This window comes from Marmota monax, unplaced genomic scaffold (assembly GCF_021218885.2).
Source record: "Marmota monax isolate L192 unplaced genomic scaffold, Marmota_monax_Labrador192_F-V1.1 WCK01_AAM20220418_F8-fsc00059, whole genome shotgun sequence".
Taxonomy (NCBI): Eukaryota; Metazoa; Chordata; class Mammalia; order Rodentia; family Sciuridae; genus Marmota; species Marmota monax.
Genome location: NW_026693595.1, coordinates 8,245,108 through 8,821,823, shown reverse-complemented (window position 1 = coordinate 8,821,823; position 576,716 = coordinate 8,245,108). Strand labels below are relative to the sequence as shown.

Below are 576,716 nucleotides of genomic sequence, written 5' to 3'. Positions count from 1 at the left end.
TTTATCATTTACTACTCTTTTATCATTTATAAAATTTACAAAAATATGTTACAGAAAGTTAAAATTTATAAAAACTCACACAAACACAGACCATACATGGAGCCATTAGCAGTCCAGAGAACTGTAAACAAATGTAAAGAAGCAGTATTAAATCATAATTGCATGTAATTAACTATAGTATACACACAGTACTACTGCTGTTGCTATTGCAATGAGCACAAACATTGAGAGTGTCCACTGAAAACTCTTTGGGATGCTAATCACCTTGGTGTGAGCAGTTCAACTCTCCAATAAATTGCAAACTGCAGTAAAAAATGATCTCTCAGGTTCTCACGAATTTTTCCTCCATATATAATACATATTACATAAAGTATGTGGTGATTATATTATCAATAACAGTAAGGCAATTCACAGTCAAGTTGTTAGAGAGTCAAAAATTATATGGAGATTTTTGACTATATAGGGGTGGGTGCCCCTAATTCTGGGTTGTTCAAAGGTGAGCTGTACTTCACTTGTCTCCTCTGTGAAATATTCTTTAACATTTTCTCATCTAACATATTAATAGTAGACATGACTGCAAGTGTTTTTGCAGTTAAACAGCATCTGCCCTGGTTCTGAGCCATACCACCACCAGCTCATTTGTGTAATGCAACTTCGTGTAATATACTCAGTCATCTGCTGCAGCAACTGACTCATCTATAAAATGGAAACAAATACCTACTGTGCCTCTTTACATCAAGCTACAATAAGGAATAAACCTCCCAGAGGAAGTTGAAGCAAATGGATCTTGGGCATACTGCAGGTAGGACTCTGTTGATGAGTGTCCAGTGTAGGCCCAAGAAGGTAGAGGGCAGCAAGGAGGTAAGTCAGGAGGGAGTGAGGAAAACACCTAGGCGGGAGGTCACCAAGTCAAATCATATTTTGGGGACACATAAAATTGGGGTAGGCCCTGGAAATAATTTTCTTCTTTGTATGCTGATTCATTTCACTTTAAAAAAAATGGTTATATACCATATTTATAATTGAGGGTTCTTTTTGTTTTGTTTTGGGGCTGGGGGAAGAAGAGTCTATAACACTGATGTATTTTGCAGGGCTATAAAAGAAGGGATTGTGTCTTGAATATTATAAGGAAGTCATAGTGGCAAGGTGTGTGTGTGAGTGTGTGTGTGTGTGTGTGTGTGTGTGTGAGAGAGAGAGAGAGAGAGAGAGAGAGAGAGAGAGAGAGAGAGAGAGAGAATAAGGAAATCATGTGCACACATGAAGAAAAGTGAGTCTCCTCAGAGAAGAGGTAAGCTTTGGGACAGTTGGAGCCACCACCGCAGGAAGCCCTCAGAGACTCCAGATTTACTAATGGAAACTATGTTCCCTCACCCTAGCCCAAGGTCTTACTGCCACTAAGGATACTTTTTAAACGTAGATCATTTATTAATATTTCAAAACTTAGATCTGTGAATCACAATGTGGACGACTCACCTATAGTTGATGGTTCTGTGGTTTCCTTTGCCCAAATAGGGCTTTGAGACACCCTTGTTTGGAGAAAACTCAAACAGAAAAAGCAGAAGGGAGTGGCCCACATGTCCTGCTCTGTTTCTTTCTGTATCCCAAAGCTCCTAATTCAGAGTACATTAGTTGGTTTGCCACTAAGTCACAGCATTACAAAGCTTAGGAAGTGAATGGAAAATAATCCAGTTGCTGACTTCATCAGAAAACAAGTCAAAGAATTATTATCTAAATATAGAAAGAAAAAGTGACCTAATTTATTGCAATCTACAGTATGATAACCCCAAGCTCATAGCTTCTGGAAACAACTGTTTGAAAGGTAGAAACACATAGATTCATTTGCTTTAGTTATTTTAAAAAGTAAGTTAGGATTCAGGTTGCATTTGGCTGGCACCCTCTGTGAATAAATTTTCAGTGTTGCTGTTGGACACAACCTTCATTCAGGAAATTCGTGCTAAGAGTAATCTTTATTCATAATTATAGTCATTATATTATTGTGGCTATAAAATATTTATAGAGAATTCAAAAGGTGTGTGACATTCTACTAGGATTCTGAGTAGAGGGATTGGGTTTACAAACTTGTACCTGAAGACTTATTTTATTTAGAATATTTACTTATTTACCAAATATTTATTGAGGGCCTACTCTGCCTAAAGTGTTAGGTTAGGTTTTATAAAGGAAACAAAATGAATAATCCCAAGAAACTACTGGTTCTTTAGGGAAATAATGTGTGTGTGTGTGTGTGTGTATCTGTAATATAGCAGTTTGACTTTAGGGAGATAATATATATGTGTATAAATCACACATCTTTAACACTAACAGAGTTCGGTTTGAAAGAGGTATGAAATGTTGCAATTAAAACAAGAATCTAATTTTAATAATTGCTAACACTTATTGAGAACTTACTTTTTTTGGTACCAGGGATTGAACCTCCCAGGATGTCTAACCACTGAACCACATCCCCAGCCCTTTTTATTATTTGTTTAATTTTGAAACAGGGTTTTGCTAAGTTGCTTAGGGCTTTGCTAAGTCACTGATGCTGGCTTTGAACTCATGATCCTCCTGCTTCAGCCTCCTGATTCACTGAGCACCTTGGCACATGGCGCTATACCAAGAGCATCCCCTGAGCCAATTTCTCCTGTGAGGTACTCATGGATTAGAATCTACAGTTTGTAGTAAAGAAGACCAGAGCTACAAGTTTCCTCTCTTACTAGGTGGAAAAAAGGATTGGAATCTAGGTTTCTGGAGAGCATAGTCAGGACTCACGAGGAGGATCCAGTTCAGGATAGTGTGTGTATTAGGTAGCTGCTGTTGTTTTGGGTTTTTGTTTTAATTATGTCAGTGATGATAACTTTTACGGAGTAAAAGTTGTCACTAAAGCTTTCCCTTAGCAAAGAAACCTTGACCCAGTTGATCTTTTGGCCTTGACCCTTAACCTAGTAGTTTTCACACAACCCAGCCATTTTTTGAGACTCAGAGCCTTTTCATCAAACAAACTTTTAATGACAGATAAAAACAAAGATTCTCTGAGTGAAGTTGAAGGTGGCTGGGGGAGGGGGCAGTCTTCCCTGGGAGATGGGGTCCTCAAGAGAAGGAAAGCAGGCTGCCCCACATTCAACTGAGGATTATTCCAGCTGAAACCTAGTAAGGCACTCTGATGTCAATAAAACCTGTCTTGTCACTAAATGCAAGTTAACTCCCCCAACCCTCTGCCTTATGGCAAGACTGCATCTGGTTCAGCAGATTTATGGGCCTGGGCCTCAATGGAGTTCTAGAATTAGTCATGTCTAATGCTCCTTGATGTATTTAGTGTAGCTCCTTTAAATCATGAATTGTTTTAGAATGTTAAAAGATGGCATGCATGGGGCTGGGTTGTGGCTCTGTGGTAGGGTGCTTGCCTGGCGTGTGTGAGGCACTGGGTTTGATTCTCAGCACCACATACAAATAAACAAAAATAAAAGCCCATCAACAACTTAAAAAAAAAATAGATGGCATGCTTAACTGGTGGTCCTCAAAACCTTGTCAGGAAGCCTTGTAGGTAAGGTCAAAGGTTGAGCCAGCCAGTCTGGAGAAACCAAGTGAGAGGAACAATGGCTCCCTGCTCCTAGGATCTGGTTAGGTGGCAGCCTTCTCTTGAATGCTACATTCAAACGAGATCCGGTATGTATAACATAGTACTGAATTTGAACAAAGAAGGGCCAGTCATCTTTTCTCTTCCAGCCACGATTGTAGTCTGACAAAGCACACTGAGAGAAGGGGAAGAGAAAGAGGGGGCAAAAACTTATAGCGAAGGACAATGACTTGAGTTCAGGGAAACCCTATATGAAATTCTGCCTTGACCCTTAGAGCCAAGGCAATTATGTAAAGAATTTGTACAAGGTTTTATTGTCTACTGTCACCCCTATATTTCTCTAGGAAACACACAGAATTTGAAAGAGCTATTATTGTCTAAATAAATAAGTTCACTCAGTTCCTTTCACTTGCTGCCTCAGGTCATTCAAAAGGTCATTCACTTATCTAACACTTGCATGTATTCAATGTTTATTCAAAGTTTGTGTACTTTAGGAGAACTTATTTCTACATGCTGTTTGTCTTTTATGAATCTAAGGGACTTCTGTCTATTTAACTCGCAGTGTGTTGCCCACCTAATTTGCATTATTTTTATTGTGATTCTTATTATTTTGAAAAACTAGAAGTAATACTAATGTCCTACAATAGGGAATGTTCCAGATAACATGACAGCAATAGGGTAGAATGCTATACAGCCAATATAGATGCTAATTTTCTTTTTTTTTTTTAACTTTGGGCAAGGTCTCACTAAGTTGATGAGACTAGCTTTGAACTTACAATCCTCCCACATTAGCACCAAGCACTGTGGTAAACATTTGACATATAACCCTCACTATGCTAAAGGAGGCTTTTTTTTTTTTTTTTGGTGAGGGTGTACTAAGGATTCAGTTCACGGTTACTCAACTACTGAGTAACATCCCCAGCCCTTTTTTGTATTCTATTCAGAGACAGGGTCTCAATGAATTGCTTAGCACCTCACTTTTGCTGAAACTGGCTTGGAACTTGTGATCCTCCTGCTTCAGCCTCCAGAGCTACTGGGATTATAGGCATCGCCACCTGCTCCCGGTAAGGAGGCTCTTTTTTTGTCCTCTCATTTCACAGAGATGGAACTTGAAGCACAGAGAGGTTAAGTTATCTGCCCAAGGATGCAAATCTGGTAAGAAAGAAAATCAGAATATGAATTCAGAGCTATCCATAACAGTACACATGCCATCACTAAGCCATGCTGATTTCCTCTGGTCTTAGTTATTGAAATAAATTTTCAACCTATTCATGCTTTGCAAATTGAAAACTATCATCCCATGTAAGTAGTTTAGAATCTCCCCACAGTCATAGAATAAATAAACTAAACTGGAAGTCAGGATCCTGGAGTCCTTTATGGAAGAGATGATTATGACATTGGTAACTACTCCATCTTCCTTCCTCCTGCTCTCACCCCACTCCTCTCCAGCCAACCTGCCTTTATTGTGCTATTTAAAACTAGTGGTCTAGCCCTTCCCATACATCCATCTTCCTTCTCCTCTTCTCCCTATCGCACTTATCACCATCCATATCCTCATTTATTCAGTTAGTTTGCTTATATTTGTCTCCCTTGGTCACAAAGTCAAGATCCACAAAGAACAGGGATTCGGGGTCTCTTTTGTTCACTGATGGTCCCTACCACTCACATCAGTGTTTGGTACATAATACACACGCAACAAAAAATATTTGTTGAATAATCCCTAAAATAACCACAAGGTGCCTAAAGTATTTTGATATCAGAGTAACTCTATTGAAGAGTGAATTATTGATTTATTATCTAGCCATACCTCCTTAAAATTGATAATGAAGTTATCTAAAGATTTTTATCTGAATCGATGTTTCTGGAGAGAATTGTTTTCTTTTAATGAACATTTTACTTGTGATTCGATGTTTGTTTGTTTTTTTTTTAATTCAGAGGGGATATATTAAAAATGTTTAACAACAACAAAAATTCTGGAAATAGAAGATTCTTTTAACTTAGAAGAGAGAGAAATCAGGTAGGCTTGGTGTGTTTTCATTGCCCACATAATGGCCTGTCTCTCTGTACAGTGATCTTATAAAACCTGAGCAAATATTTACCTTTGACATCAGAAGAAGTCAGTTAAGCAAATGAAATTTCACAATGAATGAAATGAAAGACTTCCTTCTTTATTTATTCTGGATAGTATATTAATTTTTAGGATGGTTTTATTCACCCAGACATAGAGGTATTGTTTGATAGAAGGTCAGCATTCATTCAGCTTTTGCCCAGCTCTACCTACAACTATTAACTATAACGTTGGTCATTTCAGAGTTACCAATATACTAGTTGGCAGTGTAGTCAATGAAGGACTTGTTGACACTGAATTTCTTCTTCTACCCACTGATTAGATCAACTATATTATAATAGCTAATCATTAATAAGTACCAAAAAAGCATTAATAAACATCTGTTAAGACCTGGGCACCATATCTATATTATCTCAAATATGTCCACTACCTCCACAGGGTAAGTACTATAGTCACGGAGTCCAGTGAAGTTAAGCAATATTCTTATATCACACAGTCAGAGCTGAGACTCAAACCAAGAGTATCTCTCTGATTCCTCAATTGGGGCCAATTTCAAGGTCCACTCTCTGGCCCTAATCATCTGTCAAATCAGTTGCCTTATAAGGTTATACTGAAAGAAATTGTGGCAACCAAAAATTCTGTACTTATACTACAAAATTATCTGTTGTTTATCTGACATTCAAACATAACTAGATGTAATTTTATTTGCTACATCTGGCAATTATATGTGAAGAGACCTTGGAGACTGCTGGGTTCAGTGGTTCTTAGCCAGGAGTACTTGGTGAAATTGATCAGGATGGAATTTCCAAAATATAATCACAGGCTATTTCTATGCTGCCTGAGGATTCAGAGTCTGCCAGACCTGTGAATTTTTAAGTTTCACTTATTTATTCACAAAATATGTGTAGATTTACTGATTACTTACCTCATGCCAAGCATTTTTTTCTAGGCCTTGGTAGCACAGTAAGAAACAAAACAAAAATTCTACCTCTGGAGATCTTCCCAGGTGATTTCAAAATTTATCCCAGCTAAGTAACAATGGACCAAGCCTCTCACTTTAGTTTAGGGAAATTGAGGTCCAGAATAGTGCTATGCTGGCTAACAGTCACTGAGGGACTAATGTCAAGTCTCCAAGTCTGTTTTTTTTTTTTTTTTTAAGTTTCCAACTCTTATCTAACATCTTCATTTATTTTTTTTAAAAGAAAACTATATGCTGACTCTAAGTCCTCCATGTTCCACAATACTCCCCTTTTAATAATCATTGCTGTAGGCCCCGGGGACGGGCTGAACTTGTGGCTGGGCCTGGATCTGATCGAGGGACTAGAAGAGGGGTGCGCATGCGCAGGAGCAGCCCCCACCTCTTCCCCCCAGGAGGCACCGAAGGGCAGGGGGCCTGAAATATCTTTCTTGCTGGCCACTTGAGGAGTGAGTAGACCCCGAAGGTCTGGGAGAGGGGCTGGTCCCCACCCTGAGTCTCTGGGGTCCCTGCTGCCTGCCCTGGCAAAGACGGGAGGCGCCAATGTCGTTCCCCTGCCTCCTTCTCGCTGCCCTTTGGGGGTTTGGATTCAGGATTTGTTCCTAGTGTCCAAGACTATGACAAGAAACTAACAGAGGCAGATGCTTACCTACAAATCTTGATAGAACAACTAAAGCTTTTTGATGACAAGCTTCAAAACTGTAAAGATGATGAACAGAGAAAGAAAATTGAAACTCTCAAAGAAACAACAAATAGCATGGTAGAATCTATTAAACATGCATTATGTTGATGCAGATTGCTAAAAGTACTATTAATCCTGTAGATGCAATATATCAACCCAGTCCCTGGTAACCTGTAGTCAGCACAATGCCTTCCCAGACTGTCTTACCTCCAGAACCAGCTCAGTTGTGTAAGTCAAAGCAGCATCCGTCTTCCTTACCCATTGGATCTGTATTAGCTACCTTGGGACATCATCAGACTCCAACACCAAATAGTACAGGCAGTGGGCATTCACCACCTAGTAGCAGTCTAACTTCTCCAAGTCATGTCAACTTGTCTCCAAATACAGTCCCAGAGTTTTCTTACTCTAGCAGTGAAGATAAATTCTATGATGCTGATGAATTCCATCAGGGTGGCTCATCCCCAAAGCGCTTAATAGATTCTTTTGGTTCTGCCTCAGTCTTGACCCACAGCAGTTTGGGAAATATCCTAAAGTGCCCAGATACCACAGAATCACTGAATTCTTCCATGTCCAATGGTATAAGTGATGCTGACCTTTTTGATTCACATGATGATAGAGACGGTGACCGGGAGGCAGGTCAGTGGAGGAGCACAAGAGTGTTATTTATCATGCACCTCTTGTCACAGGTTAGGCTCGGAATGGATCTTACTAAGGTAGTTCTTCCAACATTTATTCTTGAAAGAAGATCTCTTTTAGAAATGTAGGCAGACTTTTTTGCACATCCGGACCTGTTTGTGAGCATTAGTGACCAGAAAGATCCCAGGGATCAAATGGTTCAGGTTGTGAAATGGTACCTCTCGGCCTTTCATGCAGGAAGGAAAGGATCGGTTGCCAAAAAGCCATACAACCCCATTTAGGGTGAGATCTTTCAGTGTCACTGGACATTGAATGTCTCTTCAAATGACACTGAAGAGAACAAACACAGAGCTAGTTTCAGAAGGACCAGTTCCCTGGGTTTACAAAAACAGTGTAACATTCATGGCTGAGCAGGTTTCCCATCATGCATCCATTTCAGCCTTTTATGCTGACTGTTTTAACAAGAAAATCCAATTCAGTGCTCATATCTGGACTAAATCAAAATTTCTTGGGATGTCCATTGGGGTGCACCACATAGGGCAAGGCTGTGTCTCATGTCTAGTATGAGACATCATTGCTCATCATTGGCTATGATGAGCATTACATTCTCACATTCCCCAATGGTTATGGAAGGTCTATCCTCACAGTGCCCTGGATGGAACTAGGAGGAGAATGCAATATTAATCGTTCCAAAACTAGTTATAGTGCAAATATCGTCTTCCACACTAAACCTTTCTATGGAGGCAAGAAACCCAGAATTACTGCTGAGATTTTTTCTCCAAATAACAAGAAGTCTTTTTGCTCAATTGAAGGGGAATGGAATGGGGTAGTGTATGCAAAATATACAACAGGGAAAAATACGGTCTTTGTAGATACCAAGAAGTTGCCTATAATCAAGAAGAAAGTGAGGAAGTTGGAAGATCACAATGAATATGAGTCCCGCTGCCTTTGGAAGGATATCACTTTCAATTTAAAAATCAGAGACATTGATGCAGCAACCGAAGCAAAGCACAGACTTGAAGAAAGACAAAGAGCAGAAGCCCAAGAAAGGAAGGAGAAGGAAATTCAGTGGGAGACAAGGTTATTCCATGAAGATGGAGAATGCTGGGTTTATGATGGACCATTACTGAAACGTCTTGGTGCTGTGAAGCATCAGGCTGGGAAACAAAAGTTTACACCTGATGACCAGGGTAAGTCGTCCAAATTAAGCAACAATCTTCCTTTGGGAGAACGTATCACTCCCTTCTTATTGCAGTGGTTCCTATCTCAGGGATACTGGACTTTCTGACACAGATGAACAATTAAATCTGGAAAAGCTTCCCTTTCTCTATGGCAGTTAAGATTTTGACTTCAGTCCTAAGAAAACAAGACGTCTGCTCCTGTTCCAGACCCCATGCTTTGAAAAGTTTCACACTCTGTACTCTTGTTCTGCTGTTAAGACACAACATACAGACTCTTATTTCTTCCTTCATGTAATCTCTTAGGTTCTATATATAGAAATATATACACACAAAAATATACCTGATGGCAGATTTTTCATAAATCTTCCATCTATTGTAAATATTGGTTCCTCAGAGTTGTTTTAGAATATAAGTGCAATGTATTAAAATCAAGTGTTAGGAAATTTCATGGTTTCACTTATGATAACTTTTATTTTGGAAATGCACTATTATTAAATTATATCTAAACCTGGGAAGAAATAATCATTACCGTAAAATCATAATCTGTGGTTTGCAAATTATGGACATAGGAGCTATGTTATTCTAATACTATTTAACTTAAAATGCTGAGATTACAGATGTTGACAGCAGCAATAGTGCATCCTAACCTCAAATGACAGTGGCAGTTGTCATTGTCACTTCCCTCTTACAAGACCATCACAATTTATGCTGTAGGTATGCAGCATTCTTCAAATGTATGGACTTATTCATTCTCCCCATAACTCTGTGAATGGTACAGGAAGGATGTTATTCTAACTGTCCCTTTGCCATCGAAGCAACTTGTAAGTGGAAAAAACAGGGCTCAAATCCAGATTTTTCTGTCTCCCAACTTGGAATAAATCTGAGGGTAAATGAAAATTTTGGTTTGTTTCCTTTTTCCCTCTTATAAGCACGAATGAACAACAAACTGTTGGACACAAAGGTGGAAAAAATCTGCTGTCAAAATCTAGTTTCCAGGGCTGGGATTGTGGCTCAGTGGTAGAGCGCTCGCCTAGCATGCACGAAGCACTGAGTTTGATCCTCAGCACCTAATAAATGTAAAATAAAGATATTGTGTCCATCTAAAACTAAAAAATAATTTAAAAAAATATACTTTCTATATCCATGGGTTTCTCATATGTGGATTCAACCAAGGATTGAAAATAATTACAGATGTACTGAACGTGTACAATACATATTCTTCCCATCATTATTCCCTGAATAGTACAGTATGACAACGATTTACAGAGCATTTGCATTGTATTAGCTATCAAGTAATCTACAGATAATTTAAAATACAGGAAAGATGATTCATATAGAAAATGCATGTAGGTTCTATGCACATATTACCTCATTTTATATAAAATTCTTGAACATCCTAAAATTTTGGTATTCTTGGTGGGAAAGGCTATTGGAACCAACCAATCCCTGTGACTGTTAAGGGACAATTATATGTATGACACCTTAATATCTTGCCTGATACAGAGACTTTCCCTCCTGATTCTAACCCCAAAGTAGGCACCATTACACCATTTCTTAGAGAATGAAATACAAATTTCACAAGTTTTTTTATTTTATTTTATTTTTTTGGTGTGTGGTACTGAGGGGTTGAACTTAGGGCCTCATTCACTGAGCTACATCCTCATTCCTTTTCTTTCTTTCTTTTTCTTTTTCTTTCTTTCTTTTTTCTTTTTTCTTTTTTTTTTTTTTTTTTTTTTTTTGAGACAAGATCCCAATAAGTTGCTGAGGCTGGCCTTCAATTTGAGTTCCTCCTGCCTCAGCCTCCTGAGTAATGGTGGGTTATGGGCATTTTCTTCACAAGAATTTTAAAGATAAAACTGGCTATGACCATACTCTTGTGGACAGCAGCCACCTTCTCCAGTGAAACATCTCTGGCAGAGGGTTTGGTCAGCCCTGCTCTAGACTACCTGCCTCAAATGAGGAATGAGCAGATGTGCCTGATCATTCGCCAGGTTCCACCACTGGTTTCTCCAATCCCCACTCCGACCCTCTGGCATGATCAGACTCTTGTTTTCCACAGTTGCTTGTCATTCTCTTTTGCACAATTGTTTATAGTGACCTGTTCATGACCCATAGAATTTGACCTTAGAACCTGGAACAAGTTGGATCCAAGTCACTTAAAAAAAACTTCTTTCAGTCGTAGATCAATACAATACCTTTTTATGTGATGCAGAGCTACAACCCCAGCCCTCCAAGTCACTCTTAAATCCTGGTGTAGACCCCCTACGTTAAATAAATAGGTTTGAGGTATTTGCAAGAGTGGCCTTCTCAGCTGGTTTCCTTGCCTTCAGTTCCCATCCCACCCCCAACCATTGTATATATCCATCAGCTGAATTATCTAAAGAACTACTTTCCCCATGTCATTCTATATAAAAGCAAAAACCTTCAGTGTCACTGCCTTAGAAACAACAGTACTTATTCTCCTGATAATCCCTGTTCAACCACACGGCTTAGGGAAGGATCAACTGAGAAAAATAACAAGAATGTAGGATGTTACATTCATGTAGTGTTTCAGAGTTTTGAAGCCCTTCACATGTTTCAGTTAATTTCAAGAAAATCCGAGAAGTCAGATTTATGTCACTTTTAGCACCTGTATGTTTTGTTTCAGTAAAGCAAGCTGTTCACTTACCTGTCCTACTTTTTCTTGTCAGTTAACTGATACGTAAAATTTCATATTAAATTATGATATTATTAATATAGTGCTTTATTATTGCACTATATTAAAGATCAGTTAATGTTTGTAGGGCAGTGCAGTCATCTAGTTTTTCATCATAAAAAGGCTTAAAAATAAGACTTGTTGTAATCAGATCTTACTTATACTATGTGTCGAAAAGGGCAGAACTAAGATGCTAGAAGCACAAATATTTAGGACTCTTTGAAATCATCCAGGTAAAAATTGTGTATGTAATTAAAGAGTCTTAGAATATTGAAAAGAGCTGGGGTTCCTATTTGCTTTTTAACTTTTATAATGAACAAAATAAGAGTTCAGGAAAAGAGAGTATCTCCGGATGAAAGACCAATGGAACTCCAGTTAGAAGCTAAGGTTTGGTTAATTTTTATTTATTGGAGGTGGCACAATGCACTGGTTGAGAGTGTTATACAAATTACCCTGGAGAAATTACTTAGCCTCTTTAGATCTGTTTTCTATTCTGTGAAAATAATAGTACCCATCCTGTAGGGCAGTTGTGATGCTAAAATGAGCTAATATTTGCAAAATACTTAGCATAGGATCTGGCACATAATGATTATTTTATAGGAGGTAATGGCAATGAGGATGATGGTGATAACTTAGGGTGAAATTCAGAGTTACATGAAACCAAGGACTTTTCCAGATTTTCTTGGATATCCTGAGTCACCAGTTTACCTCCGCAGGGCTGAATCTTCATTTGTAAATGGCCTCTATGGTCATAGAATAATTCTATAATTACAACAGCTCTGGAGATGGACCCTCCTGCTTAATATCTGATTAATAAAGGTTTCAATTCTAGTCCTTAGAATATGATCAATAAATTTTGGAGTCAGTGAGATTTTTTTCCACTGTGAGAGATGGAAAACCCAAGTCAAACTGTCTAAAGACAAAGGGTAACTTCTTGGCTCCTGTAGCTAAAAGGTCACATTCAGTCTGATCAGAACCTTACCTAGTAACCTCCAGACTCGGTTTCTCTCTCTCTTGGCTCTGTCTTCTACACTGTGCTTTATTCTTAGGTTCTATGTGATGTTCCACAGACCTCCAGGCTTCTGACATCCCTACTGCAAACAGGCTCTGCCAAAAGCAACACTCAAATCTCCCTCAACCACTCAGCTGAAGTCTCCATGACCACAAATGGGCATAAGAGATCTTTTTGAGATGATAAAAGTATTCTAAAACCAGACTGTTGTGAGGGTTGCTCCATAAATATATTTGAAATCATCGAATTGTTCACAGATAGTTTGACTTATGAATTTTTGAGTTTATAATGATGTTAAAGTGATACACATTCAGTAGAAACCATACTTTGAATGTGGACCTCTGATCTTTTCTGGGCTAGTGATAGGTGGTATGATATTCTCTGGTGATGCTGGGCAGAGACAGTGAACCATAGCTCCTCCTCTGCCCCAGGATCAGGAGTGGAAACAACCAATACTCTACAGTTTTGTGTTGCTAAGCTGTGATGCCCCGGTCCCTCCTATATACCCTGTGGGGTCCAGAGATATGAGCAGAAAACAGGGAATACATGTTTTCTCAGGTAACCCCTGTGTTTTGCCGGGGAAACTGTACTCTTTAATTTTATTATGGATCAAGGAGGCTTTTAGAGGTGGGACCAGGAACTGCATCATTATCATTCCATTGTTTTCATTAAGGTAATCCTCACATGATCCCCATGATGTATGTACTTCTATAATTCCCATTTTACAGGTGAGAAGACTAAGGTTCACACAGGTACCATAACTATTCTGCAGTAACATTCAGCCCCATGCTCTCACTCCTAGCTCCCAGTCTCACCTGTGTTCTGTCCTCCTGCACATTAGGATCATCTGGGGAGCTCTTGGAGCATTCTAAAGTCAGATTCAAATCCAAACCCATTATATCCAAATCTCTGTGGGGGTGGGGGTAGGTGAGGAAGCATTGGTTTTTGTTTTGCTCTTTTTAGTGGCCCAGGTGATTCACATGTTTTGAACATGCTGCACTATTTGAAGAGCCACTGACACAAATTGACACATCAAATGGGTGTTTTGTTTGAGAGGGGAAGCTTACATTCACTGACAGGCCAGCAGATAACTCTGGGCAGTTGCATACATATGTTTTTACACATCCATAGGAACAGTACAATAGCCAGGCATGGCGGTGCACGCCTGTAATCCCAGTGTTCAGGAGGTTGAGACAGGAGGATCTGGAGTTCAAAGCCAGCCTCAGCAAAAGTGAGGTGTTAAGGGCTGAGATTGTGGCTCAGAGGTAGAGCGCTCGCCTAGCATGCATGGGGCACTGGGTTCGATTCTCAGCACTGCATAAATATAAAATAAAGACATTGTGTCCACTTACAACTAAAAAATAAATATTAAAAAAAAGTGAGGCGTTAAAACTCAGTGAGACCCTGTCTCTAAATAAAATACAAAGTAGGGCTGGGGATGTGGCTCAGTGTTTGAGTGCCCTTGAGTTCAATCCTGAGTATCACTCCCACCCCCACACAAAAAAAGTACAATAACATGAAGCTGTATTCTGTAATGGTTAATGACTGTGATGGCTGCAGTCAGTTTCTGCAGACAGAGGACTTGGGCTTGAATCGGCACCCCTCTGCCAACTGTATGACTCTGAGTATATTATTTAACCCTCTGAGACTCAGTTTGTTCATCTCTAAAGAAGGGATAATAATGGACCCCAGTTTAGAGACTGTTTAAGGAGGCAAGTGTGGGCCTGCCTAGCTGGTTCAGCACTGATTCAAGCTGGTGTAGGCAATTAGTGGCAGTAAGCTATTGATGGCAATCAGTATACCATCAAAGTCAACCACATGTACTTTGAAGGACATATTCAAAATCATTTCTGATCCCTAAGTGTTCAGAATTACCCTCTTCACTTGAACATTGAATTCATTTGCCTTGATGGTTTAGCATCAAGGTTAACTGTCCTAGAGGAAGCCCAATTAACATGCTGATAAGTTTCCAAATAGGCAGAGAGTGAGGTGTGGACCAGGCAGGCATATGCAGGGGGAGCTCCAAGGGCTCTGACAGAAGGTGTAGCCCGTCTAGGGGAACTGGGGCCCTAAAAAAGCTTTTAGTTCCTAATTAAGGGAGTGTTCCATAGGCTGAGGAGGAGGCTCAGAACAGGTGACTGGAATCCAGTTTTAGGGTAAAGGGAAGAAATTGGGGGGTTCACAGGGAGCCAAGTCTGAGCCCCTCCTCCACCTTGGGGTTTTTGTATTATTATCATCTAAGAAAGCTACTCTCCACGGACTTGAACTTGAACATTCATCCTTTCAAGCCTTCCTCCTTCTACAATTCCTTCCAGAGCCATCTGGACAAAGCTTATTAATGCTTCCCCTGGCCTTCAGGCCTACTGCCTGTCATTGTTAGGTGCTTTCCTGTGAGCATAGGAAGAGAAATTTAGGGATACAGAGAGAACACTTAGCCCCTCAAAGAAAAATAATCATCAAACTATAGAACAAACAACTCATAAACAACTTGTGAGCCAGCCAAAGGGGCCTAAAGGACCAAAAAGAGCCTACGCCCATGAATTACTTGGTAACTTTTCAGTTCCCTATAAGTTTTCTGGAATACAGCAAAAGATAAAGAAGACCTTAATAGAAAGAGACCATTAACTTTCAAGGCTTGTGTCTGATGCTCTGACCCAATCACCCAATCATCAATTGCCAACAAAGTTGATGTGGACTGAAACCTACATACCAGACCAGACCCCAATGGGAAAATACAATTTTGTGTGGTATTTTCAATCCCTAGTGAAATGCAGCCCCTTTTGATCATACATAGTCCACCTAATTGTGTACCCTAAAAAAACTTTACTTCAAGCCGGGTGGGCATCTCACTCTTGAGATTGCCTGCATTCCGCTCTGAGAGTATATATCTTCATCTTTCACTTGCTAACAAAACTCTTCCTCTCTTTGTTAAAACCTGACTCAACCTTAAATTCTTTTCTGCTGTCTGGTCTAGAATGTTTGGAGTCTTTTTTTACCTCTGCAGAGACCTCCTTGGACCCTTATATGGTGATAAATCTTATTTAATTTCTTTTTTTCATCTTGCAGTTCTAGGGATTGAAACCAAGGCCTTATGCATACTAAGCAAATACCCCACCACTGAGCTACATCCCCAGACCTCAAAGTATTCTTGAATTCCTAGAGATGATATTTCATACTTCTGTTGAACTCTGCTTCCTCCTACCACAGAGGTTAAGGCAAGTGTTTGATCAATAGATAAAGGTGTATAATTTTTTTATGTCCAACATTACAGAACTCAGATGTCAAAAAGGCTGAAAGGTGCTGGAGATGTAGCTTAGTGGCAGAGCACTTGCCTCGCATGTGTGAGGCACTGGGTTTGATCTTTAGCACTGAATAAAAACAAACAAATAAAATAAAGACATTCTGTCTATCTACAACTAAAAAAAAAGTCCTCTTGATAAACAGGCCAGATCCTTTTTTTATATTTATTTTTTATTTGTAGTTGGATGCAATACCTTTATTTTATTTATTTTTATGTGGTGCTAAGGATTGAACCTGCCACAACCCCAGCCCCAGGCCAGATCTTTCCAGAGGTATTTTCTTTGGCCAGCTCAATGCTTTATACATATATATATATATATATATATATATATATATATATATATATATAGAGAGAGAGAGAGAGAGAGAGAGAGAGAGATAAATTTTGAATGCCTTTAGGAGTTGATGGAGGGGTGCCTGTCCACTACTCTGCAGTTCAGCTCGAGGCCTTATGGTTTCACACTCTTAATTTACCTGCCCAACTCCTGAGAGTATCTGAGTAAGTGAGTCTTAATTTGAGTTCAGCTCTCCCAGTTCCTGGGTCTTCCACCACAACATCTCTGTGCTTGATGAGGCAGAGAGCTCATGAGGAAGTCTGTCTCCTTGGTGGAAAACTAAAATAGCTCCTCCTGGATGAAAAATCACAATTTACAGTCACCTGCTACATACTAACTACTTTACATCCTTCTGATAGCTTCCTTTTTACTACTGAATACTCTTCTTGTGCATAAGCATTCCAGCATGAGGTTGATAGAAGCTTTTATTTTTTAATTTGTTGATTTATTTACTGGTACTCGGGATTGAACCTAGGGACACTTTGTCACTGAGATACATCTCCAGTCCTTATTATTTTTTTTTATTCTGAGAAAAGGTCTCGCTAAATTACTGATTACCCTTGAATTTGCAATCCTCTAGTATCAGCCTCCCAAATTGCTGGGATTAGAGGCATGCGTTACGTTACCGGGCCTAGCAATAGAAGACTTTTAGATGCCTTCTTGGAAGCATGCATGCAACTTGGAACAGCATTTGACTCCGGTCTTCTGAAAACATCCTTCTTGGCAAACATTCTCCTTCACTCTCACACAGTGAGAGCTGCACATATCCATTCAAACCTTTACACTGAAGTGTGAGATTTCTCAGACATCTTGGAAAAATCTTGCATCTGTTCAGCTCATCAGATTGTGGGTGACTTGAGCCATTCAGATGCACCAGCACTCCAGAAGGCTGCAATTGGGTATATGATAAATCTAAGTAGATCTTATCTCATATTGCACAATTAGGCTTAGACATTTTCACAGCTTTATGCTGCACAAAATTTAGCTCATGCCTGAATGCACAAGAATGCAACTCCAGCAATTATTTACCAGACGGAACGTGTTTCTTGTGTTTCTTTCTGTCTTAAGGGAACTCTGTCAAATTCTGGTTCTAGTATTGACGGAGTAGATTGCAAACCTGTTATAACCTGATGAGGGAAAAAAAGCCCATACCTTTTTGTTTTCAGGAAAAATAATCTCTATGTGAAGGATAATCTGGAGAACCAGGTACATAATAAATCACTGTTAGCACCAATTATACTCACTGGAGGCCCAGTTATTTTCTTGCAAGTAGAGACAGGAAAATACAGTACTGGCCCCGGCCAGGGGTCAGGAAGACTTCAGATCACGAGTCTGAGAAGAAAGAAGCTGCTCTCATGGAGGAAATAGAAGGCATTCGAATTTTTCTCTTATCCTTTAGCTATAGTTTTTTTTTTTTGAATCTGTTATTTATTTATTTATATTATAACTATTTTGTATATTTTTAAAAAGTGTGGTCTTTGGTAGTAGCCAGGAGCAGTGGTGCACGACTAATACCAGTGATTTGGAAGGCTGAGGTAGGAGGATCACAAGTTCCAGGCCAGGGCCCAAGAGTTTAGTGAGATCCTGACTTTATTTTTAAATATTATTTATTTATTTATTTATTTATTTATTTTTATGTAGTGCTGAGGATCAAACCCAGGACCTCGCACATGCTAGGTGAGTGCTCTACCACTGAGCCACAGTCCCAGCCCCTGTCTTTTTTTTGGTCCTGGGGATTGAACTCAGGCATCCCCAGACTTATTTTGTATTTATATAGAGATAGGGTCTCACTGAGTTGCTTAGTGCCTTGCAGTTGATGAAGCTGGCTTTGAACTTGTGATTCTCCTGTCTCAACCTCCCAAGCTTCTGGGATTACAGGCATGTGCCATAGTGCTTGGCTGAGATCCTATCTTTAAAAGAAAAAAAGGAAGGAGAAAGGAAAAAAAATCCCAAGTATGGTCCTTGCAATGTGTTCTAATCCATTGATCTTAATCAAGACACAGTTTTTTACCAGGCTTTTCAGTGCACACCTGTAATCCTAGGGACTGGGGAGGCTGAGGCAGGATTAGCTATATATGCTATATATTAGCTATATATGCTATATGTTTAGCTGTATATGCTAAACACAAACAAGTTCAAGGCCATCCTTAGCAACTTAGGGAGGCCCTAAGCAACTTAGGGAGACCCTGTATCAAAATTAAGAAAAGAAAAAGGTCTAGGGATATGGCTTAGTGCTTAAATACTCACCTTTGGGTTCAATCCCCAGTTTAAAAAAAGATACAGGTTTTCAAGTCAATGCCATTTAGCAGGTGAATCACCTTCAGTGAACCATTTAACTCTCTTACCCTCACCTTCCCCACTTGGAAAATGTGGCTAATGAAAATTACCTAATATGGATAAGCACCTGGCATCCAGGTAAACAATAAACATGAATTTCCTTCTCATGTAAGGAAAAAAAAATCCAAAGAAGTTGCTACACAAACAATTTTAAATAGCATAACTTTAAATTGCAAAATCATCAAGGAAAGAAAATTTCAGACCAATATCTCCAATGAACATAGATGCAAAAATTCTCAATAAAATTCTGGCAAATCTCATTAAAAAAAAGACAGTGCACCATGATCAAGTGTAGTTCATTCCAGAGATGCAAGTTTGGTTCAACATATGGAAATCAATAAATGTAGTTCATCACATAAATAGATTAAATATAAGAATCATATGATCATCTCAATAGATGCAGCAAAAGCATTTGACAAATATAATACCTCTTCATGTTCAAAATACTATAAAAACTAGGGATAATAAGAACATACCTCAACATTGTAAAAACTATATATGCTAAATCCAAGGCCAGCATCATTCTAAATGGAGAAAAATTGAAAGCATCTCCTCTAAAAACTGGAACAAGACAAGGATGCCCTCTTTTGACACTTCTATTCAATATTGTCCTTGAAACTAGCCAGAGCAATTAGGCAAAAGAAAGAGTTAAAGGGATATAATTAGGAAAAGAAAAATTCAAACTATAACTATTTGCAGATGACATGACTCTATATTTAGAAGATCCAAAAAATTCCACCAGAAAACTTCTCAAACTAATAATAAATGAATACAGCAAAGTAGCAGGATACAAAGTTAACACCCATAAATCAAATGTATTCATTTACATCAGTAATGAACCTACTGAAAGAGAAATTAGGAAAACTGCCCATTCACAATACCCTCAACAAAACAAAATCTTGGGAATCAATCTAACAAAAGAGAAGAAAAATCTCTACAATGAAAACTACAGAACACTAAAGAAAGAAATTGAAGAAGATCTTAGAAGGTGGAAAGGCCCCCCATGCTCCTGGATAGGCAGAATTAATATTGTCAAAATGGCCATATTACCAAAAGCGTTATACAGATTGAATGCAACTCCTATTAAAATCCCAATGACATTTTTCATAGAACTAAAAAAAGCAATCATAAAATTCATTTGGAAAAAAGAGACCCAGAATAGCCAAAGCAATTCTTAGCAAGAAGAATGAAACAGGAGGCATCACAATACCAGGACTTAAACAATACTACAGAGCCACAGTAAATAAAATTGGCATGGTATTGGCACCAAAACAGACATATATCTAGATGCTACAAGATAGAAGACACAAAGACAAACCCACATAAATACAGTTATCTCATACTAGACAACTGTGCCAAAAATATTCACTGGAGAAAAGATAGCCTTTTCAACAAATGGTGCTGGAAAAATTGGAAATCCACATATAACAAAATGAAATTAAACCCCTATCTCTCACCCCGCAAAAAACTCACCTCAAAGTGGATCAAAGTAGCACTAGAACAGAGACCCTGTGCCTAATCGAAGAGAAAGTAGGTCCACCATGTTGGCTTAGGAACTGACTTCCTTAACAAGCACAAGAACTAAAATCAAGAACCAATAAATGGGCCAGGCGCAGTGGCACACGCCTGTAATCTCAGTGGCTCAGGAGGCTGATGCAGGAGGATCAAAGTTCAAAGCCAGCCTCAGGAAAAAAGAAAGAAAGAAAGAAAGAAAGAAAGAAAGAAAGAAAGAAAGAAAGAAAGAAAGAAAGAAAGAAAGAAAGAAAGAAAGAAAGAAAGAAAGAAAGAAAGAAAGAAAGAAAGAAAGAAAGAAAGAAAGAAAGAAAGAAAGAAAGAAAGAAAGAAAGAAAGAAAGAAAGAAAGAAAGAAAGAAAGAAAGAAAGAAAGAAAGAAAGAAAGAAAGAAAGAAAGAAAGAAAGAAAGAAAGAAAGAAAGAAAGAAAGAAAGAAAGAAAGAAAGAAAGAAAGAAAGAAAAGAAATAAACAACAACAACAAAAAAGTGAGGCTCTAAGCAACTCACTGTCTCTAAATAAAATACAAAATAGGGCTGGGGATATGGCTTAGTGGTCTAATGCCCCTGAATTCAATCCCTGGTACAAAAAAAAAAAAAGAAAGAAAGAAAGAAAGAAAAATTCTGATGTGGAAAGAACACAAACGTGTTTGGTTTCTGTTAATATCATAAGCTATCTCAGTAGTTTTCCATTAAATCTCCCTTTCCCTTAAGCTACTTACTCATTTTATATTATCTGCTATTGCAAGAATTTTGATTAACAGCTTATGAATCTATTAACATTGATAATTAATAAGACCACGTGACAGCATGGAAAAGCGATTTTACAAATAACAAGACATAAAATTATGTGAATGATATGTGTCGTAGCTATTTAAAATAATTATGCACTTGCCAAATAAGTAGAAAAGAAATACCTTCAAAATGTAAGGAATGTTTACCATGGTAGAGTTATGGTGATTCTTTGTCTTTTTTCATATAATTGAGTAAGACATTTATCAAACTACATTCAGTTGTGCAAAGTCCATGTGGCTCATTTATTTTCTACACCTGACAAAATCTTTTTCATTAACTCTAGATCTGTCATTAATTATATCTGTCTTCTTGGATATGGAAAAAGTTCAGGGTTATTTATTTATTTTTTTAATTTTTGTTTGTTTGTTTGTTTTTGCTTTCTGATTGGTTCTAGGGATCAAACCCAGGACCTCATTCAAGCTAGGCAAATACTTTACCACTGAATTATATCCCCAGCCCTTGGTTTTCTTTTTTAAGTAAATAGCTAATCTTTTATTGTTTCTTGCCCTCCTTTCCAGATGGTTCCTTGGTATATTGGGGTGGCATGTGGGCAGCTTTATGGAAGCAGGAGACAGTGAGCTCTAGATTTGCATACCATTTTCCTTGTTCTATGATCATTTTTTAGCAATGTTTCCGACTTCTTGTCTGACTTGTACCGGTGACATCTGCACTTGGGGAACTGTAGTCTTTTCTGGCTCAATGGTCTTCCTTTGTGACTCCCCCCCACCCAGTTCCACTCTTGATTCTTGGTCAAAGAGATTCAAGGTATTCATGCAAGCCCTCTAATAACCATGTTGTGTTGCCTTTCTTTCTTTCTTTCTTTCTTTCTTTCTTTCTTTCTTTCTTTCTTTTCTCCTTCCTTCCTTCCTCCCTTCCTTCCTTCCTTGTTGGTACTAGGGATTGAACCCAGGGATGCTTTATCACTGAGCTACATCCCTAGTCCTTCTTTTTATTTTGAAGCAGAGTCTTGCTGATACAGGTGTGTACCACCACACCCAGCATCAAATGATCCTTTATTGAAATACTTCCCTAGCTGGGCATTTCACTACACCACAGCTGATGTCATCTATGAGGATGGGAACCTTCAACATTTTAGCCCACAGACTGGGCATTCCCCGGGATCTCTTTAATAGTTCCAGAGAGGACTCCGACAAAAGATCAGTACTGTATCTACTGATGGATGTTGGCAATCTTGTCAAAAGCAATAGTTCCATCATGCTTGATGTTTTTCTCCTTTGTTCTATCCATGATTCTTTGAGGGATTTGATAATCAGGGTGAAGGTAGAAGGTACCACCTTGATCTGAGCCTGTCTATTCTGAATGGTCAATTTCATTGTGATCCCTTGACACTCCCAATCCCTTGTTGCATGGCCATGTCTCCTTTGTTGGCTACAAACCCCAGGGGCCCATCTTGGGGTCCAAGAAAAGTATAGCATTGACTTCTCCACTGAGTGTACCTCATTATGACTGATTTGTTTGGGGTCAAACATGGGCAGCATTGCAGCCCTTACCAGGGCTGGATGAACCCAGATGCAGGAAAATCAAAGGAGGCTACATTTTTGCTTTTCTAAGACAAAGCTGAAGACCCATGCTGTTATTTTTATTCTCTTTCAGTGGTATGTATTGGCGGGTGCCCCTCATGTGGGACTTCCTTCATCAAGTTCCAAATGAGGATCAGGACACAAGCTCCTTCTCCTTTGCAGTTCTTTCAATTTATCTACCAGTCCTGATCTCAGCCCTGCAGGGAGAAGCCAGGACCACAAAATTCATTTCTCCTTCAAACCTTTTCTTCCACTGACATTCCTTTCTTTTGGAAAGGAAAAATGTCCCATCTTTGTGTGCAGCAGGAAAACCCTTCATGCCAAAACTTAGTTCTCTCTACCAATGACTTCAGAGGTTAGGTTCACTTGGTTCTGATCCTTGATATGCTAATGGAAGCTATAGGAATTTAGAAAATCCTTTTCTTTCTCTGCAACCTCTGACTTTCAAAGACTGTCTAAGAACTCAAATTTGGAAGTCAAAAGTTGGACCTACTAGTAGTTTCTTCTTCTTTTATTTTTTTTCTATTTGTATTCCTACCATAAAAATCTTAAACTTCCACGAGACATGAGATCCAAAAGAAAATTCATGAAGTATGAAAGAGAAGAATAAGTTTCAAATATATTATCTTTTTTACATGCCTTCAAACTTTCTATAATGTCCTTTACCTTATCCTATCACTCTAATTCCCTGTCAACCCTTGCTCAAATTGCAAAATGGAGTAATGACAATTGCTATTTATTAAATACTTGGTATCACAGAAATGGGCTTTTAAGCTCTACAATAACCTTGTAGATGTTCAACACCCCACTGGACAGTTAAGAAGCTGGAGCTTAGAAAAGATGACATATACAATGTAACAGGACTCATTTGGGAGGAAAAGCCTTTGCAAAACTTTGTACATTTATTACTTTTTTTCATTTTGGCTCAGAAACTAAACATTCTATTTAAATGCAAAAATTTAGGGCTGGAGTTGTAGCTCAGCGGTAGAGCACTTACTTCATACATGTGAGGCACTGGGTTCCATTCCCAGCACCACAAATAAATAAGCAAATAAAATAAAGGTCCATCAACAACTAAAAAAAAATGCTACAAATTTGGGACAGGGAATGTAGCTCAATGGTAAGAATGTTTGCTTAGTATGTGCAAGTCCCCAGCACTGCAAAACAAAGAAAATGTCACAGATTTAAAATAACCAAACAAAAATCCATTAAAAAAAGTAATGTTGATGCTTACAGAACAGTGAGCTCTCAATAAATGGAAAGTAAATTTGTTAGTGCCATTTGTTAACACCATTTCTGCTGATGGCCAGGGAGGTCAGTATCTTAGTATGCACAGAATGGAGTCCATCATGGCTCAACTCTTGCTATGCTTGGATGTTTTAACAGCTGAATAGGAAAGCAAGAGAAGGAAGGGCTATGGAAAAACAGGACCTGACTTAGATGGAAACATGGAGTTAGGCTTCCTCTTTTATTTTGAATGGGGATACAAGTGACCTGGGATCTTGCTCAGGCTTGACTAATACTGTGTGGAGGCCATGTGAAATCCTCTGTGGTTTAGTTTCCTTGTTTTTAAAATGATAAGTCTGTACATAATCAATGATTGCTGAGGTCTCTCCCAATGTGGAGGGATAGTATCCTCAGAAATAAGAAAGACCTGACGGCCCCATAGAGCTTCACTGTCACCCTGCTACCAAAGACTCTCTGTCTCTTGTCACCTTCTCATCTCCCCCTGCTCAACCCCAATTTAGGGGAGGAAGGAAGAAATGTAGGGACCCAGAAAGAAAAAGTGGGGATGGATAGTAAAAGAGTGGCAGATGTTGGGGAGAGTGGAAGGAACCCACAGAAATTACCCACACAAATGCTATTTTAGAGAAAGGACATGGGAAATGGCAGGGGGCATCAAAGAAAGAACACTTACCTTCTTTTATTCATCAAATGAATAGCAGCTGACATTTACAAGCCCCCAACCAGGTCTGGCACCTTGTTGAAAGTCACATTCATTATCTCATTCAGCTCTCACATCATCTCATTTTACAGGTAAGTGAGAAACTGAGACTTACAAAGCTAAATCAGTTTGCCCAACATCACTGATTAGTAATTAGGCAGGATGAAGACTTGAACCTCAGTCTCCGACTCTACAGTGTGTGCTCATAAATACTCATCTATACTGCTTTTAGGCAAAGGAGAGTCACTACTTCACTGAAGGCCAATTTAGCATTTACACTGGTCTCATGGCTGGCCCAGAAGGACATATTCACCACTAATGGCAGACAGACACTCAGGAAAGCTTGGTGAGGAAAAGTCAAAAACACCACATGATATAAATAGAGTCTTTTCGTGTTAGATGCCGACACATATGGACAGCTGTTTCACCTCCCTAATTAACTTTGGCTTAGGCTAATGTTGAAATTAACTCTTATTCCTTCTGAGTGCAAGATTGTAAGGCAGGCTCAAGATGGCTATAGTTAGGCTCCCTGGCTAAGCCTTCCTGGTGGGCTATGGTTTTAGCATGTGGCCAAAGTCATGAACACCCTGATTCAGCATATGTACTAAAGATCATAAACGTGTGCTTGTGAGCATGCACCCACTTACGTAACCTGTTGGCAGTGCACCTTCTTTGTCTGGCCTACACATAAGAAAGGCCTGTGGGGGTGGGGGTGGTTATAACCTGCTGCTGCTTCCAAATAAAGCATGTCTACCATCCCAATTGTGTCTTGCATCTTCTTTCACCTGCTAGAATCCCAAATCTGTTTCCCAGGTCTGAGCCTTGACCCAACAAATATCATCCCTGAACACATCCCCAGATGATCACCTGTGACTGAGGTTTATGAGGATAATATATACATAAATAAGTGATGACTACTGCTAGCTAACCACATCACATTTTCTCAGTGTGATCCCTATTAGAAGTTCAGAGTGGGGCCGGGGTTGTGGCCCAGTGGTAGAGTGCTTGCCTAGCATGCATGAGGCAATGGGTTTGACCCTCAGCACCACATAAATGTAAAATAAAGATATTGTGTCCACCTAAAACTAAAAAATAAATATTAAAAAAAAAGAAGTTCAGAGTTAGCCTCATTGTTGGACACCTCTAGGTCACCTGGCATTGTAGGAATCATGGTGGAAGATCAGAGAGCTGGGATGTAAAGATGACCATTTGGGGAATTTCACATGGTGGTCATTTCCCTGTCTAGCATTTCCATTGTGAGGAAACTTGGGAGGGTCTGCAGCAGATCCCTCTACAATAGTCTCCAAGGTACACACATCTTCCCTGGATCTTTCCCTCATTCAGTGTAGGAATATTCTATGGGTCTTGGGATCAGTCAGACTCAGATTCAAATTCTGCCTCTGCCACTTATTGACTGGGGAGTAGTGGGACCCATCCCCTAACCTTAGAACCACAGTGGCCTCTCCTGTAAAAGGAAATTACAGTCCTGTGTGTTGTGAGGATCAGGTGAGCTAGCAGACACAGAGCACCAGCACAGGTCCTGGAACATGGTTGACATTCACTCCCTGCAAACTCTCTTCCCTCCTGTTTCTGTTATTTACTGCAGTCTCCCAGTAAGGTGTGGTGGAGAAAATTCAAAACAATGAGTAATTAAAATAGAAAGTCTTTTTTGTATTGGATGCCATTACATAAAGACAGCTCCCTAATGAACTCTGGCTTGGTTAGTTTACTAACTCCCGCTTAGTTAATTAGTAAATAACTGTTTCCTACTATCCCAACCTTAATACCTTTAAGGACAGCACATTGACCATGAAGAGCTTTAGTGAACTTTGCTTGAGTAACAACCATTTATCTGTTCACAGTTCTGCAACCTGGGCTCAGCTGAGTGGTTCTTCTATTGGTCTCACCTGAGGTTGCTCATGCATTCAGCCCTGCTAACAGAAAACTCCAATGGGATTAGAAATCCAAGATGGCTTCCTCACATGTCTGGCACATTGGCTTGGATGACTGGAACAGCTAGTGTTGAACCACGACAGAAAGAAAAGTCCACCAACTCCACTTTTAAATCAAATTAAAGCAAGCTTGTATATGTGTACACTGGAGCTGGACAGGACTGTCTCTCCTGAAAACCCCAGGCTAGAGATTAGAACCCCAGCTTTCCAGGAACAACATTTTTTTGCACAAAAAGTTGCAAAGGGGGGTGTCTTGAGAACTTACAGCTCACAGGATTTTGATAAGCATAATACAAAGGCAGAAAGTAGGTTAATGATCTACATGGCATGATATTTCAAGGTAGGGAGTAAATTCAGATCCAAACATCAGAATTTATGAGGCACCACTGAGGTTTCAGAGAGGGTTGTTATCTGGTCAGGGATAGCCAGGCATGGGTGAGTTCAAGGCATGGGCAAGAATTCCAAACAAGTTTAGAAATCGCAGTAACTTATAGTAAAACAGAAATGAACTTTTCATGACTTTGTGACGATATGGCTCCCAATCTTAAGATGGAATTAGGCTGGATTCATCAGTAGGACCTGACCAGGAGTCTCTTTCTATGAGGTCTCCCCATCAGAGTGGCCAGCAAGATCAATTTTGAGTTGTGTGGCATGTGCAGTCATGTGGGGCCCCATGCTCAGAAGAGCCTCTGCTTGGTTTAATGCACTATTTTCAGTACCTTAAAATTCCTAATGTTGTTCAAACAAGGGACCCTCTATTTTCATTTACACTGAACTCCGAAAATTGTTTAGCCAGTCTTTCTGGCCAGATCTCTTTCCACAGTGGCTCAGAACTCAAGAGGGTAAAAACAGAAGCTAGCAGGCTTCTTAAGGTCTACTTTGGATGGGGCTGGGATGTGGCTCAAGTGCTAGTGCGCTCGCCTAGCATGTATGAGGCACTGGGTTCGATTCTCAGCACCACATAAAAATAAAATTGTGTCTAACTAAAAAATTAAAAAAAAAAGATCTAGCCTGGAAATGACACATATCACCTCACTGCATTCTATGAGCCTACCCAACTCATAAGGCCATCCCTGATCCATGGTGGGGGGAGGAGCAGGCAAGTTTTTGTGCCATTGTTTCACTTCCATTTCCAGAAAGCTACCAGAAATGAGGTGTGACTACACCTTGGGAAAGTAGGAAGAGAGCAACTTGGGGTCTTGTCTTTCTGGGGTCACAATGGCTTCTTTGGTCAGCCACCCATGGCTTGGAATGGAGGCCAGGGGAACTGTGAAAGAAGTGTAATATACCTGTGGGATATAACTGTGACCCTAGGAGAGACGGCGGCCTTCTTTTTAGTCATGTAGGGTGTATCTCACTGACTCTGATGGAAGTTGGGACTGGGAATGAGGGAGAAATTTATTCTCACTGATGGTCCCTAGGGAGTCAATCCCAGTCTTTGCTGGCTGGCTCACGTATCTTCATGTGCCATCAACACCCTCTTACCATGGACGTACAGAAAAAAATACATTATATTACTGAAACGTCAGCTAACCTCATAGAACAGCTGAGTGAAGAAGGACCAGAAATTGAACTCTATCTTAGCCTGGTTCAATCCCACTTCAGGGAAGATGGCAGATTTAGGCTCTGAGAAAGGAAGGATTCCTACCTGAAAGGAAAGTGAGAAAGCGAGAGATGAGAGACAGGCAAGCGAGAAATGAAGGATGGATACCAGGCAGAGATCCACAAAGCTGACAAATAAAGGCCATCTATCTCTCTATAGAGAGGATAGAGGCCCCAGATGTTCGGGTGCTTAGCTTTTGTGGGGTAGGGGTTTGGAGTTGTGGTTGTAGTGCTATGGGATAGGTTGGGGGTGCTTGCTTCAGGGATAGGTGGGTGGGAATAGCATGGGTTTGGCTGAGGTCAATGGCACCCTGGGGCTTTCCAGAGCAAAGGGGATGTGTCCTTCTTGGATTGGCTTAGGATTATGGTACCATGGGGGTAGATCACTAATGGGGATGGGGGGAGTTTGGGTAAGAGGAAGTATGGGAAAGCGAAATTTATCTCATAAGATTGTGGTTAACATTTAAGATGGCTGCTCAGATGTTAAATCAAGACCCTATACTACCTACCTGGGTAGCCCCTTCTCTAGTCCTCTCTCCTCAGTGTGCTCCTCCCCTTCCCTACACTTCCTTTTTACAGTTCCTTCTTTCATACCCTCAGTCTACAGCCCTTACCTCTAACTTATTTCTCAGGGACAATGCATTTTGGTGTTACATGACTCATCCCTTGCCAAACAATAATCCTGGCATTGCAACCAGAATTACATTGACTACACAGGGCTCTCTTCTAACAACACAGGGAGACCTGGTATCCATTTGAAGAACTTCCTGATCTTCAATTCTCTTCCCTGATAAAAAGAGGGATAGTTCCTGTCCTCTAGGAATTTCCAGTCAAGTAGACAAATGGATCCTACCCACAAAAAAAAAAAAAAAAAAAAAAAAAAAGAGCGTGAAATGTCAGTGGGTGATAGGATGGAAAGGGAATGAAGTTTCCAGAAGGAATGTTGAACGGGGCTCAGTCTGTGACTGGGTTCCAGGTTGGAGGCTGTAATGGAGAGTGGACCTTCTTCAAAGCTGAACCCACACAGGTATCTTCACTGGAGTGGGGGGTGTTCTCTGAGGGCAGAGCTGGGTCTTGTTTCTTCATCTTTTCAGGAAAGGCTTTTTGAGAGGAGGTTCTCCTCTTATCCTGTGGTGCCTTCAGTAGACTCCCCTTCTTTCCCAGTTCCTTTTACCCTTTCATTCCAAATATACATTTAGCTGCATTTTCTGCACTTTCCCAACTGGAAGGACAGCAGAACACCCTAGGACCATGCCCATTTGTCATGACTTTTACTTGATTCCTACTTGACTGCTCCTCACTTGAGCCTCCCTGAACCCCTTCCTTGAGGCTGTGAGGCATCTCCCTTTTCAATCCTCACCCATGCCAGTCCTGCCCCATGTCATGCGCCTTAACAACCCCAGGAGAACCCGATTTCTCTAAGCTCTGTTTAAACTGTAGTGCTTTCTGGGGAGTCCTTTGGTCAGTTCCCGGTGGGTCAGGGCCTTTGAGTTTCTTAATTGCTGGGTTCTGCGTTATCCTCCTTAGAAACTTTTTGCTTAATATGAATCCGGAGGCATCCACGTCCGCCTCTAAAGTTGGATCTGAGGGAGTGGAGCAGGGGAGGCTGCCGACAAACCCCAGGCTTCTGACCTAGCAGTGTCAGTTTAATTATTGCAAATCCGTCATGGCTGCCAAGTCCTCTCGTTCTTCCTTGTTATTAACTGGGAAAGTAGCTGGCCAGGGGCTTTGTTTCAAGTGGAAGTCTGTGTGCTTTGATTCCCTCAGGGGGCACGTCTAGGCTTGGAGGACACAGGTGGGCTGTTGCACGCCGTGTGTTTACCTTTCAGAGGAATGCACTGGAAACATGCTGCACATGAGCAGACAGGGAAGCCGGGTCAGGTGGGGTTTCCAGGCGCCACTGCATACCCTCTTGGTTCCGCTGATATCCTCTCTCCCTTCTACCCCGAGGTCTTTGCTGTTGCCCTTTGCCAGACATGTAAACTGGCACTGCAAGTGAAGTAGATGAGGGATTTATATTCTGGTAAGTCAGACCTCTGTCCTGCCTGCACCTTTGACCTGATTTTGATTAATGTTGCCAGCAGCAAAGGCAATGTGTGGGGGTGTTGTCTAAACTTTCTGGAAGTGTCAACTGTAAATACTGCTACATTACATGTTTGGCAGCACTTTTGAATTTCCAAAACATGACCCCTTGCATTAATTATTTCATCAGATTTCCTAAGTACGTTGGAAGAAGGAGGAGCAACTCTTATTCCTCTTTCACAGTGAAAAATTCCAAAGTTCAGAGCAGTACAGTGACTTGGCCACCATTGCGAGACTGTGAAGTGGAAGAATAGGAAACCAGGACTTCTGATCCTTAGTCTTTTGGCAGTCAAACAGACTTTTAAAATATTGCACTAATAACCCCAATAATCCTGTTGAATAACAGAACAATTTGTTCAACCATGTTGTGTGCTCTCTTTGCATAAAGGAACTAATGAGGAACAGAGGTGGGGGACCTGATTTCCCAGCTGTTTCTTTTAGAGCTTTGCAATGCCTGAAAATCATCCCTTTCTTGCTACCAGTGATTTACTGCCTTCCAATGTGTGAAAACCATTTAGCTGTCAAGGTAATGCAACAAAAACCCTCCTCAAACTAGGAATTGGGATGGATTCAGTAGTATTATTCCAGAGAGCAATTCTCCCCAGAGATACACTGCAGCATGAAGGACTCAGGAATTAGGAATGCAGACAACTGTCCAAATGGTTTTCAACCAAGGCTACGTTGCATTTCCTCCCAGTAATTTCATGACTGAAGACTTAGTGACTATCAGAGATTTAGTTTTTAATCAGGCTCTGGGAGTTTGGTTTTAAGATTATTAAAGATAGTTTAAGAGAAAGCAATAGAAAAAGGAGAAAAATCCTCTTAGTTCTTGCAATGCATTAATCATAAGTAAAGTCGAGTGAATCAAAAGGTACTCCTCTGAAACCATTTGATCCTGTTGTCTATCCTCCTTTGGGTGCTGCTTTTAGCCCAGAGCTACAGAAAGGGAATAGTCTGGCAGTAATCATCACCAATTAAAACCTTCATTCATTATTTTGGTTACTTATACACATTTATTCAGCACCTAGGGGGCTTGTCACTGGAAATACAGCACTGAGCAAAAGACACCATTCTGATGCTTGGCTTTCAAAACACAACAAATAATTTTATGCTGAAGCCATATTTAATGCTACTTCCCAGTTGCCTTCTCTCTCCTCCCACTACCTACCCCCCCATCACCTCCAGCTCTGTAGCTCTGATGTGTGATACTTTGAACCACTTTTGGCAAGTCACTCTGTTAGATGAATTCCTAACTACTACAGCAAAACACCCCACCCTCATCTGCTCCAGTCCCTACTCTTTTTTTTTTTTTCTATTGCTATTTCCTCCTAGGGATAGTCCTGCCAGTCCAGTGGTTGCAGACATTATGAAATTAGACTTTAATCGGGGTCTACACAGAAGGCCCTTCCAGATGCATCTGGTTTAAAGCAAGATACCCTGTAGTTTGCCCTTGTAGTTAACTCCTTTTTTCTTTCCTTCTGGTTCCTTCAGGAACTACTAGACCCCCTTCATTGGCCGCATGGGTTGAGTTGGTATTGACTACTTCTAGCTCAATAGAGGAAACTTGGTTAGCATGATCCACTCCAATCAGAATGGCCTCAAGCAGTTCCGTTGGGAATCCTGGGATGTAGGTGCTCTCTTATTTGTGAGGTTCAGTGATATGAGGTTGTGAGGCTCAGGACTGTCTTTGCCAAGATGGATGAGTCCAGAATTTCTAAGGACCACTAATGAAAGCCTTAAGGCAGTGCTAACCAAGAGAAAGCAGAGATGGAAAATGGACCCAAGACATGTGGTACGGGTCCTTAGGAAATCTGGGTCTGAATCAACACTATCTTTGAATTTCTCTTGGTGTACCCCCACTCCCAGTATTGGGAGTTAAACCCCGGGCCTTGCCTATGCTAGGCAAATGCTCTACAGCTGAGCTACATCCCCAGTCCTTTTTATGATTTTTTAAAAATTTGAGGCAAGGTTTCACTTAAGTTGCCCAGGCTGGCCTTGAGCGTGTTCAGCTTCTTGAGTCACTGGGATTATAGGTATGTGCCACTGCACCTGGCTCTCTGAATTCTTCTTAAGTGAGCTAATAAATACCACCCCCTTTAAAACATGCCAATTCAAGTTTGCTTTTCTGTTCCTTACAAAACAAAAGATTGTCCCGCTGAGACCAATCCTTAGGCTGGAGCTTCCCAAGTGGTGTGCCACAATGCTAGGTTGTAGATATCCCTCGATGCTGTTCGCATTAGCCCTGTGGTGTGGACAAGGGGCAGGCAGAGCTCCGGAGCTGGTCATCTCCACCAGCAAGAAGCCCTATTCATTTCCTGCAGTAAGACAACAAATTAAAATTTTGAATGTGCCCCATTATGATGATATTAAAATGTGTTAAAATTATTCTAGCGGGTGCAGTGGTGCATGCCTTTAATCCTAGCAGCTCAGGAGGTTGAGACAGGAGGACCACGAGTTCAAAGTCAGCCTTAGCAATGGTGAGGCAGTGCCAAGCAACTCAGTGAGACCTGTCTCTAAATAAAATACAAAATAGGGCTGGGGATGTGGCTCAGTGGTTGAGTGCCCCTGAGTTTAATCCATGGTACCCACTCCTCATTCAAAATGCAGACTAATTGCTTTCCTCCTGAATGTGGGCTGACCTTGGTGACTTCTAAAAAATAGAATATGGCAGACATGAGAGTATTCGACTTTTGAGGCTGGGTCATGAAAGATGTGATCACTTTTGCCTTCTTTCTGTTGATTCACACACCCTAGGTGAAATAAGCCGCCATGCCATGAGTATAGTCAAGACATCTAGGGAAAGATTCACATGGAGAACTAAGGCCTCTCAACATTCAGTACTAATTTACCAGTGATGTGAATGAGCCACCTTGGAATAGGATGCTCTAGCCTTGGTCAAGCCTGCAGGTGGGGGCAGCTTGACCAACATCTTGTCTGTGACCACATGCAGGGACCAGGTCAGACTGCTCCGCTAAGCTACTCTCAAATTCCTAATCCTCAAGGTCTGGGTAGGATATTTATCGCTTACTATTGTTTCAAGCTGATGAGTTTGGGGCTATTTATAATGGCTCAACAGATAATATTATACCGTGATGTGAAAAAGATTGGGAGGCATTGCCTTTAGACCTCAAAAGAATAGAATATTTATATTCTGAACATCCCTAGCATTCTGGGAATATATTTAGAACTCCTAGAGTTGAGTGTGTTTATAAAATGATGCAGATCAACACATTTGTATGACACATTTGAGATAACAAGGACTTAAAAATATAATCAAAGCAAAACAAGGGTTCTCTGTCTTTGAAAACATACCTGCAACCACAATTACCAACACCAGCTTTAAAAGTTGGCTTTCTTTTTAAAACTAATCTGTTGTCATGGAAAGCCCTTCTTTTTTGTATGGTGGGGGTATTGGGGATTGAACTCAGGGACATTCAACCACTGAGCGACAATCCCAGCCCTCTTTTATATTTTATTTAGAGACAGTGTCCCACTGAGTTGCTTAGTGCCTCATTTTTACTGAGGCTGACTTTGAACTCGAGATCCTCCTGCCTCAGCCTCCGGAGCTGCTGGGATTATAGGAGTGAACCACCATGCCCAGCAGAAAGCCCTTCTTATTTTCGTTTATTTTTATGTGGTGCTGAGGATCAAACCCAGTGCCTCACACATGCTAGGCAAGAACTCTGCCACTTTGCTATAGCTCCAGCCCGGAAAGCACTTCTTATAGAACAGAAATTATGGAGTTTAAGACAACACAAACAGGTATATGCTGTCTATTCATGTTTCATCTTCCTGAGATTCTTATGTGGTCGTGACACTTGCACCCAGGACCTTTCTGAAGGAGGGGAGGTATGGATCTAAGTGGAAAATTCTCTGATGAGCTTCCTAGAAAGGCCTTCCAGAGTAACCAAAAGGGCTCTTGTGGTGTATCAGATTTCTCTAATTTCCAGGAAACAAAAGGCTAAATTTGCTCTCTGCCTCAGAATGTTTAAAATATCTATTTTTAGAATCAGTGATCAGAGGACCAATGTCTGAGATCTTTGTTTAGGCCATAAGTGCAGGTATACCCATGCTTTATTTATCATTGTTGCTTAAAAAAATAAAGGACCTGAATTAAGACCTGGAGTTAGCCTAGAAAGAGAACAAACAGTCAAAGCCAACGTTGATGAGCTCAAGCTAAGCAACTGCCTAAATGTCTAAGTTTCCCTTCTAAGTCTGTACCCAGGGGTCTCAATTAGAATTCTGGTTGTTTTACGGAAATTTGCACTACTGTGGCTATTAATCTTTTTTTTTTTTTTTTTTCACTGATGATTGAACTCAGGGATGCTTGAGATAAGGTTTGGCTAAGTTGCCCAGATTGGCCTCAAACTAGCTATCCTCCTGCCTTGGCCTCCCAAATATCTGGAATTGTGTGTGCTACCACACTCAGCCTGGCTATCTATATTCTAGACCCACACATCAGAGCCATCAAGTTAGCAAAGTTGGAAGTTTCTAGAGCAGCACTATCCAGTATTATAGCTAGGAGCCACATGTAGCTAGTCCTAATTAAGATGTGCTATAAGGCTGAGCACCATGGTATACACCTGTAATCCCAACTACTTGGGAGGCTGAGGGAGGAGCATTTGGAGTTTGAGGCCAGCCTGGGGAACTTAGTGAGACCTTGTCTCAAAAAAAAAAAAAAAAGGTGGGGAGAGTATTCAGTTCCTTAGTGTTAGAGTGCTTCTGGGTTCCCTAGTACCACCAAAGGAAATAAAAAAGTGACTTAGGAAGATGTGCATTGAGTATAAAAAGCAGCAAATTTCTAAGTGTAGAAAAAGAATGTAAAATGAGTGTAAAAAATGTAAAATACCTCATTAATTTTTATAATGATGACATGTAAAAATTATATTTTGTATATATTGGGCTAAATAAAATATATTGATAAAATTACCTTTACTGGCTCCTTTTTATGATTTTTTAAAAAATGTGGCTACTAGAAAAATTAGTTATGTAGGTAGCTTGCATTATATTTCTATCAGGCAGAGGTCTTCTGGAAATTCACACTCATTCATTTAGTCCATCAACAAATAGTTATTGAGTGTGTTCTGTGTGTTGAGTGTGGGGCCAAGGGATAAGAACCTGCCATGAACACAGTTCCTGCACTTATAAAACAAGTGTACTCACCATAGACCAAAAGAGATTGAAAAAAACAGAACTAGACTCCTGGTATCTAAAAGCAGGGGATATTTAATCAGGAGTATCCTGGGCTATTAGTGCTACTGGAGTTAGAAGCCAGCCCTATATAACTTAGCACCTAACCCCTATCGTTTTAGGCAAAATAAGTGTTGATAATAATGGCCATCCTTGAGTCACTTAGAAAAGGTGACATGCTATAGGTTCTGTTCTAGTCTAGTTTTGTACTGTGGCTATCCACATGCATATATGATCTTCATCACTAAAATTAGAGACTTCAGAGGGCAGGTACAATGTTTTTCAACTTTGGTTTCACTCTTGTTTCCCATTCAGATAGTACTAAGTACCTATGGAATTGAAGTATGTCATGTGTGTTCATTTAAGAAGGCAATTAAATATATAATATAATTTAGAAAGAGTTCTGCTCCAAGTGCCTAAAAAATAAAACCTTGGCACTTAAACTACTAAACTTCATTTTTTTTTTTAATGTCCTCTTGGGCTGTGGTTGTAGCTCACTGGTAGAGTGTTTGCCTCACACATGTGAGGCCCTGGGTTCAATCCTCAGCACCACACAGAAATAAATAAATAAAAATAAAGATATTGTGTCCATCTACAACTAACAAAAATTTTAAAAAAATGTCCTCTTGGGCTGGGATGTAGTTCAGTTGTAGACAGCTTGCCTGATGTGTGAGGCCCTGTGCACAATTCCCAGTGCCAAAAAAAAAAAAGTCCTCTCTCAGAATATAAACTAATGCCCACCTAATAAGCAAAAAGTTCTGCAATATCCAAGCTAAATTCTCTCTCATGATCACCAAAATTAAAAAGTGCATTAGAGGTGCCATCTGGGTAATACTACTTGACCAAGTTCCCAATTATACATTTTTCTTCTTCCCTAAAGTTTCTTGGGTATTTTATAACATCTTAAATTGCCTAAGTAACAATACAAGTTGCAAAGGGAAACATTTTGCTTGCAATTCTCATTCCAGCTGTAGTAACAGTCAAGATCATCAGTCATATTAAAAATATATAATTTAATTCTCAAATAATAACTTTGTTCATCTTTCTCCTAAAGTACAGAGTCAAATGAATTCAATGATGAATATATTTTGTAGCAAAGAGCAAAATGTTCTGAACAAAAGCATAAATATTATCTTTTTAGAAAAAAATACACTTGGTCCCAGAGAGGGAAAAAAGCAAGCAAGCAAGAAGAAGCATAAGGGTTGGGGGTGGGGAAGCTAAATGTTATAGAATTGCTTCCATTTACGTGAAAGTGTTCTCAGCGATTCTTGGCTGAGGGCAGAGTACCATGTATCCTAAATCAGTGCTTTGAGTGTGTTCCTCCAAAAATGCATGTTTAAATTAACAGAAACAATGAAGCAAAAATAACTATACAATAATGAGTCTAGCATTACTGAATGTATAACAATTTCATGAATAATCTATTCCCAAATTTCTAATCATCATAATATGCAGATTTTGAGTAAGTCTCTACCTCATGGACTTATTGAAAATGTTCTGTGCTTCAATGAGTTCATCCTCCCTTCCCATGAAGAGGGGACTAGTGAAGTTCACTTAGAACAGGATGCTGGGAAACTTTTCCACTTTTTCTTGTGCAATTTGAGTTTCTCTTGTAGATTCAAATACAAGCGAGAGGAAATCACTTCTTGGTTAGACAGGGACTGACCACTCAGTCAGCAATGCTGCTTAAGCTTGCTTTTGTACATCGGGAAAATACACTTCAATAAATACAGTCAGCCTGATTACCCATCCTCTCACCCCACACAACCCCCTAGTATGGCCAGAGTCTAGTCAGAGTGCATTTGGGTGTCATTCTATGGTCTCTTGACTCCTGAAGTTTCCAGAGCACTGCCCGGCATGGAGTGTGCACCAGTCCTGAGTGGCAGCTGTCTGGTTCTAAGTACTAGCGAGCCTTCTCCAGGTCTCTGGGCCTCAGTTTCCATGGGTGAAGATGGCTTTTCTTAGCTGCCTTGTGACAACTGGGTTTCACATTTCCTGAAACTAGATCTGTGGAAAGAGTCCCTGAAATTAAGAAGTGGGGTAGAGGGGAGAACATAGAAAAAAAAGATAAATTAGCCTTTTAAGTGGAGGTAGAGGAAGGAAATCCCCCGCCAGAAAAGGACATGGATTCTGGGGAACTCGTAAATAAGTGAAGGTCCTGAGATCCCCTTCACACTGTGTGCTACCAAGGACACCAACACAGGCCGCACCCAGCCCTGGGAAGTCCACTGGTACAAGGTCAAAACGGAGGGTGACGGGCAGACAAGGGGAAGGTCCATGGCTCATGCTCTAGGCTGCTTTGATTCCAGGCCCCCCTCCCACCTTGGGAGGTTTGCAGCTCAACAAGAGCAGCAGAGCATGCTGGGGGGCTGCCCACCAAGCCTCTCTCGTCCCCCAGGAAAAGCCCTCCCCTTCCCGCTTCTTACCTCTTTTGACTCTCAACTCTGAATATGGGCTTGTAGAGTTCTGGGATCTTCCGCTCAATCATTGGCCTGAGGTTCTCTTTCAGCTTGTTATAGTTCTTTTTGAGTTCTTGCTGATACTCCCTCTGGTCTGCCGTGATGAGACGCTTGTTTTTCTCTACTGCCTCGCCACATCTGAGATGGAAATATCAGAGTGGGAGAAAAAAATGAGGTTTTATTTCATAAGAAATTTAGGGGTGATGTCAGTGTTGTACATTTCTTGAGTACCTCTAAGAGTGTTTGTAAACCTGGAGGCCTACCAGGATTCTGTGTGGAGCTCTTTAAAATGCAGATTTCTGGGCCCCACTTCAGACTTCATGAATCAGACGGTTTGAAGGATAACATCCAGGAAACTGTGTTTTGGGGAAGTTGCCCAGGGGTATCAAGGACTCCTGAGTCAGAACTGTGAACCTCTGCCTTGATATGTGGTAAAGGCTATGCAAGGAGTTTTATATACATTACAGGTTTAATTTTCTCTGAAGCTCAGAACATGTTAAGATGCCTGCCCAAGATGGCATTGTGAGGAACTGTGGGTAGAACCTGCTAGGCTTATTAAAAAAAACTCGGTGTGCTGGGTGTGGGGGCACATGCCTATAATCCCAGCAAGTGTGGAGGCTGAGGCAGGAGGATGGCAAGTTTGAGGCCAGCCTCAGCAACTTAGCCAGGCCCTCAGCTTCTTAGAGAGACTCTGTCTCAAAAAATAAAAAGGGCTTGGAATATAGCTCAGTGGTAAAGCACCCTGTGTTTTCAATCTCCAGTACCAAACATAAAATAAAATAAAAGAGAGTGAAAAAAAGAAAGAAGAATAGAAATTGAAATTATAGGCTTGCATCACATATGGGTATGAGTTATAAATTCCCATTCCTTCCTTATGAATGTTCCAAAGTGAGAAATTGTGGTACAAAACAAACAAACAAACCTGTGATTACTGAAATCCCTCAGCCTCTGAAACCTATGTGAAGTTACACTGGAGGAACACTTTCTCGATCAGGGTGCATGAGCTACCAATGGAAAGAGTGACTCCTGCCAAAGATGAGCTCATAATAGAAAATTATAATGAGGAAAATTATAATATGAGGAAACTAACCAGGATGGGAGAATGCACAGACATGGCAAAGAGAATTAGCCCAATAAGAATTAGAGATAATAGAAACCAGCGGCCACCATCTTGGAGAGCTGAAGTAACCACCGCCACTCTCCGACAGATTGCAACAATAAAACAGGTGCGTGTTACTCAGCTCATCTCCCATACAGTGGGGAATTCGCATAAAATCTCTCCTAGGCTCTCCGGGGGAGGGATTATCAGAGCAAGCCTGCATAAAGACGCAGGGAAAACTAGAGACACCCGACCTTCAACTCCCCCTCCCACGAGGGGGAAAAACGAAACCTGTATTGCCAGCGCGGGGGGAGGGGCAAGCGGAAAAAATCAAAACAATAGAGTGCGGGGGGGGGGGGGGGGGGGGGGGGGGGGGTTTCTCAGTAGCCACCCTCCACGCCCAACAAATGGCAGGCCCAGAGTACAGTTTGAACTGCCGAGAGGCATCAATCAGGGGAAATCTGGTCTAGCAGGAGAAACCAGGACTAGCAGAAGAAACCAGGGGACTAGAGGCCAGGCCCTCGCGACTGGGTGGCTGGAGTCCGCCCCCCGCCGGCGACCGACCATGCGACTGGGCAGCTAGAGATTGCCCGCCCACCAGCAACAGCCGGCCCATTGCCCCGTGACTGGGAAGCTGGGGACCGCCCGCCCACCTGCGACAGCCGGCCCATTGCCCCTGCGACTGGGCGGCTAGATATGCCCGCCCACCAGCGACAGCAGGCCTGTTGCCGCTGTGACTGGGCGGCTGGAGACTGCACGCCCACCGGCGACAGCCAGCCCGCTGCCCGTGCGACTAGGCGGCTGAAGACCGCACGCCCACCGGCGACCGATCATCCGCCGGCTGCCTGCACGACTGGGTGGCTGGAAACCGCCCGCCCGCTGGCGACCGACCCTGCGACTGGGCGGCTAGAGATCACCCGCCTGCCAGCGACAGCCCACCCGCTGTCCATGTGACTGGGTGGCTGGAGACCGCCTGCCAGCCGGCGACCAATCACCCACTGGCTGCTTGCGCAACTGGGCGGCTGGAGTCCGCCCGCCTGCTGGCGACCGATTGCCCACTGGCTGCCAGCGTGACTGGGCGGCTGGAGACCGCCCGGCCCCCGGCGTCCGGGAGCTGAAACAACCAGAGACAGTCCAGTCCCACCCCTCCATTTGGACACCCCATTAAGGAGCCTGGGGCCCACCATAGCAGGGAGGTGACGTCACTGGAGCTCGGCCGTCGGAATTCCTTCTCAGCGGAATCCACTTTAGCAAGCATAGTCTACCAACACAAAGGAGAGATAACAGAGATATAAAAAAACCAAAACAAATGTATAGAAGAGAGCAGAAACACAGCAAACAAATAGAACTGGAAAGTAGTGTGAACATCATGAAAAAACAAGGGAAAAAAGGAGTACAAACAATGCAGGACAACTTAAATCTACAGGAGGACCTAGAAGCATCAGAAACAGGGATAGGGAAAGAACTCAAGGCATACCTAACTCAGATGGAAAGGAATATTAGAGAAGACATGAGACAGCAAGTCCAAGCAATAAAAGTATATTTTGAAAATGAATTAAACAAACAAATTCAAATGGCAAAGAACGAGCTTTACCAGGAGATAGAGATCTTAAAAAAAAATCAAACAGTAATCCTAGAAATGCAGGAAACTATAAACCAAATTAAAAACTCAAACGAGAATATTACAAATAGACTAGATCAAGTAGAAGTCAGAACATCAGATAATGAAGACAAAGTTTATCAACTTGAAAAGAATATAGTCAACACAGAAAAGATGCTTAAATCCCACGAGCAATCTATTCAAGAGATATGGGATGTCATAAAAAAACCAAATCTGAGAGTAATAGGGATAGAAGAAGGCACAGAGAATCAAACCAAAGGAATGGACAACCTATTAACCGAAATAATTCTAGAAAACTTCCCAGAGATGAAAGATGGAATGGATTGCCAAATCCTGGAAGCCTACAGGACCCCAAACATTGAAAACCGTAATAGACCAACTCCAAGACATATAATTATGAAGATAGCCAACATACAGAACAAGGAGAGAATATTAAAAGCTACGAGAGAAAGGAGGCAGATTACATTCAGGGGTAAACCAATTAGGTTAACGACTGATTTTTCATCACAGACTTTGAAAGCGAGAAGATCCTGGAACGATGTATTTCAAACGCTGAAAAATAATGGATTCCAAAAAAGAATACTGTATCCAGCAAAATTAAGCTTCAGATTTGACAATGAAATTAAAATCTTTCACAATAAACAAAAGCTAAAAGAATTCGCAGCCAGAAAACCAGCACTGCAAAGCATTTTGAGCAAAATACTATAAGAAGAGGAACTGAAAGATAGTGCCCAAAACTAACAGCAGGAGGTATCTCAGTAAAGGGGGAGGAAAATAACCCAAAAGTAAAAACTAGCCAAACTAAAATAAATAAATAAATAAACATGACTGGAAGTACAAATCATATTTCAATTGTAACCTTAAATGTTAATGGCCTAAACTCACCAATCAAGAGACATAGGCTAGTAACCTGGATCAAAAAAATAAATCCAACAATACGCTGCCTTTAGGAGACTCATATGATAGGAAAAGATATACACAGGCTGAAGGTAAAAGGTTGGGAAAAATCATATCACTCACATGGTCCTCGGAAGCAAGCAGGAGTGGCCATACTCATAAAGAATAAAATCAACTTCAAACCTAAGTTAATCAAAAGGGATGAAGAAGGACACTATATACTGTTAAAAGGAACCATCCACCAATAAGACATAACAATTATCAATTTGTATGCACCAAACAATGGAGCTGCAACGTTCATAAAACAAACTCTCCTCAAGTTCAAGAGTCAAATAGACTACAACACAATAATTATGGGTGACTTCAACATACCGCTCTCACCATTAGACAGATCCTCTAGACAAAAGCTGAATAAAGAAACTATTGAAATCAATAGCACAATCAATAACCTAGACTTAACCGACATATATAGAATATATCAACCATCATCAAGTGGATACACGTTCTTCTCAGAAGCACATGGATCCTACTCAAAGATAGACCATATATTATGCCATAGGGCAACTCTTAGTAAATATAAAGGTGTGGAGATAATACCATGCACCATATCTGATCATAATGGAATGAAGCTGGAAATCAATGATAAAAGAAGGAAGGAAAAATCCTACATCACATGGAAAATGAACAATATGTTACTGAATGATCAATGGGTTACAGAAGACATAAATGAGGAGATAAAAAAAATTCTTAGAGACAAATGACAATACAGACACAACATACCGGAATCTATGGGACACAATGAAAGCAGTTTTAAGAGGGAAATTCATTTCTTGGAGTTCTTTCCTCAAAAAAAGAAAAAACCAACAAATAAATGAACTCATACTACACCTCAAAAACCTAGAAAAGGAAGAGCAAAATAACAGCAAATGTAGTAGAAGACAAGAAATAATTAAAATTAGAGCAGAAATCAACGAAATTGAAACAAAAAAAAACCATTGAAAAATTTGAAAAAACTAAAAGTTGGTTCTTTGAAAAAATAAATAAGATCGACAGGCCCTTAGCCATGCTAACGAAGAGAAGAAGAGAGAGAACTCAAATTACTAACATACGGGATGAAAAAGGCAATATCACAACAGACACTACAGAAATATAGAAGATAATTAGAAAGTATTTTGAAACCCTATATTCCAATAAAATAGAAGATAGTGAAGATATGGATAAATTTCTTAAGTCATACGATCTGCCCAGATTGAGTCAGGAAGACACACACAATTTAAACAGACCAATAACAGAGGAAGAAATTGAAGAAGCCATCAAAAGACTACCAACCAAAAAAAGCCCTGGACCGGATGGGTATACAGCAGAGTTTTACAAAACCTTCAAAGAAGAATTAATACCAATACTTTTCAAGCTATTTCAAGAAATAGAAAAAGAAGGAGCTCTTCCAAATTCATTCTATGAGGCCAACATCACCCTGATCCCGAAACCAGACAAAGACACTTCAAAGAAAGAAAACTACAGACCAATATCTCTAATGAACTTGGATGCAAAAATTCTCAATAAAATCCTGGCGAATCGAATACAAAAGCATATCAAAAAAATTGTGCACCATGATCAAGTAGGATTCATCCCTGGGATGCAAGGCTGGTTCAATATTCGGAAATCAATAAATACTATTCACCACATCAATAAACATAAAGACAAGAACCATATGATCATCTCGATAGATGCAGAAAAAGCATTTGACAAAGTACAGCACCCCTTTATGTTCAAAACACTAGAAAAACTAGGGATAACAGGAACTTACCTCAACATTGTAAAAGCTATATATGCTAAACCTCAGGCTAGCATCATCCTAAATGGAGAAAAACTGAAGGCATTCCCTCTAAAATCTGGAACAAGACAGGGATGCCCTCTCTCACCACTTCTATTCAATTTAGTTCTTGAAATACTAGCCAGAGCAATTAGACAGACAAAAGAAATTAAAGGCATAAAAATAGGAAAAGAAGAACTTAAATTATCGCTATTTGCGGGTGACATGATAATATATTTAACAGACCCAAAAGGGTCTACAAAGAAACTGCTAGAGTTAATAAATGAATTCAGCAAAGTGGCAGGATATAAAATCAACATGCATAAATCAAAGGCATTCCTGTATATCAGCAACAAAACTTCTGAAATGGAAATGAGGAAAACCACTCTATTCACAATATCCTCAAAGAAAATAAAATACTTGGGAATCAACCTAACAAAAGAGGTGAAAGATTTATTCAATGAAAACTACAGAATCCTAAAGAGAGAGATAGAAGAAGATCTTAGAAGATGGAAAAATGTACCCTGTTCCTGGATAGGAAGAACTGACATCATCAAAATGGCGATATTACCCAAAGTTCTTTACAGGTTCAATGCAATGCCAATTAAAATCCCAATGGCATTTCTTGTAGAAATAGATAAAGCAATCATGAAATTCATATGGAAAAACAAAAGACCCAGAATAGCAAAAGCAATTCTAAGCAGGAAGTGTTAATCTGGAGGTATAGCGATACCAGAGTTCAAACTGTATTACAGAGCAATAGTAACAAAAACAGCGTGGTACTGGTACCAAAACAGGCAGGTGGACCAATGGTACAGAATAGAGGACACAGAAACCAATCCACAAAAATTACAACTTTCTTATATTTGATAAAGGGGCTAAAAGCATGCAATGGAGGAAGGATAGCATCTTCAACAAATGGTGCTGGGAAAATTGGAAATCCATATGCAACAAAATGAAACTGAATCCCTTTCTCTCGCCATGCACAAAAGTTAACTCAAAATGGATCAAGGAGCTAGATATCAAATCAGAGACACGGCGTCTGATAGAAGAAAAAGTTGGCTAAGATCTACATACTGTGGGGTCGGGCTCCAAATTCCTTAATAGGACGCCCATAGCCCAAGAGTTAATAACAAGAATAAACAAATGGGACTTACTTAAACTAAAAAGTTTTTTCTCAGCAAGAGAAACAATAAGAGAGGTAAATAGAGAGCCTACATCCTGGGAACAAATTTTTACCCCGCACACTTCAGATAGAGCCCTAATATCCAGAATATACAAAGAACTCAAAAAATTAAACAATAAGATAACAAATAACCCAATCAACAAATGGGCCAAGGACCTGAACAGACACTTCTCAGAGGAGGACATACAATCAATCAACAAGTACATGAAAAAATGCTCACCATCTCTAGCAGTCAGAGAAATGCAAATCAAAACCACCCTAAGATACCATCTCACTCCAGTAAGATTGGCAGCCATTATGAAGTCAAACAACAACAAGTGTTGGCGAGGATGTGGGGAAAAGGGTACACTTGTACACTGCTGGTGGGACTGCAAATTGGTAAGGCCAATTTGGAAAGCAGTATGGAGATACCTGGGAAAGCTGGGAATGGATCCACCATTTGACCCAGCTATCGCCCTCCTCGGACTATTCCCTGAGGATCTTAAAAGAGCGTACTATAGGGATACTGCCACATCAATGATCATAGCGGCACAATTCACAATAACTAGACAGTGTAACCAACCTAGATGCCCTTCAATAGATGAATGGATAAAAAAAATGTGGCATCTATACACAATGGAATAATATGCAGCAATAAAAAATGACAAGATCATAGAATTTGCAGGGAAATGGATGGCATTAGAGCAGATTATGCTAAGCGAAGCTAGCCAATCCTTAAAAAACAAATGCCTAATGTGTTCTTTGATATAAAGAGAGCAACTAAGAACAGAACAGGGAGGAAGAGCACGAGGAAAAGATTAACATTAAACAAAGATGAGTGGGGGGAGAGAAAGGGAGAGAGAAGGGAAAGCATATGGAAATGGTAGGAGACCCTTAATGTTATACAAAATTACATATAAGAGGATGTGAGGGGAAAGGGGGGGGGAAACAAGGGAGAGAATTGAACAACAGCAGATGAGGTAGAGAGGGATGATGGGAGGGGAGGGGAGGGGGGATAGTAGGGGAAAGGAAAGGTAGCAGAATACAACAGTCACTAATATGGCATTATGTAAAAATGTGAGTGTGTAACTGATGTGATTCTGCAATTTGTATTTGGGGTAAAAATGGGAGTTCATAACCCACTTGAGTCAAATGTATGAAAGATGATATGTCATGAGCTTTGTAATGTTTTGAACAACCAATAAAAAAAAGAATTAGAGATAATAAAAGAATGTAAAAAAACTAGTTAGCATAAAGAAATAGTGAAAGGTACAAAATCCAAGACAAAAAAAAAAAAATCAACTAGCCAAACAACAAAAAGCCCAAAACAAAACGAAACAAAAATGAAAACCCACAGGAAACCTGAAAAAAAAAAAAAAAGAGAGACTAGGAAATTTTCAAGAGAACCAAATAGAACCCCTAGATATAAGAATGAATCTCTAGCTGGTCACAGTGGTGCACGCCTGTGATCCCAGCAGGTCAGGAGGCTGAGGCAGGAGGATCAAGAGTTCAAAGCCAGCCTCGGCAACTTAGTGAGGCTCTAAGCAACTTAGTAAGACCCTGTCTCTAAATAAAATATTAAAAGGGCTGGGGACGTGGCTCAGTGGTTAAGCGCCCGTGGGTATAATACCTGGTACAGAAAGAAAGAAAGAAAGAAAGAAAGAAAGAAAGAAAGAAAGAGGAAAAAAAGATAAAATAGATAAAACCCTCAATAAACAGGTTAAAAAACAGACTAGACAAAACTAGAGAACTAATGAAATATGTGACAGATCTACAGATGTCACCAGAGAGATAGTGAGACATGAAGATGTAATGGAGAGGCCAAACCCACATCTAATAGAATCTCCAATGGAAGGGAAAATGAGGGAGAGACAATATTCAAAGAGATAATGGAAGATGATTTCTAGAGTTAAAAACAGATGAAAATCTTCTAATGAACAAAACCAGATCTATGCCTGACCCCATCACAACAAAACCGCAGAGCATTAAAGACACAGAAAAATCTTTAAAACTCATCGTGGTTGTCTGACTTGTGGATTGTTAGACTTAGTTTCCACAGTCTCCCACACAGTATGCTACTTACCAAAAAAGAAAATCATGCAATTTGAATATGATAAAGTCGTCTTGTTTTATACTGTTCTATCCAAGGGGACTTATAAATCAATAATCCCTAAAGGGACAAAGTAATGGTTGTAACTGAACTGTCATGTAATAATTAGTAATAATTCTATTTTTTTCAAATGAATGAGGTTCAATATGATCAATATTGTGATCAATATGTTGTATTTTCCTAATAATGGTATTAGATTTGGCATGCCCCAATGCTGTTACCAGATATCCCTACAAACACCAAACAAAGTTTCAGGAGGACAGTCAAAGATGAAGAAGGTGGCACACAGCTATGAGGCAAGAGAAGGCTACCTGGCCCCTGGGAAAATTAAACCTATGACCACAGCTTCATCATGGAAATAGCCTGCTACACAAGAAGGAACTGATTTAACTGAAACCAAAAGAACTCCCTTAACTGGATTTTCACCTATCTTTTAAGTATGACATTAATTGAAGCAAATTGTAGGATACCAAAGAGTTATTTATCAAAGGTTTCAGGGAAGACCTGGGAGGGAGGTTATATAGCCTTTGAATCCTGAGAAATCCATATCACCCCTTATTATTTTTTTATTGCTCCTTAACTTACAGTTATGAGCTACCACCATGTGTGAAATAAAATCAGTCTCAGGATGACTTCAAGGCCAAGGTTAGCAACACTGGCAGACTCCAAGAGGTGGGATAAGGTCTGCAGAAGGTAACTGCGAATTTGAGGATGTCTACTCTAACAAGTTTGTCAGAATTAACCCTCTGTATTCTTTGTTTGTAGTAGTAACAGCAAGCTAACATATATGATTCCTACCCTGTGTGCTAGACTGGGTTCAATGTTTTATATGCAGACAGGACTAGGGTTGAAACCAACTCTACTCATTAGCAGCATGAACCACTGACATCTTCGATTTTATCAGGATGGAAAATGGGGATAGAATCTTATATAATCTCCTAGGATTATTGGAAGAGTTAAAGAAGATGTGAGGATAAGGTAGATTCGTGCTTCCATAGAGTGGCAGAGTGTCTTTTCTAAAAATGGCCACAGGAATATACTGTCTAGAACTTTTCCCATTTCCCGCTTCAAGAGGTGGGTGATCCTGTGTGGCTGCCTCTGTGTGCAGAATGTGGTGGAAGTGATGCTGTGTGACTGGAGGAAAAGGCAACGTGGCTTCCCTCCCTCCCTCCCTATCTAGACACATGCCACAGGATTGAGCCATCTTGTGAACAGTCCAATCACCTGCAATTGCCAACTCTGGAAAGGAGGATGGGAAGGTAGAGGGAGGAGGAGCGGCTGTTGGAGTACCTCAGCACGACACCACACAGGAGAGAGGAAGCCACCTGCCACTCAAGCCCCAGCCACTGACGGCAACTGAGACACTCAGAGCAAGAACCTCCCACTAAGCCCAGAGCCACACACAACAATTACAAGTTAGTGCTGTTGTTTTCAGCTGCTAAGCTTTGGGTACTCTGTCACATGGCAACAGAGAAACATGGTGTTTTGCAATATTAATAGCTAGATTTAAAATATTGATTTTATATAGTGATATTACTTTATATTTTAACAACTTTTATAATTTGTAAAAATGTATATTTGCTATATATTTTTTCTTTTTACCATTTGGGTCATATCCTCCAGGGTCTTTTACTAAAATTAAAATAGTTTCTATTATGTTATTTTAAATCCATAAACTAAAGAAGACTATGCACTAAATTTCCCTCTTAGAGAATAGCCATATCTCTTGGGAAATGCACACAGGATCATGAAACGATGGATGGTGCAAACAATTTTGTAAAAACAGTCTTATCTGTGACATTTTCATTAGGTTCACAGACTCCTGAGCTGTGCTGCTCTCACTTAGGGATGTCCATTGAAGACACTCTGTGCTCTTCCCTTCCTTGGTATGCTCCCTGAACACAGCATTTTCTTAAAATGAATGTGCTCAGGGTTTTCCAGCTGTCACAGTCCTACAGAAGTCAGGCTGGTGGGGACTGGAAAGGGAAGCAAGTTGGTCCTCCATAAGGTGGTTCCCAACTGTCTGGGGTCACCATACAAGGAGTCAGCTGTCTCCTACAGAGAGGGTGGTCACTGGCCCTCTCTTGCCCCCTTCTTCTTTAATGCTCCTTCAGCACAGCCCAGGCATCTGCCTCCATGTGGCAAAACATTGCTAGTTGCTTTCCTATTTCCCATTCCCTCTTTTGCTTAGTAACCAAACTCCAGGAAAAGTACCCATCTGCAAAGTTCTGTTTCCTAGCCTCCCTTTCAGGTAGGCATGGCTGATGAGATACAAGATGAAATCACTTGGAAAATTTTTAAAGAGCATTTAAAATTTTTTTGAAAAAATTTCATTTCTATGCCCGTATTAGTAGTCATGACGACGGCAGCCCTAGCAGCCCAATCATGACCATCAGAATGAGTGTGCTATTCCCAGGATAGCAGGACAAAAGAATGGAGAGACCCAGGGGCTCTGATGACTGTATAAGGCCATTACACAGCTCTGTGTTGATCTCTGGCCTTATTTTATGTGAGAGAAAAATAAGTTTCTTATTTAAGTCATTCTTACTTATATTGTGTTATTAGCAACTGAATGTAATTCCTAGAGGAAGAGCAAATCATCTTAGTTAAGAGGACAGACTCTGGAGCCAGAGTGTTCAACTTCCAATCTTGCTTTGCTTCCTACTGGCTTTGTGACATTAAAACAGTTATTTCACCTCTTGGTGTCTTAGTTTCTTCATCTGTGATGTGAAGATAATACTAGAATACCCCATAAAGTAATGTTGAGATTAAATGAGTTAAAACATATCAAATGCTTAGACAGGAACTGATGGACACATAGATAAAACCCAGAACGTTCAATGTTGTTTTTAGTATTTTTGCTATTACACCCAACCCGAACCCACTTGTGCAGTATGACCATGCTGGACTCGCATCCTCGCCAACAATGGAAATTTTATATTCCAGTTCCTCTAGTTTATGGTTGGGAAACTAAGGTGCAAAGGAGGTAAGTGCCCTGTTGAGTCTCACCTACCTGTGAGAACAACTGGGCAGGACATAAACCAAAGATCCCGATGCTCTCAGGCCAGTATGTCTCATCAGCCCCTCTGTATCCTAAGGTACATTAGAGAGGCAGATGTCATGGTAGACAATCTCTATATTTCTATCAGATTGAGTCTGTTTCCTATTCAAATTGATCAGTTCCCTGTATTAATTCATTTTATCCTGACACTAACTCTGGAAGATAGCTACTATTATTTTCATTTTACATTTGGGAAAACTGAGGTAAGTTTTCCAAAGTCACACAGCTGGTTAAATGGAATGGGTATCTGGGTCTAGGCAATCTAGCACAAGTGTCCATACTCTTAACCCCAACACCACACATGCTGTCTGGGAAAGACTATCATGTCCAGCTAAAATCCAGGGCTAGGGCCTTGGTATCAAGCTGAAGCGCCTTCCTCTAGAGCCTCGATTTGTAGTCTTTTGCCTTTCTTAGATTCTTCCTGGTAACTAGCAAATCTCCACTTGGGGCCTGGTGAGAAAAAGCTGCTGAAATGAGGGGAGAACCTCATGGAGATGGGAGAAGCTCAGCAGTGGCTCCCGCTCCTCCTGCAGCTGCAGTAATATGGGATCCAGAGCTTTTGGGTAAAGAAGCATTTTTTTTTTTTTTTAATTTCTTTGGAATCTTGAACCTGAACTCTCCATGGGGAAAGCTACAGTGGATGTGAGAGTCCCATGAGCACGGCCACCTCCACGGGTTCCATCTCAGTGGCTTTCTCCACCTGCCCCCTGCATTGCCTCTCCCCTATACCCTGACCTGTCCACCCCAGCTGTCAAGGGCAGCCTGGCCCAATGTGAGGCCCATTTAAATTCTCAGTTTAAATCCTGGTTCTGCCTTTTGCTTGCTGTGTAATGCTGGGCTAATCACAAATGCCTTTCTTTGCCTCATTTCCTTTATAAAATGGTCCACGGGGATGAAATGGTATCATTGTGTGAGCACCTAGCCAAGGAAATGCTCCTTCAGCACAGCCCGGAGTCAGTCCTTGGTGTGAAAGGGGTGCACAGCTCAAGGAAGTCACTCTTCCTGTATGACCCCCTCCCTGCAGATGGGGAAGCACATGACCAAAAGCCCACAATTGTGGGGGCAGGGAGTGGACCCCAGGGCAGACAGGGAGCAGCTGTGGCCTGATTTCCTGCTGTCCCCCTGGAGCCATCTGTACCTCTTCTGGATGAGCCAGCCCAGAGGCACCTGTATGGCTGCCTCCCCAGCACAGGTGCAGCAGCCCAGTGGCCCACTGTGGGAAGGGGGCTAGGTTAGGGCTATGGGCTTGGGAAGGTGACCCCATCCTGAAAGCAAGAGGGCAGGAGGACCAAAAGCATGTCCAAGGAGGAGAGGGGAGGTGGGATAGGAGAGGAGACGAGAGACACACTGCAGCCAAAATGGAGTTTTCTCTTTAGAGTTATTGCAGGTGGGATGAGAAAGGGGGAAGTGTCGTGTGTGTGTGTGTGTGTGTGTGTGTGTGCCATGCCCACAAGCACTTTAGCTATTCCACTTGGTTTTCAGTTTTTTACCTAGTATCTTTAACCCATTAATGCAGTCTCTGTGGCCCTGGGAAAATGACAAGTCACTTATATTTTCCCAGTTGACCTGCTTCTGAGCAACCTCTCATGATAAAGATTTACTTTCCCACTAAATACTCAGCTCTTTTTCCCTTTACTTTTTTTCTTCCACCCTCACTATGTGCACTTGGCTTTCCTTGCACTACTTGGGCAAATCCCTTCTTCTTTCTCTCACAGACCCTAATTCCAGTTTAAAACCATGGCCACAACACCCTGTTTTCTGACTCAATAACTGTACCTGTGCAGTAGAGCTCTCCTGGAGAGTATCTGAAACACTGTTCTTAAGGGCACCTGTACTGCTATCTTTGATTTAAATATTAAAATAAAATTTAGCCAGGTGCAGTGGGTCACACCTGTAATCTCAGTGGCTTGGGAGGCTGAGGCAGGAAGAGTCCAAGTTCAAAGCCAGACTCAGTGACTTAGCGAGGCCCTCAGTGAGACCTTAGTGAAACCCTGTCTCAAAATAAAAAAAAAATATAAAAAGGGCTGGGAATGTGACTCAGTGGTTAAGTCCCCCGGGATTTAATCCCTGGTACAATTTTAAAAAAAATTAAATCAATTAGTCTTTATAGGAAGGAAAAATCCAGATATGTAAGAAGAAAATTTAGAAAGAGTGCAGTGCCTAAAAGGGTCTGGGTGCTTTGGGGAGCTCAAAGGGGACAGAGCTTGGCAACTCTTGGCTTCTGAGGTGTTCTCTTTTACTTCAGGGAAAGGCAGTAGAGGACAGAGGTCCCACTTGGCAGCTGTGTGAAGGACAGCAGGCCTGGCTGGAGGAGTGCTGGCTGCAGCAGGTCAGCTGCCAGCCTTCTTTGTGGCTGTGTCTGGTTCCGCTACAGCTGAGTCAGAGAGGCCACTGCCAGGTGGCAGCAGAATGAGCCACGTGGACCTGGCAAGGTCATGTTTCCGCTATGAGTTCTGCATCAGTAGGCTCACTTTGGACTCCTCAGAACTCTGGGCTTATTGATCGGCAGCCCAGGTGTATGGGAAGCTGGAGCTCACTGAAGGGGAAGTCTGAGAGCAATTCAACCCCCACTTCCCACTCCTGTCACCTCCACTCTCTAAAGCAAAGTGGTGAGATGGCAACAAATGCACTTGACAAAACAGTTATTCTGCACGTTGAACAGCTATAACTTCCTGATTGGAGTTAGAAGCAATAAAGCAGGGGTGGGGGCAGAAGAGAAGGTTTTCACATCTACTGTTTTCTTTTTCTTCTTCTCCTTTTTTTAGTGCTAGGGATTGAACCCGGAACCTTGCACAGTTCTACCACAAATCCTCATCCAGCTCTTTAAAAATTTTATTACATTTTGAGATGGGGTCTTGCTAAGTTGCTTAGGGTCTCACTGAGTTGCTGAGACTGAACTTGTAACCCTCCTGCCTCCACTTTCTGAGTAGCTAGGATTATAGGTGTGCACTACCACACCTGACTTATCTACTACTTACTAAGGGTACAATCTACATAATACCACCGTTCACCTATTTTAAGTGTAGTGTTGGTGAGTTTTAGTGAATTTATACCACCTCACCTCCCACTTTTGATCTATATGAAATAAAGTGGAGGAAAAGTCACCTGGGTTGACACAGATGAAATGTGAGAGGGCTTGTGGTTCTGCCTGAAGCCCCATCCCAATTTTTTTTTTTTTTGCTTTGTAAACAATAGTTTTATACAAATATAAAGTTGTGCACCTTCCAAGCTATCACTCCAACAGACATTTATTCAACTAAAACAAAACATCTTTAAAAATATTTTAACAATGTACAAATACATTCACAACATAATCTGCTAATTAAAAGATTCCAACAAAGTTTCCAGTACCTACAACAGAATTTACAAATGCCTACAATAATTTGTAGATTGGTTTAGTTTACAGTTAACTATATTTCCTTGTTTAAGAAATATTATTAATACAAATGTATGATTTACAATATCCCCCTTATAGCAAGAGAAAATAGATTCATAAAATAAAATGTCGCTAGGCATTTATTACGCCAAGTATTTAAATGATTATTCTTACTATGACGTAAGAATAATATTAATTTAGTACTAAAAGATTTTATTAGTCCAAAGACCACCAAAGAGTTTCCAGGAAGTTCCAAAATAAAAATCTGACTATCCTTTCCATGAAATAAATAGAATAACAGCAATCCCTGGGTATCCCTTAAACATAAACTATAAAGATTCCATTTATTATTTAGGCCTTAAGTATAAAAATAAAAGAAAATCTTAGAAACTAGTTAACACTACCAGCCTGAATTTGGTTTTCACTTGTGCATGTCTAAGGTAAGCAATTTCAACATGAAGTATATATTTAAAATTAACATTTTTTTCTAACTTTTTAACTCATACACAAGCCAAGTGCTTATTCTTAATCATGGAATCAACTTATTTCTGAAAATAATCTACAGAAATAGCATGTAAACACACATACCTTTGAGATAAGACTAAGAATATCCTATATTCTATGGATCAAAATGCAAATATCTCTGTAATAAGTGTAAACCTAACACATTAATTTGGGATATACTGATACATTACTATATGCATACATATGTACACCATAAAATAAATTCTGACAATGTTTCTAGTGATATCATCATACTTCCCAGCCTCAACTACTAGAAAAAGAAAATAAAAACTAACATCATCAAAATGGCGATATTACCAAAAGTTCTCTATAGGTTTAATGCAATGCCAATCAAAATCCCAACGGCATTTCTTGTAGAAATAGAGAAAGCAATCATGAAATTCATATGGAAAAATAAAAGACCCAGAATAGCAAAAACAATGCTAAGCAAGAAGTGTGAATCAGGCGGTATAGCGATACCAGACTTCAAACTATACTACAGAGCAATAGTAACAAAAACAGCATGGTACTGGTACCAAAACAGGCGGGTGGACCAATGGTACAGAATAGAGGACACAGAAACCAATCCACAAAACTACAACTATCTTATATTTGATAAAGGGGCTAAAAGCATGCAATGGAGGAAGGATAGCATCTTCAACAAATGGTGCTGGGAAAACTGGAAATCCATATGCAACAAAATGAAACTGAATCCCTTTCTCTCGCCATGCACAAAAGTGAATTCAAAATGGATCAAGGAGCTTGATATCAAATCAGAGACACGCCGTCTGATAGAAGAAAAAGTTGGCTACGATCTACAGTTGGTGGGGTCGGGCTCCAAATTCCTCAATAGGACACCCATAGCACAAAAGTTAATAACTAGAATCAACAAATGGGACTTACTCAAACTAAAAAGTTTTTTTTCAGCAAAAGAAACAATAAGAGAGGTAAATAGGGAGCCTACACCCTGGGAACAAATCTTTACTCCTCACACTTCAGATAGAGCCCTAATATCCAGAGTATACAAAGAACTCAAAAAATTAGACAACAAGAGAACAAACAACCCAATCAACAAATGGGCCAAGGACCTGAACAGACACTTCTCAGAGGAGGACATACAGTCAATCAACAAGTACATGAAAAAATGCTCACCATCTCTAGCTGTCAGAGAAATGCAAATCAAAACCACCCTAAGATACCATCTCACTCCAGTAAGATTGGCAGCCATTATGAAGTCAAACAACAACAAGTGCTGGCGAGGATGTGGGGAAAAGGGTACACTTGTACATTGCTGGTGGGACTGCAGATTGGTGCAGCCAATTTGGAAAGCAGTATGGAGATTTCTTGGAAAGCTGGGAATGGAGCCACCATTTGACCCAGCTATTCCCCTTCTTGGTCTATTCCCTAAAGACCTAAAAAGAGCATGCTACAGGGACACTGCTACATCGATGTTCATAGCAGCACAGTTCACAATAGCAAGACTGTGGAACCATCCTAGATGCCCTTCAATAGACGAATGGATAAAAAAAATGTGGCATTTATACACAATGGAGTATTACTCTGCATTAAAAAATGACAAAATCATAGAATTTACAGGGAAATGGATGGCATTAGAGCAGATTATGCTAAGTGAAGCTAGCCAATCCCTAAAAAACAAATGCCAAATGTCTTCTTTGATATAAGGAGAGTAACTAAGAACAGAGTAGGGACGAAGAGCAGGAGAAGAAGATTAACATTTAACAGGGATGAGAGGTGGGAGGGAAAGGGAGAGAGAGAAGGGAAATTGCATGGTAATGGAAGGAGACCCTCAGGGTTATACAGTGGAGGAGGTAGAGAGAGAGGAGGGGAGGGGAGGGGAGAGGTGGGGAGGGGGGATGGTGGAGGATGGGAAAGGCAGCGGAGCACAACAGACACTAGTATGGCAATTTGTAAATCAATGGATGTGTAACTGATGTGATTCTGCAATCTGTGTATGGGGTGAAGGTGGGAGTTCATAACCCACTTGAATCAAAGTATGGAATATGATATGTCAAGAAATTTGTAATGTTTTGAACAACCCACAATAAAAAATTAAAAAAAAAAAAGAAACAGTTTTCATAGTAACTTTGTAAGTGAAAACAAAACAAACAAAAAAACAATGTTTCTCTATGCAACTGGACTGAGCTCTAAACAGTTCATAATCAAGAATCTCTTTGCCCATTCCCCAATATCACAGAGAACATAAGCTTTCTCTCTGTTCATTTCCAGTGTTTTGTTTTAAAAACTGCTTTCTAAGATACGAGATAGCCATGCTGGTTAAATTCTTCCGGCTGCCCGCTTTGCACCTGATGTAACCACACAGGTTGGCACTCTGTAGAACCACACCCATGATAACCACAGCCAACCACTTTACTCTGAAGGAGAAGAGAGCACTAAAGGCAAATATCACCCACAGCACTGGACAGGCAATTAGTCTTAACCAAGAGATTCTTGATTCAGCCTCTGAAACAGTTTTATTCTCCTGAGGAGATACCTTCCTGGACTCAAACACCCAATGATTCTTTCCATCATCATCAATATGATTCCACCACCGAAGGCCTACCATCAGTCTACTTGTGACATTCTTCATGCTCAAAAGTCACATAACAACAACAAGATAATCGTCACCATACAGGCAATAATGCTGCTGCTGAGCAATTCACAGAGAAGATAGACTATAATGGCACTGACTCAGAAGAACAAACGGAGAAATGATGCCACTGGATGTCGGATTTTGGATTTTCTTGGTCTATTAGTTGTCTCTTCTTCTGTGTCAAACAATGAAACATCTTTGTCATCATTGCTGTCCTGAGACAACATGGCGACCCTGCGCCAGCCCCACTTTGCCTTGTCCCATTTGTATTGGGACTTTGTCTCCCCACACATGTGGCTGGAAGCTGTGCTAAGTGTTTGCTGACATTGGTTGGAGGAGTAGCAGTTTGAGCACATTTACTTTTTTGAAGGGAAGATAAAAGAGGCCAATGACAACAGAGATGGCCTGAGGGGTTTAGGTCTGGGGGAGGGGGAAAATGTGAAAGGGATGTAATCAAGCAACTCTATAGCCTCTCTTACTCAGTCTCCTCCATCCAGCTATAGCATCAGCACCTGGGAATTGATTAGAAGTGCAGTCTCAGGCCCCAGCATTTTTTGCAGGCCATATGGGGAGAAAGATAACATCCTCCAAAACTAAATATATAACTTCATTAAAGGACCATTCCTAGAAAATCCCATTGTCTTTTGTGTCTCTTGCCTGAGACTAGTTTTTCTCAGCTCCATTTGTAGTAACTTTTCCTGGGGCTGGGAGCTAATTAGGAATGTGAGTTCAATAAGGATTTCTTAGATACACTTAACCAGGTGGAGTCCTGGAGATGATCACACCCACAAGATACTGGATTGAAGATATAGTGCAGAAAATCAATTTGAACTATAAGCAAAAAGAAAAATCACTTCTTCCCTAATAAGCTTCCCTTTACATTTAAACTGTACGCAAAGTCCTGTTTACTAATATTGTTGCCTCTCTGATCTTTGCTTCCTGTCCTGGCAGGCTTTCAAGAACATGCTGCTCTAGCAGGACTGAGAGGAGCCCAGAAGCACCGTCGGCATTCCTGACTCCAAGTCTTGCGGTCATGATGGTTCATTTGCCAGTAATGGCTTCCTCTTCCCCTACCCCTTTTCTTCCCAACAGATATTCAAGACAAGGTTTAAGTGGCGTTTTTCCACAAAGCCTGTTCTAATCACTCCATTCTGTAGTGGACCTGCCTTTTCTGATCTCTGTAGTCCTATATTTAGAACACTTAGCGTTCTTAGTGCAGGCTGCTTTGTGTTGTTATTCGACTGTGTGGAGGTGTGGACGATCATCAAGAACAGATGCTCCCTGCTCTTGTTCCCCTAACTAATATCATACCTGGGTCACAGAAAGGACTCATTAAGATTTCACAGGTCCCTTCAGAAGTCCAGAGAGCCCTTGGACCGCTGCAACCTTTGAAGGCCATATTTCCAACCTCAGCATCCTGATGAGTTTTCAATGAATTTAACAAACTTTAACTTTTGGCCTCCTTTCTCCCTCATCTGTCAAGTAAGCTTATTCCTATCCTTTATATGCTATAGTGTTAGTCAGCTTCTTGTTTCTGTGACAAAAATACTTGACAAGAACAATTTAGAGGAGGAAAAGTTTATTTTGAGCTCATAGTTTCCGAGGTTTAGTCTATGGTTGGCTGACCCCATTGTTCTGGGCCCAAGGTGAGGGACAACATCATGGTGGCCAGGAAGCAGAGAGAGCAAGAGAAAAAGGGCCACAGGGAAGATGAACCCTTCCAGGTCACATTCCAAGTGACCCACTTCCTCCAGCCATGTCCCACCTGCTTACAGTTATCACCCAGTTTGTCCATTCAAATTAAGATGGAGTGATAAGGTTATGGTTCCCCTAATCCAAGCATTTCTCCTTGAACATTCCTACATTAATACAGGAGCTCCTAGGGGACACTTCATATCCAAATCACAACTGCGGCTCTAAGATTCTAGATAAAAAGAAACATTGGCATACATTTTTCTGATGTCCTTTTCTCTTGTAGGTGAAATGCCATCACATCCTTCCTAGTAATTCTTTTAAGGTCTCAGAGATGCAATACACCTGTCTATATTTTAAGAGATTCTAAAACTGCCCAAAGACCTACTTCCTGTCCAGGCTGACCCAGCTGCTCTGGAAGCCAGTTCCACTGCAGAATTCAGAAGCAGAGATGAGGCCTGTGTGACAAGGGGAAGTGTCTTCAGGATGACACTTTTGCAAAATCCCAGCTTGAGAACCTTACCTTTACCTCTCCATTTGAGGCAGTATCGCTTTCTCGGTTTTTAAAAACAAGTTATTTATGATTTGGGAAATTACAAAAATTGTCAATGCTAAGAACTTCTGGGATGCTAATGCATCAGTGGGCTATCAGAACATTGGTGGAAATGTGGACTATTCAGATGCAGATCACCTGATTTGAACTCAGCCTCTGACTGGCTATGTGACTGTAAGTGAAATCACACCCCGTCTCTGAACCTCTGATTCCTCTTTTGTAAAATGAGGATGATGATGTACCTGTTTTACACTGTGACTGTGAGGCATACATGAGATTGTAGACATGAAGTGGCACTTCACAGTTTAAGTATAAATTACTTATTAGTAGTAGATGTAGTACTGCTCTACTGCAGTGGTTCTCAAACTTCAGTGCACATCAGCATCACTCAGCAGGACTTTTAAAATAAAATAAAATACTTAATTTTATTTATATATTTTTATGTGGTGATGAGGATTGGACCCAGTGCCTCACATGTGCTAGGCAAGCGCTCTACCACTGAACCACAACCCCAGTCCCCAGCAGAACTTTTAATGCAGAAATTGCTGGAACCCACCCCATGGGATTGGGTAGGTGAGAGGTGCCTGAGACTCCTTCTTTCCCTCCCTCCCTCCCTCCTTCCTTCCTTCCTTCCTTCCTTCCTTCCTTCCTTCCTTCCTTCCCTCCCTCCCTGCCTCCTTTTCTATATTTGCAGTGCTGGGGATTAAGCCCAGAGTCTTGTGCATGCTAGGTAAGTGTTCTACCATTAAGCTATACCTCCAGCACCATTTTATCTTTTTAGTAGGTTCTCAAGTGATACTAAAGATGCTGGTATGGGGAACACATTTAGAGAACCACTGCTGTACTGAAATTCCCACCCATTTCCATTCTTACCTCATTATGAATTCCTTAAAGCATAACCTCAACTTGTTGTGATGTCGATAGAGTTTTGGGTCAGCTGGAATTTCGGCCAAGAACACTTGGGCTACTTCCAGTGGTCCCTGATGGAAAAAAGTAAGAAAACAAAATTGATATTGGAAAGAAAATTACATTATTTGGAGAAAATGTTGGAGTGGCTTCTTAGTTTTAACATTTAATTTTGTAGTTGGTTTGACTAAAACAAAAAGTCAAGGAAGGTCTTGAGCTTCTCAGGTAACTCTGATTCCTTAGGAGGAATCCTAAGTTTTAGGAGAATACTCACAGGTATAAATAGGCTTTCCTTGATACATAAAGGTAAAGCAAATGCATCAAAAGTTATGTGCTTCCAGTTTTTCTAACAATTGCCTTATCTCTCTGCTCAGACCCACTTATCTGGTTACCCTAGTGTTGACATCATTTTGCACAAGTGCCAGCTAGAGTCGGAGAGCTGTACAGTATTCAGATAGTCTGTGGCTGTGGGTTTACCGAGGCTTCCATTTTCATCAAAGGATTGGCACTTACAAAAATAAAAATCTTCCTAATTATTTTCTGATCTTGGAAAGGCAACAGTCATTTCTCCTCTAGCTGATTCGGCTCTCCTGATGTTAAGTGGACTCAGAATTTTGCTAGTGAATCCTCAGATGGAAAATGTGTTCAGTGAATAAAGAGTCACGATGCGCCTTGAATTTTTGAGTGTGGAGGGTGGGACAAGTGAGCATCTAGAACTGACATTAAGGGGGCCCATTGATTAGAGAGTTCTAGGCTAATACCTCCCTCCATTTGAGACAGGCTTAGTCCCAAGCTGAGTTTAGGAATTAGAGTTCTAAGAAGTCTGAGAAGGTCTAGTCGGGTCTGAAGTGACCTAAGGAGCCTGATTCCTAGGAACTCCTTGCTGGCAAGGCCCTTGGCCTGTCAGTTCATCTGGTGACTGATCCAGGAGCTAGACTGTCTAAGCCTTTGCTCCTCTCTCCTACAGAGAGGCTTAGCTTAGTCTTAAGTCCTGAAACAACCTTGCCTACACTGGGCATGACTAAGCTCTCTTCAACAGGACCCCAGTCCTGGGTCATACTGCCAGGTCTGGCCCTGATGTGGCATTCCTTAAACCTGGTCTGCTTATCTCTAGGATTTCTTTTCTACCTTAAGTTGTTAAACAAAAAAGAGGCCTCCTAAAAGTCTTCTAAACCCCAGGAGTGTTCAGTTTAAATTTAGAAACATTGTTTGTACGTGGATCAGACTTATCAACCCCAAGGAGGGAGGTAGACATCACAACCAAAGCACTGAGAACTAGAGGAGCTGCCGCCAGCTCGCTTGTTACCTGATTTACAGTGGCTCCTACAGAGCCCTGAAGCACCATCTGAAGCATCTTCGCATCAGGGGGCTCCTGGTTAATGGCCACTGCTAACTGCAGGGTCTTCTTCTTCATGTCTTCAATGGCAACTTCCATTGGAGTCAAAACAAACTGAGCATAAGACACAAATGTGGGGAAGTTACTGTCTGATCTCACAAGCCATGAACAAACCTGGAGCTACATCAGAGAGGGCACCTGGATTTGAAGAAGCAGTGAAGACTTTCTGAGTAATCTTAATAGGTTTAAAAGAAGGAAGGACCTTACGTGTCCAGAGTACTTACCATGTTCCAGGAACTTTATATACATTTAAAATTTATTCTTTTAAACAATTTTCCCATTCTGTCCATTTTATACTCAAAGGGGGATTTATAGGCTTAAGTTCTATAAAACGACACAGGTAGTCAATAGCAAGGTCCTATTATGTCTGCATTCATATGTTCTTTCCATTCTGATCCTGAATGTGATGGGTTAAATCCTATCCCCCAAATTCATATGTTGAAGTCCTAACCTCCAGTAGCTCTGAATGTGACCCCATTTGGACAGAGGCCTTCAGTGAGGTAATCAAGTTATTTCTGTGCTATGCCTAGAATAATTTAGTGTTCAAAAGTGAAAACAAAAAGAAACACAGGAATGCCTTCCAAACCCACCTCCTGTTGACTGAGTCCCCAGGTCATGCCCTCTGTGCCCTCTGCGAATCCCCTTTGCTGACACGGTTGTCTTACTCAACATTGGCTGGTGGGCTCAGCCATTGCTGTGCTTGCCCAATGAAGTGGATATTCACAAGCCATCTACTGCTCACTGACTTGATGATGCCTGTTATACTTGTTATTTTAATGACCTAATCTAATTAAATAAAGCCTAAACTGATGAACTATGGGTGTGGATAGAAAAAGAGTTGTTTCTAAGAAAACTGAGCTGAGTGCTTGGGCAAGACAATATGAAAGTGAGCTGTTATAAAAATTCCTGTCATATTAGGTATGCTCAAGACAACTATAAAAGGCTAAGGGAAGAAATCATAAAAATATAGAAGCTTTCTACTCTCGTATTGTTGAACAAGAATCTTTAAGGCCTCATTCTTCTTTACAGAAAGCAAAACTGAAAATCATGGACAATGCGCTATGGGTGTGGTTTATACAAGAAAGACAATGCTGAATTGTGATCAGTGAACCCATAATCAGAGAAGGTTGTGTCACTATATAAAAAAAGATGACATGTATAGGTACATGTAGCTGTTTTAAAGAAAAATAAAATGCTCAAAGCATATAATTTTGAACAATTCTGTGGTTTAAGAACTTTCTTTTTTTCTTTTTTTTTTTTTTTAAACTGGGGATTAAACCCAAGGGTGCATAACTACTGAGCCACATTCCTAGCCCTTTTCATTTTAAGATAGGGTCTTGCTAAATTACATAGGGCCTCGCTAAGTTGCTGAGGCTGGCTTTGAACTAGCATTCCTCCTGCCTCAGCCTCCAGAGTTGATGGAGTTATAGGGCTGTGCTACCAAGCCCAGCATTGTGGATTTTTTTTTTTTTTTATCAGTCTTATTAAAACAGGTCAACAGTCTTCTGAACACAGAGGTCTTTTCTGCCAATATATAGATGAAGAAACTGAGGACAAGTAGCTTGTGCAAAGTCACAGGAAGAAGCGTGGACTAGAAGTCAGTTGGTTCACTTGTCTCATGGTCTCTTCCAATAACACACCACTAACTCCATGGGGCTGCTCACTCAGGTGCCTGTCTCTAATAATTCACAAAAAACTATGCCTAAATCATTTATGTGCTTTTAGGTATTCAAAAATTTTACATAAAATATTTAAAATTTAAATAATTTATCCCATGGGGATTGGTTCCAGGACACTCCTTCCCATACCAAAATCTGAGGATGCTCAAGCCCTTCACATAAAATGGTATAGTATGTGTACATACTTCCTGTACTTTAAACCATTTCTAGATGACTTATAGTACCTAACCCAGTGCAAATGCTATGTAAATAGAGTCAAAGCATATTGTTTAGGGAATAGTGAGGAGAAAAAAGTCTGTACGTGTTCAGTATAGATGCAATGATTCTCCCCCAGTATTTCAGTCTGTGGTTGGTTGACTGGATGGCTGTGGAGGATATGAAGGGACAACTGTATATATACTTTATTTAAGTATATATTTAAAATAGAAATAAATATTAAACATTGCAATTAAATATGTAAACGTATTTACACTAGAGATATAGCTCTAAAGTGTTGAATAGTTAATATAAAACAGGGCTATAAAACACATACATGCCTAAATGGGATTCCCTAGCATCTTGAGGGTATGGCTCAATCATATATTGTTGTTGTTGTTTTTTTGGGGGGAGGGGGGCTGGGGATTAAACTCAGGGGCACTAAACCACTCAGCCACACCCCCAGCCCTATTTTGTATTTTATTTAGAGACAAGGTCTCACTGAGTTGCTTAGTACCTCACTTTGAACTTGAGATCCTCCTGACTCAGCCTCCTGAGCTGCTGGGTCAATCACAGTATTTTAAGTGTGCCCCCCTCTTCATGTTCCACTCCAGCCTTCCTTGAGGGAGTGCTCAGCTGTGTGTGTCCTGGGGGGGGGGGTCACCCAGGCCCACTCCTTCATGGTGGCTGTTCCCCTCTGGGCACGTTACCTCCTCCTTCTGGATGACGCTGATCCTGGTCTTGATGTAGGGGAAGGCGTGCATGGTGGTCAGGACCGTGTTCCTCCGGTACTGCTCGTGCAGCTCTCCACGAGGCCGTCCCTCGAGGGTGAAGGGGGTGGTGTACATGAACCTCCGCAGGTTGAAATTCTTCTCAAAGTAGGTTACCCTGTCTTTCATCTCATACTCATCAAAGTAAGGCTCCACAAAAGTGATCTGTATGTAGGCCTGGAGGGAGAGGCAAGGGGAAGGAGGAGATGAGCCATTCTGCAAAGAGGATCCATGACACACTGAAGGGCGTGCTGGAACAGGGCGCGTGGAAGCTACTGGGGCTGAGCGCATCAAGGGAGCATTCAGAACCGGCAGCTCCTCCTTTCCACCCCAGGGAAAGAAAGGGCCATGAGGAAGAGGAGAGGAATGTGCCTGTGGGAAGAGTCTGCAACTCCAGCTGCTCTTTCCAAGCAGAGCAGACCGATCCAACAGAAGCCTCAGAATGGAGATTTGCAAACTGCTATTCCTAAGAGCCAAGCTTGATTTTCCAGAGTTACCATGACTGTAACATACTTAGAAAGTGTGCATGGTCAGACTAAGAAAACTAATAATACCAAGTGCTGGCAGGGACCGACAGCAGCTGAAACTTTCATGCACAGATGCGGGGATGCAGGATACACAGCCACCCGGCAAAACAGGTTAGCAACTTCTCATACAGTTAATGAACTGGCCTTCAGCCCTTGATCTCATTCCTACCTACATGGGTGTTCAAGAGAAATGAAAACTTAGGGCCACACAAAACCCTGTACAAAAATGTCGATAGTCACATTATTCATAAGACAAAAACTAGAAATAAACCAAACCAAAGGGATAAACAAACAGTGGCACAGGAAGAGAGCAGAATAGTATTCATCAGTAGGCAGGACTGAACCAGAACACTATGGATGCACCAGATGGGCCATGCTAAGTGAGAGAAGCCAGCCTCAAAGGGCTATGTGTGATTCCACATGGGTACTTTCTGGAAGAGACACTGGTACAGAGATGGAATACAGATGAGGGACTGTCAGGGCTGGAAACAGAAAATCACTACAAAGCAGCATGGGGAAATGTTTTGGAGTGATGTATCATGATTGTGGCTACACATATTGGTCAAAACTCAAAGAACTAAAACTAAAACATTGAATTTAACTGTATGTGCAACATTTAAACACACTCATGTGCATGAGTGCACACACACACAGTGAAAAAGGTGCTTATTAATTAAGAAGGTATCTTTATTTTTATTTTTTTGTGGTACTGGGGATTGAGCCCTCAGGTGCTCTACCACTGAGTTATATCCCCTGTCCTTTTTATTTTTTATTTTTGAGGCAGGGTCTCGCTAAGTTGCTGAGGCTAACCTCCCTCCAACTTGCCATCCTCCTGCCTCTGCTTCCTGAGTTGTTGGGATTACAGGTGTGCACCACTATGCAGCAGAAAGGCATCTTTAAGAAGTAAAGAAAGAAAGAAAAAGAATGGCAGTGGGCACAGATGCTTCAGGGGAGTGGATGGGTGGGGTCACTGACCTCAGACCGTGAATCACTATTTAGTATAATGAAATCTGGTTGTGATTCTAGGCTCTCATCCAAGCTCTCATAACCCACCTTGGGGATTTAAGAAGAGGGGAGACGTGGTCCTTGTGTTAGTGGTGAATCTTGAGGTCAGTGGTGATTCTGCATAGTTTACACTATGCACAGATTGCTCTGGGCCACTCAGCCAATCCAAGGGCTCCAGATATTTCTGTCTAAAGCTTAGTTCAACTCTTATCACAGTTACTATTTTCAAGTCTAGGCTAGGAATGTGTCTTAAACAAGCAAATATTCTAAAAAATGTAGAAGAAAAGCAAACTCTGAAATATGGCTAGTTCCTCCCTATTTGCATCATCTTCATAACATCCCAGAAGACAGAGCTGAGGGAGGAGTCTGGATGGTTCACCGGTCACAAACAGTGCTATCAGATGGTGAGTGCCCCCTGTCCCTGGCCCTTTGTAGCACCTGCATTGCGTTATTTCCAGCAGCCCAGAACATCATATGTGTCTTTGAAGTGGACTGGGCAGGCAGTTCTCCCCCTGTGGCAATATAAAGAATATGGTGGCTCTTTGTCCCTGTTTTCTCCACAGAGCTTCAAAAACCCTTGGAATTTCCTGAGTGACAGGAGTCTTTGTTATGCTAATAAGGTGACCAGCCCTGGGCTTATGAATAGCTTCAGGTGGTCACCAAAAAGACCAATCTTATGATCAGACTGCTGGAACTTTGGGCCCGCCTGAGCTCTGAGAAGGGGGAGGGGCTGGACAGTGTGTTTTATCACATGGCTACTGATTTATTCAAACACACCTATGTCATGAAACCCCAATAAAAACTGGCCACCTGGAGACTCAGTGGAACTTCCTGGCTGTCGAAGGCAGTGATGTGCTGGCAGAGTACTGTGCCTGGATTCTACTCAGCAAGGGCACAGAAACTATGTGCTCTATCCCAGACCTTCGCCTATGTGTGCCCTTCATTGTATGTCTGTAATCAGAAGAATGGTATTTCTTGAGTTCTGTGAGTCATTCTAGTGAATTATCTGACCTTAGAGGTGTCATGGGAACTCCTAAATTTGTAGCTAGTTAGAAATGTGGGCAAGGTGCTATGGCACACGCCTGTGATTCCAGCAGCCCGATAGTTTGCGACAGGAGGATCATGAGTTCAAAGCCAGCTTCAGCAAAAGCAAGGCACTAAGCAACTCAGGGAGACCCTGTCTCTAAATAAAATACAAAATAGGGCTGGGGATGTGGCTTGGTGGCTGAGTGCCTCTGAGTTCGATAGAGGACTGAGCTTGGGGAGTCTGATGCTAATTCTGGGTGGTAAGCATCAGAGTTGTATTGAGGTACACATAGATGGGGGTGAAATGGAGTAGCCTGGGATAAACATGGGAAAACTGAAGGTCAAGCCCTTCTTGTCATTTCTCCAACAGCACAGAGATCCTGCACTCGGCTGGAAGGAGTACCTGCAGGCTAAAGAATGATACCTCTAAATACAGTCAGGGGAATGACACTGGCCAAATTATATCATTACATTGCGGGCATGTGCAAATATGTAACAACAAATCCCACTGTTATGTACAATTACAATGACTGATAAAAGTATGGGAAAAAATAGCTGTCAGGCAGAAGTCTACATTTTTGAAACATGTTGTAAATTGAGAGTCTAAAGAGTTTATAGAAAGCCAGTAAAGAGCAGTGATGTGGGTTTGGACATGACAGACCCCATGTTGGAGTATTGGCTCTGTCACTTTGACACTCTTGGAAAATTGCCCAACATTTCTATTACCTCAGTTTTCATATCTGGAAACAGAAACAACAAAGCCTATTTTTAATTTTTTTTATTTAAAGAGAGAGGGGGGGAGAGAGAGAAAGAGAGAGAGAGAGAGAGAGAGAGAGAGAGAGAGAGAGAGAGAGAGAGAGAGAGAATTTTTAAATATTTATTTTTCAGTTTTTGGTGGACACAACATCTTTATTTTTTATTTTATGTGGTGCTGAGGATCGAACCCAGCACCCCGCGCATGCCAGGTGAGCACGTTACCGCTTGAGCCACATCCCCAGCCCCAACAAAGCCTATTTTTCAGGGCTGTTTGGGAATGAAATGAAAGGATGATAAAGGGTCTGATGCAGTGCCGGGAACACTGTAGGTGCTTTTTTTTTTTTCTTTCTGATACTGGGGATTGAACCCAGGTCCTCCCACATGCTAGAAAAGCACTCTATCATTGAGCTACATCCCCAGTTCCAGTTGAGGCTTGATAAATGAAAGCTCCTGTTGTGATTCGTGCCTTTGAGTATGTTTTCTTGAAGACCTAATAACCACATATGCAAATATGTGGTTGTGCACACCTGTAATTCCTGCTACTGGGGAGGCTGAGGCAGGAGGACTGCAAATTCAGGGCCCACCTGGCAACTGAATGAAACCCTGTGTCAAAATAAATATTTACAGAAAGGGCTTGGGATGTAGCTTTGGGGTAGGATGTTCCTTGGTTCAATCCCTAGTACTGGGGGCAGGAGCAGAGGCGGATTGGAGACCTAATAAATCTATAATGGAGCCCTAGACAAAAATGTTTGGTTGCCTTTAAATGACTGGTGAGGGGCTGGGATTGTGGCTCAGTGGTAGAGCACTCACCTAGCACAGATGGGACCCGGGTTCGATTCTCAGCACCACATTAAAAAAATAAAATAAAAAGGCATTGTGTTGTGTCCATCTACAAAAAAGATTCTCTCTGTCTCTCTCTCTCTCTCCTTTTAAAAAAAAAATGACTGGTGAATCAATTCAGACAGAGGGCAGTCATTTTGTATTCTTAGGGTAGCATAAGGGGACTCAGGAACCTGATGGTTCTTTTTGGCAAATTTTCTCCATACCTTGTTAGGATCCAACTTGGTTTTGTCCACTGGGGTAGAATCTTTTATCACTTCCACAAATTCTGCACCAAAACACTGACCATAAAACCCCTAGGTAAGAGGAAACAATAGTTTATAAAGGTAATTTTAACATAATGCAACTTTCTGTCTTCTCAGAAGTGGAGTAAGTTTGGAACAAGTGCAGTTTGTTCATTGATTATTCAGAGTCCCTCTGAGCTAATGAGCACAGTTCAGCATTTCCTGAGACATAAATAAAAATATGAGGAAGTCCAGCACCGTCAATTGATATATGATTCTCTACAAAGTGTACACTGTCTCGTATTCAGTGAGCGTCATCCTATTTCCTGAGGCATCTGCAGAAGTATGGCACAGTTTACCTCTTTTTGTATCTTGAGAACTTAGAGGTCACCAGGCTTCCCAAACCACTATGTGCAAGAAGACAACATATACACCTTTAATTCTAAGTCGGGGGAACAATATTAGGGAACCAATTGGCCTGAGTCAGTGACTACTTTTCCTTCTTATGAGCTTATTGTCTTTGGGCAAGACGCCCAACCACTCTAGGCCATGGCTTCTTTGAGTCAAGTAAGGATAAAAGTCCTTTTCTTATTTGGCAAGGATAATAGTTCAAGGAACAATTAGGTAACAAAAGTGTTTTAAGTTTTACAGACATAAAAGGGCATATATCCCAAGCAATAGCAAGAAAGAATAAGGAGTGACTCTTTGGTTAATAGTTGTCAGCACTTCAGGGGACCTTAGTCACTCAGCCCCAGAAGGTGCTATTTTGGAGGCACCCCTTGGGTTTCTTCCTGGGTTTTTGATAGTCTTCCTTTCAATAACTTTTTTTTTTTTTTTGATTTTTCTTCACACAGTTTCTTTTTTGTCCATCTTTTCAGCCTTTCCTGCCAGAACATGCTGCTTTTTTTGGTTACATTACCGACCAAGTATAGATGGCAGGTTGCAGCTACTGTCAAGAATGTCCTTATCAGAACAGCCTGTGCTGTCCAGCAACACCACAATGACAGCCACAACGTTTTGCAAGAGGGTGACTCAGAAGTATGACTGTATTGCTTAGAAGTTAAGATGGCAAACTTCACCCTAAAAAACCCTTTTACTCTGCATCTGTTAGTATATATCACTAACATTGGGAATGGGGCATAAGAAGATGTGACATTGACTGGATTTTATATAGACCTGAAAAGTAAACATTCATGATGTAAATTTATAAAATTTTAAAGACATGTACAGGATCTTAGGGGAAAACTATGCAAATCTTGCTTTACCTCATGATCTCAGCTAACCCTTCATATAATAAATACATAATAAATGTAATGTGGAAAATGTATGTATACCTCAATGCTGAATCCTGGCCTTTTTTTTTCCTTTTTGGTAGTGATTCACTCTAACTTGTTGTTGTGAAGTATACAATGGCAAGCACACAAAAGCACTTTTCTTACCTCTAGTCTATGTGAGATCTCAGGAAGCTTTGTAATTGCAGGTTCCTTGTAAACAAATTCCTGCTCATCCAAATCCCCAAATTTGGATCCATAGAAACCAACTCGGAAGTAAGTTCCAAACATTCTCTTGTGATCCTATTAAGCAAAATAAGAAAACCTCTCTCTAGTGATGTCATTCTTGAGGATCCACTGGGTTAAAAAGGTTTTTTATTATGTTACAAACATATCAATTCTACAGTTGATGTAAACAAAAATACCTCTACTAAGCAAAGTCAATGTTTATAGAATAAATTTTGGAAATAATAACGAAAGAAATCCCATGAAAGATTTCTTGGACTTTATTTTAAGTGAATTTAAAAGATTCTCACATTTCCTGGTTTTAAAGTAAGTCAAGCTGCCTTTCACACTGTGAAATCTGGACCTCTGTCAGTTTTGAGCCCTTTTCTGTTTGATGGGTGAGAACTGCAGTAATGTGCTCAAGGTCAATGAGTTTCTAGAGAGGAAGGAGGACTGACCACCGTCTCCAGGACAGGGTCATCTACCACTCAGTAACAGTACCCATTAGCAAAGACACCCAGCTACCTTGTTAATGATGTTGTCGAAGGCCTTCTGCAGCTTGTCATGAGTGGAGGTCAGCTTCCGGAAGTCTCGATGCGCTTCCAGAATAGGGATGACCAGCTTGTAGACCTCATTAACCGTCTCATACAAGCCTCCCTTAGAGAGACGAGAAGAGCATCAAAGAAAATTTAATACAATGGAAACTTAAGAGCAACCAGAGTTTATTATGCAAACAATGTGATGGAGAATGGATATACCTCTGCGCCCCAGTATTTTACACAGCAGGAATGCTGTCCCTGCATCTCAGCAATCAAAATGGCCCAGACACATTGCTAAGTGGTCCTATATGAAGATGTTAAAGAGAAGGGCTTTCTCAGACTAAAAGGAGAGAAGATTTGGCACCGAAAACTAAGAACATTCAGGAAGGCAGCATTTACGTATTTAAATAGCGTCAGAGGTCCTCTTTTAGACAGATGCTCATTGCATGCCCACCAGGATTCTAGCTAAAATTTCAAGAAAATAAGAGTATATTGGACCTTTTCTGAATCCTGAATGAGAAAGCACGAAAAAAAAAGAAGACAATGGTTAAAACAATAATTAATATACATAGAAGTTATAGGGAGAAAATTTGGAGGTGAAAAGCAGAAAATAAAGAATAATATAGGGAGAAAAATAAATTGGTTATTCTAAATATAGTGAAATATTAAATATTTACTTGGCTTACAATGTGGGGGAAGGAGATCATTAAAGCAAAAATGGATAAGAGGCTTTTCTCTTTGATCTGAATCCAGTGACGTCTTCTATATATATTTTTCTCTTATTTGGAGCATTCAGACCCTGATTAGGCTAATGCGGGGAGTGTCTGTGGTTTTGCTCCTGCATTTCTCTGAGCTGGTCCTGCCTGTAAGGCTCTTGAAGATGACTTGGTTGTTAGGAGGGAGGACACCATGGATTTCTGCCCTCTCCCTGCAGTGGCTCCTTCCCATCTTTTTCTCTCTGAGAGAGAATGTGAGGGAGTAAGAACATGCCTCGTCATTTATTGTGTAACCCTGGGCAAGCCATTTCACCTTTCTGTGGCTTAGTTTCCATCCCTATTAAATGGAAATAATACTGTGAAACTGCTGTCCAGCCAACACGCATGTAGTGAAAACCAGAACACAGCAGTGATGAAAGGCCTTCCCACCTCCCTTGGAGAGCTGATGCAATCTGTGCACATCAAAGTCCTCCCTGGGCCCTGCCCCTGTCCTGCATGCCCCTGGCATCTGTGGAGAGGGGCTCACTAGGCCGTTAAGGCTGGGCATTCCCGAGCTCAGCCCTGGGTTGCCCTCTGGACACTGACCGTGCTGAAGAGCTCTGCAGCCTGTTCCAGGAGGCCCACCAGGCCGCTCTCAGTGAAGTACCGGCCGGAGCACACCCCATCCTCATCGGGTGACAAGGTGTCATCGGAGACTGCAGACTCCTCCAGCACGTTGGAAGAAATATTCTGTAAGAAAACACAGTATGAGCCCAGAGAACATGGGACCAGTCGAATACTGGACCATAGGAATCCAGAAGGTAGGAATGCGGAAGCAGAAATCCAGGATCCTAGCCAGGCACCATGGTGCACACCTGTAATCCCAGTGGCTCAGGAGGCTGAGACAGGAGGATCAGGAATTCCAAGCCAGCCTCAGCAATGGTAAGGCAAAAAGCAGCTTAGTGGGACCCTGACTCCAAGTAAAATGCAAAATAGGGCTGGGGATGTGGCTCAGTGGTCTAGTGCCTCTGTGTTGTTCAATCCCTGGTACCAAAAATAAATAAATAAATAAATAAAAAATAATAAAGAACTCCAGGATCCTCACCAAGGCTGTGATTATGGCAGGTCTGATGCTCTACCCAGAAGAGTTCCTGGCTAACATTCATTTTGAAAGCATACATTGAGCAGCCAGTCTTCAAACCCCCACATTTCCTTTCTACTTTTAACCACCAGGAGATTTTTATATAAGGAACATTTCCCTTCGTATAACAACAATTGAGTTGAAACAACCCCTCATTAGCAAAAACGACCGTAAGGGACAAACAGCAAGGGTCTTGGTTTTTAAAAAGCAAAGGCCAACACTCAGTTAACTCGGCTCTTTGTCATATTAGCTCAATAAATCTCTGACTTCTGTGTTTTTCTCCTGAAGTCTTGACTTTCAGGTAAATAGCCAGTTGTGTTTATATTGATAAGATAACACTAACAAGCAATGGTTTCTTTATGGAAGTTTTTTCTTTGTTTTTAAGTGCTAAGGATTGAAACCAGGGTCTTGCACATTCTGGGCAAGTGATCTATGCCCGTGCTACATCACCAGCATTCCCCTTTATTTTTCTTTGAGACAGGGTCTCATTAAGTTGCTGAGCCTCAACTTGAAATTCTCCTGCCTAAGCCTCCCAAGTGGCTGGAATTATAGGCATGCACCACTGTACCAAGATTTTATGGAAGTTTTTACAGTAGTGCAGTAGTTAGTGTTTTTTCCCCTGAACATTTTTGTTCCTACACATTTTTTACTTATATAAATTATAGAAGTTAGAGCCTAGTGGTCAGGGATAGTATGACCTGAATGAGAAAACCAAGGTACAAATTTGGGGAAGTACTTATTCCCAGGGTCACGGAAGTGCTAATTCTGTACTTGTTTGGTCCTGAGAGTAAAGTACCTCTTTATATTCTGCACCTTGTGCTCCTTGCTTGCCTTACCCAAGCTATGATCTTGGCAATTACTTTAACTCTTGATAGGTTAAAAGTCTTTTTTTTTTTTCTCTCACAGCTATGGAAGAAAGGCACACAATGCATAAATGAAATAGAAAGCCTTCTTAGCTTAGGTATTGCAAACCAGTAGCACATATGCCACTCCTTCCTATTGCTGTGCATATGGCAGACATAACTAGTTAATTACAGCACTCTTTCCCCTCTGAACTTGGATATATTTTCAAAATTCTTTCAGCATACTGCTCCAGTCACCACTACCTATTAGATCAGAGATGGCTTGTAAAGTAAATGCTGTCTGCCAGTTCAACTTTAGCAACCAATGAAGAAATAGTTGTTATCCAATATCGTAATGCACTTTAATGAATATAGGTGGAGTTTCTCAAAATCTTTTGTTACCAGTCTTTCTTCCAAAGAAATTAAATGCTCAACTAACAGAGCCAGCGTCACTGGTCCGTACCTAAAACTATGAAGGGTTCTTCCAAAGAAAATTAGTATGCTTTAAGTTGTAGAATGAAGGCCTATTATGTTTCTGAACTGGAGATAACAGAAGATTCAACAAATTCAGTTGGAAGAATCTAATAACTCAGGAAACTAGTACTATTAGAATTGTATGCAATTTTCCACATGTAGAGAAATAGATATGAAGCTCAACAACTTATTAGTTTATTACCCAGAGGAAAAAGATTTGGGAAAGACTTTCCTGGCTTCTGGCTTAGGGATGTAAAACTTGTTGCAGAATCTGAGAATGTGTGCATATCTACATTTGTGAAATAAATGTTGCTCTCTAGGGCATAGAATTTCAATGATTTCAGTTTCTTGGAATTCAGTGACCTCGAAGTTATTTTTCCTTGCACAGACTTATCTCCAATTTACAAGTATTTTCCAAAGGCTCGATTTTATTGGAGCTGAACGAGGATAAAAACTGAAGCAAAGAGCATTTAAGAAATTAACAGTGGACATCTGATAACACTGCCCAGAATTCCTTCACTCTACAATGTAAAGCATCCTAATTTTCTTAGGAAGAACCCCTCATAGTTGTAGGTATGGACCAGTGACTCTGGCTCAGTTAGTTGGAACATTTGATTTCTTTGGCAATTATGATTGATTCAGAATGAGCACATGACCCCATCAGAATGAAAAGATACTCTGAGATTTTCTTTGAACAGGCTTCTGGACTTGAGCCTGGAGATGGAAACCTAAATCTTACTCAGTAAATGTGGGGAGCATGAAGCCCAACAGAGGCTAGGACAGGAAGAAGCGATGACTCTGGGATCTGATGATCTCTGAGGTCTCCAGTTCTAGTTGGTGAGTACTTCTCCGGGCTAGCCTCCCTCATGGGGGCTGGTAAGTTCCATTTGTACCTTAGGCACTGTGGGTTGTAAGTTCTGTCGCTTTTAAGCATCCATTTCTAAACTGACTGGTTATGTCTCATTTGAGAGAAATGACAATTCACCCATAAGCACGACATAATTTGACATCATTTTTGTATCTGAGAACACCTAGTCATTGTGTACTGTCCATCATGAAGACCCGTGTTTCACGGTTCCTCACCTTCCTTCTCACCTTCTGCACTCTTTCCCGACCCCAAGGTAGGACCCAGTCTAAAAGCTCACAGTGTTTTGTGTCTTTTTATAATAGTATTTATCATAATTATGATTAAGAATGGAATAATTAATTATATGATATCTTTCTGGCTAGAATGTAAAGGTCATGAAGACAGAAGAAATTCTCCATAAATTATGCTCTGAAAGCAGGAATGAAGGAGTAAAGCTATATGAAAAGATGGAGGTCTATGTTCCCATGTAGGGATAATGTGGAGTTTTTCTATTAGGTCTAGAAGACAATTCTGTCTCACCTTGGTATGTCTCATTAGAAGCCAATCAACTGAATTATAAGTAAAATAAGAATAAGAGAGCTTATTACATATGAAATTAAAAAATGAAATGAAATTAATACTTAATTTATTAAATATTAAATAAAATATAATAACAGGAATAAAATATAGTAAGAGGGGAATAATAAAATATAGTATATTAAATAAAACATAGTAAATTATAAGAAATAGTTTAGTAAACAAAATAAGAAAAGGGGATGATATAATTCATCTCTAACTGATAAGTCTGAAGATTTTCTGGAAAGTGAAATTGTAATACAAAGCTAGGCATGGTGGCACATACCTGTAATCCCAGCGGCTTGGGAGGCTGAGGCACAAGGATTGTGAGTTCAAAGTCAGCCTCAGCAACTCAGTGAGGCCCTAAGCAACTCAGCGAGACCCTGTCTCTAAATAAAATATAAAAAAAGGGTGGGGATGTGGCTCTGTGCTTAAGAGCTCCTGGGTTCAATCCCTGCTACCAAAAACAAACAAATAAACAAAAAAAAAAAAAAGAGAAGAAATTGTAATACTTATCCTTGGTAATATCAAGTGACCAAAATAAATTTGATGAAAGAAGGTGAACCTAAAAGAATTTTTATAACTTTCTGTTTTGCTTTTGTGTTATTCAAAATCAGATGTAATGTTTTTGTGCTTTGGGATGAGAAATAAATTACTGATTTTTATAACAAATATTTCTGAACTGAGAATAAAATTTATTTACTGAGAATAAAATAATAGAATACATATTTCTGTTATTGAGGACCATAAGGAAGGAGGGGTTAATAACATGAGGTGAAATCCAGTTTTGCAGGTGAACACTATACTAGAAATGAGAGGCTCCCAACTCTTTCAGCAATCATTTTAGTGACTTATTCTCTAAGCCTGGGAAAGCCACTTTGAATTGTCCTTTCTTTCTGGTTCACAAAGCATCACAATACCATGTTGAAGAACAATACTGAGAACAAAGCCTTTCATAAAATCTGTCATGGAAATTCAGACAAGAATAATACAAACACTATAAATGATTTTGGAAGTTTGGCTTGAAAAAAATTCTATTATTGTAGCTGTATTGTTCATGGTTTCAGGGATGGCCATCTCTACAGACTGTGTCTCTTAAAAAAAAGTACTAATAACACGATTTTGGTTTGTCTTTTTCTCTCTCTCTAGACTATTTTTTTTTAAAAGAAAGAGTGGGAGAGAGAGAGAGAGAGAGAGAGAGAGAGAGAGAATTTTTTTTAATATTTATTTTTTAGTTCTCGGCGGACACAACATCTTTGTTTGTATGTGGTGCTGAGGATCGAACCTGGGCCGCACGCATGCCAGGCGAGCGCACTACCACTTGAGCCACATCCCCAGCCCCTCTAGACTGTATTAAGCTTCGCAGGAAGAACAAAAATATTGTGCTTCTTACGATGTTACATACAAACAAGTGGCCACTGAGCCATCTTCTAGGTCTGGCAGACAATTTCCCCTTGTCAACTATGAGTAATTTTAGGTTATTCTCAGAAAACATGGATTCAGCCTTTTGTTTCCCTTTCCAGGTCAATTTCATTCTTTCTTGACTTTGGATCTGAGTGGGACCCTACAGAATTGGGGAATGGAATCAAAAGATTGGGCCATGAGGGAAAGAATTTCTTCAATGTTCAGAAGTACTTTCTTGCTTGTCATTATATGGTGCTACCTATAAGTCTTTGAGAAAGACTTTAAATGACCTTAGAAAAGTTGCTTTATCAATTCCTACAGCTGTGAAGTAGGAGTAATAGTTCAGAACACCTATTAAAGTGCCTGTTCCTCTAGGTACCATTATTGTAAACAACAATAAAAAAGATGGCAAAGCAATTGGAGAAGGCAAATGTGCACTGTTGACAACTGGGTTGGGCACTTCTTAGTGGCAAAGACTCTCCCATGCATTGTAGAATGTTCAGTGACACCCTCCCTTTTAGATGTCAGTAACACCCATCTTCCCAACTCCAGTTGTAATAACGAAAAATGCTTCTAGACATTGTTAGTGCAGGGGGTGTGGGCAGAATTGTCTCCTGGTTGAGTTAACTATTCTCGGGTAAAGCTGAACGTGTCCCCACCTGAAAGCTGACACTGCCCACGGGCAGGTAGCTGTGGTCCTCCAGCATGCTCAGGTACTCCGCTACTAAGGCAGCAGCGTGTACCAGGCACATGGCGGCCTCCGTGTAGCACTTTTTCTTGGTGTGTTTCTCTGCCATGTTCTGGAGCCAGGTCAGCCGCAGATCAGGAGATGTCTGGTAACTCTTGGCAATTCTGAAGACAGATTGAGTGACAGTTTCAAGGGTAGCAGGCTAATGACACTGTACAACAATTTTTTTTTCACCCTGATTTTCCCTTACATCTTGAAAACATAAGAGAAAAGTCAAATACTTTAATTCAACTGTTTTTGTTCCATGTCTAAGGTATGCTGGACCCCAAGAGCACTTAGTGAAAGCTTTATGAGAAAAAAAAAAGACTGTGAAAAATAATGTCCTTTGACATAAATCTCAAGCAATTATCTTCCTTTCCTTTTTCTCAAAAATAATGACAGAAGACAAAAGTATTGTGCCTCTTACGATGTTACATGCAAACAATTTTGCCTCTGTAAACCATTTCTGCAGAGCAAGGACTGGAAGTCAAAGTTTTAAACTATAGAGAGAATTTCTAAAGTAAAACTTATATGTGTGTCTGAATATAATTGCAACCAAATCATTTAGAAAAACAATTCAGATAACAGTTAGCAGAAGATAGTGTTATAGAGTGGGCAAATCACTTTAAACTAAGGTGATCTTTTTGAAAACATGTATATGAATCAAACCACTATAAATGTTTAATTTCTACTGATTATCATACACATTTTTGGATGTCATCCAAAATAATTCTGTTCATATTACCTATGGTAATTACATTAGTAAGAACTTCACAGTGACAAATATGGGATCCCCAGGTGATGCCCTTTAGATTTTATCAGAAAAGTTTACCTGTACATGAGATCCATAAGCATCTCAGGATCTTCCTGAAATTCCCTCATTTTCACTGTGTCATATAAGATGCTATTCAGATTGCAGAGAAGTTCTTCCACCTGCAAAAAATGTAAGCCCTCAAATAACCTTGGCTTTGTAGTTTGTGGAAAGGAGATAGGATTACATAGAAAGAATATGTGGGAGGCACAGAAACGCTTTGCTCAGAAAAAAGTGAATAATAAGCATGAAGGGGACTCTAGATGGATTCTTGGTTCTTCAGTTGTTTGCAAGTCCATGTGCTTCGTAGGCCCTGATGTGAGTTGGCTTTGGGATCTGTGAAACAGCCCTGGATCTTCATGCTACTTCCCACTGCAACAATTTTCTTTTAAATTTGTTTGAACTAGTTTTAGTTATTTGTAACCTGAAAGGTTCTAAGCTCTACTCTGTATCATCAGGGTTCTTTATACCAGCTAGGAGGCAGCTTGGGACCACAACTTGGGTTTCATGTTTCTGAAGCTTCCTGGATCTCTCCAAGGCTTCAGAGTTTTTAGAACCTCTGAGAACGACTTGTTCTTAGTTACAAAAGCCAACAGGGGAGACTGCATCACACAAAACCTGATAGACTGTGTCTTGATCCACAGACCCTGGCAAGTGGCTCAGCTGCAGAATATCATCTTATCCCTTCTGTCAACTTCCAGGGCTCCTAAAATTTCTTCCACCATACTCATTTCATTGAAGACCTCTATTGTACTGCCCATATTTTGCTTGGTCTTGTTGGTTAATATCTCTGCATGAATAAGATTAATTTACAGGAACATGGTGGAGAAGAAACAGGTGAGACAGGATTTGGTGCAGGGGAGAGGAGAGGAAAAAGATTCTGAGAATGAGGATGTAACATTACTGGAGAAGGCAGGAGAGCTCTGGGCAAATAGGGCTCTCACACTAAGGGAAGAAAGAAAACTTCACCCATTCATTCTTTCATTCATACATTCCCTCATTCACTCTAGTGGGAACCTATCCTACAGTAGGCTAGAAGCTGAAGTTAAAAGATAAAGGTGACATGCTTTATCTTTTTCTTTATTCCCTGAGCATTGCAACAGATTATTTGCCCTCACAAGTGTCTGTAGGACTAATCTTGTTGATAATCTCAAACTTGGTCCTTCCTCTCCTTCAAGTACTCGTGGGTCAAGCTGGTCCCTTTAGCATCCCTTAGGCACAATTCATTCTCACCCCTATTCATCATTGCCCTGTGAATCCTACCCCAGCATTTCCAGGTCACTAGGTTGTTCATTAACTAACCCCTCCTTTTCTCTAATCTCACACCACATGTAGTTTCTTGCCATACACTTAAGTATCAGTTGTTTTGTCTTTCCTCCTAATTGTTTTGAGACTGAGCTCTCTAGATAGACTCTTGGCATCCTGAGGTTGGGGACAGAAGTGAGGAAATATATATGTTTCTTAGATCACTGAGAGGATGTGATTATGGGACAGGCAATACATCCTTGCAAATTACATATATATAATACATACAAATTATATACATATAATCATATGGTTATGTGTGTGTGTGTGTGTGTGTGTGTGTGTATGTGTTTATAATCAGCTGATCCCAAATTCATGCTTGAGACAAGGTATGTTCATTGGTATACCTGGGTAGGAAAGGGAGTTGTCTGCATGGCTGTGTCCTCTTCTGAATAGGCCAAAATTGTCCTCAGGGATCTTCTCAGGTGCTCCTCATTAAAATCTGGTGCTTTGCCCACCAAAGATGCCAGAGACATAGTTACTTGCATCTTTACTCTGGCAAAGTTCTGCATTAAAAAAAAAAAAGAGGCACTCAGCTAGTCAATAATTGAAGGCAGTAGGGCCAGACACAAAACTCCCTGAGTTATCTTTCATCCCCGTCTTAATCATTTCCTTTTCTCTCAATGCAAGGTGAGCTACACTGTGCACAAGATTCACATTATCATTTAAATGGTCTGAAAGGACCTTGTGCTCACATAAATCTGTCAGGCTTCCTTTAAATTTTCATTGAGGATTGAGTTGCCTCCATACTGCAAGGCCAGAAGATTCCTATAAAGCTGGGTCACAGGATATATTCTTTTATACCAAGATCCTCTTCTTAGAATTTCATTTAAACTATAATGAGGAATAGAACTTCCAAGGCCAGAAATTACTGAGATTTTAGACCAAAGAAAGCAGCAAGTTTCTAATTCTCCTTTCCTTCCAGAACTGTAGGAAAATAAGGCTATGCCAAGAGACCCTGGGTAATGTCCTAAAGACTTTTAAATAGTTATCACTAATATCTCTCTGAAGACACTACTTTATTCCATGGGCCAATTTATCTTTGTGTGTGCATCTTTGGGGTAGTAGGGATTGAACCCAGAGTCTCACATGTGCTAGAAAGCTCTATACCACTGAGCTACAGCCTTACCCCTTTTTATTTTATTTTGAGACCAGACTGGCCTCAAACTTTTGATCCTCCTGCCTCAGCCTCCTGAGTCACAGGGATTATAGGCATATGCCACCATGTCTAGTTCCAATTTATCTTTTACAGAAATTCCAAACGAACACCCCTAAATCTGCACAAACTAAAGTAAAGGCTGAGTGTTCTTCAATAAAGTTGAGTTCCAAAGGCTTCTAGGCTTCAATTAAAACTCAGGTCTAGGGGCTGGGAATGTGACTCAGTGGTAGACTACTTGCCTCGAATTCACAAGGCTCTAGGTTTAATTCCCAGTACCACAGAATAACAATGAAACACAACCCAGTTCCAGATATTGCTGGTCATTTAAAATTCTCTTCCACAGCCCATTCAGGTACTAGCCAGAACTGTACTAATTCAGAATTCAGAAACAGGATTCATTCTTCTGAATTCTTATACTGTCTGTTGCATTTGTTCCCACAAATACCATTTTTATCTATGTATAAAAGACCTTCTGTGTCTTAGGGAGACATTATTGATGGGGACTGCTGCATTCACCAGTCCTGATAGCTGCCTTTAAATGCAAATTCAGGTGAAAGCTGCTATCCACCTTGGTACTGTATTGTTTCTTTCTTGCAGGACTGGGGTAAATGGCAACACTGCACACATTTCCCTTAGGTTTTTCTCTCTACTGATGCTTTGCATTGACTTTCTCTACTGATTCTGGGTCACTTGTCTGGTCTGAGTTCTTACACTGGTAGCTCCGAAACTGAACCTCATGAGGAGGTAGAGGGTGGCGCAAGCCTGGCTCCGTGTGGTGTCCATGCTGCTGCTGCAGTGGTGTAGCACACGCTGACACAGGTCCGCACACTGTTCCACCTCTTCCTCGAACAGCAAGTCTCCAAACTAGGAGAGACACAAGGCACCATCAGGCATCACTTGGCACTTGATAAGCTTTTTGGACCAGATGCCTACTGAAATATGCAAATGTCTGCTTGGACAAGCAAAAAGCCCAGAAGAGTTAATGCATTGCTCCATAAAGATAATGACCTATGTGAGTCAGAAGATGGGTTTAAGCAATGAAGTTGACTTAAGATTTAATTATGAACCACCCAACTAAGGTCAGGGCTTTGTTATTAAAGTTCATTGTTAACCTGGTTGAATTCACTGGTGAGATCATAGCTTTGAAGAAATGAATCATGAATTTCCTGGGTTCCCTGGAAACTACTGGTGACTAACAAAGAGAAATGATTCTAGTAGAGGATAGCAAAAGAATTCCTCTTTCTAAATTTAAAAGACCCTATGGAGAAGGCATACATGGAGATTTCCCACAAAGGAGAAAATTTAATCTGCATAGACTATACTACCCAAAGATAATATACATTCTCAGGTTCTCAGAAAATTAATTTAAACTTCTGGCATTTTATGATACGATATTTTGTAAGACTTAATGGGAGTCATGTATAGGATTTAATCTCATTATGATAAGGTATTAAAGGAAAAGGGTAAAATTACAAATTTGCTCCATTGATTTTTGCTCTTGTATCATAGACTTTTAGTGAGTGGCTATTTCAAGTTCTTTAGTTAGTCCCACGTTTCAAGTACTAGAGACGCTGTCCTCTCATGGTGACTTCTTCCATAGGAAGTGTATCTGCTTTCTTCCTAAGAAGAACTAAGACCTTCAATGCATGCCATTTAAGATACTCCGTGGGTTTTGGTCCACCTGAAGACAGAAGTGAAGCTAGATGAGAATCTTACCCTTAATTAAGAGTAAGAAAACAAGTGTCTCATGTTTACCTTGGCAATGAGGGCTCGCAGTGTCGCAAAGCAGTGAGTCAGGTAGGTGGTACTTTGATCACAGCTTAGGGAATTCACCAGGACCCTCAGAACGCCTCCCAGCAGGCTGTCTTTACAGTCCAGCGCTGAGCTTGCCTAGGGGCCGGAAGAACAGCATTACTGAATCCCTGATGTGCAGTGAGCTGAGGGCTGAAGACAGGAGAGGCTGCTGAACGTTATCTCGGGACCTGATGTTCCATTGCTCTCATTGGAAGGTCTTCAGGGTTTGGTGAGCCACCATCTATTGTCATTCTCTAACCATGAGAACTGAAGACTGATTTCCAAACTCCTAATTGATTTGGGACTTTTGCCCAATTCTGGCTTCCTAAATGAAGCACACCTCCCTCTATCCTGGGCCAAAGCTTTTGGAATGCTCTTTCTTTGTATACAAGGCCTAGCTTGCCTTGTGGGCTTCAAAACACAATGTGGGTTTCCCAGTACAACAGAGGTGTCAGTGATGTTTCTACATAGAAGCTTATTTATCAGCTACAGCAGAACTAAAAGTACCAAGGATAATAGTAACTAAGTTTCACCTTTCTTGGAAAATTACAAATACATTTTGAGGCCTGATGTTAGGTACAGAATGTTTAAGGTTGAGTCATATAAAGATACCATCAATGTGATGTCAAGCATTTATGTTATCAGAGATATCAAAGTCATTAAATATACTTGAGTCATTTGTGGATGCTCAAGTCCTTTATATAAAATGGTACAATATTTGCGTATAACCTACACATATTATTAAATCATCCCTAGATTACTTTAAATACTTAAAACAATGTAAATGCTACATAAATCCTTGTTATAACATGTGGTTTAGGGAAAAAATGATACGAAAGAAAAAAGGGACTGTACATGTTCAATATAGATGAAAATATTTTTGGGGGAGGGGTACCAGGAATTGATCTTAGGGGCACTCAACTACTGAGCCCATATCCCTAGCTCTATTTATTTATTTATTGTATTTTATTTAGAGACAGGGTCTCACTGAATTACTTAGTGCCTCATCCTTGCTGAGGCTGGCTTTGAACTCATGATTCTCCTGTCTCAGCCTCCAGAGCCACTGGGATTATAGGCATGAGCCACTGTGCCCAGCGTAGATGCAATTTTTTCCTTAATATTTTCAATCCATGGTTGGAGTTTCCATGTACACAGAACTGGCAGATATGGAGGGCTGACTGTACTTTTCTATAGCAGGAATGGCAAACTTATGGGATAAATGACTTTCCTTCAGTAATTTGAATCCAAAATAAACATCATTTACCCTACTTAGCAATATTTTTTAATCTAATCCAGTCATAAGAACAGCTCCTATATCAGACAGGGACCATCATTCAACTGGATTAGACCCATCAGGAAAAAAACAAAAACAAAAACCAGTTAACCACCCTGGGTCTAGATATTAAATCAGAATTTCACCATTTGAATTATAAATTTGGCATACTCTTGGGCCAATTTAACCATGGTCAGCTCATCAAACACATCTTTCCAAGTGAGCAGTAAGTCCAAGAAGCCAGAAGAATGTTTGGTATCTCTGGAGTTTATAAGGTGGATGTTATTGTAAGTAGTAACCTGTCAACTTCACTTTTTAAAAGGATCACTATTTGTTTCTTTCACAATTTTGAATAAAGATTTCCTTCTTAAATTCCAGTGAACACATTCATCTTAAGCAAATTAGGTCAAGCTGTTAGTTTTTCTCACCTGGATAATGTTTTCCTGCATGTCCAGGATGATTAGATTTGCTTCTGTAGCCAGATTGCCACTGATCAAGGCTTCTTGATCTAACTCTGCCTTTGTTCTAAGAAACAAAAAGAAGTTCAAATTAACACACAAATCAAAGCTGGCCAGGTTCTAGTAATGGTGATCTTTGCACCAAAGCATAAGGAAATCTTTGGAAGAGTCAACTTAGAAATGAAAACAAAAGCAGCTGGCCTCAAGTAACTAAGGTGTGCAGGCATTTTCTGAAATTCATGTGTGGTTAGAAAGATTCTGTATTTCACCATATAATTGTCATGGATTTTAGAACATTTTTTTTTTTTTTTGCAATAGGTGGGGTATAACTATGATGTGAAATTTTAAAAACAATTATGCTGGTTCCTTAGAAATCATTTATTACTAATGTGTCTTTGCTGCAAGATTAGGATGCACTGAATACTCGTGAATGTACATTAATGTAGTGGTGACGATTATGTGGTGAAATACTGTTATCGAGGTAAAGTTTCCAGGTCATTCTCATCCCTACTATTATTAATAATGATGACAACTATAAAAATAACAAGATGGGCAGAGAAGCAATCACTGGCTGCTATTAGCAATTAGGGGAGCCCATTAGATTATTGCCTAAAGCCTCAGGGCCATGCCTGTATTTCATGCATGAGAACTCTGGATCTGTGGTGGGGGAGGAGGAAGACCCTGCAATATGCAGGAGAGACTGGGTGTGGTGTGAATTTGGCAAACAGTGACGATGCTGGGTTAGAAAAGGGTGATGCTTTAGAACAGGGGCAGTTCAGTTTCTTAGCTTCCCAAAGACCATGTTGGGAAGCTAAGAGACTGAGTTGGGGTTGGTCAGCCAGGTATGGGACATTTTGTCTTTTTTTTTCCAATGGAAAGCAAAGACTGCATTCCCATGGGGCAGATCATCTAACTGATATCACTCACTAGGGAATGGGAAATTGCCAGGTGCTGCTCTTCTATTAGGTTTCATTTTAAGGAAATATGGACTAGTCCATGCATTCTCACAAAATTCAACTAAGATTGGAAAGGGATAAAGTAAGCCCCCACCCCCAACAGTTTTGCTTTCCATGGTTCAGTTATTCATGGTCAATTGCAGCCTAAAGAAATTAAATGAAAAAATCCGGAAGTACACAATTAATTAATTTAAATTGTATGCCAATGTGAATAGTATGCTGTCCCACTCTATTCTGCCAGGTGAATCACTGCTTTTTCCAGTATCTCCAATGCTGTACACTCTACCCACCCATCGGTTACTTATTAGCTGTCTTGCTTATCAGTTTCTCCATGCTTACATACAGAATTTGGTAACATCTGAAGTTTTAAGCACCCATTGGGATTCTTGGAATGTATCCCCTGTGGACAAGGGGGAGTACTATATTTTGTATCATCATCCACATTTAGTTTCCAGGGAAGGGAGGTGTGAAAAAATGACTTTTTTAAAGTGACACTAGTGGCCAAGATGTAATTTTGGAGCTGGGGCATCATGCTGTCTGCTCACATATCTTAAGACGACCAAGGCTACTACTTAGATGTTCTCCAGTATCCTTAACCCACTGGAGGACATACAGTTTATTACATACATCTGATGATCAGAGTAAACATTTCTGTGTAATTTAACTGTTTCCACAATTAGGAATAGGCTCTCAGGTCCCAAGTTGCTTCACATGCCTCACCCCATTCTCCAAGAGAAAGCATTTATGTACTATAAATGAAATTTAAAAGCTTTCTTTGTTGTTGTTAAATTACTGGTATCAAAAATACTGTCAATGTGTAATCAACACAAAACTTCCTAGTGAAATATAAAATATGGCATGTACTTTTATTACTTCTCATTTCAAAATAGCTACATGTGGCTGGTGGCTACTATAATGGACAGTGCAGATCTAGAGTATCCTTATCTGTTTTTTTAATTCTAATTTTTTATTGCAGTTAAACTATATAGAACAAAGTTTACTATTTTAATCATGTTAGAATGTGCTCAGTGGGATTAAGTAACTTCACATTGTTATGCAACCATCACCACCACTACTCTGGGGTTCAAAAAGCCTACCAGCTATTTCTTTAAAACCATGTTCTCAGACTTAGCTGCACAATAGAGTCATGTGGCAGTTTTACAAATACTGATTCCTGGGCTCCACCACTGCAGATTATGAATTAGGGTATCTTTGGGCACTTTGAAATTAGGAGCTTTAAAAGCCCCCTGGGTGATTCTAATGTGCAGCCCATGTTGAAAATTACTGCTCTAAAAGAAATAGAGTGAAAATAATTAAAAAGTGTTCTGGTGAATGAGACCAAAAAAAAAAAAAAAAAGATGAAAGAGACAACTCAAGTAATTACAAAAAGTTCCCAAAGAGCTGGGGTGAGAAGTTCTAATTTTTCTATGCTATAGCCACTGAGGTCTGCAGGTGTGCATCATTAGCTCTAATAATGAATAGCCCACCAGGTAGCTCAGGGCTAAGAACTAACCTAGACAGAACTGGCAGGCTCTGCATGCTAAGATTCAGCATTATGTTGTTATTGCAAAAAAAAAAGGGAGAGGTTTCCCAAATCATCCATTTATGTGGCCCAGGCAAAACAGACTTTGTTATTCTCTATTTTAAATCTCATAGACGACCTAACCAACTAAGCAATTCTGTACTTACTATACGCAGATTGTTGTTGTTGTACATTATCTAATCTAGAATGTATAGACTCTTAGAGCCAAGTATCTTACAAATCAGTTTAGGGAACTTGGAGCAAGAATAAAATACCCAAAGCAAATAGGCATTATTTTATGTTTTTTGGGGGTACCAGGGATTGAACTCAGGGGCATTCATCCACTGAGCCACATCCTCAGCCCTATTTTGTATTTTATTTACAGACAGGGTCTCACTAATTTGTTTAGTGTTTTGCTTTTGCTGAGGTTGGCTTTGAACTCTGATCCTCCTGTCTCAGCCTCCTGAGCCGCTGGGATTACAGGCATGCACCACCGTGCCCAGCAGACATTATTAATAAGATCAATGACTGGGTTTTCCAAAGTAACATCTGTAACAAATTTCTTTGATGTTCTAAAATAAATTTCACTCCCCAAAGTTCCATAAATGGGCCAGAATATTCTATAGTGACAGCAAAGATATGAACTCGTATTTATTTACAAAGCAATAGTGTTACTCAAGTCTTCCCATCTTTTTCTATGATGTGTGTGTCATATGCCAAGGGGATGTTCTGCTTATGCCTTGTCAAGTGTGTGTGTGGTCTTCAACAATTCAATGTTGTGCTCTGTGAGCTGTGGGATTCATTAGGCTATCTGTTGTAAGAGGCAGAGGAGATATGCACCATCTATTCAAATATATTTAATTTTGTCTCTCATTTGTCTAAGTTGTTGCATATAATTGCTGCACTGTCTTGTGCTCTACCTATATATCTCTCTCATTACAATCCAAACAGGATTTTTATTCTTTCATTTCTTTATACTTTTTTTCTGACTGTGATATATATCATAACACTGCAGGAAATCCAGCAAAGTATAAAAAGAAAATAATTGCCTATATTCCCAATACCCAAAGAAAACCACTAGAAATATTCTGATAAATTTCCTTCCAGTTTATTAAAAATGCATTTATTTATAATTAAAGATTTGAAATTATATCCTAAAACCAGATGTCTATCCTGCTTCTGTTCACTTAATTATTTTTCAGAGGCCATTTCCCCATGTCATTAAAATTGTCATTTTTATGGCAACCTAATATTTTGTTATATGTTTTCCTATGTTGTAGTGTTTAAAGTGTTTCTAATTTTTAAAAACAATTTCAAGTAATACTGACATGAATATCCCTGACTATACATCTTTGAACGCATTTCCAAATAGGGTTCAAAGGATTCAGTAGGGATTTGAAACTATATGGTATTGGGCACTTTGTCCCATGTTCTGTAATTCCCCACTCTCTATTAGTAGCTTTCATTAAGCTACCTGAGGTTGCTTAATATTAATTTTTTAAAATGCTTATCAATGTGATGCATGTTTAATAGCTGGCAATCACAACTCCTTTAAACCTTTGAACATCATGGGTCCCTGGGTGGAGAATATTTATACAGATGAAGATGCTTCATTTTCTTACCCATGGAAGGATGCAGTTGTTTCAGTAATACAAGTAGCCTGGGAAAAATGGTTTTGGACTTAAAATAAAGGTAGAACACAGTTGCTGAGTGACTCACTTATCTGACTTCTCATTAGCTTGCCGCCAATGTGTCTGCTCTTTCTTCCATCTCAAATTTTCATTTAGGCCTGGAAATCGGTCATTCCCTAGGAGTTAAGAAATGCATGATAGGAATTTGATTAGCATGAAACCCTTTAAGATAACCAGAAATTCCATAACAAGCTCAACTGAGAGGACTCAGAACCATTTCTCCAGTTAATTAGTCTGTGCAGGATGCTGAGAGGAGACAAAGCCACCGTGCCTATGTCTGGGTGGTCTGCTCTTTGATTCACAGGGTACAGGCTTAGCATCCCTGCCTTTCTGGGGTATCAAGGAGCATATTTTTCATATTTTTAAATATTTTCACTGAATTATTGGAGATAGCCGGTGTCAAATGAAGGTACCTTGTCACCACCAAAAATGCTGAGCTCCCTCCAAGCTCCCTGCTATTGAGTCCTGTTGAACAGAACGAGCTGTCTTTCTGTTGTATTGTGAGCACAGAGACTAAGACACAGAGCACGTGAACATTTCACTCTATTATTGTAGAGTGATGAGCTCCACCTTCTGAGGTCTTTCCTGGTATGGCAGGGTCCTTAGAGGACTCGAACACTCTGAAGCCCGTTTGGGAAATTGGTTCCATTCCAATAATGCCCTGAATGATTTGGGGGAGATGATCTTAGGCCCAGAAGGCTCTAATTTCTTGATCATGCTCCAGAGGGATTAGTTAAATATCCTCTAAAGAGGCCTCTGCCTGGAGGGAGACATGTCCCAACTCATCCATGATTCATATTCTTGGATGTGACCTTTATCCACCACCAAGTTTTCACTCAAACATGCCATCAGGGGCCATTTTGAGAATTCTTTGATCTGAGTAGCAGCTTTCCCTTAGAGGCACAGGGCTAATCTTATATACACCATGCATAGAATTCCAGGATCTTCTGCCTCTGCTGTTATTGCAAATGTCCCATGAGAGTGATTTCCAGAGGAACTTCCTTCCCACAAAGGATGCAGAGGGGTTAACAGAAAGCAGGGAAAGGCTTCCTCACATACCTGGAGTCCTGCGGCGCATCATCTCCCCTCTGGCCCCTTCGCCCCGGAGCAAAGCCTCTTCCAGTCTAGCCTTGACATCCCTCGACTTCTGCAGGACTTGGGTACTGACTTTGTCAGAACTCTGCTTTCCCTGGGCAGGATAGAAGCAGTTTGGTGAGGTATTTATTGATGGGAGAATCATCAAAACATAATACTCCAGTTAAGTTGGCCAACATGTACATGTAGCTTGACATGTAGTACAAGAGGCACCATTCTGGAGAGTCTTACAGCTGAAACCCTATTAACAGAAATGGGGCTTTCTGCAGAAGGTTGAGCTCTTTTCCCTTTAGAATGATCATATGTATAAATGCAAATAGGCTGTGGATTTGAATACAGAAACATGAAAAACTAACAATGCCACCATTGGCCTTGCAAAGGGGAAGAGTAACAAGACAGGATTGAACTTGGGAGATTAGTGCAGGTATAAATTTGAGATACCCTGCACTTACCTTATATTCAAAACAGGAGACACAGATGAAAAGCAGGTCTAAAATTCTGTTTAATTGCATTGATGGCAGGTCAGCAATCCACTTCCTAATGAGACTCTGATCAGCATTTTTCATGATCCAGAGGAAGCAAATCATGAGATTGCGGGTGGTGTCGGCGTTCAGCATATTATACTGCTTATAGGGCTGGGAGGAGGCAGGGGAAGAAGTCAAGTAACATAAAAACCAAAAGCTGAGGGATGATAATTTCTCAGAGATTTCTCAGAACATGGGGGCCATCTTTTCCTTGTCTGGGGATGCTTCCAGTAGCCCTGCCTTTCCTGGGCAGGAAAGCTGTGTTCTCTGGAGCTGGGCTGCTCACCAGGGGCACTGTTTGAGGCAGATTTCAGCCACATAATAGAAGAACATACTCTGTCTTAGGGAGTGATGTGGTCTATTGGTTAGCTCTGGACCATGGCTAAACTTTTCAGTGATACAAATGGGTTTTCTCTCTTTCTTTCTTTTTTTTAAAAATATATTTTTAGTTGTAGTTGGACACAATCCCTTTATCTTATTTACTTTTATGAGGTGCTGAAGATCAAACCCAGTGTCTTGCATGTGCTAGGTGAGCACTTTACTGCTGAACCACAACCTTAGCCCCCAAATGGGTTTTCTTGCTGCTAAGATCTTTGAATATTACTTCTTGAAGCCAGACAGATGTAAGGTTGGACTTACAGAAGAGAACTAGTTTGGCTAGGCACCATGAATAACTGTTTAAGATTTTAGCTTCTTTGTTACATAGTCTGAAATATAACATGAGAGTCATGAACTGCCTGATAAATTAATCAAATCCATAAATTAGTGGAGTCTTCTGTAATATGAATTTAACAGTAATTCCTTTTTGGCAGTGGGTGGGGTATGGATGCTCAAACCATTTGTTATTCTACTCTGGCCACAAGTGCTAAGCACACTTTCTGTTACTCATCAAGTCAACAACAATATGCAGCTGCACCCTTGGTTTTTGTGGCGTAACTAATATCCAGTGGAATGTAGTGGTGAAATTGCAATGAGGTATTTGTGAATTATGTGAAGGAAATGTTAGTTTTGGATGGAAATAGAGAGATGATGAAGTTACTTCAACTTGAATTACCCTTGGTGTGTTGACAAGAAGTAATGAAATCCTTAGATATAACTTCACAGGGAATATGTTCTAACAGGTGCACTTGGGGCTTCTGCGTTCCTTCCTTAGAGGCAAATGATATAAAAGGCAAAGGCTGCCTCGAGTGGGTACCTTTGATTAGAAGGATCTCAGAGAGGTGGAGGAGGTCAGAACACACAATATTTATCAGACTGTAAGATCAGTGATGTCAAATCTCAAACATTCTTTCCTTTTGTTTCTTACTAAGTGCTGGAGGAAGAGAAGAAAGTCATCTAGCAAAGAGGAGCTGGGCCAAAACCCTGTCTTCTCAGATACAGCCAGGTTGAATTCTCTACAGATATATATCTTACACTGAAATGCAGAAGTAAATTAAGATGGGGGACACAGTGCTGTTTTGACAAGTGTTAGAGCTCATCAACAAATAGTGATGAATCCCACCTCAGGTGACTAGAAGGCCCATTCCTGGAGTAGCACCTCCTTAAGCCACAGAGTTTGTGCAAAAGGACAGAGCCAAACAAATTTCATAGGTTCCGTGGGGACCAGGAAAGCTGAAGTCTTTTGCTTGAGAAGCATATATTCCAAGCTTCTGGCCACTTCAATCTTTTTTTGGAGGCGGACTCAGTACAACTAAGCACAGCCCAGGACACCAACATAAGGAAGCCTTGGTTTGATCTTTTTTGTAAAGATCTCCGAGTTCCCAAGTTCACCTCTTTCCAAGTTTCCTGAAACGTGAACTCAGCCATTGGGGCTGCCTAGATCTGAGCTGAAAGTCTCTCACTGTTGTAGGAAACCTTCTCTGATCTGTTTTCCTAGAGCCAACCTCACTGTAATTCCTTTCAGCACAGAGTAACCATCACTGCTAGCTGTAAGCTGGGCTCCCTCATCTGAAGAGGGGAGAAGACACAAGCAAAAATTAAGCCAGAGAAATATGCACTACATACCAAGGAAGATAGCATCGTTCCACTTGTCTTCAGATTAAAATGATTCCCTGCTATGGCCAGGGCGACGTTCTGGTTAATTGCACTGGGTCCATCTTGTTCTTCATCAGATCCACTGGTGCGGCTTTTCCCACTAACAGCTGCAGTCAAAATATCACAGGAGATGTCAAGCCAAAGTTGGCATTCCCTGTGATATCACCCAATGTCCAGTCAGTGACTGGGACCTTCCTAGTCACTAAAATCAGCAGTCATTTTAAACTTGATGTTTAAATTATTTATTATTTTATTAATAATGTTACCATATGTAGCAAAAAGCAGCCAAAATGTTGCTGAACACAAGATTAGGCTGGAAATGATTTTTTCAAATTGCAAAAATAAAAGCTTTCATAATAGCTTTCTGCAATATAATTTTTTAACTTATTTATTTTAAATCATTGAAAAGAATCTGTGATTATGTAATGAAGCAAGTATCTTATAATAGATCTCAAAGATCCAAAAGTACCAGAATAATGTTATTTTCATAAATTCAGCAATAATTCATTAAATTTCAAATGTTTGGAGTGAATGTTAACTTATTGCCCCTATATAATATAGACATATCCATATTTATACATAGGACTAGATATGCACAAACGAAAAGGGGCCAACCATTTAAAAGGCTGCTTTTTTTTTTAAAAGAGAGAGAGAGAGAGAGAATTTTATATATATATATATATATATATATATATTTTTTTTTTTTTTAAGTTTTTTCGGCAGACACAACATCTTTGTTTGTATGTGGTGCTGAGGATCAAACCCGGGCCACATGCATGCCAGGCGAGCATGTTACCGCTTGAGCCACATCCCCAGCCCTAAAAGGCTGCTTTTAAAGAATGCTACCAGTCACATACAGAGACCATTCCTTCAATTTTTGGAAAAGTATGTTAAAGCACCTGACATCAACTGGTTCACTAAAAACCAATTGGACCTGTCAACACCATAGCAATTTGGATCTTCAGTTTTTCAGAGAAAAATTAAGTGTAGACAACATTTCTTGTGCTAAAGTTCTAAAAGCAGACTCAAATTTTAGAAATAACAATTCACTGTTGTGTTTTAAGGCAACTGGGTTTTTAAACAAATAATGAAGTAAATAGCACATAGAAATTATGTAAGACCTGGTAACATTATCAAAACCAAAAAATTATGTTCTCTAATTCATACAAGGCATTACAGAAGTGATCTCCAAAGGCAATAGTTCTGTTATTATATATCATGCTTTGTGCTGTGTAGTTATAGAGTTCATCATACACTAGCAGATCAAGGAGTACATGAATGAATGGACAAGTACTTTCTGAACAAAACATACATATGGTTATGTGTCTTTTTTTTTTTTTAAACTAATAGGGACCTGGGTTAAGAAGATTTGGAGGCCACAGCTACGAAGCCTCACTCATACAAGAGTACCAGCACTAGAGCTAACAAGAGAGACTTATTCTGGGTGGGGAGTGGGCATTTGGCAGGGCCCCTCATCAGTCCAGGAAGGAAACACAAGGGGTCCTTACCTGTGAAGTCATAGAGCTGTGGCAAAGCATCCAAAATGATGCCAACCAAAGGTAGGTAAAGGGCAGCAATTTTGACCTTCATTTCAGGTTTGACACACCGTGGGTCCAGGTCATGTGAACTTAGCAGGCTGTGGATGGCACTGACAGCTTTCCTTTGCACTTTGCTGATTCTGTTGGCACAATGCGGAGAGCTACAGATTACAGCAAAGGAAAACTGAGAAACATGCTCTAAACAAACAAACAAAAAAAAGTGATCAAGAAACTCCTGAGCAATGAGGTGACAATGTGAAAACTAAGCAAAATAGGGTAGTTGTATCTAGAATCCAGTAGCAGACTGTTCTAATCCTGAATCTGTGGGTAGAAGTGTCTAGAACCCAGTGGCAGACTGTTCTAATCCTGAATCTATTGTTTATCATGATGTTTTCAAGTTTCTCATGTTGTAGCATGAGAACTTCATTTCTTTTTTTTAATATTTATTTTTTAGTTGTAGTTGGACACAATACCTTTATTTCACTTATTTATTTTTATGTGGTGCTGAGGATTGAAACCAGGGTCTCGCATATGCGAGGCGAGCGTTCTACCACTGAGCCACAACCCCAGCCCCAGAACTTCATTTCTTTTTAGTTTTGAAATAATGATGTTTGTTGTCAGGTATGGTGGTACACTTCTGGTGTCAAATCCAAGAAACTATTGACCAATCAATGTTTATGAAAATTACCACTATGATTTTATCTAAATATTTTATAGTTTAATTCTCACACTGAGGTCTTTGATCTATTAGATAAAAATTATTACCACTATTAATTTTTGTAATATAGTGTGAGGTAGACATTCAACTTCACTATTCTAAATGTGGATATCTAGTTGTCTCCGCAACATTTGTTAAAAACACTCTTCTCTGCCCCTTAATTGTTTTAAGCACTCTTTCAAAAATCAATTGACTATAAGCTCACATGCCTGCAATTCCAGCGACTCAGGGTGCTGAGACAGGAGGATCACAAGAGATCAACTTAGCAAGACCCTGTCTTAAAATAAAAACTAGAGCAGGGTGTGGTGGTGCATGCCTGTAATCCCAGTGGCTGGGGAGGCTAAAATAGGAGGATCGCGAGTTCAAAGCCAGTCTCAGCAAAAAGTGAGGTGCTAAGCAACTCAGAGAGACCCTGTCTCTAAATAAAATACAAAATACAGCTGGGGATGTGGCTCAGTGTTTGAGTGCCCCTGAGTTCAATCCCCGGTACAACCCCCCCTCAAAAAAAAAAAAAACAAAAAAACCCTATTGACTATAAATGTAAGGATTTATTTCTGGACTCAATTTGCCCTATGTCTACCTTTATTTCAAACTGCATAGTCTTGAGTACTTTTGCTTTGCAATAAGTTTTGATTATTGGGAAGTGTGAGTCTTCCAATTTTAAAATTCCTTTTAAAAGTTGTTTTGGCTATGCTGGGTTACTTGAAATTCCTCACAAATTTTAGGATCAGCTTATTAATTTCTGCAAAGAAGCCAGCTGAGATTTCGGGAGGAATGCACTGACTCTGTAGATGGACTTGGGGAACAGTGCCATCTGAACAATCTTAAGTTTTCCTATTCATAAATATGTGATATGCCTCCATTTTTAAAGATCTTTATTTATTTAACACTGTTTTGTCATTTTCAGTGTTCAAGTCTTGTACTTCTTTAGCTTGATTTATTCCTAAGTACTTTCTTCTTTTTGATGTTATTTTAAATGGAATTGTTTTCTTAATTTCATTTTCAGATTGTTTACTGTAAGTGTATAGAAATACAATTGATCTCTGTACATTGATCTTATACTCTGCAACCTTAGTGAACTCATTAGTTCTAATAGCTTTTTAGTGAATTCTTTTAGGATTTTCTATAAACAAGATTATGCTACCTGAGACTCAATAAAGAGTTTCACGTCTTCCTTTCTAATATCAATATTCCTTTCTAATACCAATGTCTTTTATTATACTTCCTTGCCTTTTTTTGCCCTGGATATAACTTCTAGCACAATGTTGAATAAAAATGACAAAGGTGGACATTTCTGTCTTGTTCCTGATCTTAGGAGAAAAGCATTCAGACTTTCACTGATAAATATCAGGCTAGCTGTGGGTTTTCCACAGAGGTCCTTAGTCAAGATGAGGAGGTTTTATTTGTTTGTTTGTTTTTATTTGTAAAGTGTCTGCCGAGTGTATTTATCAGGAAGGGATATGAGGTTTTATCAAATGCATTTTTTGCATCTATCAAAATAATTGTTTTTTTTGGGGGGGGGTTGTTGTTCTTTTCTTCTATTGATGTGATGCATTAGATCAATTGGCGTTCAGATGCTAAACTTATCTCCCACTCCTGGATAATTCCTAATTTTCCATGGTGTGAAATCTTTTTTCCTGTGATGTCTTTGCCTGGTTTTAGTTACAGGGTAATGTTGACTTCATAGGAAGGGCTGCAAAATGTTCCCTTCTCTTCTATTCTTTGGAAGAGTCTAAAAAGGGATTGGGGTTAATTCTTCTTTAAATATTTGGTAGAATTCTCTAGTAAAACTCCCTGGTTCTGGGCATTTTTTCCTAGGACATATTTATTTATTTATTTATTCACTAGCTAGCTCAAGCTCTACTTGTTGTAGATCTATCGGACTTTCTGTTTCTTCTTGGAGTCAGTTTTAGCAGTTTGTCTTTTTAGGATTTTGTACATTTAAACTAGGCTATCTGATTTTCTGATTCTTGTTGTATAATTCTTCAAAGTATTTTTTAAAATCCTTTTTATTTCTCTAAAATAGTGATATCTCTCTCTCTCTCTCTCTCTCTCTCTCTCTCTCTCTCTCTCTCTCTCTCCTTTATTCTCTCTTTTCTTTCTGTACTGGGGATTGAACCCTGGGGTGCCCTACCACTGAACTACATCCCCAACTCTTTTAAATTTTTATTTTGAGTTAGGGTTTCACAAAGTTGCTCAGCCTGGCCTTGAAAGTGTGATCCTTCTGCCTCAGCCTCCTCCGCGGTTGCTGGGGATTTCAGGTGTGTGCCATCTCCCCAGGTCCTTTCAGTCTCAATTTTAGTAATTTGAGTTTTTTACTTTTTTCTTGGTTAGCCTATCTAAACGTTTGTCAATTTTGATGATATTTTCAAATAATGAGCTTTTAGTTATGCTGATTTTTTCCTCTCGTTTTTCTCTTCTTTATTTCATTACTTTGGCTGTAATCTTGATTATTTTCTACTATCTGCTTGCTTTGGGTTTCATTTGCCCTTCTTTTCATAGTTTGGTATATATTCTTTTGACATTTTATTAAAACCATGTATAGATATTTACTTATTTAGGAATAGTAAAAACTAAAATTATAATAAAAAAGTAGGTTGTATTTATCCCCAAAGAAATGTGCTCTAATGTCCACCGAAAACCACACAGAAGAATGTTCAAATCAACTTTTCTCACAATAGCCCCAAGTGGATGCTTCTGTCTATAGTAGAAAAATTGTTGTATACTAATGTAAAGGAATACTAAAACAAAAAAGAACTCCTGATATATACAACCATACACTGAAGGCTACTACAGGTATAATGTTCAGTAAAAGAAGGTGAAGTTCAGAAAATACTAGTCTCTGGTAGAACAGATCAGATCAGAACAGTGGTTGTCTATAGGGACTAAAGCTGAGAGGGGGCAACAGGGAATTTCCTGGGGTGCTAGAAACACCCTATATCTCTGTCTGGCTGGTAGTTACCCAAGAGTGTTCATACGTGAAAGTTAATTACACTTCAGATTGCAGCCTTTTAATGCATATGAATTATACCCCAATAAACAGTAAATGAGATAAAAAACCTAGTATGTGGAAGCTAACCTTTGAAGTTCCGTTTTTAAAATACGCTTTTTAAAAATTTTTAAATATGCTATTTCAGAATCTAGGGTTAGATAGAAAATATTAAATGAATTTTCAAATGACTCAGATTCTTACAACCTGCCTTTGAGAAGCTGTTCTTGTTCTGACTACCATCTCAGTCTGTGGTCCTGGCAGTGGGCCGTGTTCTGAATAAGGCACTACAATTTGCTAGCTTAACACAAAGATGCTAAGCAATTTCCAAATGCTTGAAAAACACCACGGCATTAATGATGCATGGACACTTGTGGATACACCCAGGCCCAAGAATTCCAGGGAGACCCACTGAAAACAAGCTGAGGCTGCTTATAGGGATCCAATGACTGAGATGTGTCCCATCGGCTCTTGCCCCACAGGTGGGTAGGTCTATTAATTGTTTTGGCAGCAAAAGAAAACACTGATCAATAGGAAGTTTTGTAAAAGGAAAAAAAAATTTTCTGAGGTTTTAGCCCACCTGGTAGAGTCCTGACAGTATTTCTAATAACTTTCCAGGAGTGTAACAGACAACTCAGCAATCAGGGATTATTGTGTTGCCAAAGAGTGACACTGTTAATTAGTTTCTCTCTAGGGGTTGGAAAAGGTACTTGGTTTGTGTGTTTGAAGAATGTATCTACCTGATTAAGCATAATTACAAGATGGTCTCTGAACATACTCTACCCCGTTGCTAGTAATATCACAGCTTCAATTTTACAAGGAATCAAAAACAGATGTCAGAGCTATTTCCAACAAGACAGAATGGAGTATAACACCTAGTGCTAAAATAAATACAAAAGATTAGAAACCACTTAAAGGAATGTATCAAAGGACAATTAGGAAATTGGGCATGTTTGTATAGGAAAGCAATATCCTTTGTGTTCCAACTTTCTTCTCAGCACCTTATCAGCATATGTGTCAAGGTATTTTTTGTTGCTATAGTTAGAGGGTAAAAAATTCTAGTGAAAAATTGGGAGTAATTTAATTACAGTCAAACCAATATGGAATTGAAGCCATGGACCAATATCAAGGCCAGATACTGCCGTATACCTCCTGGGTGCTGAGACATAGAGGAGGTGAAAGAATGGTAAGTCCCGATCCTATGGCATCTTCCTTAGCCTGGCGAGGCCTGACCACGAGAAGCCTACTAGAGACAAAGGGCAACTGCCTTCTCAGAAGTTATTTCCTTTGTCAGCACTGAGCTAAGCAGCATCTTGCTGTTGCCTTTGAGTGCTCACACCTTTGTTAAAATGGCTTTGTTTAATGGTGCTGGGAAAACTGGAAATCCATATGCAACAAAATGAAACTGAATCCCTTTCTCTCGCCATGCACAAAAGTTAATTCAAAATGGATCAAGGAGCTTGATATCAAATCAGAGACACGCCGTCTGATAGAAGAAAAAGTTGGCTACGATCTACAGTCGGTGGGGTCGGGCTCCAAATTCCTCAATAGGACACCCATAGCACAAAAGTTAATAACTAGAATCAACAAATGGGACTTACTCAAACTAAAAAGTTTTTTCTCAGCAAAAGAAACAATAAGAGAGGTAAATAGAGAGCCTACATCCTGGGAACAAATCTTTACTCCTCACACTTCAGATAGAGCCCTAATATCCAGAGTATACAAAGAACTCAAAAAATTAGACAACAAGAGAACAAACAACCCAATCAACAAATGGGCCAAGGACCTGAACAGACACTTCTCAGAGGAGGACATACAATCAATCAACAAGTACATGAAAAAATGCTCACCATCTCTAGCTGTCAGAGAAATGCAAATCAAAACCACCCTAAGATACCATCTCACTCCAGTTAGATTGGCAGCCATTAGGAAGTCAAACAACAAGTGCTGGCGAGGATGTGGGGAAAAGGGTACACTTGTACATTGCTGGTGGGACTGCAAATTGGTGCAGCCAATTTGGAAAGCAGTATGGAGATTTCTTGGAAAGCTGGGAATGGAGCCACCATTTGACCCAGCTATTCCCCTTCTCGGTCTATTCCCTAAAGACCTAAAAAGAGCATGCTACAGGGACACTGCTACATCGATGTTCATAGCAGCACAATTCACAATAGCAAGACTGTGGAACCAACCTAGATGCCCTTCAATAGATGAATGGATAAAAAAAATGTGGCATTTATACACAATGGAGTATTACTCTGCATTAAAAAATGACAAAATCATAGAATTTACAGGGAAATGGATGGCATTAGAGCAGATTATGCTAAGTGAAGCTAGCCAATCCCTAAAAAACAAATGCCAAATATCTTCTTTGATATAAGGAGAGTAACTAAGAACAGAGTAGGGTCGAAGAGCATGAGAAGAAGATTAACATTAAACAGGGATGAGAGGTGGGAGGGAAAGGGAGAGAGAAGGGAAATTGCATGGAAATGGAAGGAGACCCTCAGAGTTATACAAAAGTACATACAAGAGGAAGTGAGGGGAAAGGGAAAAATAATACAAGGGGGACAAATGAATGTCAGTAGAGGGGGCAGAGAGAGAAGAGGGGAGGGGAGGGGAGGGGAGGGGGGATAGTAGAGGATAGGAAAGGCAGCAGAACACAACAGACACTAGTATGGCAATATGTAAATCAATGGATGTGTAACTGATGTGATTCTGCAATCTGTATATGGGGTAAAAATGGGAGCTCATAACCCACTTGAATCAAAGTGTGAAATATGATATATCAAGAACTATGTAATGTTTTGAACAGCCAACAATAAAAAATTTAAAAAAAAAATGGCTTTGTTTGGGCTGGGTGTGTAGCTCAGTGGTAGAGCACATGTTTAGCAGGCATAAGGCCCTGGGCTCAATCCCCAAACCCCCACCCAACTTCATTCGTTGGGAGCTCATTAAGCAGAGCTTCCTTGGTAAATTCCACTGAATGAATAAACAAGTGACTTTTAAAAAGTCACTTTGTTGCCGGGCGCCGTGGTGCACACCTGTGATCCCAGCCGGCGTGGGAGGCTGAGGCAGGAGGATGGCAAGTTTAAAGTCAGCCTCAGCAAAAGCGAGGGGCTAAGCAACTCTGTCTCTAAATAAAATACAAAATAGGGCTGGTCAAGTGCCTCTGAGTTCAATCCCCAGTACCAAAAAAAAGTCACTTTGTGGTTCTCCTCCCTGTCCATGCCTTTCTACATTCCCATGAGCGCCATTTTTTTTCAAAACAAGGATGCTGTTGAATGGTAGAGTTTTTCACTGAGGACAAGAAGTTGAACTGTTGGGGCTGGGGTTGTAGCTCAGTGGTAGAGCACTTGCGTAGCATGTGAGAGGCCCTGGGTTCGATCCTCTGCACCACACAAATAAATAAAATAAAGGTATTATATCCATCTACAACTATAAAAAATATTTTTTAAAAAAGAAGTTGAACTGTAAACTTTATTATGGAGTATGTTTTTTCCCCTTTTGCATTGTGTTCCATTTTAAATGTCAGAAACATACCCTTCCCCTTCAGCATCCAGTGCGGCAGCCAGTTCTGTAAAGAGGAGCCCAGTGAGAAAGTGCTGCTGGCGGTACTCTGGAGTCAGATCAAACATGCTGGCAATCTTCTGGTCCTGGAAACTGGAGCAGGAACTTGAGTTCTACAGAAAAGCAAATGACAATTTTATGAGTAATACAAACTGTAATTAGGGGCTGGGGTTGGCTCAGCGGTAGAACACTCGCCTAGCACGTACGAGGCCCTGGGTTCGATCCTCAGCACCACGTAAAAATAAATAAATAAATAAATAAATAAATATATATATATATATATATATATATATATATATATATATTTTAAAGAAAGAACTGTAATTAAAATAGCCATGGCTAGTATGTATGGAGCGCTTGCTCTGGCCTGGCCTCGTGAGCACTTCTGGTGAAAAGGTCTCACATGACAGGTGAGGAAACAGAGGTATAGCATGGTTACTTTGCTTTCCTGTTTCCACAGATGGAGGATTGCCAACTGGGAAAGATGAAGACGAAGCTCTCAGGGTCTATTGAAAAATGGACAATGCCCCTCCCCCCTTGAAATCCAAGCTGAGGATTAAAATTGCAGGATAAAATGTGTTTAGAGAAATGAGAACTGCATTCAGGCCTGTGGCTATGGCCTGTTTATTCAGCAACACTTCTGAAGATGGCTCAGGCACACTCTCTGAAGTTGAGGGGCCTGGAACCAGAAGAAGTGTCAGGCAGGAAAATGTCAGATTTACCAGTCCAAGACAATGCCTGTTTTGTGTTCTTATCCAGGGAGCCCAGTTACACTTCAGTAAGAGCATCTAAAGAGAACTCCTTCGAGCTCTGGCGAGCCTGGTCACTTCGGAAGTCAGAAATGTTGGGGGAGAGGACCAAGGGCAAGGTGAGCCTAAGGTAGTCTTGGGACCTAGCCTGCAGGGCAGCTGTAGCATAAAGAGGAGACATTTGAAATCGCTCCTTGTCAGTAAGATCTCTCCATTCACATTAATATGGTGGGTATCCAAGATACAGCATGCCATCTGCCATGGAGGACTCAGGTTTTGTTTTCAAATTTGTGTCAATATAAAGGAATATGCAGCCGAAAAAGAACCTAAGATTCAGAAATCTTGTCAGCTTCCCTGAGCTATTAGTTTGTTTTCTGTAAATGGAATGCGACTATAAAACAGCATTTCCTTAAGATTTTTCTAGAGGACATTAGTCCCTTCAGAAATCTATAGGGAACAATGCTTTCCACAGTCAAAATAACTTTGGGAATCACTGTGCATTACACATACTTCCTTGGACATCAACAATTTATACTAACATGCTAAAGGCTCTTGGATGGTCTACTGCCAAAGGAAAAAAAAAGAAAAAGAAAACAAAACAACAACAACACCTGGTTAACACAAGATTTCCCAAACTTATTTGACTTTGGAATCCTGTATATGCATAATGTAATAACCAGTTAAAATCAGACAAAGGAAGATTTGAGAATCTTCTGTAAGTTTCTTAATTTTCATAAGCTTATGGATTCCTTGCTATACTTAGCCTTATCAGGAACCCTTGAGCCTAGGAAGAAAACATATTATTTAGCTTATAAATTATTAGTTAAGATAGGACATCTTCAGAGTAGCACACCATCCATATCTGTATCAACTGATTTGGTTTGAATAACTTGATTTTATTTCTAATTAATAAGACCAACATTTGTAGAAAACACATGATTGAATTTAGTTAATTAAATGAAACAGCTTGAATAAATCCTTTAGCTGACTGCTTACCTGGGAAGATATGGAGGGACAAGGAGATGTTGGTGCAGTATCAGCATTCATAAAGAAGAGGTTCAGGTTGAGGTAGTGTTCGTGGCTACAGAGGATTCTCAGGAACTCCAGCCTCATGGAAATGAGCGTTGGAAGGTTATTAAGCTTGGCTGAGAGCTGGAAAGGAAAATGAAAAGAAGAATGAAGTATAAATGGAGTTGAGGGTGACAGACAGTAATATCTTTCCTCCACAGGTTAAGATAATCATTTAATAAAAATTAATCTTATATGGCAACAGATGGCAAATTCTGCATTACAGGAAGGCCCAATAAGTAAGTTTTTATTCATGACTTTCCCTTAATGATTCTAGCCTATAAGCTGCCCCAAATGAGGCGCCCGTCCCTGATCCCCACTTTGTCGACTTGGCAAGCCCATATTGAACCTAAGCTTGAGGTATGTCTCCGTGTAACAGAAGTAATTTTACTGAAAACCCCACTGTGTCTGAGACACTAAATGAAAGGAGTTGACTTTCCACAGGGCCATGTGAAATGAACGGAATATGACTGGGTGACCTTAAGGCCCCAAGTGTTCTCTTGTAGTTTCTGATTAAAAGCCCCATTGGAAAGTCATCAAACCAGCTCCTTAGAGGAAGGTGTCGAAGTACCTAGGAAAGTATCAACTAACTACAAAAAAAAAAAAAAAAAAATCAAGGAGTTTGCTCCAAAGTGGGAGAAAAGGAAATGGGGGAGAAAGAAAGAGAGCTATAAGGGGTCTTAGGGTAAACCTTTGCTTAAAAAGTAAATCATGAAACAAGCAATGAAAGTAGCCAATGGGGACAGTTTGGAAAACGCCTCCCTCCCTGCTGATGAGCTGAACAGCAGAAGCACCCACAATCAAGGGCAGCTCCCCATAGACAAAGCAGGGTGTGGAGGCTGATGGGCCTTGCACCCTCAGTATTTCATCATGAACACCCTCTTGCCCCAGCAGAGTCGCACAGGGCATCTCATCCTTGCAAATAGACAAGGATGGTCTTCATTCACTTTAAGGGCAATTTTCTGAGCTATGTAATTTAAATCTTCAGCCAGTTTAAGAGAAGTCAGCATGTTGTGGGGGCATTTTACCTATAGACTCAAGCCACAGATATTTTCTCAAAACAGATTAACGCCATTATAATATTTAAAAAAAATAAAACTTCTGTGTAAGGATAGTGTCTAGAATCTGTCTCCTTTCCATGAACACTCCTGCCTGACTTTGGACCAGTGAGGCCTCCAGCAAATGGAACTAATTAGAATTTGGTCACATCTTCTCACTTAAGGTCACTCAAAAAGAGCTGTTGGGTGATCAGAATTTGAAAGTACAAGTATTGTTTAGAAATGAGGAGGGGGGTGCAGTTCCTGACATGTTCTCTCCAGAGGTTGGGGGACCCACAGCGAAGTGTCAGTGACTTTCTTGAGGGATGCGTGTTAACCTAGTGGCACATTGTAAGAGACAAATAATTAAAGAAGCAGATTTATCTGTTGTTAACAACTATTAGTAAGAGACTGATAAGAGACTGATATTACATACTGGTAATATCAGTGACTTCTGAGGCAAGAGGATTGCAAGTTTGAGGCCAGCCTGGGAACTTACTAAGACCCTGTCTGAAAAAGAACGACTGGAAATGTAGCCTAGTGGTAGTGTACCATTGACTGTGACTGAGGGCAGTAACCTTTTGAGGTTACCGTGTGCCACAATGATGCTAGACAATATCTATGGATGTCACTAGCAGACAGAGCAACGAACCATAGTGTTAAAGCCTGATTAAGTCCAATTCAGCCTGACTTTTTTACCCTGAGGAAGCCTCAGTGAAGATTGGTGGTTCCAAATCACAGAAGCAGCAAATGGCACCGCTGGAATTAGAACACAGGTCTCTAGACCCCCAATCTAAGGCTCTTAGGAAGTTGAAACCAAAGAGGAAAAAGGCAGCTAAGATAAAATGGAAGAATTTGAAAGAGAAAGAGAGTGAAGAGAAAAGAAAGGATAGAGTAAAAAGAAATTAAAACATACATTTTTCAGGGTAGGTGGATGTCTACTGTGGATTGTATTTTTTCTTTTTGAAAGGAAAACCAACAACGCACATATAGCAATGTGTGCACAGGGCCTCCGGCTGTGTTCTAGGGTCTCTTTTCTAAACATCAGACTTCAAGTTTTGAAAACAGATTAACTTGTATTCAAAATTCATCCAGTGACCTAGAATTCTGAACACCTGAACAGGAGGACAGAGAGGAATGAAGGATTTCCTCTGTCATCAACTCTGGTGGATCTCATGGTCTGCCGCAGGGCAGGCGAAGCTCTGGGACTCTGACATTGCCTTAGTATTCTCTTCTATCATTCTGCTTCATTACTAGGATGTCCTTTAGAAAATCATGAGCTTTGTTTTGTTTGGAGAAGGATGTTATATAAACAAGCCAAAGATAGTCTCTCTAGACTGGCTCCTGAGTTTTCTATCCTGACTGACACCCAACATATAAGCTCACACCAAACTTGAATTTTTACATATTCCATTATGTGAAAAATAGATCTAACAAGAAGATTTTTAGCCTTTCAGCACCTGACTGCTTTGTAGATCCCAGGAAACCTCACTGGACAGCTGTTTCCTATTGATAAGGTAGAGCCTTGTAATTCCAAGGCACCAAGTGGCTACAGTCCTTTGGACCTCCTCTGACTCAGAGACCCCCCACCGTGCTGCAGAGCCACACCACCTAGATAGGCATGCCTCCTCACCCCACTCTCTCCCCTGGAAGTTTCCTACTCCTTGGAGTGGTTAGTTCCCCTTGTAAGCTCTTGTCCTGGGAAAGACCTTTTCTCTCATGCAACCCTGTCCACATGCCACCCAATGAAGCTTGAGTGCCACTGTTTCTTGTCATTGTATCTTTTTACTCAATCACCCCCCACCATCTCTTGAACTGCTACAAGGGAGAATTCTTTTATTTAAAAAATAAGGAAGTTGAAGATTCATGTAATTTGAAGGACTTAAAGTAACTAAGTTACTAACTGCAAAGATCCAGGTGGCAGGGGAAAGGGGAAAGGAATGATGGTGGAATGAATCTGACATAACTTTCCTATGTAGATGTATGAATATGCCACACTGAATCTCACCATTGTGTATATCCACAAGAAATTAATTTAAAAAATAACTATGGGTAAAGGCAGAAAGATCAGTAGAGGGAAGGGAGCAGGGAGTGGGCAGAGGGAAGGGGAAGGAGAGGTAATGGGGTTTGAATTAGAACAAGATGTACTCCATGCTTGTATAATTATGTCAAAATGGATTCTACTGTCATGTATAACTAAAAAGGACCAATTTAAAAAAAAAGCACCAAGTGGCAATGGTGGTGATGGTGGGGGTGATGATGTTTAGAGGTGATGTTGATGGATATGATGATGTTAGTTGAGGTGGTGATGGTGGACATGGTGATGCTGATGGACATGGTGATATTGGTGGAGGTGGTGATGGTGAAGATGGTGGGTATGCAGGAGATGACAATGGTGGCAATCGTGGTGATAGCAGCAATAATGGTGGTAGTGGTTGCTAGAGTAGGAATATGTTAAGAGATGAGTAGCAACGATAGCTATTATTAAATTACCATTGTTAGAGCATTTCACAGGAGACAATGAAAGAAGGAAGAATCACATTAAACATTGGGGGGAGAGGGCAGGGATATGGGGGTAGAAATGATAGTAGAATGAATTGAACATCATTACCCTACTTGCATATATGATTACACAATTTGTGTAACTCCACAACATGTACAACCAGAAAAATGAGAAGTTATACTCCATTCATGTATGATGTGTCAAAACGCATTCGACTATCATGTACAACTAATTAGAACAAATGAAAAATAATAAAAAAAATATATATATGGAAATCACTGAAAACAAAATTGAGAGATAACATTGAAAAACTGTATTTGGATTATAACATATTTGCATTGAGGCTCAGTGACATTCAATCTATATGATTTCATCAAAATGTCACAACAGCAATTTAATTAATTACCCTAACAGGTACAAAGAGACCTCCTACTTTGAACTAGGCCTGATTAAAGAAAAAAATGCAGTCATGTAATTTCTATTAAATATTAAATTGGAGAAATCAAATCATATCACTAACAAGTTTTGGTTGCCACAGAGGAACTTGCTGACTGGGTTGGAAACACTCCAAGTAAACTAGTGTGTTGGGAGGTGTTCATGGCATAGACTCGAGAAACGTTCCATATTGCCACACTCTCTAACGTGGCCATGAACATAACAAGCAGCACATCGGAGAGGGAAGGCATGAAATAGCTCCCAGAAACTCTCACCTGGTTGCAGTAATGTTTGATCAGGTTAAACACAAAGCCGCGGTCCATGAGTGAGAGAAGGTCGTACAAGAAGAAAGCCAGGCTGATGTTGATCTTTTCTGCCTGTTCATTTTCCTTAAAAACAAACATACAAATAATTTCATGTAAGCCCTGAACATCAGGTCCCTGGTTGGGAACACTGGGAGAGGCAAATCCTATTATATTAGCCATTGTCCCTCTGGTTGCATTGGGTAAACCAGATTAAGTATGAAAAATTGTAGCTAATATAACTTAGCTCTTATCTGATGCTATGACTATTGGGTTGACTCAGGTGATTTTTTTCCGTGCTGTTAATATTTTGGTGCATTTCCTTCTAGCCACCCTTTTCCCTACATGTGTATTTGTATATCTATAATTGAGCTCCTTCTCTGTTTACAAGGCTGTGATCTGACTTTTTTTTTTCCTCCCCAAGCCATCTGGAAATGTATCACTATCTTCAATGAGACACACATTCTTAATTTGTAAGGATTATTGCAGAAAATCCAGTCAGGATAAAAGAATCAGATTTTTAAAAGTATTCTTTTTAGTTGTTGATAGACCTTTATTTTATTTACTTATATGTGGTACTGAGAATCGAACCCAGTGCCTTACACATGCCAGGCAAGTGCGCTGCTGCTGAGCCACAACCCCAGCCCCAAGAATCAGTTTTTACCTAATTTTTTTTTTTCTTTTTGGTACTGGGGATTGAACTCAGGGGTACTTAACTACTGAGCCAGCTCTTTTTTGAATTTTATTTAGAGATAGGGTCTCACTGAGTTGCTTAGCGCCTCACTAAATTGCTAAGGCTGGCTTTGAACTCATGATCTTTCTGCCTCAGTTTCTTGAACCACTGGGATTACAGGCACATACCATCATGCCCAGAAACTTTTTTTTTTCCCAGTTAGGCAGCATTCCCAGCCCAAAAGAGGTTCTAGTCATACTTGGTAAAGTGAATTCTTATATAAATTGGGGCCAGTTTTTTTTTTCTTAATTTTCATTTTCATTTTTTAATCACTTCTCAGTAATAAATTAGAAATTTTACAGTACTTCAGAGTCATCAGGGATGCACCTTCTCATGTTTATGTTATTCATTCTTAGAATGATAAACCAATTTTCTCTGACACTATTGAAAATATAATTTGAAAATATTTTCCTCTTTTTTATGATTTACAGTTTGAAAATTCAGGCCAACCTGACCAATCACTGGGATGGATAGAGAACTAATAAACAGGTTCCCAGAACAACAGTAAGAAATCCTTGAGCTTTCCTGCCATTCCCCACATGGCCATTTCTCTTGAGTAGTTTATATGACTGTCTGAATACCTGGGTATATAATTTCTAGTCTGGACTTTTCTGCAAGCTGTGTGACTTAGAAAATGTGTCAATCCACTGTGCCTTATTTTTATGCCTACCAATATGGAGATACTATTGTTGTTCTAATAAAGTTTGCCATGAAATATAAGCAAATGAAATCTCCTGAGCACTTGATACCATACAAATTCTTAATTTGATATAGGCATTAATAATAAATATTGCTCCTTAACATTTTATAGTTACTTTTAAGTTTTTATTATATATTAAAGATTGAATTCAGGGGCACTTTACCACTGAGCTACAACTTCAGACCTTTTTATTTTTTTATTTTGAGGAAGGATCTTACTAAGTTGCTTAGGGCCTTGCTAACTTGCTAAGGTGGGCCTTGAACTTGTGATCTCCTTGCCTTCGCCTCCCAAGTTTCTGGGATTATAAGTATGTGCCACCACATCTGGTTCATTTTATATATTTTAGCTTTTATTTTGAAATGATTTCAAACTTATAGAAAAGGTACAAGAATAGTACAAAGAACTGTGTATCCTTTAACCAGATTCATTAATACTTGACATCTTATTCTGTCTACACTTATACAGTTTTTTCCCTGATCCATTTGAGACTTGGTTGCAAACATCATGCCCATTTACTCCACAATACTTCAGGGTATATTTCCTGAGCACAAGAGTGTTTTCTTCCATAGCTACATTGATGCAATGATTTAAATGACTGTGTATATTGTAATCTCCTTACAGTAATCCCCAGCCCCACCCCAGGGTCCAGTCCAGCATAACATGCTGCATTTAATGATAATGTACAGTTGCATTTTAACTACCATTTCAAAATGACCCTTACTTTTCTCTGCTTATGCAAGTAACATGTTTAAGGTAAACAATTTAGAAAGTTAAGAAACACAGTTACCTTCGGAGGTTTCACTAGCAGGGCTGCAATCTCCGAGGTGACCACATTAACAATAGTAGTTATGTCATCTTTGAAGCGGTCAGAAAACCAAGTCCTCCGAAAACTGTCCCGTTTGTCCAGGTTATGTACATACTGGGCCATGCTTTTCACCTACAGAGGGATGGGGGAAATGTCAACATGGAGACTGGTGACCTGCTGCTTGGAAAAATGTGCAAAAGGGGGAGTGACTTGAAGAAAAGCTTTTACACAATGGACTTTTTGACACTGTATCGGTGCCGGTGCTGCCCAGGCTGGCTCTGGACTACAGATGCTTCTGACAGGCGAATGGTTGCCATGGTGGCAGGAGGTAGGAAGGGTGTCCTCTTCTTGACCCCAAGACAGGGGCTCCCTTCTTGCTGCTGACAAAGTTAGGAGCTTCCTTCTTTAGCTCCAGTGTCATAGGACCTGCCTCCTCCGTAGCCTTCATCCTGGAAGGCAGGGTGTGTCTGGGCTCCCATGACCACATAGGCAGGACAATTACAGTGCATGTCACAGGACAGGCAAATCCTGAGATCTTTTCTGCTCCTGGAATCGTGGTAAGGAGAACAAGGGAGAAATGTCCCTCCTATCCCGAGTTTCAAGATGAAATGGGGAACACAGCTTTTCCAAAAACAATTTCATAGTTTACAATCAGGCTCCTTTGTGCTTCTATAAATTTAAGCCATGTTATGGGTTGAATGGAGTTTGTTGGCTAGGTAGAAACTTAACCTCTATTTAGAATATTGCTTCTGATGATAATTCTAGAATTACCTTTTGAGTTCTATAAGTCTAACTTATAGTTCTGTCTCTCTAGTCTGTGCATCAATTGGTGACTGGTGTTACACACGCTCAGTGCCTACCACAACTTAAAATCCAGACTTATTTTTTGGATTTCTTGAGGACAAGAGATTTCTGGGTCAATACACTCTCCTTTGACATCATCAAAGGTTGACTATCATCTTTGTTGGAAGTTGTTGAAGCCATTAGGAACAGTCTGATGGGAAAGACTGGGAGACCCTGTGGATGGGTGCTTATACTCTGAAGTCATTTTCATGAATTTGTCTGTGTTAGTTAAAGAGTCACTGCAAAAGGAACTGGCCCTAGAAGTTGAACTTCCCTTCCTGAGAACTGGATGGGAGAAACTTTATGCACAAACAGTAGATTTCTGTCTCTCAGAAAGCAGGATGCTTGATTTTTGCTAGCACTGAGACAAAGACAGAAGGCAAAAGAAGAAGGGAAAAACAGAGAGGTAGTCTTCATATATTGCATGTTTTCAGATAATGCTGAGACCAGTTTGGGGAAGAACTAAGCATATAAAATTGAGTGTAAGAATCAGGGTTTCTCCCCACCACAGGGGTCTGTTTGGTCTAGGACCCATAGACATGTCCATAGCCCAGGAAGCCCCACATATGTAGCTGGTGAGGGACTTGAATGATGGTGGGAACCGGATGCCATTTTTGTCTGATTAAAGCACCTCTCTCACTGCACTCCCAACCAAGGACCTAGGAAAACAAGGCCTTTTTGTTTGAGTGACCCCGATCCTGATTCCCTGCTGACTAACCCACCCCAGTACCAGGCTTTTAGAGCTCACTGCTGCATTTGGCTCCTTCCTGCTGAGTTTGGCCATCCTACAACCAAATAAATAATTCTCACAATACTGTGCTTCCAAATAATGGCCTATATCCAGGCTGTCAACACTTGCCAGCTACTGTGTCCCTGGTCTTCAGAGAAGAACACACAGCAGAAATACTAGTGGATGTGTGGCTCATTATTTGTAGGGTGAGGTGAAACAGCAAAGTCTTTTCTCTCATATTGGCCTCTGCAGCCCATTCAAAGTAGGGGTAGCTTTCAAGAACTCCTTAATGCAGGACTTCATGTCCTCAGTGAGTAAACTAGGTCACCCATTTACCTCTGGGTCTCCAAGGTCTGGCTCAGCAGTTCCCAGAAGCACAGGGGCTTATTCATTAGCCAAGTGTGAAATTCACCCAAGGGTTGTATTCAACAGCTCTCTTGACAAAGTGGTTGTTCATTAGTGCTTGGCCATCAACACAAACCGAAGGGTGTTAAACTGCCCAGGTTGTTGGCTAAGCCCAAGGAAGTTGTTGTTTCTTTCTCATCAAGATCCTTGGGTAAAAAACTGGGATTTTAGTAACTTCCCAGGCATTGGTCAGGTAATCCATAACAACACATGGAGGACTGGGTGCCCTGAGATTAATTTTCTTGCAAAGTCTTCTTTGGACACTAAGAGTTTCCATTTGCCTCTGTTACAGTCCTCAGCTAAATTTCTTACCTTAAATTTCTACCTCTGAATGCTGGGAAGATGTCCCTATGTATTGCATTATTTGGGCCCCCAACCCTTTCTTTGGCTGCTGGTTGGAGTTGGCAATGGGAGGTATTAGCAGGGGACCAGGGCGTGGAAGAACAGAGGGGTTTGGGTGGTTAGCCACTCCTTCTGCCCTAATCCCTGCCATAGTGTGGTTCTGGCGGTGGCAATATTTTCCTAAGGTTCCACTTCCTGTTGTATGGACCTTCTTCTCTGCCTCCAGCTTTCTCCAGGCCCCAGTTACATTGTTCCCTACTCTTCATGCTTTACAGCTAGGACAGATAAAGTCTTCCAGCAGCTGCTGCTCCCGTATGCCTCACCAATCCTTATTGACTCCTGTAACCATGTGTATTCCTCAGGCAGAGGCCTTTTGATAAATGCTTTTCAGTTAATCCTGTTGAGTCCTATTCAATTCTGTCCTGCTGGAACCCTGACAGGGTATAGCCTGCAGAGTCCTGTGTAACTGCTCCCTTGGTTGATCTCCAAGTTGACCAACCCCATTAGAGTGTTTAAACTTGCACTTTTGTTCCCAACTACTTCATCTGTTTAGCATCAGGGGCTCGCTGGAGGCAAGGAGGGCTATTTGCTTTACTTTTTGCTCTCTCTTTGAGGTCCACCAAGTCCTAGTAAATAGATGTGTAAGATCAAGAGCAGTTTTCAACTTTTCAATGGTTCTTAGCTCCCTGCAGTTAGGGGCAGTGAAGCAGTACTGCTGAAGCCTCTGGAGACTCTCTTTATGGCTACTATCCTTCCTCTAACCATGTCTGTATTTTGGGAATAGTAAAAACCCCTGCCTCAAAGGTTGCTTGAGGATTAAATGAGATAATGCTTCAAAATGCTTAAAACAGCACCTGGCACATTATATATATAGTAAGATGACTAGTATACTTTGGATGCTATTATTTTTTTCTTCCTCGGGATGTCAGCTGTTACTGGGGTTATATGAAGGAGATATCATTACACCTGAAGAGAATGCAAATTGGCCTTCAAAACAGAGCTCTAAGGTGCCTTGTGGAACCACTCAGGCTTAGCAATACTGAGTTCGTGATTACTAGGTATGAAATAACAATGTAGCTCTGCATTAAAGTCGACTGACTCCTAAAGGCAAAGGGTTTCCATGTTATCAATACATTAGCCTAAGAAGATGGTTTGTAAGGTTGGGCTTCCCAAAGGGGCAAAGTGGTAGAAGAAAGGAATCTGGACTTCAGAGTTGGAGAACTGAGGCTTTGTACCTCACTGGCAGAGCAGCTAGCAATTCCCTACTCAGCCTTGGTATGTGCTATGGGGATAACCACTACTCTCTCACCCAAATTTTATTTTTATTTATTTATTTATTTTGTGGTGCTAGGGATCAAACCCAGGGCCTCAAGCATGCTAGACAAGTACTCTAACACTGAGCTACACCCCCAGCCTTCTCACAGGGGTTTAATAAGGTTGCGAGGATGAGTTAAAGAGTCCCTAGAGCTGCTATTAGAATGCTTACATAGCAGAGCTTGAGATACACTGTCCAAGGGACTTGGTTACCCGGTCAAACAACTATAGTGCTTTGTAGCATGTAAGTATTAGATAATATCTAAAAATGGATTAGATATTATCCAATCAGGTGAAGCGTGCTTCAAGTGTAGGAGTAATACAACCATCTTTAAGTTGGAATGCTGTTTTGTTCGAGACTTTTTTCTATGAGACTCTCCAAGATATCAAATTTAGTTTTTGCTTCATGCTTTTTTTTTTTAACTGCAATTTTGACAGTCGAATTTGTATAAATTGTTTAGATGGATCATAACCCACGTGAATCCTCTTTATGGAGAAGCTTGATGGTGGGTGAGGTAGGTAAGTAAGAGCAGGATATACAGGTCCTAGAGTGTTGATTTTAATACTTCTCATGCCTCAAGAAAAAAGAGGGGAGTAGTTTGTGACCATCCATTTCTGCCAGAACTTACGTCCCACTGCTGGCAGTCTTGTCCCAGGACTTGTGAGCTGTAGCACTCACTTTAACCAGCTTAGCTTGGAGAATGCAAAATGCTTGTGCTGGCTGGGTACACATTTCAAAGACTTCAGTTTTATTTAGGACTTACAGAGCAGAGGTGATGTGAATCTGTGGATTGTAGGTGTGCTTAGAAGCCACTTGGTAGGACAGGCAACTGAACACCACTGACTCCTGATTTTATTTAGTAGTTCTAGAAAAAAGCTCAAGAATTTGCTTTATTTTAACCAAGCACCCCCAAGTGATCCTGTTGGCAGGGATCTGGGGTAGTGCTGGCGCAAGAGATAGGAGAATGAAGAAGACAGACCCCAATTCTAGAAATCTAGTAGGTGAGCCCAAAAAAAAAAGAAAAAAGAAGAAATTACAAATTGGGTTAGGTGATAAGTAGAGATAAATAGGGTGTTTAAAAGGAGAATGATAAAAAAGAAGAATTACATTACAATATAAGGTGGTCAGAAAAGGGCTACTGGAGGTGGTGACATTTATGCTGAAGCCTAAAGAAAACACAGTGTATGTTTGTTGGGGATCGGGCAGGGAGTGAAAGGTAGGAACTAGTGAGAGAACTTGAAACTTTGAGGCTGAAAAAGAACTTAATACCTTCCAAGAACTACAAGAGTAACCATGTGGCTGGATGAGGGGGGAATATGGAATGAGATGAAGTGAGAAATGGAGGAAAAGAGCAGAGTCATACAAGGGCTTTTTAGTCATGATAAGTATTTATGCTTTTTTTTTGCCAGTACATTGCAACTTGCTAAAGGGGTTTGAAGAGAGGAGTGACACTGTTTAATGGTGGCTCTCCTGTGTAGGATGGATGGGCTGAGGGCAAAAGTGGATAGAGGGGGGAGAAAGAGGAAGTTACTTCAAGAGGCACATGAACAAGGACAGTGGCTTGGCAGGTGGGGAACAGGATGAGATGCTATGGGTTAGAGGCAGATTTTCAAAGTAGAATCCATGCGATTCTATGGAAGATAGATGAAGAGGTGAGAGGAGTCATACTTTAAGGAATAACCCTAGGTTTTCAGTAGGAACAACTAGGTGAACAAGGTGTCAGTTCCTGATGTGGAAAGCATCACTGTCTTTCTGCCATGTTCTCTTCTTGCCCTGTAGAACATAGATATGAACATGCGAGACTCACCAGAAGTTCAAAGAAGAACCAAGCATACTTGAAGACAGTTTCTCTCACCATCCCAGTGCTGACCACCATCTGCAGGGCAAGCTCCTCGTGGAAATGCTGACAACAGTTGGGAAAACCAAGCTGTGATGACAGGACTCACCAACACCCCTCTTCTTTCCCAATTTAATAGCCTGTTAGTTCCTGAAGCATATATCCTAGATGTCCTAGGCCATAGGCAGTGAACAGCAAAGACAGTGCTGACATAACCCGAGGTGAGGTTGATACTGTGCAGGAGAGCTAGGTTTGAAGGAACAGACTCAGCATGTGAGTGAAACTGTGACCTACAGGGGAAGCACTCCAAGGTAGCAGTTGAAATTGGAGGCATGGAGTACAAAGAGATGAGTGGTTTGCCTGGGGCGAGTTTGACCATGTGCAAACCATTCCTCTCTTTGTATTCAATTTTCTCATCTATAAAATCAGCTGATAGGTAGCAACAGTTCTCAAATTTGGATATATAATAGCATCCCCTGGTGACTTTGATAAATAAAACACGCAGATGGCTGGACATCACTCTTGGAGATGCTAGGTCTGGGGCAGGGTCTGAGAATTTGCATTTCTACCAAGTTTCCAGGGGACACTGATGCTGCTGGTCCAGTCATAGTTTGGGGACCACCATCTAGAGGGTATGTAAACTCCCTTCCTGATTGGATAATTTTCCTTTGCATACTCCCATGATGGCTTTATGTAGGAAATGTGATTGGATGGGTTGATGAGAAGAGGGACATGGTGGTAGCTGGAACCTGCAAACTTGACATTCCTTCCCAGAGCCAGAAGCTTGGAACATCCCTCAGCTCCACTTTATGTCTTCACTTCCCTTCAAGCCCTGTCTGCTCCATAGCAAATGGAGCAGAATTTTACCTTTCCCATCTTTCCCATTCTTCAACTTCTCTGGATATTTAATAATATTCTTTTGTTTTTTATTTTTCATTGTGGATAGACACAATATCTTTATTTATTTTTATTGAGGCTCAAACTCAGTGCCTCACACAGACTAGGCAAGCACTCCACCACTGAGCCACAACTCCAGCCCCTTAATAATATTCTTGACAGTAGTTTCAATGGGGAAGCAGTTTAGGACTCAAGGTTGAACTACAAAATTCATCGTAGCTGACTTAGTCTTACACTGGAAAGTCCTGCATCTTGGAGACCCCATTAGTTCTGGGAAAACCCTAACTAAAGGCAAAAGCAGTATCTGGGAATTTTCTGTGGCTTCCATTCATCTTATACCTACAGAACCTAGAATAAATATAGATGAACTAGCTCATTTTTTTTTGTATTGTTTAGTGGTTTAGAAAGTTAAAACTATTTGAAGACCCTAATATCACATCCTGATGTGGAGTTAAGTTTTAAAATCAGCCTAAAGCAAAAATTGATTATATAAGATCACATTCAACAATCCTTTAAATTACCCATAGGATACAGTATGCATGCAAGCAATTTACTAATTCTTATGAATATTAAAATTTTGAGAGCTACTTAGCTAAACTAAAAGGAGACAAATGGAAAATTTCTGTGCGGACATTTGTGTGATCTAACTGATTCCATCCCCGTTTGGTTCAGCTCATCAGGTGGTCTCACTTTATTTTGCAAGTTAGTCAGAGTTTAATAATCTTCATACATGTGAACACATTTGTTTGCTGTTTAGGGTCTTAAGTGAGGCTCTGCCATCTGGGAGAGGTGTGGGGTTGAGTGGTAGGTCTAGCAGGTGGTCAACTGTGTGCGCAATATAACTTGGCCACACCTCGATCTTCCCATGGTGGGAAAGAGACTTTCCACCAACGTCAGAATTAGCCTCTGTAAAATAGGTCAGTTTGACTACCAGAGTCTTATGGCAGGAAGAGATTAGACAAGGATAAGCTGCTTCTTAAAGTAATTTATGAAGCTTGCTGCTTACTGGGCGGCATTATCACAAGAACACCTTGCTCTAGACATTAGATAAAATAACCAAGTCGCAAAACCCTGTTTGCTGAGCTATTAAGGAAACACATTGGCTAAACTTCCCCCTGCAATGAAACAATTCTCTTCTGGTCATTTCAGGTCAAAAGAAGGCAACTGCAAAACCAAACAGGACACGCTACAAGGAAGTCAGGGTGTAGGCAAATGTTTTTTTTTTTAAGAAGGGAGATGGTACTTGTAACCAGTCACTGAGAAGGGGCTATGACAGCTAATGCTAACGTTTAGGGTAGATGACAAATTTTTAGCCTAAGAACATCTTTCACTTTTCCTTTTATAATTAACTCCTGGTACCTCTCCCTAACATATAGGGCCTGGACTACTGCAAAGTTTTCAGCACTAGGTCCTACAGTGTCTCTGATTCATCTTTCCTCCAGTCCAAAGAAAGCTGTGCTGAGGCTCATTCCCTCCTTGCCTGTTTAACAAACTTTCCCCTGTGGCATTAGCTGTTGCAAGAGGCTTTCTTTGCAATTAGCATATTCACATTTTAATTAGAGTCTTGAAAGACACTATAGACCTTAAGAAGTTACCATAATGGTGAGACTCTTGGGTGCCTAGCTCAGGGGAAAACTTGTCAGAAGGCTGGCTTGACAGAAAGCTTTTGAACACACCCCACCCCCCACGCCTCTCTTAAACTACCCTGGCTTTGGCTATGATTAAGGAATTCTTTTGGTTTAAGAATTCTACATCTTGTAAAGTTTCTGAACTCAGAGATAAGGCTGATTATAGAGAATTATGAGGAAGCATTTCATATCACTTTAAATAGTATTGAAATAATTGTATTTAATTACTGCCATTCATTTTTGTCATGGATGAATTATCCCTAGCTCATCTTTCACTAAAAAAGCAGCTAATGCAATGAGTCTCAAAGTGTCATCCCTGTAATAGCATTAGCTGGGAACTTGTTAGAAATGCAAATTCTTTAGCCCTAGCTTGGATCTACTGAATCAGAAACTCAGGGGGTAGGATCTAGTAATCAGTTTTAAGAAGCATTCCAGGTAATTCTAATGCATGGTTAAGTTGGAGAATTGTTGTTCATGGACAGTTAGGTGATTAAAAAATGAAGGGTAAGGAATAAGGTTGTAAGTGTGAGTGTGTGTGTGTGTGTGTGTGTGTGTGTGGGTGTGTTGTATGTTAGTATGTTAGCTGGGCAGGGACAATACTGGAGAGTACTTTGATAGTGTCTATTTCCAATCATAATGCAGGGTCCAGACCAGTCCTTCCTTGTCCTGGAATTATCTCCAAATTGCTCAGTACCTTTTTGCTGGCTGGCCTTGGGGCTGCAGTTGAACCTGGAACATCATTATTGCCAGAGCAATAATAAGACATCCTGCTGCAGTTGCGATCAGCAATCTGAAACACACGAACAATGACTCAACAGTCAGCTAACTTACACTGACACCCTGGGTGAGTGAGCCTGGAAATCACCATCTCAAAATTCTCCTCCCTCCCTCCCTCTCCCTCCCTACCTTCCTTCCCTACTGGAGATTGAATCCAGAGGTGCTTAACCACTGAACCACACCCCTAGCCCTTCTTATTTTTATTTTGAGACAGGCAGGATCTCACTAAGTTGCTGAGGCTGGCCTTAAACTTGTGATCTTCTTGCCTCAGCCTCCCAAGTGGCAGGGATTACAGGTGTACACTACTCTACTAGGCTCAGAATTGATTTTTAAGACATTTCTTACTTTTTTCTACTTACAAAGGTAAAATACTTTGTCAAAACAAAGTAAAGAAGGTAAATTCACACCTAATTTCACTTGTTCCTAAGTTAATCACCATAATAATTTGGTGTTTAGCATCCTATAGCTAAAAACTAGTTAGAATCAGTTACTGAATAGTTCCTTTAACATTCTGTGACTTTATTGGGAAAACAGAAACAATGTGAGAACAGTGCCCCTCTGTGGTTTAGCATGGTACTGTACTTAGTCCCCTAAGCACTAATAAATTGCCAAAAACCACTTCTGAAAGGGTCATGCTTTATTCTTTTGGTTAGACAAAAATTTTTCTTTTGTTTGTTTTTAATTGATGCGTAATAAATATCCATATTTATGAGGCTCAGTATGAAGTTTCTACACGGGTATGGTAATCAAGTCAGGGTGTTTAGCATATTCACCACCTCATATATTTATCATTTCTGTGTGGTAAGAACTCTCAGAGGTCTGGGGTTGTGGCTCAGTAGTAGAGGGCTTGCCTAGCATGTGTGAGGCTCTGGGTTCAATTCTCAGCACCACATATAAACAAATAAATAAAGGTCCATCAATAACTAATAAAAATATATATATTTTTTAAAAAAGAGAACTCTCAGAATTCTCTCTTCTACCTATTTTGAAATATTCAATACAATGCTGTTAACCATGGCACTCTCTGAAACCCTAGAACTTCTGCTTTCTATTTGTAGCTTTGCAAATGCCTGTGTGTGTGTGTGTGTGTGTTTTACTAGGGATTGAACCCAGGGCTTTGTGCATGCAAGACAAGCACTCTACCAACTGAACTATGTTCCCAGCCCTGTAAATGCCTTTAAAAAATTTTTTAAACTAGAATTTGGAGAAATAACATAAAAGCAGCTGTTTAAGGCCCATTGTGTCGGTCAGATACTTAATGCTCGACTTGAGTGATTAACCTTCATTTCTTTTGAACTGATGGATTCCATTTTGAAAGATGTAGCAGCAAGACTGTCATTTAAAGATCTGCTCAGAATCAGTTAACAGTGGTAGGAGACTGTCAGAGCATTAGCTGGTTTAGCCACACAGAAACAGTGAATAACATGAATTTTATTTTCCAGCATTGGGTCTTGGTGCTGACATACCCTGCAGTGTGGTCCTATGCAAGTCACCTGCCCTTGGCCTCTGTCCTCCCCCTGCAGAGGTCTTAACCTCTGGCTGAACTTAAGAATCATTTATGGCTCTTTTAAAACATTGCACTCCCAGAGATTCTGATGATCAATAGGTTGAACCAATTTATTGATATTCTATCCTTTAGACTCACAAAATCAACCCAGGGATGTGCTGAAGTTGGTCCAGCAGTTTCTGAGAGGTGATTAATAAATTTTCGGATTTTTTTGAGCCAGTTGTGAAAGGACATTATTTAAAAATTAAATTATATAAGCTTACATTTAAATAAGTTATATTAAAAGCAAAGATAAATCTGTACAATGTGATATCCTGGATTTATCTTAGAATATACACATGACATTAACAGAAAACCTGATGAAGCTCGGTTTTAGTTAATAGTAATGTACCAGTGTTAATGTCTTAGTTTTTCACATGAACCATACCGTACAAGGCATTATACACATTAAAAGAAACAGGGTTTGCCATCTTCCCTACCTTTGAAGACATGATGTTCTTAACTTCCTCGTCAGCTGCAGAGTGTGTCCCTGCCAGGTCTGGGTTGCTGCTGCTCATCACCCGGGCCTGCAGCAGCTTTGAGTTCACAGCAGCAGCAGACGTGCGTCCATATGTGTGGTAGCGAGGGTCGGGGAGGGCAGTGGTGCCACCTGTGTCCCACCAGGCAGAGACATGTCAACAGAGGACCAGAGTCACTTACAGACCTTGAGAAGGAACTGAAGAGGGATAGGGCAGGTAGAGGAATGAAAACCTACCAGATCAAGCCTTGAACTTAGTCTCTTCATCAAAACTTGGGGGGTGGGCACTGTTTTTTAGGGAAGTAGATGGGATAGGAGGCAGGAGAAGTGGTGAGGATTGTGGTGAACTGGAGACACACACCTCATTTCCAGCCTCCTATTGCCAGCAGAAACAGAACCCAGGGTTGCCAGAACTTCTGATTTCTCAAGAGAAGTTCTAAATGTGGTTATTTTTTTTTTATTTATCAATATTTAAATGATGATAACTTTATAATTCCTGGAGTAAGGTTTTCTGAGATTCAAAAATCCATAGAGAATAAATAAATAAATAAAATCCAGAAATGTTTAAACAACAACAACAAAAAAATCCATAGAGTTGAGCTGAGCATGGTGGTGTACACCTGTCATCCCGGCAAATTGGGAGGCTGAGGCAGGAGATTATAAGTTCAAGGCCAGCCTGGGTGAAACTACAGATTTATGTGAAATGAGGCTGCATGGACTAATAAAGTACCACGTTTATTTAGGCATGGAATTTGGTAAACTTATGCTATTTATTATATCATGCCAAACCAAAGTTCTGATAGATTATTATCTATATAAATAATTAAGAAAATTAGCAAACTAGATTATCATTATTATTTTAAAAATTTAGTTTGGGGAAACGAGAAAAGGAATTTATTAATTAACTTTTTAGTAATGAAAAGTTTAAGAACCTCTGATACCACTGCCATTGGATAGACATTATTTTCTTTGTCATTATCCCAGGCTTCCAGACATTAGTCAACACTTCTCCATTTTTCAATCTTTATTTTCCCAGTATGTAAGTCATACTTGATCAAGCGTTTAATCCTTTTATTTTTTTTTTACTTAAAAAAATTTTTTAGTGCATTATAGTTATATGTATCAATGGGATTTATTTTTGACATATTCATAAGTGAATATGACATATTTTAAAAAAGAGATCCTCAGCTGAATCATAAATTAGAACTGGGTAAAGAGCACTGAAATATTATCAAATAAGCAAACAAAATAGGTACTTAGAGCCTAAAAAGGAAGGGAGGAAGAAAATCTAGAAAGAAACTTTCAATTTCAGGACTTATATAAATTTTGAATTCTAAAAAATAAGATTGAATTTATTTTGAATTACAAGGCAATGGGACCCTATTGGGCAACGCTACCTTGCTTGGTTGAGTCTCTGTGCAGCTCGGGCAGGCGGAAGACATAGTGCACATAGGAAGCCAGCAGGCAGTTCCTCCCGTGCTGGTCCTTGCTCAGGTCCTTGCTGTTGTGCAGACTGTTGGCGATGGCCACCACGGACTCAAAGGCAAACTGGGAGAAGTTGGCTGAGGAACCAAGCGAAACGTGAACCTGAGGTGAATGTTCTCCCAGCCAGCAGCCATGAGTCCTGACCACTGATCACCTTAGCCAGGCTGCGTGCGGGGTGAGCCTGGGCCAGGGGACCTCTAGCCCTGGCTCTGTTCACCACAGCCATTCACGTTCCCTCCTTTCACTTTCTTCTGTCAGCACAATGGATTTTTCAGGACCAAGACATGTCTGGGTGTCTTTCCTCTCTAAACCCTGCTGCAAGACTTGCAGGCTGGCATTGTCAATATTACCTGGGAAACACAGATTCTCAGGCCATACTAACCCTGCTGAATCAGAATCTGCATTTCAACCAGTTGCCCAAGGGATTTGAGAGCCTGCTATGATTTGAGATGCGCCATTGCATGATACAGATTCTTGTATAGATGGATCTAAATGTATGTATGTTTACGTCATTCCTCCTGGTGGGCCCAGACAAACTACTGGTTTACTGTATGTATGCTCTTGTTCTGGTGCTCCAAGCCTTCCATAGTTTGGCTGCAACCTACTTATCCAGCCTTGTGCCTGTTTCTGCTCAAATTCGGCTTCCCTTCCAGGCCACATTGCCCCATTGTGTGTCTGTTTCTCCTCTCCTCCCTGGCTTCTCTCAGGCTATTATCCTCACCTTCCTTGCTTTTGTCTACATGGATCTTTCAATGCTCTGCACAAATCCCATCTTCCTGAAGCCTCTGACATTGTGCAGTACAGGGCTTAAGTAAATCCAAATGACATGCTTCTCTGCAGCTTCTAGTGGTAACTTCAGCCTCTCTGTGAAGGCTGAAACCCTTTCCCAGATCAGATATGCTTCTCATACTTTCTTGTCCTCCCCCACTGTGCCTTCCATACTGCTAAACAGAGTAGGTGTTGTATAACTCTTGGAGATTAATTGCCTCAACTTTGATGATAAAGAAAACACTGTGTTGTTAAGAAAGCCAAAAATCTTAGAGGTAAAATAAATCCACCAGTTACCAGAAATGGATTTTTTTTTTTTTGGGGGGGGGGTACCAGGGATTGAACCCAGAGGAGCTTTATCACTGAGCCACATCCCCAGTGCCTCCCTTTTTCCCTTATCTTTTATTTAGAGATAGAGTCTTGCTGAGTTGCTTAGGGCCTCCCTAAATTGTTGAGGCTGGCTTTGAATTTGAGATCCTCCTGCCTCAGTCTCCTGAGCCAGTGGGATTACAGGCATGTGTTATTGCACCTGGCCGGAAAGGGAACTTGAAAGACTTCCTCTAATCACTCAATAAAGTTTATGAAAAAAGCTATAATATACATGCATTGAATATAAAAAAAATAGCACTGGACTTGGTCTCCCTTGAACTCACATCATCAGTGCAAAGGAAGCACACTGTTCCTGGATTTCTGGAAAACTAGGTTTTCTACAACCTACCTACCTTGGCCTGTTCTTGCCTGCCCATGCCTACCCTCACCGGCCCATGCCTCCTCCCAAGTCCCCCAGGCCTCTACCTGTCTGGCCAGCAATGACCATGGGCTGCACGGACAGCTGAAAGAGCTTGTCCAGCACCAGGTGCAGGAAGAGCACCAGGGGCTCCAGGCGGGAGGAGTTGAGGCAGATGATGCTGAGCTTCAGCTCGTGCTCCAGCGCGCTCTCGCTGATCTTGTGGTCCAGCACACGGATGGGGAAGGTCACTTGGCTCTCCAGGGAGTGGCAGAGGGTGAAGAACTTCTCCAGGTGGTTGTCCTAGGAGGACAGAAAGCAGAAGACCCAGAGGGGACTTATCCCACCAATGCTCACCCATGGATCCCTAAGGACAATCAGACAGCTCTGTACGGGTACAACCTCTCAGCCAGTGTTCCAGATCAGAAGTTCTGAGTCATTTCACAGCAAGGCAATGAACTTCTTTGTAGAACAGAATAGGACCTCTCAATAATTGCTAACTAAAGGAAAAACAGTCTAGGCTCTGATGTGTTCCGTAAGCAGAGGTTGTCATGGCAGGTAAACATACTGTCAAAGAGGTCTAAGCAGATACATAACTCAGTGACAGGCAAGGGAGGGGGGATGGAATTTTTTTGAAAAGCTGATAAAACAGCAGAAGCATGGAAGGAAAGGAGGTAACAGCAGAAAAGTTTTTCAGATCAAGTTTCCCCACAAAGTTTCTCAAGCAACTGAGCAGGTACTACCTTCCTTCGTTTAGGTACGACATTTTCCTAAGGTCTTCCACTTTAAAGGGAAAATGAAAACTGAATTGGCTTGTAAGTCCCCCACAAAGAACTCAAGGTTCTTTCTTTTTTTTTTTTTTTTTAAATCCATAGACAAAGACCTACTTTGGTCTTTTATTGGCCTGTTGTTTGAAAGTTTCTCTGTTGTACCCCACTCTTCAACACTAGCCTGCAGGGTCTGATTCAAAGTTGGCCTTGGTGTTTCTTACCTGTGTGTGAACAGAAGAAACAGCTTGCACTTCAATATTAAATACTCCCTTATGTCCTTCAGCCCACTTGATGGGAGGATTCTGCAGAGGGACTTTCTGTGTTAAAGAAGAAGAAGAAGAAAAGATTAGCAATCCAATCTCCTTTTCTGATTGCTGACAAGCAATGAAAAGCAACTTGAATGTTAATGTTGGGTCCTACAAATAGAAAGCTTCCCCCAAAACTACTGTAACTGGATTTGGAGTCAAGAGCTGTGGAATCAAGCCCAAGTTCAATTTTGCACTAAACTAGTTAATTTCATTTGACGTGTCAATCATTCTCTGGGCTTTAGTGTTCTCATGTTGCAAGCAGAGGGTTGCTCTGTACTCCCATCCAGCATTGATGATCATTGATTCTAGGAATTGAGATAAGTACTCTTCCCATGAATCAGGAGTGTCAGGACAGGTTGTAGAGTAATGCAATGAAAGTAAAAGACATGAAATTCTAATGCATTTTAATAATGAAAATAACTTCCCTTTTAATCAAAGTGTTTCTAAGTAGCAGTCCTGCTTGGCTCTAGCTTATTTGTAATGACTCTTTTATATCAGTTATTCATCAATATCTTTGCAGGTCTACTAGTAACTACTATATTGGACTGTGCAGGTCTGCAGGATATTAGAAAGCAATGGAGATGTATCTATAAAATAAAAAGCTTAAGTTGAGTAGAAAAAGGAACTAATGTTTACTCAGCATTAAGTTTATTGTTCAATAGGTAACACCACATTTCATGTTCACAACCCTATAGGTAGATATAGACTCAGCTTCATCTTTGAGATTCAGAGAGGGCAAGTAATTCACTCATGTCCACACAGCTAAAGTATGGCCCAATCCAGATTTTGGATCCAGATTTGTCTGTGTCCAAAACTCAGGTTTGTTCTATGCTTTAAAAGACAACTGGGAGTTAGAATATGATGAGAAGGTGATTTTGAGGGCTTCTACATGGTGCTCTGTGTCCAAATCACAAACAGAAACCAGAGAACATCTGTGAAACACTCAGGCTGACCCTTAGCTGGCTGTGAGGAGGGCAGTTTTAGTGTGAAGCCAGGCATGAGCCTGTGGTCAGGGCAAAAGATACCTCTCTTTCCAGGGGAAAAAGACAATAAGAGGAAGAAAACAGCCTGGAGAGAGGGGTGAGGAGCAAAGGAGTTGGGAAGACACTTGACTGTAAAGGTCAGATCTAAATTCAAAGCCTTGGGAAAATTTTTTTTAACTTAAAAACCCAAAGGAAAACATAAGAGTGAAAGGAGGGATCTCTAGAATAAAGGATCTTCAAAAGAAACACATCAACTGACAGCAATATGTGGACTCCATTTAGATCCTGAGGCAAACAAACAAGTGTAAGAAATAAATGACCTTAATAGGATGATGGGGAACCTGACCACTGACTGGCTATTGATGCCATCAGGGAGTTAGTGTCCATTTTTCAAAGTATGAAAATGATGTTGTGAAGGTTAAAAAAAAAAGCTCTTGTTTTCAAGGTACATATTTAAATATGTACAAGTGAAAGGATATCTGGAACTTGCTTCACAATAATACTCTGATGTAAATAATATACTGATATAAACCTAAACCAAAGGGACTGGGAAGCATGGGAACTGGAGTTGGAACTGGTGTGGCCCGGATGGAGAGTTTGTGGGGCTGCCTTTAAATGGGCTCACCCCAGGAAGAATGCATGGGTAAGGGGGTGCAGGAGGCAGGAAGGGGAAAAGCTTGATGATGCTGGGTTCTTTAGAGGAAGGAGTAAAAACTTCAGTGTCCACCTGGGGACCACGACCCACAGGAGAAGCTGACAGACTTGTCCTGGAAACCTTTTCTAAGGATCCTTTCTGGGAGCAGTTTTTATCAGTAGTGGGCTTCACTTGTCACCTCATCTAGAATGCATTATTCTGTGGATTCCTTTGTTGCAGATAACCCAAGGTAATGTTATGTAGGGCACAGGCTGCATCTACTCAACATTCTGATTTGGTGGCATCTAACTGAATGAGGTTTCTTTCACAGTCAGATATTTCTCCCATCCCATCAGAGCCATAAATTCTCAGAAAATACTGTGTGTTGAGAGATAAGCACTCCAGAAAACACAATGAGCATCCTCGGTCACATTTAAGGGAAGGGGAAGTGATCCAAGACCCTGATAGCCAAGAACTAGCTGATGGCCCCTTGTTGGTTACCTCTGCAGAATGCATGGAGTAGTTGGGAGGCAGTTTTTCCAAGGCAACTGGGAGACAGTAGGATCCAGTTTGAAGACGTTCATTTAGGAGAATTGGCAGCCACTGAAACAGATGATGCAAAAAATAAAGTGGTATTTATTACAGCATATAATTTGGGTAATTTATCTGGCTCCCAATAATCAAATGCAACTAAACAATGATTAGATATTGACCACGTCTCTTTTTGGCAGTCGTTTCTGTCCAGTTCTTTGCATTTTAAATTCCCTGAGAGTTCCTGAGATGGTCATATCAATGATTTACTGTCTTTAAAGCCCAAGTAGTAGCATTTTTCTTTATAACCAATGCTTGTGTGTGTTGAACATCAATGTTCATTTTACCTTTTATATTTTTAAAGGAATAAAAAAAGAAAAAGAGCTACTTCTATATGTGAAGCACATATATTAAATTTGGAAAGAACAGACATTACAATGCTTTTCTTTAAAAAATGAATATTCTTTCAGTATCTATCACCTAGTAACTTTCCATTTGTAAAATCCGTCATTTACTAAGTCAACTCATTTCAGCTTCTTCCTATAATCTGCTTTAGCACATTTTGCTACTTCTGACAGGAAAAAAGCAAGTGAATGGAATTTAGTTGTTTATCTTTGCAGGGATCTTGGCTGCCTAGCCCTGCAGTGTGAATTGGCAAGTTGGAAACAACTCACTGAGTATCCCAGGAGACTTTCTACGGAGGCTCCTTGCTTCTGCTGACAGCTGATATGATAGAAGGTGAACAGGAGGTGGTGATTTACTGTGAGCTTAGCAGGGAGCTTAATTTTCACTTCTTCATAAAAGTCAGGAGACCTGTTTCAAAAGCACATTATACACAAATAACTTTTAGCAAGAAGGATGACTTCTCTGACTATAAATTGCAATGCCAGGGGCCCTTTTGCTCTTGAGTTAGCCTGCATGGTGTGAAGGCTTTTCATTTGACATTATTCTGCTCATGAGTGAGATGTCCTTGAAACCACGCTTGTTACTGGATACACTTCACTTACATACAACTGCTCACAAATGAAAGGCTTTGTCAAGGAAAAAGAAATTCCCACATACAATGGAAAAACTCAACAATGTAATCTGAAAAGGGGGTAAGGTTCAGAGTCCTGCTGTGACCTCTTTTTTCATCTCTACCCCAAGACCAGGGCCTGGTATGAGGCTGCTCTCATTAAAGGACTGAGGAAAAATGGATGATGCAGGAGAGAAAAGGAAGTCGGTTTTAGTGAATTACGAAGCCCCAAGGGCTTCATGCACATTACCCCATTTAACCCTCATGTCAAGCCTGGCCAGTGTTTACAGGAAGCATGTAAATGGGCCTGGGTTGTCAGGCCAGGATCAAACCCAACTCTCCATCCTACTAAATGCAAATAACAGTTTAAAACTATTCCATGGTTCATTTTATTGACATAATTATGAGAGTTCTATTTCTGCTGTGGTCAACTTAAAAGCAGGCGGTAGGGCAGGAGAGGAGTCATGTACAGAAGATAAGATGACCAAGATTGGATTTTGCTTCTGATCACCTCTGGAATCGCAAAGCAAGCTAGAAAATGTATTTCTTTACTTAACACTATAGAATCTCTCTGCATCATACAAGGATTGGAGATTCAAAAAAAAGGTCAAAATCATATTAGATTTTTTAGCCATATTTTCTTCTTCCTGTCTTAGTTGATGGTGAAAAATTTGCATAGCCAACACAGAATTAAGGAAATAGTAAAAATGTCCTCTGTCCTTTAAGCCCTAAAATGTAAAAATTGTCGGCAAAAATCACTTGGAAAAGCCAGAAAAACTAGAAGACACTGAAACAGTCTTGCCATAAGTTTGGATTCTGAAATATACTTACTTATTATGGTATGTAATGGCTGTATACACTTCCTGCAGAAATTCAGGCCCATTGGACTTTCCAAAGATGACCTGTTCACCAATACAGAATGAACAAAATTAATAGTGACTTTTGGATTTATTCAAATCAAATACCAGGGGGCCAGTAAGATGCTGTAGTCTCATAATTTTATAAATTAAGGGTACAAGATCCTACAACTGGTCCAACCAAACGGGCAAAAGAACTGACTATGACTGGTGTGGTGGCCCATGCCTGAAATCCCAGTGACTCAGGAGGCTGAGGCAGGAGGATCAAGTTCAAAGCCAGCCTCAGCAACTTAGTGAGGTCCTAAGCAACTTAGAGAGATCCTAGTCCAGAGAAAGATATAGTAACTGTATTCTACGACTTATGAAAAACAGTTTAAATAACCACCCATCTCATTCAGTAACAGATAGTTAAAAAGTACAGATTCTGGCATTTTGACTTCTTTAGAGCACATTGTATTATATGTTTATTATTTGATTTATATTTTGCCTCAGGATGAAGAACCATCCCTAAAAGGTGTTGAAATGGTGTGTGTTTACTATTACTAGGCAGTACTTAATATTTATCTGTAGATGTGGTCTGTTTGGGTAGGTATGTAATGCAGTGCATATATGGAGACATTCAGAAAACATGGTGGATGTGTTGAATTCATCTCTCTTTCTTTTTCCTCTTTCTTTTTAAATCCATGGGGTCTCTAACACTAAGTTACATCCCCAGCCCTTTTTAAAATTTTGAGACAGGGTCTCACTAAATTTCTGAGGCTGGCCTCGAATTTGCGATCTTCCTTCCTCAGCCTCCCAAGTTGTTGGTATAACAGGTATGTGCCACTGTGCCCGGCCAAGCCCATCTATTGGTGTTGTACACTATCAGAGTGGCATGGTCCTGTGGGCAGCATGGAAATACATTGATATTTTTCACTCCTCAAAAATGATCCGCATGTCCAACACTTCATAACTCATTATGGAGTAAGGAAAGAGGTTTTCAATTTAGATTGAGGCTGTTTTCCTGTCATTTGTGGAACCATACTGGACTAGCTGGAAAGGCGCCTGGACACAGTGAGTACAGCTGCCCTGAAGACAATACTCTGTACATAGAGGAGCCCTGAATTCTGCCCTTGTGGACTCACAGGGGAAATACCTCCCACTCTGCTGTAGGGTCAATGTTACCCCCTCTTTACCGGCATAGCGTGGCTAGGGTCTTCTCCACACATAAACTGGATTTTTATTGTAATGTTCCGGGCAGATGCTAGTTTGTTAGCAAAATTCAGCCTCTGTGGGTAGACATAGAGGAGATTTCTGGAAAAGAAAAGATGAAGAACCAAAGCATAAGGTCTAGAGTTGATTTCAACCAAGTTCTTCATTGAGTACCTAGGCCATTGCTCAGAGAGTAATTATTTTAATGGAGTTTTTCCCTTTAGAAGTCAATTATTGTTGGAGAATGAAGTTTCTGTTGATTCTTCCTCATTAGCTGCAGCCATGTGATAAAAACCAACACTTTTCTCTGTTTTTCTATGTAGAAAGATGTGACTGCTGATGCTTAGCAAGTCTTAATGTCTTGGAATGTTGAAATCTGCAAGGAGGTGATTGTAGGTCTGATACACAGATAAGAAGGCAAAAAAGGTTCAGCTCATTTTAAACCCAATTCATGACCTGACTTCATTCCTTCTCTTTCTCTTTTTTTTTCTTTCTAATAATTATGTGGTAATTTCATTTCCTATTGGCATGGTACTCTGTATTAATTTAACTTTCCCTCTTGTTTAAGAGGACAGATCAAACTTCCAAGCCCAGTTTTTAGAACTTGAAAATATATTCATTCATTTGACAAGTATGTAATAGATACTAGGCTAAGCATAATTTGCATATATTTTTTCTATTTGCATTATTACTAGTATATTCCACTGAATGTAAGCTCCATGAGGATAGGAATTTTTTAATATTTTATTTTTTAGTTTTAGGTGGACACAATATCTTTATTTTAGTTTTATGTGGTGTTGAGGATCGAACCCAGTGCCTCATGCATGCTAGGTGAGCATTCTACCACTGAGCCACAACCCCAGTGTCAGGATAGGTATTTTTATTTTATGCTTTTTTTAGAATTTTTTTTTGTAATTATAGATAGATAGCATACCTTTATTTTATTTATTTTTGTATGCGGTGCTAAGGATCAAACCCAGTGCCTCACACACGCTAGGCAAGTACTCTGCCACTGAGCCCCAGCCCCAGCCCTTATCTGATGCTTTTCGATTCACTGATATATCTTCAGCAGCTAGACTAGTGCCTGGGATATAATAGGTGCTAAGTAAATATTTTGTGAATAAAGGAAAATTTGATGAAGAATAGTCCTGATTCAAAGAAACAGTAATAATATTAACATTTATGCAGGATTTATCCTGAATCAGTAATATTTTAAATAATAAATCAGGTAATATTTTAAATACTTAATATTTAGGGTTGGGGATGTAGCTCAGTGATAGAGTGCTTGCCTAGCATGGGGAGACCCTGGGTTCACCAGTACCAAAACAACAACAACAACAAAATGAAACAATCTCCACAGACCCAAATACTTCATATTCATTACTTTGTTTAAGTTTTCATAATTATCCTTTATGTAGGTACGAATATCATTGTCATCATACCCACATTATCATCCCCATGTTACAACTGAGGAAAAAATGAATAACATGTGTCAAACTATATGGCTAGGAAATGGCAGAGTCGGGATTTGAGCCCGGCAGCCCTGTGCTCTTAACCAAGCTATATTCCCCCTGCACAGCTCCGACTGAAATGCTAGGAATAGCTTTTCATGTCTACCTTCAATCTCTGGTCTCATTATTTGAGTGTCAACAGTAAAACAAAGACTGGTTCAATTGGTATCATGTCTTCTGGGAAATGTTTGTCTTCTTCGCTCTTGATCTGTCTCTCTTTTAACTTCCAGGCCATATCTGCTCCCCAGACAGATATATTCTTGCCCCAGGGGCTTCCAAGATACCAAAACCACCTTTGAGTGGATTGAATACTAGGAGAGGAGTGCCCAAGAAGGAAGTCCAGGTCACCAGGCATTCCATCAATGAACGCAGGGTCTCATAAGACTTTACAAGGATTTGCATATTAATAGACAACAGAGTCTCTCAACCTGGCCGCTATTGACTTTTTGGACTAGATAATTCTTTGTTGTAGGGGCTGCCCTCTGCATTGTAGGATGCTCAGCACCATCCCTAGTCCTCACCTACAGGGTCCTACTGAGATCTTGCCCTCCCTCAACTGTGGCAACCAGAAATGTCTTCAGATGTTATCATATATCCCCACGCAGTCAAAATCCCCCACGTCTGAGGATTATAGCTCTATACGTGTGAATTTCTATAGGACAGATCTACACAAATAAATAGCAGATTGCTTCCCTTTAATACATATAGTTAAATTAAATAACCAATGTCACCTATTGGATCCATATTCAAATGCAAAATATATTCCACTGGAAAAAATTAAAGTTAATAGTCAGGTGTGAGGCAGAAGATGAAAATTTAAATCTGTTTAACCAATGAGGTCTGGGGTAGGCAGGGAACGGAGAACTGAAAGCAAAGACAGGACCAAATGAGTAGGGTGAGTGGACATGCTTCTGATGGACAATGCAAACTGCCTTGAGGAAATCACTTAGTACTGGAGAGAGAGAGAGAGAGAGAGAGAGAGAGAGAGAGAGAGAGAGAGCACGCGCGAGCGAGCGCCTGCCACGTTTCAACACTAATGGTCATTGTGATAGCCCTGTGAAGCACTGGAGAGCTAGTTTATGCTCAAAATCCCTGTATTCTGGTTTGGTAAAAGGATATGAGAGAATATCTATTTTGAAATGGGATAGTCTTCAGAACTAAGTATATGCTAGGTGAGGAAGCCTAGAATCGGGAACCAGGCCTACCTTTTCTTTTCCTATTCCATAGTCTATCTTTATTTTCAGAGCAACTTTGAAATTTGTATTGCATACTATATTTCTTTTTTTTAATTTTTAGTTGTTGATGGACACAGTAAATTTATTTTATTTATTTTTATGTGGTGCTAAGGATCGAACCCAGTGCCTCACACGTGCCACTCAAGTGCTTTCCCACTGAGCCACAAGCACCCCTACACACTATATTTCATGGGTAACTTATCATTACTGAAAGCAATGACACTTATTTCACCAAGGGTCATCAAAACCTCACCTAGTCTCCTACCAGGTATTAATCTGATTCCATTAGACTGGTGGTCACTGAAAATTGCATATCAAACTTGCATTTCCCAATTAGTTCCAGGGACCCCTCAGTACTCTGCAAAGTGTTATCAAGTATATGGGGAAGAGGTAGGGAGTGGGGATCACACAACAGTGTGATCAAACACTACTGGGAAAGACTGGGGTGAATCAAGATAAAAGCTTCTTTTTAGAAGGACAGTTTCTTGTTTTTGTTGTTCTGGGGATGGAACCAGGGGTGCTCTACCACTGAGCTGCATCCTCAATCCTTTTTGTTTTTTTATTTTGAGACAAGGTCTCATTAAGTTGCCCAGGTTGGTTGAACTGCTGATCCTTTTGCTTCCCTGAGTTGCTGGGATTAGAGGTGTATACCACCTCCAAGTGTTTTGGCTTCAGAACTCAATTCATTTGTTTATTCTTTCACAAGTATAATATTCTTAGAAATGATCTGGGAAAACATTGAAATAAACTTATCTGGCTATGGAAGAACATCCCACATCAGGGAAGGAAAAACAATAATATAAAGATTCTCTACTCAAATATCTTGCTCAGTAATGAATGTCCCCAGATGTTCAAGAACAAAAACAATATTTGTAACTGTCAAGAACACACAGGAGCTGGGCATGGTGTGCACTCCTGTCGTCCCAGCTACTTGGGAAGCTGAAGCAAGAGGATCTTGAGTTCAAGGCCAGCTTTAGCAAGTTATTGAGACTCTTTCTCAAAAAAAAAAAAAAATGAGTACAAAGACAAATAAGTAGCAGTTCCTATTTTTATTTACCCCAGTGTCTCTAAATTGGGAGACCCACTGGAGGCAGAATGGGGTGACCATGCTGGGAACAGATTAGAGTTGCTATCTCTTGTGGCCTTTCTGGGCTCTTTGCACAATGGAGGAAACTGGCATATGCTTTCCCCCTTGATTTCTAGCCTTTGCTCCTGGCTCTTTCTAGTTTCCATCTTATCCTCTCATTGGACTCTTTTAACAGGTCCATTACTGGCTGCATTAACCACTTACATTCAAATGAAAAAAGAAGATAAAAACGAGACATCAATTTTTAACAAAGGGAAGTGAATTTAATTTAGATGGCAGAATACACAGAAAGCATCAAAAATCAGTTAAGTATCCATGGCCTACCCAGAAAAGTAGGTGACAGGCAATGACATGATACTCAGGCTTGAGTGCCAGCGGTTTTTTTTTTTTTTTAATGTACTGGGGATTGACCTCAGGGCACTCCACCACTGAGCCACGTCCCCCGCCCCATTTTGTATTTTATTAGAGACAGGGTCTCACTGAATTGCTTAGTGCCTTGCCGTTGCTGAGGCTGGCTTTGAACTCTCAATTCTCCTGCATCAGCCTCCCGAACTGCTGGGATTACAGGTGTGTGCCAAAGCACCTGGAGAGCCCCAACTTTTTAAGATGAGTAAACTGAGCCCTAGAGGTAAAGTGCCAGCTCACTCTGTGGGTTAGCCACAGCCAGCCACAGGATTCAGTGCAGCTGTACCACACGGTTAACTCAGCAGCACCCCCAGATCTTGCTCTGTCCATCTGAGGCAGCCCAACCTTGATGGTAGGAGACAGGAGGACCTCAGTTGCTATCAGGAGTGGATGTGGGGATAGTGATGGATGGCAGAAGACAGTTTACAGTTGGGGTGTGGGATGCATGTGGGGTACAGACCCCTCTCTGCCCATTGCTTGCTCTTCTTAATCTCCACTGATGCCACTCAAATAAGAGAGCTAATGTTTATCAGAGGACCTGTAGCATTCCTCCTTTGCCTTTTAGCTGTGTGGACTTGGGCAAGTTACTTAGCCTTTATGAAGCCCCAATGGGACTAATAATAGCACCAACCTATCGACTATGGAGGCACTAGCAGCAAGAACTTAACAAGGGACAGCTGTGATGATCATTTCCCCTGCAGAGCTGATAAGTTAGGTACACTCCACTGTGCCCACAGTGTCTGCACCCAAACCACCCTGAGACTGATGCAATGCTTTCTCAATTGACCATGACTTCTACCCTTGCCCCTTATAATCTACTCCTTTTATACTGGTGAAAAGTATCTTTCAAAATGTAAAACAGGCACTTAAAAGGGTTTCTTAAACTCAGTATTACAGGTCCTACATCATCCACCTCTTGGAAAATTCTTGGATCTCTCTCGTATCACTTTCACACACTGGCCTTTCTTCAAGGCCAAGGTCATTTCCAACTACTCCTACCCCAAGGTTTTCATACCTGCGGTTCCCAGAGCTCTCCCCAGGTTTCTAAATGACAGGCTGTTTCTCATCTCTTGGTTTTCAGCTCACAGGACACATCCTCACAGGTTTCTCCTACTGTTCTATTTAATTGGAGCTCCACCTTCTCTCTTCTGTCTTTCACAATTACATAATTATCCTATATACACATATAATTGTGAAAGCAGTATATGAAAGTACTGTGTACCCATTGGTTTTCAATCCTGAATAACTGAAAAGTACAAAAAAGTATAAAGAAGAAAATGGCCATCACTCAATATCCCCCTACACTGAGAAAAGTCACTGTTAAAACTTTAGCATATTGTCATTTAGTTGTTTCCTCTATACATTAAATCTCTTCCTCAAACTGTGTGTACAAAGCTTTATTTTACTTTTGTGTGATTTAACATTACTCAATTATGGTATTTTCTCCAATATGACTAAATAGTCTTTTTATTGTTTGGGTATGAGGTATTCCCCAGAATCTCCTGTGTAACATAGGGATATTCAAAGGTAAAATGATTGGGTGTGAGAACTGTAACCTAACTGGTCCATCCTAGTTGGAATGGACTAACTGGGTGTTAACTATATGCAGGTGGAGCATGGCTGGATGAAATGGGTCATGAAGTGCTATCTCACTTTGGGACCAAAGCAATGGAGCCAGCCATCTATGGCTTGAGACCTCTGTAACTGTGAGCCCCCAAATAAACATTCCCTTCTATAAGTTGTTCTTGTCAGGTATTTTGGTCACAGCAATGCAAAAGCTAACTAAAAACAAGCCAATAAAAGTTATTTTAACAGCTGCATTATATTCCATAATATGAATGTGTCATAATTTATACTACCTCCAAAAAAAAAGCATTTAGAGTTTTTCCTTTTTTTCAATAATAAAACTTTGATGAACACTTTACATGTTTTGCCCCTCTTCAATGCGGTATGCTTTTTAAAAATTTCTTTTCCAATGCAGCATACTTTTGAAATAATACTTCTAAATTCTGTTTTTGTTCAGTTTCTTAATCTTTGAGTTAATTGAAAAGACACCAATCAACCTTGCTTCAATGCTGTGGTTGGAGGAATAATGAGCCAAAGTTTGTAAAAATGCTTTGAAGTAGCTAGATGAAAGGGGCTGTGTAAATCACAACAGAAGTAGCTGTGTCAGACTGGATAATCAGGTTTGCTGTTATCACACTTGTCCTAGGCCCCATACAGCGGGACCCACGACCATGTCCTACACAACAGCCAACACAGTCAACAATTTTGCACATTGATTCAGAAGGGGCTGCTCACTCTTGTATTCAAACCTCAGCACAGGTAGTCTGCTTTGCCCATGCTGTGTGTACTTTCTGTGGAGCACACAGCTGGAAGGAAACTTCAAAAGAGTCTAGCCCCACATCTCTTTTTGCAAGTCAGGAAACTGTTTTCTCAGAAAAGTTGAATAACTTTGCCTAAAAATTTTTTGAGAAGATGCTTTTCCTGAAATGTAGAATACTAAGTAGCCACATATGGTGGTGCATGCCTGTAATTCCAGAGGCTCAGAAAGCTAAGACTGAAGGATCCAGAGTTCAAAGCCAGCCTCAGCAATGGTGAAGTACTGAGCAACTCAGTGAGATCCTGTCTTTAAATAAAATACGGGGGCTGAGGTTATGGCTCAGCAGTAGAGTGCTCACCTCGCACGTGCAAGGCCCTGGGTTCAATCCTCTGCACCACATAAAAATAAATAAATAAATAAAAATACAAATAGGGCTGGGAATGTGGCTCAGGGGTTGAGTTTCCCTGAATTCAATACCCAGTACCTTCCCACCTAAAAAAGAATGCTAAGTAATAGATTTTGTTAAACTGGTATCTTTTAAAATAATGAATGGAAGAGAATAATAACATTTTCCCTTGAGACGGAAGATGTGCTTGCATGGTATATAATCCACAGATAAGAGTAGTTATTAACAACCTGACAAACAGGCTCTTAATGTTTTATGTTTGATAAATGAAGTGTCACAGAAAAATCCTAAGAATAACATTATCTAAGGATTTGTGAGGTGTAGCCCATACCCTAAAGATGAATTGCTTGTTATGACAAAGTTATTTTGAAAGAGTGTTTAGTAACTACAGGTCTAGTCCATGCACAAGACAATTAGGATACTCTTATCTTTTCCCAAATGTGGCCCAAAATGGTTTTCTTCAGTCATATGCACTGTACATACAGAATGGGACAGTGAGTAGTCATCAGTAATCATCTCCTTTCCAGAATTCTTTAGATGGCTTCTTTTTGGTTAGAAACTGTTTTGGGAAACTCCCCCGACCCTTTTTTTCTCACACAGATTCAGCAAAACACCATTAACTTATTTTGTGTTTTTGACTGATTTGGCAGCATGTGGGGGATGGAACCCAGGTCCTCCCGGATGCTAGACAAGTGCTCTGCACTCAGCTGTACCTCCAGTCCTCAACTTATTTTTAAACTGCTGAAATGTAGCAGGTCTTGGGGATAACTGTGGAATTTGGTTTTACTTAAATTGTGGACCAAATCTGTCTGTTCTTACCACTTGGGGACCCTCTTTTATTTCCTTTGCTGAGAACATGTTAACCCAAACAGACTTTAAAATCATTCAAAGTCGGGCTGGGGTTGTGGTTCAGTGGTAGAGTGTTTGCCTAACACGTGTGAGGCCCTGGGTTCGAACCTCAGCACCACATAAAAATAAATAAATGAAGGTATTTTGTCCAACTACAACTAAAAAAAAAAGGAAAAAAAGAAAATGTCTCATGCTATTAAAAAAATCATTCAAAGTTACAATGCACAAAATATTAGTTTGGCTTATCCTAAGTTTAGCCTTGTTCAGTGCACAGAAGCAGAGAAAAACCTAGCCCAGTTCCTTATTCACAAGATGACAACCATGTGTTTTCCCAGGGACTTCTATGGCTTAGGGCAAGTGAACTATAGAAAAAAGCCACACAAGTCCCCAGTTTAAGCAACTGGATACTTTGGACTGCTCTACAGCTGAGCATCTAACATAGTCAGCCAGAAGGTGAGAAAGAGCAGAATGCCTTAAAAGGAAAGCTGAGCAGATCGACAGGAGGAATAAAGGCCTCTACCAGCAATAGCCAAGCTCCCAGCATCAGCTGGGTGCAGGGATGAGGCACAGGGAGAAATGGCTTTTACTCTCTATATAATGTTCAGTGCAAACTTGGAAAATAAAATTTTTATATCTGTCGGGGCTGTCAATATACAAACACTGAATATGCATGAAAGGTAAAGGTTAGAAGACTGTGGGGGGAAATAAAAGAGTGGATTTGATTTTGAAATGGAATTGGTGTCAATTTCTTCTTCTTATAATTTCAATGAATGGTTTGCAACAAAGTCATACTATTAAATACAAACTAGAAAAAGAAAAAAAATGTTGATTTTGAATACCAGTAGGACATGTAAATGGAAGCTGCTTTTATATCAGAAGAGATGGGTTTGTATGGGTTTGTATGTCATTAGTGGCCCTAACCAAATAAGACAATGGGTCCTTTGAAAACCTGTAAAATGCACCCTTCCCCAAGAGCTGAATGAATCGATTTCCTCACCTGTAATAAAATGGTTTGAGTCCAGTCTCAATGCAAGGATACCTGAGAACTACTTTGTAAACTGCAAAATATATAGATTTAGGTGTCTCATGAGGACTATGTAAAACAGCTGAGTAAATTTTAAAACACAACTTCAAACATTCTGCCAGACTGTGAGATATTAATGTATATAACTTAGAGAACTGACAATCTGCCCGGATTTCCCTCTCTATTTTTCAGTTTCTCTCAGTGTCTGCTGCTTTCTCTGTCTTTCATTTATGTGCATTTTCTCTATCTGTCTCTCTCCCTCAGTCTCCCCAGTCTCTGTGTCTTTCTGTTCACCAGCCCATCAGGTTACCATGCAGCATCCCAGAAAATGGTAAAATGCTCTTTAAAAAAATTATTTTTTAGTCTTAGGTGGACACAATATCTTTATTTTATATTTGTGTGGTGCTGAAGATGGAACCCAGTGCCTCATGTATGCTAGGCAAGCATTCTACCACTGAGCCACAACCCCAGCCCCTGAAATGCTCTTTAAAAAAAGAAAATTATTTTTTCGTTGTAGTTGGATACAATACCTTTATTTAATTATATTTTAATTATATTTATGTGGTGTGGTGTGGTGAGGATTGAACCCAGGGCCTTGCACGTGCTAGGCGAATGCTCTACTGCTGAGCCACAACCCCAGCCCCTGAAATACTCTTTTAAAGGGAGCATCTGGAAGTCTAGTTCCATTTGTCACTGAAGTTCATTTCTTACCAGTTAGTTAGCAAGTGGTAGATAATTTTCTACTCTGAGCTGGGTTTGGGTTGTTTGTGGGACTTTAACTCTCAGAATGACAAGCACAGAGCCTAGGATCTATGGACATCTTAGGATTCCATAAAAAGTCTGAGACCCCCGTGGGGTTATGATCTACAAAAATGTGAAAAAAACTCAAAATCAGAATTAATATTTAATTAAATGCTTATTTTATGTAAAATTTCATCAGCCAATGGTAAGACTACTGAATTTAACTTGCAGTTAAAAAAAATTCCCCCTAGTTTGTAGACTGATACAAAATTATATGTAAAGTACATTTAATAAATGAGGAAGTGGGTACATATTTAACATGTTTAAATATGTAGTCAGGTGCTTCCAACTTAGAGAAATCTTAAAAAAAAAAACCCTTAGATATGGATATTGGAATTGTAGGAGAGAGTAAAATACCATAAAAATTAGTTTTTCTATTTTATTAGTTTTCTTTTTGGTATTGGGGATTGAACTCAGGGACATTTAACTACTGAGTCACGTCCCCAGCCCATTTCATTTTTTATTTTGAGACAGGGTATCACCAAGTTGCTTAGGACCTTGCTAAGTTGCTGAGGCTGGCTTTGGACCTTGCCATCCTCCTGCCTCAACCTCTCCAGCCACAGGGATTACAGGCATGCACCTCTACGCCTGGCTTTATTAGTTTTCTTATAGCCTGAGACATTTGTGTTCGTTTAGTAGCAAATTACTAGTGATATGCACTGGATTAAAGAAGATGGGCTGGTAAATGGGCACCTGGCTCTCCTGATGCACCACCACTGCAACAGTCCTACACAGAAAAAGCTTTCTATTTTTCTCAGCCTAACAATTTTGGTAATTTCAAAGTGGTTTCTTTTTCTTTACTTGTGTTTTAAAACTCCCTCTCTTTTTTTTTTTTTTGCAAAGACAGAGTGAAGGAACTGATGAATTATTTGCTGCAGTGGAAATGCAGCAAAACCAAGTGCACCAACAAACAAGATGCTCTCAATGGAAAACCACTGAAAAAGGTCAGTGCCCTTTCTTCAGCAGTTTGTTGGCATCAGACTGATTCTATCAGAGTGAACCTCAAATGGCTACTAATAGCAGTAATATCTTAGAGTTATGTGATGTCTTTTACTTCAGTATTCAAAAGAAAGTTGCACATCTGTACATATATTTTTCAAAGTATTTGAAGGCAATCAGCTGAGGAGGTAATTTTAATTTAGCACACATATTTCACTGCCAGGAAAATCTATTTTAGATACTGTAATAAACATAGCCAACATTATTCTCACTATTTGCAGGCACTGTTTCTAAATATCTATGATAGATACCTGACCTTACTGGGTCCAAAAGAAGAAAAGGCACAGAGAAGCTACATAAGCTGCCCAAGTAACACAGATAGCAAATGGTACAGTGCAACTCAAATCCAGGTGCTCTGAGCTAGACCCACTGCTACTTCTAAGAACAATAGTAAACAGTGTCTTTGGTCAACAATCAGACTCACCACAAATTTATTCTAATGTGATCTTAAAATATTTACAGCGACTAAAAAAGTCCCCCTAACCAACTACAAGATTTTAAAAATAGATTTGAAATTGCATAGCACTAAGATAAGAGTGTTGTCCTCTCATGTTAGAGGTTTGGATGCTTTAAATTCATCAAGAGCAAATAAAAGTTAGAAATCTTAGAACTCAATGTATTACATATCCTGGAATTACTTAGGAAACTTACAAACCTAATGTGGCTACTTTTTTTTTTTTTTTTTTTTTGGTAAAAGTGGAAGCATGCTTTGTAAATATGTGCTTATAAGTGAGCTAAAACCCTGTTACTCAAAGGATGTTCTAGGGGTGCAGGGGCAGTAATTAACATGATCACCTCCACTCCAGGCCAGTTAAAAGTACAGCACAGACCTGCTGCATCAGAACCTGCATGGGTGATTCAGATGCATATTCAAGTTTGAGAAGCATTAATTCAAGAGAGCTGTTCTGTTTTTAATTTGGCAGACATAAATCTTATAGATCATTGTGAGTCTATCCTCCTCACTTCCTTGGCTCCTAGGAAGCTCAAAGTCAAATTTGCAGGTGACTTTTAGAGATACTCTTATATATTAAGATATATTTTGTGTAATAATATTATCCAGATTTTGACTGATTTCCTCTCCTTATTTTCACCCAGAAAATTTTCACACCTTGTTATACAATCTCTATAATCTGTCTCCATCGCTTTTTTAAAATAGGAAGGTTTGTAAATAAGTTCATAAAAATAGAACACCAGCCATGTCCTTTCCCATCATTCCATGACCACAGACTCATGCCATTTTTTGTGTTTATTCCCATTTCTGATGTTTCAGGTCAGATCAAAATGCAAACTCACAAAGGAATCAGTAAAAAATGAAAACGGGAAGAAAATCCCTGACATACAGGATGAAGAGAAAGGGCCATTTTCAGAATTCAGAGTGAGAAAAACAGAGTGTGAAATCTGTTCCAGGGCACAGTCAGTGGCAGGAGGCTGCCTGCACTGGGCCAGGAGATGGGATTGCTAGGAGGCACTGGGGTGTGAGTTCCAGCAGTAGTGTGCCCCCAAGTAACCTTGGGCTCCGTGGGCAAGGCTGCCATGTTCTGTATCAAGGCTGGTACTGTTCTCTGAACATCAGGGGCCTCTGCTCCACCCCGCCAAAGCAAATGCAGTTAAGAAGCCAGAGAGAAAACATCACCAAATTGTTTAGAAACTCAAGAAGTGACCCAATATTCTCTTTCTAAAATCTTTTATGTTAAAAAAATGCCCTCAAAACCAGAAGTCAAATGAGAGAAGACCAAAAACCAGCCAGCCTACTTCCTCTTATTATATTTCTTTAAATATTTTTTGGGGGTATTCATGCTTTCTCAATCAATGAACTGCATCTTGAATATCAGACATGGTGATTTTGTATAATATAAAACAACTATCATTACTACTAATAAACTGTCTTTTTGTTTTGTAGTGCTGGGGTCTGAACTCAATAGTTTGTCTTTGAACATTATTTGGACACTCACAGCTACTATGATATTTGCAGAGTAATTTTTCTATGACATCAATCCCCATCTCACCCCTTTTTAGGAGGTAGGTTAAAAATTCCTTTTAACTGAGCAATCAGAACTCACATTCCTTCTGCTATATAAAGCAGAATCTCAGGTCAGGTTTCTACTGAAAAGAATCACAAATATTCAAGCATTTGAAACCTACTGGGGGAAACCTGACTACTTTAATAAACAAAAAATAAATCTCCCTCTAACCCTGCTTGAAAATATTTTTTAAAAATACTGAACTACCTGAAATTTTACCAATTAAGGTACCCATGCCCCCCAATCTCCTTTTGAAACCCTGCTTAGCAGGTTTAAGGTATTAAGAAGTTTATGTATCATTTGCTCTCATTTTAGTAAGAATTAGTTTACTCAGCATTTTTTTCTTACAAAGAGGCTAGACAAACGGACTGAAAGGGTGAATGGAGAAAGATGAAAGAGGATGTGGTTGTTACCAGGAGGCATTGTTCTTAGTGAGATCTGGATGCTGGGGCTGGGAGGAGGGGGCAGGAGGAGCTGAAGAGAATTACAAAGAAAGGGAAGATGGAAAGGTACCCAAATCAATTTTTTTTTATTCTGCATTTTTTTTCCCTTAAATTTGAGACTAACAAAATATTCCAAAGGTTCACTGGGCAAATGTATCTCTTCAACTTCTGGCTATTCCCCATGGCACCTGTGATGTGGTTTAAAGGGTCTAAGTGATTTGGATAATCTTTATCTCATTTGTCCTTGCACTTTTTTTTTCCATACAAGAAGGGCTTAGAAATTTGTTCTACAGATTGAGCCCCCACTTGGTTTATTAGAACTCCATTTCAGTTACTTTTTGAGTGTCTACAAAAGAATGTATTTTTTTCCTAAATGGGGTGGGATGGTAACAACTTTAGCAGAATACATTTCAGACATCCTGCAAAATTTACCCTTCATAGGTAGTTTTCCTTTTGCTCAGTGTACTACACACACACACACACACACACACGGATCTTCAGATGCTTGGGGAGTGTGTGGTGGGGGATTAGACAGGAGTGGGGTGAACAAGGTGCTGGGGTGCTAGACAAAAAGAGAAATGACTCTATTCTTTAGTATATACAGTTCAGGGCTTCTCCCAGCCCCCAACTACTGAATATAAGAAAACATGGGAAATCTGCTTTAATTTAGGTATATATAAATAAAAATCCTCCCTACTTTGCAGGCTTATTTCTTTGGAGTGAGTCTTAGTAAGAGGGTGGGGGAAAGGACACTTCTTGATTTTGAAGATCTGTCAAAAACTGGTTATTTTTCTTTTGTTAGGAAGGGATTCCTTGCAGATGTGCTGGAAATACACTAGATTGGGGGGATGCGTTCCCTAGACAGCCTTCTTGTGGCAGCCACAGAGTTCACACAGCCAGCTCCCTTGCTTGCCCTCCACCCTCCGTGTTTCTTCCAATCCAGCTGGAGCTCTCTTCATTTTTGGTAGTGTTATGGCTTGGATGTGAGATGTCCCCTAAAAGCTCACGGGTGAGACAATGAAAGAAGCTTGAAAGAAGAAATGATTGGGTTATGAGAGTCTTAACCCAATCAGCGAATAAACCATCCAATGAGGATTAACTAAGTGGTAACTGAAGACAGGGTGTGGCTACGGAGGTGGCCGCTGGGGGTGTGGCTTTGGGGTTTATATTTTGTATCTAGTGAGTTAGAGTCTCTCTCTGCTTCTGGATCATCATGTGGGCCACTTGCCTCTGCCACACTCTTCCCCCACGATGTTCAGCCTCACCTTGAGCCCTGAGGAGTAGAGCCGGCTGCCTATGGACTGAGATCTCTGAAACCATGAACCCCCAAATAAACTTTCCTCCTCTACAATTGTTCCTGTTAGGTCTTTTAGTCACAGCAGAAAAAAAAAAAAGTTGACTAAAACAGCTTGGTTAAGAACTGCCCTAGCAGCTTCTAAGATAACTACCAGTCATCCTTGCCTCCTGGTGGTCCAGCCCTGGGTAATGCTCCTCCTGTGAATATGGATAAGACCTAGTGACTCGCATTGAATGAGGAGAATAGGATAAAAGTGATGGGATATGACTTTCGAGGTCAGATTACAAAAAGGCTCTGGCTTCCACATTGCTTGTCCTCTTGCTTGCGTGTTCTGATAAAGCCGGTTTCCATGTTGTGAGCTGCCCTTGGGAAAGACCAGTGTGGCAGAGTCTCAATGAAGTCTCTGTCTGATAGCTAGTGGGGGACTGAGGCCCTCAGTCCAACAACCCAGGAACAAGCAATTCTTCCTACAACCACACAAGTGAGCTTTGAAGTAGACCCTCCTGCAGGGAGCCCCTGAACTGACCACAGCCCTGGCTGACATCTGGACCACAGCTCTCTGAAGGGCCTGAGCAGGAGCACCCGGATAATTCACACAAGCTGAATCCTAACTGTTGTCCTAAGTGGCAAAGTTTTGGGGAGGCAGCAATGGGTAACTAATACAAGTGTGTATATTGCTTAAACTATACATTGGGTTATCCTCTGATACTTAATCATATGTTTCCTTGAAAAAATGGCTTTACCTTGTAATATTTCTGCCTTGAATTAGTCACAGAGTTATCCATGAGGAATAACTGTGGAACAGAATGCAATAGCTACCTATGGGAAAATATTCTTAATCTCAAAAGAACCTCCTTGGAGTCAACTCAATCTCCATGTAAGTTTAAAAAAACTTGAGAATTTCTAAAAATATAATTTTTTTTTTGGCTCTAGTTTCTGATTTTACTAACTAATGTGCCCTAAAGAGGCTATGACAGGTTACACTGAAGATAAGAATACTAAAAAGTACCTACTACTATCCTTCCCTCTCCTTTATACCCACAAAGTTTTAATGAAAATCTCCTGTAAATAAAAGCAAAACAAATACATTAGGTCTTTGAGAAAGACCTAAAATTCAGGTTTAAATACACTGTTTGGATACCAAAACTAAACTATGCTGTATGTCTTTTAAAAGGTCATCATACAACATTGTCAAATGGAGAAGTAATAGGAATTCACCTGAATGTTCCTTTAATGGACAGTGAGAGAACATTTTTTCCAGGCTTTGCAAATAGTTTCCTAAAATAAATCTGCTAACTGAAAAGAAACACATACACTTACCAGAAAACTTCCATTTTTTTTTTGGGGGGGGGGTTGTTAAAGCTGACTTTTTATTCTAATTTTGGGCAGATCCTTTAATAGTCTCCAGTCCATTCAAAGAAACGGCCAATGAGTACATCAACACTACTCACCAAGATGCTAGTTTTATCACTTCCAGTGTTTTTAATATTGCTATATGCCTTGGTTGAGGTTGGGGAAGAAAGTTTTGGAAATGAGAAACAGCAGATCTGTCAGGAAATAAATATTCCAGATGCCTCCAATTGCCCCTATAATCATATGCAGCTCTGGGAAGCTGGTGAGAGAGAAGGCTTGTGTGGACTTGGAGGTGGAACAACTTTGAAAGATCTCAAGATGGCTGCAGGATTAAGCTACAACTCAGACTGGTAGATGGGTGTGGTTTTGAGTCATTCTGGTGTCTTCTAGGAGACTGGGGTTTGCCCCCAGAGGCAGGCAGCCACTCCTCCTTGTCTATCAGTACCAAGCACAGTGCCTGGCACATCACAGGGGCTCACATGTGCTGGTGGATGCATCTACATGAGTCATAGATTTTCAAAAGGAAAATATTCCACTCTATTTGACCCTGAACAACAGAGGGTGAGGAAGGAGGTTGTTGTTCTCACTCTCCACACTCACACAGTGTTTCAAGTCCACAGTGGCTGTCCCTATGCCTAGATCATCATTAACAGCTGTGTGGACTTTACCTTTTCCTAACCTACAGAAAAACTTTTTTGGGGTTGCTGGCCTGGGATTCCAAGTCTCATGATAAGAGTTTGATTTAGTTGGAACTCAACTCTGAGAGAAGATATGAGAGATGGCCCTAAGGAAGTGTAGCCCTTTCTGGGCTCTAGGGGTCCCCAACCTCATCCCCAACCAAGAGTTCATGGTGGAGACATGCTCAGTTGTGACAATAATTTGTGGTCATGTTGCGTACCACAGCTCCTGTAAAAATCAGTGACCTCAAGGAGGCAGTAGGCCCTAAGGCTTATTGGCCATGATATCCAATTTTGTAGGCAGTGATTTTTCAAGTTTTCAGAGCTGGGTGTCTGGAGTTACCTAAACCGTGGTCCCATCCACCTGTGTGCCAGGACTGCCTTGGGGTTTATATTTAGCAATGTTAAATGTTACTCCTGGTGCTGCTTTCTTTCTCTACTTCCTTTTTCAAACTGTCACACCCAGAATCCACCAAACAAGTGTATGAACACTCAGTGGTGCTGGCACATCTATGGGATCATTTATTAAGTACATGCTAAATTTCTGAATAAATCCTGATTCTTGCAGAGTTCTTACTGACTTTGGGGAAAGTTCCACATGGGAGTCAGAACATGGGTTACAATAAAAAATGTAGGGTTTGCATGATGCTAGAGAGCCATCCAGAGATGACTGTTGTCATGACATCTTAACCAAAAAGCATTACGCCCATGTCCCTGGACATGAAGCAGAAAACTTCCCACTCACCATGAGTTTCCCTCCCCTTTCACTTTATCAGATCTATTCAGTGAGCATGGTTCTGCTTACTGGATAGATTCTACAAACTAATACAGCCTGTTTCATTTGCATAGAATATACCTCATCAAATGGACCATGCTTGAATACCTGATCCAAGGAAAGAAAATAGCAAAGACATCAATGAGATAATAAAAAAAAAAATTACATGATTTGGCAACAGGTAGTTACAATGGTAGCTTTGTGGCTTGGATACAACTGTAGGTAATTGTTTCTTCTTGGTGATCAGTGAGTGAAGGCACCCTCTGTGGGGCATCAGAGGAAACAGCAGGATCTCGTTTCCAGCAATGATTGGTGTTGAAGATGGTCACCAACTGCCTGTCCTCCTGACCTGCACAAGACCACAACTGCACTCTCAATTCAAGACTATAGAAAAACGTATGTTTCCAGGTGCAAAGTCAAAATAGAGATCACATCTAAACATTCTCACTTGAGAAAAGCTTTTCCTAGGCACCTACTCAGAATTTACTCTCAGTGAGTGATAGACCATGCAACACAAATCAAGGTGGCCACCCAGGCCCTATTAGGACCTTGCAGAAGAGATGGCTTATCAGGAAGCTTAAGAAATCAGGGATGTGGCTAGTGCCCTCTCATGGCCATGTGGCAACTAAACCCTTCCCAGAACAAAGCACCTGCAAACTAAGCTAGTTATCAACCCACCTCATCCCCTTCCACATGCCAATCCCAAAGAGCATTTCCTGAGTGAGCCCCAAAACACTGTTTCAGGTCCGGAAGGGAGAAACAGTATGAGCCTCTGCTATCATCCAAGGAGTTGACAGGCAGGATGGGTGTCTGCAGCATATATGCACATAACACAAATAACAACCACAAATAAAATGTGCACTGTAAAATATCTTGAATTTAGCAAAAGACTTTGATGTGTAAAGTCGTTATTACTCTTCTCCCAAAGCCCCTGAGGTCAGTATCACAAGGTTATCCCACTGTAGACATAAAGAAAATGAGTCTTGACCTCGTGGCTCTGATTCCGTATCTCCTTTGGCCTCCCATCAGGTTGAATAAAATAGTAGTTTTTCTACCACCTAGTTCTTCTCCAAGAAGGTTGCTCTTTATGTTCTGTCTAAACAGAATTTCACTGGCTTCCAAATAATTCAGGGAGAGGGGCTAGGGAGCATAAGTACCATCATTTTGCTTATCTACAAAACGAGGACAGACCACTAATGTGATGTGTGTTTTTAACAAAAGAGGAAGCAGCCATCAATCAAGTCTTCACCCCTGGGATGGCTGGTTATTAAAGTGAAAGAAAACCTGCTGGAGCAGAATAAGTCGTCTCCCTCCCCTCTATGTCTCCCCATTAAGACTATCTTGTGGATGTTATAGAAGAATTATAATCACATGTAAGTATCCTGGGAGGCATATACATTGGCAGCATCCAGCTCAACAGTCATGAAGTAAAAAGCATTGCAATCAGGGAATGTGAAGGTCAGGGGTGCAAAAAAGGCACAGGAGGATAGAACTTCAAGATCAAGATGAGCCAAGCTTGAGGAGCATGGGGAAGTTTCCAGACAGATGGGGCTAAGGGGGAGCCAAGTGCTCCCCAGACAATGATAGGAGTGAAGGGAAGGATGAGAAAACTCAAAAGAGTCCAATGAGGTGGTTGGGGACATTAATTGAAGAATAGTCCCATATCCCTACACAGGGAGGTAAAATCCTATAAGCCTGAGCTACAGAGAATAACTCAGAATTCCTTTATATTCACCTCCTCAAAATGTAAATAGTGACTTCATATGTGTCATCCTTGAGGACATCAACTGGTGCCTTGAGATAACAGAAATATAAATCTATTAATAACATGAAGAAGTGGATCTCCTGCCCACCTGTGAACTGATTGAAGGAATTTCAGAAAAGCAGCTGAACTAGTCTTCGAACTTGGATAAGAGAGAAAGGCTAGCTCAGGTCACCCTGGTTGAAAAAGGGGAAGGATTTTAAAAAAAAAGGAACCAACTGCTTAGTTTTTTAACTCTAACTACAAAAAAATGAAAAGTGGGCTTTGAGATTTTCCCAATGCTAAATTGCATAATTATTACTTTGGGCCTGGAAATCCCTTAGAAACCAATATATCATGAAGTTGAAATCCTCTAATTTTGTCCTAATTGAGTCATAATATTTATATTTCAACAAATAGTTGCATAGATCTCAGTTTCTACTTAAAGTTGTCAAACATAACAGTACGAAGCCCAGGAGATAGGACTGGGCCATTTTTGGAATCTGTATAACCTTTCAGGTGTTTTAAGCCAGTGGGCAAATTAAATCGATTTTTTTTTTAATTAGTAAAGATACATTAAATGTAAGCAATTAGTCATTTCTTTCTTTCTTTTTTTTTAAGAAAATTGTCTTATTTTGGGGCTGGTGTTCTGCTCAGTGGTAGAGAGCATGCTTGTTATATATGAGGCTTGGGGTTCAACCCTCAGCACCAGAAATAAAGCAAAAACAAGTAAAAATTATCTTATGCTGTCAAAACTCAGTCCTTCCAGCTACTCATTTATTTATTTTGTGCTGTGGTGTTTGCCTACACCTCCCACCCACATCCACTTTTTCCTCTCAGAAAACCCTGACACAGCATCTCATATTTCACCCCACTTCTGCTGAGAGGGGCTAAGGGCAGCCTGTCTGAGGCCTGAGACCATGGGACATCCATTAATGGAGAGCTGTTAAAACACCTCTGCTGCAGAGGAGTGTTTGAGTGCTGACCTTTGGGGGCCTCTGTGAAGAACACGGGAACGTTAGAACTAAGGGTGAAAAAGCCCAAAAGCATAGAGGGTCCCCTCTCCGTAAACAGCAACACTTCTTTGAAGGCTATTTCATCAGAAGAGAAAAAGCTGGCCAAAAGTTCAAGATAGACTTTGGCAACATATTGAAGCCCATTTTCAAAATCAGACAAACAAAAGCCACAAAAAACTAACAAAAGCACTAAAGTCAAGGAAAGAAGGCATCTTGAATTTGAGAGTGCTCCTTCTAGTCTGGACAAACCATTTGTCATCACAGTGAATCACAAGCCTAGAGTTGCCTTAATTTCATTACTTATCCACTGCCTCTGCCCCCACTGATCTTAACCCTTAGCCATGTGAAAACAGGATGCCTCATGAATTTTCCCACCAAATGCTATGTAAAGGATCCATGGAGAAAATGATGCTCATCCCTGCTTAATGGGCAGCAGGGTTTTCAGTTAAAATTGTCATGAATAGGCAGCAGCACTAACACACTGTGGATTCAGATGGAGTGGATATAAATAAGCAGACTGATAAGGGCTGTGAGTTGGGGACCAGCAAAATAAGTGTACACTGAACCTCCCTCTAACATATTTCACTATTACTCTGCCCCTGGATTCCAGCAAAATTCTTCACATCCTTTTAGTTTCGTATATGAGGCAGCCTTGGTGAATGTGTAAATATGTACACTGAAAAATTGCTCTCAAAGGAGATCTCACTGTCAGCACAATGGGATATATTTCTTGGTCCCCTTCCCCACTGCATCTTTCAAAAACAGAGGGAGCTGCACCGGCAAGGTAGAGGGAACTGTGACCACGCACAGAGCAGGCCCAGCGGCCTGCTGAGGGGCAGAGCCACCCACCACCCCCCGCCCCTGCCAGGTGCCAACCAACAGAGGCCCAGTGGCCCGCGGCGGGACAGAGCTTCCAATCACTCCTGCAAGGTAGGCGGGCCTGCGACCCACTGGCAGAAGAGGAGCAGCGGCCTGCTGAGAGGCAGAGCCGCCCCCTCCCCCTGCACCGGCAAGGTAGAGGGAACTGTGACCACGCACAGAGCAGGCCCAGCGGCCTGCTGAGGGGCAGAGCCACCGACCACCCCCCGCCCCTGCCAGGTGACCACCGACAGAAAAGGCCCAGTGGCCCGCGGCGGGACAGAGCTTCCAATCACTCCTGCAAGGTAGGCGGGCCTGCGACCCACTGGCAGAAGAGGAGCAGCGGCCTGCTGAGAGGCAGAGCCGCCCCCTCCCCCTGCACCGGCAAGGTAGAGGGAACTGTGACCACGCACAGAGCAGGCCCAGCGGCCTGCTGAGGGGCAGAGCCACCCCCCACCCCCTGCGCCTGCCAGGTAGGTGGAACTGTGACCACCGACAGAAAAGGCCGAGTGGCCCACGGCAGGACAGAGCTTCCAATCACTCCTGCAAGGTAGGCGGGCCTGCGACCCACTGGCAGAAGAGGAGCAGCGGCCTGCTGAGAGGCAGAGCCGCCCCCTCCCCCTGCACCGGCAAGGTAGAGGGAACTGTGACCACGCACAGAGCAGGCCCAGGGGCCTGCTGGGGGGCAGAGCCGCCCCCCACCCCCCGCGCCTGCCAGGTAGGTGGAACTGTGACCACCATCAGAACAGGCCATACCTGCAACCGAGAGACAGAACAGGCCCAGTGGCCTGAGGAAGGGTAGAGCCGCCCCCCCCACCCCCCGCACCTGCAAGGTAGGCGGACCTGCGACCCACTGGCAGTACAGCCCCAGAGGCCTGCAGAGGGGCAGTGCCGCTGCCGGCACCTGCAAAGTAGACAGAACTGTGACCACCCACAGAACAAGCCTAGCGGCCCGCAGAGGGACAGAGCCGCCGCCCGCGCCTGCGAGGGAGACTTTGCAACTATACAAGACCAATATAAATATATAGGGGGAAAATTCAATAACACAACAGTTTCACTAAGTAGAAAGGAACGCGAACAGTATGAAGAGACAAGGAAAGAAAGGACCACAAGCAATGCAGGTCAACTCAACGTTAGAAGAGGTAATAGCTGCAGCAGATGGAATGTCAGATAAAGAATTCAGGATATACATGCTTCAGATGATCTGGAGTCTCAAGGAAGACATCAGACAGCAAAATCAGACAATGAAAGATCACTTCAACAATGAATTACATAAACAAATCCAAGAAGCAAAAGACCAACTACACAGGGAAATAGAGGTTATAAAAAACAAACAAACAGAAATCCTAGAAATGCAGGAAGCAATAAGCCAACTTAAAAACTCAATTGAGAATACTACCAGCAGAGTAGAACACTTAGAAGACAGAACATCAGACAATGAAGATAAAGTATTTCAACTTGAAAAGAACATAGACAGCTCAGCAAGACTGTTAAGAAACCATGAGCAGAACATCCAAGAAATATGGGATAACATCAAGAGACCAAATTTAAGAGTCATTGGGATACAGGAAGGGACAGAGTTTCAAACCAAAGGATTGAGCAATCTATTCAATGAAATAATACGAGAAAACTTCCCAGACTTGAAGAATGAGACAGAACCCCAAATCCTAGAAGCCTACAGGACGCCGAATGTGCAAAATCATAAGAGACCCACACCTAGACACATTATAATGAAGATGCCCAACATACAGAATAAGGAGAGAATTTTAAAAGCTACAAGAGAAAGGAAGCAGATCACATTTAGGGGTAAGCCAATCAGGATAACAGCTGATCTTTCAACACAGACTCTGAAAGCTAGAAGATCCTGGAATAACATATTTCAAACACTGAAAGAAAATGGGTTCCAACCAAGAATTGTGTTTCCAGCGAAATTAAGCTTCAGGATGGAAGATGAAATTAAAACCTTCCACGATAAACAAAAGTTAAAAGAATTTGCAGCTAGAAAACCATCTCTTCAAAACATCCTTGGCAAAACATTACAGGAAGAGGAAATGGAAAATAACAATGAAAACCAACAGTGGGAGGTAGGACACTAAAGGGGGGAAAATAATCAAAGAGGAAAACAAACCATGTTTAGTAACATAAATAAACAAATATGGCTGGAAGAACAACCCATATCTCAATAATAACCCTAAATGTTAATGGCTTAAACTCACCAATCAAGAGACACAGGCTAGTAGAATGGGTCACAAAACAAGACCCAACAATATGCTGCCTACAGGAGACGCATTTGATAGGAAAAGACATACACAGGCTGAAGGTGAAAGGTTGGGAAAAATCATATCACTCATATGGACTTCGGAAACAAGCAGGAGTATCCATACTCATATCAAATAAAATAGATTTCAAGCCAAAGTTAATCAAAAGGGATAAAGAGGGATACTACATACTGCTCAAGGGAACCATACACCAACAAGACATAACAATCATAAATATATATGCCCCAAACAATGGTGCAGCTATGTTCATCAAACAAACTCTTCTCAAGTTCAAGAGTCTAATAGACCACCATACAATAATCATGGGAGACTTCAACACACCTCTATCACCACTGGACAGATCTTCCAAACAAAAGTTGAATAAGGAAACTATAGAACTCAATAACACAATTAATAACCTAGACTTAATTGACATATATAGAGTATACCACCCAACATCAAGCAGTTACACTTTTTTCTCAGCAGCACATGGATCCTTCTCAAAAATAGATCATATATTATGTCACAGGGAAACTCTTAGACAATATAAAGGAGTAGAGATAATACCATGCATCCTATCTGATCATAATGGAATGGAACTGAAAATCAACGATAAAAGAAGGAAGGGAAAAGAATACATCACTTGGAGAATGAACAATAGGTTACTGAATGATCAATGGGTTATAGAAGACATCAAGGAAGAAATTAAAAAATTCTTAGAGATTAATGAAAACACAGACACAACATATCGGAATCTATGGGACACATTGAAAGCAGTTCTAAGAGGAAAATTCATTGCTTGGAGTTCATTCCTTAAAAAAAGAAAAAACCAAGAAATAAATGATCTCATACTTCATCTCAAAATCCTAGAAAAAGAAGAGCAAAACAACAGCAAAAGAAGTAGAAGGCAAGAAATAATTAAAATCAGAGCTGAAATTAATGAAATCGAAACAAAAGAAACAATTGAAAAAATTGACAAAACTAAAAGTTGGTTCTTTGAAAAAATAAACAAAATCGACAGACCCTTAGCCATGCTAGCGAAGAGAAGAAGAGAGAGAACTCAAATTACTAACATACGGGATGAAAGAGGCAATATCACAACAGACACTTCAGAAATACAGAAGATAATCAAAAATTATTTTGAATCCTTATACTCCAATAAATTAGAAGATAGTGAAGGCATAGATAAATTTCTTAAGTCATATGATCTGCCCAGATTGAGTCAGGAGGATACAGACAACCTAAACAGACCAATATCAATTGAGGAAATAGAAGAAACCATCAAAAGACTACCAACTAAGAAAAGCCCAGGACCGGATGGGTATACAGCAGAGTTTTACAAAACCTTTAAAGAGGAACTAATACCAATACTTTTCAAGCTACTTCGGGAAATAGAAAAAGAGGGAGAACTTCCAAATTCATTCTACGAGGCCAACATCACCCTGATACCTAAACCAGACAAAGACACTTCAAAGAAAGAAAACTACAGACCAATATCTCTAATGAACCTAGATGCAAAAATCCTCAATAAAATTCTGGCCACTCGGATACAAAAACTTATCAAAAAAATTGTGCACCATGATCAAGTAGGATTCATCCCTGGGATGCAAGGCTGGTTCAATATACGGAAATCAATAAATGTTATTCACCACATCAATAGACTTAAAAATAAGAATCATATGATCATCTCGATAGATGCGGAAAAAGCATTTGACAAAGTACAGCATCCCTTTATGTTCAAAACTCTAGAAAAACTAGGGATAACAGGAACATACCTCAATATTGTAAAAGCAATCTATGCTAAGCCTCAGGCTAGCATTATTCTGAATGGAGAAAAATTGAAGGCATTCCCTCTAAAATCTGGAACAAGACAGGGATGCCCTCTCTCTCCACTTCTGTTCAACATAGTTCTCGAAACACTGGCCAGAGCAATTAGACAGACGAAAGAAATTAAAGGCATCGAAATAGGAAAAGAAGAACTTAAATTATCACTATTTGCAGATGACATGATTCTATACCTAGCAGACCCAAAAGGGTCTACAAAGAAACTATTAGAGCTAATAAATGAATTCAGCAAAGTGGCAGGATATAAAATCAACACGCATAAATCAAAGGCATTCCTGTATATCAGCGACAAATCCTCTGAAATGGAAATGAGGACAACCACTCCATTCACAATATCTTCAAAAAAAATAAAATACTTGGGAATCAACCTAACAAAAGAGGTGAAAGACTTATACAATGAAAACTACAGAACCCTAAAGAGAGAAATAGAAGAAGATCTTAGAAGATGGAAAAATATACCCTGTTCATGGATAGGCAGAACTAACATCATCAAAATGGCGATATTACCAAAAGTTCTCTACAGGTTTAATGCAATGCCAATCAAAATCCCAATGGCATTTCTTGTAGAAATAGAGAAAGCAATCATGAAATTCATATGGAAAAACAAAAGACCCAGAATAGCAAAAACAATGCTAAGCAGGAAGGGTGAATCAGGCGGTATAGCGATACCAGACTTCAAACTATACTACAGAGCAATAGTAACAAAAACAGCATGGTACTGGTACCAAAACAGGCGGGTGGACCAATGGTACAGAATAGAGGACACAGAAACCAATCCACAAAACTACAACTACCTTATATTTGATAAAGGGGCTAAAAGCATGCAATGGAGGAAGGATAGCATCTTCAACAAATGGTGCTGGGAAAACTGGAAATCCATATGCAACAAAATGAAACTGAATCCCTTTCTCTCGCCATGCACAAAAGTGAATTCAAAATGGATCAAGGAGCTTGATATCAAATCAGAGACACGCCGTCTGATAGAAGAAAAAGTTGGCTATGATCTACAGTCGGTGGGGTCGGGCTCCAAATTCCTCAATAGGACACCCATAGCACAAAAGTTAATAACTAGAATCAACAAATGGGACTTACTCAAACTAAAAAGTTTTTTCTCAGCAAAAGATACAATAAGAGAGGTAAATAGAGAGCCTACATCCTGGGAACAAATCTTTACTCCTCACACTTCAGATAGAGCCCTAATATCCAGAGTATACAAAGAACTCAAAAAATTAGACAATAAGAGAACAAACAACCCAATCAACAAATGGGCCAAGGACCTGAACAGACACTTCTCAGAGGAGGACATACAATCAATCAACAAGTACATGAAAAAATGCTCACCATCTCTAGCAGTCAGAGAAATGCAAATCAAAACCACCCTAAGATACCATCTCACTCCAGTTAGATTGGCAGCCATTATGAAGTCAAACAACAACAAGTGCTGGCGAGGATGTGGGGAAAAGGGTACACTTGTACATTGCTGGTGGGACTGCAAATTGGTGCAGCCAATTTGGAAAGCAGTATGGAGATTTCTTGGAAAGCTGGGAATGGAGCCACCATTTGACCCAGCTATTCCCCTTCTCGGTCTATTCCCTAAAGACCTAAAAAGAGCATGCTACAGGGACACTGCTACATCTATGTTCATAGCAGCACAATTCACAATAGCTAGACTGTGGAACCAACCTAGATGCCCTTCAATGGATGAATGGATAAAAAAAATGTGGCATTTATACACAATGGAGTATTACTCTGCATTAAAAAATGACAAAATCATAGAATTTACAGGGAAATGGATGGCATTAGAGCAGATTATGCTAAGTGAAGCTAGCCAATCCCTAAAAAACAAATGCCAAATGTCTTCTTTGATATAAGGAGAGTAACTAAGAACAGAGTAGGGTCGAAGAGCAGGAGAAGAAGATTAACATTAAACAGGGATGAGAGGTGGGAGGGAAAGGGAGAGAGAAGGGAAAATGCATGGAAATGGAAGGAGACCCTCAGAGTTATACAAAAGTACATACAAGAGGAAGTGAGGGGAAGGGGAAAAATAATATAAGGGGGACAAACGAATGTCAGTAGAGGGAGCAGAGAGAGAAGAGGGGAGGGGAGGGGAGGGGAGGGGAGGGGGGATAGTAGAGGATAGGAAAGGCAGCAGAATACAACAGACACTAGTATGGCAATATGTAAATCAATGGATGTGTAACTGATGTGATTCTGCAATCTGTATATGGGGTAAAAATGGGAGCTCATAACCCACTTGAATCAAATTGTGAAATATGATATATCAAGAACTATGTAATGTTTTGAACAGCCAACAATAAAAAATTAAAAAAAAAAAAACAGAGGGAAACTTAAATTGATTTTTTAATTAGTAAAGATACATGAAATCTAAGCAATTAGTCATTAAAAAATTAGTAATTTTTTTCAAAAACAGTGTTGGACTTACTAATGAAAGAAGGCAGAAGCTGCAGATGAGAATAAAATCTTTTGCAAAATATGAAAACTGCAATCTCTTGAAACACTGGAATACTTTTTTGTTTTTCTTGGTCTTTGGCTTCAAAGGCAAAAAGATGAAGTGCATTTTCTTCTTTAATAAATCACCACTCTGTTTTCTAATGAGAAAGGCAGGGAATTGTCTGAATCCAGAAAGTGAGCTAATTGTGCCCCCCAGTGGCTGAATGGTGTACTGAAGCCGTAGCTTTGCAAAGCCTCACCATAATAATCCTGGGTCATTGGCCCCCCCTCCTGAATTTTTTCATTCTTATAAAAAGAAGTGCTGAATTTTGAAGCAAGACATCATAAATATGGGGATTGTGTCCCTGTCTTATTACTGAGACCAAGTTGCTACTGGTACCAGGAATTCCCTTGTCTTTGTGTTCAGTCCTTGGCTAATTCAAATGGCTAGATTTGATCTGAGCAGTCATTGCTCTTCCTAAGTAAATGGCTTGATTATAAAATTTCTGATGGATAAGAGTTCTAAGACCAAGGATTGGGCTTCTGGATTGTCTTATACTTAAGGTAGAGTTCTTAAAACACTTCTTTAAAGAGTTAGGAATTTTTCCAATAAATAGGTGTGCCATAAGTTATTTCATTATAACATTTATAATAGCAAAAGAGCGGAAAGGTCTTAAGAGCCCATCAATACAGGACTTAAAAAAATCACAACTGTTCACATAATACAATTGAATGCAGCTATAAAAAAGTAGTTTCATGTATTCACATCAAAGTGCTCACACAATATAGTTTCAGTGAAGAAAACAAGATGCAGAACAGTGCGAAGATCATGACACATTTATATGGACAGGGAAAAGTGCATGAATGTATTGGCTTATATATGCATAGTCCATATATGAAAGGATGATTAAGAGATTGAAACAAAAAGGCTGTCTCCAATGGTCAAAGTTAGGCTTGAGGTATAAAAGGTTCACTGTTTCCACCTATTTGGGTCACTATTATTTCCACAGTGTCTATAACAGGGTCTGGCACAATACAGGCACTCAATAGTTGTAAAATAAATGAAAGTATAACATCAACCTCTTTCTCTCCATCTATATCCGGAAGCCCAATCCTTGGTTTTACTATGTTAATAAGCATTTGTTTGTGGAAAAGAAGTTTTTATAAACAAACCATTTATACACATATGTGGGTTTTTTCTAAAGAGGAGAATTGAATAGTTGGAAATCAGAAGTGGTAGAGAGAATTTTTACTCTGTGTACTTTTGCACCTTTCAAATCCTGAACTATTATAACAATAGGTTGTCTATTCCAGAATGAATAAAATTCAAAGAAACAATAAATAATGGATGCCATATACATATGATATATATTATATGTAATATATATATATATATGTATATATATATATATATATATAGTACTGGGGATTGAACCAAGGGGTGCTTAACTGCTGGGCCACATATCCCATACTTTTAAATATTTTATTTAGAAACAAGATCTCACTGAGTTGCTGAGGGTCTCACTAAGTTGCTGAGGCTAGCTTTGAACTTGCGATTCTTCTGCCTCAGCTTCCCGACCTGCTGAAATGGATTACAGGCATGTGCTATTGCGCCTGCAACCCAGGCATAATTTTGATGGTGATTTAAAGAGACAGGGCCAAAAATGTCATAAACTTCTAACCATTAATTAGCAATAACACTAGAGTGCTTATAGCATCTAATGAACATTATGCCATAAAACCACCATCCTCACATGGAGAAGTATGCTGCGGTGTTGTAGGTTCTCGATAGACAGATACTTGTTCTTTGCCAAATCCACCTCAGCTCATGTCCAGGTGTACATTGGAATTGCTTCTCAAACCAGGCAGGTGAAGCAACAGCTCCTCTCCAATGAGTTTCCATAGGTCTAAGTCACCTTTGGCTGTGGACCTTTGGATGATGCTATGCAGGACCTTTACCTCTTTCAGGGAGAATGAAAGCTTCTTTTTCACGCAGAAGGGGAAACTTTGATTTTTAACAAAGGAGAGTCTGAGATAACCAGAGTACCACCTCCTGAATGGGGGTCTTTAGGATAAGACTGAATACTGGAAGTCACAATCACCCTGTCTCCAGAATTGAGAAGATCTATTCTGGATATACAGTTAGCTGACCTTAAACTGGGAATCCATTTCCTTGGACAAAATAGAATCCCATTCAAGAATACTCCCTATACCCCGACTCCTGCCTAACCACTTCATCCAGAGTTGTTTTGGGTTCATTCCTTCCCTTAGGAATTTTATTCACTAATCATAACTGCCTGCCACTCATTCAAGATCAACTCTTACATCCATCCTACACCATTCTTTTTCACATGTAAACTATAAGTCTGGTAATGTTCCTTAAAATTCCACTGTGAAACAGGAGGCACCTCCCTGTTAGGCCAGAGCAGACCTCTCTGGTCTGAGAACGTTCAGTCATATGGGAGGAGGCCTGAAAACAGCTAATTATTCATCAAAGAAATCATGTTCTGACTGATACACCTGTTCCCAGCAAGCACAGTCCTCCACAGTGAGTCTGGTAATTGGATAAACAAGACCTCAGAGGCTCTCGAGGGCTGGGATGAGTGATGAAATGCACTTTATATGGCTTTCTTTAATGTAATCACCAGTTAAAGGGATGGCGAGGAGCTTAACAAGCTCATTACAACCTTGGTGCCTATGATCTCGCACATACCCCCGTGGCAGCCACAGGATAAAATGCCCTTGAAGGCCTCGCTGGGCCTTGGCCCCCACTCAGTCTTCATTCTGCTCCCACCAGAAGGCAGCTGGCACCTCTACTGCCAGCTGTTGGTCACACGGAAAATAAGCCAGAAGTTAGTGCAAATGTGTTTGTAAACGAACAACTGGTATTTAAAAAAATCTATGGGTAGAGACAGGAAGGCCAAACTCAGACTTGGATAGATCCTCTTTATCAACTTCATTTTTTGCAGCTACTTTCAGAATTGCTGTCTTTTTGTATGTGATTTCTCAAAGCCACTTGCCTGAGTCTGTCTCAGGAGACTAGTCTGACCCTATGCCTCAGCTCACGGTGAGGTGGGGGCGGTGGATATGTCCCTGCAGAGGACCAGAGTCCCTGATTCGGGGATTAGCAGTTTTGCCTTTGGGAGTTGATCTTTTCCTGTCAGAGCAGGCATTTGTTTTCTGAATGCCCAACTCTTGGGAGTCCTGGGCAGTCTGTAACTGAGCTGGAACCTCTCCTTAAGCAGCTTGGCGAGGGTAGAGGCAGGGGCAAGGGTCACACAGGATGCCACTTGAGTAGCGTTTTCTGCAGTACAACATGGTGACCTTGAAAGGAAGCACCTAAAGAAGTGGAAGGAAGGTGAAGCTGAGGGCTCAAAAGCAATTTCAGCTGATCCTGAGCCATTCTCCTCGAGGGTCCATGGCAGATGCTCCTTTAAGGGAGATAGAGGTAACCTAAGTTTACTTACATGGTGTTAAACAGAAACCTCATCAATGTTAGATTCCTGCCCTGTGTGACTCTGATCACCATTCCCACTGGAGGCCAGGCAATGTCTTCCATTACAACCATGTGACAGTCTACCCTCCACCCCTACCCCCGTCTAGGGAACTCAGTTTGTTAAAAGTATATTCTTTAATACTCAAATCCTAGCAGTCATTGGTTCAACAGATATATCTGTTTTCTATAAGCTCTGGTAGATCAACTTTTTATAAGTTGGACCATATTTCACATTCATGAGGTGACTCCTCTATAACATAGAACCATCCCTGAATTCGCTGGCTCTTAAATCTTCATTTTCACGTATTTGATTTCCTATGACCAGACTGAATGGTGCAAACATAGCAATGTTCACAGTGAACGTTGCCCTACATGCCAGGCCCTTAGCATCATGTCCAGAATTCCTCAGGCAAGTCAAATGAAAGCTTTTCTAACAGAATCAGGAATTTTTGAATAGTACTCTCAGCAGAGAGAAGACTTCAAGTCATACCTGTTCTCATAGGAGAATGAGTTTAGAGAGTAGATGCTTAAAAGAGACCTTTATTTGGGGGGTGGGAATAGAAAAGCCACAAAGTTTCAGGTTTTTTGAGTCATGGGGAGATGGTAAGGAATAAAAAGAAGGCAAAATGAACAGAAATAGGAAGGTGAGGTTTCCCAAGGCAAACTTTGTTAACAGACCACTTTTACCTGGGGAGAGGTGTAGGTGTAGGAAAGGGGAGTCTTAGTCTAGTCCTGGCTTTCTGTCAAAACCAACCTAATCAGGCCGGGTGTGGTGGCCATGCCTATAATCCCAGTGGCTCAGGAGGCTGAGGCAGGAGGATCATGAGTTCAAAGCCAGCCTCAGCAAGGGTGAGGCACTAAGCAACTTAGTGAGACCCTGTCTCTAACTAAAATACAAAATAGGGCTGGGGATGTAGCTCAATGGTTGAGTGCCCCTGAGTTCAATCCCGGGTACCAAAAAGCAAAACCCCAACCTAATCGCCCACTATCAAGCACAGGAGGACTGGAGAAGAAATTAAAAATTCAACAACATAAGAGGTTAGAACAAGATGATCTCTAAATTCCTTGAAGTTTTCACATAGCAAGATTCTCTTACGACATGAAGAAGAAAACCAAGTCCTTAAATAAGTTATAAAATATGGTGGCCTGGAAGCCAAGGGAAGGAGAGACTGCCAAACTTGAGGGAAGTATCTTCTATGACCCCAAGAATAAAGGGCTGGTTCCCAGTGCAGAGGCCTTGGCCTTTCTTCAGTGTTCAGAACAGCTCAAGAACATCACTGTGTGTTTGTGGGTCTGTTTCTCATGACACCACGTTGGTCTGCAGCACTCTGTCCAGATGTGTCCTCCTTAGCACTCCTACATTTCTGAGTCTTTCAGTGCACAAATGCATTCCAATCCTGCTGTGATGTAATTAAGGGATAATGTCTGCTGCAAGGAGCAAAGAGAGTTATAAATGACTCCCATGGGTGATTAAATGCTGAGGGGAAGCTGGATAACCGGTAGAATTCATTTGGTACAAGTTTATTCCAATGCTACAAGCATTATTTTCTAATTATAGGATAAGGTTTCTAAAAGACACAAACATAGCATCTACCAAGCAAACATTTGCAATCCATCATCTCCCTCTAGGGAGTGGGAATTGAAAGGATTGCATCCTAGGAATGCTTATCTATGAGGAGATCTTGGGGGCTGAATTGGCATTTAAAGAATGAGGATAGAAAACCAAGAGCTGTGTTAGGATGGATTAACTGGGGCACACACATGTGTAAGGAAGAGCTCTGATTCTATGTAAGGGTTATTTGTCTCTCTCACTGTGAGTTTTGATCCCAATGAACCACTCATCTACTCTTTCTGGGTCTCAATTCTGTGAATCAGGAAATGTGCAGGGGCGTTTGGATGAGGTGAGCTCTGAAGCTTTTTGCATCTGAGTCCCACATACGGAATACAAAGTGCAGATGAGGAACTGGGGAAATAGGAATTCTCTTACACTGATGGCAGGATAGCAAACAGGTGCAATTTTGGAAAAAAGCAGTATAAATAAATCCAAAAATGCATGCTAGTTGTGACTCAGCGATTTCACTTTTAGGCATATTCAAACTTTGAAACGTGCACAGACAAGGACAAAAACTCACTGACAGTGTTGGTGAGAGTCAAGCATTGGAAAAAACACAAATGTCTATCAAGAGTGAAATGGACAAATAAGACATGGCTTCTTCAAACAAAGGAATACCATTCAGCAGTTAAAAGGAGTGACATACTCTGAAATTCTAAAATGAAAGATGTTTAGGAGTTCCCACTGTTTGAATTCATGGCAATCCAACTAACTTAAAAGAAAGAAGACTAACTGAATGTAAGGCATTGAGTCAATAAAATTCATGAGTACATAGTAATAAAAAAGGGAGAAGAAAAAAATATTGTTAAGTAAAAAAAGTGCATGTGGAGTATGAGGTCATTATGTAAATTTTGAGAGAATATAAAAATAATATCCTTCACACCAGGTGAGGGGATACACACCTGTAATCCCAGCAACTCAGGAGGCTGAGGCAGGAAGATCACAAGTTCAAAGCCAGACTTAGCAATTTAGCAAGGTGCTAAGCAACTTAGTAAGACTCTGTCTCATAAAAGAGGGTTGGAGATGTGGCTCTGTGGTTAAGTACCCCTGGGTTCAATCCCCAGTGCCAGAAAACAAAACAAAACAAAAAACTAACAAAAACAATAAATAAAAACCCTTCAGTAGTCACAGATACATATGCGTGTGTGTGTGTGTGTGTGTGTGTGTAAAACCAGAGAAAATGGAAGAACACACAAGTGTTCATGATGCTAGTGAAGACTGGGAGGTATGGTAGAAGTCTGCAGTCAGATACTGGGGATAAAGATGCTTCATTTAATCACTATGATCTAATTTTATGTTCTATATAAAAAATTAAAAACTCATAAACAATAAAATGTCATTTCTGGATGGTGGAGAAAAGATGGAAAAACTTTTTTTTGTGTGTGTGTGTAATTCAAAAAAATCTTCTCAAAACAAACAATAAAAGTACATGAGCAGGGGCTGGGATTGTGGCTCAGCGGTAGGGCGCTCGCCTAGCACAGACGGTGCCCGGGTTCGATCCTCAGCACCACATAAATTTAAAAGGTATTGTGTTGTGTCCATCTACACCTAAAAAATAAATATTTATTTTTTTAAAAAAAGTACATGAGCAGCAATGCTTTTGGCAGATGTGTCTTGACAAGAGATCCTTCCCAGATCCCACATGAAGGATCGGGTGGCACCACATGTGACTCTCAGATCCCAAAGCAGCCTGGCCTTTAGGACCTCAGAGGCCAGTTCCTTGCTATCCAATATGGTAGTCACAACATGTTGCCACATAAATTTAAATTCAGACTAAATAAGATTAGATTTTTAGTTCTGACACTGCACTGACCACATTTCAAATACAGAACAGCCAAATACTGAATAGTTTAGCAGCTACTGTATCAACCAGCACACGTACAGAACATTTCTGTCATTGCTGTAAATTCTCTCGGGTAGAGCTGGCCTTGAGCTGAAGACCCATCTTTTAGACAAGTCAGACATTGAAGTCATACTGTTTTTTTCTTTTATGTCCTGTGCCCAGAAGAAAACCAAGTTATTGATTAGTAGAGCTATTTCATTTCTATAATCTAAATCTAAATTAGCCACTATAATCTAAATTGCACTTTAGAAACAGTTTCTTGTTAAGGAGAATTACATAAACCATTTTTAGAAAGAGATCTACCAATTATCTATAGTTACGTAACCATCACATTTTGCTTTCCCCAAGACCTAGCAAGTAGAAAGATATGTTGGAGGACGAGAAAAGCATTATCCAAACCCAACTCCGGAGGTGGGAGTCACGGTTTTCCAAGAGCCTGTGTTTCTTACCTGTACATGGTATGAGGGACATACACTTCTCGGATTGGAAATTCCAAAATCTCTTTGTGTGGACGTGTTCGGTTTTCAGGAAAGGGTTTCACAGGCAACATTTCAGGAGTCAGACAGCAGTTGATGATCTCTGGAGCTGGAGATATCTCCAGTTTGAGCAAGCCTAGAGAGAGTTCAGAAATTGTCATGTAAGAGGGATCTAGAAAGACCCAAACCTGCAGACCAACTCAGATTCTTAACTTCAAATACATGCACCCCACATTGTACTGTATTCCTTTTATGAATATAAGGGTAATTTGTGAGAGTGTGAGAGTTTTGGAGTTCCTAGATAATTTCCCATAGTTTGAGAAAAAGCATGTCATGCTTTTTGAGATGAGGTTTCTACAAAATAAAAGGCAAGAAATTGTGATTTGACAAAGAATAGATCAGAAGATATTTAATGTTCCTTCCATAACTATCACAGTATACTAATACACAGCTAAGTAACTTCCCTGTTTTGCTGGCAGTAACAATTGGTGGTTTTCAAACTGAGTTCCTTGGTACCCCAGGATGCTATAGAAATACCTTATGGAATACTGTGCTGACAATAAGGAAAGTGTCTTTACCTTCCCCCAAAGCAGTTCACATTTATTTTTTAAATACTAGGTTTCCTTATAATATTACATATGATAAAAGAGGCTCCTCTGTTCAAAAAATTATCTGAGAAACCAGATCTAGAATATATTAGTTACAGAATCAATTCTTTAATAAATAGAAAACATTAACAGAGTTGCCAAAAATGCAGACCAATTCAGATTCTTAATTGTGAATGCAAGCCTCCCACATCGCACGTGGCAGATGATTTTTATAAATCATAACATTGGACAAAGAATGAATCTAATCACAAGTAGTTTGGGGACAGTTTAAGAGGAAAAAGACAATCCATCCACACCTGGAATTGACTTGACTCTTCTCTGTAAGGATGAAGATCTCTTGTAGTCAGCTAGAAACTTGAATAAGTCTTCATCACTGAGGCGATCTCCCTCCTGCCGAGAGAGAAGGTGGGGTTAGTGGAGATGTGCTTTGGACTCCTGGACTCAGGATGTCTGACTGCTGGGGAAGATTTTTACCTTTAAGTTTTATTCTAACAGGTCTTTCATAGAAATTAGGATAACAGGCAACAGGAAATCAACCAGCCTTTTATCAGCCCTGCTGAGGATGGGGCTTCTACTGCATTCTAAGGAACCTATTTGACCCTTCTGAATCCCAGCCATGAGCTTCTCTCCACACCTTCAATCCATGGATGAGAGTTTTACTCCCTAGTTTACTTTCTTCTTCAGAGATATGAAGATGGAGGAGGTGTCTTTCCCTTTTTCATTCTTTTCACATTTACCTTAAAAAGTTTAAGCATAAGTGCTACCTACCCTCTATGTGCACACTCTGGGGCTGGCACTCTGCTAAAGGACACTCGTGTGCATGATGTCTAATCCTTACTACAACCCGTAGCTATGTCAGTCCCAAGGAGAACACTCAGAATTAATTGAGTCAAATACCTTGTCACCCAAGGTAATGCAATCAGGAAGGAGCGTATCCTGGATAGAAACCCTTTCAGTCCTTTTCTATTTATTTCTACACATGGACCCCCTCAGCATTCTTTCTGCATTTTGGTTTGTTAATATAATACTTTTAAATGCCCTATGAAAACCGCTTGAGCTGTGTAAGATTTTTCCAGAATAGTCAAACAGTCAAACAAAGTCTAAATCAAGTCACCCCGCTTCCCCAGAGCAAAATATAAATAACATAAAATTTATCATCATAAGCATTTCTAAGGCACAGTTCAGTTCAGTTGTGGTAAGTACATTTAAATTATCATGCAATCTCCAGACCCCTTTCATCTTGCAAAAAAAAAAAAAAAAAAAAACCAACCAAACAAACAAAAAACCACAAAATGAAACAAAACAAATAAAAACCCCTAGAACTCTATATTCCTCAAACAACCACGCCCTGTCCCCTTTTCTCAGTCTCTGGCAACCATCATTTTACCTTCTGTCTCTGCATTTGAGAACTCGGGGAAGGTTTTTATTTTTTAGATAGTCTTAATGTTTATTGAACTAACCAAGAGCATCATCTGGAATGGTCACTCTCTATAAGCAAGAAGGAGTCCTGGCAAGTTTGCACATGGAACAGAGATGAAGAGGACAGCTAAGCCAGGAGACCTGGACACCAGTGGGGAAATGACATGTTGGCCAGACTTTCTTCAAAGCCTATTAAATGAACTGACCAAGACAGTTCAAATAGGATAGTTTGTATGAACAGAAACAAATCCATCTCTCAATTGACATAGCTAGCAATCTGAGCATGTACCATAATCTAGATTTCACATCCCTTATGCCATAGAATTGTCCCAACCACTGAGTGAAGCAAGCACCATCATCTCTGTTCTGTACATAATGAAACTGAGGCTTGGTGAGGTTAACTGGTTGCTCTCTTAATCACTACCTGGACTCCTCCTTAGGGCACCAGCACTCATACCACTGCCTGGACAAATCCAGATCCCCTGTAACAAAGATACCTGCTTGAAAAAGCTGCTAATGGTCATGGGGGTGGTTTTGAAGTTGGATCCAACCCCATTTTCCTCCAAGGAGAGGGCTCGTTCAGAAAGCCTCCTAGATTGGGACAAATTCCTCCGATCACCTGTAGAGCTTCTCCCTTTAAAGCAAAACAACTGTCATTTGAAAGTGTACCTTTCTGTTTCAATACACAGCAGTCATTAACTCTCCCATATCGTAACATCTTAAGATAGGTTGAAAGCTGTTGAACATGGCCATTCTTGTTTTGAATACAATTTTCCCTCTGTGGGCCCCCACCTTTCTTAGTTTTCATGTTGGATGAGAATGGAGAGGCCATGAGCAGCCCCGGGCCCCTCTCACATGAGACTGGGTAGGCCAGATGCCACCAGCAAAAATCCAGAGCTGCAGCCAGAACAGGATCTCCTGGTAAGCTTTATTTAGTCAGGTCACAGTTTGCTTTTGTTTTATTTTTACATTTGCATTCCACTGGGAAAGGCAAGTACTTAAATATCCCTGAATGCATTTGGGACTGTGACCCAAACATGCTGGGGTCAGCCTGAGTACATTCTGGATCCAGCTTGCCTCTCTCATGTGGACTAGGCAAGAGAACTCAGTTTCTGTCTCCGTTGACCTTTGTGATGAGGATGAGACAGGGTCAAGACCCTGGAATTCTGTCTAGTTATCTCTCTCCTTTGTGAATTCAGTTGGAAATCAACTTGTGGCTTTTACAATGCAAAACTCAGGGGTTCTGTTGTATACAGTCAAATTACTTAGAATTCTAATAGTTCCAATTCTTGCCTTTGAATATTTTCTTATCTATTTCCAACTCTCTTGCTGAAGTACAGTTTCTTGCTAGCACTATCCATGTAAATTCCGTACAACACACTGCATCTTGGGTTGCCTTCTCAGGATCAACCTGGTAGTCAGGTTAATTTACCCTCGACCCTTGATCACTGAGGTCTCAACAAGCCCTGTGCTAAGTAAATACCTGATGGAGCCCTCTAAGCTCCCCATGTAACACTTTCAAATAAGGCTATCCTTTATACTTAAAAAAGGGTATACATAGAAGTTGGTGTTAAAAATTGTGGTGTGGGCTCAGAATGTAGTCAAATGAGGTTTATTATCAACAAATTAGAAATAAACCAGGAGTTAACTAGAATTTATGCAACAGTAACTACAGAAGAAAAGCATCAATAACAAATACCCTTTCTTCCACTCCCTGGTAAACAGCAGAGCTAAGGAATGCATAAAGAATCTGAAGGTAGACTTAAATATTTGCTGAATTCAAAGGCATTTAGGAAAACAGAAACCCTGCCACAGGTGGTGGGGGGCAGGGTGGCAGTGCCCACTTGAAAATTTTAAAATCACTTGGACAGCTCCATGTATAAACTGTAGGACATTAATTGTTCATCAAGGGGGAAGTGATGAAAAAGAGAGAAATTAATAAAGTGAATTGGAACAGTAACTAGATATTCTTTTAGCTTCCATTCTTTCATTGCACTTGGCAAAATAAACTGAAAAACTGGAAATTTTGCTGTGAAACCTGAGTTTTGCTTTTCAAAGCAAAGCCTTTGTAATAGTGGCTGTTTCTATATCCAGGATCCAAGCATGGTGTCTTTAACACACTATGGATGATTACTATATTTTTTGTTATTTTTAATAATTTTTATTGTTTGAGAGGGAGTGACTACTAAAAATTAATCTTTTGAAATGTTAAAAAAATCCAGAAAATTCCAACCAAAATTCTTAATGTGAGAGTATACCTAAGCTCCATAAATGTTCATGGCAATTGTTTTGAGGATCCCTATCCAATCAAACATATGCAGTTCAGGCAGGATAGTTTTACATTCTATTTATTTCTTTCCTCCTTCCTGTCTCTGACACTTTCCTGTTCTCTTAAGCCTCACTATTAAGCAGTTGACCTCACAATCAGTACACTGGGGATCCCTTCCCATCTTACAACAGATGAAAATCTTACCAACCATGGGCTCCACATCAGTTACCTCCCTATCAAGGGTGGAGACATTGAAGATGCTGGCTAAGTTCACAGGAGCCCAGGCAAAGGGCATCCGGTATTTCCCTAAACGTTGGCAGAAGGATTCAGCTTGAAGTTTCAGTTTTTCAATTTTATCTTTACTCTAGAGGAAAATGGAAAGAGATTAGCTGAAACAAACAGTATGGCACCAGCAGCAAGTCAACTACTTCTAACATGGATATCCCAGCCATCTGCAAACCCCGACTCCACTGACTAGAGAGTGAATCAGCAGAAAATACCTCAACTTGCACCAGAAGTCTAGCTGATCAGAAAACAATGATTATAGGAGGAGGTTAAAGTAGGCTATAAGTTAACTGTAACTTCCACTACAAAAGAAATGTCCAAGGATTAATATACTAGTGAACCCACAAGCGCTTCTTTCAGATCTAGTTGTATGACCTAGTTCTCATGAGAGAAAATTGGGATAAAAATTTAATCCATCATCTACCAAGATCCCCCCCAAAGATTTTTTTTTTTAAACAAAAGTTTCCTTGGAAAACTTCAACAAGAACTGTAAATATTGCCAACAACTTCTTCATTAAGTTTACAACACTTCCAGTGTGTTCTTTTCAAGTTCAGATTGAATGATAAATGGAAAAAAAAAAAAAGAAATGTTTTGAGTTCAATCAATTTTATTTCAAAGGTACTAGTCTGATTAGGGAAGTCTTATTCAAGAAAGGTGAGGTTTAAAAAATCATTTGGAGAACTTTTGTAAATTGGTGCTTAATGGCTTGGGACCTGTAATTTACTAATTAATTTATGATGCACAGTAGTCACAGCCAATTACCAATTATTGATACTGGAAAGGACAATGCCCCATGGTGTTGAGAAAGGTCAGGAGATCTCTGGTACTGTTTAGTTTTATGGGGTCTCCAGAGCCCTCCCAATCATCTGGATCAGAGCCTCAGAAACAAGATGATTGGATATGGTTTTTGCCCTGGCCAAATTTTACAGTCTTATGATGGTGCATGTCATTATTTGTGAGTTCAATAATTTATTACTTTTAAAGATTATCATCAATAATAGATTCTCTTTCTTCTTTTGTTTAAATACAATTTATTAATGTTTCATATGGGGACATATTATAGTCTAGACCACATGAACTATTTTGTGGAACACCTCTGTAAATATCTGCTAATTCTAAGATTTAATCATTTAGCAATAATCAAATCATCATACCTTTCCTCCATCACTTTCTTTGATAACCATGTAGGGTTCTGCACAGTCAGCAATCTCTCCCTGTTGAAGGACTTTTTCAACCTACCAATAAAAATAATATTAAGATAAGTGAGTGAATTATATCCACATAGCGGAATCTCTGCAGCCATCAAATCATGTTCAAGCTGGGCACAGTGGCACACGCCTGTAATCCCAGTGGCTCTGGAGGTTGAGGCAGGATTGTGAATTCAAAGCCAGACTCAGCAACTTAGTGAGGTTCCAAGCAACTCAGTGAGACCCTGTCTCTAAATAAAATATACAAAAATGTCTGGAGATGTGACTCAGTGGTTAAGTGTCCCTGAGTTAAATCCCTTGTACCAAAACCAAACCAAAACAAAACAAAAACCCCACAAAACTCCCCCCCAAAACCCCAAAACCAAAAACCAAAACCAAAACATGTTCAATGGCATAGGGTGCCCATAATATATGGTTTCTGATTTAAAAAAAATAGTGTGAAGTGTACCACACAGTTTTGTAAAAAAGTCGAGAAGACATGTTAAAAGGATGATAGTAGGAACACAGCAGATGTTAACAGTAGTTATCTTTGTATGGTGGGATCATGTGTGATTCTTATTTTCTTCCTATTGCTGATATGTAGTTTCTATTTTTAAACCATAAACGTGTATTATATCCATAATAAAAATGCAATAAAAGTTATTTTATAAAACAAAACCCATGAGACATATGTAGGAAGTGAAAAGCTCATTTTCTTTATTATGGCTAACAAAGTAAAAAAGAAATATGGTTTCCATAAAAGTCAAGTTGGGGACTATAACCTTCCACAAAATGAATAAATGAACAGAATAAATTATCTGTAATTGTGTCCCTTGTGTTTCCTATTAGGACTACTACTTTGGATTCAGCAGACTTGTAAAGAAAGTAAAAAACTGTAGATATGCAGCTTCTCAATTTGCTAGCTGGCTGGGAGATGAATGAATGCTATTACTGTCCAGCACCTTCCATTTTGTTTCAGGTGAAGGAACTAGTGGGAGGTGCCATAAATCTGGGCACTATGTTTAGGAAAAGGAAAAGGAGAAATTTGAAATTTCCTAATTCTCTGTGCAAAGAAAATTTAACTTTGATGTTGATAAGAAAAACAAATGGATTTAGACCCATTAACTTGAGTCATTAGTTGAGATATTTAGGTCAACATATTCCATAGACACATGATTTTAATAGGCACGTTCAGTTAGGCACAAAGTATTTAAACCAGCATACCCTACTGATGGAGAGAGCATTAATGGGGTTTCAAAGGAAGTGGCATGATGCTGCTCAATAGACACCTGTTTCAGGAAGCATTCCAAGCAGGGTCTCTCTTCCCATAGAAGAATGTAAAAACCCTTCTCATTGTCAAAGCTTGAAGAGAAGGTGGTCCCATGAGGGATGTACCATGTTGGAAACACAAATCATACTTGAGCTAGAAAATGACCTGTGTTCCTGTTCATCCAAATTCCTTCCTTCATTCAAAAAACATTTATGGTGATAGCTACTGGGAGATTAGTGGTGAACACAATAAATATGGTCCCTATTCTCTTGAAGCTCATAGACAGGAACTTGTACAATAAATGAGAAGGAAGCTAATCTTTTCCATGAAGTCAATGATTAACAACATGCTCTTTAAAATAAACTTTGAACATAAGATTATGAATATTTTAATCAGGATCCTGAAGCAAGGATGGGGAATGCCCTGGCTTTATTTGAAACCCATGGCAAAGGGATCACCAGAATCTGGAAGCAGAAAAGTCCAGATTCAACCAGAGCAGGAGGTACTATCCCTTGACACTACTGGGCAAGGGAGACTCCAAGTACTTCATGAGAAGGAACCGCAGGGTGATACAATGCCCATCATATGGTCCTTTATGATTGATGTGTAAAAGTGTGTGTCGTGAAATGCATGAGTCCTCACAACCATGGGAGCTAGGGCAAAGAAGCATATTAGAATAATGTGGGGCTGTTTTTTTACAGGATTGGAGATCAAACCCAGGGCCATATGCATGCTAGATTAGCACTCTCCCTCTGAGTCACAACCTCAGCCCCATCTGGGACTTTTAAAATAGAGAGGCTTCCTTCATCTCTGTTCAGTCTGATTTGTATATTTTAAAACAATTCTTAGAAAGCTTAAGGTTAATTTTTATACCTGAAATAACCTCCTAAAGTCATATCATATTCAATACTTGAACTAGGTGACTGTACCTAAAATATGGTTAAAATCCTGTTATTCATCTTGGGACTAAAAATACGATAGAAAGAAGCCCCTATTTATCAAATGATGCCTACCTGTATGAGCTAAGTATTACAACACCATTTACTACATATTTAGGAAGAAAGAAGCAATGATAAACGGTAAAGATAAATAGAAAGCAAACTAGGCATTGTCTTGCTATATATATTTAAATTTCACAATTATATCCAGATAATTTAAATTATGTTTGTTATTGCCAAATGAATATATTTATACATTTGAAAGTTTGGGAACACATTTCGTCGGTGATAGTAATCAATAGATTACTACCACAGTTATTTGGTAACCTACTATGGATCAATCAAAATAAAGTCATCTGTTAAGAAGCAGAGTTTGAAATACAATTTTACTCCATAAAACTGTTGTTGGTTTTATTGGTTTCTTAGATCAAGAGACAACTGTGAATTTGTAGGACAGCCACAGTGTAATTTAAGCTAAATGTTCTGAATCTCTAAGTAATACTGCAATGGAAAGGTCATGTATTAAAGTTTGACAACTATAAATGTGTCTTTTTAGCAACAGATTTTAACCATACTTTCCACAAACTTAATCAGGTTCCCTTCAAACTACAGATTATTCCCATCTTTCATAGTTTTTGTAAAATGGTGTCAAGAAAGTGACTTCTAAGTTATCTGAATTATTTGGAATCTATATTCTACTACCACGAGATCCTGGGCAAATCATTGGGATTATGGACATAAGATACTGAACTAAATAGAAAATGCTCCAAATGCAGAAGGCTGAATGTACACGAAATCAGACACCAGGATTTGCTGTTTTTATTTGTTTTACAGTCTTGGTGTAGAGTCAATAAGCCCAGTTGTTTGGCTTGAGGTTAGTTAAATACCCACTGCTGTTGAATTCTATCCAATTGTGTTGGTATGTGGCAAAAGTCTCTGGTTTTCTTACATCAGCCAAGAGTACAGCATAGAATGTAAGGTTCTAGCTGCAATAGCCCCACAGATTTTGACTCTCCATAGGCACAGTATGTGGGATGGTGATAGAAAGGGAGAGTGAAAGTTGAAAATCACAGTCCCTTACCTCAGTCTGTCAGAGACTGAACTTGGAAACATTTAGCTGAGGGTTTCTGAGAAAACATGAACATTGTGAGGAAACTACAAGAAAGATGTTGTTCCTTTCTCCCACAGCAGAGTTCACATTCTCTAGTTAGGAGGAAGGACAAGGCTTTAGTGTGAAGTTACAACTACTCACTGAGGTCACTGTGATCATTTCCACTTCGCAGATGTATCTCAGAAACTTTAGGTATTTGTCAGTTATGTATCTATATGACTGTAGGACTCCAAAAAACCCAAGACTTTCTAGTATTCAAAACAGAATTTATGGGATGGAAAGTAGCTCAGTTGGTAGATAACTTGCTTAGCATGTACAAGGCCCTGGGTTCAATCCCTAGTACTGTGAAAACAAAACAGCCAAACAGACTTTACTGATAAGGCAAAAGAAGCAAGTTGAGAAGGAAACAATTCAAATCCCATGAAGGACATGTAGACATATTCTGTCATTTCACCCCACACACAGGCTGGGAATAAAGCAATAATGGGAACATTAGCATGCGCAAATCACATTGTGCTTAACTACCTTGACTACCAGGTAGATGTCTGAGGATGGGTAGGTGACTGAGAAGACTGCAGATCTTGCCTGACTCGATGGGTCAACTGAGGGTGTATGAGCTCGCAGAAATCCTCTAAACTGGTCAGAGTTCAGGTCACAGTGGAAATTTTCTGAGATCTGTAAATAAGCAGCAGAGAGAAAAACAAGTTAGACCTGCTGGATTCCTTATCTAAACATGTTAAAACAGTGAAAAAGTCACAGAGGAATTTCACTAAAAAGGGAAGGGTAAGGGCTGGGGTTGTGGCTTTGTGGTAGAGTGCTTGCCTTGCACAGATGAGGCACTGGGTTCAATCCTCAGCACCACATAAAAAAATAAATAAACACAAAATTACAAGAGATCCACACCAAAACACATTATAATGAAAATGCCTAGCATACAGGATAAGGATAGAGTCTTAAAGGCCACAAGAGAGAGGAATCAGATCACATACAGGGGGAGACCAATTCATATCTCAGCAGATTTTTCAACCCAGTCCCTCAAAGTCAGGAGATCCCAGAACAGTATATACCAAACTCTGAAATAAAATGGATTCCAACCAAGAATTTTATATCCAGCAAAATTAAGCTTTGGATTTGATAATTAAATAAAAACCTTATATGATAAAAGTTCAAAATTTAAAATTAGAAAGCCTGAACTACAGAACATCCTTGATAAAATATTTCATGAAGAGGAACTGAAACACAACAATGAAAGTCAGCAAAAGGAGGTATTACACTAAAGGAAAAAACTAATCAAAGAAGAAACCAAGTCAAGTTAAATACCAAAAATAAACAAAAATGGCTAGGAATACAAATCATGTCTCAATAATAATCAATGTTAATGGCCGAAACTCACCAATCAAAAGACATAGACTAGAAGACTGGATTTAAAAAAGAAAGACCCAACAATATGCTGCCTTCAAAAGACTCATCTCATAGGAAAAGACATCCACAGACTGAAGATGAAAGATTGGAAAAAATCATACTACTCACATGAACTGTGGAAGCAAGCAGGGATTTCCATCCTCATATCAAATAAAGCAGACTTCAAGCCAAAGTTAATCAAAAGAGATAAAGAAAGATATTTCATACTGCTTAAGGGAACCATACATCAACAAGACGTAGCAATAATAAATATATATGACCCAAACAATGGGGCATCTATGTTCATCACACAATCTCTTCTCAAGTTCAAGAGCCAAATAGACCACAACACAATAATTCTGGGTGACTTTAACACACCTATTTCACCAATGAATAGAGCTTTCAAATAAAAACTGAACAAAGGAATTATGTAACTCAATAATACAATCAACAACTTAGACTTAACTGACATATATAGACTATTTCATCCTTCAATGAGAGAATATACTTTCTTCTCAGCAGCACATGGATCCTTCTCTAAAATAGACCATATATTATGCCACAAAGCAACTCTTAGCAAATATAAAAATAGAGATACTATTCTTCATTCTATCAGATCATAATGAAATGAAATTAGAAATCAATGATAAAATAAAAATTAAAAGCTACTCCAACACAAGAAGACTAAATAATATGCTACTGAATGAATAATGCATTGCAAAAGGCATCAAGGAGGAGATTAAAAAACTATTAGAGGTGATGAGAACACAGATACAACATATTGAAATCTCTGGGACACTATGAAGGCAGTACTAAGAGGAAAGTTCATTGCATGGAGTTCATTCCTTAAAAGAAGAAAAAGTCAACAAATAAATGACTTAACATTACATCTCAAAGCCCTAGAAAAAGAAGAATGAATCAACACCAAAATGAGTAGAAGACAGGAAATAATTAAAGTCAGAGCTGAAATCAATGAAATTGAAACAAAAAAAACACAATTGAATGAAAAGTTGGTTCTTTAAAAAAATAAATATAATTGACAGGCCCTTAGCCATGCTAATGAAGAGAAGGAGAGAGAAAACTCAAATTACTAACATACATGATGAAAAAGGAAATATAAAAAAATACTACAGAAATACAGAAGATAATTAGAAATTATTTTGAAAACCTGTACTACTATAAAATAAAAAATATCAAAGGCATCAACAAGTTTCTAGAGTCATGATTTGCCCAAATTGAATCAGGCTCCACTCAGATTTACCCAGTCAAGAACTCTAGGGGTAGGACTCTGCAAGTTGTTTGAACTGTCTTCCAGGTGATTTTGGCACACACTCAAGTGTAAGAATGACTGCTTTAAACTACTGAACTTGGAAGTTTACTTATGTTAGCAGTTACCCTTTCTTAATAAACATTTTAGTGACTATTAATATTTATTCATTTCCTTATATACATAGTACTTAAAAGTAAAGAAAGGCAGGAGCATCTTCCTCTGGCTTCCATTCATGATACGGTTATTTTGCTCCACAGTACAAAAACTTTCAAACTGAGAAAACATTACATGCATGTCCAAGTTTGTTAACTGATTTAAATTATGTTGTTTTACATATAACCCTGTGTGCTGACTCTATCTGAACAAGGTTATCATCTCCACCAGACCTTTTCCCTTTAAGATTCTTTAAAGAACACAAATGATTAATGTTCCCAGATAATTTCTTCAAAAATCATAAAGGCTAGAGATCACAAATCTAGATGCACCAAAGGTCATTTATTTTCCAAACTGATGTTCTGTTTTTTTTTTTTTTTTTTTTCCGGCCTGGAAGTGAGTTTTAAAAACAAAATCATGAACACTGTGCATGCTTCAGGGATGGGCTACTTATTTATTTATTTATTTATTTTTTACCTTTTTCCTTTCTTTAACATCATAGAGGGCAATGCTGGCAAACAGAGGCTCAATTTCAATCTCGAACCTATAAGAAAGAGAGAAAGAGAAAAAAAATCAAATAGTTTTAACCTAGATAATTTTTAATTTTCTAAAAGGGCCTGGATAGACAAACTGGCTAAAAATATAGTTTTCAGAAATACTTGGATAACTCCATTCATGTAAGGGCCACACTGGGATATTAACAGACAAATACAGGAGGTTCATGGACAATTCCTAATCATTTGATGTGGTAGATGGCACATTCTCCCAAGAAAATGCTTGTTAGTAGCATCCAAGAAAGAGTAGCCTGATTAGACCCTTAATCTGATCCAAAACAGCACTTCTTATCATAGTAGCTACCGTGTTTTAGAGTCTCTCTCTTAGGTGATGAGCTTGTTTCATTTTATTGCTCATATAGGAAGCTCCATGACTCAATTGTAAGGGATGCGGCTTTTCAGATAGTAATAAAGAAATGTTCAATTGCTTTTCCTTAGGTTTACTGGGGGGAAGTCAGAGGAAGATTGCATCATGACGCTGAAGAATGTCTGGCTCTTCCTAACTCTGGAGAGTTGTTGAGGGGAGGGGAGGGGAGGGGAGGGGATTTATCCCAGATGATAAACACTGAGGAGCCTGCCCCCTGAGAGAGAGAGAAATAGGAGCCCCTCATATTGATCCTGACTGCTAAAAATGGAGAGTTTAATGAAAACACATCATCAAAGCATAATCCTGACAAGTTAGAAGCATTCATGAAACACAGATGTTCATCTTCCAAGTTTCTCAGCTTAACAACCCATGAATTTAGACACCGTGCACTGACAGCATGGTTCACAACTGGATCACCACCTCAGAAGTCATGTGAATTGGGCCAGATTTTATTTCAAGGCATGTGTGAGACAATGGCCTTACCACTGGATAGATTTGTCCCAGCAGGACTTTTAGAAGAATCTTTGGGCAGAACGTAAACATAGACAAAAGGACGAGGTCATGCCTTTGGCAATGAGTCAGATCTGGACTCTGTTCCTGCTCCCACTACCTGTGAACACTGGGATGTTCATTGGGTCATATATATTTCCCAGATGCCTTTATTTAGTTGGAAAATGAGGAGAGGACATTTACCCTTCCCATTTTCCATATATTATTATATAAGAGAATGTGTGTGAATGTACTTTGAAAACAAGGTCTAGCAGTAGTATTATTCGCAATATCAAACTGTAGGAATAACCTAAGTGTCTACTAACAGAAGAATGGATAAACAACAAAATATAAATACACACACACGGACTGGGCGGCTAGAGATCGCCCACCCGCCGGCGACCGCGCGGCTAGACCCCGAGGTGCGGCCCAGCAGGTACGCACAGAGACTCTAGGAAGAGGTCTATAGCCAGGCCTTCATGAAGTAGCCAACCAGAGACAGTCCAGTCCCACCCCCCCCTTCGGACACCCCAGCAAGGAGCCTGGGGCCTGCCATAGCAGAGAGGTGACATCACTCAGCCGTTGGAATTCCTTCCCAGCGGAATCCACTTTAGCAGGCATAGTCTATCAACACAAAGGAGAGACAACAGAGATATACAAAACCAAAACAAATCTATAGGAGACAGCAGAAACACAGCAATCAAATAGAGCTGGAAAGTAACGTGAACAACATGAAAAAACAAGGGAAAAAAGGATTACAAACAATGCAGGACAACTTAAATCTACAGGAGGACCTAGAAGCATCAGAAACATGGATAGGGAAAGAACTCAAAGCATACCTAACTCAGATGGAACAGAATATTAGAGAAGACATGAGACAGCAAGTCCAAGCAATGAAAGTATATTTTGAAAACAAATTAAACAAACAAATTCAAATGGCAAAGAACGAGCTTTACCAGGAGATAGAGATCTTAAAAAAATATCAAACAGTAATCCTAGAAATGCAGGAAACTATAAACTAAATTAAAAACTCAAATGAGAATATTACAAATAGACTAGATCAAGTAGAAGTCAGAACATCAGATAATGAAGACAAAGTTTATCAACTTGAAAAGAATATAGTCAACACAGAAAAGATGCTTAAATCTCACGAGCAATCTATTCAAGAGATATGGGATGTTATAAAAAAACCAAATTTGAGAGTCATCGGGATAGAAGAAGGAATAGAGATTCAAACCAAAGGAATGGACAACCTATTAAATGAAATAATTCTAGAAAACTTCCCAGAGATGAAAGATGGAATGGATTGCCAAATCCTGGAAGCCTACAGGACCCCAAACATTCAAAACCGTAATAGACCAACTCCAAGACATATAATTATGAAGATAGCCAACATACAGAACAAGGAGAGAATATTAAAAGCTACGAGAGAAAGGAGGCAGATTACATTCAGGGGTAAACCAATTAGGTTAACGACTGATTTTTCATCACAGACTTTGAAAGTGAGAAGATCCTGGAACAATGTATTTCAAACACTGAAAAATAATGGATTCCAACCAAGAATACTGTATCCAGCAAAATTAAGCTTCAGATTTGACAATGAAATTAAAATCTTTCACGATAAACAAAAGCTAAAAGAATTCGCAGCCAGAAAACCAGCACTACAAAGCATTTTGAGCAAAATACTACAAGAAGAGGAACTGGAAAATAGCACCCAAAACTAACAGGGGGAGGTATCTCAGTAAAGGGGGAGGAAAATAACCAAAAAGTAAAAACTAGCCAAAATAAAATAAATAAATAAATAAACATGACTGGAAGTACAAACCATATTTCAATTGTAACCTTAAATGTTAATGGCCTAAATTCACCAATCAAGAGACATAGGCTAGTAACCTGGATCAAAAAAACAAATCCAACAATACGCTGCCTTCAGGAAACTCATATGATAGGAAAAGACATACACAGGCTGAAGGTAAAAGGTTGGGAAAAATCATACCACTCACATGGCCCTCGGAAGCAAGCAGGAGTGGCCATACTCATATCAAATAAAATCAACTTCAAACCTAAGTTAATCAAAAGGGATAAAGAAGGACACTATATACTGTTAAAAGGAACCATCCACCAACAAGACATAACAATTATCAATTTGTATGCACCAAACAATGGTGCTGCAACGTTCATAAAACAAACTCTCCTCAAGTTCAAGAGTCAAATAGACTACAACACAATAATTATGGGTGACTTCAACACACCGCTCTCGCCATTAGACAGATCCTCTAGACAAAAGCTGAATAAAGAAACTATAGAACTCAACAGCACAATCAATAACCTAGACTTAACCGACATATACAGAATATATCAACCATCATCAAGTGGATACACGTTTTTCTCAGCAGCACATGGATCCTACTCAAAGATAGACCATATATTATGCCATAGGGCAACTCTTAGTAAATATAAAGGTGTGGAGATAATACCATGCACCATATCTGATCATAATGGAATGAAACTGGAAATCAATGATAAAAGAAGGAAGGAAAAATCCTACATCACATGGAAAATGAACAATATGTTACTGAATGATCAATGGGTTACAGAAGACATAAAGGAGGAGATAAAAAAATTCTTAGAGACAAATGACAATATAGACACAACATACCAGAATCTATGGGACACAATGAAAGCAGTTTTAAGAGGGAAATTCATTTCCTGGAGTTCTTTCCTCAAAAAAAGAAAAAACCAACAAATAAATGAACTCACACTACACCTCTAAAACCTAGAAAAGGAAGAGCAAAATAACAGCAAATGTAGTAGAAGACAAGAAATAATTAAAATTAGAGCAGAAATCAACGAAATCGAAACAAAAAAAAACCATTGAAAAAATTGATAAAACTAAAAGTTGGTTCTTTGAAAAAATAAATAAGATCGACAGGCCCTTAGCCATGCTAACGAAGAGAAGAAGAGAGAGAACTCAAATTACTAACATACGGGATGAAAAAGGCAATATCACAACAGACACTACAGAAATACAGAAGATAATTAGAAAGTATTTTGAAACCCTATATTCCAATAAAATAGAAGATAGTGAAGATATCGATAAATTTTCCTAAGTCATACAATCTGCCCAGATTGAGTCAGGAAGACACACACACTTTAAACAGACCAATAACAAAGGAAGAAATTGAAGAAGCCATCAAAAGACTATCAACCAAGAAAAGCCCTGGACCGGATGGGTATACAGCAGAGTTTAACAAAACCTTCAAAGAAGAATTAATACCAATACTTTTCAAGCTATTTCAAGAAATAGAAAAAGAAGGAGCTCTTCCAAATTCATTCTATGAGGCCAACATCACCCTGATCCCGAAACCAGACAAAGACACTTCAAAGAAAGAAAACTACAGACCAATATCTCTAATGAACTTGGATGCAAAAATTCTCAATAAAATCCTGGCGAATCGAATACAAAAGCACATCAAAAAAATTGTGCACCATGATCAAGTAGGATGCATCCCTGGGATGCAAGGCTGGTTCCATATACGGAAATCAATAAATGCTATTCACCACATCAATAGACTTAAAGATAAGAACCATATGATCATCTCGATAGATGCAGATAAAGCATTCGACAAAGTACAGCATCCCTTTATGTTCAAAACACTAGAAAAACTAGGGATAACAGGAACTTACCTCAACATTGTAAAAGCTATATATGCTAAACCGCAGGCTAGCATCATCCTAAATGGAGAAAAACTGAAGGCATTCCCTCTAAAATCTGGAACAAGACAGGGATGTCCTCTATCACCACTTCTATTCAATTTAGTTCTTGAAATACTAGCCAGTGCAATTAGACAGACAAAAGAAATTAAAGGCATAAAAATAGGAAAAGAAGAACTTAAATTATCGCTATTTGCGGATGACATGATAATATATTTAACAGACTCAAAAGGGTCTACAAAGAAACTGCTAGAGTTAATAAATGAATTCAGCAAAGTGGCAGGATATAAAATCAACACCCATAAATCAAAGGCATTCCGGTATATCAGCAACAAAACTTCTGAAATGGAAATGAGGAAAACCACTCCATTCACAATATCCTCAAAGAAAATAAGATACTTGGGAATCAACCTAAAAAAAGAGGTGAAAGATTTATACAATGAAAACTACAGAACCCTAAAGAGAGAGATAGAAGAAGATCTTAGAAGATGGAAAAATATACCCTGTTCATGGATAGGCAGAACTAACATCATCAAAATGGCGATATTACCCAAAGTTCTCTACAGGTTTAATGCGATGCCAATCAAAATTCCAACGGCATATCTTGTAGAAATAGATAAATCAATCATGAAATTCATATGGAAAAACTAAAGACCCAGAATAGCAAAAGCAATTCTAAGCAGGAAGTGTTAATCTGGAGGTATAGCGATACCAGATTTCAAACTGTACTACAGAGCAATAGTAACAAAAACAGCATGGTACTGGTACCAAAACAGGCAGGTGGACCAATGGTACAGAATAGAGGACACAGAGACCAATCCACAAAATTACAACTTTCTTATATTTGATAAAGGGGCTAAAAGCATGCAATGGAGGAAGGATAGCATCTTTAACAAATGGTGCTGGGAAAATTGGAAATCCATATGCAACAAAATGAAACTGAATCCCTTTCTCTTGTCATGTACAAAAGTTAACTCAAAATGGATCAAGGAGCTAGATATCAAATCAGAGACACTGCGTCTGATAGAAGAAAAAGTTGGCTACGATCTACATACTGTGGGGTCGGGCTCCAAATTCCTTAATAGGACGCCCATAGCCCAAGAGTTAATAACAAGAATAAACAAATGGGACTTACTTAAACTAAAAAGTTTTTTCTCAGCAAGAGAAACAATAAGAGAGGTAAACAGAGAGCCTACATCCTGGGAACAAATTTTTACCCCGCACACTTCAGATAGAGCCCTAATATCCAGAATATACAAAGAACTCAAAAAATTAAACAATAAGATAACAAATAACCCAATCAACAAATGGGCCAAGAACCTGAACAGACACTTCTCAGAGGAGGACATACAATCAGTCAACAAGTACATGAAAAAATGCTCACCATCTCTAGCAGTCAGAGAAATGCAAATCAAAACCACCCTAAGATACCATCTCACTTCAGTAAGATTGGCAGCCATTAGGAAGTCAAACAACAACAAGTGCTGGCGAGGATGTGGGGAAAAGGGTACACTTGTACATTGCTGGTGGGACTGCAAATTAGTGAGGCCAATTTGGAAAGCAGTATGGAGATTCCTGGGAAAGCTGGGAATGGATCCACCATTTGACCCAGCTATCGCCCTTCTCTTACTATTCCCTGAGGATCTTAAAAGAGCGTACTATAGGGATACTGCCACATCAATGATCATAGCGGCACAATTCACAATAGCTAGACTGTGGAACCAACCTAGGTGCCCTTCAATAGATGAATGGATAAAAAAAATGTGGCATTTATAAACAATGGAGTATTATGCAGCACTAAAAAATGACAAAATCATGGAATTTGCAGGGAAATGGATGGCATTAGAGCAGATTATGCTAAGTGAAGCTAGCCAATCCTTAAAAAACAAATGCCAAATGTCTTCTTTGATATAAAGAGAGCAACTAAGAACAGAACAGGGAGGAAGAGCATGAGGAAAAGATTAACATTAAACAGAGACGAGTCGGGGGAGAGAAAGGGAGAGAGAAGGGAAATCATATGGAAATGGAAGGAGACCCTCGATGTTACACAAAATTACATATAAGAGGTTGTGAGGGGAAAGTGGGGGGAAACAAGGGAGAGAACTGAACAACAGCAGATGAGGTAGAGAGGGAAGATGGGAGGGGAGGGGAGGGGGGATAGTAGGGGATAGGAAAGGTAGCAGAATACAACAGTCACTAATACGCCATTATGTAAAAATGTAACCGATGTGATTCTGCAATTTGTATTTGGGGTAAAATGGGAGTTCATAACCCACTTGAGTCAAATGTATGAAAGATGATATATCATGAGCTTTGTAATGTTTTGAACAACCAATTAAAAAAATACACACACACACATATGAATGTTATTAACACACACATACAATAGAATATTACTCAGCCTTAAAAAAGATTATTCTGAAACATACTACTATAGGGATGAAACTTGAAGACATGTTAAATGAAATAAGCCCATCATGAAGAACAAGTGGCTGGCTGTATGATGCCATACTTAGTATAGTCATATTCAGAGACAGGAAGTAGAATGGTGGTGTTGGGGTGGCACGGAAGGAGGAATAGAAAGTTAGTATTTAATGGATACAAAGTTTTAATTCAGGAAAATGAAAAATTCCTGAAGATGGATGGTGGTGACAGCTGTACAACAGCATAAAGGGGCTTAATGCCACCGTACTGGACATGGTCAGTTAAGGTGTATGATGTTAGGTGGTCAGTTAAGTGTACGATGGTCAGTTAAGGTGTGTGATAGTAAAAGCAAATGTGACTCCATTTTGTTTTGTGACTCCATTCTGTAAAACAACCATGCCAAGTAGAAGGGTCATGACTGGGGCAAGATGTTCTTTTCCTTTTGCTATAGAAGCCTTCAAGAACACGGAACTACCTAAAGGGGCATTGTTTCTGTAACTAGGGTAACGGGGCTCTGTTTCTGTAACTGGGGTAATTGGGCTAACTGTGACTGGTTAGGCTGCCCACCGCCTGACTGCACTGTCCCGCTTCTGTAACCTGGCTTGCTTGCATTGGCTAGACCCCTGAATATCCCTTTTGCAGTTTTCAGGCTTATAAGGAGTGCCCTTGCTGATCAGGGGAACAGCTTTATGTTCTGATGAGTTGCCACCGGTGTGCTTCAATAAAGGCTTGATTCAATTATATGTGAGTGGTCTGGAAGTCAGTTTATGAAACCCCGGGACATTGCTTTAACTGTAACAGATGTATGATGGTTAAGATGGCAGATTTTATGCTATCTACATTGACCACACACACATAAAAATGGTGAGGATTTCTGTGATGATTCTTTTTCTAATTAGTTAATAGCTAATTGATTGGGGGCTTTGCTATGCCTAACACCCAGCTGTTGCCTGGTATGGTCAACCTGTATTGAATTCTGTGCTTCCTGACAGCCCAAGGATCTGGATATTGCTGTGCTGGGCTTAGATAAGTACTGAGTATTAAGTTCAGTGTGTTTCAGAGAAAAGAGAATGAACATTTATTAAACACTTAGAATTTTGATGGGATAATACTTTATCCACATCAACCACTTTATTCTTCACAATAGTTCAATGCAGATATTATCTACATTTTATACACAAGGAAAATGAAATTCAGAGAAATTAAGTACTTTGACAAAGCCTACAATGTTAGGAAGTGGCACAGCCAGACTGGGAAACTCTGTCTTTCTAATTATAAAACACAGTTGTTGTTGTTTTTTTCCCCCAAGCATAGCCTCCAGAAACAAGTACTTGAAGCAAACAAGGCAATTGTCAACATGCACGTTTTTGGGTCCCACCTGAGACCTACTGAACCAGAACATCTTGGGGGAGATGGTGATGGGAAGTCTCTCCAACTCTGCATTTAAAACCAGCTCCTGGGGCAAATTTAGTGCATGGTTGGTTTCCTTACCACACAGATTCCTGAGCAGAGGTTACTTTGCATAAGATGGCATTAAGTTTTAAATTAAAAGATTCCCCCCTAAATTACAAAAATGAAGAACACTTTGTTGTGACTCTTTTTTTTTCTTGCTACTACAAACATTTGAAAAATTGGCACCAGCTTAATTGTCTCCGCATCCTTGAGGTTTAATCTATTTCTCCAAAGCAAAACAGAGTCAGTTATAGATTTCAAAAACTTTGTAGATATTTCATAGCTGATAAAACCTGTAGTATTATAAATAGAATTTACCAGTGTCAGTGGGAAAATGTGTCATTAATATTACCATTCAATGTTTTTTCTATTCATATGTTCACATTCAAAGTTTATCTAAGAATTTCTTTTATTCAGTTTACTCAGGAAGTTGTGCCTAGGACCAGATCCTTGGTCCATTTCTCCTTTCACAGTTATATAAACAGTACAGATACTATTGAAGTCACTTGAGCAGGCCAAGAGCACTGGACAAAAAGCACCAATTCAACTTAATTTCACTAGAAATATACTTGACAAGTTTCATTAAGAGAAATGCAAGTGATTCCATTTGTTTTTTAATAACTCATGTCTGTCATAGCTCTATGGTAAAGCTCTTGTCTACCCTGCCTGAGGCCCTGGGTGGATCCCCAGCACTACAAAAACAAATGATAATGCACATCTATCTCAGTGGGCCATGTTTTCCCACCTATATGACTGCAGCTGCCATTTACTTATTGACAAGGTCTAGAAGACTTGGTGACAAGCATAATAGGGGAGCATTCTTCCAATCTCATGTGGCATAGGTACTGCATCTAAAAGTGGCTTGATTATGCATCCTGTGGGGATGGTTGACAACCTCCAACAATAGCACAGACTTCCTGAACAATGCAGGGGGGCACAGCCACTTCTAGTCAATTCTCCTGCTGATGGTTAGCTTGGAAGGACAAGCGTTGGCCTTTCTGTGCTCATTACTTGATACAGAGCCAGTTTATAGGCTGGTCGAGTCTGTGTATAAGACAAAAGGCCCTGGTTCTCCCCAGTAGAGCTGGCAAGATGGAGAGGGCTACAACAGCCTCAGCACCCGTTACTATTTGAGAAGCCATGCTAGCTCATATTCTGTGGCAACAGAGCTGAGGGAGGCTGCACATAGAGTTGTGGAAGGCTAGACCATCTACAAATAAGAACTCAAATGCACAGGGAAGTCCCAGTGTTCAAACATCAGATCTGAATTCAGAATCCAATTACCTAATTGCAAGTCAGATTACTTAAGGGGTCCACACATTGACTTTTTTTTTTTTTTTGGTACTGGGGATTGAAGTGGAGGGTGCATAACCAATGAGCCACATCTCTAGTCCTTTTGTTTCCTATTTAGAGGCAGGGTCTCATTAGGTTGCTTACAACCTCACTAAATTGCTGAGGCTAGATTCAAACTTGTGATCTTCCTCTTAGCCTCCTAGGTCACTGGGATTATTGGCATTGACTTTGTGAGATGGGTGATCCTAACAGAATATGAAAAAGTACTATGCTTATGTACTTTTGCCACATAAGAGCATTTACAATTTTTTGTTTGTTTGTTTTTGGTGGTGCTGGGAATCAAACTTGGCCTCATTCAACCTAAGCACAGGCTTATTATTGCGCTTCACCTTACACCTTCAGCACAGCTATTGCAACTTTAATTTTGTGTGAGTGGTACTGGGTATTGACCACTGAGCTACACCTTCAACCCTTTTTAATTAATTTATTTATTTTGAGAAAGGGTCTTACTAAGTTGTTGAGGGGCCTCAAAATTGTGATCCCCTTGCCTCAGCCTCCTGAGTAGCTGGGATTACAGGTAAGCACCACCATGCCTGACTTAAAATTAATATTTTCAAAAGGGTCTATGATTAGAAGAATTAAAAGAACTAATTCTCTAAAGCAGCAGTCTGCAAAGAGGAAGAAATTTATGCAAGCACTCGAAGGAGTACACAGGACAATTCATTCAAGTACAGGAAGAAAATATTAAAAAGAAATTCAGGGGCTGGGGATGTGGCTCAAGCGGTAGCACGCTCGCCTGGCATGCGTGCGGCCCGGGTTTGATCCTCAGCACCACATACAAAGATGTTGTGTCTGCCGAGAACTAAAATAAATAAATAAATAAATATTTAAAAAAAAAAAAAAAAAAAAAAAAAAAGAAATTCAGATATACTCACTTGATCCTTTAAATTTTCTCACTTATAATGCTTTATAATGTAAAAACTGTTTTTAATACAGAAGTACAAAATTAATACACATATATAGAGGATATAAAATTTTAAAAATAAAAGTACACAATGCAAAAATTAGAGATAACCGCTTTAAAATTGATATGGAGGTAATTGGCCCACCAGTTGAAACAGTCTTCAGATATACTTTGTTGGAATTATGTGGTATTTTAAAAAAAACGATAAACTATTTAAGAAGTTAGCAATTTATGCAGAAAAATCTCCATTTAGAGTTTTTAAGGCAGACAGTTGATCAAAGTGGTCCTATTTCCTCGGCAAGAGTTGGTTGCAGGTAGTAGTGGGGACCCCTCAACATAGTGTGCTATAGTCCCTATTGTCCCCTGGCACTGATATTGAGTTTCAGTTGCATTTTTCATTGCATTTACAAGTGGTAGGCTGGTAAATGTTTAACAGACAAGTTGCTGAAAAAATAAAAGGCTCTGCTTTATAGCATTTGCTGATTTCTATGTTTTAAGTACTTCCACCATGGCCAATTTCAAGCTACTAACATGACTTTCCTGGGCACAAAACTGGGAAGAGCTGTTGCTGTCAGCTCTTGTGAGTTAATACCAGCCAAGGCCACACACCACTGGCTCTCTGTGACTTTTCCTAGTGCAGGCCATTTCACTCAGTAACCTCCCCAGTAACACTGGGTAGCCACCTGTGCTTGCCTCCCCTATTGTAGAAGAATGAATTCCAAAGGCTTTTTAGAAACAGAATATAGGTCTAGCCAACACCAAGCTCTGCTCCTTCCACTATTCCTCAGCTACCTACTGTTAATGCATGTTGGGAGAAGCTGCCCGATTTAAGCTCTGAGGATACAGACGACGCTGGTATCTGAAAGGCAAGAGATATTAGCACAGAGGCTAGTGTGTTTGCTGGTACTTACTTCAGGGTCAGCAACTTGACCAATATTCTGTTGCCCAGATGTTCCTTAGGACATTCTGGTACCGGACGTATTTCCACAGCATCCTCCTATTATTAATCACATTGAACAGAATTCATTAGTGAATTTCCATGAGGATATCCAGCTGGAGTTACCCCAGGAGAGGAAAGACTGCCCCTCTCCACTTGTCAACTCACATTTGAGTTGTTTCTAATACTAGATTAATATTCTGCCTTTATGAGAGAGTCTGTTGTTCCAACCCCCACCCTCCAATGTCAGCATTTACAGCAAACGTTTTCTTCTTTCAGAAACCCAGGCATCCAAGACAAAGAGACTGTGGGAGGAAGGAAGGAAATGTGACTGTGCATGTGGCTTAGTAACATCCACCAGATGGCATTGCAAAATTTTAGACCTATTGTTGGCTTTTGTTTTCCTTTGCCTGCTCTAAATAAATACTCAAAACATTTCTCCTGTTAAGGGTTTTAACTAGTAAATATGTGAGTTTAAGCCTTGAGATCAGAATAGTTTCCTTATGGCTCTAAAACATCAATCCTATAACCTTCTCTCTCTCAGTTCATCTATTTCTTAAATAGGTGATAGAGACTTGGAGTTGAATGCACAGGTTATATAATACATAGCTAGCTAGTATTTTCTAACAGGAAAGCTTAGTAATGACATGTTAAGATCTACACCTGCCTCCCTTACCACAGGGAGACTAAAATGGTGACTTTAATAGTTTAATATGAACTATCCTAATTACCGCCATGTATTCAAACACAAATAGTGCAAATCCTTGAAAACTTGAATTCCCATTCTTGCAGTACATTATATCCAAAAGCTGAAACATGATCTGAAGCTATCAAGGGTCCAAAGAACAGGGTCATATTTAATTGTCTTTTGGGGGGCTTTAAATGCTGGGAGCTTCCAACCAAACATTCATAGCAATCAGTAAAGTCACCTTCCTGATAAATCTGTACCATTTGGTGAGATGACTGAAGAGGTCAATGGACCATCATGGGCACTTCTCTGGTCACAGGTGGCCATCTTGTTGGGGAGTGGCTGAGAGAAGAGGCCTGATGCCTGTGCTGAACTGGACTAATTCAGGCAACCTGGAACTTTTGGGATCAGAACAGATATATCTAAAGGCAAGATCCATCTGATAGAAAAACAATCTCAAGGTAGAGACGCTTGTAGATTTCTAAGGCTACCTTTGGTCTGAATTTTAACTTTTGGAACCCTTTTTGAAAAAGCTTTTCATTTGGAATTTTTAAAAAAAATTTTTTGGCACCAGGGATTGAACTCAGGGGCACTCAACCACTGAGCCACCTCCCCAGCCCTATTTTGTATTTTATTTAGAGACAGAGTCTGACTGTGTTGCTAAGCACCTCACTGTTGCTGAGGCTGGCTTTGAACTTGTGATCCTTCTGCCTCAGCCTCCTGAGCTGCTGGGCTTATAGGCATGTGCCACTGCACCTGGCTTGGAAAATTTTAAATATATACAAAAGTGAAGAGACTAATACAATGAATCATCATTTACCTCATATGTATTCAACACTAGGTAGCCTGGTTTCATCTATACTCCCCCACTCAATACTAGAAGAAAGTTCTCAAACATCACATGATTTCACCTGTCAGTATTTCAGTAAATATCTCTAAAAAGTAAGGACTTTTCAAAACATAACAGTAATACCATTATTACTCCTAAAAAATTAACAATAATTTCTTACTGCCACTAAATATTTTGTCAATTTAAAATTCTCCACCTCAATTTGTTAAATTACGATACCAACAAGGCTCATTTATAACATTTGGGTGGTATATTTCCCAAATTTCTTCTATATGAATTTCTTGAGCCTTCCCAGTTGTCTGAAATAGGAGTTAATTCACACACACACAAAGAAGAAGAAGAAGAAGAAGAAGAAGAAGAAGAAGAAAGAGGAAATAGGAAGCTTTAGTGAATACCTGTTGTTTTTAATTATGTTTTTAATTATTATGTTGGGAAATACATACAAATAAAGAGCGGATACAGGGGAGAAAATATGAGAGAGATGATATTCTTACAGGCTCAGTGAACCCTGAGGCCAACTCCACAGTTGCTGACCTTTGATCTTGTTATGTGAGTCGATGAGTATTTCTCCCCCCACACTTTTTAACCCCCAAATTGGGTTTTAGTTGGGAACCAAAAGAGTGTCACTTGTAACCAAAAGACTCCTTCCTAAGCAAACTCTTTTTCTGTTATTTGGAGTGTGGTGGTGTCTTCCTTAAAAATCCACCCATAAGATGCTTTTCCTAGGGACTGTGAATCAGGGACAGAACTCACATGGCAAAGTTTGGTGGCTGAATTCTACTTTGGCTTCTCCTACTGACTTAGTCAAAATTTGGATCTAATACTTCACCTCTTCTAACTTTTATTTCCAGGAAATAAAATAATGATGATATAGAATAATGTCATCAATGTGTTATTTTAAAAAATCAACATTTATAATCCTTTCAGATTAGGCAGAGACTCACCTCAATTCCACAGGACTTTCTTTGTAGAAAGTACAAATTACAAGTACAAAGGCAATTTCTGTAAGAACAGCTTCAAAATTTTAAAAGAGCTGGTACGGAGGCCATCAAGCATTTTAGCCCTAAAAATTTACAAATTTACCACCACTAATTATAAAGCATCCTGTTTACTCAAGAAAAGGTGGTAGGAACTCAGCTAGATTATAACTTTCAGTTGCATCTGAGTTTCTGGACCATCTTAATGATCGTAAAACAAAGTTCCTTTAAAGGCAATTTATGTTTCATGTTTTGGTCAGTTCAGACTGGGCATACCCCCATTAGTCCACCAGGGGGACTTGGATTAGCTAATGTCCTACTGTCCTTGTTCTCATCCTTTTGTTTTCTTTCTCTCTTCTGGTGTCCACTTTAGCTCTCTTTATTACATGTTAGCATCTCCACGGAAATGGGAAGAAAAAGAAAGAAGTAGAGGTCAAATCAATCAGATTTTCTATTTCTTGACAAATCTGGCAAAGAATTTTAATGTAGACAGAAACTAAAAAGTTGGAAGATATGATTTTTAAAATGCCATCTTTAAATTTCAGTTATATGTGCTAATATAATAGGTACCGTATACAGGCCCACAAACAAGCAAACCTGTGATGTGGAGGCAGCATGTGAGGTCCCTGTTTTATAATTTAGTTGACTTGCTGAATCTTTATTTTTTTTTAATTTTTTTTTTTTTTAGTTGTAGATGGTCATAATATATTTTATTTATACGTGGTGCTGAGGATCGAACTCAGTGCCTCACACATGCAAGGCAAGCACTCTACCACTGGGCTATAATCCCAGCCTGACTTGCTGAATCTTGAATAAATTGTTCAGCCTCTTTGATTCTCACTTTCTAATCTAAATGGAGATGATACTATTAAACATATTATTCCTATTAATGTACTTTTTGTTTTTTCACTTTTGCAATGCTGCGGATTGAACCTAGGGTCCCATGCATGCTAGAAAAATATTCTATCACTAAGTTACATCCTCAACCCATACGTACTTGCTTTTTAAGTTGATAATAATTGTGTATATTCATGTGAAGTTTGATTTATATATATATACTCTAGGAAGATTAAACCAAGTTAATTGCATATCAATTCCCTTACCAATTAGTCTTTTCTTTTTTTGAGAAATGTTTAAATTATTCTTTTGGCAATTTAAAGATACACAATATATTATCATTAAATGTGGTCACTATAGTGTAATAGATCACTAAAACTTAGTCCTCTAGTCTAACTGAAAGTTTACTCCTACCCACTGCCCACTGATTAGTACCTTTGTACTCTCTGTTTCTATGAAATAGACATTTTTTGATTCCACATATAAGTGAGGTATTTAACTTCATTTTAATTCTTTGAGAAAGGGTCTCACTATGGTGTCCAGGTTAGCCTCGAGTGACCTTCTGCCTCAGCCTCCTGAGTGGTTGGGACTATAGGTATGTTAATTTATTTTTCTAATCTGCCTCATTCAGAAGAGGATTTGAGGCTGCTGATAAAACTCCAAATAAAATAATTAGATGAGAAAACCAAGTGGTTAGAAAATAAGAACAAGAAAATAAAGGTGAAGTAACTTCAGGACTCCAATAACTAAGCTGTCATGGTTGGTAGAGGTGAACAGGAACTCTCAGTGAGGAACTCTTAATGACGAACTTGGAAGATGTGCACCCCACTGATCATGCACACTGTCTCAGGCTGCACAAATCTTTGCCTGAGGGCTTGAGGCCTATTCCCCCCTCCCTAGCTCCTTGAGGAGAGGTGCTGGATGGTCAATATCCTCAATAATATTTCCACATTACAGTGTTATACCTAATGACTGCTGTTTCCTGAACTGTCCTTTTTGCTGACCAATGGTAAGGACATCAAAAGGTGAGTCAGCAAACAATTCCCAGGGGGTGGGGGCATCACAGGGGGTGAGAATTAGGCTTCCTGATATTCTTGCTTGACCTGAAGACCAAATTTCAAATATTTAGAGCCATAGATATATGGCATATCTTTTTTTTTAATGCAAAAATCTCTTCAAATCTTACTTCTTGCAACTGAACTTTTAATAAAATTTGAATAGCAAAGATACAGCAGGAATCTATTCTGGAAAGACCCAACAGTGTAGACAAGCTGATATGCAGAAGGGAAGGCCAAAAGCCCTCTGTAATACAAAGAGCCCAAGCAGACACAAGGCTTGAATAATGGCCACTTTCATCCCTTCCAAAGTATCCCAGCAAGTGACTGCAGGCAAGGTCTAAATTATCCAGTTGTCACAGATCAGCTTCAATAAAGAAAGAGGTGGACAAACAAGATCCTAAAATTCCATATACTGGGCACATGGCTGTGATTATCTTAGCCCGAAATAATTTCAAAGCAGGTCTCTCTAGTTGTACACCAGGACCAATAAAAGAATGTTAAGGAAACACTAAAGAACATCAATATTAGGTAATATACACCCTTAAAAAACTGGATGGCTTGACTCTGAGTAGGGTTGCTCCATATAGACCTTTGAAATGTTTTGAGGACTAAATAAGTTAATGGCAGTAAACATGTTTTGTAAAGTGCTATGAAAATGCTAGTTATTATTATCAGAATCCCATCTGTATTATGATCAATAATTGGCTCTGCTGTGTTGCAGACTTGCCTAAGGGAAAACAAAACAAAACAAAACAAAAAACATCCCCAGGAATCATACCATCTCAACATCAGGTGCTGCTCTACAGTGATAATGAATGATAGAATTTTCCTAAGGACCCTGGGTCCTCAGTGAAATTGTACAGTTTGGAGACTGTCGCACTTACCTCGTCCACTGATGGGTACAGGGCAAAGAGCTCAGCCTGCCGATTGGTCCTGCGGGCCTCCTCGTTCTGCTTCTCAAAGTCCTCGGAACTCACATATTGCAGCAGGTTTTCTAGCCGCTGGTCAGGCTGCAGGCTGCGGAGGTCAAAGTCACAAGCAGTGAGGGGGCCTTTCCCAGACACATCACACAGCACGTTCACACGGCGGGGGCCTGTCTGCAAGAGAAGACGGTGGGCCTTAGTGAGAGAGAGTGGGCACCAATAGAACTAGACTCTGAATGTCTCAAGACGGCTTGAACTCGAGTCTCCAGAATCTCAGCCTCATGGAGTTTCTGGAACAAACCAAGAACTTGACATGAATGATGTCTTTGCTTCTAGACTGGACCCTCCTAAAATGCAAATTCATTCTTCCTATATGGAAACAGGTGGTGTCTCACCGGAGGTAAATAAACCAGGCATAAGCAAGGGGTTGAAAGATATGCTGGACTGCTATAAATTTTTGGCTTGTTCATAGAATTAGCAAAGAATAAATCATATGTGGCCAGGTGTTGTGGTGTGCCTATAATCCCAGTTACTTGGGAGGCTGAAGCAGGAGGATTATTTGAGACCAACCTGGGCAAAACACATAGCAAGATCTCCTCTAAAAAAAGAAAAAAAAGATGATTGAAATCAACAACATTTTATAAAACTACAGATGGATCAATGATAAAATCTCTAAATTTTATGGTAAAATGTTATTTTCAGTTCTACAAAATGAACATAGTGTGCTATAATTTCTCTATATTGAACATTTTTTGTAACATCCATCTACCTCATAAAATAATAAGTGCTACTCTACTAGATCATACATTTTATGTATGCTAATATGTTAGCAATAATCAAAATGCACACTTATTACTTTTATTATTATGTCTTAGAATTTACATGAGTTTGTAGAAAATGAATTTGATTTCACAAGTTTCTTCAAAAGGATCTCAACCTTTATATATGCCCAAAGTTTTTAAAATGCTCATACCCTTTAATTCAGAAATTTCACTTCTAAGAATTTATCCTAAGGATATAACTAGACAAATGTGCAGGATGTGAGGACACGAGAATCTCTGATCCACTGTTCGTAAAAGCAAAATAATGGAAACAAACTAAATGTTCCCCAAAAGAAGAAGCATTAAGACATTTCTGAGTTTCATAATATGGAATGTTATTATGCAGCCATTTAAAAAAACACAAAAACCATGTAGTCATTAGAAGTTAAAGATAATCATGGTCCAGCCATGGGTCACATAACAGCATTCTGGCCAACAAAGCATCACATATGTGACAGCAGTCTTTGGCCTAGTGAGGTTATAGCTGTTTTGGTCTATGTAAGTACCCTCCAGTGTTTGCACCAGGATGCATTTCTCAGAACAGATCCCCTGGTTATGTGACTCATGCTCTCATATTATTAGAGTAAAAAAGGAAGTCATACAATATTATGTGTAACATGATCTAACTTTGTGAAATACATGAGGAGTCACGTATATGTATTTAACTTAAATAAATTGTGGCCTCCCCATTCCATTCAAGTGTGTGGCCTCACCGTTCCATTTGATACAAAGGTTCAGCAGAATGAGACTGAGACAGAAAATGTTGCTCATTGTCTCACAGTCTGAGCATCTCTCCATAAAGAGTGCTATTCTAATTCTTCAAAACACGCAGCTCTTGGGCTGGGATTGTGGCTCAGCAGTAGAACGCTGACCTAGGTGGGTGGGACCCAGATTTGATCTCAGCACCACATAAAAATAAAGGCATTGTGTTGTATCCTTCTACACCTAAAAAAAAATGTTAAAAACCAAAAACAAACAAACAAACAAAAACCTACTTGGCTTTTAAACCCAGCCAGCTGACTCACTTGAGTGCTCTGACGGTATGCCATAAGAAAGAACATGCTTTATGTGTGCAGGTTCCACTGTCTCTCAGCTCCAGATTCACCCTTTTGTACTCGGCCCTATAATGCTGGACCTGGGATCTCAGCACAGGAAACTCTGCTTTGTCTGCTGCTCCCTTCAGATTATGTCAGGGCACAAGAGGGGGACTGGATGGCTGGAGGAGGGAGAAGGGAGTGAGTCCTGTCTTTCCCCTTTGCTTGCAGTTCCTCTCATGTTGTGATAGAGACAGTTGGTTCTGCCTTCCAGCTGGTTTTGGCCCTTCCAGAACCATCCTCAACTCAAATCCTTGGAGGTACCAGCACCAGCTGGACCACACCTCCTGGATGGATCACTGAGTCCAGACTCCATGAGGTCCTTCCTCCAAGATCCTGAGATAATACCTCCAGCTGGCCAGTGCTGCTTCTCGGAGATCTGAGTCCTTACTCTGAGGCCCATTTTCTGAGCTTCTAAGATTTTCTTTTTAATTTTTTTAAAAATTATTTGTTCTTTTTGATATACATGATAGAAGATGCATTTGGCCTATTATATATACATGGAGTATAACTTATTCTAATTAGGATCCTATTCTTGGGGTTATACATGATGGCATATTCAAATACAAGGCTAGGAAAGTTACATCCAGTTAATTCCACTGTCCTTTCTAATCCATCTCCTCTCCCTTCCCTTCATTCCCTTTTGTCTATTCCAATGGACTTTTCTTCTTCTCCTCCTCAACCTCCCTTGTTGTGGTTAGAATCCACAGATGAGCTTCTAGGTTTTGATAACTACAAGCTCTTCCTTAGATCTAAGTTCCTCAGACTATAGTCCTGGGACTGGCAGTATCAATTGGGAAATGCTCATTAGATAAAGCAAATCCTCAGGCCCCAGCCAGGCCTGAGCCAGGCCCTAGCCTAGTACTTTGCTTGAACAAGCCCTCCAGGGGATTCTGATGAAGATCAGGGTAGAGAACCACTGCCCTAGACCCCAGCTCAGGATGGTGTACTGTTGCCTGCAGTATAACCTCAACATTACCCTTTGAGTTCTCTCCGTCCTCCAAGACCCAGTACACACTTCCAAATGTTAAGTTTATTTTGTTGAAAAATGGAATGTAGCCTCTAACTAATACAAGGCACAATGTAGTTGTTTATCACATAGTCAAAATAACCAATGAAACTCCCCTAAGTCTCCCATAGAATATAGCATTCAGGTATTCATTCCATTCTTCTGTAAGCCTGCGTATTCAGCACTGGACTGATGGCTGGTCTCTGTGGAGCTCATATTAAGTAATTGGCTTGGCTTTAGGGACCATGTTGTTTGAAAAAATAGGTATTATTTTAAGGACTCTGGTCCTAAGCCTTGAAACATGCCTGTGTTATGAAGGATATTTGGAAGCTGAAAACTATACAAGTTACAAAGAAGTCCTGTGCAAATTTGTACAAATTACTTCTCCTCTGTTTATTTTTCTCACCAAAAAATAAATGGGTTGACTACAGCACCTATTTTTAGAAGATGAATTGTGGTATAATATGAATAACATAAAATTTATCACCCTAACCATTTTTCAGTACTGTTCAGTACATTCATATTGTAGCACAACCATTATCACCATACATCTCCATAACTCTTTTCATCTTGCAAAAATGAAACTCTGTACCCAATAAACAATAAGTCCCCATTCCTTCCTGTGCCACTGACAACCACATTCTGAATATCCATTCATCCACTGATGGACACTTGTATTGCTTCCACCTTTTGGCTATTGTGAATAATGATGCTGTAAACATGGGTGTACAGAGCACTGATTTTTAAACTGTAATCACTTTATAATAACATGATAATGACATCAATAATAAGAGTAACAAGCATTTGCTGGGCAATGAGCATATTTGGCATTGTTTTAAAACTTTTCACATATTAACTCAATGCTCAAAAGACCTCATGAGTTAGTTAGTAGTATCTTTCCAGGAGAGGAAATTGAAGCCCAGAGAGTTAAATTATCCTGCTGGAGGCTACACCTTAAAAAAATCATAGAATCAGTAAGAGAATCTGGCATGTCTGGCCTCAGTGTGAAGCTTTTCATCACACTGCCATCCTCCTTAGAAGCACCACCCAGTTTCTGCAGGAATTGCTACAGGGACGGGCTCAAGAGGTTCCCCTTCCTCAGTTAGAGTACCTCCACTGTTTTCTGTTTTAATCATGGACTTTCTGGGTTTTCATGTGCATCCCCATTTCTATAGCTATGAACAAGCTTGAAAACAATATATCACTGACTCAGATGGGGAGTTCCTCCTACTCACATATTCTGTGAGTCTTACTTTTATTCTGGTTTAAAAAGTTGTGCATGCCTTGGGCAGAACAGCCCCGTAACTGGGTAACCATGTTTGTTGATAGGAAATACCTGAGTGGCGGGTTCACTGTTCTCCAAGGTTTCTGACTCAAAGGTCTGTTTCTGAAGCGTCTTGTGAAAATCTTTGCGAGATCCCGTCTTTTTAAAGCTGCAAATCTCTGAACTTCCTTGGTTTCTTTTATGGTTGATATTATTGAATTTGGAGAGAGAGAGAGAGAGAGAGAGAGAGAGAGAGAGAGAGAGAGAGAGAGAGGGAGAAAGAGGCAAAGCCATTAGATCAAAAATAAAAGTAATGGCCTAAGTGTAGATATGGTGCTGAAAAAGCTTTCAAAGAGAGAACCAATTGTAATTCCTGGCGTCTAATTATGCACAGGCCCAAGACAAGGCTCCGTTGTAATGAGACACAAACTTGCCTCCTGGCTGGCTCATTATTAAAGGCGGAATGGCCTGGGAAAATGCCACTGCAGAGGTGCGGTCATTTCAGCTGTGGGGCACTTGGCTCCAAGCTGACACTAAACTATGACCCTAGTGTAAGAAGCTAGAAGAAATCTAGCAATGTGCAGAAGCTGCAGAGATCGTTTGAAGATAAAAATAGAGGAAACCATTTCATCTCCACATCAATGTTCTTAATGAATGAAAGAGGCAAGCCTTGGTCAAGAAAAAAATAGACATAAGTGATTGATCTGTTGAAATTCATGGTGGACATTCTCAAACGCCACTCTGAACTCCACCAAGATAGCGTTTAAGAAATGTGTAGTGTTCACAAAAAGGAGAGGGTTTAAAATAGAATTGTAGCACTGTCAGTAGAGAAATGAAACCATCCTGAAAAAGGCTACCCATGAATGTCGTCAATCATAATCACAGAAACCAATGGGTGTATTCCCCATTTTTTATGACTCACAGGCTTCTTGGAAAATATGCTACAAAGTGCATGCACGCACACCCATTTTGTTTGATTTTTACACTATTAGAAAAACCACTGAACAGGTTGTTAAAGGGACGAGCAACGAGGTTAGAATTTATCAGGCAAATCGAATGGCAGACAGATAAAGCAGGAAATGTAGGAGAGCTGCTAGCAATGATCCAAATACAGTTTATAACTCCCTGGGAGGGAGGGGTGTCGGAGGAAGGAGCAAGGCACTCAGCAGGTAGTTAATAAATTTTAGCTCACTGCATTAATTACAGAACTCGATGTCCCAGTGTCATCTGTAGGGAGAACAGGACTCTCTCCCTGGATTTCATTGTGCTTTGAAGACAAATAGTTTGTTTTGAGCAAAAGGAGATAGAAATAGTCTAGAACAGGGACAAGATAGCTGGTGACTAATTTAAGTCGGGGTTACTTCAATGGCCATCTTCAATGTTTCCTGAGCACTTCACCTGACAACCTGTATGGACAAGCTTGGGTGAAAAACAGGTCAAATTAGGGAACTGAGAACAAACAAACAAAAAAGCCAAGTAAGCAACTATGGTATACTCTAAATAAAGAAAGAAGGCCAAACATTTAATGGGAGGGGACGTGGGAAGAATGGAGAGAAGAATGGGCAAAGGGGAAGGAGACGAGGGGAGGGGGATTGAGGGCAAGAAAGATGGTAGGATGAGATGGACATCATTATCTTAGGTACACATATGACCGCATGTAAGGTGTGACTCTACACCCTGTGTGTACAACCAGAGAAATGAAAAGTTGTGCTCCATTTGTGTATATGAATCAAAATGCATTCTGCTGTCATAGCTAACTAATTAGAACAAATAAAAAACCCCAAACATTTAGAAAAAAAGATGTATCCAGAGTAATTCCTGATTTGGGATTCCTAAACCCCAGAAAAACAACAATTAAAATATAAATCATGTTGTTCAGAAACATCACTGAACAAAAAGTATTTTGGAGATCCTTTCAAACAATTCTCCAGAAGTAATAACTATTTGAAATATTTATGAAAACTACTTTGGTTCCAGTTGCTCTAAGTGTGCACAATAGCACTGGTAAAAAGCAGTAGAGATACATATGAGCAAATTTTATTTTATAAGATTTATTTTCTCCTAACAAAATTCTTTTGAGCAAAAGCTTCTAGTGGAATTTCACAAATCTGCTAGCTTCTTAAAAATTATTCTCACCCATGTGAACTTAGGTGGCAACATGTATGTGTATGTGCTGTCGAGGGTGTCGGGTATGTGCACGACTGCCTGGGTTTCCCTAAGGGTTCAAAGGAAAAAAAAGTGTGTGTGAGCTGGGGTAGGAGAGGGGGAGGATAATTCAACTCAAAGTAGTGGTAAATCTAAGTAAATAAGAAGTTGTGTCCCATGACTATACTACCCCAAATGATAGCTGATTATTTTTCCTGAACAATTCAATTTAAGGAGAAAAATGACCAAATAAATTAATGTTAATTCATTCTAAGATCAAAGCAAATGGTGAATTAAAATGCACATTTTCCACTTTGGTATTTGTCCTTTGCCTTTTTTAGGACCGGTCCACTCCAAAGGGTACTGAAGTCAGAGGTTCAGTATGACAGGCCCCTTAGAAAAAAACCCTGGGCCACACAGAGGGAACTCAAGGAGCAGCTGAGCTAAAGTCCCTTTGTGTGGTAACTGTAGCAACCAGAACAACACCTGCCTTAGCTTTAAAAAAATGTTTTTAACCTGTTGTTTATTTACTAATGAATCTCTCTCTCTCTCTCTCTCTCTCTCTCTCTCTCTCTCTCTCACACACACACACACACACACACACACACACACACACATTACAGAAGTGTTCCTGCCTCCATTGCCCTTGGGTCACATCTCTCTGCCTATTTCTTCAAAGGGTGAGAAATGGACATGAGATGAATTCTAGAATGTCTTCCCCAATTTTATGATTTTATGATAAAAAATTCATATCTCTATCTGAAAAAATTAACATTCAATTTTTCTTTTTCAAAGATACTTAATTTAGGGGAACACGAAGTGTATTCAACTTTTGTTCTTTAGCTACTTCATGTAAATAGATGCTTGCTTTCTTTTCTGTCTTCCATTGTATTACAGCATTACCTGGAGTTCTTACAGGGACCCCAAAGCCATTGACAAATAGCATTAAAAATTAACTACAGGAAAGTGTTAAAAGTTCATTTCAAAATATACTAGCTTTAACCTGATGTTTATGCAAGTCTGTAGGATTTTTGCTATGGAAAGTGTTAAGACTAGTGTCTCCCATGACAATATATTTGAAATCAATCAGAAAAAAATTTTCTCCTTTTTCTCATACTAGGATTTATCATCTCCTTCCTCATTTTAAAAATCTCAGAAAGTCACAAAACTCCCTTATGACAGCAAGGGTAACCCTGGCTAGGGAGGAGAGCATGAGGGTTGGCAGAATGTAGGATGACTCATTCCAGAAGTGCCAGCACAGAAGGAACCATCACTGGGCAGGTATTGAGACCGCTGGCTCAGTGCCCCTGGCTACAAGCACCCCAGCCATTACCCCACCCTGGCAACTAAGTCAATAAAGAGGGTTTCTGTTGAGCCTCTCTGCAGACAGGAGAAGGATGGGGAAGTAGACCAAATGGTAGGAAAAACTATTCTTGTGAAGTGAACACAAACTATTTTCCCCCAAAATAACTGCACGCCCTTTCTTTAAACACTAGTCTTACACATCCAGTGACAGTTGAAAGACCAAACATATTTGGTAGCATTTTATTTAGAGGCAGGGTGGTGCAGCATACAGGATCCAGGTTCTATAGTCAAAAGGACCTGGGTTCAGATGCTGGCTAAGAGACAGGCCTCAGGCAGTGACCTCATGTCTCTGAATTGCAGTTTCCTCCAGTGAGGAAAGAAGAAAACTTTTGCACACTTTGAGGGCCTGTTGTGAAGTTTAGAAAATAATGCAGGCTCCTCCTTTTCCTTCAATTTCCTTTCTTCTACTTCCCATATAATTTGGTGCAAAAAACCCCATAAAATCATCAATGTGTGTTTTCTAGGCCTGTATTTTGGGCCAAACTCACATTTGCTAGGATTCAGCTCTCTCAGCTGCCAGTCCCTCTCTCAGATGCAGCTGCAAAATGGTTCCTTCCTCTGTCCTCCACTTGTAGCCAAAGCAGGGAGAGATGGGGCTTCTTTCCCACGCAAGGATATTGTGTAGTGCACCTTTCAGTTTAGTCTGGCAGTATCTTTGATTTCTAAACTGTACGTACCCAGACACACTTCAGGCCATCTAAAAATGTGGGTTCCTTTAATTCCCCTATCCCTCCATTTTGCTTGTAGAGGGAATGCTCTAGCTGGTGCCTCCGGCTAAGACTGTGGTGCTGGGGATTTTTTCTTTATTTTATTCTATTCAATCTCCTGAGTCTCTGATCTTCTTTAAATATCCAGTATTAAATTCCAGTAAAGCACCCCCCCCCCTTTTTTTTTTGCTCACACGCCTTGCTGAGAAGCTGCCTATCTGCTTTCTTGGTTTCCTGCCCCATAAAGTCATCAGGACAATGCAGCTGTCTGTAGTCTGTGTTTGAGGGAAGGGAGCAGCTGAGCAAGTTTAGAATGGGCAGTTAAAGCTCAAAGAAGGGTGCAGAGGGCATCCATTTAGAAAAAAACTGCCTGGTATGGAGAATCAATCCAACTGGTATGAGGAGGACAACCATGTGGAAGGGAAGCCTGAAACTAGGTGTCAGAGCCCAGGTATGGTGACGAGGGTATCATGTGGAGGGTTGTCCTGGCACTAGCAAGCTGAAGAGAGTATCCATGCAGGAGGCGGAAGCCAGTGTAGGGTGTCAGAGACAGAGTGGGAGGATGAGAGCAGCTCTGTGGGAATGGGCAGAGGGCATGGGTGATGGCTAAATACAGGAGGATTAATCAACAAGTAAACATACTAAGGACAAAGGGAGACAGATTTTGTATGGAAAAGTGGCTATAAAATATGGAAAGAAGAAAAAATAGAATGAATAGAATAAAAAAAGAAAACTAGATGTTGGGTTGGAATTGCAAGTATTGACATGAACTCTTAGCTTTCTGCACACACAACTACACCCCACCCCACCCCCACACATTCCTTAAATCTGTTCACTGAGAGAACATAGGAGAAGCAACACCTTAATAACAATGAGCACACCAACACTTACATCTTGGCTCCTAAGTACCATTTCCCAATTACATAAATCAGAGTATCTTATAAATGACAGCTATCATTATTACCATCAAGGACAACACCATTAAACACAGCTGCAATGAATGTATTATAAGGCTATATATGCCTATTTCATGGATGTGTTGAATTTAAAGTCTCCTAACACCCATATTTTTGCGGAACCATGTTATTTTTATATGGGAAATGTACTTAGTTACTAAGAACAAGGGTAGAGTTCTGAAAAGAGCCCATTTTCAGATTTTAGCTGTACTATTCCCCTCTCCCCCCAAAATCAACACCTGAATGAGTCTGTAATCCTGCTTAAACTTGTTCAATTCCATCCCTTTCAGGCAGTCTTTGTTAAGCTCCTTTCTCAGATCTGCCACCACAATGATGGTTTAGAATATGATATGGGTATTTGCTTGCTCAAGCTTCATCAATATTTCCATTCAACCAATGTTTAATAAATATCTCCTGAGAATAAGGCACTGATGAGGAGGCAGAGAGCTATAAAGGAGTTCCTGTCCTTGACAAAGTTGTAGTCTAATAAGAAAGACCCCACATTTAGGGAGATAAAAACTTAGGTAATAAGAATTTAGTGTAGCAAAAGGCAAAACTTGCAAGAAAAATACAAATGACATGTACTGAAAAGTCACAGAGGGGAGTGATTACTTCTGGCCAGGCCAGCAGAAGCTTCAGGAAAACCTTAATCTTTGAACAGGGCTTCAGTGGGTTTGTGGGAACTAGAGTCTCCACTCAGCAGGTGGAGAGCGGCTCAGTGATACCCACAGCTGCCCCTGCTCTGTGTTAACACATAGGCTGATGAGGCTGGCTGGCTTTAAGAAAGCAGACAGCTAAGCACCTTGCCAGCCAGCATGTCATAATAAGCAATTATTGATCAGGGAGACATTTTTATGGTGTTTTGGGAGTAACTGAATTATACGCACTGATGTATTTGAATTTTAATTGTTTACCAGTTCACTGGGAGTAAAATATGGAGTAATAAAACAGATGATACCCCATTCCTTGATATCCCCATTCTCCTTGAGCCTGACCTTCCTACAGAATCGCCTTAATCACCCAGGATGAAAAACAAAAGTCTAAAGGGCTTTTATGATGCTGCCTGTAACTCTCAGGAAATGTCTCACTGTCTCTGGGAATAATACACCAAGAACAAATAGCATTTACACATGCTTACTTACTTTAGAGTTTGTCTCTTTACCAAGACATCAACAACATTTTGAAGTTAATCACCCCTTGATACATTTAGAGAGGACAGGGGAAAATCATATTCAAAATACTTAATATCACTCAAAGGATGCTATCAAACTTCGATCCACACAAACCATCAAAATATATGGAAATCAGATGAGATCAACACACAAACATGGCACTAAATGACTCATTAAACGAGTGGCCATTTTCAAAAACCATGGAGAGAAAAGTACTATCCTGTTTAGAGCAAAGACACCAAACTTGGAGCTGAAGACATGAAAGACAGGATAGTGTCTGATCATGGAATTTTCCAGTCTAGTGTGAAGTAGCATTTCTAGTATGAAAAAACAACTTTACCAAAAAGAGATCACGTATTTACACTGACGTATAGTTTAATATTTTTCCATTAAGTTAAAAAGAAGATGTAAAGCTTTCTTCTATCCTTTATGGGCAGCATTATTTGTCTGATTTAAATATCTCAATTATGAGTGGCAAATGCCCTACAGGACGATGAGGGTGGGAGGGAGCACTGAGGTCATTACTCTACTCCTCTGCCCCCAAAGTGGGATTCAAAACCATTATCATGGAAAGCAAGGATGTAAAAGCCTATCTCTGGATATTATTGAGAAGTGTAATATCAGCAAGGAGGTAATTGAGGAATAAAAGAGCTAACTAAATCAGTGCTTGACTGCCTGGTTCTGGATGACAAAGACATGTCTGTGGAAAGTAAAGTAGCTTCATTAAGTACAAATCTCCAGCGGAAGACAGGTCACCCCACCACAAATGTGCATGAAAATATATGGGCTAGCTTTTCACTTTTTCCTTTGATATGCTAGTGTAAGGGCTTTTCCTGATATTTAATAAATATCATAACTAGAAGCTACTATTTATTAAATTATTACTTTATGTTCATAAGAACTTCAGAATACCTCATTTCACTTGGAAGAAATACTTTAGAGAAATTGTGTCTACATAAATTCTAAAGTACAAATCTCGTATTTTCCAAATCTTGTCTTTATTCCATGAGTGTATAAATTATGGTATCTATAATGTGGAATCTACCCTGGATCATCAAATTAAAAGAAATAGTCCACAACATTGGGCTGTCCTCTTGTTTTTGACATAAAACATATTTCTCATTGGTCTGATTTTAATTTATTTGTCATTTGGGCAAGAATAATTAAGCCAAATTCCATAATACCATTTAATAACAGCACAAATAGCTAATAGCTGTTGAATTATTATTTTATGCTAAGAAATCTTCTAAGTACATTTTTTTTTTCTTTTGGAGTGCTGGGGATCAAACCCAGGGCCTTGTGCATGCGAGGCAAGCACTCTATCAACTGAGCTATATCCCCAGCCTCCCTTCTAAGTACTTTTAAATATTAACTCATTTATTGCAAACAACAAAACTTACAACTTTCTTCTTATATTTTTTTTAGCAGTCCTGGGGATTGAAACCAGGCTGAACACATGTCAGGCAGGAGCTCTACCACCGCACCATACCCTAGACCCTATAGTCAGTTATTATTCTAATTCCTGTCATCCTGATGAGGAAATTGAAGTACAATGAAATTAATTCTCCTCGGGTTACACAGCTAGTAAGTGGTGGACCAGGATTTGAATTAATTTACTCCCACTCCAGAGAAGCCATTATTCTCTAAAATAGTATCATAAACCATAACAAGTAATAGACCTTACATTTAAAGACTAATTACTTAAGGCCAGGCACTGTCTTAGATTTCTGTCCATTGTTTTGAGGTACAATTATAATTCATTCTTTTGAAAGTACAGTTCTGTGAGTTTTGACAGATGCCTCCAGTTATGTAACCACCACTGCCATCAAGACATTGAACAGTTCCAGAATCGCTCAAAATTCTCTCACACCTTCTTATACTCACTCCCTTTCCCCAATCCCAGACCCTGGCAACCACTGAACTGTTTTCTGTCCTATGATTTTGCCTTTTCCAGAATGCATTTTAGAATCATAAGAAACACCCATCCAGGGGATGCCCCTAGTCACCTACTTCCTCCAACTAGGTCCCACCTTCTAGGTTCTATAACCTCCCAATAGACCATTTGAATTATTAATTCATCTAGCTGATCAATCCACTGATGAGGTCAGAACCCTCAAGATCCAATTATTTCCTAAAATCCCCACTTCTAAACTTGCTGCATCGAGGACCAAGTCTTCTACATATAAGTCTTGGGGAGGCACTTCATATCCAAACTATAACAGAGTGAAGCTTCAGGTTGTCTGTGAGGGTATATTTAATTGAGAGTTTAGAATAATAGGGAAAAAAACTCAGTGACATGAAACAGTATTCAGAAAATAGGTAGTAATAGCTTTCAGTTTAAAATTATAACTAGAATAATACTGGAGTAATTTAAATTTTCTTTTAATCAATGACATCCAGCATTGGCAAGGATATAGAGGGAAAGGGTAGTTTCGCACATCAAGTTGGTAATGAAGTGAATTAGCACAACTTTTCTGGAGAAGAATCTGGCAGTACTTATTTGAATATATTAGGTGAACTGCTTCCATTTATGCTTTCAGATAATTTCACACACAGGTATAGGTGTAAATGCGCATATATGCTTTTTGTAGTATGATTTATCATGGAGAAAGGGGAGATAACTGCAATGCCCATTAGTAGAGAAATTATATAACTTATAATAGATTCCTTCATCCTTGGAGGAAATCAAGGCAGAATTTCAAAAGAAGGAGATAAATCTCTGACATAAAGTTATGTCAAAAATATTATTGGAGAGACCCTCAGGGTTATACAAAATTACATACAAGAAGAAGTGAGGGGAAAGGGGAAAATAATACAAGGGGGAGAAATGAATGACAGTAGAGAGGGTAGAGAGAGAAGAGGGGAGGGGAGGGGAGGGGAGGGGGGATAGTAGAGGATAGGAAAGGCAGCAGAATACAACAGACACTAGTATGGCAATATGTAAATCAATGGATGTGTAACTGATGTGATTCTGCAATCTGTATACGGGGTAAAAATGGGAGTTCATAACCCACTTGAATCAAAGTGTGAAATATGATATATCAAGAACTATGTAATGTTTTGAACAACCAACAATAAAAAAATTAAAAAATATATATTATTGGAAAAATATTAACATTTATAATCTACAAAAAGACCTATACGCATATTTATATAAAAATATAGAAAGCCGTATATCCTTCAATGAAAAGAGGATCTGGAAGGCTCACTGTGACCTTCAGGCAGTGAGGAGTGAGTGGAAGGGGAAGGGCAGGCAGCAGGCCAGGAGGGAGACAGGAGACCTCCACATTACCCATTTTCTTTCAAAATGAGCATGCGTTATTTGTCCCATAAAATAAAAGTTCAAAGGAGAGCTAATTAATGAATTACTAATTAACAACTAACTGGACAGCAGCCTCTATTGTATTCTTTCTGACTTCCCAGTGAACTACCCATGAAGACACAGAAGAAATGGGAACTCATCCAAACTAGTGAGAACTTCATGCCTAAATCTGGAAAGAACCTCTATAGATCAGATGGAGCTGGAAAGAGAAGGCTGTGCCACACTGTCTCTCCCCAAAGGAAAGTTCCCTGAAGGTGCTGCATTCCTTCCTTCCTACTGGCCCCTCAACAGTCAGTGTCTACACTAGCTACAAAGCTGGATTTTCTTTCCTCTGCAGTGGCTACCTGTGAAGGCACTCACACAAGTCAAAGTCTTCTTCTCTCTGCCCTGTGCCTTTTATCATCATCACAACCACAAAGAAACGCTCAGAAAAGTACTGAGATGAAAATGTGTACGGGCTGGGAGATGAAGGGTGTCCTGCGATAGTGTACTGGATTCTCCCCAAAGTAAAGTATTATGGACAAAGACGGAATGCTGCTGGTAGGAGAATGTGCCAGAAATTGTGGTTTTTATGTTCAGAGTGTCAGATTCTGAGAACCAGAGAATCAAATAGAGTAGAAAAAGATGCCTCCTCAATAAAATGCTAGCCAAAGTGAACCAGGAACTGAAAATACATTTTGGAGGTGCATGCTTCTACCTGTCGGCTTGCTGATTTCTGAGAACAGAATCGGCCAGTTACAAAACTGTGCAGAGAATGGGACCAACGGTGATCTCCATCCCCAGTATGTTGCCAAACACAAAACAGATATTGCTTTATGAGATACAAAGATTTAAGAACTTTAAGAAACAAATGTATAAACAATCATTGATTCTGCAGAAGAGATAAAAACAAATGAAGAAACTACCATGGGTAGTGGTCTGGATTAATGCTTTTATCCCCAAATCCTATAAAATAATAGGGTTATGAGTTAAATTTTAAATATAATGCCAAAAATAAAAATCATAAGGGAAAATATCAATATAGATTTAATTTCATAATTAATTCTAAATGTTAAGAGTTATAAGACAAAGGTATACCAGGAAAGAAGCTTTTAATATTTGATAGGCAAATGGTTGATATCTCTACAAATAAAAGTTCTTCTAAAGTTAGGTAAGACTAAATAGTTTATGTAAAGAGTTAAATAAATTTCATGAATAAGAAGAGCATAAATATGTGGGAAAAAAGGTGCTCAATCTAATAATGAAAGAAAATACAAATGAAGGACAAGCATTTTTACAAACAAAATTGGAAATATTAATAAATGATAATATTCAATGTTCTTGATGATTTATGCATATATTGTTAATAATCTTGGATCTATTATTCCCTAGACCCTAAATATATCTATACCTATGGGCACAGAAATTGTTGTTTAAGAGATTTATTTCAACAGGAAAAAGGAAATCACAAGTTTGTACAAAATTTTAGTAAGAAGGATGTTGCTGCATTTTAAGTATAAAAAATGAAAAACAGGGAATCATCTAAACCAATTAAAATTTATCAAATGAATTTTGGTATAAATATATTATCCAATCATTAGTGATCATGTTGAAGAAGAATATTTAATTAGTAAAGAGATAATTACCACTTACCATGAAAATTGAAAATGGATGCTATGAAACAGTATTCTAATCTGATTTAGTTTTTATATAACATATACTATAATGAAATGTGACTCAAAGGATAATCACAATTGTTAGAGGTAATCATCTATACATAATCAAATTGAGTTTTTTGGTTTTGTTTCCCTATAATTTCTAAAATTTCTTTAATGAGTATTATAAGAAGAGTTTCTTTTTTCTTTTACATTTGTGGGAAATAGAAAAAAATATTTCAAGGAGCTTGAATGGTCACGAGTAGAAAAAGTACAGTGTCTCAAATAGAAAATAAATCTGAAAACCAAATTTAGTAAAATGGACCTATTCTATTTACTGTTCCTTCTTAGATTTTTTTTAGAACTTTAATATCCAGAAAGTATCTCTAATTATAACATCTAAAAGAATGAGAACAACTTGTTCTGAAATTTTCTATTTATTACCAGCAAAGCATAATCTTATTGGACTGCCTGGAAAACTTACTTTTCCACTTGCATTAGAACACAGGATGGATTTGCTTCTAACTTTCTCTTCATTATTTTTTATAGGCCATGCTTTCTCTTCCTTGGCTGTTGGAAATAGTCCTCACACTGACATTACTTCAAAAACCATCAGCACAAATTCAATGGCATACTTCCAGGAGCTGGAAGAAGACCAACCCCCAAAGTCCTCCATCATTTATCTCACAGAACAGTAACTCACAGGTACAATAGAGATGAGGCCATCGAATTTCAAGCTTCCTATGTCTTGTCCAAGGTTTTGTGATCTGTCTCTAGCGGAGTGGGCCCCAATCTGTAGACAGCCCCCATCCTACTTACACACACACACACACACACACACACACACACAGATTGAGAATTTCAGGGTGTTTTGATGTTTCTCATGAGAGTGTGGTCCAGCTCAGCAGTATAGAAATAAAAAGTTCAGGACAATGTCACAAAACATTTGATTAATCCAGGAGAGAAAGACTCTTTTGACAGGAGAGTTAGCAAGTAATTTATGTCTGGATCACAAATTTTAATGGCACTTTTGAATCCAAGGTCAAGTTTTAATTCATTTATTTCCCCACCACCATGAATTCATCAGAATAGAAATAAAACCAGAAATCTTTTTTTTTAAATTTTTTTTAAAGACAAGGGTTGCTATATTGCCCAAGATGGCCTTAAACTCCTGACATGGGTGATCCTTCTACTTCACCTTCTTGAGTATATAAGACTACAGGGGGCCCACTACCACCCCTGGTTAAAAGGCTCTATTTTTTATGCTTAAAATGTAACTTTCTTGATAAGTGAGTAGATTAACAAACTGTGGTACATCCATACAATGGAAGATTTTTCAGCAATAAAAAGAAATGAACTATTAAGTCATGAAGAGATGTGGAGATGTCTGGGGGGTGTAGTTCAGTGGTAGGGTCCTTGCCTAGCATGTGCAAGACCCTGAGTTTGATCCCTCACACTGAGGAAGGAAGAAAGGAAATATGAAGGAATGAGATGAAATGACAGAGACAATAAGTAAGAGAGGTGATGACAAGAAGGGAGGAGCAATCAAAGGTAGAACACGAGGGATTTTTAGGGCAGTGAAGCCATTCTGTGTGATTTTGCAAGGGCACATTATGTGTCATTATACATTTATCAAAACCCATAGAATGTTCAGAAAAAAAAAAAAAAAAGAACCTTGGGGCCATAAATGTATGTAGCTCAGTAATAGTGCCCTTGCTTAGCACATGCAAATCCCTGGGTTCAGTCCCCAGCACTGCAAACAAACAAATGCAGCAACAACAACTAAACAGTAACGTAAACTATAGACTCCAAGTTAACAATAACACATCAACACTGGCTCAGAGGGCATAGCAAATGTATCACTGATACAAGATGTTAATAATAGGGGAAATTAAGTGGTGGGGGGATTAGAAGGGAGAATATGAGAACTCTCAGGACTTTCTGCTCAGTTTTCTTGTAAACCTAAAATTGTTCCAAAAAATCTATTCCTTTAGAAAAAATCAAGAAAAGGCTAACAATATAAAATTAACATTTATATAAAAAGAGGGAGAAAAGTAACTTACTTGCGGTTTACAATCAGCCATTCCCGAGTATATGTCTGAACACAATCCCTGACATGAGGGTCCAGTTCAACCCTAATTAGGTGGAAAATGAGACAAGAATATATACTGGATAAAACCAACAAAGCAATCTCTTATCATAGCCAAAGGCCACAACATGACTTCAAATTCATATCCATGAGAATGCTAAGGATGTTCTTGCCCATTCATTTTGAATGTCTGAAGTAATCCCGAGGCAATATTTTTATTTTAATGAGGCAAATATGTTGGCATTTTATATTTTTGGGGTTTCCTTTATTATAGAGAATTGGTATCTACACTCATCCCTGAAGGCGTTACAACACAAATGGGTAGAACTAGTGATAATCAAATACAAAACATGAAAAATAAGTATAAATACTGACTTCTAACATGGTAATTTTTTGCTTCTGTGTCCTTTTGTTCAAATTTGTGTATTCTCCTTTTAGAAGGCCAAGAGAGCTATCTTGGGCTTTGATAAGGTTGCAGATACCAACTTTAGTCTTGGATGATGCCTGTCATATGTGCTTAAAGTGTGCCTTGAGAAATACTCTACATGTGTTTCAAAGTCTTGAAATCAGAAATAACAGTAGTAGCAAAGCTTTCTATTGTTGTTGCAAAGGCATTAATACCAGATATAGATAAGTGTAAATTATACAGGTCATAATTTTCTCATTTGAAAAGAGAAGAGGCTGTAGTTTTGATCTCGAATGTCCCCCCAAGGCCCACACGTCAAGGTTGTAGCCTGCAGGTTGGCGTTATTGGGAAGCAGTGAAACTTTTAGGACATGGAGGTCTTAGGTCATAGGAGCTCTTAGGTCATTGGGGACATGTCCTCAAAGGGGATTGTGGGGTGCCAGTCTGTCCCTCTCTGTGCTTTGCACGTAGCTATGAGGTGAATGGGCCTCCTCTGCCACCTTCTCTTGCCATGATGTGCAGTTCCACCAAAGGACCAAAGCCACAGGGCCAATTGATCACAGACTGAAATCTCCCACACTCTGAGCCAAAATACACCTTTTTTCTTTTTAAGTTGATGTATCTCAGGTATATTAGTGGTACATATATATGTTTATTATGAAGTGCTGTCTAAGGTGGAGATAAGAACAGAACCCATGGACTTGCTGTCAGTATGAGATGAAATACTGCAGTTAGACAGTTGATTTCTGGGTCCTGATTGTCCAAATCCCAGCTTCAACCCTTACTAGTTCTGTGATCTTGGCCACTCAACCCTTTCCTGCCTCAGTTTCCTCACCTAAGAGTGGTGACATCAATACTAAGAGTGCCTCCTGTAGAGAATTGTGATGAAGACTAAATAAATTAATGTGCAAAGTGCCTAGAAGAGTGTTCAGCACATTGTAAGAAAAAATTACCACACTGTATGTGGTAATTCATACTTTATGTATGTTTATTATGGACTAGGTGCTGATGCATTCACTTTACATGTATTAATTCAGTTAATTCCTAATCGGCTCCACAAAGCAGGCACTACTTTTGTTCTCATTTTTCAGAAGAATGAGGTGACAGGCTCTCACTCCAAGTCACAGTGGTAATGGGGCCTCACTTGTAGAGTCCAGGCTGCAACCACCAAGCTATCAGAGCTCAACATATAGTTCTAGGTAGGCCTTCTCTTGCTTTGCTTATTCAGAAGACTTTGGAAAAAATTGAAATACTAGAGGTTGTTTTGACGACATTAGATAGATAACATGCTAGTTGTAAATTCTAGTGGCAAGGCAATATTATACTTAAAAAATCTGCCAGGGGCTGGGGCTGTAGTTCAGTGGTAGAGTGCTTGCCTAGCATGTGTGAAGCACTGGGTTCAATCCTCAATACCACATAAAAATAATAAATAAATAGAAGTATTGTGTCCATCTACAACTAAAAATAAAGAAAAATCCTTTAAAAATCATGGTAGGGAAAAGTTGCCTTGTCTATCATATTTTTAAATTTTTTTTTTATTTTTAGATGGACACAATATCTTTATTTTACTTGTTTACTTATTTTATGTGGTGCTGCAGATCGAACCCAGTGCCTCATGCATGTGAGGCAAGTGCTCAACCACTGAGCTACAACCCCAGCCCTTTTCTAGCATATTAAAAAAAAAAAAAAAAAAAAAAAACCTCCTTTTTCTAAATTTGTTGTAAGTATTTTAAACAGGTTGTTCCAAGATTCAGGCCAAATTTGGAAATAAGATAAAGTTTACACAAAGAAATAAAATTAAATGATTCTCTACCAAAGGTGAGGATAATATGCAATATTATATTAAAGCCACATCTGAATAATTGGACTAACAAAGGAGGAATGTTTCCCAAGGATGCTAATGCTCTTGGTTTACTGGGAAGTGAATATTCCCAAAACATTAGGGAATATTTGCAGAAAGTTTTGTCAAGGGGAAAACCTTGAAAACATTAGCTGCATAGATGGGCGGCTCTTCTGTCAGAATGAGAAATGTCTGAACAAGAAAGTGAGAAGTCCTAATATACCACATAATTGTCATCCAACCTTCTGTAACTGTGATTAAATAAAATGCAAATTAGAACTGAAATATCTCAGTCACGAGGGCAGGAACTGTGTTTCATTATCTCTTTTCTAGGACATTTTGAGGAAAATGTGAAGGTTGAAAGTGTCCAGGAGGATGTGAATTTGAATTTGAATTTTAAAAATGAATACAGATAAAAGTTCACCCTAAACCTCTAGAGACTGTGAAGTTCACTTTATGGAAGGAAGAGGAGTTTCATTTCAGTAGAATTCCACAGTTGTTTGATACCAAGGGCTATTTTCTATGCTTAGGAATTCAACCCCAAACAGTTGCTAACATATTCACTCTACTGTGCTTTCCCCATTAGTTTTCCCCTTGACAAAACTTTCTGCAAAGGAAGGGATTCTGCCTTATTCATTGTTTTATTCTGGTACCCAGCACTTAGTAGATGCTCAATAAATGTGGGTAGAACTTATATTTCTAAGTTTATCCAATCTCTTGTGTAGAAACAATTAAGATGCTTCTGAATGGAGGCATTTCAATGATTATTGTGACTTTTTACATGTGGAGACATTGATAACTAACTAGTCCAAGGTCACTGAGCTGGCCACAGTCAGTCCTGCTCCATATCCGCAATCTTAACCTTTCTGGAGCATTCCATTGTGTCCCACTGCATCCTCGGACTGGCTTAGTCCCCTCATAGCTCTTCAAAGCCTCTGGCTAAACCAATTAAAAACTTCTCTAAGTAGGTGATAGAAGCTTATTTCTTCCTGCACATTTTAATGGCTTGAGTAATTCTGATTATTTTTAAAAGAGGTTCAGAATTAGGGAACCTCCCTCCTTCCCAACAACAGTCACAACAATCACAATCCCATCTACATTTTAGGGGAACAATTTACCCTTCTTCCGGCAAAGAGGGCTGCAAAGTCCTACATTCCTTTGGTGTGAATGCCACGTCCAAGTCATCATCGGTGAAGTCTCCCAGCTCCTGGGCCAGCTCCACATCCAGGCTGTTCAGGTGGGTCATCAGAAGTCCTTCGAAGTCCACCGGCTCCACCGGGTCATAAAACTGAGGCTGGAGGGGTGAGGAAAAGAAAAAGAATGTTCCCGCACGGTTTCCTGGGGAAAGGACTGAGGCAGTGGAGGATGTTTGCCTCGCCCTCCTTTTCAACTTAGTGCTCTGCTCTTAGCCTAAAACGAAGTGACTCTTTGAAGGAGCTGTCAAACACAGCAGCAGTGATATGGAAAGGAAAAGAAATGCAGCAATGGAAAGTCAAGTCGTAACACGATGAGTAATTAAAATTACACCCCAAGGCAGAATTTTTCTCCGCTTAATTGCATCTTGATGAGGAATCCCGAGGAGATCCAAAATGAGATCACAAGACTTTGCAGAATTTTTATAATTTCTTCTGCAAAAGCTCTCTGAGGCCATGTTTTGTTTACCCAAATTCAGCGAGGTGGGGAAAGGAGGCAATTTTCCAGAAATTTAGGCAAATAGCCCTGCTTTGGCTAAATATTTAGGCACAGTGTTTCCTTTGGCCTGAGTTATCCTATATGTGGGTTTGCAAAAGCCAATGCTCATACATCATCACAGCCAACGGTAAGCCAGCCTTGGTGGCTGAACACCTCCTAGGCAGTGACTTCCAAGCACAGCTTGGCTGACTGGCGCTTGTCTGGAAGAAATTTTCACTGGACCGCAGCTATGTGAGCAATCTCAGGGCAACCTGCTGAGTTTTCTTGTGGCTAAACTTGCTCACTTTGCAAGAATTGTTTTTGGTTCTTCATTTTGGCCTTCCATAGTGGGAGAGGGAGGGAATAGAGGGGCCAGAGATGTAGATCAGAGGTAGGGCACTTGCCTAGCACATGTGAGGTCTGAGTTTAAAGCCCAACAGCACCAAAAAAAAAAAAAAGAAAGAAAGAAAGAAATGATTTGCTGGGAGAGAAGGTAACTTAAAAATAATATATTTTCTTTCATTGATAAAATTAAAGTTTGGCAATACTTTATCAGTCTTCCATTAAGCAAAGCATGTTTTTTTGTCCATGAAATCCAAAGACTTGGGAACCACTACCTGAAGGAAGTAAAAGAATCACTTACATCAAGTAAATTTGTATAACAACAATAATAATAATGGCAACTCTGTGGAGAGTTCATTTCTGGCTGACCATGTGGAGGCATGAGCCCGAAGGGGTGCTGTTTTCCTTGACCTCTACCTGCAATGGGCCAAAAAAGTAAATGCCTCGGATTCTTGACTTGTACTACTGTGATCTTGACTTGTACGGCCCTGATGCAATCCAAGGGCAGCTCTGAAGAAAAGCTAACAAAACCAGTTTTTCATCCTCTTAAAGCCCCACACCAGAAAGGGCTTCGGGTTGGAGAAAATGAACAAAGAGGCAAAAGGAAGTAAAAGGAGAGAATGTAAATGTGGTTGCCCCGTCCCCTCCCCATCCTTGCTGTCCCTGGTGAATGACTTATGTTGAGAGTGGGGATGAAGCTGTGATTGGGCAAAATGCACTCTACTTCCCATCTGGATGTGGAGGAGAAGGTGACAGGGTGAACCCTAGTAGTGGAGAGCAGCGCAAAACCCTAGCTCATTACAGATAGTATGAGAGGGGCAGACAAGTTTCCCGTGGTTCTGTGACCTGAGGTCAGCTGAGGAGAGGACTGCTGTCCTCACAAGGGGACCTTGAAAGGAAGCACCAGGGACCAGCAGGACTAAAGAGCTTATCACCAACCTCTGAGGGAACCAGGTGTGGACTGAGTTTGCAAAGGAGCACTGTTGAACTCTGCCAGAAGGAACAATGGGCATCATCTATGCACAGAACAAACCTGCCACACACTCCCACATAAGATTGACCCCCATCAAGAAGGTAGACTCTCATTTCCCTGTTGCCAATCAGCCACACAGAACAGAGTACTTAATGAGGGATTGAAATGAGATCTATGGGAAATTATGAAAATTACATTTTTTGAATATCTAAACTAATTATTGTAAAGTTTATGCCCTGATAATTATGGACTAATAATTATTGAGCACTACATGCCAAGAAATTGGAATAGGTCTTACAAACATCATCTCATTCAATCCTTACTAGAACCCGATGAAGCATGCAATCTTATTATCCTCATTTTACAGAGGATGAAATGAAGGGCTAGATATTTAACAACATGTCCTTGATGATATAGTTGGGAAGTATCAGTATAATTCCATCTGGAATTCAAGTCTAGGCAGTCTCATGTTCTTTTTTAAAAATTTTTTTAATATTTATTTTTTAGTTTTAGGTGGACACAATATCTTTATTTTACATTTATGTGGTGTTGAGGATCAAACCCAGTGCCTCATACATGCTAGGCAAGCACTCTACCACTGAGCCACAATCCCAGCCCCAGCCTTATGTTCTTAATCACTGTAATTTTGATAGTTTTCTTTTACAGGCCTTTGAGGGAATCTGTGTTTTCTGAGATAATTAAACAAGGCAATAATAAGTGTGTTTGGAAGTGAGTAAAAAAATTTACCCTCTACCCACAAATTCTGCTCTGAACCTCTCATGGGATTGACTGCTCAAAAAATAATAATAAATAATAGTAATAACAGTAAATAATAGTAAACAAATAAATAAATATAATAATTAATGTATTAATGACTCACAGGAAATATAAACTTTAAAATGAAGCATAGGAAATATAAACTTAAAAAAGGCAGGGAAAGAGAGCACCGTGGCTCATGCCTATAATCTCAGTGTCTAGGGAGGCTGAGGCAGGAGGATCACAAGTTGGCTTCAGCAACTTAATGAGAACCTGTTCCAAAACAAAAAACATGAAAAGGACTGGGGATGTAGCTCAGTGTTAAAGCCTCCCTAAGTTCAATCTCCTGTGCCCCCCCTCAAAAAAAGACTTTGAGCATGGTGACAAGAGCACTATATAATTAATAAATAGAAGCCTCATGAAGAAATAACACTTGTCATAGAGAAGAAAGTTCAGTTCCAGTCAAGGTATGATAATTGTAACATTCTTGAAAATCAGAGCTACAAATAATGGGGGGAAAAACAGGCCAATAGCAGCATTTGTGACCTACAGGACACATTGTCCAAGAACTAGGAGCAAAGGATGTCCAACTCCCTCCTTCAAGAATTATTTGCTGAGCATCTACTGAGTGTAAGTCACTGAGTTGGGCCTTAGGATGCAGAGAACAGGTGGCTGCTTCCAGGGAGCTGCATTCCAATCAACCACGCAATGATGACATTTCAATCTTCTTACGAATAAATAACACTACCTTTGGGGGAACTGATAAAGAGCACAGTATCATCGTTGAGCACTAATTGTGTGGCAATGTGCCAAGCACAATATACACAAGATAGTCATTAACTCTTGAGGTCTACTATATTCCAAGATGAAACAGACTAAACATCAACAGTAATGACAGAATTATCACTGACAGGACTTCCATCACCACATTACATGAGTTGGCATTTAGTAATTTATTTCCCCTACACTTTCCATACTGAAACCAACAAGGAAGAAATTGGTCATTCCAAATGTGATATGAATTAGACTTGCTATTGGCAAGTAGGTGGAGAACCCCACTACTCTCAAATAGATCTTTAAGCAGTTGTTCACCAGAAAAGATTTCTGCTCTCTGGACTAGCTGCTGTTTTAATCTCAAGAGTAGGTTTTATCATCAGGTGAGCAGTGTACACATATATGTGAATATAAATATACAAATATTGAAGAGAATTCAAGAATTCAAGAATCTCATTAGGATGTGCAGTGTGGGAATCAGGCAGGATAGCAAGTGGGAGACATTCTCAGATCAGTCCAAGGAAGAACTTGAGCTCTTAGAAGCATAAAGCCAAGCATAAAGTAAAACTGTTTTGTTTCCTCTGCTTTAAGCTATGTGTCTTCCTAGTCAACAGAAACCAAAGACTAGTTTAAATGCTGTGATCCAAAGCAATTTCAATAATGTTACTTTTATACCTTGAGTTATCATACTATGTGTACCATTTATTATATGTAGTATACAGATAGCAGGTTGATAGCTGGTTTAAATGACAAATCTGAAGAATAGTTAGCAAGTATTGAAAACAGGGAGGTTAAATGACTTGACCCAATCACACACATAGTCATGACGGACCTGACTGCTTTGTCACAGTGCTGGGGAGGCTTCACGTCCCTCTGGATGAGACTGGGGAAAAGGCTCCATGTCTCCAGTGGATGGGCCTTGGGTCCTCAAATGTGTTTACCCCCATGGAGGGTGGTCTTCATATCTACTTGGCTATTCACAATAGACAAGTCTTGCTAAAGTCACCAAAGCCTTCCATGCTACTGAATTCAATGGTCTTTGCACAGTCCTGGTTTATCAGCAGCATTGGACACAGCTGACTATGCCCTCCCTCTTGAAACACTTTCTTCATGGAGGGCAAGTCCCATGTGTTCCAGTCACTGCAAGTGCCACGTACCAGGAAACTCCTCAGTCGGGGCAAATTGAATGGCTGGTTACTACATGAAGGGTACCCACCTTTTCAGGGGGCACTGATGCAGTCCTAAAACATTGCTTCTTAATCTGCATTCACTCCCAGGTACACTCACAGACTCCCAAGGCTTTAAATATCATCTTTTAAAAAATTATTAATTTATATCTGCAGCTTCGACCTCTGCCCGGAAATCCAGGCTGACATTTCCAATTCCACCTCAATGTCACCATATGGTTATCTAATTGACCTCTCAAACATCATGAATTCAAAACTAACCCTTAATTTTTCTGACAACCTGCTCTTCCCACATCTTCAAGCCTCTGCATATCACCAAGTGGTAATTCCACTCCACTGGTTGCCTGTGCCAGTGACTTTGGAATTTATGTTGATTTTTCTCTTCCTCTTATACTCCACATAAAATTCATCAGGAAATCCTCTCCATGTTTCTTCTGAAATATATTCAGACTCCAACTACTTCTCACATTCTCTGCTCTCTCTATCCTGTTCCAAGCAGATCTGTTGCTTTCCTTTGTCACAGTAACTTATTCCTATCTTCCTTCTTCTCACTAGTCTTATTTCCAAACAGAGTGATCCTTATAAGAACTGTGTAAATGATCCTCATAAAAAGTCAAATGGTTCTGGGTCTGTTTCAATGCTTCCAGTGGCTTCCTGTCTTCATCGGAGGAGGAATCAACGATCTTCCGATCTTCTGTGATCTTTGAGGCCTCCAACCCAACCCTGCTCTATCTACAATCTCAGATCTCATCTCCTGCTACCGGCTCAGCTCAGGCCACACCCTGCTTCCTTGCTGTTTCTTTAGCATGCCCCACTCTTTGCCCTGGGGATTTTGCACGTGCCATTCCTTCTAACTGAAATACCCTTCCTTTGGAGATCTGCCAAATTCATTTCCAGTTCTGCCCCAGTATCTTCTTTCCATATGCAGCCATTCACAGACCACCAATCTAAACTAGCAACTCTACTGTGTCACCATTCCCTTTCTGTTTCATTCTTCAGAGCCCTTTTGGCTCCTGCACAGTGTATATTTACCTATTTGTTGATGCCCATCTCCCATTCTAAAATGTACGTTGCCCTTTTCTCTATTAACTATTGTATCCTCAGCTCCTAGAACAGCTTCTGCCACAAAATGAGAACCAACAAATATTTCTGGAATGAATAAATGAATGAAAAAGACATTCCCTCAGCTCTACCTACCATCTTTCAGTAAACAGAACTGAAGGAGGTAAGGTTTTTTGAGCTTCAGTGATTTCAAAGTATTAACAGTCCAAATTAATGTTTTTCTGCCTCCATTGATGCCATTGAAGATGCCAACATGCCATCATGGGCTTCAATTTATTTTTTAACAAGTCTGATTTGATTCCCTTATTTTACAATGACAACAATGAAATGCCTATCTGCATGCAAGATGCCTGCCACACTTTCATTTTATCTCCCACTGTGAATGTGCATGAGACCATATTCAGATCTTCCTTTTCCATCATGTCCTTCCAGTGCAATCAATGAAACTTAAGGACAGCACAAGTCCTTGAAAGATGAAGTAAAAGAACAATAGACTCAGAAGAATCAAAGAGGACCATGTTGATCAAGTGATTCGCCATTTATCATCCTTAGAAAAAGGTTGCTGTATTTCACAGAAGTCAATGCACAGAGCAAAACCAAATACTTGCAAGGTATGAAACTGTTTTTTTCAAATGTAAACATTAGATATACAAACACGTAACCATGGTATTTTGGTACATATCCAGGATGTGGCTTTTCTATCTTTTCATCCAGAGCCATTATAGTCATGCTGATTTATTCTATTTCAATACAAAACATTTCTATTCTTGTTTTTTAAAATAGCATATTTTTCTTCCATAAAAAAATGTAGCTTACAGTTATTAGCCACACACAGTGCCTCAGATCTTCCTTACTACTTTAAGGGATAGGTCCCAACCCTTCCTCCTCTTGGATATCTCACTCTCCTTTCTACTTCCAATAATCAGAAAATAGTTTTTGTATTTTACAGATTCATTTTATCAGGAGCATCAAATATAGAGCTGTTTGCTTTCATAAATAACTGGCAGCAGAGGGTCTCTGGTCAACCTCTGTTTGTTGCTGTGGCAAGAGAATGCCAATGTCAATGGGTGAGTTTGTATCTAGGGATGTTTATTATTGGTCAGAGCTGCTTTCTGGCCCTGGTCACAAAGGACTCAGTTAGACCAAGGGCAAGTTTATCATCATGTCTAAAAAAATAACTCTAAATGATGGATCTTCTTCATATTAAAAATGCCAAATTTTAAAATATTTTATCTACTTTGAAAATATATGTACATAAAATCATCACAGTTAATGCTTACAATAAGAGTTAAAAGCAAAAACCCAATAAAGTAGAAAGAAAAAACAACATCAAACATACAACCTTCCTCTCATTTATCAGATACGTAACAGAAGCCAGTATATTTCTATACAATATATCTACAGGGTTAGCAAGTGATCTTGCTTACCACACATCCTGCAATTCAGAGAATACTAAACAACAAAAGAAATGTTACCTTTCTGTATATTCTTTCCCTTATTTTTAAAATATTTCTACCTACTGAGAATCGTGTGTGTGTAAGAGGGGTACTGGGGATTAAAGCTCTACCACTGAGCGACATCTGCAGCCCTTTTTATTTTCTGAGACAAATTCTCACTCAGTTGCTTAGGACCTCTATAAGTTACTGAGGCTGTCCTTGAACTTGTGACCCTCCTGCCTCAGGCTCCCAAGTGGCTAGGATTATAGGTGTTCACCACCATGCCCAACCTGAGAATCTTTATTTTCAACCATGGATCCATGCCAAAGTCCCCAGGGAATGTTAAGACACTGATATTTTGTCCCCTCTCCCTAAAATTCTGATTTGATCATCCGGTGGCAGAGAAATCACTAAAGCTTCTAAAGGTCCAGGTTGTCTCAGCCTTCTCCATCAACCCTTTGCCTCCTCTCACATGGTGAATATTTCTCCTCTGAATGTCTTTGCAAATATTTCACATTTGAAGCCAGTATGGAATCTCTATATAACCTGTCCCCTGAACGAGATCAAAAAGCCCTTCAGAGCTGAAACCATTTCCTACATATCTCTTTTAATTCTTCCACAGTGCCTCTATAGTGCCAAATATATAAGACAGTAATATTAGTCACTATTTACTCAGAGTCTATATTGACCCTCTTGTAGGCAGCATTAGTATGCCAATTTTGCAAAAGAGGAATACAAAACCTTCAGAGAAGTTAAGTAACCTGTCTAAAATTATATAACAAATAAGTGGCAATAATCCTTCACTCCAGGACTGTCTTGACACCAAACTCTTCACTCTTGCAAAACTGCACCATACCATCAACAGACTTGTCATTGATTGAGTTTTAAATAACCTGACCTTTGATTAAATATTTTAAAAAACCAAACAACTATTTGTATCAGTATGGAGGCTGCTGAAACGGTGGTTAGATAAATAAAGGTAAGACCAACAAAGGTCCAATGTACTTGGTCTTGTTTATTCATTTGGCCAAAATAATACAATAAATAGTTTACAGCCTCTGGTTTAAGAACATTTTTTCTGAAGCTGCTGCAGGAGGAGTATTTCAATAATAAACCCCTCCTTTGCCTTGAAACAAATGAATTATGCTAAAATACTCCATTGTATTTCTATGAAAAAAATAGTTTTTAAGGTAAAAGGAAATCACCATGTAAGTTGATAATTTCTTCTGGGGAACCTTCACTCTAGAAGATGATTTGAGGAAAACTACAACCACGGTACTCTCACATTACAACACGATAGCAGGTAAACATTAGAAGATGGGCTCTCCTAAGCAGACCATTCAAAATATATATATATATATACATACACACATAGGGACTGTGCTAGACAGTTGGGAAAAGAGACTTATAAAACTTAATTGGAATAATCAGGAACAACATATTTCAATATATTTTAAGAAATATGCATGTATAAACAGAACCAGGATTAAATGATGACAACTATAGAAACACATGCTTCTTGAATAGTTTTACCATCTTGCTTATTTTTACTACTTTCTTAAGATCTCCTCTTAAAAAATAGGTAGCTAAGCCACGTGTGAAATTCCTAGCTACTGAAGTAATTATCAAAATTCACTTTTGTCCAAACTGTGTGATGCAGCAAACTATTAAAAGAATATGTGCAAATATTAAGCAATTTTTTCTTGTAACTTAACATTTTTTTGAAAGAATTCATTCTGCAAAAATTTAAGCCTGCAGCATAGAAGTTAACAGTGGCATGGAGACAAGGGGTTAAGGCTTGTTAAATAACTTCCTTAAAGTCTCTTAATAGTGATGTTCATACTATTTCCCAAGACAGCTACTACAGAAAGCCACAGACTCAATTTACAAAAAGGCAAAGCACCAAAGATCCCTACATTGTTTAAGATTTAAGAGTGTATTCACTTTTTCATTAAATTTTGCAGTTTGGAATACAACCCGACTCACAAATCTTTAAAATTGGGAAGGGGATTTTAATTAAATATACATTAGCACCAATTAAACCAAGAAGCACATGGAATTTAGGTACAAAGTTCACTTAACATGCACTTGGACAGTGTATGCTTGATGTGCATTTATTGTAATCTGCAATTTTGAAACAGAGCTGAAAAGTACAAATAAAAGGGGCAATTTAGCAAGCCACTGAGTTCCTAAATAGATTTTTTTTAAAGAAATGTCATAGTACCACTATTTCATTAATGACACAACACACAAATTACCCTTCTGAAATAACCACAAATCACTCCAATAAAACATACCTTTAAGGGACACACAGTTACACGGCGTGTAAATTGTTACAGGAGACAAAATGGCGGCTACAGGAAATGCAGTGGAAGGTTACAAAATTTCTAAGAGCAGAAGTGGTTTTGAAGTAATAAGTAGAAACAAAAAAATAACCTAACCTCCTCAAGATAACCACTAGAACCAGCCAGAAAGAGCTGCTATGCTCTGTGTGAGGAAGTGAACGTAGAGAGGGCTGGAGACCTCTCACAAAGGAAGTGAATGTCTAAATCTGGTTTTACGAACCATCTCATTTAAGTCAGACGTGTCTCACCTGGCACATATCTGGCTTTCAGTCCTCAAATAATATTTTATATATCTATATGTATATATCTATATACTCAACAATTGGTGTGAATATAAAAATGTAGGTCATCTTCAACTAGAAAGGGGGAATGTGTTTTAAAAATAAAGCTTTGTACATACTGTATGATTTTAATTGTATGAAATTCTAGATAGGGCAACATTAGAACCACAGAGGCAGATCAGTGGTTGCTTCAGTAGGGGCTCTGGGGGCTGGGGGCTGGGGTCTGAGAGAGGAGACTGAACGGGCATGATTTAAGTAGAGGTTAAATGACTATAAATTGCCCAAATTTATCAAATTTTTACACCTAGAATGGGCAATTTTTATTGTATGTAAATTATACTTCCAAGAAAATGATTTTATAAAACAAAGATTTTTTTACTTGGGCTGAAATTTTCAGATTTTTGAATAGATTTTTTTTTCCCCATCAAAAGCATCCTACTAATTATGGTTAAGTTTCCAGGTTAGCCCTTCTGCTCAAATACGAACTACCATTTGGGTGAAATTGAGTAGCCTGGAAGCCCTCTAAGTTGAGAGGGGTCAGAATCAGAGTCCCACTGGGTCCTATTTACCCTCTAAGCCCCGATTGGCTCAGGGAGAGAGGAATATTATGTCAAAAAGCAGACAGAGCTGGGCGCAGCGGCACATGCCTGTAATCCCAGGGCTTGGGAGGCTGAGGCAATAGCATCGCAGGTTCAAAGCCAACCTCAACAACTTAGTGAGCAGTTAGTAACTTAGCAAGGCTCTGTCTCAAAATAAAACACAAAAAGGGCTGGGGATGTGGCTCAGTGGTTAAGTGCCCCTGGATTCAATCCCTGGTACAAAAAAAAAGCAGGCAGCTTTATGAACTGGTGGATGGAGAATGTTATGTGGCAGTGAGAAGACCTAAAGCCAATCAGGAAGCAAACACATTGGCTGGACACTTCTACACTTGACCATTTGCTAAGTAAACCTGGAACCCATACTTACTAGTTGAAGAGAGGGGAAGCCAGATGTACTTATGCTCTGTCGATGGTACTGGCCAAGGTTTGGTGGGAGGGTAAACTGTTTCCTTATTTCTGCTGAAGAATACCTTGAATTAAAATAGAAAAATCTAAATGAAATGATCATTTTTTAAAAATCATAATAATTATAGGTGCAATCTCTGATATCATGTTATAAAATGTGTCTTGGCTGGGTAATAGTCAGAATTGTCTTAAATTACCCTTGGTCACTATTAAAGGACATTGTAGTTTTGTCTGATAATATAGACCCTTGAGAAGTTCTCAGGGGCCAGGATGCCTGCAATTATGGCTACTGCCCAGGACTGACTGCAAAAGGAAGAATTCAAGACCTAAGAGAAAGATACAGGGCATTTGATTCCTTCTCTCCTGCCATTCAGAGGGGTTAGCTCTATATGAGGATGTCTGATCTCTGACTAGAATCCTTTAAACCCTGATTTCCATTTTGGTCTAGACATTCTCATTCAAGCAGCTGAACCTGTTGGGTTGGTTGCTTGCTATACCAGAGAACCCAGAGAACTGTTATAGGAATCCTCCTACCTCCCTGCAAGCACTTTAGATGCGACTTGTAATTCCTAAGGACTGTATTTTTTCCAAACTGCTCCTATCCTTTGCATCACTCATATTGACATTGCTGACTCTTCAGCCAATGCCTCTGGTAGTCAGGAACCACAAATATGACAGAGTTGTTCTACATCATCTACCTAGACCAGCTGGCACAGACTACAGGCCAGTGAACCCTGTTTACAAACAGGTTGACTTCTGGGCACTTGTTTGTCAGTCATTTGTTTGGAACTAGGACCACATTGTCTTATGATATCATTATGTGGGTGGTTAGATTCTCAGGTTAGTTCACAAAAAGTACAATGAGGGCCAAAGCATACGATATTTATATCACTACTAAATATTACAAGAAACTAGCGCCGATTACTAAGGATCAAATGAGGCCATATATTTGAAACGCACTTGTGTATCCCAAACAGGCAGATATAAATTTTCAATATAATATTTACTGAGATATAAATAAAACTTATTATATTTCTCCATGATAATGTGTAGGGCATAATTTCTACGTACTTGCATGGTAAGGTTTCTGACATGGTCTGCTTGCTCCCAGTCTTGTGATAGGCTGAGAAAGGCAAGAAACCCAGATTCTGGCCCTACTTTTGGCATCCATTCTCCATCCACAAGAGCATCCCAATTTCCTTTCAAAATGCCCACTCATGTTGTGTGCTGCCCAGGTAAAAACACAAACAGAAAAGGGTGGTTACCTAACCCAAGGCAGGGCCATCATGCCTCCTTACCAGGGTTCTGAATGATGAATGGATGCGAGAACAGGAGAAAATGGGAGAATGTGGAGCATATGGTGATTTCTCACATTATGATGTCAAGGACTTTGAAACCCCAGAGGAGGTTACAGCAGCCAGCATGAACTGCACTCCTTAATTTCTCATAGCATATTTTTATTTAAGTTTCAAAGTGTATGTAAAAATACTAATATTAGGAGTAAGTACTCCATTAGCCATCAGGGTAATGCAAATCAAATCATAAAGACATGCCATTTCATGATCACCAGGATGGCTATAACAAAAAACATGGGCAATAACCAACTGGGGTACTTACACGTTGTCGGTGCAAATGTAAAAATGGCGCAAGTATTTTGGGAAAAAAATCTGGCAGTTCCTCAAAAAGTTAAACATACAGTTTCCATATATCCAATCAATTTCACTCCCAGGTTTATACCCAAGAGAAATGAAAATGTACTTCCACACAAAAACTTAAACATGAACATTCGTGGCAGCAGTACTCACATCAGCCCCAAAGTGGAAACAACAATAACATCCATCAACTGAGAAATGGATAAATTAAAAGTAATATTACAATGCAACTTAACAATGTAAAAATAAAAAAAGGAATGAAGTACTCATACACACCACAACACGGATAAACCCTGAAAACATTATCCTATGTGAAACAAGCTAAACCAAAAGGCCACATATTGTATGATTTCTTATATGAAATGCCAAGGATAGGAAAATCTATAGAGGTAGACAATAGATTAGTAATTGCATAGGGTTGGGGGCACTCTAGAGGAAAGGACAGTGACTTCTAATGGATATAAGATTTCTTTTTATACCAAAAATGCTCTAAAATTGACCACGGTGATGGATAAATAACTCCATGAACATATTAAAATCATTGAGCTGTACACATTAAATGGGTGAACTCTGCAGTGTGAATTATATCTCCATAAAGTAGATAGATATACGTTGCATGTGTGTATAAGTATTCCAGCAAGAAAGAGCAAAACATTGTCAAATCAAGTGTGTCAACTAGGAATGAAGGAAAATTTCAGATTTTGTCACTAAGTGCTTAATAGACTGATTCTAATTGTAAGCTGGATAGCTGCCAATTTTTAAAAAATCAGATCCGATGGCTGTCCAAAGCAAAAGTTCTGACTCTCATAAACATCGTATCTTGGGCTTGGCATCATCAGAACTCTAACCACCTCTGCAATCAATTTATTTACTTGAGAAGATAAACATACCTCACAGAGGGCCAAGATAACCAAGCAAAGGCCCCTGCCTGACCTTTTCTAACCTTCAAGATGACCTTTTCCACAGACAAGAACGACTTCTCCAGGGACTTCTGCCTCCAGGTTCTTCCCCAAGACCTCTCAAATAGAATGTTCCTGTTTCATGGCCACCCTAAACCCTTCCTTTAATAGACCAGAGTGGTCTGTCTAAAGTGGGACTGTCAGAAAATGTTCAGGAAAGCAAATGACACCGGAGAGGATCAATGAGGCAGGGGGAACAAATTCTTGCTTTCAATATGAAGCAAAACCTATTGTTTCACATGAAGGCTCCATCATTTTATATCTGTCATAAAATTAGAATACTTCTACTCTCTATTCCTTCTTATCTAGGGTCAACTGGCATTTCAGCTCCAATCTGTCACGTAAGAGTTTCCTAATTCAGTGTTACGAGATTGATCTTCTCTGACATTTCAGGTCTGACTCTACACTAAGCACTGATCCTATTTCCTACCCACACAGAATCAGTATTCAAAAAGGCAGTTAAGCCTGTCACTTTGAAACTGTCAAATACGGAGGCAAATCATCCTTATAATGAAAATAGTGAGTCATCCCACACACACACACAAAAAATTGTTTCATATCCCTTAAAGATCTTTTTTAAAAACAAGTTTTTAGTTGTCAATGAATCTTTATTTTATTTATTTATATGTGGTGCTGAAAATTGAATCCAGTGCTTCACACGTACTAGGCAAGCATCTTACCATCTAGCTACAAACCCAACCCCTCCCTTCAAGATCATGAAAATAAAATTTCTCTTGTGAGGTCCTCCACAGATATTAAACTAGCAGAAATAGGCTGGAATAATAAAATTACTCATTGGTCAAGTAGTAGAGAAACCAGCATGTCCCAGATCCCCAGAGGGGTTGTTTATTGGTTCAGTGTCTCTGGAAGGTAATACTGTAATATGCAAAAAGCTATAAAACTGCCATTACTTTTTTAAAAAAAATCTAACCAGCTCACTTTGGAGAATATATCCTCTGGAATTAATGCAAAGAAAAATATAATTTGAGCAGAAATGAACATAAGAACTCTATTTATATGATAGCAAATAACTGAAAACAACCCAAAATTCCAATGCTAGGGAGACCACTGACAGAGCAAATAATAGCGAGAAACACAAAATATACTATTTTTCCATATAAAATGACAAAAATATGAATTAGGTTGACCTATGGAGAATGCATATAAGATTAGTTACAGGTAAAAAAAATATGAGGAACAGAATACAAGCACATTACAATAAACAGATCTCCTGCACAAACTATGGAGTTATGTCCCAATAAACCCATCATAATTTGAGAATGTTGTAAGTCCAAAACACATTTAATTCATCTAACCTACTGAACACCACAGCTTGGTGACAGACCAAGTGTGTATCTATTAAAGTGTCTCACTTGTTCCCCTTCTGATCATGTGACTGGCTTTGAGCTGCAGCTCACTGCCCAGAAAGGAGAAAGCATCCTACTGCATTAGCCTGGGGGCGGGGGGGGGATCAAAATTTAAAATGGAAAGTATAGTTTCTATGGAACCTAACTGAAAAGTTACATGTGCATATTGAACATTTACCAAAATTGACCCCATGTTGAATCACAAACCAAGTCTCAAGAAATTCCTTCTTTTTACCATAGTAAAAAAAAAAAAAAAAATCACAGTCAGGGTCCCTCGGTATATAGAAATATACCAAAGGATCAGAATTCCTTTCAGTAGCCATATAAAGGGAGCTTATATTACTACCTCATGCAGTTCTTCCTCCTGTGAAATTGCTTAAGTTCAGAATTTGTTTAAAAATGCAATGATATAAAATAGCACACAGGCAGGGTATGTTACTTGGAATTTTGAAAAGTTATATAAATGTCAGTTATTAAGTTTACTAATATGGAACTTCAGTCTCAAAAGAACACGTAGCATCCCAGGGTCCAAATCAACACTGTTCACTCCTCCTTTGGTCCTAGTGAAGGGGAATATGCCTACACAGAAAAGAGCAGAGCAAGAGCAAGAGCTCACACAAAGAAGGGTTTATTTCCCTCTTCATTTGATTCTTAGACTGAATTTGACATGTCCAAGATAAACTTCATAATTCTAGATTTACACCATGATAATATTCCCTTAATGAGCTGAGATACCATAATTCTAAAACCTCAAAATAGTTTATAAATATTATCTTCACAAAGTTTACTGGAAGGGTGCCTTGGGGTTTGTTTAACATGTCAATATCCATAATGGGGAGTAAGTATGGTGGTGAGCGACTCACAGCAGCGAATAGGGAGAGAAGCTGTACATTTTTATTCAGAGCAACAGGTAATTGTGATATTCAACTGGACTAAGATCCAGTGAACTAATCATAGACTAGAGCTTGCACCATTTGCATCAAACCATTGGCTGCTTAACAAAGAATGCAGATTCCTGGCCTCTATCCCAGTTCTTAATTAGCATCTCCTGTGGTGTGGCCTGGAAAACTGCATTTTAAGGCAACAATCCCAGGTGATTTTTTGTAATTAAAAATGCCCAATATTTACTTAAACTGCAAATCTGTGAGAGAATGGTTGGGTTCATTCATACATTCATTAAACATTAAGAGCACAAAAAGTACCAGGCCCTTCACCAAGTGCTGGGGATTGAAGTTGAAGTAGATGCTACTCTTGCCTGTATGAAACTCAGTGTAATGCATGGTGGGAAGAGAGAAAAACCTGTATGTAATATCCAGACATGGGTATAGGTAAAAGCTATTTTTTTTTGCGCAACACCAGATACTCATATCTACCAGCAGACAGATAATTGGTTAATTATAATACAATAAGTATCATAACATAGTATTATAATACAGGAATGTGCACGGTTCCTTGTGAGCAAACAGGAGGGAGTTACTGATTCAGACATGGAATGCTTAGGACATTTCTGGGATGAGGAAACTTTTCAATCATATTTTGGAAAAGAAAAAAAAAGTAGAAGGAGGACTGATGGAAAAGAAAACAATGCATTTCAAACTTTTTTTTTTTTTAACCAATGACATCTAGACATCAGGTTTCCTCATTCCTACTTCAAGTATTTTAACTGTCATGCTGCCCATTTCTTTATAATGCATACCCCTAGAAGAGCAAAGAAGAGTGAAAAGTCAGGGGCACAGTCCTGAGGCTTGCCTTTCACCAGCTGTTTGAGTTCTAGTCCATTAGTTAGCAAGGCTGGGTCTCACTTTTATTCCATGTAAACATAAGGGGTTGGACTATCTGATCTCCTGGGCATCTTGCCAGCTGTCACTGGCAAAGATGTGCAAGAATCTCCAAGTGGAACAATCAGAACCACAACCCACACTAGCAGCTGTGCTAGGAAAACATGTGGCCCCAGAGGGCTTCTCTCTGGCTTTCATCCCTGAAAGAAAGTTATTTCACTATGTGTTGGTTTACTCAGCAGCCAAGTGTGGGAAGGATTTTTAAAGTGATTCAAGGAACAACCGTATCTCTAAGTATTTTAAGAGGTTTGGGGGACACTTTTCCTGAATGTGGCATGCTTTAAGTAGTAAAAAGGAGAGGAGTAAAGTAAAGTAACACCTGACTATAAAACCCAACAAACACAAAGTGTAAAGTGAGAGACAGTCATAAGTAATAGTGATAGACATTTGTGGGTGGTATATAAATGGATGTACCCACGAACGGTTAACTAAACCTTGCAAATAGCTATTGTTTGGGGGAATGGAAATGATTTGCTCCAAATAAACAGTGAAAGAATGTTAACCTCAAATCTCCTGAATTGCAAATTTAGGGTAATGTAGCATTAAAAAAAAAATCAAGGTTTAAAAATGTGTTGTATGTGGAAAGACTAGCTCTGAAGGGTGTCAATATCAAAGGGTTGGATCATAGCACACAGTGTGAGTAAGGTGTGCACACACAGGGCTGGCTCCAGAGTGAGTGGTTCCTGGAGCCTACTTCGTAAAAGTCTAAATATATATATGTATACGTTTACATATCAATTCACATATATCCACATCTGTGTGTGTGTGTGTGTGTGTGTGTAAGTAGAGTCTGGAATGAATTCCTCAAAGTTCTTTAGTCCAAGACCTCATAATGGATTATTTCAGGTTTAGAGTTCCTCATAGTTTCCATCTCTTCTTAAACAAATACACCATAAATGTACAACTTCTATAAAGCTGATTGAACAAATGGAAACATGACTAGAGTTTTCCCCTTATGAACAAGTTGTGAAACTCCAGTTTCTTCCTCACAGGAAAGTCCCAAAATCCTTTCACCTGGAAAATTCCTCTGAAGAAAGAGAGACATTTATTAGATGCATTAAGTGTCTGAGGGGTCCAGTAGCAATCTTAGAGCAGAAGGATGACTCAGTGTCCTCAGCGTCTCTTTAAGACATTTCCTCCCCCCAGCCTGTATGTAGCATCATATAAGTGAGTTCCCTCCTGGCATAATCTCCACGTACTGATGAAGCAACATAATCACCTAAAAAAACACTTGTAAAGGTTGGGTGTTTTTTGTTTGTAGCTGCTTTGATTAAAAAAACAAAACAACAACAACAACAACAAAAAAAAAACCAAAAAATGTGTATGTGGGGGAGCGGTGGTTTCCAGAAAAGCAAGTTAAGACACAAAGCTGCAGATCTAACATATGTAAACTGAAGTCCCAAAAGAGAAGGAGGAACAAAAGTAACATCTGAAGAAATATTATTCATTAAAACATCAAATATGCAAATTCATAAGCTCAACACCCCCATCAGAATCAACAGAGAAGAAATCAAATCTACACACATTATAGCAAAATTGTTGAAAGTCAAAGAGTAAGAATTTAAAAACATTCGGGGAAAAGACATTAACCTCAAAGTGTAATGGTAACACTGATCATCGACTTCTCAATCAAAAAAGTGAAATCCAAAAAACAAATGCAATGATATTTTCAAAGCACTGACAGAAAAAAATACCAATCTAGAATTTTCTACCCAGTGAATATATCCTTCATAAGTAAAGAAGAAATAAAGACTTGGCCATACAAACAAAAACAGAGAATTTAATACTAACAGAGCCATATTAAAAGAATATTAAGAATTATTAAGAATATTTAATATTAAGAATATTTGAGTTCTAGTCCACTAGTTAGCAAGGCTGGGTCTTACTTTTGGACAGAAGATAAATTATCCCAGATGGAAGCACAGAAATTCTGAAAGCAATAAAGTACACCAAAGGGGTAAACCCAAATGATAACAGCTGTATGCTTAGAAATATAAAAATGATGACAATGTGGAGTTTGAAATACACAAAAAGATATAAATTTAAAATATAATCTTCTACATATGCATATAGGCTAAATCGACTTTTATAAAACTGGATAAAGCATCAAAATAAAATACCAAGAGAGAAAAACTGTATGTAATATCCAAACATAGGTATAGGTAAAAGCTATTTTATTTTTGCACAACACCAGAACCTCATATCTACAAAGTGCTCTATCAGTAAGCTATGCCCCCAACCTGTAGGGTATTCTATTTTTATTCTAGTACGTAATATGTTTCGCATTTCCAAATGTAGAAGTATGAACAAGAACACTGTAAAATGTTTTTCTCCTACTCTTGTCTGCCAGCTATACAGTTCCCTTCCCATCAACAATCCCGGTAATAATTAGCTGGTACACAAGCAAATACATTTATAGAATCTTTCTCTCATTTAGAGAAAATGGGCACATAGTATTTGAAATTATTCTATGCTGCAGTGTCACCACTAGTTCCTTTTTAATTACAGAAGAGTCTTCCATTATATGCTACAATTTGTTTAACCTTTTCCTAGCGACTTGCAATTTGCGTTTTTCATGAGGGCTTTCAGTGGCCTCACGCTTGTGTTTTTGTTTCCACAGGTGCCTACATGTTCTGTTACACAGGTGAGCAATACTTTTTAGTCTTTTTTTACATGCGACTTTCCACCAGCACAAATTGCGCCCAGAGAGTGCAAATTGGTGCCACCACTCTGTAAAATCATATGAAGATTCCTCAGAAAACTTGGAATGGAACCACCATTTGACCCAGTTATTCTACTCCATGGCATATACCCAAAGGACTTAGAATCAGTGTCATATTAATGATGACACAGCCACATAGATGTTTATAGCAGCTCAATTCACAATAGCTAAGCTATGGAACCAACTTAGGTGCCTTTCAACAGATGAATGGATAAAGAAAACATGGTATAGATACACAATGGAATATTACTCAGCCATAAAGAAGAATGAAATTATGGCATTTGCTGGTAAATGAATGGATCTGGAGACTATCATGCTAAGTGAAATAAGCCAATCCCAAAAAATCAAAGGTCCAACGTTCTTTCCGATATGGGAACGCTAACACACAATAACGTGGGGAGGGAGGGAAGAATGAAGTTCACTGGATTAGACAAAGGGGAATGAAGGGAAGGGAGGGGGATGAAAATAGGAAACACAGTAGAATGAATGGGACGTAACTTTCCTATGTTTTTATAAGAATACAGAAGCATGATAACTCCACATCATATATAATCACAAGAATGGGAAGTTATACTCCAAGTATGTATAATATATCAAAATACATTCTACTGTCATGTATATCTAAAAAAGAACAAATTAAAAAAAAAAAAACAAATAGTGTTCAGAAAGAAGTGCATAGGTTAGTTCACACATACATAAATACCTTTGTGGAATAAAGTCCTAGAATTGGAATTGCTAAAACTGGGTAAAGCATCAAAAGAAAATAGCAAGAGAGAAAAACTGTATGTAATATTGCTAGGTCAAAGGGCTTGTATATTTGTCCTTCTTAGTAGTTTACCAATTTTCCTTAGGAGCAATATACGAGAATGTATAAAACAATTTCATCAGATTAAAGAAGTTGATGAACTAATTGGTTATTCTGCCTATTGTTATCTGTAACTATCTTCAAGAGTCAAAATCTGTCACCCATCTCCCTAGTAACCTTCCATCTAGACTACCAAAATGGCTTTATGAGCTGCCCACAATGGAGAGGTTGTAATCCGTGGTGTTAGAACAAACCCACACAGCCTAGCTAAAAACAACAGAACCACCCTCTCACTTGCACGAGCACAAAAGGCCGCTCATTTACTTTGACTCTGACTCCTCTTTGAAGGGTTTCATCTCTGAGGAAAACCCAGGTAACACAAGCTCTGGATAGGCCAGTCACACATCTTCTTGAAAGCAGCTCCTGAACCATCCATGAATTTGTGGGATGAAATTCTGCCAGCTGCATAGAATAAAACTAGGAATACTTCTGGCCTAGTTTTATAAAGAACATTCCAATTATTGGGATTGTGGAAGGTTGACAAGTCTTTCAAGGAAAACAGAAAAGGATGCTACTGTTTCCTGAGTGTTTACATTATGCTGAGCCCAGTGTAGAGCACACGGTGAGCATGTCACTGAATCCATCCAGCGACAAACCAGGTTTATCACCTCCATTCAACAGATGCAGACCTGGGGGCTGGAAATGTCTAGACTGAGGATTTGAAGCCAAGTCTGCCTGACTCCAAAAACCATGCTTCACTAGGCTTGTTACACAAGCTTCAGATTTGCATTTAAATCTAAGCACACTCTTCAAAAGCATATGGAAGGAAAGCTTATTCACAGTTACACAAAAGAGGTAGGGAGTTTTTTCTCTTCTCTTTCCTCTTTCCAAAATATTTGTTCTGTGGTTGCCATAATTTATGACAGAAATTACACACACACACACACACACACACACATTTTAATCTACCATGAGAGTACGTTAAAAGTCTCTGGAGGGTTCCTTTCATCATTGTTTGGTTTCTAAGTTCTCCTGGAGTTTCAAAATACAACATATTCTCTACATATTTAGAACCCTTGTACCCACTTCTAAATCAATTAAACTTAACATATGTTGTTCGATGATATTGATTAAAGACATCTTTTTTTTTCTTTCTCACTCTGATCTGGGTTTTACCCAAGTTATTTGTCTCAGCATGACCAGCTTCCCAGCCAGTTTAGAGGTCTCAGGTTCTGCATTTATGAAACGCTCTACAATGGGACTGTTTTCAGAGCAGGGACATAGCAGCATCTCTGTGTGACTTGGGTGGCTTCATAAAGACCTGAGAGCCCTCCGAACTCTGCTATTTAAAATGACTGAGCTGTAATGTACACACACTTTTTACCTCAAGAGGAAGTGGAACAATTAGTCCTTCCTTTTCTGTGAGTTTGCTTTGTTAAACTGTAGAACTTACTGAGGTAGCTGAGAGAGAATTTTTTTAATTGATTTTATTTTTTAAAATACACAACAGCGGAGTGCATTACAACGCATTACACTTCCAGAGCACAATTTTTCATATCTTTGTATATAAAGTATGTTCACACCAATTCGTGTCTTCATACTTGTACTCCGTTTTTTTTTTGCATTACAATTCTTTTATTACACATATACAGCACAATTTTTCATATCTCTGGTTGTATATAAAGTATGTTGACACCCAATTCGTGTCTTCATACATGTACTTTGGATAATGATGTCCATCACATTCCACGAGAGAGAGAATTTTTTTTTTTTTAGAAAAAAATAATTCTTGAACATAGGCTCAGCCTGTGACAGACAAAGACAGTAAGTTGAAGACAATAAGGTAATTTTTGTCTTATCCTCATACACATTCTCAATTGTGATGGTTCTCAAAACGTGGTACCTAGACCAGCAACATCTGCAAATTATCAGACTTTACTCCAGATGGGGATGGGGCCCATCTATCTTTTTTTTTTTGTTGGGGGGGTACTGTTGATTGAACAAAGGAGCATTTTATCAAAGCTACATCCCCAAGCCTTTTTATTTTTATTTTCTTTTAAGACAGATTCTCGCTAAGTTGCTGAGGCTGAGCTTGAACTTGCAATCCTCTTGCCTTGTCCTCTGAGGTTACTGGAATTATAGGTGTGCATCACTGTGCCTGTTCTAGCAATCTATTTTAACGAGTCTTCCAGAAGATTCTGATTGGCACTCAAGTTTGAGAACCACTGATTTTTTGCTAGCAGACAAATATCATTTCTGCCTGCTAGCCCCCTTTCCCTTTCCCCATCTCCCCTCAGTGACTTAGGACTTAGTCATCCTTCCTCAGCCTAAATAACCCTGCCTAGAAAGTTAATTGGAAGATTAAGATTCTAACAGTCATCCAATTAATGATGCCTGTATTTCCTACTTAGCTGGATTTAACTGTCAATATACCCCCACCCAATCGCTTCCTCCATTCCCTTCTGTCCTAGTCCCAAACTACTTCCATCTTTCCTCAAAATTTATTTTAGCTTGGCGAATGGGAACAAAGAAACTGCATCCTTCCCAAGTTTTAAAGCTACTAATTATTAACTATTGTTTACTTTAGGAAAAAGCTCTGAGGTGAGGTGGAGTCTGAAGTTTGGAAGGTGAATATTTGGAATGACAGAGAGCAAGGTTAGGAAATTTAAAACATGAAGAGAAATTCTTATTTGATTATAGGCATGAGCCACAGCGCCCAGCCCTTAGGAATCTTATATTCAGTGTGCATTGATGCCTGTGCTTCTGCCACCATTATTTTGTGTTAAGCATTGCCCTAACCAGTGATCCTTTAAGCTCAGAGTGGTTCATGACAGCAGATGCTAGAGGCAAGTAGAGGTGGAGATGGTGGAAACAAGGGAAAATTGCTGGGGAAGGAGAGGTACCCAGATGGAACCCAGCTAACCAAGTTTAGTCATTTACAGAGCACAGGAAATCACCCTTAGGCTTCAGAGTTTTATATCTTGATGGGTTCCAGGAATCATGCACAGTGTGTAAAGGCAAGTCTATACTCATAACAGCTCTCCATGGAATCAGTAATATCCCCATTTTACAGACAAAGATACTAAAGCAGGGAAGAACTGGGAGACCAGATGATGTTCTGAAACAGAACCTGGCTGACTTACAGAACTGAGTCTTCCTCTCTCAGGATTTTTGCCTGGATAGGCATATTTATGCTCACTCAGGTTCAGCGCTCATCCTCTGCCAGGAGCAAGGCCTAGGCTTCTGCCAACATTTTCCAGGAAGCCATTATGTCCTTTATCATTTCTGGAAATATTATTTCCTGCTGGGCTTAGAAAGAGCCTCATTCTTGTGTTCTGTCTACAACCTGCCAAGAAAATCCTAATGCTGTATCCTTAATAAAATTTCCATCAGGGTGTGAAAATGAGTTCTTTAGTTATCCCTTACTGAAGTGTCGGTCATGTTAGTGTGATATATATGTGGAAGTAAAAATCCTTCAATCACTTCTTAATAAATGAGAGTACATTCTGTGCACTAAATATTCACGGTGACAGCATTATGTATTGGTTTCGTTTCTTGCAGCACTTGGGATTGAACCCAGGGATACTTTAACACTCAGCAATGTCCCCAGCCCTTCTCATTTTATTTTGAGCCAAGGTCTCTAAATTGCTGAGGATGGCCTAGAACTTGTGATCCTCCTCCCCCAGCCTCAGTGAGTTGCTGGGATTATAGGCATGGGCTGCCACATATGGTAGGGTATTTGTTTTGGTGAGATTGTGAGGCCTGAGTTATGAACCAATAAGTTATTTTAAGTCAAGAATCCTAGCTAACACCAATTCTCTAATGTTTTTGGAAAGGGGTATGTTATCTAGTATTTTTCCTCATATGTAACATTTGAGTAATGCTATACTTATTTTATTAAAGAATAGCAAAATTGATATTGATGGGTATCTATTAATTTAGTACTGATAAATGATAAGTGACTAGAGGACATGAATGGTATACACACGTGTGTGTGTGTGTGTGGGTGTGTACTTTTTTCAAGAAACATGGCAAATATGAAGATTATATATAAATTTATTTCTTTCTGTACTAATTGATTCACCCAATATTACCCACCTTAAAACAGTCAAAAGAATTTCAGAATCTTTAGAAGGACGACCTAAAGACATTCTGTTGAGACTCCCAGAAAATTATTCAAGATACTGATAATTGGGAACATATATGACTGATAATCTTATGTTTTCCTTTTTCTGCATTCTTTCTTTTTGTTTTCCTTCCTTTTTCAGAGAACTTAAAGTCAAGACCTGCTATTCAAGTTAAGATTAAATCAGGAAGGCTAACTTTAGCAGATATTGAACACCTGCCTTTCTGTCTCTGTCCTGGAATTCTTTTTCCTCCAGCAGTGATGCTAAAACTTTAGCATCAGAAGAATCAACTAGGGAGCTGGTCAGCCATGAAGATTTCTCGGCCCCACCTCTAATGATTTGGATTCATTGGTCAGAGCACAGCCAGAATCCATATTTTAACAACCCCGGGAGTTCAGATGCATTTTATCTAACCACATTCAGAGAACAAGCAAAGACTTCCTTGCAAACTCAACACCAATGGAAAACCTGATTGAGAAATCTACCTTACCATTAAACCAACTTCAAAATTCCAGGCAATGATGCATACTTGGTGCTCACTCGGATGGAAGTCGGAGAAGAATGCATGCCAATGTGGTTCTGTCTGTAATTTCCCACTTCCTCCACCAGGGAAAAGATTTGTCCATAATGCAGCAAGGTCAAGATTCCCAGGAAGCCCTAAGTAAAGCCTCACCATTATGTAAACAAGTTTTAATAAAAAAAATTAAGAATGAGAAAAGAGAAAGGAAGTAAGAAGGAAGAAGGAAGAGAAGGACTTTTATATGAAAAATAAAAGAGACATAATACTGCTCATTTATAAGTGGGATGACGTAGAATGTAACTGCTAAATGATTACTGGGTTTGCTTCAGAAATCATGCACTCAGCTCAGCCAAACACACTGGCCAATAACCAAATAGTAAGAGTTGGGAAATACTCATTTTCTGGCCTAATTTTCTCTGAAGAATCCATGGACTTTTACAAAGTTGGTCTTTTTCAGAAATCTTAATCTATATAAAATCGTGGAATGGAATTATCTCTCTCAAAGCCATCTTGTTTACCTAATTCTTCTTCAGCCACTGGCACACCCACCAAGAGTTTGCAATTCTGCTTAGGTTGGGCTTACTACATTAAGAATACAATATGTTGATATCATGGTTCCTATTAAACTGCTCTCCTATGTGGTTCCCAAATATTAAGCCCCAAAAGAAAAACACTTTCCTAAAAATAGCATCCCCCCTTTTTAAAAAATCTTCAATGAGGCAGTAACACTTAGCTTTAGCTTTCAGCAGTTCTAGAATACTTTGTTTTAAAAAGCTTCTTGCATTTGAACACATCTCAAAATCTTGGGCACACCCTCTTTCCTAATGCGTAAGCAGATATTGAACACCTGCCTTTCTGTGGTTATGATCCCAGAAGATGTTCAAATGCTTTTGCTTCAGGTAACTGTGTATTACACGGGTTAAGATGAGGTTAATCCATGGCAATTAATAATAACGCAATTTTAGAAAAGAAAAACCCAAATCCAGTTTCTGAAATAAAGCTATAACACCAGTCAAAGAGGCTGGGTGGTGGGTGCAAAGACAGTATCTGCACAGCTCTTGCTCTGGTGGCCCTTTTGGCCCACGGCACCGTGCTCCCCACAGGCAGGCAGTTGAACATGTCTCCAGCTTTGTCAGTTTCTTGTATCAACATAACTTCTAGGGTCTTATGAAATCTCACCTTCCCATTCCAGAGCCTCACTTCCAATGAAGTATGCAAGAAAAGTCAACAAATGCTCAAAGAGGCTAGGGACTGTTTAAAGCCTTGCAAATGGTAAAACTGGGATGAGAACTGAGGTCTCTTAATGCTCAGGAAAGTAGACTGTGTCTTTTTCCTTTAAAAGGCTGCTTTAAGTGGGTACAATATACAGAAATCTGTGAATCATGATTTAAAGTGGACAGAAATGCCTGATCAGCTGTAATTTGCTATGCAAATTAACATACAAAACACAACATAAAAACATAACATACATAACATAAAAAACGTACAGCAAGTGATTAATGATTAGTTAAATGAGAGACCAATCTACAAACTAAAACCTAGTACAGTGTTAGGTCACTACGTGAGATTAATATATTCCACCTAATCTCTTACAGGGACACTGAAGAAATGAAGCTCAGACCACCCTGTGGGACTTACAGAGCTGAGGAAGATAATGGGTCCCCCCAAAAAGCAATGGTGGGAATAGGGATTCAGTTATCTTCCAGGAGGGATGGAGAGCAAAAAGGATAAAATTAGCTTTTTAAGGCTGGTCTCAGAGAAAAAGATATTTTGAACCAAACCTTGTTCAAGGACAGAATAAAGCCCCTTGTGTTTTGGGTCACCCTAAAACCAACTTCACTCATTTACTAGTTTTCCTTAGATTAGGAAGTTAAAACTCATGTTCATAACAAAGCCATGTAAATGTATGCAAGAACATATATACAGACATTCTTTTTAAAAATAAGCAAATGTAACAAGAAATTATCTTCAGTGTCCTCATTTTATCTTACATAGTAATCATTTTCCAAGGAATGATAACCATAATTAAAATCCTGCTTTATGATCTGCTAATTGTGTGATCTTCGATAAGTGAGTTGGCTCAGCTAAATAGATGGTAGGGTGGAGGCTGAGGATATAGCTCTGTTGGTAGAGTGCTTGCCTCACATGCATAAGGCCCTGGGTACAATCCACAGCACCACAAAAAAGACTATGGTGTGGGCAGAGACCTGAAGACACTCAGGAGGCAGTAAGCAAACTATGCAAGCAGCAGAAGCTATGAATAAGCAGAGCCATGAGCATGAAGGACGTCAGCAGGTTTGGCAGTGGAGGAAGGAGGAACAGGTAGAGACGCCCCCCCCCCCACCCTGCTCAGTCCCAAACCTGTCATGCTGTAAGAACAGCCCTGGTGCTGAGGGTCTGATGGCTAAGTAGCTTCCTGTTCTTACTTTTTGATATATCCTTAAAATAATTCACCACTATCTGAGTTCACCTGAGTGTAATTATAATCCTTATAACCTGGAAAAACCTAGTATCATCCCTACTATTCCTACAATTAAGAAAGTGAGTCCCACTCAATAGTGCCTTCATTCTAAGTGGGGCTGCCCTAATTAGATCATTTAATCCTCACAGCTCTGTGAGGTAGGTATTATTATCTCCACTTTATAAAGGAAACTGAGGCCAAGAAAGGTTAAGAAATTTGCACAAGACTTTACTAGTAGGCACAGAAAAGGAAGGAGACAGAGATAGCCCTAATGAAAAACTTTATCACCCGGAACATCTCAGAAAGCTTCTAGAGGAGTTAAGCTTCTGGTATTTTCTTTCCCCAGGAGTTTAGCAATGTAAGCTCAGCATGTGAAGGCTTAACCAAGACAGGACTTTAAACTTTACCCCAACTCCTTAAAAAAAAAAAAACAACCAAAAACAGGTTTTGGCCTGTTGCTGACACTATGAACCCAGCTCCAATATTATTAAACCTTTCATGGATAAGTGGTCCTGGAACACACTCCAAAAACAATCCAAATGGCCATATTAGCAATGGGCAAAAAAATTTAAGAGCCATAGTGAAAGATTGGTTTTTCATGAGCTATCATGTGCTTTTTGTGTACATCTTTTGTCTCTTTGTGTTATGGCGAGGAATAAATCTCAAGCATGAGAAAGTAAAGCCCTTTCTGATGTATTTCCTCTTTTTGGTAAAAATCATGCTTCCATTACCACACAATAAAAAACACATTTGACACCTCCCCAAATTTCCCTGTGCCCCCTTTTTCTGTCTTTCAAAATTGAAGCCCTTTAAAATCTGTTAAAGCTCCAAATAGTTTCCTTGGATGTGGGACAGGGAGGGAAGAAGAGACACCTGATACAGAAATTTTATTCAAGGTCTTATTCCAGATCTTTCCTTATATGATCTTAACAATCACTCTCCATCCCTGGACTCCTCTCTCCTTTCTATAAACTTGTTCTACTTATTCCCATAAGAAAAGAAAACCTTCCCTTCACCTTGCCTTCAGGGGGCAGTGACCTGCCTCAACCTCCCACTGCTCCCTTCTCCTGACCACTAGGCATCTGCTCCCTTCACTTTGTCTCCCTCCTGAACCAACATTCTCAGGCTTCCATTTTCCCCCCTCTGCAAAAGCTGATCTCGAGATAGTCACTGACCCTGGACAGCCAGTGACCTCTTGCCAGTCTTGTTCCAACTTGATCTTTCTGCTGCATCAGATGCTGTTGACCTTCTCCACCTTCAGGGAACTCCTTCCTGGGAATATGCACCTACTAAACTCTGCTATTTGATTCCAGTTCTTCAATAGGATATCCTCCCTTTTAGGCCCCTTAATTGTTTTTTTTTTAAAACACTAGTACTTGAAGATATTTGGGGATTAGCCTGGAAGGTTCAAGGTAAGAAAATCTTGTTCCTAAGAAATGGGAAGTGTTAAAGAAAGAAAATAAAAATAAAAAAGAAGTTGTGGGAGGGGAAGTCAGTATTATGTGGTATTCAAGGATCATGTTTTGATGAGGCTACTGTGAATGTTTTCTGTCAATTTATTATTGTAATTTTATTTTAGAAGAAATTAGTGCCTTTAGTTGTTTCATTTCTTCAAGGAACAACGTCAAAGCTACCGAGATCAAAACCACCCCTTTTGGTCATTTAGATCACATGGAAAAATTTTCCCTAAAGAATGCAGAAAGGAATTTCTATAAAGCAATTAATTTATCCTCTTTCGCTTGAGTGAAAATAGTCGCACATGAGCCTTGGCCATTTCCTGTCAGTTTAATAATAAACAACCCATCCCTCTCTTGCCCTCACATCTTGAGTCCCACATGCTCCTAACAATAGGGTAAATGCTTATGCCAGGACATAAGGACAACTGAAAAGATCCTTAGCATATGGAATATAGATAAGGAGTTCACATAGCTATAAGACATGGCTCCTTCTTACCAAGCCTGTGTTCTAAAACGAGGGATAGGGCTCTTGGGCCAACTGCAATTTTATAGAGCTTTCAGACTGTTATGAATTGTCTAGATGCATAATTAAAAGTAATAGTATATCCTTTCAAGGGCCAACTATGGCCTGGCAGATGTGAAACGCTCTGACCAAGTAGGAACAGGGAAGAAAGGCTCAATATCGTATATTAAATTTTTGAAAGGAAATTTATTGAGGCTGTCAGAGTAGTGCTGACAGTATATAAAACATCACTGGCTTTTCTCTTCTCATTTACCTTTGTGGAGTAATAGTCTGTAGTCAGAGGCAGGCTAAGCCTTGGATGGTGACTTGTCTTTACTGCTTCACAGAGTTTATGGTCTGGCAGGAGAACTCAGCATGGCAAATTGGGGGTGATGGGAATGCTCTTGGGCAGGCAGTTCTGTCTCCAAAAGTCACGCCATAGGGTTCTCTTTGGACCTGAAAGGTTGACAGTTCTTGATATCAACCCTCAATTTTGGGAAACTTCACAGCTGCCTCTACCTTCACTACATCCTCTGTGGTCCTAGGTAAAAGAAGCATTTACTGCAGCAACATCAGTTACAAAGACAATGAATGCAAAAGGAGAAATAAGAAGGGAAGATAGTGGGCTCATGGTGGCGGGGCAAGGAGTGACCACCCTGTGGCCCAACTATGATGGAGGCAATTATCATTCTATAAACATGCGCTGGGTTTGAGCCTCACTTCCCTCTGTCACCCAGAAATAATAGCACTATCATGCCACAAATGTCCAGCCATAAGATTATGATGGTCCTGGGAAGTACTAATTTTCCAGAATCCACAGATAGCACCCTGTATTTGGTAACAACATTATCTCAGTAAAAACACAACCCAATCTGTGAGCGATAACCCACTAAGTACTTATGAGTCACAAACCAGTTCATGTTGAAGGACAAATCAGTAGAAGTCTGGTTTTGAAGGTGGCTGGGAGAAAAGACCAAAGACAGGTACCGATAAAACCCCTGGAGACCATATGTGGATGGGCATCCCAGAACATGCTGGAGGTGGGTGGGCAGGAGCAGGAAGTGGAGAATCTAAAGGCAACTTCGTTTATGTCACAATTTTCCTCAGAACTCGATTGTTGAATCAGATAAAAGAAGGAAAGAAATAAAAAAGAGCACACAACATAGGTGAATGGCATTTCTTTGAAAGGAAGAAAGGTAAACATGACCAAGTAAAACCAGAAGCGAGTCAGGCCACATGATGGAAAGTTCAGTGTTGGAGGTTAAGGAGTGATAATCTGTTTTCTCTAAAAGGCACAGACCAAGGAGTGTGTAGGGAGAAACAAACTCAGCAAGAGATCTGAGTCCTTCTGTTGCTCTGGGGACACAAGCCTAGGGTGGGAGGTGAATGTGGCAGAAGGTGCCTTTGCAATGACAGATTTCACAGGAAAGTTACCCTAAATGAGGCTCTTGACTCCTCCAAGTGACTGGAATCTCTGTATTGTACTTATAAGATTATTTTTCTTGAACATATTGAAGTTTCAACACAAAATTTGCATAGCTTGTTTATTCAACTTTTTTTTAACTTAAAGAAGATCATATAAGAACTTTTTGACACAATATGAATTCACGTGGTGAAACAGAATTAGAAGTATTTTTTAAAATTTATAAACAATGATATTGTCAACAGAATCTAGCCTGGAAATATTTATTTCCCCAGAGACTGTCAGGCTTTTGAAAGAAAGATTTCTGTGCCATAATATACACTGAATATTTTTAAAATGAGAAATGGATGCCACAGAAAATTTGCTGTCAAAAATACCCTTTCAGCTAATAGATAGGCAAATGCAAGTAAATTCTGCCAGCTCGTTAATTGATCACATTTGATTAGTTTATGAGATGTGAAAGTACTGAAGATATATAAAACAGCAATTTATCTATTTTTCCTGCTGACCTTAAAGATACATTGAAAAACAAATAGCAAACTCAAAAAAATAGTATGATAAATAAGAAGACACTTTTTCTATATTTAAGATGTGAATAACAATTTATATAGAACTATACCTTGGCTGTGAGAAATGTCAAAAGGAAAATATACAGGTCATTTAAAACCCTTTAAATACTTTATATTCAATATTTGTAATTCACAGGTATTTTTCAGTGCTCATTAAGGAATGCTAAATTTAATACTCATCTAAAAATAATGTTAATCTCATTTTTTTTCCTGACATACCACTCTTTATCTAACTTTCCTGGGCTTGGTGGAGATCTTATTGAACTGGAAAATTAGCTAAAAATTACGTGCCCACTGTCTAATTCAACAGTACGACCACTTAGGGAATGAAATAATTTTACAGATATATTTTAAAGTTTTCAAACATGTATTTGACATTCTTTCTACCACAAGGAATAATCCTTTAAATACTCTTATGTTTTATTTCTCCACTTCTCCTGCATTTATCAGATAAAAAGTAGGTCAAAGGAAACATTCTTGGGATGCCCTTTATAGTTATTTTTGTTTGCTTATCTAAATTGCCTGAATATTTATCTCAAAGTCCCACTTGGTCACTTAGTCTAGTGAATATTAATTTCTGCATCTTAGTGCTACCCAACAATTGGTTTGCAGCTTTACTCATCAATGACCTGGAATTGTGTGAGGATAAGAGAGAGTTGGGGAGGTGCTTGGTACCTAACGGAGAAAATGTATCCAGGTATTAGCTTCTTCATTTCCTTGCAGCAATACAGCAAATGAAGCCAGCCTATGACAGTGTAGGGTAGGAGTCAACCTCACTGGGGTCTGTTGAGAGAACCCTTCCATTTTTTCATTGCCAAAATGTGGAATTATTTCATCATTAGAGATGTAGTCTGAATTCTTTAAGAGCCACTTACCAAAAAAGCAGATATATTGGCAGGTTAAATAACCCAGGCTGTTTGCTGAGGACAGCGCACAGCAGTGTAGACAGCTCACGGAGTATGAAGCCTTATAGGCCTGGGACCTGACATCAGGAGCCAGCAAAGCAAGGTGGGTGAGCCAGAAGGATAAACTCACTTGGTGTGGACAAAACAAGAGGTCAGCATTTAGAAAACCCAGGTGTCCTGTTTGTTCCAGAACTCTGTCCTGCCTCTGGGGAGTCCTACCATCAAGCACCTGCCCCAAGAACTTGGTGAAATAGCATTCTTCAAAATGCACTGGCCCATCTGTCATGGTCAACCACAGATGGAACTGGGAGGAAAACACCAATAGGGCCTTAAGTGGTTACAGTGGGAAGCACCTCCAATAATATTGAGTTTCAACCTCCACAGTGGGGAACAGATTTTAGATTTGAGGAGTGTGATGGGATTCTAGACCTAGGGAGAACTGGCACATTCACTAGTCTATTAATTCTTTTAGTAAATATTTGTTAAACCTCTATTATGTGCTAGGTATTGTACTAGTCTCTAAAAATTTAAAGATGAACAAATCCTACCCTATTAAAGTTTATGGTCCACTAGGGCAAGGAGGGAGGATATTAAATAAGCAATCACATGAATGAAGAGTTACAAATGAGAGTTGGGGATGGAGTTTAATAATAGAGTACCTGGCTAGCATGCATGAATCCTTTGGTTCAATCCCCAGCATTGGGGAAGAAGAGGAAAGAGTTCTGGTTATAAAAGAGGGAAAAATCTGATTTATTCAACTTGGATCTGAGATCATTTACTGGGTGGGATATGACCAGCTTCTTGGAATGTAATAGAATATAAATGCATTGGAAATAGTACAAGTTGAGTATGGTTTCTAAAACTTCTGTGTGTGTGTGTGTTTGAGAGAGAGGGACGGGGAGGGAGAGAGAAGGAGAAAGAGGAGTGGGGGGAGAAGGTTGTAAAAATATATTTCTGGGCTGGGGATATAGCTCAGTTGGTAGAGTGCTTGCCTTGCATGTACAAGGCCCTGAGTTCAATCCCCAGCAACACACACACACACAACACACACACACACACAAATATGTATTTCCTTCCTATAGATTCTGGTGAAAAGCTTTGAAAGCTAATATTAAAGACCAAGGTTCCAAGATTGTCTTTGAGGATGAGGATGATGGAGTTGTAGAGAGAAGGAAGACTGTGGGCCAAGGGTCCCTTCCATCGACATCCTCTCTAGAGGGCAGGGTGAGAAACACAGGTGGGTGTGTCAGAGTCCTCTAGATTCAGGCCAGGAGAAATACAGAACAACCTCCACACAACACATGCTCCATTTCATCTAAAGTTACTTGAATGGGAATGTTAAGAAGAAGAGAAAATGTGGCTCTGGAGTAGAGGACACAGCAGTGGACAAACTGGGGCACCTGGGAAGTTGGAGATTAAACAGAACATGTGTGTCATGGTTTAGACACGAGGTGCCGCCCAACAGCTCACGTGTGAGACAATGCAAGAACATTCAGAGGGGAAATGATTGGGCTGTGAGAGCCTTAACCCAATCAGTGAATTAATCCCCCCTGATGGGATTAACTGGGTGGTAACTCAAGGAGACCGGAGGAGGTGGTCCCTGGGGGTGTGCCTTTGGTGTTTATATCTGTGCTTGTTAGTAGAGCTCTCTTTCTGCTTCTAGATCATGAGTCACTTCCCTCGGCCATGGTGTTCTGCCTAACCTCAAGCCCCAAGGAATGGAGCCAGCTGGCTATGGATTGAGATCTCTGAAACCATGAGCCCTCAAATAAATTTTTCCTTCTCTGAAATGTTCTTGTCAGGTCTTTTTGTCACAGCAGTAAAAAAAAAAAAAAAAAAAAAGCTGATTAAAACAACGTGGTAAATCAGTAAACATTGAAAGGTCAAGAGACCAATCTGACCTTTCTTCTTTCTATCTGGAACTCAAATTGGTAGCAGCAGAGAGACTAGAACCCAAGTGTGATCAACAGGAGGGAGTCTCTCATCACACAGTGTGTCTTCCCAGATGCCACCTCAGTGCCTTTGCAGTGTGCTTCACAATGTCAGCAGCACCAGGGTCTGGAATGTGTGCTGGTTGTAAAGGGTCAGAAGGGAATGCATGTGTGTTGCAGCACAGAGACATAGAAAGGATGCTTCCCAGTATCCCCCACATTCTCTCTTCCATCTCATGATCAAGCTTCCTGCATTATATACCACAGAACTGATTGAGCCCCTGAAGACTGGGCAGCATTATTAGTGGACTGTTTCTAGTTTTTACAATGTAGTTGGAGGGAAAAGGTGAGACTCTTTGGTTTAAAAATGCAACTTTATTCCTACTTATGTCAGTTTTGGCTTCTCTCATGGAAAGATAGAAAAAAAAACCTTAAAATCTCCTCCCAGCTCTGATGAAGAGGTACACTGCAAGACTTCCAGGTCCTGCGAGGCAGCCTCTAGTTCTATTTAGAATGGATGGGGGCCATGGTTCTCAAAAGTTAATGCCATGACTCATCTGAGGTGAGACTGAACATATTATGGCATACGGAAAAACAATCTCAACAGATTGCACCGAAGGATACGATGCAAACTTACTTCAGCAAGAAAGTTGGCTTGTTGGTAGCAATGGTTGGCAATGACACGATGCAAGCTGTTAAAAAGCATGGGTTTGGCATAAGCTAGGCTTCCACCACAGCGCTGCTACTCATGGTAAGCTGCATAACCTCATCTAGCCTCAGTTTCAATGTCTGCATCTTTGGGTGAATAAGAACACCCTTAACCTTTTTATGCTGTTATAAGAATTATATAAGGTAATGCATGTGAAGGACATAGTAAGTGCTCAGTAAATGCAAGAATTAATTTTATGGGGGAGTCCTGGGGATTGAACTCAGGGACACTCAACCACTGGGCCACGTCTCTTATTTAGAGAGAGGGTCTCACTGAGTTGCTTAGTGTCTTGCTTTTGCTGAGGCTGGCTTTGAACTTGAGATCCTCCTGTCTCAGCCTCCTGAGTCACTGGGAAGAATTAATTTTTAAGAATAATTATTCATGATCAAATTGCCTCTTTCATGACAAGAAACATATCACTAGTTTTTTTCAGGTTCTTCTAGTTTACATTTGGCTTTCCTCATCAATGAAGACAAATTACAATTTTCTTTCCATAGCTGATCTTTCCACTTCTCAGCAAAACAGAATGTTTTTTTTTTTAAAGTCATAGTTAAATGTCCCTCCTTTTTGGTAAGCTTGAGTCCCAATCTTGTTCTCAAGGACAATCAGAAGCATGATAGTCACTCTTTTGGGTGAATCTACTAGAAGAAGAATTTATAAAGACAAAGCAATGTTAACTCTGAAATAAATTTTAGAAATCATCTAATACAACTCCATCCTAAGAAAACTGAGACCCAGAGAGATACAGTGTACAATTTCCCTACAGTCCTGGTCCTGTGGGTTTGTGTAGCAATGCACTGTGGCCATGTTTGAGAAGTAGCAGAAGAAAACTTAAATCATCATAAGTACTTGAAATAAAGGCTCAAGTTGCCCTTCTCTGCAGAGAAGCAAGTGCTATTTAATTTTGCTAAAAAACAAACAGGCATTTTTTTTTTTACCTATTCCTTCCTTCAATGTAGAATAAAGACTTTGAGAATTTCTTCATCTCAAGTGAGAATTCAATGATTTATGTTTTCATCTTTACCAAAAGATATAAGGAAAGAGACATAATATTTATTAAATGTGTGTGGTAAATAATTTCCACAGTCTCATTTAATTCTTATAACAACCCCATGGAATGGAATATTATAGTTTTATTTAACAGTTAAGGAAACGAATACATTACCTAACATTATATTACACATTGATTTGTGCATGTATTGAATATCTGTTTTCATTATTACAGTGTAATATCTATTAGAGTAGAATCTTTCTGTACACACAAAGTCTAAAACTGTGTTTGGCACATACTGTGTGCTCAAGAATCATTATTTGTTACATGAATGGATGAATTAATTATTTAAAGAATACAACAGAGAATAATTAGACATCAGATTTAAATATAAGTAGTTGTCACTCTGGCAATAAAAAAGAAATTGTGCAAATACATTAGTAGTTTCTTCCAGCGGATCTTATCTTCTATATAACTTTATTTTCTTCAAATATATGTAAATATACATTTAATTGCCTAAAGAGGATTAGTTTACAGATTCTTGAGTGTAGCTGGAAATGGTAATTCATATGAAGATATCTTCAAATAGAACCAAGACTACCCAGAAAAGCATTCATTTTGAAAGCTGTGGTCAACCAGCAAACAAGTAATTAACAATATTTGTCCAAATCAAATATATCTTTGGATTCCCTGACTCAATCACCATATTGTTTCAGTTGACCATATTGAGTTCAGTTCAGTTCAGTCTATCAAATATAGACCTTTACTAGTTGGTACTTAATTGAACACAAACTACCTTTGAATAACTCTCCTCAAGAATGGAGGCAGAGTTCAGGGAGGCTATAATCTTTGAAAATCTTTAAACTCCATTTTAAAGACACATGCTATACAAAGCCTTCCAAAGGACAATAGGGCAGCCACATGTATCAGTGGATACCCATGATTCCATTCCTAGAATTTATCCTGAAGAAACAATAAAGATGCAAGCCAAGATGAATGCACACATTTATTCAGTGTTGTGCTGTTTCTAATGTTGAATAATCAGAATTCAATGTAGCTCTATAGAGAATTAGTTCAATAAATTATGCTTTATTCTCATAATGGAAATGTAATATAAGAATATTTAGTGATGTGAAAAGTTGTTCATGATATATTTTTAAATAACAAAGCAGGTTACAAAACAGAATGTAGGCTTGCTTCCAATTTTGTAGAAAATACGTATGTATCTGAAAATATATATCCAGTAGTTAAAAGCGATTTACTTTATGTCAAAAAAATTAGAAATAATTTTTATTTTTAAAATTTTTGCTTATCTGCATTACTGCTTTTCCTGTTTATTAACATACAGATTTGATAATAAGAAGCCATTTTTCATTTTAGAAAAGAAAAGGAAGGATGTCCACAGGTCTCCAGCTGGTAATTACCGTTGCTGTTCCTCAGGACCAATCGCCTCTCCCTAATGGTTCTGCTCTTTCAACATTTCGTTTCTTCCCTGTCTTTTCTATAAATGTCTATGATGATCACTTCGCATGCATTACATAAGTGGCTCTATCAAGTCCTCTTTGAAGTCTTTCATAGCAGTTAGGATTTTCCATCAAAGTTACTTTTGGAAAGGGCAAGCCCGCCCTTTCTGTATATCTGTCCTCTTTTTCAGTTCTTAGAAAATGAGCATTCTGGGGAAATCTATGGCCCCAAATCCCCTTTTGCCTTTTGACCTTTCTCATTAGAAGTTTGCTATGAAGTGTGCACACATCTGTGTCACAGAGGACCAAGCTTGGTGCACTCTGAACACAAGCCCCGTGCTTGTAAATGAGTTGCAATCTTACTTGATGTTATGATGGTGGCTGTTATTTAAATTTTTCTCCATCTCTTATTTCCATTTACTTTACTTTGTCCCTGTTAACTTTTTTATTTTCTTTTTTTTTAAATATGTTTTTCGTTCTAGTTGGACACAATACCTTTATTTTATTTTTTTTATGTGGTGTTGAGGATCGAACCCAGCGACTCCCATGTGTTAGGCGAACGCACTACCACTGAGCCACAACCCCAGCCCCTTACTTTATTTTTTGAGCATCTACCAAGCGTGGAGTCCTGTGCCAGGGGTACTGCCTGATGTCTCACTGAATAATGACAAGAACCAGGTATTTAATCCCATTTTGCAGGTATTTCATTAACTTACATTTAGAACTTCACTTTGTATAGTGTTTTCATACTTATTATTTTGTTTGGTCCTACGATGTTGATATTATTAATATTCCTTTTTTACAGATGAGAAAACTAAGACTCAGGGAATGTAAAGAACTTCCCATGGAGTAGCCATGAAGCTGAGATGGGAATGCAACGTGTCTGCCTCCCAAAACTCTGACTCAAAGAGCTATACTGTTTTCTTGCCGCAAGGGCTCTGTGGGTTGTTATTATTACTTCAACAGCTAACATCAGTAAGGAACACTGATTGGTCTGTACTTAGAAGGCAAATAAATCAAGTGGAGTCAACAAACCCAAAGTGAACCAGCTGTGAAAAGCAAAACAACAGTTTTTGGTTTCTATTCTCCTCTCACAGAGGACAAGTTGGATATGTTTCTTGCACACGGCAGTGAATTAAATTTTAGAAGTTTATTTAGAATTTTAGCATTTTAAAATGCTGCTTTTTCTTAAATCAGAAACACCTTGCTCCATCTCAATAAAACATAAATTCAGAATTGTTCACTCGGAAGCTATTTTTTAAAAAATCTCAATCTTGTGGGTTTTTCCTAAAATATTTCAAAATTGATTGTTCTCAAAAAAAAAAAAAAGGTGTAGCAACCTTATCAATTTAGGGGATTTCTAGAAAGTGTTGTTACTTATGACATTTCTGGTAGCATCTGTTTTTGAGACTTGGTCTCACTGTGTTGCCCAGGCTCGCTCCAAACTCCTGGCTCAAACAATCTTCCTGCCTCAGTCTCCTAAGTAGGTGGAACTACAGTTGCTCACCACCTAACTTCTGGTGCTCATGATAGGTTTTAAATGTTTTTGCTTTTCCCTATCATCTGATGCCCTGCCTTGCGGACAACCAGAACTTGAATTCTTCCTAGAATCTCAGGTGCAATAATGGTACGTTTCTGACTTTTATTTCCTTTGTAGGCCTCACATCCATATCCTGTGACTTAGGCCACATGGTTTTTATCTGTCTACCACTAGCAAACCAAATCAGGCCTATATATGTTTATTGAACATTTTGTTAATGGCTCCTCTTTGTGATTGGATCTTGTGACACAGTTGGCTAGCTGCAACCCCCTCTCCCCAACCCCATTCATGTTCTCCTTTCACAGGGAAGAGTGGTTGATGGAATGTAGTTGCCAGGCAAGAACAATATTCCCCATCTCTCCCTTCATATAGATGGATCTTATGAGCAGTCCTCACCAATGGAATGTAAGAGGAGGCTATTCACCCCTCTTGAGTTGAAGAATTTAAGAACTGGATGCGCAATCTTTCTTTCTTTCTTCTTTCTGGCCACAGTGGACAGATGCCAGAATATAATATTAAAGTTATAAGATGGCAGAACTATGAGATGGAAGCAGCCTGGGTCCCTGAGTCACTGCTTGGAGCTGAGCCACCTGACCTGCATCTGACTATAAGATAAACATGAGATAACCTTTGTTGGTTAATTCACTGAGATTTTAGGGTTTTGTTGTTGTTGTTGTTATAATAGTCTGCTACCTTGGTTAATATTGAAGCTGCAGCCCCAACATTCCTCCTTATCAGACCAGGCTTCTGGAATTAAGTGAGCTGAGTCTATCACAAGTATTGGTGGAGTGGAGGTGTCTCGATGCCATTGTGGAAGTTCCATCACTAATTCATATCCATACCAATCGTTGAAGGCTATGGCAGAGACTGGTAGTTGCCTGTTATTCTTCAGCCTAATATTCATTAGCCCCTTCATTCTAACTCAACTGTAATTTTGTTGAGGGGTGACAGTACCCTGAGCTAATAAAAACTACATTTGCCAACTTCCCTTGTAGATAGGAGCAACACAACTCTGAATGATAAAATATATTAAAAAAATTATATGAGCTTCTGGAAAAGGTTCTTAAAAAGGTGGCGGGGAATGAAGCATGCTTCTTTTTGCCTTCTCTCATCTTTCTGTCTCCAATACTAACTCCATATACGGAGTTTCAGAAGCATCTTGTAATGGTGAGGAGTAAGACAAACACTAAGGTCAGTGGAAATAAAGACACAAAAACATGAGTCAAGAGTGGCACCTTGGACCATGACACCAAGCGTGGACCAACAACCACTAGCATTCTTAAAAGGAAAAAAATAAATAAATAATTTTAAGTCATTGTGTAGTTTGATTGCCTGTCACTAGTAGCAGTTAAAAGCAATCCTAAAAGATGTAGGAGTGATCCCCCTAAGACTTCTCCCAGCACCTATCTTCCTAATATATTAGGCACTTTGTTTCTCTATTCCATTTTTTTCTACTACTCAGTTTTACTTCTTCCAGAACTTACGCTGGACAGCAGCAGTTACCGCGTTTCTAAAGTCATTTGGTAAGTCTGGAGGACAAAGAGCTCACTAATCCTACTAATTTAATTTAGCCTCAAATCCTGCTCCTTTGAGTGACATTTGGCAATTCCCAGGGACCTTGTCTTTCTGACACTCCCATACTACTCCCTCATTTCAGCACCAAACTGCTCTGCAATCTGGGCTCCATCAATGTAATTATGGGATTTAAGGGAGACCCAAGAACTTATTAAGTTCATTTGCATGCCTCCAGGCAGGACTGTGTTTAACTCTTCCAGACATACAGTTGTCTTCCATGGGCCAAAGAGTCTCTCACAGAGCATGACTCATTTGGGATTTTGGAAGGAGACATAATCTGTTCTCTGTTCTCAGTTTCTCTGCCAATAAAGTGGGTATTGTGATATGAATTGGGAAAGACAAGACCTTTAGCTTCAGCATTGTTAAGCTTAAAATGGGACAGGATCACTTTCTTGGCCAAGTGTGGGATAGATTAAAATGGTCAAATATGTTCACAGCTTCTCCATTCAAGAGGTTGAGTCTGTCTCCTTACCCCTTAAGGCTGGGTTGTCTTATGACTTCCACCCAGTGGAAGTGATGTAGCTGAGTTCCATACCTAAGCCTCAAGAAGCTGTTCAGCTTCCACCTCCATGCTCTTCCACCATGTAAGGATATAAGGAAGACCAGAGATTACTGAAAGATGAGAGACCACGTGAACATGGAATGGCCTCGCTGATGGTCAGCATTATGACCCTGGATTCACAAGGGAGGCCACCTTGCAGCTTCACTTGAACCACTAGGAAAATGTGGCCATGAAAATAACCTCAGCAAGACCAGCAGAAGAACTGTACAGCCAAACCCAACCCAACTGACAACCCACAGAATCATGAATGATAGAAAGTGGCTGTTTATTTTAAGTCACTAAATTTTAGGTTGGTATATTGATTTCCTAGGGCTGCCACATGAATATACCACAAATGGGATGGCTTATAATAATAGAAATGTATTCTCTCATAGTTCTGGAGGCTCGAGTCTGAAACAAATTGTCAGCAGGGTCATACTTCCCTGGAAGTTGCTAGGGAAGAATGATTCTTGCTTCCCCTGGCTTCTGTTGGTTGCTGGCCGTCCTTCACATTTCTTGACTTGTGATGTCATTTATTTCTAATCTCTGCTGTGTCTTCACATGAATGTCTATGTGTGTACCTTCTTATAGGGATGTGAGGACTGGAGTTAGGGACCACCCAATCCAGTTAATTTGTTTACATCTGCAAAGTGCTTATTTCCAAATAAGATCACCTTCACAGGTACCTGGGCTTTGGACTCTCTTGGGATGATGCAAGTCAACACAACAGGTAGTTTGTTAAGTAGCAAATATAATTATTATAAAAGTCCTTTAACTTTCTACTTCGAGCACACAAAGTAAGTTCAAATAAAGTTAAAAGGATTAGCAAGATTTTAAAAATAATATAGCATATGCCAGTGCCAGTGAGTTTCCAAAATCTCCTGTGAAGAAGGCATCTAAATAGAACCTTCCACTCACTGTTAGGGGTTTTAATGCCTGTGCAAAGGAAAACTGGTTCCACATTAGACAGCATCAGGCATGCTGAACAACTTTATCCTCATGTAAGCATTATTTTATGGGGAAAAAAAACCACACTGTTCTAAGATCTGAGTATCCTCTGTTCATCATGGTGTGTTATGTCTGTGTAAAAGTCACAGGCTTGTTAGGAGACTTCTGGTCACCATTGTCCCACTTCTTTTCTGCCTTGTGCAGACTTTTTAAAGGAGTGACCTCTACCAGCTTCCTCTATTTCCTCTGAACTGGCTCCCTCCATAACCCTATGAAAAATGACTTCCTTCCTCACAGCTCCAGTAAAATTGCTGTTTCAGAGGATTTCAATGATCAAGTCAAGGCAAACCCACAGGCTCTTTCTTTTTCCTTCATAATCTGGCTTCTGGCCTTCTCAACTGCCCTGTTAGCTCCCCGCCCTTTCTAATTGTACAACAGTAAGCTACATCTTGGCCAAATTTTCCCTCCTCTCTTTTTGGAGCTTTTCTCTCTCATATCAACTGGCAGTGACTCTTGTTCTGATTCCTTTTCTTTTCCAAATCAAAATATGTATCCATTCTTCATTCCCCATTCCCACTTCGTAGGTGGCTTCCTAACCAATATTTTTCATGACTCATTGTTCAAGCCTATATCCCCAGCTGCCCAATAGAAATACTATTTTATTCTCATCTATATTAGCAAGGTAGTCAAGATTATTCTGTGCTAAAACATAATCAAAAAAATCTCAGTGGTTTATTATATTGAAGACCTTCAGAACACAAAGTAAGTTCAAATAAAGTTAAAGGGATTAGCAAGAAGGCAACTGTCATTCCACTCTGTTGTCCTAACTCCAGGACACAGAGTAGTCTCCATTTGGGACACAATTAATTGTATAGAATGGGGGAAAAGATAATGTGACAAAGCTCAGGCTGGCTCTCAATGCTTGTCTGTAAGTGACCCCATCACCTTTGACAGGTAAAAGTAAAATCCTCCCTGATGGAGGAACAGCAAATATATATAAATGTACTGTCTACTACGAGCTCTTAAAAATTCTACAGAGCAAGTACAAGTGCATCCTCCAAAAACTAACTCTTAAGTCTCTATTTTCATAATTTATCATTGGTGCCTTCTTTTTCCAATTTGCCCAGAATAGAAATCTTGGTGTCATTACTTTTATAAATGTTACTATTCCCAATTACAAAAGCACTCTGAAGAAAACTTGGAAAACATACATACACACACACATAAATGCACACCCCATGTGAAAATCATTGATAATCCTACCACCCAGGGGAAGCACTCTCGACATGTTAGCACATGTCTTCCCTTTCCTTTCTCTGTGATATGGATTGATCTATTTATCTTGATAAAGAGTTGTGCACATTTATGTTTCAATGACATACTATGCATATAACTTTCTGGCTCTTAAAAAACCTATCAGGATCATTTTAATATTTTCTTTCCCTTCTTAGTAAAATATTTCCTAACATATGGCATATAGAGACTTGCAGATTTAAAAATCCAGACTTGAAATCTCCCCTGAGTTTCAGATTCCTAAATAAAACTGCATAGAAGGTAATTCTTTTTGAATGTCAACAACATCTTAAACATCATGTCCCCAATTAAACTCTTTTTTTCAAAAAAATTTTTTTAGTTGTAGTTGGACACAATATAACTATTTTACTTTTATGTGGTGCTGAGGATCGAACCCAGTGCCTTCCACGTAGGAGGCGAGCACGCTACCACTGTGCCACAACCCCAGCCTCCCTCCACTTAAGCTCTACTTCCTCTTCAGTCTTGCCATCTATCAAAGCATTAGCATCTACCCCTAACTCCACCCATGGAGGTATTTTTATTTCTCTTTTGCTCTCACTGTCCACACCCTGCTTCAAGCCCATCAGTCCAAGTTCTAAAATGCATCCCAGAGCTGCCTCTGCTCTCCCACTTCTGTTCTTCCTCAGCAGCTTCCCCAACACTACCCTGCCTCCCGACTGGCCTCTTTGCTTCTCTACCTGCTCCCAAAACCTTCCCATTGCACTTAGTAACATTTAGGCTCTTTCTGCTCACTGCCTCTGAGGCCTGTACATAATTTCTTGGCTGACTTCTCTCTTCTGCTCTTCTCTTCCCACTTACTCCATTGAGCCCTTGCTTGTCTCCCTACACACCAAACTGACTTCTGCCTCTGCCTCCACCTCTCGGTAATTACCTCTCAGTAATTACCTGCCAGGTCTTGGATGCTTCCCTAGACCAACCTGTCCAAAGTATCCACAATTCTACATGCCTTGTCTTCTCAATAGAATATTTCTTTTAGAATAAAAATCCTACTTGTCTTATTCATAACTTTGTCCCCACACTTAGAACAGTGCAGGGCATATTGCAGGCAGTCAACATGCATGAAACGAGTGAAAAAATAAACAGCTAGTTGCTCCCCATGTCCTGCTGATTCCCTTTCAAATGTCTGCAGAAGCAGCCCCCCTTTTCCCATTGTCATTACCCCCGTCTAATCCCAGACCTCAGCACCTCACAGAATGGCTACAGCTCCTTCTTAAGAAACCTGGTCCATTCTGCACACTTCTTGCTATTCTTCCCACCATATCAGTTTCATGTGTCAGTCACCTCTCTGCCATGCTGGACCCCGCTGAAGCCTCACCTCCGTGGAGGTATTTCCTGCTTCCCAGGGCTATAAGTTCCTCCCCATCTGAGTTCTGTCATTCCTACCCTTGACTCTCACCCAGCCACAGGATCCAACACTGTCTCCTATATTCTCTAACTTTTGCATTTATGTTAACCTATCACTGCCCCCAGATTCTGAGGACATATATTGTCTGTTTGCTTTTCAATATCCTATAATGCCTAGAGAAGTTTATGGACAATAAAAAATCTTGGGGAGTTGAATGAATATTATTGGATAGAGAATGAGATAAAATAAGTAAAATGCATACCCCTTCCAAAGGGATACTGTGAGAACAGGTAGTGATTTGGAATGAAAGAATAAGGTACTAGAAGGTGAAGCAGAGCAAGCAGAATGTCAACAGAGAGTGGACAGTCCTGTTCCCACAGAGAACAGATGGTCACCATGCCCTGAAACACTTACATTAACTAGCAGGATAAGGGACTCCTACATTGTCAGTGGACTTTGAACCTGGATTTTTCCATTAGCATAAGGGAAAGTGGACTTCCACTCCAGTACAAATTCCTGCATGATGACTAGCACTTCTAGAGGACTCCAATTTGCCTCCCTAGTGAACCAGAGACCCCAGCTGAGTAACTTCCAGACAAGATCCCACCTTCTCTTGAGTGTTCACATTTTACAGCAGAGAGCTGAGTACAGGGAGCTCTAACAGTTTCTCCAGGAAAGGTATTTGCAGGGTGCAGGTATTGCTCCATATAAGCATGTTAACTCATGGTCATTCTTACAGTTTTTCTAATTTGAGTACAGTGCAGCAGAGGGAGGACACTTCCCAGAACAAACAGTGATAAAGCAAGTTGTACCTTCAGTTATTCCAATGCCAAAATGTCCACAATAAGACTTCAGAGCAGATACTACACCCTCCTGCTAATCTACAAATTTCCCTTAAGTCTCCATGCAGTGAGACAAAATCTTTATTTTGTGCTTTTAAAACCATCTGTTTCAAAATAAATATCCTCTCAGCTGCTTATCTCAAGTCAAATACAAATAATCATGGGAATGATAATCTGAAATTTTTTTTAAGCAGTGAGTAACATGGCCACAATGTAAGGGAGTGATTAGAAAACACTGTCAGATGTATTAATCTAAACAACTGTTGTTCTTTTCTTTATAATCCTATGTGAATAGTGTCATGACATTTATTGTGATAAAGCTATTTTTCTTTTATTTTATTCCTTTTTTTTTTTGGTTTGGTACCAGGGATGGAACCCAAGGATGCTTAACCACTGAACCACATCCTCAGCCCTTTTAAAAAAATTCTCATTTTGAGACAGGGTCTCATTAGGTTCCTTACACCCTCACTAAATTGCTGAGGCTGGCTTTGAACCTGCAATTCTCCTGCCTCAGCCTACCAAGCCACTGGGATTACAAGCATACATCACTATGCCCATTTAAAGCTGCCTTTCTAAAATCACTTTTGGAACTTGGCAATTGCTTTCCAAGTTGTCTGAAGAAGAACCTAAAAAATAGCTCCATGACTTTACAGTTATTTCTTATTTTAACTCAAATTGATATTAGTAATTTAATCGGATTGCTTGAATGTTAATGACTCTCTGGCTTTTCCCAAAAATTACACAATGTAATGCTTGCGAATATGAATGCACACACATACAAGGAACACAGGGAAACTTCATGACAGTGCTCACCTGGGAGGGCATGGAAAAGGGACAAGAATAGTGAAAGGAACAAAGAGGACTTAAAAAAATCTAAAGCAAAAGTGATAAGATACTAATACTTGTTAATTCTGAACATTGGGTCCTCAGATACAAACTATATAATCATAAGTATTCATGTGTATTTTCTATACTTTTGAAACCTTTAAAGTAATAATGAAATAAAGTGAAGCAGGGATTGAGGTTGTAGCTTAGTGGTAAAGTGCTTGCCTGGCACATGTGAGACACTGGGTATAATCCTCGGCACCACATAGAAATACATAAAGAAAGGTATTGTGTCCCTCTACAACCAAAAAAAATTAAAAAAAACAACAACAACAACAAAGTAAAGCAGATTCTCCCACAAAGTAAAAGAACACTGTGGCGGGGAGCATTCTTAGAGCCACTGGTGGGAGTGTAAATAGGCATAATTTTTCTGGGAGCTAATCTGGCAATCAAAAGATTCCACTATTAGAAATCAAGCTTATTTTTAAAAATAAATGTACTCTAGTCTCTGAGAGTAATTATAAAAGGATTTCCAAAAATGTTTTGGATAATGTTGCTGCCTTATCCCTAGTGGCATGACCCCAAAGATGACCCCTTTGAAGGCACATGGCCCAGCATACAGGGGTAAGAGGCAAGGGAAGGCTCCCTCCTCTTCCTGTTCATGATTTTGGGTTAGTCTCCTCACTCCTTGCAGTCAAGGCTCATGACTTGCTTGTCTTTATATTTCTAGGCCTGACATCGCATTTAGAATATAATAACTCTCAGAGCTGGAATGAGTGAATGATGGATGGATGGGTGGATGGATGGATGGATGGATGGATGAAATATTGAACTAACCAGTCTAGGATTTACAAAGCTACTAATTTATCAAGAGGTGGGAGAAAGAGGGTGGTGCTGATTACTTCACAGTTCTGCATTTCTTAATCTAGTTCCAGTTTTGCTGTTTAATTTGTGGCCTCTATCATAAAAGGACAATGGATTTTCTCCTTTGAATGATAAGAGTGGTAGGGGGAGTCAAGAAGCTTTTGTGGTCTCTGAGCAGAGTGATACTAATATGTTGTGTTAGCCCCACATGCCAATCCCAGAGGAAAAGAACACAAAATAGTATGAAAAGAAAAAAACAACAACCCATACTATCTATACTCTTGTCCAAGTGAAAACACATACAAGGAGGTACCTCATTTTGTGATAGAAAGGGATTCTGATTTTCCTTATGTCATTTTATTTATTTATTTGGCACCAGGGATTGAACCCAGGGGCACTTAACCACTGAGCCACATCCCCAGTCCTTTTTATTTTTTATTTTGAGACAGAGTCTTGCTAAATTGCTTGGAGCCTTGCTAAGTTGCTGAGACTGGCTTTGAACTTGTGATTCTCCATCTCAGCCTCCCAAGTTGTCATTTTATATTAAAGAACCAGTCTCAGCCTCCCAAGTTGTCATTTTATTTTAAAGAACCAATGGAGAAGTAGATTGAACTACATTGTTATACAAAATAAAAAGCACAGTTCAAAACCTGGTAACTAGAGTTTACAACAGAATCAAGAAAGAATAAAATTGCTGGCATAATCTAGGACCTTTATCATTAACACACCTATTTAAGGAACAAGGCAGACAGAGAAAAAACTGGAAGTAATCAATCACCATCTTTAGTTGCGTGTAAGGTAAAGAAAAAAGGAGAAATGCATGACTGTTTTCACCACTACAGAATGACTTCAGAGGTCACTCAGCAACTTAGGAGAGAAGCTAAACAGGAAGAAGTTAGAAACATTTAAGGGAAGGGGTCATCATGATTGGCGAATAATGATTTGAAAGAATGATAAAATTCCTCAGGGGTATAAATGTGGGGAAAATAGCCACTGGTGGGAGTGTAAATAGGCATAACTTTTCTGGAAGCTAATTTGGCAATCAAAAGATTGAAAAATATTTCTCTCCTTCAACCAAAGCATTCCACTATTAGAAATGTGTCAGGAAGTATTTGCACTAGCACAGAAAGATGTATGGCTACAACTGCCCCTTCAAGCTCTGTGCATTATTGTGAAAAACTGGAGCCCATTTTAATGCCTGATAATAGAGAATTAATACAGTAAGCAACTGTTTAGCTATCTAATTATAATGTAGGTCTACATGATTGGCATAGAGAGCTGTTAATGGTTTTTAAGTTAAAAAATAGATTATAAGTTAGTATGTACAACATGATCTCATTTTTGTAAAAATGAAAAGATATATATCCAAATATTAGCAGATGCTAAATCATGGGTGGTAGAAAGGTAATTTTTTTTTTTTTTGCTTACTGTACTTTTTTATTTGTGATGATAAACATGGATTAAAAAAATAGAAGGCTGGAGAAAATCTGGCTTTGTGACTGCTGTTTCTTTGTTTGTTTGTGTTTGTACCTCCAGGGCCTAGCAGTCACTTGGACCATAATAATCCTAAATAGCTGGAATGAGTGTTCATTCGAACAGTGAATGATCATTTGATCATTTGATCAGATCATAGACTGTTTTATATTCCAGGCTGACTTAAGCAATTTGTTTGATTTCACCAGGACTCCATTATACAAATGTGTTCATAAGCACTTTCAGAGATGTCAACCTGGTTTTGTTCCATTTGCCCCTGTGTGTCAGTGTAACAAACCACACTGCTGTCATGCAAACTCCAGAATCACTGAAACCACACTTAACTATGGTCATAAACACCATTTGTTTACCTAGAGCCCAGAGAGCCTTTCTGGCCACTGACTGGTAATAAACTAGATTGCAGGCTTCTGGGAATAAAGAGAGCATATTCCCATTGCTTTAACCCTTTATTAAATCATGTAAAACATTAATAAGTGACTAGTTGATTGCCATGAAAAGTCCCAAGTGCTCCTGACTCTTAGCATTTTCCAGCAAGAAGTCCAGTATTGTCACATCTCTGCCTTGGTAAAGAAGATGGAGAGTTTAGGTGTTTTTGACATCATCCCATTCCCCTTCTAGTTCTCTGTGCGGAGCTAAGACTGGAGACCTGGTCCCCTGAGCTCTCTCTCTCTCCCTAGAGAGCCACACATCATCTTTCCACAGGTCCACGAAGAAGTAAACATCAGCCTCACAGATGCACATGAGTTGCTGGAGCTCAAAGAACTCCTATTGGAGAAAAGTTCCCCCTGGCAGAAGATTCTTTTGTATAGGGCTGGTAAGCCATGTTCAGAATGACCCTAGATGCTTGACGTTCAAAAAGTACTTTTCTAAGAATCTGGAAAGAAGTGCTCTTAAACATTAAAGACCAAAGATTCTGAGTTTGATGGCCTGAGAGCCTCTGTCAGTCTTTGGTCTAGAACGCAGCAGACAAATGAAGCAGTCTCTGAAAGCCCCACCACCTGCCTCCACCAGTCAGTGCTGGTGCTAAGAAACAGCACTGTTTGTATTTCAGACACATATTTACACATGGGAATACAAGTATTGTAATGCTTGTATTATCTTTGCAGACAAAATTAGCAAACATTTCCCAGAGAGCTCTTTATACCTTGTATTGTTTTGGTCCTTGTGCCCAAAATTATGGAGTTTTTTTTTTTTTCATTTAAATTAACTTTATTTTTAACTGACATATAAAGATATAAAATTGTACATTATTTGGGGGATGACAGGTGGTTTTTTTTTTTTGTACTGGGGATTGAACTTAGGGGCACTTAACCACTGAGCCACATCCCCAGCCATTTTTTGTATTTTATGTAAAGTCAGGGTCTCATTGAGTTGCTTAGGGCCTCACTAAGTTGCTGAGGCTGGCTTTGAACTTGGGATCTTCCTGCCTCAGCCTCCCAAGCCACTGGGATTACAGGCACCAGGTCAATGTGATGTTTTGATGCATGAGTATTATGTAAAGTTTAAATCAGGTTAAACATATATATTTCCTCAAATATTTTTCATTTATTTATGGTGAAAACTTTCAAAATTCTTCTTTCTACCTTTTTGAAATATGCAGTTCATTATTGTTATCTATTATCACACTCCTCTGCAATAGCACACCAGAATTTGGGGTTGTTCTTGAATGCATGCTTTATGTACTTTATTTTCTTAGCACCTTGCATTATCTTCTATAAAATCACTCTGATAATGACTTATTCCTGACTTTGTTCCTCTTTTTTAAATGATGAAATGAAGATATATAAAGTTCTTGGCATAATACTAGATAGACAATAAGTGTTACTTATTTTAAGACAGAACATGGTATTGTTAAGGGAGAGGATTTTGGAGCCAAGCTGCCTGCATTGGAATCCCGATATGCCCTTAATTAACTATGACTTCGGACAATTTGTACAACTTTTCTATGCTCAGTTTTTCCATCTGTAAAATAAGTATAATAATTATTTCTACTTTAGAAGTCAGTGATTTATGATACAGAAAGACAGATCCATATCTTCCACACAGTAGGCATTATAGAAGTATAAGCCATTGTATTTTATTTCTTTCAATCCTGAGTGCCTAAAGGATCATTGATGCTTTCCCTGTACTCTATCCATATGCTCTTTTTATCTTATTTTATTAGAATATTAGATCAAGTTCTACATCAATTCTCTTTAAAAGAGATCAAGATTTTAATGAATTTTCATAGTACTAGTAACAATTTTTATAATCTATAAAAGCATTAAATTTAAATAAGAACAATGGTAATAAACAAGACTAGATGTTCCTTCAAGAGTTGTATGATTACATTCAATGCATCAGGGCCTAATATGCAAATGCAAACATAATAAACTGTTTAATTCAGATGTAGTTCTTCCTTTGAACATAAGAAGTCAGTGACAATTAAATGGAAATGAGGACAAGTACGTAATGCTTATGAGGAATTAAATCTCACTGTTTGAACTCAGAAAAATTCAGCAGTGGATCTTTCTCTTATAACTTCCTAAGTTGTGAGTTCCAGAGAAATATTTAACTCTAACAAGTTAAGCAATTACACTTGGTGCCCAGAGCAATCCCATATGATGATGTCCGACATCTCACCATGTGGAATTTAGACTTTATAAGCGTATGAGAGAGCCAGGGCAAACATGAGAGATGGCTGCCACAGGCATTCTCAGGTTCCTCCTTGGTTTTGGCCCTAAGCCTGAACTGGGCAAAACTGCCTGCAGGAAGCCACAGAATTTAAAAACAGTTGGGGATGTTCTTCACAGGCTGTGGTATAGTCTGCTCCCTCCCTTTTGAGGTTGGTGTGGACAGAGCTAAGCTCTTTGCAAATAAAAATTTTCAATATATCAGATTTCAATAACTCATTAATAGGTAGCACACTTTTTTACCCTATAAATATTTGTAAGGGATAGTTTATATTCTTCTAAGTAGGAAGGTGAAAAATATGAACACATGCTGAATGTCTAATGGCCATATTTCAATACTGTCTTGTTTTGTTATTTGGTCTATTTTAAAAACTAGTAGTTGGCATGCAAGGGAGAACATTTTCTTTTCCACCTTCAACAGAGCAAAACATCACATTGTTAGTTTGTTTATAGAGTATTGATCAGAAACAAAACAATTTGCCAATGCTGCTACTGAAATAATGATTAAAAAAATTAATCCTCTGCTTGCTTTTAAAAGAAATTCTTAAGATACGTGGATCAAAATAGCATGGGCCCATTTAAGAGTCTCTGGAACTACTTGCAATCCCAGTTCTGCCATAGCTGGCTATATGGCCAAGCTTCATTTGTTCTCCTCTTCCAGACTTCACTTGAATCTTATAGGGTTTTCTGGGGCCTTAATGATATAATCCATTAAGTTTATAACGTGTCTGACACACAGTAAGTGATCAACATGTGGTAAATTTTCATACTACATTAATACTGGGTATATGCTTATTAATCCACTCCTTTGAATATTCTAACAAGCTCATTAGCATAATTCTTCCACTCCCCCAAAAAAATGCTTCAAAAGGGAAAGTAGAAATCTAAGAACATAAATATGCAATCCATATTCTTGCCTGAGGATTAGTAAACACTTTATATTAGCTTCAACTTGAGAGGGCTCTTCTCAGTCATATTCCATCACACATCTGTCCCACTGAGTACGTTTGGGGTGTCGACATAGGGATGGAAAGCATATGAGAGAGAACAGTAGCCCCAGGAAAGCTCCAATTGGCCACAGGTATCTGCACGCCCAGCCCATACTGGTCTCCACCTGGAGAGAGCTCCAACTTCAGCTCTCCTTCCTACCTTTTCTTTTAGGCTCTCAAAAATGATGATTTCTAGAATCAGGAAAATGAAAATTTAAACAACATTGAGATTTTTCTCATTCCAGTTAGAATCGCAACCCTCAAGAATACAAATAATAATAAATGCTGGAGATAATGTGGGGGAAAAACAATACTTACACACTGTTGGTAGGAGTATAAATTAGTACAACCAATATGGAAATCAGTGAGAAGATTCCTTGAGACTAGGAGTGAAACTACCACATAGCCCAGCTATACCACCCCTCAGTATTTATCCTCAGGAGGTAAAGTCAGCATGCTATTGTAATACAAGCCTACTCATGTCTACAAGCAGCACAATTAACAGTAGCCAAATTATGGAACCAGACTTAGTTTTCCATCAAGAGATAGAGAGATAAAGAAAATGTGACATGTATACACAGTGTAGTTTTATTCAGCCATAAAGAAGAATGAAATTATATATCATTTGCAGGAAATAGAACTTGAAAGAATTATGTTAAGTGAAATAAGCCAAATTCAGAAAGTCAAGGGTTGTATATTTTTTTCTCATATGTGGAAGCTAGAGAGAAAAAAGGGGGAAATAAGGAGTCTCATGAAAATAGAAGGAAGAGGACAAGGAGGAGGGAGAAGAAAAAGGAAAGGGGAAATTCTAGGAAACAAAAGTGACAAAATTATATTGTTCTATTGTGTGCATGTACCAAAGGGTAACAATGAATCCCACCATTATGTATAATTATAATGCACCAATAAAAATGATGCTACTAGAGAGGATGATAACATTAAAGCTGATGGTAACATTGTTAATGATAGTTAATGTTTATTTAATATTTATTCTAAGCCAGGCACTGTAAGCACTTTGTATCTATTATTTTACTTAATCTTCCCAATAGTCATAAGAGGCAGGTACTATGATTATCCCCCCATTTGATATAAAGAGATTATCAAAGTTTGAGATAATCTCTTTATAGGCCAAATGTTACCCAGTTTACAAGAGAGAGCCCCTTTTCAAGCTGATCTGATTCCAGCAGGGTCTTTATTCCTAAACCTTGGGCTATATCAACCCCACAACCTCTTGCAAGACTGCCTAGATTAGTCTGGGTCCTGGCAACTCCCCCCAGATCAACCCCACCCAACCTCATAGTCTTGATCATCTTTCTACCCAAGACATACTTCCTGCCCTAAAATTCATAGGGCCAAGTTACAGAGAAGCAGCTACATGCAAGTGGTACACCCATCAGTGACTTTAATTTGAGCATCCCCCTCCCCAATTCCCTCAAATGAATTACCCTTCCTGGCACACAACAACCATGAAACCTAATGCAGAAAAAATATGTCAGAAGAAGATCCCTGATATAGATTATGCCTTCAGACTAATAGCTTTTGGGCATTATCATTAATATACAGTCTGTATTAAAAGTAAGCTTTTTTCAGAGGATGTCCTTACCAGCTCCTTATTCTGGACTTCAAAATTTCTGGTGGCTCAAACTTCATACACTAGCAGCACAAAGATGAATTTTACCATGGAACCAGGCACTAGAGGCTCAACTAAAAGAGTGAAAAATCCTAGAGCTGGGAGAGCAGCAGAAAAATCAGTTGACTCTTCAGGACAAGTTTCTTATTATCTTTTAACTATGTAGTCTAGATTTCTCAGGCAAACATGTCCTCAAATCTCTGTCAGCAGTTTTCAGTGGAGGAAAAAGTGCAGTTAAGGCACCTCTGCTGAGAACTTGGGGCAATAAATGTGCTTACATTTAGTTTGTTTAGTTTTGATTATGGATTGGAGGATGAGTAGGGCTCCCCGCGTCCATAGTTCTTTGCTAGAGTGCTAGAAATCTAAAAATTCAGCTGTGGGTCACTCCTTTTTGTTTATTTAAATGAAGAAGTTTTAAAATTACTTTTTCCACTTCATGGCTCCTTTAGACCAAGGAATAAAAACAACGATGTCACCAGGTGCCCAACTTCATGGAAAAAGAAACAAAAAGGGAAAGAGCCCTACCCAGGACAACTAAAGTCTTGAAGCAACTGCCTCAACGTAAAACTCTCACTTTACCCACTTTGCTTCTTTTCCCTTCTCATAACTGCCTGAAAGGAAGGATCCATTGATTAGAAGCTCCGTGGCAAGCCAACACGGCTGACTGCGCCCATCGCATTCTGCCCGCAGGGCCACCTGTCCGAACCCCAACTGGCGCGAGCTAGGCGGGGCTGGGGAGACGGCGCAAGAAGTTGCTCTGAGGAGGGACACAGGTGGCTGAGGACAACCGGGAGGATTGCCATTCTAGGGTAGGACGTGGCTGAGCCCAGCACGCGGACTCTCGCAAGGCCATTCACTCATGGGCAAAAGCCAACCCGCCGCCAGTGTCAGGAGCGCCCCGCTGCGGACTCGCAAGGATTTTGCTCGCTCCCAGTACTGGGAGGTGAGCGGCGCTCTGCCAGCTGGGGCGGGACGGTCCCCATCCGCTGCGCTGAGGGGCGCGTCTTACCTGTTGATCTTGAGTGCAAACGCGCGGCGCTCTGCGCTAGGCAGCGTGGCCATGGCCAGTCGGAGGCCCGGCGGCCTCTAGGGTCGTGGGCTACGAAGAGTAGAGACCCGGCGCTCCGCAGAGCTGCTGCAGCGCATGCCGAGTCAGACGCGAGCCTCATCTGTCAGTCCGGGAGGGAAACTTCCGCATTTCCACCTTCGTCGCTGAAATCACCCGGGGGGAGGGCCCAACCTCAGGGCTGAGGCGGCCAGCCCAGCCACCGCCGCCAGGCGCAGCCACTCGCCCGGCGTGGCATGCAGGAGCAGCGGGAGACCGGGGTGTGGACGCCACGAGGAACGGCCTCCGGATACTCAAACCGACGCGCGCTCTTCCCAGCGGCCGGACCTCAGGCACAGGGGAGTCGGGCGGATGACCCGGCGACCACGGAGCGCAGGCCGGAAACTCCATCTGCCCGGAGCGGCGAGGCTGCCAGGGAATGTGGGCAAGCGGGGGGAGCCCGTGCCTTCCTCCCGCCGCGGAAAGTTGGCGAGGTCGGGAACCAACCCTGGGACTCTGTAGGGTAGACCTTATTAAGGGTGGACACCATTCCTGGGAGAAGACAGTTAAAAAAAAAAAAGTGTAATCTCTTAGGAAAGTAAACAGCTTTTGCAAGCCATAGCTCGTCATTCATCCCGGGGCACTTTAATGAATATAATGGATCCATACAAGACGTAAATATTAGGAGTCATAAAACACCTTTTTTCTTTCTCTTTTTTTTTTTTTCCACCCTGGGATAACATTAATCTCAGCATCCCTGTGATTCAGGATTACCGTGCATCCCCGTTTATTTTGATTTCAGACTGAAATATCTTCTGAGAAACCCAGTCCTGAACTCAAGGAAGACATCAGAAAAGTCCCAATGACCAAAGTGGGAAAGCCCATGCTTGTTTCAAGTTACTCCAAGTTGTACTATACTAGTGCCCTCTCTATTTGTCAACTTGCTCTTGAAAAATAGTAATGCAATACATTTTTGGTTCAAAAGTGTACAGTCCAAATACGGTAGCCACAAGCCATAATTAACCACTAACTGCTTGAAATTACAGTTTGTCCAATTGAAGTAGGCTAGAAAATAAATACATATTAGATTTTGGAGATAGTAAGGAAAAATAATGCAAAATATCTTGTTAATTATTTATGAGTTGATCACCGTCAAAATGGTCCTTGGAACACATAATAATAAGTAAATAAACTATATGTTATTAAAAGTGATTTCACCTGTTTTTTCCCTTTGTAAAATGAGGCTTGCATTTAAAAAAAAACCGTATAATTACATAATGTGGGTCACATTTGTGACCAATACTATTTTCCTATTGGCCAGCGCTGGTCCAACACAATCTAATTTGCAATCTGGATATAGTTTCTTCTCAATGGTGGCCTGGATATAGTTTCTTCTCAATGGTCTTCTCTCTTTGGATTCCACTGTGTCAATAAATCTTCAGAGATTAGGTAACTCCCCTTTCCCCATATTAATGCCTTTGCATATATAAGACAAAGTTCATAAGTGTACCATTACATAGAACACAAAAACAGAAAGAAAGGAAAGCCTTTGGTGGTAATTTGTTTCTGACTTTGAAAATTCTTGAAAGTATATTTACTATACTAGAATTTATGAACAAACATTTGGATAGAAAAACATTTAAAAGAGTAATTCTGTAAATACTTCTTCAATCTGGAAACAAATAAATATTTCATTGAAAACATTAGTCCTTAGTTCACTGTGTACTAAGTCAGCCTTTCGGGTGGGCTTCTTGAAGTTTCTGAATGTTTAAGACATACACTTTCAGGTAGAGCAAACAGATGCTGGTTTCCACACAGACACAAATAAAACCTAATGAGAACATACCAATTTTTCAGAATTCTCAATGAAGGCAACATTTTGGATGGGTAAAGGGAATCATAAAATCTTCTCTCTTACCTCACATAGGCTCCATTTCACATAGTATTTGGTACCTGACTATAGAGATTAGATCAGCATCATTATCCTCCTGTCAATTCCCTGATGCTTGAAAATGACTCCAAATTTTCTTAAGAGTTGTTTGACCAATCACCACAAATGCGTTACCAGTAGTTTAATCAAATGCCTATTTTAAAGTTTTATTTGTTCTTGGACACATTCCCAAATCACTGGTAAACTTACAAAACAGCCACCCAAAGGCCTTTCTTCCTCATTCCTTCTTTAGTCCCGTATAGTTGGACAACTATCTCCCCATCTCAAAGTGAACTCTGAAATTCCTCCCTTCAACCCAGTGGCCTCTCATGATCTTCCTCTTTGTTTGTATCTTTATGTCATTCAATTTTGCTTTTCATCTTTATAAAATTCCTCCCTTGACTTCTGTAACAGGTCATACATCAATTATTCTAAATTCTACTCTAGCTTTCTCCATGATTTGTTACCTCCCCACCAAAACCAACTTCCTTCTCTACCTCATACCTTACCTGTTTTATAAGAAACAGCTCGTTAAGTCCAAGATCACAAACAGTATAAGAAGAGCCATTTCCCATTCTACAGTTTTGCCTATCCCTCAGATGTTTCCACCTAAACATCTTCAGACTCCAGAAATATAAAACTAAAACTCTCCATCTCCCCCACCCAACTGGAAGTTAGCTAGCCCTCTATAGTCATTCATTTCTGTAGGTGACACTGCTTTCCTACTTCCTGGGAAATAGGAAAGTTCCTATTTTAAACTTTGGAGTCACATAGTGGGGAAAAGCAGGAAATATGGGTTGTGGCTTCAGTTTTTGGCTAATCGTGTGACCCGGAGTGAGTCACGGCCTCTTTGGATCAGAGTCCTCAGTCTTGGAATGACACCATCCGCATGCCTCTTTCTGAACTTCATGAATGTGTCAGCTTTAACTTCTTCCTGTTACCCTTCAGACTTAATTACTTTCCAAGGCCTGTCATTTACTCTTTTTGTTTTGTTTTGGTACTAGTGATTGAACCCAGGGGTGCTTTATCACTGAGCTACATTCCCAGCCTTTTATTTTTTATTTTGCGACAGGGTCTTACTAAGTTGCTAAGGCTGGCCTCCAGCTTACAATCCTCCTGCCTCAGCCTCCCAAGTGGCTAGAATTATAAGCCTGTGCCACTGCACGTGGCCTTGTCATTTATTCTAAAGATGTCACTCCTTTATAAATATCACTGTTCTCATTGCTTCCATTCTGGTCCATAAAGTCACGTCCGGATAACAAAAATAAGATTTTTATCTGGTTTCCCTGTTGCTGCCTCATCTTAAATAAATCTGACTCTACACTGGATTAAGTTTACTAAAGCACTTGTTTAATCATGTTTCTCCCTGTTGGTGGCTTCCTGTAACATCTTCAGTTAAGTGTGCTCTTCACTTACTGGACTATAGGCCCATCCCATGGAGCTGGCTCTGTTCCTTAACTTTCTGTTGGAACAGGGAAGTTCTCACTCTTCCCTAGCAAAAGTGCATTCCTCCCAGTCTAGGGCCATTCCTGCTTATGTTATTTACCCTGGTGTCCTCACCTCTCTCTCATCCTTCAAAGTTTGAGTCAAATTGTCTTGTTCAACCTTAACCTAAAGGAGCGTTTTTTTTTTTTAAGAGAGAGAGGAGAGAGAGAGAGAGAGGAGAGAGAGAATTTTAATATTTATTTTTTAGCTTTCGGCGGACACAACATCTTTGTTTGTATGTTGTGCTCAGGATTGAACCCGGGCCGCACGCATGCCAGACGAGTGTGCTACCACTTGAGCCACATTCCCAGCCCAAGGTTTTTTTTTTTTTTTTTAATATATTAAGTTTGACAGCATCCTTTAATTAGTGTAGATCATCATCAATAAACGGTGCCCAGTGGAATGCAAGCTTCCTGAGGGTAGGACCATAGAGAAAAGGATGGCTATTTGAACTTCTCCTCCTTGCTTCCAAAGATCACTCAGGACCTCCGCAGATTTTGTTTAAATGTCACATTCTCTAACCACGTATTTAATATTGACATGCCCCATTCCCTTTTCCTGATGCTTCCTAATGCATTTTCCCTTTTAACATTGTTTCTCTTCATAACCCTTATCATGATCTGACATACTATATATTACATTTGTCTGTTTCTTAATTTTTTTCATGCTTCTAGAACGTAAGTTCCATGAGTGCAGGGATTTTTGTTTGGCTTGTTACTCTCTCTCTCTAGTTCTTAGAAGAAAGCCAGGCATATAGCAGGTGCTCAATAAATATTTCTTGAATAAATTGATAAATAACTGTTTCAATATTGAATGCAGACATGCAATAATTACTTGTTAAGATGAAATTGAATGGGAGTATCCAAGTTTCACGTGTCTTTAAGAAGGAAGTTAGGTCTTTATGTTTTATTCTCTTGGTATTTTAGTTGTACTTTTTAACGACTATCTTCATGTTTATTTCTTGGGCTAATAAATCAAACCAGCATGTAGGATTATTATTGGCAAGAACATATCTTCATTGTTGTCTTATAATTGAAGACAGATACAGATTTTTTTGGTATTTTTTTTTAGTTGTAGATGGACACAATATCTTTATTTTATTATTTATTTATTTTATGTGATGCTGAGGATCCAACCCAGTGCCTCACACTTGCTAAGCAGGTGCTTTACCACTGAGCCACAGCCCCAGCCCCACATACAGAAATATCTATGTACTGGTATTTAAAACCAGCCAGAGTTTAGATATTAGAATTTGGAGTTTCTAATTTTCTCCACATCGTTCCTTGTCTTGTCATGAGAAATCTGTAAATAGAAAAAGAATAGAGGTTAATAAATATTTCTTTAAAAATTATCATAGTGGGTCTGGGAGTGCAGCTCAGTGGAAGAGCATTTGCCTAGTATGCACAAGGCCCTGGTTTCAATCCTCAGCACCACAAAAAGAAAAATTATCACAGTGCATATCATAGTACATGCACATATTATTAATAATTCATATGTATATGCTAATGTATTATAGTGTTGTAAGTATAAGATTTAAAGACATATTCTAATATATAATGCTGTATTTTACACCACAGCATTGATATAAACATTGTATTACTACAGGTACATTGAACTAATTCACTAATGAATGAACGAACTTACTCATTATCATTCATGTACCTTGTATTCGTTCCCCAAACATTCTACAAGTGTTACTTATGTCAGACACTGTGCTACATGATGCTGGGGACAAAATAATGAATAATATTTGTTCTCAGACTTCCCAGAATTCATGATCTAGGTATGAGACCCTTATGAAGAAGGAAAGAGAAGTTCCAGGCTCTGTGTGTCAGTGCAGGAATCTGTCTCCTCACTGTGGGAGAGTGAGGAAGCTCTGAGAGGAAGTGACTTATTACTGTAGAAAGGGTGACAGCAGAGAGATTGACAATGAGCAAGAATGAGTTTGCTAATGCAGTGACTCGGAACTGGGTCTTAAAGGACAAGTTCATCAGGCATAGAAAAAGTATACTGAGGCTATTCCAAGCAGAAGGAACACTATGTGCAAAACGAGGGAGACAGGAGACACCAATGTCCATCCAGGGAAGTGGTGAAAAACAGGCTTGAATGTGGACAGGACCTGAGTGTGAGGGTCTCATCAAAGAATTCAGACTTGATCCCACAGGCTTCTGAAGCCACCAAATGATGTCTCCTTATCTAGGCACTTGTCTCTTGGGAGAGACCTCTTGCCCACTGTCAGTCCATGATGAAGAAGCTGCTGAGGCCCAGGAGAGGATGGGGCAGGGGGTATTTTTGCTCCTCTAGAGCACCACATGGCTACGGTCCTGCTCTTCCCATCTCCCAGAGGCTCTCTGCCTTCTCTCGGGCCTCTCTATTTACCCACTACCTCATCAGTCTACTTTCTCCTCCCCAAAGAAGGAGTCAATATCCATCCTTTGGTTGGCAAGAACCAACCAAACAATTATGTCCAGTTTCCCAGGCATCTGTTAAATGATTTTTTCCCTACCTCTATTTCCTGCTTTGGCTGTAGAGAGGTAAGTTGGGTTCTGACCCATACTTGGGCAGGTTCAATGGTAGGCTTGCATTCCAGGCTACAACTGACATTGTCCTGAGGGGAAAAAATGAATTTCCTTCTGGAGACTTCCAGCAGGTCTACATGAAGAATATGATTATGTTCTTCCCATTAATTTATCTTGACTTTTTTCCCACACAAATTATTCATATTGGCCTCATTATGCTAAAAAAGAAACTCCTGCCTACCACCTCTCACTTCTATGCACATTACAAAGCTTTTAGCACACTGCAATATTTTCTTCCAGTCTTTTCTCCCTTTGTATATTAAATGTGTAGATTTTCCTGCTGTAGGCACATTGCTATAGAGTTTCTGTTTTGCATTTTATAATTATTTACATGTCTTATTTTTCCATGTCAATCTTGCTTCTGTATTCATTATTCATATGTTCTTTACCTTCACCTTAATGTTTTTAAATATTTATTTTGACCTTTTTTATTGTATGAGTTTGCATGTCACCACTAGTTCTGAGGAGAGAAGTAGGTGTAACATATACAGCCGGAGCTGTATCTATCTAGCATCCATTCCTCCTGTTTCTGGGAATAGCAATTCCATTACTCTTGGGGAAACATGCTTCCTCCATTTTTAGACCACGGTTTGAGTGGCGCTTCCTCCTCCCTGGGCCCCAGAGGTGAATATCCAACCCAAGTCTGGCCCATCAGAGCATTATCAACTGGTCCTTCATAATTAGGCTGGAGATCAATAAAAGCAGGGAGCCTCAAAACCAGAATTCTTGTTGGAAACATGTGGAACAGTTTTTCTCATTCCACTGAGAACGACATAGGAGAGGATGTAAGCCTGGAGCTGTGGCAGCCATCTGGGCCCACCAGAGAGCTGCCCCAGGTGGAAGACAGTATTGCTGACAGGTGGGGAGGAGGAGACAGATGCCTGATTAATTTCATTGACGAGGTATTTAATAATTTTCCATCAGGTATTTAATAATTTTCCATTGAAAATTATTAAATTTTCAATTATATTCAATTGTATAAAATTATATAATTTTCCATTGTATATATTGTGATTTATACAACTATGCTCTTGGTTGGGAAGAGGCAGGATAATGTAACTGTTGAGAGTTTGAGTTCCGAAGCCAAATCACCTGGATTCCCATTCTGATTTTCACTACTAGCTGAGTGATTTTTAGCATGTTAACATCTCTGCATTAATATTCTTTGCCTGTAAAATGGGGTTCAGAGTGATACCTTTTTATGAGATTAAAAAAAGGATTTTGTACAGCACTTATAGTGACATTCTATTTTTCTATTATCATGACTTACATCCATTCGGAATGTTTGTAGCAGTAAGACACACAAAAAAAATCCAATCAAAAATTACTTAAGTATTAAATATTCAAGTTCATTACCCAAGTAAATCATTGGAAGGTAGTTCAGAACAAGGTGAGCAGCTTAACAATGCCATCAAGAGCTGAGGCCTCCCTGTCCCTTCACTCTGCCACCCTTAGCACATTGGCTTTTACTCATCATTCTATGAACTTGTAGCTATGAGATGGTTCCGGTGACTCTGAACAGCTACAACAGACACCAGCATCACAAAAAAGGAACACAGAAGGAGGCCAAGACTTTCTCCATGTGAAGCTTCACCTTTCCCAGAAGTCCTCCAGGAATTTTCTAGGGTATTCCCTGTCCAGGAATAAGTCAGATGTCCCTCCTCAGTTGCAGGAGGTGTTTGGGAAAGAAAGAGTATTTGGGCAAGAGGAATATATAACCATGGCTGGCTCAGAATGATTCTGATTTGTTCTCTTGAGCTGCCAAAAAAAAAAAAAAAAACAGGAACAAAGGGGAGAACCTTCATATAGGCATCAAACAGCCGCCATATCCATTGTGTTGAAAAAATGAAATGAGATAAAGGGTAGAAAGCATGGAGCACGCTGCTGGATGTGGAGTATGGTCTCCAAACACGTTGCTATGATTTTTATTATCATGAAATCCATACAAATGTTTTTGCATGTTTATTATTATTTCCTCATAACAGTTTCTCAGAAGTAGAATTTAACGAGGCCAAAAGTTGTGAACTCCTGCCAAAAGTGTCTTAATCTAATCAGGAGGAAAGAGTAGACAAACTTAAATTGAAGGATATTCTACTAAACAACTGCTTATATGCTTTTTAAAAATGTCATTATCGTGACACACAAAGAAGGGCTGAGAAACTGGTAAAGAAACTGAGAAACAGATTAAAGGACACTAAAGAGACAGGATAACAAAAGGCCATCAGAGCTCCTAGAACAGATTTTGGATCAAGAAAAAGTGCTGAAAAGTATTATTGGAACAATAAAAAAAAATCTGCGAATATATAATCAAATCTGTGCATTTGGTACTGAAATTTTATCAGCATTATATTTCCCAAATGTGGATATTATTACCATTGCTACATAAGAGAAAGAAAATCCTTATTCTTAGGAGCCACATACTAAATTACTTAGGGTAAAAGAGGCAACACTGTAATTCCTTTTATTTTTTTTATATCTTTATTCAATTTATTTATTTATTATTTAATTTTTATTTATATGTGGTGCTCAGGATCAAACCCAGCGCCTCACACATGCTAGGCAAGTGCTCTCTACCACTGAGTCACAACCCCAGCCCTCCTTTTGTTTTTATTTTTTTAAATTTGTTCTTTTTAGATATACATGAGAGTAGAATGCATTTTGACATATTATACATACATGAGCACTGTATAATTCTTATAACTTACTCTTAGATGATCATGAATAATGATGATGATGATAGGCCTTTTCTTTTTTTTCATTTTTGCAACTTTAATAGCCTAAAACTATATTTTATGTGTTTATAGGCAAATTTAATATTTTTCATGTTAGTTCACTGCATAATTGTATGTTTTTATTGTATATATATCTTTTCCCATTTGTCTCTTAGGGTCTTAGTAATTTTTCTTACTGATTCATGTTCACCTTCTAAGTAATCTTACTAGTCTGGGGTATCTATGATCTTACTAAATATCTTGAGCCATTAGGAGGACAGAAATGAGACAGATTTGCAGAATCTTTAGACATTTCATTTCCCCCAGTGTCTGTCAGTATTAGACCAAAGTTTGTATGAATTTTTGAAATGCTTTTTTCACATTTTAGTATTATCCAATATCCTTCCAGACTACTTTACCCCAACTCAGGCATAGTACCTTAGTAATTCATGACAGCACGGGGTACTTTCAAAAGAAGGAAAAATAAGCCACATGGTGGTATCTGGCCAGACTTGCTTCTCAGTCCTTCCTGGTCCTTTCACACAATCACTACACAGGATCACTGGTCATCATCCCATTGCACTCTCCAGCTGTGTGGTTTTTGTTACTCTTATGAACAATGTAGAGATAGGTACTGGTGCAGAACTTGGGTGTTATATCCAAGAGGACATGGCTGCCACATCCTCAAATCTATGCTTTACCCATTAGCGTGTTTATAAGACTAAACTTTTAGTTTATAAGACTGAACTTTTCAAACTTTGGAAGTCTCAGAATTACCTGTAAAGCTAATAGCAAGCACAGAAATCAAGACTCCTTGAAATGGACCAAGGCATAGACCCCTTTATCTGCCAACTTTTCCAGGCTGTCTGTTATATACCAAAGTTTGAGAACCATTGTTCTCAATGGTTGAACCATCAAATAATTTGAAAATGCCCCCAAAATTCTAATTAAAATTTTTTATTGGCTGGAATTCTAGCTTGGATTTTTTAAAAATGTCTAAAGGAAATATTTGTAAAAATGGTAGATAAAATGGGTAATTTGAAAGGTAGGGTACCCAAAATGGTGATAAGAATCCAGAAAGGAAAAGCAGAGGATCAAACAGGAGCTTTGTACTGGTACAGGCTGCATACTATAGAAACTAAGAATGCTGAAATGGTTCTTGCCACAGATCCTAACAATAATATTGTTTAACAATAAGCTTTAAAAAATGTGCTAATATAAATACCATGTAACCCCTGAGGCTCATGTATTACTGGTAGATGAAATTAAAGCCTCTCTTTATTATGTTTTCCCATGCCTTGTCAAACAACATTCAGAGTGTGGTGTGTGTGTGTGTGTGTGTGTGTGGTGGTGGGTGGGGGGGTCATTCTTGCCTTTACAGTAAGGAAACTTGGGCAGATCCCATGACTTACTTTTCTCTTATTATTAGGTAACAATCCTTATTGCAAACATGTTTTTAAGTCTGAGACCAGAATATTTGGTTAAGGTATTCATCACAACTCCACTTTATCTTTAGGCAAATCTTCCCTGGGGGTGTGTGCTCCAGGCTGTCAGTGTACAATGAGAATGAAGAAGAAAAATGCACAGTTGGTTTCTCTCCACTTTGTGCCACTTCTGTTTTCTTCTCCCACCTGATGCTGGATGGCTTTCTGAGCCACTGAGATTGGAGGAACAGTAAGGACCGGGAGAGTTCTTACGAAACTGACAACATAGTAAGCTGGCTTTGTAATTTCTGTGACTTATTCATATTGAAAGCTGTGAGCTGCTTTAGATCTGTTGAAAATATTCATAAATTCCTTGGCCTGAAGATCCTACTTGATTTCAATGCAACCTTACCCTGGTGTTCCAGGCTGTGTTAGCAACCATGGGCTAGAGTTGGGAAGGATCTTCTGAGCCTTTCAGCTGCAGGAAAAAGATCACTTCAAGCTCTCTGAAAGGTGTCTCAGGAGCCTTGGAAGGAAGTGGTATCCCTCCCTCAACCCTGGTCATAAGCACAAGTGGCAACTTTCCTTAGTAAAAGCCTCTTCAAAAATTCTGTGGGGCCCGGTGGGGTGGAGTATGCCTGTAATTCCAGTGGCTTGAGAGGTTGAGGCAAGAAGGATGGCGAGTTCATAAGCCAGCCTCAGCAGCTTAGCAAGTTGCTAAGCAACTCAGTGAGACCCTGTGTCTAAATAAAATACAAAATAGTGGCCTAGTGATCCAGTGCCTCTGAGTTAAGTGCCCCATACCCTGCCCCACCAAATCCAGTGTGATCCAAGAGTCATGGAAATACTTCTCAGAATTTTCTTAGAAAAAATTCTGAATATGATGATCTGGATTTGGACCATCATATTTTAAAAATTTGGTCATCCTGGTGAAACTAATATTTCAATATTCTTCCTCTATAACTTTAGATAACCTGCCATTAAGCCATAGTTAGAGAAATCATAATTTGGGACATTCTGTCTTCTAGATTGGAAATCTGTTGGAAAGAGAAAGAGATTATTGGAAAATGATAGACAGTTCATGCTATATTTTAAAAATTATTTTATTAGTAAAATTTGATTTTAGTGTATAATGCATATAGAAACAAGTGCACTGTGATAAATGTGTACTTGTCTTAACAAGATTAACAAAGCAGACACACCTATGAAACAAGGACCCAGAGCAAGAAAGAGAACATACCAGCTCCAGAAGCCCCAACATATGCCTTCTTAGTTCAGTTTTTCCAAAGGCAACGAATATCCTGATTATTTAATCTTTTCTGTCCATTATGTTCATGAAATTTAATCAATAGTTTTTCCTTTACTTGGAGATTATTCGTTCTCATTACTGGCTGGCCATGGTATGAACATACCTGAACAATTAATATTCAGTCAGTAAGCTCTTCTCTCAAGTGTCACTCAAAGGCTGATTGCAGCCTTCCCAGACCTTGCTAAATTCCAACTTCCTTCTACAGGAGGACTCTCTAAGTCACTCTAAAGACTTGCATTGATTGTTAGGATAAAACAGTTGGTCTCTTTGTAATTAAGGGGGAAAAAAACTATATACACAGTTAAGCACTTTCAGGAAAAGTGTTTATTTCTTCCCATTCTTCATATTTTATCCCATCAATCTGCTCTTATAATTTAGCTAAGTTGGAGTCATAGAATGTTTGAAGTGGAGAGAGTCATATCTTTTGAGAAATTGTGCATAAATTCTGCTGTCACATGAATCTCTATTTCCTTGGGAATTGTAATAAGTTTTACCAAATAGGCCAAAGAAAAATTGCTGCAGATCCATTTACAGTAATAACTGGGGATCCTAAATACTTTTCTGAATATTTCTTGCATTGTATTTTATGTTGTAATTTTTTTTTTCAATTAAAATGTAAGGTTTCAAAACAGGATAGAATTTCATCTGAGAATAAGACAACTTTAGCTTATACTTAATAAAATTCACATTTTAAAATTTCACAATGAAACTCAGTATTTGGAAAACTTGTCAGCATTTGCTTCATGAATTAATACCCACTCTACAGTTTAAAATGTGGGTGTTAAAAATAGTATCAATGCTCTGAATAATAAATGAAAAGCACTAGAGACTTTTCTTATGAAATACTATTTTATAAGTGCTCAAAATCACATTATTTTAGATGAAAATAATTTTTATTCAGACAGATTTATGTATAACTTCATTCAATTAAAATGTTTAGTGATTACATTAAATCTGTATAATGCTTTTGGTAGTATGTCAATTTTAAAAAAATTTTTTTAGTTGTTGATGGGCCTTTATTTTATTTATTTGTTTATATGAGGTGCTGAGAATTGAACCCATGTTAGGCAAGCGCTCCACCACTAAGCCACAACTCAGCCCACATTATGGCTGTTTTGACAATGTTAATTCTGCCTATCCGAGAGCATGGGAGATCTTTCCATCTTCAAAGGTCTTCTTCTATTTCTTTCTTTGGTGTTCTGCAGTTTTCTTTGTAGAGGTCTTTCACCTGGTGGATTGATTCCTAATTTTTTTTTGAGGCTATTGTGAATGGGGTAGTTTTCCTAATTTCTCTTTCAGTAGATTTATCATTGATGTATAGGCACCAAAACAAACATGTAGACCAATGGCACAGAATAGAAGACCCAGAGACAAACCCACATAAATACAGCTATGTGGTACTAGACAAAGGTGCCAGAAACATGCATTGGAGAAAAGACAGACTCTTCAACAAATGGTGCTGGGAAAACTGGAAATCCGTATGTAGTAAAAAGAAATTAAGCTCATCCTGTACAAAACTCAACTCAATGTGGATTAAGGACTTAGACACTAGAACAGAGTACCTGTGCCTAATAGAAGATAAAGTAGGTCCAAATCTCCCCATGTTAGCTTAGAAACTGACTTCCTTAACAAGACCCCTAAAGCACAAGAAGTAGAATCAAGAATCAAGAAAGGGGAGGGAATCGAACTAAAAAGCTTCTTCTCGGCAAAGGAAAAAATCAATAACATGAAGACAGAGCTTACAGAATGGGAGAAAATCTTTATCTCACACACCTTGGATAGACCATTAATCTCTAGGATATATAAAGAATTCAAAAACCTCAACACCAAAAAAACAAATAACTCAATCAGTAAATGGGCTGAGGAACTGAACAGACATTTCACAGCAGAAGAAATATAATCGATGGGCAGATACATGAAAAAATGTTCAACATCTCCAGCAATTAAATAAATGCGAATCAAAGCTACACTGAGATTCCATCTCATTCTAGTCAGAATGGAAATTTTCAAGAATACAAGCAACAGTAAATGTTGGCAAGGATGTGGGGAAAGAGATACACTCATACATTGCTGGTGGGGCTGCAAACTAGTGCAACCATTATGGAAAACAGTATGGAGATTCTTCAGAAAACTTGAAATGAAACCACCATTGCCCCAGCTATCCCACTTCTCAGTTTATACCCAAAGGACTTAAAATCATCATACAACAGGGACGTGGCCACATCAATGTTTATACCCACTCAATTCACCAACCTAGATGCTCTTCAACAGATGAATTGATAAAGAAAATGTGATATGTGTGTGTGTGTGTGTGTATACACACACACACACAGAATGGAATATTATTCAGTCTTAAATAAGAATGAAATTATGGCATTTGCAGGTAAATGGATAGAGCTGGAGAATATCATACTAAGTGAAATAAGCCAATCATGGAGAACCAAAGGCTGAATGTTTTCTCTGATATTCAGATGCTAATTCACAAAAAGGTGCGGGGGGCTAGGGAAGAATAGACATACTGTGGACTAGGCAGAGGGGAGTGAAAGGAGAGGAGGGGTATGGGTGTAGGAAGAATAGTATAATGAATTGGATATTATTGCCTATGTACAGGTATGATTACACAACCAGTGTAACTCTACATCATATATAACCAGAAGAATGAGAAGTTATATTTCATTTATGCATGATGTGTCAAAATGCACTATACTGTCTTGTATAACTATTTAGAACAAATGAGAAAATATTTAGTGAGCACCTGCTAAGTTCCCGGCATTGTACTAGGTAATAGTCATGTCACATGATTAAGAGGAATATTGCCACAGTCCTCAAAAGTTTATAGTCTAGTGTCAATAAGGAAGAGATCATAGAATCTTTCCCCCCAAAAGGAATGTTTAAGGTTGATAAGAACGTAGCCAGGCTCAGGTTAGAAGGGAAAGTGGCCATTTTCAAAGGCTCTGAAGCAACGGTATGCCATATAGTACATATAGTATAGGAAACTGCATTTAAAAAGAAGGGACTATAATTAAATGAGCTGGGGACAAGAAAATGAATACTCATAAAACTCTGGAGATAATTCATCCTTAAGACAGCACAGTGGAAAGGGGTTGGGAGTCAGGGTGGCTTGGATTGAAACCCTAGTGTCAGCACTAATAGGTGAGTGAAATTGAACAAGCCCTTTAACTTCACAGAGGCTCAGCTTCCCCCTGGTAAAATAGGGACAGAAACAGGATACTGTTGCATTATGAGAGAGATTAAATAGGGTAAATGCGTATAAAATTGCCTAGCCTGGTTCCTAGTGCATACTAAGCACTCAAAAATTGGAGACTTTTTGAATTTCAAAAGAAAATCGGCAGTAAGGGCAAGAGTATTAGTACCTTGCAAATTAGTACCTTGCAAATCTTTTTGTAAGATCCTTTTGACTGATGTCAGAGATACTAGTAAGTTTCCTCTTCAGTTGGCAGGTGAGCAATAAAAGTGAATAAAGTTGTAGTTCCTCAGATGAAAGAGCCAATCGTAGTTGTAATTTCTGGTCCCTGCACACAGTCGTTGATTGGATACACCAAGTGTGGGCATAACCGGTGCCAGAATTAAAAGCAGGCCTGTTTGTTTCCCAACACTCCTGAGCCAGTTTAACTCCCCTGTAAAAATGCCAAACAGACTTCAGAGTAAAGATGATCCATTAAATATATGCCTGTACTTTGGATTCCTGCAGCCTAGTAAAACGACAGCAAAGGGGTTGTTTTTTAAAGCAAAACTCCTCAATGGTGATGAGATTAGGAAGGAAGATGAGAACAATAAGATTTTTGGAATTTAGAAGCCAAATAGATAATACATTTAATAGACCTGACAAACTTGATTCCTAAATTTTTCTTGGAGAAAGCTGGGAAGTTCCTGGTTGCATCATAGACTTTCAAAAGGCTTAGGAATGTCAAGTGCCTCTGGAAAAGGGGATAAAGGTCAGGTTAAAAACAGGGGGAGAGAGTTATAAGTCTGTTTAAGAAGTTCTTAGATCTTTCTACTCATAATTATTTTTTAAAATTAATTTCTTATAGAGGTACATGACGATGATATTCACCTGGTGTACATAGGAGCAAAGATGGATAGAAGTAGCAGGGTTTGGGGAAAGGGAAAGGGAAGGAGAGATACTGGGATCAGAATTAGAGTAAGATATCGTCCGTGCTTGTATAATTATATCAAAATGGATTCTAGTGTCATGTGCAATTAAAAAGAACCAATTTTTAAAAAGAAGTACTTAGATGATCCCTGGAAATTTTTTTAAAAAAATTAGAACCCTAGATATTCTCTGCAACCCTACATAACCAGAAAACAACTCCTCTCCTAACATGGCAGAGGCTGGAGAAGATAAAATAGAGAAAGGTCACTTTCTTGGGAACACTTAGCATATTGGGGGATGGAGTTCTGTGATGTAAGTGGGGAGAGTTCAATGGACATTTTTGGAAATATTTATAACCCAATAAAATTCCAAGTTGTTTACCTCCATTCCATGCAGAGATCCTAGAGATTAGAAATTCATCTCTGGGATATCTAACCCCTGGCAGAGGAAAGACATGAAGATACTGAGGTCAAGAATTAATGGCCCAGCCAGATGATCCCAACAGAAGCTTTAGCAGTGGAATCAGAATTTCCAAGAAGGTTTTGTAGTACCTCATGGCTAAATGTGAGTGGACAGCCAAAGATATCAGACATATAAGGAAAACCATTGATACGAAAGGTACAGACCAAAACAAGCAAAGCAATTTGGAAGTAACCATGAGTATGACAGGAGAAGAAAAGGATCACTAATTCTGCACAGAGGGGTCAAAGGAGATATGGCACCCAGGAAACAGGATGAGTTATTTTAAAAAGGAACATTTAGGGAACAAAAAAAAGGGGGATCTGGGAAAGTTTTAAAAATAAGACAGAGGAATAAACAACTCAAATACAGTTAGGGTGATAAATTTGAACCCCCTCCCCCCTCTCAAAAAAAAAAAAAAACAGAGAAAAAAAGACAAAGAAATGTAGAAAAGAGTTATCAAAAAAGAAAACTGGACGACCACATTCAAAAGCTCAACATCTGCACAAGAGAAGTTTCACGACAACATCTGAACAAGAGAAGTTTCCCGAACAGCAACAAGGAAAATGGAAGAGAGGAAATTGCCAATAAAGTAATTCAAAGAAATCCAAGGGCACGAGTTTGCAGATTGGGAGAGTCTACTGAATGGCCAGATAATGGATGGAATTAGACCCAAGGCAATTTTGAATATTGTGCAATTTTGAAACACCTGAATTAGTTTGCTGGGGTTGCCATAACAAAATACCATAGGCTAGGTGGCTGAAACAATAGAAGTTTATTTTCTTACAGTTCTGGTCTAAAAATTCAGGATCACCGTCCCAGCAGGTCTGGTTTCTTCTCTCTCCTTGGTTACAAATGGCTGCTTGCTTGTTGTCTCCTTACAGGGTCTTCCCTTGGTCAATGCTGTTTGTGTCCTAATCTCCTTTGCTTAGAAGAACCCCAGTCATAAGTACTGCCCATATGACTTCACCTCAATTACTTCTTTAAAGGCCCTGTCTTTAAACAGTCATATTCTAAGGTACTGGGATTAGGACTTTAATGTGATTTGATTTGTGTGTGTGTGTGTGTGTGTGTGTGTGGTGCTAGGGGTTGAACCCATGGCCTTGTGCATGGGACACAAACACTCTACCAACTGAGCTATATTCCCAGCCCCTCAACATGTGAATTTTGAGGGCCACAATTCAGCTCATAAAAACCAGAACAAAGTGAGAAACCCAAAAGATTCTGTGATAGGTGAGGAGATAATAAAACTTTCTTAATTCTTACAAGAGATCAAATGTTATGTTTTTTACTTTATTGAGAGAAAGAAATTTATTTGATTTTTTTTTAAATCAACTGAAGATAATTCAGGTCCTACTAATGTCTAGAACATCTAAAATTTATGTTTAGTCTGATACCAATGAATGACTTACCATTGTTCTTCACTACCAGGCTGGTCAGGATCCTGTGTCGTATACCAAACAATGTATTAGAAATGAAATCTCATTCTTATGCTGTTCATATGCCCATGAACAAGGGTCAAAAAATGTCAAACAAGTAATTCATGGGAAAAAAAATTTGCTCTTCTGTCACAAAGACAGACAGCAGCTCTGTGGTTACCTGAGATCTGAGATAGAGAGGAGATTCATAGTAAACGGACACAAAGGAACTTTTTGGGACAATGGAAGTGTTCTAAAACTGGATTGTGATTACTGTTGCACAACTGTATAATTGTATTAAAACACTGAGTTGTAGACTTAAAATGGGTACTAGGTAAATTATACCTCAATAAACCTATAATTTTATTTTAATTAAATAAAATTGATTTATTAATTGCAGTACTGGGGATTGAATCCAAGGGTGTTCTACCACTGAGCTACATCCCCAGACCTCTTTTTAAATTCTGAGAGAGGGTCTTGCTAAACTGTCCAGACTGGCCTTGAACTTGCAATTCTCCTGTTCAGCCTCCCAAGTTACTGGAATTATAGATGTATACCAATGCACCCAACTAATGTCATAACTAAAGAAAAAAATGGATAATAAAATATACTAAGATATTATTTGAAAAAGAAAAAAAAGCCAGAGAGCTGGGGATGCAGCTCATTGGCAGAACATTTGTCAAGTTTCTGGATTCCATTCCCAGTACCACATAAAGGGAGAGGAAAAGAAAAAAAAAAAAAAGCAAGCTATTTTCATGACTTCAAAGTATCTCCCATTAAGCACTTATTATCTACAATGGAGAAACAGTACCTTTATGATAGAGAAACCTGATATATGCTCTTTTAATTATGTGATCAAAGTTAACACTGTCAGTCAATAAAGAGACAGGTAAATATAACGTAGCTACTAAAGTCATGCGGAGAGAAAGGTAAGACATCAGTGGTATCCCTGCCAAAAATGTGTAGCATAAATCTAATCATGAGGAAATGTAAGACAAACCCAAGTTGAGGTATAGTCCACAAAATAACTGACGAGAATGTTAAGGACAGCCAGGCATGGTGGAGTGTGCCTCTAGCTCCATCTACCTAAGAGCAAAGACAAGAGGATCTTTGAGCCTGGTAGTTTTAAGGTTGAGACCAGCCTCAATAAGCAGCACTGATAGATCCTGCCAAATAAGTAAGTAAGTAAGTAAGTAAGTAAATAGATTAAAGGAAAGAGGGAAGAAAAAGACAGGCAGAGTAATATTCCTGATTAAAGCAGAATGAAATGTGACAACTAAATGTGTCTTCCTGGGGTTGGTTCTTGATCCAGAAATGGGACTTCAATGAGACAACTGGACAAGTTTGGATAAGGTCTACAGATTAAGTAATAGTATCATATCAATGTTAATTTCCTATTTTTATAATAGTAATTTCCTATTTTGATAATCATATTAAATTATGATTGTGAGACATTCACACATTGGGGAAGCAAGGTGAAGAGTATATAAGAATCTCTGTATAATTTTTTTTTTTTATCTTTTGAAACAGTTTTACAAAAATATAAAGGAACTTTTCACTTTTACCTGGAAAATGGCAATTGACCAATATTGAGAAATTAATGGTGATGTGATGACCAAAATTCCACTTGTTCAGAAAACAATAATTTAGAAAATAAGTGGTCTTAGAGACTTTCTTAAATGAAGTAATAAAAATAACTACTATTGCCCATTAATCACTTTCTCTTTTCCTTTCCTTCCTTCCAAAAAGGACCACACACAATATATATATTTGTCTTTGTCTTTTTTTTTTCAATATCTTTATTTTATTTATTTGGTGCTGAGGATCTAACCCAGGGCCTCACATGTGCTAATCGAGGGCGCTACTCCTGAGCCACAATCCCAGCCCTGCCTTTTTCTTTTTCTACTTAAAAATATATCTTTTTATCTTTTTAATGACTCACATTTTAAATCTAAAACTTTAAAACTTTGTGGGGTCTGCCTGCCTTTATAGGTTAAAAAGTATATAGAATTCTAGGTTAAAAGGTACATACAATTAATATTTTAATACATATTTGAAAATCTGCCTTTTGATAAAAGCTGCTTATATGTATTTTATTTATTTTAAAATGTTGCATTTTATATACTGTTGTAACCAATAATGATACGAAGATATTTTTTTTAAAGGTAGCATCTTTCTCTTCTTCCATTGTTCCTATTACTTATTCTAGTTCTTTAAGAAAGCCATATCCTTCCATGTATACTGCTTCCACACACACACACACACACACACACACACACACACATATATATATATATATATCAGCATACACATTCATGCATATGAATATACTACAATCCTCCCTCCCTCCCTTCCTTCCTTCCTTCCTTTCTTCCTTCCTTCCTTCCTTCCTTCCTTCCTTTCTTCCTTCCTTCCTTCCTTCCTTCCTTCCTTCCTTCCTTCCTTCCTTCCTTCCTTCCTTCCTTCCATGGTGCTAGGGATCAAACCCAAGGCCTCATGTATGCTAGGCAAATTCTCTACCATTGAGCTGCATACCCAGCCTAAATCTTAAGTTCCCATTCAGCTTTGCTTAATATTAAAAGAGAGATTTTTAAGTCACCATATTTGATGTAACCTTGCAAACAAAAAAAAAATATTATTGACCCAAGAGCTTTTAGATTTTAAGTACTATTCTGGTTTTTATATCTGGTTGAAACAAAAATGGAATGAATGTTCATTCTGGTGACTTCAGAAGTACTACAAAAAAAGAGCCCCAATCTGGTAGGCCAAAGGTTAAGGTGAGTTGTGTTGCTGTTATAATGTGTTTATAGTAAGCATATTTTATTCCTGTTATGACATATTAAATTATTTTTTTGTTCAGCATTTGCTGAGAAAGTACAAGTAGCTATCTAGGCAAGCCAACTATTAACTTCAGAGTTTTTATTTAATCTTCCAGGAATGCAACTTTTAACTTTAAATCGCATATGACCATAAAACTTATAAAACATGTTTGTTAAGGAAAGTGAAACTGTTTATTTAATCTATAGGACATTAATGTTATGGGAAATTAAACTTGTTCATTTAAATTGTAGATGAATTTTTCCCATTTGTGATCAGGAACCCACTTTCTTATAGCATAGGTTGTTTTATTAATCAGAAGGCTCCAGGCTGGGGGTAAGGCTCTGTGGTAGAGCATGTGCCCAGCATGCTTGAGGTCCTGAGTTCAATCCCCAGAGCCAAAAAATCAGAATGCTAATTCAGGCTCCTCTGGTCCAACTTTTTCTTGAAGGCTGTTCAAGATAAAGCTACTTCTAGAAGTTTCATATTTAAATACAATGAACACATATGGATTACATGACCTGTGTAATTCTACATTATGTACGAATGAGAAGTTATACTCTGTTCATATATAATATATCAAAATGCATTCTACTGTCATGTGTAACTAATTAGAACAAATTAAAACATGCCTATAAAAAATAAATTAGGGGCTGAGGGAGGGGCTGGGGTTATGGCTCAGTGGTAGAGTGCTTGCCTAGCATGTGTGAGGCACTGGGTTCAATCCTCAATACCACATTAAAAAAACTATCTATAACTAAAATAAAACTATCTATAACTAAAATAAAATAAAATAAATACAGTGTGCAACCTTGTTCTCCCATAGAAAATGGAAACCAAACCCATTTAGTTAGTACCCCATAATTGAATAGCTAAAATGTTTCTTGCATTTTCCCTTTAAAACAATATAGGAATATCATAAATGTCTCCAGACACACAGAGGCAGGACAAATTACCAACAGTAGAATTTTAGGTTAAAAGGTATACAATTAATATTTTAATGCATACTTGAAATTTTGCCTTTTGATAAAAGACTGCTGATATGTATTTTATTTATTTAAAAATGTTGCATTTTATATACCTTTGTAACCAATAATAATATGAAGATGTATTTTTTTAAAAAAGGTAGCATCTTTCTCTTCTTCCATTGTTCCTATTACCTATTCTACTTCTTTGAGAAAGCCTTATCCTTCCATGCATACATATATCAGCATACATATTCATGCATATGAATACACTACAAGAATATACCTATACACATACAGGCATTTTTATTAGTTTTTCTTAATATGGAATCATACATTAAGAGCAAATTGCTTTTTATTTCACACCATTTATTACTGTTACTCCACAAATCAGTATATATATATATATATATATATATATATATATATATATATCGTATAATTTTCTCCATACACTTATACACTTATACATATATTCATATCCATAAAACTTTAAATAGAATTATATCATAAATGCATTTATGTTTTTGTATTTTATACATACAATTTATAAAGCCATTTGTTTAAGTGAGAAAAACTAGTTTCTTTTATTAATCAGAATGCTCCAAGGCATAAATAACATTTCTACCTATGAATTGAACTTCTTAGTGAGGAAATAAGTGTGCCCAAGTTGAATTTTCTACTTTTGTTATCATTAATAGCTTATGTGGTTTAGAACATTTCATAAACAAAAATATTTGAAGAAGAGCTGTTATGATGTAAAAATATAGATTAATATTCTGTCTACTGTTTCCAGTAGTGTTATCTAGACCTTTGAATAGGTAAGGTATGTATTTCTTAAACACAAAACACTAAAATAAGAATGCAATATGTAGACTCATTTTTCTTTTAGCAGCAACTCAAAAATGAATTTCAATCCATGTTTTGTTTACTAATGCCCAAAGCTCACTAATAAAAACTTATGAAATCCTACATATGTAGATTTATGGATAGAAACACAAAATCCAAACTTATTATAAATACAGCATGTATATTAAATCATATTAATAATTATAAACAACCCAGAACAGTTAAGAAAAATCAATATTAAAATTAATTGGATATAATTAATTTAAACCATAGTAATTTTACAACTGAATTAATATTAAACTATTTTAACAGGAAATGTTAGTATCTCTAAAATAACAAGCTGGAGTAGAAATAAAGATTGTAATTAAATGTACAAACTACAGCTAATCAGAATGCTTTCTCTTATTTCTTCAGAATCTGTTGAATTTACCTTTGAGCATGCTTTGGAGCCATGCCTAATCAATCTTTAAGCACCTTTCAAAGACATGATGAAAGAGAATATATCTTTATTATAATATCAAAAAGTGGTTAAAAATGAGGAGAAGAAAAAATGATCAGTGCATGTTGTCAAGAAAAGAAAGCAAGTTCCAAAACAAAGCCTATATATGTTCCTATTTGTATTCAAAATAAAAACTACACATGTATAAAAATGCATAGAGAATATTTAACATTGCAGTGGCAAAGATATGGACCAAAAAATCTAAAACCTGCATCCAAGTCTATTAAATTGCTCACAATATTTATATACTACCAGTGAAAGGAAGTGAGACTGAGGTAGTGAAAGAGACTCCAGTTTTTACCCTGATGTTTCTGTAGCCTTTGAACTTTTAATAATTGCAATACATTCATGTACCATTTATATTACTTTAAAAAGAATTAACCACAGAAAAACCTATATTGCTTAAAATTAGTTTCAGTGGCATAAACAGAAATCTGAACATACAAGTTTACCTTCCTCTTCTTTTTGTGAAGTTCCCAACATTCTGGTTGCTTCCAGGTTCCTGTTCCGCTTCCTTCAGAATGTAGCCCTTGTTTTCAGTAACCAAGATATGCTCCAGCTGTCAATCCTTCTTTGGCAGCAGGACCAAAGAAGAACCAAGGTAAGATGCTAAGTTTCATGAAGCTGCCATATGACACTTCTGCACACATCCCATTAACCAGGACTTCCTTACAGGGCCATGATTAGCTGCAGAGTGGCCTGAGGAGCATAGTCTTCACCTCTGGAGGCCATGCACTTAGCTTTAAAACCAAGGTTCTGCTATTATTAAAGAAGGGAAGGATGGATAATAGAGTCCCTAATTTAGGATTTCTCAAATTGTTATAGACATAGTTTGGAACAACTACTAAGATAAATTTACTTTGTAGGAGGAATTTAAGCATGCTAAAAGATGTTAACTTGAAGGAAGTTCCCTAAAGAAAGATGATGAGATTAAGATGGAGAGAAGGAATTGATTGGATTAAAAAACAAGTTCCAACTATGTACTGTTTATAAGAGAATTATCTTGTAGGCAAAAACACCCACAGGCTGAAGGTAAAAGAATGGATAAAATATTCCCAGCAAGTGGGGATGTTGAGGCAGGATCAACTTTGTGAGCCCCTCAGAAACTTAGAGAACCTGTCTCAAAACAAAAATTGAAAAGGACTGTGGATAGAGCTCAGTGGTAAAGCACCCTTGGGTTCAATACCCAATACACACACACAATAAAAAAGTAAATTGGAGCTGTTTGGGCTTTGACTTTCCTGTGTCTCTGACACGTGAGGATACATTTGTCTTCTCTGGAGGACACAGCCTTCAAGGCACCATCTTGGTAACAGAGATCAGGCCCTCATCAGACATCAAACCTGCCAAAGCTTTGATCTTGGACTTCACAGTCAGATAACTGTGAGAAATAATGTTCTCTTATTTATAAATTACCCACTCTCAGGTATTTTGTTGTAGCAGCATATAGGGTCTAAGAGTGAAGACTTGAGACATTAATTATAGGGCTCAAAAGACACTTGTCTTGAAGTGGGAAGATCTGACTCCACCAATAGCACACTATTTTATTTAATTGCAGTGAACACTCTTAAAGAGACTTTTAGGGAATAGAAAGGGGAAGAAAGAATAGAAGTGTTTCATTTGTTTCTGTGTTTTATTTACATTTAAGAAATAATGAACAGGTGTCTTTGGGTTTTTGTACACTTCTCTAAAACTATAAACATGAAAAAAGTGAAACTTAATGTCACAACTGTCAGTTTTAAATTTCTATTGTCAAGAGGATATTGTTCAGACTGTCTCCTAAACTATTACAACATATATCATTGCATAACATTTTCTGTTTTGCTCAATACCTCCTCCTTCCTGCATAGCATGTTTTAGAGACAATTGTGCACTAGTGATTTAAGTAGGTCAGCCTGCAGGCTTCAAATAATATTTTTTTCCCTTTTAATTTTGTAGGAAGTTGATTTACATGTGCCTACAAATAGTATTTTCCCCTTTTAATTTTGTAGGAAGTTGATTTATATGTGCCTAAACCATAAGCTAACACTTACTAATTGCATGGTTTAGCCACCCAAGAAAATGGATTCAAACAACATTACTGACAGCCTTTGAAATGAAAGCAGAACCAATCTAAAATCACTGAAATGTACATATTTCATCTACTAGCCATTTCTAATATTCTGGAGAGGAAATACTTTTTTTTCATATCCTTATAGTGGTTGTATATCTTAACAGAGGACTATATGGTGCTTGGTTGAACATTGATATTCTTTCTTAAATAAAACAATCACATGAATAAAAAGCATTAGTTTCTGGCTTTTCAGATATGTTCCCAAGAAGTTCATGAATGCTTAAGGAAAATATCAAATATACTGATAGACATTAAGTGTTTTTAAAGTATTTATTTATTTGCCCAAGCTAGATAAGAGGAACTGGGTTAATTTTGAAACCCTCAACTTCCTTTTTTTCTAAACCAGTAGCTATTGCTGCCCTGTAGTGTGTTCTTGCCTTTGCAGGAAGTTGCAAAAAATGAGAAAAAAAAAAAAAAGACCAACAAAACCAAGTTGGCCTTATTTTTAGCTTTCCTCTGATTTAGATATAGTTAGGGTCCTTGCTGTTTCTCATGGCAGCTTAACATAACTTTTCAAGGGAAAAACATGAAGCAATGGGGAGTAGTAGGGGGTTATGCCCAAGGTCATATGTCAGGGTTATTGTCATAAAGCTGAGCTGCTGGATTCCAGACAGTTTGAGAGCTCATATGCTCTGCTCTACTTGGTCTCTCCCAAGCAGGGCTCCTGCTTGGTCTTTCCTTGCCCAGCTTAGGTCTCTCCCAGGCCAGGTATCAGTGTCCTTGGAGAAGTAGTTTAAGTTTCTCAGCTGCTGGTCCTACTCTGAATATTACTAGTATTATGGTAATTGGATATCTAACACTTTAAGGGCAAGGAGTTGCTGCAAATGTGAATGTTTTACAAATTGAGATAAAAATAGTTAGGAAGACCTATATTTGTGAAATTTTAATTAGTTTAGTTTAAGAAAACATTATATTATATAAGCTTACATTGAGAGTTAGGCCTGCTGCATTTCCTTCCTTCCTTCCTTCCTCCCTCCCTCCCTCCCTCCCTCCCTGCCTTCCTTCCTTCCTATTTTTCTTCCTTCCTTTCTTTCTTTCGGTGTAGTCTGCAAGCTAAGAATGGTTTTAACATGCTTAATAGGTTGAAAAAATTTAAAAAACTATTATTTCATGAGGTTAAAATTGTTATCAAATTCAGATTTAAGGCTTTGTAGAAATTCTTTTTCTCTCCTATTATGTAAGCACCGATACAATGTCCTCACATTTGCTTTTTGGCCTATAAAGCCCTAAATATTTGCTAACTGGTATTACAGGAAAAGGTTGCAGATCCCTATTTTAGGTTAGAATAGCTTGGAATTCAGTGTTAGGTAGAACTGAATTGAACACCAGGGCTTCCATTTACTGATTGAATGACCTTGATTAAACTATTTTAATTTTCTAAGGTCCAGCTTCTTCACCTATAAAATAGGCATACAACTAGGTGAGGTGGCACACATATGTAATATCAGCTTCCTGGTAAGATGAGGCAGGAGGATGGCAAGTTCAAGGTGAGCCTGGGCCACTTAAAATAAGAAGGGTTGTCAGTGTAGCTCAGTGGTGGAGCACTTGCCTGGCATTTATGAATTCCTGGGTCCAATCTCCAGTACAGTTAAGGAAAAGGGAGGGGACATATAAATCATGTTTTCCTCAAAGACTTAAATGAAATAATCCATTTAATGTGGATTTAACATAATACTTATCATGTAGTAAGGGCTCAACACATAAAAATAATAGTTGTAATTGTTTTGTCATAAATTCATTGAGAATAAGCAAAATTGCAAAACTAAATGAGAATTAAAATTTAAGGTACAATTTAAGCTGTAATAAGTTCCTACTATACTTAGAAATTATTTTTATTTGAAAAGATTTAACATTTATTGTTGCATATTTATTATACAGAATAGTGGACTTCATTGTGACATATTTGTACAGGTATATAACATAATCTGATCAATTTCTTTTTTCAGTACTTCCTCTTGCCTTCCTTCCTCCCTCCCCCTACACTACTGGTGTATTTTCATGAGGTTGCTCTTTCGCTATATTCCCCCCCACACCCCACTTTCACATGTGAGAGAAAACATAATGACCCTTGACTTCCTGAGTCTGGCTTATTTCACTTAGCAGGATGCTCTCAAGTTGCATCCATTTTCCTGCAAATGACATAATTTCGTTCTTCTTTATGGCTGCATAAAATTATTGTGTGTATACATACCACATTTTCTTTATCCATTCATCTGTTGATGGACACCTAGGCAGGTTCTGTAATTTGGCTATTGTGATTGTCTGCTTTAACCATGAGTATGTATGTTTCTCTAAAGTATGCTACCTTTAAATCTTTTGGATAGATACTGGGGAATAATATAGCTGGATCATATGGTAGTCTCGATTTTAGTTTTTTGAAACTCCATAATGATTTCCATAGTGGTTGTACTAATTCACATTCCCAACAAAAATATTTAAGGGTTCGAAAGGTATTTTGATGGGCTGGGGTTGTGGCTCAGAGGTAGAGTGCTCACCTACCTACCATGTGTGAGGCACTGGGTTCGATTCTTAGCACCACATAAAAATAAAATAAAGATATTGTGTCCACGTATAACTAAAAAATAAATATTTTTAAAAAAAGGCATTTTGGGGCTGGGGATGTGGCTCAAGTGGTAGTGCGCTCGCCTGGCATGCGTGCGGCCCGGGTTCAATCCTCAGCACCACATACAAACAAAGATGTTGTGTCCGCCGAAAACTAAAAAATAAATATTAAAAAATATTCTCTCTCTGTCTGTCTGTCTGTCTGTCTCTCACTCTCTCTTTAAAAAAAAGGCATTTTGAACTAAACAGTGACAAAGACTCATTGGGAATAGATAAAATTGGTAAATGTTGTGTTATAATAGAAGTAAACATACAAGAGTCAGATTCAGACAGAACTAAGATTTATAAATTATGTATTTGAATTAATCAAAAACCCTGGCTTGGGAGGGTGGTAGCCAGGGGCACTCAATAACTGAGCCACGTCCTCAGCCTTTTTATTTTTTAGTTGTAGTTGAACACAATACCTTTATTTTATTTATTTATTTATTCTTATATGGTGCTGAGGATCGAACGCAGGGTCTTTCACGTGCTAGGTGAGCATTCTACCGTTGAGCCACAACCCCAGCGTCCCCCACATCCCTAGCCATTTAAATGGGTCTCACTAAGTTGCTGAGGTTGGCTTTTAACTCACGATTCTCCTGCCTCAGCCATCTGAGCTGTTGGGATTACAGGCCTGTGGCACCATGTCCATCTGGCTTTTAAAAGATACATACTTGCTAAATTCTGTCCAGTTATTAGAATCAGAAAAGAAAATGACAGTACCCCACAGAATTTATGGACAATTATAAATTGTCCATAAGTTTCCATATTCCTGAAGAGGAATATGGAAACAGACAAAAGGAAAATTTTCTTCAACCTGTAATCTTTATATTCATACCTAAGGTCAAGACTAGAAATTACTGATGTCAGCACTTCTCTACAAAGCATACTGTAACCCCAACAACTGGATGCACAGATGAACCTTTAACTTTTTAAAAAATAATACTTTGAGATAAAGTCACAAGTGATACAATTCATCAATTTAACATGTGCCATTCAGTTATTTTGAGCACATTCACAGAATTTTGTTACTATCACCACAATTGATTTTAGAACATTTTAGAAAAACACAGTACTTATTAGCAGTCACTCCCTACCTGCCACATCCTGGAACCCACTAATCTACTTCCTATCTCTCTAGATTTGCCTATTCTGGACATTTTATCTAAATGGAATCATATAATATGTGGTCTTCTGCAAAATGGCTTTTTCACTTAGCACAATGTTTTATAGATTCATTCATGTTGTGACAGGATATAAGTGCTTTCTTCCTGCTTATGACAGATAATTTTCCATTGGATATATCACATTTTATTTGCCCATCAGCAGATGAACATTTGGGATACATTTAACTTTTGATCAATATAAAAACTTGCTTTTACTTGGAGTATGCTGTAACATAACTAAATTGTCTTCATAAGGCCCAGATTGCTTTTTGTGAGGGATAAGAGATATTAGTAAAACATTCAGCCAAAGCCATGTTAAGGGAATCTGGAAGAACTTACTTGAAAGATATGTAAAAGGAGGAGTTTGGGATTGTAATTGCTTCCTTTCAGGTGGCAGTGCAGTGCAGGAGTGTCACCATGTGAATAAGGCAATGCCTGTGGGTGCAATGCTATTTTTTCTTTTGATCTGTCAAAAACTTCAATATTCCATAGCGTTTCTGAAGCCAAAAAGTTTGTGATTATTTTGTTGAGGGCTTAAGGCTATCTCTTGTGGGCTGTCCACCTCAGCTTCTTTAAAGTGAACTTAACCACCAGGTTCTACTTGTTAGCCTCAATTCTTCCAATGCCGGTTCGTTATTACATTATGAGAGGTGGCAAAGCATTCAACTTCTTATACTCACATATACTCGATTTTTTAGGTTGAGTATATGTGAGTATAAGATCCTTGAATTCCTGGGACCCTCTCCCTTAGCTGTGTTCTCAATAGCTGTGTTATACCAAACAGTAGTTTGAAGAAAGAAGAAATCAAACATTTATTTGGTATCAGGAAAATTGTAAAAAATATGGCTTTTGCATCAAATACATTAACTTGGCTATATAACCTCTCTGCCTTATGTATAAAAGTGGGATAACAACATACATAGAACTGAATATTGTCAGTACATTAAAATATGCACAACCTTGTAAGTAACCATGGAAATGCAAATGAAGACTACAATGAAGCATCATTCTGTATTCAACTGACATTTAGTTCAATGAGATCTTTAATACATTGTTGGGGAAATGTATGAATTTGTACAAACATTTTGAAAACATAATGGTGCCTTTTCTTGTAAACTGTAACATCTGTAATAACTAAGATACAGCAATTCTGCTTTTACAAACACATTAAAGGGAAAGTTGAGCACATATACACCAGGAAATATGTTCACGTTTGCCTGAGAGAAAAACCTGAAAGCAATTGATAGAAAATGGATAAATAACCGTACAGTCACACAATCAAATATAACTCAATAGTTGAGTTGAAAATATAGCAAATTCCAGGGCATTATATATTATATGGTAATCTTTTTATAAAATTGAAAAAGAAGCCAAATTAAACGACACATTGTAAAAAGAAAATTAGAAAGACAACTTGGATAAAGCTCAAAAACGTCAAGTTGACAAGGTCTATGTCTGCGGAAACACTTTAGGTCAGGCCACCCACCCCAAGTTCAAACTAGCCTTATCCCTGACAACAGCCGGTAGCACTAAGGCTGCGGACGTGCAAAGAGCTTCAGAGGAGCTGCTTCGCGCAGCCTCGCTCAGGTTCAGAGTCCTCCCTGAGGGCGTGTCCAGCTCCCGTGGGGGCGTGTCCAGAACCCCTGGGGGCGTGGCGGGGTGAACAGAGCGTCAGTCATGGCCCAGGTAATGGGCGGGTTTCGAGAAGCTACGTGGCGCGGGATGATGACGCAAGTCCCGGGCCTGGTGTGGCGTGCGCTGAGTGCGCGGCTGCGGCTCCGCGTCTGGGTGTCAGCCTTGGAGCTGACGGTGAGGCTTGCGGTAGGCCGGGATGTTACAGACTGCTGGAGCTCAGGATGAGGAAGAGGAGCACGCGGAGGAGGACTGTCCTGAATTGGTTCCCATTGAGACGAAGCAGGGAGAAGAGGAGGAGAAGCCTGGCCCCGGTGCTAAGATCCCAGTCACAATTATCACCGGGTATTTAGGTAACTAAGCATCCCGGTCAGAAAATGCCACGAACTCTGGGATTTGGGGGCCTACTGGGGCCCCTTCTCCTTAGTCACTGGGGCCGCCTGGCCGACAGGAAGGGTGTGTGAGGTAGGGGCTGGGTCACTTGATCCTCGTAAGGATTGCCTCTCCAAATCTCAAGTGAGATTAAAGTTAGCTACTCATTTTGAACCTGGGCTTTGAAGCCTGGACTCACCCATTAATTATTCTTGAGACCTCTAACAAGTCATCTTACCTCCCACTCATCTATCTCACTCGAAAATGGAAATAATACTGGTCACCTGCCTGAGCTTGTTTTCTCATCTGCAAAACGGGGCAGGAAACACCCACCTTAAAAGCATTTTGCCATTAAAAGTTGCCCTGTCTGTACAATGCCCCACACTTAAGGGACATTCCTTGGTATATTGCACGTCCCCAGGAGCGAAACTCCTCCAGCCATTATGAAAAAGTACTTATAACCCAAACATTTTTATTGAGGTTTCTTTGCAGAGGACTGTGAGAGAAAGTAAGAATAAAATCTTTGCCCTCCAAGAGTGTTTCTCAAACTGAGAAAGTTCATGATTACACAGGGATACTTGAAACCACAGGTTTGTGAACATGGTACCATTTTCTGAAGGGCAGTTTATGCCCTTATTTTTCGCCGAAACGTTTGAGAATGCTATTTACAAACCCTACAGTTAAATAGGAGGGCTAGAATAAATACATGACTATATTTAAAAGATGAAAACAGTTAAAAGAGGTGAATAAAGTGATACTATTTCCGGGAAATACCAACATTCCTAGATGGTGCTAGAGACTGATGAGGACTTGAGGGCCTTTTACATAAAAATAAGAAATCACTGATGTTTCCTTTTTTTTTTTTTTAATGGATTGTAAGTTTATTCTCTCTTTTATTCAGAACTGATTTTTTTAAAAGAATGAATTTTTGGTACTTCCCCACAATTCAAAGGTGACACTACTGAGAAGTTGAACAAATTCCTTATCCACAACAGTATACTTAAACTTGCCCCCCTCATTTTGCTTACTGGTAAAAATCAATTTCATAGATAGTGTAAAACATACTAATAGTATCAATATAGTTGGTAAAGCATTGGAGATGATGGTCTAAAGTGCCAGAGTGAGAACTAAATGTCAGCATCTTTCTTGTTACTAAATCTAGGATACAATTTGACCCCTTGATCATTTTATTTTTTTGAAGCACTGTTCCATCGGTTTCTATTTGATTCTCTTCTCATTTTTCTGTGTATTTCTCTGGCTTTTTAAGCCATCTCTTCCTATTCATTTTTCAGCTTAACTTCCACATAGTTTCAATTTTGATGTCCTGTAGAAATCCCAAAACTTAACATGTTCAGCAATTTACATGTTACTGTCCCCTCAAATGCTTCTATTCCTGTGATTCCAACCACCTGGGATGCTCTAACAGCTTCCTAACTACCATAATCTTGAGGTTCTTTTTTTTTTTTTTCCCTTTAATATATTCTCTGTAGGTTAGCCCTAATGATCTTTATAAATGTTACTCTGATTTGTTAAACCCTTCAGTGGCTTCTACTTGAGTTAAAGTGCAGACTCCTTAATGTGAATTACAAGGACCTGTATGATCTGGCTTTCGCTAAACTATGCAGCCTGCCAAATGGTGGCCCAGCACACTGAACTAATTTTACTTCTTAAAAGCACTCAGTATTTTAGTCCCTTGGGATATTTTTCTTACTCCTCTGGCTATGCCTGTCTTGGGTTCTGGGTAGCATCTTGTTCATCTGTTGAATGTTATCATCCTATGACATAATTGAATTGCCTCTTTATTTATCTAAATTCATCTTTTCCCACCCATAAGCTCCATGTAGGCAATACTACCTTTGCCTTGTACACTTTTCATCAAGACCCAGTATAAATATGGTTCATAGTAGATACTTTTGAAAGAATGGACTATATCTTAAAATCTTTTTCTTCATAATGTGATTAATTCTTAAGCCCTAGTAATTCTTCTATCAGAAGGTTTTTTATATTCACAGCTTATTTCAGCTTTCACTGTCATTGCCCTGTGTGTCACTCATGTTCGGACCTCTCTCTCACACTTACACTGGTTTCCCTAGTTATACTCTAGAAAACTTGAGTATGTATTTCAGTGGACACCTGTAAACTACATGTAGAAGTTTTTAGCAGCACTGTGATAAAATGCTGAAAACAACCCAAATGTCCACCAACAAAAATAGATTATAAAGGATGTATTCATGCAATTGAAATATGTTACTACACAATTGAAGTTTTCCTTTATTCCTTTATGAACTTTGATATGTTTGGTTCATAATATAAATGTTTTTCTTCTACTTGAAATGAACACATACTAGGTTTAATACGCCACCTACTGGAGGAACTTAGTGTAGCTTTATGTCTTTCTAAATAAGGAATATTCCCATCTTTCCTTGACAGTTCTTACTTCTGTTTCATAAAATATATGACAATTTATAGATTGCTTTAAGCATACTAAAAGTAGAAATATAGCCATCCTGAATTTGTGTATGTTTAATCGATAATGATACAAAAAATAGTTATTTAGATGTAAAGTTTAGGGAAGTAAACCAAGTCGTCTCCATTCAGAAATATTGTCATAATATAAAAGGGAATTACAGATTTTGAATTTTATAAATTATATTTTATTCCTCTGAAATCATTATTAATTCATTATTTAATAGAAATTTTAGATTCCCTTGTATTGTATAAGTTATGAAGAAGACATATTCGTTTAGTAAAATTAGGTTAAAAAACTGATTTAACTTGTAGTATTAGTAAATATTTGTAAAATATATAAAGCATATTATACTTTTCAAAGATTGCTTTAATCTTTTCCTTTAGAATTTCTTGTACCATAGTTAAGTATGAAAAATAGCACACAAATTGTTAAAAAAATCACGACTTTTATTATCCTTTTCATGCCTTTAAAATTAGTCTTTGAATTTTGCTACTTTAATGTATTTTATAGGTGCTGGAAAGACAACTCTTCTGAACTACATTTTGACAGAACAACATAGTAAAAAAATAGCAGTTATTTTAAATGAATTTGGAGAAGGTAAGTAAATTTCAGTATTATGTCGTGCTTCAGTAACTTAGAGAACAGTCTATTCTACTGGTTGATTGATATTCAGTATTTAAAATGAAAATGGTATGTATTATAATGCACGCATGCTGATAGGGATAGCTTTGAAAAGTTTAGATTAATTTCTGTTAAGCTGTACTTTTATGGATTTAGAATATTAACATCAGATAATTTCTAAAACTTTTATTTTGTGTAACTTTGAAATTCATATCAACAGAATTAAAATACATTTTTATGCAAAATAAATCCAGAGGTAAAAAATCTTTTCTCTTTTTAAAAAAATTTATACTACATATATGCAATATATGTATATTTTAGTCGTAGATAGACACAGTACCTTTATTTTATTTATTTGTCTTCATATGGTGCTGAGGATTGAACCCAGGGCCTCACATGTGCTAGGCAAGTGCTGAGTTACAACCTCAGTCTCCAGAGGTAAAAATCTTACTATTTGAAAGAAAAGTTTTTTTGTTTGTTTTGTTTTTTAAAGGCACTAAGGTGCTTTGGTACTAACTATATTGTGTATTTCTGCTCATGAATATATTTGAAATTCTTCAGATATTATAAGTTTACCTTGTTAAATGCTTATTATCTGAAAAGCAGTTAAAACTGAGGATTTTAAAATTTAGTTAATATATTGTCTCCATTTTCAGAGTGCTCAAATTGTCTATAAAAATATATGTGCTTAACTTTCTGTCTTTACCATTAAACTGTTGTTAATAAATCTGTTCATCAGTTTTAGACACAAGTATTAACTTTAATGAAATCTAACATTTTAGCCAAAACATAATTTTTGTTAGAACGTTTCTTAAAGTCTACTCTTTTTCCATTGTAAATGAGTAAAAGAGCTAGGTTTTATGGACACCATGGGACACCTGGTAGTCAAATGTGATTTCTTATTTCAGTAAACTAAAGAGAAAAGACAAAATAAAAACACTGAGATTTGTTTTTCTTTCTTTCTTGTGCAGTACTGGGGATCAAACCCAGGACCCTGCACATATTAGACAGGCATTCTATCATTGTGCTACACTTCCTACCCATATAAACTCTGAGATTTCTCATTCTGGTCCTTTTCTAACTTCTTATTAACTAATTTTCTGTTGTACACTGGTTACATTCATTGTGTTATTTTTCATTGCTTTTCTTCATTTTTGATATTCATTTTCAGAAATTTGTCCTTCATAGCATTCTCAATATTTTTCTTCATGTTTTATGAACATTCCACATAGCTTGAATTTTGTGGCAATCCCTTTAAAAGCTCTTTATCATCATCTACCTCAAATATGAACAAAAATATATATAAGTGTAAAACGATGGGTTTCTCTTTTGGAGACAAAGGCCATTTGCTTTCCCAGACATTTAAGATTCTTCCTTGGCTTTTTTTTTGCAGGAAAAGTAAACATTTAAAATCATTCTTAAATTCTTTCCGAGGTAATTATTACTAGGAAATTTTTGTATATTTGACAAAAAGTTTATTTTTTAAATGAACACATGATACTCTGATCATAAATTTCTTTAAAATGGACTAATACTTATACTGGGAATTTGAATAATCTGTCTAATAGAAACAAACAAGATATAGGAAGAATAAAAAAAAAAAGTAGTTAAGACAGGCTTATCAGTTGACAAAAGGGTATACCAAAACCATTATGTAAAACATACTAGTCTGCCTAGAAAGTTTTCCATGGACAAGAAAAAAATGCTTCCAAGGCAGCTACTTTATCAAGAAATAGAAATGGTCAAGAAGAGGCCTCAAGAGGAAATAGGTATATTCATTGATTTTTGGATTTGCCTCTCTACAGGCTTAAAATCTTCTTAAAGAAAAGCTAAAATAATCTAGAATACTATAATTTAAATATTTAGGCTGCATGAATAGAAAGAAAGAATAAAAATTATAAAATGCATTTGTGCTTTGAAATCTGCTCCACATTTAAATATTCTCATCTTTATTTTTGGTCAGTTATTGAACATAATCTAAAGAGATTATGTTGATTATGTTGTAAAATTATCTTGTTAATTTTTCCAGGAAGTGCAGTAGAGAAATCCTTAGCTATCAGCCAAGGTGGAGAGCTGTATGAAGAGTGGCTGGAACTTGGAAACGGTTGCCTCTGCTGTTCAGTGAAGTAAGGAATATGTTCACTATGTGTTTCTTAGCTTACTAGAAATGTTTACTGATATTTCCATCTTTGATTTTCCTGATTAAATTAACTGAATTTACATACTGTTTGCTTCATTGTATTTTTCAAATAGAAAATAAACTTAGCAGAGTGTATTTTATTAAAGTTCTTTTTTTACTGTTTTTTATCTGCTTGAATTCTTTCCTCCTTTTATTAAATTTTATATTAGGTGTTCAAGTTTATTTCATTACTAATTTCTCATGAGTGCAAGTCACATATCATATGCAAAAGATGATTATTTTGAATTTTATATATCATTAATTTCATTTCCAAGTATTTGATCTCTTTAAAACAAAAACAAATTACTACAAATTACTATCAAAAAGTAACCTTTCATTAGTTGTTTCCAAGGACATTATTTTGTTCACTAAACTGTGATAAATCCTAGAAGAGTAGCTTGTACATAGTAGCAACTCATATATTTGATAAATTATGGAAACTAACACATGTACTATTGATTTTGTATATTCTAGTGAATTAATTTCTTCTACATAATTTCCTTCCTATATGTTGACTTTGAGTCAAATAAATTAGGAAGCATGAAGTTATAACTGACTTTCTTAAACAACCAGAATGTCATATAGTCAGTATTTTTCTTTTCTTTTGTATTATAAGAAAAAAAGGAAATTTGATCTTGTACCCTAATTCAGAATAGAGTTAAATGGTATTTAATGACAGTGTCCCTTTAGCTATTAAATTATTGTGGCTAATAAATTTTATCATTATTTTGAATGTTGATTTTTTTTCTTTCATAAAACTATAGCATTGACTTTAGTCAAATGAAGTTCTCTCTGATTTTAATTTTAATAAAGTATTAACTCATTACATTTTTTTTAACCTGTGTGTGTATATGCATCTATTTACTTCTCCTCATTGTAAATATTGAATGGACATTTTATTAGAAACTTAGGAGCAAGTTAAATTTTCACATGCCTAGAGGTATTTTTGAGTTGTGTTGTTGAATATATTTTAAAATGTTCATGATGAACATTTAAAAATATTCAGGTAATCAACTCTATGTATTACATTTTGCTATTCTCCAGGGATAATGGCCTTAGAGCTATTGAGAATTTGATGCAGAAGAAGGGGAAATTTGATTACATACTGTTAGAGACTACTGGGTTAGCAGATCCTGGTAAGAAATGACATTATTAATAATCAGAATATTGTTCTTTTGACTTTTTAAATAGATATATTGGAGAAATATTTAAAATGAGTATTAACCTAGGGGTGTAACTAAGTGGTAGAGTGCTTGCCTAGCAAAGCCCTGAATTCAGTCCACAGCAGCACACAAACACACATACACACACAAATTTATCTCCTGATTGTCTGCGTTTTATGGTCAGGTAATCTTTTCAAGTTACAAGTGTTGCATTCTTTGAATTCTTGCTTATTTCCTTGTTTGAGAATACTTGTCTTTTGTTTTTATACTTAAAGGATTACTTGTATTTCTATAGTTATATAAATATTATATTTATATTAAAGGATACAATTTTGGGTCAAAATTTCTTTCCCTCATGTTTTGCAAGTGTTTTTCTATAGTTTCTTAGTAATTTTTAGATTGGTCAGTTGTCCTTGTTCAGTGATTTGTTTTATTTTTTATTCTTATTTTTGGTGGTGCTGAGGATCAACCTCATGGCATGCTAGACAAGCATTCTACCACTGAGTTACATCCCCAGCCCTCTCCTTTTATCAGGAAGAATTTGTGAGTGTTGTAGTGTCTGAGTTTCAATGCTTGTTGTTTCCTTTAATGTTTGAGAATGTTTTTCATTCCTGAAAAACAACTTGGCAGTTATTACCCTTTGAGAACACTTTTGTTAGAACTTTGTGGTCCATAATTTATTATGCTAGAATATTGAGTATTACTGTAAAGTCTGATTTCTGTCCTCTACCTCTCCCCCCAATGACTTTCTTTTTCATCCAAAATACCTGAAAATTCTTGTTTTTATTTTTGAAGTTCAGTAATGTAAGCTGAGTATTTGAGTACCATTCATAATCATTTTCTTCTGAATTATAATATACCCTTAGTTCTTCACTTAAGGACATTATCCTTGTTTATTATCATGAATAATAATTTTGTCAGATTATGGGGTACTCTACTTCATGAGGCCAATTTTCTGCATTTTGAGTTTTATTTTGTTCTTTTATCTGTTCTAATTGTTTTGATTCATCTTTTCATCTGCTTTTGCATTTGTAATCATTTAAAGGCTTTCTTTTTGTCATTAATTCTGTTTCTACCAGTGTCTGTTCTATTCCTTATTTGTTTAAAATGAATTAATTGGTTAAGCAATGGTGTCATATTGACCCCAAGTTTATTTGTTCAGTGTTAACAAACTGTCTTTTCATATTATTGTGGCTTGTTTTATTTCAAGCTTGTTTTTATTAACATCGTATTATCAATAATTTTTTTGTCATGAAGAAGTTCTTCATAATTTTCTTTGGTTTCTGGGATTATGGTTTCTTCTAGAATGGGTTCTTTGTCAAATGTATGCCCTATTCATTTCTTCAGTTTTTTTTTTTCCTTCTTCCATTCTTTTAATTTTTTGCTTTTCCTGGTTGAATGTGTGTTTGTGCTTGATCTGGGATGCTCTGAGAGCTTTTATCTACTTAGATGTATTCATGATGAATTCCTTTTAATACCTTTTTCATCTTATCCAAACATGTTTCTCTTTAGTCCCATTTTGCAAACTGGATATTGTTGGTGGTGGGGGAGAGGGAAGCAAAAGGAAAACAGATCATCTAAAGAGCCACATGGGGCAATGTTGCTGTTAGGTTCTGCTCTTTTAAAATACCCAATACACCCCTTTGGACCTCAGAACTCGTGCTTCCTTTTGCTCTCGGCCCTAGAAAGTGACTTTATACCCCAAAGGTAGAGATGGCTAGAAACTTTTATGGCTTTTTTTTTTTTTCAAGTTGCTTTTCCCTATGTTACTTTTTCTTCCCTCCGTTCCACTTGTTGCATTTTGGGTGGTATTTCTCAAAAGTATTAGGATTTTGTAAACTATTTTCTTAAAACCTCTTATTAGGGGTGAAAGTAGACTTTGTTTTCATTTTGACTGTCACTGTTTAAAATTTGTGGTAGGAGGATGTATGTTCTTTTTTTATTGTTAGGTTGCTGCTGATAAAATTTTGACTTAAAATTTTTTATTATTTTTATTTTATTAGGTTTTGAAGAAGGGAGATTCTATAATCTATTCAGTTCCTCAGCCTTGGCACAATGACATTTTGCATTGGATAAATACTTTGCGGGTGGGGAGCTGTCTTGGGCATTATAGGATGTTTACAGTATCCCTGGCTTACACCTGTTAACTGCCAGTAACATCACCCTAGGAACAACCAAAACTTTCTACCGACATTGGCAAATATTCCCTGGGGAGAAAAAGCACCACTTCATTTACTTATCTTTACTCCTCCTATACACCTACATTCCAAATTCTAAATATTTCTTTTCTAGGCTTGCAAGAATTACATCAAAGGTCAATAATAGATTTAGAATAAAAGCTGTAATGTACTTTTACAGTTCAACTTAATAATAACAAACATTATGGTACAACTTACTAGCTATTTATCTGAATAGAAATCAGTGCATTTTTAAAAATTATAAAATGATGATGTTAAGTGTTTTGCTGAGTGAAAAATTAATACATTTTCTGTGACTTACTATTTAGAATAATCACACGGATTTACTTTTTCTCCCTTATTAATTAAAACCATGTTTTTAGTCAAGAAAGTAAAGAAAATTCTTATTGGCAATTCAGTTGTTTCCCATCTAGGAGACTGACACTCTCCAGTTCTAAGCTAAATAATTGTCATGGTAAAGTAATTTCCTTGAAAAGGACAGACATTGATTCAGCCCCTGTTACTCACAGATCCTATTTCAGTCAAATTGGAAAACTATTAAGTTTTTGGGAAAAAAATCAATAGGTATCAGGAAACCATTAGATCTTGTGGCCCTTGCTATATCTTGCATGAGTAATCACTATAAACAGCTGACAGGTATTTCATTGTTGACAGAGTGATGCTTGGGGGACCACATCTTGTCAGGGTAGGTGGACAGCTTTAGACAGTGGAATGAGTTCAGTTATCCTTGTTTTCCCCTTATGCTCATTCTTTTAGACAGCACTGTCACTAACTGGGCCTGTGATGCTTTGAAAAATCAAATACTTTCCTTGCTGTCAGTTTCCTTTTTCTTGTGTTGTGGCATAGTAATCAGGGTGTGTGGTTTGGTGATGAACCAGTTTCTGTCAAAAACAAGTTTTAATTTCTTATTCAGAAATAATTTTTCCTGAAACCCAAGTTTTGTGCTAGTGCTAAATAAGTAGTGTGAGGATTAATTAATAATACCAGTGAGTTTATAATTTTACTTCTTGTTCTTTTTCTCCTATAAAAATTACAATGTAATTTTTTTGACAAGTGATTTTGAATTATTTGCATCTCATTTACTTTTTCCTTAGAGAGATGATTCATTATTTGTGAACCATATAATTTTCATATTTAGGAGATGAGAAAATGAAAATAAGCCCTATGTGCACATAGCCATAGTGTTGAAGTTGTTTAATAATATCTCCTCATAACTTATTTTGGCATAGGTAGAAGCTTACTGTTTGATTTGTGTGTAGTAAAAGTTGGTGTTTTTTTTTTTTTTTTTTTTTTTTTTTTTTAGGAAATGGGGGAGATTATAGAAAGGAATAGAAGTAGTAAAATTAATTCCCAAAGAAAATGAGAAACCCAGATTTAATTTGTATGTGTGTTTTTCTGCTGATTTCATTGTGGCAAATTAAAATGTATATAAAATCATGTTTTGTGCTTCAAAAAATTTTTTTATTTGATGAATATTATATATTTTTCAGGTGCTGTGGCTTCTATGTTTTGGGTTGATGCTGAATTAGGGAGTGACATTTACCTTGATGGTAAGTTAAAAAACAGTTTTCTTTACTGTTAAGTTTATTGTTTATTTATAATTTAGTCCATTGCATCATCATTCTTTTCAAACTGCTTGGTTTATGATGAAGTATATTTTTGTTCACGTAAACTCTACAGACCCAGCTGGTGTTAGAATTAAATTACCAAATCTTAATCTCAATTCTGAATTTAGCACTTGCACTAAGCCTTTTCTACCAAAATGCTATGTAGATTTCCTATGTCCTCTGTGTTTGATTTGTTCACTTAACACAATGTCAGAGGTTTTTATTTTAATCAACCAGACAATGTAAGAATCACATTTCTGCCTTCATTTTCCCTTGAACATAAAAATTCAGCACATACAAACCCTTACTTTATTTACATTAACACTTTTGTCAGTCTTACCTATAAATTTATAAACTTTGTGTAACTTTCAAAGTTAAGCAACTATATTCCCTTCTTCCCTCCACCCTCCCTTCCTCCCTTTTTCCTTTTCTCCATTCCTCCCTCCCTCACCTTTATAGACTAAAGGGTGAAATTTAAGTCTTTGAAGCTGGGCTTAATTGGGCTCTAATATATATGGCATGTAGCTGGTTAAATTCCATAGACATCATTAAACTCATGTTGCTATTATCCTTTGAAAAAATTTAGTATATATTCAGAGATTGCTAAACTAATTGAACATTTGGGAATTTAGGTACTATATATATATATATGTATATATATATATATATATATATATATATATATATATATAACATTTTTGTGAGCTAGATTTGGTAAGAGATTAGGAATAAAATATTTTACAATGCCCCAAATCTTTACATAATAATTTAAATGTTTAAAATATTTTTATAGTCTCTTAAAACAGTGCTTAGCACTCTATATATATTTGAAATGCATTTACTTATTCCTGGGATTGAATTAGATTGCAGCACTGGTAAGAAAAAAAATTCTTTGTTTTATTGAAGAGCATTCTTGAACTGAGATTAATTTTAATTGTCCTTCTCAAGTGTAATTATACAATATTAATAAACATCTTTTTAATAAAGGATGATTAAAATGTTTATTCTTTTGTAGGTATCATAACTGTTGTAGATTCAAAATATGGATTAAAAGTAAGTTGAAGATTATAGGTTGCTAATTGTTTGCAGAGAGCTAGGAATATAGGAGTTGATTGTATTATTTTTTTCTGTTTGTATTTGTTTGAAACCTTTCTTAACAAAAATGTTTTTCAAAAGTTATCCTGAATAGTAGGTGCAATTTGTGTGTTATTAAATTATCTTGTGTTTTTAAGTTAAGAATTTCTTTTCTATTCGTCTAGTTTAATATTGGCACAAAATTTGGGATATATTTTGTAATAAGGATATGGGATGAGGATAAAGTTTGGGTATGTGTAACTCCTCACTAGAATTCAACCCCAGTATTGAAAACTATTCCTGTTTGATAGAAGAAATTGAACATGGTAAAAGCATATGAGATCTTATTTTTTGTTATAAATGCTATCAAACACAAGCTGGAAATGAGGTTTTAAAAAATATTTCTTTGCCTCATTTTGAAGAAATCAGAATTTGTGTATGGGATTAGTGAGGAGAAATCTTAAATCAAAAGGTATCCTGCTGTGAATGTTTTTGTTAACTACTAAGATCATCAACTACATTTAATTGGCCTCAATTTATAAAATGTACTTAGTGAGATCTTTTAAAACATATGGATAAATAAAATAAAATAGTGTTTTCTGACTTCCCAAGTGAAACATCAATAAAGGCCTCTGAGCATGAAATTATCCTCTGTCCTCAGCATCTCTTTCCTCAGCACCTCTGTCCCAGCACCTCAATCTGGGGTCCAAAATAATAATCTTTTGTAAGTTTAAACCCAGTGTTTAAAAGTCTGTGTTAGTTTTGTATTCTACCCTACGATATATCTAAACTTACTAATATTTAAAGTTTGTTTTTCTTCTAAATTTCCAATGACATTATGCTCTAAGAAGGTATGTCAGGCTTGTCAAATGGCCACTGATACTCCTTTTCTGGTCATTTACTTCCTCCTGGGATAAAGCACCCTAATTTGAGAAGTTTGGGCAGTACTTTCTTATTTAGAGTTTAGAATCTCAATTTATGAATTGTCTAAAGATTCAAAGAACAATTCCAAATATTTGGCTCAAAAATATTCTAATGACTGAATGTTCTGAAATCATCTTTTTAGCAAAGTATCTTGGAGATAGCAAAGCAAAACAAAAAGTAAATTCTTCATCTTGAATATTACAGGCATGTTTGAATACATGGTTCCTCTACAAATTTATTCCCAAATTTGTGATACCTATAGGATGATAGGTCATTTCATTTGTGATGTTGTTTTGTTTATTTTTGATAAACTTAATGTGTCATACTGGAAGTCAAACTCTTTATGTATTTTATGACTTTGAGAATAATTTATATGTATAGTTGGGTATACAAAGGAATTAAATAGAATCTGTTAGTAGCATGGTAGAAGCAGGAAAAAAAAAAAAAAAGCAAAAACCCAAAGCAACATTCTGAATAATGCAAACACGGTATACATTTAACCCCCTGCCACCTTGATAAAACCTCTTAAATTATTAAATCAATATACCTGCACAAAACTGACATACTGTCAAGATAATGGAAACTTTAGATTTTCTAAGTCGGATGCCAGATAAATAACTTTGCCTTTATATAAAGAATTTGCCAACTTGTCCAATTCCTCTGGTTGCAAAGCTTGACCTCAGTAGCTGCTTGTGATTCAGAGAATTCTGAGGCAGTACAAGTAATGACACTTGGATAATGGGCAGCAATTTAAGGGTGTCATGCTTCACAGAGCGAGCCCATCACAAGTAAAGCTGAGAAATGGTACCCTGTGGCCAGCCAGCCAAATTGAAACTGAAGTGGTAATTGATATCATGGGCTATCACTCTAATGGGATTGTCACCCATTGATCTGAAATATTCATTTTTTAATCATGGGCAAAGAATTGGACAACTTAAAATGACAGCTCTCTATTCTCAGGACTTGACACTTGGGCTACTGACATTGTTCTTTTCAATTCTACAAATGTGACAGCATTTAATGCAATAGAATCAGTGAATGAAGTTACGTAGGAAAGGTCAAGTGAGAGGGTTCTTTTTGGTTCTTCTTTTATATTACACAAGCTGTTGAAACAATTCAGTCAGAACACAGTTTGCTTAGAAAAGCCTGGAAAAATAAATAGACATTATGCAATAATTTTAAAAAATATTTTGTTTTAGTTGTAGTTGACACAATACCTTTATTTTATTTTTATGTGGTGTTGAGGATCGAACCCAGCACCCCACATATGCTAGGCAAGCACTCTACCACAGAGCCACAATCCCAGCCCCCTGCAATAATTTTTTAAAAGTTGAAATTGTGTTAGATCTATAACCAATCCATTTGAAAGAAATAGCTGCTGCTGCCTTTTTTTTTTTTAAATCACTGATGTCTGACATCTTTGACACTAGATGTATTTCTGCTTTCATTTACAACAGTGTTCTTTAGCTAGTGAACTTTTTTTAATATTTATTTTTTAGTTTTAGGTTGACACAATATTTTTTATTTTATATTTATGTGGTGCTGAGGATCGAACCCAGTGCTTCTAGTATACTAGGCGAGCACTCTACCACTGAGCCACAATCCCAGCCCCATTAGCTTTTTTCTCTTCCTCTTCCTCCTCCTCCTCTTCTTCTTTGTCCAAATTGTTTCTTTATTTCTTTAAAAAAAAAAAAAAGATACTCGGAATTTGTTCCTTTTTTTCCTTACAACTTTGTGGAGTTATAATTGACACAAAAAAGTAGCAATAAATTGTGCAACTTAATGTTTTGAGGTGTGTGTGTATGTGTGTGTGTGTGTGTGTATGTGTGTGTAGTGAAAAATACTGTGAAACAATCAAGCTAATGGACACATAATTTCACATAGTTACCACTTTTTGAAGTGAGGTGTGGGGTGAGAACATTTAATATTTAAGCTCAGCAAGTTCAAGAATTTAATCTAGTAGTCTTACTTATAGTCATCATGCTATAATTAGCTTTCCAGAATGTATTCATCCTGCATAACTGAGACTTTGTACCCTTTGACCAACATCTCAGACCCTATTTTATCCTTTTGTTCCCCTTTGTTTCTTGTGGTAGGGCAAGTTGGGAGTTTGAAGCTTTACCTTTTGAATATGTTTTATTAGTACAAATTATTAGTCTTTTTTATATAAAAGCAAAAGCTACAGTCTCTAAGCAGAAAGGAGGAACCCTTTGGACATATGTGCAATATAAAATATTTTAGAAAAAAGTTTGCAGACTTTGCCTATGCAGGTAGAATAGATGCCAAATCTACATTGTATTTGATAAATGAAAAATCATCTGACTTAATGACCAAATATTGTAGAATGTTCTTTTGAAGAGCAGATGTATATTTTAGTTTTGTTTTGGTGCAAGTTTCACTTGTGAAGGTAAGAGGGTTTATAAGGGAGATGTTGAGTTGATATCTGAATGTTAGTATGCATTTCTTATTATTTATTTATTTATTTGGTACTGGGGATATAAACTAGAAGTACTTTCCTCTGAGCCACATCCCCAGCCCTTGTTTGTTTTTGTGTTTCGGTACTGGGGATTGAACTCAGGGGCACTCGACCACTGGACCACATTCCCAGCCCTATTTTATATTTTATGTAGAGACAGGGTCTCACTGAGTTGCTTAGTGCCTCGTTTTTGCTGAGACTGGCATTGAATTCGCAATCCTCTTGCCTCAGCCTCCCAAACTGCTGGGATTATAGGAGTGCACCAATGCTCCAAGCTTCCCTAACCCTTTTTATTTTGGGGACAGGGTCTTTTTAAGTTGCTTAGAGCCTCACTAGGTTGCTGAGGCTAGCCTTCAACTTGCAATCTGAGTCTCCACTTTCTGAATTGCTGGTACTATGGATGTGCACCACCATGCCCAGCTGTGTTTATTATTTTTTGTTTGTATAGCTTTCATATATCGATAGGACAGGACATTTGTCTCTTTATGACTATTATTATTATTATTAGGCATATTCTTGATAGAATTATGCATATTGATAGACTTTTATTTTGGGGATTTTAGCTTATTTTTGTATTTAATACTTCCTGACTGTCTAGAGGTAGTACAACATGTTAGTCCACCCCAGTTTGCTTTGAATGAAATTTTCTAATCTTATGGAGAAGTAAATGGATGCAAAACAATGAGAGTAATTGTAAAACTACTTTTTTATTAGTTATATTTAGGATAGAAATGAAAAAAACAAATCTTTTAATTCTTATATCTTTTTTTATACCTAACCAACTCACAGCCAGATAACCCCAAATGGGGCTCCCAAAAGGTCAAAAATATAATGTCTTGAAAAATTCTTAAGGCTTTTGAAAGAATTTTCAATATTACAGGATCATTCAAGGTCAGATGCCTTGCTTACAGTGTATAATTGTTAAAGAGATTTGCTTTTCAGTGAAAAGGGATTTGTTGTTACATGTTAATAGAACTTTTCAGATAACAACATTTATGAATCTATGTCAACAAATAGGAGGTGTTAACTAATATTCATTCAAGGAAGGTTTGTTGGGCCTGTGAGTCAGATAATATTAAAGGGTCTATTAATAGCTTTATTCTCTAGAGGCCTTGGGTCAAGAATAATAATGAAAAATATTAAACTTGGTCTTCTGGCATGGAATAATTTTTGATGCAATACTCTCCAAGTTCTATGACTTCCATAATAATTGCAGAGTGGTTCTGCCCCTGAGTATATAAGATTGTTCTCCAAGAAAAAATGAGTGTATCATTCCCATAATTTTAGTTTAGTTTTGTTTCCCCCTAAATAGTATTTGGTAAGCTTAAAGAAAGGAAAAAGTTTCTCTTTCCATAGTCTTAACCAAGATTATTAAGTTAAATTATTACCAACTTTCCTTTAGGTACTAAACTATCTAAGTACTTTAGCGGTCACTTCCGAATGAATTGTGAAACTTAATTTGAATATTAATTTAGGTAATTGTTAATTTTTTTATGCAAATTATCAACCTGTGACATTGTGTACAAGACTTATTTTATGTGACATAAAAGGATTTTATGAAAATTTTAAAATTTTGTTGACTTTACTTCTGTTTTTTATTACAAATATAGTAATAATAGCCCTCTCATAGTGTATAGATTGGTATTCTGTGATGGTGAGATTTAGTGTCTTCCTTTATAAAATAAGAATAGTTAAAGTCTAAATGAGATATCATATGTAAAAGAATTTAATAATTTAAGAAGTTTAATTGAAATTTAAAGAGTATTTATTTACTACAATTGCCTCTCTCAGTAACTAGCTTTTTATTGTAATAGGGAATCTGTGTGGAGGGCTGAGGTGGTGCAGGTGAAAACATAATTTTTCCAGAAGATCTTATGGCATTGATTACTTTTTGAGTTCTAAATAGGATTATGGGGGAGGGGACTCTGCTACCAGAAAATGAACACTATTATAATCTCATGGGTGTCTAAGTCAGTGTCAATATTTTTTTGGAGTGAGCCTGATTGGAGAAATAGCAAGATAGGCAATTGCACTGGAGAGATCAAATCATTCTGTATTTACAAATAATAAACTGCTTTTAGGCCAGAATTATTAGGGCTGTGTCTTTCCCATAGCTTTCTTTTTTTTTTAGGAAATTTAAAAGGCACAATACTAAGTTCATATTATACATGATTTGAGGGAGAGGAGTTGGGCATGAATATAGGAATGGACTGAAGGAAGCATGTTAGCTTTTTAAAAGGTATAATTTCAATGGTTATTCTTTTATAAGTAATAATCAATAATTTAGAACGAGCAGTTTTATAAAAAGGAAAATACCTAAAATCTGAACTATAGCTTTACATATTTTTTATATTCATTTGAGGGGTTTTCTTTTTAAGAAAAAGAGCAGGAATTCAAAATCCTAAGCCCCTTTCTCTCCAAAAAACCCTTTAGTTTCACTGTAGGAAACAAAAATGAAATGGAGAAAAAGGATTTCAGGCAGAATAGTTAGTCTTATAAGCCAGGCACAGAGAGACAAATTTTTCACGATTTCGCTCATGTGAAATCTAAAAAAGCTAAGCTTAGAGAACTAGCAAATAGTGTTTAGAGAGGGAATTGGGAAGGGAAAGATTAGTTAATGGATACAAAGTCACAGACAGATTGGAGGAATAATTGTGGTGTAACTATAATTACCCAGAAGAGTAATTATAGTCAAGAGTATTGTGTCATATAATTCAAAATAGCAAAAAGAGAGTGTTTTGAATATTCTCATTATAAAGAAATGATAACTGTTTGAGATGATGAGTAATCTAAATGCCTGAGTTGAACATTATACAATGTATAAATATACTGAAACATCACACCATGAAGATGTATAGTTTATTTCCTGTCAATTAAGAAAATACTTTTTTAAAGAAAAAAATTTAAACACAAAATAGTTTTTAGAGGCAAGAAAGATTTCTCTGAAGTAAAATTCTTTGTGTTGACATTAGATTTTGCATTATACCACAGTAACTTTTTATAAATTTTGTTTTTATTTAGCATTTAACAGAAGAAAAACCTGATGGCCTAATCAGTGAAGCTACTAGGTACTCATACTTAAAATATTGATTGCTGACTAATTGAAAAATTAGTAATATGAAACCACAAAACAAATATGAAAACAGTTAAAGCAAATTTATTTTCTTTTTTTCTATCTATTCATAATGAATTAATAACTGACATTTTATTTAAAACCATTGATATTGTAGCATAATGTGAATGCTGGACACCAGAATGCTTTATGAGGAATTTGGGAAGTAGTAGGATAAAATATTTTCTTTCTTTTTTCTTTTTCTTCTTTTTGGTACCGGGGCTCTTAACCACCGAACCACATCCCCAGCCCTTTTTAAATTTTTTATTTTGAGACAAGGTCTTGCTAAGTTACCGTAGGGCCTTGCTAAGTTGCTGAGGCTGGCTTTGAGCTTGAAATCCTCCTGCCTCAGCCTCATGTGCTGCTAGGATTACAAGTGTGTGTCACTGCACCCTACTAAAAATATGTTCTTATTCTCATCCAGTTTCTTTGGAATTGAAGATTATTACAAAAAAAAAAAAAAAGAGAGAGAAATCATTAACTTGTTTATGGTGTTAAATCTGCCTCAGTATTCATTGTTATTCAGAATAGATGAATATATAAATGCTTTTAACTTGGCACTTAAAACATTTATTAAGTAACTTTATGTTCCTTATTGATTTGTCTTTAGATTTATAAATATTTAAATTAACTTGCCTGCCCTGAGCATATTCTTGCTAATGAGATACAGGTTTTGAGGTAGATGACACTCACTAAATATGCTGCTGGGTTTAAGAGTAAGACTCCCCTGGGATTTGGTTCAGATGATGTTGACATAAAAAATAAAGACAACAGCAAATAGTTGATTATCATTTTGGAATATGATACCCGTTGTTTTGTAATCCTACCTAAACACTGCAATTGATATGTAATTATGATTCAAATTAGAATGAACTTAAACATTATTGTAATGTTTTTCCTTATGAAAGTGTTTTATAGAAAATATTTATAAGCCAAATAGAAAATAGCAAAATGTTATAAAAGCCAAAAGAAGATGGGCTGGGGATATAGCTCAGTTGGTAGAGTGCTTGCCTCGAATGCACAAGGCCCTGGATTCAATCTCTAGCACCACAAAAACAAAAACAAAAGCCAAAAATAGCTTAAGCATAAAAGTCCTCTAATTTAAAGACTGTATTTGCAGATATGTACATTCTGTCTTTATTCATATAAAATTACTTAAATAGAAATATGTTCATGAGAATTTGATTTTGTTTTTGATGTAGCATAAGACTCAGAAACTAATAGTCTAGTTTTTAACATTTCCTGAAGAATTTAGGAAAATTGAAAGATTCCTTAGCTTCACTACTCTAGTTAATAGAAAATAGAACTTCCAATTATAATAACTGTTTTGCTATGTAGCATTCTGTCAGCTGTATTCTTTAACTGGAATTTCTGTGTATCTGTTTTACAGAGATAATATATAATTTGTACTGATGAAGAAGATATATATTGATGTATCTTCTGAAGTGTAGTTTTTTAAACAAAACTGTTTAATGTATATTTATGTTAAGTGAACTTTTTTCTATTTGAAAATTATAGTAAACATTGAGATATTTTAGTAACTAAATTTTCCTTATTTTCGTTTCTTTGGCTTTCTGAATTTTATGCCTCTTCATAAAGATAATTATCAGTTGAAAATCATCCTTTTGATTATAAACTTTTTGGGGCTTATCTTTATAGCTCCAGAGTTTTAAGGGTACTTAGTAAATGAATGAATACTATAATAAAGAATATGAATAGTATAATGTGAAATCTGAATTTATATAGTGATAAATGCAATTCCCCTGTACTGTCTGAAGAATAAGTAGATTCGGAGTACACTGGATCACTGCAGTAGAACCCTAAGTATTTCTCAACTGATATATTTATTTGAGTGACTTATTTGTATTTATTTTTAATCTCAACATTTTTCTTTTGACATCTGTTCTTTGTTTGCTATTTTAGGCAAGTTGCTTTGGCAGATATCATTCTCATCAATAAAACAGACTTGATTTCAGAAGAGGAGCTAAACAAATTAAGAGCAATCATTAGGTATAGTAGATAGCAGCTGTGTACCATATAGATCAAGAAGCTAGAAGATGGGATTTCGAATATTTTCACCATAAAGAGATGATAAATGTTTGAGGAGAAGGATATTTAACTGGGTTTAAGTCTTACACAATATATGCATGCATCAGAACATCACATGGTATCTGATTAATGTGAATAATTTTTATTTTAAATTTAAAGTCCAAAGAAGAATATAAGGCAGAAATTATAAATCTTTTAAGTACCCCAAATACAATATACAAAGTATCTTTACTATGACTATTGCCCTGTAGATACTTAAAGTTCAAGGTTGACCTGCTTCAAGGACATTAAGAAATCTCATATATTGTTGGCCAATAGATTGCTATATAATAGAAATATATAAAATTATTCTCCATTATTTGCAGAAAATAGTTCAGAATTCACAGATTGATATTCAGGATCCTCTGACTCCATTCTTCTTTTCCTGTCTTCTCTTTTACTCCTTCCTAACATCAAGTCCCCCTGACTTTACCCAAGATTGTTAATTTACTTTTCTGTGAATGGGTCTTGCCAAATCCCTGCATTGTTCATAATGTTTTTCTTGCTTTGCCAATTTCAGAGACCTTCATCTTCTCTCTCAGCAATTTTATCTATTCAATAGAGCCTATTTTCTCTCTCCCTCTCCAGTTATGTCCTTTTTATCAAGTGTCCCTAACTCTGGTGGTCTCACTTTTACATGAATTGTTGTTGACTTTATATCTTCCGTGATTATTAGCTATGCCTTATCTTCCAATTTGTTTTAATGTCTTAAGTGTGCATCAGCAAGGTGATATGAATGATATTTGATTATGTATTAAATAATGCAACAGTCATTTTGCTGTTGTGGAGACTGCCATTCTTTTTGAAACGGAAGATCGGCTTTTCAAAGGAAGTTAAAGAGTTCAGGGACTTTGTTTTGACTTATTTGTATGATCTAACATAGTAAATGTAATTTATAAGGAGACTTTCAATAGCTTTTATTACTGGCCATCTTTAATGGGTACAGTGCTTGTGCATAATGGCCAAAAATTACCTTACTTAGTATTTATAACTTCTTTTTTTTTTTTTTTACATTTCAATTTTTTTCCTTAAAAGGAGTGAGTTTTGTACAAGGGGATTAAATGCTTTATAGACAAGATTAAAAAACTGCTAGAACCAGCTTATTCATCATCATCATCTAATTCATCTTTCTCTTTATCCTCTTCATCTTACTCATCTTCCTTCTTCTTCTTTTTCTTGCTTTTTTTTAGCCTTGACAACTCCCTTTTTTGCTGTATCAGGTTTTCCGTTATAGGCAGCAATATTCTTTTTATATTTTTCCTTCAGCTTAGCAGCTTTCTTTTCATAAGGCTGTTTATCATTGGAGCAGTGTTATTCCAATCTTTCCCAGTTTCTTTCAATATCACCAATGGATCGGCCAGGATGTTGTTCTTTGATTTGGGCGATACTCAGAACAAGAAGGCCATTGGAGGCCTCTTGGGTGCATTGGGATCCTTGATATTCTTTTTGTTTCCCCTTTAGGAGGTATATAGTTTTTCATTTCTCTTTCATAAGGGGCCTGGTCTGCTTTTGCTGTGTCTTCAGATTTTCCTTTCTCTTTACCAGAAGTGGTCTTCCACCTGAGCACTTCTTGAACAACTCTAAGTAGTTGACTGAAGCATCTGGGTGCTTCTTCTTGTGCTCCTCCTGGCAACTTGGCACAAAGAATGCATATGATGACATTTCACCTCTTGGCTTCTTAGGATCTCCTTTGCCCATGTTTAATTGTTTTTCCTCAGCAAGGCACAGAATTGCCTAGTGCCTCTCCAGCTCTCACTTGCCCTGGTGCTGTCTCTATGGAGCTCAGTGTACTGCAGTGTCTGTGAGAGTGGGAGACAGACGCAGCCTCCTAGTATTTACAACTTCTGAATCTATTGTGCTAGTTGATATAGTATATGTTATAAATTGAATCAATAAATGTAAGATTCATCAAGGGATTGTTTATAATGAATAGTGACTGGAGAAAAAGGAAATTCATACTTTTCTTTATATTTGTTCTTATTAATAGTCATATCTTTAAATTTTACTCAGAAGAATATCATCTCTTTGGCAAACATTTTTGCCATAAAAGGAGTAATTAATATCACCTAGCTTTTATATCTAAGCTGGGTCTCTAGCACTGGCATTATTAATGATTAGCCAGTTTTTTTTTTGTTTGTTTGTTTTTGCCAGTCTGTACATTACAACAATACCAGAAAAGAATTTGGAAAAAACAGTTTGATAAATTTCAGGCCTTTTGGGGGGCTTTTTTTTTTTTTTTTTTTTTTACCCTCTGTTGTACATGAGACTTGTGCCTGACTCAAAATCAGATTTGAGGAAATAAGTTAAACATGCTTTGGGAGAAATGACTATCAGGTTATAGAATATATTCAAAAGAGAAGATGAAGAATTTTGTAAATAATTGAAAGAAGTAGTGTGGAGACTTGCCTCAGAATCACCCTATGCAGGAAGCCTTACCCTTGAGAATAAGCTTGAAGAAGTACCACATATCTTGGGCAAGTAACCCTAAAGACTATGGAATTGATGATATAAAGATAAATAGATTGTTCAATGTATTGAAAAGAAATTAACAAGTAATTTTTGGTGTCATACAAAGAGAGTCATATACCATCCTTTTAGTGTGTATATAGCCATTTCCATGATGTTGTGCCTGGGGAAAAATGCTATCACTAAAAATATTGAGAGTTTGCTAGAATTATTATTTATGAATCATTTTTTTCTGAAGTGAATGGTTTTTTGTAAATCATAAACTCATCCCTAGTCTATCAGTTGTATAGTAGATTTTTACATATGATGTTTTCTTAATGCATGAATAGAATATAACAGATTTAGGGTTTGAAGGGAAAGAATAATTAAACATAACAAAATGCAACTTTTATTTTCTGCTTTCAGTTTTTCTGGTTGCAGTTATATTTATGTTTCCTTCCTTCCTGTTTTAGAAATAATGTGATTTGTGTGCTTTGAAAACAACAGTATGAATATTTACTTTTTTTGCTTTTTATTTATTTCAGATCAATAAATGGACTGGGAAAAATTTTAGAAACACAAAGATCAAGGTACTTTTGAAAAGCTATTACTAACAACAAATACTTTCTTTAGTTATTAATAGTAAATATTAAGTAATATGTATATATTCACTTGATTCTAATATAAGAAATATAGGTGCACTTTAAAAAAAATGGAACCCCAAAATATTTTTATTGAATGCTCTTTATTAATGAATTGGCATATTTAGTTAATACTTTTTCTTCTTATAACTAAGATCACAGAAGTAGGATAACACTATGTAACTGCTTTTGTTTAATAAGGAAGAATACATAATACATTCAACCACTCAAGAAAGTAATTCAGTACAGAAATCTGAACAAGTATACCAAGGAATCTTAATTTGATGTATTTAAATGGCCTTTTAATATTTTTGAAACCACATTGGTGTTTCATAATTGCAAAAATAAATGTCATGTAGAATCTTTACCTTTAGGTTACTGGTATAGTCCTTCATTAAATTTTGATTTCCATTTTCTTCAGATTCTTCTCTTTTTGTTCTATTCATGCAGAGGTGCATTTCTTTATAAAATAGATATGCTTTTAAAACATCCATGGAATGTATTTTTGTAGATTGAACTAATTTTCTATTAAATACTATCATGATTTCAGAAAATTTCTATACAAGGGTATTTTATTAAGCTAACTTTTTGGAGAGAATGATTAGCAGTTGGGAGACATGCAACTTGGGGCCAGCAGCTCTGAGGCTCACAGCTGGCAACTCAAGTACCACCCTGTTCTTAGTTGAGGAATAGTTCCCTTAGAAGTGCAGTAGAGGCCTTTGCTGAGTGGCTTGTCTGCAATGGCAGAGATTAGAAGTGCTGACAGACTACTGTAAGTGTTATGCAGTCACAACAGCAGCTGTTTATAAGCATGGGAACAGCTGGGGCATTAATTTGGAATGTATTCTCAGAAGCCATTCATTTGCTGACAGAGGTAGTAGAAGAATGCCCTTAGTGTAAGTCTTCTACAAGCATACACCAAATGTGCTTCCTGTGGTTCAAATTCCATTGTAGAAACTATGATTATGTAACTCATACTGTGAATCATTTCTGTTACACCCTCTATTTCTTTTCTCCTTAATTTTTCTTTCCTTCATGAAATGACATGCAGACAACTACATAATGCTTAAATGAACGTTAAAAAATTATATCCATAAATAGCTGTAGTTTTGTAATAGCATGTATTCAGTTCATATTTATAAGCATCTTAAATTTTCTTCTGTTTGGAAAGTTCCATGAATAAAGGTTTCTCTTAATTAGTTTATTGTGTGATGATTTTGTTTACTGTTTCTAACATTTGCTATATTATGGAATGGTAAACATATAGTAATTAATTGTTACTTTAAATGGGTGAATGAACAAGTACATAAAATGTTTTTTCTTCAGTTTATTCAGTATCTGGTATTGGCCAGTGCATCTGAGAATTTAGGGATCTTCTAAAATAGTACTATGAGGGTTAAAGTTGGGTTAGAATCCTTTTCAGTGAAGATAAGACAAGACATCCATAATAGAATTCTTTATATTGGGTCATGGGTCTATATTAAAAATTTCCCAGAATTCCTTATGAAGTTTTGTTTCATTTAATTTTTAAATTTTAATTCCTTTATTGTGTTGAGTTTGACAAACAGGGACAGAAGTAAAACTGCTATTAGCATGTGTACAAAAAGTTTCACCTTGAATATTTAAGGAATAAGTGTGTAGCATTATCTTATTGGCTTAAGTTGGTTTAGAGGCAAACATAGTTTTAGGGGACTAAAAAGACTAAGTAAATAAATTAATAAAGTAGACTGTTAGAAGATGTGCCATTAAGTTTAGGGTTTGGAACAGAGAGACAAAGAAAGAGGGGGGGCAGGGAGGGAGAGACGGAGGGGAAGGGGACCACCGTTAGATGACGTGCCATTCTTGTCTTTTCCAGAGTTAACTTTAGAGATTTACAAACAGAACAAAGGAAAACCAGAACCCAGTTGTTCAATAAGTGAATCAATTCAGCAAATTATTGGAAATTCTACTGGCTGTTAGGTATTTCATGGCAGGTTAAGGATTTAAGCAATGGATAAGACAAAAATTGCCCAAGATGAGTGATTTGGGGAAAACAGAAGCAAACTAGCAAAGAGCAACATGTTAGGCAAGATTAAAATATCACAAGAGGAATATTCAAAGCATAAGTCCTATAAGAAAAGGAAATTAGAGGAATCACTGCTCAACTCTTACTGATGAAGAAATAGAAAAATACTAATGAGAGTTTTCCAGATGGTCTAGACTTTCCAAGCATAGGGAAGATTTTTTAAAAATGGATTTTTAAAAATATGTTTATAGGTCTATAATTTGGGTATATTAATTCCATATTAACTATAATTTGTATTTTTAAATTTTTTATGGAAGATTTTATATTCCAGGGACCTGCGGATATTTTAAAAAGATTAGAACACATGGTATTATATAGCAGAAAGCAAAAGTATATGACTGAAGAGATGGAGAACTTACCACAAAGAGTCTTTAATGCATGATACACAGTTTGGATTTTCTTCTGTAGGCAATAAGGAGTCAGTAAAGGATTCTAAAAGCAGTATGACTCTTGGGAGGTGAATTCAATGTGGAGCTATTCTCTAAAGTATAGGAAATATATTAACTTGGATGGGGTGGTGGTGGAAGTAAGTTTGGAAAAGTCAGTTCATTCTATTTAATTAATGGTTTTGAGTTTGAGGTACCACTGGGAAAGCATTTGGAAATTTAATGCTAGAGTCAGGACTGAGCTTTTGAACAATATCTGCATCACATAAATCTGGAATTAGCTGTCATACCCTGTTGGTGAGACTCATTAGAGTTTGAAAAGATGACTCTTAAATAATATTCCTAAAGTAGCAGCTTTAATCAGTACTTATAGAAATTAGGAGAGGGCTGGGGCTACAGCTCAGTTGGTAGAGTGCTTGCCTTGCATGCGCAAGGCCCTGGGTTCAATCCCCAGCACCACAAAAAAAGAAATTAGGAGAAAAGTGAGCTTTTGAAATTTTTCTCCCCTCTTTTTATTTGCTTTATTCCTCCATTTAGTTTTTAAATGACGGTAATTGTCTTTTTATTTTTATTTTTCTATTAAAAAGGTTTGGAAAAGATCTGATGTTTATATCTCCAAAGGAGGAAAATAAATGCATCCAATGCCATGGATATTAGTTTTCTAGTCATATGCCTTGAATGAGTGAAGGATTTTTTCATGGCAGTGTTACATTTTGGGAAAGTTCATATTAACGTCCCATCTAGAAGCTTCCATTTTTTTTTCTCTTTTACTCTCCATTGAGAATTTGGTGAGAGTCTTTGATATTTTATTTTTCACTATAGAGTATTATTTGTTGCATATACATACCTATTATTGATCCTGTCTGTTTTGGAAATTTCAAAAAATCTGGATATAAAACAAAATTATCTCTAGATAACATATTCTCAAAGACATTGTCACAGGAACAATGTGTATTTAGAAGGTAATTTTTTAGAACAACTAGATATTCATAAAATTGCATGTGCCAACTTTATTGAACTTGAAGCTGTTTTCTAAGGTGAAGATAATTAACTTGGTGGGAGGAGTCAATTCATTTTTTACTTGTCAGTATAAATATTCACTGACTGTGAAGGTGAAAAGGGAAATATGTTTAATCTTCAGACTTTGGTCTCAGTGTAAAATGATATTCAAAAATTTCTTCATGGGACATTACTACTTTTTTTGATTATTTTTCTAATTCAGCACCTCTAGAATGTCCAGAATTCAAAATGTTTTTATAGTCTATTAACATAAAACTTTGGAGTATTCTTTTAATAAGATAGGGATTTGTTTCTCTATGCCAAGAGAAAGTGTTTGTAGTTAACAGTGTGCAGACTTCTGAGAGGGACCAAAGCAGGCACAGCTGGTCAGTTCTAAATTAAAGTAGATATTTTATCTTTTATGATTGTACATTTTAAAAAGTATGAATCTGACAAATAAACTATTGTTCTCCTTGTGAAAAAATTTAATAAGCATTTGAAAAGCTCCTGGAGTCTGATTTTGAAATTTGTGTTTTTGTCATTTTCATTAGACATTTCCTTCATTTTAACTTTGATTATGAAGAAGTTACTGATCTCTGCTCTTTTGGGGGCTTATGTTAAAATTGGAAATCAACCACCCATCTTTATAAATTTACTTTTGTGTTTTTAAGCTGAACCTAATACTAATTGTGATGTTATTCTCATCTAATTTAAATTTCTGTATTCCTAATAAGGTTTAATTATCACTAAATAATTCCAAGAGAAATAATGTCCATTGAGATAGAGCACTAACAGGAAGTTTCATTCTATCTGCAAACCCATTACAAATGAATGAAATCAAACCCACATGTAAATGGAATCCTAGAGTGAATTAATATTTATACATTGGCTGATTGTTTTTTTTTTTTAAATTTTTCTTTTTGATTCTGAGGATCAACCTAGGTCTTGTGCATGCTAAGCACATTCTTTATCACTTTGCTGTGTCCCCAGCCCCTGACTCCTAATGTTTTTATATTACTTCTTTTATCTTGGGAGGAGAAGTAAAATAAATACAGAAATTTCAAGAGTATTTGTAATGTATCTATACATCCATTTATCATGTATCTTTGGAATAATAAGCTACTTGGAAAAGTTTCAGTTCTTCACTGTTTTTCTGCTGTGAAAGTGTAGTATTTGAATAACTCATAAATTATATTTCAAGATTGGAAAGACTGTTGAGAGTCAACAACAACAAAAAACTACTATAGATTGTTGAAGCAATAACCAAGTAATTTTCTGCCTTGATCTGCTCATTCACCCACTTTTATGAATGTTACATAGGAAGTATTTTTTTATACAGGAAGCTTTTTTACAACTTGTCTGTCATTTATATGCATTTCCTTATGATATACTGGTTAATCCTTATGCTTATATATTTTGATAAGAGTCTCAGAGATATTTTTCTTGGTTAATTGATATATTTCACAGAATTTTCAATTATTCATGTGGATTTTTGTCCTTTTAGAGTTGATCTCTCTAATGTATTAGATCTTCATGCCTTTGATAGTCTCTCTGGAATAAGGTATGTTTTCGATAATTTGGTCATTTTTAAAATGTAATTTCCATTTATTCCACAGTTATAGGGATTATTTATATTGATTTAAACTTTCTGTCATTCCTTTGGCATATAAGATCATTCTGTGTGTGAGTGTGGGTATATGGGTGTGTGTTTGTTTTTTGGGGGATTGAATACAGTCCCTCACACATGCTAGGCAAGTGTACCACCACTAAGTTTCCTCCCAACCATTTTTTAAAAATTTAATTTTGAGGCCCAGTTGCCAAGTTGCCCAGCCTTCCCTCCAACTTATGATTCTCCAACTTATGATCCTCCTGCCTCAGCCTCCCATGTTGCAGAATTTATAGACATGTGCCACCATATCCAGCTCTATATGATCATTGTTAATGAATTATGTACTTGAAAGTGTTATTAATTGGTTGTTTGGAAATCACAATGCATTTTCCTATGAAATTAAAGTGTAAATGATGGTGAACCTTAGAGAGTCACTGTTAATATTTCTATGCCAACCATTGTAATGTTCTTTCTTTGGGAAAATACATGATATACACAGAAAATTTTAGCTTGGGTGTTCATACAAACATTTCCCTTTCCTTTAGTGATGGGTCAGCTTTATGGGAGAAATCTTTCTGATAAGGGAGGGAAGAAAAATTGTTTGTTTTTGAACATTAGTATTTTTTAAATTGTGGTAAGAACATACAGCATGAGGTCTACCCTTCTAGCAAATTTTTAAGTATACAATACAGTATTGTTCTCTATAACGATGTAAGGCATATCTCTAGAACTTACTGGAACTTTATACTCATTAATAACAGCACCTGGTCTGGAGGTGTAGCTCAGTGGTAGAGCGCTTGCCTAGCATGTGTGAGGCCCTCTCCCTCTACACCCTGGCAATCACTATTCTAAACTCTGTTTCTATGGATCTTACTGTTTTACCTACCTGTTGTAAGTGGAATCATGCAGTATTTGGCTTTCATTGTCTAATTTATTTCATTTAGCATAATGTCCTCAAGGTTAATCCACGTTGTCACAAATGGCAAGATTTTCTTCTTAATTTTTAAGCCTGAATAATATCTCATTTAATGTATGTACCACATTTACCTTATCCATTCATCCTTGATGAGCATTTAGATTGTTTTCACATCTTAGCTTCGTGAATAATGCTTGCAATGAATATCTTTTTTTTTTTTAAAGAGAGAGAGAGAGAGAGAGAATTTTAATATTTATTTTTTAGTTTTCGGTGGACACAACATCTTTTTATTTGTATGTAGTGCTGAGGATCAAACCCCGGGCCGCACACATGCCAGGCGAGCGCACTACCGCTTGAGCCACATCCCCAGCCCCAATATCTTTTTAAGTCCCTGTATATGTCATATAAGATCACAAAATGTACAGCTCTTTAGGTATTTTGAATTAGTGAGGCGGTTTTGCTTACAGTTAGGCGTGGTGCATAGTCTCTAGTTGTGACTCAAATTCCAATTCATGTATATGTAATTTTAACACCCATGGCTTTAAAACCAGTTTTATTTTCAACTGTTTTTTTTTTTTCACCCTGTCTTACTCATATTTTGAAAGTAGCATCTAAAGCAGTTGGATATTAGAGTATGATAATATTTTATTGGATCTCTTTACCCTTATGCATTAGAGAATTTAGATTCACATTTAGTGTGGTTAAAAAAATAGAATAGTTTTGGCACCTGGAAGTGTGAGACAGGCAGGGCATTTATCTCTTCCTCAGTTTGAAAACTGAAAGTCAAAGAGATGAACTTGTCACTCTAGAAGTCAAGACTAGAACTAGTCATTGTAAATGTCAGCTTATCATTTGAGAGCTATTTATTTCATCTATATCTTTTACTGTTGGATTTTTAAGAGTAACTGAATAACAGGTTAAAAGTACAGACATTTCCAGGTACTTAGACGAAATCCACATCTACTTTTTGGTTCCAGTTAGTAGAAAGGTAGGAAAGTTTGGTATATTTAAATTACATATGAGCAATTGCTAAATTGCCAAGGTTAGCCTCGAACTTGTTATTCTCACACCTTAGCCTCCCAAGTCACTGGGATTATAGCTGTGGCCAGCACATCTGGCACCTTGTTGTTTTATAGGACATATAATTATGTCCTTTCAAGACACTCCTGTACAAAGTTCTAATATGTTCCTTTAGTGCTGTGAGCCATTTTCATCAGGTACTTAGTATCTTTTTTGCTCAATAATGATTGAGTATACAATCATTCAGAATTTATTGATTTTTTTTCCATACAAAGCCTTTGTGTTTCTAATTTAGAAATAAAACCCACCTTCCCCCCATTCAATGATTATGGCCCTAAGCTAAATTTAGTTTAGTCATTACAAAATGGTGTTTTCTTAGTTCTGGCTTTACTAGGGAGATGACTGGCTGAGGCTGTCTCCTAATTAGATAATTTTGTCTTTTGCTACCCATTTCTGAAATGGACAGAAGCCTAGCCCATCCTAGGTTTTTATTTTTCAGGTCCATTACTTTTCTTCTTTTTATTCCAGAACTAGTGTACATTACACATGAATATTTAATGACATTTCAGCAGTGGGCCATGTTCCTTTTTTCTTACCCTTCACATCTGGCTTAGAACTGTATTATTTTATTTGAGGCCACGGGCTGTTTTGGTGGTTACAGATCTTTTTTTTTTTTTTTAAGAGAGAGAATTTTTTAATATTTATTTTTCAGAGTTCGGTGGACACAACATCTTTATTTTTACTTATTTATTTATTTTTTTATGTGGTGCTGAGGATTGAACCCACGCATGTCAGGCAAGCGCATTACCACTTTAGCCACATCCCCAGCCCTGGTTACAGATCTTGTAATATTTAGAAGTGTTTTTATTTGGGGAAATGAAATAATATTGTTTTAAGTTTGCCTCATTTTTCCTTTTTTTTTTTTTCTAAATACTAGGTATTGAACCTAAGTGTACCTTTATCAATCAGCTATATACTCATTCCTTTTTATTTTTTTGTTTTTTAAGACAGTGGTTTGCTAGATTGTGGAGGGTATCAATAAAATGCTGAGGTTGTCCTTGAACCCACAATCAATCCTGCTGAGCCTTCTGAGTCACTGAGATTAGAGGCATGCACTACCATGCTGGCTTAAGTTTGCCTTTCTTAAACTAATTTTTCTTTGTTGAGCCTAAGAGCTTGCAAGTTGTCATTTAATATCAAACACTAAAATACTTCTTGGTTGAAATTACTATTTTTTCTTTTATGTATTTTATTCCTTAGTAGTTTGTTCCTAAGAAAAGGACTATAATGTGAAATTATTTCCTGTTTTGCTATTTGAACTATCATTTTTTGTTTTTCATTTCTACTCATGTCTTGCTATAATTTGCTGTACTTAGAGGTATTTTCTTTAAAGCATTTAGTTGTTGATATTAATCTGTATTTTTACCTAGAGAAATAGAAAAGTTGTGGGACTGGGGATATAGCTCAGTTGGTTTAGTGCTTGCCTTGCATGCACAAGGCCCTGGGTTCTATCCCCAGCACCAGCAAAAATAAAAAAAAGAAAGGAATAGAAAATTTGTTTATTCCATCTAACTATGAAAAGAACTAAATTAACTGTTTTTTACAGAACAAAATGGTTTACATATAGAACACCAAACCGTTTTAAATTTATACACTTTTATTAGTATAGAGTCAGAAATCGTTACAAGATTATTAGTAAACATGCAAAATGGGGATTCTGATTCACGAACTTCATGAATTTTTGGTAACTCACTTATCTAATAGACCAGAGCACATTTTCCTTTGTTTTTATTATAGAGAACAAATTAAGGATCCAAAATTCTGAGACTTACTAGAAACTGAAACATGTTCATTGTTAAATTTTTGATGTTTTGCTTGCATATGAAATTGTATGCATTGTCCAAAAACATTAAATATTGGATGTATGAAAAACATGAGTTTTCAATGGTTTTCTAACCTCATTCTACACTTATAAGAGAATTATAGTGCTTTAGGGACACTTAAAGAAGTAACTATTTAATGTGATCCCACCACTAGAGGTAAGGACTTTGTAGAACTTTTCTTTGTGTTTAGCTGCTAACCAGGAGAATCCTTTCCTGAACAACCAGCTGGGAAGGATTTAATTTGACACTTTTCCTAGTGAGACCCCCCAATGAGACTTATTCCCTCCAGTAGTTCCTATAAGCTCTTTCTCTTTCCTAAACTTGCTGTTACTAATTTACTCCTTGCTGTTCTTGGAGGCAAAACGTCTGCAAGGTTTTAAGTCCCTCCTCCATCCTGTCCCCATCAGTCTCTAAATGTATGCTACAGTTGTTATGGTTGTAATTTGTTATGCCATATTGATCTTCTGACTCTTCATATTGGGACAATGCATTCTTAAGATTCTGATCTTATTTTCTCTTGACCAGTAACTGTGTATAGGTTTGTATTTATGGATACGTCTTGTTTTTAAATAAATTGATATGTATTTGTATATGTATGTGTTGTTTATCTTAAGTTGTTCCTATGGGAAAATTTTGATAAGGAAAAATTTACCTTTCTTTCTTTAGCTGTCAGCATTGTTTTCAGATAACAAAGCATAGGGAAAATTAAGGAACTTTGAACAGTATAAAACTGTTACTTATATTTGCCTAAGCTCAAATAGGACGTATTAAGAAATGTACTGACATATTTAACACCCAAAAGAGTGTTGCTGAAAATTCAGTCTTTATTATGTGTTTGTTTATGTGTGTGAATATATGTACATATAAGGTAATTATTAAAGACTGTCTATTCTGGCTCTGGGGTAGAGTGCTTGCCTACCTTGTTGTGAGGTGCCCTGGGTTCCATCCCCCAGCACCACGGGAAAACAAACAACTTTTTTCACTTTTATCTACTAAAATAAGTGAATAATATGCAAAATTGAAACTGTGGAATAGATTCAATTATGGTAAATCTCTTCCTTATTTGGCTTTGTTTCTCTGAGTAATGTATAAGGTCAAATCAGAAACATATTGATCTCTGAACTTACAATCATTTATTCTTAGTTTGCAGAAAAAACTTCAACATGTGTCAGCCACACAATCTCACCTTGATCAGGTAAAAAAAATCTTAAGTGTCTCTTTCACTTAGTTGGCCATGTTTAAAATTTTTTTATTATCCTCTTTCTAAAATGGTATTTTTGAACTGTGTTGATAATTTTCAGAATTTTGAATGCTTTTGAAATTGTCTAATCCAGCTTTTAACACATTAACAGGAATTCATCAAACCATTGTTGTTTAGAATCTTAGGACATCCTACTTTCTGGCTTCTCTTTTGTCACAGTATGTTTTTCTCTCTTACGATGGAAATTTCTCCTTTAAAGCATCCTGAGGGCTTTATCTACAGTCTGTTTTTAACTATTTTGAAATAACTGATTAAGTAAAAATCTTGTATAAGCAAGGCTTATTTAAACAAAGTTGACTTTGATTTTCACCTTTAGGTAGCCCTTTAAATTTGAACTCTGTAAGGTATTTTTCATGATCTAAAATTCTAATCCTTGATGTGGATATTTAAGATGTTAGAAATAAACCTTATATATATTTTCACTGTATTCATGTTTTTTTTAAAGCAGATCATAGATGGTAGAGCTTTAGAATAATTCCTCATTCCATTTAACACCCATACCCACACCCACCCAGAGGCTGTGTGAGTGAACAGCACACTGCAGTGTTCCCTCTTCTGTCTGGCAGTGATTGCTCAGTTGAGTCATTTTCAGTTTCCGTAGGGCCAAGTTAACAGCAGCCTCTAGTTCATTTGTCTGTATTTTTGCTATGTTTATGTGGAGCTATACCATCATGCTTGTGGCACCTTTCTTTGTGTTGTTTATCTTAAGTTATTCCTAGGAGAAACATCTTTAAAATGAATGACTAAAAGATGTACAAGTCCTTGCTAGTGAAATTTTTGGGAAATATTGACCGTTTATGATAAAAATCATAAAGATGAACTTGAAACACATTCTTCTTGAGCTTGTGAATGAAGGACATCATACTAGAAATCATAAGGAATTTAAAAATGAAGAAAGTACTTACTTACATAAACCTTTATAATGGCTAATATCTACACCCATAGTATCTTGATGGTACCCCATGCTGGCATTTATCATGCCTTGTAGTGTAGGTTGAAATAGTCTATATAAATTCATTAAATATAAATTCTTCATTGCTTAGCACGGGACTTGGTGTGAAGGAGGTACTCAGTGAATTATTTGTTAAAAGAATGAAAATCAGTGATTCTCAAATATAGGTATTCAAAATCACTTATAGAGCTTTAAAAATAATTTAAACATACTTAATAGTTTCTGCTCCTCAGATTTTTAGGAATAGAACTTAGATATGCATATTAATATGTATTTTAAACATTTTATTACAAAATTTTTCTATTTGGTACACAAAAGTAGAAAGAATAGTAAAATGGACCCCATGTATGCATCATCCAATTTAAATACTGTTAGTATATTGCCAATTTTATTTAATCTATCCTCCCAGTATTTTTTTGTGGGAATTTAAAAAATATATATGGAATTTTAAAAGTATATATGGCTGTTTTCAGACATAACATAGAAGCAGAAATACATAGCGAACCTGTATGTACTCATCCCCCTGCTGGAGTGTATTAAAGAAAATCCCAGACATTATGTCATTTCACCAGGAAATAGGGCATGTCTATTTTTTATAAAAGCTCTCTTTTATTATTCTGTAGTAATGGGGATTGAGCCCAGGGTGCTCTACCACTGAGCTACATCTCTAGACCTTTTATTTTATTTTATGACAGCTGCACAGGCTGGCCTCAAGTTTGTTGTAGTCCTCCATTCTCAGCCTCCCAAGTAGCTAGGGTTATAGGCATGTGCCACTTGCCCAGCTATTTTTATAAAAAACTCTACAGAAGAATCTGAAGCTCTTTCCTCCTTTAAGTATGTAAACATAGGGCAAAATATAATATTGCAGAAAAAGGGCTATGTGATTTGAAGATATGAACAGTGTCATTTTGTTAGTGTATCTGAGGTATAGAGAAAGAAATCCCTCTCTTCTTTATCCATCACTAAGTTCACGGCTGAGGTCCTAATAATAACAGAAGATGGATTAACAAAAGAAAACCCATCATTTTATTAAATTTACATGCCATGGAAGCCTTCATAATGAAAGCTTAAAGAAATGGATAAACCTGGATATTTTTTTGTGTGTGTATGAGGTTTGATGAAGAGTGGCAGAACATCATAGTATAATGTCATACCCAGGCAAAAAGGGACAGCAGCTGGAGTGTGGAAATGTAGATGTTGAGTTTAAGCACATCAGTGGATTGTTTTCCAGATGAAGAAAACATGTATAAGTTTATTACATACTGTGGATTGTTTGCAAAAGAGTAAAAAACTGAGAAATACCCTGGTGGATTAAAAAAAAAGAAAGATGAAATGAGCAAACATAAGTTATTCTTAAATCTTATTTTTGAGTCATTTCCTTTTGTAGGTTTTAGTTTTCTGAATTGTTACCTCACTTACCTGCTTTCATGTCTCCAGACATAGGAAAAGGAGACTTAATTTTAGGTTCAAAATAAAAATAAGCTAAAAAAAAGTCTGAAGTTAGAGTTCCTAGAATAATCTATGCATGGGTTATTGAAGTTTTATCCCTGAGTAATATTTAATGTAGTTCTCTGTTTTTTCCCCCTCATGATTTCCTTATTTGCTCACATAAGGAGGACCTGGGGGTTGAAGGGTGGGAAGGTAGGCCAGAAACCCCAAGTGACAATCTATGTTTAATTTATTATTAGAGGCAATTATGAATTCTGAGTTTTGACTCTCATCAGATAGCACTGGGAATTCATGGATTTCGTCTTGCTAAGAATTTTCTAATATGAGAAGAGTCTACTGATTTAGAAAACCATAGTTCCAAAATATAGATTGCCCTCCTTGAGCACCACTATGTATCATCTTAATTTTAAAAATCTTTTTTGTTTCACACTGGAGTTAATTGTACCCCCTGAAATATTAGTCATATCTCTAACCTATAAAAGAAAAATATCATCATAAAATCTTTAATAATAAGTTAAGACTGTATTGAATCCTAAATTGAGACAATCTCAATATTAAAAACTGAGTTATCCAACTTGAATAAAATACATCATAAAACTTTGAAGACTTAATTACTATCTTTTGAAACTGACAAATTGTGCTTCATTTGGCAATCTTTTGCAATATATTTTGGTTTGCTCATATTTTGATATGGAAATGTAAGTATTTGTAGTGATTTCTTTAAATGAGGAAAGAAAATGTCATTTTGCTTAAGTGTAATAGTATTACTTTAAATTATATAGAAAACCAATAGTTTAAAAACAGTCTATTTATTAAGATTTTTTTAAAGTATTTTTATTACTATGCTTAAAAAAACACTTTGCCTGAGATCTACTTATTTAACAAAATTTCAAGTATATTATACAATGTAATTACCTGTATGTACAGTATTATACAGCATACCTCTAGAACTTATTCATTTTATATGACTGTAACTCATTGAATAGCAGCTCCTCATTTCCTTGCCCTCCCATTACCTGGTAACCACTATTGTATTTTCTAATTTCTATGGGTTTGGACTGTTTTAGACACTTGATAAAAGTAGAATCATGCTTAGTTTACTTAGCATAATATTTGCAAGATTCATCCATATTGTTGCATATGACAATTCTTTTCTTTTTTGAGGCCAAATAATATTCCATTGTATGTAGATACCACGTTTTCTATATTCACTTATTGATTGACATTTGTTACTACCTTTTAGTTATCTGAAAAGTATAGTAGACTCCCCCCCATCATAATCCATTGTTTTGTTTTCCATAGTTTCAGTTACCTATGTTTAGTTGCAGTCCAAAAATATTTAATGGAAATTTCCAGAAATAAACAGTTCAGCAACTTTAAATTGCATGCAATTAAATGAAATTGCATGAAATCTGTCACCATCCAGCTATGGCCTGCATGGGATGTGAATCATCCCATTGTCCAGCATATCCACTCTGTTGAGTGCTCATTAGTCACTTCTTGGTATCTTAGTTGTCAGATCAGCTGTCACAGTATCATAGTGCTTATTTACTTAATAATGGCCCCAGAGCACAAGAGTAGTGATGTTGACGATTTGGATATGACAAAGAAGCTGTAAGGTGCTTCCATTTAGCAATAAGGTGAAAGTTCTCATAAGGAAAGAAAAAAAAATTATATGATGAAGTTGCTAAGATCTGTGCTAAGAATGAATCTGTGGGTGAAATTATGAAGAAGGAAAAAGAAATTTGTGCCAGTTTTACTGTCACATCTTATACTACAAAAGCTATAACCATAGTACATGACAAATGCTTTTTTAAGATGGAAAGGGCATTAAATTTGTGGCCCAGTACTATCTGCGATTTCAGGCATGTATACCAGTGGTCTTGGAATGTATTTCCTGTGGATTACTGTGGACTCCTCTAAGTCTTTTTTAATTGTTTCATGTTTTAAAGTCCAACTTGAAACTTTTTTCTTAAAAAGTTGACTTGTATGTCTCCTGTTTAAGCAAGAAAGCACATTCTACTTTTCTATTACTGACAAGAGTGGAAACTAGATGTCCCTGCCTTTGTGCTTAAATTAGTCTTTAATACTTTAAGCTGTTCACTAAGTTTGGATTAAAAAACAGTTCTTGATATTTTCATGTTTTCTACTATTCGTATATGATTTTCTGATGATGAGTAAAAATGCTGGGCCAGATAAACAGTTCTAGGAAGTTATGCAAAGCCTGTTTTAAGCTATTTGAGTTTGGCTTGAATATCTTATTATGCAAGGTGAAGTTCATATTTTTATCATTATGCTTAGCCTTTATGCAATTTTTTGTCACTAAATTTGAAATTTTGGGTTATATTGGCAAAAAGGAGTTTGAATTTTGTTATCTGTTAGAGGAAATCTTAAACTTCTGGTTCTGTAGACAGAGATTTGTCAAGATCAGGAGAAAATATACATCTCAAGAGTCTATATTCTGTATATAATGTTATCAACATTCTAAGCCAAAAATGTCATTTTCATCTCTACAATCTCTTTTCCACTCAGCCCTTGCTTATTCAGTTAGAGAGAAAATGAACTTTTCCTTTGTACTTATTTTTCCATGAGATCAGTGTCACACTTTCACTTTTGAGCAGTAAGTACCTTGGCTCTGGATAGTTTATTTTTCTGAGCTTCATCTTACCCAATTTATGAAAAGGAAACTATTTATCTTTAACTCACCAGTATCACTGTGAAGAGTAAATGGAAAGAGGAAACAAGATGACACAGGCAAAAGAGCCTAGCTCAGGACTTGGTCCACAATGTATGTTAACATTCCTTCTTTCATGAGAGTCCTAAAGAGCAGGAATTAAATAATGACTGTCCTTTCATGAGAGGTTTTTGTGTAAATACTAAACTATTGATTAACTCTGCAGAATATAAAAGGAGTTGCTAATTCCAAAAATCAGCACTTATAGTAAGAAAAATATAATTAACATATTTATAAGGCAACATAAAATTCCCAATATGTTCCTTACTTTTCATCTTAAAATGGATTATATTTTAAAATAAATTTGATATTACTATAAAATTGTTATTTCTGTTGATTTACAGAGTATTGTTACAATCACATTTGAAGTACCAGGAAACTCGAAGGAAGACAGTCTAAATATATTTATTCAGGTGAATACAGTTTTTAACTGATTAATGATTGATCAGCTGTTTGTTGCATAGTTGTTATTATTAGCAATGCTTGGTCTTATTAAAATATTTCACTTGATACAGAATCTCCTGTGGGAAAAGAATGTAAGAAACAAGGACAATCGCTGCATGGAAGTCATACGACTTAAGGTGCAGTATGCAATATTACCCTTGTAGACTTTTGGACAAAGTTGTTTTCTTGGCTGTTAAATAACTATATTTGATTTTAAATTAAAACACTGGTTTTGGTACAAATATCTTTGTAGACTTTAATTTTTTCTCATTGCTGTAAAGGAGCTTTGGAAATCACTGCAAAAAGCATGATTTATTTGCACAGCTTCATTTTAGTATTGCTGCTAAAACAACCTTTGTGCTTTGAAATGTTAGTCCCTGTTCTCTACTCCCAGGTGTTCTGAGCAGTTCTTTGGCTAGTAAGCTTGACTCCATCATATTCTCCTCCTCTTGGCACCAGAGATTGGTCACTTAGAGAAAACTGTGTTTATTTTTCCAGGAGAGCTTCATTTAACAGAGAAATTTTGTTGAAAATCCTTCCCCTGCTGAGCCTTATGCTTCTTGATTCATTTGGCAGACACTAAACATTTATCATACTCTATACAAAGTTACTAAGGACTAGAAGAATTCTTGTTCTCTGTGGAAAGTCATTCATATCACTTGACATTTGGGTATATATGTCAAAAGGTATTTTTTCCTCTCAATGGAGTGGTTCTAAGGTGTGTGCTTAACAAATCAGCAGTCATTTCAGTGTATACTCTTGTCATCTCACAAGTGTGCATCAAGTTTCTATTACTGTTCATAACTAGATTCTCTCTCCAGTTAACAACTAACTTCCTGGGGCTCTGCCTAGGATTTTCTGCACAGTGACACAGGTGAATCTTGGTCTACTTGCACATCCCACACACTCAGAGGAAGTAACCCAGATCTTGCTTGCTGCTGCTTTTGACTGTAACACCAGCAACTTCCCATGATTCAACCGGCAGAACACATTTCTTCCCGTAACTGCTTTTATCCCCTAGGTACTATACATGGGGTGGTTATCTAGAAAGGCAACAGTTTGGGTATTTACACTAATGCTTGCACCATGACCTATGTAGAGTTCATTATCTTATCTTGTACTACTTCAATTTCAATTTTGCCCTTAAAATGTGTGACAGCTTCTCAGCAGTTGTCTTCCTTTGGCTCTGCCTTTGGCCCTCCTCCTATCACAACACCAAGTGATTCCGGAGCAAAACAGTCTTTCCTGTTAAAAAGAATTAGTCATACAATCATCACCATGTTTAAAATGTTAACTCTAGTAACAGCTGATGTTTCACAATCTTTATATAAATAATAGAAAATTGATGCTTGCATAATTTTTCCCAAGGCGTCTCTTATTCCAAAAGTTCAAATTTAAAAAGCAGATCACACAACTGAACATAGGAAAAAAAAAAAAAAAAAAAACAACCTGAAAGAAATATCCTCCAAATAAGCAAGTATGCCAAAAACCCACAAAAATTGTATAGTAGGAATGAGTGAGCAGTTTGTCTCCTATTTAAAAAATATATATGTGAAAATATATGTCACAGACATTTCAGAGAAATTAATTTCATCCCTATAGCAGCTAGTGTATCAGATAATTTCTTTCCCATTTCTGTAAATCAATACAAAGTGAACTTTAGATAAACGTAATAGTTCTACTCCATTTATTGCAAACCATTTCTAGAACAGATAATTTAATTAATCACTCAAAATCCTTTAACTTCTCAAATTTTCTCACTAATTCTGCTTAAAAGCAGAATAATTAATAGTATATGATATATTACATTTTATCATTTTGTTGTTTCAGTTTTAGGTTGTGATCAATAACACTGAAAGACTTTTTTAGGCTGGCGATGTAGCACAATGTTAGCATGCTTGCCTAGCATACACCAGGCCCTCGGTTCAGTCCCCAGTACTGGAAAAAAAATATGTTTTAGACAACTTAGTGAGAACCTGTCTCCAAATAAAAAAACAAAAAGGGCTGAAAAATGTAGTTTAGTGGTAGTGTGTCCCTGGGTTCAATCCACAGTATCACCAAAAATAATGCAAAGAAAAGAATACTATATGTGTTAATTCTATTATTAGAAAAAAGGATTGTTTTTTAAAAATCAATGTACATAAGTCCTTTTAAAAAAAATATTTATTGGGGCTGGGGAGGTGGCTCAAGCTGTAGCGTGCTCGCCTAGCATGTGCAGGGCGCTGGGTTCGATCCTTAGCACCACATAAAAATAAAATAAAAAGATGTTGTGTCCACCAAAAACTAAAAAATAAATATTAAAAAATTCTCTGTCTCTTAAAAAAAAGAATATTTATCTTTTAGGAAACTATTTTCAGTGCACAATAATTGGAGTAAAATAATTTCCCCAGATTTATGAAATTTTTGAAAAAAAATGGCAGAAATTAACCCATTCATAAAAAGCCATTCATTAAAAGCAGAAATGCATCATTTCTGCTTTTAACTTTGAGCTGAGTCTGATTGATCACTCTCTGTGAAGCAGGGGTTGGTGTCGATCAAAGACAAACCACAACAAGTGATTGTCCAAGGTGTCCATGAACTCTATGACCTGGAAGAGACTCCAGTGAGCTGGGAAGATGACACTGAGAGAACCAATCGATTAGTCTTTATTGGTAAGTGGCAAAGGATAAAATTTCTAAAGCAAAATTTTAAAAAAGTTTTGAAAAGGATATTATGTGCTTTATAAGTAGGATATTATGTGCTTTATTTTAATTAAAATAAGCTTGTGGTTAGTATATTTGTCTTAATCATGTAATAACATTCACAAATACTCATTAGGCCTTTTACTCTTAAAATAATTTTAGAAAAGTGGTTACTCTTAAGTACCAATTTGGTTCTGAGGCTTAATTAGAAAATCAAAGAAGGAATCACTTAACTATGTTGTTTTTATAGATTTCTGAAGATCATTAAGCATTTAACAATCTGAAATTGATGGGTGAACTATGTTACTTTAATAAGCAAAATATAATTATGCTATATTTTTTTTATTTGCAGGCAGGAATTTAGATAAGAATATTCTTAAACAACTATTTATTGCTACAGTGACAGAAACAGAAAAGCAGTGGACAACACAGTTCAAAGAAGATCAAGTATGTCCATAACACTAGAAGCATTTTTTATCAAAAGGACCAGATGGTAAAAATGAGAATAAGTTCCTACTGGATGCATTTCAATCATCTACTATTTTCATTACTTCTGTTATGAATTCCAATGTATTTTAAGATAGTATTTATTTTACAGGATTAATAAATTTTAGTAAATCAGTGCTATAAAACATTTGACATTCACACAATAAAATTAAAAAAAAAAAAAAACCTCTGAAGTTTTTTTTTTTATGGGGGAAAGCCAAATGTTTCACAAAAATTTCTTTCACAATTCATTTTTCACAATTTGAAGTTGATATATGTGGAATTCCTACCCTTTATTATTTATATTAATATTAAGCCTTTGAACATTTTCATTTTCCCTTAAAACTTCAGCTGACTCAAGAGATATGATTATTAACAAATTTTTTTTCTGAACAATTATTGTCACTTAGTTTCTGTTACATGAAATAAAATAAGTCTCTGTTGTCCCTAACGACTTCAAATCTGGAAGAAGTTTGAGTCAAAGATATTAAGTCTTATCTCTTATTTATAATCAAGCCTTACTGATCATGTAATGAAACTTCAGCTATTTATTTTGTAATATATTTAGGAGATTCCAATTTTAGAATTTCTAAGCTAATTTTACTACTGGTATTAAATTCATCTTGATTATTTTCATCTTCTTTAATTCTAATTATGAGCTAAAAAGTGATGAGGTACAAACCATCAGCTCTAACTACAGTTTAATAATCTTTATTTAGTGTGTAAGTATATAATGACTGAGGAATTCTTAGTAAGGGCCAAGTCAGCGTAACTTACTCAGATTGTTGGAAAAGCGTAGGTAGAATTTAATGAAGAGCTTTCACAAACTAATAGTTGTTAGCTATCATAGAAGACTATCAAAAGACTATCAAAAATTTTTGGATTTTTTTCCATACATTTTAAGTTAAGGAGTTACATCTGTGTTTTGAATGGTTGTCATGGTTGAAGAGAGAAAGCTAATGGATTAAATTACCTTGATTTGGTTATTACTGTTACATTCTTTTGGAGTCTGCTGGTAAGTTTGCTGATCCTGATCTTCCTTCTATTCTGTTCTACATTTTAAAAATATAACTTCTCTATAACCACCCTATTGCCTCTTGAATCCATTCTCTTTAATTCAGGTGTAAGAGAATATTTTGAGGGGCTGGGGGTATGTAGCTCAGTGGGAGTGCTTCCTTAGCATGTGTGAGACTCTAGCACCACAAAGAACAAAAAGACAAGAACAAAAGAAAAATAATATTTTGTGATAGACAATAAATCAACCCAATAAAACACTGATTTTTAAGTCACATCTGAGATTTAAGTCTAGCTGTGCTGCTTCTCAGCTGTGTAATCTTTGGCAAAGTATTTACCCTGAGATTGGTTTCCTTATTTATCAAGTGGGTAATAATATCAATCATTCCAGGATTAAATAGGTTTAGAATGCATCCAACACAGCTCTTGGCACATAGCAGAGCCTATAGAAATATTTTATTCTTCCTAACAATTTAAATTTGTTTTATAACTAATGTGTTCACAATAATATTCTTTGGCAAATAATAAGTGTCTAAATCGATCTGTTCTAGACCCTGAAAAAGGGCTTTATCATTAGTTGTAGGAGAAATTTCTGAAATAATATTAATCTATATGCTTGAATATCTATAAGACTCATGGATATCTGTTTCCTTTGAAGTGTACTAAATTAATCTTTAAATGTTTTTCATTATACAAGTATTGTATATGAGTATGTTTTAAGAATGCAAACATTACAGATAAAGTGAGTCTTTCCTCTCTCCTCCCTCATCTCTGTCACTTCTTAGGCCTAAACCAATGTTCCATCCTTATGCATTGTTTCTTTTCACTTATGCATTGTTTCCCAGAATGAAACAGTGGGATTCCCAGGGATCATAGCCAGTCTAAGCTGCTTCTTCAGGGAACTTAAGACATTTGTCATAGATACCCTCAAGGATATTTCCATGACAGTGCTTACAAATCTTTCTTATTCTTTAACTGCTGCATAGAAATTTAGATTATAGCATACTTTTTATTTTTATTTTTTTTAAGTTTATAGAGACCATCCAGTTTACCTCTGTATTAGTACTGGTGTAGAAACAGCACATAATAGATAAAGGCCAAATTCTCACATTGCTTACAGTCTTGTGGAGGGATATACATAAATGAGAAAATAGGAGGCAGCCCTAAGCAGGCTGATATAAAGATAAACTTTAGATTGGGTGGTCATGGAAGGTGGCCCTTAAATTGAGAACTGAATTAAAAGTAGTCATTCATACAAAGTAGGGAAGGAAGCTCCACATAAAAAGAGTAAGTCATTTAGGTAGGCAAGATAATAATGTATTGTGGAGACGGGGGTGGGGTGGAAAGCAGGGGTAGCAGCAGCTAGGTTTGTTGTTCCTTGTAGGACAGAGTTAATCATTAGGATCCTTCCTACTGGATGTATTTCAATCATCTATTATTTTCATTACTTCTGTTATGAATTCCAATGTATTGAACCCAGGGGTGCTTAACCACTGAGCTATATACCCAACCCTTTTTTATATTTTATTTAGAGACAGGGTCTCACCCTGTCTTAGGGCCTTGCTAAGTTGCTGAGCCTGGCTTTGAATTCACAATCCTCCTGCCTCAGCCTCCTGAGCTGCTGGGATTATAGGTGTGTGGCACCGTGCCCAGCTAGGATTATTCTTAATACACTGGTAAGTGACTTTGAGTGTGATCTTTGTGCACACCTCTGTGTGCATGTTTTTCTAGAGTAGATATTTAAGTGTGAAATCACTAGCTTCTAGGATATGCACGTTAACATTTTTAATAGCTTTTGATTAATTGGCCTTCCAAAAGATCGTATCTTTTGCCTTTGTTCAGAGTGTAAGGCAGTACACATTTTCTGAAACACATTTTAACTTGTCTATCAGAATGGACTGGCATCTCATGGATTCTTTTGGATTTTATACTGTATTGCATGTTACATTTATTCCTTCCTTGAGTTGAGGGTATATTCTACATTATTTTTCCTAAAATAAAGTATTTTCCAATTATCAGAGCCATAATTTAGCCTATACCTTCAGGACACTGGAAACTTGCTAAAGATATTCTGTAGAGGTTTGGGAATTGATAATAATATTAATGTGGACCTTTCTTTATGCTATAGAAGATCTGCAGGGTAATATGATGATGATCATTATCATCACAGTTTAGATGTGGTTCATCTGAAATTTTATAGATCCCTGTGAGATACAGGATAAATTACAATACTTGCTGAGCCTCATTTCATAAAATGGAAGTAACAAGGCAACTTTTCTTTGGATTGTTCCAGGGATTCAAATTTAAAACACCCTGAATAGATTCTCAACAAATGTGAATTCCCTTTTCTACAAGACTTTTTTGCATATACAATTCAGGCTTCTGCACACCTTAAAACAAATGTTTCCTTGGGAGGCCTTTTCCAGTTAAAGAGGCAAGAAAATTGTACTGAGTTTATGAGAGATGTAGGGAGGTATCAGCATAAGTTGTGAGGGGTGGACCCGGTGATTAAGAGGTCAACTTGGTAAAAACTTTCAAAGTTTTCTCTGTCCTAATGACTACCAAATGGTGTGTGAGTTAGAAAGATAGCTCATTTCATTTTGTTAGACTCCTAAGCAGACTTGTGGGGTGGGGGTGGGGGTGGCTTTTTATCACCTTCCCTTCTTGCTACCCAGAGTTGTATTGTTTTTAATTTTGGGGGGTTTGCTTCTATTCAAATTATAGTATTTTTATTTTTAAAAAGTTGTCTTGGGGGATGTGGATGTAGCTCAGTGGTAGAATGCCTAGCATGAGCATGGCCCTGGATTGGATGCCCAGCACCATACAAAAAAAGTTTCCTTTGGCATGGGGTTGTAGCTCAGTGGTAGAGCACATGCTTAACCTGGCCAAATCCCTGGGTTTACTCCCCAGCACCAAATGCATAAATAAATAATATTCTAAAATTAAAGAGAAATTTAGTCATTTTATAGACTTGTGAGTAGAAATTAGGAAAATCAAAAATATCTTTTAGAGTTTTTAATTCCTAGATTGTGAATGTTAAAAGCAGTTATCAACAAAGTAAAGCAAAAGCTAATGATTTTTCTTTTTACCCTAATGATTTTCACTACTTTAGAACATTATGGGTTTGGTTGCTAATTGATTGTTTCCCTTAGATTACTGGTAGGTGGGAAAACTATATTTTTAGATTGCTTTAAGAAGATTTTTCTCACTTCCAGAAATGCCTTACAATTGGTGGGGGTGATATAGAAAGAATTGAATTCTGCTTTTGACTATCTGACAACTCACCCTATTTGAATGAGAAAAAAAGATATTAGAATTAGTTTATCAGAATGAGTCTTAATAGTAGAATCAATTTTACCTTTTAACTCTGTTGATGACCAAATTACCTTAAATTTTTATAGAGTGGAATGGAGAAAAAATAAACATCATCATTCTTCTTGAAGATTAGAAAGGTTTGGTTTTCAAACTAGAATGTTGTTCTGGCAAAACAAAATTAAAACAAAGAAGTGATCACCAAACACTTGAGTGCCCAGTAAGGCACTATGTTAAATGTTGTAGAAGCTACAAAATAAAACTTGATTCTTTTGTTTGTTTTTAATGGTACTGGGGATACATCCCAGAGATGCTCTATACTGAGCAAAATCCCCAACCCTCTTTCATTCTTATTTTGATATAGGGGCTTAGGAAGTTTTCCAGGCTGGCCTCAAACTATTGGTAGTCCTCTTGCCTCAGCCTCCTGAGTAGCTGGGATTACAGGTGTCTACCACCATGCCCAGCTAAAACTTGATTCTTAAGGCAACACTATGGAATTGATGGAGTGGGACGTTAGGAATTCCTTTTTCTTGTTTAGAGTGATGTACCATTATTAAGTTTTCCCAACATATACAACTTAGTTTTCATTGCTATAGCTCTTTTGTTTTAACATTTGATTTGGGGGATGACTTTATTCACATATAATTGATATGCCATAAAATTGATACATTTAAAGTATAAATTTCATGTTTTTTAGTATACCTACAGTTAGATATTACCACTATCTAATTCTAGAACATTTTCATTACCCCTAAAAGAAACTCTACAGCCTTTAGCAGTTACTTTCCATTGTCCCCTCCCCCAGCCAACACAAATCTTTTTGTTTTTTAGATTTGCCTATTTAACTTCCTTTCATGAATCATGTTTTCAGGGTTCATCCATGTTGTGATATGTGTCAGTACTTCATTCCTTTTTGTTACTGAATAATATCCATTGTATGGATATGTCATGTTTAGTTTATCAACTCATCAGCTGATGGTCATTTAAGTTTCTGTTTTTTGTCTCTTAGATCCTTTTATTCTCCATGTTTAATTTTTTAAAAGAATGTACTATTAAAGGAAAGTTTTAGATTTACAGTAGATTGAGCAGGTAGTAGTTTACCCCTATGCACATACTATTAACAACTTTAAATGGTATGGTAGCTTTGTACAATTAGTGAATTAATATTGATTTATTATCATTAGCTAAAGTTCACATTTTTTGTTTCCCTGTTTTTTTACATTTTTTCTGATTGAGAATCCCATGCAGGATAGTACATTACATTTAGTAGTTATATAACTCTTGACTGTGACAATTTCTTAAACTTCCCTTGTTTTAATTATCTTGACAGTTTTGAGGAATATTGGTCAGGTACACAAGACGCTCTTCTATTAGAATATTGGTCAGGTATACAAGATGCTCTCTAAAAACATTCTATTGATGTTTTTTCTTATGGTTAGACTAAGATTTAGAGAACAAAGATCAGAGTGCCATTTTCATCATGTCATCTCATAGGTATGTACTATCAACATGATCTAGGCAATTGATGTTGGTTTTGATCAGTTTGTTGAAGTTGTATTTGTCAAGTTTCTCCACTGGAAAGGGTTACTTACTCTCCCCCCCCCCTTCCATATAGTACCCTGGAATAAATCACAAGTAGTGGAGAATTATATTCCACCTCCTTATGGGCAGAATATCTACATAATTTATTTGGGATTCTTCTGCAAGGGAGCTTTCTCTTTCCCCCATTTATTAATTTACACAGTCATTGGTTTTTATCAATATGGATACATTTATTTTGTACTTTCTTTTATAATCCAGTACTATTTTATTTTGTTGCTTAAATTGTCCCAGCTTTGGCTACAGGGAGCTCTTCAGTTGTCTCCAGTTCCTCTCTGACACACACTCATTAATGTGCGTTTTTGAGCACATATTTAACATCCTTTTATTTGTAAATAACCCAAATCCCCATAGAAGTTGACTTTAGGAAAACTAACAATACCCCCTTTCCCAGGTCATCTGATTCTTTTGCTAGTGGGGAAAAATATACCTCTTACCAGAGGCTTGAGGGGAGAATCAGGTTGAATGAGACATCTGTGCTGGCCCTCCAAAAGCTTAGATCACACAAACAGTCATTGGTAAATTTGGGATTCAGACACAAGTCTCTTAGGCACAACCCTTCTGTTATTTGTTCTCCTTTAAGTTGCATCTAACTAAAAAGCCTTAGAAGGGTTAAAACTTCAGCAATACAGAGTAAGGCTTAACAGTAAGGAAGATGTTCTTCAAATTCTGTCTGAAAAGTACTAGCTACTCTACTTTTAATCCTGAAGGTATGAAGCTACTTTTTGATTATATTTTGCCCTTATAGTTATCTTCTGATTTCTCTCTGAAAATTCACTGTCATTTTATAAACACTAATGTGATTATGTGATTCTATGAGATGCCACCTCACCGTTTCCCCCAAGTAGGTGGGTTTTAAATTATTTATGTATTGTGGCTTAATATTTTATCATAAGAACCCTATTTGTATAGTAAAATGAGGCCAATCTAAAAGTCTTGTTAATTCCAAGGATTCTAGGTGAGTCAGTTAAATAGCTGTTGTCATTCCACTCCTGTTATTACAATAAATGCTTTGTGTGTCTAAAAAAGGTAGAAGGATCAGAAGAAGGAGAGAAAAAGAATGACATTTATGGATAGAGATTCCCTTTGGGGGCCAATTTAATGTTGTGAATCAATTAAATTGATCATAACCATTAAGAAAAAGAAGAAAATATCAGGAATCACTGTAGTGTAAGGTTTCTTTTTTGTGAAACACATTCTAGGCATGCTTATTTGTACGTGCAAGATAATGGTATCAAATACATTTCTTACTGTAGCCAAATGTTCAAAGAAGTTGGAGAATTACTGCTGTGAGGAGGCAGGGGAATCCTCTATTTAGTCATCCTGCCTTCACTTCACCCTGAATTGCCACAATTTAGTGCTCTGATATTTGAGTCTTTTTAAAATTTTTTGTCAGGGAGAGCATATGGGAAACTTGTATGGAAGGTAGGAAGGACAATAGACTCCTTGGGCTGAATATTTAAAAATAATTCAGGCCACCATTCTGGATGATGACAAAATCCACCAATGAAAGTGGGTGATTAACCATCTAAGAAATATCCCCCTCCTCAAATAAATCCTTTTACTGATAATTCAACACCATATACATTTCAGTGCTCTACCTCACTGCCAAATTCTGTTTGCAGAAAGGTCCGAACGTCAAGGTAGTCACTGAAGACCATATTTTCTTCAGTTTTATTTACACAGTTTTAAAGCATGTTCACAGAACCCAGGCAATGCCAGGGCTAGTGGGCTGGTTAAACTCGAAAAGCCAAACATATGGCGGGTGGCTGTAAGGAGGAGGGGGCTGAGGGGCTCCTCCCTTGAGTAATGTTTGCGCTGCTGACCCTCCTTATTGGACTGCGTCAGGGGAAGTGGCACCGCTCTGAGATAGGGAAAGAAGGTTATAAACGGGGGGAGGGGGATCCGGCACTCAGGGTCTCAAAGAAGCTTTAATAAAAGGCAAAGTGCATCTTTGCCGAATGGTATTGGAAAGGAGAAGAAACAAACACAATCGAAGACTAAAAAGGTACTAGCGTTTCTGCTTCTTGAAACACTCATCTTAGGCAACACACTCCAAGCCAGGTGAGTCACCGTCACCTTCCCTGCGTCTGCAATAACTGCCCTTCCATGAGCTTACCAAGAGCCAAGCGCAGTCGCTTCACACCGCAGCCCAGCTTCCGAAGGTCGGATGGAGAAGACGGTGAAATTGATGTCCTGGGAGAGGAGGAAGATGAAGACGAGGAGGAAGAGGAATACCAGGAGGTGGAGGGGAGCCCGAAACACCTAGAACGGCCACACCAGCCCGGGCCTCAGGGGGCGCGACCCGCTGCGATTCCAGTTCCCAGAGAGCGCACCGAGGGCGGCTATGGCCAGAGCGACTCCCCGGAGTTTGTCAGCAAGTTCAGGGTTCAGACGAGGTCCGCGGCGGCCTCTGGGGATGCCCCGCAGCCGACCAAGCCCCCCTACTCGTACATCGCACTCATCACCATGGCCATCCTGCAGAGCCCGCACAAGCGCCTCACGCTCAGCGGTATCTGCGCCTTCATCAGCGGCCGCTTCCCCTACTACCGCCGCAAGTTCCCAGCCTGGCAAAACAGCATTCGTCACAACCTCTCGCTCAACGACTGCTTCGTCAAGATCCCCCGCGAGCCGGGCCATCCCGGCAAGGGCAACTATTGGAGCCTGGATCCCGCCTCCCAGGACATGTTTGACAATGGCAGCTTCCTTCGACGAAGGAAGCGTTTCAAGCGCCACCACCCGTCCCAAGGCGGTCACTTGTACCACCCTTTCCCACTGCCTGCCGCGCCCGCCAACCTGCACGGCCCCCACCCAGGCCTCCTGCTTGGGTCCCCGGTCCCGACGCAGCCTGTCCCGGGGGCCTATCCCACCACCACACCCGGGAGCCGCCAGTGTGCCCTGCTGCACCCACATCCACTACGCTACCTGCTGCTCTCAGCCCCGGCTGAAGCGCCCAGGAGTGCGGAACGCGCGGACTTGGCAATTCCCAGCACTCTCCAGTCGCTGCAGCCCTCGCTGGGCTCACAGCCTTGGGAGGAGGGCAAGGGCCCGGTGTCGAGGCCTAGAGGCGGGCACACCTCCTTCAGCATTGAGAGTATTATGCAAGGAGTCAGCGCTGAGGGAAGAAGGGCCACGCAGTGTCTGCCCCCGACTCCATGGGGCTACTGCCACCTGCTCCAGCACCCGTCGTGCCTGTTGCACCCCCAGGGCCCGTTGCTGAACGTGTCCGCCGCTCGGACAATTTTACAGCAGCAGCAGCAGCAGCAGCAGCAGCAGCAACAGCAGCAGCAGCACTGTGTCAGCAGCTGTGCTACCAGCAAAGGAACGCTGTTGGGCCGGCACCTGTCTGCCGTCGCGGCGCTGCTAAGGTACCAGCCGGTAGCAGAGGGCTCTAGACCGACTTCGCTGGCCGCCTCTTCTGGTGGAGAGGGGACTTCACCAGCCTTTTGATTAGTAAGGACACCCTGCCTCCTGGCCAACCCCGCTGGGCGCACCTGGAGTCAGGTGTCAGAGCGGTACCATCCACTGTCTGGCTCCATCACCTCCCGAGGCTTCCACAGTTTTTCCGATTTGCACTTTTCCTGATGAACTGTGAACAAGAATGGGATATTTTCGCTTTGGTATTAAAAGAAAAACAAAGAAAGCAGAATCTCCAATGCAGAGTTTCCCCATTCTTTGTTCCCTAGGAACTGCAAGTATGCCCCAGAATAGCGCAGAATGCGTATGCTCTCTGTGTCCTCCTGAAATACATATCTAATACAAAGGAATTTCAATTTCAGAACATTTATTTCTTATGTTTATTTGATGTGCCATATTCCATGGGAAAGTGTTAAAATGAAGCCTTGCTCTACAAATTAAATAAAATTCTAAATCCCAACACTACATCGTTTATATTCTACCAATGTCTCATTATTTGGTTTGTAAATGGAACATCATTTAAAACTTATATTCTTTCCCTGCAATTAAACAACTTGTTTTTAGGATTCATATTCATTTATGAATATAAGAAACAACCAATGTTTAATTTTTTAAAACATTTTGAATATTTGAGTTTGAAAAAGCCTGCCTTTTAAATGGGAGATTTGGTATTAATGAAATCTCTAGAAGAAAAAGAATACCAGGATATGTATTATCCTTTTGTTTTTCTTTTTCTTTTTTTTTTTAATGTGTTGACTTTTTTAAGCTGGAGTATGCTTTGAGGTCAAATTGAAAAGTAGTGGACATTCATGCAGGAGAAAAAGGATACACACATATCAAAGCACTAAGATTTCCAAAGCTTTTTCTTAAAACAACAAAAGCTTCTGAAAAGATTTGCAGCCATTGCTGGGCTTCAGGTGACCAAGTGGGGGGAACGGAGAAAGGCAAGAATGATCATCAAGAAATACTGCGGGGGGGGGGGCGGGGGGTGAGAAGCAAATTTCTAGAGATAAGTCGTTTTGAACCCTTTCTGAGCAGAGTTCATGTTTCCTGAGAATTATATTCCAGGCGTCTTTGAAGAAAGTCATTCTGTGAATGTTCCCCTATTCATTCCCCAGACGTAGTTGTGAATTTCTCATTTCAGGAGGGAAGGAAAATGGCACACACTCTTACAGTCATTTAACTAACTGGCTGATTTTTAAACGTTGGCTTCGCATATACATTCCATTATTTGGATCTTTGACGCGCCCTACCTGCGATCCCCACTCGTGGGAAAGTTGGGAAAGTTCCCAGGCCCCACGCTTGGTAGTTTCCAATTTCTCTCCCCTTTGCATAAGCAGTTTTCACCCTCACAGCACCACTGGTGTCTGAAAAATAGACCCCTTTTGGCAAATCTGGCAGGTCTCGGAATCTGAGAATTTGGAAACAAACCAAGCGTCGACGGGACCTATTTCATTCCTGTTCTCACCCGCTTATAGTTCAATTTCCCTTTGTCCCTGTATTCAGTTAACAAACGCAATCCCAGAGCCGGGAGCGCTGCGACAGCACCAAGAAGGCCGCCGGCTGGCAAAGTGGATGGTCGCCTGGTGCAGCGGGTTCAAGAACTCCGAAGGCTTGCCGAGTCCTTACCGCTGGCCGGCCCTAATGGAGGTGCTGCAGTCCCCGGGGCGCCGGCGGTCGGTCGGTGGGGAAAAATGTGCAGAGGGGATGTCGCGCTCGGTTGGTGACCAGGCCTCTGCCAACCTCCTTCCAGACCGCGCACAGCTCTAGGTCACAGTTCTGGATGCTCGGCCCGGTTCTTGAGGTTTTCAAGGGTGACGTGTTGTTTGGGGGTAAAAACCTCGTCGCTTTCGAGTTTTGCTAAGAGTGGAGGGTCAAAGAAGACCCTTGGACCCGACTTATTGAGAACAGGCTGTTGGGATGCACTCGGAATGCACTCCACTTGGAGCTGCTCTGGAGAGTAGCCCAAGGGCCAGAGCAAAGAGCCAGGGATTGAGCGGTGCAACGGCTGGGAGAGGGCAGAAGGTAAACTTGGGGAAAGGGACTCATCCCCCTGTCCTATCCTTTAGTATATAAGAGCACGATTATTATTAGTGGTTGTCATTCCTCTGCTCCTTGTCAAGCAGGCTCTGGGTTTCCTTTAACCTTTCCAATACTCGATGAGGAAGACCCTAGATTTCCTTCCTACCCCGCATTTTGCTGACTGAAAAACTCAGAGAACTTAAGTCGCTGAAGGACCCTCAGCACTGGGACCTGTCTGCTTTCGTAATCACTAAATCTACCCACACCCACGACCAGCTCCAGTCTGAGCCTTCCGCAGGTCCCAAAAGCCAAAGACCCACGAAGGCCCCGGGTGCCACAATCTTTCTCCTAGCCTCTAGTCACTGTCCCCTCATACCAGAAAGAGCATTTCTCTCTTGTAGATCCCAGGCGCTAAAGGATTTGCGATCTGTCAGTTCCCTAAGCTTGGCACCTGGGCTCTCTTCTGAGTCTTCAGAGGAAAGAGCCTCCCTGGAGCAGTGGGAAGGTCAAGGACTGGAGTTCACTAGGTCACATCCCCGCCCATGAAAAACTAAAGCAATCAACAGAACTGGGAGGAATCAGAAGAGTGTCCTGTTAGTTTTTCCTTGCTGATGTGATTTTCGTTGCCTCTCTTCAGCTAGTCCCTAAGTCCTCACTTAGTTCACCCAGGCACCCCTCCAAGTCCAGGGAAGGTCATATTGCAAATCCTTCCCCTGTCACCTATCCAGTCCTCTCCAAATCTTGGCTCTGAGGGCCACTTTGCGCATCTGGAAGACTGAAAAGTGCCCAAGGAGTTAGATAGCACAGTCCTGGGATGAGGGACCAAGAGGCGATAGGTTTGGGAGTTGTTGAACTGGAGGAAGGAGGAGCATTTAGTTCATTAGGTCTGGGTCGCTGGAGTGGGAGTGGAGATGGGGGCCTCTGAGCAGAAGGAAAGAGAATGTCTGGGGATCCTCAGGGGCTGGGATCTTCCAGGTTGGCAGAGGGCTGTGACCCAAGGTGCCTATCTGTGGCCAGCAGGCCCCAGCAGGTGACATCTGCATCAGCGGTAACATTCCATGTGCCCTAATCCTTCTACATTGACTATCCAAAGTGAATAGTACCTGCTTATACACTGGAATGTAGCTAATGCTTCAGGAAACTCTTTGATCCCTAGACTGTGTCAGACACCCTTGCTCCTTTCATTTTGACTTGGATTCAACAATATACGGTAAAATCTAAAACAGCAGAAACTAGGAGAAAAATACGGCATTAAAAACTAACAATGCTAGCAATGAGATCAAGCAAATGATCTTTTAAGATTCTGTGCCTTTTACCACATTTTATTGGAAGTGTGGGAGAATCATGGTTCTTATTCCCCCACTACTTTTGGGGAGAATGTTCACAAATGTCTTTCCATATTAACATCTGATTACAGTTTAAATAATAATCTTACTGTAATTGCTAATGTCAACTTCTTGTAATTTCTACAAAGGTAGTTTAGTCTTAATAGATTTTTTTCATATCAGCACTAAAATTACTTAAATGGGCTTTTAGAGTTCGTTGATTCAGTATACACTGCTGACTGCAAAGAACTGATATAGATGATAACTATTTGTGCCAAAATTTGTTCTCCCAGAAAAAAAGTAGATGTAGAAAAAGATAAAGGATTTGAGAATCTATTATGAAATTCAATTCAACCTCAGTTCCCTGTTGCTCAATTACCTTAACAGAGTCAAAGTTTAGCTGAATTCAACTTAAGTTCTTATTTGTACTTACAATGGTGGAATGTTTATTAAATCAGTAATTAAGCATATTTGGAGACAGTTATGATTTAGCCAGTGAAGCAGTTTCTATTCTCAAATTGAGAAAACAATGAGGTTTAGGAAGCATAAGAAATTTCCTTTTCTTCAGATACTGTGATTTTACTATTTATATCTGTGACTATATTCAAAGCCATATTTATGATTCACAGTTTCTAAAATTAAGGTGACCTATTGTGATCCAAGATAATTGTTGAATAAGATATATTGTACTATATTTCAAGCACTTTTTTCTTTAGTTTTTAAAATTCATTTTTTAAAGTGGAAAATTCCAAACATACCCAAAGGTGGAAAAATTAGTAAAATTATTTTTTATTATAATTTTATTGTATTATAATACATTACATTGTGTTTTAATTAACCTCATGGCTGGGCCAACCTTGTTTTATCTTTACCATCTAATGGTCCTCTTCCCACTGGATTATTTTGAGTTCATTTCTAGATATCGTTATCATTTCATCCATAAATATTTTTAAATATTTCCCTAAAAGATAAAAGTTTCATTAATTTAACCATACTGCCATTATTACACCTAAATATTTCTTTAATAGCATCAATTAATTTAATTTAATAGCATCAATATCCTCATTTGGCTCAAAAGAAATTTTTTAAGTTGCTTAGTTTGAATTAGAATGCAAGTAAGGATCACACATTGTGTTTGGTTGCTATGGTTGTTTATGTCTCTTTTAGGTTTCCCAATTCTCTTTCTCCTTTCCTTGCATTTTTGTTGAAAAAAACTAAATTGTTTGTCCTGAAGAATTTAACATTCTGAAATTTCTGGCTACAAGTAATATTTTCATGGCAAGATATACACGGAGATAAGATTATTTATATGAACTTTTGGATATTAGAATATTTGCAAAGAGGCAAGCATGGGTCTAGGAAAGCTTATGTGAAATTATCCTAAATATGTATATAGTATTTCCAGATTATTACTTTTGGTGTGTTTATAGAAATACAAAATTATCAAATTTTCATTGAAAATTTTAAACCTAATTTTGCTTTTGTGAGACTAGAGAGCTCATACCTTTAAAATTTTAGTTCAAAGGCATTTTATGTTTCAAATTTTAAGTTTTATAGTATTTTGTATGTTAAAACATAGAAGCTGGGCTGGTGCTCTAGCTCAGTGGCAGAGCACTTGCCTAGCCTGTGTGAAGCACTGGGTTTGATCCTTAGCATCACATAAAATTAAACAAATAAAGGCATTCTGTCCATCTACAACTACAAAAAATAAAAAAATTTAAAAAACCATAAAAGCTAAAATGTCATGTTTCTATGAGGGTCAGGCACTGGGTAATAGTACAAATTCTGGGTTTCTAAAAAGAAAAATTATTTTAGGATAGCTTTAAATTAAAGAGAATCAGGATATGAAGGGAATTAGATTGGAAAGAAAAAAACGTTCACTTGAATGTAAGAAATAAGTTTAATAAAAATTAAAGGCAGCTAATTTTTTGATTCCTTATTGCTTTAACAAGTATGTGTACAAAATAAAATTTTCATTTCCATTCTTCCATCATACATTGGACTTGAATGATTTAATTTGTCTTATTCTGCAATTATTTGTAATTTCTGTGCCTGCCACTATCTGAAATCTTTGGGAAAGTAGAAGCCAAATCATATTCATCTTTATTTCTCAAACAATTCCTGACACCTTGTTAAAAATACACAGCCAAATTAATTGAATTCTCTTATATCTATTGGTAGCTGTATAAATGAGTGATATCATGTTTGCCTTTAAAATTTAAGATTCAATGGTTCTAAATAATGTTCAAATTATTAACATTAATGTTTAAAAAGTATTCTTTACCTAGAGCAAGTAGATTTTAAGAAAAGGCTGTATCTTTTTATCTTGTAAAATGTAATTAATCCTTAACCACTTAATACCTATTTGATAAGGAGCTGATTTTTATGCAATATTTTTTGGGTGTTTTTTAAAAATTGCTTATCTTTCTGTTTCACTACATTAAACACTTAGTGTTTTGTCACATGTATCTCTATATAATACATATACATTTTAATATATAATACATTTAACATTTGATAGCTTTGAAGATTTAATCTAGAATAGATTTAAATCTTTTAAAACTAAACCTATTTCAATACCTACTGAAAGGAAATAGCTTTTGTTAAAATAAAACTTAGACTTATGTTTCCTTGGGAACTCATTCAGCCCCAGGTATAAATGGATGTGAGAATTGAGTCTTCATATGAAATCTGTATCATTGCTTCTTGGCCTTTTGGCTAAGATCAAGTGTAGTATGTAATCTGCATGGCATGATTTCCACTTAGGTTGCTTATTAGTAAACAACTTAACCTCTCTGTGTTTCAATTCCCCCATTAGATTTCACCTTACAAGGTCATTGTGGGGATTACCTAAAGTCCATGCATGCAAAGTACTTAGTGTGGGAGCTAGCATATGCTAAATGGTCTATAAATGTTAGTTATGAATTAATGATAATAATAGCTATGATGTGTCCCTACATATGGGGGGAATCTTGCCTGACATCCTTGTGTCACAGTCTTCACATGGTGGCCATCTTTTATTTCCTGCTATTACTCAAGGCTGGTGAAGAGCGTGTACTTTTTCTGTCAAAAGATTTGCAATGCTAGTTCATTTTAATTCAGCTTTGAGGAGAGGAGGAAAATGTGCACCATTACTTCTCAGGACCAACAGGACCTCTCAGGAAAGCATTCTTTGCTTACACAGAGACTTGCCCTTGCCTCCCACTGAAGCCCAGCAGCATAATAAGAAATAGCAACAATAGTTCTAAAATTTTTAAATCAGCATATGTGCTAAAAAGCAGGCACAAACTTCTCTCATATGAATAAGCTGTTTTGTTTCTGTCCAACTTAATTTTCTCTTGATGTGTACATTTATTTTCCATTCATTTGTCCAGAAAATATTGATTGAGTAATTACTCTGTTAGGTGATGTACCCAGAGCAAGAAATACAATGAACAAGACAGATGCAGCTAGCCTTGGACAGACATGGAAGCAAGTAACTAAAAAGTCATGTGATAAATACTATGCTAGGTGAACAGTGTTATATGAGCATATAAGGAGGGACAGGGACAGCTGGGGATTTCCTGGAGAAAGAGAATCCTAAGCAGAGTCTTGAAGGTTGAGGAGGAGATAGCAGGTAAAGGAGAGAGCACTGGTGATCAGACATCTAAATAGTGATGTCTGGTTGGCTAGCTTCTCTGTTTGTGACAGTGGACTTTTAAAGGATATGTGAGTGCTTCTCATGGACCATAAGTAAATCTCAGCAACACAGCCAGGTGGTTTCATGTATATCCTGCCCAAGAAAACCACCTACAGGGGAAAGGGGAACTTAGCCTTAGGGAGCTGGAAGTGGCTTACCAGAGACCTCAGGGCTGTGGATGGAGTGGCAAGTCACCAGCTGGAATAGATATTCATTTGCTCACTCACAGGTGAATTGCAGGTGAGGCTTCCCTGTCAATTGACGGGAATATTTCTAAAGAACCCACAGACGTACCTAAGAGATGGGTAGTCAGCTTTACTACCTGCCACATGCAGAGGTGACAATGCTAGAGCCCACAACAAATCAGTGAAGTGGCGTTGGGGATGTGCCTTAGTGGTACGGTGCTTACCTAGCATGCTTGAGGCCCCAGGTTCAGTCTCCAATACTGAAAAAAAATTAGTAAAATAATAACTACACTCCCATTGCCTCATCTGGGCTGATCTATTAGCCCAATAAACCTGGGACTGATGGGTGTTCTGGGATATGGAACTTTCTATGCTAGAAAGTGCCAGGAAAGTAGACAGTTGGTCATCCTATTTGGGGGTAGGATGGTGGTTACCAAGGATAGGTGGTGGGGTGAGGAACAGAAGAGAATTATTGTTTAATAGGTTCATATCCCCAAATAACCATCTCTGCCCCAACCCTAACTTTGGAAGAAGTCAGAAACTTTGTTAGCAAGATGGAGAAGAACTAAGGGAATGGAGAGAGAAACCCCCACGCTCTTCTTCCCCAATAGTAGATCCTCAACTGCAACAGGCCCTAGTCCTAGAGGGAGAAGTCTAAATCTGACACAATATTGAAATCTTGTATATTACTTAGGGATGACAATTTTAAGTTTACTGAATTGAAACTGCATTGTACCATATGAAATAGCCAGAAAACTTTTTTTTTTTAGTGAAAATCATGTAACATAAAATTTACCACCCTAACCATTTTTAAATGTAAAGTTCAGTAGTGTTAAATACACTCACGTTGTTTTGCAATAGAACTCCAAAGTTTTGCATCTTGTGAAATGGAAACTATGTACCCATTAGGCAATGATTCCCTGCTCTCTACCCCAACCCCTATGCCTGGTAACCGCTATTGTATTTCCAAATAACTTTTAAAATTTCTTGACAGTGACCAGAGAGGCCTCGGTGGGAGGGAAGAGTGGAGGGAATGTGTGTGTGTGCTAATTGAATTTCTGGGGCTGGGGGCACAAGAACCCAGAAATTAGATTTAGGGACACAAGGAGGGACAACAGAACTGTCTTCTGATTTTATCTGGATTTCACACTTGTTTAGCCTCATGGCTAACCTTGTTTACAGATCTGTATCCTCCCCTGGTGGAGGCTCTTGTCTTGCTCATATCCTCTGTCCTAGTATAGCCATGTACTAGATACTCAATGGAGATCTGTGATCTGTTACACGAAGGAATAGATTTTTGTAACTGTAATTGTTCTATAAAATGTATGTTTGTGGTAAGTAAAAATTAAAAGGTTCTGGAACATAGACTACTTGGGGTCAGTGTAATTCAAAGTCCATGGACTATGTATGACAGGAAGAATTTGGGAGAGAAGATGAGAGAGAAAACAACATGGTTGCACATTCTTGTTACTCAGTGCTGTTCAATGTCTTTAACAAGGAGAGATTTATTCTCTTGCTACTTTTACTCCAATGTCCTTGCATATTTTTGTGACTCCCAGTTGCTAATGTGGCATGCTCTGAATTCCCCTTCCAGTGTCATGTCCCCAATGTGGAATAGCCCCATTTCTGTGGATGGTGACCCCCTGCTGTGCTGACCAGCATGCTCCTATGCACAGCATTTGTGGCTGTCGGTAGGTTCTGCACCGCCCTGCCACCTTTCCAGCTGTCTTCAGCTATAACATGGACCTCCCCTGTATCTGTCCTCTGTGTTCACCTAGTTCCCTGAGCTTGTTGGAGTTTACCCAAAGGGGAAACATTTTTCATTTACTATTTCCTCAGGAGATTTAGAAAACAAATAATAATAATAAAATTACATCTCGATTAATCATCACACACACACACACAGGCTTAGTATCCATGGAAGATTGGTTCCAGGACCCTCATGGATACCTAAGTCTGCAGATGGCCAGATTTGTTACATAAAATGACCTAGCATTTGCATATAACCTATGCACATCCTCCCATACAGTTTAAATCATCTCTAGATTACTTACAGTAACTAATATAATGTAAATGATCTATAAATAGTTGTACTGTGCTGTTTAGGGGGTAATGATAAGAAAAAATTCTGTATTTGTTTAGATGTACTCTTTCCCTGTATATTTTCCATCTGAAGTTTGTTAAACCCACAGATCTGGAACCCACAGATATGGGGGGTCAATTTATATTAATTTCTACCTCCCCCTCCTCAGAAAATAGCTTGTTGCTGCTTTCCTTCAAGCAGCCCCATAGGCTGAATTTACTGTCTTAGACTTCTTTTTTACAATGCTGCCCCAAAATTACAGCAGCAACACTTTTTTTTTTTTTTTAAGGCACAGCCTTTGCAATTCTGTAGCTAGCTCTGCTGTCTGGTCAAGGCAGTCTCCTCATTGTCCCCAAACAGCCAAGTTGCCCTCCAGTCTCCAGTGCCCACCCTATTCCATCTCTCTGCCAAACCCTAAGCATCTTTCTCAGCCCGGTTACTTTTCATAAGTCCTAAGCACCTTGCCTGTTCCTCCCAATTTCACTTTCCTGCTAATTGCTGTAGCATTTAGATCCAGAACTCTCCCAGATGACACTTAATGGTGTTTTATTTTGTATGACTTCACAGTCACTGCCTTTTGTTCCTCTGGTGGCTTTGTAATATCTCAACTTAGCTAAACCAGAACACGATGTCCCAGATTCCCTTGCCTGGTATAGTTCCAGATCAAGGTTTGCCTCAAGAGAAACCTGTACAAAAATTGGAACTGAAACATCACAGTAGTTGATGTCTGAAGGTGGTTGCACATGCCTTCTTGCTGACGTGGGTCAGCAGAACAGCCCACTGCTCCCTTAGCTCTATCTCATCTGATTCAGCAGCTTCAAGTTGGGCACCTAAATGTGCAGACCTGTGGCCAGGGGCATCATCTTCTTTTTCCAGGGACTGCCATTGTAAACCTAAATAACAACCAGATAGAGCTTCTCCTGAGATTAGTGATATTTATCTGGGAAGTAGGGCCATAGATGTTGATTTCATCCATTTTGTATTTAAGATACTCGTACAAATCATAGGTGGAAACACAAAGAGGCAGTAGAAAATTCAAAACTAGAATTTGGAGCTGGGTGCAGTGGGTCACACCTGTATTACCAGTGGCTCGGGAGGCTGAGGTAGGAGGATTTGAGTTCAAAGCTAGCCTCAGCAACTTAACAGGACCCTAAGTGACTTAGTGAGACCCTGTCTCAAACAATAAAAAGGGCTGGGAATGTGGCTCAGTGGTTAAGCACCCCTGGGTTCAATTTCTGGTACAATAAAGCAAAAACAAAAACAAATTAGAATTTGGGAGAGAGGGTTGGGCTGAAAGATTTGGGGAGTGATCAGCATGGAGCTGATCAGCAGAGCATGGATAAAGTGAGAAGAGGCCATGAACCCAGGGATGCTGCAATTCAGCAGGTATCTGTGAGAGGTGAGATGAGGAAAAAATGAAGGAGGATGAGAAGGATGTGGGAAAAGAGCATCAGCAAGGACTTCATGAGAAAGAGCATGTGTCCCAGAGGACCCAATAAAATAGGATGGCTTTAGCTCTAGCAGGTTTTAGGTGGGAAAATTCTAGAATTAGAAGGAAAATCATGGTGACTGAAAGGATATAGTCATTCCATAAGTATGTTTTAACAAAGGACCAGAAATGAGATGGCTTAAAACAATAGAAATGTATTTTCTCACCATTCTGGGAGCCAGAAGTCCAAAGCAATGTGTTGGCAGTGCCATCCCCTCTCTGAAGGTTTTGGGGAAGAATGTGTCCCATACTTTCTCTTACCTCTTGCTGTTGCCTGCAAGCCTTGGCTGGCAGAAGCGTCACCCCCATTTCTGTCTTTGTCATCACTTGGAGTTCTCCCTGGGCATATGCCTGTGTGTCTTCTCTTTCATGACGACACCAGTTATAGCTGCCAAGGGGCACACTCTTAGCTAACTACTGAATTAGCAACTCTATTTCCAAATAAAGTAACATTCTGAGTTTCCTAGGAAGGACACGGATCTGGGGTGGGGGCATGGTCTGTACATGAGGTAAATAAGTGGCAATGAAGATTACAGACTATTTTTATTTAAGAAGCTGGAGAAGGATGTAGGGTTAAAGGCAGGATTTTTGTTTTTCTCCAAAATGAGAGAGGCTTGAACAAGTTATTATGTTGAATAAATGAAAAAGCCCTAGGGATGGAGAAGTTAAAGATTCCAGACCTGGAGCAAGTAATTGATGGCACCATGTCCCAAGGGATAGGGATCTGGAGTGCAGGTGGATAGATTGGCCAAGGACAGAAGTAGGGGGTGCAGGAAAGATGTGTGCAGATGCAGATGTGTTTGAGGAAAGGGGTCGTAGCTGAGTAGGGTGAAGCATGACAACACAGCTCCGTGCATATCAGAGGTGTTCAGCAAGTAAATCAAGAGCAGATGTTGGCAGGAGCAGCTGGAATAACAGCTTGTGAAATCAGCCCTACTTTGTGGGTAGGAGATTAGTTAAGGATTCTGGCCATGGGAACCGAGCAGAGAAAGACAATCTGCTCACGTCTACAGACTGGGATGCTGGGGGCACAGTTTCATTGTTAACCTGGAAACTGCTGTAGAAAGCCAGAGAGAAGCCCTGCCATCAGATGTGCTGGCCACTGACTTTGAGATGGATCTTCAAATGGCAGTAGTTTTACCCTCCATGTAATGGTCCTAGACTATGGCAGTCTGGAGAACATGTTCTGCAAAAGGCTTAGGATTAAGAATATAGTACCAATATTGCAAGTTGAGGAGAATTCTCTGAGATAACTTGGGCAGAGTGGTGCTGTAGAAGGTGGATGTCAGAAGCCCTCTGCTGCTTCAGTGCCAGCATGGAATTAAATGCATCATGAGAAAAGCCAATCACCATTTGGGTCCTTATGTCAGCCTTAATTTATTTTTTATGCTTGAATAATAGAGTTATACACAGCATAACCATATTTTGGCCAATGACAGGGTAAATATACGACAGTGATCCCATAAGATTCTTTCACCTAGTGACATCAGTTTGCTTCTGCCCTAATATACTTAGATAAAAAGTGGAGTGCTTGGACATCATCTTAAAATTCCTTGCCCTGATTTCATAACCTTGGTCAAAAGCTTTGCCTTGGGGCTCCAGGAAATTTAGCAAATTGAGACTTAGGTGATTGTATTTGCAAGAAATTTCAAATATTTATTTATTTATTTTCTTTTTAATTGTATTTTACTTTGGAAAATAGTTATATTTCATAGAATATATAATACATATAATTAATGAATAAATAAATCTCATTAAAAATAATTTTAATGTCTAATTTGGCAAATATTGATGAATATAACCCAAACAAACCAGAGCTTTTTGGAGTCCCCAATATTTCTTTTTTTAAAAAATGAAATTCTAAATATTTAAATGGGTAAATCCTTATGCTTCCTTAATAGGCAATTAAAAAAAAAGACTGGTGGTTTTTCATCCTGGCTGTACCCCAGAGTCAGTAGAAAGCTCTTAAAAATATCCTGATACTTAGCCTCATCTCATGCAATTGTGAATTAATTGTTTTTTATGTGCTGCCAGGGTTGGGAGTCACATGTACATCTCTTTAGTCAAAGCACATTTTGCATGAAACTCATCCTGGTCAGTCCCACAAAGATATTAATCTCCTTAGAAATCGAAGGGAAGGCAGTTTATTGGTAACTTTTTACCATTTTAGGATCAGACCTATTGGGCTTCAATTAAATAAAAAGCTTGTCCAGCTGTATAAGACCATTGTAAGGTATTTTTTGGAGGAAGATCTTGACTTTACCATAGATAAAATCTATGGAAGTGATATGGGTCTTTGTTCAAGTGAGAATTAAAAAAAAAAAGTAATTTCCCGAGTGACTCCTATTTGCTTCTACCCCATTGTCCTGAAAATTTTTATATATGTGACTTAAAATTCTGCTCTATTTTGTAGCTGAGGAATTTGAGATCCAGAAAGATAAAGAAGATCACACAGTTTTTAGTTTTTAGATTTGGGCTTCCAACCCATATCCATAAACTCAAAACTCCTTGTCTTTTTAGTACCTCATGCAGCATAAACTCAGGGCAATTCAGTACATGTTGGAGTCAAGACCCCACTCCCCATCCCCAAGTGTCAGTTCTGAATTCAGCCTGTCTGAGCCTAGTGCTCAGGGCTTCCTGCTCACTCTGGGGTGTTCTCAGGAGACTCTGAGGCCCTCTGACAGGCAATCAAGCACTCAGCAAAGACTCTTGAGGCCTTGGAGTTTGGGAGAGACTGTCTCCTATTTCCAGGCCTCTACTTTTCCTAAATTGTATACTTGAAGGCATATCTCTGACCATCTCAGAAATAACTCCAGAAAAGCTTTGGTTGCCTTCCACTTATATTGAGCCAGTCCTGAATAATGTTACCAGGCACCTGTCCTGTGGCAAGAAAAGGGAACTTGAGATATAAGAACAAGTGGCTGAGACGCCGGTGCTCACTTCAGTATTTATACAGAAGAGGGAGGGGTTAAGGGTATGGATTTGGTGTAAAAGACTGGAGTGTTGGGGAGCCGTCTTGGAGCTTGACTTGCATACCAAGCATGCCATTTTTATCTCCACCATGGATTTATTTGGGATGGCTTTGGCAGGAGCCACTGGAGAATAATGAATTTAAAGCACTTCAGTTACCCAAGGCATCACTATTGTGAGGTACAGTGTTAGAAGAAGATTATAGACTCATTGTCAACGGCATCAAGATGTTTTAGTTGAACAGGGGAAAGAGCAGTTTCAATAACAGGTATCATTGGAATATTATTTCTTTAACTTCTAAGGATATACAATTGAAACCATTTTTATAGTATTTATAAATTTTCTCTTATGGGATCCATGTAATAAAATCCTCATATTTTCTAACTAAGACAGTTACTGCTCATCTATGTTCAGTTTCTAATATTTTGTTGCCTTTTTGCCTCTTGATGATCCTTCTTCCATTTTTTGCCTTTATGGGTTTATATCATAAACAAACAAACAATTCTATCTAGTGATTTTTGGAGAAGTTGAGACAATTCCACATTTCTCCATAGGACTGTGGGTGTCCTTTGTGGTTCTGCCAGGTATCTGGGTATTTGTGTATTTCTCTTCCTCAACAGGAATGCCAAGCACATAGGCCTGCCCACGGGACAGTGTTCCTGACTTCAGGATGCCCGAGGCTGGGTGTGTTACTCTGAGTGTCTGAGAGATGGCACATTCTGAGGGTGACCATCCAAGTCAAATCAAATGTCAGAAGCAAGGAAACATAGACAAGACACATGGAAAGAGGTCAGGGGAAGGTCAGGAATCGATGTCTGAGGAGGGATGCAGCTGAAGGGCGCAGGATCCAGAAGACTGCGGCCAAATCAGGGACTTTAGGAACCACTCTTATTAGTCAGAAGACATACAGGTAGTCCACCACTTTTGCTGGTTTGACTGATAATTTTTTCTTTTTTTACTTTATGATAGTGTGAAAGTGTACCCATATAATCATCCGATTTTGACTTTCAAAGTAGTATGAGATCAGTTACATGCTTCCATGCAATTCAGTAATTTATTATAAAATAGGCTTTGTGTTAGGTGATTTCACCTAGCTGAAAGTAACTAGGAGTGTTCTAAGCATGTGTAAGGTAGAATAGGCTAAGCTATAATGTTTGTTAGGTTACATATATTTAATGTTATTTTTTTAGTTGTTGATGGACTTTTGTTTTATTTATATGTGGTGCTGAGAATTGAACCCAGTGCCTCACACATGCTAGGCAAGTGCTGTGCCACTGAGCTACAGCCCTATTTTTTTTTAAATGTATGATTTTCAACTCAGTTTATCAGGATGCGGCCCCATTGGAAGTGGAGGTACATTTTTGTAGAGAAATTTAAAGGCTCAAATTCAAGCCAGACAGGTTTTAAGTCATAGGGCTGGTTCATCATTTATGAGTGGGATCCAGGCTTCTATGGAGTGGGATTTAAGGGGAAGGACAACATTCAGCTACCTCAAAGGATAACCCTAGCAGCTTTAGGAGGGCATTGAAAGAGTTAGCATTGAGTTAGGGTTTTTTGGTTTGTTTTTTTTTAAAGGTGGTACTGGGGTTGGAACCCAGGGGCGCTCTAACACTGAGCCACATCCTCAGCCCTTTTTATTTTGAGATGGGTCTTGCTAAGTTGCCCAGGCTGGCCTTGAACTCATGATCCTTCTGTCTTAGCCTCCTGGGTCACTGGGATTACAGGCATGTGCACCATGCCCAGCAGCCCTAAGTTAGTATTTTGGTGAAAAGTATTAGAATTGAAGCAAGTGTTACCTGTTGGCTTCTGTGCTGGTAAAAACACCTTGATAGGTAGCCAGAGGGATCACCTGACTCTGAGTAATGGGATTTCCTAGGGTTGAATTTGTAGTAACATTTACCTTCCTGTGGCTGAACAAGTAGACTTGTTTAGATTTGAATCATAGTATGTTAAAAAACCTAAAGGAATCTTAAGAATCTAGTTGCTGGGTGTGGTGGCACATATCTGTAAACCCCAGTTACTTAGGAGGCTGAGGCAGGAGGATTGCAGGTTGGAAGCTGACCTCAGCAACTTTGTGTGACTTAGTCTCAAAATAAAAAGGGCTGGGATGTAGCTCAGTGGTAGAGTACTTGCCTAGCATGTATGAGGTTCTGGGTTCAATTCCTAGTACTGAGGGGAAAAAAAATCTCCTAGTCAAGGAATGGTTAATGAGGCTCATCTCTGACCCACTGATAATGGTTGCCAAGGGGCTTGGATTGGGAAGAACTTGGAAGTTAGTCTAAAGAGAAAGAGCCACAGTCAATTAGAGAGTCTAATGGGCATGAAAGGGGTGAGTAATTATGCCTCCTTTAGAATTTTGCCCTTCCATCTATAAAAATCCAATGCTTTTATATGTGGGGAAACTGAGGCTCAGAGGCATACTTGTTTTGTGAAGGTCATATCATTACTGCTTTTTTTTTGGCACTGGGGATTGAACTCAGGGGTGAATCTCTGAGCTATATCCCCAATTCTTTTTTATTTATTCCTGAGATAGGATCTTGCTAAGTTGTCTTCTTCCATATAACAAATGTTTATTAAGGGCCTACTTGTTTCTAGTCCTGAAATAGGAGTAAAACATACACCAGGACATAATTATCCCAAGTCCCCTCTCTGTACCAGCATTGTATGTTAGGGAGGAGAGAGATTCGTAATCATTAGGAGAAAGCCTGAACATTGTGTTTCTGAAGTAAGACACCAGAATATAAATCACAATGAAAGGGACTTTGAGGATGAATTCCTAGCACAGATCTATTTTAGGGTGGCTGGGGCTATGTGGAGGGCACAGGATCTCTGGAGCAAAGAGCCCCAGGAACCTCCTCCCCTAAGCTGTTCCCTGTGCCCTGAACTGTCTTTGAAGTCCTGGAGCAAGCTTCCTTCTCCATCAGGGCCCTTGCACATGCTGATGCCTTTGTCTGAATTTCTCTTCCCTAGATATTCCCCTTTACCTCTCTCAACTATCCTGTTGCCAGACCAAACTTCTCTGCCATGTATAGCTGAGTAGCATATTGTCCTACCCACTCACTGGGCTTTATCCCTTTTTGTCCCACCTACAGTTACTCATTTGTTGATCGTTCATCTTTCTCTCTAGAATGTGGGATCCATGAGAACAAGAACCTGCCAGCTTATTGTCATGTTTCCAGGTTCTAGAAAAATATCTGGCTCATACTGGTTTTTAATCAACAATTTTTGAATGAAAAAATGTAGAGTAAGAAGATAGGATGAAGAAATGTCTGAAAAACAGTGTTGGGGTGGGGTGAAAGCAAAAGAGAGCAGTGGACCCGGGCCCGATGGAGCTTACTGTCCAGGAAAGTCCACGTGGCTTCCTCTAATCAGGTAAGGTGGAGGGAGACACTGACATCCTCTAAAACCTGGAGCTGGTGGCTATGGTTCTCCAGATGGCTCTAAAGACAGGAAGAGGCTAATGAACCTCCACCTTCTGAGCCATATGTCACTTCAGTCCTTGTTCTGCCAATGATTGGCACCATGGATTCAATGTTCTCAAATCATCTTGTGCCTCTCTGCTTCCATCTACCACATTAAAGGGGAATTAAGATCTCATGTTCCTCCTAAAGGGAAGGAGGTAGCAGCTCAGGGCTCAGAGTCACTGTTGGAGCTGGTTCTGGACTGAGGAAATAGCTTTCAATTTTATTGCTCCCAGGCTGCAAGGGATGGAAGGGAGAAGGGAGAAGAGAACATGGAGGGGTGACCACAGACTGAGCCTCCTGAGGTTGGCTGAAGACCCACAAGGAAGTAAAGGAGAGGGAGGACAGGGTATTAAGGGGGAAAACAAGCTAAGTTTCTTTAGAAGAAGGAAGATAGGAGACCTGTCCCCCCCAACATTTTTGGCTTGTGGAAATGAGCTAATCTTGCATAAAGGGATTAAAAATTTCCTTTTATTTTATCGCAGTTTCAGGGCTTTCATTTTTTAAAACAGGGATAAAAAGATCTATGTCATGGGCTTATGAGGATTAAGTGGGAAAACGCATTTGACGATGCTTAGTACAGTGCCTGGCACATTATCAACACCAAACACACAGCAATTATTCTTAATATTTTATTACGAATTTGTGAAGTACTCATCCCAGAATCTTGAAGCCAAGGAAAGTGTTATTGACATTTTAAATCTTTTTTGGTATCTTATGGATATTATTTTATGGGGTATAGTTATTACAGAAATATGGTGTCACCTATTTGGAAAGACCAGGCGGGTCACATGTACAGGTGGACATAAGACATTTTAATTAAGAATTACTTCAGGAGCAAAATTCCTTCCTCAAGGGAGCTGGTTTTGGATTTATTACTTACATCTGCAGAAGAAGTAAGGAAGATTAAGAACAGGAAACTCTCTGATAAGCAATTTGACTGTTTTTTTTTTTTTAAATTTTGATCTGAAACCTCCTGTAATTCCAGAATGAGGTAATTTCTTATTTTTTTAAAAACACTTTTCCATAGGCTGGAATGATCTTAAGGATGCATTGTAGATGAAAGTGAGACTTTTTCTTGGAGGAGGCTCTCTCTGTGCTTTTTTTTGTAAAAAAATCAGTGAGGGAGGAAGAGAGTGGGGGGAAGAGATATTGTCAGTAAACCCAGGACAAGATCTTTTTCTTCTTAATGAACACACCTGTGATGCCAGCCAGTGAGCATGTGCAAACAGAGCGGAAAGCAATTAGTCACAGTCCTAAATGAGGGATCCATGCATTTGGTGTCAGATTAACTCTAAGTCGTGCTTAGTCCTAAAGGCTCTAACTCAAAAGCACACTGATTTCAGCGTGAGAACCAGATGTGCAGACCATTTCTCAGTAATTAAAATGTTGTGGGTGGAGTGCATATAGGTGTGCATACAGCAGCTGGGCTAGGTCTTAAAAACAGGATGTTGAGTGCAATGATAAGAAAAAATATATCATATGATGCCATTATATAACTTAACACCACATATGCACAAAAAACAACACTTTCTATTTCTACAGAGTTACAGGCAGCCTTAAGGACATATATGTTGTATATGGGGTAGGGAGGATGAATGTGGGAATTAGAGATGAGAGGGAAAACAAAACAGGAGGGGCTTTGCACAAATGGATCATGATAACATGCTATGAACTCAGTAGGAGTTTTAAAAAAGAAGGGAGTCAGTCTTTTCTTTGTTTCTGTAAAATCAATTGGAGGCAAAGGCTAAGAACTTTGAGACAAACACTGTTAGCATTGGTTTTGAGGGACTGCTCAGAGCAGTTTAGGGCAGCTTGCTATGGATAATACAGAAGCTGGTTTGGGCTCAATGTCAGAACCAGTGCTCCTTCCTATAGGAGAACTCTGGGACTCTAGGGGGCGCTCTTCACAGAAGCAGCCTTGGCTACACCTGCTCACCTGGGCTGCACCCCGCTAGGCTGAGTCCCTTTGAGCTTTTCTGGGGGTTACATCCCAGTATACAGTTCATGTTTAGAACTTATTCTGGCAGAAAATTATTTTATGAAGACTAAAATAAGCAAGCATGGAAACTACCATGTGGCGCTTTTTTTTTTTTAATATTGAGAGAAATGTGAACATGTGAGATCACAGGTAAAATGTCCTAAATGTTTTACAATTAAGCTTTTTTCACCCTTAAATATGCTTACCTCAACTACAGCTAGCATGTGGGCCTTAAAAAGAGTTCTTGGAATGAGTTTGAGCTGGTCTGTCTTATATGGACCATCTGGCAGGGAATCTCAAAATAAGGTCTCCTGACCAGCAGTAGCAGCATCACCTGAACTCATTAGAAATGGTGGTGGGTCAGGAATCTGTGGCTTAACAAACTATCCAGATGGTTCAGACGTTGCTAAAGTTCTAGAACCACGGAGTTAGACCCGTGTTTCTTAAACTTGTCTGTACAGCCTTCCTTAATTTGTAACCTGCCAGCTTTTTATAAGATGAGGAGTTTTTTAAAATACCTAGGTCCAGGTCAAACTCCAGATGCTTAAATCAGACTCTCTGAGGGCGGGGGGATGGATCCCAGGCTTCATTGTTTTCTAAGTCAACTCAGGTGGTTCCAGTGTGCTGCCAAATTAGAGAGCGATCACTTTAGAACTTCTTAAACTTGTGCAAATGAATCAACAGGATCTTGTCCAAATGCAGATTCAGATTGAGTAGTCCTGGGGAGGGCTGGAACTTCTTCAATTTTAACAAACTTCGAGGGAATGTTGGTGCTTCTGGACTGCCAGCTACACGTGGAGACACAGGGATCTGGGGAGCAGAGAAGAAGCTTTAGCTTAGGGGTCAATTGTCCTGTCTTTGTAGTCAATATTTGTCTGGCTGGCAACTCCAGTCTCTGGCCCAAGGTCTGGCCTGCCTCCCTCACAGGGGTATTGAGAGAATACAGCAGGTGATGCAGTATTGTTTCCCAACGTGTGTGCATATACACATGAATTAGATAACAGTTGTGTATGATATTGACTTTCAGGATATAGTACCATAGTAATAAAGCTTCCTTTTTTTTTTTTTTTTGGTACTGCAGATTGAACTCAGGGGCACTCGATTACTGAGCCACATCCTCAGCCCTATTTTGTATTTTTTTTTAGAGACAGGGTCTCACTGAGTTTCTTAGTGCCTCACAGTTGCTGAGGCTGGCTTTGAACTCACGATCCTCCTGCCTCAGCCTCCCGAGCTGCTGGGATTACAGGCATGTGCCAATGTACCCATTGATAAAGCTTCCTTTTAAAAGACATGTTTTTAGGTTCAGAAAGTGAGGCCATTAAAGAAAAATATCAAATAATTAATAAATAAAAATATCAAATAAATAATAAATTAATTATGAAGGTAGATGTGAATGAGCCAAGTTTGAGAGTTGCTTAGAAAAAAGGATTGAAAACTAAGAAAAATGTAGTCCTTGATTTTGATTTTTTGATAAATGAGACCATATGTTAAATCAATAACAAGGTAGGCATTTTGCAACATTTCTGAACTGGGTAGGTGGAATCATTATTCAAAGCATATTAGTTGAGTATATGTATCTACTTTGCACTAGACACTGTCTTGGTCAGTGAGGATGGGAGGACAAAAACAATCATTTGTGTCTGTAAATAATTACAGGAAGATAAGAATTCATGAAATAAACATGAATTGGTTCATGCAGTTTTAATTTAATATTTCACTATCAATATGCGGGGGTGGGGAGTTCTTGCTTACTAGCATCTGGAAAGCTGTCCCAGCACAACAAATTATTATTCATGCACAAATCAAAATCAGGAGAACTTGGAAGGCTCAGTTGAGACAAATTCTAATGAACAGGCCAAGTTTACTGGGTATAGGGAATGATGCTGGATTCTCATGTCTATTCTATTTCTTGAAATAGCAAAACCATAATTGTGTAGTGAGGTACCAGGATGTCTCAGTCATAGAGTATGAGAACAGAGTTCAATGAGATTGAAAAGGAAGTCATCGACTGTAACGCAAAATAAGGGTTTTCTGAGCTTCCTAAATAAGGATGCAGGAGCGTAGCACAATTTCAGCATATCTGGTGGTCCTGGACCTCTGTCCTTGAACATGGGTGGGAATTACTAGCCAGTCATTTTCATTTCTATTTATCAAATTATAGGATTGGGCAGTTGGTAGGCTCTCTTTAGGCATAATATTTCAGTTTCTATGATTCTAAATTTGAGAAAGGGTATGCTATGGTTTGGATAAATGACCCCTAAGGGCATATGTGTTAAAGGCTTGCTCCCCAGCCTGAGGTGCTAGTAGGAGGTGGTGAAAATTTTAAGAGGTGGGGCCTCCTGGGAGGAAATTCAGTCACTGGGGGCATGCTCTAGAAGAGGTTGTTCAGACCCCTCCCTTCCTCTCTCTCTGTTTTTTGCTTCCCAGCCACCGCCATGTGAACAGGACTCCTTTGCCACTTGCTCTACTCTGATGTACTGATTACTAGCCCAAAGCAACAGGACCAAGCAACCTGGACTGAAACCCCTGAAACTTGAGCCAAAATCAACCCTTTCCCTTCATAAGGTGATTATCTCAGGGATTTTGTTGCAGTGACAGAAAACTGACTAACACAGGATATCTAATGGAGAATACATGGGGCAAGGTGGAGAGGACTGATTAAAAGTGCAGTCAGACACTGAAGTTTAAGAATTGCATTTTTTTTTTTTTTTTTTTAGTTTCAAAAGACAACTTTATCTAGACAGGAACCTCTCAAACAGAACACAGAAGTTAGGCAGTAGTTATTAAAATACACTCTTGCCAAATGATTTAACATTAGAACATAACAGAGAGCAGGGGAATGTGGGGTGAGCCATCCGAGTCACCCACTCCTGCCTTCCTGCTGAAGGGCAGCCAAATGTGGGCCAGTCTCCCTTCCTCTTCCCCCAATCTCACACCTCTTCCACCTACCTACACTACTTCCTAATATCCTCCAGAGCAGGAAGGGGAAAGAGGAACCATCCTATTTCTTCTTTTGGGATCCAGGCACACTTCACTCCACTTCAGGTACCAGGACACAGGCTAGATCTGTGTCTTTCTGGGGGTCCTGGACTGATGATGTCTACGAGAGTAGGAAAAAAACACAGGCAGGCCATTCCACGGGGAAAACCAAAGCCCTTTGGCCAGTAGTGCCCAGAGGAAAAAGGGCTATGGCTGGTAAACCAAACTGGAATAGGGATCTCAAAACACACAGCAGATCCCACCCTGCCACCCACCCCACACCCACATGCAGGCTCTCAGAGCAGCAGGGCAAACTCATAATAAGGCTCCTGAGGATGAGATGACACTGATTCAATACTTGTAGATGGTATCATTCCAGCAAAGGTTTCTGTTAGGACAGGAACCCCTGGTGTACTCTGAGCAGGCATCTTGAGCTTGAGCACAGTGGGGCATGAAGAAGCGGTTTGGTACTTAGCACATCCTAGGCCCACCCCCTGGACTGTTCCAGCCTGGTTCCGGAGATGGGCCTCAAGGTCAAGGTGGCTCCTGCGGGCACCAGTTCAGACCAATCCCGTAGCTGCCTCTGACCAGGAGAAGGCCTCATAGTCAGGTCAGTATAATTCCCACCATAGGAAGTTCAGGTGGGTGCTGGGAGGCATCAGGCTGCTGGCACCTCCTCCTGGTATCCACAGGAAAGACTTATTTAGACAGGCAGGCCCCAGGCAATTGCCAAGACAGTCTTGTAGTGAAGAGGCAAATAAAAACCAGTTTTGAAAGTCTACAGCACCCACCACTTTGATACTAATGTTCAAAGTCAAATTCCAAGTCAAGGCGGGTTATGACTCCATGCTGAGCAGCTGAGGGCACCGGTGTGTGGATCTTCCCCTGAAGACGGGCACTACCAGATAACCATGCTAATACCAGGACAAGAGCCCCCTTTCCTGAGCCTAACTCCAGCCTGCTGGATGGCAGAGCCACAATCTTCACATCTTGTCTATCTCAGCCCCTTCCAAACACCTCCCACAAGTCAACTTTATAGTACGGGGTAGAAGGTATTTAGATGGGTCCTGCCCTTGGTGGAAGCCAATCCTTACAGAAAGACAAGCTAAACAACAGGTTGAGAATTTGTGAGACTTAGTAATCATTGCCCCCACACAGGCCTTAGGCCTAAACTGCTGGCCTACCACCTGACTCTGGCCACTGTGGTAAGCAGGCTCACCCCCATCCCCATGGTGCCCCAGGAGAGGCTTTCCCCAAGTGTTCAAATTCTGCCCACCCCAGCCCTATCATCAGGGACCCCTCCCCCACCCCACTTATTGAAGAGTTAATATCATTAATGCACAAATGAAATCCAGAGGCATACTGAGGATCAAAAAAGAGCTGGCTCTAAATTTCTTCCCATAGAGCCTTCTGGGGTTAGCTGAAAATGAGCCCTTCAGCACCTATGGGAGCCACTCAGAGTTTATGGTTTCGTTTTCCCAAAAATACACCTTTGAGGGCCTCAAATTCTTTCTAAAAATCACAACCAGACATATGAACTTGAATTTCCCCCACCATTCCACTGTCCCTTGTTTCTTCTGGGAAACTCCAAAATAAAAATGACCAGTCTGGACAGCTCCAGGTCCTCTTCTCGGACATCTCTTCTTCCTCAGGACTGCAGTTCTGATATGAGTGATGGACGATCCAGTGCCGGCCTCCATGGGCTGCATCACATGATCGCACAGCATGAATTTTGTTTCCGGGCAGTTTTATAGAAGGCTTTGGACTGTGTTCCCAGTACTTCTGATTTGGACACCAAGTCATCAAGCTTCTCGCCTCGCTCTAACAAAGACTCCATGGTGTTATGCAGAATGATTTTGGTCTCATCAAGTTCAGCCTGTACTTTACTCATGGGATCAGCTTCTCGGGGGTTCTGGTATCTACTAAGGTGACCATCCAGGGCTGTGTAGTTGATTGTAGCAGGGGATCCTACTGGCCAGTTTATACTGTCAACCTGCTTGGAGAATTCATCTAGTACCTTTTCCAACAAGGTAAAGGCCACCCGGGATGGGTATTCACTGTCAGCAATGACCACACCTGCAAGACTGTCATTCCGAACATAGACATGGCACAGATACTCTTGTTCTTTGACAGAAGCTCTGCTGCCTTTCGCTGAGCGCTCCACAATTAGTTGACTTGTGAAGGTCATGAATTCCTGAACACTGGACCTCTGGAAGAAACTGAAAGAAGACACGTCGTAAGCGGCTTTGAGCAGTACTGCTTTGGGCTCGCTTTTGTAGAGGACACTAAGGCTGTACAGCTTCATGGCGCCAGGCCCTCGGGCCACCTACCGGCTCCGCCGTGGGACCCACTTGTAGAGAGCAGAGCAGCCACCGCCCGCTGGCGCCGCCGCCGCCTCACGGCGTCAAGAATTGCATTTTATAACAATGTCTTTGCCCAGTTAGAGTTTACTTACCATCTTATCTGATGATAGCACTTGGAGGAATGGTTGGATTTTAGATAAAAATGAAATAAGACTCCATTTGACCTGTAATCCCAGTGGCTCAGAAGCTGAGGCAGAAGGACTGAGAATTCAAAATCAGCCTCAGCAAAAGTGAGGCGCTAAGCAACTCATTGAGACCCTGTGTCTTAATAAAATACAAAATAGGGCTGGGGATGTGGCTCAGTGGTCGAGTGCCCCTGACTTCAATCCCTGTTACCTACCCTCCCCCCAAAACGACTTCATTTGAACAACAATGCCAGGTCCTCTTTTTGATTTGAGGAGGATACAGCTGTTACAGATGTTTCTTGAATCGAATCTACCCAAATAAAATGAAGATGGAGTCAATGTCTAATGCATTTAAACAATTAGCCAATTAGAAGGGGAACTTCAACTCTCCATCTTTCATCAATACACATATACAAAAGGACAAAGATTTCTCTTCTTAATTGTAGGCCCTGGGGAATTGCATGGCAGCTATAATTGCTTAAAACTCTCCTTTGGACTTTCTCGAAGGTAGAGGTTTGGTGTGAACTTCTCCAAGCAAGCATCTCTGCCTGAGCGTGCCATCTGGAGAAAGTTCAAGATTTATCTTACTTTAAATGTGAATAAGCCTAAGGCGGGGATATGGGAAGGCCCTATGGCTTTAATGTTCCACATGGGAAAGAGACAATGAATCTGAACAGGATCCCTAAAAGGAAAGCGTCCTTGTGCTGAGTTTCTTTTTGACTGGAAAACTCTGAAAGCCAGATAGTTAGGTGTTAGAAGATGCAGTTCCTAAAGTTTGGATTTGTTTTGAGTTTTGGGTGGTGCTTTGATTACAAAGAAGTGCTTTATTTACATGTGCCAGATATAAGGCACGATTCTCCCAGCTGTCAATTCAGGTATCAGAACTCAGTTGGGAGCCATTCCCTGTTTTTCAGCAGAGCCTGATATTAACATTTCCCTCCCAGTGTATGCTGGTATCTGTGTTGTGGTGACAAAATAATTGCTCTGTCTTCCTGTCACTGGCACACTCTTTTTGCAGAAACTCGGGAAGGAGAGGGGAGAATGATGAGTTAGTCTCCAATGTGCTTGCTCTTTGGTGACACAGTACAGCTTTGTTGTACTTACTGGCTCTGACAGCAAGTGGTGCTGTTTGACCATTTTCTCATGAACTTTACTTGGTGAGGCAAGTGCCTTCAGAGGATGGTCTGATAGCAAAAGGATTTTTCCTTTTGATTAGTAGAATTAACGTCCTTCTTCACAGGATTCTCTCTTCCCACTGAGGTTCACGGATGCAGCTCTGCCTCTTCCTAGTTTGAAAATCTGAGATTTCTCTCAGATGCAATAAAAATTAAATAAAGCATTTAGGAGGATGCAGTGGTATCTATTGCATTGTGTGTGCCTATTAGAACCTTAAAGGGAAACTGTAGGTTTGAGGATGCCCCACAGCTGTGACAGCTGATGGCATAATGAAAAGTGAAAGGGAGATGAGGGGAAGGGACAACAAATTACAGAATATAAATTGATCATTTGTATATAGAAGAAGTTAGAAGGGGGAGCCTGGGATGGTGCAGGAAAGAGGAGAAAGGAAAATTTTCATTGAAGATTAACCAGGAGAGGCCATTTGGGGCTAATTGCATATTTAAAAGCCATAAGCTATTTTATGAAATTTGTATGCATATATATATATACCGCTCTGTGTACTTGTGTGTGTTACAATCAACAACTTTGTTTTTCTTTTCTCCCATGACCTATTTCTCCATGTCACTGGTGCCTGGAAGCCTTCCTACCTCTATTTTGTTGGAGTACCAAATGACAGCTGAGCTTCATAACCTTAGCTTCGGGAGGGTTATCAATACAAACATTGCATAGAGAAAGTATGTCACATTTAAAAATTGTGACTTCTCTGTGTTTTAAGTGTTTATTTCATAAGAATAAATGGCATTAATCTACTTATTGTTTTTCATAGGGGAGAGAGCTTGGTGGCTGGTGTAATCAATAAACTTATTTCTCTTCCAGTGTCATCAACCAAGGTCCTGTGGCATTAGGAAGAAGGTAACATTGGGCTGGCACCATCTGCATTACATATTTGGACCATTTTTTTTCCCACCCAGAATGAAAATGCAATAGCTTTGGTCTGGAGCAGAGGGTACAGCAGCAGGAGAGAGCTGGTGTACTGGGCTTCCTTCTGCCATACTTGTGGTGAAATGAATTAGACTTCTAAATCAGGAAATTTAGCGGGGTGGGTTAGATTTTTACACAAGTGAAGTGGAGGATTTCTAGCTGGTTGGCAGAATGATATGGAAATGTCTTGCTAAATCCAGGTCTGGTGGAATGTTGCTCTCCTGGCAGGCTCCATTTCTCCACAGTTGCATATAGAACTGAGTGAGCAGGAAGAATCTCGCTTGCAGGAGGACCTGGTGGTTCAGATGTTTGTCATTAGGAACTGGGCGTGGGCTTTTTCAAGTTAAACCAAAGCAGCAGTTCTAATAGGAAGAGCCTCTCGGATCTGTGTCTTCTGTTTTTGGATATTCTTCCTTGGAAAACTAGATTTCAGCAGAAAGTGTTGTTAGTGGGGGATTCTGTACAACCGAAATCCTTTGGGAGTAGTGGGAAAGACAGAGCATGAGATGCTTATATCAAGAACTTCAACACTTTATTTTGAGTCTGTTGATTTTAAAATAACAAGCCAAGACAAACAAAAAAATACGCTGGATGAAAATGTTATCTTCTCTTGTTATGATAAAGAGCTCAGCCCTAAGACACAGCAACACATTCCCCTTGCTGGTGACTGATTTTTCTGGTAGTGTAAGTAATATTCAAATTATTAGACAAACATTGGCTCAGGCACAAATACAACATGCCACACTGAGCTAAGAGCCAGCCCTTTCCAAGAGCAGGCCTGACCTGTGTGTGCCCTCCATTGCTTCATTTTTGATTGTTGAGTGTAAATTGCCCGTTGGTCCTACAGACAGCTCTCCTATGGCACAAGTGATACCTCTTTTTTTTTTTTTTTGGCACTAGGGATTGAACCCAGGGGCACTTAACCCCTGAGCCACATCCTCAGTCCCCTTTCACCTTAAATTTTTTTTTAAGTTGTAAATGGACACAATACCTTTATTTATTTTTATGGATGCTGAGGATCCAAGCCAATGCCTCACATGAGTCAGGCAAGTGCTCTACCACTGAGCCACATCCCATATCCCCCTCACCTTTTATGTTTTATTTAGAGACATGGTCTCTCTAAGTTGCTGAGGGTCTTGCTAAGTTTCTGAGGCTGGCTTTGAACTCAAGATCCCCCTGGTTCAGCCTCCCAAGCTGCTGGGATTACATCGCACCCTTCTGTTATAGCCTTCAGATGAGAATACAAGTTGGCTTATTGTTCCAGTGTTCACATACAGGTTTTCTTCTCTCCAGGACTTTCATGTCAGAGAGATGGGTGTTACTGTATTAAAGGTTTTGTATGTTGATTTTGTATTCTGCATGTTCATTGAATTCATTTATCAGATCTAAGAGGTTTTTTTTGTGGAGTCTTTTGAGTTTTCTATGTCATTAGCAGAGACCATTTCATTTTTTCCTTTCCTTCAAGGGTGTCTTCTATTTCTTGTCTAATTGCCCTGGCTAGGTCTTTCAGTACTATGTTGAATAGAGTGGCAAGAATAGGCATCCTTGAAATCCCCAAAATTATAGAAAAGCTTATAACCTTTCACAGTTGAATATGATGTTAGCTATGGGATTTCTTATATGTGATTGTCTGTCTGTCTGTCTATCTATCTATCTATCTATCTATCGGGTACCAGAGATTGAATCAGGGGAACTCAACCACTGATCCACATGCCCAACCCTATTTTGTATTTTATTTAGAGACAAGATCTCACTGAGTTGCTTAGCACCTCGCTTTTGCTGAGGCTGGCTTCAAACTTGCCATCTTCCTGCCTCAGCCTCCCGAGCCACTGGGATTACAGGTGTGCAGCACCTCACCCAGCTATTACGCCTTTATTTTGTTGAAGTACATTCCCTTTGGACCTAATCTGTTGGAAAATTTTACATGAAGAGATGTTAAACTTTGTCAAATGTTTTCTCTACATGTATCATTATGATCGTATGTTCTTATTCTTAATTTTATTAATACGGTGTATCAGATTTATTGTTTAGTGTATGTTGAATAATCCTTGCATTGTCAGTAGATCCTACTTGATCATGGTGATTCTTTTAATGTGTTATAGAATTTGGTTTGCTAGTGTTTTTTTTTTTTAATATTTACTTTTTAGTTGTAGTTGGACACAATACCTTTCTTTTTATGTATTTATATGTGGTACTGAGGATGGAACCCAGGGCCTCGCACATACTAGGCGAGCACTCTACCACTGAGCCACAACCCCAGCTTGGTTTCCTAGTATTCTGTTGATATTTTTGGCATCTATGTTCATCAGGAATTGTGGCTTGTGATTTTTATCTATTGTAATGTCCTTGTTTGGCTTTGGGATCATGGTAATGCTGATCTTGTAAAAATTATTCCCTCCTTTTTGAGTTTTTTATAGTTTGAGGAGGATTGATATTACTTCTTAAAATGTTTGATAGTATTCAGTTAAGAAGCTATCAGGTTCTGGTCTTTAATTGGAGAATTTTTATTACTGATTTAATCTCCTTACTCGTTATCGGGCTGTTCAAATTTTTCTTCAAAATTTTTTTTATGATTTGGGCCTCATAAGTTTTATGTGTCTAGGATTATATCCATTTCTTCTAGGTTATTCAGTCTCTTGGCATATAATTGTGTGTGGCTTGATTCTTATGATCCTTTGTATTCTTGTGACATCGGTTGTAATGTCTCCTCTTTCATTTCTGGTTTTATGCTATATCAAGAACTTGAGGCACCAGGGGAAGAGGGTGCTTCTCAGGATTTAGGATCTAAAGTGGCAGGGGCTAACGTAGTTGTCCAGGTAAACTCAGAACCTTCAGAGACTTGTGTGGAAGAATTAGCTATCTCCGCTGGATTGATAATTTGTGTTGATGGTCAAAAAGAGGGCTAGATAAGAATGTGGATGAACGGATCAAGTCAATTTTCACTATTATACTGCTAACAACTCTGATTGGCTGTGGTCTTCTGATAGCAAGTCAGTGGCTGAGCCTGATACAGAACAAAGAGGAGCACAGGGGAGAATCACGAGATGGATTTCTTTGTCACATTCTATTCTGACCACAAGACTTTCAGTTCCTTCTCCCCTTTCCATAAAGATGCTCACCTTATCTGATCCTCTCCTTCATCCTTGCCTTTAAAAGGGAAGCCAACCAGCTTTCCCGTGTTAGCATACATTTAGCTTTTCTACATTTCTCTATTTCAATTAGGGGACTAAAGAGTAGATCATTTTAAGCTCCAAAGTAAAAATTTAAAGTGGTGAAAAATTATATGACTAGCAGGTGTATTTTTGGGCAAATGAGATTTCCAGATGAACCTGAACTTGCAGGTGTTTGCTTCTTTTCTGCCTTCATTATACCCCGATTTTAGCAGGTTAATTCCTCTTAGTCTTTTTCAAACTTTGGAACAATACATGTAATATTAAGAGATTTGAATCCAAGTCTTACTATTTACTAATTGTGTGACCTTAGGCAAATTACTTAATCTTTTCTTTAAAAAAATTTTTTTTAGTTGTAGTTGGACACAATACCTTTATTTATTTATTTTTATGTGGTGCTGAGGATCGAACCCAGTGCTTCACATGTGCTAGGTGAGTGCTCTACCGCTGAGCCACAACCCCAGCCCCAAATTACTTAATCTTTTCAAGTCTCAATTTTATCATGTAAATCATAATGTAGCCTCTTTGAAGAGTCTTTGTGAACTTCAAACAGGGGTAATGTATGCATGTACACGTACATGCATAACTCCTTTTTCTTACATGTATAGAATATTCTGTAAGAATATTAAAACTTCAGGTCTGGGGATGTAGCTCAGTGGTAGAGCTTAGCATGTGTGAGGCTCTGGGTTCAATCCCCAGCACTGCAAAAAAAAAATAAAAATAAAAATCTGGAAGCATTTAGTTGTCTCCGTGGAGACAAATGGAGAGTGAGGTAGGACACTTTCCATTGTATATACCCTTTTGAATTTTGAACTATATGAATATACAAACTATAAAATATCAAAATAAAAATCACTAAACAACTTACATTAGGTAAGTGTGAAGAATGCCACCTAAAATGTGGCTTTGTCATTCAGGGCAGGTCACTGTCCAGTATTTCATAGATTGTGTCCTTTAATCCTCAGCAACACTGTGTGAGGAAGGTGCTCTCCAGGAACTCACAGAACAATGAAGAAAGGAGCTTTGAGCAGCTATATTCTGCACGCATGATAACTTTAAACATTTTTTGTTAGAAAAATTTTCAAACAAGGGCTGAGCATGGTGGCACATACCTGTAATCCCAGCAACTTGGGAGGCTGAGACAGGAGGATCGTAAGTTCAAAGCCAGCCTCAGCAACTCAGTGAGGCCCTAGCTAACTTAGTGAGACTCTGTCTCAAAACAAAAAATAAAAAGGGTTGGGGATGTGGCTGGGACAATACATATAATACAAGTCTTACCATTTACTAATTGTGTGACCTTGGGCAAATTACTAATCTTTTCTTTCTGGAAATCCCATTTACTCAAAAATATACCTGCTAGTCATATAATTTTTCAGCACTTTAGATTTTTACTTTTTATTAAGTGCCCCTGAGTTCAATCCCTGATACAAAAAAAGAAAAAGAAATAGAAAGAAAGAAAGAAAGAAAGAAAGAAAGAAAGAAAGAAAGAAAGAAAGAAAGAAATCTAAACAACACAGAGGAGCAGTCTCCCATAATTATTTAAAAATTTTAAAGGGTGGCTATAGGATTTATCATTCCAACTGGGATACTTAAACAAAGGAAATAACACTCATAAATATGGTAAGAAAACACTTAACTGCATGGCCCCAGGCAAACTGGGTCACATTGTCACCTAGAAATTAAGCACTACTGTAACTGTTGAGTTCCCCTTGTGCCTCTTGCTGGGCCATGTTCCCTCTGCCTGCCATGCAACGATGGTCTTAATACAGATGTTCATTGTATTAAGCCAACTATGGCAACCATGAACTTGAACCACTGCTTATGATTTATACCCATACTACACATGTGTGTATGAGCAAGTAGAGAGACTCTTCTTCTGTATTTCTGAATTTTACATAGATGGTATCATTAAAGAAATGAAGGCCAGGGAATAATGATGAATTAGTTAAGGTTCGTTTGATTGAAAACAACAGAGTGTAATTCTGGCTAGCTTAAACCTGGAGGGGTTTAATGAAGAGTGCTGGAGTGTATCAAGTGTCTCATGACTGGAAAAGAGGAGGTTCAGGGCTGCTCCAGGGATATAAGCAAGAGATAGCTGTAGATTCAGTCTCTCCCGCCCTTATCGTCAGTGTGGCCAAGCCACAGTGTCCAGCCTTTGCATGTCAAGTTCCCAATTGGGCACTCCAGAGGGAGAGAGTCAATGGAGCCAGGTGTTCTCTCCTGGGCCCTTCTCCCTATGTATGGTCAGGAACACAGGATTATATAGTAAGGACAAATCACTTAGAGTCTACCCACTGTACTGAGGCCACTCCCAGAGGAGGGGATATATAAGTTCTGGGCACTTAAAAAGATGACAATTATATGGGAATGGAGAAAATTTGGAGATCAGAAGGCAGCCATTATATTTATGGATTCTTCTGAAAAGAAACAAAAGAAAAATTTTTTCCTTTTGGGAATTTCTTCCTCTTATTTTAATTTATATGGATTTCCCAATTCTGATTTATGAGAAAAATCAGTTAAGAAATCAGAAAAACGATTTCTTGTTTATTATGATCACTTATTGTTTTATGAGAATTAAGTCTTACTAGCCAATAGAGATCTTTCCAGTTTGATGAAATCCATTGACTCCAAGTCTAAAGTAAGATCAGGAAACACTGATATGAAGGTCAAGGTCAACATTGCTGGGAATCAGGACAGGAACAGAAGAGAAATCTTAGTCAGATTTCCTTGGGTCTGTTGCTCTGTATGTGTGTGTTCAGGGCACTGCCAGCAGCTAACAGCGAATCATTTCTTAAAATAAAGTAAATATTAATAAGTTTATAGACATGGTATGCTTTTTATAAACTCTGTAAATAATCTCTATGAAATACCAAGTTTGGAAACAAAATGTGCCCTTAAATTGGCACTTTTGACATTTGCTTCTAGGTAGCACTGTTTACCTTGCCAGGAGATCTGAGCATCACATTATTTGAATACTATTGGCGAGTACAGTTAATGCTTTGTGGATTTAAGAATTTAATTCAAAGAATGGTTACTTTAAATATTAAATATTTGTAGTATCTTCCAATATTGAAATGTTTTATTTAGCATTTATTTTGTGTTAATATTTATTTCTTTTTATCTTACATACGGATCCGGTAGAGATACTTTAAAAGAGATACTTTTAAAACATGTTTTTGAATTTTATAATCTTGCAACAATATACTGGTTCACAATGATAAATTATGTATTTCCCTCCAATACTTAAAATTCTTACTTTTTATCTTATTGAGTTGACTGGCTAGAACTTCTAGTCCAACGTTGAAGTATCTTACTTCTGACTTAACAGGTATGCTTCTATAAGTTATTCATTTTTTACTAAATATTTTCAGTGGAAAACCAGTGAAAGTTTTCATATAATCCTGTTGCAGAAAAATGATGTATTATTTATTATTATGGTCACTTATTATTTTTTCAAAAACATGTAAATGTTATGAAAATTAAAGAATAACATATGGATTCAGTAGTTCCCAGTAATTGTCAGACATTCCATTTCCTTATTCCCAAATCCCAATGATTAATATCTGCCAGAGACAAAAGGAATAATAAATTGTGAAAGGGAATAGCATCTTATGTTGGATACCTGTAACATTAATGAAAAAATATTATTGCTGACCTCTGAGCTGTTTTCAATAAGGAGCCAGTCAGTTACATTTGTTGGGAACATCTGGGATTCACAAGGGATTTTGCTGCTTCTGGGAACTTCTGGTTGATTTCAGCTCCCACAAAAAGTTGGAAAAATGAATCCCATATTAAATGAAAAATGACCACCTTGCTGGGAAATAACTTTTACTTTCTGGCTTCAAAGGAATCAGTAACAGTGTGAAATTAAATTAGAAAACAATGAAGATGCTTGCTTGACTTTGATAGTCATATTTTAGCCTATGAAGTCCCAACGACTGGTACAACTCCTGAGTTAAGTTTGGAAAACTTTAGGTTGAACTGTAATGTGTTGGGTACATTGTTCTCCTATTAGCTTGAGTTAATTTTTCAATCAATGTGGCTCGCTTAGCTGCACTCTGAGGGAATGAATAAAACAAGGTTCAAATATGATGGAAAAAGCTGGTCCTGTAGGGCACAGGGAATCTCTGGGGACAGTGGTTTCTGATAAATGGATGATTAAAACCTGAGCCTGGGCTGGGATAGAGGAAATGAGGATGGCATCTATTCACACCTCCAAACTGGCAGATCCTAACATATTATTTCACTCTCAGTCATGCAAATCCGCTCAGACTTCACTACTAAAAAAAAGAGAAAAAAGATCCATTCATAAGGCAGGAATACTAGCTTGGATGGTATATCTTTGTTGTTCAACTCCATGACAAAGATGGATATGATAGCTTTTTGAAAACTACTTTACATAGGAACGTTAAAATTTTTATACAGGGGTTGTATGTGTGTATATATACATATATTGGGGGCTTCTTCCTAGAAACCAAACATCAAAACCACCAAAGAAAAATTCTATGTATGCTGAGATTGCAAATGACTGATAAATGCAATTGAAGCATGAAAAATACATTTCCTTTTAAATACAGATCTAAATTATTTTCCTTTTTAAAGTCTTTTGAAACAGTCCAACAATTTGTGAAAATATGGAGATTCCTTTAGAAAATAAAATTTTTGCTTTATTACTAAAATGAAGAAACTTAGAATATTTCTAACAAATTTAAATAATCTATTACTGTTTACCATTGGTTTCTAGGTACTATAAGGGACACTGAGAAATTGACTTTTTCCTTAGCAGTTCAGTAACTTAATTTCTTTTGGTAAAATTGAATTAAAATGAAATCTTTTGCTTTCCAAAACCCACAGATTTTGCAAGTTGGTCAGTTAACTTTAACTGCTTTACAATGTTGGGTCCAGTGCATACAGGAGTCAGGAAACCACACCTACATTAGTTTTTCCCATCAGTCCCTTATGCTGGCCTCAGGATGTTTATGAACTGTACTTCATTATTATAGGTATCCTGTGGCTACCTTCAAAAACAAACTGCAGAGGAATTGGATTTCTTGTCATGGGTTGGGCTGATGGCTCCTTTTGTACAGTTACTTGAAGAGAATTAAAAGGTCAGTAAACATAATTTTAAAATTATGTTTAAATAATCTTTAAAGGCACCAGTTCCTTAATTGTGATATGTGTCATGTACATACTGTGTCAAAAGTTTCAACAGAAATTTTGCATGCCTACCCTCAAAGTCAATATTCTCTGGTATGAAGAAAAAGAATCATTGTTATTAGTAATAACAATATGTATACTAATAATTACTATTTTGGTAGTAATATCTTAGTAATGTTTCTAGTTAACAGAAGTACTTAATTTTAGTAATTGTAACAGTAATCATAATAATTTCATCACTTCTTAAAGCCCTTATTTTGTGACTGGTACTATGCAAGCAATTCTCACATACTATCTCTTTAAATATGATGCTCAACTTTTATGATGTACATTTTACAGATGCAGAAACTGAGCGTTAGAGAGGGTAGCCAGCTTGTTCAAGGCTACACAGGTAGTTGTTGATGAACGTGGGAAACAGCTGAAGCCTGAGACGAGTGCACAAGCATTTACCAGACATACAGTTGCACCTTTGTATTACTTGAACATGCATTTAGTGGCCCTGCAGTGAAGGAATTGGAGAAGCAGCCGGTTCTATTGGAATTACCACATGTTGTTTCACTTATTGGGAAACAGAAGGCTTAGTAGAAGGTATTTTAGGAGTTGTTTGAAATATATATTTGACTTTTCCATCACCAGCAGGTGTTTGGGCAGATTAAAAAGGGACCTAGGGCTTCTTTGGAGGACTGCCCTGTGACATTTTTCCACCTGCTTTTCTGCCTCTTGTCTTGTACTTTTGGCATTTCTCTGCTCTTTGAGTCAATGAGTCAACAGCATGTTTTTAGCATTCCCTCTGTGCACAGAAGTGGACTGTGACTCAATAGGAGTCATGTACTCTTGCCGTGGGCCAAAGTGACATGGGCTTTCCTGCCAGCCAGCAGATCAGAGGCAGGGAGTAAAAAAGAACAGAATATATAATATAAAATTACATGTATATGCATAATTATATATGTGATTTTATATTCTATCCTTATACATATTTGTACATCTGTATATTTGTATATATTAGTTCATGTCTCAAAATCACTCAAGGGTTTTTTTATTTTTAATTGGGCAATTTTACCTGTTCCTTTTTGCACAATTGAATAAGCTTCTAAATAGAATCCTGATAGAAATTAATCTCTTCATGCCTCAAAAATTAAAAGATTAATCACAGAATGATATAGCTGGAAGGATCCTCAGAGATCTAAAGTGTTTCAAGGAATGTTAATGTCATTGATCTGTTTTTAGGTGTTTTGGAACAGGACCATGGTCAACTGGAAATGCTTGGCTAAAACTAAATAGATTTCTTTCCTGCAGAGCTTCACAGAATCTTCAATATGCTAACATGCTTTGCAAACCTGTGAGAAGGGATAGAAATGAAGTATTTAGTCCTTATTTGGTCCCAAATTCTCATTTGGGAAATGCTGGTCTAGCTGAGCCAGCTAGAATCTTGTCCGCATGAAGATTGGTGGCTGATGACATCCTGAGAGCAAGGGAGTCCCCAGGGGAAGGAAGACTGTCAGTTGCTCTCTTTCATGCCAAGAATTCTCAGTGTGATCCCTTTCTCTAGTAGCTCAGAGAAGGCGGAAAGGCATTGTTAGCCCAACAGGGCTACTCTTCGTTATGACACATGCTGCAAATGAGCATGAGAATCTGAGACCATATTTATCCCTGACACCATCCATGGGGGATAAGGGTTAAGGAATGTGCCACTGGCTCTGGTTAGAAAGCTAGCCTGGCTCTCTTTCCCTCAGCAAACTCGAAATATAAATTCAGTTTGGAAAATACTAGTTTTAAAGAAGTTAATCTGATGTCTTCTTTCTAAGACCTCTCAGAACTTTTAATGTGAAATGTGCATTGTGACTTGTGATGCTCTAGGAATGTGTGAAATATATAGGATTTAAAAAGTTATTTGGCCATGAAACTTGCTTTGTGCAACATTTAGGAGGCACTAATGTTCTGAAGAAAACCCCTTGGAAACATGGATCTAATCCAAACTTCTCATTTTGCCTCTGAGCAACTATGGGCGAGACATTTCTTATCTGGAAAGCCCTCTCAGTTTTCCTTTTTCCATCATTGGGACAAATTAATTGGAATTAGCTTGATGAAATTTGAAGGCAGCTTTGAAGCGATTTTTTTTGTAGCTGGCAAACCCTTTTTGTACATTTCAAGGAGAATTTACTCCATATATTTTAAGTTTTCATAGTCCCCAAACCAGATTAACTCAACCAATTTTTGTAGAATATCACCTATGTCCAAGGACCCTTTAAGTACTGTCCTGATCTACAAGAACATATACAGTAATTCTTTAAAAATATTTATTTATTTTTTTAGGTGTGGTTGGACACAATGTCTTTATTTTATTTACTTATTTTTATGTGGTGTTGAGGATCGAACCCAGGGCATAGCATATGCTAGGTGAGTGCTCTACCCACTGAGCTACAACCCCAGCCCCTATAGTAATTCTTGCTATATAAGAGATTACTAATAATAAAAGTATAAATTTGATGGCAATAAATTTGAACAAGTAGAATTTATTGAATATCTTTCTGTTTGTACTAAGTACTTGAAGCTTCCCCCAAATTGAGGCAGAGCTCACCATAGTTTCCATTATGGTAAGGACATTAAGGTTAGAAATGGTTACAGAATTATTTCAAGATCACATGTAACTAATAGAGAGGAAACACTTATGAACATGTGTGTGTGTCAGCTTATGAAACATTCTTTATGAGAGATGCAAGTGTTATATGCATTCAGAGAGGAATAAAATAATTTGTAGAAGACTTGATCCATGAGTTTCAAGTATGTATTTGGCAATTGCTATGTACTGACCCACCTCTCCTTCCCTTGGGGGAACACTGCCCCCTTACTTCAAAGACACTGTTTTTATTTTTACATCACAACCTCGCTATGTGATTGGGTACGTTGCTTCAAACTGGCTGACCAGAATTTCAGCATTTTGGAATTAGCCCCAAGGGAAGAGGATCACCTCCTGGATAGTAGAATAGTAAAGTCTGTTCTGTAGTGTCCATTCCTTATTTCCAGGATGGTGGCAGAAGCTGGGCTGTGGTAGGAGAGAACAGTGGTGATGACCAGAGAGAGGGAAGTGCTAGAAGTGGGGAGATGGAGTCCTGGGGGGTTTCTGGGAAGCTCTGAGACTTGGAGGTAGTGTTCTTGTCGTTACTGGAGCACAGGACTTACCACATCCATTCTTCTTCTGGGAATGACACTATTCTTTGCAAAATGAAATGTAATTAGAAGGTAATGTTAGAAAACCCTATGCTGTAGAGATATGCAGAGATCATTAGAAATTCTGAGGTTCTCTTTGGTGCTAAGCCAAGGGTCTCTCAAACTCACAAATATGAAGTAAGGAACTTTACAGGGATGGACTCTAGGAGACAGAGGACAGAGTAGAGAAAAAAAACCCTTAAAATATGCTTTTAAAAGATCGTCAATTGAAAAATTATAATTGAATATATTTATGGCATACAATGTGATGTTATGGTATATGCATGTAATATGGAATGATTAAACTAACATATCCAACACCTCAAATATCTGTTTTATTTTCACAGTGAGAACATTTGAAATTACCTTTTTGACAATTTTAAAATATTACTGTTAACTGTAGTCACCATGCTGTGCAATGGATCTCAAAAACAAAAAACAAAACAAAACAAAAAAAACCCAGATTCTTCCCAACTGAAACTTTGTACCCCTTGATCAACATCTCCCCACTACCCATTTTCCTCCAAGTAATCCATTTGTTCCTGTTTATGAGAATGGCTTAAAAGTCCTGGAAGGTTTCAGTTGATGAATTCAGTTTTCCCATAATACCTCAATATTATTTTATTTAAAAGGAGAACAATACAAAAATTTGGCAATACAAGTGCCATCTTGGCTACTTTACTGACCTCACCAAAAACAACAACAATAACAACAACAACAACAACAAACTCAAAATCAACTCTTTTTCTCATTTGAAAAACTGGTGGGGGACATGGATACCATACCTACTTCTTTTCATTGTTTTCACCCTCCAAAGAAAAAAACATATGCAAAGCCTTTATTGCAAGTATGTTCGATGAGTTGTTACTCACAGTCATCTTACTATGGTCAAACATTTTATAACCCTGCAACAAACAAGTCAACGATATTCTCAGGATGTGGACATTATTCTCAGAAGATTTCAGAACAGTAGCTTTGGTGAGCGTAAAAAAGTCTGAGAGGTGATAGAAGATAGAAGCAAAACTAAGAATTGTTTCTTCCCTCTTTGGATTTTATCCTTTTCTTTTTTCATTCATATTTTCAATAGAGATTTCTTGGTTTTGAATTTTAGGTGAGTGAGTTTTATGGTGAGAAGGGAGAATATCTCTAGCCCCTGCTGGATATAGGATGCATATGGACCTAGCATAGAACCAGTATAGAACCTGGTACCCAGTTCTCATTTAATTTGGCTGTGTTAATTCATTCCTGTTAGGACATTTAAAAGGGCTTTAGCCTCTTCCTCTTGAAAATAATTAATGAGGGTGAACAGTTCAAAAATGTGGAGAGATACAATGTGAGCAAGCCTGTTTCCAAGCAGGAGCTAAGTAGGGATGATGAGAAGGGTATGAAGAATATGAAAAATGTATCTGTATCACTGCTGTTTCAACTGCCACAACAAACAAACATGAAAAAAAAAAAAGTTTCCATACTGCATAGTGTCTTGAGAGAGACTTGGGAAAGTGGAAGTCTAGGGCGGGTCCTACTGGATTGAAGGGCCTGACAGTGTGTGATTCCTTGCAACAAATGGTCAGATGGGTGTGTATATACACACACAGACACACATGCAGCGCTCAGCCTCCAGTTTCACCGCTGGCAGAAGATAACAATTCTCAGCTCGCCTTTCCAGGGTTATTTTTGGCTAGGGCTGTTCGCTGATGGCAAAAGGTTTCAGCCCCCTCCCAACTCCCTCCCAGTCCTTGTTCCAGAGAGAAACTTGTGAGGGTATTCTGTCCTTTTGCAGGGAAACCAGGAGAGAGGGCTGCCGGGTAGGAAGGTTAAGAGGCCAAGGGTGTGGGAGAAGCCCAAACACTGCTCAAACTTTCACCCCCAGGCTATCTTGAGGAGGCTGTGCCTCAGAGAGAGGCAATCTCGGGGAAGGCAGAGGGGCAGGCGCGGGACAAGGCGTCCCTGGTGGGTTGGATAGCCAGCTGGCACTAGAACCCAGCTTTTGTGACACTCCAAAACGTGAGACCAGCTTGGAAAAGAAACCCGGGACAGCTCAAGTGATCGGGCTACAGAGAAGTTGGGCAGGAGTAAGCTTTGTCCCAAGGTGGAAGTCGAACTGCTGGGACAGCTCGGGGAGGGGCAGAGAGGAGGAGCTGTCGGTGCTGAGCCCGCTGGGGAGGGGGCCGGGCGCGAGGCGGAGTCCGGGCTCACCGCCAGGCTAGTGGGGGCCCCGCTGCAGACTCCCTGCAGCTCGCGGACTCACCGAGCCGCAGCAGGACCGGCCAGGAGGCGCCATGGAGGGGAGCCCCATCCCGGTGCTGACTGTGCCCACGGCGCCCTTCGAGGACCAGCGGCCTACCGGCGGCGGGGGACTGAGGAGACCCACTGGCCTCTTCGAGGGCCAGCGCAACTACCTACCCAACTTCATCCAGAGCGTGCTGTCATCCATTGACCTGCGCGACCGCCAGGGCTGCACCATGGTGGTGGGCAGCGACGGCAGGTACTTCAGCAGGACGGCCACAGAGATCGTGGTGCAGATGGCCGCAGCCAATGGGGTGAGTGACTTGGATGCCCCTCGCCTGACAATACCACTGCGGTGCTCTCTCCAGGGGTTCCCCAGGGTCTGCGGTTCCCCTTTTGTGAGCCCCGCCCCCACCTGGCCACTCTCCCTCCAGCCTCACACTACCACCTTGCCGCCTCTCGGGCACATCAGGAACACAGCCTCATCATCGCCCTGAAACAGCCCCAGACACCCATCACCCTGAAAACCCTGAGGGGTCTCACTCTACTTTGAGCCTCACAGGCTCCTCAACCTGTGGCATGGTCTCTGCCCACATCCTGCACCTGCTTATTTTTCTTTTCCAAGTTCTCTTCTTCATCTCTTTTCATTTCACCTCAGCTCTGGGTTTTAAATTGTTCCAACCGTGTTCACTACCCTCACAGACTTCTTTCCAAGGCTCCAAACATAGTCCCCCCACCACCCCGCACTGGGTCCTTTTTGCTTGCAATCATTCTCTTCACCCCTAAATCTTGACTGTCAAATTTAATGAAATTGTATACACACACACACACACACACACACAGAGAGAGAGAGAGAGAGAGAGAGAGAGAGAGAGAATTTGAAGATTTGAACCTTTACATATTTGGCAAATGGACCTCAAAGGTTTTTTGTTTTTATTTTTCTGTTTGTTTGTTTGTTTTAGATCATTGGTTCTTCAACTTGGTTATTATTAGGGTAGGGATCAGGTGGATCAATTTGATGCTATACAGCCAGGACTCTCAGCTCCTGAAAGCTCATCTCTAAATGGTCTGAAATGAGATTTGGAGTGGTTTTCTTAAAGTAATTCCTGACTTCTCTCCAATATGCCTTTGGCGTATGACAACAATTCATACCTCTTACTCTTTTCAGTTTTCATCTCATTTCCTTTCCTGTCTCCTACAGCCTCTGCAGTCTTCTTTTGCTATCTGAATTTTCCAATTGCGAGTTTTTCTGTTCTTGCCTCGTCCTCCCTATCCTGCAGTTAGAAGGATACTTTGACATACCCCCCTCCCCCCAAACTCTGATTTTCTTCCTTCAAAATCTGGCAGCGTCTCAAGGATAACTGTCTTAACTTCAGGGTCTCTGAACTATCTGTGGGAAACACGGTTTTTAAAAAGTAATCTGAGCCTTGTTAGTGCAACCAGACCCCCATCTATAGAATTTTTCCTTGAGTGAAATTTCTTTTGAAAATGTATATATATGAGCATGAATATATTTAAAAGTGAAACTAAATAATTATCTGTCATTTAGATTTTCTCCTTCTTTCCCAGAATTCCTCTTTTTATTTTCTTATTTCTTCTTATTTTTTAATCTTTAGGGTTGTTCATGCTTCATGTTTGTCTACTTGAGTGTTCTTTTCTCAGTGTTCCAGAAATAGGGAAAGATTAAAAAAAAAACCAAAACACCAAAGCAATTAGGAATAACAGGGCCAGTGGTATTGGGATAGGTGATAGAATTGTGATATTTGGCAGATGCTGCTGCTGCAGATCTGAAGTTCATGTTTTTCCCTGGTTCCTCACCTGGGATTGGTGAAGGTTGGCTAGAGCTGGACAGAGGTTGACAAATGGTCTTTCACTCTTGTCTGACAAAGTTATTCCCATGGAATCATGGAGGATAATGAGCCTTGGGAGAGCTATGACAGTGTTCTATTCCTTCCTGGGCCAGTTCTTTCAAGGAGTGTGAGAAATACAGCCTGACCAATGTTTATTGTGGATCAGGATGTTTTTGAAGCTATATTTGTTCATTTGCATAAGCAAATTATATATTGTCCTTTGTTATTTCTTGGCCCACTTTATCATAAGGATTATTTAACCTCTTACATCAGTGGGTCTTCTCTGATCAACACATTTCTTAACATTAAAGATGGAGTTCACTTTAGAAGATAGGATATACTAATATGTGCTTAAAATTTAACCAAACAGTTGTTTTGAAGGCCAGAAGGACTAACTAAAATTCACAGAGAAGCACCAACTATTAAATAATCTGAAAGTATTACTTCTAAGAGGGGTAGATGTGGGAGAAGGAATGGTAGACATTTTTCAGAATATCAAGTAACCCACTTTAGCCAATCTTTTCCTCATTTTGTTTACCTTCTTGGAGCTGAAGTAAAGTGAATAGTCAGAAGGTTGGCTTCAGGAGAAACATGTTCTAGAAGTTCTTAAAAATTATAAACAAAATTGGTCTTGCATGATAGAAATTAACGGGAGTGCACTTGTTTTGTAACTTGGTGTACTGAGTTAGACTTACCCATGATGCACCTTGATTCCAAATAATTTGGCCTCTTTGGTTTCCTATTGGATATTCATAAACAGGACAGAAAAATAATGGAAAACTAGAATTTATTCTTTGAATGGTAAATCTGACTGAATGGACTTCATTCTCTTTCTGAAAAAAATTTTGGTTTTGATTGAAAAGTCAATTTTACAAAGAAATTGTCTATGAAAGACTATAATTGGTCTTTGATAATATAATTTCAGGAGGAGAACAGAAGAATGAAATTGATAAATGATAAACTACATTACTTATGTTTTAATATCTTAAAGTTTGAAATAGATATATTTCAAACATGTACCTGCATTACTTGGGATTTTAAAAGTTATTATTAAGTTATGAAAATGTCAAGGTTCGATAAAAGTTGGGAGACAAAATTAATGACATCCATGAGTCCATGACCTAGGTTGTACACATTTTGCAACATTTGCATCATTCTTTATGGCTTAGGTATTTTCAAGTATAAAGAAAATGACAATTACCCCTAAATTCTTCAATGTGGATCTTTAAAAAATATTTTCCTTTATATTTATAATATAATCCCAAATGAGATAAAAATGTTTTCTTTATGTCATTTATTCCATGGCACATGTTCAGATTTCTTCAGATATTCTGAAACATCTTAGATGTTTTGATTTTACTAAGCAAGGAAGACACATTGCATTGGGTTATTTATTTCAAGACTCTTAACCTAGAAAGTACTACTGTATGCATATATTTTTATCTGTTTATGGATATTGATTTGTTGAAGAACCAGGTCAGTTGTCATGTAGAATGTTTTCTCTTCTGTAATTTTCAGATTGCTTTCAATTGTGTCATTTAAATCTTCACTCTTCTCCCATTTTTCTTGTTAACTGGACATTAGTTCTAAAGGCCTGTCTTGGTCCACTTGGTCACAATAGCAAAATACCACAAACTAGATAGCTTAAGCACCACAGAAATTTATTTTGCACAGGTCTAGGGGCAGGGAAATCCAAGGTCAAGGTGTGAGCTGGCATTTTTGGCGTCTGGTGAGAGTCTACCTACTGGTTCATAGAATGGTACCTTCTTTCTGTGTCTTGATAGGACCAGTTAGCTTTCTGGTGTCTCTAGAAGGACATTAATTCTAATCATAAGGGATTACACTGCATGCTCATGACATAATCATCTCCTAAAGATCTTACCTTTTAATTCTATCACCTTGGGGGTTAGGATTTCAATATGTGAATTTTGAGGGGACATAGCATTCAGCCCCATTATAAGGCTTGCTTAGATTTAGGTTTCATTTTTAAAATAAGGATATTTCATTATATTTCAATCATAATCTCTGGTTGTCCCAATATGAGTGATGCAAGATGGGTGCAGATCTATGGTGGTCACTGCCTCTGTCCTACCTTATTTATCCCTGAGTTGAGCCAGCAGCACGGGGTAAATTTTATGCCATGTATATATCCAGTTCCTAATCAACCTTTACCCAAGTGTTTTATTTTTCACTAATGATCACCTCTTGAGTTGATTATTTCATTAGGGGCTTCAAAATAGAGACTTTCTTTTTAAATAGTGGCTTTCTAATTCATTAATTCTGTTAGCTGATATTTTCTTATCAGTTGGACATTTTCTTCACAGTTGCACTATTTGGTCATCCTGACACATAGTTCTTTTGTTTATTTCTCTCTTCTCTTTTTAATTAGAATTTGTAGAGTAAGGATTTGGTGAAATAGCCACCTCCACAAATTTTATGGCAAATGAATTTTGTTTTGTGACATTTTTACTTTCTTGAATACCATCATAGACCCTTGGAATTTCTATTTTCAATTTCAATGGATTAGTGAATAAATAAAAGATATTTTAACTTTTTTGGTAGTTTTTATGTTGCTCTGTGAACTTATCTAAAAACTTTCAGAAGTATTTTAATTCCTCTTTAAGCATATAAACTAAAGCATGCTATGTAAAGTGAAAGAAAAAATAACTTATGTACAAATAACTAGTATCATTTATAAGTTAAATAAGTTACAAGCAAGATTTAGTCTGCAACTGATATTTTTTGGCAGTGTGGATTGAACCCAGGGATGCTTTTCTACTTGAGCTGTATTCCCAATCCTTTTAATTTTTGAGATAGGGTCTTACTAAGTTGCTTGAGGCCTAAGTTGCTTTGAATTTTGGATCCTCTTTCTTCAACTTCCTGAGTCTCTGGGATTATAGGTGTTTGCCACCATGCCTAGCAACCAATCAGTTTTTGAGTCTGTGCTGTATTTTCATCTGATTCAGACCCTCTTCAGTGGTTTAGATACTCCATGTATCAATTTATTCCAATCTCTTAAAGAGCTTAAGATCTAAGTGCAACACAAAGGCTATGAGAATGAATGTGCCCTTTCCTGGGTTGGTCCCTCTGAAGCTAAGAGCAATCCCTCAATTTCTCCTTTGATCAAATCTTTGTTAGCACTAAACTATCTTTAATGTTGGACAGATAATAGCACATCTGCCTCAAGATGTTTCTTACTTTTCCTAAAGTCTTCTTTCTCTAAGGATGACATTCTGTAACATTACTGTCCAAGAGAACTATCTCTGATGACACAAATGTTCTATTATCTGCATGGTCCTACCCACTAGCCACCGAAGACTCTGAACACTTGAAGTACCTGGAATGACTAAAGAAGTGGGTTTTGCATTCATGTAATTTTAATAAAATAAGACAGAAATTTAAATAGCCACTAGTTAGTAGCTACTCTACAAGACAGCACAGCTCTGTAACTGAGCATATAAAACTTGTTTATATGCTTGTTTTAAAAACTGAAGGTAGACTGTTAAAACCAAAAGTAACCATAGATTAAGTAAGGTAGATCACCAAACACTATCAACACACATTTGGCAAGTCCAAACCAGATTTCTTCATGTGGTAACCACAGACTCTTTTGCCTTCAGCCTTGAAGGTAGTAGGCATGGTAAAAAAGCCCTGTAGCAGCAGTCAGAGGGCTGGCCTTTTTCTTGTTCTGCCATGCAAACTGGAGGACAGATGCTTTAACCTCTTGACATACCTAGAAACCACTTGTTTCTTCATCTATGAGTTTGGTATGACAGCATCGCTGAATTATTCAGGGAATCAAATGAAGCACTATAAGCGAAAGAACTTTGTAACATCTATAACACAATAAGGACAAAGGAGTATTGACAACTGAATATAACTCAGATAATTATGATTTGACTGCATGTATTGAATGAAGACTGAATGTGCTCTTTGGCAAACAACTTACAGTTCTGTTGCAAGGTTTAGCTCTGTTGCAAGTTTTAGCCAAAGAAAAATCTATATTGTTGATGAGCCATGTACTGTACTGACCACATGATGGTCAGCAATGATAATAAAAGCTAACAGTGCAACTTACAGTTTCAAGAACTTATCAATGTCAGTGAAATCTAGAGGTGAGAGCAGAACCACAGTGGTATAAGGAAGGTGAAGTCAGATGGGGGACTTGGGAATGCCCTCTAGACAGATGCTTGCATGAGTTGTATTTGATTCAATTGGCCACGAAAAGCTAGTTGCTCCAAAGAATGAGAGTACTCTTGATTTGGCATTTACTGTACCCATCTAGGGTAAAATCTTGGTGTGGCTCCAAAGATAAGGGGCCCAGATTTAGAAGTGAAGCAAAGAGGTGGTAGGTGAAAGTTGGGAGAGTAGAAGAGGGAAGCAAGAGAGAGAAACCTGTACTTCAACACCTAGGTCATTTTTTCCTGGAATGGATCTAGAAATCTGGGATTGGGTTACTGGAGACTTGTCTCTAGGAGGGAAAAAAGAACTGGGTGGTGATTGTGCTGTATTTCTGCTGGTGTTCACTACAGAATAGGAGGACGTAATGTGCTACCATTGTCTAGACATCAGAAAGGGCAGGTTTGTGATACTTTAGTAAACCCTGAAGAGTCTTCCATTTCTTTACTTTACTCTCCTTGCAGAACTGTTGTCCCTGAGCCATGGGACTAGAAAATCTATAATGTGAACAACAGCAAACTTTAGGCAGCCCTTGACTGCATCCCTCTCCTGTTCAGACCAGTGGATTCTTGATACTTTTAGCCTTGAGTCTTCATTTACTCTTTTTATGGGGAAGTCAAAGGAGTGGGAGAGCTTTTGAGAACAGCTGGGCTCTCCCAGTTGCTGGGGTAGTTATTTTAAGCTTTGTTTAATGTGTTCAGAGACCCAGATGGCATTTTTAACTAAGCTGCTTTATTAAATCTTGTGATAAAACATAATGATGTTTATTGAAAAGGCAGATACACACCAGCAACATTATGTGTGAAACTTACCCTAAGAATTTTTCTTTTTTCTTTCTTTCCTTTTTTTTTTTTTTTTTTAATAAAACATCTGTTCACTTTGGGCCCTTTGTGAACTCTGGAAGTTTGCTATTTCCTATACAGACTTGAGGATTAGAAGTCGGAACCCACTTTTGGAGAAGTCCAGGCATAGGTATTGGATTCATCAATTTTCTCATTTTTTGGGTCTTGCACATTCTTCTGTTTTTTTAAAATTTGTCTTAATTAGTTATACATGACAGTAGAATATATTTTGACACATCATACATAAATGGAGTATAACTTCTCATTCTTTTGATTGTACATAATATAGAATTACCCTGGTCATACAATCATATATGCACGTAGGGTAATAATGCCCAAATCATTTTACTATCAGTCCTACCACCAAACCCTCTCCCCTCCTATCACTCCCCTCTGTCTAATCCAAAGTGCCTCTGTTCTTTCCTAGCCCTGCCCCCATTATTATGAATTAGCATTTGCACATCAGAGAAAACATTAGGACTTTGGTTCTTAGAAACTGGCTTATTTCACTTAGCATGATATTTACTGGCAAATGCCATAATTTCATTTTTATTTAAGGCTGAATAATATTCTCTCATATATATATATATATATATATATATATATATATATATATATATATATATCACATATTCTTTATCCATTCATCTGTTGAAGGACACCTTGGATGGTTCCATAGTTTAGTTATTGTGAATTGAGCTGTTATAAACATTGATGTGGATGCATCACTGTTGTGTGGTATTTTAAGTCCTTTGGATATAGACCGAGGAATGGGATAACTGGGTTAAATGGTGGTTCTATCCAAGATTTCTGAGGAATCTCCGTGCTGTTTTCCAGAGTGGTTGCACCAATTTGCAGTTCCATCAGCATTGCACATTCTTCCGTGAAGAAACACTATGTGGACTATGAACAAGATTATTTGGAACAAATAGGCAGGGAAAAATAGGTCTGAATGGACCAGGGATTTTAAAATTTTAAAACTGAAGGTAGAAAGCTAGGGCTTCAGTGTCATGCAACACGATGCCTTGAGAGTTAATTTGAAAATACTCAAAGATTTTGCCAGTATACTGCTGCTGCTTACATTTGCATGGCCAAAGGGAAAGTTTTAGGTCCTTTTATCTGATTTAACTCAGTTGTGAATAAGAGGGTATCTAGAACATATATAAAATTTGTTGAAATGAAAACCTGCATTCTCCTAGTCTTTAAATGTCTTTTATCCTTTGTATATTTTTTAGTGAGACCATTCAGTAATGGTATCATGAATAATGTCTATATTTATATGAAGAGAACATTTTCAGGAACATTCAACCTCCAAAGAAGTTCTGTTTCTTGGCCTGAAGTCATGGATGTTTTTGACTTTTCCTTTCCCTTTCTAATTCTATACTAAGAAGTTATTTTGCACAAATATAATATTTAATTATTGCCTTTGTATTATTTTCCTCTAATAAGAGTGGTTTTTAACTAGGAGTATTTAATTTTGCATTTAGAGCTCTCTAAAAGAAAGAAAAAAAATCTGAAACCAGAGGACCAGAGTTGATTCTATATGACAAAAGGTTTCACAAAACAGTGGAAGGAGATTTTACAACAAATGGCTTTTTTCTACAATAAATAAAGACCTCTACCAAATAAATAAGAAAATTCAAACAATTCATACAAATGTCAACAACAAACAGATGAAAAGTTGATCAACCTCATTAATTACCAGATAAATATAAATAAAACAGACCATTTTTTTTAATTGAAAATACCCAGAATTGGTATGGTTATTGGAAAATTGTATTTGTAACACCATTGATGAGAGTTAAAAAGATACAACTTTTTGATAAGGAAACTTGACAGTACGTATCTAAATTAATAGAGTACTTGTCCAACAACTGGGGATCTCTTATCTAAGAATCTATCCTGTAGATTGTCTAGTACAAATATGCAAATCTATATAAACAAGCCAACTGCAGCATTTGGCTAAGAAAAAAACCCAGAAACAATCTAGATGTTCACTAATGGAGAGCAGATAAATAATTGACACAATCACACAATGAATACCATTAAAATCTATAGATAAAGGAATTAGATTTGTATGTGATATGAGAAAGATGTGAATGATAGCTTGTTAGGCAACACAAATGAAAGTATTAAGTAGAATGTGGTGTGTAGCATGATCCCATTTTTGTGTATATAACATAGGCATGGAAAATAGTGTTGGAAGAACATACTCCAAGCAGTCAACTGTGATTGTGTGTGTGTGTATGGCGGCGGGGCGGGGTGGGGGAGGTCTTGGAAAGAGAATCATTTTCCTTATTATTTCAAACACTTGATTGAAACATTCATGTACATGCATAATTTATTCATAATTAAACAGACCAATGAGAAATGATAAGATAGTATGGTGGTATTAGCCTATAGTCCTAGCCACTGAGAAGTTCGACGCAGGAGGATCCCGGAGTCCATGAGTTGGAGACCAGCCAGGATCACATAGTGAGACCTTATCTTTCAGGGTTTGTTTGCCCATTTAAAAAAATTAGGGAAATAATACTTGCCCCCATATTTTCCACAGTTGTTGGGAGGATTAAATGAAGTAGTAGATTATTAAGAATTATTTTTATATATCTACATAACACAATTATTACCAAAATATTTTATTCTGATTAAAATAAAAGAAGGATGTGTGTGTTTTTCAGTCTTAGTAGCTTTTCTAGCCAGGAGGCGCCTTTCCCGGTGGTGATCACAGTTGCTTTGGTGCAGCTTCCTCTGGACACTTGGCATTTCTCCGTGTTGTTGGCAAAGGCTGGGGTGCCGACTGCTGGAAGCTTGATCCCCAGCCCCCCGTGCGCACATGCACACTCATACCCACCCTCCTGTGGCCCTTGAGGTAGAAGCAGCTGCTGCCATGCAGACATTAACGTCTCTAAAGTGAGGGCTTTAGCGTGGTGTGTGTCTGATCTCCTGGGATGACTGAGCCAAGTCCATGGGTGCTTTTGCACCTTAAACTTTTCTGAGGCTCTGGCCCCTCCCCCTCAGGCCTGCCCGATGCCTCTTCCTGAAGCCAGATCTTAATCTTCTCATTTCATGAGGATTTCCAGTCCTAATGGACTGGGCCATGTGAGAGATTACTGAGAGGAAGAGGCTGCGCAGAGGCTGAGAGACTCCACGCTAATCTGCTGAGTGGTCTGAAAACGCACAGCTGTGGGAACTCACTTGGCTTTCAAGCGTTTTGTCAGGATGTTTGTCAGGGGGCCTGTTCCTGCAGCCCTGCTGAGTGTTTGGTTAGGAGGCATAATCTTTTTTTGGACAGGATCTCTCAAATGTAAAGTGACAGATGCAAATTGGAAGACCCCGCTTGGCCGTCATAAATAACAGTAAACTGTTGAATCTTGCTGAGTTGTAAATCTATGATTGCCAAAGGTCTGTAGGTCACTGGAACTTAGTATAAGGGGTGGGGGCACTTAACAATGGGCAGCTCTTATTTCCTGACCAGACAGAAGCTGGTCTGATAGGATTTATTTAGAAATCTATATACATGGATATGACCACCACTCAGAAAAACATACTGTTCTAAAGAGATGTTTTTAAAAAAATCCACATACATGCTCTACCTATAATGTGCATGTACACATTGTACCTGCGAGGGTGCTAAAGGTCCTGAGATTTTTGTTGTTGCTTTGTGTGTGCATGTGTGTATTCCCAAAATATTATCTCATATAAGTGTATAATTTCCATCACTTGTAAAGGTGGCATTTAGTTTATCAAGTAGCATATGTGTATACACAGGACTCTGGTTTCCTTCCCCTGGCTCCATAAAGCTATATTTTCTTCCCTGTATATATTTAAAAAGAGACTAGAGCAGAGTCCCAAGTGTCTGAAATGTTTGAAGACTACATTAGAACTGATAAGGCTCCCTAATGATCTTTGCTTCTAGAACATAAAACAGAAATCATGCTGAGTTGGATGGAGCAAGAGCAATATACTATAAACAGTGTAAGTCTGACTATTCTAGGCAGGGATCTATTTTGCAAGGGCAGCTTTGTGCAGTGAGCTCAATGGCATTGAAAAGTTAGCAGGCCTTGTACATACAAATGCCAGTCAGAGGCATAGATGGGGACAATGAAGAAGGTTCTGGTCAGGAAGAGGATGCGGATACGGGCCTCTCACTCCCTCCCTGCCATGGGATATGACCCAGTAAACCAATAATATTGAGAAATGTCATACTTACCTTTTCCTTTCTTAAAAAGTGACTTATTATTTTTAAATATTTATTTTTCGATTGTAGTTGGACACAGTACCTTTATTTTACTTTTTATTTTTATGTGGTGCTGAGGGTCGAACCCAGGGCCGTGCACATGCTAGGCAAGCGCTCTACCACTGAGCCACAACTTAAGCCTCCAAAAAGTGACTTATTTAAAGCTAAAAAAGAATCAAAGAGGAATCTTATCTAAAAGAATTCACACATGAAAACAATCCAGCTTTTATTAGTGTCATGTTACTGGGCCTCAGCAACTTTTTAGTAGGTTTGGTGGCTTAAAGAAGAAAGACAACTGAAGTTATGCAGTGATTTGCTGGTTAATTATTGGCAAATGACATCCAATTTAATTTATACCATAGTGTAAGGTTAGTCCTCAAACACTTTCTAGTTTTACACATAAATATTTGAGGTAGAAGAACACTTTTATATTGATAAATCAATGATAGCACATATCGTTTGGAAGATTATATAGTCATTAAAATCATGTCATTCAGTGACACAAGAAGACCTGAGGGAAGGGCTAGACATATTAAGTGTACAATGTAGGCTACACAATAATCTTTTCTATAAAATATACAAATAAATAAATGGAACAGATGGATACCAAGGCACATAGACAAAGGTTATACAGAGAGGTGATAATGGTGGACATCTTTAGGTGGTAGGATTGGTTTTATTTTCTTCTTATGTGTACTTTATAAATGTTCAAGCAAGAACACACATACACTTAGTTAATAATAGCATTCCAAGTTAATAAAACAACAATTGCTATGAACAAACCATACCAGCAAAGAAGGCAAGGAAAAGGTACTAGGAAATTATTGGGCGCTGGACACTATGAACTGGACTTGGCTATGTTACTACCTTTCATCCTGCATCAAGTGATCTTTTAGGGCTTTAAGACAACAAAATGGAGATACAGAGGACTTTAAGGATCATATCCAGCATCACACAGGCAGGAGGTAGCAACATCAGGTTTTATCCTTTTCCATTGGATACCATCTTGCCTCAGGGCACTTAGCTCTGCTCTCCTGACCAGGCAAACACAAGGAACATTTGCATTTCTTATCCTGGAGTCCCACTAGAGTAATTGTCTCATGAAATAGCAGCGAGCAAAGCCTTTTTCTTGTTTTACTGAATCAGGCCCTCTATCTTAATAAGGCAAAGATTTCACAGAATTTTCCAAGCACTGAATTATCTGTTTACTAGGATGGACAGAGCTTCCAATTTTTACTTTATTTTTCAGCTGAGCAAAATTAGATTTCCTCATCTTTTAATGAAATCTTTAGACCTGGGGTGGACTGATTGAGGAACAGAACTGGGTCAGACTTGTAAATGTCTGTCAGTGTTCTGCACTTGTTCAGATATTGGGAATCACATGTGAAATCCATGTTGGTTTGGTTCAAATGAACTCTGAGCCCTCCCTCCAGCCCCTGAGTGTTTTAAAAGACTTCCAGGGCTACAGGAAGCTGAGGGTGAGCTCTGTTGCTCTCATCTGTTCTCCATGTAAGAAAGCATATAACAGCACAATCATCCATGTGCAAATGGAGAAGTCCCTTGGTGTTTGGATAACCACATCCGTGCCTGGTCTTGAGTCTGTTATTTCTCAAAATTCTACTTTGCCATCTTCTACTTGTCCATGTGCAACAATATTTGAGGACGGCACCACTGTGGGACAGTTGGGACTGAGAGAGTGAAGCCCTGCAATCCATGGCAGCTTGGTTTGGGGCTTCCATTTGGTGTTTGGGTTTTAAATTGAGACTATAGGAAACAGGCATCTCATGTATCTGGCTCTCCACAGCACTTCGTAGGTGGACATGGTGGAGCCTGTGTGGTCCCGTGGAACACTATCTGTGAACCATCAAGACTGTTTCTGTTTATTGTTCTCTTCACTCTCCCAGATTCACTGTGGGATACGATCTCATTACGGGGACATGATTCCATTAGAGGGATATGACCCAGTAAAACAATGATACTAAGGAATGTCATACTTACCTTTTCCTTTTTTAAAAAAGAGTGACTTATTTAAAGCTAAAAGGGCCATCTTGTGTAAGAGAATTCACACATGAAAACAATCCAGCTTTTATGGGTGTCATGTTACTGGGGAAGGACAACAGAGAGTTGAAATTGTGGGTTTTTTCCTGAGGTGTTAGACTGAGGTGTTAGCAAGAGGGTTTCGATTGTAAATCTCTGCTTTCTAGGACTTTAATTTGAACAAATTGAAAATTGAACTCTTACTAAATTTAATTTAGAAGAGTAGTTGTTAACGTTCTGAAAAAAGGGAGTCAACAGAAATAAAATAATTTTTAAAAATTAGGGGCTGGGATTGTGGTTCAGTGGCAGGGTGCTTGCCTCACATGTGTGAGGCACTGGGTTTGATCCTCAGCACCACATGAAAATAAATAAACAAAATAAAGATAATGTGTCCATCTACAACTAAAAAAAATTTATTTTTTTTTTAAAAAATTAGCTGTATGTAGTACATGATATAAAGGAATAATTTCATTTTGCTTGGGAGAAAGCTTTCAGATCTTGTTTTCTCTTTCTCAGACACTGGGCTTTGGCATGTGGCTGGGCATACTGATTCCCTCAGGACCTGCCATGCCCCTACACTGGAAGAGAAAATGATTTTAGTAGATGATATTTGAGGACTATGAGAGGCACTGGCATCAGGTTAGAAGAATAGATCATAAGGAACTGCATGAGGAAAATGGTGGTAACCAAATACTACCTTCTACTGTGTCCTCCTTCCCTGAACATTTAAAGTCATGACAGGTTAGGAGCAAGTTCAGGCTTTCTGTGGATCTGGAAGGCATGTGTGATGCATATGTGTCTGCAGGGTCCATGTCAAAGTGTTGAGGTGTCTATCTGTGGTATCTAAACTTGTATACTTCTTATATATGTAAGTGACAGGGGATTAGGGACCACCTTGCTCCCTTTTCAAGTGGGAACTGAAGGAAATGTTCTTCAGTGGCAGTGACGTCCCTCCAGGTGAGCACCCCTTCTGCAGGGCTGGCTGGGGTTGCCCATCTTCCAGCCAAATCTAGACTCCGTGTTGTGGCAGGTGCAGCCAGGGGACAGCAGAATGCCATTGTTTGCTTTCTCTGGGCTGTGGTCTGGGATCACTCAGGAATAAAAGTCAAATGCTGCCTGTTTCATTGCTGTAAACAAAACCAAAACAGGTTATATAAGTAGACCAACTTTTCCTTGAAAGGTAGCCGTCTGCTACTTTGACAGAGCATAGCATTTCTAGGACTTTTTCAGAAACTGAAATGGTGGCTAGAGAATCTACTACCTCAAAAATAATTTTTTAATTGTTGGGGCTGTGGGGTTTGTGAAAAGAGTAGCATCATCTGTGTTATGTTCAATTTCACAGAGAGTTTTTCTTTATAGAGTCTCATCTTAAGTGAATTTTCACTACCTTATCCCTTCTTGACTACCTCTGAGGTTTTTCTTGAGCCCCAAGGAAGGGAAATGGTTCCTGCTTGGTCAGGGGTAGAACGAAGAGTCATATCAAGGCCTTTTACTTCAAATTGAGTGATTTGTATTTAAACAGCAAGGACTCCAAAAATTCTGTGTCCTTTATTAATTACTAAATCTTGAAAACTATGCTTTTTCTCATGATATTTATCTTGGACTGATTGGGAGAAGGAAGATTGACACAAGAGAAGACCTAGACACACACAGGAGAATATGATGTGAAGACAGAGGCAGAGAGAGGAGTGATGTGGCCTCGAAGCCATCAGTGCATGGAGATAACAGAAATTGAAAGAAGCCAAAAGGATCCTACCCTGGAGCCTTCAGAGGATGCGTGGCTCTGCTGATACCTTAATTTTGGACTCTGGTCTTCAAAACTTAATTTTGGACTCTGGTCTTCAAAACTTGTTATCTTACCCACCAAGTTTATGGCAATCGGTTATGACAGTCTTAGGAAATGAATACAGATTTTGGGTTAGATTACAGATTTTGTATTAATTTCCTAGGGTGACCATAACAAATTACCATGACTTAGTGTCTCACAAGAACAGAAATTTATGCTGTAACAGCTCTGGGGACCGTAAGTTGAAATGAGGGTGTTGGCAGGGCCACATTCCCTGAGGTTCCAGGGGAGAATCTATATCATGGCTTTTCTACCTTCTGGTGGCAATCAGCATTCCTTGACTTCCCAGGTTTGTGGCCACATCACTCCAATCTCTGCCTCTGTCTTGACTTCCTCTTTGTCTCTGTGTCTTCACTTCTCTCTGTCTATCCTAGTTACTACAAAATGCCATCTATTCTACTGGTCCATATCAGTTAACCTACAACCTGGTAGCTGGTGAAAACTGGTAGTTACTTTTTGATTCCTTTGCTCATTGCTTGGTACTAGTTATTGGTTATTGTTTAAGAAATTACTACAAAACTTAGTGGCTTCTAACAGTAATATGTATTTTGGTTGGGGTTGGGGGAGTACTGGGTTTTGAATCCCTAAGCACTTCACCACTGAGCTACAGCCCCAGCCATTTTTATTTTTTATTTTGAGACAGGATCTCTCTAAGTTGCTGAGGGTCTTGCTAAGTTGCTGAAGCTTGCCTTGAATTTGTGACCCTCCTGTGTTGCCTCTTGAGTCACTGAGATTACAGGTGAACGTCAATGTGCCTGTCTGCAACACACATTTATTCTCTTTCAGTTTCAATGAGCAAGGAGATAAGTTGATTTGTCTTGAGGATGCTCAAGAGCTCATAGTCTAGTGTTTGTAAGGTGTCTGTCATATGAAGAATTGATGGGGCCTACAAGGTCATCTACAAGATGCCCCAGTGGTATAGATGGCAAGTTGGTGCCAGCTGTAGGTGGGAGCCTGGGTCCCTCTCCACAGGGCTCTTTCAGTGCTTCATGACATGATGGGTGGCCTCTTCCAGAATGAGCAGTCCAAGAGTGCAAGGTGGAAGTGTCAATATCACCTGTGGTGTCACCTTGGAAGCAATAAAGTTATCAGCTCTTACAGTATTACACTGATCATCCAAGGAATGTACCGAGGCCTAAATGCCTCTGGGGGCCATGTTGGAGGCTCTTCTTTTCCATATTCCATTCTACTGATATATATATATTCTAACAGATCATTCTAACAGATATGTATATCTGGAAATATTGACCCTAGGATAGCTTTGCTGTTGAGCTAGAAGAGATAGCTTACCCTGGCTTATAGGCTACATCAGTATTCCTCAAATGAATTATCTGGGAGAAGAGGAGGGATCTTGTTGAACTACAGATTTCTTCTTCAGTAGGTCTTGGGTGGGCCTTGAGGTTCTGCATTTCTATCAGTCTTGCTGGTGGTGCTTACCCTGCAGGTCCTGCATGTCATAGCGGGGCTGCTCACCAAGCCTGGTAGAACACTGGAATTACCTGTGGAGCTTTAAAAACAGCTAATATCTGGATCTTACTCCAAGAAACTGTGATTTAATTAATCTGGAATTCAGTCTGAGTACTTTTTTTTTTTTAAGCTTCAAAATGATTCTGTTTTGAAGAAAACTTTGAGAACCACTGGACTGTGTTTCTGAGCCCTGTTTTTTAAAAAAGTGTAGTGAATAATGCTCTTCAGATCTGTGCTTCTGATCTTTTAAAAAGCCAGACTTGTAGTTCTAGAAGTAGTCTGACTACACCCATGGATGACTTCCAGGTCTCTACTTAGTGTGACTTGATAATTTCTTCTGTGTCCCCAGCACATGTTGTCACATAGTGGCAGAAATAGAATCCCTACCTTCGGGAGAGTGGTTTCCCTGATGAATACAATTAAAATATGCATGGTGAGGATATGGGTGCTGTCTTCTAGGGCCCCTGCTGTGTGAGCTTGCTCAGAGGCCCAGAAAGCAGGGGAAGGGAGCAAGTGCTCCCTTTCTTTGTCCTTGTAATTTCTAGCATGTTCATGTGCATAGTTTCTGAGTCAGGAACAAACTAAGAACTTTTATGGTTCCAGTGAATCCCTTGGTTATCAAAAGCAGATGTTTCAAACTACTAAGCTCAATGAGCCATATCCTATTTATAGGCTAACAATGGACTACTAGGTTTGGGTGTCCCAAATGGTCTAGGAGACTCTGGACAATGCCAAAAGTTCTCTCTACCCCTGACCCTCCCCAACCTAAAGCCCATTCCTAAAGCCCAGTTCCTTTGGCTAAGGAATTGATTGTATGTCAACAGAGTCTTGGACACTTTCTTATTGAATGCCTTCAATTCCATGCAACTTGGATTGATTTTTTTTCTTTTTATGAATGGTTTAGATTGGACGACTGATTATTGGCCAGAATGGCATCTTATCAACTCCTGCAGTTTCCTGCATTATCAGGAAGATCAAGGCGGCTGGTGGGATCATTCTAACAGCTAGCCACTGTCCTGGAGGACCAGGGGGAGAGTTTGGAGTGAAGTTTAATGTTGCAAATGGAGGTATGTGATTCAGAATATTCCACAAGCATGACTTCTTTCCTTTTCTATTATCATAGTCTTACCAGGACCCTCTGATGATAGATGAGCAAGGCAGAGAGGAATTGGCTCAAGAAAATGTAGTGAGGTGCCCAATGTGATGAAATAAGGAAGTAACATATTGGGCTCTTGAACCTATTTGGTTGGTTGCCTGCCTCCTGCACTGTTTAACACAGTGAAATAGCAGATAGTTGATGCTTATCTGATAATGGAAGGCCTTTGGATTTTAAAGTTGGAATATACTCTGAATGTCATCTAGACTGTTCCTTTCATTTTACAGATGTAATTGTAGTCCTGAGAGGCTGTGTTGCCGTGGAAGGTCATACTGTTCCTCAGGGACAGACAAATGATTTTAAACCTAAGTTCTAGGCTTTAACATTTAATTCTTCATGTTCACATGTTTTGGCATCATTCATGAAACTACCTTCCTAATGGCATAGAGAGATTTAATTGGATTTTACTATAGTATTGTGTGTTATGCAGATAAATCTAGTGGGTAAAAAACCAATTGTCTGCAGCATTAATAGGCACAGGGAAATGGGACATATTTGGAATGACGTGTCTTTTAAAATATATTTAGAGGTAGGACCATTCTAAACATGTTTTTAAGTGAAGGATAAATGGAAACCATGAAAAAATGCCAATGTTTTGAACACTTACAGTGGGCCAGTAACCATGCTTAGCACTTTTCATGTTGTTCCATTGAATTCCCATAACAAACTGAGGAAGTAACTGGGGAATTGAAAGATTAAAAAGTCCTTGACCAATAGCACAGAATAAGTTGTAGAGTTAGTTTAAAACCTAAACTCCAGGCAGGCAGAGGACTTATGAAGAAGGTGGCAAAAATGGGTACAGATGTAGTTTTATTTTTTTTTTCAGATGTAGTTTTAAAGGGTGCAGAATAAGTTGGCCTAACAAATTATGAAAAAAGGCTCATTGCCAAGATAATGGGGCAAGAACAGAGAAGGAACTTGGGATAAATGATGATATTTTGTAAAAATACTCTCAGAAATTTGTTGAGGAGTCTTAAGAAGTTGTGAGGATCCTGTTAAGCAGTCTCGTACTTCCAGAAACCCAGTTTGTATAACTTCACAACTTCCAACAGTGCCTGGGAGTCTGGGAAGGGTAGCAGGGGCAGATGATCGTGGTGTGCCAAGACCGGCAAAAGGTATCAAGGGAGCGGCCGAGCATCAAGATGGCAAGTATGGTGACAAGTGTCTGAGCTAACATCAGATTCTCAGGATTCAAATGCAGCCTCCGTGATATGACCTTCACTAAGTCATGCCATCTTTTCCAATTTCTGAGTCTCCATTTGGAAAATGAGGGTAATCATTCTACCTCTGCTTTTTTGAGTGCTAAATTTCATGTAAAGTATGAAATGTGTTCTTGTAAGTTTCCATACTTGTTGCCTTGAGCTCTGATGCTAATAAAGGCAGGGCTCAAATGGTGGACCACAGAGTCCCCTCTGGATCAAGAGTCCAGTAAAACTAGAATTGGCTGAGGGCCTGAGATTGATCAAGTGACAACAGCCTTCAGTGTAGGAGTGAGGAATGGGTCAGGAGTATCAGGTGAACAGATGATAAAGAATTCGTGGACTGAAGAGGTTTAAAATCGATATTTTCAAAAGAAGGATTTTAAGAGAGAAAAAACAGTTAAGTTATGCCTGTGCCCAGCAGTGATTAAAGTAAAGAGAAGAGGAAAGTCATTGGAGTGGACAGTGTTAAGGGACTTGGAAGTTGCCAAGGAGTTCAGAAGTTGTTGGTGAATGATGAGATTTTCAACATGGATGGTTGAGTGGCATCACAGACAATCATGTAGCCTGCTAGAACCACTGTGTTTTGATATTAAAGCTCAGGGACTTCTTAAAATTAATAGACACAACCAGAGATCATGATGTGATACTGTAGGCAAAGAGGGTGCAGGGGCATATTCATACATCTGGCAAACATAAAATATGCAAGGACTACTTACTTTTTAAGTTTATGAAGGGTAAAAAATAATAAGGAATGAAGGAGAAGGGCAATATTTATTTATTTGAGGTTTTCACTTTTTCTGTTCAAGGAGGTAATTGTTGGTGCAATCTATGAGGCTGTCCATTGCCATGCCTTTTTATGGACATTTTTTAGGAGACAGTAATGAGGCTGTACTCAAAGGCAGCATTGTCCAAAATAAATATATTATGAATTACATATATAATTTTAAATTTTCTAGTAGCCACATTCAAAAGTATAAAATAGAATAAGTGAAATTAATAGTATATTTTATTTAATGTGCTATATGATAAATATTATTTCAACGTGTTATAAACTTATGAATGCAAACTATTATGTTTTAAAAATTCGTTTATTCATTCATTCATTTATTATGTGGTGCTGAGGATTGAACCCAGTGCCTCACACTTGCTAGGCAAGTGCTCTACCACTGAGCCACAACTTCAGCCTGAGTTCTTAAAATTTTGATGTGCATTTTGTAACTGCAGCACATCTCCATTTGATGAGCCACATTTCAAGTGCTCAATAGCCAAATATGGCTAGTGGTTGTTGTATTGGATAGCACAGCTCGAAGGATTGACATAAAAAACAAAGTAAGAAATAATTTGTGTTTAGTAGAAAATCATAAGTTACTTGGTAAGTAATAAGTTTCATATATAAAACTATTTCTTTTATATATTAGATATTTCAATGTGCTTTTTTTTAATTCCCAGCCCTCTTGCAAAAAATACCTTTAGAGGCTTACATTAAAATATGTAGGGCTGAGGTTGTAGCTCAGTGGTAGAGCACTTGCCTAGCAAGTGTGAGGCACTGGGTTCGATCCTCAGCACCATATAAAAATAAATAAATAAAATAAAAGTATTGTGTTCATCTATAACTAAAAAATTATTTAAAAAGATATGAATATTAAAAATAAGAAAATCAAGGGGAGAACAACTATTGATCCCATGTATGATGCATTTAAGGTCTTTCACTCCTTAATTGTCTACTGGACCTGATGAGGTGTGACTAGAGAGTGTGACTTGGGGAAAAAGATTTACCTGGTTAAGCTCATACATCAACTAGGCAGGAGAGCTGAGAGTAGAAATCAGATTTTCTTTCTCTAGGTGGACTTGCGAAGCTGTGGTTTGAATCTGGGATCCCTCACTTGTGTCAAATGCATATCCTGTTTATGTCTCATATCCTGAATAAAGCTGATTACATAACTGGGTCTCCCTAGCAGGTGTGAAACTATTTTTACAGCAGATGTATCATTGCCTAGAAGTGGATTAAAACAAACAAACATGCGGGTTATTGGTCTGTATAGAGCAGGTGAGGCTGACCAAATTCCCTCTATTGTGAGTGCATGCAGGATAAGAAACACTCAGGATAACTGAACTGTGAATGATTGTTCATTGTTTAGAGACCAAATGAATCTTTCGCCATCTTGGTGGAGGATGATAATATTTTTCTGATTGAAATTCCTGAGACTTAAAAAAATGGGTTTTGGATGTTCAAATTATAGGTCCTGCACCAGATGTTGTCTCAGACAAAATCTATCAGATCAGCAAAACAATTGAGGAGTATGCCATATGTCCTGATCTTCGAATTGACCTGTCTCGACTAGGAAGACAAGAATTTGACCTGGAGAACAAATTTAAACCATTCAGAGGTAATATAGAGATTACATATATTTTAAAGAAGTCAGAAAAGCCCCATGGATGGGAGTGCCTTCCAAGTGGGGTACATACTTTAGAGTCTAGGTATTGCATGGGTAGAGTGGGGCTCTCCTAGTTGGTGATCAGTGGTTCTGTAGGCGAGTGGACTCATGAAAATTACTGAAGTATCAATCTAAAAGGTGACTATGGATAAACATGTGGAAACTGTATGTAGTATGGAGAGATGTGATCAGCCAACATATCCAGAATTGGATGCTTTGAAAAATCACTTCCCGAATTCTTTTGTTTTATATGTAGAAAAAGTTCTATAGTTGACTTCATCATGTCATTCCTGGAAAAGATAATGACTTGCTAAAAAGTTACCTTTGGATTTCTAAGAAATTAGGGCAAAGGTGCTAGAATATCTTAGATACTTAAGAAGAGAGCAAACAAGTCAATGGGGTCATTACATTTCCTATGAAAGCCACAAATTTCTTTTGCAAGCCAGAATCATGCTGTTCAGCCTAATTTAATGCACAATTACTGATCACCTACTCTATACCAAGCATAGTTGGGAGATTTTACAAAGAAATTCACTAATTCCCAAATGTATTTATGTAAGTGGTTTAAGAATTCAAGAATCATAATGAAATTAATAAATAATATATAACAGAGTGAATAAATGAATAAAACTTCTGAAGTACTCCAAACAAAACCCATTATTTGATTAATTTTGAACCATATATTAACATTAATACCATGTGTGTATATTATTTTCTGCTTCTATATTGTCCTATTGCTTTTTCCCAGAAAGCATTTAAATAGCATCAGAACTAACATGTTTATTCTTTTAGTGACCCTACAAGATTGAATACAGTTTGTGTTAAGATGCTATCTTTGTATGTCATTTAACTTGGCTGAAAAGATACAATTATTAGTTCATGCTCTCTCAATATTTTTAGAGACAGAGAAAAGTTTAAAATGGATGGTCCAGGGGGCTATTGTGTTGGGCCAATGTTATAAAATGTTTCTTAAAAATTTTTGAGTCAATGGTTTGCTCAGCTAGTGAACAGAAATTTATTGAAACATTGTGATATGCACTGTAAGCAACAGTGCCTGTTTTTATTAATCTAGTTAGGAGTAAGTACATGGACAGGTGTGTACACACATGGAATGTCTAGACAACTGAGGACAAGGGATATGTTATACTAAACAAAATGGTTTGAATATGCTTGACTACATATGTTTGGAAGGACTGGACTATCAGATGACTGAGAAGTATTGGGTATTACCATTGGGAGGAAGTTTATTTATTTATTTTTGGTATTGTCACAATGTTTATTATAGTTGTCCAAGAGTCCCAAGTCTTTGGTGAGCTCAGATTTGAGCTCATTGCTGCAGCCATATTGTGAGTTGGATGACTTTTCTAAAGTGCTGTTGCTAATAGAGTGTGTGTGAAGGATTCCCTGGCTCCAAGAGCATTTGGAGATAATCTTTTGAAATCATTTGTGCACTACATTCTTGCTGCTTCAAGCATTGAAGGCTTGAGTTAATTGGAAGCAAATTAGCCTTTAGAGTATCACCTTAATGTGTCAAGAGCATGAACTATCAGATATAAACTGAATTTTCAAGAACTGCTGGTTTCCTTGTTTTCATATTTCTGTTTGGTACTATGTGTTAGCTGTTGTAAATACCAAATGCCTTTAGAAAAGTGGTTTAAGAATTAAATAATCAGAGTGAAATTGCCAAAAATACCATCCTATTTTATTGAGTGAGTAAAACTTCTGAAATACTCAGGGTATAATATTTTATTTTATAGATAAATTTTTATTTTGGCAAAATAGATATAACATAAAATTTACATAGCATACACTTTGACCATGTTAGCCATTTTAGGTATATAGTTCATGGAGACTAATGTTTAATTGTTTTCTAGATTAATATCCTCCTCATTTCAAAAGATAATAAAAACATGACTTGTTCCTTAAAGTGTTACATTAAATTTGAATGGACAAACATACTTTGATATAAATGTAAAGGAAAGAATTTTTAGGTGTGTATTTGACCATATGAAGGGAAAATTTTATATCATATGTTAAAATCTTATCCATTAAATATTGTATCTGATTGTCCTGAAAATTATTGAAGGTGGATTGGTAACATCTCCATTACAGATTTAAGCATTTCAGGGCTCCCAAGTGGTATGTATTTGAAAAAATAGAAAAGCAATATATCTGTGTTTTATATTTTAACTAAAAATTTAAAAAGCAAGACTCTTGGGTAAAATTTTAGTTCCTCAAGAGTAGTCAGGTATTTATTGCTTTTAGAAAGTATTTTATGATAATTAATTATATACTGATGCTGAGTGTGGAAAATATGGTGCATTCTGGGTTTTTCAGATGTCAAATAAGTGGAAAAGACTTGTTCTGAATTCCTGGTCATCAGATGGTGCCAGACACTGGAAAACACTTGTGTTTAATGAGGACTTTCAGATATTTGTCATTTACCTGAAAAATCGGCTACTAGATTTGGTACAAAAAGCATTTCCTGCAAACTCAGGAATATAACTATCATAATTAATTCTGCATTTGAATCTGATGGGCACAAAGGCATTTGGAAAATAGGGGTCATTACTGAGGTCACTCTGTTATTTGTTTCACACCAGCTGAGTCATTCTTTGGCTAACCCCCATAGGAAAGGCAACTGGATATGCCAAGATGCCTGTTAACAATGATACATGTGCATTTTGAGGAAGAGAGATGGTGTCAAGAAGGTGAGGGTACTGGTGACAGAGTACATTTTTTATCTTAAATTATTCTTGTGGTTAATTTTTCACTTGTAAAGAAGAATTTATAATTTGATATTATTTTTACCCATTGATCATCTGAAAAGTTTGTAGCATCTTGACTATACCTCAATTTGTGATTTTATCTACAAAAGGACCCTGTACCTTCCAGGTAACACATGGAGTTATTGTGTTAGGTCAGAACTGTGATCAGAAGTTCATGCAATTAGGATAGTCACAGTCTTTACACTTCTAAGTCTTTTTCCTGGATATGGTCATTGACACCCCGCTTTGTTTCTCTGATGTCAGTGGAGATTGTGGACCCTGTGGATATCTATCTCAACCTCCTTCGGACCATCTTTGACTTTAACGCCATTAAGAGTTTGCTGACTGGGCCAGGCCAACTGAAGATCCGCATTGATGCAATGCATGGAGGTGAGCTAGTGGTTTTCCACAAAGTGGTGAGTGAGAAATGTCAAGCAGTCTTCTTCAAATGTTGGATTTCTGAGATTTTGAGGAAGTTGGATTCACCAGTAATCACACAACTTGTGTGTGTTCAGGTATTTGGAAGGTTCTGGAAAACTTAAGTTCTCTAATTTCTTTTTTTTCAGCATAACATGAAAACAAAAGTTGAATAAATGAGTTTGAGGCTATGTCTGTGAGAGTGTGGAGTGGATTAAGACTGTATTTATTTACGTGTTTGTGATCAAAGCACATGCTGTAATTTAAATAATCAAGTAATTCTAAGTTTGTTATGAAAAAAAATCCTCACCTCATTCTTTTCTCAATTTCCTACTTTCAGAAGTCAACACTTTTTAATTCTTGTATTATTATTATTATTTTTTTTGTATTTATCTACCCTGTCACTAAATGTGAATACACTGTTTCTGGTGACTTTTCAGTGTTGAGCATCTCTGACTTCATACCATGTTAAGTTCCCTTTGTGGGCCTATGCAGTCATCTCCCCACCCCCAGCCCCTGGATACCAGTTATTTGCTTTCTGCCTCTATTGTTTTTCCTTTTCCAGAAAGTCATAGGAATGGAAGCATAAAGTTTGTAGACTTTTACTTCAGGTTTCTGTCATTCAGCATAATGTTTTTGAGATGCAGGCATGGTGTTGAATATATCAGTATTTGCTTCTTGTTATTGCACAGCAGTATTCCATTGTATTGATGTACCACAGTTTATTTATCCATTCTCTGGTTGATGGAATTGAGGCTTTTACCCCCAGTTTTTGACTATTCTAAATAACATTGCTATGAATATTTACAAACAAATCTGTACGGGAACGTATATTTCCATTTGTCTAGGTTAAGCTCCTAGGAGTGAGATTGCTGAGTCTGATGACAAGTGTATGTCTAACTATGTAAGAAACTATCAAACATTTCCCCAAAGTAGACGTACCATTTATATCACATGCGGTGCCGGAGTGCTCCAGTTTCTCTCCATCCTTGCTTGGCATTGTCGGTCTTTTCGATCTCAGCCATTCTACTCTATCTTGTTCATTTCTACTAGAACATGATTGATATATTTTTTTTTAAAGTTTTCTTCTCTCTGTATAATTTATTGCCTCTAGGTTTCTCTTTACTCTTTGTTGGTTTCACACTTATGTTAATTGTGTTCCTCAAAATTTTGGTGGTTTTTGGCTGGGAGCTCTGAGCCCACTGAGAGTTGGATCCTCCATGGGCTTTGGTCTAAGGGATTCTGTTTGGGCTGCTTTGTTCTTTCTTTTGAGCTGATTATATTCCCCCCAAAAAAAGATCTTCTAAGTTTTTGCCTTAGCTTTATGTGACTTAGAGAAAAGAGGTCCTCTTTCCAAAGAGTTTGAACAATATTTATGGACTGGAGCCTCATTACCAGACTTATACCATGTCCATCTCTGAATCAATTACTCTAGCTGGGGACAGAGGACATTAATCAGGTAGACCTAGGTCACCTCCTTAGCCGTGGGTGCAGTGGGATTTAGCTGTACTCAAACGATATGGATTAAGATGGAGAAGAAAGTGGTTTACCAGAAGAAACCCCAAAATGCTGCTACTAAAGGAAGAGAAATGGGCACTAGGCAGTCAAAATTAAAACAATGATAAAAACAAAAAATGTTTACTGTCTGAGGATATACTATGTTGGTGGCAAATATATGAAAATGATAATTTACATAGATCTCACCTAACAGGATTACACAGGAGTACTCAAATGTGCCTGATGTGCTACTGCAGGCTCTGTTCCCTTACATGTGGGTGGAACTCTCCCACCCATGTCAAATATATGTTCTTCTTCAAGTTTCCCCAGGAATTCTGCTTCTTCCTGGAAGCCTTACCTGTGCTCATGGCTCCTCTTAAACCATTGGATCTAATTATTTTATAAATGTGCTTTGAATGGCACCTCTTTTAATTTTACCACTCCAGTCTCTCATCTGTAGCTTTGACTCATCCCATGATTAGATTAAGAGGCCAGGAATATACAAACTACGTGCTTTGCTTCTGTCTCTTCAATATCTAACACAGGAGTTCTATATTAAGCATTCCATTCCAGGGAACAGGGAAATACTATTCCTTAGCACGTATTTTGCAAAATGTGCTTAGTTTTATATGCTACATGAGTGGTTTACAGTGTTTACACATTTGGCAATGTTCAAAGATTGCACAGGCAAAGGACATTGTAGAACCCATTAGTGCTTTTGCATATATTTGGCTAAAGCACTTAATACATGAAAAACAGCAGGTAATGAATCATTTTTATATGGTTGATTTCTTTCAGGCAACATATTAGAAAAATTGGGGGAGAAAAACTTTGTTTAGTGGGATTATTGACTACATTTTCTATATGCCTAACATAGTCACTGGCACATAGTTGCTCAATAAATGTAATAAATGTGAATATTATTTTCTGCTGTGTCTTGGAAAAGCCTGTAAAATTTATCTTTTTATCCTTCGTGATTAAGCGGGCTTGCTTGTTCTTACCAGAACAAAATACCAAGGGGAAAGGATTCTGCAGATAATTCACATCATTGTATGTCTTATTTTTTCTTTTTTCTTTTTTTTAGTTATGGGACCGTATGTGAGAAAAGTTCTGTGTGATGAGCTGGGGGCCCCAGCCAATTCTGCAATAAACTGTGTTCCCCTGGAAGACTTTGGAGGGCAGCATCCCGACCCAAATCTGACATATGCAACAACCCTTTTGGAAGCCATGAAAGGAGGAGAATATGGATTTGGAGCTGCATTTGATGCCGATGGGGTAAGTATGAAACTTTTCTGTCTGCTGACTCTTTTACCATGTTTTGAGCCAAGCATTGAAAACCAGAAAATTAATGAACACATCTGGAGCTGACATGCACAGGGCATGTGGACCCTAACTGGCTATGCATCTGTTCTCTTCTTTAATGGCTAAATATTGCAATTAAATAGTCACTACTTTTTTTAGTTTCAGATGAACATGTGTTATAAAGAAGCTATTTCTTTTAAAAATATTCATATAATAAATCTTTATTTATAGCTGGTTTTATTGAAAACACCCTGTTAGGAACCAGCTATTCAGTGATAAGCTCTGCTCCCATTCTGTTTGGAAGGAAGCTGGAATTAAAGCTATGGAGGCCACTGAAGCATGAAGTAGTCATGCACATCTCAACAGGTGGAACACATTGCTCGTTGTGTCAGGATTCTAGGCCCTTGATGTTCAGGGATTTATAAGGATTCCCATGCTCTCTTTGGCCTCATCCAAATGGTTTTAGGTTGTTTAAATGTAAGATGACAGTAAAGTGGCTTGGGATGATTATGGGAATGGGCTGCTTGTAGCAGATGCTTCTGTCTGATAATTTTCACACATTCCTTCCCACAGGACCGTTACATGATCCTAGGCCAAAATGGCTTCTTTGTGAGTCCTTCTGACTCCCTGGCTATCATTGCTGCCAACCTCTCTTGCATTCCATATTTCCGTCAGACAGGAGTTCGAGGGTTTGGGAGAAGTATGCCAACCAGCACTGCCCTAGACAGGTAAGCAAGGATGCCACTGTTAAAAACACTTTATGATAGATGTCTGATGTCAACATACCCTTTGTTGGCAGCTGGTACTCATTCTCCTCTAATCCTCTGTGAACATGTTGAAAGCATAGGAACTTAGAGACATGGTATGGTTTACCGGGTAGAAGTACCGAAGATCAGTTGGCCTGAGCTTGTTTCTTATTTCTTATTTGAGCTCTGTGCCTTCATTTTCTTACCAATAAAATGGGGGTAATGATATCATCCTTACATTGATCGTTATGAGGTATGAATGAGGTGACTCATGAAACACATTTAACAGGACAAACACTTTGTACATATACTTCACAGACTAGTAAAAGAACTTACTAAATATGAAAGTATATATAAATGAAGTGGTACAGAGTATGGAGATTGAGGTCAGAACATATTATTTATAAAAGTTTGCTTGTACCTTCATTAGCTCTGTAAAAATGGGATGGTTTATTGTTAGAATGCTATGAGAGAGCGATGGAAATTGCCCAGGAGGAGATTGGTCAATGTTGACCAATCACTATGCAGTAAATCTCCTTTCTCTTACCCTTATTACCATCTCCTATCTTGACTTACAAAACAGTGAATTTGAGTCTAATATTTTAAAAACAGTATATATTATTATTAAAACAGGACATGTGCATGGTGGAAAGTTGGAGAACACAGACAAACAAATAACAAAATTTATATTCCTTACTGAAAATCTTTCCATAATATATATTGTACCAATATAACTAAAATACATAATATACACAACATGTATGTAATTTAATGCCAAAAGGAGATCAGAAAGAACATATTGCTTGTAAGATGTTTTTCTTGTCCATTAACAATCTCCAATGTTCTATTAATACAATTTTGTGGCATGTGAAACCAAGATCATATTTTAATTTCCCCCGAGTGTCCCCCAAATGTCTTTCATGATAGGATTCCATCCAAGACTTACCTGTTGCATCTCTTAGGTCTTTTCTTCATCTGGTGCAGTCCTTTTCTCTTGTATTTAATGACAGTGATTTTTGAAGAAACTTTACCAGTTGTCCTGGGGAGTCCCACCTTCTGGATTGTGTAGTTTTTTTTTTCTTGTAATGTTCTTCATTTAATCGTTTATCAAGTAAAAATTTGTATAAGTGAAATGCATAGCCTTAACCGTTCAGTTCACCAAGTTTTGAGAAATGTATACACTTCCATAACCACCACCCAGGTTTCCATCACCCCATGTCCCTCATAGGCAATCATTGCAACAGTTTCTATCACCATGTGTTTGCCTTATTTAAACTTCGTACAAATGGAATCATGTACTATATACTTCTTTGTTGCTGTGTTTTTTATTTACCTACATCTATAGCATGTGTTAGTAGCTCATCTCTTTTTTGTTTCTGTGTGGTGTTACTAATACATGAGTTTATCCCAATTTATTTTTCCAATCTCCCATTGATGGACATTTCGACTGTTTCCAATTATTAACTGTATGAATCATGATGCTATAGCACTCTTATATAATAATGTTTTTGTGGACACATTTTCATTACTCCTGAGTAAATATCAAGGAGTGGAATGGTGATTTTAGGATAGATGTAATGTTTAATTTTACAATAAAATACCTGGCTTTCATTCTATACTCTTACTTGCAATTTATGAGAGTTCCAGTTGTTTCATATCCTCAACAACATTTAGACTTTATTTTAGCCATTCTAGAAAGTGCAAAATATTATTTCATCATTGTTTAGATTCACATCATCTCAGTTACTGGTGAGGTTGAGTTCAATTCCATATGTTTACTGACCATTTGTGTAACTTCTTTTGGCATATCTGTGGAATGTATCTGCTCATTTTTAAAGTTAAGCTCATTATACTTTTATTATTATTGATTTGTAGAGGTTCTTTATATTTTTTGGATAAGTCTTTTGTCATATATATATATATATATATATATATATATACACATCTATATCTCAAATATTTATTATTTGAGAGAGATATATATCAAATATATATATATATATATCAATCAAATATTTTCCCTGCCTCTTGCTTGCTTTTTATTTTCTTAATTATGACTTTTGATGAGTAAGTTTTAAATTTTATGAAGTCCAGTTTATTAATAATTTTTATTGTAATTAATTATGTTTATTATGTATATTTTCATCTTCTATGAGAAATATTTACTTACTCCAACTTCAAAAAGATGTTTTCTCTCTTAGAATCATTACTGTTTTAACTTTTCATTTATGTTTATGATTTCTATTAATTTTTATGTATGGTGTGAGGTAGTAGTTGAGGGTTATTTTTTCCTATGTCTAGTTGTTCCAACCCTATTTATTGAGAGAATTTCCTTTCCTCTGAATAGCTTTTGTGTCTTTGTTAAAAAATCAGTTGGCCATATATATGTGTATCTATTTCAGGATTCTCTGTTTTGCTCCCTGATTTTATTTGTTGATCCTTATGAAAATATTACACTGAAATCAGGTGAATTTGCCAATACGTTTTTCTTTTTTTTTGTGTGTGTATATCCCCATCCATTCTTCCATCCTAGATCCTCTGCATTTCCACATACATTTTCATATCAGCATGTCAATTTCCACCAGAACCTGTTGGGATTATGATTTTTGTTTGTTTGTTTGTTAAGTCTATAGAGCCATTTGGGGAGAATTACATTTTAATAATATTCAGTCTTTCAATCTATGAATGTGGCATATCTATCTATTTAGATTTTCTTTAATTTCTTTTGTGTGTATTTTATGTTTTTTAGTATAAAGGTCTCCTATAATTTATAATTTTTGTAAAGAAATATTTCTGTTTTCTATATTTTGATGTGATTATAAATGGAATGGTTTTTATGAATATAATTTTCCAGCTGTTGGCTACTAATGATTAGAAATATAATTGATTTTTTAAAAATTGACCTTGTATTCCTTCATCGGATGCCTCCCACTTTACTTTTCTTCTTTAGGTGATATTGACATCTAGCCCATAATGGTGAACTAAACACAGTTTAAGATTCTTGCATAGCTGTACCAAAGAGCAGGTTTGAGTTCATTTACATTTACTTATATCCTTCTTCATATTAAAAAAAAAAGCTTAATAAAATTGTACAGAATGAAGCAAAGAATGGGACCATCTCTAGAAATTGAGAATTTAGTTATATAGGACCTCGAGTGCTATATAGGTTACTTAATATTATGAAATTGTGTTTAATAATAATACCTTGCACATATATAGCCAATCTTACAATGTAGAGAGAATTTTCATACAGTTATTTCACTAGATCTTGGTAATAATTTTATCTCTATATTAATGATACTAACCAGTGATCAGAGAAGTTGATTTTTACAAGGTCCCACAGCTCATTAGAAAGTGTCAGGATTTAAAACTAGGTCTTCTGATATAGTTTTCTAATGTATCTGCCCAGTAACTACAACTAGATTGGAAGGGTCCCTGAGAAACCAGTAGAGAATATTGCCCAACCCTCCTGTGGGGTAGCCAGCAACTTTTCAAATGATGGCCAAGCGAGGCTGGTTTTATTTTGACAACAAAAACCATTTGTCCTCTTTTCTTGTGGAAATTTCCCAGTACTTCTTGATTTCACTTTATCCCCCCCTTCCCTATAAATCTCTGTGTCAGTCAGAAACTAGAGGCCTTGCTTAGAAATCTCACAAAGAACCTGTTCTGATATGTAAGTGACCATTTAAAAGGATTATTCATGCTTGCTGGTTGGGATTCAGACATTCTGTGGGGCTCTGACGTGGTGATTTGTTTTGGGTATTTGATCTGTTGTGTAGCTCCCAAGTGGATTCTCATGATGGACACTTCATAAGCTTCATTCTTCCTAGGTAAAATTAATGCAGCTTCAATATGTTGATCTTGTCAGTGGTTTCCTGTATAGCTTATTTTTTTGAATTAATAAAATCATAGGATTATGTCCATAAATGCCAGGCCCCCAAAGAATAACAATTGAGTAGCAGAGACACATTAAATGACCCACTTGCCTAATCTCCTGGGATTCCAGAATAAGGGGGGGGGCCTGCACCTTTGAAACTGATGAATTATTCAGACAAACTTCCATTGTTCACAGATAATTGTTGTTTCCCAAGGGAAGACTTTCAGTGTCTTTAATTTCTACTCTTACAGTGTCACTAGAACAAGGATTCCGTTTACCTCAGAATAATAAAGTTTCAGCCCTGAAAATGGCATTCTTTTGGGGCTTTGTCATTCTGAATATGTCTGATCTGTGGTTATAGATGAGTCTTTGTTGCTGAAAATATTTTGGTTCACATGATTTGACAAGTAAAGCTCATTCAAAGTATATTTGTGGCCTGAGGTTTGTTTCTACCCCACGTAGAGGTATTAAATAATCCTCTATGTCATCATCCTTCAATAATATTTATGAAGCACCCATCTGTGCTTGGGGCTGTGCTGAATGCTGTGCAAAACAAGGCAAACACACAGGCTTGAATCCTCACTGGGGATATTTACTCTCTCAAACAAGGCCAGCATCCGTGGAGACATACAGAGGAGCCAGATAGGAGAAGTGTTTTGACTATGAGGAAGGCCATGGGAGGTCCACACCCATGAACATGGTGGTGAGGGAATAGGTTCTCTTCTACCCTTTCTTTGCTCTTTGTGCCACCCTTGTTTTCCACCATTTATTCACTCAGGAGATAGTTATTAAGGACCTTCTATCTCCTATACATGGTCCTCTACCATGGTAGAAATTTTAGTCTAATGGGGGAGACAAAGAATTAAAAAGTAAAGAAAAATTACAGAAATGCAAATTGTAACACAGGATGGGGAAGTGAACTTGGTGCAGTAATAATTGGTGGGAAGAGAGCATCCTGCTTAGATAGAGTAGCCAGGGAAGGACTATCCCAGGAAGTCATAATTAGGACCAAAGAGCAAAAACATGCAGCTGGATCTGGCTGTGATGCTGGGATTAGAAATGACCCATAGACCACATGTGAAAATACTTATTCCTGAGACTGTAGTTTATAACTATTTGTTGCCAATCTTTAATCGAAAATATGTACTGTAGTTTTATCTTGAACATATTCATCTGGCTGTTGGAATTCAGACAGTGCTAATCCTACAAGTATGCAAGTATCTTCTGATCTGTGGTGACCTTGATCCTTGCTACATCCTTTAGATCTGGGCTATTTCATCCCCCAGATCAGTCATGATGCATAGCAGTAATGGGAGACACAGTGATGTGAGTTAATATCTAATTATCTGGTCTCCTATACATTGCTTCTGCTATAGGATTATCGGAATTATTTTGCCTCATATGTTCATGTCTCCTTTATTAAAATGACAGGAAAAAAAAAGAAAGAAAAACTCTTTATCATTGTAGTTAAGTGTCCTCAAACTTCACAAGGCAAGAAAGAGATGGCAGCTTCAAATGAGGATTTTGTAATAGGAACTTAAAAACCTGCACCATAGGGACATGAATCAACAAGGACCTGGAAGCTGTTAATCCCCTAGGACTAAAGGGTCAAGGGGAGGGATCAGGTAGCCATAGCCCAGGGAGGCCTGGCTTGTGGGAGATGGGCCTTCAGATGGGAGCTGAACTTGCCAGGGAGGGACAGATGCCCCACTGTTTTGTTTCTCTTGCTCTCCAATCTTCTGCTGGTACCTCCTATTGACCCAACCAGGAAGCCAGCAGGCAGCCTGTGGAATGCTGCTCTGGGCAGGAGAGCAGGGCCTCAGTGAAATGGGGTTAGGGGTTAGGGGTGAGGGAGCGACCAAGGGGCAGCCTGTGTAACCAGCACAGGGGCCTGTCATTTTGGAGCTCTATTTGCTCTTCAAGTCTCATCTTCTCCCCTCTTTGGGAGACTCAGGCAGAGAGTTGATTTAATCAGGGACCAATCCTTTCATAACTGATCTACTAGAAGCCCCATTCTTATTATCTCAAAAAATTGATGTATTCCTCTTTTTTCTGATTGACTTTCCCACCATAGACAACCACAAAATATGTTTATTGTTTATCCTTTTGTTTGTGTAAATTGTTGTTTCATTTGCATATAGATTTCAATTATTGTGGTGAGTTCTGTGTAATTTATACTTGATTTTTAATTTTTTTTAAAACTTTTTTTCCACTATAGACTGTTTTAGGACCCTCTTGGTGGCTGTGCGTACACCCAGGGTGTTGCATCTAACTGTGGCACTGCAGCCCCCAGTCACTGCTCGCTTAGCTTCCTGAGCAATGCACAATCAGACTGTCTCTCATTTCCTGCCACAACTGTTAATGCTGCATAGGCTTCTGTGAGTGTGTGTGAGAATTTCTTTGAGTCATGTATCCAGGAGCCAAATTGTTGGGTCCGAATGGGCGTCTGTATTAAATCCATTTTGATGAATGCAGGCAGGTCAGACTCCAGAATGCCTTCCCCAGTGCGCTTCCCCTATCAGTTCTGAGTTTCTGCATCTTCAAATCCAGACCAATGATTTTTATTGTTTAGCTTTTGTTTTTTTTTTTCCAGTGTAAAATAGATAGAATAATATACCATTGCTATTTTCATCTTTTACATCTCATTAGTGAGTTTAAGAATGTTTTCATATGCTTGCAGAATTTGGGGTCTCCTTTTCTATTAACTGTCTGTTCCTGTCCTTTGCATATTCTATTTAGGGTTCTTTTTTTTCCCTTGATTAATTTTCAGAAATTCCTTGTGCATTCTAGATATTAGACTGTTGTCAGTTTTAGGCACTTCTAATTTTTTTTTTCTTTTTTTGTACCAGGGATTGAACCCAGGGATGCTTAACTACAGAGCCACATCCCCAGTCCTTTTCTGTATTTTATTTAGAGACAGGGTCTCACTGAGTTGCTTAGGGCCTTCCTAAGTTGCTGAGACTGGCTTTGAACTTGAAATCCTCCTGCTTCAGCCTCCCAAGCTGCTGGGATTACAGACATATGTCACTGTGGCTGACTTCATCTTCTTTCTTTGGAAAAAAAAAAGTCTCTGAATTCTATATTGAAATTGATATCAGCAGACAGATCTCATATGCAACTCAAATGTGACATGTATTAATAGAAACTTCTCTAATTCTCCCTAAAATTGCTCTTCTTGAGTTTACTCTCTGAGTGACTCATTTACTACTCTGATAATAAACTTTGCAATAATATTAGGCTTCTAATCCTCCCTCCTATGAATCAGAGTTTTGTTACAAAAATCCATTCAATGTTTCTGAGTCATCCTTTCTTTATTCCTACTTTTACTTTGCTACTCTGGTTCTCATACTCGTTGGCTTGGACTAATGCAGTAGTCCGTGGACTATCCAGCCCTCCTCTGATTATTTTTTGGACTACCCAAGGACAGTTGTTGTAAAGTCACACAATTCTCTCCCTTGCTTAACATTGCTTAGTGGCTTTGAATGCTTGCAAAAGGATATCCCATCTCCTGATTTTACGACCTGTGTAAGCCCCTGATTATGAATATCTCCCTCTTGCCTACATTCCTTCCCTGCCTTCTGGACATGTGCTGCTTACCATTTCCCACACTCTTGGCCTCTCACAAATGTGTTCCCTTTGCCCACCCCCATCCATTTTGTTCTTCCTTTTCTTTGAAAGTTTGAGGCAAGCATCACCTTATCAGTGAGTCCTTCTTTGATATGTGTTCTCTCCACCCTGAAGCCGCGCACTGAACTTACTTTTTAAGGATCCCTTTGTCATAGTCATCACCAGCATTGAAAACACTGACTTGTTTCCTCACATCCTGGTTGTACCTAGTGCTTGGCTCAGGGCATGTTCTTGATAAACACGTATTGAGCCAGGTGCAGTGACACATACCTGTAATCCCAGCAGCTTGGGAGGCTGAGGCAGGAGGATTGTGAGTTCAAAGCCAGCCTCAGCAACTTAGCAAGGCCCTAAGCCACTTAGAGAGACCCTATCTCTAAATAAAATATAAAATAAAATATCTGGGGATGTGATTCAGAGGTGTAAGCGCCCCTGGGTTCAATTCTAGTACCACACAAACAAACAACCCCACCCCCCAACAAAAAAACAAACATCCTAAAACAACAACAAAATGCATAAACATAACCATTAAATGCACAAATGGGATTTCTTCCCTTTGTGAGTACTTTTTTAAAATTCATTTTGAAGAAATAGTAACTAAAACCCCCCAATTCTTCTGACTTTAGTATAGAGATAAATCTGGCTGTGCTACCACTTGTTTGTAGAGGAAAATATACCTACATGATAAGAAGAGAGTGGACAGTACTTAATTACCCAGTCTTTTTGGGGGTATAATAAAATTGTGTCTGACTTGGTTTTCATTTACAATTTGTAGCAAGTTGGATGTTTAGTAATGACAGGTGAATATTGAAGCCTGTAGCACATATGACTTCATCAGAGTGAGAGAAAAGGAAGCAATGCATAGCAATTTCCTAGTCAAAAATTAAAAGGTTCAGGCTTACCATAGCCTGAACTTAGAATGGTTTATTTCTTACCCTGGTAAATGGGAAGAGGAATGGACTCATTATAGGACATTTATAGGTGTCTAACATTGCCTTCCTGTATGATTTTTTTTGTGTTCACCTAGTGAGAGAGATGTTGAAAATGGTTCGTTCCATTATTTAGTGTTTCTTCGAGTTGGTGTCTGATGAGAGAGTGATCTTGGGCCTACACTTGGCAGAGGGCATTTGTGTATTAGCTAGCTAGAGTGAGAAGAATAAATACACACTTAAGACCAGAAGAACAGGAGACCTGGAGGTGTTGCAGAAAGCTTCTTCATTCAGTTTCTCAGAGCCACTTTTTCTGAGTTGGTCAGAAAAGCTTTTGGATGAACATTAGATGACCAGAGTTCCAAAATATATAGTCATCATCACCCTCCCATTTGAACTGAAAGATGAACTATTTTGGAAGTCAGCTCTCTCTCATCAACTATATTTGCAAGGATTCTTGGCTACTCCTTGATGCTGACTCTGGAAGGGTATCGTCGTTATTAAAGGTACTCAGTATCCAATTCTCAGTCCTTTCACTGACTTGGTCCCCTTTGCCTTTGTTGTTCCTCTGAGCTTTGGTGGACTCAGCTATACGGGACTTCACATCACCCTGTGTGATAGGGCCTAAAGACCATTTGAAGCATAGTCTTGGTGCCATCCAGTCTACAGCATGTAATTAAGTGGCATACTTCCAGTGGAATGTTGACTTCATGGCCTGCCTCATTTCTAATCTTAATTTTTGCGTCTGTCTGGTTAAATGATCTTTTTTTGTTCCTTTGGATTTAAAATATTTATTCACTTTAAAAACCAATCCCATTAGTTACTGCAAAGAGGAATATGCGTTGATAAAAATGTCCCATATTTTGATTATGGTGGTAGTTACACAGCTATGTACAGTTGTCAAGATTCATGAAACTGTACGATGAAAAGTTATAAAAAAATGATGAATTTATTTTTAGATTTATACTTTGATAAAGGTGATAAAATAATCAAACCCTACTTATTTAAAAATAAAATAAAGCCCCTTTCTGGGTCTTCTTTTATGACTGGAGTGAGGAATTATTACTCTCTTTGGTTAGTCCCAGTTCTCAGCATAGATATGAATAAAGAGGCCACCAATAAACTTTGGCCCTGTGCCAGAGAGGGGCATGGCCTTCAGAATCCCTGTCCTCTGTCATCCTCTGTGGGGTGAACCAGAATGTAAAAACCCTATCGGTAGTCTTGCCTTCTTTGGAAAAAACTTACCTTTAGAATTGGAGCTTTTCCTATTTAAAAGTCATTAGTCAGACCTACTGGTGACCTGAAGGATGGGAGGAAGACAGGGAGCCCAGCCTAACTCTGATCTGTCCTCTTAGTCCAGTCACCAGAGGAGCCTGGCACCAGGACACTGCTTCTGAATGAGGGACGTTGATAAGACATCTGAGGCCTGCTGACACAACTGGAGGGAAAGTGTCGGTGCTTCATATTTTGCAATGTGGTTTTTCACTCCATTAATTTAAAACAACAAATTTTAGAGTGGAGTTTAAAACTCTGGCCTTCTAAAGTAGTGGTAAGCGGTGCCTGTGGGAGCGCTGCTTAAATGCTTGCTAAACATCACCCATTTCACTCCATCCTCTGAGCTGAGGGAGGATGGAATCTAAGAGATGCACACAGGGTGAATCAAACAATTGAAAGCTTTGCCTGATTGGCCAAACAATAGAAGAGAGTGATTGCATTTTTATTTACAGTGAACCCTGTCATAGTGTCTTATTCGACTATCAGCACAAACCCTAATAAATACATGAGGAAACTGTTATTATGGATATTGTGTTTATGGAAGAAATATGGTTTTGACAGGTTAAGTAACTTGCCCAAGGTCACACAGCAATAAAGATGCAGCTGAGATTGGTACCATTAGATCACATGACTCAAACCTCATAATCTCTTTACTGGTCCTCTGGTTGAGAACAGGAGAAATTCTGATTATTCCTTGAGGGAGAGGTATTTGTGCAGATTGGTGTGGGGATCCAGGCTGAGAGGGTCCTATGTTGTCCAAAGGGTGATAGATGACATCAGATAAGCATAACTAATTTCAATGCAAGACATTTTGTGATTTGGACCTGAACGTGTCTCTACTGTTTAGCAAAGAACTGGGAAGAAGCAGTTCCTGGCTTTAACTTAAGAATTCCAGGGAAATTTTGTGGAGTTCAAGATAAAGTTTGAATTTTATGCCTTTGTGGGAGGATCTGCTTGACATTGTGAGATCAGCAGGAGCAACAGCACCAAAGAACATTTATCAGGTTTCAGCAGTGTTGCTGGGCTATATTCTGTGTGAAGTGGGTTAAACAGAGCCTTTCTTCTCTCCAAGAGCTTTAAATCTGAGACGGATGACACTGATGACCTGAAACATGAAAGACATCGATTAAGTACAGTGGGTTCCTTTAGAAAGTAATGCGTTAGCAGGAGGCTCTAAGACGTCATGCCTAGAAAAATAAAACTTGCCAGCTCCTGTCTATGTGCTGCTGAGGTGAAGGTGGAGTCAAGACCTGGGGAGCCATTCATCTCATCTTTGATCATGTTCCTGCCTGAGGTTCAACTTTGTCATTTGGAATTCCAAACTCTTACAGTCCCTGATTCCATCTGTGGTTTATATTCCAACATAGAGGACAACTCTTTGGTATATTGAGACCTGTATCTGGGAATGCAAAATCTGCAACCAGGACTTAGATTGTATCACTCAGGATCTTTGTGCAGTGAATGAGAGAAAACTAGCTGAAATGGGACCTGAATAGTAAAGAAATGTATTGGCCTGCATAACTATAGTAGACTTGGCCTCACATAAACCTTGATCCAGCAGCTCAAATGCTACTAATTTTTGACCTGGAGATTTCCCTTCACCTGTTCTGCCTTAGAAGGTGTCATTTTCATCATCAGGCTCCTTGCGTCTGCCATTGTAGGCCAGAGTCTAGGAAGCTAGTGTCTGCAGGATTTCTAGACCTCAGACCATGAACCACTCTGTCTATGGGAATGGGAGAAAAAGCCTTTTTTTCCAAAAAGAAACTAAAAACCTAACCTTGAATCTTGATTTTGTTGAGGTTTGTACCTTGTGTGACCTACTGATTTGCTGGAGCCATGAGAGATGGGATAGGCTGACAGTCTCAAGCCCCTTCCCCTCATTAGGTAGAGCCAAAGGGAGGGTTATTCCATTTCAAACCAAATGATGGATGATGGATGCATTTATTCTCCAATGCAAGATCTTGAGTTTTTCCTTTCTGGAAGGAGTAAATATAGCAGTTTGGGACCTAGTAGATGGCAAAGGGTGTAATTCTGGAGTGGGTATCCAGGACCCTCTTCCTTTGACCTCCTCATGGCTCTGTAAACCCTTCACTACTCAACAGTAATTCACAATAGTATTCAAGTGGCAACCCTGGAGCTTGCCTATGACCTTTGCATATGCACAAATACAGTTGCCATCTGTTCTTCCTTTCCACCTTTTTTATTCCTTTCTTCCCCCTCCCGCCTTCCAGCTGTTTCTGCCTCCTTCTTTTGCTTTCTCTTCTCTCCTTTGTCTTCCCTTACTCCAGTCTTTCCTTCTTACCTACCTCCCATGTTTCAATTTTTGAAAGACCCATCTTTAGCGCCTCCTGTGTGCCAGGCACACTGCCTGGATCTAAATATTCCTGCTGAAGCTCATCTTTACCATCAACAAAACTTATTAATTTTCTTTGTGTAAGGTATTCTGCTGGATTCAGAGAGGTCTATCAATGTGAACCTCAAGGGCAGACCTGGGAAGTATTTCCAAACTCTGATGGCATTGTATCCTACAGATAAAAGACAAGATTCTACTACCTGTATTTTGGGGAAGGGTGGGGGTGGAATAAGAATGTTCTAGAGAGAAGAATTTTAAGAAGAGCAAGCATTTATGATGCTCTCCTCTCTTAGCTCCCTTGGCCTCTGCATTCAGACTATCTGTGTGTGAATTTTGATTCTGCTTTCTGGCTCTTTGGTCTTGGACTAAGCTATCTTCTCAGGGTTTCCTCTCCTAAATGAGGATAATAATAACACCCTTTTCACTGAGAATTAAATGAGATGCTTAGAACAGTGCCTACTCACAGTATGAGCTCAGTGAAAGTCTGCTATTATTATTAGATGATGGCGTTTTCTAGAAAACAAACTGAAGCATGGACAGACTCATCTCATGACTAGTTTCCAGTTCTTCCATAGTAGAGACTAAACCTGAGTCAGTACAGATCCTGTACTGTTCATGTAGAAAATAGTGACTGTGTGGGGGTCCTAGCTGTGGGTCCCTCACTTTCTACAGCAAAACAAGGCTTTGTGAAGACTATTGTGTGAACTTCAGAAAGCCCTAGGGTATTTTGTAGTTTTTTCAGATTATCTCATATACATATGTCATTCCATATACGTATGTCAAACTTTTAGTTAGTGACCCAGGAATAGATCCACCGTCTTTTGATCCTTGCCTTATAACTAATGTCCTATAAAGTGGTTACAGATGAGAAATTTCTTGTTCACTTTATCAGGTGCTTCTACAGAAAATATATTGGACCTATAAGCCCTGTCTTTTTAGAAAATTTTACTTTCTGGGAAAATATTGGCTTTCTTTTCTTCTTCTTCTTCTTTTTTTCTTTGCTTTTAAAACACATCTGTGTCTGTCTGTATTCTGGCTAAAAGCCATTAAACCCTGCTATAACCTGAAACATTTATCCCCACCACTAATTGTGATGATAGGGTTTTGACTATGCATTACACATATATCCCCTTAAAACATATTATGTGATTTGTGTGCACATTGTAAGCATTTGTCCATTTCCTAATCTGTTTAGTAGTTCAGCCAAAAGCTACAAAACTAAAATAAGAGAAATACCATAACCAAATGAATCACTATGTGATATGAAGAGATTTATACAAATGACTTTCTTTGTTAGGAACATAACACTGTCTACTTCCTTTCTTAATAGCATCTCAACCTTAATTTATTGTAATAATTGTTTTCTGATTTTATCCTGACTTTAGAAAAATTCACAAGATTCTCTGGAGTCCCTTTATCAGCAAAACTGTTAGCCAAATCCCCTAGAAAGAGACTAGGAGGGGAAGGGTGGGTGTGCCTCCCCAAATGGAGTTTCTTTACATGAATGTTATCAAACTGATTGGGGGCAGGAGCACAAGGAATATGAGAGTGAAGACTGATCCAGACAAGGCCACTTAAATTTATAAAGGAAACTTTTTATCTAATAGCCAACTGTCAGGGTGGTTCAGAGGCCAAAAGGCTGGGTTGTTGCTCTGATTGTGCATGACATTGAGCCAGGGTGGGTGAGAGTCAGGTTTGCATTATTACTACAGTGAAACACCAGAGGCAGTTAATGTTATAAAGAGAAAAGGTTTATAAAGCTCACAGCCTTGGACATTCAGAGGAATGGCACCTGCTGGCTTCAGTTTTAGCCAAGGCCCTTTCAGCTACTGTTGTGTCATGGTGGACGCACACTCCACCATGTATGAGGAAACTCTTACATGGCCAAACAGGAGATGGTCAGAGAGAAAACAAGATTGGGATCCCACAATCCCCTGCATGGGCATACCCTGAGTGGCCCAAGTACTTCACACCAGGCTCCATCTCCCAAAGGCCCACCATCTCGAAATGGTGCCACTCTGGGGACCAAGCCTTTAATCCCAATGGACTCTGGGGTTGCAATTAGAGCATATCCAAATCCTAACAACAGCAAGGCTGGCTGGAGGGAGGTCTCATGCAAATGCAGTTAAAAAGAAAAAAAAAAAAACAGAAAAAGGGATGCCAGTGTGTGAATGGGGGGTATATCTGATTTTCCAGCTGATCCTTACCACTTCTCAGAGCCTCATTCTCCCTGATCAGAAGTGAATTAGTCATGGTTAAGATGGTGACCCTTCTCCACAGAGCCCCCTGACACCCACATTCCTTCTGTCTCATAGTTTTACCTCTCTTGGATGTAATCTTTGCTCTCAGGGTTCAAGATGGTGGGAGCTCCAAATACCACATCAGCATTTAGTTAGCAACTAAACCATGAAGAGAAGCATCAAGGAGAAGGGCAGAGGACATATATTATCTTTGAAGGAGGTTCACAGAAATAGTTGACACTTGGTTATTCTAGTGGCCAGAATGTAATGGTATGGTGATACTTAGCTCCAAAAGGAAGTTGAGGAATGGCAGGCTCCATTCTGAATGTCCACATGTGCAGCTAAAACTCATGGGTTTTCTCATGAAAAGACTAGGGGATTACAGTTGTACAGGGACGAGAAGCAGTCTCTGCCATAGCTCTAGATGGTGTCCCGAACATTCTGAGCAGAATAGTGTAGCCTATCTAGATATAAAATATCCTTCCTCTTTGCTGAAAAACACTCTTTTCTTTAAAGAATTTAGGAGGATGACATAAACTATAATTATGATATTATTAATAATGAAGAGAGGAGGAAGAAGGGGAGGAAGAAGAATTGCTACCAGGGAAAAGATTTCAGGCTACAGGAGAGAGCAACCCTCAACTCAATGATAAAAGCCTAATTTCTTTCATTTTTCACGTAAGTAAATTGATGCCTACAGTGGGAAAAATGCATCAAGGTCCAACCAATCCTGACCCCATGGAGTCCTGACATGACAACAAAGATTGGGGCAAGGTGACGGCTTTCAGTTATGAGTAACAAACACCTGCACCCCAGTGACATAAGCAGTGAGGGAAAGCTGTGCCTCATATATCAACACATCTGGGAATGGGCATCTCCAGAGGGTAGTTGATTGATTGCCTCAGCAACATCATGGAGAAGCTGGCTCTGTCTCTCTCAGGGAGAGGTCTTCCTGGGTCAGCTTGCCTCTTGAAAAGGCCCCAGCAGTGCTGTCTCTTATCCCAAAATATGATCTAGTTAGTCTTAGGGAATATGACAGATTACCTTTTATTTGTGTGTCTTTTTAGAGCTAAGCAAACTTTTCCAGAAACTCTCCTATGGAGTACTGATCCTGTTCATGAGCAAATTCTCCTTTGTTGAGAAGCGGGTACTCAGTTCTGTTAATAAGGACAGTCATGAGAATGACTTCAGGTGGGCAACTGTCAGTGCCTGCCAATTCACTTAAAATTATTAGCTCATCATTAAAAGATATTTGATAATTATGTTTCCCTAAAGATCCCATTGCCCTTGATGTCACTTGCTTATTACAACTTATTCACTTGCTCATCAGCAAACATATTTTGAGTTCTTCAGATACAGTATTATGAGTGAATGGAATTCATGCTTAACATAAAAAAAATTATGACTTAGTGACTGAGTCAGAAATCAGTAACAACACTTATAATAAGATGTAAGGAATACCCTTAATAGAGGCTGTGAAGGCTGGGCATGGTGGTGCATGCCTGTAATCCTAGCAGCTCAGGAGACTGAGGCAGGAAAATCGCAAGTTCAAAGCCAGCCTTAGCAACGAAGTGAAGTCTTAAGCAATGTAGCAAGACTGTTTCAAAGTAAAAAATTAGAAAGAGGGTTAGGGATGTGGCTCAGTGGTTAAAGTACCCCTGAGCACAATCCCTAATACAAAAAAGAAAAAAAGAAAAAAATAGAAGCAGAGAAGGTGCTGAGAGGAAACTCTCACATTGGTCTAGGAGATCAGGACTCCTAATGAATTTTCTTAGATTATGAATGTTGCTCGTGGGAAACCCTTGAACAAGCTCCTTGAGAACAGGAACAACTCCTTCCTCTTCTTCCTCTTCTCCTGTTCTTTCTTCCTTTTCCTCTTCTTAGTGTAAGTATAGTGTTTTGACTGTGGTAGTTGCTATGTATGGTAGTGGGGATTAGTCAAATCAGGAAGAGAGAAAAAACATCGTAAAGCAATTTGTGAATTGTGAATAACCAAGTGCTACAGGAGTAAAGTCAGAGAGCCCCTGCTTTAGTTTCACAGGATCCAAGTTCAAGTTGAAATCTACCATTACCTCATCTTTCTGTGCCAATTTTCTCATCTGTCAAATGAAGATCAAGGGCTTAACCTTGTTGTGCGATTTGAATGGGATAGTAAATGTGAAGTGATCAGCAGAGAAGAAGCAATGAATACTAGCTGCTATTATTATTATTATATTTCATGTAGTCAGCCTTGTTTTTCTCCATCTAATAATTTCTTTTTGTGGACTTATTTACTAAAGAAAATGCTGAATGTAAATCAACTGGAAGTGAATTGTACACATAATATGCCTCTTGGTACCTGAGTTGAGAGTCATGAAATTTACAAGATATTTCTAATCTGATTCTGGTAAATATTACATTCTAATATTTCCTACATTCTCCTTACTCAGTGTCCCCTGCTTCCTAAAAAAGGAAAGGTGTGAAGAGTTGCTAGATTTTCTCCATAAGTGCCTGATATTTCCCTGGTTGATAAAATCACCCTCTGTCCATGGATCATTTCCACTGAAAGCTCTGGGTCTCATGCTGGTGGCCCGTCGCCTCCCCCACCACAAGTTGCTAAGTATGTTTAAGCCATCAGTGCTCAGCTGATCATGGCAGCCACATGTCTGAGGCTGTACTTCCTCCATTTGGCTCCAGGGGCCTTTTCTTAATAGCTTCCTTCTCTATTGAACTCTGTCCATAATCCATTTTCAGAGGAACACGGTATTCCAGAGCAAGTTGAGCTGTCTGGGGGATAACTGACATAACTGACCTAACCAACAGAACAGACAGGTTAAGGGGAATTCAGTTGCATGGAGGCCCTTGGTCTTAATGTGTGGCTTGAAGAGATTGAGGATGCTAATGTGCTCTTTGGGGAGAGAACCACAGTTTGACAGGAAACATCTGCTTTAATCTTCTCCAACATCAACAAGATCGATGTGATAGGAAACCTGTTGTTACAGTGAGGGTTCCATTTCTCAAGCCAGGGCTTGGCTCAAGATCGGGCTATTTGGACAGGCGGCACAAAGTGGTCCCATTTGTCAAAATATGGACATAACAAGCAGCATTATTTGACATTATCCTGTGGCTATTTTTCTATTTAAAGGGAACTGTTTTCCTTCTAAACTGTCTGGCTATCTTCATTTCTTTCTCTTTCCCATTATGTTTTTTTCTCTCTTAGAACATTTCCATTCTGGGTTTCAATTATGAGCACACACTTTTCAATCTCAATTCTACTACTATATCCTCATTCATGAGTAAGAAAGGCTTCTATGGTGGTGACTCTCAGTGGAGGAAGACTGTCCCCAAGGGTATCAAAATATCTGAGAAACAACTATGCAAACTGAGATGTGCAAGTACATATAATCTTGGAGGTTATCAGCTACCCTAGGGTATGCCTGTTTTCTCTAATCACCTTCAGAATCACTTATCAAGAATTAATTGAAGATATATTACTTTAGGGAAACCTGCTTCACTTTTCATTATTTGTAAAAGTAAAGTTAGTGTCTAATGCTTAAATGGTGTCCCTGAAGAACTCAAAGGATTCTAAGCATTCTTACATCAATGCATCTATGATACCAATCATTTAAAAATTACTACACTTCTAATAAAATGTGAAAGGTTCCTAGCATTGACCTTGCCTTATTCCTCCACTACCATTTTTTAAAAATACTAGTGCCCATTGTGTCCTAGGTCTTATGAACAACTAATGAAAGATATGAGAGTTGATGTCTTAAACATAAACCATAGTCATATTCAGATAAAATCAAGGTCTTTTTTTTTAACCCACTCTCGTATGGGATAGATTGATCAATCAAAAGAAATTGAAAATGCTATATATCACTGGAGGCCACTTGGATCACTAGGTTAAATAAATTTGGGAGCTTTCAAGTTCTTTGTCCTTAACCCTGGTCACTTGTCCAAATGAAAAATGATGAAAGGATCTGCTACTAGTTGCTCTGCTTCCAACCTAATGACCTGAATACACATGTGCCCCAGATGTCCGTCTCATTCAGTGTGGACAAACTCATTTCCATTGTCTTTGCCAATATCTCTGCCTTGGTCATGCCTATTGTCCCCGCTGCTCTGGGCCAGACACTGTGCACAGTATGAAAGGAAGGTACACAAGGAAATGGTAAGACATGCTGTCTTCACTAGAGAATCTCATAGTGCAGGAAGAGGTACTGTCTGTTGACTTGTCTAGTCAACCAATAATTACCAAAATAATGATTAAGGTACATTAGTAACAAAGCAATGAGGACTCAGCTTTGCCTAAGATTAGAGGATGCTGGGAAGAGAAGGCTGCAGAGAGGAAGTATTTGGAGAGTTGTCGAAAGGTTGGATAGAAATATTGGAGAATAGGAACTTATCTAGTAGATGGGAAAGAGAATCAGAAGGATATTCTAGGCAGTGATTAGCAACCAGCAGAGAAGCATGAGGCATGAATTAAAGTACATTAGAAGAGTGAGGATCACAATCTTTCTGGAGCATTTGTTGAGGAGCCCTGGAGGTATTTGTAAGTAAACCAATGGTGAGTAATAATGCTCAAAGAGTAGCCAGGAGACTGGATATAGTAGAGACACCATGTATGTTCTAGGACCTGATCCTTCATGCCCTGGAGAGCCAGTCCTTCTCTGGACCTTCCTGTAAAGTCTGCTGGCTTCCCATCTACTCACTTTTTAGTTATTCAGGGACCATCCTTGTCCAGTGTCCATTGGCTTCTCACAAGCAGATGGAAAACCTGGGCCAGATCAGAGTCTGAAGACCTGAGAACCAGGCTGAGCTCTGTGTCCCCGGCCCTCAGGGAGAAGAAGTGAGGTGGCTGCTCTGAGACAGTGTGCAGGGAGCCCCTAAAGCTAAAGGCTGGCAGGTGGGCATTCATCAGGGCAAAGGCCAGCAAGGGAATCCAGGACACTGACCACAGTCAGGGGTATTCCAAACACACAGTGGAAACCAGAGGAATCCTCTGAGCCTGCTCACGGAGTGTGTGTGGCTGATGCTGTGGTCTTGACCAGGGATGGAGAGCTTGTGGTTTTGGAGAGGAACTGATTTGGCTTAGGCACAATTCCAATTCATTTTTCCATAAAATTTCTTTCATTTTCACCTGGTTGGAACTGATTTCTTGCTCCTTGGTGCTATAGAGCACAATTTATACTTTTAGTAATTATAACATATCTTGATTTATAGTATTTTTGTACATTTTATAGTATTTTTGTGTCAACTCTTATAAGTTTTTAAGGCAGGAAAGACCTTAAGGCTATATATTGCTTTATATGGCATCAAGATACAGCAAACATAAACACGTAAATGCATTTTGGTTGAATTAAATTTCACTCAATTACTCCCATCCTCTTTCAGAATAGAAATTGTGTTTTCTAGAAACTATTGCAGAAGAAATCAGTATTGTTTAGACTTTTAAATGACTGGCCAATTCTGATGTAGGCTGGTGTGAGTTGAATGAAGTCCAAGTTCTCAGTAAGTGGAATTGCTATAAAATAAATCATCCATATATGGGAAGACATAAGGAGTGGAGGAATTCTTTCCACTAGGGCTTGCCTATCTGATTATGGGTTAGCAGCATTATTTGAGAGTATCCTGGGGCTATTCTTTTGCAATCCTTGAGAAACTGAAATTTTAAGAAAAAACTGGATGCCAGGTGAAATGCTTCTGGTCAAAAGGAATCCATCCAAGAGGCTGTGATTGGCTATGGGGATTCTTGCAGGAGTACCTCAGGAGAATTGGTATAAAAAATACCCTAACTCTTGCCCCTTGGGAGACCCAGAGGCATATGCTTTTCACAGGATTCTGGAGGGCCACGTGGGATTATGTTTTAGTCACCTACCATAGTAACTGGCTTGAGAGCTCAACCTTTTATCAGCTTTCTTCCTTTCTTTGTCTTACTTCTCTTATCCCCTACGTGTGTTTGTTTCACCATTTTCCTTTCTGTCAAATTACACTATGTGTACTTGAACCATTTTACAGGATTCAACTCTGCCCCTGGGGAGTTCAAACCAAGACAGAGGGAAATTTATTCTCTTTCTTCTCATTTGGAGTTGAAATATTTTAAAGTCCAATAATTTCAGCTGGATACACAGATCCAATTATTTGTGCCTGGCTTATGAAAAGCAGGTAATGAGAAAATTAAGGCCTGCAACCAAACTTTACACGATGACTATAGTGGAACTTAGAAATGTGCCCAGTTCTGGGTCTTTGTCTTGGGTCTTTTTGAGCAGGTAATCCTAAAGGAGTGTTTCCAGCTTTGATAATTTTGCATGATTTAGCGAAAGTGACTAAATTACGAAATTGACTGCGAGGGAACTCTTTTGAGGAAAGAGACTTGATAAAGCTACTAAAATATACATCTGTCACAGAGGGAATTTTATCTCCAAAATGCAATTTCCTCTTCAGCTCTGAATGTTGACAGCACCCCGCCCCCGCCTCCCCCACCCCCACTGCTTCCCCCGAATGGGGCACCAGGGTAGCTGGAAAGTCAGAATCAGATACAGATGGAAGGTGTAAAGTCTGGCAAGCTCAGATCCTAGGAGAACACCATCTTGCTGCCAAACCATCGTTCCTGATAAGATCACTATTCTGCCTCAGATACAGGTATACTTGGGCGTTTTAGGTCTGGTGATAGCACAGCTCTGGAGTAGGCACAGCTTTTAAGTTATGTTCAGAGAAGGTTTCAGAAAACAGTTTCCTTGTCAAAACATGAAGCAACATAATGATAAGACTGTATTTAGAGGTCCTTACATTGACAGTAGGTCACACATTCAGCTTTCAGGTTAATCCTGCTAAGAAGCACAGATGATAGGCTCAATGAAGCTCTTCACTCCCCTCTAAGTTCCTGTCAAACCCAAGAGATCTTGGGGAAGAAGCAGTGAAGGAGACAAGGGAGCATGCACCCCTGGACCCTGGTAATGTGTGGAATGCTTGTATAGCATCTTCAGTGGTGGAGGATGTTGAACCGTTACCCTGGATGGTCCATTTCCTAGTCTATCCAGTTGCACAACCTCTCATTTCCATCATTTGGGGGAATATCCAAAACATAGGGTAGGCATTTTATGCCACAAAACTATATTGAATAGAAGTAAAATTATATTGGTAAGAGTAAAATTAATGCTGGAAGATAGTACATTACATAGTTAAGCAAGAGGAGGCTAGAAAGTGTACTAATCCTGCTAAATTTTGCATTAACACCTGCCTTCAAAACTGTTTACTGTTTCTGAGGCCTTATTCCTTTCCTTGGTTGTCATGAAAGATCATTCTTTGTTGCCACCCAAATTTCCCGGGCTTTGATGGTATATGCCAGGCTGTGGAAAGAGCCAGGGAAAAGCCTCCTAGCTCTGCCTCATTGGATCATGTCTCTCCCCAGCCACTGGTTTCTTGAGTTACCTTAACTTCCCTGTCGGTGTTACAGAAACCTCTGACAGTAATCATTCCTAGCTTGGCTTCACTTCACTTGACGGACACAATTGCCAGAGTCATCTCCAATACCATCAAGGAGCAGGGAATATAATTCTTCTGCCGTTGCTGTCTCCTTTTTGTTCTGTTTCTGTTCTGACAAGAGCCACAGCTATTCTTCAAGGAGAAGTGTTCTGATTGACCGCCTGCCTGCATGGTCCCACTTTGTGTCTGTTTAGTTTGACCAAAGATGTCTCAAGCTTTCCTGAACTCCAAGTGTCTTTTCTGCCTGCCAAACCAACATGTCCTGTTTCACCGTGCAGATCAACTGTGATGCATTTTAATTTGCCTCTGTGGATGCAGAGGAAGGGATCTTTTGAGAATTTGCCACATGGGGTTTCTGTCTCCTCCCACTTTGTTTTGTCTTAGACAAAGGTATCCTTGGGCTGGAATCTGACTCTGCTTGTGCTCAGCTGTATAGACAAGTGCTATTATTTTTAGCTCACAGACCTTTTAGTTAACATCTCACAGTGTTGAGGGTGTGAGAGAGAAGCGCCTTGGAAATCAGACCCTGTCACAGATAGCTTGTCCTAAACTGAAAAGGTGATAGGAGAAAGGATGCATTGTGTTCAAGAGAGAGCTCTGTGGTTGCCAGGGCAGACTTTTGTTTTTCTTACCTCACCTCTGCCTGGTATTGACAAGATGGCTCCCTGCTCTTAACTGGCTCATGCAGGGAGATGGCAAGACCGAGAGCCACTGAGCCTGTAGTGGCAGCTCAATCCCATCTGAGCCCAGGGGAGTAGGTTTGGGTGTTTGGGTGTCAGAGTGAGAGGAAAGAAGGAGGAGGTGTTGGAGATGAAGTTCAGAGGGTACAGTGGTAGTGTACAAGGAACCAAGCTTACGTGAGCTTGGTAGCCAATTGAAAAGAGAGAATGTGTTAAGGGTCAGGTGGCCTGTTGTAACTTTTCCTTATTCTTTACCAAGTGCCCTTCCTTGCCCTAAGGCATATATAGAAATAAACAGCTGCATTAAGATTTTGAGAGATTCGTTTGGTTAAATAAAATATATAATTGATGGGCTGGGGATGTGGCTCAAGTGGTAGCGCGCTTGCCTGGCATGCATGGGGGCACTGGGTTCTATTCTCATCACCAAATAAAAATAAAAATAAACATATTGTGTTCACCTAAAGAATTAAAAAATTATTTATATATATATATATATATATATATATATATATATATATATATATATATAATTGATCTTCATTCCATAGCTTATTACTATTTACTAATTAGGCACTGAGATATACATTCCGTTATCTGAGAAAGGAGTTAGAAGATAATATGTCTTGTTTTTGTTTTTGAGAGTAGATCTCTCTATGTTGCCCAGGCTCGTGTTGAATTCCAGGGCTCAAGTGATCCTCCTGCCTTAGCCTCCCAAGTTGTTGGGAATACAGTTGTATGTTAGCACACCACCTGACTGAGTTATTTTAAATCTCCAAGATGACTGGCAATTTTCAGTGAGAATATACAGTGCTCCTCACTGGACATTTTATGGGCAAAACAGCAAAACAGAAATAGGTTCAGTGATTAGCCCCCAGCCCAGCTTTGTTCCTCTTCCTCCATTTCCACCACCAGCCAGGCGTCTAGATCAGGTGGGGCATCTTGGTTTGGAAGAGGTATTGTAGGGAAGATTTGGCTGTGGTCAGAGTGGATATTGTGCCAGGCCAAGATGGAGTTTTTTTTCTTTTTTAGGTACCAGGGATTGAACCCAGGGGTGCTTAACCACTGAGCCACATCCCCAGCTCCTTTTAAAATTTTGAGACAGGTTCTCACTAAGTTGTTTTGGGCTTTACTAAATTGATGAGGCTGGCTTTGAACTTGTGCTCCTCTTTTCTCAGCCTCTTAAGCTGTTGCAATTATAGGCACACTCAACACACCTGGCTCAAGTGGGGCATTTTGAAACTGCAGTGGAAGAAACTCTAGTTGAAGAGAGCTGGAGATGAGAGTAGGACTGGGGAGGACCTCACTGCATTTGTGCAAAACAGCCCAGAGACCTCATTTTCCTCAGAAGCATTTTGTGGAACCAGTGTCTACTAGCATTTAAATTCTCTCAGCCTGGCCATGTCAGTCATCCATATGGAACTTAGAGTTGCCCTCTGCATGTTCTCAGAGCCCCAACAGAACATTTTCATTGTAGAATTTAGAAAGTCTTCCCTGTTGTATGCAGGGTAGCATGTGTTTCTCTTTTATACTGGAAGGCCTTTTCTCCCCTTGTGAGAATTCTGTCAGGGCTGAACTTTTTTGAGAAGTCCTCCTCCTCTCTATTCTATAATGTCAAGTTTGCTGGAAGATGCTCCTGAAATCAGATTTCAATCAGACTTGAATGCTGCCTACTGAATAATACTAAAAAATTTTATATATATATATATATATATATATATATATATATATAATTGATCTTCAATTATATATAATTATATATGGCTACCTTTGATCTGAAGGTTCACTTAAGGATGCTCACCAAGTGTGTGGAAAATGTTTTCATCCAGAGTTTGGAGGTGTCACTGTCACAGACCAAATCAAAGTAGTATCAAGAACTTGATACAAATGTACCCAGAGGAAGCCCCACAACATAATGGGATTATACATTCCTACTGTATTGGTGTACTGTACTGACTCATCCTGGCCCTCACTCTGGGGCCTTTTCTTTTTTTATTAGTACTTTTTAATTATACAGAACAGGGCCGAGGTTGTGGTTCAGTGGTAGAGCGCTTGCGTAGCATGTATGAGGTACTGGGTTCGATCCCAGACACCACATTAAAAAAACAAAAAATAAAATAAAATAAAAGTATTGTGTCCATTTACAACTAAAAAAAATTTTAAAAAAATTATACAGAAAAATGGGTTTTACTGTGGCATATTTGCATATGTAAATAACACACTTGGATCACATTCCTTTGCTTACCCTCTCTGCCCACTTCCACATCCCCTTTCTCTTCTCTAATAGTCTCCCTCCTCCTTTCAAGTTGTCTTTGCCCCCTAAATTCCACACATATGAGGCAAAACATGTGATATTTGTCTTTCTGAGTCTGGCTTTTTTTTGGCTTAACATTGTGATCTCTAATTACATCTGCTTTCCTGCAACAGTCATAATTTCATTTTTCTTTATGGTTTAATAAAGTACCTTTGTGTGTATATGGCTATTTTCTTGTTCATTCTGTTCATGGGGACCAAGGCTGATTGTATAACTTGGCTGTTGTGAATTGTTCTGTGATTAATATGGGTATGCAGATATCTCTATAGTATACTGACTTTCATTCCTTTGGGCATATACCCAGGAGTGGCATATCTGGATCATATGACAGTTCTATTTTTAGTCTTTTGAGGAACCTCCATATTGATTTCCATAGCTTTTGTACTAATTCCCACCAACAGCGTGTAAGAGTTCACCAGCATTTATTAATTGTGTGTGTGTGTTTTTTTTTTTTTTGAGGGTGGGGGTGGGGGAGGAGATTGAACCCAGGTTGCTTAACCACTGAGCACATTTGCATCCCTTTCTTATATTTTATTTAGAGACAGGGTCTTGCTGAGTTGCTTAGGGCCTTGCTAAGTTGTTGAATCTGGCTATTTGTGTTCTTAATGATAGCCATTCTGACTGGGGTGAGATGGAATCTCAATGTAGTTTTGATTTGCATTTCCCTGGTGGCTAAAGATATTGAATATTTTTCAAAAAATTATTGGCCACTCATACTTCTTTTTTAGAGAAGTGTCTGTTCAGTTCATTTGCCCATTTATTGGTTGGGTTGTTTTTTGGTATTAGGTTTTTGGAGTTCTTTATATATTCTGGATATTAATTCTCTGCTGAAGAATTTCTGGCAAACATTTCTTCCATTCTGTAGGCTGTGCCTTCTTTATTGTTTTCTTTGATGTGCAGAAGCTTTTTAATTTAATGCAGTCTCATTTGTTGATTCTTGCTATATTTCCTAGGCTATTATTATTGTCCTATTCAGGAAGTTGTTGCCTGTGCCTGTGTCTTGAAGTGTTTCCCCTTTGTTTTCTTTTTAAGGTCTGATACTTAGGTCTTTGATCCATTTTGAGGTGCCTTTTTTTTGGTGTGCGTGTGCGCGCGCGCTTGCACTGGGGATTGAATCCACAGGTACTTAACTACTAAGCCACATTCCCAGCTCTTTTTTCTTATTATTTTGAGACAGGGCCTCACTTGACTTGCTTAGGGCCTCACTAAGTTGCTGAGGCTGACTTTGAACTTGCTATTCTCCTGCTTCAGCCTCCCGAGCCGCTGGGATGACAGGCATGCACCATCATGCCCAGACTGAGTTGACTTTTGAACAGGGTAAGAGAAGAAATCTCACTCTGGGGCTCTTGAAGGTCCTGAAGTTATTGTTCCTTGCACCAAACTGCAGAGGTGTGGTGGGTCCCAAATATATTGTCTATATTGTTGTCTGCTTTGTGGGTCAGAGAAGTAGTCAGAAATAGGTCACAGTTCTAATTGTGATCTTTAGAACAAATGAAAGCATCGGATTTCTTTGAATTTGTAAAATACAACACAAGTTTTATATTATCTATTAGAAATACCCAGTGGCATTGAGCTGATTTACTCACAATGCATGCAAGTCAAATATGGGAACTCGTCATGGTATATTTCAGCAATGTTAGATCAAATGAGGAGGTAGGGAGGTGCTTTGAAAGCTGCCATGTACTATGCAAAGTATTGCTGGGATCGAGTTTTCCTTAAAATGGGTAATTTGGAGCATAATGTAGAAATTAATTACTCATAATTAATTTGGTATAGTATTTTTTATGAGTCTATGTCATAGATCTTATGCCCATGACATTCAAGCATTCATGAGGAAGCAGGACAGAGACTGATAGATAAAATAACAGATAGCTTAAGTAACTATAATGAATGTTTATTTATCAAATAGCAGCATCAAAATATACAAGAAAATGACTTTTAAATGTAGAATTTTTTTTTTTAGAAATTCTATGGTAGCAGGACACCTCACTGCAATTCTAACTTTTGACAGAGGAAGAGGGAAAATAAACCCTCAATAACAATAAAATAATGATTTCTTGACCCCCCCAAAAGTGTTTCATAGCAATGATTGGTTCCAAAATGTGTCCTCATGTAGAAGAAAGAGCAAGGCAGATCTCTGGGGAGCACTCATCCCCTCCAAAAGGCCCTCCTCCTCAAACCATGTCATTGGTTATTTGGTTTCAGCATGTGAATTTTAGGGGTATACAAAATTTCAGACCATATCACTACCCATGTGAAATGGTAGTGGCTCCCAACGAGGTAGAGGACCTTCATGGGAAAAATAAGTTTGAGAAAGATGAAACAAATAAAAATAGAACATGTTTCTTCATATCTTCACTTTTCACAACCTTGGGTAAGTTGTGGTGATTCTCCAATGGAAGGCTACGCTATTTCCCAAACTTAGGCGAGCAAAGAACTGCTGTCTCAGGACACCTGTTATCATCTTTCAGGGTGCTTGTGTTCATCAGAAATTACGTGGGAGAAATATTTACTTAAATTAGAAAATGGAAACACAATGACCTTATTTTGTATTTCATCAGAAGGCAGATGCTGGTAGAAGTTTTAGGAAGATAAAATATTTGACTCGATATAAGAGAAAATTTTACCAAGCAAAGGAATTAAGTCTTTGACAAAGAAACAACTGAAATACCCCAGAAGTTAGCTGACCATGTCAAAGATTTTATAAAAGGAATTTTATATTCAAGAGGAGTTGAACTATTTGATTTAAAAAAAAATTGCAAAATCTGACACTGTGATTTGAAATTGCTCTTCCTACTCAGACTTGTCTTTTGAGGTCCAAAATTCGTTTTTTCTCTTTCTCCAAAATTAACATAATCATGTGATTAAACACATTTTATTAAAACAAATTTGGCATAACCCTATAGATATTTATTTGCAATTTAGTAAAAAAGAATTTTTTTATTCCAATCAATAATTCAATAAATAATTATAATGGGAGATATTTGAGGGGGGAGGGCTTTCTATATACCCTTTCCAGTCTAGGCCACCTCTTCTTTCTGCTCTTGGCAAGCAAAAGGATAAGTCTAGGATTAAGCCAGAGTCATCCAGACTTTTGTAAGATGGAGAAGGAGGAGAATCAGAGGAAGGCAGAAGAGGCACCTCCTTTGGTGACATGGTAGAAGCATCCATGCAGCTGAATTGTTTTCAAAAGATGGCAGGCAAGGCTTATGGTGAAAGTGTCCCACTGGTTGGCAATGTCCTAACAGTGCAAGCCATCATGTAGGGAGAGTGAGGGTCAGGGTAATGGATTCTAAGAAGCTATTGCTGATAATGGACAATTGTGAAGGCCCTTAATTGTTCATATATCTAATAGGAGATAGACATGGAATTTCACAGATACGTGTTTTATATTCCTCTTTGTACATAATGGAGAGAAGAACCAAGAGAGTACTCCCAGAGGATGCTGGGTTTGGAGCAAATATTATCCTAAATATTGTCCTATTTTATAAAATAGATCAGGAGCTGTATATTCTGGGTAAATGATTTTTTCTTTTTTATTTATTTCTTTTTTTTTGGGGGGGGGGTTGGCACATGGAAAGGAAACCATCTTGAAGCAATTGTGTTCATTGGCCAAACAGTATGATAACACCTAATTAATTTTATTGATTAATAAATTAATGCAAAGATTTGATTTTCATTGTAAGTAAACCTAGGACACGAAAAGTGGCAAAGGATGCAGAAAGTGGCTTTCTTATACAAAGGGATCAAAGTGAATTCGTATTGAAACCAGATTTGGTTTCACATTTTTCTGAGTTTCAATTTTAGATTAAAAAAATAGATATCCTTTGGCTTCTGGGCTAAGTTTATTGTTATGGTAGTGGTGGTTGCTATTTGGTATGTCAAAGCTCTCTCTATGATACTCTAACTATATATTTTTAAAATTGAATTTATCAATTAGATCACTTTAAATTCAAGAAGTACATTGATGATTTAAAAACTTGCAGGAGTTGGCCAGCAACTATTTTCATTCCCCTCCAGAAGCAGAAAGCATAAAAGAAAGAAGGAATCTGAGAGCATAATCTTTCTTGTGTTTACATTTTCTGCTCTTACTTTGGGTGGGTGATCACATATCTACCTGAACCTCAATTCCTCATGCATTAAAAAGAAATCAGACACTCAGCATGGTTGCATACCCTGTAATCCCAGGAACTCGGGAGGCTGATGCAGGAGGACTGCAAGTTCAAAGCCAGCCTCAGCAATTTAGTGAGGCCCTAAGCAACTTTGTGAGATCTTGTCTCAAAATAAAATTAAAAAAAAAATCAGAAAGGGCTAGGATAGATCTCAGTGGTTAAGCACCCCTAGGATCAATCCCCTATAAAAAGAAAAAGAAGAAGAAGAAGGAGGGGGGGGGAGGAGGAGGAAGTAGTAGTAGGAGGAGGAATAATAATAATAATAATAATAATAAGAATAAGAAGAAGAAGAAGAAGAAGAAGAAGATACTATCTATTTCCTAGAGTGATTGTGAGTAACCAGTGAGAAAAACATAAAAGAAACTCATAACCTTTGGATTCCTTGCACATGCATGTAATTGTTTTTAGTTCCTTTCTGACCTTTGTTTCTTTTTTTTGTGTGTGTGTGTATGGATATAATACATATGTGGATATTTTATATATATATATATATATATATAAATATATAATCTATCTATCTATCTATTTATCTATCCACACACACAATATCCATCCAATCATAGTATCTATACAAATTTGTGTTCTACTTTTTTACATCTAACTTTATGGTCATAACATAATTTGTTATCTCTTTCCCCAGTGATGGACATTTAAATGGTTTACAGTTGTTCTCTATTATAATAGTTCAGTGATAAACATCTTTGTACATTGAGACCTCTCTCTGTGTCTTTTTCTCAACCAATTTCTTTGGGACTAGTTCCAGAAGACAGATTATGGAGTCAAAGTGAATGAACATTTTTTATGTATCCTCTCTTTTGAGCTTTTCACTTCATCCAAATTCCCTCCCTTTGGTAACTTTCCTAGAATATCATAGAGTGCTTCAGTGCCCTCTTGAAGGCAGCCAGCAAGATTCAGAATCTGTATCCTGTGGCCATATTTCCATCTTTAGGCTCTGTCAGAACCTTGTGACTGTGAGAGTTCTCTCTGGATTGCAAGTTTTTCAGGGCGAAGTTTAATTGTCTTTGCATTGCAGCATGACCTGGCTGGTTCCAAGAGCTCAATGGGTGATTATTTGATGGAAATAAACCAAGAAGACAGCTAATACATGATAGGCTCCTTACTGTCACTTGACTTGCCTAAACATTCATTCATCAAAGAGTTATTAAAGATGCCGGGCACTGGTGCTAGAAATTGGAGATGGAGCCAAATGTGACACAGGTGGCCTCATTAGCCTAGCAAACCAAGCCTCCACTGGCAGCAGATGAACTTAGTCTTGGATCTGTGAATTCCTTGAGAAGGGGCTCAATGATAAAGCTGACCTGACCCATGGAATGTGACTTCAGGGAATGCTCTTGCTCTGGTCAAATATTTTAATCACCCACCAACTAATATCTGTCATTCTGCAACACAGATCTGGTTACAGAGATAGAGATGACAGAAGGAGTCTCTGCTATGTTGTTTAATAACCATATCCTGTGTCAAAAACCCCAAGCTCTGTTGTGAGAGCCAGGATGTGAGAACAGAGTTCCTTGACACAGCAGGGCTGGAGAGGATTTCCAAATCCCCTCTGGAGCAGAAAATCCCTGTTTGATCCTATTGAGCATCATAAGGCCACCTGCTGTGGGCACGGATGTGGGGGTGGAGGAGAAAACTGACCAATTCAGGAAAGATCTGAGCTCTGAGCTTTTGATGCATTTATGAATAAATGTATTCAATGTATCAAAGTATATGATTCCCACTTGCCTATTGCTGAAAATTTGATAAAGGCAGCAGAAATTCAGCAAATTGTTCTGAAAAGGGGTGTAGAAAGTTTCTCTTGGCCTCAGACTGGGTTGTTTTGCAACCAGTTCCATGGGAGTCTGTGTAATTTATTGAAGGCTGGCTGGAAACCAATCTTGGGTCTACCGTGAAGCCTCTTGCAGTGTTGGCTTAGCTTGAACTCTAAAAACAGAGATTGTCAAAGAGGGCAGTTCGACTTTAGATTTCTAATTACTTTTTTCTGCAGAAACCTTCAGAGATCTTTGATGAGTTTCTCAGGCTCCACGTTGTTTTATATTAAACCCTGAACCATGGAGCAATGACTTGGAGTTCTATTTATGAATTAGAATGCTGTGGCTTTCCTTTTACAACCATCCTGTTAAAGAATTCTCCAAATTTGACTAAAAAATTATACACTTGTTTGGTATGCGTTGGGTATAATCATCTATCCAGTTCAGAAAAATTAATGCACTTGAATTTACAAACAGATGAGACTCCACTTGGTAATATTCATTGCAGTATTTGTTTTAATTTGACCAGAAAAATATTATCTGCCCCAAACTGCCACTTAATCAGTGATCATCTCTGGGACAGAGGGCTTTTTCTGTGTTTCAGATGGAGTATTAATGATCTGTAAGTTTTAATTGTCAACTGGGAGATGGATCTAGGACAGTTGAGTTATATGGGATATAGATTGCAGTTTTATATGTGTGCATGTAGAAGTTTGGGGGTGTTAGATTGATTTTTTTTAACACCTATAGGTAGTTTCATTATCCCAAATTTATATTGATGAACAAAGTGTTTCAAACTTTTTCACTTACCTCTGTTTATTTTTTACTTTGCCTCTGTTGACTAGTTTTCAGCAGACATGCGAATGCCTGCTTCCCCTGAGCCGAGATCACATATTGTGTTTCAGCTGCAAGCTAATAGCTCATCAGGAGTATGGAAATATATATCTGGGGTTTGTGATTCTGCACAGAATCAGGATTCTAGGTGTGCCTGTTGGAGGAAACTCTGCTTTGTGCCTCTCATGTCTTAATGTTGGATCTTAATGTTAATTCAGAGCAGCTGCGGGAGTTCCAGTTGTCCTGGAAGTCACTATCTCTATTTTTCACATTCTGCAGTTTCAGATGCACATACATTCAATGAAACTTACAGAATTTATGTGAGCATTTGTGTTTTGCAGAATGTTCCCCATATCTCAGATTTCATGCACAGAATTATTGCCACATAACTGGGGACAGTTTCTTTTTATCTTGTCTTTCACACTCATTCTTTGAACAACAGCCATATGTGAACTTGTACTGGGGAGATGATATTGATGGTGCAATGCTGGGTTTGAATGCCAATTCTTCTGTGACTTACTAGTTGGGTAAACTTGGACAAATAGTTAAACCTTTCCTTTTCTTTCCTCATCTGCAAAATGGAGATGAAAACAGTCTTAGTTTGGATTCTTCCAGTGGTCCAAGGTATGTGGATGGAATACTTTAATATCTACTCTAATAATAGTACTATGTTATAAGGATTATACCAATCATGTTGTAAATATTATGAAGTAACACCCCAAAGCATTTGGAACAGTGCCTAGTACCTAAGAGTTTTCAGTATGCCTTAGTGCCTTTATTACCATAGAGAGATCAAGGAAAGATGAATTCCCTGTCTCTGACGTGGACCAGAGCTCTAATTAAACCAGATGTAAGCATACTGTGGAAAGTTTACTTTTTTCTAAGGCAGTAAATACAATCAAATGTTAAAAATAATGAACCAACCATCCAGCCACCACCATCACCACCACCACCAAAATCAATCTAGATTCTTGTAGAGTGACATTTTCTCCAGGGGGTGGGGAAGGAGTGGTGGGTAAACCAGGGATTGAACTCAGGGGTACTCAACCACTGAGCCACGTCCCCAGCCCTATTTTGTATTTTATTTAGAGACAGGTTCTCACTGAGTTGCTTAGCACCTTGCTGTTGCTGAGGCTGGCTTTGAACTTGTGATTTTCCTGCCTCAGCTTCCCAAGCTGCTGGGATTATAGTTGTGCATCATCGCGCCTGGCTAGATTGACATTTAATTATATTAATCACTAATGTGAAGTCCATAAAACACACATTTATATCAAAAAGTCAATTTAAACCTCCAATTAATACTCACTCCAGGAAGTGCTATTGTTCTTATATCCTTCAAACAGCAAGCATTTATCACCTGACAGTGGTCTTCATTAGTGTTTTTGGAAGTTGAATAAAACAAGTGTGTTTTGGAATGAAATACATATGATGTGGTGAAATTTTCCTCCTGTATTATTTGTCCTTGGTTGCTATCAGTTACCCAGTGAGGACTAGAGTACATGTTCTATTTGTCCTGACAACTGAAGAACAGGTCAGAGTTTTTTTCAGGCCTCCATCTTGGAGTTTAACAGCTATTATTGTTTGGAAGTCTCTCAGAGAGACAATCTCTGTTATTGCAATCTAAGACAGTTTCTTTTTATCCTGTCCTCCACATTCATCCTTTGAATAATCATCATATAGGAACTTGAAACTCATAGTCCTCTGCTGCCCGGGGAAGAATGCCAATGACCTTGAGTAAAATTCAGTTTCTGTGTTTCTGGGAGGAAGAACAGTTTCTGGGTATCTGAGATTGGTTATTGGTTGCCATATTTTTGGATTCTCTAAGGCTTTGAAATACAAAACCTAATTTAAAAAATTTTGTTGTTGTCTTTGGAGATGTCATTTCAAATTTAGAAACACCCTGAAAAATAAGCATGTATTATTGAAGACCCTTTAAAAACTGAATACTTTTGGAAACATATAACTACTTCTGTCTTTGCTACACTTTTGAAATTTCTCCATGGTATTTGTCATCCTTCTATTGAGTTTTTCCATCCCAGCTCAGAGTGGCTGCTTTTATTTGAGTTTCCAATTCTCATGCCTACAGTGGATGCACATGAGCCTTGGCCTTGAGGCTCAACAGCTCTGTGTCTCTTGGGTAACTAAATGAACTCATTTAATGCTTTCCTTTTCAGGATGTTTATTCTGTTAAAATAAACTCAACTTACAGATGTATCATTGTTTATAATTATATCATTAACATAAAAGTCTATTATTAACACAAAAGGAATAGTTCAGAGCAAAAGTATAAGAGAATTTACAAAAGTCCCTGTACTTTCCTCAGTAAACAATATTTTCTTTCCTTCTTTTTTTCATTGAATTCTGATTTTCTCTAAGCACAAGGATGTTAAACTGGTCCAGTAACTTTTCTGGAATCACATCTCCCTGGATCTTGCTTCTTATGTGGAGTCTTGCAGCTGTTTTCTCCAGGTATAAAAATGGCCTCAACTTTCTCATATTAAGGGAAATGCTCAATTTCCTTTTCTGTGTATATAAGTATCTGTGCATCAGTTCACCCTATCTTGTCTTTCATGATCAGAAAAGCAAAGACCAACAGAAAATCTGAACATGAACTTTCAGATGATTATTCTTTTCTAATTAGAAGGTGGTTATTCTACTTAATTCTTTCTTTGAGCCTAAGTTTCTGTGGAAATTAGAATAATTATCATAATCTGTATTAACTATTTGCATTTTCTCAATAAATAGTGCTCAGCAACCAGCATAACACCTTGACCTCTTTCAGACAGTGTTAGGAGCAACAGACCCGCCTTTTCTCTAAAATGTAGCATCACCAAATAAACCCTGTCCTTATGTGAACAAGTCTCAGGGCAGCATGACATTCAAAGAAACAATGAAAAGCAGATGAAAAGGGCTGCTAAATTTTGCCTCAGTTCTTAGAACACTCTGAAGGGGATCTAATTCACAGATCCTAGCCATGTTACCTAAGGTCACACCACCCTCCTCTTTCATTTCTGTGTTGCTGGAGCCCATACAAGCCCTGTTCTCTACCTTTTTTCCTGTATTACTTCCCAATGCTCTTTGCTTCTTTTGAACTCTTGGATTCAGTCTTTCTGTTCCTACTCCCTTTTCCCCATTCTCTCAATTCCACCTTCCAGGAACCCAGGAGTCAAGTTAGCAAGATGAAGTCTCTTTAGAGAATAGGCAAAGGGGAGAAACTGAGCAGTCAAAAACAAACAAACAAACAAACAAACAAAAACAACAACAACAAAACCCCCCAAACAACAACAACAAAAAACCAAACTATCTTTTTTTGGAAAGCTGAGGCCCTCAGAGTGAGGCTGACATACTCAAATTATAATAAATTTTGCCTCTGTCATAAAAGCATTTTTACAAAGAACACGAGGATTTAATGCAGCTATTAAAGTTCTTACTTTACTTAGGTTAAACTTTCCAGACGAGGCAACCTGTCCACAGTTCTGCAACCATTGGCAATGGAATGTGTACTCCGAGAAATCTCAGATAATAAATTCAGAACCATCTTCTATAATTATCTTGAAACAGAGGGGCAAAATACACTTTTAAGAGTCTGAGTTTATTCCATCTCCTAAGGATGGTGGATTTGCCTGGACCCTATGCTCTGGCTTTTGAGAATTTCCCTCTGGGAGTAGTTAAAGGAGGCAACTGGCTGGAAGAAGATTGCTGGGGATTGAAATGTGGGTGAAAGATGGAGATAACATCACTTTTCACATCAAGGAATGCGATGATGGAGATCAATATGGGGCCAAAGCCTCCCCTATCCAACATCCCTGGGAGTGCCCACTGTTCCTGCCTGAGTTGTTTACTGACTGCGAAACTTTCTTGCACGCCGTGTGCCTCGGGAGACTGGGGTTCTTTTCTTACCTTGTGGAGCTCTTGATCATGTTACTTTTCATTTTGGAAAATCCCTCTTCCTATAAATAACCACCATTAACCGTGGAACGGGCTTTCCTGATGTTTCATGAGCACATCTGCACACACATGCATATGTGTACACACACATACACACCGGCACACATGGAGTTTTAATTTGTTTTTTAAACAAAGAAATGAGGTCACGCTCACTCTTTGATCTGAACTTGCTTCTTCCACTTTATGGTTTGTCATAAAGATCCGTGTCAGAACATTTAAATAAATGCACCATATTCTTCTTAACAGCTGTTTTATTCCGAGACATCCTGACTGAATATTGTACTCAGAAACTCCTTTATTGTTGGACATGTAGGTTGCTTCCAGTTTTTCACTCTGCACATAATAACTGCCGTGAGTGTTCTGTTATGTACCATTTTTACATCCTTATCTTAGTGTTTCCTATTCTATAGATTCCTAAAACTGCAAATTCTAGATCTAAGAGAGCATGCTTTTGAGATTTTAATTGCTGCTATTATTCCCCATATCCCAAAGAAGACACCTCTGCCCCAACAGGCCTTGGTTCTGACCTGGTTCTGCTGCCACCCAGTTGTGCGCTTGGGCAAATTGCTCCATCATTTCTCTGCTTAAAGAGGGAAGAGGAAGAGGAGGTGATTGCTGGGCTCCAGTATCCCACGAATCTTTATATTTAAAATTGATGTTACCCAATTTCAGAGAATTGTTTAGGGAAGTTCCAAACCAACAAGAAAATATTCTCTTTAAAACTGTTGACAGCAGAGCTAATTTAAGTTCTTTGTGATTTAGTTTTGATTTGTAAACAAATCCATTAACCCCACCTCACCCCCCAAGATTCTTCTGAGACATTCAAGCTGTGAATTTTTCTTTCAAAGCTTTTTCAAAGCTGAGAGCCACTACTGAGCAAACTCCCCTTTGGGCCAGATTGTGTTTATTTTGACCATTTCAAGTCAGTTTGATGACTGTGTGTTTATGTATGCTTATAAATGTTCCCCAGGACTTGGATAGGACACATTTGACCTGTTAGCCAATGAAAAGATTTGGTTTTAATCAAGTTCCAAGTCAGATAGATATAGCATTCATGTGATAGTGATCTTTCATTTAAAGGCCACATTTTGCTCGTTGAACTTTGTAAAAATCAAGTACATAAATAAAATGAAGAGGTTGGGAAAATCTTGACTTGATTTCTTTCACCTTTTGCTTACTGGGGGCTCATTGCCAAAGAGAGAGGAAGGTAGGACAATAGGGATTTTACTGTTTACTGTACTTGGCAGAACAGGTCTGCAGATTGCCTGGACTCTTCTCTGTAAAATCCATTCATCTTTCCTTAACCATGAAGGGTACCATCTAATATCCTAAGCCGATGCCTGAAAACCCAAATAGTACTGAACTCTCTATACAGTATGTTTTTTTCCTATATACACACACCTATGATAAAGTTTAATTTATAAATTAGTCTCAGTAAGAGATTAACAACAATAACTAAATAAAATAGAATAGTTATAGTAATTGAGCATCACTACTCTTGAGCTTTGGGGACATTATTTAAAAAATAAGGGTTACTTGACCACAAATGCTGAGACACTGCAACAGCCTGATAACTGACATGGCTGCTCAGTGACCAATGGTAGGTAGTGAATACAGCATGAAAACGCGGAACCAAGGGTGATTCACACCCCCATGGGGTGTGGTGGGACAGCAGAATACTCTATAGTGCTACTCAGAATGTTGTACAATTTAAAACTTATGAATTATTTCTAGAATTTTCTGTTGGGCATTTTTGGACTGTGGTTGACCTCAAGTAATTGCAAGTGGAAGGTGAAACTGCAGGTAAGGGGGTACTACTGAATGCTAGTCAGAGTTCCTAAGAGACCCTCAAGGACACATCCTGGCTAAACACAGCAAATATCAAAGTACAGACTGGAAATCTATTCAAACTAATACAGGCATGGTTTAGAATTTGCACTGATACTACTATGCATATAGAGTATTACGTGTAAATAATTTTGTGCCTAGTTAGTTGAAGGCGTGAAATCTGGTGTTAGAATTTTGATGTGTATGGGATATAGGATCCTAATCAGGAGATGGCACCTCACAAGTGGATTATTAATACTCATAGTTAAGGTGCCCAAGAGTGGTATAACTTGATTTTCAAAATAAACTGGAGTCAATACCATCTCTATCTCAGCATCACTCTTAATCATTTGCATCTCAAGTAGGAGAGAAAAGACAGCCCATTCTACTGCTGAGTCCTTTCCTGCCTCTGGGCCTTTGCACAGGCCATTTCCTCATGGCCAGCTCTAACCCTTTTTTCTCAGCTTCCATTTCACCTCCTTAGATAGGCCTTGTCTATTCTATCTGAAAATAGACCTTCTTTCTGTTATTCTTTATCTTAGTCTATTGTGTCCTTTTATAATCCACGTATGTTTGTTTCATTAATTTTCTGCATATAGAAGTTTAATGTTTAGAACTTTAGCAGCTGTATTGAGATAAAATTTACACATCATATAATTTACCCATTTTAAGTATATAATTTAGTGTTTTTATTATATTCAAAGACACACACACACACATTTCTTTTTGAGGTAATGATAATTGCCAAAAAAAAAAAAAGAAAAAAAGAAAGAAAAATCCATATGCAACAAAAAATCCTATTCCCTTTAGCTATCATTTTCCCAACTCCCATGACTTCCCTGCCCTCAGCAATCATGGATCTGCTTTTTGTCTCTTGTTAATTTCCCCTTTTTAGATTTCCATATAAATGTACTCATATCATGAGGGCTTTGTGTCTGGCTTCTTGAACTTCACCTAATATTTTCAATACTCAGTGCATAACAGCACTTCATCTCATTCTGGCTGAGTAATTTTCCATTATAGGGATGCACCCCATTTTGCTTATTCATTTGGCTATTGATGGACACTTGGGTTTTAGGAATAAACCCAAGTGGCTATTAGGAATAATGTCAGCAAGTCTATGTGTAGACAAATATTTTCTTTTATATACCTCAGAGTGGACTTGATGAGTTGCTTATATATTTTTGGCTATCTCCTTCATTAGATTGTAAACACCATAAGAGCAGTGACCACATTTGACTTATTACCGTTATAGTCCCAGTACCTGAAAGTGTGCTTCATTGCATAATAGGTGCTCAATTAGTACTTGGTAACTTTGTGACTCAACTAAAACACACTGTGTCTGCATGGCAGCAGGCGTTTGCTAAATGTCTATATCAGATATAACCTGAAAGAGGTATTGCGCCAGAAATGTCAACCCCAGGACCAGCGTCTGCACACTTTCTAAAGGAACTAGCTTTGCAACACCCCTGACAATTTCATCCTATGTAACTCACCTCCCCCAAAGCAAAACTCTAGCTTTGAGCTGTAATGGATTTGCCCCCAGGTGGGCAACGAGCTCAATGTAGGGTATTTACACACTGGTCAGTGTCCTTTGATATAAAGCAAAATACTCTGCCCAAATGGTGAATTAGCAAGCCTTTAAGATTCTTGCTTTTAATACTCTTGAACTTAGTAATTTGAGTATATAAGAACAGGTAAAGAAAAGTAAGAGCAGTTGGAAGACCTGAGGTAGAGGGAAGTTGGTGAGATTGTGATAGTGACGTGAGTGGAAGTTATAGGATTCACAATAATGAGAAAGCAGAACCTGGAAGATATAAATAAGTACATACATAAGGGAAGACAAGGAAGTCAGTGAGGAGTGTCTGGGTCAAGGGGGTGAGAGCTGCATACACTCCCTAGATGCTGAACAACATAAGGCTTCTACTTACCAAGAGCTGGCTCTTCAGCACATCCTGGGTGCCTTGAAGTATTCTATGGCTTCATGATCCAAATTTGTGTGTCTTCTTTGTCATCCCACAAAAGCCTATGCCATCATTCAAAGGTAACTTGAGTTGAGACTTTGTTCCTTGCACCTAGAAAAGCTGATAGAAGCACTTTCATTATTAACTATATAATCTGTAGACGATAAAAACAAAGGCTCAGGGTCAGTTCCAGAAAGAGAAGGCGCTGTCATTCAGATCCAGTTTTATCTGACTCCAAGACCCAAGCCTTTTACCCTGTCCCATGCACTTACATATATTTTGTGGCCCAGTCAGGTGTTTGAGTTAGTTATGGTGGCAATGTGCTCTCATTAGCTAAGTGGGCCAGTTGGTACTAACTACTAATTCGTCCATATTAATGGATTTCTTTATTAAAAAATACTTTCATATTTATGCATAGCTGACTCCTGATTTTTCCATTATTGACAGTGATTAAGAACTAGTCAGCTTCATTATCGCCTTCAGTTCACCTCACTTTGAAATTAAAATCAAACGAGACATGACACACACTTTTCAGTGACTTATATATAAAAAATACTTGATGACATAAATTCATTATAACTTTTGAGATTTTCTCTCTTTTACTAATTTTCTCCTCTTGTTTCATTTCCTCTGGGCTCTGATTGAAGGAAGAGGCTCTGATAAAAGACATTGTTAGTGGAGAAAAGGAAGCTTGGCAACTTCCGTGAAATGATATGCCTTAAAGAGAAAGGAGTTCAGAGCAATGCCCAGGGAGTCCAGTCATGGATAACAGTCCACAAGTTGATGAATATCTTTTTTCTGAATGATCTTATATTTTACACATTACTACACCACTGAGTTTATATACACACTATATATATATATATATATATATATATATATATATATATGTATTTATTTTTTAAAAATTTGTATATGACAGCAGAATGCATTAAAGTTCTTATTACACATACAGAACACAATTTTTCATATCTCTGGTTGTATACAAAGTATATTCACACCAATTCATGTCTTCATAGATGTACTTAGGGTAATAATGTCCATCATATTCCACCATCATTTCTAACCCCATGCCCCCTCCCTTCCCCTCCCACCCCTCTGCCCTATCGAGAGTTCATCTATCCTTCCCATGCTCCCCCTCCCTACCCCACAATGAATCAGCCTCTTTATATCAGAGAAAACATTCGACATTTGGTTTTTTGGGTTGGTTAACTTCACTTAGCATTATCTTCTCTAACTCCATCCATTTACCTGCAAATTCCAGAATTTATTATTTATTCTCTTTTATTGCTGAGTAATATTGCATTGTGTATATATGCCACATTTTTTTTATCCATTCATCCACTGAAGGACATCTAGGTTGGTTCCACAGTTTAGTTATTGTGAATTGTGGCTCTATAAACATTGATGTGGCTGTGTCCCCATAGTATGCTGTTTTTAAGTCCTTTGGGTATAGACTGAGGAGAGGGATAGCTGGGTCAAATGGTGGTTTCATTCCCAATTTTTCAAGAAATCTCCATACTGCTTTCCATATTGGCTGCACCAATTTGCAGACCCACCAGCAATGTATGAGTGTACTTTTCCCCCCACATCCTTGCCAACACTTATTGTTGTTTGTATTCATAATAGCTGCCATTCTGACTGGAGTGAGATGAAATCTTAGAGTCGTTTTGATTTGCATTTCTCTAGTTGCTAGTGATGATGAACATTTTTTCATATATTTGTTGATGGATTGTATATCATATTCTGAGAAGTGTCTGTTCAGGTTCTTGGCCCATTTATTGATTGGGTTATTTAATTTTTTGGTGCTTAGCTTTTGAAGTTCTTTACCAGTGAGTTTTTAAATAACAACTATATATAAGGAATCTACAGACATCTCAAGGATAGAGATCACATTTTTAATGAACACTCACATATGCACACACAGTCCTTATATAAATATACACACTATATATACACACCAAAATTACCTAGAGACACTAGCAGATCCTTTCTAGACCCAAAAAAGAAAACTAATGCCCTGAAATTTTACTCTTGAATCATTCTACTAACATTTAAACCTAGGAAATTTTATACAAAAATTTAGATTGTTGTGTTATTGAAAAATTGCAGTTCTGAGCCTATAATTCAGCAATAATTTTTAGAACTTGTTATACATTAAAAGCATAACAAGGTAGAATCACAAACAACTCTTCACAACTAAATTCAATAACTTAGGGGAAATGGGCTAATTTCCTGAAAAACACAAAATATCTACAGTCATCAAAGATGAAATTGATAATTTAAATATTTCTGTGACTATTAAAAATGCCTGAATCCACAGTTTCAAATCTTCCCCAAAAAGAAACTTAAGTTCATAAAAATGTTCTGGGAAGTTATTCCAAACATTAGAATTACACATAATATATTTCAGAAAAAAGAAGAGGTTGGAACAATTCCAAAGAAATTTTAAAAGCTATATTACCTGACACTAAAACTAGACAAAGATGACATAGAAAAAGAGAGTACAAAACAAAACCTCTCATATGCATAGATATAAAAATCATTATCAAGATACTAACATAATAAATCTAGAAGGTATAAAAATATCAGTGGGATTAATCCTAGGAATGTGAGGCTGGCTTAATATTTCAAAGTTAATCAATATATTTATTAGAAGTTTATGAAGAAATGCTATATGATCACATCAATTGAAACAAAAAATTATTTGAGAAAAATTTAATATCCACTCAAATTAGGAACAGAAGTTAAAGCCAAATAAGGGGTAGCTTTAATATGATACAATTATATTACATGGGAAAAGAGTAAGCACTTTCCCTTAAGATCATGAACAAGGCAAGGATGTCCACTTTCACCACTACTATTCAACATTGTACTAGAAGTTCTAGCCAATGCAGTAAGGCAAGAAAAGGAATTAAAAAGATAGAGTGAAAAGGTAGAAATAAAATGGCTCCTATTCATGCTTGCCTACATCTAAAATCTCAAATGATTTATAAAATCTCCTAAAACTAACAAAGGGAAGTCAGAGGATACAAAGTCAATATATAAAAAAATTGTAGTCCTATGTACTGTCAATGTTTAGTTGGAAACTGAAATGAAAAAAAAAGAAATATTATTTACAATTGCTCAAAAATAAAATATGTTGCTGTAAATTTAGTGAAATATATATACTAGCTATAAAACATTGATTTAAAAAAATCAAAGAACACTTAGATGGAGAGACTTACCATATCCAAGGATTGGATGACTCAACATAGTAAAGATGCATTTATTTAAAGATGCATTTATTTTTAAATTGACCTATAGATTTAATGCAATTTCAATTAATGTGCCCATAAGATTTTGGTAGATATAGACAAATTATTCTAAAATTTATATTGAAAATCAAAGTAACTGGAATAGACACCATTTTAAATAAAAAGAGGAAAGCATTGGCAAAGGAATTGATTTGTAGATCAATGAAACAGAATAGAGTCCTAAAATAGACCTAAATAAATATGGCCAATTGATTTTTTAAAATTTGTCTTCTTTTTTATAAAATTATTTTATTTTTAATAAAATATTATTTATTTATTTATATGCAGTGCTGAGAATTGAACCCAGTGCCTCATACATGCTAGGCAAGCGCTCTACCACTGAGCCACAATCCCACCCTTGACCAACTGATTTTTGACAGTGATGCTAAAGCAATTCTTAGGAGAAAGTATATTTTCAACATATTTTAAGAGTTCAAACAGTCCAAATTGTGCAAAAGATTTGCATAGACACTTCACCAAAGAGGATACATGGATCCAAATAACCTCATAGAGATGTTTAACAGCATTAACCTATAACCTATACTTGCAAATTAAAACTACAATAGAATTGGAATGGATGAAATACAAATTACTGCTATTTCCAAGTGCTGATGAGGATGCACATCCTGGGCTCTCACACAGTATTGGTGGGAATGCAAATGAGACAGAAGGCTACTTTGGAAAACATTTTTGTCAGTTGCTTAACAGATGTTCACCTTCGGACCCTAAATCCTACACATAGGTATATGCCCTAGAAAATTAAAATCTTATAGTCATATAAAACACCCCTATTACTAGGAGACCTCAGACTGAAGCAACCTAAAGCCATCCATTGGGAGCATGAGTCAATAATACATTAGCTATACAATGGAATACTAACTACTCCTGAATCCAACAGAACTGATGATATGTACAAGTTGGATTTGTTGGTTTGTTTTTTCAGGGAAAAGAAACTGACTCAAATGTCACATACTTTTTGAGTCACTTATATTGTTCTCAAACAGACAAAATTATAGAGACAAAAACAGCAGTGCTAGCGGTGAGGACAGGTACGACCACACAAGAGATTCCTTTGGGGTGATGTATCTTAATTGTGGTAGTAGATAACATGAATCTATGCATGTCAAAATTCATAAATCAGAACACAGCCAAATATCAGTTTCCCTTTAGGTTAATTTTAAAAGGTAAAATACATTTTCTTAAAAAAAAAAAAATATATATATATATATATATATATTTGGTTGTAGTTGGACACAATACCTTTATTTAATTTATTTATTTTTATGTTGTGCTGAGGATAGAACCCAGCGCCTCGCACGTGCTAGGCAAGCACTCTACTGCTGAGCCACAAACCCAGGGCCCCAAAAAACACATTTTCAAACTTCCCTTTTAATGCCAATGTGCGTACCATTTCTCTGGGTAACCATTAGTGATGGACCTCTTTAACAACAGAGGATTAGGATTCTCCTCCAAAAAATTAGAGTTTATTTTGGAGAAACACAGTAAATAGCGAATAACCTCCAGCAAGAGACAGGCAGTCATTTCAAAGCAAAAGCAGTAGAGACTCTGAAAGCTTGCCATGCTGCCAAGTTAAACAGAAAACACAAATATTTGTATAGCTTTGTAACAAAAGAGCAATATGGGTTTTGGCAGAAAGACCTCATAATGGCACTTGTGGCTTTAAAATAACGGAGGCCTGCTCCCATTATGTTGAAATTGCATGCAGATGCACTGCATGTCAGAGACCACGGTGCTGTCCCAGGGAGAGGGACATAATTAAAGATAAAACCCAGACTGACAAGGAGGACAATCTATCTATTTGTGCAAATGAGACGGAACCCAACAGCTTCTTGGCACTGGATCTTGAGGAGATTGCATCCACTACTTAGAAGAGTCATTTGGATCACTTTGCAGTTGTGAGCTTGTGACTGTTTCTATTTTCAGCTACATAGTATCGTAAGCCTTTTAGCTTGGGGATGTTATGTTTTGGGAATCAAAGACAGAAATACTGAGTTCTTTGGAATAACAGAGTGATGGTATTGAAGGCACTCATCCCTGCCCATCCAAATGCAAGGCCTTAACACCCACCCTACTTCCAGAAGGGAGATATTTTACCCTAACTTCCCTTTCCATCAGATTGGATCAAAGACTTGCACATTTAAGGTTATGAGGTAATGAAGCCAGGGTCAAGTAGGGTTGTTGGGATGTAAGTAAGAAGACCAATTTTAGGTTATTTAAAGGATTGCATTGGAAGGATAAGGAGTAAATTTGACAACCAATGAAAAGCTGGTCTCCAAAATAACAGGGAGCTGGGAATATATCTCAGTGGTAGAGCACTTGCCCTAACATGTGCTGGGTTCAATCCCCAGCACAGCACCAGTAAAAAGGAAAATAACAACAACCAAAACAAAAACATGGTGACAGGAGTTGTGTATTGGCAATCTCTTCAGAGAATTAGCTACCAGATGGAACTTCATACATTTCTCCACTTTTACTTCACTCAAGATTCAGCATTGCCTAGTATAGGTTGAGTCACATGCCTACTCTTTGGCCAGGGAAGAAATTATTACCTTGAGTGACAGGCAGTGGGCAAGGGAGAAGTTCTACACAAGTAAAACAAAAGTCTGTGTCCTTTAGGTAGAGGCTGGGTATTGGGCAGGCAGAAACAGTAACTTCCATGCCACCATGGAGGGTTATTCAACATTTTGTACCAGTAGCCCTGTAGGGTGTTAGATAGCTATGGGTGGGGTGCAGGAAAGTCTAGGGAGGGTGTTGGGTGTTATAACAGAAACAGTAATGATATAGAGACTAGACCTGGATGAGAACTCCCTTGGGGCTCTGCCATAAACTGGCAATAGGCCCCCGGGGACATCAGTTACTCTGCCCATATTCTCTGTATTTCCCACCAAACGATGTAAAAGTTGGGACTGGCTGTTCTTGAACCTCCTATGGTTTGAGCATATTCCCTGAAGGTTCATGTGCTAGACATCTGGCCCACAGCGTGACAGTGTTGAGGTGGCAGAACCTTTAAGAGGTGAGACCTAGTAGAAGATAATTAAGTCATGAGGGCACCATCCTCACAAGGGGTCCATGCAAATCTTGTGGCACCAGAAGAGCTTCCATGAGGGTGAATCACAGGGAGTCTGGTACCTCCCTTGAATCTCTTTTCTAGGTGCTCTGCTCCCCGCTCTTCAACATGCTCCCACCATTGTCATGCCATCCACCTTTTAGGTCCTCATCAGAACCAAGCAGATGCTGGTGCTATGCTCTTGAATTTCCAGAATGGGGGATTAAATCATCTCTTTTCTTTTTAAAGTATCAGCTTTAGTCATTTTGTTAAAGCAACAGAAAACAGACTAAGATAATCTTTTTTTTCTGTAAAATTTGAGAGAAATATTCTTTTTGGAAATGCTTACAGTATTGGACCTCAATGTTAGAGTATATAAGAATCTTATGAGAGTTAGGTAGGTGGAAAAGCCTGTAAAAATGCAGATTCCAAATGCCCACCCCAGAGATTCTGATCTAGTCATTCTGATTGGAGTCCAATAATTCGCATTTTAAACAATATTGTCAGGTAATTCTTACTCAGGTATTAAAGCCTGAAGACCTGCATACCACGTATTTGGTTCCCAATCCCTGTAGGAAAACTCCCTCAGTATTTAAAGTTGAGCTGCTGGGCATACCCTTCAAAAGCTCCCTCCTCAGTCCCTTGGAGTGTGTGTGGATGTAGGATTCATATGAACACCTAGATGGCTCCATTCCCTGCATGTTGGTTCAAGACAACCCAGGGATTGGGCATTCTCCCCAAATACCCACTGATTCTTTCTGCTTCAAATGTAGCCATTTAATAAAGCTGGTGTGGTGTGTGTGTGTGTGTATGTATGTGTGTGTGTGTGTGTGTGTGTGTGTGTGTAGAGTCTGCCATGAGTGCTTTGAAAGCTTTGTCTGTTGTTCTAATTGTATGAGTATCTGAAATAGAATGTTTTCAGGTAAAGACCTGTGTTTGGGTTTAGCAGTATTTGACTTAGTAAATTTCTGCTTTTAAGAAGTTGAACCTCCAGGCTGAATGTTTGTATTCAGTGCATTTCATTTGGGGAGTTGCCCTGAAGGGGAGGAGGTCGGTGTGTTATTTTCTTGAGTGTTACTATGTGTACTATATGGTCTCCTTGGGGATCACAAGTGCAGTGATGAGCAGTTTCACATCAAGATGCCCCTTGCATATGGTCATTTGTAAATGATAAAGGAATATGTGTTATGTGTATACAGTGCCTGCATCTTTCTCTGATTGCTGGCTTGTCAATGTGGAGTGGTCACCCTAGGGTTTCTTGGCTTTTTGAGGCAGGATAGAAGAGTTTGGTATTTGCCCCAGCATTAACTTCAAAAAAACTCAGAGTTCTGACCAAATGAAAGTGAATTATCACAAGGATGAAGATAGTTTAAATAATGACATAATTTATATTTGTTTTCATCCAAGAAACCGGTTAGTGTATTAAAATAAAGAGTATATTTGTCAATTCTAGAAGGACATTACCACAGTGCTTGAAACAGCTATGGGTTTTATGTTGTTTGCAATGTACAAAGCACTTTCCCATGCATTTTCATTGTTACACCCTCTTGTCCTTATTGGTTCCAGTCTTAGAACAGAGATTGGATGGGAAAATGTGTTCAATTAATCTCTAAGCACATGGCCAAGGCCCTCTAAAGATAAGAATTCTTTTAGTGGTTGGGTTCTTTGGGCTATTTCTGTGTTCTGTTCACAGTGAAATTGTCCCTTCTTTTCAGATGCTTCGTTGGCTGTGTCTGTGCTACGTGAGTCTCTGTGTATCCATGTGAGTCTCTGTCTTTGTGGGTCTGTTGTATGTGTGTGTCTGTATGCGCATGTGTGTCTTTCTCTATGTGTTTGTGTGTGTGTTTGCATGTCTCTGTATATCTCTCTGTGTGTGTATATCACATTTCTGTTTAATGGGGGAAACAAAGCAAGGCAGAAGAGGGGTAAATTTATGAAGGATAAAACCAAAATTTTTAAAATTTTGCTTTATTTTTTACTTTCTCCAATACTTAGGGGAAAGCTCTGCATATTCTTTGGCTTCATGAAATGTTGATATTTGAGAGAGGAATGAAAGTGTTTATTCTTCAGAGTTAAAAAGGAAAAACTAAAGGAAAAACCTCAGCAAGTTCGCATTCTGTTCCAGTTGGTCTTGCAAGTCGTTTGCCAGCTTGATGAGCTTTATATCTTCTCCCTGGTGAAACATCCCCGCAACTCCTGATCAACATTCCTCTACTCCTTTGCTTCATAAATCAGAAGGGAGGATGCCATTGTCATACTTGACCATATAAGGGGGAAGAGAGGCCCAGCTGTGATTTAGCTTTGCCCTCATGTCAGAACTGTATATACACTGGAGGCCTTTTAAGGAAATGTGGTGCGTGCAGGGAAGTCATCCCCAGGCAGTCCATCCATTTTCTTTGCTACTGAAGAGTTGGTGCCTGCAAGCTCTGAGTGACTCTGAAGCATGAATCACAGGGGTGCTGGCGCCACGATGGAGGGAGGGGAACCTCAGAGACCATGTGCGCAGTTATCATCTTAGCTTTCACTAAGAGCCCATCTCACAGCTTGGCTTTCTGACTTCCCGTGAAAACTTGACAGGTTCCACATCCTCACCTTTGCTGGGGCGCTCCCCCTCTCCATTATGCAATGTTATCATGGCTACAACAAGGTGACCACTGCCTCCGTAAGGATTCAGATTAGTTATGTCTGTGCTCTAGCAATTGTTTCTGTAGAACAAGGTCTTAAGAGGTCATAGAAAGAGCTCTTTGATCCACAGAATTTTCTCTCACTGGCTCTGAGATCTTAGACTAGTCATGTAACCTCTCGGAGACTGAATGTTCCCAACTAAAAAAGAGGGAAAATAAATGTGATAAAATATACTCAAAGAGTTTGGTATAGTAGTAGGAACATAGTAAATTCTTAATAAGTCTGAGCTGCTATGATTATTATAATTACTGTCAGAAGAGAGTGATAGTTCTGATCTTTGTAGAAAGTATTTCCTATAACTTCACTGTTCCAATCTAGCACACTTGTTACAAACAAATTTTCTTTAAATGCAAAATGCATCCAGAACTGTTCTTAGAGTCTCTGAAGAATGTCTTGGCACTATTCAGTGTACAGAGAATGGGATCCAGCAAACCAGGGCCTGATTCCCCACCCAGCCTCTTATCAGCTTACGGCATGAGACAAACTATTTAATCTTGTGGTTCCTTAGTTTTATAGTCGGTAGTCTACTGATAATAGTTGCTTAAATCCAGACATTTTGGTTTCCAGGGATAGAAACAAATTGAATTAGAGCAAAGATATAGACAGAGTTTATTGCAAGCCTATAGAGATTTCACTGAAATAAACTATGTTTTGTTTCACAAGATAGGGAAGATGGAAGACTAAGGGGCCTCAGGGGGAGGAGGCACTTCTAGTTGTAGGCAGATAGATTGTCTCCTCCAGCTGCATTTAATCCTAGACTCACTTTCATCTTTGAAATCCATCTTCTTGAGTGATCTTTTTCAGTAAATAGAAGTCCTGCAAGACAGGCCAAAATGACAGAAATATGACACTGTATGTCCTTTGAATGCCTACCTCTGCATTCTAGTACAGTGGCCATCATGCTCCCCCAGGACAACCAGGTAGTGGAATCATTCAGGCCATGGGGTTGTCTGAAGGGGCACTGTAGCTTCCCTCCAGAGGCCCGTACCTTTGTGCAGACTCCTGTTCCCAGGGACTTCTATTCAGCACTCAAGGTCCTGTGCTTGTGTCATTAATGACCTGCTCTGGTCAGAGGAGACTCCTTCCTTTTCATCTCAGTTAGGTTAGGGGTCCTCAAGCCTTTTTTCTGTTCCAGACATAGCACACTTCCCTCAATGGCATCTTTTGCCACCTGCAGTGGTTCTCAAAGAAGATGGGCTTTATAGGTTAGAATGTCCCCACCTGGGTTTTCCAATCAACCTCTTGACCCATTGGAATATGGCCCAGAGATCTTTGTTCCATCAGTAGACCTGCCTTGAGCCCCTGTTCAGGGCTAGGCCCTGCACTAGAAATTGACATTTAGAGAAAGACACAGCCTATCTCTTCCTGAAGGTCTAGAGATGCCCAGGGTCCTTCTAGAAGTTATGGCAGGGATGCTCTGTGGTGCTGCAGTAGAACTGAAAGGGTCACCTGTGTAAGGTTGATGATGTTTACTCAGGGAACCTTAGGAGGGGTCTTCTCCTATTCTGGGCATCTTGGTCCAGTCAGTACTATAGTGTGAATTTCTTTCTTACCCTTCTAGAGACTGGGAAGGTCAAGGTCAAGGTACCTGCAGATTCAAGGGCTTGCTTCCTGACTCACAGATGGCCATCTTTCTTCTGTGACCTCATATGGCCGAAGGGGAGGCAGCTTTCTGGGTTCTCTTTTATAAAGGCAGTAATCCCATTCACAAGGGCTCTGTCTTTATGGCCTAATCACATTGGGATTTCGGGTTTAACAAGTGAATTTGGGGGGCACTAGAGTCTATAGCACTGGGGCTCTGGAGAAGCTTCCAGAAGCTGAGACTAAAACACAAGAAAGAGTCCACTGGCTGGAATAAGGGAAGCTATGTCACCAAGTGGTATGGGGCAAAAAGTGTGGCTTGTCTGGAAATTGCAAAACTTTGGAGGGGATGGGAGGTAAAATTGGGGAGAGTTTCTTCAAGCAAGGACAAATTTTTTCCCTTGATACCAAGCTCAGCTATGGGTGCCCTTTGCTGGGGCCCCTAAGATCAGAACCCTTTCAGCTCCCACACAGTACCTTCCCAGGAAGCAATCATGCTCAGTCTGTGTGGCTGATGAGGAGTGAGTGGTGGTCAGGTCCTGGTCCCACACAGCCATTTCTCGAATACAGCCCTTCAGTCAGCCCATTTCCTTGCAGGCTGTCACCAAGGGGTAGATCACTTTTCTTTGAAGTCCTGAAGAGTCCTAGGAAGAAGAATCTCCAGAAATAAGAAATGCTACTTGTTCTAAATACAGACCTGGGCCTTAACCCATTGTTAAAGCCATATTAACCAAAGTGCTGACTTTGTATCAAAATAATACATTTCTACCTTCAGGACATTGAAGCTCACTGAAATGCAGAGATGTACCTGGGTCCATGGAATTAGTGAAAGATGGAGGCAGGCTTTGAAGCTATCAAGAAGCCCAAGCTCCATTTATTCTGCTGCGGGGACTCAGAAAAGAATGAAAAGCAACTCCAACCAGTAGGCATTGTTGAGTCCATCTTCTTAGATGTGGTAGCTAAGGGAGGATAAACGACTGGCCTAAAATAATAAAGAACTGAACTTTCTTTAAACCAGGCTGTCAGATTTCCAATACAGTAAGATACATAAGATACAGGGCTGCGCAGGTCACATTTATGGCAGATGCCAAGGTGCAGTTTTGATGGTAAAGTCCATATTCTCACATGATAGACTCTCATGACTGCACCCATGTTCAATGTCAGTTTAAGTCTAGACCTCAATCAGCTATATCCTCTAAGGATTTCTTAAATATCATGTAAAATGTGCATCAAAATCCAGTTGCTAAACTTATGAATAGATATGCACTGTTTCATAGATCATTATCATTTAATTGCATGAATAGTAGTCCCCCTTTATCTGCAGTTAGTTACCTATGGTGAACCCTGGTCCAAAATTATTAAGTGGAAAATTCTAGAAATAAACTTTATAAGTTTTAAATTGTGCATTGTTCTGAGTAGCATGATGAAATCTCACGCTGTTCCCATTTGTCCTGCCTTGTCTAGTGTTTCCATGCCATATATGCTACTTCCCATAGGTCACTTCGTAGCTGTCTCTGTTATCAGATCTACTATTGGGGTATCACAGTGCTTATGTTGATGTAACCCTTATTTTACTTAATAATAGTCTCAAAGAACAAGAGATGCTTGATTGCTATAATTGTACTATGTTATTGTAATTTTTTGTTCAGTCTTAATAGAATTATTCTATTTTACTATTAGTTATTGTTATCTTTTATTAACTTACAAATTAAACTTTATGATAGGTGTATGTGTATAGGAAAAAACACATTATACTGTATAAACAGGGTTTGGTACCATGCAAAATTTCAGGCATCCTCTTGAGGTACTGGAATATATCCCCTGATAAGGGGGGACTACTATAGTTTGCCTTAACTCTCTGCTTTATAACTCCTATAGGAAGGAGAATCTCCAGAAATAAGAAATGCTACTTGTTATAAATATAGACCTGAGCTCTAACTAACCTCTACTAATTCAGTATGTTCCAACAGAGAGGTCTAGGAATTTGCACTTTTAATTATCTCCTTAGGTGATTTTTATTATCCAGAAAGTACGAGAAACAGTGGCTTCTTCCAAGAAACCCAATGTTGAACCTCCATCAGCTCCCTTATCTAAGGACATTTTCCATCTTGACAGAACTGCACAGAAACCTTGTCTAAGCTGGTGTGCTGGATTAGACCCTGAAGGCCATCATCTGAGTTGCCATAGATGTAATTTTACTTTAAGTTGAACCAAAGTTTACATCATCTGAAGTCAATTTGCCACTTTCATTTGGATTGGATTTGCGCATTTGGTTTCATGAAGGAAAATAAACCCAACTGTCTTATTTAATCCAGCTAGAAAATCTGTTGCAAGGGAACCATCATTTCTTGTTCTGACCCTTGAAGCGTTGTTTTGAGCTTTTGGAGAAACGGTCAATAGCTGCATGCTAGGCTGGTGTGCTGGGTCTGCATGGATCTGTCTGTGGTTTTCCAAATGAGCATCATTAACTACACTGGATATTGGCAGAGGAAATGGGATCTGTCAGAGAATTCTGGGATGGAATTTTCAGACATAAGTTTGTAGAACCTTTTGCAAATAAGTACAGGATATGCAGAATGTTGTGGGGATACTGGAGGATAGGATGCAGCGTTGTTCCCAAAACTTTATTGTGTAAAAGATAAGCTAACATCTGACAAGGGTCATATCCTACTCCCTTGCCCCCACATACACACCTACCCCGCTGTGCACACCCCCTCCAGCAACAGGGCTGTTTACTATTCAACTAATGCTTTCAGTTGCTCACCTTGGGCCTTTTATATTTGCAAACCCACACATATAAGAGACCCTGAAAACAACCATGAGCTTCAAAATGAAGAAAACTGCAGTGCCGGCATGATTAACTGCCTAAGGGAACATGTATAAAATGCAACATATTGTCACTTTATTATTAAATTTAGTATTCAAGAAATCATCGCAACACTTGAAAATAATTTGTAGGATATATTTTCTCATTTGAAAAGGATTCTCAAGTGTGCATGAAGGATGAGAGATCATTACCAATACTTAATTAAACGAGTGACTTGGATCCCCATCATTTCAAAAGTAAAATTATAAAAATCCTTTCAAGATGCTTTTGGAGCAAGAAGTAAAGATTTTTATGTGAGATATGGATGCATTTTAATATGTTTGGTATGATATGGAATGGGGCCTCTCATACACACACGGTTTACCATAACCCAGTGACATTGGGCAGGGCACATGGTTGAAGAAAAATGAAACGTGTCATTCAAAGCTGTGTCTTCAACAGTTCAAAGACAGTGAAAGCCTTTCACCCTCAGTTGTGAGCCATCTCAGGATGCTGTATTCCACTCTTTCCTATATCAGTTATATCCTGAAGGGACTGGGAAGCAGTCATTTCTACTCTGCCCACATTCAGAAGGCTGATGAAGAACTGCGGCATGCAGGTGGGTGGGATGTCCACTATGTAAGGGCACTATATACCAAGGGATTGATATTCACATGGAGGACACCCTACATTTGAATATATATTATGATAATGTTTTAGCAGATGGCATTAATCCATTTGTTCTAAAGAGCTTCATGTGCCACACACTTTTTTAAAAAAATATTTTGTTTTTTAGTTGTAGTTGGACACAATACCTTTATTATATTTTTATGAGGTGCTGAGGATCGAACCCAGGACCTTGCCTGTGCCAGGTGAGCATTCTACTACTGAGCCACACCCCCAACCCCTGCATAGCTGCACACACTTTTGCATAGTTGGAAATGATTAGGTCTTGATGAAGGGTGTGTCGGTTTTCTATAAGTGTAACAAACACCTGAAATAATCAACTTAAAAGGAGGGAAGGCTTATTTTGGCTCATGGTTTCAGAGGTTTCAGTCCCTGTTCACATGGCCCTGCTGCTTTGACGTGTTGCTGGGTCTGTGGTGGCCTCATGGTGGGAGTGTGGGGGTGGATGAAGCTTGTTCTCCTCATGGCAGCCAGGAAGCAAAAGAAAGAAAGGAGAAAGCAGGGTTCTAGTGTCCCCTTCTAGGGCACAGTCCCAGAGACCTAACTTCTTTCTACTAGGCTCCACCTCCTAAAGGTCTCACCACCTCCCAGTTGTCCCTGACACAGGCTGGTCACCAAGCCTTCAACCCATGGGCCTTTGGAGGACATTCAAAATCCAAATTAGCCAGGTGCAGTGGCGCAGGCCTACAGGATTAAAATCCCAGTGGCTCGAGAGGCTGAGGCAGGAGGATTGGGAGTTTAAAGCCAGCCTCAGCAAAAGGGAGGCACTAAGCCACCCAATGAGACCCTGTCCCTAAATAAAATACAAAATAGGGCTGGGGGTATGGGCTGGGGATGTGGCCCAGTTGTTGAGTGCTTCTGAGTTCAATCCCCAGTATCTGCTCCCCTCCACCCCCCAATAATATCCAAAATTGTAGCAAAGGGCTACTTTTAGCACAAAGAGAGGGCTTGGGCTTCAGCCCTGGCCCACCGTAGAGAGTGGTGCCTCTCCTGCTCTGTTCATCTCCGTTCACCCTTTCCATCCTTTCTCTGTAGACTGTGGGATCTTTACTTAAAGGCAACTGTTCACCTTAAAACATGACTGTGAGCCTGCAGCAGTTCCCAAAGCCAGAAACCCTGTCACCCTTCTGTTTGCTTTTCTTCCTGCCTTTTGCCCTTCTCTCATTTACAGACTTCCTTGTTTTCTGTCGGTTTTTAAAGAAATAGCTCCCTACCCTTTTCCCCTTAGGAAGTTTCTTGAAAGCCCCCAACAGCCTCCACATGAAACAGAACCACACAGATAAACTGTGTCCTTGCCTTGGTCTGCAGAGAGGAGGACAGGACAGTGGAAGAAGCTTCTCGTTTTCCTGGGGAGTGTCTGCTTCTCCGATTAGTCTTAGGAACTGTGTGTTCTTGCCAACTTGTTCTGGTCCCTGTCCCTCAGAGACGACAAGCCCTCTGAGAGAGGATCTATCTCCGCTGCAGGCAGAACTGTCGCCCTGACTATAAACAGCTGCTCTCCCCACCTTCTTTCTCTCCCCCAACCACCTCCTGGGGTTTGCACCCAGGGGTCACTAAGACACCAAAGGGCTTCCTGTCAGCTACACCAGCAACCATGTCCCTGAATGGCTTCACTGGGCCAGGGCCAGGGTGGGCCTTTGGTCTGGGATGCCAGTCTCTGCTGAGCTCAGAGATTCTTGCAGTTCAGTATTCGGAAGGGGAGAATCTTGACTTCTTTGGAAAAGGCATCTTGCTTAAAATCCCTGATGTGAATTGAGTGCATCCGGCATATTTTCCTTTGCCCTTGCCCTTCAAATATGCTCAATGGGAGTAAATTCCTTTGAGCCACACCCCTGCCATAGTCAAATAAAGAATATATGGTATGTTCATCTTGTCCAGTTTCTTCCCAATGAGTGCTGAACACCATAGGGGCTCTCAGTAAATCTGAGAAACGTGTACTGTACCCTCCTTGTGAAGTTTTACAGCAAGATGATTTCTAGAAATTCCTCAAAGATCAAGAAGAGGTGCCTGGCGTTGTAGCACAGTGGTAGCATATGTGAGGCACTGGGTTCAAACCTCAGCACCACATAAAAATAAATAAATAAAATAAAGTCATTGTGTCAATCTACAATTTAATAAAAGGAAAAAGGACCAAGAGAAGCCAATTTTATCACATTCTCCTACCTTTTCACACTAAATTTACAGCACCGGAGTTAGTAAATTAACAAACTGTACTCATTAGAAGTAAGGTTATAGATCTTCTCAAACTTTTATCCACTTGGAAATTCATCTACTGCCACTTAATTTTATCCTAAACTTTCAATCATCCCATTCATTTGCCCTCACTGGTATCTTAAGGACCCAGTTTGGGAATCTAAGTTACATTTTGCACCCATGTAGGAAGAATATATGTTTGTTGGGCCCCGTCATGTTTGTAGGAAATGAACAAATGTCTTTAAGCACTCACTCTATGCCCAATAGATTCATAACCCTCAAGGGCCTCCCAGATTGGAGAGGGAGTCAGACGCCTGAACGCAGTAGCCTTTGCTGAGTTGCTGGGGTGTCTGGGGTTGTACAAAGAAGGAAAGGAAGGACATAGCCTGAATTCAGTGGGAAAGGATGAAGATTGTACTGGTATCTTCAATTTGCTTCAAAGGTTCCCTTCCTATCCTTCTCCTAGCCCTCTGGTAGGCAGGTTGACCCCTATAAACTTTCAATAGGCTCCCCTTCCCTCCAGATTCTAATTGAATCTGGATAATTTGTAACTCTTCAAATATCCAAGGGAAGAAATTCAGTATTTATTTCTCTCCCTACAGGGTTTCATGGGCTGCCAGTGTGCCTCTGCTCTTGGCTTTTCTGGGAAGACCCTTCACATAGTTATCTCTGATTCCAATAACGAATGTTTGGGTGGGGACTGGTAGACCCAACAGTGCTTGTCTGGGGGTACTGGACTGTCCATTGTATTTTACATCTCCACTCATATACCTATGTAAATGATTCTTGCATTAAAACTTGTTCAAATTCCTCAAATGGAGTAAGTCATCTCTTCCTGTTGGGATCCTCATTGAGACGAGAGCATCCCCACCTATGTGAATGATGTGTGCAAGGATCTCAAGCTGCCTGGTGTTTGAAGGAAGATCCATCAGAAGAGGCTTTTGTGATGGCAGAGCTGGGAGTATGAGGCAGGAAGTAATAAGAGGATGGGCAATGATACTCCCAACCATCACTGATGTCCATGGAGGGCTCTGAGAGTTCAGGGGCTCCCAGTCATCATTCCACCTGGTCTTCACTGAGCAAGGGCATGCCTTGTTTCCTCATTTGGAAGATGAAAGACCTGGGTTTAATGAGTTTTAGTAACTTAACCAAGGTCACCATTAAGGAAGGGGTGGAGTTGGGAGGGACTCGGGCTCCCTCTGCTCACTCATGCCAAGGTGGTTGGACTGGTTTCCTTAGGCCCTGCATGTTTGCCTGCCCTTCCTGTCCACTCAGATTTACCTTTTGCTGTACAAGTCTCATTTCCACAAAAGGACATCAACTTTTTCAATATCATCTTTTTCTCATAACTGAGCCATTACACTGAAGTGTTTTTTGAAAGATAAATTCATATCAGAGCAGAGTGATATGGGATGGCTTTTCCTTATGCCTGTGGTGAAATTAAGCTCAATCCTGAGAGGAAAAAGGAAATCCTGGGAAGGCTAAATGCAGCCTTGAACGTAGACCCTTTCAGGCAGAGTAGCTGCCTGAACGTCCCTGGTTGTACACTCAGTTCCTTAGAACACCGCCCCCGCCCCCACCCCAGAGATGGCTGCCTGGTGACTTGACCTGGCATCACGGAAGCCGCAGCCTCAGTCATCCATTAGAACACAGATCAGACTTCCGTGATGAAATGAAAGGTCAGGTGGAATGTGTTGTCCAGGCCACAACATTCCAGAACCAGCGTGGACAGGTGCCACTCGCATTCCTCTCCAGGGAATCTGAAGGTTTGCATGTGGCCCTGCTCTGGGCATCTCCTCCTGGAATGGAGAGGATTTGGCCCTCAGAGATTTTCCATCTTATTCTTGTCGAAGAAACAGGAACTCCCTAAAGGAGCTAAAGATGAGTCTTAGAAACCATATGCAGGGCTGGTGACTTCTTCTGTGTGATGTTGGTAGACTGTTAGCAGGAGAAAGGAGGGGGGAAATATTCGCTGTTCACAGAAAACAACCACCATCTTGGCTTTAAAAAAGAAAGAGAAAGCTTTAGAGTTCTAGCCATGCAAGTGGAAGGCACTGGCTGAGGACCCTGGGAAGTGCTCAGGCTGATTAATTACAGCTGGCCCCATCCACCATGCACGGACGGACGTGCCTTCCACTTTGAAAAGCGTAGCTATGGGACAGGGTAGGTCTTCCAAGTTTCTCTGTGGCTCTGGTGACATCGGTGGGTCCTGGCTGCTTCTCTGAGCCAGATGAGGTTGAGGCAAATGGTGTTCTATCATTTTTTTTTTTAGGCCCGTTAATTCTTTAGATTTACAAATATCTGAAATTTGTTAGGAGTGAAATACCACTATGAGTGAAATACCACTATGTTTTCCATTTGGACTACTGAGGAAGAAAAAATCATCAGAATAACAAAAAACTAAATATTATTGCAAGAGAAAGTACATAATTTCTTCTTTGTAGTTTTTTTGGCATTTTATACTTTGGTACTCTTGAACCATGGCTGTTTATTTCTCACTGTACTTTATGAGTAAAGTACAGTTTGTCTATTCCCTCTCTGGTGAATAATAAGTTAACTTTCTGTCACAGACTGTGCTGTAATAAACATCTTTGGACTACGTTTGATTGTGGACATGCATTCAAGTTTCTCTAGGACAGATACCTAGAGGTGGGCTTGCTGGGTCATAGGGCATGATCAATTCTATTGAAAATTCTCAAATAACTCTGTAAAGTAAATGTCTCAAATTATGATTCTATAGCTAACGTTTGATTTTCTCTTTTCTCGTGACATTCCACCAGCACTTTTTGATTCACTTATTCTCTCTCATTTTCTTTATTCTAAGCATTTTGGGCATGGCATCACATCTAGCTGTTGTTTGTATTTTCATTTCTTTATTTACTGTTTCCAGATTGACCAATCAGTTTTCCTCCTCTCTAAAACACTTAGGTCACTTGAGTTTTTCTTATTGATTTACAGGGCTTCATTTAGGTTCACTATGCATTCTTCAATTTTATGCATTGCAAGTATCTTCTCTCAATCTATAGCTTACTTCCTTTTTAAGTGTCTGACAAATGGAGATTTTTATAATTTTTAATACTATGCTATTTATCAAATTTCCCTTATATTTAGACTGAGCTCATGGAATAGTCTACTTATCCTTCTTTTTTGCCCCTCAAAGTCTTAATTATAATTTGCCCATGGGAGTAGGTTGCTAATGTTCTTCTGTCAAATTTTAGACTAAAAAAGGGATTTAAATTAACAATTTTAAGCCAGAAGTGGGATCATCGAGCACTGTGGACAGACACTGAGGTCCCTATTGACCTGCTGAAACTTAATCCAATATGAAATAGCAGAGCCAGGACCAGATGTTTGCTTTGGGGAAATGGATCATGCCACAACATTTCAGGGCAAACTTCTGCCTCACAGAATTATTGTGTTATTCCTAGAATGGTGACACAGCATTATATGAACACTAGTTTTCTCTGGTCTTTGTTCTTCCTTTTAGTGAGTGTCTATTTACAGTTGCTGTATATTCACTTACTATCCAAAGCCTGGGCATCCCTTCCCTCTGATCTTATAAGATGCCGACTCCATAAGTTTCCTAGGATACTATCCAGGACAAAATGCTGATTGAATCAAGGACAGAAGACAAACAAAGATGTTTCTAAAACACATAAAAAGCTTCGTAGTACTGAAATGTTTTACCTTCTGGGTCAAAGCTGTCATTTCTGATCACTTTTAGTCTATAGAGGTGGATGAGCTGATTTTGAATCTTTGAAAGGTATTATACAGGCTTTGTAAAGCTTCACTAAGAGTTCTGCATAAGCTATAAAATACAAAGCAAAACAAAACAAAATGATAAGAGGATGACTCATATTTCTCCATTCTGAGCACAGTCTCATGGGAATCTAATTGTCTCCTAAATCTCTCTTAATTTAGCTGGAGGACTTGGGACTTAAAGTTCCCCACTCCTAACCCCTCAACAACTTAAAAAAAATAATCAGAACCAGGAATAGTTTACATCAAAGTGCTCAAGCATCAAGATTATGAACACAGACACTTAATTTCCCATGAATAGGGTTCCAGATAATTTACTAGTTTAAGAGAGTGAACCTGTGATAGTTTCAAGTATATATATTTTTTTCTCTTAGATCTTTGCTCAATTTTCTAAAGCCAAGTTTTTTCCTTTCAAGTAAAGTCAGCATCTTCAAAAATCTGTCTGCCTTATATTGCCTGACAAAATTTAAAATCTCACTTGGAAAGAGGGACTTCCCCCCAGGATACTTACCTAATGAAAGCACAGATTCATCCAGATAAAGCAACAAAGGCCCCTAGGCTTGGGATCCATCTTTGTGTGTTTTACAATTGGTCACTATCTCAAGGTCTAGAGGGAGCATGAGACATGCACTTATCTTTTGCTTTTCCTTTTCCTTTTGAATATTCGGTGGATGATATATCCGGTTCCCCTGAGGTCAAGTGAAAGATCCAATACCGAGAACAGTGATAATGTTGTAACTCGGCAGACTTTCTGCTGTTGTTAGAGTATGGTCTTTTCATTGTGTCTGATCCCATTTGATCCAGTTAAGGACGGCATTATTTAAAGTGTGAGTTTTGAAGTTTAGACCAAACTGAGATCATACAGGCCCCAGATAATACAAGTTTACATGTGGTTTAGAAACTTTTGTAGTCATCTTATTATGATAACCTTATGTTTTTTTGTTTATTTTAGATGAAAGTATGAATTGTTCCATCCAAAAAAAAAAATTGATTTAAGATTAAACTTTAAGATCGCTTTTAGAGGGCTGTGGGTATAGCTCAGTGATAGAGAGTGCTTGCCTGGCATGTGTGAGGCCTTGGGCTCCATCCCCAGCACTGAAAAAAAAAAAAAAAAAAAAAAAAAGATTGCTATTAGAAAATCAGGTTTAGCTGAACTCTGCTTCATTCATATTTATGAGCCAGGCAGGCGTCCTTAAAAAGGCTTTCAAAGTGCAAGTTCACATAAGCCTTTTGTGAAAGGCAGCCTCTGCCAGCAGTGCCAGACATCAAAGAAGAAATCTGGGAGTGAACTCATCAATGTGAAAATATTGAAGAACTAATTTGAGGGCTGTTTTGTTAAATGTCTGCTAGACATTCACCAGCATATCAGGATGCTATTAAACTCCATCTTCAGTAGTTGTTTACTGGGATTATGTAAACGTGACTAATTCAAACATGCATTTAGTCATAAATACTTGAAAAGGGCTTTTTCTTTTAAATAAACTTTTAATTAAAGTATAATGGACTTACAAAAAGGCTTAGCTCATAAGTATATGTCTTAAGGTATTTTCACAAAATGAACACACTCGTGTAACTACTATTATGATTAAGAAAGAAACAGAGCAGCACCCCTGGAACTTCCTTGTTCCCTTTCTGAACAAGAGATAACTTCTGTCACCAATGATTAGTTTTTGTCTATTTTGAACAATATTTTCATGGAATCAGATAGTATTTATTCCTCTGTGTATTTGTGACATTCATTCACATAGTGGAAGTTTTGTTCCATTTTGTTCTGTGATAAGTGGATGTGGAAATAAACCACATTGAATAAATTGACTGCAATAGGTACTAATGCATTCCTTCAGCTGTACAGGAGAATTCCATATCTTCACCAGCACTTGGCAATACCACTCTTTCCCTCTAGGATTGAGGTTATATGGTGATCTCTCACTGTGGTCTCTTTTTGGTACCAGGGACTGAACTCAGGGGCACTCCACCACTGAGCCACATCCCCAGCCCTATTTTGTACTGAGTTGCTTGGCACCTCGCTGTTGCTGAGGCTGGCTCTGAACTTGGGATTCTCCTGTCTCAGCCTCCTGAGCCACTGGGATTATAGGTGTACACCACCGTACCAGGCTCTCACTGTGGTTTTAATGTGCAATTTCCAGACCTCTAATGATGTTGAGCATTTCTATTCATTCACTAATTGTATAAAGTGCTTTTTAAAAGTTTGTATTTTAAAATGATTCGTAGAAATTTAAAAAATGTAAAGGCCATACAAAATTGGCAAATATCTTCTCCTAGACTTATGTAGATGAGGGCTTTAAAAGGGGACTGAAAATTCTCTGTGTAGAAAATAGTATCATGGCTCCATCTTGATGCTTAAGAAAGGGACATTTTAAAATAGAACAAAGGGAGGGGGACTTGGGTCTTGTCCTCTTTAAATCTATCACAGCTTTCTTAAGTGGAATTCCAAGAGTAGCAGGATAAGCATCTCATGCACTTGTTGTGAACAGTCAGTGTTCATTTGATTATTCTTGCAAATTCAGTCATTAATATGTATTAGTATGAAATGCTATTATCACACATAATGAGATTGTGCTTTGGGGCTGAGGATATAGCTCAGTTGGTAAGAGTATTTGTCTTGCTTGCACAAGGCCCTGGGTTCAATTCCTAGCACCACAAAAACAAACAAACAAAAAACAAAAATAATATTGTGCTTTGGGTAAATAAATATTTGAATTCCTACCATGGGCTTGCATTGTGCAGGTCACTGGAGGCACAAAGATGGAGATGTCAGCATCCCCACACTCAGTGAATTTTCTGGGTACTCTTAGGCTGTTTTTGTGTCTATCATCCTGTTTGTGCACACAAGAATAGGGTGATCTTCAGCTGGTAAAATAAAAATAAAGTGTCCTGCTTCTCAAATATTTGATTCTCATTTTGGCACTGCCCTAGTTCTCTAAGTTCTTCATTTCTGAAATAAATCTTTGTCTCAACCTAATAGCCTCATGAATTAATAATACCTGGAGGAATTCTTCTTTCTCAAAATGCACAATTTAAATGAGACATACAGGAACAAATTATATTTTTAAGGAAACTACAAATCATAAAATAGGAACACTTAGCCCCCTACTTTCTGTCTCAAATGGTGCTTCATAAGATATCCAGATCTTTTCATCTGTGGGCCAGCCACCTTCAACACCAGTCTTCTAAGACTGACGGATTTGTCCACATTGAGCTAGCAGAAGGAGAACATGGAGGCTGGGAAGTTTGGCTTTTAAAAAAAAAAAATTAAATTTGTTCTTTTTAGTTACACATGACAGCAGAATGAATCTTGACATACCATATATACATGGAGTATAACTTCCCATTCTTGTGGTTGTACGTGATGCAGAGTTACACTGGTTCTGTATTCATAGATGAACATAGGAAAGTTGTGTCCAATTCATTCTACTGTTTTTCCCATTCTTATCCCATTTCCTTCCTTTCATTCCCTTTGTCTAATTCAATAAACTTCTATTCTTCCCTCCCCCTGGAAGATGGGAAATTTTTATAGCCAGATCTGAAAGGGAAGTTCTATTGGCTAGAACTCAGTCACATGACCACAGCTCTTTGCAAGGGAGGGTGGGAAGCAGTTGGGCTGTGTGAGGAGATGAGAGGGGGTGAGATGTTGACCACCTGGAAGGCTTTGCCCCAGGCTCTGTGATGGTTTGAATGTTTTTGTCTCTTTCAAAATTATGTTGAGAGTTAATGCCCTCCGAAACTCAAGTGTTGCCAATGTGATAGGATGAAGTGGTGGGTCTTTAAAAGGTGATCAGACCAGGAAGTCTCCTTCCTCATTACTGGAATTAAGGCTTCATGCTGTGTTTGGCTAGCTTGTCTCCCCATCTTCTGTCCTGTGAGGACACACAAGAAGACTCTCACAAACCAAATATGGGTGCTACCTTGATCTTTGACTTCTCAGCTTCCAGAAGAGTAAGAGTAAATTTCTGTTCTTCATAAATTACCCGGTCTCAGGTATTATATTATAGCACCACAAAGTGGACCAAGACAAGCTTTATGATGACAGGGCATTTAAGATAGATTTTGACAGAGATTGGGAGAGGAGGGTTAACTTGGGTGAAATGAATGACATAAAGAAGGACTAAGCAGTATATAACAACAATAAAATGCGAAATTCAGTTTGTTAGGAGCATTGAACACAGCAGGTAGTGTGGGAGAAAGTGAGGTTGAGACTGGGTCCATCCTAAAATCACATTTTTGGAGGTTTTGAAAGCCAGACTGAGGAGCTCACTTCCAGCATGTTCTTTTGGTTATCAGGGCTCATTTTCCCTTGTAGGAAAATTGTGGACCAGATTATTTTTCTTTTTTCTTCATCCTCTGACTTTTCCTGGGAAACGAGTCCCCATGTTGATTCTAGCACACACAGAGAAGGGTTCAGACCCTCAGCAGGAGCAGCTTCATTTTGAGCTTTTCTATTGGAGGATTTTAGAGGCTCCAGGGACTTCCTGCTAGAAACCAGTCTATGCATGGTATCTGCCGAACGCTGTGTTTGGGATGAATCCCAAATTCTGGAGGAGGAGGAGGGAGGGAGAGGAATTCCTTTCACGCCCTAGGACACAAATGAACACATATCCAGGATCCTGGAATTTCATTACCCATGTTATCTTAGACTGCAACTGAGGTTCAGAGTTATAAAAGTATGCCCTTAAAACTCCAGTCACAGCCTGCACCTAATGACCACCCAACAGTGATTAATTAGGAAGGGTGGGAACTGGGGAAATCCTTTCCCCTCCCTTCAGTCTTGCCAACTTGGCTCTGAACCTACAAGAATATTTTGGTCAGAAAATATATGTCCCCACACCCTCTACCCTCTCTTTCACCCTCACCTCTGCCCCCACATTGGACATTCTTTTTGGTAATCATGTGTATCCACATTTGCTGAGTTAATTTGGACCCAGGTTTTTCTATGCACTGTCCCTAGAAGGATTCTGTGGGATTTATTCCTCCTTCCTTGAGCTTCTGATTGTAAAATTAAGGACTCTGAAAATTAACCTTTGCTCTACAGTCTGGGGATGGTTTCTTTCATTGGTCCCACCAGGATGTAAGCATGATTCTGTGTTTTTCTTAAACCATTGAAAAAGAGAGAAGATGGAATCTTTGAAGTAACACCTAACCTACTAAAAGGTTCTTCTTTTCAAAACAAACTTGCAAGAGGTTTAGCACACAATTTTTAAATCTTGAACACTTTCCTTGTATTTGGGGTTTGTGTATTTGCTCCAGTTTCCTGGAGCAAAGGTTTCTAGGTACTTTTTTCTCTCTGTCTGGCCACAAACTAAAAGGAATTGTTCTTAGGTTGTGCCCTTTATCCTATGTGCCACTTTTCTCCTCTTCTGCACCAAGACTCTCACTGATTCCTTCCCTGACGCACTCTGTCCAAGAATGAAGCCTTGTAGCTGGTGGGCATTTGGTGTTTTTTCTCTTTAAGTTGCTCACACACTGGGAAGATAAAACTCTTCAGACCAATGCCTGGGATATACCAGCTCATTCCCTAGCATGCTTTGAGATTCATCTCTCTCCTGAAACACTAAGACATTTGGAGAGAGAACACGGTTGATGTAACCTGAGCAGAAATTAAATAGGCTTTGGTCCAAGTTCTAGCATAGCCTCTTACCTCTGTGGGACCTTCAGCAAAATACTTGACTGCTCAGAGTCTCTGAGCCTGAATTTTGACAGCATAGATTGGTTTTGGCTGTTTATGAATTTTACCACGATGTTATTGACTTTTTTTATTCCATGTTTGTGAGAATCAAGTTGTTCCATGAAGCAAAGTTTTTTCCCAATGAAATTTAGATGATTACATTATATATTACAAATTATTTGTCCTTTATTTGGTCTGTTTCAGTTATCATAAATCACTTTTGATGATGATTCTTATAAAATATCAAGTAACATGACATACTGGGTTCCCTAGGAAACAGCTCTGAGAGAAATTTGCTTGCATGAAATTTATGCCTTTCTACCTTCGAGATTAAAGTTGCCTTCAACATCAACATGGTTCATCAGCTATTACTGTAACAGAATATCTAGATAATCAACTTAAAAAAGGAAAGGTTTATTTTGGCTTTACAGTTTTCAGTTTATGATTGGTTAGTCCCTGTTGCCTTTTGGGCTTGTGGAGAGTCAGTATATCATGATGGGAATGCATGGTGGAGGAAGCTGCCTACCTCATGGTGGCCAGTAATTGAAAAAGAAAGAGACCAGCATCTCACAACCCTTTTGCAGGACGTGCCCCCACCTCTTTAAGGTATCAACACCTACAGTAGCACCACACCAAGGACCAATCTTTACCACATGGGCCTCTGGGAACGTTTCAGATCCAAACTATAGCAAACACCTATAGGACAGTGAGAAAGTCACAACTAAGTGTTCAGCGGATTTCTGGGGAGCTCTGGAGCCAAAATGGCCCTACAGAGTTGTATCAAGTTGGGCAAGGAGACAAGGCCTTTGAACATTCCTCATTGACATAGGGATGGGAAAATGACCTTGGAAGAGACATTCTCTCTTTGGCAGAGATTGGGGGCCACATCTGTGAGCTGTCAGCTATCAACATTCCTAGGTGCTGGTGTAATGAGTAGTTCAGCACTAAAATGTGGAGAGAGCTGAAAGAGAGAGATTGTGTGTGTGTGTGTGTGCACGCGCGCGTGCACGTGTGTTGGCAGAGGAGTCTATGAGTACTCCACCACAGCATCCACTACATACCATTGGTAATTGCTACTTATAGGACATGGGTACATTTATCTTTAGTAGATAGTGTCATATAATATTCCAATATGTTTATATCCAAATATTATCTTAATTAACTTAATTTAGATTCTGATATCCCTAAGGAGACTCTTACCAAAAAGAAAGATTTAAAAAAGGAAATCAAATGTGAGAATATTTTATATCTTAACCTATTTTGTATTGTGGAGAAAAGAACATTGAGAATGATTGGAATAAGCTAGTTATCATTTTCTAAATTACAGCTTGACATCCTGAAAAACTGTCAACGCTGACCAAGCTGTTCTGAAATCTAGTTATGGAATCAGTAGATCTTAAAGCCTACCTACCATGCTGAGAAAAGAAAGAAAATGAGGTGTGTGAATTGAATTTCAAATTTCATTTTTCAGAGTGGCCAAATCAATGAAGATCCCTGTATATGAGACCCCAGCTGGATGGAGATTCTTCTCAAATCTGATGGACTCTGGACGGTGCTCTCTGTGTGGAGAGGAGAGCTTTGGCACTGGTAGGTTTGGTTAGGTTGAAGTAACTGGGGGTGGGGCCTGCAGCTCTGTGAGCCCTGTTTGGAGACCTGTGACCCTTCTGTGAATCAAAGTCTGGAGGAAGAATTAATTAGAGGGAAAAAAATCAGACAGTACGATGTATGCTATGATACCCACTATGTTCTTTTTAAACATTTCTCTTTAAAATTTTTTCTATTATGGAATTAAAAAAATAAATTCCTATGTGCCTATTACCCAGTTTCAACTATCATCAACTCATGGTCAGTCTTGCTTTATCTCTGTCCTCATCCACAAAGGGAGCCCACCTCCCTGATTATTGCAAAGCAATCCCCATGCCTTATTATGCTGTCCATGAATATATTAATGTGGATCTTTAAATATAAGGGCTCTTCAGAAAAAACACATAACGTCAGTATCATTATCACACTTAAATTTGTGTAAGAAATTTTTCTCTTTTTAGTACTTTAAAGATGTCATTACATTGTCTTCTGGCTTGCATATTTTCCAGTAAGTATGATATAAACCTTATCTTTATTCTGTATAAAGTACTGCTCTAGCTTCCCTTCTATGTCTGTTTTTATTTTTTATTTTCAACATGTAATTAAAAATTTTAATTGGTTATACATGACAGCAGATTGCATTTATGCACTTGGATATATCATACATCATGTGATATATTTATAATTTCTCATTTTTTCTGAGTGTACATGTTGTAGAATCACATTGGTCGTGCAGTCACATACATACATAAAGCAATAATGTAGGTTTCGGTCTACTATCCTTCCTATCCTCACCATCCTTCCCCTCTCCTCCCTCACTTCCCTCCACCTAATCTAAGGTAACTCTATTCTTCTCTAGTGCCCCCCCACTACCGTGTGTGTGCGCGCGCGCGTGCTTCACCCTGCTTGATGCTCTCCTGAATTCTTGAGTTGTCATTTATAAATTTTAGAAAATGTTCAGCCATTGTACTTTCAAATATTCCACATTATTCTTTCTCTCTTTTCCTTCTCAGACTCCTGTTACACAATATGTCATATAATTTGTGACCACAGAAATTATATTGGAACTCTTGTGTGCACTGATCTGATTTTTTTTTGGGGGGGGGATTTCATTTTTGGTAATCTCCACTGGTATATTTTTAAATTCACTGATTCTTATTGTATTCAATGTGTTGATGGGTCTATTGAAGGAACTCTTCATCTGTGATATTGTTTTATTTCTAGAATTTCTCTTTAATTTTTTCAAATAGTTATAATCTCTCTACTGAAAATAGAGCCATATATTTGTATATGTTGTTTGTCTTTTCCATTGTTTTATTTAACATATTAAACATGATTATTATACACACTCTCTCTGATAGTTCCAGTATATATTTCGTCTCTGACTCACTCTGGTTCTGTTTATTGCTTTATCTCTTGATAATCATTTCTTTTTTCTTGCTTTTTATGCTTCTCATAATTTTTTATTAAATGCTGGATAGTTTGTGGATAAGAACAGAAGATACATATGCAGGTAAAGAGTACTTATGCCTAGACATGGGCGTACCTTTTCTTTTGGGGTATTAGGGTGGAAGGTTAAGTTAATCTAGTCAGGAGCTGAGCTGGGTTTGGGTTTTACTGTTTCTGTTATAAACATTATCGAACTATAGACTTAAAATTCCTCTAGAAGTGGGATATTTTACTGGATAATAAAACTGGGGACCGCGTGCTGCAGAGATTATTTAGACATTCCAATTTCATCCTCAAATTACGGCAGTGACTGCATCACTATAACACAAAATAGTGCTCTGTCACCAGCTTCTTGAGCCTTCTGCACTGGCAGCAACTTCTGCTTAGTATTGCTGTAGGATTCTGAGCCCAAGAAGTTTTCCTAGCCTTCCCTCTAGGGACAGATAGTTTTTTCTGCCCTTCATCCAGCAGCCTGGACTCTTGGGATGAGAGGTTTTCAGCCAGGGACTTGAAGCTTTTGTTTCACATGAGAAAAGGGTTGGGGAAGTAGTCAGGCTTGATGTTTTCCAGCGCCAGCTGGTCATCTCCTACTGCCGAATGCTTGCACCAACAAGTCTCCCTTCCTGTTCCTGATCTTTATTGAGAACACTCAGTGGAGGTCGGTGGGAATGAACTTGAAAGTGTTTCCCTCATTTCTGGGACTTCAAGTGATTTAAGCTAGTGTAATTGGCTACACTTGACCTTTACACATTCTTACTCGATTTCTTATTGTCTTCTTGTTATGGTGGCCTCCTCGTTCTCCTGCGCTCTGCCAAAGGTGAGATGGTTTTTGTGGAATGGCTTGTCACTTTTTATAATTTGCTTTTAGAATTTATTGCCTTGTGATGTTAGATCTCTGATGAGTTTCTGTAGATTTCCTGGCCTTCTCTTGTTGCTAGGATTGCAAAACTATCTCTTGCAAATTTCTGTATTCAAAACAGAGTACAGAAATGGAACTGCAAACATAATTTCTTATTTTTTCCATTTTCTTTCTCCTCTAACCTCCAACAGTTTGTTCCTATTAGGAACCAAAAGATCTTACTGTGTAAGTGGTTAATATGTCTGTTTAAGTCTCTCTCAATTTGCATTTCTCCACTATACGTTTTCTCCTTCTAAATTATTCACTGAAGAAACTGGGTTACGTGTCCTAAAGAGCTTTTCAATAACTTTGATTTTTGATGTTTCTATCTTCATTTTCCTTTCCAATTCGTTTAGTGCTTATATAAAGAGAAAACATTAATAAACTACTAATATGCTTTTTTCCCCCAGTTAGTACATTGTTATTATAGTAGTTTATTTCCCAAAAATTCCACTTTATCTTGGATGTTTTTTTTAAGGTATACAGCCATATAATCTATTACCAATTTTTTTTTTGTATTTTTAAATTTTTATATCTTTTATTTTATATTCTTGTTACATAGCTATCACCTTGAAAATAATATTAAATAGTAACTGTGATAGTTCATAATTTAAATGAAAATGGATTTTGTATTTTGCCATCTATTTTAATCATTGATTTCAAATTGGAACAATAATAGATTCATGCAGATTAGCTTTTCTATCCCCCCCCCTCTTTTTTTTTTTTTTAGAATTGAAGAATTTTTTACTAGTGTTGGAAAATGTCCCCAAGCTTTCAAACATTGTCATGTATAATTAGTAAAATCTAAAAGTAATTAAGAACATAGCTTGCCAAATAGTGATAGGACATTAGATTAAAATTCTTTTTTTTAATTTAATTTTTTTATTAGTTGTTCAAAACATTACAAGCTCTTGACATATCATATTTCATACATTTGATTCAAGTGGGTTATGAACTCCTATTTTTACCCCGTGTACAGATTGCAGAATCACATTGGTTGGTTATACATCCACGTTTTTACATATTGCCACACTAGTGTCTGTTGTATTCTGCTGCCTTTCCTATCCTCTACTATAATCCCTCCCCTCCCATCTTCTCTCTCTACCCCATCTACTGTAATTCATTTCTCTCTCTTGTTTTTTCCCTTTCCCCTCACCTCCTCTTATATGTAATTTTGTATAACAATGAGGGTCTCCTTCCATTTCCATGGAATTCCCCTTCTCTCTCCCTTTCCCTCCCACCTCTCATCCCTGTTTAATGTTAATCTTCTTCTCATGCTCTTCCTCCCTGCTCTGTTTTGAGTTGCCCTCCTTATATCAAAGAAGACATTTGGCATTTGCTTTTAAGGGATTGGCTAGCTTCACTTAGCATAATCTTCTCTAGTGCCATCCATTTCCCTGCAATGCCATGATTTTGTTATTTTTTAGTGCTGAGTAATATTCCATTGTGTATAAATGCCACATTTTTTTTATCCATTCATCTATTGAAGGGCATCTAGGTTGGTTCCAGAGTCTAGCTATTGTGAATTGTGCTGCTATGAACATTAATGTAGCTGTATCCCTATAGTATGCTCTTTTAAGGTCTTTGGGGAATAGTCCAAGAAGGGGAATAGCTGGGTCAAACGGTAGTTCCATTCCAGCTCTCCAAGGAATCTCTATACTGCTTTCCAAATTGGCCGCACCAATTTGCAGTCCCACCAGCAATGTACAAGTGTACCCTTTTCCCCACATCCTCGCCAGCACTTGTTGTTGTTTGACTTCCTAATGGCTGCCATGCTTACTGGAGTGAGATGGTATTTTAGGGTGGTTTTAATATGCATTTCTCTGACTGCTGGAGATGGTGAGCATTTTTTCGAGTATTTGTTGATTAATTGTATATCCTCCTCTGAGAAGTGTCTGTTCAGGTCCTTGGCCCATTTGTTGATTGGGTTATTTGTTCTCTTATTGTCTAATTTTTTGAGTTCTTTGTATACTCTGGATATTAGGGCTGTATCTGAAGTGTGAGGAGTAAACATTTGTTCCCAGGATGTAGGCTCCCTATTTACCTCTCTTATTGTTTCTCTTGCTGAGAAAAAACTTTTTAGTTTGAGTAAGTCCCATTTGTTGATTCTTGTTTTTAACTCTTGTGCTATGGGTGTCCTATTAAGGAATTTGGAGCCCGACCCCACGAGATATAGATTAGAGCCAACTTTTTCTTCTATCAGACGCAGAGTCTCTGGTTTGATATCAAGCTCCTTGATCCATTTTGAGTTAACTTTAGTGCATGGCGAGAGAAAGGGATTCAGTTTCATTTTGTTGCATATGTATTTCCAGTTTTCCCAGCACCATTTGTTAAAGATGCTATCCTTTCTCCATTGCATGCTTTTAGCACCTTTGTCAAATATAAGGTAGTTATAATTTTGAGGATTGGTCTCTGTGTCCTCTATTCTGTACCATTAGTCCACCCGCCTACTGAGAAACTTATTAGAAATAGCTGTTAGTTTATCATGTGCCTTGTTTGATTTAGTGACATATTAATATATTTTTTCCTTTGATCATGTGAGTGTAATGAAATAAGATCAGTTTTCTGTTATCAAACCATACTTGAATTCCTGAGAATAAATCCTCTTGGGTTGTGCTAAAACAAAGAGAGGTTTTCAGCCAGGGACTTGAAGCTTTTGTTTCACATGAGGGAAGGGTTGGGGAAGTAGTCAGCTTAAAACCACTTTAAGCAGTCAGAATGATAGTGTTTCCAGCCATATTGGACTTCATGAAGGAACTCATAGGACATTTTCTACTCTAACCAAAATCAATTAGACCTTAGCAGCATTACCATTAACAGTCCAGGAGAGACTGCATGCCTCCTTGTTTCCTTGGACAAAAAGAGACTACATAAAGCTCTCCAAGTACACTGTCTGAGCTCAGAATGTGCAGATGGCAGCTCTGCTTCAGACAGCTGAAGTTGCTAAGACCTTTTTTTGATAAGGCCTAAGAAATAGAACAAGTTCCTTCCTTCAGTGTACTGAGTGCTTATACCAGAAACCATAACTCAAAAATTATAAATTGTATACAATAATTCTGATCACTTATTGGTATAATAGCACAAACCTAGCAACTGGGGTGATAACCAGCTTATTCTTTCCTCTCTGTCTTTTATAAGCCTTTACTGAGTGCTTAAAAAATATCATGTACTTTATAATCTCTTAAGTTAAGGGGGTAAAATATTACATGTGCAAACTATGTTATACCCTTAGTAGGAAATATTTGCTTACTTCAATAGTAATAAATAGACATTTATTCAGTGTTTCCAGCATATGAGGTACTGTATTGGATAGTGTGGAGAATACAAAGGGAAGATCATACCCTTAAGAATAATAAGAAAGATGCACAGATGACTGATCTATAAAGCAGAAAGTTTAAAGTGCCACAATAGAAAAGTAGAAAATAGGCTATGGGAGATAAGAAAAGGAGAAAGTCCTTTCAGACTAGGGGTTTAAAGAAGATTTCATGAAACAAATGGAAGTTAAGTGAATGCCTAAGGAACGGAGAGCATTCATACACAAACAAGGCCCTACCCAATAGAGTGATGTCAAGAAAGGAGGTGGGTTGCTGGGTGCAGGTGTGGGAGGCTGAGGCGGGAGGATCATGAGTTCAAAGCCAGCCTCAACAACTTAGAGAGGCCCTAAGTATCTCAGCAAGATCCTGTCTCTAAATAAAATATAAAAAAGGGCTGGGGATGTGACTTAGTGGTTAAGCACCCCAGGGTTCAATAGCTGAACGAAAAAAAGAAAAAGAAAAAGAAAGAAGGTGGGATGGGCATGGTGGTGCATGCCTGTAATCCCAGCAACTCAGGAGGCTGAGGCAGGAAGATCACAAGTTCAAAGCCAGCCCCAGTACCACGCCCCCCCCCCCAAAAAAAAAGAGATGGGAGAATAGGACATGTGTTGTAAACAGCCAGTTGCTTGATTTTTCTAGGGTAGAGTTTTTTTTAAAGATGGATTGAGATTCCTCTGGGAGGGGTCATGAGATTAATATAATATCATGAACTGCTTTAAGAAATAGTTTAGAAACTATCAGAGGGCATTGCATTTAGCAAAAATATTGTTTTGCAAATTTTATTGTGTATATAATCCATACACATACACACGTGTGTGTGTGTGTATGTGTGTGTGTATGTATGTAGATAGCAGGTCTTTTGGCAAATGTGTTTATTGTAGGTCATGGTCAAGAAGACTAAAGATGATGGGTCTACAGCAGGGATCAGCAAACTTTTTCCATGAAAGGATAGTCTAAAAATATTTAGACTTTATGGGCCAAAAGGCCTCCTATGGTCTCTGTCATAATTATTCAGCAATACCATGAGAACACCAAAGCCCCCATAGACAATACCTAGACACATGACCATGGCTGTGTTCCGATGAATCAGTAGTCCTCAAAATACCCACAAGTCCAGATTTGGTCCAAGGGCTAAAGTTTGTTAACCTTGATTTGTAGTGTGGGGTAGTAGAAAGAGTATCAAGAAGCAGGAAAAGCTGGAAACATGGTAAAGGGGAGGATTTTGAAGCCCTTTGCCTGTATGGCGTAGACACTGACCCCAACTCAACTACAGTAGGCACCCCCTGCGCAGAGGGAAGGTCATGTCGCAGACACTTCTCAACAAGCTTTGCTTTCAGGCAGTTATACTGATTGCACTCCAAGCTGGATTGGAAGGGAGGTTTGAAAGCCTTTTACTTGTATAGTTGTCCATCATTTTTCCTTTCAAGGAGCACAAGAGATTTTTCAGTGTATTTAGCTTTAAAAGTATCGCTGCCTCTGCCATTTGGCAGGTGAAAATAACTGTAGCCTAATTTGATAGATGATGCCTCTGAGCCCAAGGCATAGTTCAGTGACTCTCCCAGGGTGTCCAAGCCTGGGAAAGGCCTGCACGTGCTTAAATTACAGCAGAACTAAAAGACAGGTCTCCTGCCCTGCAACTTGTGGTGCTTCCCACGGCACTGATCAGTCTTTCTGAAAAAAGCAGTGACAACGTCCATCTCTCCAACACTCAGCGGTACATGATAGCTCTGTAGCCCGAAGGAACTGGACTCCTCAGTCTCAGCAAGAGAAATGGCTTTGGGTCCTTGCACTGAGCTTCCTTCAATGCCAAATCCTGGACAGGCTCTGAGCTGGCTGTGTCAAAATCACAGGGAAGCTTGTTAAGGTACAGATTTTCTATCCTACCCCAACTTTGATTCCCTGCAGGGTGGGACTGCGAATCTGCATTTTAAATAAGTGTCTCCAAGTAATTCTGAGGTTCAGCCAGAAACAGGAAACATGGCTCAAGTGAAAACCAGTATTTTTGTTTTTCAGTGGGATTGTAGCAGGAGTGTGCCTGGGTGCCATACCAGGTTTGACCTGGGCAGGACAGAGGCACAGAAATTGGAGGCTGAAGTCCTCATTCAGGACCCTTGCCGCCTACTCTTGGTCCAGCCAGATGGCCTCTCTGACCCTCATCTCCAACTTGTAAAAGTCGGCCGATCATAGGAGCTCTCTGTCTTAGGATGTTTTCAGAATCAAAGGAGCAAATTGTAAGGAAAATGGAGAGATGGGAAAGTATCTAGCCCCAAGACTGGGGTGGAAGCTTCTAAAATATAGCCAAGCTTTCCACGTGGAGGCGTTTTCCAGCATCCTTGGGACACTGAGCTGTGTACCAACCAGAAATGCACAGTTTAGTGCCAAGAAAGCTTCAAAATGTGAATCTTCCTCAGGCTTAGGAACACCAAGCCTTTGCCCAGGGCCAGGGCCAGGAGCAGTGAGATATCTCCTGAGTGGAAATATCCCCTGGCAGCATCGGGAACTCCCACAGTGCGCCAAGGCAACAGGCTGGTGGCAGGATCACGCTTCTCTCCTATGGAAAGCTCCAGGTCCTAGACAGTAGGAAACTTTTGTTCATTGTACTATTAAGGAACCAAGGTCATTTAAGAAGCTAAGTGATCTTTTGTGCTAGTACCAGGTATTCACCCACTTCCTGGGAAGGGCCTTGGAAAACTGCTTTATAGAAGGAAAGGAAAAGGCTTTGTCAATCATCAAATTTAAATAGAAGACTGCTCATCTAAGTGGCATTCTGGTTCCAATTTTAAAGGAATCTGGACTTGTTCCCATATACAGAGAGGATGTACTAAAATACTAAAATTAAGATCCAAAAAACCAAAAACTTTTAAGTTTTTTCTTTTGCATTTTTTGAAAATGTTCCATTGGTTTCATTGCTGACATCAGTTTTATAAGAAGTGATACCATTTGGGGAGTATATGAATTGTCATAGACCACAGCTTGTCCCTTTACAGGTAACTCTGAGGAATTGTTCTTTTGGTGAAAGATTGGAAGATCTCCAAATTTGGCCACCATCTTCTGAAGTGCTACAATACTTAATATATATTTTGAGCAAACTAATGTCAATAGCCCTACAAGTCTGCCAAATAAATCAGGCAATGAAAAAAATGTTTATTGTTTTCCAAGAAAGTATTCAAGATTTTATTTAAATGAGCCATCTAGTATATGCTTTTGTATACAATTTTTTTTTTCTTTCTAAAAGTTTGAAATTGCATCTAGGTCTCCTGACACTAACAAGCAGTTCATAATTATCACAACAAATATTTTCACTGTGAGTTCTTGAGTATTGCATAGTGCTCTTAAATTGGCTGTTTTCATGTCTGCTCAGGTTTTAGCACAATAGAAAGAGGCACAGAGTATGTATGTATCCATGTCATAGGAAGTCTTGAGTATCTTTCTAAATTTTTAATATCTGCTGGATTCTTTTGCTCACTGTGCAGATATTGTAAATACCCTGAGAACAGGGACCATGTCTCTCTCATTCATTCTCTCTCTTGGTATATGGGTAGATCCTAAGTATGCATTTGTAGGATAGATGGAAAGAAAAAAGAAGAGAGGAAGAATTACGTTTTAGTATTTCTTTCTTGCATTATTAGTAGTAAGTTATATTTTTATTCTCAAGTGGAAGTGTTCCTGAAAATCTGGGCATTTTAGTATCCTAAGATTTAGGAGGACTCATAATAGCAAAATCACACAAATATAGGCATGTTTTAAGGGGATGGAGAGGGATGTTAGGGATTATGATAAAAATCAGAATTATGTAAAATTTGAAAAGAAAGTTTTGATATTTTCAATCATCTTATAGCTATTAGCACAATTTAACGGCTGACAAAATGCTTCTAGAGAGATCTCTTCTCTTAAAACCAGTGTCAATAGATATATTTTCAAAGTTATTTGTAATTTGTGGTTTTACCATGTTCATGGCTTCTCTGCAGTTGCTGACGTTAACTTGGAAATAGTTATGTTCGACAAAGGGCTAGGTTCCAGCTTCAGCAATTTCTTTTTTGGTATGTACTAAATTCTTACTGTTCTTAGAATAGTCATTCTGTGCTCTATTGTCTTATAAGTTTTTATTATTGACTTAAGGTCCAGTTACCTTGTGAAAGAACATTTTATTTCCCCCAGTAGTTGTACAGTTTACAACACCCTCAGGGCTGTGCCTCTTTATTTGTATTTCATATGTGAACTGCACACAACCTGATTCCAGATTGGCTTCACACTAGTGCAGTGGCACAATACTAAATAGCTTTAAATTCCTCTTATTTATACAGCTATTTTATTTGTTATTTATATTTCTCAAAGTTAAAAAAAAAAGAGAAAGCTTTAGTTTATTTCCTATTTTGGTGGTCATTAATTCTACACTCTTGACAGTTTCATTTCTGCCCATTCTGTGAATTTCAGATTATCGAGGTCCTGCCACATTCCTTTCCTTCTTTGTGGCCAGTGTGTGTAAATGTGGCTGGGTTACAGAAGTGGGGTGAGGAGGTCGTGATGACAGCATTATCAGCACGGGGAGAAGAGTTTCTCTGCGGGGCTGTTAGAAATGGGTTGTGTGCACGTGTGCAATTCAATCTAGGCTGGGTAAGAGTGCAGAGTTGCTGTGATTGACATCCCCAAGAGCCTCCTTGTAAAGCTGGAAAACTGAAACTCCTTTCTGGACTCTCTGCAAACTATCAACCCCTGTTCTGGGAAATAGCTCCCATCTGGAGCAAGAAGAATGTCTCCATCATATCGTTTTCTTGGGGTCTTCGTGGTTCCAGTTCCCTCGACCTTTCAGTTAATCCTCCACGGCAATGAGAAGTGGCAAGAGGGAATGTTGTGTGAACAGAAACAAAGGAATGAGCCTCTGAGGCTGTGTCAACTCTTATCAGTGCATTCTGGGACTGAGCGCCCTGGAAGGTCATGGCCGTTGGTCACAGATTGAGGACTTCCAAAGAGACTGAGCATTTCTTTGCAATCTGCTGAAGAATTTTTAATAAGAAGGTCTGTCCTTTGGGATTTCTTTGCAATCACTAAAATTGTGCTTGGAGGCTTCCTAACTTGCATTTGGGAAATGACTCGACATTAAGTGGCCACATTAAGAAAATAGAGTACAATGACTGCAGAGTAACAGGTCTTTACTTTGAAATCCCCTGGAGAGCTTTCTGGCTCAGCATATAACCTGTCAGGGAAAAACTCTTAGTAGGTTCTGTTGTTCCTGTCAGCCTTAGTGACAAAGGAATGGAGTGGGGTACATAAGTTAGGAGACCCCACTTTCTATGCTGGCGTGTTCCTGCAGGGGAGGTGTGTGGGCTGGCTGGCCATGAAATTGTTCAGGTGGTCCTTCCTCTACCACGATGGTCGATTGCCTAGGTCATGTGTTAATAAAGTAGTGCTAATATACATTGTTTATTGTGTACCTCCTATGTGATAGATACAATGCTTAGCACCTCCTCTGCTTTATTTCACTGAGTTCTCTCAAAAATGAGCTGCTTTAATGATGAAGTCACTGAGGCTTAGGGAGGAAGGTAAAGTTACTGGCTAAGGTCATATTGATTGAGGCAAATTGAGCCCAAATCTTCCTGGCTTCCTGACCTCTGCTGCTGCTGCGTAAGGGAGTGCTCACACATCTTTCTGATTCTTTTGTAAGAAGGTGGAATGAGTTCTGGGGGCTTGACAGGATGTTGTCCTGAAACAGCACAATACCAGGAGACGAAAGACCCTGTTATAATCTTCACACCACCTCTAGGTGGTCTGACTACTTGGGACAAATGGCTTAACTTTATGCACCTTGATTTCCTTATTTTTGGCAAATCAGTTGGGTGGGATGAACAGTGAAGTTTTTCCCGTTGTGATATTTTAGCTCACTTCTAATTAGCCTCACTCTCAGTGAAGAGCAAATCTGATGACTACCTCAGACTGCATACTAGCGGTTCCTATAATTAACCATTTGTGCACTTGATGAACGTTTGCCATGCATCTATGAGCCAGTCTGGGACAGAGTGAGGAGTCAATTTCCGACCAGTTTCTTTGCTCGTATTGTTTGCAGGGCATAGCTATGGTCAGCGTATTTATGCCAAATGCTATTCTCCTTTTACTTGTGATAAGTGTATGGTTACATGCTCTTATTCATTGGGAGCCACATGGCCGACAACACAGAATGAACTGCGTGTGTCAGGGGCTGCTGTCTGGCCTTTCTGGGGTCACAGCGGGATGTGGACCACTTACCTGCAGGAAAGCTTTGTGCTCCCATTGATGAGCATTTGCTCCGTTGAAGAACTTATTTTAAGCATAGAAAGGTGGCAGTTCTTAAGTGAGCCTTGCATTGTTGCCAAATGTTAAAAAACTGAACATGTGATTTGAGAAATGGGAAAAACAAAACAAAACCTGTCATGATTCTACAACATGTTCTCAAATCTCTGATTCTCCTGAAAGAGGTGTCCCCAATTTGACCTCATAATTCTACTATTTTAAAAAATAAATAAATAAAAGAACAAACCCCTGTCTTGAGTTGATGAAAAGAGCATTGGAAGAATTTCATAGGAAAATAATGAAAATCATTTGTGAATGAAAAAGATAAACTGGCAGAGGAAAAGTAAGAGGAATTTTGTAGCTCCTTCTCATATGCTCGGGGAGAGAAGGACAAAGTGCCCATTCATTGGCTTACTCTTTAGAAGGACTTCCTCAGCTCTCACTAGGTGGGACACTGTGCCTCCTTTACTCTTGGGGACTGCTGTCACCACTAGGCTATTTCAGTAGTAGTGAAGTCTATAGTTTTGGAGCCAAATTGCAAAGGTTCAAATATTTTAACCACTTCATAGCCACGCGACCTCATACAAATGACCTAAGCTCCATGTCTTATCTGTAGAAAGGAGCTCTCAGATTGTGAAAATGAGATAATAAAATAGCTGAGCACAGTGGCTGGTGCCTTGTTGTTATTCTTAGATGGGAATTTCTCCTGCTTATAATCTTGCTTCAAAAGTAAGTGGGTATATATACATGCCATCTGTCACTTCTGGTTCTAGGGAATCTGTGTGCTGAGGCATGTGCTGAATGTGTACAGCTCCTAAAAAATCACTAGGAAACCTTTGGATTGAGTGACCTTTCTTATTGGATGACCAGCCATCTTGCTATGCTGGGGACTGAGAAGCTCCTTGGGAAATGAGACTTTTGGGGCTAACACTGAGAAAGTCCCAGGCAAACCAGGATGAGTTGGTCACTCCAAAGTTGGCTAAGTCCTTGCTTTTTGGAGTGCAAAGAGAAAGCATGACACTACAGCTGGCTACAGTGAAGACCACCCATGTAAATAATGCCAAATTAGTGCAAAAGGGGTAAGAAGCCTAACTCACTAGCCCTAACACGACAGTGCCTTTCTTAAGCAGTGGCTTTTAGCCCTAGCTGCCCACGAGAACCACTCAAGGAGTTTTTTACAAAAAGAATACCATTGAGTGATGCTGCACTTCTGTAATACCAGCTAGTTGGGAGGCTGAAACAGAAGGATTACAAGTTCAACACTGGATAGGGCTATAGCTTAGAGGCAAAATGCTTGCCTAGTATGTGTGAGGCCCTGTGTTCAAGTCCTTGTATTAAGGTGGGGGGGGTGGAGCATTGAACATTGGTGTTTTTTAAAGTTCTTTTGGTGATTCTAATGTGCCATCTAGTTACCTATGGGTGCAAAATGACTTGTATTTTCCTAATTGACAAATTTGGAGTTCCCCTCTCTGAGTTTCAGCTGTGATGATTTGATATGATGGAAATGCCTATGAGGTTTTATTAATTTTTTCACACTGGGATTTCCACTGGAAGCATATTCCTTTGAAATGATGGAGTGTTCTTTTTAATTTTATCTTTTATTACCCTTTTCAATTTTTTTTATCATTTATTTATTGCCCTCTTCTGTGAGGGCAGTATACTTGTTGGTATACTGCCTACCTCAAGGAGTATGGTTTCAAAACTTGAGGAAACTCAAGGGCTAATTTGAGTGGAGAAGGGACAGTGCTATTTCTAAGGAGAAAAAAACAATGCACTCCCTCTTTTTGTGCTGATTTTTGCTGGAGTCAGGTGTGAAGGAGAGGAGTGCTTCCTTCTGATATCCAGGTGGGGATGCTGGCTGCTCAGGGATGCTCAGAGTAAGGTGGAGGGGGGTTGGGGCCAGCTGGCCTGGATGGAGGAAGGCTGGGTAAGTGGCACTTTGGGAGTAGGGGTCAGTTCTCCTTGCAATGTCCTGAATGAGGGGCAAGCTCTGGCTTTCCCAGCATTAAAGAAGGCAGAGGAAGCATGCTTCACAAATTACTTGGCATCAAAAAAAGCTCTCAATCTATGAAAAGTCAGGTAGGAAACCGAAATGCATATTACTATGTGAAAGAAGCCAGTCTTAAAAGGCTACGTACTGTGTAAGTCCAACTATATAACACTCTGGAAAAAATCATGTTTTCAAATATGAATTTATATGCATCATTGATAAGTTTAAAATTGTATTTATTCCTTACAAAAATAATGGGTCCATGTTTGTCTTGAAAATACTGCAAAGAAAAGAGAAGACAAGCACCTGAAATTCTACCACTTCAGAGATAAGTAACCTTTATTGATGGTTGGTTGTCAGTTGTTATACACATACATCTTTCTGCCAAAAATGGCTGGATATTATTTTTGATAAATGGTTTCTTTTCCATTTATTAAAGTTAGATGAACCTTGTTCTGTTACTAAAGATTCTTACTCAATACTTTCACCCACACAATAAGCTTTTGTGAGGATTTTTCACAATTATCCTATTGTTGAACAATTAACATTTATTTTTCCAGGTTTGCCCTTTCAACTATTTCAGTGAATGTCCTCATGACTAAAAGTTAAGAAAATAATATAGCTGGGTCCAAAGCTAAGGAATTTATGAGACTACTGATCATCATTGCCAAATTATTCTACAAACTGTGCTCACGTACACTGGTGCTTTGTCAATACTAGCTGTTCTCCTCCCCCACCCCATCTTTGCTGATTTGATAGGCCCCAAATGGTATCCCATTTTATGGACTTTGGCCACAGTTAAGACTGAACATATGTTCAAACATATATTGACTGTTAATATTTTTCTCTTAAAAATTGCTTGTTTGTGCCCCCACACACATTGTCTCATGGGGTTCCTCTTTTTCTTATTAACTTTTAAAAACATTTTTTTTGCCACAAACACTATTAGTCCTGTCATATATACATATATGTAGTGTGAATATTTCTCTCCTCCATTTTGACTGTTTATAGTGGCGTTTTAGAAATCCATTCAATACCTCTGTGTTTTCTGCATTTCTTACTTACCTGGCACTGAAAACATAGGGTTCAAGAAATAGTAAAAGGAGACTTGTATCCTCAAAAGCCCCTCCAAGGCACACTGTGGTCATCCAGTGGAAACATCTGTGTAATTGCTGCACCATTAATGTCTTTATGGCTAGCTCAAAGAACTCTGAAGAGCACAGTTAATTTTACTTGATCATTGGCCCCTTATGAATCTGGGCAAATGTTGTACTTTTCGGCGAGGGTATCCACGCCAACTCATAGTTTACTATGTGGTTGGCCAAAAATGATTGAGGTATTTTTCAAATCCATCTGAAAGAACTCTATGTCTCTCTACTACGGAATTATGGCATCTTATCTCACAAACTTAATAGCAACTAATGGTTCTATATCTAGGTAATGTGACCCAGCTGGAGGTCCAAGGTATGCAAAGCTTGTGTTTTAAAACAAAAGGGTATTTTTCTCCAATCAGTAAGCAAAAGTGATTTTTTTCAGCTATAAAAGGACAAGAGGTTTTGAAACGATCCCACTGGGCAGGGTTTCCTAGACTTGTTTTTTTGGCAGTGGGCCATAGAGCTAAGCCTGAGTCTTCCAAACATCTTCCATTTTTGTAGTAGTGTGAAGAATTCACTGGCTGAGGCCAGAGTCACTTTATGGTGTGATGATTAATGCCCAGGGTCCCCCTGACGTAGAGGCAGCCACAACCAGACAACTAACAGTGTCATCAGCAGAACATTGATCAGTGCATATCGAGAACTAAAGACGTGATCCTTTTTTCCTTTCCATATAAGTACCTTTGTTTCTCCTTCAGGGTTGTATGTTTTCCTCCTTAAATAAATGTTGGATTTTTAACACGAAACATAACAAGAATGGCAAATGGTCCATAGCTTCAGTGAGAGGTTGCCAAAGATATGTAACTTAACTAAGATACTGTTTCATCCCATCTTGAAGTTTTAACAGCTCTGTGGCATGGGTCTCCTTTGTTGATTTTCTGTGTATGTTTCATTGTCCTGAAGCCAAGATTTCTGTAGTCCATTCTCATTACCCTGTTCCAAGAAGAAATTGTCCACCTCTGGTTCCAATCTTGTTTCTTAAGACATTGTTATTGCTAATCAGATACACACACACACACACACACATAAATAACAGAATGGTTTGTCCCAAAACATGTACAGGGAAGCAGCACTATATAGATGCTTTCTGTGAATTACCAACAAAGTCAGCAGTAACAACTGCCTGCAGTTGTCCTTGTCACTGCTCTAAATACCTAGGCATCTATAGCCTCTTAATCCTGGAAGTAACCTCATGAGGTAGGGACAATTGCTGTCCCCATATTTCAGATGAGTGTAGTAAACAAAGTAAGTGGCTGAGCCAGAATTTGAAAATGGACAATCTGACTATAGAGCCTGCTCTTTTTTTTTTTTTTTCATTTTTTCAGTGCTGGGGGTTGAACCCTGGGCCTCATATATGCTCGGCAAACACTCTACCACTGAGTCCAGCTCTTTAACTTGATTTAATTAATACAACAAGATCACAAGATTGGTCATGGTGTCTCCATTCTACAGATGAGAAGCTGAGACTCAGAGAGGTTACTAACTGCAATCATGTTTCACACCTGGGAAAAAGCAGAGATTGGTCAAAATCCTAATTCCAAAGCCTTCCTCATGAATTCCTCACTTTCCACATTCTTTTGAATGTAGGGCTTTATCCTCTTCACACAGAAAGCATACAGCTGGCCCAGAGACAGATGCTTAAGTGGGCCTGCAGCACATTCTTCTGGGTTCTTGTTGCACAGGAAGCTACTCATTTAGACTGCACTCTCTATTTGTGAGAATGACATGATAAGAATTGCCTCTTTTTTCTACATAAATAGCTGTAGGATTTGGCATTCAGTTCATTCCTGCCTCAGGGACTTTGCATTTGCTCTCCCTCAGCTTGGAACCCTTTGTCCCTAGACCTCGGCATGACTGACTCCTTCTCAGGTGTCAGCTCAGATGTCATCACCTCAGTGAGATTGACCCTTTCGAGCTCTATCAGTCTCCTAGGGCTTCCATAAAAAATCCTCAAACTGGCTGACTTGAAACACAGAAATGTATTGTGTCATAGTTCAGGAGGCCAGAAATCCAAACCCAAGGTGTTGGCAGGGCTGTGCTTCCTCTGACAGCTCTAAGGAAAGGTCCTTCCTTGCCTCTTCAGCCAAATTCCTAACTCCAACCTCTGTCTCTCTCTGTCTCTGTCTTTGTATGGCTTGTGCCTCTCCATTACTCCTCTTTTGTGTCTCCTCTTCTTTTTCATAAAATCATTTGTCATTGAGTTTAGGGTCAATCAGAATATTTCAAGATGATCTCACATTAAGATCCCCAACATAATTATACCCACAAAGACCATTTGCCAAGATATTGTCATATCCAGAGGCTTCATGAGGATGTGTCTTTTGGGGGCCAACATTCAACTTAGATAAAGTGGCCTTTGTTCCTTTTATGCTCTGTGATATCAGCATCTACTTTAATTTCTTCAAAGAACTTGTCCTAATTTGATGCAACTTGTTCTATCTGTTCTTTTATATGATTTCTTTTGTCTGTTTCTATTTGAATTCAGACTTTACAAGTAAAGAACTATCTTGTTCACTGCCATATCCTCAGGATGTAAAACAATGTATATTTTAGGGATCTCTGAATACTTATTGAATAAATGGATGAATTAAGGATATTGTTGTCTAATGTAATATGTCAGTTTGGCTCTTTGATTCCTTCAGAATTTTCCAGGATTTTATGGGGTTTTTTGTTTGTTCGTTTGTTTTGTTTTGTTTTGTTTTTTGCTGTTATGTTGTTTGAATTTCAGTCAGAAGTTATTTAGAAAAGCAGATATATTATGGACATAGATTTTACTCAGTAGGTAATATATTCAAACCTTTCCGTATAACATTTTCTAACTTGTCTGTTAGCTCCTTTTGTTCTTGCTTTCTCCCAGGGAATGAATTCACAACACAATCCTTGATTTTCCCTTAGGCTCTGATCACCTCCGAGAGAAAGATGGCCTCTGGGCTGTCTTGGTCTGGCTCTCCATCATCGCTGCCCGGAAACAGAGTGTAGAGGAAATTGTTCGGGATCACTGGGCCAAATATGGCCGCCACTACTATTGCAGGTGAGAGGAAGGGAGGGTCCCTGCATGCCCCCTGGGGAACTACTCAGAGAAGTTTTCTGAAACCAGTTGACTAGAATTTTAAGAAGGCAGCATCTCTCAGGAAGATCTGAGGGACACTGAGGCTGGAACTAGATCATGCTGATAAGTGGTTGGGGCGGTGTCAAGGACTACCAACCTGGAAGGTGCACATTTCACTTCCCTTCATGGCATCCTTCTGTACTCTTTTTATCAGTGCCTATAAGGTGGGCAGCCATCTAAGAGGATATGTGAGCTGTAGAGCATGAACAATCCCCTGGTAACCATGGTGGCTGGGAGAGGAATGCCCTCAAATAGAGGCATTTCCTATTGGTTGTCCACCCATAGTTATCAAGGAGCAGGGCAGGAACAGAAGCTGTTACAGGCTGGGTGCTCTCATATTCTTCTTTCTACTTTTGCCTTTACCTCCTCATCAGTGATTCAAGTGATGTCCAGGATGTCCAACCTGGCACCCTTTGAAGGGGCCATGTGGTTCAGGAGTTAGAGATTTTGCTAGAGGTTTGCTCTCAATAAGAAGAGACAGAAAAAATGGAAATCTTACCTGGGAAGGAGGGAGGTGAAAAGATAGTAGGTAGAGGAGGTGATCTCTATCTCCTTCTTGCTGTTGAAGTGAGGGTAAGAGTATTCTGGGAGCATGGTTACTTGCTGGGTGTGTGAACCTAGTACCAAGCCATGGTTTAGGGGCAGGAGTGGTAAGAAAGAATGTTAACTGTGGAGAACACAGGGTAGAGGGAGGAAATTTGGGGGTAGTCTTAGAGATTCTGTCTATTAAAAACGTAGATTGTGACTCATTTTGTTTTACTCTTGAATAGTTAACTACTTTGGAGTTTAGTTGTATTTCCAGAGCTTAAGGGACAGAAAGAGAGCTTTAGACTTTAGCCTTATAAGGTGATTGTTTCTTCTCTCAAGAAGCCATTTACTTAGATAAATATCAGAGAATAAAGAAGACTGTGGTAATATTTATTAAAGTCAAAGAGATGGCAATGTTCTGAGAAATGTAGACAACACCACAATATTCTGGGTTCCTATTTAGTCAAGAAGAAGGTCTATGACAGCCTGCATCATCTCAAATTATTCATTGCAACCTCAAGTAAGGATTCTCAAGACAGGAGGGAATTGTTTTACTTGTCAGTATTCCTAACAAGTGCCTTAGCCCCTTCATTCTTGTGGGATTTTGGGGGGTTAATCAGCACATGAAATTTTACTATTGTATGAAGCTCTTCTAAAAAGTTCAATTAGATAAAATACATTATGTTTGCCAACCTCTAGCTTAATGAGATTGCTTCGAGTCAGAGATGTGTTCCTCATCATTTGTGGAATGATTATGTAGGTTTCTGCAGTGTTTTGAAGAAATGGTGTTAATGATAAGTGTATTTATAATATAGTTCATGTTTGTGGCCAAGTGCTTACATGATAATCACTTTTTTCATAACAAATACCATATTAGAGAATAATATGCAAGGGGGATTTAATTTCTCATAGGATGTTGAATTATGTTTTAGGTTTCTATCCAAAAAGATCACAGAGATAAAAAAAAAAAAAAGGCGGAGGGAATAGGTAGAGTGAAAGATAAACATTTCTTTCAACCCCAGCAAATGATAAGTTGAAAGGTGTTTGTGAAACACAATGATTTCTAAGCCAGACAATTTTCTTGGCAGGGTGGAAATAATAAAACAATTTCAGTTTAACTAATACGAATCCTGAAGTTGTATCTGAGAAAATAGCTCAATTTTCCTTGTTTGAGCTGACTCCAGAAGGAATTCTCTATTTAAAGGTTTTGTTCCTTGAAATGTGTTGCTGTTGACAGTGGCCAGTAGAAGGGGGACTGAGGGGGCTGGGGATGTGGCTCAAATGGTAACGCGCTCACCTGGCATGCGCGTGGCACTGGGTTCGATCCTCAGCACCACATAAAAATAAAACAAAGATCTTGTGACCACCGAAAACTAAAAAATAAATATTAAAAAATTCTCTCTCTCTCTCTCTCTCTCTCTCTCTCTTTAAAAAAAGGGGGGACATTGAGGGAACTGAGGGGAACGTTTATTCCATGTTTCTGAGATTCACTTTGCCCCTGTCTCCGTTGATTCCTGCTTCTTTCCTTCCTTCCTTTCCTTTTTCCCATTTCCCTTCCAGCGTGCTAGCATAGCTTCTTCTATATTCCAGAAGTAAAGAGAACAGGAAAACAAAGGTCTGGGCCCTCCTAGAGTTCACTGTGGTGGATAAAGATAAATAAACCAACCAGATAAATACAGACTGTGTAACTCTCAAAAGAAAATGTAAGACATGATGAAAGAAGGGGAGAGAGAAGCTCTTTGGGAGGGATGGTCAGAGAGGCCATTTTCTGGAAGTGACAATAGTTTTAAAGATTGAAGGAAAAGCAGGATATGATGGCACACTCCTGTAATCCCAGCAACTCTGGAGGCTGAGATGAGAGATTGTAAGTTCAAAGCCAGGCTGGGAAACTTAGCAAGATGGGATGTAGTTCAGTGGTAAAGTGCCCTTGGGTTCAAGCCCCAGTATCTCAAAAAGCAGATAGAGAAAAACTGAAGGAAGAGGACGAAACAGCTTATTGAATGCACCAGGTATGAAGGAGTCTAAGAGCACATGGGATGGAGAGAGCTAACAGGAAGGGCAAAGGCCCAGAGGAAGGAAAGGGCTAAGGAGCCTTGCAGACTGGAGAGGTGATCATGGTGGCTGTAGCGAGTAACAAGGGTGAAAAGTGGAACAAGTCAAGTAGGGCAAGTGTGGATCCCACAGCAGATCCACTCGGGCTGTGGTTTTGAGTTTTGTTCTCAAGATGGTAAGTGTGTCAGGAGTGAGTTAAGGAAAAGGGGTGACATGATTTGACTATTGTAAGGCCATTCTGGCCACTTTGTGGGGACTGGATTGAAAAGGTCAGTAGGCAAATGGGAGACCGATTGAGGGTGTTCTTCTGTGCTTTCCTTTCCTGAAATCAGAACCCAGGATTAGACGAGCTTGAGGGGTCCACCCGGTGGTCGGTTCTCTGATGGGGTGTTTGTTCATCCTGTGCCCTGCCTTCCCTCACTAGGTTTGACTATGAAGGGCTGGAGCCCAAGGCGACATATTATATTATGAGGGACCTGGAGGCCCTGGTCACAGACAAGTCCTTCATTGGCCAGCAGTTTGCCGTGGGGAGCCACATCTACAGTGTGGCGAAGACAGACAGCTTTGAATACGTGGACCCTGTGGATGGCACCGTGACCAAGAAACAGGTACTTGCTAGAGAATCAGTAAAACAACCTGGCAGAGATGGTGGCCAGGATGTCCTAGAACTGAAGGGGTGTTTGGGGCTGATCTGTTCCAAGCTCTTTATTGTATGTATTAGTTCTCTGCAACCAGGACAGAGGCAGCCTTGGTGAAGGTCACCTCACTAGTTAGTGGCAGAGGGGAATCAGAACATGTACCCTCTCTGTCCAGTATTCTGTCCACTTGTTAACTGATGGGCCAGTGCCTCAGATAGGCACAGACCCAGCATTTCCTTCTCTGATGTTTGCAGCCTCAAGGTCTTCATCTGCTGTGGCCATTACTGGTATTAGCTGTAGAGAAGTTACTCAGAGCTCAAGAACGCTGTCCTTGGGACCCCGGAGTGCAGGGATGTTTCACCTTCTATTGCCTTACATCATTGGGGACTCACAGAAGCTTAGTCAGATGGATTTGGCACCCCTCCTAGGAAAGAAACAGTTGGAAAATTTGCCCAGAACCCCCCCCCCCAAAGGAAGGTTTGTGGTTGTGAATGATTCTAGTAGATAACTACCGAAATCAACGACAACTTCTATTGTGGACTCCTCTTTACGAAATGTGTAAAAAACATTGATAGTTATTATAATTATTTATCTGTTCAGTTTTGTTTATTTGTTGGCTATGGCAAATATTGGCCCCTCTGAGAGCACATTATAGGCATTAATTTTTGTAATTTATACACCCTGAGTAATGTTAAGAGAAGTGTAGTCCCCAAATTCCTAAAAATCTTAACTTTTTATATATTCTTCATAAGTATAGACAATAAAATCAGGCAGAAACTGCAGGCCTTTGGGGACTAGATATAATGTAGTTACTTGTATTTTAATTTGACTAGAATTTCTGATATCCTCCTTGTCATATGATCCCCCAACTTGCAATGAATCCACATACCTTCTTGCTATTCTCTTGGTACTCTCTCGGGTCTACTTAGTTTTATAGTGGTCTTTTAGCTCCATGAAAATATCAGTCTTTCATTATAGAAGCCCTCTGATGGCCCAACAAACTGATTGTCATCTCACTTTGGAAAGATAAGGGTAGTAGAGAAAATCATGGATAAGGAACTAGGAGCCTCAGCATCACCTCCTGCCACCTACTTGTTGTGACTTTCAGAAAGTTGCTTAATTTCTTGGGGCCATTGTTTCTTCCTCATCTGTAGAATGCTTACCTCACAGAATTATTTTAGAAATAGAATGTAATCAAATACACAAAAGCTCTTAGCTATCCTTTGTATAAAAAGTCCCTAATACATTTTTATATTTGTGGTGTGTTTTATTCAAGGACTGGAATGCATTTGCTCTGAAAAAACATCAGTGAATCAATCTTTGGAAAGTTGGGAGCCTAGCTGGCATCTCTGAGCCTGTATTTAGATGTGGATTTTCCAGTTGTGTACCACGTGCCCATTTCCATTTTATACAGGGTTTTCTGGACAAACTTCCCCCAAATTCAAGGCTCACTTTGTTTTTGTTACTGCAGGATTCAAGAGACATAAAATATGTGCTTTCTGAAGTATCCTCGGGAGGTTTTGTTCACTGATGAGGAAAACTTGGAAACTGTCCCTTGGAGGGATGGGTCTACTCAGTGCCAGGTTCTGGACTTTATCTGCTCATGAGAAGCTTGTGTGTTGAGCTGATTTGTTTTTATGTTTGATCCAATATCACTCTACCTTTTATCTTCCTCAGTACAATCAGTATTTAGATACTTTTCCCCCAGGATGTTCTGTAACCATTCACATCAGGCTAATTTCACAACCCGACCTCGAGTTCTGACATCAGTTTATTCCACTCCCCTTTGTCTCCGCCCCCATGGAGATTGGTTTCCATTTTTACTCTGGAATTTATTGATTTTTTTTCCTTTCCATACTCCTTCATCTGATTGGAAATATGACTGTAAATAGATAAGTGTTATCAGGACCTTTTTGTTGTTCTTCACTCCAGATTTCAGGACCCTAGTGACATCCTCATTGGCTGGTGGCCCTGAGTCACACTGGAGCTTCTCTGCAGTCTGGGTTTGGTTCAGTGAGAGTGTTGAGGAGTCAGTTAACACCAGCAGCATCTCCATGATCAGCCAGTCACAGATGATTCTTTTCACCACTGTTGATCCTGTTGGCTACACAAGGGTACACTGCATAGAGAGGCCGTGTGGGATGTTGTAGCATCAGCATTCAATTCCAGGGATAGTAAGTCTGGGTACACTATAGGTAATATTGTGCAAATGAGCACAATTTTTGACTATAGATACCTAAAAGACATCTGAATTTACTAGGATCATTTCAAAGTAGTTATACATTACTGTGGCACATTCATTGACAAGAATTTACCAAATATATAATTTTAATTTTTTCATAGTACAGTTTTTATATACATATATAAAAGCTTTATTGAGATATAATTTACCTACTATACAATTAACCCATTTAAGCGGTATACTTTCATGATTTCTATATTTATAAAATTGTGTGGGCATCAGCATAATTAATTTGAGTATTTCCACTGCAGTATATGAGGGTTTCTGTTTTCCCATACCTTTGCTAAGTCTTGTTATTTTGGTTTCTTAGCATACTTCAAGACAACATATAAAATTATGGATTATTTTAAAATTCAGATAGAAGGAAATTTAATCTCCATAAGGAAACAGACAGATGCCTCTCAACCCAGAGGAAACAGGAGACCACAAGGTCTATGCTAGTTATGGGAGACTGATTGCTCTGGACCTATTTATTCAATATTCTACTGTATTGCAATCAGACAGGTTGGCTTTGTCACTCTCTAGATTTGTGATTTGGGGCACACTACTTCTCTGAACTTCAACTTGAAGGTTGAAGGTAATAATTATCATGAAGGATAATAGAGAAAGTTTGAAGAGAATGTTCTAGAAAGTCACAGGTACAGTGGCAGGCACCTAGTCAGTGCTCAGGAAATATTAGTTCCTTCCCCTTATAGAATCCTTGACTTGATTAGTGTGAGGAAAGAATGAAAGGGTAAATTTCTCTCTTCTGCTCTCTTATTTTCCTCTTCTCCCTTAGACACAAAAGTAACATGTATATGTTTTTGAAAATTGTCTTCAATATGCCATATTGTTGGAAAATATTCCCCCAAATTCTTTTGTTTATTCTATCCTTAAAATATTTCACAGTTAAATTTGAGATTCAGATTTAAAAGTCTCAAAGTAGTGGGAGATTCCCAATTGCCTCTTGTTTAGTTTCTATTCTACCTACTGGTGGAAAAAAAAAGTACACAACAGAAGGATTTTCAGCAACAATTTTTTAAACAATGTTTTAATATTCCTGTTTTGTCAAGAAATTATCTCAAAGCACAACATTCTGCTGCAGAGCATCCTGTGCCTTAGGGTGCTACCACAATGTTTATGAGCAACATCTAAGAGTGCAGGTTTAAAGTCGGGAAGTCTTGGCTATGTGTCTCAACTCTTCCATCCCCTTGTTCCTCTCGAGCAAGTCATTCAACCTCCCTGTGCCATCTTTTCCTTATCTGAGGAGATAGCAATAATAATTGGGGCCAGTTCATATAGCCATTTGGAGAATTAAATGAAATAATACATATACATTTTTGGCATATAACAAATAGGAGTAAGTACTTAACTAAAATTAGTTTGTTAAAACAGCATCCTTGGGAAAGAAAGATTTTGGCATTTAATGAACTACATATGATAAGAAAATCAGGGGGAAATATACAACTTTGCAAGTTGTCGTGTGAAGATATGAGAAGAACTCTTTAGTTTCTGACTCATCTGTGCATTGATTCAAACTTACATTTCTCTGTCTTCCCCAGAGAACTCCCCCTGCCTGCCACCACCAACACATACACACACTCTGATGCAGAAAGGGAAAGGTTTTTTAAGGCAGCTTAGTCTCTCTTTTGTCCTTAATCTGAGGTCAGAGTCAGGAAACAGCTCATGGAAAAAAAGGCTGTTTCATATACAACTCTAGAGATAAGACAGAAATGCTTCTCCAACAAAAATGAAATTAAAATTCTGTCCAGGTGATAAGCCCCGCTCAACCCCACTGCTGTGGAGACATTTAGAGAAGGCTATCCCGTGAGACCCGGTGAGGGTCATCCAAGGAGCAGGAAGGAAACCCTGAAGTATTCAACCCCCAATGTGTGTTCCTAGGGATCTTTCCAGCCATACTGGGGCTTTCTGGGTTTCATGGCATTTGCCACGGCTGCCTCCAAGTGTCCGATATGTTGGTGATGTTGGGGAGCCAGACAGGAGTTGACCCATGTGTTCCATGGGTCCAAGAGAGATTGATTTAGAAATAGCAATTTAACAAGGCTTGATTCCATTATATTTCTTTGTTTCCATGAGGGTATATCACTGTATATTCTCAGGTAAAATCTGAATGAGTGGTTGATCCTCAAAATGAGTGGGAAAAATAAGCCAATAGCTTCTATGAAAGTAGGATAACAGTTTGATCAAACTTACGACAACTTTAAGAAGTTCCCAGGGTATGCCTTGTAACAAGATGAAAAAGATACGAAAGGTTAGGAAACTCCCATGTGGCCTAAAGGGCAACCTTTCTTCAAGGGTGAATCAATTGTACAGACATTCTGAGTTTCCTTTGTGCCAGGCAGGGTCTCTCTTCCCTCCACCATCAGTTTGCAAAGAAACATTATCAATACCAAGATGGCGGTTTATCATTATCTCCTCCTGTTGTGCTTTGTATATGAGGTGTTCCCCAATGAGCTCATGTGATAGACAATGTAGGAATTTTCAGAGGTGAAATGACTAGATTATAGCTGTAACCTAATCAGTGGATTTATTCATTTGATGGATTGATAATATTGGGTGGTAATTATAGGCGGGTGGGGTGTACCTTTGGGGCTTATGTTTTGTTCCTGGCACCTTGCTTGCTCTCACTGATTCCTGGATGCCACAAGCTGAGTAGTTTTTCTCATGCCCTTCTGCCATGATGTTCTGCCTCACCTCCAGCCCAGAACAACAACAACAAAAATGAGCTGATCATAGACTAAACATTTGCAACTGTGAGCCCAAAATAAATTTTTTTTCTCCTCTAAATTTTTTTTTGCTCTTGTCAGGTATTTTGATCACAGCAACAAAAAGCTGACTAACACAGAAATTTATCCTAGGTCTGGGATTGTTGCTGCAACTAATCTGACCACATGATTCAGAAGCCTTTGGAACTGGCTTGTAGGAGGAATTTGGAAAAGTTTGGAGATTCAGGCTGGAAAAATCTTAAAATGTTGTAAGCAGAACTTAATGGGTGATTCTTCTAGGATCTCAGAAGACTAAAATGCCAGTAAAAATATACACAATAATGACTGTGCTCAGGAGATTTCAGATGGGTCTGGGGAATCTATTGGAAATGGAACTGGAGGCTACATGTGTTACGTTCTGGCAAAGAACTTGTTTACATTTTGCCCATGTCTTAAGATTTTCTATGAGGCTGAATTTAAAGGTGATGAACAAATTAATCCAGAGGAGGAAATTTCAAGACAGTATAGCACTCTCACCATGGCATAGATATCCTGGAAGGTTTCAGCAAGGTTTACTGTGAAAATTAGGAGCAAAAAGCAAAGAGTAAAGATTTTTCAAACTTTTAGTTGGGTCAAAAAAGAAGCACATGTAATATCAGGCCAAGGAACTTGTGGTTAATAAAGAGATTATCACCACTGAAGAGAAGCTAAGTTCTTTGTGCAGAAACAATAGAAAAGTTACAAGTTATTTCAGGAATCAGCAAGACCACCTTCATGACAGGCTCAAGGGTATAAAAGTTAAAATTCCTTTGAGAAGAAACAATGGGGGTGCCCTGCTCACAAGGGGGAAAGGCTAGAAAATTGTTTGCCCAGGATTTGTGTCACTATACTTGGCTGCCCTGGAACTCAGAGGCCACTATAGCTGCAGCCCCAGGGTGGGGGGGAGCTAACTTACTGCTTAAACTGGCTGCAGACCTTGGCATTGTCCACACAATGCTGGATGCTGGTTCTGCAGGAATGCAGGGTACTGAAGTTAGGAGATCATAGAAGCTTCTACTGAGATTTCCAAAAGAGATCTGAGGGGCCAAAATGTAGCAAGGTTAAAATACCTTCAGGTAGCCCCTGGAGGGGGCAATGGGTGAAACTCTGAGAAGGGAGCCAAAGCTAAAATGTAGACCCCAAGGATTAAGAGATGCCAGCAAAGAGGAATGTCTGCCAAGAAAAGCTGCTGGTGGCACATGGAGCCAGCTGAAGAGAGAGGCCCTGTGGGCAGCAACCAGAAAAGTCAAAGGGGCATGGCTGTCTAATTCCTTTAGAGATCACATCTCACCAACATGTGCCCTAGCTGCTGGACATGGAGCTATAGGACTGGTTTGTCCAGCTGTGTTTAGGTCTTGTTTTGCTCCCATCCCTTCTTTCTATGCCCCTATTCCTTCCTTTTGGAATGGACATATTAAATCTGTTCTGATATATACTTGATATATGTATCTTGCTTTGATGTTTATAAGGGCTCGCAGCCAAAAGCTTCCCTTGAGTCTCAGAGGAGACTTTGGACTTGGACTTCTGGGTGATGCTGGAACTGTTAAGACTGCAGGACTTTTGGAGATGAACTAAATGCTTTTTGCATTGTGAGATAGACATGAGCTTTTGGGGGTCAGAGGTGGAATGTTATGGTTAGTCTATGAGGTGCACCCCAATAAGCTTATTTGACAGGCAATGCAGGAATATTCAGGAGTGAAATGGTTAGATCTCATGACAGCTATAACTTAATTAGTAAATGAACCCATCTGATGAATAAATAATTTGAAAAGAATACTGTCCTGAGTAGTAACTGTAGGCAGGTTGGTCATGTCACTGGGGGATTGACCTCAGAGTTTATATGTTGTCCCTGGCACTTCACTTGCTCTCATTCCCAGCCACCAAGAGCTGAGCAGCCTGCCTTTGACACACTCTTCTTCCATCATGTTCTACTTCACCTCAGGCACAGAGCAATGGAGTTGGCTAACCATGGACTGAACCTCTTAAACTGAGCCCAAAATAAACTTTTCCTCCTCTAAGTTGTTCTTGTCAGGTATTTTGGTCACAGCAACAAAAAGCTGACTAACACACCTTTTCACCTCCTACTTGGAGCCTAAGTCCTAGAATTTCTGCTCAACACCCACAATTGTGAGACTTACCCAGCTCTTACAGAAGGAACCCTCTAGTCCCGTTGTTGTGAATGAAGGACAGGCTGATAGAAGTGGTGCCACACTGAGAGATGGCCTAGTGTCACCATAATGGCATCAATCCAGAACTATAACTTACATTTGAAAATTTGCTTTGAAATGAGAAACCTTGATACTTCGCAAGCAAAACTGAAGTAATTGAGTCTCTTTCCATGACTAGTCCAACTCCTGTCTTTCTATTTAGCAAGCTCAAAAATGAAATCCCACTAGTGCTAAAGGCATTTGCAAAGTAACAGTTCAGCTGATATTAAAAAACCTGATGAAAATAAATGCATGCCAGTTAGCTGATGTGGAAAACCAAGTCCAATTTGATTATGTCAGGCTAACTCTGGGCATATTAATACCTCTTCAAGTTATGCAGCCCGCATGGAAACATTCTGATGTTCTCACCCTGGAAAAAAAGAACCATTTGAAATGAGTTCAAACAAAAAAGCACACTTTGAAGACTATGCTAAAGTCTGTTTGCTTTTGGAGTTGTTTTAATATGCAGTAAGGTGTCTGCAATTTTTAATTTCACTACTTGGAAATCATAAAGAAAGTAAGTTGGCAGTCTGAAAATCACATTTTAGTTTTAGCACATGGTGTTTTAACATGTACCTTGTTGCCACCAAACCCTGGGCAGCAATACAGAGAAGCTCACTGAGATGTCATCATCCTATAATGAACACCAAGTGAGGTCAGCTGGGGAGTCTGGGTCTCCAAGGCTGAAGTCTTCTCTCTTCAGGCTTAACTGGTCAACCATCAGCCCTCAACTTTGTTTTATTTATTTATTTATAAATTTTATTTTATTTTATTTTATTTGGTATGGGGATTGAACTCAGGCACTCAACCACTGAGCCACATTCCCAGCCCTATTTTGTATTTTATTTAGAGTCACAGTCTCACTGAGTTGCCTAGGGCCTCGTGAGGTTGCTGAGGCTGACTTTGAATTCATGATCCTCCTGCCTCAGCCTCCCAAACCACTGGGATTACAGGCTTGCACCAATGTATGATATGTCAAGATCATTGTACTGTCATGTGGAACTAATAAAAAAATAGATAAATAAAATAAAGATCCATTAACAACTAAAAAATAAATAAACTGGGTGCAGTGATGCACACCTGTAAGCCCTCAACTTTGATCACATCCTAATCAATGAACCAAGTCAGAGACGGCACAGTGATAATTTATCATTGTCTTTATCATGCTCTATTTGCTGGAGTGTGGTTTATGCATCTGGAAGCAGAACTTTGGAAGTCATTTCAGTCACACTGATTAGTCCACATTGAGTTTAGTTAAATCCAAAAGTTAGTACCCTGATAAAGCTCTTCTGTGTTCAAAACCAGAAATGTTTAGGACATGGGATGATAATCACCGAATGCATATTGAATGCATGAATGTGGGTTTAAAAAATTCATTTTCTGTTGCAAATTGTGATGTAGAAAAAAATGTGTAATAAATATATATATTCCTTTTCTAACTTAGGATAACATGGTGAAGTTTGACTCATTTATGTCTTATAAATGACATAGTGCTTATCAAAACTTATATTTTGTTCCTGGCACTTCACTTGCTCTCATTCCCAGCCACCATGAGCTGAGCAGCCTGCCTTTGCTTACCAAACATTATGAGACAGTCTGTCCTCTTGCATTGAGGATCCATAGCATACAGAATAGATGAGATTCCTGCCCTCTGCATTCAGTTTAGCAAGGAAAACAAATTGATATTAAACTTGTAATTGCTATCAAGTTTATTGAACAATATCGCTGAGAAAGAATTTATTTGGGTATGCATTTCAGGGGAAACTAATCTAGACCAGGATTCTAGAAAGCTCTTTATGGAGAGGTGATAGTTAAATTGTGCCTGGAACAATAAGTAGGAGCTGGCCCAGGTGAAACCATCTTATCAGACTACCTACTTTTCCACAATTGAATGTGGCTAATGTGTGGTTGTTCAGCTTTCCAGATAAAGAGCCAGGATTTCCTATAGGCATCCTCAGAGCATGTTATGATAGCTATGGTTATAATTCTCTACTCAATTGCTTACTCTGCAAACCTGTAGTTGTGGTAAATAAAGACAATTAGGTTATGTATTGTCCTAATATGCCTCTTGGTATGACATCTTGAAAACCATGGATTAAAAATATTTTTCTAATAGCCACTATCACTGAGATTTTTCTATTTATCCTTTAAGGGTCAAACACATAATCAGAACTTTATAATGACCCACTGACTGATTTGAAAATGGAATGATGGAGATGCTGTTTCTGGTTAATTGGGAAGTCCTCATTCCCCTGTTTCTGATTAATTGGAGTCGTAATGAATTACCTTCTCTTGGCCTAAATTGATTGTTCAAGGACTATCTTAGTAACTATCTAAACCTTCTGCAATCAGTTACTTCCTACTAAAATGCTAACATGTCTGTGTAGTCAAGAGGGTAACCATCACCAGGAAATACAAATATAAAAGGAAAAAGCTGCAAACTATCACAGGAACTAAGAGAGGAAGCTATGCTGTCATCCAGGTCAAGGGCTTCTGAATCCAATATATCCCAGAACTGGGGCAGGTGTTGTGTGAACAGGGATCAGCAGTCATTTTGGTGGGAAAAAAAATGGGAAAATAGAATGTGTGTGACCTACTTCTATTGCTCCATATCTGACCGTGGAAGTCTTGATGAGGAATAAGTTTTAAGTCTTTATTTCCTCAGTAGCCCTCTCATCATATAAAGTTTTTTGTTTGTTTGTTTTTTGCTAGGTATAGGTTTTAAAAGAACATTTTAAAAGATCTTTGATTTCCTCAAATATGTCTTTCTAAATGTTAACCCCAAGTTAGCTGGACAGTTGTGACAAAAAAGAAAAACATTTACAAAAATCTTCTCTAGCTTAGAGCAGGGCGGTTGGGTATGAAGGTGCAGTTAGTGCACTGCACAAAGGCACTTGGTCTAATACAGAAGAATTACTGAAATCCAGTCTAGCTAAGAGGAAAGATGCTTTTTGGTAATTTGCCGACCCAGGGGAGACACCTTTTTGTAATTCATATGAAGGTACTGCATGGACTAGCTACTCCCTTGCTCAGCTACATTTGAACTCATGCTCACTTTTAATTCTATGACTTAAACAAAGAAAAATGGGCAATTCTATGTAGTGTGTGTGTAGAGATATGTCTGTTCAATCCAAATCCCCTGCTTTATGGGCTGCATGCTTTCTTCTACAAAATATAGTTCAGATGTTACATAGCAATATTTTCACCTTGAAGCTTTCCAGATAAATCGTTTGGGATTTCCTGTGGGAGAAAATATCTGAATTAAGCTCACAGAATCTCTCTTTTCCAAGGCTGTCCTGTCTCCAGGTTCACATGCCTGGTGTGGCCAACTGACTGTATAAGTGACATTGTACCAGATTTCAGAGCCATATGCTGTTTCCCCCTGGAATTCATCCTACATCGGTATTTGACTAGGTCAGATGCTGCCAAATAACTGTTGGTAATGTACAGTTCCTCCTTCCCGCCTGGCTGCAACATGTCCTGAGTCTCCAAACTAACATCTGGCAGCACTGCATGTATTTAGCAACTTGCAGATTTCTCTGCATTGATTTACACAAGGGCTTAAAAAACCAAACAACAAAAACCCTAACATTCATTTATCAAACGTTTATCAGATACTTACTCTACGTAAGGCTTTGAGCCAGCTTTGGGGACCATACAAAACATATGAGATACTGTTCAAACAATTTCACACGAAGGGCCATGGATGAACTTCAGCAGTTTCATGTGGACCAACATCAGATCACAAACCTGAAGTCAGAAAACGTAGGCTGAAGTCCTAGGTCCTCTGTTCACTAAACATGTTTCATTGAACATGTTTTTTTGAAACCCTTTTTCTTTAAAGTTGTGGCCTGGATGACACAAAGTTCCTTCTTTCAGGAACTTCAGGGTCTAAATTGGCCAATTATGGAGGTTAGGGTCCATTGCTTCAAGATCTTTATTGTCAAAAAAGCCAGTTCAGGGGCAGATATAGAGAAGAAAAAGGGGAAGAGATCTGTGAGGTCAGCAGTGATTTCAGAGGGCATGACAACGTTCCTAAGTGAAATTGATCTTAATTCTGCCTAATTTAAAGTAAGTATGCACCACTGCATCATAAACCATCAGTGTTAAGGCTTTAGTTAGCAGTATGCGCCAAATCTGGAAGCTTGGAAAACTTGGAGCACAGCACCATTTTCATTAAAAGTTTAGTAAAGGAAGAATCATAATATTTGTACAGTGATTGATAACTTTTTGAAGCAACTTTGCCAAAACATTTCCTAATCTGATGCTCACAGAAACTCAACAAGCTAAGTTATTTTTCCTTTGATTTTTAGAAAACTAAGGCTGAAGAACTTACATGACTTACTCAAGACCACCAGCTAATAAGTGGCCACGTTGGAGTCCTAGCCTGGTTTATCTACTTGCTATTCCTGTACTATTTTCAAACTGTCCATGAATAGTAAATCAAAGAGTAGAAAAATCTGAGGGGATTTTTAAAAAAAGAATTACAGTAATTACTACTGGAAGCAGACTGGAGGGTAATTGTGCGGCATCGGCTGCATGTGACAGGGTTCCTTTAACACCATTCCTCACTGCAAGAAATCCAGGGTGGGAAAAGCCTACCCATCACTGAGGCACACACCACAGGCACTCAGGAGGAAGGGAAATGCTGGGCCAGAACTGAAGGGCCCTTTTATACCCCTTCCCCATACAACTTAAACCACAGTGCCTGGGGTGAGAGCAAGAGCTTGGCACCACCATTTTTAAAAAGATCCTCCTGGCTAATTCCAGGGTGCAGCAAAGTTTGTAATTTGTCCAAGATTGTGAAACCAGTAATGGGAAGCTACCTAGAGTCAACTTCATTGTGTTTTTCAAGCCCCAGCTTTGTTTCAGAATATTTTGAGAAATGAAGAATGGGAAGATACACTAGAGAAGCTCCCATAATGATATGCCACATAATTTCTATAATTTTATTTTCCACAACTATCCTTCAGGGGTGGGTACATTTTTTCTAATTCACCATGAGGAATGTGTTTTCATTTGGCCTGTGGGCCCTTGCTAAAAGTGGAGGGAGGCCTTCAGAGACTGCCTTGGTGGGGCCCCTGGTGTGTTCACACCTGGTATTGAACATGCAGTGATGTTTATTCAACAAGTGTTTTTGGAAGACCTATTGTGTGCCAGGTATTGTGCTAGATTAGGCAGGTAAAGTGGAGGTAAGCAAGGTTCTGCCCTCCCAGAACATGTCAGTGAAGGAAAGACTCAAAGACAAAACTGAGCAAATTCCAACATTTTAGGGTTAAGGCTGCAAGGGGAACTCATTTTATTCATCTACTGTAGGACTCGGTTCTTCAAGAGGATTTGTGGCAGCAAAAACATAATGAAGTTATTAGAATGTAAATAAGAAACAGAAATCAAGACTAGGGAATATACAAATTAGAGAGTCAAGAAAAGAAGAAGAAAAACTCACAGTTATGCAAGTCATAAGGATCCACTTGTACTGAACCTCAAACTTAGCATTACGTATCCTGGCAGCCATATTGAAAAGGGAAATATGGTTAATTACAAAGTACTTGTCATCAGAAAGAAAAGGAAGATCAGTTCCTCAGGAAAAGAAAGGCTTTTCTAACACTTGGCTCTTGAGGAAATGTCTTAACATGAAGCTTCATACAGTCTCTAACAATCTTCCTATAGTTACTATGAAAATGTACTTTATAAGACAGTGCCTTGCAGCACTACACAATAAAAGTGAGAATACAAAACTAAAATGCAATTTAATAAATTCATTTCTGTCAAGCATAGGTGATCAGAAGTTGATTGGGGCCAAATATATCCAGATGAACTTATGGCTAGAAGGTGGAACATCTGGAAATGGAAGAAATGGATACCCTGATAAATTTGTCATGAACACAATGTTGGGGACAGTAAATCAAGTCAAGATAGCGCCTGGCAGTTTGCCAGGAGGAGTGGTTTGTGAAGCAACACTGCTGAGCCATTTAGATGGTGGGGATTCCTTATTGGCTGATTGCTGTGTCTAGATGATGCTAATTGAGCCAAGCTGTGTGTAATCGGTTAGGTATATATACCTCTGCTGTCCCGCAATAAAGCGGTTCCCGCTACCTTGGGTTCCCGCTCAGTTCCCGCTGAGTTCCCCCGCAATAAAGCAGTTCCCGCTTCAACCTTCAAGTTGCTTGTCACCTCCTGGTTATTTTGCCCAGCCGGACTTCGGCACACAATTTCTCTCTATTGAGATTTTGATAAGGCAGATAGTTATATTTTCTATTGTCTGGTGTAGGGTTGAAAGCTAAATATTCTATGCTGTGGATAGTGTTATGGTTTACACCAGGAGATAGCAAATGTTGAAGTAAAGGGATAGGTAGTACATTTAGGCCTTGTGGCCCAGATGCCCTCTGTCACAACTGTTCATCTCTGCTCTTGTGGCACAAAAGCAACCACAGGCAATATATAACTGATTGGGCATGGTTGAGTTCCACTGAAACTTATTTGTAGAAACAGGTGGCAGGTCAAATTCCACTTATAATTAGTACATTGCCAACCCCTGCTGTAACCTAAAAAATAAAGGCAAATTATATGATTAATACTTTGTTGAAATTAAGAGTTAGAAACCTGACAAGTCTTGGTTAGTGATGACTTTTGCCCCATAGCATAATGGATAGCAGGTGGTGATTCACACTGAAAAGAACATAGCTCTTGTTTGGGTTGCACGATCCATGAGGCTCATGTAAGGAACATGCAGATCTCAAAGCAATCCTTTTCAACTAATCACACATTAAGGACATAGTTCTGGGATTTTTTGAAACACAAGAATGGCCTGTGTTTAAAAAACATCATATTTTAAAAACCTGACATTCCTTATGGAGAAGAAGAACTATGATATTCTTCACCTGAAATGATCTCCTAAACAACATGGATTCTCAATTTAGATCTCATGGTTGGTTTCCTACGAAAGAGAGAAGATGTTGAACTATCTCTGGTGGGCTAATGTCTGCTATTTACTACTTTAGTTTTTCAAGGGAAAAATCTATTCTTGCCTACCAGATATAGATTCAGAGGGTCTTCTATGAGTATAGCATGTAGCATAACCAAAGTTATTATGAATATCCTCAAGAAAAAAATAGCATGATTTCATTATGTAAAGTCTGTTTTGAGCAGATAACACATATGGATGGTTTGTTATGACTTGAATTATTAAATACCTCTCAGGGGCCATAAACTAATCTAAGAGGTTAATTGTATAATGAAAGTGACCTTAAAGGGTTGTGTCTGGAAGATCACTGGAAGAAGAGGCCCCAAGTTATCTAGAATCTGCAACAATAAATGTGTTATTGACTCAGCTTTAGAATTATTTAAACCAATTAATATGTAAGCCATAGTCCTGAGCAGTGAGTTTCATATTGGTGAGTTCCATACAGGGTGACATTGGGAATGCAAGATTAAAAGTGAATAACAGCTTCAAAAGTGTTTGTAAAAACATCACTGTGAACACAACTATGGAACCTTTGGGGCTTTATTGTCAGTTTGAATATAATATGATGTGATGTTTTCCAGATCATAGATAATTTGTTCATTTGCTTCAGTTGGAATTTTGTTGACCATTTACTTCTCTAACAGCAAAAGGTAGTTAAGAAAACTGTGTCTAATTATTTTAATAAACTAGCATATACTGTGTCTTTATCTCCACATACCCAGGACTTAATCCAGGGCCTAGTCCATAAAAGCCACCCTAAAAGGTTTTTCAAATGAATGAATCCTGGACAGTATTAACCTGCTTGCAAAGTCAATAGAGTAATTGGTTGCCACTAAGGGAGATGGCTCCCTGTTGTTTTTGTTGAACTTCTCTAAAAGAAACTAAAGCTTTTTATTTGGGGATGGAACAAAATATGCTTATTAAACCTAGACAAGCAGAAAACAACTCAAATGGAACCATAATCTGCTTCCATCAGGTATCATCAGGTGGGACTAGGGGTACGAAGTTGGCACTCAGATTTATGCAGCAGTTATGATACAATTTTAATAATGCCTTACTTTTTTTAACAGGCAGAATTCGAGGCCAGAGGTTTCAAGGATAAGTTGTTTAGGGAGAAGGCTTAAAGCAAAGTTGCCCAAGACATTTACATTTTAAGAAGCAGCAAGTCACCATCTTGTTCCTTTCTCTTTCACTCTCTGGCCTCTGTCAACATGCTTATTAATAATAATTTATCAGTTGTCTTAGGAGAACAAATTTCCTTCAGCAGAAGTCAAAATGTGATCTTATGGTCATTATATTTAAATAACCCTACCACAAATAAGAGGAAATATAGAGAGTAGGGACATTCCGAACCAAAAATGAACTAACATTGGGCAGCTCTAGCTAGGTTCCTACCCTATCCTGGTAGCCAGGACTTAGAGGTGAGAAGAGAGGAGAGAGCCATAAGGGTGAGGGTGTGCTCAGCCACCGTCCGCTCAGCTGAGGCTGCAGCCCTGAGCATTTCATTGTGGGGTTCAACTACTACCAGAAGAATGTGGGAATGAGGAAAAAACCCAGAACAAAGCAAAGAGACATGCTTAAAGCAACATCTAACAATATGTGGGGTAACCCTCACCTGAACATGGACAATTTTTCTAACTGAAATGGATAAATTGCCTACCTGAATCTAGAAGATTTGTAAAGGATGCCCTTTGACTTGAAGAACATTTATTAAATACTATCCTATCTTGTTACCCCTACTTCTTCCTGATTTTCACATCACCAGACCAGGGAAACTTAAGCATCTGCTCATAGTTTTGATCCTAACCCTCACCAACATTAACCACAGAGCAACAGAAATAGAATGAAGAGACAAGTGGACAACCTCAAGAAGCATTTAGGTTTACCATACTGTTCCTTTTGAGTAAACACACAAAGCCAGTGAACAGTTGTCATGACCCTGATGTTTTTTAGATCATAGACTCGTGCTGATTGCCACAGTGGGTTGGAGTTACTTATCATCTGCTTGATCATTTGTTCACTGATCCATTTTGGATGTCTTTGGTCTCAGGGCTTGAGGATCATTTTCTCGGATGCATCACGGCTCATCTTCAGGCTTAGTTCCTCCAGTGGCGTGAGAGCCACCATCAGGCTGTACGCAGAGAGCTACGAGAGGGATCCCAGCGGTCATGACCAGGAACCACAGGTACAAAAGCAGAGCTATTCTCTCCACACTATGTGTCTTACCACTCCTAGCAAATTTCAAGATCTTCCATGGGTCTTTAGTGGAAAGGCATGTTGAAAGCTTCAGTTGAAGGCAAACCAAAAAACTGCTTTTTAGCATTTACAAGTTCAGACCACTATTTCCCAACTTGGCTCTCTTGACTGTTCTGCAGTTTGATTGGGGTGATACTAAGAAAAGGCACTTTGTATAGATAAGTTAAAAATTTTTCAAGTTAGAGTCAAACTAGTTGAATGTCTGATTATTCCTGTGTAAATTATGCATCTCCAAGTGTTTTGGAAACTCTGAATTGGACCATAACCTGGAAGTAACAGTGTAGATGCAATCCTTGGCTTCCTCTCTGAGGCCATTTCAGTAATCACAAATAGCTCAACCATAAGTTTCCCTACTCCCCTAGTCATTAAGCACCAGACAATATTGACTAGTACTAAAAAGAACCCACTGTGATATTGGGAACATCACGCTTTGCTGTTGACTGCTCCTGGCTCCTTGGTCTATGCTTCAGTTTGGGTTTTGCAGAATCCTCAAAAAGATGATTCTTTGAGCTGAAATATCTGCATATACTTCTTTGTGGAAAAGTAGAGAAACAGAGAAAATACTGTTTCTCATTGTGGACTTGCTCAGAATTTCCAGCTATAATATGCTTTTGGATGGAATAAGACACTGTTTCTTTGTCATTCATTTAGTTAATTTGTGTTTTCATGGTTATCTTTCTTTGGAGAATCTCAAGGAACTTGGCCATAATGGTGCTATATAGATCCTTGCACCAGACTTATAGCCAAAAGACTTATCTGGAATAAAACAATCCCAAATGAGGAAGGAGAGGCCAGAGAGCTGTTTCTAGGGTCACTGGGAGCATGAGTGGGCAGGACACATTGCCAGCTTCAGCCCTGGGTCCTTCCTCCCAAGATCACAGGCACTCCATGCCATGAAGGGGCCATGTTCTGCCAAAATAATTTTCTGGTAAGTACATTTTACCCAAGATAGTACCAAATCATGCAAGAGCTAGATGGAGGCTTACCGTCTCTTTCCGAATAAAGCACTCTTCTACATCCCATGTTGGGAAGGGAGCTTGAAGCAAGCCCTGGAAGTCCACAGCTACGTACAGGGTGAGGAATGATATTCCTGGCCTCCCTAGCTCTGACTCATTCTGACTCAGGGCTATTTTTTCTGAACATTCTTTTCCCTATTTGCACAGGGTAAATTGTTATGATACTTGCTTACTTCTATGTACTTCTCCTCCCTAAGCCCAGGCCAGGAGACATGCATGAAAATAATTCTATACCCAGATGAGTATCTCTCTGAAGTGGTCCATAAAAGCATAAAAAGTGGTGATTTTTGAAGCCCAAAACTCTAAAGGCCTGTATTATAAGGTTGTGTGGATAAAGAAAACCTAAATAATGTTCATCTTATTCCCCATTACTGAAAATATTGCATCTTGTTGGCTTAAAGTGTTTATAAATTTGAATGGTTGGGGAGTCCTTCATTGATGTTGCTCTTCTGATCTCTGATATTACTTTGCTTTCTAAACATGAGTAACTTTGAGTTTTTCCCAAGCCTAATTAATTGTGCCTCAGAATATTTAGCACATGAACTACCTAAAAATGTTATATTAAAATAGAACTTCTTGTTAAAATATTGCACATCATTGACTCACCAACTTAAGTCCTATTGCAGAGGTCAAGATAACATACAGTAAAAATTTTAAAGAAATCCAAACACCTAAGGAAAAGGAAGAACCTTCTCTTATCAGGCCTCCCTGTGTTAATTATTGCACAGCTTTACCTAGACACTTGCACTGGAGTGTTTGGGGGCTCCCTTTAAATGTAACTTTATAAGACCACCTACTTCTCCCTCCCAAGAGCTCTGGAAGGAAAGGCCTTTGGTTAACTGTTAACAGAGATCAAAGATAAGACATGTTCTCAAGCTGCTGGTGTTGTTACTGATCCAGGCCCAACAGGGAGAGACTAGCTTGTATTGCTTTCTCAGCTGCAGAGAGAATCCTTCCAACCCTTTCAGCTTGTTCTTATTTGTAGCCCAGAAAGCAGAGGATAAACACCCACTCTGCTCTTACCTCTATGCCTATGCACACATGCAGACACCCTTTAAAGTAACTCTGTAATCTGCAGAGATTCCATTGATAAGCTTATTCCAATTCAACAGGTAGTTTTTAATGTTTGCACACCCTAACTCAATTGCCATCTACATTCAAGTCATTTTGCCAGAATTCCTCTCAGCTGGTTTATCAGCATCTGGCTATTTTATTTTGAACATGAGTCATTTCTTTTCCAGACATCTTAAGCACATGTGAACAGAGCATGTTGTAGACATTTACACTCATTGCCTTGCAAAAGTATTCAGAACTAACCTAGTGATTCAACTAGGAAAAGTTGTGACATAATCAGTATGTTCCTGGATCTCCTACATGTGGACTTTTCATTTGTGTCTTTTTGCATAAATAATTATGCCATAAGTTGATGTCAGATAATTTCTTACCTATATCAAAAATTTTTTAAAAATATGAAATGGTGGTAAGGGAAGGAGATAAGAAGATAAATGATGCTTTGCCCTCATTTTGGGTCCTAGGAAAATCAGGAAGGAAGTAGCCTAGAAGATTTCATAGTTTTAAAAATATAAGATTAATTTTACTGGAAATAAGGAGACTTTCAATGAGCTCGCAAACCAGCTGGTAAGTAATTTGGAAAAAAGGGATAAGCCAAAGGCTTTAAATTCACAGGTAACCAGAAAGAGCAGGATTGGGTACATCTTTCTCACCCAATTTATTAGCGGAACTACTAGATTAACTTTTTATACACTGTCTTCCCTTGTACTTTGGAGCCCATGGGCAGAGTAGCTAATGAACAATAGAGGATCCAAAGAGAAAGGAAAGGAATTTTTTTTTTTCAGGGATAGGATAATCACAGAACTGATAATCAGCTTGAGGCTAATCAACCATTGGCTTTGATAGTTTCATGGTAGAATATAACTACACTCCATCAAACCCCAGTTCTTGGGAGAAGTCTAATTCTCCCTAACCTTCCTTGCAACTGAGGAATTTATACCTAGAAGACTTTAAGGACTAATATCTAAGTATCAGAAGTCACTCTATATTTGATTCCTCTGTCAAACCAAAGGGCATCTGCCATCTTGTTCTACCTGTTCTTATTATGACTTAACAATCCAGAAATGGAAAGCACAGCGCCATTTAATTTCATGAAGGTAGAATATATAATTTGCTATGGAAAACAGGATACCTTTGAGACTGAGGGAGGGCACTGTGAATACGTCCAGACTGTTCCCAATAAAGCATGTTTGAGTTACATGCCTTCATCCTATTGAAGAACTGCACATCTCTCTAGAGATGGGTTTCTGAAGAAGAGAGAACATGGAAAGAGTAAAAGAGATCAGTGGTTCTCAGCCCAGACTGCACATCAGAACCTTTTGAAGAGATTGATGGAAATATCCAGGCCTAGGTCCCCTACTCCTGGAAATTCCACTTTAATTATTCTGAAGTGGGACTTCTGATTCTAATTAAACCAGGGCTTCTCAAACCTTAATTACATACAAAATACCTGGGGATCTTGCTAAAGTGCTATTCTGACTTAAGTGTGAGGAGGCCATAGGCTCTGCATTTCACAAGCTGCCAGGTGATGGTATACTGCTGGTCCAGGAGCCACACTTTGAATAACAAAGAGTTAGATGAGCTGCCAAGTCCTAGCAGCAGGACTTTCTATTCAGAACTGTAGAATGAGGGACACCAGTTTCTAGTGTCTCCACAGGTTGGTCTCTGTTCTGTAGACTTGGATCTCCACTGCCTATTGGACTCCACTTGTGTGTCCCATAGGCAGCACCACCTGACACATGCAAAACTGAACAGTGGAAATAAGGAGACCTTCAATGAGCTCTCAAAGCAACTGGTAGTAATTTGAAAAAAAGGGATAAGCCAAAAGGCTTTAAATTCACAGGTAACCAGAAACAGTAGGACTGGGTACAATCAACCTGTGGAGACACTAGAAACTGGCATCCCTCATTCTATAGTTCTGAATACAAAGTCCTGCTGCTAGGACTTGGCAGCTCATCTAACTGTTTGTTATTCAAAGTGTGGCTCTTGGACCAGCAGTATACCAGGTGATGAGTATACCAATAACAGCTGGCATATGGTAATTGTACAGTAGAATTTTGCCAAATTAATGAAAGGTTGAGTATTATTAAGTACTTTGGAATGCCCTTGACTGATTATGTTACATGGGAAACTGGAATATTCTGTATTCAGTGTGAACCTTGGTATTGTTATCAGGCTTCCGTACTGTAATGGGGGGGACTGAATAAAATAAATTGCCATTATTAAGGTACCTATAATCTACAGGGCTCCATTCTGGATAGTTCACACGTACATATTTTCTTATCATTCCAATAGCCCCCAGAGCAGGCAAAGAAGTTGAGTGAGGGATTTAGACCCACTGGAGGGTCAAAATAGGTCTTTCTTATAATGAAATCCTTGATGTCCATAGTTACATTTAAGTTTCAGAGGAGAAAGAATTTCTTCCTACCTGAGTCTAAGTCCAAGCCTACATTTGGAGCCTTAGTTCAGTATTATTATTAAAAGGCTTTCTTCTCACCTAACCAGTTCTTTGAGTCTCTGACATCAACTGGGTGTCCAAGAACTCAGTTCAATTACAACACTATCCGGAGCTAACTCAGAACCCACTGGTTAAGGGCTCAGTTCCACAAGACTGCTTCAATACTGATGTCAGCTGCAAATGAGGTGCCTAGGGTACCCATAGTTCTGCCTGGCCAACTACAAATTCCAGCATTCCCATGACCTTCCTTCAGGTTTAATAATTCACTGGAACAATTTACCAGAAATTAGGAGATTACTTCCTATTACTAGTTTATTTTAAAGAATAGAACTCAGAATCAGCCAAATGGAAGAGGGCAAGCCTCCAATGGGGGAGTGTGGAGACTTTCAATGAGCTCTCTTGATCTGTCCAGACCCTGTTGTTTAGGGGGCTTTAATGGAGTTGTATTACATATGTATGAAATAATTGGCCCTTGGTTGTTGACCTCAGCCTCCAGCCCTTCTTCCCTCCCTGAAGGCCAGGAGATGGGACTGAAAGTTCCAACTCTCTGACCACCTGGGTGGATCCTTGGGCAGTCATCAATCTGAAGCCATGGAGGGACCCACTGAGAATCACATTGTTCACATAGATCAGGTATATTTGGAATATGAATAACGAAAAAACATGCACACTCAGGAAGTTTCAAGAGTTTTGCATTTGTGTCAAGAACTGGGGACAAAAACCAAATATATATTTTTGTTATTTCAAACCTATAAAAAGTAGTAAATGACTAGTTTTCTCTCCCTTATTTGAATCAGCAATGAATTGGTTTTGAAACTATTAAAAGAATAATGTTTAAAATGCCTATAGGTTATGTTTTATAGTTAAGGAATCTGGAATGATTGATCAAAAATTTGGAGAATAGAATTAAAGTGGAAATAACATATATGATGTGGAAGAGTTGGAAACATAATGGAGTTCAGAAGTGACACATATAAAGACATTCACTTAGCGATTCCATTTTCACATGACAAGATGAAAGCATATATTTACATGTATGTGGATATATATCTACGTGGGAGAGAGAGTGAGCATCATTTTGGAGTCATAGTAGCTAAATATATATCAAAAACATTACTATGTTATTTAAAAAGGAAACCTACACAGTAATATCTCAATAGCTATATATGCAAGGAAAACCATGAGGAAATACTTCATTTTTCTCCCTAGAATTTAATCTGTATTGCTGCAATCTGGACCTATGCAGTGAGGGTGGAATGATGCAGACAGAGTTTAGAAAAGAAACACGTGGTGAGAAGATCGGACTATAAATGCTATGGCCAAGTTAGGGAGCTGGCTCATTTTTGCTTGGAAGAGAGGCATGACCTGGAGGTCTTCAGGAATTTAAAAAGTAATACGAGGTGGAGAAAGATGACCAGCTGTTCTCCATAGCTAATGAATATGTAATTTGAGGAAATAAACTCAAGCTGACCTGGAAGGGATTCGGATTGTCTGTTAGGACAGTTTCTCCTTAGTGAAGGCTCCTGTCCAGTTAGGATAGCTGGCTAATACTCTTCTAGAAGGCTCTATGCCCCCATAGATTCAAACAATTTAAAAAATATAGGCAAGGGTGAAAGGATTTTAAGACTAAAGTGCTTAAAATACTTTAGTATTTAAAGTACTTTAGCTTTAATATGTGTGTTCTGTGATTATCATTTTTTTTTTCCTGTTTAAGAAGAAACAAGTTCTAGTCAAGTGGGTTAGATTTCCCTCTAGTGGTGCAGAAAGGAACTCAGTGCAGCTGTGTTTTCACAAATCAGAGCAGAATTAAATTTGGGAAAGCAACAAACATGTACAGGTTTTCCATATGTCTACTCATTTAAGTAAATTACCTCCTGGAAAAACCCCCACGGGGTCAACAGTCCTCCTTTTTCTTGCTTAGATATTGAAACCTGGACTCCCAATCTGCATTGCGTGCATTGCTGTCTACTGAGCCAAGGACACTCCCTGGGATGGTGGATCCTCTGTTGACATGTGGAAAACTCCCTTGGGCTGGGAATTTGGCAGCTGTTTCCCAGAGATCAGTGTCTATTAAAGACCAGGGCTGTTTAGAGTTTTGATGACAAGGGGCCTTTTCCTTAGCTGGTGGTTGTGAGCAAAACTCCCTTAGAGGTACATGACAGTCCTGTCCTCCAACACTGGATACCACTAGGATTTGGGAGAAAGTAGGTGTCTGCACTGTAAACTGCTTGTGTCCATCCCGAAGACAGAGCCCAACTCAAATCTGCCTTTAGTACCCTATCTACAAAGGGGGCCCTTATTCCAAATTTTGTAAGAATATCTTGGCATTGCCAACTTTTCCCACAACCTAGGGGCCTTAAGAACCTAACAGTGAGGAGCTAGAAGTTGTACCTTGATCCGGTTTGGGGGGTGGTGGTGATCAGTTTATTTAAGGTTTAAAAACTCTAAACCTTGAAAAAAAAATTATTTCCCCTATCTACCTCCCTGATGTAATTCAAAATAAAAACAAAATTAGTTTTAAAAACAAATGTAATGAAATGTAATATTTTGATTTTTTTCTCATGGCTCTATTCTGCTTATCTACAATTTAAAAAAAATTTTTTTAGCTGTAGTTGGACACAATACTTTTATTTTGTTTGTATGTGCTGCTGAGGATTGAACCCAGCGTTTCACACATGCCAGGCGAGCGCTCTACTGCTGAGCCACAACCCCAGCCTCACTTTTCTAAAATATTAAGTGTCACTTTCTTACCAAAATATTTTATTGTGGAGCCTCTGCTATTGGTTATCTCGGCGCTAATAATGTCCACAAATCTCTGAATCTGGCTGGATCTTGTTTACTCAGCCTGAAAAGGGAGCATGAATGATTTTGCATTGGTCACACAAGTACAGAGGGCCACTGCTCACAACTCCTCTTGCCAGATGAATGGGCTTGACAAGCTGTACCCAGCACAGTCTGCTTTTCCAGCATTCTCTTTGTTCCATCCCAGATGCACAACCAAGTTTCCGTGCCTTTCAGCAGAAAGCTGCGCTGGTCTCTTGACTGGTCATGATTCAGGCTTTCTTTGAAGCAGTGCCCTTCTTTGGTGGGTAGTAAATCATTTGCTTTTCTCATAAACAAGACTGTATCTTAGCAAATGCATACTGACCGTGAACTTGAACACTGTGACCGTCAGAAGAAAGCCCTGGACTAGTATTGCAATCAGCTGCATCTGGAGGGACATTGCCTGGGTTGTGTATCATGGTCATGCTGCACTTGCAGGGGGAACGCAGGACCTGGGCTGAGATGGGGAGGAGTTTGGCTGTGTTCACTCTCCTATCTACTCCGGGATGATTTGAAGTGAGACATCCTATCCCATGCTCAGAGTTCCTATTCAAGATGCAGGTGAGGGATTGTCCTGTCCTTAGTTTTTGCATCCCAGGAATGCTGGGAGGTATGACAGACTCCAGGAAGGCAGCATTTCAATAGCAGGGTGCTTAAGCTTTGGGCAGGAGGGGAAATTATGAAAGCTTATGAAATTCTGCTTTTATGTTCCTTTTTAGGGTCTCATTTCTGAGTAGTTTTTGTGGGTAGAAATTGCCATGTGTGTACTCCACACTTTATGATGTAGGACTGGAGTGAGACGAGACTGCAAGAATGGCTTAAAATGTAGGTTTCATTATTATTCAGCTATGGAGAGGCCAGAAGGCCAGGGGTGACTATCATTGAAAAAATAGTTGTTACTCATAGTTCCCAAGAGGAGGGGGCATGACATACTCCACCAGGCCACTTGGGGAAGCCCCAGAGTTAGCCAGGAGGCAGAGAAGGCAAGGGCAGGGCTGGGGCTGGGGCTCAGTGGCAGAGCGCTTGCCCAGCATGTGTGAGGCATTGGGTTCAATTCTCAGTGCCGTGGTGTATAAATACAAAAAATAAAGGCCCATCAACAAATAAAAAAAAATATTTTAAAAAAGGAAAAAGTAAGGGCAAATTTTAGGTAAAAGCCTTTATTATGGTTTTTGAGGAGAAAACTAGGCAAAGGCAGGGAAGGCAGGTTTAGGATTGGCTAGAATTCCAGCAGGTTCTGGGCACAGGGGATTTCTCTTATTGCTAGGTAACTGGTCTTGGGAAGATTAGGGAGGAAAATATTGACCCAAGTGTGAGAGCCCAGTGAGAGCTTGATAAAGTGGTTAGTTTTCATAAAAAAGGTGCTCTCCCTCTCCTGGTGAGTTGTTGGTTACCTCTAAGAACAACTAACCCTGCAGGTGTGGTTCCTTCCAGGGTCAGCAAGACCCCGACATATGAAAGCCTCAGGATAGACAGATATGCTTATAGAGAGAGGGAGAGATAAAACCACTGTCAGTTTTTCCAGTGGCTAACATTTATAAGGATGAACAGATAAGATTTTGGTTGTTCACATACCATCAATGCTGGATTGATAGCCTCTAGTTCAAAGGTTGGGCTTTAGAATCAGATGTTTGATTTTGTGCCTGAGTTCTGCCATTGTTCCAATTCTGTGGTCATGGGCAACCTATTTATCTCAACTTCAGTGACTCAGTCAAATGGGGCTAAAAATACTTTCATAGGATTTTTGTAATGATTAAATCACATTCATATGAAGAATCTTGCCCAATCCCTGGCCCATGAATAAATACTTAATATATGTTGATTGTCATTAATATTATTGCTCTTGCCCTTTTTTTGTTGTTGTTAGTAACAATATAGAACAGTTACTGCTCACTTGAGGATAGAAGATTCTCAGGCTAATTAGCAACTAGTTTTCTAATGGAATTAACCTGTCTTGTCTGTTCTGTCTCATTAACATCTTAGCTCACTGAATCTATGGAAGGATTCCCAGCAGAACTAACAGCTTCTAAATACCAGAGCCTTTTAAAAAGGCTTCCAGGTCTTTTGTGCTATGGCATGTAGATATACCACACTGTTGAAGATTCAAAAATGAGCTAGAGATTCTCCACCTGTCTCTCCCTTCTTCTTTCTCTCACTCCGCCATCCTTTAGGACTCGTATTCATGGAGTATATGGAATAAATTCACTCTCTTCATGGTGTGGAGTAGATGCACTGAGTTGGACTTGTTTCATGATCTTATTTTATCCAAGATAATGTGCTATTCCAGGCTGTTCCAGCCACATATGCCAGAGGGTAGTTGTTTGAACACTACAGTAGGTGTGAGATAAAGAACAGGTTCATTGAAAAAAGGATTTCTGGAGTCTCTGTTGCTAGCCACGAAGTACATGCTTACTAGTTTCAAAGTGTTGAACAGATTGGTCCCTTGGAGCAGGGGTCCGTAAGTTTTTTCTGTAAACATCCAGGTAATAAATAGGTTAGGCTTTGCTGGTTGTATTAGTTTGCTAGGGCTGATGTAACAAAGCGCTATAGACCGGGTGGGTTAAACCTCTCTCCAGAAATGGAAAGAGGTCTGAGAACAAGATGTTGAAAGGGCTGCTTCCCCCTGAGGGCCTTGAGGAAAGGCCCTGCTCCAGGCCTCCCTGATCTGTGATTGGCTGTCTTCTCCTGTCTCTGTCTGCTGTCTTCCCTCTAAGTGTGTTTCTGGGTCCAAATTTCCCCTTTGTGGTGGACACCCATTGTATTAGCCAGTATTCTGTTGCTGAAAAAAAAAAATGCCTGAGATAATCAGATAATAAAGAGGACAGACTTATTTGGCTCACATTTACCAGAGGTAAGTGGTCGGTTTGCCCCTTTGTTTTGGGGACCTTTGGTGAGACAGTCATGGCAGAGATGCATAGCAGAACAAAGCGGCTCACCTCATGGCAGGCAGGAAGCAAAAAGAGAGAGGGGCTGGGGTACCAGTGTCTCCTTGAAGGGTATGACCCTTATGACCTAACTTTCTTCCCCTAGGCTCCACCTCCTGAAGATACATGGGCTTATAGGGGTGGGGGTGGGGGGCTTTCAGATCCAAACCATAACACAAATCATTGGAGTAGGGTCCTCCCTAACGACCTTGTTTTAACTTGACTAACTTTGTAAAGACCCTGTCTCCAAATAAGGTCACATCCTGAGATATTGGCAATTGGGACTTCAACATAGAAATTTGGGGAACAGGATGCACAATTTAATCTATAACATTATTCATACAGTCTGTGTTAAAAACTTCTCAACTGCTCTGTAGCACAAAAGCAGACACAGATACTACCTGAACAAATTGATGAGATTTTATTCCAATACAACTACACGTATGGGCACTGAAATTTGAATTTCAAATAATTTTAACATGTCACAAAAATCTTCTGATTCTTCCTTTTAACTATTTGAAAACATAAAAGTTATTCTTAGTTCATGGGCTGTACCCAAAGCCAAGTGGAGACCTGTGTTTGGTCAAGGTCTCTAACATGTTGACAATTACCTTACACGTTTCTGACTATGACTGACACCTTATGCACAATTTCTCATAACATTCAGAGAAATCCAGACATTAAGTTAATTAAAATGACTTTTGGCTACACAGTCATTTTGTAAAAGGTAGAATTACAGTTGTTTTCATGTATGCTTTTGTATATGGATGTGTTTCAAGGTTTTAGGAAAAAAATATCTCTGGAAATCTCCAAAGTTGGCCTTCGATTACAACCAAACATGAAAGGGAAATGTCTTAAAGTATAACTGTTGTTCATGAAGTCATTCTTTTTTTTTAAATTTGGTTATTTTTATAAGTTATATTTTGTAAATAACTCTCTTGAGCCAGCATATTGACTAATGGAGAGAGAAAATAGGAATGAGGCCCAATAAGAAGGCATGGAATTCCCACAGTTATTAACTTCTAAAGTTGGAAAGTGGATGTAAGGAAATAAAGGATGATATAAGCTGTTAGTTCATGAAAATATAACCAGGTAGTCTCGAAGTTTCCAATTAGTGGCTGCAAGCTACATTTGATTCTCAGATTAGTTTTCATGGGCTTACGAACTGTCCCTAGCCCTGATTTATATATTTAAATATATATAAATCATTGCCAACCAAAAGAACAAGCAGACAAACAAACAAACAAACAAAAAAACCCTGAGAATATCCACACTGTAATGAATCCTATTTTCTGATTCCTCTTGGGGGAAAAGAGTGATGCACTAGGTCTGCAATCCTGCATGCAAACAATTAGCTGCAGTGGAATTGCACGTTCTCCCTTTATACAGAGGATAAAACATATGGTCTGAGTGTTTTCTCATCTAAAGAACCCCACACATACTCATCCAACTCTTTTGGGATGGAAGTTCCTGTGTTTGGATCCTTCTGAAACTCATCTCATACATCTCTTCATCTGGCTGGATTTTTTTTTAATCCTTTAAAATACCCTTTATCCTAAACTAGTAAGCATGTTCCCCTGAGTTCTATTAACCTCTCTAGCAAATCATTCAAGTCGAAAGAGGGACTCCTGAGAACCGCAGTTGGGAATCAGTAGGTCAGAATTTCCTATGACTGAAGTGGGGCATTCTTGTGGAATTGAGCCCTCAACCTGTGACAAGGGTGAAAGGCAGTCTTTTTTTTTTTTTTTTTTAAATAATGGTGGGACACTATCTGATCTGATGCTATCTCCAGGTAGAGGCCATCAGGATTGAGTTGGGTTAGAGGATGCTCAGACGGTATCTGCTCCAAAATGGATTGCTTACTCTCTGGTAAGGGGAAACCCCCACACATTTTAGAATCACAGGAGTGAGCTTTGTTGTGAATGTATAAAAGGAGAAACTGAGTTTGTTTTCCCACTGAGCAGCCATGGATGAAGTCATTCTTTACTCAGGTATTTGGCTTCTTTCTTTTTTTCCAAATTAAAGCAGTTGCTTACAGTGATTTTCAGAGGAGCAACACTGAACATAAAAGGGAAAATGCCTGAAGAAAAGGAAATAAACGGGATGAACAAAGAAAAGTATGAATGTGCTCTCCAGTGAATATTTACCATGTGGGGAAGCCACTTAAGCAGAGTATTCTGGAGTGAATGGGGCTGCCAGGAGTTGGTTACAAGGCACAATTGCATTTCACCTGCTATAACAGTAACCTCCGAATCCACCTTACAAGGCAGCCCTATGTCACCTAGAAGCAACAAGTCTGATGTGCTTTCCGGTTTTTTGGTTGTTGTTGTTGTTGTTTTATTTTTTTGCTTTTAGTTACATCCTCAGAAACAACAGTCAGGAGGGTCAGTGTAGTGTGCCAAAAAATGAAGATGGCTTGATGATAAAGTACTAAGATTTTCCAGCTGTACATTTTATACTATCATTGAATAGTGGGTATTTCTATATTGGCAAATCAAGTTGCTGATCCCACTCATGTTAGCAGGGCACATATCATACTGATATTGCTCAGAATGTATAATCATTACAAATTCACTTTCCCTTTAATGGATATGATCTGATAAAAAGTTTCAAAAACAGTTTTATACTATTTCTAGTACTACTTTGAACTCATGCTACCCAGCGGGTAGTTTTTGGATCAGCAGCATTAGCATCATCTGGTTGCTCCCTAGAAATACAGAATTTCAGGCCCTATCCCAGACCTGCTAAATCAGATTTTGTATTTTATCAAGCTCCTCAGGTGATTCGGGTACATATTAAAGTTTGAGAAATCTTGCTGGAGGTGATCTTTGGGATCTTTTTTCTATCTGTGCTTTGCCGGATTGGCTTTCCTTTTAAACCAGATAAATCTAATGCCAAACCAACTAGTTGGTATGCAGTTACAAGGGCACCTGGCTTCTGCTGTTCTCTCCTAGTCTTGGAAAATTACCAAAAGTGCAGAAAATAATCCAAAGAAATGTTCCCATGACCCTTGAAAACCTATTCCTGTTTCTCAGGTCAATTAACAAAAAAAGGGAAACAAAAAAAAAATTTAGTTCCATTTTGCATCTCCATAGAAACCTTACATCCTCGGTACCAACGCAGCAGTGTGAGACTGTTTTCTTCACACAGTTATCCTAGTTGAGCTGAGAGATTCAAAATAACCCCTGGATGAAGTAAAGGAAGTTCTAATTTGATTTTTCCCAAGACATAAAGCCTTCTAAATTTGTGCCTAGACTGTCTAGCACAACTAGGAAAAGGCCAATTATTTAAAACACTTGTGGGTTACATAGAAGCTGAGTCTGAAAGGCGACGAACACGAGAGAACATGTTCTTTTGGCAAAATTGCACTCACAAATGCGTACTAACCATCAGTGAATGCTGCTAATAGTCTTTAGATTGCAGGCAAGAGGCTCTCTCCCTGTGGAGGGCTCATTTCCAGCTTTTTAATAGCTGGCATTAGGACTGTCTTGTTGAACTGCCGCCTTCACAAGACTCAGGTGGCCTTCGTCACAGAAGTTCTCTTACTTTCCAATTTGCTTCTCCTACTCAATTCTGCTATTCAGCTCTGCTCCATGGTGGGAGTCCTTGCTAATTCCCCTCCCTGTGATGGTCCTGCCTGTTGCTTTAGAAACTGATATACCCTTATGAATGGGTTCCAAATGCAGTGACGTCTGTTCCTTTTTTTTCACTATTGTCTGGTCCCTCTGCAATCTGATTGTGTTCCCTCTAGCTGGATGCAGGGGACCAGTGCACACAAAAATGAAGACCACCTCTCCTGGGCTGACAGTGTCCACTGATGCAGAAAGGTGTTGCCTCTGATTTTAGTGGCTTACGGTGGCTTTCACTCAGAGCTGAGAACACACTGACATTCTTAATCTCTTTTTCTCTTATTTTCCAACAGAAAAGGTAATATGAACTTCATTTTTTGAACAGTGGAGCTGAAGCCATAAGGGTTGTTGCCATCTACTAAAGGTCAACTTATTTGAGGACAGGAAATAAATTAGAGTACCCAGGGCGGCCATCTTTAGTCTGGCATATAAACAACACAACACAACCCACCCTCCAAGATTGTTCTCAGATGCAATCTTCAAGCCCCTCAATTTCCAACCAGAAGGAAGTCAGGTCTCTCTTCAGACTTCCTACTTCCTTTTATGTTGTCAAATCCCGTCCACTGAAGTGGCTCTGGCTTAGAACGCCGTGTCCTCTGGAAGCTGAATGCTACAAAGCTACTTGTAACCATCAAGTAGGCTGTTAATAACAGTTGTGCAGAAAGCCTGTTAATTCTTTCCCCAGAGAAACAGGTCCCCTGAGGTGGGCCTCAACCTGAGTTGGACTGAAAGGAGATGGAGGAGCCGGGCCTTCACCTTCTGGCCACTGAAGGTTTCTGTCTAGGCCGTGGTGGTTCCTCAGGGAGGGAGGAGAAAAGAGGCCATACTCTCAGAAATCCACTGAGCCAGGAGTTCTCCCTGTCAAAATGGGCCTGAGGCCTGAGCATCTGGGCCCTGCAGCCTCCCTAGTGTGGCTGCTCCCTTCAGGATGCAGTGTGTTCCGGGAGGGCTGGGCCGAGCGCAGACAGCTCCAGGATTCTAGTCCTGTGCATGAGTCTTGGTCAGTTCAGTCCATGCTGAGGGTTTGTATCACAGGGAATAGAGCTTGAGATCCCGCTTTCTTTCTTCTCTAAAAGATTTCTGGGTTACTTATGTAATCTGCCTGCCCTCCCCAGTGGTCTTTAAGCTCTGTATTCAAAAAAGATAAATTAGAGTGTCCTAGATTTTTGGATATGTAATTTTAAGAAATATTGCTTTTGCAGTAGTTATAAATTCAGATGCCCACCAGGAGAGGCAGTAAATCTAGACTGGGGTGAGCGTAGGAGAGTGGAACATAATGGGCATTTTGGGGACACAGCTCACTCTAGTTATTGCCTTGGTAATAATATATGGGCTCAAGGTTGCCAGATTTTCTGGTTTTAAAAGAAGCAAATACTTGGATTCTCACATAAAATTTCATTTTAAAATATTAATAGAAAAATGATAGCAAAATAAAACAAACCCTATGTGAAGAACTTTTAGCTTCTAATAAAAGGTAGACTAGGTGATTCAGATTAAGCCTTCCACAGAAAAGAAAAAAAAAACAAAAAACCCCAGAACTATAAAAAAGCATCTTTTTAAAAGCATAAAGACCAATGATCTAATGAGATAGTAACAAGACCAGAAAGGAGGATGGAGCTTGGGGAAATGATCCAGGGTGCTTTCTACCCTAGGATAGCCTGTCTAGGCGAAGGGCTAATGAACATGTGCTTTTGGTGATCTACACAGGTGTAGAGACAGGCGTGGGTCCAGGTGGAGGGCTGGCTCTGCTATCCAGAGGATTAACCAAAGACACAACTGAAAGGCAGACCTGTGTGGCAGATTCAGGTATTGTTAGCATTAAGAGTTCACTGAAGGTAGAGACCTGGCATAATGAGTGACCCCTGTTCTAGATCATAAACTCAAAAGGGAACATTCTATGGGTTTAAGTACAGACTATATCCAAAGAGTTATAAATCCATGAACAACTAGCTGGGACTACTAGCTCCATGAGGAGTCTGAGAGAAAAAAATGAACGAAGCTAACAATATCCATTATTTCAAGTTACTTCCAAAAGTAATTTTTCAAACAAAATGGCCAGAAAACAATAAAAGGTTACAAGGCACTTGAAGAGACAAGTTATCATGTACTAGAATCTGTAGAAGCATGTATGGCCAAGAAATCCACAGATACTAGAAAAATGTATTCAGTGCAGAATGCAAAACAGATATTTTCACTATGTTCATGGAAATAAAGCACCAGATACAAAGACATCAGCAAATAACTGAAAACTATCAAAAGATATCAAGCTGTGAAATTAAAGATCTGAAAAAAGATAACTGAAATTAAGAACATAATAAATATGTTTACTAGAAACTGAAAAGTATTAGTGAACTTAAATTATGTCCGAAGAAACTAGATACACTGCAGAGGGAGAGAGAAAAAGTGGGAGATACAGGAGAGGGCAGGAGACATGAAGGATGCTCGAGATGGCTAACATAATTTAATCTGAGTCTTAAAAGGAGCGGAGAGAGAGACGGCAATAAAGGCAGAACTTAAAAAGGTAATAGCTGAGATTTCCCAGAACAGATAAAGGAAATCAATCCACTGGCTCGACAAGGCCAAGTGAGAGAGAGAAAAATAAATTCACATTTAGACACATCAGACTAAACTCACAGAAAATCCAAAACGAAGAAGCAATAGTTTGATTGACAACTAATTTTTCAACAGCAACACTGAAAATCAGAGGACTAGAATTCTCAATTTAGTGACTTTCTTATAAAATGAAAGCAAAGACATTTTTGAACAAACAAAAACTGAGAGAATAGTCGACCAGCAGATCCACACAAAAATAAATCTGAAGGGTTGACTTCAGACAGCAGGAAAATGATGCCCCAGGGGCATTTGGAAGAAAATACAGCAAAAAAAAAAATGTTTAAAGAGAGGTTGATTTCAATGAATATCAGCAATATTAATCTTTAATAATAATATCTTGAGGTGCTGAAAATATGTATCATTTTGATATTAGAACTAAAATGGGCAAACAATAACTATAAGCACTGAGAATAGTCATAGATAAGGTAAGATCCTTACCCTCCCATCTTGCATATCTTGGAGGTCTAGATAAATATTAAAACTTTGATGGATCAAGGTTTTATATTGTAATCTCTAGGTAACCATAACAAAATAGAAGAAAGCAACACATCTTCCTAGTAGAGGAAAACATATGAAAACAATATGATTGATTTTAAACTCAAATATGTTGGTTGTTATTTTAAACTAAATGGCTCAGGGAAAAGACAATCTAGATGTTAAGAAAGAACAAATATCAGCTTGGTGTAAAAGTCATAAGCAAAAAAAAAAAAAAGGTACAGAATTTGAGAGTTCAAAAAAAGAGGAAGGATATACAACAAATTTACCAAAAAAAACCCTAAGTTTTATTAATTTCAATAAGGTAAGATAAAAGAAGTGTTGTTAAAGATCAAAAGAGATCCCAGCAGTTTGGGAGGCTGAGGCAGGAGGACTTCGAGTTCAAAGCCAGCCTCAGCAACTTAGAAGGCACTAAGCAGCTCAGTGAGACCCTGTCGCTAAATGAAATACGAAAAAATAAAAAAAGGACTGGTAATGTGGCTCAGTGTTAGTTAAGCGCCCCTGAGTTCAATCCCCAGTATCAAAAAAAAAAAAAAAAGAGATTCTTCAAAATGATAAAAGGTTTAGTTCCTCCAGAAGACATTCAAATTTGGAAAGCAAAAACCGACAAAAATAAAAGAGAAAATCAGAAAAATCCTCACTAATCCCAGAATATCTTATATTATAACAAGTAGATACAACAATTATTAATAATGCAGAATATTTAAAGAACATAGTTACAATAACTTAATGGACATATATAGACAGTATTCCAAGCAACATTAGCATAAAATTCTTTTCATGCCACAAGGAACATATATAAAAGTTAACTATCTAACTCCTTTGGATATATACCAAGGAGTAGGGTAACTGGGTGAAATAATGGTTCCATTCCTAGTTTTTGAGGTATCTCGATGCTGCTTTCCAGAGTGGTTGCACTAATTGAATCTCATCATCAAGTACATCCACAAGACCGGGATCATAATTATAATAAGATATATTTTATGCTTGCATAAATATATCAAGATAGATTCTACTCTTATATATAACTAAAAAAGAAAAGAAAAAAATAACCAATAAGGAATGATATTATAAAGGACACTATCACAAGGGTTATTAAGTTAAAAAGTAGAAAGCAAAATAAACATGAAGCATGTGATAAAATGAAACATTTTTCATGATAAATATTCTTCCAAAAGAAATTAAGGGAAGCCCTTTAATCTCATGTAGTATTTCTGATAAAAATTCTTAGATGCAGACAATATGTGCTGACCATGTTTTTGCTAATAAGAAAACAATTTTATGGGTTTGTTTAAAACTCAAATAGGCTGTTTTCAGAAGTACAAGCATCATTTTTACATATAAGTCAAGTATGTATGTACTTTTCTGTGATTAGTTTGGTTTATACTCCCCCACCCCTTTGGTCATACTGAGACTTGAACCCAGGACCTTGTACATACTAATTAAGCATTCTACTACTCAGCTACACCACGAGCACAAAATATCACTTGCTTTCTTCCCTCCTTTTTTTTTGGTAGTATTAGAGATTAAACCCAGGGGCACTGAACCACATCCCCTGCTCCATGCTCTTTTGAAATTTTATTTGAGATATGATCTTGCTAAATTGCTGAGGCTGGCCTTCAATCCTCCTGCCTTAGCCTCCTGAGTTGCTGATATTACAGGTGTGTAGCACTGCACCCAGCCTACTTCACACTTCTCAAGAAGGCAATTTCGAAATTACCAAGAGACCTTTTACAACAAGGATAAGACAAATACGATTTAAACTTTCAGACAATGGAAACTTTTCTCATTATATAAGGGCTGTCAAGTGTAGTTAGAATCATCATTAGCCGTGTTCAGGGTTCACCTTTGCTACTTGTTAGCCATGTGGCTTTGAGCAAGTTACACAATGACTCTGAGCCTCAATTTTCTTATCTTTAAAATGGGTATGATGCCACCTACTCAGAAGCTTAATACAAGACTTTGGAGTATGGCTTGGCACAAAGTAGTGTCATCTATTAAAATTTGCTAAACAAGAATCAAAACTTTAGAACCCAAGGCAGAGGATGGAAGAGGACAAGAAAAGGCATTTCCTTTTCCTAGTACTTACCGCAAGCCATTAAGAAGATCAATCCTGTCTTACTGTGCTGTCAATTGTATTGCTGTGACCTAATACCAGTCAGGAAAGATGGTATTTTCTGGCTTCCAGGTCTGCTTGAGCAAGAGTGAGAATGCCTTTGATGTTCAAGTGTGCATGCGACATATTTGTATACTTATCAGAGTAGGCTGCCTGGCAGTCTGCAGTGAGACAGCCACAAGTGTAGGGCTGGGGACACTGCTGAGTGGCCAGGCTGTTTGTACATCTGCCTGCCTTGTAACCACTGTGTGTGCCTGTTTCTGAATCTGTTGTCAGCTGTGGAATGTGTCAATGAAGAGGGCCCCTGCCATGTGATGAGAGAGAAAAAAATCCCTTCTTCTATGCTCATTAGCACTAATTTGCAGGAACAGCTCAGATATGTGGCTTGGTGGCAATTTAAGGGCAGACAGGGTATGGCCTTCAGATTTGAATTTTAATTGCTGGTCTGTAGGGAAAATAGCCAAGCAAACAGATTTCATGTCTGAGAGTTGCTTTGATGCCTGTAAATAATCAGGCAATGAAAACATCATGATTTAAAACTGACTGGAAATGCTTAATAATAATAATACTATTAATACCTACCATTAATTGAGTGTTTACTATGTGACAGGCACTTTGATAAGTGCTTACATGTATTATCTCATTTCATGTTTCTGACAACCCTGTAAAGTAGAAACTATCATTAGCATCCCAATTTCAAAAGTGAGATACAAAGATGTTTAGGAACCTTGTCTAGTTAGTGCTAGAGATGGAACTATAACCAGGTGCTACAAAGTCATGGGCTCAACCAATATACTATAGGGTTTCTCATATCATTTAACCCTTCACTCTTTCTCCAGCTAGCAGTCAAGCAAGAAGTTCACCTGAAGTGCTGTTCAGACTCCTTACTTTTAACCAACTGCCTCAAAACGTAGTGGTACTACAAGAACAATTTTAGCATGCTAATGAATCCTTTAGACAAGGAATTTGGATATGACTGTGTGGGATGATTTATCCCCACTAACCTGATCCATGATGTCTGGGGTCTGATGGAAAACTAGCAACATGGGGAGTGACTCAAACAGTGGGAGATGGAATCTTCTGAAGGTTTCTTCAATGCCACACCTAATGCCTTTTGGCCTAAGGATAGTTAGACTTAACATAGCTGCTCAGAACTCTGTCAGGAAGTTTCCTGACTTTCTGTGATCCAGTCTTAGAGGTCATATAACATCACTTCTGCTGAATTGGGTTGGTTGGCATTTATAAGCCTGCCAAGATTCAAGGGAAAGGGGAAGAGACCCTAACTCTGAATAAAAGCAATTCCAAAGAATTTGCAGCCTTGTTTTAAAACTGCTACATCATTCCTAACCTTTGGTTTAATGTATTAGTTAGTTTTACATCACTATAATGAAATACCAGAGGCAGCTCATTCAGCCATAGAACAGGTAATTTCAGGCTGCAATTCGCCTGTGGCTTGCAGACAGATTGCTAGGGTTCAGCGCCTGGGTGCTTCTTAGAATCTGATCTTATCGGAGCGAACACCGAGCGCGGGGCGGCCGAGTTCTGGCTCCCGGAACCGTCCCGGAACCGCCCTGCTCAGGGCTGCGGAGCCTGCGGAGGCTGCTTCTTGGACCCTGCTACTATCAGAGCATACACCAAGCACTAAGCAGCCGAATTCCGGCTCCCGGAACTGAGCCCGCGGGGACTGCTTCTTGGAGCTTACACTTATAGGAGCTTACACCGAGCACGGAGCGGCCGAGTTCCGGCTCCCGGAACTTCCCTGGACCGGGGATAGGAGCCCGCGGAAACTGCGTCTCGGTCCGGGTCCTGCTGAGGGCTGGTCAGGACTCACCCGTTGCTTTGGTTGCCCGGCAAGGGGAACGAAATGCTGCCATTCACATAGGATACCAACATGGCAGAGATCTGATGTCAGCAGAAAGCGGCGGAGGAGAGAACTTCAACAATACCAGCGGTGACATAAGCAGTTGGTCTCCTGGTAGGGGGGGTGAGGCACAGTCACCTGAGTCTCCTCAATTTGTCCTCGAGCCAGAGGGGAGGAGCCGGGCCGCCGCCAGCGCCCGGAGCAGGCCCAGCGGCTCGCCAGTGTGGTGACCGCGTGACCCCAATTGGAGAGGGGGCGGAGCGGAGCCGCCACCCATACCCGCCAGGTGGGCAGACCCGCGACCCAGTGGTACATGGGCGTGGTAGGAGGGGCAGGGCAGAGCCGCCCTTCGCGCTTGCAAGGTAAACAGACCTGTGACAGCCTGGCGGGTCAGGCCCAGTGGCCTGCCAGTGTGGTACACACGTCACCCCAACTGGAGTAGGGGCAGAGCAGATCCTTCTCCCACGCCCGGATCAGGCCCTGCCGGTGTGGTGGTCACGTGACCCCAATTGGAGTGGGGGCGGAGCAGAACCACCAACCGTGCCCGCAGGGTGAGCAGACCAGTGATCAACCTGCAGATCAGGCCCAGGGGTCCACAGGCGTGGTAGGAGGGGCAGGGCAGATCCGCCGCCCGCGCCTCCAAGGTAGGCAGACCTACAACAGACCGGCGGATCAGGCCCAGGAGCCTGCCGGCGTGGTACAAACACCACCCTAATTGGAGTAGTGACAGAGCAGAGTCGCCTCCCATGCCAGGAACAGGCCCAGCGTCCTGCAGGCAGGGTAGTCACGATACCCCAATTGGAGTAGGGGCAGAGCAGAGCCTCCACCCGTGCCCGAAAGGTGGGCAGATCTGCGACCGACCAGCGGGACAGGCCCAGTGGCCTGCCGGTACGACAGACACGTCACCCCATTTGGAGTAGGGGCAGAGTAGAGCTGCCGCCCGCGCCTGCAGGGTAGGCAAACCTGCAACCGACCGGCGGATCAGGCCCGGTGGCCTGCCGGCGTGGTACACTCGTCACCCCAATTGGAGTAGGGGCAGAACAGAGCCGCCGCCAGCTCCCAGAACAGGCCCAGTGACCTGCCGGCGTGGTAGCCACGACACCCCAATTGGAATAAGGAGAGAGCAGAGCCGCCGCCCGCACCTGCAGGAAAGATACGCAAGCAGTATGAAAAGACAAGGAAAGAAAGGACCACAAGCAATGCAGGTCAACGCAACTTTAGAAGAGGTAACAGCTGCAGCAGATGGAATGTCAGATAAAGAATTCAGGATATACATGCTTCAGATGATCTGGAGTCTCAAGGAAGACATTAAACAGCAAAATCAGACAATGAAAGATCACTTCGACAACGAATTACACAAACAAATCCAGGAAGCAAAGGATCAACTATACAGGGAGATAGAGGTTATAAAAAACAAGCAATCAGAAATCCTAGAAATGCAGGAAGCAATAAACCAACTTAAAAACTCAATGGAGAATACTACCAGCAGAGTAGAACACTTAGAAGATAGAACATCAGACAATGAAGACAAAGTATTTCAACTGGAAAAGAACATAGACAGCTCAGCAAGACTGTTAAGAAACCATGAGCAGAACATCCAAGAAATATGGGATAACATTAAGAGACCAAACTTAAGAGTCATTGGGATACAGGAAGGTACAGAGCTCCAAACCAAAGGAATGAGCAGTCTATTCAATGAAATAATATAAGAAAACTTCCCAGACTTGAAGAATGAGACAGAATCCCAAATCCTAGAAGCCTACAGGACGCCGAATGTGCAAAATCCTAAGAGATCCACACCTAGACACATTATAATGAAGATGCCCAACATACAGAATAAGGAGAGAATTTTAAAAGCTACAAGAGAAAGGAAGCAGATTACATTTAGGGGTAAGCCAATCAGGATAACAGCTGATCTTTCAACACAGACTCTGAAAGCTAGAAGATCCTGGAATAACATATTTCAAACACTGAAAGAAAATGTGTTCCAACCAAGAATTGTGTATCCAGCGAAATTAAGCTTCAGGATGGAAGATGAAATTAAAACCTTCCACGATAAACAAAAGTTTAAAGAATTTGCAGCTAGAAAACCATCTCTTCAAAACATTCTCGCCAAAGCATTACAGGAAGAGGAAATGGAAAATAACAATGAAAACCAACAGTGGGAGGTAGGACAGTAAAGGGGGGGGGGGAATAATCAAAGAGGAAAACAAACCATGTTTAGTAACAGAAATAAACAAATATGGCTGGAAGAACAACCCATATCTCAATAATAACCCTAAATGTTAATGGCTTAAACTCACCAATTAAGAGACACAGGCTAGTAGAATGGATCACAAAACAAGACCCAACAATATGCTGCCTACAGGAGACGCATTTGATAGGAAAAGACATACATAGGCTGAAGGTGAAAGGTTGGGAAAAATCATATCACTCATATGGACTTCGGAAACAAGCAGGAGTGTCCATACTCATATCAAATAAAATAGATTTCAAGCCAAAGTTAATCAAAAGAGATAAAGAGGGACACTACATACTGCTTAAGGGAACCATACACCAACAAGACATAACAATCATAAATATTTATGCCCCAAACAATGGTGCAGCTATGTTCGTCAAACAAACTCTTCTCGAGTTCAAGAGTCTAATAGACCACCACACCATAATCATGGGAGACTTCAACACACCTCTCTCGCCACTGGACAGATCTTCCAAACAAAAGTTGAATAAGGAAACTATAGAACTCAATAACACTATTAATAACCTAGACCTAATTGACATATATAGAGTATACCACCCAACATCAAGCAGTTACACTTTTTTCTCAGCAGCACATAGATCCTTCTCAAAAATAGATCATATATTATGTCACAGGGCAACTCTTAGACAATATAAAGGAGTAGAGATAATACCATGCATCTTATCTGATCATAATGGAATGAAACTGAAAATCAATGATAAAAGAAGGAAGGAAAAAGCATACATCACTTGGAGAATGAACAATAGGTTACTGAATGATCAATGGGTTATAGAAGACATCAAGAAGGAAATTAAAAAATTCTTAGAGAAAAATGAAAACACAGACACAGCATATCGGAATCTATGGGACACATTGAAAGCAGTTCTAAGAGGAAAATTCATTGCTTGGAGTTCATTCCTTAAAAAAATAAAAAACCAACAAATAAATGATCTCATACTTCATCTCAAAATCCTTGAAAAAGAAGAGCAAAACAACAGCAAAAGAAGTAGAAGGCAAGAAATAATTAAAATCAGAGCTGAAATTAATGAAATCGAAACAAAAGAAACAATTGAAAAAATTGACAAAACTAAAAGTTGGTTCTTTGAAAAAATAAACAAAATCGACAGACCCTTAGCGATGCTAGTGAAGAGAAGAAGAGAGAGAACTCAAATTACTAGCATACGGGATGAAAAAGGCAATATCACAACAGACACTTCAGAAATACAGAAGATAATCAAAAACTATTTTGAATCCTTATACTCCAATAAATTAGAAGATAGTGAAGGCATAGATAAATTTCTTAAGTCATATGATCTGCCCAGATTGAGTCAGGAGGATATAGAAAACCTAAACAGACCAATATCAATTGAGGAAATAGAAGAAACCATAAAAAGACTACCAACTAAGAAAAGCCCAGGTCCGGATGGGTATACAGCAGAATTTTACAAAACCTTTAAAGAAGAACTAATACCAATACTTTTCAAGCTACTTCAGGAAATAGAAAAGGAGGGAGAACTTCCAAATTCATTCTATGAGGCCAACATCACCCTGATACCTAAACCAGACAAAGACACTTCAAAGAAAGAAAACTACAGACCAATATCTCTAATGAACCTAGATGCAAAAATCCTCAATAAAATTCTGGCGAATCGGATACAAAAACATCTCAAAAAAATTGTACACCATGATCAAGTAGGATTCATCCCTGGGATGCAAGGCTGGTTCAATATACGGAAATCAATAAATGTTATTCACCACATCAATAGACTTAAAAATAAGAACCATATGATCATCTCGATAGATGCGGAAAAAGCATTTGACAAAGTACAGCATCCCTTTATGTTCAAAACTCTAGAAAAACTAGGGATAACAGGAACATACCTCAATATTGTAAAAGCAATCTATGCTAAGCCTCAGGCTAGCATCATTCTGAATGGAGAAAAACTGAAGGCATTCCCTCTAAAATCTGGAACAAGACAGGGATGCCCTCTCTCTCCACTTCTCTTCAACATAGTTCTCGAAACACTGGCCAGAGCAATTAGACAGACGAAAGAAATTAAAGGCATAAAAATAGGAAAAGAAGAAATTAAATTATCACTATTTGCAGATGATATGATTCTATATCTAGCAGACCCAAAAGGCTCTACAAAGAAACTATTAGAGCTAATAAATGAATTCAGCAAAGTGGCAGGATATAAAATCAACACGCATAAATCAAAGGCATTCCTGTATATCAGCGACAAATCCTCTGAAATGGAAATGAGGACAACCACTCCATTCAGAATATCTTCAAAAAAAATAAAATACTTGGGAATTAACCTAACAAAAGAGGTGAAAGACTTATACAATGAAAACTACAGAACCCTAAAGAGAGAAATAGAAGAAGATCTTAGAAGATGGAAAAATATACCCTGTTCATGGATAGGCAGAACTAACATCATCAAAATGGCGATATTACCAAAAGTTCTCTATAGGTTTAATGCAATGCCAATCAAAATCCCAACGGCATTTCTTGTAGAAATAGAGAAAGCAATCATGAAATTCATATGGAAAAATAAAAGACCCAGAATAGCAAAAACAATGCTAAGCAGGAAGTGTGAATCAGGCGGTATAGTGGTACCAGACTTCAAACTATACTACAGAGCAATAGTAACAAAAACAGCATGGTACTGGTACCAAAACAGGCAGGTGGACCAATGGTACAGAATAGAGGACACAGAAACCAATCCACAAAACCACAACTATCTTATATTTGATAAAGGGGCTAAAAGCATGCAATGGAGGAAGGATAGCATCTTCAACAAATGGTGCTGGGAAAACTGGAAATCCATATGCAACAAAATGAAACTGAATCCCTTTCTCTCGCCATGCACAAAAGTGAATTCAAAATGGATCAAGGAGCTTGATATCAAATCAGAGACGCGCCGTCTGATAGAAGAAAAAGTTGGCTACGATCTACATATTGTGGGGTCGGGCTCCAAATTCCTCAATAGGACACCCATAGCACAAAAGTTAATAACTAGAATCAACAAATGGGACTTACTCAAACTCAAAAGTTTTTTCTCAGCAAAAGAAACAATAAGAGAGGTAAATAGGGAGCCTACACCCTGGGAACAAATCTTTACTCCTCACACTTCAGATAGAGCCCTAATATCCAGAGTATACAAAGAACTCAAAAAATTAGACAATAAGAGAACAAACAACCCAATCAACAAATGGGCCAAGGACCTGAACAGACACTTCTCAGAGGAGGACATACAGTCAATCAACAAGTACATGAAAAAATGCTCACCATCTCTAGCTGTCAGAGAAATGCAAATCAAAACCACCCTAAGATACCATCTCACTCCAGTAAGATTGGCAGCCATTATGAAGTCAAACAACAACAAGTGCTGGCGAGGATGTGGGGAAAAGGGTACACTTGTACATTGCTGGTGGGACTGCAGATTGGTGCAGCCAATTTGGAAAGCAGTATGGAGATTTCTTGGAAAGCTGGGAATGGAGCCACCATTTGACCCAGCTATTCCCCTTCTTGGTCTATTCCCTAAAGACCTAAAAAGAGCATGCTACAGGGCCACTGCTACATCGATGTTCATAGCAGCACAGTTTACAATAGCAAGACTGTGGAACCAACCTAGATGCCCTTCAATAGATGAATGGATAAAAAAAAATGTGGCATTTATACACAATGGAGTATTACTCTGCATTAAAAAATGACAAAATCATAGAATTTACAGGGAAATGGATGGCATTAGAGCAGATTATGCTAAGTGAAGCTAGCCAATCCCTAAAAAACAAATGCCAAATGTCTTCTTTGATATAAGGAGAGTAACTAAGAACAGAGTAGGGATGAAGAGCAGGAGAAGAAGATTAACATTTAACAGGGATGAGAGGTGGGAGGGAAAGGGAGAGAGAACGGAAATTGCATGGTAATGGAAGGAGACCCTCAGGGTTATACAGTGGAGGGGGTAGAGAGAGAGGAGGGGAGGGGAGAGGTGGGGAGGGGGGAGGGTGGAGGATGGGAAAGGCAGCGGAGCACAACAGACACTAGTATGGCAATATGTAAATCAATGGATGTGTAACTGATGTGATTCTGCAATCTGTGTATGGGGTGAAGGTGGGAGTTCATAACCCACTTGAATCAAAGTGTGGAATATGATATGTCAAGAAATTTGTAATGTTTTGAACAACCCACAATAAAAAATTAAAAAAAAAAAAAAAGAAATACCAGAGATAATTAACTTAGAAAAGGTTTATTTGGGCTCACAGTTTGGGAGGTTCTGTGATTGGGGTGGAGCCATTGTTTTTTAGGCCCCTGGTGGGAGTGGCAGATGGCAATCGCAGGGAGCTCCTGATATAGCAAACTGCTCACCTCAGGGCCAGAAAGCAAAAGAAGAAGAAAGGAAGGTGATGTGTCTATGGTCCCTTTGAAGTGCATATCCCCAGTGACTTAAGGATCCTCCACAAGGCCCCATCTCCCAAAAGTTCCACCACCCCCCAATAATGCCACCTTCAGGACCAAACCTTTAACATGCAAACAAGCAGCTGACTTCAGTTCAGCACAGAGTCTCCAAGGCATTGTCCCATTCTTCATGCCCTGTGATTTGGAAGGTCTTTTTCCCCACTTGGTATTAATAAGTATTAATAATTATATTATAATTATATATATAATATTATATAATAATAATTGGTATTAATAAGTATTGGTATTAATAAGTAGGATTTCATTAATCAGGGTGAGCTAAATAATGCCATGGAAACCAACAACCCCCAAATCTTCATAGCCAGAGAGCTGGGGATGTAGCTCAGTGGCAGAGCACATACCAAGTTCCATCCCTAGTACCCAAAACATAAAACAAAACTAAAATCACATACTCTCGCAAAGCTCAGTATCCCAAAACTGCTGAGGATGTAATCTAGTTTTGATTCACATTTTATATTTTCACACCTTGGTCAGGTGCTCTCCTCCATGTTGTTCTTACTCCAGGGCCCAGAATCAAGAAAAAGTACCTGGAACACTGCCAATCCCTGTGCAGAGGGAGAAGAACAACTTTGATTGAAAATGATCACATTCCCTCCACTCTTAACCCACCAGAAAGAAATGGTCACAGGGACTCTGATCATGAGAGGGCCTAGAAACTCAGTCAAGAGGAAAACTAGACATTGGTGTGTGACACTAATGACTCACAGAGATTAAGTAATGCTACGAAAGAAAGGAAGCTCACATTTATTATTTTGAATAGTCTTTCTGAGGCTAGCCCAACCAGAGCTTTGGAAACTAATATTTGCAACTTATCTTTTGAAGAGTTAATTTGGATGAATGTGAACTAGCATGTGAATGTGTTCAATTCCTGTTATACACATTGAATCACAAAGTCCAATAAATAGTACACATTTGAGGAAATATGGGGAGTCTGTCTGTCCAAGTTTGGTTTTATGATCCTGAAGTACGCTGAGGAAAATTGCTTAAGTGTAAGAATCATTGATCCTTAGAGAGACCCCATAGTCCTGGTACAGAACTATGGATCCCTATTGGATCCTAGGTTATATTAGTTAGTTTTTCAATATGATAAAAAAAAATCTGAGGCAGACTACTTATGAAATAAGAAATATGTTTAGTTCAGTTTTGGAGGCTGAAAATCCAAGATTGGTTCATTGGTTTAGCTTCTGGCAATGGAGGTCGGCATCATGGTGGTGTCATGTCCAAGAGGAAGGTATTATATGTGCGGACAGGAAGCCAGAGAGGCTGGGGCCCACAGTCTCTTCTAAAGCCTCACTTTCATTTGACCTAGAGACCTTCCACTAGTCTTCATCCCTTGAAGGTCCATCTCCAAACATCACCACTTGCCGCAGTCTGGCTGGGCACAAAATCACGAGCCACTCAAGCAGGAACAAAGTTTATTTTTTGAAACTGCCGCCAATGTCCGGTACGCGCCCGAGAAGATTTTTTCCACCCACGCGGCCTCCTCCCGGACCTGTAGAGAAAGCTCCTCCTCTGGAACTCCCTCCTACTGTACTTCCCCAACCAATGGGAACTCTCCAGGAGTCCCGTAGCCGGCCTAGGTGAACAGCAGGAGTCCAATATCCATATGAATGCAAATCTTAACATAATCATATCATCTCAATGACTAGCTGGCATCACCTTTCAACCAAAAATGCCATGCATCATATACTTCGCTGCATCAACAAATAGATCACAAAGCATACAAGTGATACATAGTCCAGGCAAGTTCTGTAAGCAGTTCAAAGCAGAGGAATCTATCAATATGTCCATATCCTCCCAAAATAAAGCATACAAGTGATACATAGTCCAGGCAAGTTTTGTAAGCAGTTCAAAGCAGAGGAATCTATCAATATGTCCATATCCTTCCAAAATAAATCGACTCATTGATTGAGCATTACTTGTTGAGTTATAAATCATTGAAGTATCAGTTTACACGGTTTGTTGTGATAACTCTTGAAGAAGTTGTAGTTTGGTTTTATCTTTGTCTTCACCGGCACTGGGATGAAAATAGGAATTTTGACGATGATGCTAAAAAAAAAATATGTAACATTTCAACAGGTACTAAGAAAACAATATTTAGAACAATTTACATTATTCTGAACAGAATTATTAAATATAATGAAAAGGAAAGGTGAAAGTAAACAAACAGATCTGTTAACCTTCTATTTGTTCATATATTAAAACAACAGCTGTTTACCCAAATTAAATTAAACTATTAAAATCACGTGAATAATAAAAAAAATTTTTTTTTTGGATCCATGTGCATGAGCGCTCCTCATATGTGATATATGGACATATACGCACATACAGACATACAACACAAAACAGAAGTGTGCACACGTAACATATAACACATAAGACAATAGTAAAGGCCTTGTAGCTTTACCTAGGTGAAACCTCCATTGCAATGTTCAAAAACTCCACAGTCAAAAAATAAAACTGATCAGAAAAAACATTAACCTAGGTCTGTATGAGCTCAAAAATAAAATAGAACTTTATGATGTGGGAAAAAGCAATAATAAAATAGATATTGAAAAAAAACATCCTGGTTAATCACTGTCGCAGATGTAAGAATAGCCAAGCTGGAGTTCTGGATATCAGCTGTTATGGATTTGAGTCGAATCATCTTCCTTTTGGTCTGTAGAAATTGTTTTAGTTAGTCTCTCTGGAATCCAAATCGGCTGCTGTTCTTCCTGTGGAAAAACACAAACAGAGCCCCGACTCCAGACTATCACTGGGTCAGGACCTTTCCATTGTCCTGTTAGAATATCTTTCCAAAGTACCTTAGGCTTATGTACATTTTTTGGATACAAATGTCTTTCTGAAGCACTAAGCCCTGATGAATCCAAATTTAAAAAGTTTAGAGTAAAAAGGGTTATTTTAAGTTTATCTTTGGGGGATATATAGCCCTTTCCAATTCCCTCCTTTTGTTTTAATAAGTACATTTTAATAGTTTGATGAGCTCTTTCAACTATGCCTTGTCCTTGTGGATTGTATGGAATTCCTGTTATGTGAGTAATGCCAAATGATGAGCAAAATTGTTTAAAAGAGGTGGACGTATAACCAGGACCATTATTGGTTTTTAACTGTTTTGGAACGCCCACAGTGGCAAAATTTTGTAAGCAATGAGCTATAACATCTTTAGTTTTTTCTCCGGCATGAAGGGAGCCCATCAGAAATCCGGAAGAAGTATCAACTGTAACATGTAAATATTTTAATTTTCCAAATTCTGGCAAGTGTGTGACGTCCATCTGCCAAATATGGTTAGGTATCAGTCCTCTAGGATTGACTCCAAGATTAACTTGTGGTAAAAATGTCACACAATTTTGACATTGTTTTATTATATGTCGGGCTTGTTCTTTAGTTATTTTAAAACGCTTTTGTAAAGTATTAGCATTGACATGGAACCTTTTATGAAAATTTATAGCTTCTTCTATTGTGGAGAAAATATGTATGTCATGTGTAGATTTATCTGCTAATTCATTGCCCAAACTAAGGGCTCCAGGCAATCCTGTATGTGCCCTGATATGTCCTATAAAGAATGGATCTTTTCTGTCCCAGATTAGACTTTGTATAGTAGAAAACAAAGAGAAAACAGTAGAAGAAGGGGAAATCCTACCAGCATCTTCAAGGGATACTATAGCATTAACTACATACTGACTATCAGAAAATAAATTAAATACAGAATCTTTAAACATCATAAAAGCTTGTAATACTGCATTAAGCTCTACCTTTTGAGCTGATTGTTTGGGTACTAAAAATGTAAAAGTTTGATCAGGGGTAACTACTGCTGCTGTACCATTATTTGACCCATCAGTGAATATATTTGGAGCATTCATGATAGGGGTTTTTTTTGTCATCTTTGGAAAAACTACAGGATGTTTAGACCAAAAAGACAACAAAGGATTAGACGGTAAGTGATTATCAAATGAAACATTAGATTTACACATGATTATTGCCCAAGTATTTAACTCATTAGCTAACTCATGAATTTGATCTATAGTATATGGAGTAATAATTTTGTTGGGAGAAATCCCAAACACTCCCTTGGCTGCTTTTATTCCTTTGAGTATTAATTGTCCTACAGCCTCAGGATACCTAGTAAGAATAGTGTTAGGAGAATAAGATAAATGTATCCACAATAATGGACCTTCTTGCCAGAATACTCCTGTAGGAATATTTTTTGTTGGCAGTACAATAAATAATAAAGGCAAACTTATATCAATTCTATCCAAATGCATATTTTCCATATATGTTTCAATGATTTTTAATACCTTTCTTGCTTCAGGCGTCAACATGCGGGGTGAATTTGGATCTGATGGACCTTTTAGAATATCAAATAAAGGTCCCAACTCTCCTGTTGGTATGCCTAGATAAGGCCTTATCCAATTTATGTCTCCTAATAACTTTTGAAAGTCGTTAAGTGATTTGAGTTGATCTACTCGTATTTGAATTTTGGGTGGACGGACCATGGTTGAGGATAATAAAACCCCTAAATAATTAATTGGAAGATTTAATTGTACTTTATCTATTGCTATCTCTAGATTATAATTTTTTAATAAATTTGTAAGTGTGGCATAACATTCTAGCAATGTGTTTTTATCTTTATGTGCCAATAACACATCATCCGTATAGTGAAATACTTGTAGTTCAGGATTTTGATTTCTAAGTGGCTGGATTGCTTTGTTAACATAAATTTGACACATAGTTGGACTATTAGCCATCCCTTGAGGGAGTACTTTCCATTCATATCTCTGATCAGGACCTTCATGATTTAGTGTAGGGATAGTAAATGCAAAATGTGGACTATCCTCGGGATGAATTGGAATTGAAAAAAAACAATCTTTAATATCTATAGCTAAAACATACCAGGTTTTTGGTAAAGCAGACAATTGGGGAATCCCTGATTGAGCAGGTCCCATAATAACCATCTCATTATTAATGGCTCTTAAATCTTGCAATAATCTCCATTTACCAGATTTCTTTTTAATGACAAAAATGGGAGTATTATGGGGAGATATGGAAGGTTGTATATGTCCCTCCGCTAATTGTTGTTTGACCAGGTCATGGGCTATTTGTATCTTTTCTTTAGTCAGGGGCCACTGAGGAACCCACACTGGTCTTTCTGATTTCCAAGTAATTTTGATTGTCTCAGTGGCCCTTTCTGAAAACCCAATCCATGTCTATTTGTTTCTTGATCTATTTGAATTGGTGCTGTCATACCTTGTTCTTGTTCTCTTAATCTTTCTTTTTTCCTAAAGCCTTGTCTAGCCCTAGTAGTGAGCGCATTAGGATTGATGTTATTTGTTAATGTCAAACCTAATTGATCTAGGACATCTCGTCCCCATAAATTTATAGGAAGATGATCCAATACTAGGGCTGTATAGTTCCTTCACATCCTTCAGGATCCTTTCAATCTAATACCATTGCACTTCTATGGGGATTAGGCACCACTCCTAGGCCTCGAAGCATTTGAGTGGCTTGTTGTAATGGCCAATGTTTTGGCCATTCTTGACAAGATATGATGCTGAGGTCAGCACCTGTGTCCAGTAGCCTATTAAATTCATGTCCTTGAATATTTAGTTTTAGCATGGGGCGAGAATCTAAATTTAAAGAAAGCATAGCCCAATCTACACCTGTGGAGCCTAATCCCCTGGAACCTCTTTCTACAGTACGACTGGAAAATTTATCATGTAGGCTGGGTATTATTAATAATTGTGTTATTCTATCTCCTGGTGAAATTACTGATATACCTCTTGGAGAACTAGCTATAATTTTTATTTCACCCTCATAATCGGGATCAATTACCCCAGGACTTATCATAAGTCCTTTTAGTGTAGAAGAACTGCATCCCAATAATAAGCCTACTGTTCCTTGGGGAAGAGGTCCTTTTACTCCTGTGGGAATGATTTGAACTCCCATCTCTGCAGTTAGTACTGCTCTGGCAGAGGCGCAGATGTCCAACCCTGCGTTCCCTCTAGTTTGTCTGATGAGGGATTTAATGGATAATGCGTCCTGGGCACTACCTTGATGGTGCTGCTGGGTTCCTCCATTGCCCCGTATATTTGTGGTTTTGGGCCCCGGAGCATGGGCCCTTCAGTCCGTTTTTTGGCAATGGAGCCTGATGTCTTTCTCCACGATATCGTGGGTAAACACTTGGTCCTTGTCTGTTTTTTGATAACGGAATACCCTCTATGGTGGTTTGAGAACAGCATTCATCAGCCCAATGTTTCCCTCTACGGCATCGTGGGCAAATACCCGGTATTCTATTCCTTTGATACCTAGCCTTGTTAAACCCTCCTCCTATGGGGCAACTCCTTTTAAAATGTCCTGTTTGATCACAATTATAGCATGTTTTTGGCCTGGCATCTAAAGCCTGTTGTACTGCTGCTAAGACTTGCCCTTGTTCATTAATGTCTCTACATAATTTAATATATGTGTTTAAATCTTCATGTTTCCATGGTCTGATGACCTCTCTGCAGCAACGATTTGCTTGGTCATAAGCCAGTTGTTTTATAAATGGCATTGCCTGTTCTGCATCTCCAAATACTCTAGAAGCTGTCTGAATAAGCCTATCTACAAATTCAGCGTAAGGTTCATTAGCTCCTTGTATTACCTTAGATAACTGTCCTTGTAAATCTCCATGCCCCTGTAAAGTTTTCCATGCCCTAACTGCGTCTGCAGCAATTTGTGCGTATACGCCAGGATCATATTCAATTTGTTGCCGTTGACCCTCATAAGGTCCTTTTCCTAATAACATATCTAGATTTCTTTGAGGGTAACCGGCTGCTGCATTTCGCCTAGCTGTCTCCATGCAAAATTCATCATTGGCAACCTTCCATAACAAATATTGTCCTCCATTTAGCACAGATCGGCACATGTTAGCCCAATCTGCTGGTGTCATGTCTAAGTTGGTAATGGATTCGACCATGCTCACAGTGAAGGGTGCTTGTGGCCCGTAGGTTGTTACAGCCTCCTTTAATTGCTTCACTGTTTTGAAATCTAAAGCACAGTGAATTCGTTGCCCTCCTGCCTGCTCAAGTACAGGGCATGCTAATCTTTGGGGTCCTGCCTCAGGATTCCGTCCATCAACTACGGGAGTTGAGGGCCACTCAGCTGTAGATGGAGCTGTTGGTTGAATTATGCCCTCTGGTGATAGAACAGGGTTAGTAGCAGCCTCCTGTTGTAATTCCCCGCCTGATGGTTGTTTTTCCTCTAAGCTTTCTTTTTTCAAACCTTCCTCTGTCTGACTAGCTTGAGAGACCTTCTCTTTCGCTTGACCTAACATGTTTTCTACCATAGTCTGGACCTCTAACAATTTACTTAACAGTCTTTCGGTTTGTTTTTTACTAGTTTCTAATCTATTATAAAGGTAACGCAACCCAATAAGATAGCATAAAACAAAACCGAAACAGAATGAAACAAAAACCGAACAAAGAATAGTTGTATCAATTTTCTCTTTCTCAGGGCCGAACAACTTCAAACCTTGAGCCAACCATTTTTCCCAGTTTGCCTGAGAAAATTCTAGGGATAGGCAGCTTGAAACAAAAACAAGATAAATCAAAACGAGAACACATTGTTTTTTGAAATGGTCACCCATTTTGTTGCCTTCCCTCAGGGGCGAGCAATTTTACTCACCTCCAAGCTTCAGGCGTTCCCCGTGCGGGCCGCCAGTTGTCGCAGTCTGGCTGGGCACAAAATCACGAGCCACTCAAGCAGGAACAAAGTTTATTTTTTGAAACTGCCGCCAATGTCCGGTAGGCGCCCGGGAAGATTTTTTCCACCCACGCGGCCTCCTCCCGGACCGCAGAGAGAGCTCCTCCTCCGGAACTCCCTCCTACTGTACTTCCCCAACCAATGGGAACTCTCCAGGAGTCCCATAGCCGGCCTAGGTGAACAGCAGGAGTCCAATATCCATATGAATGCAAATCTTAACATAATCATATCATCTCAATGGCTAGCTGGCGTCACCTTTTGACCAAAAATGCCATGCATCATATACTTGGCTCTTAGCAACCACTCTGGGAAACCAAGCTTCCAACACCTGAGGCCTTGGTGGACAAACTCAAATAGTATACACACCAAACCATGGACTATGTCTCCATAAAGGCCAAGTGCTTCTCCAATTGGGGGAGGTGTATGATCTGGCTCAAGGCCACCTAAAAGCTCAGATGCTTTCTGATCAGGAGCTTTTTGGTACCCATTCTGGAGAAGCCCTGTGAGTGTGGGTCACCCCTGCACCACTGACACACACCACCCACCACATCACACAGAGGTTAGTTTCCCACAAAGATGCCAGAGTGACTGCAGGGCATGGCACCCATGGCAAACCTGGGGTGGGGGGTGTCAGAAATTCAAGTGACAGGCTGGTAACTCACTGAAGAGGTCAGCCGAGCATCTGGCAATAGAAAGTTGTTGATTTGAACTGGAGTGTTTCTAAAGGCATTTGATCTGACATTGGAAGAAGAATGTTGTTTTTTAACAGCCAAAATAAAGGATGGAAGGATGGTCCTTGTGGCCATTTGACTACCAATTTACATACCGTGAGCTTGCCTTGTGGGATGATATTAAGAGGTCCAAGTGCTGCTCCATTCCACACTGGTTTGTATGATAAGAGTAAAGCAGAAGTGTATAAAAAGAGGAGGCAAATGAAAAAAAAAAAAAACTCTCTAAGTTACACAAACTGGAGAGACAATAGTCCTTTTTTTTTTTTTATTTTTAACCTCTGTTTTCAATCTTGCAGTTCTGGTTCTGCTAGCAATTTTGTAAGTAGTGTTGGGTGGGGGCTTTTCCATTAAACTAGAAAGCTTGTTCCACATGAAGGAAACCTTTGAAGTCTGTGAAGACAAATGTGAAGACATGATAGGGACATTTGGTTGACATAGGGATCTCAACCAATTAGCAACACCCCATCCTTTTGCAATGTTCTTGGTGGCAGAAGGAGTGAGCTGTGGGGACAGAGAGAAGCGAGTAAAAGGTAGACAGTGACCAGGGAAGCATTTCTATGAAATTTAAGCTGGGAACTCTGCACATTGGTTGGTACTTAGGCTGCAGGACACTGAAAGCTTCTTCCTTCCTGATGCCTCCCAGCTGTGCCCACAGAGGCTGGCTAGCCCCCGCATGTGCTTACTCCCGTGCTTCATCCCCTCATGAGACTTCTGTGTATGGAGCCCAGTGAAGCTCACATTTAACCAATAGGAACTTGGCTTTCTGACTCCTCTTTTTCATATTGGATGTGCCATCTAAATGCCACCCTTCACCTTCTAAGCTGAACCAATTGGAGAAGCCAAGAGAGTGGTAGAGAAGGAGGCTGAACCTGCTCAGTCAGTGTAGTTTCTGTTAGAGGCCCCGCAGCCCCAAACTGCTGGCTTGTTTTTGCTTTGATGAACCTCTTTGAAAATATTTCAAACACTTTCATCTACATCCATTTGGAATGTTTTTTTTCCCCCATCAGAAGAGAGTTTTTGTAGAGGTTCCACCTCTTCTTGTTTTTAATTGTCAGGATAGATCAATCCTCCCAGTGTGGGGCTCTGATTTCTGGCTTATATAGACATTTTTCAAACTGTCTGTTTTGATTGATTTTAGGTACATTTTGGATCAAGATATATTTTTGACATAGAAAAGGGATTAAAGTTACAATCAAGGTTGTATATCTTACTTTATAAAGATCATTAGCCATGTTTAGCATTTTCATTAGCAAAAATGTGTTTGATTTCGTTTTTCATGAGTTTGTCCTCTGTGTGCTTCCCAGATGGATTTTAAATCACTGGTCATCTTTGCTGAGTAGGCTACTATTAACAGGCAGTATTTAGCCTAGGGGGCTCCTTTGTGTAAAACAGGAAAGACACCCTCTACAGGAACGCACAGGACCAGGGGGCTGGTGGCGCCTCCTCGGTGGCTGTGGATGTCCCACAGTGGTGGCCACATCATTCTGGCCTCTGCCTCCATCGTCACGTGGCCTGTTCCTCTCTGTGTGTATGTGACGCCACTCCTATTCTTATAAGGCTAACTGTGATTGCATTTAGGCCCACCAGGATAATCTAAAACAATCTTATCTCAAAATCCTTAGCTTAATCATGTCTAGAAAAACTCCATTTGTCCCAATAAGGTCTAGGGATTAGGACCCAATATCTTTGGTGACCATTTTCTGCCTATCCCAATGGATATAAATCAAGGTTCAAGAGCCTGACAGCCTTGCTCACAGTGGCTGACCATTGCTTTTGGGAAGCCACCCAAGGCTTTCACATCAGCGGGTCACATGAACACCTCTCTTTTAAAAAGAGGCTTTTATGGTTGAGGCTAAGAAGTTGGCAGTTACCTGCAAGCCAGGGAGGGCAGAGCACTGTGTTAAGGAAGAAAGCTGGGGGCTGAGAAGGAGAAAGTGGATGGGCAACCATGTGGGAACACAGTTGGAGACTGTGGCAACCACTTGGATGAGTTGGAAAGGAGAAAGACTCACCAGAGGGCTTCCAGCCAAGCTGATGGAGAGCTTGGTCAGATCTGCTAGGACAGGTGCAGCATCTATGATCCAAATTTCCAAAACTCAAAAAACTTCAAAATTTGGATCCTTTTGAGCGTGTCATGAAGCCATAAGTGGGAAATTCCACACCATGACTTCATGTGATGGGTTGCAGCCAAAACAAAGGTGCACTAAAAATATTGTACAAAATTACCTTCAGGCTATGTATATGAAGCATATGTGAAGTATAAATGTATTTTGTCTTTAAATATTGCCTTCCCTGAGATATTTCACTGTATGTACAAATATTCCAAAATTGAAAAAGTCTGATATCAGCAACACTTCTAGACCCAAACACTTTTTGGACAAAGGATATTTAACCTGTAGCACAAATGAGAATATGAGCCATGAACTGGCTTGGTATGGAAGTTAATTTCAGTTTGCAAGTATAAAAGGGAAAAAAATGTTTTTCTCACTGGTAGTAGAAAAGAGTCATGGTTAGTCAAAATAATTTTTAAAAAAACACAACTTGAGTGTGTTTATTTTATTCAATTTTATTTTAATTTGTTTAAAATTATTGATTTATTTTAGTGCACAAAAAAATTAAAGTTAGCTGAAGAAATCCATGAGTGGGTTGATTGTGGACCAAGTCACAGAAACTAGTCCTGGAACATAGCTACCAACTCAGGCCCTCACAGCAGGAGTTAATGGATTTTTACCTTAGAGATTACTGGGATTCATGCCATTATCTCTCTGCTCTGTTTAATTCTTAACTTTTCTCAGTTTCATTCTTCTTTTTTATCATTTTTATAGTCTCTCAGAGTCTCTGCTTTCCCATATGCCTGGATTGCCAAGGAACTTTACGCCATGATGATTGGTTAATTGTAACTTCACAGTTTAATTCTCACTGCTAACCTCCTATTCTTTCATTTCTTAACATTTCAAATCCGTGAAGGAAAAAAATCGCATCAGCTAGTTCAAGTTTTTGCCCAGGCTGTATTGTCGGTGGCTACCTGGCCTATGAGTTGGCTGCCTATAACTTAGAGAGTCAGCTGTGGCCAGGAAGTTAGAATCATGAACTATAAACAGGGCAACTTACACCTACCTGGAGCAAAGCATTTGACAGGCACAGTAGCCAGTGTGCATCAAAGTAGTGGTCCTCAAAGTGTGGTCCCTGGACCAGCAGACCAGAATCACCTGGGAACTTGCCAGAAGTGCCAATAGGGATCCCACCCTAGACCTCATAAATAACAAATTCAGGAGGAGGTAACCTAGCATCTGCATTTTAATAGATCCTCTAGGCAATTCTGGTGCATTTCCAAGTTTGAGAACCACTGACTTAGACTAAGCAAACATCATATTGATAAAAACCAAAGACTTGAATGAAATCAGGAGAGAAAAATCTGGCACGATAGATTTAGTAGGTTTGAACCCAAGTGTTGACGTTACTCAATTCTTGTGATCAGGGAAAATGCATTTATTATAAATCCCTAGTTTTTAGATGCTGGGATGTAAGTGTTTCATGTTGCAGGATGGTCAGCATTCTCTAGGTTATATTAACTGCCTCAAAGATCCCCTGTAATAAGTACTGCCATTCTCCATTCTCATCACCATCTCCTACCTACTCTTCACCATCAGGATACTTCTCTGATCCTGTAAGTGTGCATTTTTTATGGAGATCAGTTTAGTGCTGGGATCCTTCCACAAATAATAACAAATCTTACTAAGTGATTATGTGTCTGTGTAGGGTTTTGTTTTCTCCCCCAAACCAGCTCTACTTACTTTGAATCTTGTGACAGTCATATCATTTGCACCTTTCCTGTCTATTGCTGTAAGAACAAGAATTTCAGTTTGTTGGTTTTGTTTCATGGCTCTAATAGTTTAAAACATCAACAACATAAAGCAAGAGAGAAGATGAAGAAAAGGTAAAAAGGAGAAGTGTGTCTTTCTAGGGAGTTTGAACAAGTTAAAATCTAATATGGGACTAGGATTGGGATGATGTGTTAGTCAGCTTGTCATTGCTGTGACCAAAATACTCAACAAGAAAAATTTAGAGGAGGAAAAGTTTATTTTGGCTCATGGTGTTAGAGGTCTCAGTTCATAGATGCTGACTCCTTTGTTCTGGGCCCAAGGTGAGACAACGCATCATGGCAGAAAGGATGGCAGAGGCAAGCTTCTCCACTCCTGGTAGCCAGGAAGCAGAGAGAGTGAGTGCAAGAAACCAGGGACAAGATATAGTCCCCAAGGCACACCTCCAGCAACCTAGGTTGTTCCTCCATCCTTGCCCCACCTGCCTATAGTTACCATCCAGTAACCCAAATTATTAATCCATCAAAGGGATTAACCTGCTGATGAAGTTATAGTTCTCATCATTGCCCAGAAGTCCCTTCTCTGAACCTTGCTGTATTGAGGATCATGCTTCTTAAACACAGGCTTTTCGGGAGATTTTTCTAGATTCAAACCACATCAGATGAGGTTAACTGGGTGGAAAAATTTAAAGGGACAAAGGCATCAAATTGCTCATTAACCAAGATAAATATCCTAATACAATATTTTTAAGTATTGTATTGAAAAATCCGTGCCAAAAGTCTGGGATAAACAAATTTCAAATTTTCAAATAGAAACTGAATCCAGTTCCCTCTGTAGCATGGTATGCTTATTAACTAGAGATGACAGCAAGCATTTGCCAAACCCGGCAAGGTGGAAGAAGGGCCCTGGAGCCACGTTGTTAATACTGTTGAATGGGCACATTGCCCCTTGGTTTGGAGCAAGAAGCTCACCGTTTCTACTCTTAACTGTAGAAGAGCTATCTCACTCTAAGAAGCCCTGGAATTAGAAAAAACTCTTTATTCCCAACATCATTGATTAAAGTCTCTTAATTTATTTATATCTTAGAACTTCCAGTGAATTCACCAGAATCCACATACCTGGGACCTCCTCTTCTCACTGTCCTTGGTCAGTAAGCATGGCTGCCCAGTCTTCTCGAACCCCATGGCTGATGTGGCTGAAACTTGTCTTGATATTTCTCCCAGTCCTCCCCTTAGGTTCTTTTGTCTTCTATAGTTTTCATTGTCACTCACAGAACTTGTATTAGAATTGTATTATGGAAAGAGCAGTAGAGGGGACCTCCCTATGTTATCGTCACAGCTCAGCCACTAAGCATATATGTGATCCTCAATCACTAGTGTCTCCTCTCTGTGCCGCAGTTTTCTTGTCTGACATGAAGGAACCCAACTAGATCATTCCACATACTTTTCTGTTTCTCAAACTGTTTACTTCCCATTTCACCTGAGAAGTCTCTCATCTGAAGGCTTTAACCCCTCTTATTTTATCCCATTCCAAAGGTCTCTCTGGTCACCTCAGGAAAATCAATTTCCCCTCCCATGAGGCCCTGTTGATGACACGTGGAATTTATATGAATCAAAGTTGTGATTTATAAAAGAAAATATGACAGTAAGAGTCCAGTACAGCCATCCCTCTGACACATTCTGAATGCCCTTCACGAGTGTCTGTAGAGGTCTACCTGCTTTGCCATCTTTTCATCAAACTCATGTGCCATCATTTATTCCACAAATGTGTATCAAATATCTTAAGCATTGGGCTCTATTCTAACCCCCAAGTGAATCAAAGTTCCTATCCATGTATTTGCTTTACTTGTGCAGTTGAAGAAGACAAAGCACTCTGCTTTAACATCCTTAAAAATGGAAGCTTAGCTTGAGGTTTCCATTCCACAAGGCTGGCAAAAATTCAGTCTTGGGCATCTTTCAGGCCTTCTCCCAAGACACCTTTGGGTTATACAAAAATCTAAGGAAATTCTGTAATTCTAAAAAAATGGGTGGACTCCCCCATCACTAGCACAGGCTTTCTTTTCTGGAATCATGGAATCTGTGTTTGCTCCCGAACTTCTTTTCTATCAATACCATCTCTGTTAGTATTTGTCTTTATATTGACTGACTTAATTTTCACTTCAATCTGTTTACTTACTGTAGAATGTTTACATCAATAATCTACTTAGAAGAAATACCACTTGATAAATACAAGCACACCATAAAGCCAAATTCCATAAAAATATTAAATCTTCTAATTAGGTAATTCTTACCTGAGACATGCATTGTCTTGGTTCAAGTCCTAAGACAACAAACAGTTCCTTCTTGATGATTCAAAGGGTTGAAAATGAACAGAAAACAGACCAACTTTCTCTCCTTTTCAAGTAATACCGTGTCCATGCACCATCTAAAATCATCACAAACGGTGTGTGCCCCACAGTTTGGAAAACAGTGCTTCAATCTGATGGTAGGATTAGCATTAAAGGGCAAGAAATGATGCTTAATCCTCTTTGTGTCCTTCACCTTTGCAAGATCCTAGTCCTTAGGATTCTATGCCAACCCCACCTCCATCCACTTTGGAAGCACTGAGGTTTCTCATGACATGTGCCTTATAACAGCCACAGTGTTATAATATGGGAAGGAATGATCGAGAATCTCTGCAGCATTAGCCAATGCACTGGCCCATCTTTGAATCATTAGGATAATATCAAATTTTTAAATAGAAACTGAATCCAGGTAATAGGATGGTTTTAGAATGAAGAATAAGCTTTTATCCTTGAGTTGCATGTGGGTGGAGGCTGGAGGATAGGGATGTACTTGGGAAGGAGGCATACCAGAGGAGGACTGGAAATTTCTGACCTTCCTGTATTCGTGATCCACTGTTCTGTTAATTACATGCTGTCAAGTTCTTCTAGTGGTTGGCTGGTGCACTTCTCGATATCGGGTAAATTTCCTTTGGAGCTGGGTAAGACTTTGGGGATCATCATCTTCTGACCCTACTTTTGTGCTCTGAGTACTCTGATCTCTTTTGAAGGTGAAGAAAACAAAGGTCCATAGGAGGCAGCTGTCCTACCCTCCATGACTGCCTGTGAGCAGCAAATTGGAATTTGAAGCCAGATGCTAAGAAATCCATTACAGGTTCTGTCTTGTGACTGGTTCAAGTTGTTCACAATGGTTTTCCTTCTTTTCCAGGCAGTGCTGAGCCCTCTCATAGCCATTGCCCTGAAAATATCCCAGATTCACGAGAGAACTGGCCGCAGAGGACCCACCGTCATCACCTGAGTGCAGGAGAGATCGCTCACCCGGGCCAAGGAGAGCACTCAGCTGGAGCTGCTTCACGATGCTTTCTTGCTACCTGTTTGTGCCTCTTATGACTTTGGGAAGGAAAAAAAAGAAAAAAAAACCAAAAACAAAAGATATTTTGCTGTTGGGGGGGTGGGTAAGGGGTGAGTAGGAAAAGAAAAATGATTCATTTCATTTTGGTTTTGTGCAGTTCCTCCAAATGCATCAGGGTCTTTAGTTGTCATTTTTATTATCATTTGGCATCTATATCTTGTCACACAAAGGGGCCTTCCCTTTTTAGAAAAAAATAAGTGGACAAGGAACCCATTAATCACAATCCCTGAGTTCTTTGGTGCCATGTGAGTAAAGGTCATAAAATCACAAAAGAAAGAGCAGTGCCAGAATTAAGCCAACCCTAAGCTATTGGGACCCCTGAGCAGGTGGAAGACCTCCCCAGCCTGAAGGAGGGGTCATCCTAGGTTAGGTCTACGATGAGATAGGGTGTCAGAACTCCTAGTAACCCACCTCATGACTGCCAACCACCTGACGGCACATGCTCCCCACACCATGTACACCTTCTTTCACATCTTCTAGAGCTTCCTACAAATCACAGTGGCACACTTCCAACAAAACCTATCAAAGGGTGTTCCTCGTTTTGTACATAATGTTATTTTAGCTATCAAGCTGGCTGCATTCCTTCAAATGCAGTCGTTTGCTGTGCAGGTGGCAAGGAGTTTCTTGACAAGACTGTGCAAATAAATGCTTAAAATCCGGTGGGCCCATTGTCAATGACAGCACAGAGGTTAATACATGAGTTTACATAAATCCTCCCAAGGAGACAAAAATACCACCACACCTTGTGCATGCTCTCTCTGGCTTTCCCAATAAGGGACTATTTTAATGTATTTGTTGAAACCCAATTTTGATCTTCCTTGTAATGGCTAGTAAGAAAGAGAGAATGAAATGCTGTAAAATTAGGAAATGAAATGGATTCTGGAAGAAAATGCTGCTGGTGGGAGAATATGGCCCGATGGAGAGGGTAGGGACTCCTTTGGGGAAGCAAAGGGTCACGTCTGGCTTACTTTGTCCAGGAAAAGAATATTGCAGGTCTAGCAGGCTTCTCTGCACTCAGGACACTTGGGCCTGGACCTGTTTGCGTACATCTGCTTCCTTGGGAACGGCACGCTCACTGATCCTGATGGTGTCACTTGCCAAGGTGACCTAGTGCACTTTGACTGTTAAGCAATGTGTTATTGCTGTAGTCAAGGTCAGTGCAAGCAAGGAAACATTCCCACAGCAAGGCATTTGTTTCCATTTTCTATCTAGGCTTTTGACAAAAACTTGCTAGGACATTTAGTAGCCAATAAAAAAAAAAAAAGAAATCCTTATTTTAACCTTATACAAGGGTTATGGGTTTCAGCTCATTTGTTTCATCATTGAGAAACTCCAGGAGTGGTCACCTATGCTGATAAATCTGTCTTTCAGAATATTTACAAGCATTCTTTTTTGATTATTATGACCTAGTGAATTTATTAAATAAATGGAACAAAAAATCCGAATTGCTCAAAATTGCCTCTGGAAGTCAGCAAAACCGAAGATGGCCTCTAGTCTTTCATTGTAACAGCCTTCATTTCACAATACCAGGAAAGTGGTTTTGAGCTGAGATATTAAAGAAGTAGTTATAAAATACAATACCAAGAGAATAAAATTTGCCTTTTAGCTTATGTTCTGATTATGTCTTCAGTTCCCTGATAACCATTGATTCATTCATTCATTGTGGTTGTGATGTGTTGGTCAGGAAAATCAGGTGCATTCTTAAGTGTATGAATTCTTAAGTGTATAAAATATTTAGATGAACTTTTGACCATCTCTAACTTTTTAGTTTAAATGCAGTCTCCACTTAAATATTCTATATATTTATTTCAACATACAGCTGTGTATCTCAAATATATGTTTACCCATCAGTTCATTCACTCATTCACTCATTCATTCAGCAAGCATTGGTTGAGCAACTACTTCAAGCAGACTCCTGTGTAAGGTGCAGTAGGGAGATGCATAAGACACTATTCCTGCCTGTATAACATTTGTAAATTGTGAAGAGGCGGTGACAATCACAGATAATCAGGTAGACATAAATGTTTACAATAGAGACATATGAAGTGTTCCATGGGAATCCACAAATGATAAGACATGAGGAATGAGTATTTTCCTGCAGAAGAGGGCTTCTTGGGATTTGTAGCTATATTATTTCACTAGGATGAATGGAGCAAAGGGAAAGACTAGAATTGGGAACTAGGATTCATCAACAGAAGACTTTTGAGTCTGGTGGGAGGTTGGTTTGGTAGGGTGAGTTGAGGTAGACATATGGATGTAAAGCAATGTGTTATTGCTGTAGTGGAGAAAGCAGTTGGGCTCAGCCATGGAAAGAAGCAGCTGCATAACCACATATTTTTACAAATTTTTTTCTTAGCTACAATGCCAAAGGGAAGGTCCTTCAGTGGTTCTAGGATACAGCTTCTTCCTAGAACCTGCTCAAGTTCACATTTCCAAGTTTTTATTTCTGCCTTACATAAAATTCAAGCTTCTGTTGCCTTATTCTCAGGAGAGGTGGAATATAGGAAATCAGTCTTTCCCACATAATGTTATTTGTGTTCTTAAAGATGGAGCTCCAAACATCAGTCTTTACAAGTAAACGACTTGAGAGGTCCAAGAATTTTTGTGGAAATCACAAGAATCAATTATAGAAGAGACTATGGATGAAGTATGGTGGCAGTCAGGGCCACACTGGTGATCTTATACCACTGAGTGTTCACTCACTATAACATGTGCCTCCAGAAAAAATGACAAGCCCTAATATACATAATGTAGTAGTTTTCAATCAGGGCAGTACAGTATCCCCACCCACTCAGGAGCTGCTTGGAAATGCATGTGCCAGGGAGGAATTCAGTGAGGGGACCACAGATGTTAAATATGCTGCTGCATGTCAGCCAGTTTCCCAGAACAAAAGGTGTTTTGCCTTACCTAGGATTCTTGAGTTTATTAGCTATCATTTTTTAAAAATGTGTAGTCTTTAATTCAAGTGAAATCATTGGTCAGATCTTATCGATCCAAGTGCAGGGTACTTATGGAACAAATAGTGTTGCATGATTCTACATGTTACAGGCTGACGGGCTTGGACGTGCCACAAATGCTTTCTTCACAGAAAGCCTCAGATTGGTGCACAATCTCAGGGTGGCACCTTGGGCTGAGAGTTGGCTGCCCAGAGCCATGACAAGGATAATGGCATTGTGACTTTTGACTGGTCACCCCTGGGTCAACTGAAGGCATGAGATTTGCTTTGGCAGCCAAATCCATTAATTATGGCAAGTGTGTGGAATTTGGAAAGCACTTGCAGGAATGGGTAATGACTTAGCATATAACTCAGTCCCATTGCTGGATCATGTCCTGGGTTCTCTCAAAACAGGAGGAGGCTGAAATCCCAGATATGTGCCTTGAGATTTCTATTCCTGAGTGTAGAAGGGTCTGAGAAACTGTGTGCCTTTGGAAATGTTGTAATGTAACTGCTGGTAAATCAGTGTTTGGACCTTCAACAGTTACTAAGAGCAAGAGATTACCCAAGGCAGCAGAGCTTAGCAGAATGCCTGTTCCGCTCCAACCAGCTGGAGTAGAAATATTTCATAGAGTTGACAACTCAGTGGTATGTGAGTCAACCTAGGTTGTTATGGAACTTGATAGAAGACATGAAATATAAATCCATTTCTTTATCATCTCTTCATGTTTTTTAACACCTAGCATGTTTCCTGCATGCTGAAGCAGGAGCAATGCTTCATCAAAGGCAATATATTTAAGTAGAATCTTGAAGGTGGATAAGTGTCTTAGTAGAAGCCCTCATGAGTTTTTGCATGGAGAGGTGAACCCAGAACATCCCAGCTATGCAAAAGATACAGCATAGTTTATAACTGATCTTATCATCCTCATCTTCTAGATAGTAGTGGTACTTATTTAAACTTGTTTCTCAAAGAAACATTATGAGATTATAATGCTGGAGGGTCATCAACTCTGAACACTTTCCTTTCCCACTACCTGGAGAGCCTACCATTCACATTTGAGAGGAAAAAAAGAGCAAGGATCTCTGTAGGGAGATTTCCTCTTTTCATTTTCTCACAGTCTAAATGCCCTCCATGGAATTATGATTCCCAATCCATCATCAGGCATTGTATCCAAAATTTGGGAAGGAAGGTTAAATACAATATCTATTTCCCTTTGGTAAATTCTCTAGGGAATGACCAAAGTATTATTATCCACCACAATAGGACACTTTCATCTGATTTATTCAGTGAATTTTAAATTAGACCTCTCAAATGTAGGATTTGCTTTAGGTAATATCCATGTTCTTAGCACTCAAGTCATTGTACATGTTTTTAAATATCATTAAATACTTAGTAATATTTTTTTTAAAAAAAGAAGCACCCTGATTATTTTCTGAATCAATAGTTGATGTTCAATTGTGTTTAGATTTGCAGAGAGATGAACTCATCTTGATACTGTGTTAGTTTCACATGAAGAATGACACTTTGACTTATGTTCCTCTACTGAATTTTTTCTGATACAAAAAAATGCCAAAAAAGAAAGTGTGAGTACAAAATTTATTGCCATAAAGAGATTAAAACAATTTCTTTTGTAAACTAAAGCTAACATATGTTCCACCTGATTCCCACAGTTGGAAAAAATCCTCTATTACACATGCAAACTCTGGGTTAAATCCCAGTAATATTCCTATTTTGGTCAGTAAATATGCTCAGACTCTCAGAGAATGTTTCTTAGTAGGATGGAAAGAGATGACGAGAAAGAAAGAAATTGCATTGCTAATAAATGATCACCTACCTAATTGGACAACTGTGAACGACCCTCATGTCTAGTTATGTCGTCATGGTCGAGGGTTCAAATTACAGATTTCCAACTGTATGCCGCATGGATGAGGGTTTCCTTCTCTGTAGTTTCCTGTGTGTTTGTCAGGATATACTTTTCCTGTGCACTCAGTAATGATGGGGAAGAGGAGGCCATAGATGGCCATCCCATCTTGGTGACCTTCTTCTTTGAAAGATCTACACCCTTCCTTCCAAAGCCTCTCCTGTGCCAATCACCATGGCTGTCACCCATTAGGATGAGTCCTTCATCATTACAATAATGATCAGATGAAGGAAAACCAGACTCAGATATGGCCCCAGCTCCCTGGCAGAAAACAAGGTAGTCTTATTTACACTATAATTGAGAAGTCCATTAACCCTAAAGCCACCTTTGAGACCTCTCTGAAGGCTGGAAGATACTGCAGCAAACCCCCAGAGTTCCACTTACTGTTGGGGCCCATATTCTGAACAGGGAGAGAAATTCAAACTGTTCTCTGGAAGGAAAGAAGGAAGACACAGCTACCTCAGTACAGAAGTCTAAAGAGGGTAGGTCCTCCCACATCTTTCCACAGATTCTCCTTCACCCTCCCTCCTGAAAAGCACTGTGTATTACTGGGCAACTTTCTTAACTTCTCAAAGTCTCAGTTTTATGCATCTGTAAAATAGGAATAATCATAGCACCGATCTCTTAAGGATGGAGTGGGGGCTGCATAACATGCAGGAGTTCATAGCAGAGCCTGCCATATAAAAAGCATGCCAGAACTGTCAGATGTTAATCCCAGCACAAAAGCCTCACTCAGTAGGGGAAATTGAGGCCAGAGAGATGAATATCCTCATCCAAGTTCAAAAGCATTAGGCTGTATCTCTTTCCAGCATTCTACCACCTGACTTGTCCTATTTCTTAAAAATACCATAAAACATAATGAAGCTGAGGAGGAACCATCAGGTTTTAAAATAAATGTCCCAAGCCTAGAAGTCAAGACCTCTGTCTTTAGACACAAAAGAAATTTCTGGTAATCATGGTGTGTCCGTATAGGCACTCATCTTTCAAATTTTAAAGATTTACCCCCGGGGATTCCTTGAATTACATATCAATATTTTTGAAACGTCTCAAGATTTATATCAAATTGTAATTAATACCATTTATGGCTAGTACAAATTCTCCCACCCCACCCCCAGTTCTGTGCTTTATGAATTAAGTATTCTTTCTGTTCAATTTGAGTCTATCAGAAATCTTATTTATCTGCTTGTATGAAAAATTCTTTTAAAAATAACTCATTTAACATTTTGTGTTTGAGCCTTTTTGAAAATGAACATCATGGTTGCTTTCCTTTCACATCGGGAATAAAATACACATACTTAAAATAAAATAATGCAAAATATGAATGGTGAGTTCCAAGGGCATATCTCTCACAGTGTGAATTATTGTGTCACTCTGGTGGTTCATGGGCATAACTATGAAGCCCCCTAACAAGATACTGAGCCAAAAATTAAATGGCAATGATATTTCCTTCCCAGAACACATCCCTCTCTGATTCTTAGGTTGATGGCTGCCCCAGCAAGCTGCGTGTATTCTTCACTGTTTGGGGCTGAAGTTGAGAGGGGAGTCCCACAAGAGTAGAACTGTCCTGGTACCACCTTTACTTGCCTGGCCCCAAGGCTCTGAAGGTTTGTGGAGAGTGAGAGTTCTCTGAAATGTCTGCTTGGTGCTAGCCATACTCTGTCAGGGGCCCCGTGTTGCCCTTGCCTGGCTGCGTACGTGGCACAGTGCACTCTTGTGCAGCGTCCCTGTTGCAGCCTTTCCTCCCACTGACCCAGGCTGCCTTGCTCCTTAGCAGCTCATTCCCATGAGTATGTGTCCTGCCTTCAGTGCTTGGCCTGGCCTCTCAGCATCCTCTGATGCTGCTGCAGACACCAGATCCACTACAGATGCTTGGTAGGATGGCGGGGCCTCTGGGTGGGCACCATTTTCACCCTGGAGTTCAAAGCCCGTCTCTGTGTATAGAGGTGGAGGAATGTCCAAGGCCTCTTGGTCTGCAGGACAGGTGTGTTTCTCAGCATCAAGGCTCTCTTCATAAGCTGGAGGGTAGAAGTCTGGCCTGCAGGACAAAATGCCACAAACCTTGTAATGCATGCATCATTTAAGACTTTATGCCTGTCTCAGCTCACATAGTGTGAAGCTAAACTGCTAAGAAACATTGATTTTTGAAACAGATGTACTTTCTCTCGCATCACCAGTTTTATAAAAAAAAATGTGCCGCCCTTCCAGAAGAACCCCTTTATCAGCCATCAAATACATCCTTCTAGTCACTTTTTTCCAGCCTGTGATTCCAGGCTATGAGTTCTCTCTTGCTCACTCATGGAATCAGGGCCATTCGTTAGGAGATCCTTATCAGTGGTAGGGGACACTGGGACTTTGAGGATGGACTTCTTTCGGGCCAGCACTTCACTCATTCACATCCATGTCCCTATTCACACACATTATCTTCCACTCTACTACACTTTCAGAATTTCACGGTCAATAAAATAATGAATGAAAATCAATGTGCAGGTCTCTGAACTATACCAAATGCCACCACTTTTTCCTGACACTCTTTCAAGTCTTACCTACTAGTTTCCAAGGAGCATACAAACTCACTCATTTCTCCAACCATGCCAACTGATAGCTTTGTGCAGATTTCAGCTGCAGCCCTTTCTATGTCAATAGGCCAATGGCTAAAGGAACCATTCATGCCAGGGCTCATTGGTAATCTTGCCCAACCTTGCTAATTGCTAAATCCTTCTGGCTTCTCCAACATGAATGGGATTGGGGCTGAGGGTGAGGTGAGGAAGAGACATGGGTTGAGCTTGTTGGAGTTGTGTATTTATAGAGAGAGTCTGTCCAGTGTCAACAGGGAGTGTTTATGATGTGTAACCACAACAGAACTGGGACTGCCATTTGTGGCCGCAACTCCATTCCAAAATGTTACCAGGCCCAAAGCCAAATAGCTGAAGGAGCTGTCTACTGTACGGCATAAATCTCAGCCTTCGCTTGGAATAGCCATGGCTGAGTCATGGGACTTACACGTAAGGGTGCTGAGGACAAAAAGGTGAACCATCTCCTAAAGTGATTTGAGCAACTCCAGGATGACTGCCTCCAGCCCTAAATCCCATCCACCCTTCCCAATCCACTCTCCCTCTACTGTCACTCACATTCCCAGGGTCCTGTACTCTGTCACTGGAGGAACGGCTTTGGTACCTCTACCTAGGTACCTATTTTGAGTGCAAAGCTTCTGAGAAATGTAACTTCCCAACTTGATTAGCTGTCCATTCTGAGTGAGCTGAGCATCTCAGAGTGCAGCAGGAAGAGACCATAAAGTAGGATGTCATGATATTTATGACTTACTTTCAAGTATTTCAGCACAGTGTGATCTTATGCACGTGTTAGTAAATTTAAACTACATCCTAAAGGCACCCAGTCACTTCCGTAACGACTTACACTCTAGAGGAAGTCATCTAACATTTATCCAAAAACAAAAATCACCACCACTGTGGAAGCATCTTCTATAATTATTTCAATTATCTTAATTTTTAATCAAACCCAGAGACCTTGCTGGTTAGTCTGATAAGCATTAAAAATGGGTTTTGCTTATTGTAATTAGTATCTCATTAATTAGTAGAAAAAATGTCACAAATGTATCGTCATGGGTAAGATTACTTGTATTTAAGGCACACAGAATCACTAAAACACTTTCATATTCCCCACCCTTGCATGAAGAGGGTGAAAGAACTTATGGACACTTGCAGCCTGTGTCCTAAGAATGATACCTGAGATTTTATCCCAAAATAGTCCTGTATTTGCCCAAAAATTAGAAGGTAACTAATACTAAATGTTACTGGATCTTTTTTTTCTTGTAGTAAAAACATATAACATAAATGTAATCTTTTATCTGTATGGTTCAGTGGGATTAAGTACATTCACATTGTTGAGAGACCTTCACCAGAAATTTTCTGTCACCTCAAACGGAAACTCTGTTCTCATTAAACAATCATTCTTCATTTTCCACCAGCACTCTGGTGGGCCCTGATAACCACTGTTCTACTTTCTATTTCTATGCATTTGATTCCTCTAGGTACTTTATGTAAGTGGAATCACACGATGTCTATCCTTTATGACTGGACAATTTCACTTAGCATAGTGTTTTCAAGGCTCATTCTTGTTGCAGGTACCATGATTTGGGTATTTTATTGTTGTTGTTGTTATTGTTTTGTTTTGTTTTTTAAGACTGGGTGATATTCCATTGTGTTACATGCTGATTTTCATTTCTCCATACATTACTGATGGATGTTTGGGTTTCTTCTACCTTTTGGCTATCATGAATTATGCTGCTATGAACATTGATAGATACCCATGTGTTTGAGTCCCTGTTTTTAATTCTTTTGTGTATATATCTGGAATAGAATCGCTGGATTAAATAGCAATTCTATATACAATACTTCAAGAAACTTCCATACTGTTTTTTGGTTTTTTTTAAATAGTGGCTACACAATTTATATTCCTACCGGCAATTCACAAGGATGCCAATGTCTTGCTACAGTTGTCCTTGCCTGTGAAGTGATAAGGTTAACTGAATGTTACTCTAGGACATTACCTTCTTGCCTTGAATGACTCTTCATGAGGTGACACCAGACTTCCCGAGCCACAGAGGTTACAGAATTGATTGTAAGTCTGCATGCTCACTGGCTCTGTGGCTGAATTCAGTCTGGGACTTACTTTCCTTATAACTTGGTGACCAGGTGATAGGGAAAAATTAACCATTGCCTCCCTTTAACTTGTGACAACCCTCATGATATAACAAAAGAGCTTAGTAGTTAAGCCTCTGAAGTTTGCTTAGGTGGGTTTTCACCAGGGGTGATGGTAGGGGTAAGGGTGGTGTTTATCTCAGAAAATTCCTTTTACCTCATGGTTTTCCCCAGGATAGCAGCATTCTTTCCAATGACTAACGAGAGTGATTTCACAACAATAAAGCTTTGGTCCTGACACACAGTCCCATGGGACTTGTAAGTCGCTCCTGCTGTAGGATTTCAAGTCATTCAGCTTTTCCACACCTCAACCCTTCTTGCTCCCTCCAGCTCTCAGCACCTACCTGTCCACCGTGGCCAGAGGCAGGTCCTGGTGAGCAAGTTGTCGTCTGAGCACATGGCTGAACACCCCTTTGTTTTCACTTGCCTGGCGGTAGGTGCTCCAGAAAATTCCAACCAGGAGGATCACAAACCCCAAAGGCAGAAGTGAATATGCCATGATCAAGTTTCTTGGACATTGGAATATAGAGTCTGAGGAAATGAAGAAGGCCCCCAGGCAGATCATCAGGAAACCTGTCAGGAGGGCAAGAGTGCAGAGAATTAGGCCAGCTCTGTTCTGCATCCTTGCACCTCTGGAACCTGCAGCCTGACCCTGCCACTCCTCTGCTTCCAGGCTTCCTACAAGAGAATGTGCTCATTACCCAGCTCACAGCTTTATGTGTTCTGGGACCAACTGGCCTTTGGACAACTAAACAAAGCAGACACTGAGAAGCTATTCATTAACCACTGAGAGTTACTATAGTATACACAGAGAGTGGACCTAAAAATGCCACATTGTGTACTGAGGAATGGCTTCACGTAGCTTTTTGCTCTTTGTTGGTGGGTGGAACCCTCAAATGATCCAAGGTATTGAAGAGAGGTCCTTCATCTCTTC

The 576,716-nt window shown here is 39.0% G+C and overlaps 7 protein-coding genes, 1 long non-coding RNA gene and 2 pseudogenes across 16 annotated transcripts; 5 read left to right on the top strand and 5 right to left on the bottom strand.

Moving 5' to 3' along the window:
* The first annotated feature begins 7,065 nt into the window (after window positions 1-7,065).
* On the top strand, window positions 7,066-9,221 carry LOC124102985 (oxysterol-binding protein-related protein 9-like; annotated as a pseudogene).
* A 27,182-nt stretch (window positions 9,222-36,403) lies between these two features.
* On the bottom strand, window positions 36,404-268,521 carry Dock8 (dedicator of cytokinesis 8). 7 transcript variants are annotated; one of them, XM_046459388.2, is made up of 48 exons: window positions 268,151-268,520; window positions 224,124-224,226; window positions 213,449-213,624; window positions 210,060-210,131; window positions 196,768-196,891; window positions 192,469-192,681; window positions 187,149-187,234; window positions 175,458-175,524; window positions 172,682-172,831; window positions 168,805-168,885; window positions 167,569-167,728; window positions 165,593-165,729; window positions 163,973-164,066; window positions 163,042-163,204; window positions 128,251-128,368; window positions 127,050-127,120; window positions 125,878-126,016; window positions 125,174-125,275; window positions 122,969-123,064; window positions 122,046-122,280; window positions 120,395-120,559; window positions 118,960-119,129; window positions 116,891-116,986; window positions 113,642-113,737; window positions 108,182-108,331; window positions 105,935-106,048; window positions 101,613-101,768; window positions 99,841-99,980; window positions 92,567-92,757; window positions 91,029-91,165; window positions 88,953-89,135; window positions 88,465-88,594; window positions 87,434-87,521; window positions 83,207-83,303; window positions 81,467-81,601; window positions 80,423-80,575; window positions 78,900-79,058; window positions 77,269-77,369; window positions 76,369-76,561; window positions 71,032-71,175; window positions 69,717-69,848; window positions 69,135-69,269; window positions 67,678-67,767; window positions 63,258-63,494; window positions 60,584-60,727; window positions 59,245-59,351; window positions 37,837-38,007; window positions 36,404-37,432 (listed from the first exon to the last, which is right to left on the bottom strand). In XM_046459388.2, the coding sequence occupies exons 1-48, from the start codon at window positions 268,201-268,203 to the stop codon at window positions 37,372-37,374; spliced, it is 6,315 nt and encodes a 2,104-aa protein (XP_046315344.1). In that variant the 5' UTR covers window positions 268,204-268,520; the 3' UTR covers window positions 36,404-37,371. The 7 variants fall into 7 exon arrangements, with proteins under 7 accessions (XP_046315344.1, XP_046315346.1, XP_046315345.1 ...); XM_046459390.2 differs by having other exon boundaries at window positions 92,567-92,736; window positions 268,151-268,519; XM_046459389.2 differs by lacking the exon at window positions 268,151-268,520 and adding an exon at window positions 267,115-267,263.
* Window positions 55,399-58,945, bottom strand: LOC124102943 (Golgi apparatus membrane protein TVP23 homolog B-like). The gene has a single exon (XM_046459395.2). It carries the CDS (start codon window positions 56,121-56,123, stop codon window positions 55,725-55,727), a length of 399 nt encoding a protein of 132 aa, XP_046315351.1. The 5' UTR covers window positions 56,124-58,945; the 3' UTR covers window positions 55,399-55,724.
* A 29,844-nt stretch (window positions 268,522-298,365) lies between the features above and the next one.
* LOC124102986 (zinc-regulated GTPase metalloprotein activator 1B) lies at window positions 298,366-340,565 on the top strand. 2 transcript variants are annotated; one of them, XM_046459449.2, is made up of 15 exons: window positions 298,366-298,610; window positions 301,610-301,696; window positions 303,750-303,846; window positions 304,944-305,035; window positions 308,751-308,810; window positions 309,883-309,920; window positions 316,363-316,409; window positions 318,377-318,463; window positions 321,532-321,576; window positions 326,582-326,638; window positions 331,649-331,700; window positions 337,246-337,314; window positions 337,417-337,482; window positions 339,867-339,996; window positions 340,379-340,565. In XM_046459449.2, exons 1-15 carry the CDS (start codon window positions 298,457-298,459, stop codon window positions 340,483-340,485), a joined length of 1,188 nt encoding a protein of 395 aa, XP_046315405.1. In that variant the 5' UTR covers window positions 298,366-298,456; the 3' UTR covers window positions 340,486-340,565. The 2 variants fall into 2 exon arrangements, with proteins under 2 accessions (XP_046315405.1, XP_058440012.1); XM_058584029.1 differs by having other exon boundaries at window positions 339,864-339,996.
* Window positions 340,566-348,546: 7,981 nt separating this feature from the next.
* On the top strand, window positions 348,547-349,887 carry LOC124102929 (forkhead box protein D4-like 1). Its single transcript, XM_046459373.1, has one exon. It carries the CDS (start codon window positions 348,547-348,549, stop codon window positions 349,885-349,887), a length of 1,341 nt encoding a protein of 446 aa, XP_046315329.1.
* A 6,012-nt stretch (window positions 349,888-355,899) lies between these two features.
* Window positions 355,900-356,056, top strand: LOC124103026 (U2 spliceosomal RNA; annotated as a pseudogene).
* A 17,335-nt stretch (window positions 356,057-373,391) lies between these two features.
* On the bottom strand, window positions 373,392-374,427 carry LOC124102970 (synaptobrevin homolog YKT6). Its single transcript, XM_046459440.2, has one exon. It carries the CDS (start codon window positions 374,331-374,333, stop codon window positions 373,737-373,739), a length of 597 nt encoding a protein of 198 aa, XP_046315396.1. The 5' UTR covers window positions 374,334-374,427; the 3' UTR covers window positions 373,392-373,736.
* Window positions 374,428-389,940: 15,513 nt separating this feature from the next.
* On the top strand, window positions 389,941-567,817 carry Pgm5 (phosphoglucomutase 5). The gene is made up of 11 exons (XM_046459415.2): window positions 389,941-390,690; window positions 407,739-407,901; window positions 411,433-411,579; window positions 414,660-414,785; window positions 417,394-417,584; window positions 418,185-418,339; window positions 484,856-484,971; window positions 502,933-503,068; window positions 506,151-506,334; window positions 522,572-522,706; window positions 566,004-567,817. Exons 1-11 carry the CDS (start codon window positions 390,430-390,432, stop codon window positions 566,091-566,093), a joined length of 1,704 nt encoding a protein of 567 aa, XP_046315371.1. The 5' UTR covers window positions 389,941-390,429; the 3' UTR covers window positions 566,094-567,817.
* LOC124102958 (uncharacterized) lies at window positions 467,261-468,899 on the bottom strand. Of its 2 annotated transcripts, XR_006855041.1 has the most exons (3): window positions 468,734-468,899; window positions 467,664-467,846; window positions 467,261-467,491 (listed from the first exon to the last, which is right to left on the bottom strand). It is a non-coding gene; the product is annotated as an uncharacterized LOC124102958 (long non-coding RNA). The 2 variants fall into 2 exon arrangements; XR_006855042.1 differs by lacking the exon at window positions 467,664-467,846.
* A 2,908-nt stretch (window positions 567,818-570,725) lies between the features above and the next one.
* On the bottom strand, window positions 570,726-576,497 carry Tmem252 (transmembrane protein 252). Its single transcript, XM_046459416.2, has 2 exons — window positions 576,127-576,497; window positions 570,726-573,099 (listed from the first exon to the last, which is right to left on the bottom strand). The coding sequence occupies exons 1-2, from the start codon at window positions 576,402-576,404 to the stop codon at window positions 572,832-572,834; spliced, it is 546 nt and encodes a 181-aa protein (XP_046315372.1). The 5' UTR covers window positions 576,405-576,497; the 3' UTR covers window positions 570,726-572,831.
* Between the last annotated feature and the right edge of the window lie 219 nt (window positions 576,498-576,716).

Bases quoted from the DNA above. Each gene is read 5' to 3' on its own strand.
- Pgm5 (XM_046459415.2), top strand. From the start codon at position 390,430: ATGGAGGGGAGCCCCATCCCGGTGCTGACTGTGCCCACGGCGCCCTTC. The intron at 411,580-414,659 runs GTAATATAGAGA...CTCTGATGTCAG, and splicing joins CAAATTTAAACCATTCAGAG to TGGAGATTGTGGACCCTGTG. The intron at 418,340-484,855 runs GTAAGCAAGGAT...TTCATTTTTCAG, and splicing joins ACCAGCACTGCCCTAGACAG to AGTGGCCAAATCAATGAAGA.
- LOC124102929 (XM_046459373.1), top strand. From the start codon at position 348,547: ATGAGCTTACCAAGAGCCAAGCGCAGTCGCTTCACACCGCAGCCCAGC.
- LOC124102970 (XM_046459440.2), bottom strand. From the start codon at position 374,333: ATGAAGCTGTACAGCCTTAGTGTCCTCTACAAAAGCGAGCCCAAAGCA.
- Dock8 (XM_046459388.2), bottom strand. From the start codon at position 268,203: ATGGCCACGCTGCCTAGCGCAGAGCGCCGCGCGTTTGCACTCAAGATC. The intron at 120,560-122,045 runs GTAGAGGCCTGG...TTGGTTCCTCAG, and splicing joins GGTCATTGCTGGCCAGACAG to CCAACTTCTCCCAGTTTGCC. The intron at 80,576-81,466 runs GTAAACATGAGA...TGTCTCTCCTAG, and splicing joins TGCGAGCCCTCATTGCCAAG to TTTGGAGACTTGCTGTTCGA.
- Tmem252 (XM_046459416.2), bottom strand. From the start codon at position 576,404: ATGCAGAACAGAGCTGGCCTAATTCTCTGCACTCTTGCCCTCCTGACA. The intron at 573,100-576,126 runs GTAGGTGCTGAG...TTTGTCCTGCAG, and splicing joins CCTCTGGCCACGGTGGACAG to GCCAGACTTCTACCCTCCAG.
- LOC124102943 (XM_046459395.2), bottom strand. From the start codon at position 56,123: ATGAAGAATGTCACAAGTAGACTGATGGTAGGCCTTCGGTGGTGGAAT.
- LOC124102986 (XM_058584029.1), top strand. From the start codon at position 298,457: ATGTTACAGACTGCTGGAGCTCAGGATGAGGAAGAGGAGCACGCGGAG. The intron at 303,847-304,943 runs GTAAGGAATATG...GCTATTCTCCAG, and splicing joins TGCCTCTGCTGTTCAGTGAA to GGATAATGGCCTTAGAGCTA. The intron at 321,577-326,581 runs GTACTTTTGAAA...TTGTCCTTTTAG, and splicing joins TTAGAAACACAAAGATCAAG to AGTTGATCTCTCTAATGTAT.